At 36.2% G+C, this 516,912-nt stretch overlaps 16 protein-coding genes and 3 long non-coding RNA genes across 31 annotated transcripts in view; 11 read left to right on the top strand and 8 right to left on the bottom strand.

The window, feature by feature from the left end:
- Positions 1-6,514: 6,514 nt before the first annotated feature.
- On the top strand, positions 6,515-12,216 carry LOC142984879 (uncharacterized). Of its 2 annotated transcripts, none has more exons than XM_076132744.1 (6): positions 6,515-6,650; positions 7,558-7,646; positions 7,937-8,034; positions 10,204-10,379; positions 11,160-11,326; positions 11,966-12,216. In XM_076132744.1, exons 2-6 carry the CDS (start codon positions 7,558-7,560, stop codon positions 12,156-12,158), a joined length of 723 nt encoding a protein of 240 aa, XP_075988859.1. In that variant the 5' UTR covers positions 6,515-6,650; the 3' UTR covers positions 12,159-12,216. The 2 variants fall into 2 exon arrangements, with proteins under 2 accessions (XP_075988859.1, XP_075988860.1); XM_076132745.1 differs by having other exon boundaries at positions 6,636-6,650; positions 7,558-7,651.
- Positions 12,217-12,837: 621 nt separating this feature from the next.
- GMF (Glia maturation factor) lies at positions 12,838-21,460 on the bottom strand. Its single transcript, XM_076132746.1, has 4 exons — positions 21,265-21,460; positions 18,664-18,773; positions 18,344-18,431; positions 12,838-17,665 (listed from the first exon to the last, which is right to left on the bottom strand). Exons 1-4 carry the CDS (start codon positions 21,370-21,372, stop codon positions 17,546-17,548), a joined length of 426 nt encoding a protein of 141 aa, XP_075988861.1. The 5' UTR covers positions 21,373-21,460; the 3' UTR covers positions 12,838-17,545.
- Positions 21,461-22,193: 733 nt separating this feature from the next.
- Positions 22,194-90,664, top strand: ATP7 (copper-transporting ATPase 1). Of its 4 annotated transcripts, none has more exons than XM_076132741.1 (31): positions 22,194-22,478; positions 25,524-25,590; positions 29,601-29,634; positions 63,347-63,464; positions 64,000-64,124; positions 66,650-66,780; positions 67,350-67,520; positions 68,039-68,124; positions 68,518-68,632; positions 69,040-69,206; positions 70,040-70,140; positions 70,794-70,922; positions 71,638-71,824; positions 72,692-72,789; positions 73,218-73,353; positions 74,125-74,265; positions 74,693-74,801; positions 75,479-75,638; positions 76,422-76,521; positions 77,234-77,336; positions 77,807-77,904; positions 78,383-78,539; positions 79,733-79,889; positions 80,881-81,004; positions 81,934-82,069; positions 82,830-82,972; positions 83,433-83,636; positions 84,091-84,240; positions 84,521-84,591; positions 84,973-85,116; positions 87,691-90,664. In XM_076132741.1, exons 2-31 carry the CDS (start codon positions 25,578-25,580, stop codon positions 87,797-87,799), a joined length of 3,717 nt encoding a protein of 1,238 aa, XP_075988856.1. In that variant the 5' UTR covers positions 22,194-22,478; positions 25,524-25,577; the 3' UTR covers positions 87,800-90,664. The 4 variants fall into 4 exon arrangements, with proteins under 4 accessions (XP_075988856.1, XP_075988857.1, XP_075988854.1 ...); XM_076132742.1 differs by lacking the exons at positions 22,194-22,478; positions 25,524-25,590; positions 29,601-29,634 and adding exons at positions 34,659-34,816; positions 44,215-44,343; positions 86,692-86,735; XM_076132739.1 differs by lacking the exons at positions 22,194-22,478; positions 25,524-25,590; positions 29,601-29,634 and adding exons at positions 34,659-34,816; positions 44,215-44,343.
- Positions 90,665-91,295: 631 nt separating this feature from the next.
- Positions 91,296-92,114, bottom strand: LOC142984881 (uncharacterized). The gene is made up of 2 exons (XR_012960168.1): positions 91,913-92,114; positions 91,296-91,571 (listed from the first exon to the last, which is right to left on the bottom strand). It is a non-coding gene; the product is annotated as an uncharacterized LOC142984881 (long non-coding RNA).
- A 387-nt stretch (positions 92,115-92,501) lies between these two features.
- On the top strand, positions 92,502-94,202 carry LOC142984950 (uncharacterized). Its single transcript, XM_076132853.1, has 3 exons — positions 92,502-92,735; positions 93,284-93,478; positions 94,078-94,202. The coding sequence occupies exons 1-3, from the start codon at positions 92,660-92,662 to the stop codon at positions 94,155-94,157; spliced, it is 351 nt and encodes a 116-aa protein (XP_075988968.1). The 5' UTR covers positions 92,502-92,659; the 3' UTR covers positions 94,158-94,202.
- A 769-nt stretch (positions 94,203-94,971) lies between these two features.
- On the top strand, positions 94,972-102,295 carry LOC142984894 (uncharacterized). 3 transcript variants are annotated; one of them, XM_076132767.1, is made up of 2 exons: positions 94,972-95,152; positions 99,836-100,071. In XM_076132767.1, exons 1-2 carry the CDS (start codon positions 95,077-95,079, stop codon positions 100,060-100,062), a joined length of 303 nt encoding a protein of 100 aa, XP_075988882.1. In that variant the 5' UTR covers positions 94,972-95,076; the 3' UTR covers positions 100,063-100,071. The 3 variants fall into 3 exon arrangements, with proteins under 3 accessions (XP_075988882.1, XP_075988880.1, XP_075988881.1); XM_076132765.1 differs by lacking the exon at positions 99,836-100,071 and adding an exon at positions 102,015-102,295 and having other exon boundaries at positions 94,998-95,152; XM_076132766.1 differs by lacking the exon at positions 94,972-95,152 and adding an exon at positions 98,958-99,094.
- A 904-nt stretch (positions 102,296-103,199) lies between these two features.
- On the bottom strand, positions 103,200-113,767 carry edl (ETS-domain lacking). Its single transcript, XM_076132633.1, has 4 exons — positions 113,562-113,767; positions 105,627-105,733; positions 105,007-105,161; positions 103,200-104,708 (listed from the first exon to the last, which is right to left on the bottom strand). Exons 2-4 carry the CDS (start codon positions 105,721-105,723, stop codon positions 104,640-104,642), a joined length of 321 nt encoding a protein of 106 aa, XP_075988748.1. The 5' UTR covers positions 105,724-105,733; positions 113,562-113,767; the 3' UTR covers positions 103,200-104,639.
- Positions 113,768-127,651: 13,884 nt separating this feature from the next.
- Positions 127,652-174,735, bottom strand: LOC142984746 (uncharacterized). 2 transcript variants are annotated; one of them, XM_076132506.1, is made up of 23 exons: positions 174,329-174,735; positions 159,813-159,929; positions 157,933-157,996; positions 157,136-157,290; positions 155,834-155,965; positions 155,190-155,313; positions 153,904-154,026; positions 153,219-153,340; positions 151,995-152,097; positions 151,318-151,367; positions 150,442-150,555; positions 148,762-148,878; positions 148,193-148,273; positions 147,295-147,436; positions 146,659-146,750; positions 145,663-145,754; positions 144,396-144,489; positions 141,073-141,151; positions 137,479-138,780; positions 136,059-136,165; positions 135,154-135,244; positions 134,234-134,382; positions 127,652-133,546 (listed from the first exon to the last, which is right to left on the bottom strand). In XM_076132506.1, exons 1-23 carry the CDS (start codon positions 174,476-174,478, stop codon positions 131,972-131,974), a joined length of 5,175 nt encoding a protein of 1,724 aa, XP_075988621.1. In that variant the 5' UTR covers positions 174,479-174,735; the 3' UTR covers positions 127,652-131,971. The 2 variants fall into 2 exon arrangements, with proteins under 2 accessions (XP_075988621.1, XP_075988622.1); XM_076132507.1 differs by lacking the exon at positions 137,479-138,780 and having other exon boundaries at positions 174,329-174,731.
- Positions 174,736-176,804: 2,069 nt separating this feature from the next.
- On the bottom strand, positions 176,805-223,632 carry LOC142984933 (uncharacterized). Of its 2 annotated transcripts, none has more exons than XM_076132814.1 (13): positions 223,421-223,632; positions 217,103-217,831; positions 211,684-212,718; positions 196,163-196,268; positions 195,575-195,733; positions 194,625-194,755; positions 193,728-193,825; positions 192,735-192,887; positions 191,696-191,789; positions 190,922-191,010; positions 188,494-188,633; positions 186,760-186,838; positions 176,805-185,660 (listed from the first exon to the last, which is right to left on the bottom strand). In XM_076132814.1, the coding sequence occupies exons 2-13, from the start codon at positions 217,697-217,699 to the stop codon at positions 185,576-185,578; spliced, it is 2,766 nt and encodes a 921-aa protein (XP_075988929.1). In that variant the 5' UTR covers positions 217,700-217,831; positions 223,421-223,632; the 3' UTR covers positions 176,805-185,575. The 2 variants fall into 2 exon arrangements, with proteins under 2 accessions (XP_075988929.1, XP_075988930.1); XM_076132815.1 differs by lacking the exon at positions 223,421-223,632 and adding an exon at positions 223,102-223,228.
- Positions 176,805-450,032, bottom strand: LOC142984934 (uncharacterized). The gene is made up of 2 exons (XR_012960173.1): positions 449,960-450,032; positions 176,805-178,922 (listed from the first exon to the last, which is right to left on the bottom strand). It is a non-coding gene; the product is annotated as an uncharacterized LOC142984934 (long non-coding RNA).
- LOC142984899 (uncharacterized) lies at positions 265,597-333,808 on the top strand. The gene is made up of 5 exons (XR_012960169.1): positions 265,597-265,778; positions 278,891-278,917; positions 311,555-311,584; positions 322,283-322,367; positions 326,511-333,808. It is a non-coding gene; the product is annotated as an uncharacterized LOC142984899 (long non-coding RNA).
- Rpn9 (regulatory particle non-ATPase 9) lies at positions 334,572-340,229 on the top strand. The gene is made up of 9 exons (XM_076132756.1): positions 334,572-334,730; positions 335,388-335,501; positions 336,004-336,139; positions 336,512-336,660; positions 337,132-337,291; positions 337,903-338,088; positions 338,679-338,819; positions 339,312-339,482; positions 340,111-340,229. Exons 1-8 carry the CDS (start codon positions 334,615-334,617, stop codon positions 339,465-339,467), a joined length of 1,158 nt encoding a protein of 385 aa, XP_075988871.1. The 5' UTR covers positions 334,572-334,614; the 3' UTR covers positions 339,468-339,482; positions 340,111-340,229.
- LOC142984897 (uncharacterized) lies at positions 341,494-386,569 on the top strand. Of its 5 annotated transcripts, XM_076132774.1 has the most exons (12): positions 341,494-341,626; positions 354,684-355,025; positions 356,169-356,341; positions 357,259-357,368; positions 357,950-358,072; positions 359,127-359,308; positions 360,470-360,515; positions 377,614-377,798; positions 378,299-378,421; positions 378,876-379,027; positions 379,737-379,794; positions 380,635-386,569. In XM_076132774.1, exons 2-12 carry the CDS (start codon positions 354,966-354,968, stop codon positions 380,755-380,757), a joined length of 1,335 nt encoding a protein of 444 aa, XP_075988889.1. In that variant the 5' UTR covers positions 341,494-341,626; positions 354,684-354,965; the 3' UTR covers positions 380,758-386,569. The 5 variants fall into 5 exon arrangements, with proteins under 5 accessions (XP_075988889.1, XP_075988886.1, XP_075988890.1 ...); XM_076132771.1 differs by lacking the exons at positions 377,614-377,798; positions 378,299-378,421; positions 378,876-379,027; positions 379,737-379,794; positions 380,635-386,569 and adding exons at positions 362,578-363,199; positions 363,726-371,519; XM_076132772.1 differs by lacking the exons at positions 341,494-341,626; positions 377,614-377,798; positions 378,299-378,421; ... (1 more) ...; positions 379,737-379,794; positions 380,635-386,569 and adding exons at positions 341,757-341,973; positions 362,578-363,199; positions 363,726-371,519.
- LOC142984795 (uncharacterized) lies at positions 387,381-413,137 on the bottom strand. Its single transcript, XM_076132623.1, has 10 exons — positions 413,016-413,137; positions 405,398-405,575; positions 404,776-404,915; positions 404,049-404,186; positions 403,259-403,381; positions 402,307-402,405; positions 401,585-401,724; positions 397,615-397,707; positions 397,210-397,326; positions 387,381-396,662 (listed from the first exon to the last, which is right to left on the bottom strand). Exons 1-10 carry the CDS (start codon positions 413,077-413,079, stop codon positions 395,799-395,801), a joined length of 1,956 nt encoding a protein of 651 aa, XP_075988738.1. The 5' UTR covers positions 413,080-413,137; the 3' UTR covers positions 387,381-395,798.
- On the top strand, positions 413,688-416,428 carry pen-2 (presenilin enhancer, gamma-secretase subunit). Its single transcript, XM_076132475.1, has 3 exons — positions 413,688-413,905; positions 414,473-414,577; positions 415,230-416,428. Exons 1-3 carry the CDS (start codon positions 413,845-413,847, stop codon positions 415,367-415,369), a joined length of 306 nt encoding a protein of 101 aa, XP_075988590.1. The 5' UTR covers positions 413,688-413,844; the 3' UTR covers positions 415,370-416,428.
- MFS16 (major facilitator superfamily transporter 16) lies at positions 416,424-441,519 on the bottom strand. Its single transcript, XM_076132474.1, has 13 exons — positions 441,035-441,519; positions 433,890-434,059; positions 432,808-432,888; positions 430,726-430,859; positions 430,055-430,187; positions 429,227-429,381; positions 427,807-427,887; positions 426,534-426,578; positions 425,390-425,594; positions 423,949-424,097; positions 421,546-421,747; positions 420,858-420,966; positions 416,424-420,466 (listed from the first exon to the last, which is right to left on the bottom strand). Exons 1-13 carry the CDS (start codon positions 441,184-441,186, stop codon positions 420,391-420,393), a joined length of 1,692 nt encoding a protein of 563 aa, XP_075988589.1. The 5' UTR covers positions 441,187-441,519; the 3' UTR covers positions 416,424-420,390.
- Positions 441,739-445,544, top strand: LOC142984906 (uncharacterized). Its single transcript, XM_076132784.1, has 7 exons — positions 441,739-441,871; positions 442,127-442,280; positions 442,574-442,773; positions 443,178-443,368; positions 444,405-444,470; positions 444,963-445,015; positions 445,425-445,544. Exons 1-7 carry the CDS (start codon positions 441,860-441,862, stop codon positions 445,511-445,513), a joined length of 765 nt encoding a protein of 254 aa, XP_075988899.1. The 5' UTR covers positions 441,739-441,859; the 3' UTR covers positions 445,514-445,544.
- A 2,063-nt stretch (positions 450,033-452,095) lies between the features above and the next one.
- On the top strand, positions 452,096-471,694 carry LOC142984911 (putative fatty acyl-CoA reductase CG5065). The gene is made up of 13 exons (XM_076132792.1): positions 452,096-452,235; positions 462,354-462,475; positions 462,805-462,921; positions 463,449-463,568; positions 464,341-464,466; positions 465,131-465,276; positions 465,979-466,094; positions 466,689-466,881; positions 467,426-467,572; positions 468,349-468,438; positions 468,973-469,137; positions 469,852-469,950; positions 470,407-471,694. Exons 2-13 carry the CDS (start codon positions 462,371-462,373, stop codon positions 470,546-470,548), a joined length of 1,566 nt encoding a protein of 521 aa, XP_075988907.1. The 5' UTR covers positions 452,096-452,235; positions 462,354-462,370; the 3' UTR covers positions 470,549-471,694.
- Positions 471,695-480,165: 8,471 nt separating this feature from the next.
- Positions 480,166-516,912, top strand: part of LOC142984853 (multidrug resistance protein homolog 49-like) — a 66,127-nt gene continuing 29,380 nt past the window's right edge. Inside the window, exon 1 of the mRNA XM_076132707.1 lies at positions 480,166-480,373. Within this exon, the coding sequence (XP_075988822.1) occupies positions 480,272-480,373 (102 nt within the window). The 5' untranslated portion in view covers positions 480,166-480,271. The remainder of the gene's footprint in view (positions 480,374-516,912) is intronic.

The following is a 516,912-nucleotide window of genomic DNA, read 5'->3' as shown; positions in this document are numbered from 1 at the left end:
TCTTTTCAAAAGAAAGTCGCAGAATTTAGACAAACTATTCACTATACATGCTTGTTAAATAATGTACTACTAATATTATAAATGTGAAAATTTGTTACTCTTTCACGCAAATACTACTGAATCAATTACGATTAAATTTGGCATGTAGGTAGCTGAAGACCCGGAATAACACACTACTACTACTTTTTATCCCGGAGTTCCCAAAGGATCGGGATTTACACGGGAAGGGTTTCCACACGAACTCGCGGGCGGCCTCTAATACTTCATATAAATATCGATGCTTATATCTATCGATAGTCCCCCTTCCCTAACCTTTCCTGCCGCACCTGGCGTCACACGTTCCACGAAACTAACCATTGTATATTTAGTACAACATACATACATACACTTTGTTTTATATTATTAAGTCGCTCAAACACTTACGAATGTAGCTGCTGTAGCGCAAAGAACGTAGATGCAACTCTTGCGCAGATATCTCCATTGCTAGTCGGGATTCAACACCAAACCCGAGGGTGTTCTGAATATTTTCTGTAAACAAACAATACCGGTGTAGTTTTTTTCAAAACCTATTGCTGTCCCACTGCAGGGCAAGGGTCTCCTCCCAAGGGTTAGAGGTTAGGCCTCGAGTCCACCACGCTGGCCAAGTAGGGGTTGGGGACTTTGTATGCCCTCAATATGTGTATTAAACTTTTAGGCATGCAAGGTTTCCTCACGATGTTTTCCTTCACCGTTAGAGCAAGTGATAATTTTTTCTAATATACACATAACTTGGAAAAGTCATTGGTATGTTGCCTCGGGTTCGAACCTGCTACCACTTGCGTGGGAGGTGCCAACTTAAACCACTCGGCTATCACTGCTACCGATGTATACGACGATGCAAATTACGAGTTAAGTACAGGTTTTATTCCTGGGTTGGGCAGTACTATTGGTCTTTACCAATTTGGATTAGATTATTTCCCAATAGTAACCCTGAGTTTGGTAACTACAGTCGCTCCATGAACGTTAAATTGTGAACGTAAAACTGAAATTTCAAAGATCTTTGACAGTCGTTACAAGTAGTCAGAAGCTTGAAAGTCTGACAACAAGTCTTACTTAGTATCGTGTTATAACCCAGGTAACTGTGTTGTGGAGTTTCGATAGACAGTCGCTCCATGTAAAATACTGGTATTCAGCTGCATCCAGTGAGACTGGAAGCCGAGTCCAACATAGCTTGGAAGAAATTTATTACATTACATACTATATTACATTACATACTATATTACATTACATTTAAAGTAGTGAAATGTTTATATTTTATATACCTTCGGGTTTTACCGAATAACCGTGTGTGAGTTGACAAAAATATTTATTAATGTTTTCGAATCAATGGAACTACCATAATCGCTTCATAAACATTCACAATTCTGTTTTCAACTACACAATTCATTGACAAAATAATCTATTTTAAGCTTCCTTTACCCTTGGCAAAAACAGGACAATATAATATTATAATAATAGAGACACTACTGTACAATCTTGAAGGGAAATCTTTAAGTTTTCAACACCTGTTTTCCGGAAGTTTAAAAGCAGTATTTTACTCTGAAAACTTTATTGTTCTAGCTAAAAATAAACTGCGATGACATTTGTAAAAATCATTATTTCACTTACTGTCCCACGGTCGGGCTCTTCTCCCGGAAGGAGAGCTTTATGTCGAGATTTTGCATACATGCAATACCGTTTTAAACAACTGTCAGACATGTCAGTCATCACGATGTTGTCCTTCACCGTTATAAAAAGTGATCATTGTTTATATTACACACATCAATTGGGAAAATCATTGGTGTGTTGCCTCGGATTCGAACCGTCAACCACTTTAGTAAGAGGTGCTAATCTGAGGCTATCAGGTTTTCTACACACATATTCGATTCGCCAATTTATATCGAACAACAAACTCGACTCGAAGCAAAATTAATCACTTGTTCGGCTTGTGCCGATTGGTTAGTTCTTTCGGGTCCATCATCAGTCTAACCTTTTATCCAACCAAGTTGTATTCGGCTTCCAGTCTCACCGGATGCAGCTGAATACCAGTATTTTACATGCAGCGACTGTCTATCGGACCTCCACAACACAGTTACCCGGGTTATAACACGATACTAAGTAACACTGCTTGTCAGACTTTCAAACTTCTGACCACTGGTAACGATTATCACAGATCTTCGAAAATGACAGCCGGATAAGATCATCCATAGAATAACCTCGGCAATCATAGCTTTACCTCAATATCCCGGTCAGAAGGACAGAATAAGTCACTGTGGTACTTCTAAAAGACTCGTTTTATGAGTTATCTAGTGAATTTTGATGTACTATAAAGCTATTTTGGTTTCGTTTGTTTTTCGTAAACGTTTTTGTGACGTTTTAAACACTTGTCTACGGCCAAGGTTAAAAATTACTAGCTATTGCCCGCGAGTACGCTCGTATGGGAAGATCACTACATATATCTATCTACATACATACAACTCAAAGATGACTGACTGACAAAGTGACCTATCAACGCACAGCCCAAACCTCTGCACGGATCGGGCTGAAATTTGGCATGCAGGAAGATGTTATGACGTAGACATCCGCTAAGAAAGGATTTTGATAAATTCCACCCCTAACGGGATAAAATAGGGGATGAACGTTTGTATAATACCTTTTGGATTTTCGACTATTTGAATTGAAATTAACTCAGATTTACACATAGGATACTTTAATGGCGAAACGTCGCTTTATACATCTTCGGTTATAAAGGCGTGTTCTTATATGTACATTAGGGTGGGTCGAAAATTTTTTTTTTTAGTAATCTATTTCTAATAGCGAAAATATGTTGTAGTTAGGTATTGTTATAAACCCTTTAAAATATTACTGAAATATTTTAAGTGGAACAGCCCGCGCAACACCGTTGAAGTTTCGATAAAAAAAGTTCAAGTACCCACTTTTACACCTTAAGTTACATGTTTGACGTTGAGTTTATTTTAATATTTCACTTATTATCGATTGAAACATACGTTACTTTTGCTATATAAACTGTGTTGTTTGTTAAAAGAAGATTATTTGAGGTAAGTACATTTAGAGAATTCATGCATCAAAGTGGTTAGTTTCTTATAAAATTGTAAATTAAGTAATTTTTGTTTTAGAACCTGGAAGTGAATTTTTTCCATAATGTCTAATATCAGACAGTCATACAAGTAGTTTAAGAACTGTTTATTAAAGAACCATGACATTTTGTAATACGTGTTTTTTTTCAATAACTAAAAATTTCGAAGCGCATGCGCGGGCTCAAGATGTATGTTTAATTATCTGTTTTTCAGCTTAAACTACATAAAATACTATACTACAACATAATATTACTATTAGGATTCGATTCACAAACTTTTATTTTTTTCCATACTAAAGTGACCCACCCTAATGTACATATCTATACTAATATTATAAAGCTGAAGAGTTTGTTTGTTTGATTGTTTGTTTGTTTGTTTGTTTGAACGCGCTAATCTCGGGAACTACTGGTTCGATTTGAAAAATTCTTTCAGTGTTAGATAGCCTATTTATCGAGGAAGGCTATAGGCTATATAACATCACGCTACGGTCATTAGGAGCGGAGTAGGAACGAAAAATGTTACAAAAACGGGGAAAATTTTGACTCATTCTCTTAGGTGACGCAAGCGAAGTTGCGCGGGTCAGCTAGTGTAGGGATGTTTGTTAATCTTTCACGCTAATACTACTGAATCGATTATTATGAAATTTGGTATAGGTATATGCAGTACTGTGTTTGGTATGTAGTGTGTACTGCAGTGCCTACATCTTCGGGTAAAACATGCGTGATATTATGTATGTACATCTCGTTGATGATTCTTCAATGTCACAGCGTAATGTCTTGATTGTAAGTCAATTTGTTCAATAACTGTTTATTGTGGAAATACACTCGTTATGTAATATACCGACAGAGCAAAGACTGCTTTGATTGTGAATACATGACTGAATAAATTGTCTTGCATATTGGAACGGTTTTTGAAAGATTTTTAATGATGCGATGATTTGTTAAATTAATTTACTGTCCTAACGATTGGAGCCTTTCAAATTAAACAAATGTTATATTAAACAACTAGCAGACCCGACAGACGTTGTCCTGTCTAATAAATTAAAAATAAATTAAAAAAACATTGTCCAGCGGACAAAATTGTGAATTTAAACCATTCTCAGACCCCCTTAAACACACAAAAAATTTCATCAAAATCGGTCCAGTCGTTTAAGAGAAGTTCAGTGACATACACGCTTACAGAAGAATTATATATATAAAAATAAAGATTATAATACATATACAAAGAATAACAGTACAATTCACAAACGTAAGTTGACGTAATGCGTTCAAAACAAAAAGTAGCCGCCATTTTTTCTTTTCTTCCTTTTTTATTTCGGCAGCTTCACTCAGTGTTGCCTGGTCGCCAACAGATTATTTTTTAATTCTTCTTCTTGTCGTATGGTTATTAGTGGTCAACCTAGTGTCAAAGTTGTTCAAGCCCAAATGCCTTTGACAAGGCTCAACGACTGTTATCTTAATTGACAACAACCGGGACCGACTTTTTACGTGCTCTCCGAAGCACCAACAGTGACATAATCATTAAATAAATAAGGTAAATCATTGTTACTTTTAAGTTTTAAAGATAAAATCTTAATGAACGTTTTATTTTAAGAACAATAGATTAAAATCATAATAATATCAATCATATTGTATCTAGAGATAAGATTATATATGTTTATATAAATAATATATAGATAATCGTATATATGGCATTGACAAGTTTGTCGTGACGGTTTAGTGCGTTTCCATTGTCATCCTAATAATATTAAAAATATGAAGAAATAATACTAATAAAATGTAATGTTCGCGACTGAAAAAAACAGTATTTTTGCATATCCCATCTCATCTCACTGATTTTACGGATTACCAAAACTCGGCAATTTTAAAATATAAAATATACCGAGTATATATCAGCTTAGCCTTCTTCCAACTATGTTGGCGTCGGCTTCCAGTCTCACCGGATGCAGCTGAATACCAGTATTGTACATGAAGCGACTGTCTATCTGACCTCCACAACACAGTTACCTGGGTTATAACACGATACTAAGTAAGACTGCTTGTCAGACTTTCAAACTTCTAACTACTATTAACGACTGTCAAAGATCTTTGAAAATTATACACGTACACAATCTACCGTGCCTTCCAAAACACGGAGGAACTCGTAATGTAAAATATGGTCACCTATCCGCAAATCAACCTCGGCAAGCGTGACTTAACCTGAGAGATCGATCTGTGCGGCTATTGTTACCATGTTGTTAGCCATGAGTTCTAAACTAAACATATGTAATAAATACTGTACATATGTAGCGACTAGCTGACCCGCGCAACTTCGCTTGCGTCACATAAGAGAGAATGGGTCATAATTTTCCCCGTTGTTGTAACATTTTCTGCTGGTACTCTGCTCCTACTGGTCGTAGCGTGATGATAAATAGCCTATAGCCTTCCTCGATAAACGGGCTATCTAACACTGAAAGAATTTTTCAAATCGAACCAGTAGTTCCTGAGATTAGCGCGTTCAAACAAACAAACTCTTCAGCTTTATAATATTGGTATAGATATAAATTACTCACAGATACAATGACCATGTTTTATGTTTCGCATATTGATGGTCACTTGTTCCATTGTTTAATAAGTCACGATTATTAATAAATTTAACCCATTAATGTCCCACTGCTGGGCAAGGGTTTCCTCCCGTAATGAGGGAGGGGTTAGGCCTTGAGTCCACCACGCTGGTCTAGGACGGGTGGGGGACTTTGCATACCTTCAAGAACTGTTCTAAATAACTCTCAGGCATACAAGGTTGTATCACGATGTTTTTCTTCACCGTTGGAATGTTTCTATGAGTTCTAGATACTGATTAAAACTACTTAATTATATTGTTTTAATAAGTAAATCAAGAAAAATACAATGAGGTAACATAATAATATAACATTTAAAACCTTGCAAATCATGAAATTATCAAATCATGTCTACCGACTAGAGAAACGTTGTGATGCGAGAAAAAAACATAAAATGCTTTCCTTTGTATATTAGGAAGGGGAAAAGTCTTTTCGCATTATAGTATGTATGAACTTGTAATAAAATCTCTTTGGCTTCAAGAATCACAAATGAATACACGGTTCATTAGGTTTCTTTCAGTGAGCTCGTGAGGTACCCAAATACCGAGCTTTTTTGTGTAGAGAAAAGATTTTATTACAAGTTCATAGGTACATACTATAATGCGAAAACACTTTTTCCCCGACCTAATAATAAAACAATTTATAACCTAACAATCTTCCAAACAAGGAATAACAACTTACCTGCAATAATCAACCGATTATAATAAAAATCTTCGTACAATGGAAACACATATTTACACACACACACAAAAACATGATATAACTACATCTCTATATACAAAATTATACATACGTTTGTAAAAACTCTTATATAAAACCTATAAAGTCTAAATTCGCTTGATTTGACGCCATTGAAATATGTTTGACACTTGGTTCTCTGTTCAAATCATTCAGTCACGTGGTAGAAGTGTTCAAGTGAATACATTAGCTAAAATGTAAGTAAATTGACGTATTTATTATTAAATATATAGAAAATAAGAAATAAATATATAAAATAAATCTATTTAAATATACTTGTGATTTTTTAAAGCAGTTTTAGTGAAAATGTGTAAAGATTTTTGATTGAAATAGGATGTTTGTGATTCATACCTTAGTTTTTTTTTTCTAACCATAGATGTAGATTTTAATGGCGGGAGATTAGACATAATAATTTATGATAAATATGTGTTTATTTATACAATATTTAGCTCAAAAACAGTCATTGCAGTTATTTATTTTATTTTTAGACGTTACCAAACGATTCTTGGTAGAGATAAAGTTTATTTTTATCCTCGATATGGTTATGTTTACATATTCAATGGCGCGATAGTTTTTTGCGAATAAATATTGGTTTACAACTACGCATTCAAACAGCTGTAGAGATTGTTTGCTTGATTGCGTTTATCTCAGAAACTGATGGCCCGATTTTAAAAATTATTTTAGTAATTTATGAAATGATTTTCCTTAAATGCTTAGTGTAAGATATTTTTGTTTAGTATTTCCATTTTTTTATACATATAATAATTTTCAAATGGGGGTTAGCTATCCATATTCCATATATTAAGTTTATAAACATTTCGCGTGCGTTCAGGTCTATGGCACAGTGGTTAAGTTTGTCACCACGTAGCTACCATTGCGCATGGACGTTGTGGGTTCGATTCCCAGACACTGAACTGATGTCCGTGATCCAAAATTAGTTTTTTCTAGTTGCCGTCGTGTATAAGTAATCAGCATCTGATGCAAAATGAGTAGTTTGTCCACTACGTCATCGTAACTCAAAAACTACTTGACCGATTTTGAAGCATCATATTTTTATCTGTCGTAGAGACGTATCTGTACATTATTATATTTCAATGTTACTAGATGCCGTGGGTACGTCCACAGAGTGTGCCAGTGGGTCAAGTATGGAGTAGGTTCACCGGACGAGCACTGAACGGGGAGCCCGCCAAAAAGTAAGGTATTAATCTTATATACTATAGGTAAACTATCTCTAAAATTGTAGAGTTTGTTTGTTTGTTTGTTTGAACGCGCTAATCTCAGGAATGTTGGATAGCCTATTTATTAAGGAAGGCTATAGGCTACATAACATCACGCTACAACCATTATGAGCAGAGTAGCAACGGAAAATGTTACAAAAACGGGGAAAACTATGACTCATTCTCTTTTATGAGCGAGCAAAGTCGCGCGGCTCAGCTAATAAAGGAGAACATACAACTTTTCTAATTTCAGTAAATGGTTTCAGCTATCAAATAAGAGATTTAGAAGACAAGTGGAAGAAGCCATGTCTGGACATGATGCAGGAGACGTTTCTAAGAGACGAGCCTCTGTGTCAAGTCTTAGGTAAGTTGATACATAACTGATCAGTGATACATGATATATCTATACTAATATTATAAAGCTGAAGAGTTTGTTTGTTTATTTGTTTGAACGCGCTAATCTCAGGAACTATCGGTCCGATTTTAAAAATTCACTGTTAGGTAGCCCATTTATCGTGGAAGGCTGTAGGCTATATATCATCACGCTACGACCAATAGGAGCAGAGTAGCAATAAGAAATGTTAAAGAAACGGGCAAAATTTTGACCCATTCTCTCTTATGCTACGCAAGCGAAGTTGCGCGGGTCAGCTAGTGTTATATATTAGGTCGGGGAAAAAGTCTAATCGCGTTATAGTACGTATGAACTTGATATAAAGTCTTTTCTCTACATAAAAAAGCTCGATATTTGTGTACCTCACGAGCTCACTGAAAGAAACCTAATGAACCGTGTACTCATTTGTGATTCTTGAAGCAGAAGATTCTCCAAACAGAATATATTACAAGAGAGAGAGATTTTTCCCCGACCTAATATATTACAAATATATATACTAGCTGACCCGCGCAACTTCGCTTGCGTCACTTTAGAGATAATGGGTCAAAATTTTCCCTGCTTGTGTAACATTTTTCATTACTACTCTGCTCCTATTAGTCGTAGCGTGACGATATATAGCCTATAGCCTCGCTCGATAAATGGACTATCTAACACTGAAAGAATTTTTCAAAACGGACCAGTAGTTCCTGAGATTAGCGCGGTCAAACAAACAAACAAACAAACTCTTCAGCTTTATAATATTAGTATAGATTAGTATAGATTAACAACTAAATCGAAATATTGATTCATTAGTATGAGGAAACAAGTTTTATGTAAAAGACCACAAGGATACAGATGGCTATCAATATTAATATCAAATATCAATACAGTTAAACAATGTTATCTATGTATTATCATTGCTTATCACTGTGAAAACGCAATTTATAATACCTAACTATGGTTAGGACCAGTAGTTCCTGAGATTAGCGCGTTCAAACAAACAAACTCTTCAGCTTGATAATATTAGTATAGATGAGGTAAAAATATTGTATTATAAGTATACAGCCTTTCTTCCATCTATGATGAACCCATCTACAGACCAACCTCGGCAAGCGTAGCTTAACCTCAGATATCGATCCGTGCGACGACTAAGCCACGAGCTCACACGAAATAATCTAGTTATTTAATATCTTGTTATTGTTTTTGCATTGCTTGCAATGGATTTGACCGTTAAAATGAGAAAGAACAAGAGGTGAGTATAAGATAAGTAAATAAATGAATACTTACAACAATAAATCATGCCTTTTTCCTTCTGTGGGGGTAGGCAGATGCCAAAAAAAGTGACTCACATATTTACTAACATCTTTAAACTGTTTTTTTTATTTAAAAAGACAACTCCGGCACTAAGAATTGCTCTTGTGTCGCGGGGACTTTTACAAACATACAAACAACGTACACAAAGTACAACCAGACCCGAAACCATTATTTGTGGATCGCACAGATAATTGCTCCCTGTGGGTACCGAACCCACGACCGACGATGTAGTTGTATCGGCGTGGCGACCTAAACCACTGCGTCACGGAGGCATACTCTAATACAATGAAAAATATTGCTTAATATTTTATTAATGTTATTTCATAATTTGTATGATATCTTGACTGTTGAATCAACGTATATAAAATACATCCACATTTCGCCATTAACAATGTTAGTCCCATATAATAGGGGGCAAGTCTGTTGCCATATTACTTTCACGTTACCAAACTCCCTAGAATAGCACATTTTTCAGATCCGGTAATCGAATTTGGACTATGATCAACAGTTACTGTTACATACATATACATCACACCTTCTTCCCATAGGGGTAGGCAGAGACTAGAGATCCTTTAGATTTAAATTACTCGCTGATATTTTCTGTTCAAATTACATACATATTAGGTCGGGGAAAAAGTCTTTTCGCATTATAGTATGTATGAACTTGTAATAAAATCTATTTGGCTTCAAGAATCACAAATGAGTACGTTTCATCAGGTTTCTTTCAGCGAGCTCGTGAAGTACCCAAATATCGAGCTTTTTTGTGTAGAGAAAAGATTTTATAACAAGTTCATACGTACTATAATGCGAAAAGACTTTTTCCCCGACCTAATATAATTCTTATTTCAGATATAAAGAACGATCCGGTCTCCATAACAACTATCAGGGCTAATTGGGAACAGTATGTGTCACAAAACATGAGTCTTGCGTGTTTCACCGAGGTGGACGGTCAGCCCGACGAGCTGGTGGGCTTCAATGTGGTGCTGGTCAAGAGTAGCGATGATGAGGAGGAGGATCTAGATAAGGTAAGAGGAGGAAAAAGGGGTAGTGGGATATCCTCTATGATTTTCCGTGGGGAAAATGTAGTTGAAGCAATCTAGATGATAAATAAATAAATAAATTTAACCCATTAATGTCCCACTGCTGGGCAAGGGTCTCCTCCCGTAATGAGGGAGGGGTTAGGCCTTGAGTCCACCACGCTGGCCAAGTGCGGGTTGGGGACTTTGCATGCCCTTAATAAATGTTTTAAACAAATTTTAGGCATGCAAGGTTTCCTCACGATGTTTTCCTTCACCGTTGGAGCATGTGATAATTATTTCTAATACACACAACTTGGAAAAGTCATTGGTGTGTTGCCTCGGGTTCGAACCGGTGACCACTTGTGTGGGAGGTCACTACTTATACCACTCGGCTATCACTGCTCTAATAATAATAATAGATGATGGTAGCCAGAAAGTTATCAGTTAGGAAATGGTCAATGAGATAAGTACCTACACGTCAAATAACTTTGTGTGTGTGCTTCCGATCAATAAGGTAAGTTTGACACGCGTGGCATAAAAATGCCTTTAATTATTGCTGCGAGAAAAACCAAAACGTTTCTTTTACTGGTCGGTAAACGGTCAATGTAATTATATAGAATTTATCAATGTCATTACATGGATGTAGGTGCAGTGTTTGAGCTGAGCGTCTCCGTGATACAAGTCACGCTTGTTGATTCATTTAATCGGTTCAATCTTTTTTTTTGTGAGATGAAAATGTTAATTTCTAAATATTTGTCTACTAAAATTATTCTCCATCTTTCTCAGGTCCAAGGCGAGTCTTGGAAGAAGCTCCTCCGTACCCTGATCACAGCTGAGGAGATGGTAGACGTGTTCCAACATTACGGTGTTGATAAATACTTGACGTCAAGCGGACTGACTGTTCTACCTAAGTTCAGAGGCCAGAATATTGGCGCTAGACTGTTTGCGGCCAGGTGACATGAGAATTTGATATTTTCTTCAAATCATAAATTTCTTTTTTTTACCCACTTCTGTCCCACTGCTGGGCAAGGGTCTACTTCTAAACGATGGAGGGGTTAGGCTTTGAGACCACAACGCTGGCCAAAACAAAATTTAGTAATTAAGTTAATTAAGTAATAGTGAAGGAAAACATCGTGATGAAATGCATGCCTAAAATCTGTTTAATTAATTTCTTAATGGCATGCAAAGTCCTCAACCCGCAATTGGCCAGCATGGTGGTCTTAAGGCCTATCCCAAGTTTGCAAGGTGACGTTTGCCCAGCAGTGGGACAGAGAAAGTAAAGAAAATCCGCACATCGATGGTGAAACAATCGATTTATATACCTACATATATACCATAAAAAAAAGAAACAATAAGTTAGCCATAGGACCTGCCCCTTTTTGAATTCATTAAAAATATAGTAATAAATTATTTCAATCTCCTTTTCCTTGAAAAAAGGTCAGGTGCTACTCGTAACCTGCGGTCCTGTATGACAACATGTATGTATGTGAATGAAGCAAGGGAAGTTTGTAGGGATCGTACCAAGTGACGTTCTCTGCTCTCTGCCTACCCTTAAGGGAAAAATGGAAAAAATATTATGTTTTACCTTACAGAAAGCCACTCTGTCAAGCGATGGGTATCCAAGCAACAGCCACCGTCTTCACGGCAGTAACATCACAGGTGCTGGCAGCTAAATGTGGCTACGAAGTACTAGCCGAGCTACAATACAGTGACATGGGCAAATACGACGTACATCTGACAAACTGTACCACTACCAGTGCCAAACTTATGGGCACTAGGTTCTAGGTACAATAGTGTTATGTGAATATGTTATGTTTTAATAAATGGATTTTTGTTACTTAGATTGAGTGTTTTTTGGTAATTTATGCTACGATGTAGCAATTTGTAGCTACTTGCTACACAATAGCGTGCTTTGTAGTGTATTTTGTAGCCAGTTGCTACATAAAAGCATGTTTTGGGGTGTATTTATGTAGTAGCAGACTTGCTAAATATAGGCATGCTACTCAGTGTTTTTTATATCAAAATGTTACACAGTAACATACTTTAAAATGTATTTTACTAACTAATAATTATTTAGTAGCAAATTTGTTACATCACAGCATGCTACTCGAATGTTTTTGCAGCAATATGCTGCTTACTAACATATTTTGAAGTCTTTTAATTAATAATGATTATGTGAAAATTGTATTTAGTACTTAATTTTTTTTATAAACGACAACTCCCGCACTAAGAATAGCTCTTGTGTCGCGGGGACTTTTACAAACATACAAACAACGGACACGAAGTACAACCAGACCCGTAACAACTATGAGTGGATCACACAAATATTTGTCCGGTAGGAATCGAACCCACGACCTTTCTTGTACTGGTAGTGGCGAGGTAACCTTAACCACTGCGCGACGGAGGCCGTCAGAATTTTGACCGTATGCTGCTAAAATGGGGAAGGTGTAAATAAAATTAAATTTTCTATTTTATACGAATAATTTATTAAAAGTTCTGTCTTTTATACAAAGTGTTATAAAATAATATAAATGCTATATATCACTATATACGCTCTTAAATTTAACACACATTTAATTATTGGTAAATAAACAAATTGCATTGGAGATACAAAAATACTTTTAAACTTTGACCTACTATAAAATATTTAAAAAAAATCAACGCGATTATGCATTATTTAAATAAATTTGAATTAAACGCTCAGTGAGTTAAGTAACTAGTACATTACATAGATGTAGGTGCAGTGTTTGAGCTGAGCGTCTCCGTGATACAAGTCACGCTTGTTGTTTAACATAACTACAGTTCACCACAAACACGACAACTACTTTGAATAAGCAAATACAGAGTTTTGCAATATCTGAGACAGTCTTTTTGCTACAACTGCTAGTGTAACTTGTGCCGAAACGTCAAGCAAATCAAAATAAATAATGCATAATTGCGTTACCTTTCTTCTAAAATGTATGTATTAGCAAAATTATGTTGATATAAAAAGTTAGCTGTAGCCAAGGTGGGTAAGTTCATGGCTTTAAAATGAGTTTACATGGCGTATTTTACAGTACGTATAAGCTAGTTAATTGTGCTAATAGTATTGGGTTTGATACCAGAGTCTCTCCCTCTCATCGTATGGTTAGTGGTCAACCTAGTGTCAAAGTTGTTCAAGCCGCCCGAAAGGCCTTTGACGTGGCTTAACGACTGTTATCTTATTTGACAACAACCGGGACCGACTTTTTACGTGCCCTACGAAGCACGGAGACGCCCAGCTTCAAATACCACTAAGCGGTCACCCATCTATAGAATGACCGCGCCAAGGTTTGCTTAACCCACAGATCGTTTACCGAACGGTGAGCGCAACTGGCTATGGACGTCTCTCGACCCGAGTCACAAGTAGCAAAAAGCGTAAGGATTTCAAAGTGCTATACGTCTGTAAAAACATATTTTTAATCCATTGTGAATAAGTTTTTTTCTTTACCCATTACTGTCCCACTGCAGGGCAAGGGTCTCCTCCCAAACGAAGGAGTTTTTTTTCTTACGAAATTCAAAAGATACTTGGACATAGAGATCACTGACCTTACTGACAGAAAAAACTAATGGTACTTTACCCGACCCGGCAATCAAACCCGGAATCTCGTGATCAGTAGTCGGGTACACTACCAACCGCGCCATAGAAGCAGTCTTATCAAAACAGTGGAATTTTAGTTTATACGCACTGAAAAAATAGAATTTAGTAAAAAAGTGACATATTTTTAGAGTAAAGACACTAAACTAAAATTCACTAAAAAGCTTTGGCTTAGTGCACATTATACATGTTATTTTATATATTAAATTATATTCGTAAAAACATAAAATTTTATTTTAATTAAAAAAATAATATTATGAACACTCCAAAGATTATGACAAAGTAATAACACCCTGTTATGTAAATTTTAATCAACTACCGTTTTCAATAACCTACTGACAGTAAGAGAGCTTACTAAAGTTTATATTGAACTCAACTAAGATAAGAGAACTTTTACCGCGATGACTTTTACAAATATAGAAACGACGGACTAAAATTACAAGAAAACCTGAAACAATTGGGAATCGAACCTGTGACGCATTTCTTAAGCCATAGTAGGGCATGGCTACTACTACTACTTATCTTATATGGTTAGCGGTCAACTTAGTGTCTAAGTTCTTCAAGCCGCCCGAAGGCCTTTGACATGGCTTAACTTATCTAGCTTTAATGTTATCTTAATTAACAACAACCGGGACCGACTTTTTACGTGCCCTCCGAAGCACGGAGCCGCCCAGTTCAAATACCACTATGCGGTCACCCATCTATGGAATGACCGCGCCATGGTTTGCTTAACCCACAGATCGTTTACCGACCTGTGAGCGCAACTGGCTATGGCTACTCCGTATACATAACGATTGTTTTCCACAGGGGTAGGCAAAGACCAAAGATATTAGGTACCAAGATAGAAAACTAAAGTAGCCGTATTTCTTACTGAGGTTAGATTAATGAAAACGGTAGTCGTTTAACAAAGGCAAGATCTTCACAAATAAATAACTTTAATGTATGTATTTATTACTAAATTAGCTATCCCACTGTTGGGCAAGGGTCTCCTCCCGTAATGTGTCTTGAGTCCACCACGCTGACCAAGTGAGACTGTATTCCTTCAAGAGCTGTGTTAAACAACTGTCAGACATGTCATTCATCACGATGTTTTCCTTCACCGTTATAACAAGTGATCATTATATATAATACACACATCACTTGGAAAACTCATTGGTGTGTGTGCTTTACTACATACATAAATAATATCATCCTTATCATATCCGAAGGTATAGGCAGAGATGTATAAAATACACCCACGTTTCGCCATTAACAATGTTAGTCCCATGTAATAGGGGGCGAGTCTATTGCTTTAAAACCCCAACTCGCACTTGGCCAGCGTGGTGGACTCAAGGCCTAACCCTTCCTCATTACGGGAGGAGACCATTGCCCAGGAGTGGGACATTAATGAGTTAAATATAAATTTATTAAATACATACATTAAAATCAAACTTAATTAATAATAAATAAATGGGTAAATATTGGAATATATTTTGGAATAAAAATTACTATGTAACTATACACACTCACATATTATTGTTTAACTTTAAAACGCGCGCTTTTTGTATAAAAAATGTGATTTTCCTTAACTTTTAAATTTTCGCGTTGCTGCACCATAATTTTGTAGCAATACTTTAATGTAGCAACTTGCTTCATAATGACATATAGTTTAAAAGCATGCTTTATTGCGAAAATCAACAACCCAAATTAAAAATGTATTTTTTTTTTCTTTTTTAAGAACATAACTCCCGCACTAAGAATTGCTCTTGTGTCGCAGGTACTTTTACAAACATACAAACAACGAACACCAAGCACGACCAGACCCGAAACAATGATTTGTGGATCGCACAAATAATTGCTCCGTGTGGGAATCGAACCCACGACCTCCCGAAGCAATGGTATTGGCGTAGCGACCACTGCGCCACGGAAGCAGCATGTTTCAAAAGTGTATGCCACTTTGTAGCAACTTCCTACAAAGTAGCATCGCAATGAAAATGGCGCAACAGTATTTTGTGTCTCTCTCTCACTGGTGGTGTTCGTCACAGCGCACTATGAGAGTGATGTAATAGAGAGTGTACCTGTGTATTGTACACACCATACTATAACACATTCTATTTGGCTGGTTTCAAGGAAACTGCTTCATAGCAGGGGCATGATTATTATTACAGTTTTTGCTTATATAAAGCGCACGTTTCAAGTTTCTACACACATAAAAATCTACATCACGCATTACTTTACTTAGAAATTATTCTTCATATAAAATACTTTATTTCGAACTATTCATTCATAGAGGCAAAAAAAATACGCTAAGGATTTATGGTCAAAAACCTTACTGATCGATCAACAACTTCGATTGAAAAGAAATAATGTTGCATCAGATATGCCACAATGTCGCAAGTCGAGTTGCTACATGATATACAAGTATAAAATGTCTATGTATATTATTTTTGCTAAGATCAATTTGGGTAACTTTGAATCATTTGGGTAACATTGACAGTGGGAATATGAACTAGTTTCGATTATTTTTTCATATGAAACCAACACAATTGATAAAGGTTTATTTTAGTTTTGCAAACTTTTATTAATTGTGTTGGTTTCATATGAAAAAATTATCAAAACTAGTTCAAATTCCTTCTGTCAATGTTACCCAAATGATTCAAAGTTACCCAGATTGACGGTACTTAATTTTTTTTTGCTTTCATTATAAATGAATAGTTCAAATTTTATATTCTAGTACTTAAATATAAAATCTCGAGACAATTCAGACGTCTTTTATATTATGTAACTTGATTACTGCAAAAAAAACATTTATATTATGTGACGAAAAATCTTACCCTCTTTCTTATTCATAAAAATATATGAAGTTATGAAAGACTTATAAAGAGTTTTGTTTCATTCACTCCTTAGCGAAATGAAAGAGAGAAAATATATTATAGTAGTTTTTTTAACTAAAATAGGTTTATAGTGTGTTATGAATAAGAGGGGTAGAATTTAATAATTTACAAATTTATAAAAATACATGAAATACAGTGAATATGTAGTAGTTTAAATGAATTACTTTTACCTTATATTATGCTTGTTGCGAGTAAAATTATTAAAAAATAATCTTATGTAGCAAAATCAGCTATAAAACGACATGCTACAAAACAACATTTCGTCGCTTAGGTAACAATACCGCGTAAGTCGAAAATTGGTCATATGATGTTTTATACTTCATTGGATAGATTTTGTCAGCGCGCATCGAATGATGTTAGATTTTTTTTAAATTGTCCAGTCTTGAACGAACTTAATATCTAGCTATTTATGTATTCAGTACACATGTCAGAAGTATTTCAAAGATAATAATCAGTTTTTTATCTCTCCTGGAAACATGTCAAATTTAACTTGCGCGGTATTGGTACCTAAGCGACGATTTGTGATCTGATTTTTAATGAAAATTATAAAAGAATGATGCTTCTAATTATTATAAAAGACAAAAATATCTTCAACAATATTGTACGAGGTGTCGAAATGTAGTTCAAAAAACAATGCTATTTCTACAGTAACCAAGTTATTTAAATAAGTAATAAAGTACACCTTATCTGGTCAGCTTGTCGTTGAGCCAGTCGGCCGTGAGCTCGTCGATCTCTCTGACCTCCAGCAGGCGTGGCGCGCCCACCGCCGCCGCCAGGGCGCGCTGAGTGCCCGCGTACATCACCTGGGAGTTATGACAATAGGTTTATTATTAAATATTAAATAATAATCGACTCACTGCAAGGCAAGGGTCTCATAGAATAAATAAATATCATTTGACAACTCAGACATGATTATTTGATTCCAAACTAAGCAGAGCTTGTACTATGGTAACCAAATAACTGATATACATACTTATATACTTGTAAATATGTACTTATATAGATACATTAACAACCAGGCTCAGAACAAATACTCGTGCTCATCACACGAATATTTGTCCCGGGTGGGATTCGAACTCACCACACGCGGCTCAACGGTTATTGCGGCGAGGTGACCGCTTTAACCACTACGCCAAACGTGCAGTTTTGAATGAAATATTGGTAAAAGATATCGGTCGAGATAATCACGTGGTGGGCTCAAGGCCTAACCCTTAGTAGACCCTTGCCTGTAGTGGACTATTAGCGAGTTACATTTATTTATTACTAGCCTTTATCCGCGACTTCGTCCGCCACCTTAATTTTCCCATTATGCGGGAAATAAATAATATCTCGAGTATCGAAATATATTCATACCAAATTTCATGCAAATTGGTTCAGTAATTTAGGCGTGATTGAATAACAGACAGAGTTACTTTCACATTTATAATATTAATATGGAATTATGGATAAATAGTAGCTTAATTTAGAGTCATCTATCGTACCTGTAGCTCCATGTGCGCGTCTCGTGGTGTGTAGAATATGAAACACATGGGAAACGATGTCCGACCGTCACTGTGCTCCATCTTATAACTGAAATAGTAACCAAATAACACGATTAATTAACTTATTAGGTTAACTTTTTGCCAAATTAGGTGTGTGATAAAAGTATAGGTCGACTTAAATGCTTAAATGGAGGTGTTCACATATAGAACGACACGATTTCGTTTGTTACGACATAGTGGGAACGCGCCCTAAGGCGTCGAGACGTCGCTATTTTGGCCAAATCTTTCCATTTAAAAGCCTTCAAACAAGTACTATTTACCTGTATACTATAAATCTAGGTTGATGTGAAGGTAGTATATCTTGTAGTTCTTCAAGCTCCACATTCTCTAACTCTTCGTCTACTTCCAAAGCCTGCTTCTCTCGGTTCACCTGTAATTTGAATTATAACGGTTTAGTAGCAATAATGTCATGATGTAGCAAGTGTTTGCTACATACTGGCATACTGAAGCACAAGTATAATTGGCCATAGTTAAACGGAAAGGATCCAACCCACACTACGGCCGAAAATGAGTTATGTATACCAAAACACTCCTTGAAGTTAAAATTTTAATTCAAACCCACCATGAAGTTATAGTCCTGAGTTAGTCCCCAAAGTTAAAGTGGAGAATCAATGACGGAATACGATCTGAACTTAAAAGTTAAATATCTCGAAACTACGTCTGTGTGGGTTGGATCGTTTCCGTTTAACTATGGCCAATTGTAAGTATAATAACATTGGGATGCCATTGTGTAGCACACTCATAATTTTAGAATATTAGGTCGGGGAAAAAGCCTTTTCGCATTATAGTATGTATGAACTTAAATATGAGTACACGGTTCATTCGGTTTCATTCAGTGAGCTCGTGAAGTACCCACATATCGAGCTTTTTTGTGTAGAGAAAAGATTTTATTACAAGTTCATACATACTATAATGGGAAAAGGCTTTTTCCCCGACCTAATATGTAATATATAGTTATAGATATGGTCACGAATTAGTTTGGCCCCATATGATTATTTTATCGTAAGCTTAGTGGTCAGCCTAGTGGGAGTTTTTCAAGCCACCCAAAGGCCTTAGGCGTAGCCCTATTCCTTAGGCTTAGGCCTTAACAACTGTCTTAAAAATATACTAGGTTACAAAAATCGGCACTTCAATTTAGTACAAAGGGTGATTGACATTGGCTTATCTAATCAATGTTAGTAATAAAAAGTTGCAGATAAGATATCAAGATAGTTTTTATCTCACAGATATAGTGACACATCAATATTATATCATGCTACTGGCAGAGAAGTCATACTTTAAAGTTCTTATAATGATAATCCAAGGCCATAAGGACTTCCCCTTTTTGTTTTTCGTGGGGAAATGCGTTACGCATACCCTGCACCTGGGTGGAGCGCAGGGTTATGTGGGACCCTCCCGCCAGAAGGGCGGGCATACACCACCAAAACCCCACGAGTGACTGCCTGTTCCGCGTGTGTGACGTGCGACGGGATGACTGCTTGCGCTTAGAACTGCAAGTTGCACTAATGCTGGTCAATTCAAGACTTCACATAGGAATAAAGGATCCACAAAGGCATCTTTACTTACAAAAGACTAGTAAGTCTTTATTTAAGTGTATTATCTAATTACAAGCTTCATATTCCTTAACAAGGATAAACAAAGTTTATAGTACATAACAACACAGAGCAAAACCACAAACTGTGGTTTTTATACATATTTATAAACTAACAAGGTAAATATCATGTTTATTGAGAGGTCAGGTGCACTCACACTACCTATTAGCTCGAATAACACTCCTGAATAAGTCTTGAATAACTTATATTATGGTATGAGCCTATATTGTGGGATAAGAACCAGATGAGAGTGTCTATAAAACGATCAAAAATCGTTTTCATTTTAAAAAACTTATTAAAATGTATTGAAGTAATTTATGAAATGCCAAAACGACATAACACTATAAATATTTATACTTCTCACCATCTAAATACTATCTCTGTAAATGAGTTAGTAAAGTTTGAAGTGACAAATTTCCACTGTATTTTAGTTCTCCTATAAAAATGACAAAATTTTGATATGTTCATCTGGTTTTTATTTACCGCTATTTTGTCTCACTGCTGGGCAAAGGCCTCCCCCATAGCTTTCCACTGCAAACAATCTTGGATAACTTATCAGAGGGAAATTTGACAGTTGTTTACCATCACTCTATCTAATAGTTAGGTTATCTGACATTTATCTATGGCCCATGAAACATATTACTAGATTTATTATATATTATGTTTAAAAGTTATAGTTCAATGCTATTATTCACCTCCCATGCAAGGAGCCTAAGGCAAGACACTAATGGCTTTTTGAAATTATATGCATATTAGAAATAATTATCAATTACTTTAACAGTAAAGGATTAGTATTGTGAGGTGAACTTGAATGCCTATGAGTTTCAAAGTGTAGCATAGTGGACTTAAGACTAAAATATTTTTCCATCTCTGAGAGAAATGACCAGAAATCTATCGCTCTAATTAATTTTATAGTTTCTTGAATCTATTATTTCTATTACAGTTTTATAACATGTTACACCAGTTTTCAAACGAGGTATGTATAAAAACTAAGTCGTACCGTACGTATATTATGCCGGAAATAATTTATATTCATAAAATGCCGTATGAATCCTTGCTGTGTAGAGTACGAGCAATCAGCATGACGCAAATGACGATAGGAGATACGGATGAATGAGTCAGACGCTATGAGCTCATATTATAATTGAAAATTAACTAAAATATTCTTTGCCGCCATTATAAAATAAATATCCATAGATTTCCACCACATCGTGCTAAGTTTTTCATTACACTTATAAAAAAAAGTTAAAGAGCACAGGGAAAAAATACCTTCAGTATAAGCGCCGAATTCGATGTGTGTTTCTGAAATCTGAATTTCTTCAACACTTCCTTCACGTCGTCACCGATGTCGCAAACGTTCACGTTATGTGATGACATGATAATTAGTTATTTTTTATTTAAAAATAAACAATAAATAGCGGAATAAACCGTGGGTTGTTTACGTAGACAGTTTGACAAGTGACGTAAACGCCTTGACCACAGTAGTGTTGGGAAAGTAACAATTAAATAGAAGTTAGTTTTAGTTTAGTTACTTAGTTAGTAACATTGAACCAGTGAAGAAGTCATATTTTTTCTTTATTTAACCTTTTTTGCGCATATTTTGTTGAAAATCACAAATCAACTGCTTGCCAAAAAGTTACAAATGAGGCCAAAGATAATCGTTTCTTTCATTTCTATTCGAAATTTAGGACTGCACACTGATTTTGTACAATAGCTAATAAATATACATTTCGCAATCCATTGATAACACTGATGGCATCACGTGAACACTTAAAGATTGTCAATTATCCGTGAAAACCTTGGGCTAGATCTATTTTGTGTCGTGTTTTAGATTGAAATCACTTTAATTTTAATAGATAGCCTTCTTCCATACTTTAGTGATTCAGTGCTATTTGTGAGAAGGCAATGTAATTTCTTAGTAATTACAAATTAGTTATTTTCTAGCTTAACAACAGTGCACAACTCTATTGTCGCACTCTCAAACCAAAATTATTTAGTTTTATTCTGTAATAGAAAGCATAAGCTTTTGTGTTGAAGTGTTAGTATATAAAATAAAATTTTATTTTTCACGTATTAAGTATATAATAATAGATTCCACTTTACGATACATTGAGTCAATGACTTAGCAATGACGGTATGTCAATTTAAGGCCAAAGTTTTCGAACGCAAACGTCAAATTGACAAGTAACACAATGAAATGAAAAGTTGATTTCCTCTGTTCGTACAAGGATCACTTTTTGTTGCAAAACTAGTTGAAAACAAGCAATAAAATTATATATTTTCCAAAACATTACGAAGTAGTGTACCTTTTAAACTATGTTTCATTTACTGAACTTATGAACTTTTGTTTAAAAACTTGTGTACCACAAATTATTGTTGAGTGATAAAAGTGTGGTTTGAAATTTTATCGGATTTCTGCAATAGTGTATGTTTAGGCGGCCTAAATAGAGGTCAACAGCGTTGTGGAGGATTCTGCGTGGCTCGTAAGTATCATCAAATGTCTATGAGTGGTTATAATTGTGTAATAAATGCAGGTTAATTATGTACATAGAAAAAAGGCTTATAACATCTGTTTTCATGTACTTTCACCTTGTTATTCGTGAAATACATGTTTATTGACATGTTTACGTCTGTATTGACTGGAAAATTAATTGTTCTTTTCATTTGTAGTGCTAATAATGAAGTTATCAGTTGACATTGTAGAGAATAATGCAGAAATATGTTATTTATTCAAATGAGTGGTATAATTAAATTGATAAGAATTCAATTGTGAGTTGATCTGTGTTATATTACTTACTTTATTATTTTATACAGAAATGATCTAACTGTGATGTAACATTTCTAAAAAGATGTTGGTTTCTCTGTTAGATAATAACTCTAAAACTACTTTACCAATTCCCATAACTATCTTATTAGATTGAATTCTCATTCATATATTTTTTATTCTATTTTGTTAAGGTAGTAAACCTATTAAGGTAGTAACTTTTTAATTAAAAAAGTAAAATAAAATGTCTCTGCTTCTTTATAACTGGTATACTAACTAGCCTATGTATTAAACAATAGGTTTTATGTTACATAGCACAATAGTATATGGCACAACATAATACAGCCCTGTTTGCATTATCTATTATATCCTGTTAGGGGTAGAAAGAGTATATAATAAGCCATTATTATTATCCATTCACCCTGTACTTACAAAAAGAAAGGTTTAAATTGTGAATAGATCACAATTAGGTAGTATGCTATTTCAAATTTTCATAAGTATAAACTGTAAGTTAACTACCTAACTTTCTTTTTTAATTATAAGTATACACCTAGGCACAATATACATGCATTGTTAGGGGTGCAATCTCTAGGGACTGGTTGCATTCTTATACATAGAATCCCAAGGGAAAATAGTAATATTAGTTCATAAGTAATTATAAGTTTGTTGCTTATAGTTACAAGTTTGCTTGTTCCCATATATTTGGTTAAAAACTTCACATCTTTATGTGGAGAAGTAATTAACAATTACTGTCTATTCCCATATACTTACCTTATTAAATAGATCCTCCTAGTTTATAGTAGAGTATGAGAAACATACTATATTAATTTTCCATAGGCTAAAAATAAAGAGAGGAATTTCGTTGTTAAATGGAAATCAAACCCAAGACTTTATGATCCAGGAATCAAACCTATACTACAGTTTAGACTCACAGAGAAAATCTTGTCTTATTCTTTGTCTTATCCTTATCTCACATTAATTAGGAGATTTGACTAATGATTTTGCAACCAACTGAATGCCTGATGCCAAAAACCCTTGGGAATCCTATATGCATTCAGATATGATAAATTTAACTGAAAATTCACTGCATACTGAATAGATATTATACTCCAATACATTTCGATCAAATTATACTGCATTTTATGAATGTAAGGATGTGAATTAAGCAAAGAAAGTTTGTAAGGATCTTACCAAATGAGAGAACACCACTTGATATGACAGAGACCAGAGAATGCGTCTCTGTCATATCAAGTGGTGTTCTCTGCCTACCCCTATGGGAAGAAGGTGTGATTTTATGTAATAGTACTTACATGAAAAACTTTTTACACACTTTTAACATTAATAAATTATTATCTAGACTAATTTTATAAAGCTGAAGAGTTTGTTTGTTTGTTTGGACGCGCCAATCTCAGGAACTACTGGTACGATTTGAAAAATTCAGTGTTAGATAGCCCATTTATGGAGGCAGGCTTTAGGCTATATATAATCACGCTACGACCAATAGGAGCAGAGTACCAGTAAAAAATGTTCGAAAAACGGGGAAAATTATGACCCAGTCTCTCTAAAGTGACGCAAGCGAAGTTGCGCGGGTCAGCTAGTACTAAACTAAACTATGAATAATTATCAATTATTACTTATTAATAATTATTATAGTATGTCTCTGCATTTTGATTTACAGTTTTTTTTTGTTTCTATGCTCAACTCAGGAATGGTACCTGAAACCGCATGTTCAGTCATCATGTCTGTCCGGCCTTCAGAGATAGTTGTTATTAGTTTTTTATATTGAAACAATTTGATAAAGTTCATAGGCCTTAGATAACCTGTTACCGAGGGAAATGTAAGATTAATATTATCATACTAGTTTAAGATATTGTCTCCAAGGTTTATTGTGATGAGTTCTCACCGGTCGGTAAATATCTGTGGGTTAAGCAAAACATGGCGCGGTCATTCTATAGATGGGTGACCGCATAGTGATATTTGTGTTTCGGAAGGCACAGTCAAGATAACAGTGGTTAAGCCATGTCAAAGGTCATCGGGCGTGAACAACTTTGACACTAGGTTGACCACTAACCATACGATAAGAAAAGCATAGTTAATAAAGATGCAAATTGTGATGAGGTAGTTAAAATGATAAATTGTCATTATCCGTGCGCCGGATGTCGGTTCGAATCCACAGCAGGACATATATTTTTTACATATACATACATAATATCACGCCTTTTTCCATAGGGGAAGCAGAAACCAAAGAACATACATTTTTATTTCATGGTAATAATTTACACAACTTCGCTTGCGTCACATTAGAGAATGGGTCAAAATTTTCCCCGTTTTTGTAACATTTCTTATTGGTACTCTGCTCCTATAGGTCGTTTGAAATATATATAGCCTTTCTCGATAAATGGACTATCAGACACTGAAATAATTTATCAAATCGGACCAGTAGTTCCTGAAATTAGCGCGTTAAAACAAACAAACAAACTCTTCAGCTTTATAATATTATCTGTACATAATGTCTGATACATGTATAAATATGTTTGTAAAAATTACCGTGATACAAAAATATTCCTTAGTAGGTTTTGTGTTAAAAAACAAAACAATAAAAAAAATATAGAAATCATCACATTTTCCTCATAGCAGAAAACTCTAATAAATTGCCTGACTCAGGAATCGAAGATCAACATCCAAGACCATTCATTTTAATTGTATGTTATTTAAAAGGTGATTACTTTTTATTAATATTTAAATGTATTTTTCCTTGTTTCAGAGATAGAATGACTTGAAACAGTTGTGCAAATATACCTACTGATTTGATGAAAAAATGGCGTCCATATGTAAGTATTTAATTTTTAATGAACTAATTTATATCATACACTAGCTGACCCGCGCAACTTCGCTTGCGTAACCTAAGAGAATGGGTCAAAATTTTCCCCGTTTTTGTAACATTTTTCGTTGCTTCTCCGCTCCTAATGACTGTAGCGTGATGTTATATAGCCTATAGCCTTCCTCGATAAATGGGCTATCTAACACTGAAAGAATTTTTCAAATCGGACCAGTAGTTCCTGAGATTAGCGCGTTCAAACAAACAAACAAACAAACAAACAAACTCTTCAGCTTTATTATATTAGTATAGATTAATTATTGAGGGCATGCGAAGTCTCCAACCCGCACTTGGCCAGCGTGGTGGACTCAAGGCCTTAAATATAATTTATATCATATTTTTAGTTTTGTTTGCCTCCGTGGCACGGTCGATAGTGTAATCGACTGCTGAACATGAAGTCTATGGTTCGATTCTCGGATCGGGCAAATTGCTATTAGTCTTTTCTAATTTATATTGGAATGTTTCACATCACACAATACACTCTCTATTCCCTTACTCTCATATTCAGATGGAACGGATAACAGACCAGTGAGAGGTCGGGCGCAGGACCGACAGCTTTACGTGCTCTCCGAGGCACGAAAGCTCAAACGCAGCGAAAGACTCTGGGCATTATTGGCTCGACCTCAGATTTGGACCCGAGACCTCTGTGTTAGATTTCTGAAGCACATTTAGTGGTAGTTTATCTATTCAATAGCGTTTAAGCTCATATATAAACACTAGCTGACCCGCGTAACCCGCGTTTTTGTAACATTTCTCGTTGCATCTTCGCTCCTATTGGTCGTAGCGTGATGATATATAGCCTATAGCCTTCCTCAATAAATAGGCTATCTAACACTGAAAGATTTTTTAAATCGGATCAGTAGTTCCTGAAATTAGCGCGTTCAAACAAACAAACAAACAAACTCTTCAGCTTTATAATATTAGTATAGATTAGTATAGATGACAGTTTGATTAGATAAACTACCGCTAAATGTATCTCAGAAATCGGGGGGTAGTCGCGTACAGTATTGAATGTACCACATTAATATCGTTTATTCCATCTAGTCCTACCAGTAGTTCGATAGTCGAACTGTTTGGATGTTTTTATTCCAATCTGTTATACTGATGGATCGAACTATTTGGAAACGCGGATTTTATTCCAAATAGAGCTATTGTGAATATAATGGTACAGTCATGTAGGAAGAAGAAATTGTCTAATTTATTATTTCTTATGAATCCTCTTTGAACGATGTTAGAAAATGTGTTTACATGTCAAACATTTTTTTAAAATTTCCCTTTTCTGTCCCACTGCAGGGCAAGGGTCTCCCCCAAGCGAGGAAGAAGAGGTTAGACCTTGAGTCCACCACACTGGCCAAGTGCGGGTTGGGGACTTTAAATGCTCTCAATAAATGTATTAAACAATTTTTTAGGCATGTAAGGTTTCCTCACGATGTTTTTCTTCACCGTTAGAGCGTTAATCACTTGATTATTATTTCTAATACACACATAACTTCGAAAAGTCATTGGTGTGTTGCCGGGTTCGAACCTGCAACCACTTGCGTGGGTGGTGCCAGCTTAAACCACTCGGCTATCACTGACATTGTTTAGAAAATTCGAGGTAAAATTACAAAAACCACCTCTTTCGCCAGAGATCAACATCCTGATTGTTTCATACTTTCAAAATATTTTAATTTCTATTTTATAAAAAACTTGAAAAATAAGTAGGTGATGTTTTATTTTTTGTTTCAATGTACATTGGAGACAGTAGCTCTATTTGGAATAAAATCCGCGTTTCCAAATAGTTCGATCCATCAGTATAACAGATTGGAATAAAAACATCCAAACAGTTCGACTATCGAACTACTGGTAGGACTAGATGGAATAAACGATTAATATCTATTGGTAAACTAGCCAAGAATGTAATAGAAAACTAGGCACGTTGGTATGTTGGTTTCCTCACGATGTTTTCCTTTGCTATAACAACAATGGTTACTAGTACCTTATACTATAAACATAAGCTTGTTTTGTCTTCTATGAAATGTTACATACATACATAATATCACGCCTGTTATATTCGAAGTTAGATAAAGGTGCATAAATTACGTAGTTAGGTACTATACTTCTGTGGTTAAGATGGTCGCCATGCCACTACTATTGCGTCGGGAGATAAATAAATAAATATAAATATTATTGGACAACTGACACACGGTCATTTAATTGCAAACTAAGCAGAGCTTGTACTATGGTAACCAAATAACTGATAAACATACTTATATACTTCTAAATACATACTTATATAGATACATTAACATCCAGGCTCAGAACAAATACTCGTGCTCATCACACAAAGATTTGTCCCGGGTGGGATTCGAACCCATTACAGAGATAGATATATCATCAGATAGTTTGTTGTGGGTTCCCACACGAAACAATTATTTGTATGCACAAGTAGTTGTTTTAGGTCTGGTTGTGCTTTGTGTCCGATGTTTGTATTAGGTCGGGGAAAAAGTCTTTTCGCATTATAGTAGGTATGAACTTGTAATAAAATCATTTCTCTACACAAAAAAGTTCGATATTTTTGTACCTCACGAGCTCACTGAAAGAAACCTAATGAACCGTGCACTCATTTGTGATTCTTGAAGCCAAAGAGATTTTATTACAAGTTCATACAATCATACTATAATGCGAAAAGACTTTTTCCCCGACCTAATATGTTTGTAAAAGTCCCCGCGACACAAGAGCCATTCTTAATGCGGGATTTGTATCGGATATGCCAAGTAGCTTGTCTTTGCCTACCCCTATGGGGAGAAGGCGTGATTTTATGCACTATATCGATCATGATCAACATCGCTTTGTTCGTATGAAGCGTTACGTAACAACACGTGTCCGCGTTGGTATTTGTAAATAATAAACATGATACATAAGCAATTGAATGTGTCACTTATCTCTCTATGTAGTATGTACCTATACGGTCATGGTTCGCCGGGGATTTTTATTTTGATGAGAATAAGCCTATGTTCTTCCCCGAGTTAGCTATCCACCCGTAGCTTTGTCCGCAGGGAATTTCACCCCCTTTGTGGGGGAATTCCATTAATCCTCTTTTTGTGCTCCTCTACACTTCCTAAGGAATCTTCACACGTAGTAGTTTCGGCTGTGCGTTGACCATCAGTCAGTCAAATGCGTGAAATTTTCTTATTCTCAGAGGAAAACTATTTGCAGTGAATTTTTCATGTTTTGTTTCATTTGTATGACTAATAAATGAATGTAAGGGAATACCCGAATTCCGAAAACCAACGCGAATGGCGCAGATTTATTTATAAAATATTATTTGTTTTATTTTTCTTGTGATCGTCACGGCATGATACAAAGTTCTCTAAAGAATGCACTAGTCTTAACTATGTACATCGCTTTCTTTGCTTATACATATACTAGTTGATTTTGACGCCTTCTTCTTCGTAAAAAACCCCCGGGGTAAAAAGTATCTAGCCTTTCTTCCAACTATGTTGGAGTCGGCTTCCAGTCTCACCGGATGCAGCTGGATACCAGTATTTTACATGAAACGACTGTCTATCTGACCTCCACAACACAGTTACCTGGGTTTTAAAATCCATGTGTCCCAAATGATTAAATAACAAACATGCATTTAAACTTTCGCATTTATAACATTAGTATATGTCAATACACTCGCCCCCTATTACATGGGACTAACATGGTTAATTGCGAATTGTTTTTTACTTTCTTTCATGTACACATTTACCTGCTCCTTCAGTTACAACAGGCGTGATGCTATATATTTCCACGAGTGGGCGTAAACTGACTCTTATCAAGCATTTTCATTCTATAAATAGGTCTACGCCCACCACGTTTTGTGTGGGCGTTGAATAAAGCAGGGCTTTGCTTGCGTTGGGGATGAGAGTACGAAAATAGATCGTGTACGTTTACAGCTTAAATAACTAGATATATAATTTATTATTGTTGTTTCAGGTGAAAACACGGAACTTGTGGAGAAGGTGCCTGCGTAAGTATTTTAATATCTTTTTATAAATTACGTTTTTACTTTGCCTACTTACTTAGGATATTTTCTTTATTTATTTTCTACTAGCTGACCCGCGCAACTTCGCTTGCGTCACTTAAGATAATCATAATTTTCCCCGTTTTTGTAAAATTTTTCACTGTTACTCTGCTCCTATTGGTCGTAGCGTGATAATATATAGCCTATAGCCTTCCTCGATAAATGGGCTATCTAACACTGAAATAATTTTTCAAATCGGACCAATAGTTCCCGAGATTAGCGCGTTCAAACAAACAAACAAACAAACAAACAAACAAACAATCAATCAATCAAACAAACAAACAAACAAACTCTTCAGCTTTATAATATTAGTATAGATTTATAAAAAAGACAGCTTCCGCACTAAGAATTGCTCTTGTGTCGCGGGGACTTTTACAAACATACAAACAACGGACGTACGATCCTTCCAGTGGTTTGTGCTGTGCGTTGATAGATCACTATGTCAGTCAGTCTTTGAGTCTTATATATTAAGATTATGCAATAAAATATAGGTAATAATGGTATTATCAGTTACATTGATAGCTAAATGAAGCGTGTCTTATGACAGATAAGTATACTGTCTGAAATCCGGCTTATATAGCTTGAAAAATTATAAGGAGGGTATGGGATTTCCAAAGACCTTTTCTTAGTGCTCCTCTACACTTGCTAAGGAATGTTCATAGCAAATGTCAAGATTGTACGCTCAGTAGTTTCGAGTGTGCGTTGTCCATCAGTCAGTCAGTAACGGAAGAGTTTTATATACCACTAGCTGACCCGCGCAACTTCGCTTGCGTCACTTAAGAGAATGGGTCAAATTTTTCCCCGTTTTTGTAACATTTTTCGTTGCTACTCCGCTCCCAATGACCGATAAGATAAGATAATATAGTATAGATGAATTGATTTAAAATTCTTGTACCTAATATTTTGTAAAATAAATTGATTGTGGTAGGAAACGGGATGATTTTCGCATATTCTTACTTTCTAAATAATTATAATATAATCTATACTAATATTATAAAGCTGAAGAGTTTGTTTGTTTGTTTGTTTGTTTGAACGCGCTAATCTCAGGACCTACTGGTCCGATTTGAAAAGTTCTTTCAGTGTTAGATAACCTATTTATCGAGGAAGGCTTTAGGATATATAACATCACGCTACGGCCATTAGGAGCGGAGTAGCAACGAAAAATGTTACAAAAACGGGGAATTTTTTTTCATTCTTTCTTATGTGACGCAAGCGAAGTTGCGCGGGTCAGCTAGTAAATAATAAATAATGGCTGGTTAAAAATGGTTTGCTTTAAACATACTGTCGGAAATAATTTCAGTCAACGTACTTCTGAAATCTGTGCACATAAATCAATAATATATGAAATCAAGTAACAATTAGTTTTAAGTATAACTCTAATCAACGCGTTTAAATCGCCTTCTAATTGTTATCTCACGATTATAATTAATACTATAATCCTTAAGCCACTGGACATTTGATAAGATGAATCCTGCCTTATCATTGTCTATCATACATACATACATACTTACGTACATACGTACATACATAGGAAGTCTTGTTACCACGTGTAACATTATGTCATTTTTCGAATGGTCCTTTTTATTCAAAATTTGGTTAAGTAAAGCTTGGCGCGGTCATTTTATAGATGGGTGACCGCTTATTGGTATTTGAACTGGGTGTCTCCGTGCTTCGGAGGGCACGTAAAAAGTCAGTCTCGATTGTTGTCAATTAAGATTACAGTCGTTAAGCCATGGCAAAGGCCTTTCGGGCGGCTTGATCAGCTTTGACACTAGGTTGACCACTAACCATACGACAAGAAGAAGAAGATTTAAAGTCTTTATGGCATTTGAACGTTCCTGTTTGGTTCTTTGGGCTGAAATAGAAGATGTTACTTATCTAAAGAACTATTTGACGATACACATGATAGTAATCTCACTGCGAAAACGCCTGTCTGAATTCCAATAGCAAAATATTTTCGATGTGCAACATTTTGCTATAATTTTTATTAAGGCGCTGATACAGACGCACGATCACCTAAAATTATAATTTAACTGTCGTTTTAGTTTATATACAAAAAGTGTTTATATTCAAATATCCTCTATTTCGTAAACTTAGTACAGAGTATTTGAAATAGTCATATATTATAATTTTTTTGTCCGTTTCGGAAAAGCTGGTTGCTCGTGAGAAGAAACGGCTAAAATCTTACGGCTTTCTCTCTTACAATGTCAATACATTCGAATGGATTAGTACTAATTACAAGTAATAATTATTTCTAATACACACATCACTTGAAAAAGTCATTGGTGTGGTGTGCATTGCCTCGGGTTCGAATCTGCAACCACTTGCGTGGGAGGTAGCATACCACACAGCTATCACTGCAAGAAGTTATAAAGGTTAGTAAAATATTAGGTCGGGGAAAAAGTCTTTTCGCATTATAGTATGTATGAACTTGCAATAAAATCTTTTCTCTACACAAAAAGCTCGATATTTGGGTACCTCACGAGCTCACTGAAAGAAACCTAATGAACCGTGTACTCATTTGTGATTCTTGAAGCAAAAGAGATTTTATTACAAGTTCATACATACTGTAATGCGAAAAGAACTGGGAACAGTCTCTAGTTTCAACTAATAGGAAATGTATCTGTCATAACATAGTTATCAAAGTGATAATGATCACGTGAACATAAATATTATTTAAATCATATGATGCTGCTATCTAAGATGTTGTTAAGATAAGAATTGAGGGACCCACTTGAAAATTGCTTATCAAACACTTATGTTTTGTGTGCCAATAATTAATACTTACTGATGCAAGTATCTGTTCTGAGCCTGGTTGTTAATGTATCTATATAAGTATGTATTTAGAAGTATATAAGTATGTTTATCAGTTATTTGGTTACCATAGTACAAGCACTGCTTGTTGCATACCTTTACTAGCACCCAACGTTGTATACGGGACTCTCTACTAATTTGTACGAATTTTTTAAAACTGATTTTTATCCCTCGGCTGGGCAAGGCTCTTTTCGAACGCGGAAAGCCTTAGGCCTTGAGTCCACCACGTTGGCCAAGTGCAGGTTGGGAACTTTTCATACCTTCAAGAAATGTATGAATAAAATTTTTGTTTCATCACGATGTTTTCCTTCACCGTTATAACAAGTGAACTTTATTTATAACTAGCTTACCCGTGCAACTTCGCTTGCGTCACATGAGAGAGAATCGGTCATAATTTCCCCCGTTTTAGTAACATTCTTAACTGGTACTCTGCTCCCATTGGTCGTAGCGTGATAATATATAGCCTTTCCCGATAAATGGGCTATCTAACACTGAAAGAATTTTTCAAATCGGACCAGTAGTTCCTGAGATTAGCGTGTTCAAACAAACAAACAAACAAACATAGATACACACATCACTTGGAAAAGTCATTGGTGTATTGCCCAGCGTTGGGCAAAGTGGGCAACACGACCTTGTTAGTCTATTTTCATTGTAAATTGTTTGCAAAATTAACCCTTATCTCAATCATTGAGTAATAACGCCTTCCAAGATTGTCATATTTACAAACATACAAATTTCTACCTTAACACAAAAGTTTTAAAGTCTAAAATACAAATTTATTTTTTCCAGATAGTTTTATTTCTTTAATTGAAGAGTTTTTGTTGGATTTTAAACCTTAAGTTTATGGTATAAGGTCGGTTTTGTAGTGATAGTAGTGTAAGACAGTTTACTATGAGCTTAATAACGTAATCGGTTTAGTGATGGGATTTTATCGATAGTTTTGTATCGATAAGTATTCATCAGTCTAGCCTTTCTTCCAACTATGTTGGAATTGGCTTCCAGTCTCAGCGGATGCAGCTGAATACCAGTATTGTACATGCAGCGACTGCCTATCTGACCTTCACAACACAGTTACCAGGGTTATAACACGATACTCCTCTGTAAGACAGGTTGTCAGTCTTTACAGCTTCTCGCTACTGGTAACGACTGTCAAAGATCTTTGAAAACGACAGCTGGGGCCTTCAATTTAACGTGTGTTAACACAGAGGAATTTGAAATGTATAAAATGGTCACCCATCTACAAAACAACCTCGGTAAGCGTAGCTTAACCTCAGAGATCGATCCGCGCGGCTGTTGTTACTTAACCACGAGCTCCTATAATATGTACAAGTCGAGAGAGTTTTAAGTATATCTTCTTATCGTATGGTTAGTGGTCAACCTGGTGTCAAAGTTGTTCAAGCCCAAAGTCCTTTGACGTGGCTTAACGACTGTTATCTTAATTGACAACAACCGGGATCGAATTGTCACCGCACTCGTCTCCTACGTCTTATATATAAGTTATTTAATATATAGAATATACTCTTATATAGTAAATCAATGACGTTATTGTCGACATGTACAAAGCATATTATATAAAGCAATAAATAGTTCTATAGGAATGCTATTATATGTATACCTATCTACAATAGTGTATAAATTATTTTATAGTCGCGTCATGTGATGTTTTTTACTGCGTGTTAATGCCAGTTTTCGTAAATTGTGTTGTGCTTAGTATTAATATTTTAATTGCCAATGTTTGGTAGTTTGAATCAATATTGTCAAAATTACTGAAAAGTTTTTATAATCTATCTAGATGTACACATAGAATACTATTTATACCGGGAAATCTTTATAGACAGAAAATTGGTTTACGGAATAAATTATTTGTTAATATGCGTTAATTGTAATTGCTTCGTTCCTGCAAGTTGTCTACTTAAGATAGATTTCATTATATCAATAAAAATATTTCTTTCTATAGTATGAAAAGTAGTTCAGTGCATCGAGATAAGTCTGGATAGTTCAAATTGCCATAGACCATTTTAAACACACTTACTCCCAACACATACTGCATCTTTTTATCTATAAAAATCTTCGCAAAAGCGTTCTACTAAAAATCGAAAGTAAATTTCTATCGATACTTTCCCATCACTAGAATACCTCCATTGATGGCCGTACGGTCTCTCCGGCAGTGCACGCGAGAGCCCGCGACGATACACTCGTCATGTACGAACACACCCGAATATATACGAACTTAACCGAAGTGACAGACTTTCCATTATACAAAATGCTCTAAATTTTATCATAAATATCCGTTTTTTTTTTCTTAAAAAAAAAGGTTTGTGTTCTTTTCTTTCAAGTGACGTGTTCCTTTTTCGAAATTTTGTGGTGGCAGTTGTTTTTTTTTCGTGTTTTCGGGACCTCAGTGCAATAAGTGTATAAGTTGATGATTTTAAATTTTGGTTTTTCGTGAAGTTTGTTTTTAAGTGAAAGTGTTTATCGGTTGAGTTGTTCATTGGATGCGGTAACGAATTATCTGACTATTAACTTCTGTTCAGGAGCGTGTGGAAAGATTTCCCAGGGAAGCTGTCCTATGTGTTAATCTTGATTATAAACTAACCCTTATATTCATAAAAATATATGAAGTTATGAAAGGCTTACGAAGTGTTTTGTTTCTTTCACTCCTTAGCGAAATGAAAAAGAGAAAACATATTATAGTAGCTTTTTAAATAAAATAGGTTTATAGTGTGTTTATGAATAATAGGGTAACGTTGTACCAAATTTCGTTGAGTAGTTTTCGCGTGAAAGAGTAACAAACACCCCTCTATGAAAACTCACGCATTATTAGTTTCATTTTTTTATATTAACAGTGGATTTCAGTGAGTAGCTGAAATATAAAGAACTAACCTACTAAGGCTACAAAATATCTAAAAAACTGCTAATAAGACGTTAATTCATTAATACATTTTAAATAAGCACGATAACTATAAATTTGCCAACTAAACGTAACTAGGTATAAAAACATTAAGTAATGCTACCTTAAAACTAGGTTTCCACCAAAAAAACTGACACAGAAATCGGTTCAGTAGTTTCTGAGAAAAGTGTTAACAGACACACCCACGGACCTATTAAGGTGAAACGGTTTATAGCAAGTACAAAAACTATTACGTATTTCATTAAAGCAGTTTTATATTAACGGATGTAGACAAAACCGGAGCTAAACGTTGTATGAATAATAATTAATTGCATTTCGTAAGAATACGCACATTCATAAAATGTTGTTTTCACATCAGGCAGAGAGCAAAGAACGACACTTGGCGTAGCCTATGTGTTATTCTGGGTTTTCAGCTACCTACATACCAAATTTCATCGTGATCGATTCAGTAGTATTCGCGTGAAAGAGTAACAAACATCCATACATACATACTCACAAATTTTCGCATTTATAATATTAGTAGGATTAACTAGTTAAAACAAAATCGACAAACACACATTGTACGAAACATAAATAATCTTTTAGTGTTTAATCATAGATAATATTATAATTCCAATAGCTGATCAATGCATGACAAAATATAAATACAAAGGTCGTATTTGTAAAAGAGCTTTAAAGATAAGAATAATTATATATTATTAGCAAATAATCTATAAATAACCCATTACTGTCCCACTGCTGGGTACGGGTATTACCTCAATAGAATGTTCTTGGGTACATACATAAATAAATAAATATCATTGGACAACTCACACACGGTCATTTGATTCCAAACAAAGCAGAGCTTGTGCTATGGTAACCAAATAACTGATAAACATACTTATATACTTGTAAATACATACTTATATAGATACATTAACATCCAGGCTCAGAACAAATACTCGTGCTCATTACACAAAGATTTCGATCCTTACAAACTTCCCTTGCTTCATTCACATACATACATGTTGTCATACAGGACAACCGGTTACGAGTAGCACCTGACCTTTTTACAAGACATCACCGATATCATCTGTGTATGTCTTTCTAGGTTATCCTCTCCCGACCCAACCAATAACTATCCCATGTTCAGTCAGTCTTCAAAGTGATGTGTAAATAAGAAATGATTATCACTTGTTATAACGGTGAAGGAAAACATCGTGATGCAACCTTGCATGCCTGAGAGTTTTTTAGAACAGTTCTTGAAGTATGCAAAGTTCCCAACCCGTAAGACTGTAATCTTGCTTTTATGCTAAAGAAATAAATGTTGTAGTAACTAAAACACTTAAAATCGTTGATACGTGACGAATCTTCGCGTTTAAGAAGTAATAAGTAATTATGTATGAGGAAAAATAGTCTTGTTTACTACTAAATATGTATAATGATGTTACTTAGATAATATACTTATATAGATTTACTAGCGGACCCGACAGACGTTGTCCTGTCTAATGAATTAAAACATAATTAAAAAAACATTGTCCAGCGGACAAAATTGTGAATCTAAACCATTCTCAGATCCCCTTGAACACACACAAAATTTTTCATCAAAATCGGTCCAGTCGTTTAAGAGAAGTTCAGTGACATACACACTTACAGAAGAATTATATATATAAAGATATTAGTCTTGCTAATAAACGTGGTATAAGCTCTGATTATTTAAACAGTGTTTTGTCACTTTCACTCATATCAAAATCAGTCTAGCCTTTCTTCCAAACTATGATGGAGTCGGCTTCCAGTCTCACCGGATGCAGCTGAATACCAGTATTTTACATGTAGCGACTGTCTATCTGACCTCCACCACACAGTTACCTGGGTTGTAACACGATACTTTTTTACCGATTTTATTCAGGACTAGCTGACCCGCGCAACTTCGCTTGCGTCACATAAGAGAGAATGGGTCAAAATTTTCCCCGTTTTTGTAACATTTTTCGTTGCTACTCCGCTCCTATTGGTCGTAGCGTGATGAAATATAGCCTATAGCCTTCTTCGATAAATGGACTATCTAACACTGAAAGAATTTTCAGTATCGGACCAGTAGTTCCTGAGATTAGTGCGTTCAAACAAACAAACAAACTCTTCAGCTTTATAATATTAGTATAGATACATAGAATAAGTAATTGTAATGGTCTGGGTATATCGTGCATGTTAAGGCTCTTTACTAAGTCGTATGATTATACACATAGTGTTTTTAAACACATTGTAATGTACACGCGGACCGGATTTAAATAGTACTATAGTTTTTATCTATCTAATACAATTAAATGATGATGTCATGCAGGATGTGATGGAAAAACCTTAGGTATGTCGTTTGTTGATGCTGGTCTTAGAACAGCTTAACAAGATCTTCATCCTACTAATATTATAAATGCGAAAGTTTGTGAGAATGTATGGATAGATAGATGTATGTATGTTTGTGTTTCTTTAACAAAATTTCTTACGGAAGGTAGTCCTACTAATATTATAAACTAGCTGACCCGCGCAACTTCGCTTGCGTCACATAAGAGAGAATGGGTCAAAATTTTCCCCGTTTTTGTAACATTTTTTACCCGTACTCTGCTCCTATTGGTAGTAGCGTGATGATATATAGCCTATAACCTTCCTCGATAAATGGACTATCTAACACTGAACGAATTTTTCAAATCGGACCAGTAGTTCCTGAGATTAGCGCGTTCAAACAAACAAACAAACTCTTCAGCTTTATAATATTAGTATAGATGCGAAAGCGAAGATGTTTGTTACTCTTTCACGCAAATACTACTGAACCGATTACGATGATATGTTGTATGTAGGTAGCTGATGACCAAAATAGCACATAGGCTACTTTTTATCCCGGAGTTCCAGAGGGATCGGGATTTACACGGGAAGGATTTCCACGCGGACGAAATCGCGGATGGCCTCTAGTATTTTAATAAAAGCGTTTCATTTTAATTCAGCCGAAAAGGCCTTGAGATCAATCTACACCCAATCTTACATACAGAAATAATCTTACCTCTTTACTAAGTACATTATATGTATATAAATTAAAGGGATTAACATATAGATTATTAAATAATAATAAATATAATCATTGCAATAAATCTTAATAGCTTTTGGCGGTGACTTTCATGTTATTATCAATTATTATTAAACAACGGAATTCTATGTAATTGTATATTTTGATAGCCTGCAATGAATGATTGAAGAAATAAAAAACAAAGCAATTTATTTACTAACTTATTTAACTTATTTTTTATTAACTGCACGTGTGGCGTAGTGATTTAAGCGGTCGCCTCGCGCAATAACCGTATCGTCGCGTGTGGTGGGTTCGAATCCCACCCGGGACAAATCTTTGTGTGATGAGCACAAGTATTTGTTCTGAGCCTGGTTTTCAATTTATCTATATGTACTTAGAAGTATATAAGTATGTTTATCAGTTAAGCAGAAGCAGAGCTTGTACTATGGTTACCAAATGGTTACCATAGTACAAGTTCTGCTTAGTTTGTAATCAAATGACCGTGTGTGAGTTGTCCTATGATATTTATTATTTATTTGTAACTTTTGTCGGCGACTTCGTCCGCGTGAAAAGACTTCCCGGGGAAAAGAGCAACCGACATGTTAGAATAGTTAAGTTGGTTAAATAGTTGTAGGATACAATACGGTGAAGATCCCATAGCCAGTAGCGCTCACCGGTCGGTAAACGATCTGTGTGTTAAGCAAGCCTTTGGCGGTCATTTCATAGATGGGTGACCGCATAGTGGTATTTGAACTGGGTGACTCCGTGCTTCGGAGGGCACGTAAAAGGCGGTCTCGGTTGTTGTCAATTAAGATAACAGTCGTTAAGCCATGTCAAAGCTTCGGGCGGCTTGAACAACTTTGACACTAGGTTGACCACTAACCATACGATAGAAGACCCAACGGTAAAGGAAAACATCGTGATGAAACCTTGCATGCCTTAAAGTTCTTTACTACAGTTATTGAGGCAAGTTCCCAAACCCGCAATTGCTCAGCGTGGTGGACTCAAGGCCTAACCCCTCCCTCGTTTGGGAGAAGACCTTTACCCAGCACTGGGACAGCTAGGGAATAAGATGAAAATTTAGTTATAAGTGACGTTTTCAAGGATATTTCTTACTTGTATTGTTCCTTATTTTCGCTCTCAGTTCTATTTGTGATAATTAACATGATAATTATTAATTATCATTGTTTAAACATATGTTAATTATGTCGCTATCGAAGACAAACAGTTTTAATAATGTTTTGTTGACGCAGCTGATCGGTATATACCACAGTGTATTTAGTAAAATCAGAATAATATAATATTACTAGCGGTCCGCCCCCGGCTTCGCCCGATTTAATCATGACTGCCTCCGTGGCGCAGTGGTTTTAGGTCGCCACGCCGCTACCATTTCGTCGAGTGACCGTGGGTTCGATTCCCACACGCGACAATTATTTGTGCTATCCACAAATAATTGTGTTGTTTGTATGTTTGTTAAAGTTTATCAGTGTTGATCCACTATACTTAATACACTGTGATGATAAATTCCTCTTTTGTATGAAAAATATGTACATTTCAATCAATATAATTTATACAACACATGTCAAATCATGTGATTAAGAAGACTTTCTTTTTATATAACCTGTGCAACACATAGGATACTTTTTACGCCAGAAAATATTTCCTGTCTGCCTGCTCTATACAGTTAAAGTTATTTCTTAGTTATCTTATAGTCAGTTGCGTTCACTGGTCGGTAAACGATTTGTGGGTTAAGCAAACTTTTGCGCGGCCATACTATGGATGGGTGACCGCAAAGTGGTGTTTGAGCTGAGCGTCTCGGTAAAGGTGGTCCCGGTTGTTGTCAATCATGATAACAGTCGTTAAGCCACGTCAAAGGCCTTTCGGGTTTGAGCAACTTTGACAATAGGTTGACCACTATAAGATAAAATAAAATAAAAAGTTATCTTAAGGAAAATAGGCTTTTAGATTGATAATCTTCATCTACAAAAACGTATGTAATTAATTCAATCTTTGTAATTTCATCACAAAATCAAATGATGCTATCGCTCATAGCAATAAAAATTACCAACTTATATCATTTAAAATAGATCTTAGATCTTTATCTGTTATCTTTTAAATACACGTGGATGTTAAACGTGAATTTGAAATTATTTACTGAAATTGAAACATTCTCAAGTAAATCGTAGCTGTTCATTTGTACAGTCGGTAAGTTAAGTTAAAGGACTCTCGGGCGGCTTCAACAACTTTGACACTAGGTTGACCACTAACCATACGACAAACAACAAATTAATTAAATGCTAACTTTTTCAATTCGATGTATAGGAAGATTTTCTGGGGTAAAATGTATCATACATACATACGTATGTATGTATGTATGTATGATACATTTTACCCCATCATATCACATCACGTTTAAAATAGCTAGCCTTGGTATGCACGGTGAACCCTTTTTTCCCCTCTCTTAACCCATTAGTGTCCCACTGCTGGGCAAGGGTCTTCTCCCGAATTTAAAGAGGAATTAGGCCTTGAGTCCACCACGCTGCCCAAGTGTGGTGGACTCATAATACTGTCCTCAAGAAATGCGTTAAACCATTTTTCGACATTCAAGGTTTCATCACGATGTTTACCTTTACCGTTATAACAAGTAATAATTATAGGTATATATTTCTGATACACACATCACTTGGAAAAGTCAGTTATGTGTTGCCTCGGGTTCGAACCTTGACCACAACTCTGTGCCCCTAGTGGAAAAGGGTATGAGTCCGATTTTGTTGAAAATGAAGGCTATCCACTAAGTTGTTGGCTATATAAACAAACTCTTGGATAGTTAGTCGGTTTCAATAAAACTAGCCGGATATTGGTTATTGGTAATTTTTCTAAAATACAAATATAAAATTAAAATACTACCGGTTACCAGTATGTAATTCGTGCCTGACCTTCTCAAGTACTTACATTGTTTCAAATAAACTACTTCAACAAGTACTTTGAAGTCGATGCCAGTATGCTACTTCTCTACCGTGTCTGACCTCTCCCTCTTACATATAACCCTCTCTTTCCCTCGCAGTACTTTCACTACACAAGGTCTGACGGTAGGTAAGTTAGTATGACGTGAATACGTCTTATGAAGATAACTATTGGTTGAAAATTTAATGGAATAGAGGTCAGTTAAAAAATGTAGGTTATTTTTTATTGTCACTACATAGTATAAAACAAAGTCGCCCATTTTGTCTGTAGTCCCTTCGTATGCATAAAACTTTAAAACTACGCAACGGATTTTGATGCGGTTTTCACTAATAGAAAGAGTATTTTCTCCGACAGGTTTTTATATATAATTGAAATACATTGAAACTATATTAGCTGAGTTATAGCGATTTATGTCCAAGAAGTCAGAAAAAAAATCTAATTGAAGATTGCATTTGTGCGTGCGCCGCCTATACCGTTGGATACAAGTAAGAACAATGTATAGCAAAAACATTGGTCTTTATTAGTTCTACAAAAAAGTCCGCGATGACATATATCCAGCTTTTTTATTTAAGTCACAAAAACTACTTTTCTGTATTAAAAAAACATTTAATTCGTTGGGTGATGTTTAACTGGTGATATAACCAATAATACATATATCCTTATCAAAATAAGTAAGTTCATCATCACGAGCATTTAATTTAGATTATTTTTGCAGTTTACAGTGTGTTATTTAGACATATAGTTTAGGAGATATCACGATATTAGTATTGCGGCACGGTACGGGCCGGCCGCGGCGGCGGGGGCAGCGTCCCTATACTGCATTTGTCGAAGTAGCGGGATACACGCAAACGAAGTTGCGCGGGTCAGCTAGTTACATAATAAATAAATCATTTTAACCCATTAATGTCCCACTGCTGGGTATGGGTCTCCCGTATTGAGGGAAGGGTTAGGCTTTGAGTCCACCACAATGGCTAATTGCGAGTTGGGGACTTTGTATACCTTCATGAACTGTTCTAAAGAACTCTCAGGCATACAAGGTTGCATCATGATGTCTTCCTTCGCGTTAGAAATCTAGAAATTGTTAGTAATTCTCTTATATATTGTGCATGTTATTAAACATATATACATTCCTCTTGAATCGCTCTATCTATTAAAAAAAATGCATCAAAATCCGTTGCGTAGTTTTAAAGATGTTAGCATACATACATACAGACATAGATACAGACGCGGGAAACGACTTTGCTTTATACTATGTAGTAATTACATATAATTCTACGCTTGATTTTAATCCACAATAGTCGGTATATTATCAGTGTGATACAAATGATAACGTGTTATCACTTATCAACTGATAATTAGTACAAGCGATTGATAACACGTTTGTTTGTTTTATATATCTCAATTATTTTAGGTCACAATAATATTGAGTTATACGAAATTAAGAAATATTTACCTATTTCAAAGTATTTTTGTGTGGATGGGTGACTATATTAAACATACCAAGTACCTCCGCGTTACGGAAGGCACTTTAAATTGTTGATACCGGCTGTCATTTTCGAAGATCTTTGACAGTCGCTACCAGTAGACGAAGAACGAGAAGCTTGAAAGGCTGACAATCATTCTTACCGAAGGGTATTGTGTTATAACCCTACCTGGGTTGTGGAGGTCCGATAGACAGTCGCTCCATGTAAAAAACTGGTATTCAGCTGCATCCGGGATACTGAAAGCCGACTCTAACATAGTTGGAAGAAAGGCTAGATTGATTAATATAACCGATAGGTTTAACATTACTTTCAGGCCCTGTTTCAGCACTTTCAAGCTTCTGACTACTGGTAACGACTATCGGTACCTATCGGTTAAAATAACTTATCAATGGTTTTATCCAGTTAATGTATAAGGAAACTATATATTTAAACTAATTACTGCGATATTCCTGTTCTTTACATTAACATGCGAAACAGTACAGCAGTTTATGTGATAAGACGTTACAAATGAACAAAATGTTTGATTATTTAGTTTTCTTAAGTTTTAATAAGGAAAATAAAGGAAAATAACGTAGTAATACTCGTATTATTACTATTCGATTCTTGGGAAAATAAAAAGTGATAAAATTAAGGTGTAACTTAGGAAATATTGATGATGTAATTTTCGCGAAACTACGTTATTTATGGGTTAAGCAATTGGAAATTAGGGAAAAAACATGATTATTTTTAATACTTTAAATTGAGCTACAAACTTCGGAGTTTCCCGAACAATAACTTTCAGCCTGCGACCACGGCGAGTGCAACCTGCGCCGAAACGTTAGGCATTTTAAAGTAAAATGCGTATTCGCGTTAATTCCCGTATCCTATTATACATTTCCCGAATAATTATTGTCTTAATATCATATTTTTGGAGATTTCTCATACATAGTCATAACTTAGAAACACAACTACGTTTAATATTCACAGACAACTACCAACCAGTTCATACCAACTATCATAATATTAGGTCGGGGAAGTATTTTCGCATTATAGTATGTATGAACTTGTAATAAAATCTCTTTGGCTTCAAGAATCACAAATGAGTACACGGTTCATTAGGTTTCTTTCAGTGAGCTCGTGAGGTACCCAAATATCGAGCTTTTTTGTGTAGAGAAAATATATTATTACAAGTTCATACATACTATAATGCGAAAAGAGTTTTTCCCCGACTTAATATTATGTAGAAAAAAACATAAGCATTTCGAAAACATTTTAAAAACAACTGTCATTTTGACGTTTGATATTTCGAAAAAGGGACACATAATTTATTATCTGTGTTTTAGCGTGTGAGTGAGACAGTGTTATTAATTTAAGTGTAAGTGTGAAAGAGATAGTGTTATAAGTGTAAGTGTTAAAGACAACATGATGTCAAGAGGAATTAAGTACCAGCGGCTGGATGATTTGGATATCGGGTAAGAAATTAAAATATTTTTTTTATATAACTGTTAAAATTTGTACGCATTTTTTGATGAACAGTCACAGCCGAATGGTACTGTCAGAAAATACCCCTGAGTTAAGTCCTCCTTTATACAGCTTTATGTAATGAGTTTAAATACATAAAATAAGTTCTTCATTTATTTAAAAATTCTTTATTTTAAAGACAATCTCGCACTAAGAATTGCTCTTGTGTGCCTTTTACAAATATAGAAACAACGGCCCGAAGCACAACCAGACTCGAAACAATTATTTGTGGATCGCACAAATAATTGCTCCACGTGGGAATCGCTCCCACGACCTACCGACGCTATGGTATTGGCATGGTGCCCAAAACCACTGCGCCACGGAGGCAGAAAAGGAGTATTAGTAATTTTTCGAGTGTGAAATTCATCCCCTATTCTGAACTTTGTTTACTATGTACTAGCTGACCCGCGCAACTTCGCTTGCGTCACATAAGAGAGAATGGGTCTAAATTATCCCCGTTTTTGTAACATTTTTTACTGGTACTTTACTTCTTTTGGTCGTAGCGTGATGTTATATAGCCTATAGCCTTCCTCGATAAATGGACTATCTAACACTGAAATAAATTTTCAAATTGGACCAATAGTTCCTGAGATTAGCGCGTTCAAACAAACAAACAAACTCTTCAGCTTTATAATATTAGTATAGATTTAAGAAATTTCTTTATGTCAGGAGTACATATCACAGTTAAAATGTAAATAGTAAATCCAAAATACTTGTAAGTTATTGACAGTATTTTATCAATCCTTATCAGTCAGGTATCCTACTCTCACCGTTACGTTACAAAGTTGTACCGAATGTTTGTTTTGATAACCGCTGATAAACGTATTGGAAGTTAAATAGTAATATTTATATGGTTCATTTTGTATAAACATACATAACTCTAAGGTGACTGACATACTCCCGGTTTCTGAGGTACATTTAGCGGTAGTTTATCTATTCAATAGCGTTTAAACTCATATAAAAAAAACTCTATTGAGTATATAAACCACCGCTAAATTTACTCAGAAATCGGGTTAGTGATGTATCAACGCACAGCCCAAACCACTGGACGGATCGAGCTGAAATTTGGCATGCAGGTAGATGTTATGACGTAGGCATTTGTTGAGAAAGGATTTTAATAAATTCTACCCTCAAGTGGATAAAATTTGGAATGAAAGTCTGTATGAAAATTCAGTGGCGGGGTGACCACCTTAACTACTGCGCCATGGGGGCCGACATTTTAATATTAACATGAATACTACGCACTAGTGCTTTAAGCTTATCTTAAATCAATACGCGTTTTGACGTCATAAGAATGACGTCACGCGTCGAAATGCTCCCACGACGGCTATGCGAGGAATTTCTCAATAAACCACTAATGAGATTCTGAAGAGAACTGAAAGGAGGCTACCCGTGCTCGTAGATAGATAGGTATTTAAACTATCTGTGTATAGAGATAGATAGGTTTATAATATAGAAGTGTTTTTATTGTCCTTTGTTTTTTAAACAAATAAATAATGAATATGAAAGAAAAAATATTTCATCAGTTAAGTAATAAAGAATATGGCAAATATAAATTTTCCAAATAACTTAGGGGTAAATTAATTTCATTTAAAACTAGCTGACCCGGCGAACTTCGTACCGCCTGAAATATGCAAAATTAAATGTCTATTTTTCAATATTTCTGAGAGATTTTCGCAATATTTTTTTCCGTAAGAACCTTCTCCTAATAATAACAAATACGACACAAAAAGAATTAGTAAAATCGGTCCAGCCATTCACGCGTGATGCCGTGACCAAGGGTGACGGGTTTCATTTTTATATTATTTAAAATTTGACAGATATTAAGCACTATTAAATAACAAAATATACATTTTCCTGAAACACTAAACTTTTTTTCAGCTAAGAATCTGAATCCCTCCAATCAATGATTATATATGCTTGGATACAATACTTGCATCGTTACAAGCAATTAAATGATATTTGTTCGTATAAGCTTATCAAATACCTAATTAAAAGCGCTAATTGATCTACTATTGTGATAAGATGTTATCATTTTATGTTGATAAGAATTTGCGCAGGATACAAATATGTTATGCTTCTTTAAAAACAACGAAAGGGACTTTAGTTTTAACTATGTTTGGGACTTTGCGTGGATGTCGGAGTAATAAGTTTGTTTGAAGGACTGCATTTATCTCTTTGCTAGATTTAATCAAATTCGGTTTAGCAGTTTAGTCGTTAAAAAGTAAAAGACATATAGACAGGCCGGTTAAACTAGCCAAGATTTACCCTAATCCGGGCAATAAATTCCAAATATGGGCCGAAATTTCCCGATTTTCAACTATTTCCTTGTTAGATTTTATCATTATCGGTTTAGTAGTCTAGCTGTGGAAGCGTAAGCCATCTACAGCTGAGTTAGTCCAGGAATGAGAGCGTTTCCGCTTTTTCAACTATTTACTTGTTACATTTAATGAAAATCGGTTTACAGGTTAGGCGTGAAAGTGTAACAAACAGACTAACATTTATAATTTTACTACAAATTCAAACGTTTTAGGCGAAGTGTTTGCGGCGTAATTATTTGAAATATTATCAATAATTTAGGTAATGTAATAGACAAGAGTGTATTGACTTTCTTATCACCAAGGTAATGATAAGAAACCTACCGTTTGATAACAGGTAACAGGATTCTAGAATATCCTTATCAAGTACACCAGTTACTGTCCCACTACTGGACAAATCTATACTAATATTATAAAGCTGAAGATTTTGTTTGTTTGTTTGAACGCGCTAATCTTAGGAACTACTGGTCCGATTTGAAAAATTCTTTCAATGTTAGATAGTCCATTTATCGAGGAAGGCTATAGGCCAAATACCATCACACTGCAACCAATAGGAGCAGAGTACCAGTAAAAAATGTCATAAAAACTCGGAAAATGTTGACTTTTCCTGAAGCAATCATAGTGGCGTGGCGTCCACCTAAACCACTGCGTCTTCACTCAGCATCGCGTTTTCTAATTTAATTAAGTATTTACAAACAGAGCACTTATAATTATTGTTTTCTAAACTCATTCACGTGCTCGAAGCAAGATATTTCGCGCATTTGTGTTTGACATTTGCGCCAAAATTCAGTATGTTAGTAAACATTAACTGTGACGTGAAAACTTGTGGCTTATTTTGTTTATCTATCTGAAGAGCTCGTGGTTAAGCTACGATTGCCGAGGTTGATCTGTGGATGGGTGACCGTGTTATGTACACCGAGTTTATAAGTGTTTCGGAAAGGTCTCTGTGGATTGTTTTGTTTTAAATGAATGAGGAGATCGTGGCTTAGTTAACAACAGCTGAGCGGATCGATCTCTCAGGTAAAGCTACGGTTGCCGAGGTTGATCAACGGGTGGGTGGAAAGGTGGGTTAGTTCTTCCCTTAGAAACAACTTCAGTTCGTACAATTATTTCTTAGTAATAGTATCTATTACGCATAATACATTATTTATTTACCTTATATATTTATTTATTCAACTCACGTATGTATCTCATTAATTATTCTTTCAAATATACAAATTACATACTGTAACTTTTTTTACTTTTCTAGGCTCTCTTTTTTAGCTGATAAATTATAAATAGTACCTGTTCGGTGTGTACCTATCCAGTATTAATGAAACGAATGGCTCTGAAATAGGTTAGTTGACTATCAGTCAAATCAGCTACTCTTTATGAAATGTCAAAAACACATTTTAGTATACAAATACAACATAGTGACGTCACAGTTTCGTATTTTTTGTCTGTAATAATTTTAATTTCAACATTACTTACGAAAAATATTGACATCGTAATGAGCATTTTGGATTAACCTTTTACGAGTGCAAATTAAATATTTTTTCAAACCAGGTAACTACTCTATTTAATTACAGGACTAACAGAATTAATATGTTTGCCGAAGCATGAAATTCTAGACAAAAAATCAGTAGAACTTTTCAGTAGAAAATTGTAGTTCTGCCCAGAATTCGAACCAGAGTCTCTGCGCTACAAACCCACTAACCATTACTGCACAAGCTTAATACGACAAAACCACTCTTTAAAACAGCTCTAGGGAAAATATACTCTAACTAGCTGACCCGTGCAACTTCGCTTGCGTCACATAAGAGAGATTGGGTCTAAATTTTCCCCGTTTTTGTAACATTTTTTTCTGGTACTCTGCTCCTATTGGTCGTAGCGTGATGATATATAGCCTATAGCCTTCCTCGATAAATGGGCTATCTAACACTGAAAGAATTTTTCAAATCGGGCCAGTAGTTCCTGAGATTAGCGCGTTCAAACAAACAAACAAACAAACAAACTCTTCAGCTTTATAATATTAGTATAGATTATATATAGTACCTATAGATAAGTATAGATTTAACCGGTTAATTTTGTCAAAGTTACTCAAGCCATTCTAAGTAGCCCACGTTTTAATTATTAGTTAATGAATTTCGTCATATCCTATGAAATGAAGGTTAATTATCACTAAGTATATCATAGTAGTTCACTTCGTAAACGATCAGTGTGTTAAGTAACTTGTACATCACATAGACGTAGGTGCAGTGTTTGAGCTGAGCGTCTCCGTGATACAAGTCACGCTTGTTGTTTAACATAACTACGGTTCACCACAAATACTTTAGGGCTTATTTTGGCATTTACCATTCCAAAAATAAGTTAATTCTTATATGAACCAACAATCATCAGTCTAGCCTTTCCAACTATGTTGTAGTCAGCTTCCAGTCTCACCGGATGCAGCTGAATACCAGTATTGTACATGCAGCGACTGTCTATCGGACCTCCACAACACAGTTACCCGGGTTATAACACGATACTAAGTACGACTGGTTGTCAGACTTTCAAGCTTCTGAACACGGAACAATTATTTATGCGATCAACAAATTATTGTTTCGGGTCTGGTTGTACTTCGTGTCCGTTGTTTGTATGTTTGTAAAATTCCCCGCGGCACAAGAGCAAATCTTAGTGCGGGAGTTGTCTTATAAAAAATGAAATTAAATGTAAAACGATATTAAGTATGTATGAAACCTGTATAAGCCAGTTGACAGCGAAATTGCCGCAGTGACCTCAAATACCAAAAAAATACGCAATAAAAATACTATATTATTGTGTATTGCTCTATATATTTATAGTATTTACATAATGCCGGCTCGCACCGGTTGTTGCACTGAAGAGAAAGGTGTTTTACCTGTTCAAGATAACACGTGCTTATGTATGTATGTTTGTATGTATGTATGTGTAGACCACGTGACTGTTGTGCTACAGTGGTGGTAAGAATGACTGTGGTATGTGAGGTACAGGGTTTGAAATCTGGTGAATTTATTTTATCGTATGGTTCGTGGTCAACCTAGTGTCAAAGTTGTTATATCCGAAGGTCTTTGACATGGCTTAACGACTGTTATCCTTATCAGCAACAGCCGGGAACGACTTTTTACGTGCTGTTTGTATCACGGAGACGCTCAGCTCAAACACTGCACCTTCATCTATGTAATGTACAAGTTACTTAACTTACCCCCCGTCTCTGAGGTACACTTAACGGTGGTTTATCTATTCAATAGCGTTAAAACTCATCCAAAAATCGCTATTGAATAGATAAAATACCGTTAAATGTACTCAGAAACCGCGGGTTACTGGGCGTTTACCGACCCGTGAGCGCAACTAGCTATGATCGCTTCAAGCTATGAGCGCTTATGAATGATTTGTACTACAATCATGCTCTTGCAAAACTGGCTAGTTTCAATGAAACTGGCCGTTGCCGAATGTCGGTCAGAAGGACATATAATGTGTATAATATATAATTAATATAATGTATTGTTATATATCTTGCATTATTTCTTGACCTTGTACACTGTGAATTGTTTCAAAGTTCTATGTGTATATGTTACTGTAAAAGCCCGAACGGTGGTAAATCCTAAGATTTTCCGGTAAAACCTAAGATTTACCAACTCTCAATGGTAAAAGTCCGAACAAGCCAGAGTTACAAAACTATGTTACGATATATAAAAAAATCCTCCTTCATAATTATGTTTATAACTATTTCACGGTGTAATTATATACTATGACATTGTTATAAAGAAGGAGTTTTGGGCATAGCGACATGGGTAGGTTAGGTTAGAAGGCTAAGGTGGGAGCGAGCGAAGCGAAGCTCCCACCTTAGCCTTCGTGGTTATTTTTTTTTAACCACCCAGAAGGAGGAGCCCCGCGAAGCGGGGCTCCGGCGACATCTCGATATCATCAAGTGAATATATGTAAAAGTTCGAAATAAAATAATTATTCGGACTTTTACCATTGCCAGTTGGTAAATCTTAGGTTATACCGGAAAATCTCAGGATTTACCACCGTTCGGGCTTTTACAGTAACATATATAAATTAAAATATAATTTCGTGAACCAACTAACTATACGATATAAATGAATGTGCACATATATACATACATACATAAATAAGATTAAGCCTTTTTCCCCTTGGGGTAGGTACAAACCTAAGACGCGACTTGGTTCAGTCAGCTCCAAAAGTAACTGAACAACTTCATATTTTCAAAACCTCTGTGTTACGTAAATTTAATAAATAACTGATTGACATCAGGTAGAATGAGTTAGAATTAAACATTTCAATCAGTGGCAAATGTTTTTCCATGGAATAATGTGCACACGTTAGTACATGGGATTTCAAAAGATTGATTATGACAAGTTACTTTTGGAGCTGACTGTACGAAATACTTACAAACTTTCTTCGCACATTCAGGAAAAATACATTAACCTATTCAAGTTTCTCCTAACTGCTAACTAATGGAAAAGCCTTAGAAAGACATACACAGATCATATCGGTGATGTCTTGTTAAAGGTCAGTTGCTACTCGTAACCGGCGGTCCTGTATGACAACATGTATGTATGTGAATGGAGCAAGGGAAGTTTGTTAGGATCGTACTATGTGACGTTCTTTGGTCTCTGTCTACCATTACGGGAAAATGGCGTGATATTATGTACTAGCTGACTCGCGCAACTTCGCTTGCGTCACATAAGAGAGAATGGGTCATAATTTTCCCCATTTTTGTAACATTTTTTTCTGCTCCTATTGATCGTAGCGTGATGATATATAGCCTATAGCCTTCCTCGATAAATGGGCTATCTATCACTGAAAGAATTTTTCAAATCTGACAAGTAGTTTCAGAGATTAGCGCGTTCAAACAAAGAAACAAACTCTTCATAATATTAGTATAGATGTAATTAATGTTTTACTGATAACCACGGTTCTAATCAAATGAGAGGACAGAAGGGTTTAGCATACCTTCAAGAATTGTTTAAACAGCTCTCAGGCACGCCAATGTTTTCATTCACTATAATGCAAGTGTTCATTATTTCTATTACAATATTATACTATGAAAACATAGTGAGGATGTCTTGCATGCTTTCAAATTGTTTTGACAGGTGAATGGACACATAGTATCTACTTGTATTTCAGTGCCTCTGTGACGCAGTTGGTAGTGTATCCGACTGTCGATAGAGCGGTCTCAGGTTCTAATCGAAGTGCTATTGAACTTTTCTAAATAATTTAAAACTGCACGTCGGTCTCACAGGATTCATGTTGTTACCTCGCCGCAATAACCGTAGCGCCACGTGTGGTGGCTTTGAATTCCACCCGGGACAAATCTTTGTGTGATGAACACGAGTATCTGTTCTGAGCCTGCTTGTTAATGTATCTATATAAGTATGTATTTAGAAGTATATAAGTATGTTTATCAGTTATTTGGTTAGCATAGTACAAGCTTTGCTTAGTTTGGAATCAAATGACTATGTGTGAGTTGTCCAATGATAATTATTTATTTATATTTACAGGGGGTTAGACAAACGGTTGTCCAAACAATTTAGGCATCTAGAGTGTACTGTTGTCGACACATTAGTATTTATTTAATTTAAATTTAAGCCCTTCTCCCATTACGATACGCCCGCGCGACTCTAGTCTCGGAGACTAGTCGCCACGAAGTATCTCACATACATTTGTATGGAGACTCTCACATTACGATACTGGTAGTCTCCATACAAATGTATGTGAGATACTTCGTGGCGACTAGTCTCCGAGACTAGAGTCGCGCGGGCGTATCGTAATGGGAGAAGGGCTTAAGACTCACCGTTTTGGAGATATGATACCTTAAAGACTTATAATTGGACTTTTTTTAAGACCGGGCATATTCAACTAGTTCTTTTTACATATTTCCTCAAAGCTTTGTAGTGCCTATCGCACATTATTTCAAAGGGTATGAAAAATAATTTTGGAAGCTTTTATCTCGATATTTTCGCGTTTTTTTCCCTGGAAAAGAAAACCATATTGCGTGCATCACCTACTATTAGAATATTTCTCAATAGTACCCTGTAGTTTGGTAACGTGCCCGGTATATGACAGACTCGCCACCTATTACATGGGACTAACATTGTTAATGGTGAAACGTGGGTATATTTCATACCTTCGGCTATAACAGTCGTAATATGTATGAAACATCCTTCGTTAGGTTATAGAAACATTGAAAGTATTACCAAAACAATGGATAGTACATACCTTAGCATACATACATACATACATAAAATACTGACCACATCATTTATGAATCAATTGCAGTTATGTCAACAATTATATTGATATATCTAAACATTGTTTGATAATACAATAAGAATGTTTTGAAAATATTATGAATATGTTCTATGAACATATAGTGTTATGGTTTAACGGGTTACAGTGTTATTTCAGTAGTGGCTTGTGAAGGGCTAGGTCGTGTCAGGTTGGTAGTTAAATTTATTTAATTAATTAATTAACCCTTTGTCTTATGCAGTTATTAACACGTACCTTCAATATTTTCTTGGAAGTCGGTTAAAATGTTGATAGTTTTTGAACCGACTCCAATTAAAGTCGATTAAATGATAGTTGTAACCTACTTTTGAAAATAAAGTTATTTAATTTAACTTTAACTTTAAACGAAAGGTTCAAGTCGCCTTAAATGATTTTTTGTTTAATTGACTTTAAAAAATGAGGTTTTAAATTCGTTTATTTTATTATAGATTTTTATTTGGTGATTTGATTTTAATGGTTCTTTATTTTTATTTAAACGCTCGTTTGGAGACGCAAATTGTTAGTGATTGTTACCTTTTCGACTAAAACTTATGTTTCGATCGAGTAAAAGTTTATTATCCTTTTCTAAATGTGTAACGAGTGAAAAAAAGTCGGTTCAAATGATTTAAATATTCCAAAAAATGTTTAAATTAAAATATTTTTTTTTGACTATAATAGAATTTTATTACATATTATACAGTAGAAAACTTATATAACTAAATATTTACATTAAATTATTTATTAGTTAAAATAGTTGTGGTAGTATAAAAGTTAATTTGCGAAATGAATTTAAACATTTATTTATTAATAATCTAATGGTACCATAACGATATTTTGAAGTTCTTTAATCGTTTAAATTAAATTAAATCAGTTAAAGATTGATTGAAATTGATTTGTATCGAATTACCATAACTTTGTTTATATATGTACTAAATGAGTTTATAGATTGTGTATTAGTATGTTATTTAGGTCATAAACCTAAGTATATAAATAAAAATTAATCAGCGAAATGTGTGTATGTGCATAACTTTTCAACAACTAAACTAAATTGAATGATGCTTTTTTTAATATGTTTGTAACTGTCGGGACACGGTTTGTATGGGATCGATGGGATCAAAATTCCCACGGGAATGGAATCAACGGGATAAAATTGTTAAACCCGGACGAAGTCAGGCCAGTCCGCTAGTAATAAATATTTTAGAACAACTCACACACGGCCATCTGATTCCAAACTAAGCAGAGCTTGTATTATGGTAACCAAAGAACTGATAAACATACTTATACACTTGTAAATACATACTTATATAGATACATTAACAAGCAGGCTCGGGACAGGGGTTCCGTTTATCCCCTTTGGGTACAGAATCCTAAAAACTGAAAAAAAGTAGCTATGTAAATTAGACGAGATACAAGATCCTAGATCTTTCAATTAGCAACCGGACAAACGACCCGTTGCGCCACAGAGGTAGTCAGTGTACTCAAACATTATAAGTTGGAACTCTTCTTGATTCGCAGTTCTTTCTTTATCGTATGGTTAGTGGTCAACCTAGTGTCAAAGTTGTTCAAGCCACCCGAAGGCCTTTGACGTGGCTTAATGACTGTTATCTTAATTGACAACAACCGGGACCGACTTCTTACGTGTCCTTCCGAAGCACAGAGACGTCCAGTTCAAATACCACTATGCGGTCACCCATCTATGGAATGACCGCGCCATGGTTTGCTTAACCCACAGATCGTTTACCGACCGGTGAGCACAACTGGCTATGGGCGCCTCGCTTGATTCATAGTGAAAGTTGTTGACTAAGTCAAAACAATGGTATCATTGTGACGCTAGCTTTTCTAAGGTTTCTCTTTATTTACTGCTCTATATACTAAGATTGCAGTGATAGCCGAGTGGTTTAAGTTGGCACCTCCCACGCAAGTGGTCGCAGGTTCAAATCCACAACACACCAATGACTTTTCCAAGTTATGTGTGTATTAGAAATAATTATCACTTGCTTAACGGTGGAGGAAAAACATCGTGATGCAACCTTGCATGCCTAAAATTTGTTTAATACATTTATTGTGGGCTATGCAAAGTCTCTAACCCGCACTTGGCCAGCGTGGTGGACTCAAGGACTAACACCTCCTTAATTATGGGAGGAGACCCTTGCCCTGCAGTGGGACATTAATGGGTTAAATTTGTTAGTTTATTGTTTTTAAGGGTTCCGTGCCTTATAGGTAAAAACGGAATCCTATTACTAACTACTTACTTTGCTATCTTTTCAAATTCGTTCAGCAGTTCTTGAGTATTATGACTCACATACATACAAATCGACCTTTATACTGTTATCGATAAATGAATGAAACATAACTAATTAATGATTTAATGCTTTTTAAGTAATTATAATTGATTAACGATAATATGAAATGTTAGTGTATCGAATGATCGCAAAGTCATTGGTTCGATTCCCCGGTTAAGCAAAAAATTGCATAAATTCGTAGTAGGTAGGTACCTTTTTATATGCATAGCTTCGTTTAGGAACGCATGAAAGAAACGTATTTTTGTATAACTAATGCTCTATTTAATTTTTGTACACGTAGTAAGCAGTATTTTGCAAACATGCCTGTTCCTTGCGTATAATTTTGTTTTTTTTTGTTAAACAATTTTTTTTTAATAATTTTGACTATCCGGGACTCAAAACAGGAACCCTGTGATCAGTATTTTCTCACTTTATGATTTACAGAGAGGTTCATTGTTTATAAAGAAAACATAATATTTTGGAAAATTTAATATATTTATAATAAGTTTGCCGGCCCCGGGATACAAATCCAAAACTTTGCTGTCTGAATCACAAAGGTAGGATATTATTTTTGAACAAAATTTCATTTCTTTATAATGTCCGTGAAAAATTTTACCTTGACATACATAACCGTCAGGTTACGAGTATTAAATTAATCATCATTTATTACACTAATATAAAAAGACAGAATTATTCCTTGATACAAACAATAAAGATTATTCTAATAACTACTAATTATGTACTTAAACATAGAACAAAGACACGACTAACTGATTTCACACGACACTACATTGTATACTCACGTCGCTTGAAGCGCTTTACTACATAAAATCAGTCTAGTCTTTCTTCCAACTATGTTGGAGACGGCTTCCAGTCTCACCGGATGCAGCTGAATATTTGTAGTTAACAGTAGTCAGAAGCTTGAAACTCTCACAGCAAGTCTTACTTAGTATCGTGTTATAACCCAGGTAACTGTGTTGTGTAGGTCCGATAGACAGTCGCTCCATGTGAAATACTGGTATTCAGCTGCATCCGGTGAGACTTGAAGCCGACTCCAACATAATTTGGAAGAAAGGTTAGACTCAAACACCCATATCTATGTATAATTGAGCATATTTATAATTAACTAGCTGACCCGGCGAACTTCGTACCGCCTAAAATATGCAAAATTAAGTGTATATTTTTTAATATTTCTGAGAGATTTTCTTAATATTTTTTTCCTTAAGAACCTTCTCCTAATAATAACAAATACGACACAAAAAATATTAGTAAAATCGGTCCAGCCATTCACGCGATGCCGTGACCAAGGAAAACGGGTTTCATTTTTATAAATATAGAATAATATTGATATGACGTATTAGTTGTACAGATTGCTGAAAGCGCTTAGTTGTGTAACAATTTGCACTCGGCACTTTGTGGAACGGAACGCAACGAGTATAGATTGTGCTTGTCACATTTGAATTACGAATCTCATAGTTGGCGGGAAAATTGCGAAAAAAAATATTATGTTTCTTTTTTTATTTAAAGATTCCTGTTACATAATATTTGAATTAAAAAAAATGTATTAGGCGGGAAAATAAAAAAAAGGTTTTCTTTTAATATGTTTGTGACATCTTAAAATTAAAATTTTGGGAACGGAAAATTGGACGTACCTACCTTTAAATTTATTTTGTTGTTTTAAAATTGTTGATGTGAGGTAAAGTCCTCTGTAAATAAAATTAATATTTTAAATAAATAAATAAACGTGCTCTTAGTGACTGGTTTGTTAAAGTGTTAAGTACTTTTGTGTTAAAATTATTGGTTTTTGTTTCTGTGGCGAGGTGATTGACCAGACAAATACGTAAGTGTTTTAAATGATTTAAATTTAATAATAATTGTTATTAAAAGTAAATATTATTAAAAGTAATTCAATAAAAGTTACTTTCAATATTAGTTGATTCGTTATTTTCGAAAATCTACTTCTTGGCTGTTAATTGCTTCGGTTATAAATTTTAAATAAATCTACTTTTCATCAGTAAATCTTTAGATAGATATAAACTCGCTCATGGCCACGACTTCGTCCGGAGAATAAATTCGAAACTAAAAGGTATCCTATAATGGCTAGAATGTATGTTATTATAATATTAGGTCGGGGAAAAAGTCTTTTCGCATTACAGTATGTATGAACTTGTAATAAAATCATTTCTCTACACAAAAAAGCTCGATATTTGGGTACCTCACGAGCTCACTGAAAGAAACCTAATGAACCGTGTACTCATTTGTTATTCTTGAAGCAAAAGAGATTTTATTACAAGTTCATACATACTATAATGCGAAGACTTTTTCCCCGACCTATTATATACGGGTTATAGAGGGCTCTCCGGTCAGTAGATAGCGAAAGAATAACAAACATACAAGTATTCTAAGACTTATAGTACTTTGCCAGACCCGGGAATCGAACCCGAGACATGGCGATCAGCAGTCGCATATACTACCGACGCGCTATACATCGTTTACGATACTAGTAGGATAAAATAATTTTGATAAAAGTGTGTGAAAAATTCGTAGTTATCTTATCACGACCTGAAATTTCCGACACAATGTGGTTCTTGCTACGTGCAAATATATACTGAAATAATCTAAAAACCTTGAAGATAAATAAATAAATAATATAATATGACTGTCTCCGTGGCGCAGTGGTTTAGGCCGCTAACATTGCGTTGAGCAGTCGTGGGTTCGATACCTACACAGAACAATTATTTGTGCAATCCACATATAATTGTTTCGGGTTTGGTTGTACTTTGTGTCCGTTGTTTGTATGTTTGTAAAAGTCCCCGCGACACAAAAGCAATTCTTAGTGCGGGAGTTGTCTTTAAATAAATAAAGAGCCTTGAAGATATTGGTATTTAATTGTGTTAAAAATATGTATCAAGTTGTGCTACTTTATATTGAAACAATTTCGGACAAATTAGAAAATTAAATATCTCCATGTAAAGTTAAAATTTTGTATGGAAGTAGGTTACTTTGATAATTCTATTCTATAGCTATTTAGAGTACCTAAAGCAGTGATAGCCGAGTGGTATAAGTTGACACCTCCCACGCAAGTAGTCGCAGGTTCGAATCCGAGGCAACACACCAATGACTTTTCGAAGTTATGTGTGTATTAGAAATAATTATCACATGCTCCAACGGTGAAGGAAAACATCGTGAGGAAACCTTGCATGCCTAAAATTTGTTTAAAAAACATTTATTAAGGGCATGCAAATGCCCAACCCGCACTTGGCCAGCGTGGTGGACTCAAGGCCTAACCCCTCCCTCATTACGGGAGGAGACCCTTGCCCAGCAGTGGGACATAAATGGGTTAAATTTATTAATTATAAAATGATGAGGACATGAAAAGTTCCCAACCCGCAGTTGGTCAGCGTGGTGGACTCAAGGCCTAACCCCTCCCTCATTACGGGAGAAGACTGTTACCCAGCAGTGGGACAGTAATGGGTAAAAAAAGAAGACAAGGAAAGGTTCAAAATATTAAAGAAACATGCTTAATATCCGTTATTTATTAATGAGTTAACAATTTTCTTTGTAATACCATTTAAAAAATTTGTTTCGTCGTATCCACTTGTGTCAATACAATTTTTAAATTACAAATTATGACCATATTTACGTATTTCCTTAATATATGTATGTACGTTGATAAAAATTTACACAAGACGAGCTTTTGTTATTATTCTCTAATTATTCAATCGATATTTTATCTTACTAATATTTTAATTACGAAAAGGATGTATGTATGCATGTTTGTAACTCAATCACAACAAATCTACTGACCGGATTTTGATGGATTTGTAGCTTATGTGCCAGGATAACAAAAGCTATAGAAATATTGGCTATAAAAAGTATTTAAGGGTAAAAAGTATCAATTGAAATCTTACATGAGTTTTGCACGCATAGTTTCCGAGATTTCGTGAAAGTATTTTTCCTTCTTTTTTTCAAGATGGCGGTCGGGAGACTAGAGTGGCGACCTCACAAACTTGAGGTTAAGCTTCTATTGCGAACACACATGTCCCAAAAATAGAATTGCGTCTCCTTGAAAATGCAATACTTGGTACTTAAGTTGTAATATTGTAGTGGACAAGTAACCGTATCTGTAGTTTTAAGTCGCGAACATAAAGAAGGCTACTTCAAGGAACTTTTTTTGAAACATTAGTTATTATCACACCTTGCATGTAACCGCAAATACATAGGTATTCACCTCAGACCGGTTCCTTACCTATACGATCACATGACTGCAACTTTATACACAATAACGCGCAAAAAACATGTTTTGACAACTGAGTCAATTTGTATTAATATTATAAACTAGAGGCCGCCCGCGACTTCGTCCGCGTGGAAACTCTTCCCGTGTAAATCTCGATTCGGATTCGGGATAAAACGTAGCCTATATGTTATTTTGGGTCTTTAGCTACAAATTTCATCGTAATCGGATCAGTGATATTTGCGTGAAAGACTAACAAACATCCATACATACATATATACAAGCAATCTCACAAACTTTCACATTTATTATATTAGTAGGATGAAATAGTTACATTATCTGCCTTCTTGAAAAACAAAACGGCTGGACGGAAAGATTATATTTTTTGAACTTTAAAGCACGTGGTTTCACCACGATGTTTTCCTTCCCCGTTATAACAAGTGATCATCTATACTAATATTATAAAGCTGAAGAGTTTGTTTGTTTGTTTGTTTGTTTGTTTGTTTGTTTGTTTGTTTGTTTGTTTGTTTGTTTGTTTGTTTGAACGCGCTAATCTCGGGAACTACTGGTCCGATTTGAAAAATTCTTTCAGTGTTAGATAGCCCATTTATCGAGGAAGGCTATAGGCTATATATCATCACGCTACGACCAATAGGAGCAAAGTACCAGTGAAAAATGTTACAAAAACGGGGAAAATTATGATTCTCTTATGTGACGCAAGCGAAGTTGCGCGGGTCAGCTAGTTATTTATAATACACACATCACTTGGAAAACTCATTGGTGTGTTGCCTGTAGTTCGACAAACCCAGGTGATTTTTAAATGGCTTTTAATGTTTTTTTTCCACCCATGATAGTCCCACTGCTGGGCAAGGGTTTTCTCCCGACCGAGAGAGGGGTTAGGCCTTGAGTCCACCAGCAAAGAAATATGGTAACGTAAAAAGATATTGTACAAAATATACGAAAAATAAAAATGATTCATCATACCTATTAACTAGAATATTTTACAACTCTTTTAAAAGAGGCATCGTAAATCTATACTAATATTATAAAGCTGAAGAGTTTGTTTGTTTGTTTGTTTGTTTGAACGCGCTAATCTCGGGAACTACTGGTCCGATTTGGAAAATTCTTTCAGTGTTAGATAGTCCATTTATCGAGGAAGGCTATAGGCTATATAACATCACGCTACGGTCATTAGGAGCGGAGAAGCAACGAAAAATGTTACGAAAACGGGGAAAATTTTGACCCATTCTCTTCAGTGACGCAAGCGAAGTTGCGCGGGTCAGCTAGTCGTAAATAAAACCATATTTTCCTTTTAGTTACGGAAGATAATACATTTAAAACTAATTCGTTTCGGTCACATTTTTACATTTGTTTTATCTTAACTAACACATAACTAATAATGAGGCTATTCTTAGCTAAATAATGCGTTTAAAAGCGTCTTTACAGGCGGTACAGCAATGTAAGCAAGGTATAGAAATGGATGGGTGACCATTTACAAAAAGTTGTACGGATAACTTATTTGTGTTAGTTAAATAATGAAGTTATTATTACCTAGATAATGCGTTTAATAGCGTCTTCATAGGTGGTATAGCAATGGAAGCAAGTTATAGAAATGGATAGGTGGACCTTCTACAAAATTTGTAGCGATAACTAGTGAATTTACTCAAATGCGAACATATTTGCTATTCTGTTAAGAACTGTTCTAATTAGTATTGACGAGTGAAAAATACTATTTTTTACGTTTAGGCGCAAGTTTTGCTGCAACGCTTACAGTGCTTCGTATATACATTTAAGGGGGTCAAAATTAAACCCATCATGATTATCATAAGGTCACTTTACACATCTGAGAGTTATTTAAACAGTTCTGAAAGAGATAAAACGTTTCAAATCCGCACTTGATTAGAGTGGTGAAATCAGGAACTAACCCCTCTATTACTTGGGAGAATACCCGTGCCCAGCAGTGGGACATAGTTTACTGTTTAGATAAATAAAAATGTAAATATTATGATGTGGGTTACAATGATCTGTGCCAGTAATTGTCTCACGGCCGTGTCATTGTTGATAACAAAAGAAATGACCTTACTTTGTCAATATCTTATCTACAGGTGTTTGCTACGTTTATTTCACTTAATTTTTATTTATTTACTAGCTGACCCGTGCAACTTCGCTTGCGTTTAAGAGGAAGAGTCAAAATTTTCCCCGTTTTTGTAACATTTTTCGTTGCTACTCCGCTCATAATTACCGTAGCGTGATGTTATATAGCCTATAGCCTTCCTCGGGCTATCTAACACTGAAAGAATTATTCGAATCAGACCAGTAGTTCCTGAGATTAGCGCGTTCAAACAAACAAACAAACAATCAAACAAACAAACTCTTCAGCTTTATAATATTAGTATAGATTAGCCGGTATAAGTTGGGTACCTCCCACGCAAATGGTTGCAGGTTCAAACCAACACACCAATGACTTTTCCAAGTTATGTGTGTATTAGAAATAATGATCACTTGTTCCAACGGTGAAGGAAAACATCGTGATGCAACCTTGCATGCCTGAGAGTTCTTTAGAACAGTTCTTGCGTCATGTCGAAGGACTTGGACGACTTGAATAATTTTGACACTAGTCACTAGTTTGACCAAACCACACACTACAAGAACAGCCCAATCTTAATTTAAAGTCATAAAATCCTAGAATTTTATCAAAATGGGATTCGAACCCTCTTAATCATAAAGTTGATATCTATAAGAATAAGGCACCCAAAGACGCCCATGGCCAGTTGCGTTCACCGGTCGGTGAACGATCTGTGGGTTAAGCAACCCTTGGCGCGGTCATTCCATAGATGGGTGACCGCATAGTGGTATTAGAACTGGGCGTCTCCGCGCTTCGGAGGGCACGCAAAAAGTCGGTCCCGGTTGTTGTCTACTAAGATAACAGTCGTTAAGCCACGTCAAAGGCCTTCGGGCTTGAACAACTTTGACACTAGGTTGACCACTAACCATACGATAAGTAGTAGTATAAGGCAACGTTTGTGAATAAATCGAGTAGCATGTTGAATGTCAATTATTGTGACCACCGTGCCCTTGTAACGAATACAAGCATTTATCTAATTGTTCTGCACTGAGAAACAATGTATTAAGTTGGTTTATTTATTTGTTTTTATATTGACACCGACTACTCTTAACAAGTGGCCAAATCTTAATTATTTTTATGATATTCCTGTGTCTTTAAATGTATTTTAAACTTTACGAATTTTTTATTTTAAATCGGTTAAGCTATAGTCCAGATTTTACGATTCTGCTGTACACTGTTCGGTTACCTACACCACGGAAACGATTTGAGTGAAAATTTTGCAAAATTAGTTCGAGACCCGAGAAAAAGCGTACGCTTTTATCCCGCGAATCCCACGGGTAATTTAACATTTTAATTAACTTTTTCTCAACCCGCACTTGGCCAGCGTGTTGGACTCAAGGCTTTACCCCTCCCCCTCGTTTGGGAGGAGACCCTTGTCCTGCAGTGGGGCAGTAAGGGGTAAAAAAAACTGTATTTACCAAAACAAAGTAGTTGTATCGAACATGATACCGTCAGTTGCATAAGGCTGCGGGTCACACTGATATTTTCAATAAAGAATTTTGTATACCTCCGTCAACATTGCAGACAAGACTCTCTATTTAGTTGTTGGACTAAAGTTTTAACAGGTTATACATATATGTTTTGTTACAAATTAAAAACTATCTTCTGTAATTTTACTGTACTTCTATTGTCACGAACCCATCACCACTACTTTTCTAAATTTTTCATCATCAGAATCTAACATTGTCTTCTCATTGTCCACAGAGAGCCGAGCCAGGACTTGGTGGCTGTGCGGGTCCCGATCAATGGCATGACATGCCAGTCCTGCGTCAGAAGCATCGAGGGCTCAGTGCGGGAGCTGCCCGGCATACAGTACGTTAAGGTGAGGTTCGAACCTATACATCTATAGTGCCTTAGCGACTTAGTTAACGACAGCCGCACGAATGCATCTGTGAGGTTAAGCCACGCTTGCCGAGGTTGTTCTGTGGATGTATAGATGTATGAAGAGATGCAAGGTCTGCAACTAGGATTTGAACCTAAGAACCCTAGTACAATGTTTCTGATTCTATACCTAGTTGTTTTAGTAAAGGGCCGCTTAAGTTGGACGTCGAAATCCGGCTACAGCGACCTTTGTTTATAGTGTCCAAGTGTGTGTAATACACAGGTAGACTATATAAGTATATACCTTTACTTTAAGTTATACAACGTTTCCTCACGATGTTTTCCTTCACCGTTAGAACCAGTGATAATTATTTCTAATACACACATAACTTCCAAAAGTCATTGGTGTGTTTCTTTGGGTTTGAACCTGCAACCACTTGCGTGGGAGGTACCAACTTATACCACTCGGCAATCACTGCATGCTTAAAGCATTATGAAAGTACCATCTAATAAATTATTTCTCTTCGTATTTCCAGGTGGAGTTATCAGAACACGCCGGCTACTTCAGATATGACCCTCACGCCATCACGGTGGAGGCCATCAGGGCGCACATACACGACATGGGCTTTGACGTGCCTGACAACGCTGACCACGAGACCAGGTGAGACCCTCGACCTTGCTTCACAGTCCAATAAGTGTCAGATAATCTATCTGCTGGATAAAGTGAAAGCAAATAAATAAATGTCATTGGACAGCTCATATACGGTCATTTGATTCCAATCTATGGTAACCATATAACTGATATTCATTCAATAGTGAAAAATTTAAACTATAACAACTGTCAGAATACCACCTGCTATTTATTTTAAAGCATTTTTTAAACTGTGCGTTAATCCTTTGTTTGTTATAAAATTTCCCGCACTAAGAATTGCTCTTGTGTCGCGAGGACTTTTACAAACATAAGACACAAAGTACAACCAGACCCGAAATAGCTATTTGTGGATGGAAATGGGAATCGAACGAACTACCGACGCAAATTTAGCGGCGTGCAGAAACCATTGCGCCTCGGAGTCTCAGTCAATCTTTAGTTTAGTAAAGAGTCTTTCCCTCTTATTCATAAAAATATATGAAGTTATGAAAGGCTTATAAAGAGTTTTGTTTCTTTCACTCTTTAACGAAGTGAAAAAGAGAAAACATATTTTTGTAGTTGTTTAACTAGAATAGGTTTATAGTGTCTTTATGAATAAGAGGGTTTGTATATACATATGTATAGACAACCTCGCTCATGTCCGATGTACGCGTATAAATTATGCGTAATATCGTCAACGCGTGTACTTATGTATTAAGTCTTTGTTTAACATAATATACTCTAAGACGACAGGGTTGAACGCTTATTTACCATTGCGTCAACTCATCGTATGTTTAGTGGTCAACCTAGTGTTATAGTTGTTCAAGCCTGAACGGCTGAACAATTGTTTAATGGCAATGAGACCGACTTTTAACATGTCCTCTTAAGCACGGAGAGGCCCAGCTCAAATATCACTATGCGGTCACCCATCTATAGGATGTCCGCACTAAGGTTGCTTACACAATTTACACGGTTGATTTACACGGGAAGGGTTTCCATGCGGACGAAGTCGCGGGCGGCCTCTAGCAAAGTATAATGGTGCGTGCTATATTTACGTCTTGAAGAGAAGTTCCCCCATATCTGTTTTGTTAATAAGTGTTTCGATAAAAAGAAAGTGGTTTGCATAATTGATTAGTAATGATTATATAAATATGTAGGCCTAGGGGTGGTGAATATTTATGTGAAAAAGTCTATTGTTGATTTCAAATTCAAAAGTGGGAGATGTCATTTAAAAAAATGGTGTAATATTGACACCTACTTAAAGAGTCGTTACCCGACCCGGGAATCCAACCCGAAATCTGATCAGAACGACAATTCTTATTCTAGAGCAGGGGTTCCCAACCTTTTCTTAGTCCGAGACCACTTTTATATATTTCTTGTAAGCAGGGATCCCTTAGTAAGTATATTAAAAACTAGCTTTTACCCGCGACTTCGTCCGCCACCTGAATTTTCCCATGGCAATGCGTCACTTTCCCGGGGTAAAAAGTAGCCTATGTCCTTTCTCGGGTATCGAAATATGACCATACCAAATTTCATGAAAATTGGTTCAGTAGTTTAGCCGTGATTGAGTAACAGACAGACAGAGTTACTTTCGCATTTATAATATTAGTATGGATAAAGCGTAATAATATAGTCATCCTGAGAATTTAAAATTTTAACATCAATCGCGGACCATATTTTGACTTCCGCGGACCACTGGTTAGGATCCATTGTCCTAGAGGTACATAGGTCATATTAGCAAGATCTATATCCCATTGATTTTTAACCGTTTAGTAGCAGCCCTAAGTGTAGCATTTATCAGTAAATCCTCGAGGCATTGTTAAACAAGGTGTTACAACGGCTCGTTTCATTACCATTAGTCGCTTGTCTATTGCACTAGTCTAGTTAGTCTATCAGTAGCACCATTCATCATGGCGTTGATTCTGTCTGTGTAAGTCTTTATTTATTAATTACTAGCTGACCCCCGCAGCTCCGCTCTCGCTTTCTTGTTTTTATTTAATACCGTGCATTTTCAAATTTATTCACCTTTTACACCTTCTCTGGACTTCCACAAATAATTCAAGACCAAAACTAGCCAATTCGGTTCAGCCGTTCACGAGTTTTAGCGAGACTAACGAACAGCAATTCATTTTTATATTTATTTATTATTATTCTACTGCACCGGTTCCCAAATATTGGCCTACCGCTCCCTTTTCTAGTAAAAATAAATTTAGTGCCCCCTTTTAGATGATATTTGCATTATTTTTGCGTGTTTATGTTATTTATCATTTGTCTTTAGCCTCACTACCGCCTGCTAGGGGACAGTATCGCCCACTTTTAGAACCTAAGTTCTACTGGGTCATTACAGACCCCAACACGCAAAAATCTCTTTAGCTTCAAGAATCACAAATGAGTACACGGTTCATTAGGTTTCTTTCGATGAGCTCGTGAGGTACAAAAATCTTTTCTCTACACAAAAAAGCTCGATATTTGTGTTATTACAAGTTCATACATACTATAATGCGAAAAGACTTTACCGGACCTTATATTTTATTTAAGTTACGTGTTGCTTGTTCCAGACACCTATTACCAAAGGAGATCCCCACGGAGCTGCTGATCGACATGTCCGGCACAGGCGAGGCCGAGGACATGGACGTACTCATCAACGTCATCGGCATGACTTGTCAATCTTGCGTCAATACCATTGAAGGTATGTATCTTATGATTAACTTTCTATCAAAATCCTTTCTTAGCGGATGTCTTCGTCATAACATCTACCTGCATGTCAAATTTCAGCTCGATCCGTCCAGTGGTTTGTGCTGTGCGTTGATAGATCACTATGTCAGTCAGTCAGCTTTGAGTTATGAGTTTTGAGAGGCTCATGAAAATGTGTGTAGGTGGTATTTTCTTGAGGACCTCGTGGCTTAGTAACAACAACCGCCCAGATCGATCTCTGAGGTTAAGCTACGCTAAGCTAATTTTTTTCTCTATATCTTATACATATCGAGTCCCTCCGTGTTTCGGACGGCACGTTAAATTGTGGGTCCCGACTGTCATTTTCAAAGATCTTTGACAGTCGTTAACAGTAGTAAGAAGAAAGTCTGACAACCAGCTAACCCAACCTTACCGAAAGGTATCTTGTTATAAGCCAGGTAACTGTGTTGGTCCGATAGACACTCGCTGCATGTAAAACACTGGTATTCAGCTGCATCCGGTGAGACTGGAAGCCGACTCCAACATAGTAGGAAGAAAGGCTGATAATATTATCTATTCTTACAGGAGCCCTACGAGAAATGGCAGGTGTAATACAAGCAACAGTCACACTATCAGAAGCATTGTTAAGAGTCAAATGTACGAGAGGTGCCGTGTCCCCCGCGCAGCTGTGTGATGCAGTGTACGAGCTGGGATTCGAACCTACACTCATTAGTGTTGATAATGAGAGATATATTGGTATGGATACTTGAGTAACTACCTTAACTAGCTTTCCTAAAAACTACTTTAGTTCGTATATTCTTAAAATATGTGTTATATGCACAACAAAACTTTGAGTAAATATGTAAAAACTAGCCAAGTGCGAGTCAGTCACGCGCATGAAGGGTTCCGTACCATAATACGAAAAAATCTCGTCTTTTGCATGGGGACCCCTTTAATTTTTTATTATTTTTAATTCTTAAGTATTTGTTGTTATAGCGACAACGGAAATACATAATTTGTGAAAAATTTCAGCTTGCTAACTATCACGGTTTATGATATACAACCTGGAGACTGACAAACAGACAGACAGCGGAAACATAGTTATAGGATCCCGTTTTACCCTTTGGAACCCTCAATATTGCTCATTTAGTCGGCCTGGTTTAGTACAAAAATGTTCAATTACAAGAATTTAATTATGCATATGTATCGTTTGAATCACCGTATACGTAACATAGCCTGTATAATTTAATATTGTTCTTTTAATTTTATTGCAGAAGGCTCACCACAGAGTAAAAGCGAGGAAGGATCAGGAGATGGTATCAAACCACCTTCTCCCGTCAAGAGTAGAACACAAGCCAATGTAAGTCTAAACACATATCCCTTCTTCTCATCATGTGGTTAGTGGTCAACCTAGTGTCAAAGTTGTTCATGCCTAGCCTTTGACGTGGCTTAACGACTGTTATCTTAGTAGACAACAACCGGGACCGACTTTTTACGTGCCCTCGGAAGCACAGAAACACCCAGTTGGAATAACACTTTGCGGTCACCCATCTATGGAATGACCGCACCAAGGGTTGCTTAACCCACCGATCGAGGCGCTCATAGTCAGTTGTGCTCCCCGGTCGGAAAACGAACTGTGGGTTAGTAGGGTTGCTTACCCTTGCCGCGGTAATTCTAAAGTATTTGACCTGAGCGTCTCCGACCTAAACCACTGCGCCACGGATGCAGTATCTGTATGTTATGTATGTTACAGGGCACAGCATCACCGATCCCAGAGAGCGAGACGGCACGATGTACGCTAGAAGTCCGAGGAATGACGTGTGCTTCCTGCGTGGCCGCTATAGAGAAACATTGTGCTAAGTTGTATGGTGAGTTAGCTTTACAAAATAGAGGTATTTCTCGTTATTCAAAATGTTTGAAATATCAATTCGACCTAGTCCCAATAATTTTATGAATTATAGAATAATCTCTATCTCTATCCCTCCTCTCCCCTCCCCTCTCCATCTATAGAGTGGTAGCGAGGTCGGTATCGCTTGATCTCGGCTTCGGTTCTCGGGTCAGGCAAAGTACAATTGGTATTTTCTAATTTGTAGAAAAGTTTGGTAACGTCTCCGGTGTAAGACTATTATGTGGCTTGCCTTCTATTACGTGGGATCAACATTGTTAACGGTGAAATTTTTCATACCTCGGCCTATTTATTCGGGTAAAAAAAAACGTAATTTCAGGGAAACACAACACAAAAACAGCTTATGAATCAAATAATATTCCGTTGCAGGTGTCCACTCAATCCTAGTAGCGCTACTAGCAGCTAAAGCCGAAGTGCGGTACGAGCCGCGCAAGATCTCAGCACAGGACGTGGCTCATTCCATCACGGAGCTGGGCTTTCCTTCATCCGTCATCAGTGATTGTGACGGTAGCGGCCAGAAAGACGTCGTTGTTATGGTACGTGTAGTGTTTTAAGTCGAGGTCGTGGGCTCGATTACCACACGGAACTATGATTTTTACGATCCACAAATAATTGTTTCGGGTCTGGTTGTGCTTTGTATCCGTTGTTTGTTTGTTTGTAAAAGTCCCCGCGACACAAGAGCAATTCTTAGTGCGGGAGTTGTCTTTTTAAAAAGAGAAAGGAATGTACCGTAATTTTAAGTGATCATTCCCATAATTGTTCTTAAAAATTGGTTTAGACTGTGGGGTGATCTATGTAAGGCATTTGATTGCATAGATCATATTTTACCGTGCAATGGTAAGGTGCTTTAAAGGAGTAGCCCAAGGTATTGACTTCGCACCAATGCAAATATTATTTTCTATTTTATTATAGGTTCTTTCTATATTTAAATTGGCTAAATAATGTAGTATGATACAATAGTGAGGCGTTCTGAGGTAAAAGCTCAAGATTATTCTCGTACCGTAACTATTTTGAAACTATTTTAAATTGTATAAATCGTGAGATGTGGCACAATAGCTTCATATGCATTGATACATAGTACAATACAATGTAAAGCACAAAATCGTATGTTCCGTCTTTTCATTAAGGCATTTATTTACATAAATCATTTACTACCATACAATGACGACGCAATGTAAGAGAGTACCACAAGGTACTACTTTCGGTTCACTCAAAAATTCTTAAACCATATTTTATAAAATTATTTTTTTATTTGTTTATATGTGTGGACTCAAGGCCTAACCCCTCCCTGATTACGGGAGGAGACCCTAGCCCAGCAGTGGGACATTAATTGGTTAATATTAATTTATTTATGTGTATATTGTTTCAGATAAAAGGCATGACTTGCGCGTCGTGTGTCAACAAGATAGAGAAGAGTGTACTTAAACTAACTGGAGTCGTGTCGTGTACCGTAGCTCTTACTACTAGCAAGTGAGTTCTTAATCCTGCTTACAAATGTGACAGTTTGTATGTATGTTTGTTTGTTACTAGTCCCCAAATCGCAAGTGGCCAGTGGTGGGCTCAAGGCCTAACCCCTCCCTCATAACGGGAGGAGACCCTTGCCCAGCAGTGGGACATTGATGGTTTAAATTTATTTTATTTATTATGTTTGTTATTCTTTCTTGCTGAATTTCGGCATAGTTCTGTGGAGGAACGAGGTGATCATGTTCTGGAGGAACATGATCACACACAAAGGGAGGATCCTCCGAGCAGGCGAGGTGATCATGCCTGGTGGGCCTAGGCTGCCCAACTGTTGTAGTCGGGAACTTGTATATATAGTCAGTTGCAATGCAAACTTCGATAGCGCGATGCAGGACTTGTGACGTCACACTGCGCGTGGTGGTTGGTTGCGCGCTGGTCCCAGTAGATGTCGCTGCGTGTAGCGATCCGCTACAGTTCGACAGCAGCTATTTGTATGAATGCCTCTGTGGCGCAGTGGTTAAAGTCACAAGCCGCTGTCAAGTGTTCAAGATTTAGATTCCCAAATAAATACATTAATATATCGTCACAACCGTGTGAAAAACTATTTATATATTATATCTATATAATTATATTAATATGATTGTATGTACGTTTGTTCACAGAGGCAAAATAAAATACAACGCGGAACAGATAGGTCCTCGGACGATATGTGAAGCTATCGACAACCTCGGGTTCGAGTCCAGCGTCGTGACTCCACATAACAAAGGACAGACTAATTATTTAGAACATAAGTAAGTATGCATTACCTAAGGTCCAGCAACAGTCGCGTTCTCATGTCTCGGTCCCCTTGCCACTTTTACAAATTCTAGACATGAAAAATTACAACATGATGTAAAAAAGTGTCAAATACAATATTTTCGCGAAAAGTCAACTATTGAAAAAATTAAAACCCAAGATATCGACTGCGGTTTGTTTGTTAGTGCCATTAGAATTTAACAAAATTCTCTATAATTTGAATTTATGGATATAATTATGTTGTTGACATATTTTTATGTTTTGTTATTAATATAAGGTTTCGATTGAGTCTACCGTACCCCTTGACGAAATTATTAATATGAAAGATTCCTCTGCCTACACTTTCGGGTATAATAGGCATATGAATACTTCGTAAAATGTAGTGCCATCAAAAACATTCTGTAAAAAACCTCAAGTCTCGCGGCTCAGTCTCTCTGCCGTAAAAAGTTGTGTGATCTATGTAATACCAAGTCGATTAATCTGTTTACTCTCTACTTAAAGGACCTTCTGTCTTAAGTTATTACATAAGTATTATCATGCCAATATTAAAAATATTTTACGTTTAATTACGTTGCTAATTCAGGGTTCTTGTTTTATCCAAAACGAAATTATAGAGGGTCGAAAATAGCCTGAATTGCTTCGAGAAAAGATGGTATGGCCGTGGCGTACCACTTTGCTCGACTTAGTAATACGTCTTATTTTTGTCCACAGAGAAGAAATAAAAAAATGGCGGAACGCGTTCCTAATATCGCTGCTATTCGGGGGTCCGTGCATGATCGCCATGGCGTATTTCATGTCGGCGATGTCGGCGCAGCACAGCGCCGCCGACATGTGCTGCGTGCTGCCCGGACTCAGCCTCGAGAACCTGCTCATGTGGATCCTGGCCACGCCCGTGCAGGTGAGGAGAGGGGATATGAAGAGAGGGGGCTAGGATTATAAGTGTGGATAGGTAGTTAAGGACAGGGGTCAGGAAGGAAAGGAGGACGTCAGTAAGGTTGGGGGGTCAGTAAGACAGAGGGGGTCTGTGAGGTAGAGGGGTTCAGGGAGGTAGAGGGGTCGGTAAGGTAGAAGGGGGGTCATGATGTTGAGGAGGGGGGTTAGAAAGTGTAGGAGGGGGTGTAGTGAGTTAGAGGGGGGTGTAGTGAGTTAGAGGGGGTCGTTAAGTTACAGGGGATCGTTAAGTTAGAGGGGGTCAGTTAGTTAGAGGGGTCAGTTAGTTAGAGGGGTTCATTAAGTTAGCAGAGGTCGTCAAGTTAGAGGGGGTCATTCGTTTAGAGGGGGTCATTAAGTTAGAGGGGGACGTTAAGGTAGAGGGGGTCGTCAAGATAGAGAGGGTCGTTAAGTTAGAGGGGGTAGTCAAGATAAAGGGGGTCATTTATATAGAGGGGGTCGTCAAGTTAGATGGGGTCGTTGATATAGAGGGGGTCGTTAAGTTAGAGGGGGTCCTAGAGAATCTGCTCACGTAAATACTGGCCACGCTTGTGCAGGTGAGAGAGTAGGGGAATCGTAGTATGAAAGTAAGCCGAAGCATCAGTCTAGTCTTTCTTCCAACTATGTTGGAGTCGGCTTCCAGTCTCACCGGATGCAGCTGAATACCAGTATTGTACATGCAGCGACTGTCTATCTGACCTCCACAACACAGTTACCTGGGTTATAACACGATACCCCTCGATAAGACTGGTTGTCAGTCCGAAAATAGACCTTTAAGTGACCACATTGATCGTATTTTTGATTAAAGTAGTGATTAAGTTAATTTTGTTGACAGTTCATCGGCGGCTGGCATTTCTACAAGCAAGCGTACAAAGCGCTAAGTCATGGTACTTCAAATATGGACGTGCTAATCTCTATGACTACTACTATCAGGTAAATTTAATATAAACTGTAATTATAACTGTATTGTTAATTATTTTTTTATTTTAACTCCTGCACTAAGAATTGCTCTCGCGTCGTTCGGACTTTTAAAACCAGACCCGAAACAACTAATTGTGTATCACACAAATAACTGAGAGAAATGAATCTTCAAAGATAATGTCCTTCAAGCTGATATTTGATAGCCAGTCTCATTGAAACTAGTCAATTGTCCAGGACTTTCTTTATAGTGTCCAAGTGTATGCTCAACTAGTTTTTGCCCGCGACATTGTCGACGTGGTTTGTGACTTAGGACAGAATATTAATACAAACTTGTGTCCGTTGTTTGTATCTTTGCTAAAGTCTCCGCGGCAGCAATTCTTAGCGCGGGCATTGTCAAAAAAAAAGAAGAAACTGCTTTAATTTGATTCCTCTTGTTATAGTTACGCCTACTCCCTAGCTGTGGTGATAGCAGCGATGGCGACGCAGCAGAACACAAGTCCAGTGACGTTCTTCGACACGCCGCCCATGTTGCTAGTGTTTGTGTCGCTCGGCAGGTGGCTCGAACACATCGCCAAGGTAAATTACTTGCAAAGGACTGACTCAAGAAAAATCACTTGTGTCTAGGTCACTATAAGGTCAGGTTGAAGGTCACTGTGAGGTCGAGGTCATGTTATAGACATTTACGTCAAGGTCACGTTAAAGTCACCATCCAATCAGGACCATAAAAGGTCGCTAAGATGTCCCAACTCATTTTGACATGTCATGTCAGGTATAATAGCATTTATACATTTTGTAACATCTATACTAATATAATAAAGCTGAAGAGTTTGTTTGTTTGTTTGTTTGTTTGAACGCGCTAATCTCAGGAAAAACTGATCCGATTTGAAAAATTCTTTCAGTGTTAGATAGCCCATTTATCGAGGAAGGTTATAGGCTATATAACATCACGCTACGACCAATAGGAGCGGAGTAGCAACGAGAAATGTTACAAAAACGGGAAAAATTATGACGCATTCTCTCTTATGTGACGCAAGCGAGGTTGCGCGGGTCAGCTAGTAATTCCATATGTTGGAGTCAGCTTCCAGTCTCGCCGGATGCAGCTGAATACCAGTTTTTTACATGAAGCGACTGTCTATCTGACCTCCACAACACAGTTACCTGGGTTTATAACACGATACTAAGTAAGACTGGTTGTCAGACTTTCAGGCTTCTGACTACTGTTAACGACTGTCAAATATCTTTGAAAATGACAGCCGGGACCTACAATTTAACGTGCCTTCCGAAACACGGAGGAACACAGTATGTATGACACCTGTAATTTAAAATAATGCCGTATTTTGTCCTCAGGGTAAAACATCGGAAGCGTTATCAAAACTCTTATCTTTGAAGCCAACGGAAGCCGTTTTAGTCACATTAGACGAGAATGGACAGCCGATCAGTGAAAAGAGTATACCAGTAGATCTCGTGGAACGAGGGGATATGCTTAAGGTATGTGAAATTTGGAAGTTCGCCAACTTTTGATTTTATTTCTTTCAAAAAAGACAACTCCTGCACTAAGAATTGCTCTTGTGTCGCGAATACTTTTGCAAATATACAAACAATGGACACAAAACAACCAGACACGAAACATTTATGTGTGGATCGCCTCCGTGGCGTAGTGGTTTAAGTCACCACGCCGATAACATTGCGTCGGGTCATGGGCTCGATTTTCACATGGAACAATTATTTGTGTGATCCACAAATAATTGTTTCGGGTCTGGTTGTACTTTGTGTTCGTTGTTTGTATGTTTGTAAAAGTCCCCGCGACACAAGAGCAGTTCTTAGTGCGGGAGTTGTCTTTTAAAAAGAAATAAATTATGGAGAAATTTTAATATGCACATAAGTTTCTCTGTACTAATCTACATGATTATTTCAGGTGGTGCCCGGAGCCAAGATCCCGGTAGACGGTAAAGTGGTGTACGGTCAGAGCACATGTGACGAATCTCTCATCACTGGGGAGTCCATGCCCGTTGCTAAGAAAAAAGGTAAGATTACTAACAATATTCTCTTAAACTCTAGGCTTAGTTAACAACAGCCGGATCGATCTCTGAAGTTAAGCTATGCTTGCTGAGGTTGTTTTGTGGATGGGTGACCATTCTATCTTTTCCTTCCATTATACATGTCGAGTTCCTCCGTGTTTCGTTATGTTAAATTGTGGGACCCGGCTGTCATTTTCTAAGATCTTTGACAGTCGAGGCGCCCATAGCCAGTTGCGCTCACCGGTCGGTAAATCGGTAATCTGTGGTTCAAGCAAACCTTCGAGCGGTCATTCCATAGATGGGTGACCGCATAGTGGTATTTCTACTGGGCGTCTCCGTGCTTCGGAGGGCACGTAAAAAGTCGGTCCCGGTTGATGTCAATTAAGGTTAACATTCGTTAAGCCACGTCAAAGGCTTTCGGGCGACTGGAACAACTTTGACACTAGGTTGACCACTAACCATACGATAAATAAACAAACACGTTATACTTAAATGCGATTGAGAATTAAAGGTATGATGATAAAATAATGTTCGACCCCCAGTAAGTACAAGTGGCTCAGTGCCAGTGGTGATAGCAGCAACTGGCTATGGGCGCCACATGTTGTAGTAGTTTTTTAACTAAAATAGGTTTATAGTGTGTTTATGATTAAGAGTTTACAGTATAACGTGTGTGTTTCCCCTAGACTCGGTAGTAATAGGCGGCAGCATCAACCAGCACGGCGCGCTGATCGTGCGCGCCACGCACACGGGCGAGGCCTCCACGCTGGCGCAGATCGTGCGCCTCGTGGAGGACGCGCAGGCCAGCAAGGCGCCCGTGCAGAGGCTGGCGGATACCATCGCGGGGTGAGTCCACAGAGAAACACAGATTCATATTTATATCTATACTAATATTATAAAGCTGAAGAGTTTGTTTGATTGAACGTGTTATTCTCAGGAACTACGGGTCTAATTTGAAAAATTCTTTCAATGTTAGATAGTCCATTTATCGAGGACGGCTATAGGCTATATATTATCACGCTACGACTAATAGGAGTAGAATAGCAGTAAAAAATGTTACAAAACCGGGGAAAAATTATGACCCAATCTCTCTTATGTGTCGCAAGCCAAATTGCGCGGGTCAGCTAGTTGTTAATAATTATGTATGTATATCATCTTATATATATAAAATTTTCGTATCACAATGTCCCGTACTCATCCGAAACGGCTCCACCGATTCTTTTGAAATTTTGTGAGCATATTGAGTAGGTCTGAGAATCGGCCAACATCTATTTTGTGGGAATCGGACCCACGACCTCCCGACACAATGGTAGCGGCGTGGCGACCTAAACCACTGCGCCACGGAGGCAGTCAAAAAAAGTAGGCAGGCGTAAATGTTAACGCCGTGAGGAGACGCCCTAGAAAGACATACACAGATCATATCGGTGATGTCTTGCAGAAAGTTCAGGTGGTAATCGTAACCGGCGGTCCTGTATGACAGCATGTATGTATGTGAATGAAGCAAAGGAAGTTTGTAAGGATCATACCAAGTGACGTTCTTTAGTCTCTTCCTACCCCTATGGGGAAAAGGCGTGATCTCATATAATTATATTTGTTAAAATAGTTTATTTATTATGTATTTTGTTTCAGTTATTTCGTCCCGCTGGTAGTGTTCCTATCGGTGCTGACCCTGGTGTGCTGGATCATCAGTGGAGCGCTAGATATTAACAGAATAAAGAGTATTACTCCAGTAAGTATACCCATATATTAATAATAACTACAGCAATCTTTCTTTATAACGTCATGATTTCAAAATAAAGGTTAACTTGCGCGCGGTCAGTAGTGTGTGTAACTGTCACGTAGAGTTTTTGGGTTCGAATTCCAGCGGAGGTAAGGAGGAGGGTTTTAACCCTTTGACCGCCACGATAGGCTTTACTCGACAAATTAGAACGTGCTCACGACGCTATATTTTTGTCGACATTTGCCGACGAAAGCGTCGTGAACACTTTCTGATATGTAGAGTATAGCCTACCGTGGCGGTCAAAGGGTTAAACTTACTTCCATGCACCAGATTGTTGGTAAAAACGGTAGGTTTTTTTAATAAGCACACAATACCCCGAAATTTTCTACCTAGATAACTTAGGTATCTGACAGAGTTCTTTTTCTTCAGCATCAAAAAAGTTGGGTTGATTCTAGGTTTTTCTGTCATAAAATGATTACTTAATAATAAAAATATAGGTACATACATATTAGAATATTGATATATTCTAATATGTATGTACATGTGTATAGAAGTTGTGATCAACTTCTACACTGAAATCAACCAAGGCAGCCAGTTTAATAGAAATTACTAAAAAAGCTTTTCCGAAATGTAAGAAAATATATGACTATTTAAAATACTTTGTACGAAGTTTACGCGATAAAGAATATTTTTAATTTGTGTACGTTTGTGTTGTTCACAGGAAATATACTTGAACGGTGACTACTCAGACTGGGAGCTGATCATCCAGACTGCCTTCCACTTCGCTCTCTCTGTCCTGGCCATAGCCTGCCCTTGTGCTTTAGGTAATATCACTACATAATATAAAGCAAAGTCGCGTCTGTCCCTATGTCTGTATGTATGTATGCTTGAATCTTTAAAATGATTCAAGAAGAAGGTTTATGTCTTAAGGAATCTTTTTGTAAAATAACTGTTAAACCGGGCGAAGCCTGGGTGGGCCGCTAGTATCATATAAATACATATACGTCATCATACGGTTTGACTGTCTGACCGACTGACGGACCATCTGACCGGCGAGCATGAGGTCCTCTTAGAACTAGGTTTTTAAACTAACTTTGTGAAGAGATTTGCCAGGGTAAAAAGTATCCTATATGTTAAACTAGGTTATAAGCTATCAATGTACCGAATTTCATAAACATCTGTCTTTTTATTTATCGTGAAGTAGTTACAAACATACATACATTCATCCATGCTTACAAAATTTCGCATTTAGTAGGATAGTAGGATGTATTTATTTATCATTTATTTTTCTTAGGTCTGGCAACACCAACAGCGGTGATGGTAGCAACCGGAGTGGGAGCACATATGGGACTACTCATCAAGGGAGCTGAACCTTTGGAGAACGCACACAAGGTATGGAAATGGATGGGTCACCAAATGATTATATTTTTATTTTACATTTAGTGAAATATTCTAGACGAACTTAGACTCCTGTTACATGATGAATCCGGTCTTATATATTGATTACGAGGCACCCATAACCAGTTGCGCTTACCGGTCGGTAAATGATCTGTGGGTTAAGCAAACCTTGGCGCGGTCATTCCATAGATGGGTGACCGCATAGTAGTATTTGAATTAGGCGTCTCCGTGCCTCAGAGGGCACGTAAAAAGTCGGTCCCGGTTGTTGTCTATTAAGATAACAGTCGTTAAGCCGCGTCAAAGGCCTTGGGGCTAGAACAACTTCGACACTAGGTTGGCCACTAACCATACGATAAGAAGAAGACTATAAATAAGAAAATACCAATAGCACTTTGATAACGGGACTTGAAACTGAGACCTCATAAGTCAAACGTTTATAAGAAATATACTAATATAATTATGTTCTTTTCAGGTTAAAACAGTAATATTCGACAAGACCGGCACTATAACTCGTGGTAGCGCGACCGTCGCCAACTTATCTCTGCTGACCCCGTCAGCCACTTCACTGCGCGATGTTCTCGCTTGTCTGTTGACAGCTGAACTTAATTCTGAACATCCTGTAGCCGCCGGTGAGTTAACTTGAGGATATTTGATTTTAAGGTTAAAGGTGTAATCTTGCCAAATGATGTAATGTTGCCAATGTGATGCAACATTGTCAATATGATACAACATTGCCAATATGATGCATAATTGCCATTATGATGCAACATTGCCATCATCATACAACATTGCCAAAATAATATAACATTGCCAATATTATGCAACATTGCCTAAATAATACAACATTGCCAATATGATGCAACATTGCCATCATCATACAACATTGCCATTATGATACAACATTGCCAATATGATGCAACATTGCCATCATCATACAACATTGCCATTATGATACAACATTGCCAATATGATGCAACATTGCCATCATCATACAACATTGCCATTATGATACAACATTGCCAATATGATGCAACATTGCCATCATCATACAACATTGCCATTATGATACAACATTGCCAATATGATGCAACATTGCCATCATCATACAACATTGCCATTATGATACAACATTGCCAATATGATGCAACATTGCCATCATCATACAACATTGCCAATATGATGTAACATTGCCATCATCATACAACATTGCCATTATGATACAACATTGCCAATATGATGCAACATTGCCATCATCATACAACATTGCCATTATGATACAACATTGCCAATATGATGCAACATTGCCATCATCATACAACATTGCCAATATGATGCAACATTGCCATCATCATACAACATTGCCATTATGATACAACATTGCCAATATGATGCAACATTGCCATCATCATACAACATTGCCAATATGATGCAACATTGCCATCATCATACAACATTGCCAATATGATGCAACATTGCCATCATCATACAACATTGCCAATATGATGCAACATTGCCATCATCATACAACATTGCCAATATGATGCAACATTGCCATCATCATACAACATTACCAAAATAATACAACATTGCCATCATCATACAACATTACCAAAATAATACTACATTGCCAATATGATGCAACATTGCCATCATCAGCTCAGCTATCATGGAAGAGTCACCAGAAATATTATTATAAATAAAAAATTGTAACTTTAGTTTAGCATAGTTTTTAAGAAAATAAACATTATTTTATGTTATTTTTTTTGTTATCATACAACATTGCCAAAATAATACAATATTGCCTCTAAAATTTGTCCAACAGCAATAGTGAACTGGTGTAGCTCAGCCCTGGGTGGCAGTAGCGGGTACCAGTGTGTGTCGTTCGTGGCCGCGCCGGGCTGCGGGCTCCGGGCCAGGTGTAAGAGAACACACGCGCCACCCAGTAACGACCAGCTGGATAATGCGCTTAATCAGGCCAGGTGAGTCATGTACCATGAAATATATATAACTCAAAGGTGACTGACTGACTTACAGGTTTCTGAGTTTATCTATTCAATAGCCTTTGACTGCCTCCGTGGCGCAGTGGTTTAGGTCGCCACGCCGATACCACTGCAACGGGAGGTTGTGGATTCGATTCCCACATGGAGCAATTATTTGTGCGATCCACAAATAATTGTTTCGGCTCTGGTTGTGCTTTGCGTCCGTTGTTTGTATGTTTGTAAAAGTCCCCGCGACTCAAGAGCAATTCTTAGTGCGAAAAAAAAGCGTTAAAACTCATGTAAAAAAACGATGTTGAATAGATAAACTAAGATTAAATATACCTAAGAAACCAGGGGATAGTGATCTATCAACGCACAGCACAAACCACTGGACGGATCGAGCTGAAATTTGGCATGCAGGTAGATATTATAACGTAGACATCCGCTAAGAAAGGATTTTGATCAATCCTTACCCCAAGGGCATAAAATTGGGGATGAAGTTTTGTATGAAAATTCTGTCCTAAGTTACAAATCACGCGGACGAAGTCGCTGGCAAAAGCTGGTACATATATGAAATCACGCCTTCTTCCTATAGAGGAAGCAGAGACCAGAGAACTGTCACTTGGTCTAAACAATAATTATTATCCATACTATAATATTATGAATGCGAAAGTAACTCTGTCTGTCTGTCTGTTACTCAATCACGCCTAAACTACTGAACCAATATGCATGAAATTTGGTATGGAGATATTTTGATACCCGAAAAAGGACATAGGCTACTTTTTACCCCGGGAAAATGACTCATAATGGGAAAATTAAGGTGGCGGACGAAATCGCGGGTAAAAGCTATTGTAAAATAAATCTGAAACTGTGTTTTTCATACTTAATACCTATATATTATATATAAGATTTTTCTATTTAACCTTAAAACTTTCTTAGTTTGTAAAATATCTAACTAGCTACTAATGCTTGTATGTATGTATGTTTGTAGAAGCGGTAACCCAGTGCTAATAGAAGGCGTGCCGGTGCACATACTACAGGCGCCCGCCGACGCCGCCCACACGGCGCAACAGTTACACTCGCTCATTAGGACCGAGTCACCCATGCAGGATCAGGTATGTCCTATAGTATAACACATTTCTGTCCAATTGCTTTGCTAGTTGTAAATATTAGGTCGGGGAAAAAGTCTTTTCGCATTATAGTATGTATGAACTTGTAATAAAATCTTTTCTCTACACAAAAAAGCTCGATATTTGGGTACCTCACGAGCTCACTGAAAGAAACCTAATGAACCGTGTACTCATTTGTGATTCTTGAAGCCAAAGAGATTTTATCACAAGTTCATACATACTATAATGCGAAAAGACTTTTTCCCCGACCTAATATTAATACAAGCTTAATTGCACATTTTGGTTTTAAGTGTTAGAAAGCTTATTTATAAGATAAAGTTAAAGTAAGGAAACGACTGTTAACATTATATTTAATAAGCTATCTGGTGGGTTCGAATCCCATCCGCGACAAATCTTTGTGTGATGAGCACGAGTATCTGTTCTGAGTCTGGATGTTAATGTATCTATATAAGTATGTATTTAGAAGTATAATAGTATGTTAATCAGTTATTTGGTTATCATAGTACAAGCTGTACTTAGTTTGGAATCAAATGACCGTGTGTGAGTTGTCTAATGATATTTATTATTTAATTATCCAGGTGAAATCCACGTGTGTTATAATTAATTTTTAATATCTATCTATCTATCTATCGTATGGTTAGTGGTCAACCTAGTGTCAAAGTTGTTCAAGCCGCCCGAAAGGCCTTTGACATGGCTTAACGACTGTTATCTTATGTGACAACAACCGGGACCGACTTTTTACGTGCCCTCCGAAGCACGGAGACGCTCAATTCAAATACCACTATGCGGTCAGCCATCTATAGAATGACCGCGCCAACGGTTGCTTAACCCACAGATTGTTTACCGACCGGTGAGCACAACTGGCTATGAGGGTCTCGTTTTTAATACATATATAATTATTTTTGCTTCAACAGGAAGTCGAACAAGTAGTGTTAATCGGCAACAGAGAGTGGATGTCTCGCAACGGCGTCACTGTTCCCCGTCAGGTGCAAGATGCCATGCAGCAAGACGAGGAGTTGGGCAGAACAGCTGTTCTAGCCGCTATCAACGGTTGGTGAGACATACATAATGGATATTCCGATTTCCCCATCCCTTTCGAACTCGAGATAACTGCGCGGCGGACGCATACACTAACGCAGTCAAAAATAAAAATAATCAAAATCAAATCATTTATTCATATAGGTCAAATGCTGGCACTTATGATAGTCAATGATACAGAGAGTGAATTTACCGCCAGTTCGGAAGGTAGGGCCAATGAGAAGAGCTAACAACAAACTCCTGGACACTCTTTTTAATCGTCAAATGGTTTTAGTTTTAACAATATTTATGCTTGGTAGAAATCATTGATGATGTAAGTAGCTCCTAATTGTGTATACATTTATTGAGGGTATGCAAAGTTCCCAACCCGCACTTGGCCAGCGTGGTGGACTCAAGACCTAAACTCTCCCTCATTACGGGAGGAGACCCTTGACCAGCAGTGAGTCAGTAATGAGCTATAGAAATATGTTACCCTGTTAATGTCCCACTGCTGGGCAAGGGTCTGCTCCCGTAATAAGGGAGGGGTTTTAGATAATTGCTGGTTGGGGACTTCGCATACATTCAAAGACTGTTCTAAAGAACTCTCAGGCATGGTTGACTCACGATGTTTTCCTTCACTTTCATCAAGTGATAATTATTTCTAATACTCACATAACTTGGAAAAGTCTTTAGCGTGTTGCCTCGGGTTTGAAACTGCAACCACTTGCGTGGTAGGTACCAACTTATACCCTACTAACACAAAATAAATAACAATAATTTATTTTATATACAGATCAACTAGTATGTACAATCGGCGTAGCGGACGAAGTGAAGCCTGAGGCCCACCTAGCTGTGTACTGTCTTAAAAAGATGGGTCTGCAAGTGTGTCTCCTCACTGGAGATAATAGAAAGACGGCTGTCGCTATCGCTAGACAAGTAAGTAGATAATTTTAGCCTTTAAGGGGCAGTTGTAGCCGATTGGGAGGAGTTATAGCCAATTGGGGGTGGTTGTAGCCGAGTGGGGGGATAGTTATAGCCGATTGGAGGCAGTGATAGCATATAGTGGGAGTATAGCCTTATCGGAGTAGTGATAGACGATTTAGAGCAGTGATAAACGATTGAGGAGCAGTGATACCCCATTGAAGGTAATTATAGCCGAGTGGGACTAGTTATTGCCGGATGGGGGCAGTCATAGCCGAGTGATAGTATTGATAGTCGAGTGGAGGCAGTTATAGCCGACTGGGGGCAGTTTTAGCCGACAAAAATCGGTGATAGCCGATGTCTGATATTATATTGTTTTATTTTTAAAGCCGTAATACCATAATTTTCTTTTTTCTTTACCATAATTTTCTTTTTTTCTTTCTTCTTTATAATTTATTCATAATTTTCCCCACAGGTGGGCATAAACAAAGTATACGCGGAAGTCCTTCCATCCCACAAGGTGGCCAAGATCCAGAAGCTGCAGGAGTCAGGTCAGAAGGTGGCGATGGTGGGGGACGGCGTCAACGACTCCCCCGCGCTGGCGCACGCCGACGTCGGCATCGCCATAGCCAGCGGCACTGACGTCGCTGTGGAGGCCGCCGACCTCGTGCTCATGAGGGTACGTAAAAAAATGTAAAAAAAAAACTTGGTGCTTTACAGGGTACGTGAAAATTGTGGTGCCTTAAAGGGCACGTGAAGAGTTTTAGTGCTTTGGAGGGTACGTCGTTGTCTAGGGACCCAAAAATAAGTTGGTGCTTCAAAGGGGACGTAAGAAAGTCTGTTGCTTTAGAAGGTACGTAATATAAGTTAGTGCTTCAAAAGATACGTAAAGAAATCTGATGCTTTAGAGGGTAAGACGTATCATAAGAATGAAAAAATAAGTTGGTGCTTCGAAGGGTACGTAAAAATAACTAGTGCTTTGGAGGGGACGTGATATTAAAGGAGCTTAGAAAAGTCCCTAAATAAAATTAATTGCTTTGCAAGGCATGTGAATATAAATTTCTCTTTTAATACGAAGATTATTAGATTTTTAATAGTAAACTTATAATATATGCTATATTTATTGTCCACAGAACGACCTACTAGACGTAGTGGCGTGTCTAGAACTATCTAGAACGACAGTACGCCGAGTTCGTCTCAACTTTGTGTTCGCCAGTGTCTACAACTTGCTGGGAATACCGCTAGCTAGTGGCGCGCTTGCTATGTTCCACCTGCAGTTACAAGTAAGTAAATAAGTATTAGTTCGGGGAAAAAGTCTTTTCGCATTATAGTATGTATGAACTTGTAATAAAATCTCTTTGGCTTCAAGAATCACAAATGAGTACACGGTTCATTAGGTTTCTTTCAGTGAGCTCGTGAGGTAAAAATATCGAGCTTTTTGTGTAGAGAAAAGATTTTATTACAAGTTCATACATACTATAATAAGAAAATACTTTTTCCCCGACCTAATATATATTATACTTTACTATGAAGCCTGGTTTTTAATGTTTTTTTTATTTACAGCCGTGGATGGCGTCGGCAGCAATGGCCATGAGTTCAGTTTCAGTAGTATGTTCCAGTTTATTACTCAAAACGTAAGTATCTCTTTATTATTTGAAACCTCCGTGGCGCAGTGGTTTAGGTCACGCCGCCGCTACCATTGCTTTGAGGTCGTGGGTTCGGTACCTACACGGAACGTTATTATTTGTGCGATCCACAAATAATTGTTTCGGGTCTGGTTGTACTTTGTGTCAGTTGTTTGTATGTTTGTAAAAGTTCCCGCGACACAAGAGCAATTTTTAAGGCGGAAGTTGTTTTTATTTAAACAAAAAAAAAATCTAGTAAATAATTTTTCAAACTTATAATAAACTAGCTTTTACCCGCGACTTCGCCACCTAAATTTTCCCATGGGAATGCGTCATTTTCCCGGGGTAAAAAGTAGCCTATGTCCTTTCTATTCTTATATTTTCTTTCAGTTTCAAAAAACCTTCAATAGAGCAACTCCGAACTCCGGAATACCTACAATCAATACACCTTGAAGACCTAGACTCAGTGTCCGTGCACAGAGGTCTGGACGAACGGATAGACCCTAGCGAGAGGGGAGCATCGCCGCTCGCCAAGTGAGTATTATAGTTTTGATGTTATTTTGACACGTATTAGATGTTTTTTTGACCCATAGATGTCGTTTTGACAGTAAAAGATGTTGTTTTGACATGTTAAGATGTAATTTTCATATCAGTAGTAGTAGTTTTGACAGTTTGATATTGTTTTTACATTTATAAGTATTCTTTTGGCACTAGATATTTCCTTTTGACATCAAAAAAAAACAATGTGGTAATTTTAGACGTAAATTTGGTGTTGAATTATTGACAGTACAAGTAACAACATTTTATGTTGTCAAAATAACGACCATTTGAAAAGTTGTTTAGACATGATGTCGATATAAAAATTACAATCATAACTTTTAAACTCTCGCGTTGCATGTTTAATGTATAATAGAATACGGGAATTAACGCGAACACGCATCTTACCTTAAAATGCCTAACGTTTCGGCGCAGGTTGCACTCGCCGTGGTCCCAGGCTGACTCAGTCAGTATTCTATTATACAATAAAAATTACAAGTATTATAGTGTCTTTTTTAAAATAATGATATTTTTTGACACGTCGTAGTTATAGTCCTTCTACGTCGATGTCTATGATTTTAACTTATTTTTATTAATTTACTGATATATTTTTACTCAGTTTTTCTAACTATTAATATCTGGATATTTTAATTTTATTATAATTTTTTGGCACCCTTATTATGTAGATACTAAAATAATATTTAAAAAAATGCTTTATTAATAAATGCACATTAAACTAACATTTCAAAGAATAACCGATTTTTTCTGTTTTTATATATTTTCCAAATTTGTATCAATTATCTATTGGTTTTCATGCTTAAAGTTGTTGAGATATAATGTGAGTATTTACAAAAATGAACGCTTTTCGAAAAACCATTCAAAATACTTATTTCCCGCTGAAAAACGGGAAATAATTGCAATTTAAACTACTGATTAATGCCCGGTTTCTGAGGTACATTTAGCGGTAGTTTATGTATTCCAACTGTCATGTTTATATGAGCTTAAACGCTATTGAATAGATAAACTACCGCTAAATGTAAATCAGAAACCGGAGGTTAGTCAGCCTTAGACTGTGGGCTAGTTTGACACCTCCCGGATAAGTATTGAATAACCTAACTAATAAATATCAAATAAATAAATATCATTGGACAACTCACACACGGTCATTTGATTCGAAACTAAGCAGAGCTTGTACTATGGTAACCAAATAACTGATAAACATACTTATATACTTGTAAATACATACTTATATAGATACAGTAACATCCAGGCTCAGAACAGATGCTCGTGCTTATCACACAAATATTAGTCCCGGGTGTGATTGTAACCACACGCGGCGCTACGGTTATTGCGGTGAGGTAGCCACATTAACCACTGCGCCATACGTTATTTGGTTACCATAGTACAAGCTCTGCTTAGTTTGGCATCAGAGTTGTCCAATAATATTTATTTATTTTAATTATATAGTTTTCTAAAACTTTTCTCTTCATCACAAAAATCACATTTGCAAAACCCTATTCACTCTATTCACCTCTCTTTCATACTATATCTATCTCTTTCTTTTCTTTATAGCAAAAACCGAGACTCGTGGAAGTCCACTCTATTGAACGTGTAAAGTATGTACTGATTGTGTGTCTGTGTGTTTGTAGTTGTTCCTTACAAACCGCATGATGACTGTAGAGTTTGCAGTTCGACTGCAAAAGTTTGCAGTTCGACTGTAAAGTTTGCAGTTCGGCTGCAATTTGTTGTAGTTTGACTGCATAGTATGGTGATCAGTTGCATGTGTCGTCGTTCAATTGTAAAGTTTACGGTCCAACTGCAAATAACTGTAGTTCGACTGCATAAGTTGCAGTTGAACTTCAATTGTTGCAGTTTGACTACATAATATTTCAGTTGGACTGTATTATGTGTTTCAGTTGTATTTGTATGTAGTGTTCTTTGGTGATGGTTCTTGAATGTTATGTGTTCTGAAACAAAATAAAAGATTTTTGTTATATTCATTATTCGTAATGTGTTAACAGCATTTCTTTTATGTATCTTCTGAAATTTTATTCTGTATACTTCCTTATATTAGTGCCAGTTTTACGTTTTTTTAATGCATGTACTAGTTTTTTACTAATAAATTCTGACGGCTGCCGTGGGATAGTGGTTAAGAGGAGGAGGGAGTTTGTGGGTTCGATTCCCACACGGAACAAATCTTCGTGCGATCCATAGGTTTCGGGTTTGGTTGTGCTTTGTGTCCGTTGTCTGTATGTTTGTAAAAGTCCCAGCGACGCAAGAGCAATTCTTAGTGCGGATGTTGTCTTTTTATGACAAATAAAATTGACACAAATAAATGTGCCATTTCTTATTATTTTCTTAATTGTTTGTTATTGTATTTTTTTGTGTTTTAAATAACTTTCTTACTTCAATTTTCTATTAAATTTCAAAATGTCTCTGTATTTCCATTTCATTCTAAACATAGTTCAATTAAAAACCTTTTCATATTTACAAATGTTAAACAATCTATCTAAAGTTACCATATTTCCACCCATCTACTATCACATATATAACCATGAAATTTTCTTCCAGACTATTCTATCGCAACAAGCCAGCTGAAGGTTGCCTTCTCCAAGAAGACGATGACCTCATGACAGTCTCCTTCATCCCCAAAAGACGGCAAGAGACCATCAACGGTTAAAAAGACCAGTAGACCGAAAAGACCACCAGTAGACTAAAAAGACCGCGAGTAGACCGAGTAGACCGTCTATGGAATGATGGTATTCTGTACTATTTAATGGCTTGTTTATTAGGAAAGACTGAATAAATGATTTTAGTGAGAAAATGATGAGTATTTTAAATTGATTATGTTGTGTGACTTAAAGGTTGCAGGTTTGATTACTGGGTTTGTTTGCAATTTGGTTTTTAAAGACTGTTTAGTGACATTGTTTTTCTATTGCGGATGGTTGTGATGACTGTTGATTGTAATGTCATAGATTCGATTCCCGGGTCGGTAAATGTAATATTTTTTTATTGTTATAAAAGCCGCGTAACCGTTCATCTATTACTTCTTGTACTGCTTTAATTTGAAAGTGTGGAAGGAGCTGCAATAACACTTTTTAATTCGGGGATCAAACCCAGGTCTTCAAGGTCCATAGTCACATAAGACAATTCTAAAGTAAGTCAAGAAAATATATCAAACTCTTTTTAAGTCACATAACATTATCAATAGAGCACTGCTTACCCTATAGAAGCTATAACTGCTTTAAAAACGTTTCGTATTAAAGGTTTTATAAATTCGTATAAAAAAATATGTCAAAATTAATTCACATAAAAAATGTCTATGATTTTTGTAAATTATCTGTCTGTATACTTCAATATTATATTTAGCGGAGATTTTCTATCGACTATGGATATTAGGTTCTATCGATTATCGACTATAATTATATAGCTACTATTACTATATTGCCTCCGTGGCGCAGTGGTTTAGGTCGCCACGCCGCTACCACTGCGTCGGGAGGTCGTAGGTTCCATTCCCACACGGAACAATTATTTGTGCGATCCACAAATAATAGTTTCGGGACTGATTGTACTTTGTGTCCGTTGTTTGTATGTTTGTAAAAGTCCTCGCGACACAAGAGCATTTTTCAGTGCGGGAATAGTCTTTTTAACTTAAATTAATAATCAATTGAGTCTATTATCTGTCTATTGTCGTATGTTATTCCGATTGAACCTACCGTCGATAATCGATAGAATTGATAATTAAAACTGTCTTCAATTAATCAATACGATTATTAATTGATATTCCTGTTTCCTCTCATAGTGAGAGGAGCCTTGCCCAGCAGTGGGACAGTGATTAGCTCAAATAGGTCTTCGATATTTCATAGAACTGCAACACATTGTATTATACACTAAACATAGTTTTAAAATACATTATTTGACTATAAAAATAATATTTTTAATCATGATAAATATGCGTTTTCATCTATGTATAATAGTTACCAGTTTTGTACAAATTTTCGTAAAATCATAACCTAATTAATAACCTAACTAATTAGTTTAGGTTTACTAAAGACAGTATCGAGTCGAAAATCTAATTTGTTTGCTTCAAATGTCAAATTGTAGTTTTAAATTTCAAACTAGCGCGTGATTGAACGCCATATTTGTGCTATCCACAAATTGTTTCGCGTCTGGTTGTACTTTGTGTCCGTTGTTTGTATGTTTGTAAAAGTCCCCGCGACACAAGAGCAATTCTTAGTGCGGGAGTTGTTATTTTTAGATCAAATTAAATTGTATTTTCACTTTAAATCAGCATTCAAATATGCGCTAGTTTGTTATTTGAACAGGTTTTTCAGTGATTTTCAATGATTCCCAAAGCGGAATTACTCTTTGAATAATACATAGATTTGTTTCAAATCTGGTTATACTTTGTGTCCGTTGTTTGTATGTTTGTAAATTACAGAATATACGCTTCCTATATCTTCCCATGTGCAGTTCCCAAACCCAGTTGAAAAATTCCCAATCGGATTTATTCCCACTATGAAAAAGACATTGGGTATTTGACTACTAGTCAAATTACTTTCGTAATAAAGATTTTTGTATAAAAATACTGCTATTTTAAAATTCTGATATAAAAAAAATAAAATTACTTTATAAAGGAATATTTTAACATAGCTTAATAATTTAGGGTATACATTTTAACACTTTTTCTTTCACATTTAACCCAGTCAAGTACCCAAACGATAATACCCGAACTATGAGACATTTGTAAATATAACTTAATTAATAACAATTAACATTTACTTAGAAATTTGGACTTTTTATTTGTATTATATTATACTAGCTAATTCTTCCGCGTGGACTTTAGTGTCCCGTTTCAAACAACATTTTTCTCTCGCGTTGCATGTTTAATGTATAATAGAATACGGGAATTAGTCCAGTCAGTCTGCGACCACGGCGAGTGCAACCTGCGCCGAAACGTTAGGCATTTTAAGGTAAAATGCGTGTTCGCGTTAATTCCCGTATTCTATTATATATTAAACATTTTTCTATTACTAATTCACACTTATTAGTTATAGCGGGATGTTATAGAACTTCCACAATAATTGTAGTACTCAACACAAAAATATTTTCCAATTTGAAGCTTTTATTTGAATTGAATATGTGTGATAGCTGTTTCAGGTCTGGTTGTACTTTGTGTCCGTTGTTTGTATGTTTGTAAAATCACACAATATGCTATAATAGAGAGAGTTGCTTGTAAAATTTGTATTACATCTATGTAGGTCAAAAACTAGTCTTAATAATCCGGATATCTAAGTAAATGTTACGTTTTTATAAAAATTCCCAATAATGGGAAAATTCCCATTACACGTTATTCCTAGATTTTCTCAAGAATATTCCCAATTCGCGGAATTAAGTACATAGAAGTGACGAATTTTTTAATTATTTTCGTTTTTTTTATAATTATTGTGTTATATAATTATCATTTTAATCGCATATTGTATTTATAGCGCTTTTAGTTCAATACGAATATATTTTTATAAGAAAATATAAAGAATTAATTTTTTGGAATGTGTTTTATTTATAGTCTAACAACTTAGTAGAAAGTATTTAATGTACCTAAGATTCTCGGCTAGCAAAGGTTGCTGGCAAATCCAGAACTAAGAAGATTTGCAGGCATTTGCAACTGATATTTATGTTTTCTTCAGAAATACCGACTCTCTCTCTCTCTCTCTCTCTCTCTCTCTCTCTCTCTCTCTCTCTCTCTCTCTCTCTCTCTCTCTCTCTCTCTCTCTCTCTCTCTCTCTCTCTCTCTCTCTCTCCATGCTATGAATCCCATATGGTAGTGAGGTCAGCCTTCCTGATCTTTCTCCTCTACTTCGCTCTGTCCTGGACATCGTCTTCGAAAACCTCACACTCACTCTTTTCTTTTTGTGACCTTATTAATTAAAATTTAGATAAATTGTGAATGCTAAGGCTTTCTACTAAGTGGTCAGACTATAGGAGGTGTATGAGGAATAAGTATGGTTTTATAATTCTCTCGCTGCTTACACTTATAAAAATACGGATATTAAATTATAAGAAAGAGTTACAATTTTGAAACCTTGATTGCCTTATTTCCACTACAAAATAAATCAAGAAAAATGTTTCTTTATGAATACTACTAGGGTCTTATAGTTTCCTTTTGGAATAAGTAATTGTCGACGATTTCAGCATTTATTTACATATTTCACAAACAAAATCCACAACCCATTTAATTCAGTAAAATGTAGTAATTTCTGCAAGAATAATCGGCTTAATACCTTCAAACTTGTTAAAGAACTCCTCCAAATCTTTCTTCCCCTCCCTAGCTAACAAACAAACAAAATTAACAAACTGCGCCAGAGTCATTTCCTCCTTGTTCCTCCTCACTCTATCGTAAGTCGTCTCGAAAAACTTCGCCGTAATAGTTTCTTCATCAATAATACGACATTCTGTAAACCATTTTTTGATTACATTATATTTAGCGCCCTTACTTTTACTAGCTCCAAATAAAATCATATACATATCTTCGAAGTTATACTGCGGCCTTGGGTTTTCTTCTTGGTCCATAGTGACACCTAGCGGGCAATAGTCACACTACTATATGACTAGTAGCGACATCTATTAACGAATGGTTGAAGTAATTTTACTCGACACTTGCAGTAGTGACATCTAGTATCCAGTTATATCCAGTATATTAAAATTGTATTAATTATTCAAAGGGTTTCTTTTCGGTCAGTTTTTTGTCTCAAATATTGTTAATTGTTTTTTTTTTATAATACAAGTTGGTTACCTCAGTTTCGCTTGGAGATATATTATTCTTATATGGTACGGTAACTTAGTTTCTTCGTATTGTTTGAAATGTAACACAGGTATTACAAAATAAGTGTAGAATTGTTTAGATTGGGTAATAATTTGTGAAATAATATCAATTATTATTAAAACTGCAATAATTTTGTTTATTACGAAACCAAAATAAATGTAACATTTGGATCTAGTGAGCTACGTTTGTCAAAAGACAATGCCTATATTCAAAAGTCTTGCATGCTTAAATACATTTTTGACTGACTCAGGTTTGATTCCTCCACTATGATTTTTCAGTAGATAAATTATTAGTATCTCGGTTCTCCGGTCGGGAAAACATTATTGATCGTAAATTTCGGTGTATTTTATACACCTCTGCCTACAGCTTTGTGTAATGAAACTATGCATTTATCTGATCTCCGGTTTTTAACTATTTCCGAAACATGGTTCATCAAAATTTTCGGTTCAGTTTTAAAGACTTCAAAGAAGATCTCTCTGCCTACGGGCCTCTTTCAAAAAACTTATTTCTAAGTTGCTAAATAATATTCTTTTTATTATGACATTTTCCAAATCTTTAAAATGTGTCAATAAGCCAAAATTTTCTCATTTTTGTAAAACAATTAAAAATTAAATTATGGTTCAATCAGATAATTAGTATTTTTTAACTAAAATACAATAAAAACAATATAAAAATCAGTAAATAAGTAATATCGGAGAATTAAATTTATCGTACAAAATGGATGCTGCTTTTAACGAGCTCAAAGCTACGGGACATAATAACTTTGGAGGGATTATAAAATGGATGAAAGAATGTAAGAACATATTTACATACACACTTGATTGTATTAGATATAATGATCACTTGTTCCAACGGTGAAGGAAAACATCGTGATGCTACCTTGCAGGCCTGAGAGTTGTTTAGAACAGTTCTTGAAGGTATGCAAAGTCCCAAACCCGCACTTAGTCAGCGTGCTGAACTCAAGGCCTTTTTTTTCGTCAGGATAACACTAGCCTAACCTCTCCCTAATTACGGGAGGAGACTGTGACCCAATAGTGGCAAATCCATAGGTTAAAAATTATATTTGTACATAAAATGTCACCTTTTTAGCGTAGGGCAAGGTAGAGGCCAAATATTGTCACTTGCTAGAGAAAACCACTTGGTACGATCCTTACAAACTCCCCTTGCTTCATTCACATACATACTATCAGACATGTCATTCATCACGATGTTTTCCTTCACCGTTATAGCAAGTGATCATTATTTATAACACACACATCACTTGGAAAAGTCATTGATATGTTTAACCCTCGATCACTTGGGAAACACTGCTATATTCATCAAATTAAATAAATTTTTCAGCCAAACTGATTGATGGTAATCCAGAATCAATTAAGAGTATCAAAGCTCTATTCGCGGGCCAAAACCTCAAGAATATCGGTCCGGATGAGTTCAAGAATGCCATGTCAAAATTCGCTGCAAGTAATGGAATCAGTTTCGATCAAATAAGTCAGAAATTGATGAGTGGAGCGAAAATTGTGGCTAATTTTTATCAAGGTATGTTTAAATTACATACGTAACGTCACATCACGACATGGAGGAGCTCGTGGCTTGGTTAACAGCCGCGCGGATCTCTGAGGTTAAGCTACGCTTGCGGAGGTTGTTCTGTGGATGAGAGACCGTCTTATACATATCGAGTTCCTCCGTTAACTGTAGTTAGAAGTTTGAAAGTCTGACAACCAGTCTTACCGAGGGGTATCGTGTTATAACCCAGGTAACTGTGTTGTGGAGGTCAGATAGACAGTCGCTCCATCCGGTGCATCCGGTGAGACTGGAAGCTGACTCCAACATCGTTTGGAAGAAAGGCTAGACTGATATATAGGTACATAACCTCACAACTGTTATACCCAAAGCACAGTGGTGTCATGTAAACCCACGTTTCGCTATTGCCAATTTAGTCCCATGTAATAGGGAGCGAACCTATTGCCAAAGCCACCGCCAGCTAAAATAAGTTAATTGAGCTTAGCTCGCATAATTAAGACAGTTTTTATATTTTGGTAAGCCAGCTGGCATAGTTTGTGGTGGGCGCTCATATATGAAAAATATTTGGTAAACTGCCTTTTCAAATAAATAAATAAATCTTTTCTCTATTACAGGCTCACAATCGGAGGATTATCATGATGATGATCATGAGTATGACTTGGAATATGATGCCCAAGATGATTATGATGACTAACTACCACAATATACATTGAAATAAATAGCTTATTTTGACCATAAACTGTATTTTCTTGAGCAAAATATCCTTTATGACTGTTAAGCCGAACGTCCACTGTTAGCTAAAATAAGTTAGTTTAGTTTAGCTCGCACAGTGGACAGACTTTCATACATAACTTTAACTATATTATAACTTATTTTAGCAGGCGGTGGACATTCGGCTTTATAGTAATTAACGGAAACCGGGACTCTTTTTACGTCTTGTCCTTCGAAGCACGGAGATGCGTCGTCTACTACTATGCGGTCACCCATCTATAGAATGTTCACGCTAAGGTTATTTAACCCACTGAACGTTTACCGGTAAGCGCAAGAGGTTATGGGCTCTCTCTCATTTCAACTCAAATTTACTCATGCCCAATAGTGGGATAGATCAATTTACATAAAACTCTTCCGTTACTGACTGACTGATGGACAACGCACAGTCGAAACTACTGAGCGTACAAACTTGACATTTGCTATGAACATTCCTTAGCAAGTGTAGAGGAGCACTACGAGAGGATTTTTGGAAATTCTCTCCGAAGGAGGTGAAATTCGCTTCGGGTGGAAAAGATAGAGAGTTTATTAGGTCGGGGAAAAAATCTTTTCGCATTATAATATGTATGAACTTGTAATAAAATCTCTTTGGCTTCAATGATCACAAATGAGTACACGGTTCATTAGGTTTCTTTCAGTGAGCTCGTGAGGTACCCAAATATCGAGCTTTTTTTGTGTAGAGAAAAGATTTTATTACAAGTTCATACATACTATAATGCAAAAAGACTTTTTCCCGACATAATATATTTAAAAGCCATTTACCAAACCATGACCTAATTGATTTACTTAACTTAATAAATTACCTGTCTACTGAAGATGTAAATTGTAAAATTTTCTGTAAAAATATGGAAGCTATATTTGAAAGACTGAAAAAGGAGGGTAAAAATACTGTGGATAGCCTTATCCAGTGGTTAAAAGATGGTATGTAATACTATAACCAATTACTATTTTTATTTTATGATAATAATATGGTTAGTGGTCAACTTAGAGAAGTTGTTCAAGCGGCCCGAAAGTATATTAGGGTTTAATAATGCTCTCCTGACTGTTATCTGATGGCTACGGCTGCCAGTTTCATTAAAATTGGACAACGGTGCAGGACTTTGTTTATAGTGTCCAAGTGTGTGCACAATACACAGGTACACTCTCTATTACATCACTCTCATAGTTCGGTGGGACGGGGAACAAAACCAATGAAAGGACCGACGACTTTACGTGCCCTTCGAGGCACGAAAGTCTACGACCTCAACTTCCTAACTCCGGCCAATCTCTGAGAAAATCCAAAAAAAAAATCACTTTGTACCGATTCGGGATTTGAACTCAAGACCTCTACGTTGCAATCACGTATACTACCGACCGCGCCGTAGAGGTGTTCACATTAATAGTATATAAAATTCATAAAAACCAAGTGAGGGTAGGCGTAGAAAATCGCGCTACAAGAAGACGACGCTTAGATAAATCAGTCAACCCGTGACCACGGTCGATGTCATTCGATCGAAACGTCAACAAATAAGGTATCTTAAACCTTATTTTTCCTGTAAAAGACTGTATTATTATGTGTACAATTCGTGAAAGTTTAAAATTTAAAGTGTTTAATGTCGTTTATCTATATAAGTATGTATTTAGAAGTATATAAGTATGTTTATCAGTTATTTGGTTACCATAGTACAAGTTCTGCTTAGTTTGGAAGCAAATGACCGTGTGTGAGTTGTCCAATAATATTTTTTTTATTTTTTTTTCGTTTAATATTAATACAAGCTTTGTGAATCAAGATATATTCTCTAAAATTGCCTCTTATGATTTCAATACGAATTGTTTGTAAATAGATGCTCCCATCATGCTTCCTATACTATTTGATATCTTGTTTATTAGCACCTTAATATTTTAATAAATTTATGTTATGACTAAAGTGTGTTCGGTAGTGTTAGTAGCAGCTTTTGAAAACCGCGTGTTATGAAAACTGCAAAAGATTGTTTCAAATTTGAAGAAGAGAAAATAATAGCAGTTCAGGGTAAGTCAAACCATTTTTTTCATACGATAATCAAATTGAAATTGTAGCATACAAAATATCACACCTGTTCAACTCAAAGATGTAGGCAGAAGAGTATGATGACCATTTTAGGTCATTCACAATGTTAGTCTCATGTAATAGGGGGCGAGCCTATTGTCATATACCGGGCACGTTACCAAACTCCGGACTACTATTAGGAAATATTCTAATATTAATAAGAAAGGACATTCCGATCACAGGTGATTGTTGGCAGCTCCTCGCATGGTCAATTATTGTATTGCAAACACATTGTACCTACATCTTTTGGCGATTGAAAAGAGTGTGTGTGATTTTGTTGCTAGCTCTTCTCATAAGGTTGTACACTTTCAAAGCTAGTGGTAGATTCAGTAATTGTAACGACTATCATAAGTGTCAATATTTGACCTAAATGATTTCAGTTTTATTTTGCAGTAGTTAATTGAATTTTAAATTTTGTTTCATCTTCATGAGCTCATTCCGGCTTGAACCCTTTGCCCAAAACACTGCTATAGTACTTTAGATACCTTAGTTCTTATACGCACTGTCTAATATATGTATACCTCTTTGTATATCGATATATATATACATACATAAAGGTGTGGCAGAGACTAAAGAACGTCACTTGGTACAATCCTTACAAACTTCCCTTGCTTCATTCACATACATACATGTTGTCATACAGGACCGCCGGTTACGAGTACTACGCACCTGACCTTTTTTTCATCGACCAAGCGACGTAAATTATATAAAAACAGTTTTCTACACTGTCAAATGTCACAACTGTCATACAATGTCAAATTTTATAAATAAATAATGTTTTAAAATATCAAAAAAATAGTAAAATCTTAAGAAATGATGGAAGATGTGTTTAAAGCGTTGCAGAAGGAAAGCAAGAATCATGTGGACAATCTTATACAGTGGATAAAAGATTGTAATTGTGTTAATTGTAAATAATTTCGTTGTCTTATTTATTTAACTAGCAAACGTACGCTCACTCATTTAGCCCCGGTTTCTGAGCACATTTAGCGTTAGTTTATCTATTCAATAGCGTTTTTTGTATGAGTTTTAACGCTATTGATAAACTATAGATAAACTACTGCTAAATGTACCTCAGAAACCGGGGGTTAGTTTTTTTGCTCTCCTTATAAACCTTTCTGGTGTCTTAAGAACTACGGCGAATCGGTTAATTCAATTTTATATATTTAGAATGAAAGGGATCCTATGTCAGTTTCGTGGGTCTGAGTTACCTCTTCACCAATGGAGATCGGCAGATTTCGTACAGCTTAAAGTTTGTGTTGTTTCGTAACAGAATTTGTACCACTTATTAAGGGGACTAAGTCACTTATTTTTATTTGGGAGTATTATTTTTAGAAGTCCGGATTAATTAGAAAGTATTTGTTTATTTAAATAATAATTTTTGGTCCATGGCTTATATTTGTTGACAACTAAAGAAAAAGAAAATCTCATGAGACGTCACTTTTCGTCTGACGTCTACGCATCCGCCAATTTGCTGTTGTTTTGAATTGTGGTTTTGACAGCATCTGAGCAATTCAGCGAACTATCGGGGCTTCTAAAAATGGACATAACTTTTATCTCCCAACTTTTAAAAATATAAGAATTTTAAAATAAGCTTGTCTATCATATTAGCTACCAATTAAAACAAAAAGTAAACCTAAACATGACATTTTATAAGCTGTACGAATTCTTCATATAAACCTGCCGTTCGCCTTTCAGCAAAATCGGTTAAGCCGTTCTTGAGTTATAAGTAAGTAGTGTAACTAACACGACTTTCTTTTATATACTTAACTACTAGTTAATACACTTGTAGATAGACTATCCAGTAGTTAACATAATTATATCAACATACATGCATTGAATTAATGTAGATAGACGAATAAAATTTATAGCGCCCTAGAAAGACATACACAGATCATATCGGTGATGTCTTGCAAAAAGGTCAGGTGCCGTCGTAACCGGCGGTCCTGTATGACAACATGTATGTATGTGAATGAAGCAAGGGAAGTTTGTAAGGATCGTACCAAGTGACGTTCTTTGGTCTCTACCTACCCCTATGGGAAAAATGCTTCATATTATGTATGTATATAATGTACATATGTATTATCACGCCTTTTATACCCGAAGGTGTTAGCAGAGGTGTATGAAATACATCTACGTTTTACCTACCTTTTATACAATTTGCAAGACTTGGTCGATATTTACCGTTGTATTATAAAACATTATACTCTTTTGCGTTTTGCACTGTCGGGTAAATAATGGCGGGAGGGAGTGATGAACTTACCTTTTCGTTTGTAATGCGTAAGGATTTCTTTTATAAATGGTATATTACTTACATCACCTAAGATAATTTTAAATTAAAACTTAAGTGCATTAAAACTTTGTGGCTTAAATCTATATAAATAAAAATGAATCACTGAAATGTATATACGCGCATAACTATTTAAAAACTAAACTAAATTGGGTGATTCTTTTTTAATATTTTTGTAACGTTAATATGGAATCAAATTCCCATGGGAATGGAATTAACGGGATAAACTAGCACTATACCTGGACGAACTCGAGCAAATTATCTAGTTTTAATTATAACTTATTGCATAGGAACTTGCGGCTAAATTATTGTCAAAAATATATCCATAGAGTTTTACTAAATGTCACTTGTCTATATTCTTTTCTGAAATAAAATGTCAATATAAACAAAATGTCAAACTTTTAATTCGCAAAAAAATACAAGAAAAATAAAAAAATGGAAGATATATTTAAAGATTTACAAAAAAATACAAAAAACAATGTCGACAGTTTAGTTAAATGGATTCAAGACGGTAAGTTTCATTTGTATATTAATTCACTAGTTGTTCCACCCGCGAATTTCGCCTCCCTTCGGGGGGGTAATTTCCAAAAATCCTCTCTTAGTGCTCCTCTACACTTGCTAAGGAATGTTCATAGCAAATGTCAAGTTTGTACGCTCAGTAGTTTCGACTGTGCGTTGTACATCAGTCAGTCAGTAGCGGAAGAGTTTTAAATAGATAGATTGATGTATCACTGCTGGGCAAGGATCTCCTCCCGTAATGGGGTTAGACCTTGAGTCCACCACGCTGACCAAGTGAGATTACTCCTTCAAGAGCTGTGTTAAACAACTGTCAGACATGTCATTCATCACGATGTTTTCCTTCACCGTTATTACAAGTGATCATTATTTATAATAAACACATCACTTGGAAAAGAGAACATCATTGACGCCTATGCTTCGAAGAGCATGTAAAGCCGTCGGTCCTGCACAAAGTATCATAGTATTTTTGTTACTGGTCAACCTAGTGTCAAAGTTGTTCAAGCCGCCCGAAGGCCTTTGACGTGGCTTAACGACTGTTATCTTCATTGACAACAACCGGGACCGACCTTTTAACATGCCCTCTGTAGTATAAAGACGCTTAGTTCAGATACTATGCGGTCACCCATCTATAGTATGACCGCGCTCAGGTCACACACACATCGTTTACCAACTAGTGAGTGCAGCTAGTTATAAGCACTTCGAACTGTATGCTTAAATTCTTGATATTTTCCAGCAAAACTAGTGGAAAGCACAAAAGAAGGGGAAGACAAGGCTCGCGCGTTGTTCAACGACATTTCAGACAAGAACAACGTACAGTTTGATAAATTCAAAGAAGTTGTTACAAAATTAGCAGAAGCACAAACGAAGTCTTTCGACGAGTTCTCTAAGAAGTTGGCAGAAGAAGGCCCTAAGTTTATACAAGGCGCCTTAGCGGCCATCGCAGGCGCTTTCAACAAATAAATTATGAAATTTAAAACATGTATTTTATTTACTTTTTACCTTTCCCACGTCCGCGTGGTTTGTAACTTAGGACAGAATTTTCATACACAGAACTTTCATCACGTTTTTTATGTCTTTTGGAGGTAGGACTGTTTATACAAACTTTCATCTCCTATTTTATTCCCTTGGGGGTAGAATTTGTAAAAATCCTTTCTTAGCGGATGCCTACGTCATAACATCTACCTGCATGACAAATGTCAGCTCGATCCATCCAGTGGTTTAGGCTGTGCGTTGATAGATCACTATGTCCGGTCAGTCACCTTTGAGTTATAATATTTAGATTGTGGTGATATTCTTTAAGGTTTTGCTACATGCATATTCGATTAGTTAGGTGCAAAATCATAGCGTGACAAGAAGTTTGAATGCGAATCTTCTCGAAAGTTCGAATTTTCCCAGTTTTCGAAGTCCCAGCGCGGCGGGGACCTAGCCGGTAGGTCGATCCTTTAAAGGGACCCTAAAGGGTTTCCCTGACGAAAAAAGAGCGTCTTTCGAAAAAGTTTATCAGAACAGTGAATTTTATTCGTCAATCTACATTAATTATGCATACCTACTCGTATAGATATCAGTATCGACGTAGGTACATTACAGTCAACTTGGGTAACTTTGAATAATTACGGTAACATTGACAGTGGGAATTTGAACTAGATTCGATTATTTTTTTTTATATGAAACCAACACAATTGATAAAGATTCATTTTAGTTTTGCAAACTTTTATCAATTGTGTTGGTTTCATATGAAAAAATCATCGAAACTAGTTCAAATTCCCACTGTCAATGTTACCCAAATGATTCAAAGTTACCCAAGTTGACTGTAGTATAGATATTCAATAGTATTCATATAATATTATCGTTTCTGATCTAGCAAAGATTTGCGAGAAATCAAAAGAAGGGGAAGAACAGCTAACGCGAATGTTTAGCGAAGTGGTTGACAAAAATAACGTGGAATTTGAGAAATTCAAACAAGTTGTCACAAATATTGCAACGGAACAGAAAAAATCGTTTGATGAAGTCGCCGCAAAATTAGCCGAAGAAGGCCCTAGGTTACAACACGCTATAAAAGCAGGCGTCGCGGCATTTTCAGAAGCATTGAATGATAAAAAGAAATGATTTGATTTGATAAATTTAGTGTTGTTTTATTTCAACTGTCGTGATGCCGCCATTTTGGGAAAAAGAGATAAGTGTTTTTTTTTTATTTATTTTTTTTTATTTTAGGAATGTTATCTTATAATTGTCTGTTCGACTGCCTCTGTGGCTCGGTCGCGTCGGTAGCGTATACATCTGCCGCTCAAGAGGTCTCGGGTTCGAATCCTGGATCGTATCAAAAAGTCTTTTCTGAGATTTTCTGTTAAAAAAATCTCAGAGATTGGTCTGAGTTAGGAAGATGAGGTTGTAGACCTCTGTGACTCGGAGAGCACGTAAAGCTGTCGGTCCTGCGCCTGACCTCTCACTGATCGTGTCTGTTTAGCCGTCCCACCGGAATTGAGAGTGATGTAATAGAGAGTGTTCCTGTATATTGTGCACACACTTGGACACTATAAGCAAAGTCTTGCCTAGTTGGCTGGTTTCAATGAAACTGGCCGCCATAGCCGAATATCTGCCAGAAGAACATTATGCATCTGAACAAGTAGACTCTTTTACAAAGTATAATCTATCTATAAAAAAATTCTCCAATATTTGTTTTGTAGTTTATGAGGATAGTGATACAAACAGACAGACAGACAGAAAAAAAGACGAAATGAGTAATTTTGCATGAAATCTAAGTGTGTCAATTGCTGTATAAATATGTAATTTCTTGTGCAACGCCAAAAGTACGAAAGTTTTATATTTTTAGGTATATTTTGTTATACAAAGTAAGTTTAACAAAATATAACCCAAAAAATACCATTTTAAATTAACCAACATTATTTTTTCAGCAAAACTCATTGACAAAACGAAAGCAGCTGAAGATAAGGCCAGAGAACTATTCTCAGACGTCGCAGATAAAAAGAATGTGGAGTTTCAGAAGTTTAAAGAAGTAGTTGGTAAAATAGCAGATGAAAAGAAGAAGACTTTTGAAGAGCTATCCAAGAATTTAGCCGATGAAGGGCAGAATTTTATTACAAATGCTCTAGCTAGTGGTGCTTCGGCTATCAAAGATGCCATTTTTGGTTTGAGCAGCAGTAAATAAAGGTTTTTTTGAATAACAGGACTGTTTTTTAGTTTAATATCTCGCGTTGCATGTTTAATATAATAGGATACGGGAACTAACAGTCTGCGACCACGGCGAATACAACCTGCGCCGAAACGTTAGGCATTTTAAGGTAAAATGCGTGTTTTTTACTTTTTATTTTACCTAAATTAACCGTCATGAGAAGCTACATTTGGTTCAACACAAACGATTTGCGTCGTCAAAGTAATGATTCAACTAAATGCGTCTTTATTTTATGTCGGTTGAACATGGTCGATTTATTATTTTCTCGGAGCAAAAATGTTTACTCAATAAAAATTAGTTCGGGGAAAAAATCTTTTCGCATTATAGTATGTACTTATGAACTTGTAATAAAATCTCATTGGCTTCAAGAATCACAAATGAGTACACAGTTCATTAGGTTTCTTTCAGTGAGCTCGTAAGGTACCCAATCGCGCTTTTTTGTGTAGAGAAAAGATTTTATTACAAGTTCATACATACTATAATGCGAAAAGACTTTTTCCCTGACCTCATATGTTTGTTTACGTAAATCGTACCTAATGTAAAGTTTATAGTGGCAGGTAGTTTTCATTACGGTGCCTTTCCACCAAAGATGTGCTATGCTACATTGCTATGGATACATTTATATTCACCAATCACGCAAACGATCATTATATTAATGGCCATTCATTCACTCACTCAATCATTCAGTAACTTTATCATTCACTCACTCAATCATTCATTCACTCAATCAATCATTTACTCATTCACTTACTCAATCATTCACTCAGTCAATCATGCACTTAGTCTGTCATTCACTCACTATCATTCACTCTCTCAATAATTTATTCACTCAGTTTTTACTCACTCATTCTGCTGTGACTTAGCTACGAGCTTACTTACTATTAGAAAAATGAAACAAAATTTAATATTTCTATATTATATTTACACCTTGACTAGAAGTACATATATTACAGTAACTAATATACAAACAAACTTATTTATTATATAACAAAATTATACATAATACTGATCAATTAGTAATATATATTTGACTAATATAACTTTTTCTCAAGGCAACACACCAATGACTTTTCGAAGTTATGTGTGTATTAGAAATAATTATCACTTGCTCCAACGGTGAAGGAAAACATCGTGAGGAAACCTTGCATGCCTAATATTTGTTTAATACATTTATTGAGGGCATGCAAAGTCCCCAACCCGCACTTGGCCATCGTGGTGGACTCAAGGTCTAACCCCTCCCTCATTACGGGAGGAAATCCTTGCCCAGCAGTGGGACATTAATGGTTAAATTAATTTTATTTATATTATAACTTTTTAGATTTCCTTCAAGAGCTCTGACATGTCATTCATCACGATGTTTTCCTTCACCGTTATAACAAGTGATCATTATTTATAATACACACATCACTTGGAAAAGTTAAGTCAAATGCTTATAGTAGTCAAATAATATTTTGTATAATTAAAAAACTCATTAAGCTACTTGTTTTTACAGAAAAAATACTTAAAATTGTAATTAGGACTACCTTCTCACATTTATGGGCCCAATATTGGACCCAATGGCCAAAATATTGGGCCCAAGAAACGAAATATTGGACCCAACTTTATAAAAGAACTGTTTATTCTATGGGGGCCCATACTTTAAAATATATATAGTTTCGTTTATCTTCCGGCCCATTTCTGTGTACAAAGGGCCTATGAAATTAAATAGACATTAGCGCTTATTGATGATCTAAGGGCCCATAGAGGTCGTATATATTTCAGGGCCTTTTGAAATTTGGGACCCATCACACAGATCTTTATATTTTTGAGATAATTAGCAATGATTTACTTTTGTAATAGACTGTAAGGCCTCTGTAAGTCGAGGGGCCCTAAAATCAGAAGGGCCCCAACCCAAAAATCATATACAGGAAATCCTAATTAATAAAGTAACTAATACAGTACAACAAATTTTACTAAAATATACAAAATTATCTATTTTTTAGGAACATAGTAAGTGCATAGTTTCAAATTATATATAAGGATAGTTTAACGTGGGTTTCAATAAACTATCGACGGATATCGCTGGCCTAGAGGGAGAATTGTAAATTCAAAAACCAAAAAAAAACAAAAATGTTGGTTTCATATGAAAAATAATCGAAACTAGTTCATATTCCCACTGTCAATATTAACCAAATGATTCAAAGTTACCCAAATTGACCATATATTTCAAGATTTTATTTTTACGAAATTTCATTTTTTTATTTTCTTTCTTTCTTTCAAAATAATGTTCGACGGGTGTGTCCCTACACTATCGTGATATTATATTTTCTTAAGATATAAGCCTCTTATTACATAAAAATATTAGTTTTCAGTGTCCAGATAATTTTTCTACTAATTCTTGAAGCGCCAATGCTTTTGATAAACGTCTTCTGAAGTCCTGAAAAAAAAATACATTTCATTAGTACTTGAATTTTAAAAGTGTAAATAAGTTTGTTTATAAGATATGACGGGTATATTGCTTAGCCGATTTAGATGAAATTTATCTAGGAAATCATAATTCTGAAAAAGTTTCAAATTGAGCTACTTTTGAACACATTTAAACTGATACATAAACCTAATATCACATTCCCCGAACTGGGAATCGAATCCGTGATCTCGTGAACAATAGTTGTATTCGCTACTATCGAGACCACAGACATAGTCAAGTGAAAGATTGTATGTATGTATGTAATTACCTGATATAAAACATGTCCGTTGCCCGGGACTCGACTCGCGAACATATCTTTGGACATCAAACACAATGCCTTCCCGTTCATCGGGAACCGTTCAGGTAGACCACCACGGCGGGCCACCCACGTGCCTACCTCCGAGCGGCCCCAGGTTCGAGGGTCTGTGGAAGTAAAATAATTGATTAATTTCTTTATTTTTTTTCGTTTGTACATATAAAATTATTATCTAATGTATTAATTTAATGTTTATCTTTATATATATAATTCTTCTGTAAGTGTGTATGTCACTGAACTTCTCTCAAACGACTGGACCGATTTTGATGATTTTTTTTGTGTGTGTTCAAGGGGATCTGAGAATGGTTTAGATTCACAATTTTGTCCGCAGGACAATGTTTTTTTGACGTGTAGACAGGACAACGTCTGTCGGGTCCGCTAGTATTTTTATAAAAAAATGAATCCAGCAATTAATTAATTAGTAAAAAGTTATGAAAATAGGGTTTTTTAATGTCCCACTGCTGGGCAAGCGTCTCCTCCCGAAATAAGGTCAGGCCTTAATTCCACCACGCTGACCAACTGCGGGTTGGGGACTTTGCATACCTTCAAGAACTGACATCATAAGTATTTACCTAGAGGCAGGTCATCTTCTTGCAAGACCCTGAGGTCCAGGGCATCCCATTTGGCATGAGGAGGGGGCACTCTGTCGCAGCGAGCTTGGGTCGGCATTTTGAGTTATCTGAAAACAATAGAAAATATCACATTAATATTATAATTATCTATACTAATATTATAAAGCTGAAGAGTTTGTTTGTTTGAACGCGCTAATCTCAGGAACTACTGGTCCGATTTGAAAAATTCTTTCAGTGTTAGATAGCCCATTTATCGAGGAAGGCTATAGGCTATATATCATCACGCTACGAACAATAGGAGCAGAGTACGAATACATAATGTTACAAAAACGGGGAAAATTTTGACCCATTCTCTCTTATGTGACGCAAGCGAAGTTGCGCGGGTCAGCTAGTTTTCAATAAAACTCTTCCGTTACTGACTGACTGATGGACAACGCACAGTCGAAACTACTGAGCGTACAAACTTGACATTTGCTATGAACATTTCTTAGGATTTTGGGAATTCCACACGGCCAAAGCCGCGGTTGAAAAGCTAGCTTATTATTAAAAAACGCCCTAGAAAGACACACACATCATATCGGTGATGTCTTGTAAAAAGGTCAGGTGCTACTCGTAACCGGCGGTCCTGTATGACAACCATGTATGTATGTGAATGAAGCAAGGGAAGTTTGTAAGGATCGTACCAAGTGACGTTGTTATTTCTTTGTCTATTTCCACAGGAAATAATTAAAATTTAACCCATTAATGTCCCACTGCTGGGCATGGGTCTCCTTAGGGAGGGGTTAGGCCTTGAGTCCACCACGCTGACCAACTGCGGGTTGGGGACTTTGCATACCTTCAAGAACTATTCCAAAGAACTCTCAGACATGCAAGGTAGCATCACGATGTTTTCCTTCACCGTTGGAACAAGTGATAATTATTTCTAATACACACATAACTTGGTAAACTCATTGGTGGCCTCGGGTTCGAACCTGCAACACCAGTACCAACTTATACCACTCGGCTATAATGACATAATTCCACCATATTACAGTATTACTGGTCCACATCCGTTTCCTGTAAAATGGCGCTCATATGATCAATGGTTTTTGTTCAATACTATTGTGGTGGTATTTCCCGATTTTTGTGTTATATCCGGTAGGTGAGGCTATACAATTGTTTTGTTAGATTTGAATCCGGTTGATGCTAAATCAAAATCCATACTTCGTTCGCGTCGTTTGTGACTAAGGACAGAATTTTCATAAAATCTTTCGTCTCCTGTTATATCCCCTTGGGGGTAGAATTGATCAAAATCTTTTCTTAGCGGATGTCTACGTCATAATATCTACCTGCCTGCCAAATTTCAGCTCGATCCGTCCAGTGGTTTGGACTGTGCGTTGATAGATCACTATGTCAGTCAGTCACCTTTGAGTTATTTATATGTATATGATAATACATAATATATAATCACGCCTTTTTCCCATAGGGATAGGCAAAGAACGCTACTTAGTACGATCCTTACAAACTTCCCTTGCATATACACATACACGTTATCATACACTCAAAACTGCTGATCAGAATTTGATGAAATGTCACCTACAGCTACCTTTCATAGATTATGACATTTTTATCACAACACGAGTGGAACCGCGTTAAACAATCTAGCAACATAATAATCCTTATATCAGATCAATAAAGGAAGTGAACGTCCGGTGACAGATTACAATGAAATAACATATTTATTACCTTATCAAAAGATTGTATTTTTATGCCTAGATTTTAAGATTACGAGTCTTAACTTCGAATCAGATGAATTTAAAATAACAAGGAATTCGCGCCACGGCAGAGACTTTGATTGCCTCCGTGGTTTAGGTTGCCACCCCGCTACCATTGCGTCGTGGTTTCGATTCCCACACGAAACAATTATTTGTGCGATCCACAAATAATTGTTGCAGGTCTGGTTGTACTTTGTGTCCGTTGTTTGTATGCTTGTAAAAGTTCGATACGAGAAATTATTAGTGCGGGAGTTGTCTTTAATAAAAAAGTGACATGAGACAAAGACCAGAGAGGGCACACGCAACTTTACTTATGATCCGTCTCCTGTCTCGTTCTCGCTTGCGAACTGTCTCATATGCACTACCTAAAGTAAAATAACGGTCGCAGGCTCCGATCGTGGTCGGTGGTAATCGAACTGAGCGTCTCCGTGCTTCGGAGGGCACGTAAAATGTCGGTCCCGGTTGTTGTCAATTACGATAACAGTCGTTAAGCCATGTCAAAGGCCTTTCGGTCTTGAACAACTTTGACACTAGGTTGACCACTAATCATACGATAAAGTACCACTATACGGTCACCCATCTATGGAATGACCGCGCCAAGGATTGCTTAGCCGACAGATAGTTTACTGACCGGTGAGCGCAATTACTGGCTATGGGCGCCTCAGGAAAAAACTTATTCATGTGTATAATAAACTACTTTTAAAAACAGCCCGTGCTCACAGCAGCTGATAAAATTTCACATTTCATACAAAAAAATAAACACATGGCCATAAGAGCATCTGTCAACGAAAAATACAATATTTTTTCATAAAAAAGTACGTGTATTGAGCGGAAACGCGCCGCGCCATCTTCCCGCCCGGACGGACGCGCCATAATCGAAATCGACACTTCCGCTCATTTCAAAAAAGGAACGTTAGTTTTTTTTTACTGACGAAGGTATTACGTTGTCTGCCAATGACATTCTCGATTGTTTTATTTAATTATGGTATTGTGGGTTATAATGGCGGTCGTGCTATGATTTTGGCGGTCGTTTTGCTATTATCAAAAGGAACAACAGCCGGATCGATCTCCGAGGTTAAGCTGCACTTGCCGAGGTTTTTAGTGGATAGGTGACCATTTACATATCGAGTTCCTCCGTGTTTCGAAAGGCACGTTAAATTGTGCGTTTCGACTTTAATTTTCGAAGATTTTTGACAGTCGTTAACAGTAGTCAGAAGCTTGAAAGTCTGACAACCAGTCTTACCTAGGGGTATCGTTTTAACCTGGGTTGAGGAGGTTCCAGAAACCGAATCCAAAACTCATAAATTAAACTACCTTCCACTACCATCCACACAGAAAATAAATAACCTAATTTACTCTCAAAACCATTATTTATATTTTTTGTAAAACATTAACTACTGACCATGGGCGAAGAATAAAAAAAGGTCAGGTATTTTTTTGTACGGTCGGATAAGTAGCAAAGAATGTCACACCTTTTAAATGCAGCTGCAACAAGCAATCTTTTATCTATTCAAAGATATATCAATTGATAAGAGACAGTTGTATCACCGGTCTAAACGATCAGTGTGTTAAGTGACATAACATAGATGTAGGTGCAGTGTTTGAGCTGATCGTCTCCGTGATACAAGTCACGCGCGCTTGTTTAACATAACTACAGTTCACCACAAACACTAAGTTGGCCACTAACCAATCTAACCAATCAATATTAACTTCACGAATCCGCCTGCGAGGGTAATTATTAAGAAATAACATTACACCATTGTAAAAGTCATGGTCAAATTCTTTTGAACATATTTTTCTTGCAATGTGATAATTTCGTAATATTTTATGTTGATATCAAAACACTTGTAGTTAGTTTATAATCTACTAGCTGACCCGCGCAACTTCGCTTGCGTTTCATAAGCGTTAAAAAAATTCCCCGTTTTTGTAACATTTTTCACTGGTACTCTGCTCCTATTGGTAGTAGCGTGATGATATATAGCCTATAACCTTCCTCGATAAATTGACTATCTAACACTGAAAGAATTTTTCAAATCGGACCAGAAGTTCCTGAGATTAGCGCGTTCAAACAAACAAACAAAGAAACAATCAAACAAACAAACTCTTCAGCTTTATAATATTAGTATAGATATGTGTATAGTTGATATCAGTTTTTTTGACAAAGAGTAATAAATAACCATACATATTCACAGACTTTCGCATTTATAATATTACTGGATCACGGAAATACTAAGAAAAACTAAAACAAAAATACACTACCTCAATTTTTTTATCTTAAACAACTATCACCAAAAAGTATCGTCTAACGATAGACTTCCTTCCCTACTTAATTAAAAACTTAAGACCATTGTCTATGGAACATGTTCACACCGGAAGTGGAAACGCGGGAAAGCGGCCATAATGGCGGGAAGACGAACACAATAGCATCATTACGTCGCCATATTAGATTTACTGATTAGAAAGTAGAGTAATTATGGGCTTTTGGAATCGCGGATCGATCTCTCAGGTTAAACTATGCTTGCCGATATTGTTCTGCGGATGGGTGACCATATTTTACATTACAACCAAGTAAATTATCGTATTTTTTGGACCGTCAAAAAGGCACATTAAATTGTGGGTCACGGCTATAATTTTCAGAGATCTTTGATGGACGTTACCAGTAGTTTAGTTGACAACCAGTCTTACTGAAGGATATCGTCTATCGTGTTATTTAACTTATAACCCAGGTAACTGTGTTGTGGAGGTCAGATAGACAGTCGCTCTATGTAAAATACTGGTATTCAGCTGCATCCGGTTACTGGAAGCCGACTCCAACATAGTTGGAAGAAAGGCTAGACTGAGTCTTACTAAAACTTTAAAAGGGCTTGACAGATTTGACTCATTTTCGTTCTAAATATTATGAAAGTCCAGGATAGATTGAAAATATAGTTAACTTTATAATATATCAGTGGTAAATAAAAGGTAAAATTCGTAGCAATCTTTTATCAATAAGATAAGCTGACCTGCGCAACTTCGCTTGCGTCACATAAGAGAGAATAGGTCATGATTTGTCCCGTTTTTGTAACATTTTTCGTTGCTACTCCGCTCCTAAAGGTCTTAGCGTAATGTTATATAGCTATAGCCTTCCTCAATAAATAGGCTATCCAACAGTAAAATAATTTTTCAATTCGCACCAGTAGTTCCTGAGATTATCGGTAGATTATTGGTAGTGTTGTGTTGTGTTGTAGCAGCTCCTTACATCATCAATGATTTATACCTAATAGAAATATTGTTGAAACCATTTGGCGATTAAAAAGAGTGGCCAGGAGTTTCCTACCAGCTCGTCTCATTGGCCCTATCTTCCGAACTGGCGGTAAATTCACTCTCTGTATCATTGACTATCATAAGTATCAGCATTTGACCTAAATTAATAAATTATTTGATTTTGTTTTTTTTGATTCAACCAAACAAACAAACTACAATTTTATAATATTAGTATAGATAGTAAAGATTAATTTCGTCATATTGTTTTTATATTATTTACATCATGGTGTGTCAACTGTTTCTTTTACTGCTGAATCATATTGACTAAGCAATCGCAGTTTTCGAATTACGCAACAAGTTAACATTTCCAAGTGATGTGTGTGTTATAAATAATAACCACCAGGAAAACATCGTGATGAAAATGTCTGACAGTTGTTTAACTTCTTGAAGTAATTTAAGCGTTGAGTTTTAGCGACCAGTTTGATTGAAACAAACAGACTGTTCAGGGGGGCTATCACGTATCTCAATTGACTACCATTTGAAAGCCACTATGCTCTCCATTGTTTCCTCCCTTAGATTATAGTGATTAATACGTTACGTCAAAGCAGCAATATACTAAATAGTGACCATAGATGTGACGTATACTAACTGTCAACTGAGATACGTGATAAGCCCGCAGGACTTTGTTTATAGTGTGTTGTGCACAATACACAGGTACACTCTCTATTCCTTCACTCTCATAGTCTGGTGGGACGGATAACCGACACGACCAGTGAGAGGTCAGGCGCAGGACCGACAGCTTTACGTGCTCTCCGAGGCACAGAGGTCTATCACCTCGGCGTCGTCATAGCTTTTTTATCATATCGCTTGCTAAACATTATGTCGTGAGCACCTTTCACTATTACAAATACTTTTCATAACTCATCTTGTTCAACAAATAAATGAACCGTGAAACGATTGTTGCGAAAAATTGATTTTTAAATTTACAAATTAAAATGTTTGCACAAACTTTTGCAATTCCACTACAGATATGGAGACACAAATTGATTTTTACGTTGAATACTGTTTTGTAATTTAATTTATTTAGGTCAAATTTTGACAGTATTTTTTTCGTAAATGGTAATCTTTTGTGTCAAAATTTTTACCTAAATTAAATAAATTTCAAGGCTACTTAAATATAAATTACCTATGATTTTTTTTTACGAAACTGACATCTACCTGCACCTTTGATTATAGGTAGGTACCTAGTATTCTTTTAACATTGATGTCAATACGGCTGAAAGAATATGGCATGGAAGTATTCACGAAGTGTGTTCACAATACACAGGTACACTCTTAGCCGGGTGGGACGGAAAACCGACACGATCAGTGAAGGGTCACCGGTCAGGACCGACGGCTTTACGTGCTCTCCGAGGCACGGAGGTCTATGTCCTCAACTTCCCGACTCCGGGCAATCTCAAAAAATTCTTAACAGAAAATCTCAGAAAAGTTTTTTTAGCACGACCCAGGATTTGAAACCCAGACCTCTTGCGCGACTGTCGTATACACTAGTATACAAATCTATACTAATATTATAAAGCTGAAGAGTGTGTTTGTTTGTTTGATTGTTTGTTTGTTTGAACGCGATAATCTCAGGAACTACTCGTCCGATTTTAAAAAATTCTTTCAGTGTTAGATAGCCCATTTATCGAGGAGGGTTATAGGCTATATATCATCACGCTACGACCAATACGAGCAGAGTACCACTAAAAAATGTTACAAAAACGGGGAAAATTTTTAACCCATTCTCTCTTATGTGACGCAAGCGAAGTTGCGCGGGTCAGCTAGTGATCATATAAGACTAATATACGAGTCACGGTTGTACCCTTGACCGACAAATCACGCAATCTAATTTATCTTACCTAGGTCAATGTCGAAATAAGCCATCTATTATCATAATGAGTAAGAATATTAACTTTAATGACCAATGGAGAAATATTTAGACAATCTTTTGCCCGCGAATTCGTCCGCGTGGTTTGTGACCTCAGACAGAATTTTCATACAAACTTTCATCCCCTATTAGGCCCATAGCCAGTTGCGCTCACCGGTCGGTAAACGATCTGTGGGTTAAGCAACCATTGGCGCGGTTATTCTATAGACGGGCGACCGCATAGTGGTATTTGAACTGGGCGTCTCCGTGCTTCGGAGGGCACGTTAAAAGTCGGTCCCGGTTGTTGTCTACTAAGATAACAGTCGTCAAAGGCCTCTCGGGCGGCTTAAACAACTTGGCCACTAACCATACGACAGACAAACAAACAATCCCCTATTTTATTTCCTTGGGTGTAGAATTGATCAAAATCATGCTAAATTTCAGTATGATCCAGTGGTTTGGGCTGTGCGTTGATAGATCACTATCCCTCGGTTTCTGAGTAGATTCAACGGTAGTTTATGTACTCAATAGCGTCAAAACTCATACAAAAAAACGCTATTCAATAGATAAACTACCGTTAAATGTACCTCAGAAACTGGGAGCTAGTCAGTGAGATTCTTTTGAGTTTTTAATCATACTTTCTTAGCGATTTACGTCTATTTAAAAGTAGCAATACGATATTTTGAAAAACTCATATTTTATTGCTATATAAAACTAGAAAATACGATTTTTATGAAAAAAATTAAACACATTTTATTTTTTCAAAAAAAGTTTAAGGCTTTTGAGATTTTCAGCGACTGTAAGTGTAAACGCAACACATAAAATGAAAGTTGCTAAATTCCTTTTTCGGACACCGATTTCTCTTTTTCTTGCGCTGTATTTAACCAGTAAGAAACTCAACGATTACTACAAAACTGTATTACACATGAAACTCACCGAAATGTAACGTAGTACCGTTAAATTACTAATTATTTTAAGAACTAGACCACAATGTATATCGTAAAACGTAAAAATGGATGAAATACTCACACAAATACAGCGGAAACAATCCTTTTTAAACACTAAAAGTTTGTTTTAATCACTAAAACACACTTTCAAACAGTTTTAACACAACAATTTTAGTATAATTTATCAAAAAATGGATCGGAATTGTTATAAGTTTGTTTTAGAAGCGCGCAACCGCTCGCAACCAACGCTCGACGCCGAATGATTCTTCGACGTTCGTTCAAAGATGTTCAAGGCATGAATGAATGCAGATGTTGTCGCACGCCATTCATTACGTAAAGACCGTACATTGAACATTACAATACCAAACAATTTTAGACTCTAATCGTAAATACATAAAGTTTTATTTTGCTTGCAATTATTGTTGATTTACGTCGTTCCGTTTTCAAAGCAATATTTGCAAGCATGCGCCGCTGCGGCCGGGTAATAAAATGCTTTCTCGCTCGCGCATGAGCGGGGTTTGTAAGTGGGAGAGAGATAAAAGGTTTTGCTTTTAAAAATCGATAATGAATTCCTCACATCCTGCCTGTCAGCATGTGCCTCTGAAACTAATCGTTTCCGTATAAATTGTTGATACGAAAAGGGCTTATACGCAACAATATTAAACTACAAAATACGTTTTATTCTTATGATTATAAAGTTGATAATTTCTTGTATATTTTTTGCAATATACAATAAAATTGCGTGTAAAAGATAATTAGGAGCGCGCGTTTCCGACGCTATTTTCGGTTTCCCGCGCAAATACGTTTCGTTGAGCACCGGATGGCGGGCGCAATTTGGGACGACCTTTTTTTCATACTTACATGCTAATTATGTGGTCGTTTTTCATAAAACCTGCCATTAGAACTGTTTATTTTTTTCAACGGTAATTATAGTAAATTGATTATGATGTGTTTAGTGTGTATAATTGAGTTACATATTAATTGTGCTGTTATTTGATTAATGTTTATTGTTTCAATGAACTATACTCATTCATAACGGTTCAAAGAGTTCATTCATTCGCGCTTTTAAAAAATATAATAAGGAACGAAAGTAATTTTGCAATGAATGTAATTTTCATTGTATTTATACTATAAATAAAATTAATTTAATCTATTGATGTCCCACTGCTGGGCAAGGGTCTCCTCCCGTAATGTGGGAGAGGTTAGGCCTTGAGTCCACCACGCTCACCAAGTGCTGGTTGGGGACTTTTACCTTTAAGAACTGTTCTAAAGAACTCTCAGGTATGCAAGGTAGCATCACGATGTTTTCCTTCTCCGTTGGAACAATTGATAATTATTTCTAATACACACATAACTTCTAAAAGTCATTGGAGTGTTGCCTCGGGTTCGAACCATCGACAACTTGCGTGGGAGGTATTAACTTTTAAAATTACGCATTTAAATTCCTTTGCACCGGATGTCACCGGTGGCAACTTTTTGCACACGTTTGACACCTAAATATTGCGGTTTTTACAAAAAATATGCACACGACTGTTGAAATAAGCAAAAAATATTGAAATATGTATTTTTAATCATTAGCCAAGTTAATACGGCGGAAGTCGTTGTCTTTGAGGCAATGAAATATGTTTGGGGAAATGGAGATCCTTTTCTTTTTAAATCCTAATTGGAGATAACAATCTGTGGGTTAAGCAACACTTGCCACTGATATTTCATAGATGAGTGACCGCTTTGTAGTTTTTGAACTAAACGTCTCCGTGCTTCGGAGGGCACGTAAAAAGTCGGTCCCGGTGTTGTCAATTAAGATAACAGTCGTTAAGCCACGTCAAAGGTCTTCGGGGTTGAACAACTTTGACACCAGGTTGACCACTAACCATACGGTAAGAATAAGAAGAATTGATTTTTTACTATATTTTTCTGTATGTAATTAGTTAATATTCTCTTATTACATGTATTAATCATAGATAATATTTTCTAATCGTATTAATAGGGTTTTTCTGAATGTAATACGATACTAATGGCCGCTGATAATGTTATCTAAACAATAATTAACGCTTGTAATATAAAACTTTACTTCCTGTGAAACACGTAAACAGACAAATGTATGTTTATTATTAGGTCGGGGAAAAAATCTTTTCGCATTATAGTATGTATGAACTTGTAATAAAGTCTCTTTGGCTTCAAGAATCACAAATGAGTACACGGTTCATTAGGTTTCTTTCAGTGAGCTCGCGAGGTACCCGAATATCGAGCTTTTTTGTGTTAAGAAAAGATTTTATTACAAGTTCATACATACTATACCTAATGTGCAAAGACTTTTTCCCCGACCTAATTTGTGCCTTATATTGATGACTAGCTGACCCGCGCAAATTCGTTAGCGTCACGTAAGAGAGAATGGGTTAAAATTTTCCCCGTTTTGTAACATTTTTTACTGGTACTCTGCTCCTATTGGTCGTAGCGTGATGATATATAGCTTTAACCTTCCTCGATAAATGGGCTATCTAACACTGAAAGAATTTTTCAAATCGGACCAGTAGTTCCTAAGATTAGCGCGTTCAAACAAACAAACTCTTCAGCTTTATAATATTAGTATAGATACATACAAGTTTAATAATTTTTCGGTAACCCAGTCACCTAACCAATTAGAGCTGAGTCAATATTAGTCATTCATCAGGTGATATTGATGGCTCACTCGCATCCTGCTAAGCACTGATACTATGATCACATTTGTCTGTTAAATACAGATTATTGGAAATAAGATAGCATCATGTTATCAATAACAACTGCATCCTGTGATATCGGTATATCGATCGATAGAGAATAAAACTAGCTTTTTGTCTACTATTTCATTTGCGTAAAAAGATTTCCCGTGATTAAAAGTTTTTGTGTTTTTTTTTTAAGTCAGCTCCCGCACTAAGCATTACTCTTGTGTCGCGGGGACTTTTACAAACACACAAACAACGGACACAAAGTACAACCAGACTCGAAACAATTATTTGCGTATCGCACAAATAATAATTCCGTGTGGGAATCGAACCCACGACCTCCTGACGCAATGGCCGTGGCGTGGCGACCTCAATCACTGCGCCACGGAGGCCTATGTGTTTAACCAGGTTATTTATAAACTATGCATACATAAAATCTCGCCTCCTTTCCATATGGGTAAGTAGAGACCAGAGAACACCACTTGGTACGATCTTTACAAACTTCCCTTGTCTCATTCACATCTACTAATTACATAATATTCATTTGTATAAGGCGCTTCAAGCTAGTTGAGCTAACCGGTTGGTTAAGGAACAATGGGTTAAGCAATCTTACTGCGGATAATACATAGATGGGTGACCGCATAGTGGTATTTGAACTTAGCGTCTTCGTGCTTCGGAGGACACATAATGTCGGTCCCGGTTGTTGTCAATTAAGATAATAGTCGTTAAGCCACGTCAAAGACCTTCGGCTTGAACAACTTTGACACTAGTTTGACCACTGACCATACGATAAATAGATAGACAACAACCGGGACCGACTTTTTACCTGCCCTCCGAAGCACGGAGACGCCCAGTTCAGATTCCACTATGCGGTCACCCATCTATAAAATGACCGCGCCAAGGGTTGCTTAACAAAAAGATCGTTTACCGACCGGTGAGCGCAACTGAATTAATTACCTGACTATTCTAACTTACGAAACAGCCCCTAAATACAACTTCCGTCTCACAAGCGACCATTTCTCAAAAATTATCTATTTAACAAAAACAGGGAAGGAAGCTACCCTCAGGAAACTATAAAAAAGGTCCTTTTATAGCTTATGATATAACAAAAGTCTTACCATTTATGGTTTAGTATTGTTTACAGTGGACATCCGCTAAACGGTTTCCGGACGAACGGAGTACTGTCAGACGGATTTTTAGAGTTCCGTAACTAAATGGTTAAAACGGGACCCTATTACTAAGCATCCGCTGTCTGTCTGTCTCCAGGCTGTATCTCATACACCGTGATAGCTAGACAGCTGAAATTTTCACAAATTATGTATTTCCGTTGCCGCTATAACAATATATACAAAAAATTATAAAAATTCTAATATTAATTGGGGTCCCCATACAATAAACATGTTCTTTTTGCGTAGTATTAAAAACAGTAACAGGTAAACGCTTAAAATTTTCACAAATAATTTACTTGTATATTACCTTTTAAAATAAAATAATTAAATAACAATAAATAATTAAATATTAAAGAGGGGCTCCCATACAACGAACGTAATTTTTAAGCAATAAGGATGTTTCGAAGGTAACACAACAGAAATTATAATTAGTCCGCCAGTCAGATAATTTTATTATGTTTTTTTTTATTAAAAACCAATAAAGTCACTTACTTCAAAACCATTAAAAGTTATGGAGTGGAGGTTAATGACGTCACGGTGTTGCACATTTTGTACTCTAACGTAACATCATGCGACTTTTCAACTCAATGTATCGCGGTAATAATTGGTTCATGCACAAAAATGACAAATACTTCTGTTTATTTTTCACATTCTACTAGATGGACTAAAAAAACAAAATCAGTCTTCATCCCTATTTATACTTTATGTTAGATGATACTATGGAACCCTTCGTGCGCGAGTCCTACTCACACTTGACCAGTTTTTTTTATAAATGGCGGCGTCCGGCCGTCTAGAAATGTTTTGATTTTAATGTTTTTATTACAGCTGACTCTTTTGGTTATAAGATTTGAATAGATAGAAATAGGTTTAGTTTTTTTTTGTCTTTTTTGTTATTTGACTAGGTAGGAAGTTATTGATAAATTACTTTTGTAGGTGAATTATTAGGTTTTTTTAAATCTTTTTTTTAATCCATTAATGTCCCACTGCATGGCAAGGGTCTCCTCCCAAATAAGTTTTAGGCTTGCAAGGTTTCCTCACGATGTTCTCTTTCACCGTTAGAGCATGTAATAATTATAATTATTTCTAATACACACTACATAACTTCGAAAAGTCATGGGTGTGTTGCCTCGGATTCGAACCTGCGACCACTTGCGTGGGAGGTACCAACTTATACCACTCGGCTTATTTATAAATAGATTTTTTTGAAGACGTTAAATGGTTAATAACGTACTTAAAAAATAATTTGTTTAATATTAATAACATTGCTTACTACGCATTAAATAATAATTAGCTCAAATATTTAATAAATTTAACCCATTAATGTCCCACTGCTAGGCATGAGTCTCCTCCCGTAATGTGTGAGGGGTTAGGCCTTGAGTCCACCACGCTGACCAAGTGCGGGTTGGGAACTTTGCATACCTTCAAGAACTGTTCTCGAAGAACTCTAAAAAAACTACTAACTTTGACACTAGGTTGACCACTAACCATACGACGAATGAATGAACCGGAACAAATCTTGACTGCCATATAAATTTTTATTTACATTTTTTTCTCAAAGATGGCTGACGCGAGTCACAGATAATAAATCATTCGTTCAAAGGTCCACAGACGTTTGTAAAACCGGTGAAGGTGTTTGCCGACCGCTTCCGGTCGTGTCCGGTTTCCGGTACGCACAATGACCGTCCGGTGGGCCTTTATTATATTATTTAGTTAAATAACATGTCGTAGTAGCATTGTTAGATCACGTACTTTTTTGTTAATGTAGATTTAGGATGAAATACAGGAAATTGATATTTTCTTTTGTATTTATGTTTTTTTTTCAAAAATCTGACGTGATTTCTTGGGTTTGCGTCTCTGTGTGGCTTACGTGTCTTTACTATACTGTTCTGTTAAAGAACTTTAAAAACGGAGCGGGTTTTCAAAGCGACTGAGTTTTTATCTTATATTATAAAATTTCCATGTCACAATGTTAGTTACCTTACTCCGCCGAAACGGCTTGACCGATTGTCATGAAATTTTGTGAGCATATTGAGTAGGTCTGTGAATCGGCCATCATATATTTTTCAAACTCCATTTATATGGCAAAACAACGTTGGCCGGGCCAGCTAGTTAATAAATAATATCACGCCTTTTTCCTAAAGGGGAAGACAGAAACCATAATTGAACTTTACACAATAATAACAAAATTTATAACTTGGTATTGTTTTAAAATAATATTGTTCGAAACATAGCATCTCTTATTTCACAAGCCACGACTTTCTTAAAGCCAGCCAAACCCAAATTTAACAATAGTATTAACCATAAACACCATAGAATGAAACACAGCACCCCTATTTACGCCCCCTATCCTCTTACAAAACAGATGACCCCAAAATGCTTCCGGTAAAAAAAAGGTTATAATAAGCATGATCATTGCCGACACACGTTCGAAAAAAAAAACTATACAACTGTCAAAACGGAATTGGCGGGAAAGTTTGACAGCAAAAAAATGTCTTTTATTATCATCACAATAGACTTTAAATAGGATCCTATTTTGGTTGAAATTCTTGCGTAAAGCCGGATTTGAGGGCGACAACTTATTTTCGGTGTAAAAATGAGAAATTACACGCATCCGGGATGACGAAGTTTGACAGGTTTGTGTTTGTGCAAAAAATTTAGGGATGCTCAACATTTTTAAACGGTTTTACTTAGGTTGGCTAGTTTATTTGTTTGGGTCAAATTTAGTAATTGGATTTTTTTCTATAGTATAGTATTTGTAGGCAGCTCTTCTCATTGGTCCTACCTTCCGAACTGGTGGTAAATTCACTCTCTGTATCATTGACTATCATAAGTGTCAGCATTTGACCTTAATGAATAAATGATTTGATTTTAGTTTGAAAAATGTATTTAGGTATTATTAAAATGTTTCTTGTGTGTCATGGAAACTCACGACGCATACAGAAATTGCGTGGTGATAGCCTGTACCTACATAATATATGCAAAATGAATTGTAGTATTTTCAAAGTTTTCTTTTTTTTTTATTTCAAAAGCCCATCATAGTCGATGTCTCGATTTGTCTAAAAACTATAGATTATTATCATCAATCCCAAAAACTATCTCGGTTTGGACATATTAATAATTAAAAGACTTGAACGATTTATTTTAGACGTAAAGTTTATTACTGCTTCCGTGGCGCAGTAGTTTGCGTCGGAAGGTCGTAGGGTCGATTCCCGCACGGAACAAACATTTGTGCGATCAAAAAATAGTTGTTTCGGGTCCGGTTGCACTTTGTGTCCGTTGTTTGTATGTTTGTAAAAGTCCTCGCGACACAAGAGCGATTCTTAGTGCGGGAGTTGTTAATTCAAAATGAAATGATAATTAACGATGTTTTAAAAATGACGTAAGTACTTCAGATGACTAAGATTAAAAATATTAGGCGTTTTAAAGTGCCCATATTAATTAGTACACCACAGGAAGTAAGATTATAACTAAGAATTTCATCTTAATGAATGACTATCACTAGCAAAAGGAATTCCCCTTTATTTATTAGCGCGAGCAGTTATCGCGAGAAAATATCTATGAGTCATACTTATGACAAAATTAAAAATGCGATTAAAACTTTCATATTTATTTAGAGCTATGTAAGTCTGGATTTTATAGATATCTAATGTAATGTCATTACACAGTTACTACAAACAGTATTAACACAGTACAAATATAAATAGTTAATTCAATAAATCGGTTATTGTGTAAAATTTTAACTACATCCATATAACTCAATTATGGTATATTTCGGTGCAATAAAAATAGTTTTCACCTCCATTTGAAGACCCTATCAGTATTGCAAATTGAATTTTCAATTCAACTAAATAATTGAATAACCCACAGATAGCCCGGATTTACGTACATACATAAAATCACGCCTTCTTCCCACAGTAGTATTCAGAGACCAGAGACTGTCACTTGGTACGATCCTTACAAACTTCCCTTGCTTCATTCACATACATACATGTTGTCATACAGGACCGCCGGTTACGAGTACTACGTACCATGTCTCTTATTAATTTGTTAAAAAATTCCATTCATAATCTTTAAAATAAAGAAACAAAAATTGTTCAAAGGTTGAACACAACTGACATCCCCTTTTTTCAAACGGCGGGCAACGGCGTATGGCATGCAACCTACACGTGGCAGCCATTATGTCTAACAACTTTTTTTTATTTCTTTCTCTTAATTGAATATCCCTCTTATACTCTTAAAAATATAGTTTAATATGTTTCGTACTTTTATTCTAAACTAGCTTTGCGCTCACGGCTTTGCCGGCATGGAATTTCCAAACATCTTTTCTTAGTAGTTTCGGCTGTGCGTTGTTCATCAGTCAGTCAGTAACAGAAGAGATTTATATAATGATAATATGTTAAGTAACATTAGTAACTAGTTAACCCTTTGACCGCCACGGTCGGTTATCTATAGGGTGTAAATGACAGCCTACCGAAAACGAAAAAAAATGACTTTAGACACGATTCTGGTGCTTATGGCGTTGAAAATTTTCATCGGTTTTTTCTTGATTTTTCCGATTTTTTATGCGTTTTTTTTTAATTTTTTTTGGTATTATTTCGTTAATACCACACAATGCAACATGAATATGAAAAAAAATCCGTCATATTACTGTTTTTCACAAAAAACAGCAATGGATTAAAACAACGTATAAATTCGCTATCAGCTGTGCGCGGCCAACGACACCGCGCCGGCGGCGGCGGCCGGCCGCGACGGTCGACGTCACGCCGCGTACCTACGCGCGCCACACAGACACACGATTACGCACACAGCTGTCAGCCTCACACTCACTAGTAGATATGCAGCGTTACTTAGTATTTGTTCTATGTTAAAAATGAAAATTACATAATTATCCCGCTCTCCGATAAAAGGTAAATTCATAAGATTTAAAATGTGTGATATCTTAAATATTATTACACGTACAAATACATACAGAACGACAAAAAATCCTATTGAAATTCTTTAGCGCTATAAAAATCTCTAATAAACAATTTAACATGTATCGTCGCTTTGTTCCATTTGTTCTTGCAAATTTCTATTCGATATTTACACGCTCATTCATACTTCATACAAGCGCGGTGCGACTCGAAAAGAAGATGGCCGTAGTGACGCGTGACGCCGCGACCGCGCGTGGATGTTACATAGATGGGATGCGACAAAATGGATGCTAAGTAATTCTCCGGGGATTATGAATTATGATAAGTTAGTTTCTCTGATAAGAATATTAATGGATATTGATTGTTATCATTGTTATGTACCTACATTTTTTATGGTTTAATTAAATAAACGTTTCGTGTTTATTTTATTTATTTTAAGCTGATTTTATGTTATAAATATCAAAGTATTTTAAACTTACATCAATAATGTTAGTAATGTTATTTGGTATTTGAATAAAACTACAATGCAACCAGTAACAACTGTGACAAGTAAAAATAGTAATGCCACATCAATATTTTATTGAATCTAATCTCTCGCTGGGATCCTAACTCGTCGCTCGTCACCAAATCGGCGGCGCGCGCGCGGACGGCGCGGAGGGAGCGGGAGGCGCGGGCGAGGGGCGGCGCGAGTGAGCGGAGAGGCGCCCGCGCCGGCGGCTCTCTTTGATAGTTCGAGCAATTCGCTCGCGGAAGACGGAAGCTCTTCACCGGTGTCGTTCGTTATGTCCTATTCGTCGTGTCGTGTGTGAACTGTTGTTTATTATTACTTGTTATTGTTCCGGTTTTGAGTTGTTAGTGTTTTTATTGTTATTATTTTTGTTGTTATTGTTTTCGAAGTGCAGTTGTGTTCGTAAATAGGAAGAAATGTTGATGTGTTATGTATGGTGAAGCACGTGGAAGTGCACGGCGTGCTCTGCACCTGTACGTCCGGATCCAAAGGTACTCAAACTCTCGCCATACACCAGGTATTTGCGTGTTGATAGACATTGATAACAATTTGTTTTAGCACTTTCTTATTATTGGTTACATTTTGCTATTATTGTTTGATTTCACGTAAGCCAAGTAGGTACTTACCTACTTACAATTTTACTATGAGCTATTGTTACATACGGGCCTACTTACGATACCATAAACGATACATAAGATTGTTATCTAATGATAGGGTTGCATACTAGTGAGCGCATAGACGTGGTGGTACGCGTACGTACCTACGACGCGTCGCGACATGTCGTCGCTCAGCGCGCCGCCGCCGCCAGAAGTCTCGTAGGCATGCGCGGAGATACATCGCGTTGTTCACTATACATTGAACGCTCAAAAATGACTAACTCGGGAACCAATCATTTCCGAGAAATATCGTTGGAGTAAATTTCGCGCATACAGTGTCACAAACTTACCAGTAAAGTTTTCGGTTAGCTGTCATTTACACCCTGTATATTATAATATAAAAATAAATTGCTGTTTGTTAGTCTCGCTAAAACTTGTGAATTGACTGGACCGATTTGGCTAATTTTGGTCTTGAATATTTGTGGAAGTCCAGAATAGTTGTAAAAGGTGAATAAATATGAAAATGCGCGGTATTAAATGAAAACTAGAAAACGTGAGCAGAGCTGCGCGGTTTAGCTAAACTCGATAAATAAGAACGTGCTCACGAAGCTATATTTTTGTCAACATTTGCCTTATTTAACTTATTTTAGTAACTTTTCATGTGTTTCAGTAACATGTTAACTTGTTTTAGTAGTTGTTTCATGTAGCGACATAGATATTTTTGTAACTTTTCATGTAACGACATTGCTATATTAGTAACTTTTCATGTAACGACATTGATATTTTAGTAACTTTTCATGTAACTACATTGATATTTTAGTAACTTTTCATGTAACGACATTGATATTTTAGTAACTTTTCATGTAACCACAATGATATTTTAGTAACTTTTCATGTTATTACATTGATATTTTAGTAACTTTTCATGTAACGGCATTGATATTTTAGTAACTTTTCATGTTATTACATTGATATTTTAGTAACTTTTCATGTTATTACATTGATATTTTAGTAACTTTTCATGTAACTACATTGATATTTTAGTAACTTTTCATGTTATTACATTGATATTTTAGTAACTTTTCATGTTATTACATTGATATTTTAGTAACTTTTCATGTTATTACATTTATATTTTAGTAACTTTTCATATAACGACATTGATATTTTAGTAACTTTTCATGTAACGACATTGAGATGTTTACTTATTTTAGTAACTTTTCATGTATCATCAGTAAGATAAGATGTATACTTCTACTAGTAACTAATTTTCAGGCAACGTTATTTGATTTCAGTAAAAAAATAATTTTCAGGAAATGTTAAAAAATAATCGGTGAGAGAATAAGTAATTTTCAGGAAATGTTTTGTAATTTCAGTAAAATAATTAGTAATACTCTAGACGTATAGACTTTCAGGAAATGGTCAGTCATTTCAGTAATTAAAAATAATTTTCAGGAAATGTTTAGTAATTTCAATAAGAGATTAACTAATTTTCAGGGATTGTTAAGTTTCAGAGCATAAAAAATAATTTTCAGGACATAATTTCAGTGAGAAGTGTTATAATCTTCATGAAATATCTAATAGTATCAATGAATATTTACGTTAATTTCTGTTAATAATTGATGAGATTAATATCAAATTTTTCCAAAAATTTTAATAATTTATTTATCACCCTAGAAAGACATACACAGATCATTATGGCAATGTCTTGTGAAAAGGTCAGGTGCTACTCGTAACCGACGGTCCTGTATGACAACATGTATGTATGTGAATGAAGCAAGGAAAGTTTGTAAGGATCGTACCAAGTGACGTTCTTTGGCCTTCACCTACCGCCCATAGCCAGTTGCGCTCACCGGTCGGTAAACGATCTGTGGGTTAAGCAACCATTGGCGCGGTCATTCTATAGATGGGTGACCGCATAGTGGTATTTGAACTGGGCGTCTCCGTGCTTCGGAGGGCACGATAAAAGTCGGTCCCGGTTGTTTTAAATTAAGATAACAGTCGTTAAGCCACGTCAAAGGCCTTCGGGCTTGAACAACTTTGACACAAGGTTGACCACTTTTTTAGTGGTCCCTCTAACGTATAACCCCTTTCGGTAAAAGGCGTGATATTATTATGTATGTATTAAAATGATTTACGTTAGGTTTATATTTCTTGTCTTGACAGTGTCAAATCGACTTCCTTTTTTTGATAAAAATGTATTTCTTTTTGTCTTCTAGGATGTGATAATATAATCACATCTCATCCTGAAGATTATGAGTATTTGGTGAAAGGAAGAAAATATCCGGCGGAATATATTTTATTCATATTTTCATGACGTAATACATTAATGCACGTTTGGCGCAGTAGTTAAAGTGGTCACCTCAATAACCGTAGTGCCGCGTGTGGTGGGTTCGAATCCCACCCGGGACAAATCTTTGTGTGATGAGCACGAGTATTTGTTCTGAGCTTGGATGTTAATGTATCTATATAAGTATGTATTTAGAAGTATATAAGTATGTTTATCAGTTATTTGGTTACCATAGTACAGGCTCTGCTTAGTTTGGAATCAAATGACCGTGAGTTGTCAAATGCTATTACTTAAATAATTAATTATCATAGGATATTGATGTTGATGTAATATATCGCAACTGGGTAGTTGACTGGGTTAACGAAAAATTATTAAACTTTTACTCGTAAAAGGTTAATCCATACGATAATATAAAAAAGAAACTAGCCTGGATTGATCTGGATTTGCAAATTTCAACATAGTGTCAAAGTAGTTGTAGTGTTTGTGGTGAACTGTAGTGATGTTAAACAACAAGCGTGACTTGTATCACGGAGACGCTCAGCTCAAACTCTGCACCTACATCTATGTAATGTACAAGTTACTTAACACACTGATCGTTAACTATGAATAAAAAATACTTTAATATAATACTTTCTTCATCCCACTCGCGGAAACGGGAGTAACAGGGATATCCTTTTCATTGTAGGAGCCGGAAGTAACCGCCGGTGTGGTTTATACCATGTTTTGCATCGACTTCCGGCCAATTGAGTGACTGTTAAATTTTAGGAAGTGACTTAATTGTTCGTATTTCTTTTGAGTTGAATATTTGTGTGCGTTTTTTTTGTTGTAAAATTTAGTAATAATAATGTATATATAATTCTTCTGTAAGTGTGTATGTCACTGAACTTCTCTTAAACGACTGGACCGATTTTGATGAAATTTTTTGTGTGTGTTCAAGGGGAACTGATAATGGTTTAGATTCACAATTTTGTCCGCTGGACAATGTTTTTTTTTATGTATTTTTAATTTATTAGTAACGTGTAGACAGGACAACGTCTGTCGGGTCCGCTAGTAATAGTGTATTTTTTGACTGCCTTTTGTGGTCTGGGTGATAGTTAATTTATACGATACGACTGTTGATCATGACTGTTGCCTCGGGTCGGGCAAATTACTGGCCTTTTCTATTCATACTAAAACTAGCTTTCAGACCGTGTGGTATATCACCCCCTTCGGGGTGGAGTAACAAAAAATCATCTCTTAGTGCTCCTCTACACTTGCTAAGGAATGTTCATAGCAAATGTCAAGTTTGTACGCTCAGTAGTTTCGACTGTGCGTTGTCCATCAGTCAGTCAGTAACGGAAGAGTTTTATGGTTTTCTATAGTAGTTCGGAGTTTGGTAACGTGCCCAGTATATGACTACACACCTCCCTATTACATGGGACTAACATTGTTAATGGTGAAACGAGAGTGTATTTCATAAACATTTACCTGCACATTCGGATTTAATAGTCGTGATATTATGATTTTTCCAGACGACATAAATATGTTGGAGTCGGCTTCCAGTCTCACCGGATGCAGCTGAATACCAGTATTGTACATACAGCGACTGTCTATCTGACCTCCACAACACAGTTACCTGGGTTATATCACGATACTAAGTAAGACTGGTTGTCAGACCTTCAAACTTCTGACTTCTGTTAACATTTGGTATGTACATAAAATTATAGATTTTTCTCATAGTGGTACTAAAGAATTTTATTGTTATTTGGTACTAGCTGACCCGCGCAACTTCGCTTGCGTCACATAAGAGAATCATAATTTTCCCCGTTTTTGTAACATTTTTCACTGGTACTCTGCCCCTATTGGTCGTAGCGTGATGATATGTAGCCTATAGCCTTCCTCGATAAATGGACTATCTAACACTGAAAGAATTTTTCAAATCGGACCAGTAGCTCCTGAGATTAGCGCGTTCAAACAAACAAACAAACTCTTCAGCTTTATAATATTAGTATAGATATAAAATGAAAAACATAATTTTAACTTTATGGAATCGGAATTTATTAAAATAATATGTACATTGATTGGACCTATATCTATATTTGTTACTTATGGCAATTAGATACTTAACACTATTACAATACGGACTAAATTCGTTTGAGAGATGTTTTTCTTTAATAAATATTTTCATCTCATACTGAGAGGACGTCAAAATCTTCTCATATTTCAAAAATAATCTATTTTTGACTTTAGAGGAACATTTATTACAAATTTGAGAGTACTCTCAATATGAGATGATTTTTGAAAATGCTCTCAAACTGAGATGAGACGTGTTCTTATCCTATTTCAACACAGTATACCACATTGGACATACGTATGTAAAATTTACAAATATTATAATAGTTTTTTTATTAAATTGTGCTTAAAAATTCATCTCTTAAACCAAATTTTATCCTTTTGATCACATATTTGATATTGTGATATTAAATATTTATATTTCTATATTAATTTTGAATATACCTCGATCCCGCCGGGAATATTCAAAATTCCTTCATTCATATTTAATTTCAGCGCAACATTTTTGAAAAAATGGCTAAAAATATAAAATTTTAATATCACAAAATCAAATAAATTTTCAATACATTGCACCTAACCTTATAATTAATATTTACAGCTTATTAAATATTTTTGCGTTAAATTAAAAGAATATGATAATTTTCAATACATACTTGTACATAACACGAAAGTCATCTTAGATTGAGATGAGAGCATTATCTCAAATAGAGATTAATTCATCTCGATTCAACTTTCGCTCGGTATGAGAGGAATCCTCTCAATCTGAGATGATTTCCGTGTTTTTTTAAATTAAAATATTCTTGTAATCTAACACAAAATTAACCCTAAAATTTTCTCAAAATGGAATTTTAAATTCTAGGAGAAAAACCAAAAATAAAAACGATACTCGCTCATTATTTGGAATAAATAACTTTTACGTAATATACAAATATGTGCAAAACTTCTTTCATGTATTTTTTTTTGGGATATTTGCAACGGAATTATTTAATATATTTATTAAAAGACAAGTAGAATACATGAAAATCATGACTTTTCATTCATGTTTCATAGGCGAGGCGCCCATAGCCAGTTGCGCTCACCGGTCGGTAAACGATCTGTGGGTTAAGCAACCATTGGCGCGGTCATTCCACAGATAGGTGACCGCATAGTGGTATTTGAACTGGACGTCTCCGTGCTTCGGAGGGCACGTTAAAAGTCGGTCTCGGTTGTTGTCTACTAAGATAACAGTCGTTAAGCCACGTCAAGGGCCTCTCGGGCGGCTTGAACAACTTTGACACTAGGTTGACCACTAACCATACGACAAACAAACAATTCATGATTCTCGATTGTGTATGAAATACACTCACGTTTCGCCATTAACAATATTAGTACAATAACAGCGCGATTTTATGTATGTATGTATAATTGAGTTAGTACTCTTGTTCCATACATTTTGTCATAAATGTCGTTTTAATAAATATATTAAATAAACCGTTTCTTAGTAATAATATTTACAATATTATGCGTTTTTTCATTTTCTTTATTTTCTCGTAGTCAGTGTTTTTAATAAATGCTTTTGTTGTACATTTATTTTGAAATAACATTCATTTATAAGTCTAAAACCAATTTTTTTCATCAAATCATCATTTTAAAGAATACTTTTGACAGTAATTGGAAACTGAAAACTATTCCTCAATATAAATTATCCGTAAATCTTAAAATTGGCTTTAAATCTATATAAAAAAGTAACTTTTTTATATAGATTTAGACATACAAATGAATTTAGTTTCCAAAATAAATTTGGTATTTCAAATGCTTAATATAAATAGATATTTAGTTAAAATACTAGTAAACTTTTTGTCTCGTTCTTTTCCCACGTTAGTAGGGTCGAAAAATGATAATTTCGTGAATAAAAACATGATGTAAAGAGATTTGGCTAATGTTCTAACAATTATTGTCTAACTGACAAATAATAGTACTAGTAAAATACCAGTAGTTTATCTAAAATATCTATTTATACAAAACAATTGAAAAAATACCTTTAAAATATCGTAGTCGGTTGTCATTTGGTTAAAATCTACAATAAAATATTAATAGACTAGGTTTAGCTTGCGACGTTGTTCGCGTAAAACAGCTTTTTTTAGAATAAAATTAACGACCACCCTGCACCCTGCGCCGAAACGTCAGGCATTACAAGGTAAAATGCGTGTTCGCGTTAATTCCCATATTCTATTATACATTAAACATGCAACGCGGAAATATAAGAGTTAATTTATTAAATAAATAATATTGGACAACTCACACACGGTCATCTGATCCAAGCTAAGCAGAGCTTGTACTGCAACCAAATAACTGATAAACATACTTATATACTTGTAATTATATACTTATATAGAACAGTACTCTGGCCCCTGCCTACCCTTATGGGAGGAAGGCGTGATTTTATGTATGTATGTAGAAAAACATGTACGCAAGCAACGCCGCAGGCATCTAGTATATTATATATTGTAGATATTAACCATTGATTTAAATTGAACAATCCTTAGTTTGGATAAATTAATTAATTAGTCGGAATGTGTTTGGGAGTAAGGAATTCCAAAAATAATTGTAAATTATAAATACAATTGAATTATTAGTTGTTAAACTGGAATAAGCCTTTCTTCCAACTATGTTGGAGTCAGCTTCCAGTCTCATCGGATGCAGCTGAATACCAGTAATTTACATGCAGCGACTGTCTATCTGACCTCCACAACACAGTTACCTGGGTTATAACACGATACTAAGTAAGACTGGTATTGACATTTGAATCTGTCTCAAAATGGGATAATTTCGCTCACTTTGAGATTATTATGCAATTGTATTCATAAATTACAATATATTTTTACATTTTTGGCAAATGGCAGTTTACAATGTTAATTTATAGTCAAAATATGATTTGTACATTGCATATCTTTGATTAAATTGAAATAATTTTGAATTATTTTATTCATATCAGTGTAGTATTCAAATATTATAAATTTTGTAAAAACAGTGATTTTTCAGAAAAAATATGTCATTCTGAGATGAAAATACATAATTATTTTTTATATTATTTGTAAAGCAATAGACCATTTTGCAATAATTACCAAAGTAACACTTATATCGCCTACAGGCTGCACTCGCCGTGGTCGCGTGCTGATTTGACCAATGCTTTTAGGTATTTTAAGGTAAAATGCGTGTTCGCGTTAATACCCGTATTCTATTATACATTAAACATGCAATGTTATAAGTATTTCACATTAAAATTTAATTTTTAACAAAAAAATCACTGTTTTTACAAAATTTATAAATAATTTTTCACGTTCCGTTACACGCATTAACTTTACAATCGTAAGATCAAATCTGTACATAATTTTTTTAATATATATTTTTTATTAATTTTAATATTCACAACTAATATTGCACTCTTATCACTAAACATGTCGATTTTGCTTCGCTCGAAAATAATTAAAATTAAAAAAAAAAATTTGAAAAAAAAAATCTTCGAAATTTTTCGTTAATATAAATAGACATACATTGTTTTATCAAAACATGAGATCGTCTATTCAAAATTACAATTTTAAAATTTAATCTATATCTCCCGATATAACTCATAAACTGCTGTACCTATTTTCAAACCAACCGAGCGAAGCATTTCACATACAAATTTTTCATCAATTTCTGATATGCTTTCAGATTTACACACAAAAAGGAATGGGAACATCGAATTAAATGCAATAGGCACAATCAGAGAAAAAAAAACAACAAACGTCAAATTCAATTTGACAGCTGTCAGATTGTAAACGTCAAAGTGACATTTGTTATGTCAGATTTCATAGGAATAGATTTCATTAATCTTAAGGTGTAATATTAATATACCTGAAAGGTATTTTTATACAACTGTAGTTGAAATTTAAATCGTATTTATAATATCACGCTTTTAATAGTAAAACTAGTAAACATTAGTGTTTAATTCACTAAAAACCACTTAATAACACTTTGTCCAATCCGGGAATCGAATTGCAACCATCAATCAATCTATCCTCGGTAAGAGATAGATCTACTAGTAGTAATCTGGGTTACTTGTATTGAAAAAGAACAGTAAATATTTAGTAATTAACTAAATTGATTACTAAACTCTACAATAAAAGTATATAAATTGAACCTAGGACTTGTAAAATTAAAATACGATTCAATTCCACTACAGTTGTTCACAAAATAAAAACCAAACAGTTGATCAACACATCAACTTACCGATCAATTGTTCAAACAGTCAAACTAGTGATCAATTGCTCACATAACTTCCCATACTCTCTCTGATCACCGGAAATCCTTCTCATTTTCAATCCCTTTTTCTCCATTGCCTTATTCTCACACAAAACCAGTTCTATCTGGATCCCACCAGAATATTCTAGATTTAGATAACCGGTCAATGACCCGTCGCCGTCTTTGGAGTCCGTTTCAACGAAAATATTTTGCGGCGGGACCCTAGAGTTGATCGCTTCTTTTAACAACTCGACAATTTTTTGCGAATCTAACTTTGAACAAACGGTTGAAAGAGTCACTTCGTAGTACTCCTGAACGCATGAAACTTTCTGTGGACTGAGTAATATAGGTATTTTTTCTTCAGGCCTGCAAATTTCAGTTAATCGCAGATCCATTGTGGATCGTTGCAGTTTTTCTATATCAACGCTGGGTGATTCCTCATCACACTTTTCCAAACAGTGCCTACTATTGTCTTTAGACATGTACACATCTTCGTAATATTCCTTCACCTCCCCAAGCACCCCCTGAGCTGAGAAAGAAGATCGTGGCGTCTCCCCCTTTTCAGAAAACGACCCTCTACCGAAGTCACTTTTTTCAGAAAACGAGGACCTACCAAAATCACCTCGTTCAGAAAAACTACCTCTGTCTGAAAACGAGAAAGATTCTCGATGCTCGGAAAAACTGCCGCGATTTTCACTGAAACCTGAACTTATGGAAACAATATTTGAATAAATTGATTGGATATTTTGTTCGCAATTTGGTGAAACATTTGCTGAATCATTGCTTAGAGAATCGTCGCTGAAACCTAAGCTTTTGTCACTCCCTCGGCGCGGATATTTCAACTCTTCGCACAAGAATTTGGCCGTTTCATCTATAGATTCTTTGGGAGACTGCATTTCTGCGTCCTTATCTATATGTTCCTCCTTCGGTTCCACTTGCTCCGTCTCCTGGCTTACTTTTCTCCCTATACCTTTGGTAATCGACGGTCTATCGTCCAGATCACTTGGTTCCGATATAACAAACTGAGGTAAGGAATATTTAGTATTCTCCAAACTATCCATGCTGTCTTCGCTTGAGGACGCTACTAGAGTTATTTCGGAACCTAGGCAGTCAGTCAGACTGATTTGTGGGTGTGTAGGAGCAAATTGGGGTACAAACCTTAACTCAGGATAATTCTTTTCTTGTGTTCCATTGCCAATTTCTTCTTGTATCATGTCCAGAGGAGATCCTGGGTTAGAAATGGGCGAATTGTTTAAAGACCTATGAGCCACCATGTGTAATTGTGAGTGAACGAGTGGGTGTAGCTGCTGATATTGGCCAGTGTCCATGTCGATATTTGATCGGAGGTCCAGAGGGGTAGCTGATGCTTGAGGAGTCCCTCTCGTGATGGAGCCGGTGTGCAGGTAGCTGAGACCCTCCGTGATCTGGTGGAGAGGGGAGCCGGGGCTGGCCGGGCTCGTGTGGCCGGAGAGGAGGAAATTGAAGGAGTGAATAGATTTGAGAATTTCTTGAGATATGTTCACGTGAGGGGAGTAGAGTGTGTGTAGGTTTATGCCGATTTTTAGGGCGAGGTCCTGTGGACAAAGAAATAAATATGGGTTAGTTTTTATATTAATATAAACACCGAAGAGAGAATGTGTCATAATTTTCCCCGTTTTTGTAACATTTTTCGTTGCTACTCTCCTGATAGTCGTAGCGTGATGTTATATAGCCTATAGCCTTCCTCGATAAATGGGCTATCTAACACTGAAAGAATTTTTCAAATCGGAACAGTAGTTCCTGAGATAAGCGCGTTCAAACAAACAAACAAACTCTTCAGCTTTATAATATTAGTATAGAATACTAGCTTTTACCCGCAATTTCGTCCGCCACCGAAATGCGTCATTTTCCCGGGGTAAAAAGTAGCCTATGTCCTTTTTCGCGTATCAAAATATCTCCATACTAAATTTCATGCAAATTGGTTCAGTAGTTTAGGCGTGATTGAGTAACAGACAAACAGACAGACAGAGTTACTTTCACATTTATAATATTATAGTATAGTATAGTATAATATAGTATTATAGTATGTGTAAGTATGTATATATAAATATTAACATTTAAAAAGAGCAAGCCGTGAGTTTCTTGCCGTTTCTTCTCACGAGCAACAGCTTTTCCGAAACGGTGGTAGATAAAAAATATTTTGACGATATCAAATACTTGTTAAAGTTTATGAAATAAAGAATATTTGACTTTGACTTTGACTATAGTATATAGATTATTACCTGTGTCAACAACAATGTCCTATGTAATTCATTAGCGCTAGGTTCATGCACATGTCTGACGGCCGCGAGCACGGCGCGAGCCGCCTCCGAGGACAGCGTGCTCAGCTCCAGCGGCGCCGGGATGCCCACACACGAGTGGATGGGTGACCCTGTGGGGAGAAGGTATGGTTAATATTATATTTATATACTTGCAGTCAACTTAGGTAACTTTGAATCATTTGGGTAACATTGACAGTGGGAATATGAACTAGTTTCGATTATTTTTTCATATGAAACCAACACAATTGATAAAAGTTTGCAAAACTAAAATGAATCTGTATCAATTGTGTTGGTTTCATCTGTAAAAATAATCGAAACTAATTCAAATTCCCACTGTCAATGTTACCCGAATGATTCAAAGTTATCCAAATTGACTGTACATAATTATTTATTCTATTTATTGATTTAAGGAGGTCCAACAGCTTGTACTTATTTAATAATATTGTTAATTATGTTGAGATTTCAACTGTGGTTTTGCTGTTTTTTTTTATATTTTAAACTAGTCGTGTTTAAGTCGGATTTGTCCAAGTTTTCTGTACCATTGTGAAAAAAACTGAAAAATCTTTGTCACGGGGTCGTTTACAAACATACAAACAATGGACATAAAGAACAACCAGACCCGAAACAATTATTTTAAGGATCGCACTAATAACGGTTTCGTGTGGAATCGAACCCACGACCTCCCGACGCAATGGCATCGGTGTGGCAATTCTTACCACTAAACTAGGCAGACAGTCAAAACGAAAAAAAAAACTAGAATTTGCCAAAGCAAATACATACATACCTACCATTTTTTAAAATGGTTTTCAAAAGTATTTTAACATTATTATCCTATTTAACCCACTTAAATTTTTTTTTACAATTTTTGTATAATTACTTACCAGGCATGGACGCGGCCGGTGTATGTAGTCTCGCGTCAGCGTGCGGGGGCGAAGCACCCGGCCCGCCGCCGCTACGACGCTCTAAACCACGCTGTAAAGAAAAAGCAATAAATATTAGCTTTTAAGCCTTCGCAAATGGTATTTTTATATTAAGACCCGACAATAAATGTAAGCATGCTTTCTACCTAAAAAAATCAGATGAAAAATTTGTTTGGACGAATTTTTATGATTGTAAATTGGTTAACAACACACGTACGTTTTTTCAAATTTGAATCAGTTTTTAGATTTCTATTTAAATAATAATTTATTTAAAAAAAAGATAACTCCTGCACTAAGAGTTGCTCTTGTGTCGCTGAAACTTTTATATACAAACAACGGACACAAAGTACAACCAGACACGAAATAATTATTTGTGGTTCGCACAAATAATTGTTCCGTGCGGGAATCAAACCTACGACCTCCCGAGGTAATGATAGCGGCGTGGTTTCGTAAAGCACAGCGCCACGAAGGCAGTGAATAGGGATAGTCAAAGTAATATGGTAAATGGTTTTAAATGGTTTAAATATATAATGGAGATTCGTAACCAGTGTGTCATGACATTAGAAAGAACTCTCCCGAAATCGTCGTTAACAATTTTAATTGCCTGCGATCTCAGACAATACAAAATAATCTAAGATGCCTCATTTGTGGGTTGATTAGGAACGCGGGATGTTTAGTGGGGAGTAATAAAGGTCTTCTTCAAAAGCCGGACCGATTCAACGTGCCACGTAATCCTAGACCATGGAGTCGGCCGTCAGTTACCGGTTAGCCAACTTCCTTGCTATTATTCCACACCAACCATTATTAAGTTATTACTTGACGCTCCTAAACACTAATTATAAACGACATATAAACATGGTACATACCTGCAACTGCTGATATTCAAGTCTAGCCGACGCTAGGTCGTGTGCGGCGCGCGGCGGCGAGCACTCCGCGCGGCGGACCGGCGAGTACCGCTCCGCGTGTTCTCGAGCTATATATATAATATATATACATGAGATATAAGTATATTGTAGTGGATTGAAGACTTTTTAACAAGAGTTATTAAGTTCTGTATTTGTGATCCGTTTCTTTATGTGTAACAAAATTAAATGGTTTAAGAGTACTTTAGAGATGAGTTAAAATTACATACTAAAATGGCGATAGATATCAAATTAGTATGCGATTTTAAACAAGTTAAAAAATATTTTTTTTAATTATTTTTATTAAATAATTCGCAATCTTAAATGCTTTTAGCAAACCGAAACTTTTTTAATTTAATTGCACTAGTGAATATTAATTAAAACAGTAATTAATTAAAATTATAAATACGAAAGTCTATTTTTTATCGCTTGCTTTCACGGTTCTAACGGACTCTGAAGACTATTATTTATTAATAAAAGAAAAACTTAAATGTTTTACAAAAAAAATAGAAAATCAATTCTAGTAATTTACTAAGTCATATCAAAAAAGTCTTCAATCCATTTAATCAATATCAAAATTTCTTAAAAATAAATTTTACAACTATACTATATTTCACGCACACACACACACAAAAAACATCGATATAGTACTAAATTAGTCTAAAAAAACACTACTACACTCACACACACACAACTACGTTTTAAAAACACACATACATGCATAAAAGACTAATAAAAAATTACCTTTTTTTACACTGGAATCAGTAAAATAATCTTATATATAAAATTTCCATGTCACAATGTTAGTTACCGTACTCCTGCGAAACGGCTTGACCGATTTTCGTGAAATTTTGTGAGCATATTGACTAGGTCTGAGAATCGGCCAACATCTATACTCCTTACTATTTCATACCCCTTAGTGATAAGGGTTGCTCACCCATTTTTTATGTTTGGGCGTTTTTTATCATATGACATTAAAGAATATGAAATTTTTAACCTTTTATCACTAACCCCTATTTCTTAAAAGCCTATTTAGTATAAGGTCAGGTGGCATATTTCGTCTATAGGGTATTAAAATACTAGGTCGGAGAAAAAGTCTTTTCGCATTATAGTATGTATGAACTTGTAATAAAATCTCTTTGGCTTCAAGAATCACAAATGAGTACACGGTTCATTAGGTTTCTTTCAGTGAGCTCGTGAGGTACCCAAATATCGAGCTATTTTGTGTAGAGAAAAGATTTTATTACAAGTTCATACATACTATAATGCGAAAAGACTTTTTCCCCGACCTAATATACCATTAGGTACCTTACAAACTTATTATTTTTAATATCTTAAATATACCCATATACCCAAAAACATTTGTCAAAAAAAAAATACCCACCCATCTCCTGAACGGTAGCTAACATTTGTAGCTTAACCCGCTGCGGTCCGGAGTATTTCCTCTGCCTAGTGTTGTACTGGCTAGTGTTGTAACTAGTACCCGCTGATACGGGTATTTGTAACGGGGTACCGGCTGTTATAGACCCGCTCGGTATAGACGTTTGGGTATTTGTGAAATTACCCTGTTGCATTTGGGTATTTGAAAAGTTACCCGATTGCATTTGGGTATTAGAGAAATTACCTTGGGACATTTGATTGTTGGAAAAGTTTGTCTGCTGTTGTAATTGGGTATTTGTATAATTACCCTGTTGCATTGGGGTATTGGAGTAATTATTTTGACCCATCTGATTGTTAGAAAAGTTACCTTGAGACATTTGATTGTTGGAAAAATTGGTCTGTTGTTGCATTGGGGTACTATTAAAATTACCCTGCTGCATTGGGGTATTCGAGAAATTACCCTGTGACATTTGGTTGTTGGAATAATTTGTTTGTTGTTGCATCTGGGTATTTGAATAATTACCCTGCTGCATTGGGGTACTTGTGAAATTACCCTGACTCATTGGGGTATTAGAATAGGAAGGTTGATTGAGCGATGGGTTCGAATAACTACTTTGGTTCATAGGGGTATTTGAAAAAGATGGTTGTATTTGGTTGCTAGAGTAACCCTGGTTGCTGTAACCTTGGTTAACGGTAGGGTTAGAGTAACTAGAGTTCATTGTATTAGAATAATTACCCTGATTTAACTGGGTATTTGAAAAACTTTGGTTAATTTGTGTCAATTGATTGTTTTGATAATTTTGTATGGGCGTACCACTTGTTATAGAACCAAAATGACCTGAGAAATTCCCGAAATTTTTGGGTTCAAAATTTTGGGGTATTGGGGTTCCTGAGACTATAGAACCTTGGTTTTGGTTGACTGGGGTCCCACTGGTTATGGACCCTGAAACAACGTTTTGGGTAACAGACCCATGGGTAGGGGAGTACTGTCCCATAGCAGGCGTAAAAGGTGACGATGCTTGAGTAGTCATAGGGGTCCCAGACATTATAGACCCTTTAGTACCCATTATACTACCCTGCGGTATAGTTTCCAGTTGGGGTTTCATAGATTTCTGGGTATTCTGATTCTGGGTATTGTAGTTTGGGGTACCAGCGGTTATAGAACCCTGGGTGGGGGACTGGGGTATGTTACTCTGTCCGCTACTAGTGGGGGGGCTTTGGTACCCAGACTGGTACTGAATGGAAGGGGGTAGGTAGTTCCTCTTCATCCTAGCTTCGACTTCCAAAACTAATTCGGGGCTAATAACTAAAAAATAAGCGAAAAAAATAAAAATAACACAATTAAATTACAGGCAAGAAAAAATAGGGTTCCTTAAGGTGCTCCCACAGAGCAGTTATATAACGTTATACAACTTTTTGTAACAGGATAACATTTATAATAGCTTGTAACAGTAACATGTTAAGAAATGTTATCTATACTTAATATTATAAAGCTGAAGAGTTTGTTTGTTTATTTGTTTGTTTGTTTGAACGCGCTAATCTCAGGAACTACTGGTCCGATTTGAAAAATTATTTCAGTATTAGATAGTCCATTTATCGAGGAAGGCTATAGGCTATATATCATCACGCTACAGACGAGCAATAAAAAATGTTACAAAAACGGGTAATATTTTGACCCATTCTCTCTTAAGTGACGCAAGCGAAGTTGCGCGGGTCAGCTAGTATGTTATAAACGCTCCCACATTGGTTGAACTCGTTATATAACATTGTGTTCAATCAGTTGGGTTTGTCTTTCGAGGAAGTAAAACATTTTGTTAAATGAAGTTGTATAACATCATAACAAAAGTTATTTTGTTTAAAAACAAATGTTATAAGTCAGTTTCTAACGTTATATAACTGCTGTGTGGGAGCACCTTTAGGTAGGGAACCCTAATTACAACATAAAGTCCCAGTTTCACTGCCTCTGGATAAGCCTTATGTATTAGATAAATCTATACTTTAATATTATAAAGCTGAAGAGTTTGTTTGTTTGATTGTTTGTTTGTTTGTTTGAACGCGCTAATCTCAGGAACTACTGGTCTGATTTGAAAAATTATTTCAGTGTTGGATAGTCCATTTATCGAGGAAGGCTTTAGGCTATATATCATCACGCTACGACCAATAGGAGCAGAGTACCAGTGAAAAATGTAACAAAAACGGGGAAAATTTTGACCCATTCTCTTTTATGTGACGCTGCGAAGTTGCGCGGGTCAGCTAGTCTAAATATATAACTCAAAGGTGACTGACTGACATAGTGATCTATCAACGCACAGCACAAACCACTGGACGGATCGAGCTGACATTTGTCATGCAGGTACATGTTATGACGTAGGCATCCGCTAAAAACGGATTTCGATAAATTATACCCTTAAAGGGATAAAATAAGGGGTAAAGTTTGTATGAATTCAAACAACTCCCGCATTAAGAATTGCTCTTGTGTCGCGGGGACTTTTACAAACATATAAACAACGGACGCAAAGTACAAACAGACGCGAAACAATTATTTGTGGATAGCACAAATAATTGGTCCGTGTGGGAATCGAACCCACGACCGACACAGTGGTAGCGGTGTGGTGACCTAAACCACTGCGCCTTGGAGGCAGTCAATTCTGTCCTGAATCACAAACGACGCGAAATCGCGGGTAAAAGCTACTATACTAACAATATAATGAAAGTATCTAACAGTTAAATTTAACTAAGACTTGTCAGATAGCAGTGACACTGGTCATACAAAATATAAAAAATGCAGGCAAAAAAAACTTATTTTACAAAAAATCTATTTTTTACAACAATTTAGCAAAAAAAACTCCATTCATATGCAATTTTAGCTTCATGCTTTCAACTACTGATTTCAAAAAAATCTAGACATAAAATGTAATTTTATTAAATTAACGAGTTGTATTTTATTTATATCAAAAAACCGTATTTATTTAACGTGCCTTCCGAAACACGATATGTATAAGATGGTCACCCATCCAAGGACCAACCTCGGCAAGCGTAGCTTAACCTCATAGATCGATCCCCGCGGCTGTTGTTAACTAAGCCACGAGCTCCTCAATTAATTAATAGTATTAATTTAATTTGGCTAAGTTCCTGACCCGCAATTAGTCAGCGTGGTGGACTCAAGGCCTAACCTCTCATTACGGGAAGAGACCCTTGCCCAGCAGTGGGACATTAATGGGTTACATTTGATTATATATCAGCTTAGCCTTTTTCCAAACTATGTTGGAGTCGGCTTCCAGTCTCACCGGATGCAGCTGAATACCAGTGTTTAACATGGAGCGACTGTCTATCTGACCTCCACAACACAGTTACCTGAGTTATAACACGATACCCTTCGGTAAGACTGGACTACTACTGTTAACGACTGTCAAAGATCTTCGAAAATGACAGCCGGGACTGACAATTTAACGTGCCTTCCGAAACACGGAGGAACTCGATATGTGTTAAATGGTCACCCATCCACAGAACAACCTCGACATATTAAAATACAACTCGTTATTTTCGAAAAGCTATCATAACAAATATTTATTGCATTTTGGTCTACTGGTCTACTAACCTGGCGGTCTTTCCGTGACAGTGAGAAGACCGGTTCTTCTCACTCGAATGCTCGTAGTAGACGAAGGTGATGTACTTGGCTAAAGAAACAAAAATACACATTAAAAAAATGTCCTTATCGTATGGTTAGTGGTCAACCTAGTGTCAAAGTTGTTCGAGCCTTTGACGTGGCTTAACGACTGTTATCTTAATTGACAACAACCGGGACCGACTTTTTACGTGCCCTCCGAAGCATGTAGACGCTCAGTTCAAATACCACTATGCGGTCACCCATCTATGGAATGCTTAAATTTGCTTAACCCACAGATCGTTTACCGACCGGTGAGCGCAACTGGCTATGGGCACATTTCATTGAAACCAGCCAACTGTGCAGGACTTTGTTTATATTAGGTCGGGGAAAAAGTCTTTTCGCATTATAGTATGTATGAACTTGTAATAAAATCTTTTCTCTACACAAAAAAGCTCGATATTTGGGTACCTCACGAGCTCACTGAAAGAAACCTAATGAACCGTGTACTCATTTGTGATTCTTGAAGCCAAAGAGATTTTATTACAAGTTCATACATACTATAAAGCGCAAAATCACGTCTTCTTCCCATAGGGGTAGGCAGACACCAGAGAACGTCACTTGGTACGATCCTTACAAACTTCCCTTGCTTCATTCACATACATACAGAAATTTTAACGTCTATTTATTACGAATAACTATGAAACACTATGTTTGCTATATATTATTTTATGTATATAATAGTACATAAAAAAGCTGAATAAACAAACAGAGTGGTGTATTTACTTAAATGTTTTTTCCAATATACATAGTCACTTATTTAACGTCTGTCTATTAAATATACAGGGTGTCCCAAAACTCAACGATAATCCGAGACAGGATGAAAGGCCAAGTCATACCGGTTATAGGAAAAATAAAAAAAAAAATCCATATCACTTAGTTCAGCAATAATAGACACTTTTCAAAAAAGTTGAAATTCCACACCCTTGGTCGCATTTTCAAGTCCTGTTATCACCAATGTCACAATTTCGCTGTGTTTTTTTGAATTTCGTGATCTTAATGAAATATGCTATTAATCGTATAACAAATTAATGCACAAAACATTGTTAATTTAATAAAAAAGTTAAGTTTTAGTGAGTCATCTTTCTCAAAAATATCGTTAGTCAACTTTGACGCTTCATACTGAAAAAAAAGTGTACTACACTACCCTTGGCAAGTTATTTCAAAAGTTGGCGCATTTAATCAAGATTTCAAAATGGTATAACACTTGCCACTTTTCTTGCCATTAAAAATGTTATTTTTATTTGAACGAAGAGTATCCTCGCAAATGGATCGGACGCAGTGGTAAAATTTTATGGCCTCCTCGTTCTCCCGATCTAAATCCAGTAGATATTTTTTACTGGGAATGCATAAAAGAAAAAGTATATTCGAAATCAATACAAAATCTATCAGAACTTAGCCAGAAATTTGACTCAGCGTCAGAGGAAATAAATGCAATGAATTTTGATTGACTGGTGCAAAGGTCTTTTGTAAGGCGTTGCAGAGAGCGTTGGTGCAAAGGTCTTTTGTAAGGCGTTGCAGAGCCTAATTCATGCTAGAGGAAAACAATTCGGAATTACTTTAGTTTAAGGAGAATAAATAAATAAGATCGATGGTTCGTTCATTGTTTTTTTTTTATTATTATAACCTATTATGTTTATTACATTAAATATTTGTTTTGGACTGACTCAATTACCTCTTTACTAAAAATAATTGCTTTCCTCTGGCACGAATACAGGCTCTGCAACGGCGTACAAAAGATTTTTTCACTAGTCAAGCAAAATTCCTTGCATTTATTTCTCTGACGCTGAGTCAATTTTCTGCCGAAGTTCTGATAGATTTTGTATTGATTTCGAATATACTTTTTCTTTTAAGCATTCCCAGTAAAAAATATCTACTGGATTTAGATCGGGAGAACGAGGAGGCCATAAAATTGTACCACTGCGTCCGATCCATTTGCGAGGATACTCTTCGTTCAAATAAAAATAACATTTTTAATGGCAAGAAAAGTGGCAAGTGTTATACCATTTTGAAATCTTGATTAAATGCGCCAACTTTTGAAATAACTTGCCAAGGGTAGTGTAGTACACTTTTTTTTCAGTATGAAGCGTCAAAGTTGACTAACGATATTTTTGAGAAAGATGACTCACTAAAACTTAACTTTTTTATTAAATTAACAATGTTTTGTGCATTAATTTGTTATACGATTAATAGCATATTTCATTAAGATCACGAAATTCAAAAAAACACAGCGAAATTGTGACATTGGTGATAACAGGACTTGAAAATGCGACCAAGGGTGTGGAATTTCAACTTTTTTGAAAAGTGTCTATTATTGCTGAACTAAGTGATATGGATTTTTTTTTTTATTTTTCCTATAATCGGTATGACTTGGCCTTTCATCCTGTCTCGGATTATCGTTGAGTTTTGGGACACCCTGTATAATATATTTTTTTAAAAGACAACTCCCGCACTAAGAATTGCTCTTGTGTCGCGGGGACTTGGACAAATATACGAACAACGGACACAAAGTACAACCAGACTTGAAACAATTATTTGTGGATTCAACAAATAATTGTTTCGTGTAGTAATCGAGCCCACGACCTCTCGACGCAATGGTAGCGGCGTGGTGACCTAAACCACTGCGTCACGGAGGCAGTAAGTCAGTCAAAAGCTGAACCAATTTTGATAAAATTTGGTAAAGTGATAGTTAAAGTGTGCGGCTATAATAATATGTCGCTTTTCTGCCAAAAATATACTTCTAAATGAGATGAAATAAGAGTTCAAAGTTATATGCAAGCAAAGCCACATTGATTAGCTAATATTTAATTTTAAAGAGAAATAAGTGTTGACATATTTTTTCTTTTTACATAAATATAAAAGATGGAATGTATTTTATATAATATACCATACATGTTTTTTAATCCTACTTATATTTATAATGATCACTTGTTATAACAGTGAAGACAAACATCGTGAGGAAACCTTGCATGCCTAAAATTTGTTCAAAAAATTTATTGAGCGCATGCAAAGTCCCCAACCCGCACTTGGCCAGCGTGGTGGACTCAAGGCCTAACCCCTCCCTCATTACGGGAGGAGACCCTTGCCCAGCAGTGGGACATTAATGGGGTTACATTTACTTAAATTTATTAAGGTGCTAATAAACAAGATATAAATAGTATTGGAAGCATGATGGGAACATCTACCTACATTATATAAGTATTGAAATCATAACCATACGATAAGATAATGTCATTGTTATAAAGGTGTTCACTCACCATAGTGCCCGAGCTACAGACGGAGGAGACGTTGGCGGCGTCTTCAGGCGTCGCCATGGTGTGTCGTTTGCTGCTGCCACGGTTCATCATGTACCTGGATACACAACATTATTAATTAAATAATTGCGAAAAATGTGCCTTACGAAACTCTGTATATTTAGTATGGTCACCCATCCACTGACCAAACTTGACAAGTGTAACTTAACCCGAGAGATTAATTCGCAAGTCTGTTGTTAGTTAGCCACGAGCTCTCGTTACATAATTTGGTGACCCATCCATGAAACAACTTCGGCAAGCATAGCTTAACCTGAGAGATATATCCGAGCAGCTATGATATAATCTGGTCACTCATCCACTGACCAACCTCGGCAAGCGTAGCTTAACCTGAGATATTAATCTGCGCAACTATCATAATATAATAAGGTCACTATCCACTGACCAACCTCAGCAAGCGTAGCTTAACCTGAGAGATTAATCCGTGCGGCCATCATATAATACGGTCACCCATCCAAATCACAACCTTGGCAAGTAAGCTTAACCCGAGAGATTGATCCGCGCGGATGTTGTCATAAAACACGGTCACCCATCCACTGACCAACCTCGGCAAGCGTAGCTTAACGTGAGAGATCAATCGCGGCCGTAGTTACTTGGCCACGAGCTCCCGTTACATAATACGGTCACCCATCCACTGACCAACCTCGGCAAGTGCAACTTAACTTGAGAAATCAATCGCGGCCGTAGTTACTTAGCCACGAGTTCTCGTTACATAATACGGTCACCCACCCACTGACCAACCTCGGCAAGTGCAATTTAACCTGAGAGATCAATCGCGGCCGTAGTTACTTAGCCACGAGCTCTCAATACATAATACGATCACCCATCCACTGACCAACCTCGGCAAGCGTAGCTTAACTTGAGAGATCAATCGCGGCTGTTGTAACTTAGCCATGAGCTCTTGTTATATCACATAATACGATCACCCATCCATTGACCAAACCCCGGCAAGTGCAACTTAACTTGAGAGATCAATCGCGGCCGTAATTACTTGACCACGAGCTCTCGTTACATACTATGATCACCCATCCACAAACTAACCTCGGCAAGTGTAACTTAACCTGAGAGACCAATCGCGGCCGTAGTTACTTAGCCACGAGCTCTTGTTACATAATACGGTCACCCATTCATAGACCAAACCTCGGCAAGCGTAGCTTAACTTGAGAGATCAATCGTGACTGTTGTTACTTAGAAGAGCTCTCACATCACTCACCTGCATAAATTAGTGTTATAAGCAGAATCAGTGCTTTGTTCTTCCGTTTGTTCTGAACTCTCTGCGCGGGTGGGTGTCCCACTGTCTGACACCTACAACAAAATATTATATTATCTATACTATACTAATATTATAAAGCTGAAGAGTTTGTTTGTTTGTTTGTTTGAACGCGCTAATCTCAGGAACTACTGGTCCGATTTGAAAAATTCTTTCTGTGTTGGATAGTCCATTTATTGAGGAAGGCTTTAGGCTACATATCATCACGCTACGACCAATAGGAGCAGAGTACCAGTAAAAAAATGTTACAAAAACGGGAAAAATTTTGACCCATTCTCTCTTATGTGACGCAAGCGAAGTTGCGCGGGTCAGCTAGTTATTTATACCCGTGGGTAAAAAATACTGAAATATGTTTTTCTTGTTTTGTTGGTGATCGCTGAAAATTAGCGCTGTCAAGCGCTTGCAGCGATGCAAGTGCCACAGCATTACGCTGAGCGACTATTGTCTTTGTACAGCTGCGAAGTGCACATACACATACTTTTTCTTGTTTATGCATCTAAATTTGATTCTTTTTTTTAATTTTTTGTTGCATGTTGCAAAAACTTGTTGTACAAAAATAAAAATGTTTTTTCTTTCTTTCTATAAAATATACTTTAGAAGTGATTATTACGAAATAAAGAGGCCCCCAAGTCCAGGTCGTTTAAATTGTTTTGTAGATTTTTCTAGGATATTATGTAAAGATATAAAGATATGAATAAAGCAAAGGAAGTTTGTAAGTGGCGATCTCTGGTCTTTACCTACCGCCATGAGAAGAAGACGTGATATTATGTATGTATGCAAGTATGTATATATTTCTGGGGTAAGAATTTCTTAAATACCATATTTTTAAGATAAAATTCGACAAAAAAATTGCAATAGCAATTTTTTTATAAATATACATTTTTTTATAAATTATATTATTTGTATTATACTATATAATTATAATAAAGAATAACTTACATGGTGCGTAGGCGCAGAGTGGCAGCAGGCTCGCTCCCGACCGCGCGGTACGTGGGCTCCACCGTCCGAAGCTCGCCGGCCGAATGTTGACGCTAGAACAATAAATAATAAATATAATTGTACAACTCACACACGGTCATCTGATTACAAACTAAGCAGAGCTGGTACTATGGTAACCAGACAACTGATAAACTTATATACTTCTAAATACATACTTATATAGATACATTAACATCCAGCCTCCGAACAAATACTCGTGCCCATCACACAAATATTTGTCCCGGGTGGGATTCGAACCCGCCACACGTGGCACTACGGTTATTGCGGCGAGGTGACCGCTTAAACCACTGCGCCAAACGTGCAGTTCAAAAGCTACTAATCAACCTGGCCCTGTAAAAGTAGCAGGTATATTACACCGTAGTAGCCCGGAGTTAGGCGTGACTTACCCTGATAACTTTTAAACTCTCGCGTTGCATGTTTAATGTATAATGGAATACGGGAATTAACGCGAACACGCATTTTACCTTAAAATGCTTAACGTTTCGGCGCAGGTTGCACTCGCCGTGGTCGCAGACTGACTCCTGAGTTAGGCATTTTAAGGTAAAATGCGTGTTCGCGTTAATTCCTGTGACTTACCCTGGCTCTGCATCGCGTGCGGCGGCTTCAGGAGATGCTGGTCTTTGACGCTGAAGTACCGCGGGGGTTGATGCTGTACCGCCGGTAACTTCGCAGCCAGGTTCGTGTTCGGCAACATCGATACATTGGGAGACGCTTGTTGCTGTACAAATAAGAAAATTTCGTTAGAATATAATATACCCTGCAGGAGCAGTGATAGCCGAGTGGTATAAGTTGACACCTCCCACGCCAGTGGTCGCAGGTTCGAATCCGAGGCAACACACCAATGACTTTTCGAAGTTATGTGTGTATTAGAAATAATTATCACTAGCTCCAACGGTGAAGGAAAACATCGTGAGGAAACCTTGCATGCCTAAAATTTGTTGAATACACTTATTGAGGGCATGCAAAGTCCCCAACCCGCACTTGGCCAGCGTGGTGGACTCAAGGCCTAACCTCTCATTACGGGAGGAGACCCTTGCCCAGCAGTGGGATATTAATGAGTTAAATTTATTTATTATTTTATTATAATATTCTAGAGGCAGAGCGCGACTTCGTCCGCGTGGAAACCCTTCCCGTGTAAATCCCGATCCCTCGGGAGCTCCGGGATAAAAAGTAGCCTATGTGTTATTCTGAGTCTTCAGCTACCTACATACCAAATTTCATGGTAATCGATTCAATAGTATCTGCGTGAAAGAGTAACATCCATACATACATACATTCTCACAAACTTTCTCATTTATCATATTAGTAGGATTAAACATATTTTGTCAAATATGCAATCTAAACCCTAGATCGTAAGACCAATTTTTTTAAAATTTAAGCAAAATTAAACCCAATTTCCAACATTTTTTTAAGAAATACATTTACATAACTTAAAAATAATTTCAATTAAAATAGCAATTGTTATTATACTTACATTAAAATGTGCAGATACATATAACGGTGACGGCCTGAGATCTGCTGAGACCGCCGCGCCGCACACGCCCAGCTCGCTTCCCTGTACATACATACATACATTATATAACACTTATAATATACACATACACTGGATAAAGTAATATTATTTTCGATTAAATAGACGGGCATTTGAAAAATGGATACTTTTTTTGCTTTTTTTGACAATAATAATACCATTTTTATAAATAATTTCTTACAGATTTATTTCTTTTTCTCATTAACTATAATTAAATGAAAATACAACCACATTTAACATGATTATCACAATTAGGTACTTGTCAACAATTAAATCAGTTACTCTTTAAAAAATGTCAAAAAACCATTTTAGTATAAAAATGCTTTCAGTGTTATATAGCCCATTTATCGAGGAAGGCTATAGGCTATATATCATCACGCTACGACCAATAGGAGTAGAGTACCAGAAAAAAATGTTACAAAAACGGGGAAAATTTTGACCCATTCTCTCTTATGTGACGCAAGCGAAGTTGCGCGGGTCAGCTCGTTATGTATAAGACTAGTATACATTACCTGTGTGTGCCTGCAGTCCCCGGGCCCCACAGTGTGTCGCCGCGTGGCGTGAGTGTCGGGGGGGGAGCCCGCCGCCGGGGGGGGCTCCTCTATCGTGGGCACCGACGTGGAGCCGAACTGGGGGGGAGATAGAACATACATTAGTCTTCTTCTTATCGTATGGTTAGTGGTCAACCTAGAGTCACGAAGGCCTTTGACATGGCTTAACGACTGTTATCTTAGTAGACAACAACCGGGACCGACTTTAAACGTGCCCTCCGAAGCACGGAGACGCCCAGTTCAAATACCACTACGCGGTCACCTATCTATGAAGTGACCGCGCCAAGGTTTGCTTAAACCTCAGATCGTTTACCGACCGGTGAGCGCAACTGGCTATGGGCGCTTGGTGGCTCGGTTGGCTATGGTTAGTTAAGTACAGATAATGGAGGTGAACCATTGCTTTTAAATAAACGCTGCTCCAGTCAGCCTGCGACCACGGCGAGTGCAACCTGCGCCGAAACGTTAGGCATTTTAAGGTAAAATGCGTGTTCGCGTTAATTCCCGTATTCTATTATACATAAATGGAGGTGAAATTATACATAATAGTACTTCACAATAATTATAATCTTAAGAATAAGAAATGAATCTTGAACAATATTAACCGAGTTAACTCAGTAGACATATAATAGAGGTACTTAATATGTCAGTTAGTCATTCACCCCTGGTTGCCGAGGTATATTTAACGGTAGTTTATCTATTCAATAGCGTCTAAACTTGTACAAAAAAACGCTATTGAATAGATAAACTACCGCTAAATGTACCTCAGAAATCGGGGGTCAGTCATTCAGTCATTTAATCGCTCATTCATTCAGTTAGCCAGTCATTCAGTCATTCACTCGCTCATTCATTCAGTCAGTCAGTCATTCACTCATTCAGTCAGTCAGTCATTGATTCACTCATTCATTGAGTCACTCAGTTAGTCATACATTCGCTCATTCATTCAGTTAGTCAGTCAGTCATTCATTCACTCATTCATTGAGTCAGTCGTACATTCGCTCATTCATTCAGTTAGTCAGTCAGTCAGTCATTCAGTCATTCACTCACTCATTCAGTCAGTCATTCACTCAGTCATTTACTCATTCATTCAGTCAGTCAGTCAGTCATTCAATCATTCATTCAGTCAGTCATTCACTCACTCATTCAGTCAGTCATTCACTCACTCATTCAGTCAGTTATTCACTCACTCATTCAGTCAGTCAGTTATTCATTCGGTCATTCATTCAGTCAGCCAGCCGGTCAGTCATTCATTCGCTCACTCATTCATTCAGTCATTTAGTCAGTCATTCACTCACTCATTCATTCGCTCACTCATTCAATCAATCATTCACTCACTCATTCAGTCAGTCATTCACTCACTCATTCACTCACTTATTCACTCGGTCATTCACTCACTCATTCAGTCAGTCACTCACTCACTCATTCAGTTAGTCATTCACTCACTCATTCAGTCAGTCATTCACTCATTCAGTCAGTCATTCACTCACTCATTCAGTTAGTAATTCACTCACTCATTCAGTCAGTCATTCACTCACTCATTCACTCACTCATTCACTCACTCATTCAGTCAGTCATTCACTCAGTCATTCAGTCATTCATTCGCTCATTCATTCGGTCTGTCTGTCTATCTATCAGTACACATACCTTCTCCAAGTTATCAGGCTGGTCGGTGAGGTAGTCGCCGGGCTCGCACGGCACCGTGACCAGGCAGTCCTGCGACGTGGACTCCTCCGCGTCCATCTGCTCTTCCTCCACGTTCTAGAACGACACAGAACTATTATAAATACTCTTATATTATTATAAACTAGTTGACCTATATTATTTATAAACTAGCTGACCCACGCAACTTTGCCTGCGACACATAAGAGAGAATGGGTCATAATTTCCCCATTTTTGTAACATTTTTCACTGGTACTCTGCTCCTTTTAGACGTAGCGTGATTTTATATATTTTCTTTCCTCAATAAATAGGCTATCCAATAGTAACATTTTTTTTCAATTCGCACCAATAGTTGCTGAGATTAGCGCGTTCAAATAGACAAACAAACTCTACCATTTCATGAAAAATTTTATGAAAAATAGTATTAGTATAGATTAGTATATATGTACTAGCTTTCCGCCCGCGGCTTTGCTCGCTAAGAATGTCACCCTTTCGAGGAGGAATTTCCAAAAAATCCTCTCTTAGTGCTCCTCTACACTTGCTAAGGAATGTTCATAGCAAATGTCAAGTTTGTAGTTTCGACTGTGCGTTGTCCATCAGTCAGTAACGGAAGAGTTTTACTAGAGACCGTCCGCGACTTCGTTCGCGTGGAAACCCTTCCCGTGCAAATCCCGATCCCTCGGGAACTCCGGGATAAAAAGTAGGTGTTATTCTGGGTTTTCAGCTACCTATATACCAAATTTCATCGTAATCTGTTCAGAAGTATTTGCGTGAAATAGTAACAAACATCCATATATACATACATTCTCACAAACTTTCGCATTTATAATATTAGTAGAATATACAAAATGTTATAATTACCTTGCAATTTGTGAGATCTAACGGCTGTCCTGTTGTCGAATCCAGTGAGTCTGTAAAAATACACATTATCATTAATATACATACAATTTTTCTTTTTATTGAAATCCCACACGAGAAAAATTGCATTCAAAAATCAACATCAAAATGTATGACATTCATACATACATACAATCACACCCTTCTTCCCATAGGGGTAGACAGAGACCAAAGAACGTCACTTGGTACGATCCTTACAAACTTCCCTTGCTTCATTCACATACATACATGTTGTCAACCAAAACTTATGATTTGTACGAAATTGTATAAAAAGAATCTCAGACATGCAAGGTTGCATCACGATGTTTTCCTTCACCGTTATAACAAGTGATCATTATTTCTAATACACACATCACTTGGAAAAGTCATTGATGTGTTGGCTTGGGTTCGAACCTGCAAACTCTTGCGTGGGAGGTACCAACTTATACCACTCGGCTATTACAGCCCTATGAACTTGTAATAAAATCTCTTTGGCTTCAAGAATCACAAATGAGTACACGGTTCATTAGGTTTCTTTCAGTGAGCTCGTGAGGTACCCAAATATCGAGCTTTTTGTGTAGAGAAAAGATTTTATTACAAGTTCATACATACTATAATGCGGAAAGACTTTTTCCCCGACCTAATATATTAATATAACTTACCTCTGTGTTGTAAACTGCTTCTAGCGCTAGTCCGTTGATGTAGTTTATCCATTAGCAAGTGATATATCGCCGAGATGTGATCGAAGCGGTCTTCCTGTATCGCCTGAAAAAATAAACATACATTACTATAATGTCCTCCTAGCCGATATACGGCTACGGCGGTCAGTTTCATTGAAATTGGCCATCTGTGCAGGACTTTGTTTATAGTGTCCAAGTGTGTGCACAATACACAGGTACACTCTCTATTCCATCACTCTCATAGTCCGGTGTGACGGATAACCGACACGACCAGTGAGAGGTCAGGCATAGGCGACACGTGCTCTCCGAGGCACGGAGGTCTTCGACCTCAACTTCCCAACTCCGGGCATTCTCTAACAAATTCTTAACAGAAAATCTCAGAAAAGACTTTTTGGCCCGACCCAGGATTCGAACCCGAGACCTCTCGCACCGCAGTCGCATATACTACCGACCGCGCCACCGAGGCAGTCGAACATTACTAATCTCACATTACTATACTACACTTATTTCATACATACATACATACTTCTTCTTCTTATCGTATGGTTAGTGGTCAACCTAGTGTCAAAGTTGTTCAAGCCCGAAGACCTTTGACGTGGCTTAACGACTGTTATCTTAGACAACAACCAGTATAGAAATATGAAATAGTGAGGTCAGTGTCTTATTTTCGTTGGTATCAAATAAGTGTCAAATAAAATGTTTCAGTGTGTAATAATAACAATTTTAATATTATTTACGAAAAAAATTGCAGTCTTAGCATTTTAGATGAAACTTTTAACAGTACAAGTTTAATCATTTTTCGTTAACCCAGTCAATTACCCAATACTAGGATTAGACCCTTGCCCAGCAGTGGGACTTCACTTCATCCAGCAGTACGACTCCACTTTGTCCATCAATAGAATTTAACTTTGCTCATCAATTATACTCGCGCTCATAGCCAGTTGCGCTCACCGGTCGGTAAACGATCTGTGGTTAAGCAACCCTTGGCGCGGTCATTCCATAGATGGGTGACCGCATAGTGGTATTTGAGCTGGGCGTATCCGTGCTTCGGAGGGCACGTTAAAAGTCGGTCCCGGTTGTTGTCAACTAAGATAACAGTCGTTAAGCCACGTCAAAGGCCTTCGGGCGGCTTGAACAACTTTGACACTAGGTTGACCACTAACCGTACGATAAGAAGAAGACTTTGCCCAGCAGTGATCTACTAACCTGTTCAATATGTTGATGCGTAAGCCCGGGTAGTGTCAACATATGCGCTATGACCGTGTCTCGTGACTCGTCGTCGCAGCGCGGCCGAGCGCTGTGGCACGCGCACACACCGCTCGATAACTCTGTAATAAGAGATGAAAGTTAGCGGCGTAGTGTTTGTGGCTGAGTTTTTACAGGCGTAAAATTTGTGGAATATTTTCTGCAATATTTTTTATTTTGTCTGAGCTAATTGCCTAAGGGTTTGCAAGTAAACTAGTGAGTAAAGGCAGCAAAAAATTCTGCTTGATCTTTTGGCAGAATAATTAATTTAAACAGATTGTAGAAGCAGTATCAGCAGTAAAAATATTAATTAGTAGTTTGCCTAAAAGTATTATACATCGCCTACAATCAGATTAACGATTGTGGCAGTCCTATACTCGACAAAGAGTCTATCGCAAAATATACGCAGCTAAATTTGTTTACCAGCGTAAAATACACCGTAAACAGTTTGCCAAAGAAACAAACCACTTTCTGTCACCTGTTGACAATACACCTCAAAAACTACACAAGCTAACTATCTGCCACAAACTATATGTCACAACTTGTTTGCACTTCAAACAATCCGCCCCAAATATACTTCCCCACATACAATCTGCCACAAACAGTTAGCCACAACAAACTATCAGCCACAAGCTCCCCCACTCACCATAGTGTCCGGGGCCGGGTCCGGGCTGGTGCGCGTTGAGCCAGCGATGTCGCGCCACGCTGCGCAGCGACAGGCGCTTCTCCGGCTCCACCACCAGCATGTGGCGGATCAGGTGCTCGCAGTCTGGAAGATAAGAATAATTTAATTTAAGTATAAATATCGTTAAAGAAAAATATGTTATATGTATATTTTCAAGTAAAACAAGTTGTTATAGAAAATAATTTAATAGGTAATAACAAAGATATTTGAAAAAATAATGACTATTTTAACAGAAATCGTATGTAAATGATTACTTGATTATTAAATTGATTATAATTTTATATAGTGTAAATTCAGTGCAAAAAGTATAATACTCTTTCAAAGTAATAAATACTTAAATAAATAAATTTAACCCATTACTGTCCCACTGCTGGGCAAGGGTCTCCACTCTTAATGAGGGAGGGGTTAGGCCTTGAGTCCACCACGCTAACCAAGTGCAGGTTAAATACTAGGGAAAATGTGGTAAAAAAAACTTAAAATATACCTCAGATCAAATATTAATAAAAAAACATTAGCCACCGGTTTCTGGGGTAAATTTAGCGGTAATTAATTTATTCAATAGTGTTTTTTTATATGAGTTTAAATGCTATCGAATAGATAAACTACCGCTAAATGTACTCAGAAACTGGGGGTAAATCATCTTAATATGTAAAAAAAATTACTGCTGAATTTGTTGCTCAGCGCAAAACTAAGAACGGCTCAACCAATTCCATTTATTGATTTATAAAACTATCTTTAAGACACGGGAAAGTCGAGTATACAAAGAAAAATTGCAAGTCAGCTAGTATTTCATAAACAAATTTTTTTATTTTATATTTTTTATATAATAAGACAACTCCCGCATTAAGAATTGCTCTTGTGTCGCGGGGACTTTTACAAACATACAAACAACGGACACAAAGCACAACCAGACCCGAAACAATTATTTGTGTATCGCACAAATAATTGCTCCGTGTGGGAATCGAACCCACGACCTCCCGTTGTAGTGGTATCGGCGTGGTGACCTAAACGTACATAAATTGATATTTTTTATATAAAAAAGCACAACATTCTTATAACCACGAATAACTTAAAGACACTATCTTATTAATAATTTTACAAAAATAATATCGTAATTTCTGACAAACTTTTCGCAACTAACCGGCAATTTTTATCGCACAATATGTTGCAAACCTTTCACATAAAAAATAGGCAGCAAACTGTTTGCCACAAACAGTCTGCCAGCAAACAATCAGCCACAAACTCACCTTGCGACATAAAGTACGGTATTCTGAACTTGCCGCTGAGCACGACACTGCGCAGCTCGTGCAGGGTGCTCCCGTCGAACGGCAGGGCTCCACACACCAACACGTATAGGACTACGCCTAGGGACTGTTGGCAAAAATAGACCTCCTTTAACTGAGAATCGAACTTGGGAAATACAAGTGTGAAAAAATGAAGTATGAAATTGGATACAAAGGTCTATACTAATATAATAAAGCTGCAGAGTTTGTTTGTTTGTTTGATTGTTTGTTTGTTTGTTTGAACGCGCTTATATCAGGAACTGATGGTCCGATTTAAAAAATTCTTTCAGTGTTAGATAGCCCATTTATCGAGGAAGATTATAGGCTATATATCATCACGCTACTACCAATAGGAGCAGAGTACCAGTGAAAAATGTTTCGGAAACGGGAAAAATTTTGACCCATTCTCTCTTATGTGCAGAAGCGAAGTTGCGCGGGTCATTTTTAATAATTTGACTGACGGCCTTATTAGAATTTCCGTTTTGTTACTTTGGAACCCAAATATCGAGCTTTTTTGTGTAGAGAAAAGATTTTATTACAAGTTCATACATACTATAATGCGAAAATACTTTTTCCCCGACCTAATATATAGATTTTAGTTGACTCACCCATATGTCAGCCTTGGGGCCATCATACTGTCTTCCTTCAAACAGTTCGGGCGCCGCGTACGGAGGACTGCCACACCACGTCGCTAGCGGCGACCCTGAAGTATACTCGTTGCTGAAACCGAAGTCTGCTAGCTGAAATATTAATAAATTATATTATATACTTATATTATATATTTATTGAGCTTAGTTTACAACAGCCGCACGGATTGATCTCTGAGGTTAAGCTACGCTTACCGAGGTTGTTCCGTGGATGGGTGACCATCTTATACATATCGAGTTCTTCCGTGTTTCGGAAGGCACGTTAAATTGTGGGTCCCGGCTGTCATTTTCGAAGATCTTTGACAGTCATTAACAGTAGTCAGAAGCTTGAAAGTCTGACAACCAGTCTTACCGAAGGGTATCGTGTTAATACCTAAGTAACTGGGTTGCGGAGGTCAGATAGGCAGTCGCTCCATGTAAAACACTGGTATCCAGCTGCATCCGGTGAGACTGGAAGCCGACTCCAACATAGTTTGGAACAAAGGCTAAGCGAATATATATTATATATTTATTGAATATATATATTATTAATAAATATAAATAATATTATATATTTATTGAGGGCATGCAAAGTCCCCAATCCGCACTTGGCCAGCGTGGTGGACTCAAGGCCTAACCCCTCCCTCATTACGGGAGGAGACCCTTGCCCAGCAGTGGGACATTAATGGGTTACATAAAAAATATACTTATATCACTTCCCACGCAAGTGCTCGCAGGTTTTTCGAGGCAACACACCAATGACTTTCGAAGTTATGTGTGTATTAGAAATAATTATCACTTGTTCCAACGGTGAAGGAAAACATCGTGATGCAACCTTGCATGCCTGAGAGTTCTATAGAACAGGTCTTGAATGTAATCAAAGTCCCCAACCCGCACTTGGTCAGCGTGGTGAACTCAAGGCATAACTTGCCCACCTATAAAATGGTCACCCATCCACAGAACAACCTCGGAAAGCGTAGCTTAACAGCAAAGCTCGTTTAGCGTTATTTGTCGATCGCACAAATAATTGTCCCGTATGGATATCGAACCCACGAACTTCCGACGCAGAGGTAGCGGCGTGGCGACCTAAACCACAGCACCATGTAGGCTTAATTGACAACAACCGGGACTGACTTTTGCGTGCCTTCCGAAGCACGGAGACGCTCAGTTCAAATACCACTATGCGGTCACCCATCTATGGAATAACCGCGCCACGGTTTGCTTAACCCACAGATTGTTTACCGACCAGCGAGCGCAACTGGCTATGACCGCCTCGAGACTTACCTTAATATTCATATGTTTGTCTAGAAGCAGGTTCTCAGCCTTCAAGTCCCGATGGACCACGCCATTGGAGTGGCAGTACCCCACGGCGGCCACCATCTGTGCGAACGACCGCGCAGCTTCCGACTCGGTCATGCGACCCCGCGTTACTAAGTGATCTGGAAATTAACGAAAATATTAAAAAAACACTGCAATTTGTTATTGAAAAAAAGTACGACTATAGGATTTTCAGGGTGAACAGAAATCTATATTATAATATAGTAATGTGACATGGAAACTTTATATTATACATAAAATTTCCATATCACAATATAAGCTTATTTTTTTAAATAATCAGTTAAGCCTTTCTTCCAACTATGTTTTGCTTCCAGTCTCACCGGATGCAGCTGAATACCAGTGTTTTACATGCAGCGACTGTCTATCTGACCTCCACAACACAGTTACCTGGGTTATAACACGATAGAAAGACTGGTTTTCAGACTTTCAAGCTTCTGACTACTGTTAACGACTGTCAAAGATCTTTGAAATTGACAGCCGGGACCCACAATTTAACGTGCCTTGCGAAACACGGGGATACTCGATGCGTATTAAATGGTCACCCATCCACGGATCGACCTCGGCAAGAGTAACTTAACCTCGGAAATCGATCCGGGCGGCTGTTGCTTGTTACTTGACAGTAAAATAAAAAAAAATTAAATTAAATTTTTAAGATTTGTGTAATTTTTTCCCGCTTTTTAAGTGAGAGTCCCGCATTTTTGCAAATAAAAACACTGGTTGGGTTTGAGAAAATTGAGACTTACCGAATATTTCTCCATTTGGCGCATATTCTGTTACTAAGTATATTGTGTGACTGCTTTCCATTACCTGGAAATAAATAAACACAAATAATTAATATCCGAAACATGTAGATTTCCGATTTCAGCAACTTAACCCCGGGAAATCAGTGAGAATTATGTGACAAAAAAAAAAAATTCCTGACGCGGGATTTGAACCCGAGGCCGCTCAAACAGTAGCACACACTACCGATATTCCATAGCTCAAAACATTATCCAGGATTCGAATCTAAGACTTCTTAAACGGTCGTAATAAATAATAATTTAAATGTCCTCCTAGCCGACATACGGCTACGGCGGTCAGTTTCATTGAAACTGGTCATCTGTGCAGGACTTTGTTTATAGTGTCCAAGTGTGTGCACAATACACAGGTACACTCTCTATTCCTTCACTCTCATAGTTTGGTGGGACGGATAACCGACACGACCAGTGAGAGGTCAGGCGCAGGACCGACGGCGACACGTGCTCTCCGAGGCACGGTAAACGGTCGTACAGTACAGTAGCGATAGTCTATAGCTCAAAACTCAAATCATTGCCCGGCTTCAAACCCTGTACTTGTACGCGACATTCACACATACATTGAATAAACAGAACAAGAATTCACGCTTTACTTTGTATAAATATTTTTATTGAGACATATATGTATTATTTATCTAAATCCGTATAGACAATCAATCTTGTTGTCATTGTTTAAAATGCAAATACTTTTATCTATTGCTATCTATTGCATTGTTTTCGGCACATCTTTTTCCTTAAAAAGATTCACTGAAACAAACTTCCGTGTGTCAGGAACGACTATCAATCATTTCCTTTCTTCCAACTATGTTGGAGTCGGCTTCCAGCCTCACCGGATGCAGCTGAATACCAGTACCTGCCTCCGTGGCGCAGTGGTTTAGGTCACCACGCCGATACCACTGCATCGGGAGGTCGTGGGTTCGATTCCCACACGGAGCAATTATTTGTGCGATCCACAAATAATTGTTTCGGGTCTGGTTGTGCTTTGTGTCCGTTGTAGTATGTTTGTAAAAGTCCCCGCGACACAAGAGCAATTCTTAGTGCGGGAGTTGTCTTTTTAAAAGAAAAAAAAAGAAAAGTATTGTACATGCAGCGACTGTCTATCTGACCTCCACAACACAGTTACCTGGGTTATAACACGATACTAAGTAAGACTGGTTGTCAGACTTTCAAGCTTCTGACTACTGTTAACGACTGTCAAAGATCTTTGAAAATGGCACTGACAAGTAAACCGCGGTCGCCATCTTGGGTTCTTCAATAGTTAACGTTTGGCGAAAATGATGTTTATGACAAGTGTTGCCATTGCTACGGCAACTACCGTGATTGCTGGAGCAAAATTGACCTAAACGTAACCCAGTTTTCATATTTACTAGAATAGATGCCGCCCGCGACTTCGTCCGCGTGGAAACCCTTCCCGTGTAAATCCCGATCCTTCGGGAATTCCGGGATAAAAAGCGTATGTGTTATTCTGGGTCTTCAGCTACCTACATACCAAATTTCATCGTAATCGATTCAGTAGTATTTGCCTGAAAGAGTAACAAACATCCATACATACATACTCACAAACTTTCGCATTTATAATATTAGTTTGGGGAAAAAGTCCTTTCGCATTATAGTATGTATGAACTTGTAATAAAATCTCTTTGGCTTCAAGAATCACAAATGAGTACACGGTTCATTAGGTTTCTTTCAGTGAGCTCGTGAGGTACCCAAATATCGAGCTTTTTTGTGTAGAGAAAAGATTTTATTACAAGTTCATACATACTATAATGCGAAAAGACTTTTTCCCCGACCTTATATTAGTAGTATATATAATATAATGTATCACTTACTTGATATAACCTAACTATGTGAGGGTGTCGAAGTTTCTTCATAATGGCAATTTCTCTAAAAGTTTTCTTCAAGTTGTCGTCATCCAAACGCGATTTGTCGATTATTTTTATTGCTACCTGCAATTTGAAAAACACATTTTATAAGGCAAAGCACTGGAAATTAGCTTCCTTTACACACACACTCTATCGCGCATGAAATAACAATCACGCGTGAAAGAGCGCGCGTGTAAGAGCCCTGCCTCACTAAGACGCCATGGTGGCGTCGCTGGCTTCCAAGCAGTTAATATTGAAATGTCTGTCACCTAACTCACGTGGCGACGGTGTGGCAACGTGACATTTCAATACTAACTACTTGGATACGTAGCCAGCGACGCCATGGCGTCCTATTGAGGCAGGGCTCTAAGGGGAAAGGAAAGAGCACGCGCTGCGCTCATCTATCCGCGCCCGCGAAGAAAATCACTCTCTCAGAGCGCGCTGCTTTCCCGCGCGTAATACTGTACGCTCCTAAGAACGTGCGATACAGTGTGTGTATAAAGGTGCCTATTATATTATCGTAGACCAGTCGGGCAAGCTCATGTGCTAGCCCAAAACACGATTAGTGATTGAAACGTCCAAAGACCAGATTTGCCAAAATACTAATATAATCAATTTTATGCCAAATTGAGGACTAGAGAGGAGATAAATATTTATAGTAGGTAATTTGTTTCAAAAGTACACTCCCATAACTCAAAGGTGACTGACTGACATAGTGATCTATCAACGCACAGCACAAACCACTGGACGGATCGAGCTGACATTTGTCATGCAGGTAGATGTTATGATGTAGGCATCCGTTAAGAAAGGATTTTGATCTGTTCTACCCACAAAGGGAATAAAATAAGGGATGGAAGTTTGTATGAAAATTCTGTTCTAAGTCACAAACAGACTAACCCCCGGTTTCTGAGTAAATTTAACGGCAGTTTATCTATTCAATAGCGATAAAAATCTCACAAAAAAAACGCTATTGAATAGATAAACTACCGCTAAATGTACCTCAGAAACCGGGGGATAGTGATCTATCAACGCACAGCACAAACCACTGGACGGATCGGCGATCGACCTGAAATTTGGCTAAGAAAGGATATTGATCAATTCTACCCCCAAAGGGAATAAAATAATGAATGAAAGTTTGCAAGAAAATTCTGTCTTACATCACAAATAGACTAACCCCCAATTTCTGAGGTACATTTAACGGTAGTTTATTTATTCAATAGCGTTAAAGCTCATACAAAAAAAACGCTATTGAATAGATAAACTACCGCTTAATGTACTCAGAAACCGGGGGTAAGTCTTGTCAAAAGCTAGTACAGTACTATTTCTCGTAAAAAAATACTTCAAGTCATTGTTAAACAGACAATCTTAGTGATAAAGCCAAGTGCCCAATCGTGAACAAAACAATACGATAATACTCCTACAACACGTTTCAGATAAATATAATCTATTTATCTATAAGATAACGTTTACATAACAGACACAAGTGCGCCTTATATGTATATAATGTCTTACCCGATCTTCTTATCGTATGGTTAGTGGTCAACCTAGTGTCAAAGTTGTTCCAGCCCGAAGGCCTTTGACATGGCTTAACGACTGTTATCTTAATCGACAACAACCGGGACCGACTTTTTACGTGCCCTCCGAAGCACGGAGACACCAGGTTAAGTTACGCTTGCCGAGGATAGTCTGTGGATGGGTGACCATATTATATATACTAAGCTTCCGGTAGGTACTTTAAATTGTAGATCCCGGCTGTCATTTTCAGAGATCTTTGACAGTCGTTACTAATAGTCAGAAGCTTGAAAGTCCGACAACCAGTCTTACCGAGGGGTATTGTGTTATAACCCAGGTAACTGTGTTGTGGAGGTCAGATAGACAGTCGCTGCATGTACCATACTGGTATTCAGCTACATCCGGTGAGAGTGGAAGCTGACTCCAACATAGTTGGAAGAAAGGCTAGACTGATGATATCACAGCATTCTCAAAAAACCATGCTGTAAAAGGGATTTGCTCCACCGTCTGTCTGACGTCAACCCTTGGGAAAAACCTTCGAAGCTGTAAGGCCTCCATAATATATTTAAATCAATTCTCAACATGAGGAGGTCACGTCATGACCTCTGAGAGGTCAAGGTCACGAAATAAAGAACTGAAATAGTATAGATTATCTCGTTTGAAAACTGAAAGTATATGACTGTGTACAACTGCAACCTGATTGAGGAGTTTCAGGTTCTAATCCCGGGTGAGGCAAAGAGTACAAGGGTCAGACTTTTTGAGCTAAATGATTCGTTTTTGTTATTAGGCTTTTCTAATTTTCATTTATTTAGAGTTAGTGACTTAAAGTCTCTTGTTCGAATACCCGGTCGGGCATATATTTATCTTTGAGTAAAACAAGTGTCAGTTTTGGCTAAATGATTCGTTTTTGTTATAAGGCTTTTCTTATTTATATTTCAATATTTTCAAGACTGGACTCAAGGCCTAACCCCTCCCTCATTCCGGGAGGAGACCCTTGCCCACAAGTGGGACATTAAAGAGTAAAATTTATTTATTTACTTTCAATAGTTTACTTTGCTTAGCAGTGGGACAGATAAATAGGCAACCTAATTTAAAAAAAAATAAAAATCTTTACAGTACCCTGAAGTTTGGTAACGTGCCCGGTATATAGCAATAGCCTCGCTCCCTATTACATGGGACTAACATTGTTAATGGTGAAACGTGGGTGTATTTTATATACCTCTGTCTACACCTTTAGGTATATAATATACCGGCTAGTTGAAATGATGAATTGTACTCAAATTTTAAGTAAAACAATCTTGTTTATAAATACAGGTGGTATAATTATTTATTAGAATTATCACTAAGTAATTATAATACGAAATTCCCCGCCGTCTATCTGTCTGTTAGTGATAATATCAAAAACTGCTAAACGGATTTTCCTATGATTGGTACCAATAGACAGACGGATTAATGAGGAAAGCTTGAGTGCATAAATGATAATAATTGTTTAACACGCAAATAAAAATCAGCTCCGAATCTGCGAAAAACTATAGTCTATATAGTCCGATGTTTTATTTTTACTATAATTAATTAAGTAAATTTAACCCATTAATGTCCCACTGCTGGGCAAGGGTCTCCTCCGGAACGAGGAAGGGGTCAGGCCTTTAGTCCACCACGGTGGCCAAGTGCGAGTTGGGGACTTTCATACCTTCAAGAACTGTTCTATAGAACTCTCAAGCATGCAAGGTTGCATCACGATGTTTTCCTTTTTAGAGCAAGTGATAAGTATTATCTAATCAACATAATTTGGAGAAGTCATCAGTGTGTTGCCTCGGGTTCGAACCGTCGACCACTTGCGTGGGAGGTACCAACTTATACCACTCGACTATCACCGCTCTTACCAATAGTGTGTTACATTTAGAGCTAAGCCGGTGAACCGAATTATTAGGTCGGGGAAGTCTTTTCGCATTATAGTATGTATGAACTTGTAATAAAATCTTTTCTCTACACAAAAAACCTCGATATTTGGGTACCTCACGAGCTCACTGAAAGAAACCTAATGAACCGTGTACTCATTTGTGATTCTCGAAGCCAAGAAAATTTGAATACAAGTTCATACATACAATAGAGCGAAAAGACTTTTTCCCCGACCTAATATTCAGAAATTTCACACAGCTAAAACTTATTTTTACAAAAATCCTCCCCTAAAGTTTTCAAAACAGGGATGCACGTGCTATTTATAACACAAATCTACAATTTAATTGCGTGTTGATCAATGCGACCTTAGTGATGGTACGAGCCCGGCTTCAAGGACTTAACCAAGGGAACTGGTCAAGGATGAGAGGAAGGACGGCTTTACTATATAATAGCATTTCTTCCGCGTGGTTTGTGACTTACGACAGACTTTCATACAAACTTACATCCCCTATTTTATCCCCTTGGGGGTAGAATTGATTAAAATCCTTTCTTAGCTGATGCCTACGTCATAACATCTACCTGCATGACAAATGTCAGTTCGATCTGTCCAGTGGTTTGTGCTGTGTTGATAGATCACTATGTCAGTCAGTCACCTTTAAGTTATATATATTTAGATTGAGAAGTAAGGCAAGGTAATGGTTTGACTGGATTATAGTATCTATAATGATGTCTTTACTAAATTATCATCCTAGTCTTTCTTCCAACTACATTGGGGACGGCTTCCAGTCTCACCGGATGCAGCTGAACTGAATACCAGCATTTTACATGCCGCGACTGTCTATCAGACCTCCACAACACAGTTACCTGGGTTATAACACGATACTAAGTAAGACCGGTCAGACTTTCAAGCTTCTGACTACAGTTAACGACTGTCAAATATCTTTGAAAACGACAGCCGGGACCCACAATTTAACAATCCTTCCGAAACACGGAAAAACTCGATATGTAAAAAATGGTCACCCATCCAAAGACCAACCTCGGCAAGCGCTGCTTAACCTCAGAGATCGATCAGCGCGGCTGTTGTTAACTAAGCCACGAGCTATAATATCAGAATGATGTAAAATCTCATACGTATTTGATACATGATAATGACTTCCCATGTTATAGTCGCTTCAATCTAGTTAGGTACTGCTAGTGGGTGGGTAGTAATCTATGTGTCACGTGACCCGTGGGCTTACCACTTATATACCTTATTGTAGGTAATCTATACTAATATTATAAAGCTGAAGAGTTTGTTTGTTTGTTTGAACGCGGTAATGTCAGGAACTACTGGTCCGATTTGAAAAATTCTTTCAGTGTTAGATAGCCCATTTATCGAGGAAGGTTATAGGCTATATATCATCACGCTACTACCAATAGGAGCAGAGTACCAGTGAAAAATGTTACAAAAACGGGGAAAATTTTGACCCATTCTCTCTTATGTAACGCAAGCGAAGTTGCGCGGGTCAGCTAGTGTACTATATGTATATCAACACTACTTTATTTATACGACTAGCGACCGCGACTTCGCCCGCGTAAACTTAGTTTACCCTTTTTTTATTTTGACAATGACTTTTCAAAGTTATTATTAGAAATCAAAATTTAACCACTTATTTTTTGGGTCAAATGCTGACACTTATAATAGTCAATGATACAGAGAGTGAATTTACCGAAATTTAATTTATTTTAATTGTTTCGTGTCTGGGTGTACTTTGTGTCCGTTGTTTGTATGTTTGTAAAAATCCCCGCGTCACAAGAGCAATTCTTAGTGCGGGAGCAGTCTTTAAAAAAGATGATTTGCTCTAACGGCGGAGGAAAACATCGTGATGAAAGTCATGTCTGACAGTTGTATCACTTATTTCTCCGTCATACAGTCCCCATCCCGAAATTAAACACTACTGCGTTTCATTTTAACTTTTCGAAGTTAAGTGTGTATTAGAAATTATTATCACTTGTTCCAACGGTGAAGGAAAACAACGTGATGCAACCCTGTATGCCTGAGAGTTCTTTAGAACAGTTCTTGAAGGTATGCAAAGTCCCCAACCCGCACTTGGCCAGCGTGGTGGACTCAAGGCCTAACCCCTCCTATCTGGGAGACGTTTGCCCAGCGGTGGGACAGCAATGGAAACTACCAAATGAACTAAAGTCATTGACTGTCCTCGAAATGACCTTGTGTCAACAAAAAATAACTACTAAGCAATAGTTTTTACTACATTAACTTACTTACCGTATTTTACTTAGTTAAAGGAAAATTTTCCGTTTGAAGAACAAATGATAGGTTTATATTAATGTGATAATCTGAATGTCTGTCTGTGTGTTTCGCTTTCATGGCTTAACTGTAAAACCAATTTTGATAAAACTGATTATGAATATAGTTGGAGACCAGTTGCGCTCACCGGTCGGTAAACGATCTGTGGGTTAAGCAAACCTTGGCGCGGACATTCCATGGATGGGTGACCGCATAGTGGTATTTGAACTGGGCGTCTCCGTGTTTGGGAAGGCACGTAAAAAGTCGGCCGCGGTAGTAGTCAATTAGGTCACGTCAAAGGCCTTCTAGCGGCTTGAACAACTTTGACACTAGGTTGACCACTAACCTACGCTTATAATACCTTGTAAATACGATTTGAAATACATGCCTAGTATTCGTAACCGGCGGTCCTGTATGACAACATGTATGTATGTGAATGAAACAAGGGAAGTTTGTAAGGATCGTACCAAGTGACGTTCTTTGGTCAACCTACCCCTATGGGAAAAAGGCGAGATATATTATGTATGCATCTATGTATTTTCAGAGGTGTTAGGCGAATCCTTAAATGGGACGCGGAGTATCCAATTGGAGGTACCGCGTCCTGGCCACTTTATGGTGACAGTTGAAGGAACACCATCAGGTTTTTAGTCGGTATGCTCAAATTTAAAAGCCGGAACGCCTAGCCGGCGGGAGAGCCCGACAGACCCCCGCTACCTCCCTGGAGCGGGACATGCAGTAATGCATTTTCCAGACGAAAAAAAAAAAAGGCGAACCCTTAAATATTCCTTCAAGAGCTGTGTTAAACAACTGTCAGACATGTCATTCATCACGATGTTTTCCTTCACCGTTATAACAAGTGATCATTATTAATAATACGCACATCACTTGGAAAAGACATTGGTGTGAAGTTATGAACCCTCGACCACTTGCGTGGGAGACGACTACTTATACCACTTGGCTATAATAAAGTGATATTATTTTTAAAATTTTCCGCTCGCACACGGGCTCCCATCATCTGGTTAAAAACAAACATTTCCAATGAAGTGTTGCCAACATAAATAATAAATATTGATATTTTCAACTGGCAATATTATTATTGTCTTTGCCTTAGTTTATAGTTGGTAAAATAAATTGAAATGTAATTATTTTGTGGAATTCCAGTTCATAATATTTATGTTTATATTATCTTAGATTTAGATTGGTGATGGAAATAAAGTTATATAGGTTATTGAATGATCAATATAATACACTAGCTGACCCGCGCAACTTCGCTTGCGTCACATTAGAGAATGGGCAAATTTTTTCCGCGTCTTTGTAACATTTTTTATTGGTACTCTTCTCCTATTAGTCGTAGCGTGATGATATATAGCCTATAGCCCTCCTCGATAAATGGGCTATCTAACACTGAAATAATTTTTCAAATCGGACCAGTAGTTCCTGAGATTAGCGCGTTCAAACAAACAAACTAACAAACTCTTCAGCTTTATAATATTATATTAGTAATAGTAATATTAGTAATTAGTATTAGTATTAGTATTAGTATAGATAGTATAGATATAGTATATAGTATATAGTAAGTATAGTATATAGTATATATAATACATACATAACTACATAGGTACATATATGTATAAACAGACGTCTGGTTCCCATGTTGGTAGGCAGAGACCAAAGAACGTCACTTGGTACGATCCTTACAAACTTCCCTTGCTTCATTCACATACATACATGTTGTCATACAGGACCGCCGGTTACGAGTACTACGCACCTGACCCCTTTTCCAACCTCTTTAACTATACAAGTTATCTATTTCTACAAAAGATTATTTTTTAAAATTTTGAACTCCCGCACTAAGAATTGCCCTTGTGTCGCGGGGACTTTTACAAACATACAAACAACGGACACAAAGCTCAACCAGACCCGAAACAATTATTTGTGGACCGCACAAATACATAATGGTATTGGCGTGGTGACCTAAACCACTGCGCCACGGAGGTATTTTCGGCGTGACTTGGGTTTTGAACCTGAGACTTTACACTACCGAACTATTAAACAAACTTATGAATGAATTCGTTCTTGAAAAGGTTGATTGTCACCAAACACTGGTTATTCCTGACTATAACCGGTTAAAACTGGATATCAGTTCAGAAACATTGTAATATTTGTGCTGTTTTATTAATTGACTTTGATTAGAATGTGACGGGTTTGCGTGTGGTCCTGAGTTTGATTCCTGGGTGAGGCAAAATGTGTACTTTTGTATATGAGACCAGAAATCGATCTTACAAGTCAATGATCAAGCCTTTCTTCCAACTATGTTGGAGTCAGCTTCCAGTCTCACCGCATGCAGCTGAATACCAGTGTTTTACATGCAGCGACTGTCTATCGGACCTTCACAACACAGTTACCTGGGTTATAACATGATACTAAGTAAGACTGGTTGTCAGACTTTCAAGCTTCTGACTACTGATAACGACCTGTCAAAGATCTTTAAAAATGACAGCCGGGACCTACAATTTAACCTGACTTCTGGAACAAGGAGAAACTCGGTTTGTATAATACGGTCACCCATCAACAGAACAACCTCGGCAAGCGGAGCTTAACCTCAGAGATCGATCTGCTCGACTGTTGTTGATACAGATAATGAATTTACCGCCAGTTCGGAAGGTTCATCACACAAATATTTGTCCAGGGTGGGATTCGAACCACACGCGGCACTACGGTTATTGCGGCGAGGTGACCACTTTAACCACTAAGCCAAACGTGCAGTTCCTTCCAGTTTCCAGTTAAACCTTCAAAAACAACAGGCGTATCACTTCCGTACAAATATACTTAAACAATCAACTAAAGCCATAAAAATCACCCCCAAACGAAATTTCAACTTGTAAAACAACTCAAATTTGCTTGGTTTCAGCCCCTTTCACCCCTTTTTATACTAAACGGGGGTAGCTTGCTATTATTTCCTTGGTTTTCTTGCTTCTTTGTCCAAAAAAAACTCTAAGAAAATGGCCCGGGAATATTTTTCCTGATCTATACTAATATTATAAAGCTGAAGAGTTTGTTTGTTTGTTTGAACGCGCTAATCTCAAGAACTACTGGTCCGATTTAAAAATTCTTTCAGTGTTAGATAGCCCATTTATTGAGGAAGGCTATAGGCTATATATCATTACGCTACGACCAATAGGAGCAGAGTACCAGTCAAAAATGTTACAAAAACGGGAAAAATTATGACCCATTCTCTCTTATATGACGCAAGCGAAGCTGCGCGGGTCAGCTAGTATCAAATATGAGCCTTTTAAAAAATCGAGAGTTCAAAATTACCAATGACTTTTCCAAGTGATGTGTGTATTATAAATAATGATCACTTGTTATAACGGTGAAGGAAAACATCGTGATGAATGACATGTCTGACAGTTGTTTAACACAGCTCTTGAAGATATGCAAAGTCCCTGCACTTGGTCAGCGTGGTGGACTCAAGGCCTAATTCCTCTCTCATTGCGGGAAGAAACCCTTGCCCAGCAGTGGGACGGTAACGGGTATATTTTTACTAGTATTGAGTTTTCAAAAATCAGGCAAATCTTACTAGGATTGTAAGTTTGGTAACCTAATTCCTATCTATGTATCGTATGGGTAGTGGTTAACCTAGTGTCAAAGTTGTTCAAGCCCGAAAGGCCTTTGACATGGCTTAACGACTAATTCCGAATGTGGATGTGGAATAATTTTTAACCCGAAGAATAATTTTACGCAGCCAAAATTGCGGGTATAAGTTATCTGACCATATTTCCATCAAAAATTTGATAAACGCTTTGCCTGACTGAGGAATCGAAACTAAAACCTCGCGATCGGGAACTTACTTGAACATAGATACGAAATATTAACGAAAGATTTTATTCGACTAGAAAAAAAACAGCTAGCTTTTCTTCAAACTATGTTGGTGTCGGCTTCCAAAATTATCTTGACCAGGAAATCGAACCGAAACCCTCAGTATCGGAAGTCACACGTTTAGCATAAAACATTTTATAAAAACACTAGAGGCCGCCAGCGACTTCGTCCGCGTGGAAACCCCTTCCCGTGTAAATCCCGATCCCTCTGCAACTTCGGGATCAGAAGCAGCCTGTGTAATTCCGGGTCTTAAGCTACCTACATGCCAAATTTCATCGAAATCTGTTAAGTAGTATTAGCGTGAAAGAGTAACAAACATCCATACATACTCACAAACTTTCGCATTTATAATATTAGTAGGATACTAGGTACCTATTTAAAGAACTTAAATCGTTTCACAAATAAATTTCCGAGTACCTACATGAAATCGATACAAAATAATTGCATACATCTAAATATATCCGTTTGTCCTGAATTCATAGTAAAGTGGGGTGTCTTAGACACAACCACATGACCTCATCGATCGGCCGGAGACACTATGACGCGGGTACCTCATAACTATGCGATCATCAGTATACGAACACCAGGTTAAGCGACCTTATCGCGGACAATACATAGATGGGTGTCCGAATTTTACGTTCCCTTCAAAGTATGGAGACGATCAGCTAACTCGCACAGGGAGGGGTTAGGCATCGAGTCCATCACGCTGGTCAAATGCGGGTTGGAGACTTCGGATACCTTCAATCAAGAACTGTTTTCAAGAACTTTCAGGCATTCTATGTTTCATTACGATGTGTGTAATGTGGATATAACACTATAACCCTTCGGTAAGACTGGTTATCAGACTTTCAAGCTTATGACTCCTGTTAACGACTGTCAAACATCTTTACAGCCGGACCCCCAATTTAACGTGCATTTCGAAATACGGAGGAACTCGAGATGTATAAGATGGTCACCCATCCACAGATCAACCTCGGCAAGCGTAGCTTGACCTCAGAGATCGATCTGCGCGGCTGTAGTTAACTAAGACTTTAAATTAATAAATTAATTAATAGTTTATATCCTGTAACTAGGCACTGCTGTTTATCAACTGGGAATTCCAGACTGTTTCCTAGTCACATCCTATGTTTATAATTAAGATTTATCTAAAACACGCGACTAAACACGTCATTAGACCACGCGTCACTTAACTTTGTATGTCTGAATATAGCAACAAGCCAGCAAGAAAGGCAAAAAATAATAAACTAAGCCAACAAGACTTTCTTCCAACTATTTTAGAGTCGGCTTCCAGTCTCATGGGATGCAGCTGAATACCAGTGTTTTACATGCAGCGACTGTCTATCTGACCTCCACAACACAGTTGCCTGGGTTATAACACGATACTTAGTAAGACTGGTTGTCAGACTTTCAAGCTTCTGACTACTGACAACGATTGTCATCTCATCCTACTAATATTATAAATGCGATAGTTTGTGAAGATGGTTGCATATTTGTTACTTCTTCACGAAAACACTACAAGACGATTTTTAATGAAATTTGGTACACAGACAGTTTATAACTTGGATTAAAACATAGGATATTTTTCATCAGCGATGCGACAACAACTCCCAGGCATAAAAGGTTTAGTTCACCGTTAGAACAGGTGACTGCAATACAGACATAACTTAGAAAAGTCATAGGTTCGAACCCTCGATCACTTGCGTAGGAGACGAATAGACCACTTGGCTATTACTGCTCTTTGCAAAAAACAGGCAAATATTTTAACTGTCGTGAGGAGATGCCCTAGAAAGACATACACAGATCATATTGGTGATGTCTTGCAAACAAGTCAGGTGCTACTCGTAACCGATATTCCTGTATGACAACATGTATGTATGTGAATGAAGCAAGGGAAGTTTGTAAGGATCGTACCAAGTGGTGTTGTCTGGTCTCGTGAAAAAAGGCTTGATTTTATGTATGTATGTTTGTTAATGTATGACTAAATGTCTTGTATATACAGAAATAGCCACATTATATTTACTTAATAAATTTACAAGTTCTAATTTAAGAGTTGTAAAGAATTTGGGTAATTCCCAGATTAGAGTATTATGTAATTCTTGCTAATTTATTTATCTAAATATCATAAATAGGAAAGTTTTGATGGATGTTTGTCACTCACACACAGAAATATATGATCATGGGATTTCATACTGCCAATGTTATTGTAATTAATTAAAAGCAAAACAGTAAATAAAATAATTTAACACATTAGTTACTGTCCCGCTACTGGACAAGGGTCTCCTCCCGTTATGAGGGAGGAGTTAGGCCTTGAGTCCACCACGATGACCAAGTGCAAGTTGGGGACTTTGCATACCTTCAAGAGCTGTTCTACAGAACTCTCAGGCATGCAAGGTTCCATCACAAAGTTCAGAGCTTAAGCAAATGTTTCCAAAGATGACAAGAGTTGAAATTATCTTCTTTGAATTTTTATTAGGGTATTTTGGGTTTTACCCGCATACCATGTTTCAACAATGAATTCAGTAGATGAGTTAAGTAGTGAAATGTAACTATAAACAATAATATTAATTATAGAGAAATAGAATTGTTAGATATTTCATTGCTTTAGGTTCCATTTTAACAGTTAACACAAGAGTCATTTTGTCAGAAAATGTATGAAAAATTAAAAAAAAACAAAAAATATTTTTTGACAATCAGCTGTCTTTGTTTACAATTACAATAAAATCGCGCCTTTTTCCCATAAGGGTAGGCACAGACCAAAGAACCCCACTTGCTATGATCATGTACACCTACATACATACTACATACCTTTAAGCATTCTCAAACAATAATAGTAGGTAGTAATGTAGTTAAGGAATGCCTACTAGGTACTAGGTATATAAGGCCTGGATCTCTCATATTGTATATTGTTTTAATTGAAACAATGGGACTCTTATTATTTGAATAAAATGCCTGTGTTATTGCTTAAATACAAAAATATGCTATAAATTTATAAAAACTTTTTAATCAAACAGCCGGGCAGCCTAGCCTTTCTTCCAACTATGTTGGAGACGGTTTTCAGTCTCACCGGATGCAGCTAAATACCAGTATTTTACATGGAGGTACAGTCTATTGGACCCTCCACAACACAGTTACCTAGGTTATAACACAATACCCCTTGGTAGGACTGGTTGTCAGACTTTCAAGCTTCTGACTACTGTTAACAACTGTATAAGATATTTAAAGATGACAGAGGGGACCTATAACTTTTCTAATACAGGCTTATTTAAAAGGAACAAATAAGGCTTATAGCTTAAAGGAAGCTCCAATAACTAACTGAATAATATTGTATTTATAAAACTATACAATTTCTTCATATTTAAATCCCATATGATTTGCTGTGCCATATTAAAAACCTTAGTTAATGGGTACTGATATTTGTTATAATAAAGGAATAGCTGGTATAATTATAAAATACCTTGCTTTAGCTTTGATCACCAAGTAAAATTGGTTCGCATTCGCTGGCCAAAAGCGTTGACTTTGCATTCCTTCAAGAACTCTTTAAACAACTCTCAGATATGGAATATATCTTCATAACAGTAATATTTCATAGAAATAAATGATTTTTTATATGTTACATATTAAAGACAATGTAAAATTTTATTACATAAGACATGAGAATTATTTCAACAGTTCTTGAAGGTATGTTAAGTCTTCAACCTATTATTTAGTGGGATTAAGGCCTTGCGATGGGTCATTTAATAAGCAGAGCTTTGCCCAGCAGTGGGATAACTTATGTAAGACATTTAGGTTACAATTTTCAAGTAAAATTATAGAATTTTGATTTGTTTTAAATTGTGTTGTGTTTAATGTCAACTTTGCATAACCTAGTAAGAATAGGCCTGTAGTTTAATTGCTAGGTAAATAATTTAAAATGGGTATAGTATTTCAAGTCAGGAACAGAATAAAAATATATGTTCTAATTGGAAGTAGCGATATCCTGTTACTAACATCTTAAATTTAAACAATATTCTGTGATTCAAATTAGAATATTTAGTAAGTCCATGTTTGTGCCTATTCTCTTTAACTGCTAAACAGATTCTGATGAGATTTATCATGAAAAATACGCTTAGTAATGTGTGTTTAGAACAATGTTACGTTTTTGATTGATAATTGTGTCTGTATACTTGAACATATCTTAACAATGATTGTTTTGATTATGATAAAGTTAATTTCTTTATGTAAACGTGTTATCAATGCTAGTTTCAGCTTTGTTTTAACAAAATCCACACAGTTGTGCCTCACTTGTCGTAGGCGAAAACTCAGTAGTTCGCTCATAGTACGCATTAAACGAAATAGTACCAGTAACAAGACACGATAATTGATCAAGTGGACATTGAATGAAGACATCAATTGAACATAATTGTCGCTAAAAACACTTATAAAAGTACGCAAAAAAATACCTTATTCCCGCCATATTGGTTAAAAAAAATGAACAAAAACAGTGGCAAAGGCACGAAAACAATTATAATGCATAATGCCTATGCGAACTTTTTCCATCACAAAATTTTCGAACTATTACCCGACTGATTGGAGAAGTGTCCAATACATTAGCCGGTTTATAGTAAACAATGTACAATCAAACTGGTTTGTTTAATGTTATTTTTTTTAACAAACACGTTCTCGCCCCTCGTTCATCAGCTAGTTGTAGATTAAAACGGGTTATATTGTAATGTTTGGCAAACCTGACCGCTGTGCCGACGAAAGGCTTCGGACGAATGGAAAAAACCACTATTTCACATCACCAGAAGCTCGCACTATGTAACTTACAACGCACTGACACCTCTCAATACACTTCTTAAACGTGTAATACAGGAATTAAACACTAAAACCACAGTGATACGCGACATAACGACAATAGGGTACGCACCTTAGTCTTAGTTATAACGTGTGTAGCTAGTTTTACAACAGCAAAGTTTCCCGTGCCGATCGTTTTCTCTAGCTCATAGTTGCCAACGCACACGAGCTGGTCTATCGGGAAATGCTTGCTTTTGTGCGTTGGGTTCATATCGCTGGCCATTTTCGTGTGAAACTTGAAATAATTCGTTCGACCTCACGTTATCCACCGAGCGAAATTCGTCTACTGACGATAGTTCACGCCGACTGCCGCAATGGCGCCACTGTCACTCACGTCATTCGCCTCGGGAGGTTCATCTGTACCCCGCGATGTTTCATTAACAAACACTATTTTATTTATATTGAATTCTCATTGTGGCGCGCGAATTGCCTCTAAAACGTTTTAATTTCAATTAGCCATCGTTCTAATCGCAATACGAATGTCAAACAGGTGTTGACAGACACTCTTATCAGTGTTTCTCTTATCAATACGCAGGGATTCAATTGAACAACACTGGCTCATGAAAATAAGAACTCGATTCACAACCTTTACGCGACTTGTGCTATCTCTTTCTATGTGATTCATGTGTCAAACGTTAGAGCGAGATGGGTAGAGTGATCACCGTCAGGCGGGAGACCGGGTGACGTCAGTGGGCCTGCCTGACGTCACACGCGGCAATTTCAAACTAAGAGACGGTGTGGGGAGTACGTCAGTAGAAAATATCGATTTTTCTTATCGTTTAGTGCAACTTTTAACAGAATGATAATAATTATCGCAGAACGCAAGAACTACGTCGCTTTAGCCATGGTAATACTAGTATAACCTGATTACTTATTTCATTCTTAGATCAAGATGAATGTTCATTCAAGACGATTCACTTTACAATTACCATTGATTGATAGCTTCATGTTATTTCTTCTCGAAGCGTACTAAGACGTGTTCGGATCAATGACAATGAGTTATTGGATTAGGAAATCAATCGGAAAGTCTTGTTTTTTGATCAGAGAATGTGTTTCTGTATTCAAGGTCTCGCGCTATCGCCATATTTGTGTGTCGTATCGTAGATACAATCTATAAGATTATGTATTCGGGAACAGATAAATGGGTTACCATAATATAGGCGATGTTCATTCATAGAGGTTGATTGTGAGGCACTATTGATTTTGTATTATTTTGGTAAAGTGCCATCTGTTGTTCATTTGATGGTACTAACTAGTAGCCATTGGAGTTGGCGGTCTGCGTACTTAGGCCACATGTAGTAAGAGCTTCGACCGCTTTCATAGAGATGGCGTTAGTCGTAGTGTGCAGACGTATTTCATCGTGTATTGGACTTGGACACAATATTATTACTTTGCAGAACTAAAGTAGGTATTTGCTACTTTGTTTTCGGGTAAGTTATCAGATAGGATCTTGAAAGTTGTTCGATAGATTTCTATCTATCTATCTAATCAGCCCGTATCCACCCACTGTTGAGTATAGGCCTCCCCCTCAGCACGCCACTTTATACGGTCCTCCGCTTGTCTCATCCATTTCGGCCCTACACATTTAACAATGTCGTCCGACCATCTAGTTGCAGGCCTTCCGTGAGGCCTTCTTCTTCGATAGATTTACCCTCATTTTACCTACTGAGTAGGACATTCGACAATATTTCTACAGAAAACTAATCCATTGCAAGTACAATGTAAACTAACCAAATCAATCTATGAACTTCAATTTTCCAGAAAGTACTTACGAACAACTTACCTTGTGGAAATCAACTAACCTACTTATATACTTACCTATTTACCACCGTACTACCACTACATATATTATCTATACTAATATTATAAAGCTGAAGAGTTTGTTTGTTTGTTTGTTTGAACGCGCTAATCTTGGGAACTACTGGTCCGATTTGAAAAATTCTTTCAGTGTTAGATAGCCCATTTATCGAGGAAGGCTATAGGCTATATATCATCACGCTACGACCAATAGAAGCAGAGTACCAGTGAAAAATGTTACAAAAACGGGGAAAATTATGATTCTCTATTGTGACGCAAGCGAAGTTGCGCGGGTCAGCTAGTTATAATATAAAGTCTACTGTACCTTTGTTTATAACCCAATGTTATATTTATTTCGCAGGGTTGAACTTAGGGTTGCCAGAGCCGTGCTGATTATTTCCTGGATATTTAATTTCCTAGGTCCTCGAAACGGAATTTACTAGATATTTCTGGTAACTTAGAAAGGAATCAAAATTTTGGTCCGAGACTATGCTAAGTAGGAGTGCCCAAAAAGGTTCTTAATTTGACCTTTGCAGACATTCTATTGTAACTATGAAAGAAACTAGTATTTATTCATGCCGGGACAGGAAAGTTAAATTACTGGATACGGGACAACACGTAAAATTCCGAGACCATCCCGGCCATCTGGTCACCCTAGTTGAACTGCAGGAAATATGGACGAAGGAAATCTTTTTTGATGTTTGGATAAAATAATAAGAGTCGAAATAAATATAATAAATAAAACAACTATATAATAATTTACTCATTTAAATATATATTTCTATAATAGTAATCTGTTACGTATTTTTACATAAATAGTCGACGGAAGCCGCCAACAATTTTACAATTCATAAATAATAATTATTATTACAATAAATTATTTTTTATTTTTATTTATAAATACAGCAACGGTGTCCACACTACGATTTAGCAATCTTTGGTTAAAATTAACATATTTACTTTCAGCGAAGTTTTACAAACGATATAACAAATAATAAAATTATAAAAAAAAAACAAACAACCACGCTTGCGTCGCGTTCACATCACCGAAGGCCGAATGCCGAGAGACGGAAGCCGACTGCCGTAAGCCGTAAGCCGTCGGCCGAAAGCCGGAAGCCGACGGCCGAAAGCCGGAAGCCGACGGCCGAAAGCCGGAAGCCGACGGCCGAAAGCCGGCTACCGGACTCGGCTTAAATTACACACTAACCATTGACTATTATTTCGTTCGGCCACAGATGAGAACGCGACATACAAAGCATAATACCTATTTAGCTTTACATATCTATATGTTAGAAATTCCGTAAAAATTAATAAACGCATCGCCTCCAAGATAGTTATAGTGTTTGAAGAATAATTCAGTTTTGATATTTATTGATTTTTTAAATAGAACTTATTTAAATAATTGCACTCATCCCGCAATTGGTCAGCGTGGTGGACTCAAGGCCTAGCCCCTCCCTCATTTCAGGAGAAGACCTTTGCCCAGCTGTGGGACATTAATTTTAAGCAATGATAAACTTCAATATAGAAATTACATGCATTTTACCCGACTGCGCAGAACAAAGAAGTGTTTATTTAATCTTTCATGACCATAAACTCTCTCTCCGATGAACTACAATATGTAGTAATACATTTTTAACCGACTACACAAAGAAAGGGTTATTTCATCTTGTAAGACTACAGCAATATTACTTTACCTATCACCGTATCATAAGCAATAATACTTTATATACCACCATTAAACTATAGCTTGATATAACTATATAAATAAAAATGAATTGCTGTTCGTTAGTCTCGCTAAAACTCGTGAACGGCTGGACCGATTGGGAAAATTTTGGTCTTGAATTATTCGTGGGAGTCCAGAGAAGGTGTTAAAGGTGAAACAATTTGTATTAAATAAAAACAAGAAAGCGTGATCGGAGCTGTCAGATAGAATTCTATTAAAAAAATCAATAAATATCAAAATAATTAAAATTCAAGCCGTTATAAAATAAAATAATACTTAAAAAATACTATATTCTCTTCAAACACTTTGAAAAGGGTCGCGTTTATTTATTTTTGTAACATCAAGCCATCAGCAGAATTTGTGATAAGCAGTAACATTTCATTATAATATATATATTATTATATATTTTAATTTTATATTTTTTTGAACACACTATGCTAATCCATCGTTACGAAATTGAAATATTGTGATATGAGTACTTTAAATTTTTTTTTAATAAAAAATGAAAAATAATTAATTATGTTCTTTAATATCTGTTTATACTAATAGAAACAAGGCGTAATGTTATGTATGTTTGTATGTGAAACAAAATTATACATTATTTAGATTTAGATACTTTAATTAGCAGTAATGCCATTAAAAATTGTATTTATATTAATCGAAATTTTCAATTTGTAGATAACAAAACAAAATATAATTTTGAACAGCAACTTAATTATTTATTAACTAATTTTAAAGAAAAAAATTGGATACCCCAAGACAAAAATAATCTCTCCGAGTTTAATTTAATATTTAATCAAATATCATCAAAATCAGTTAAGCAGTTAAACAGACTCTTATTACCCAACTGCACAAAAAAGGAGAGTAATGTTTACAAAATAAATATTTTATAATGTATTTTCAAAGTAATCATATCACACATTTCCAATATACAATCCACCAATCGTAATTGTCTAATAAAAATTTAATTTCTTTACTCTTTTGTACCTCGTATCGTTTGTATTTCAACAATTACTAATTAAATAGTAATTAAAATACTTTAATATTGACGTCACATTCATGAATGGAGACAATTAAATATGTAATTTAAAAAACCTATTTAGAAATAAGACATTACTCACTTTTCATCGTATGGTTAGTGGTCAACCTACTGTCAAAGTTGTTCAAGCCCGAGGGCCTTTGACGTGGCTTAACGACTGTTATCTTAATTGACAACAACCGGGACCGACTTTTTACGTGCCCTCCGAAGCACGGAGACGCTCAGTTCAAATACCACTATACGGTCACCCATCCATGGAATGACCGAACCAAGGTTTGCTTAACCCACAGATCATTTACCGACCGGTGAGCGCAACTGGCTATAAGTGCTTTCAATTGGTCACTCCAAAGAGAGGTTTATAGTATCGCTCAGTGTGTTCGCGTAACTAGTACATTACATAGATGTAGGTGCAGTGTTTGAGCTGAGCGTGTCCGTGATACAAGTCACGCTTGTTGTTTAACATAACTACAGTTCACCACAAACACGACAACTACTTTTACACTAGGTTCACTAACCATATTATAAACTCAGTATTTTGTTTCACTTCAGTAACGCTCAAATCTTAATAGGTCTTTAAATTTTCTATATGGTTCTTATATATGTATAGTATGTTCTATAAGTATGTATGTATGTATATAGTAACTACATGAACATAAATACAAGAGATGTCTACTATAGCATCTTTATTTTGTCCTGCTAACTTGAGTACTTGACAATCAAATCAGCTACTCTTTATGACATGCCAAAAACACATTTTAGTATAGAAATACGACATAGTGACGTCACAGTTTCGTATTTTCGTTAGTATGAAAAAGTGCCTAATAAAATGTTTCAGTCTGTAATAATTACAATTTAAACATTTATGAAAAAAATACATAGCCTGGGCATTTTAGATGAACCTTTTACGAGTACAAGTTTAATCATTTTTCATTAACCCAATCAACTACCCAATTAATAATATAAAGCGCTACTAAACCAAGACTTTAATTAAAATAGATGCTTATATAAAATTATATTAGCTTAGCCTTTTATTCCAAACTGTGTTGGAGTCGGCTTCCAGTCTCACCGGATGCAGCTGAATACCAGTATTGTACATGCAGCGACTGTCTATCTGACCTCCACAACACAGTTACCTGGGTTATAACACGTTACTAAGTAAAACTGACTTATGTAAAATTATACATTTACTAAATACAAATATTATGCGAAAATATCTATATTTTTCAGTTATCACACACACACTTGGTCAGCGTGGTGGACTCAAAGCCTAACCCCTCCCTCATTACGGGAGGAGACCCTTGCCCAGCAGTGGGACAGTAATGGGTTAAATTAATTTAGTTTGTAAAGTTATCACGACAAAGTAAAGATGCTACAGTTGTCTGTACATAAGGAGTACTTGTGAGGGAACAGAGGGTTCTCCCTCACACGCACTCCTTATTAACCTCTCTTATATACTATACATATATAACCATATACATTTATATGAAGACGTCGTTTTTAAACAAAAATGCCGTATTGACATAATTATAACATGATTTAGTTATTATTGTAAGGAACTATTGGGAAATAGTTGTTAGTCGGTTTTTTAATAGTCGTTTGGGAAACGAGATTCTTTATATTTAATTATTTAATTAGCTATAATATATCGCCTGTTGTAGAAGACGGTGTAGGTAGAGGTGTATGATATACATCCACGTTTTGCCATTAACAATGTTAGTCCCATGTAATAGGGAGACTATTGCCATATACCGGACACGTTACCAAACTCTTATTTTGAGATTATTTATATAAAATAATAGATTAATTCCTTAGTTAAGAGTAGTTACATTTTCAAAGACTTGATTTTTATTTGAGAACTTGAAAATTTTACTTATTATTAAAGTCAAAAATGGTTGTTAAAACAATAATATTACTAAATTTAGACTTTTCAGATAAAAAACAATATTCTAACCTACATAAACGATATTTTAAAATAATTCCCAAAATAGACTATTAAAAAAACCGACTAACGACTACAAAAATACGAACCGACTACCACAAAAATGCATAATATTAAACAATTAACCACACTTCGCAAAAAAGCTAAAATATAAAAAGAAAAAAATTATATATTATATTAATAATTAATAACAATCATATAATTTTTAATATACTAGGGAAGGATAATGGCCACATTTTTAACTTTGAAAAGTAATTTAACAAAAAAATATGAGAAATGTTTGTTTACCATTAGGTCAACGCTCAGTGAGTTAAGTAGCTTGTACATTACATAGATGTAGGTGCAGTGTTTGAGCTGAGCGTCTCCGTGATACAAGTCACGCTTGTTGTTTAACATAACGACAGTTCACCACAAACACGACAACTACTTTGACTGAAAAATGTATATTTTAGCTAACTATTATTGTACAAACATAACTTATGTACAAATTTCGACAAAAAAAAAACCTTTTTGCAAAATTACTTTTCAAAGTCTCACAAAAAATCATTAAACATTACAATTAAATAATTAATTATACTAAAACATAACCTTTAGCTATCTAAAATCATATTTTCAACAATAATTTATTTAATTATTGCATTGTTCAATATAATAAAACAACAGTGTGACAACAGCGCCATCTTGCGGCGAGTAGACGAACCGTGTTTAGTAGTAACGCCATCTAGCGTATTTGGTTTGACAACTTTTCATGTTTTTAGTAAATGCAAAAAGTAATCATATTATTTTTATTTATTATTTTTATTGAAGGGTATTGTCATAGGGAGAGTATACAGGGTGTCCCGAAACTCAACGATAATCCGAGACAGGATGAAAGGCCAAGTCATACCGGTTCTAGGAAAAATAAAAAAAAAATCCATATCACTTAGTTCAGCAATAATAGACACTTTTCAAAAAAGTTGAAATTCCACACCCTTGGTCGCATTTTCAAGTCCTGTGATCACCAATGTCACAATTTCGCTGTGTTTTTTTCAATTTCCTGATCTTCATTAAATATGCTATTAATCGTAAAACAAATTTATGCACAAAACATTGTTAATTTAATAAAAAATGTTAAGTTTTAGTGAGTCATGGTTCACAAAAATATCGTTAGTTAACTTTGACGCTTCATATTGAAAAAAAAATGTACTACACTACCCTTGGCAAGTTATTTCAAAAGTTGGCGCATTTAATCAAGATTTCAAAATGGTGCAACACTTGCCACTTTTCTTGCCATTAAAAATGTTATTTTTATTTGAACGACGAGTATCCCCGAAAATGGATCGGACGGAGTGGTACAATTGTATGGCCTCCTCGTTCCCCCGATCTAAATCCAGTAGATATTTTTTACTGGGAATGCATAAAAGAAATGTCTATTCGAAATCAATACAAAATCTATCAAAACTGCGTCAGAAAATTGACACAGCGTCAGAAGATATAAATGCAAAGAATTTTGCTTGACTGGTGCAAAGGTCTTTTGTAAGGCGTTGCAGAGCCTGTATTCGTGCTAGAGGAAAGCAATTATTTTTAGTAAAGAGGTAATTGAGTCAGTGCATAACCAATATTTAATGTAATAAACATTATAGGTAAAAATAATTAAAAAAAAAGAATGAACAAACCATCGTTCTTTTTTAATTATTCTCCTTAAACTAATGTAATTCCGAATTGTTTTCCTCTGGCACGAATACAGGCTCTGCAACGCCTTACAAAAGATCTTTGCACCAGTCAAGCAAAATTCCTTGCATTTATTTCTTCTGACGCTGTGTCAATTTTCTGACGCAGTTTTGATAGATTTTGTATTGATTTCGAATAGACTTTTTCTTTTACGCATTCCCAGTAAAAAATATCTACTGGATTTAGATCGGGGGAACGAGGAGGCCATACAATTGTACCACTCCGTTCGATCCATTTTCGGGGATACTCGTCGTTCAAATAAAAATAACATTTTTAATGGCAAGAAAAGTGGCAAGTGTTGCACCATTTTGAAATCTTGATTAAATGCGCCAACTTTTGAAATAACTTGCCAAGGGTAGTGTAGTACATTTTTTGTTCAATATGAAGCGTCAAAGTTAACTAACGATATTTTTGTGAACCATGACTCACTAAAACTTAACATTTTTTATTAAATTAACAATGTTTTGTGCATAAATTTGTTTTACGATTAATAGCATATTTAATGAAGATCAGGAAATTGAAAAAAACACAGCGAAATTGTGACATTGGTGATCACAGGACTTGAAAATGCGACCAAGGGTGTGGAATTTCAACTTTTTTGAAAAGTGTCTATTATTGCTGAACTAAGTGATATGGATTTTTTTTTTTATTTTTCCTAGAACCGGTATGACTTGGCCTTTCATCCTGTCTCGGATTATCGTTGAGTTTTGGGACACCCTGTATAATTATTGTTTTATATAGAAAATATATTATTTTCTATACAATTGTAAGACGAGTTAAGTTATTCAAATTCGCTAGACAGCTATCGTAGATATATCTTTTTGGTTTAATTTCAAATGCATATCAGTACAGCATTTTAGATAGAAATAATTACTTTTTATACATTACTTGTATATTTAGAAAGTTTCCAAATAAATTGCTAACGTCATTATGTCGTATTTCTATATTAAAAAACATTTTATAGACAGTAGCTAATTTAACTTTAATTAAAACGTCCTATTTTGTCAAAAAATAGGGTACTCGACTATCAGTCAAATCAGCTACTCTTTATAAATGTCTAAAACCACATTTTAGTATAGAAATACGAAATAGTGACGTCACAGTTTCGTATTTTCGTTGGTATCAAAAATGTTTCAGTCTGTAATAATTACAATTTCAATATTTACGAAAATTACATAGTCTGAGCATTTTAAATGAACCTTTTACGAGTACGAGTTTAATAATATTTCGTTAACCCAGTCAACTACCGAATTGCTCACGGCACTGTAAAATTTTCATAGTATTTGTATAAAATTAGCACTAATATGCATTTGAATTTTCAGACATAATTATTGTTAAAATATAAATTAATGTTTTATTATTAATCTGTGTAATATTCTGTAACTAAATAAATCAAGCCTAGCCTTTCTTCCAACTATGTTGGAGTCGGCTTCCAGTCTCACCGGATGTAGCTGAATACCAGTATTGTACATGAAGCGACTGTCTATCTGACCTCCACAACACAGTTACCTGGGTTATAACACGATACTAAGTAAGACTGGTTGTCAGACTTACAAGCTTCTGACTACTGTTAACGACTGTCAAAGATCTTTGAAAAAGACGCCTTCCGGAACACGGAGGAACTCGATATGTATAAGGTGGTCACCCATCCACAGAACAACCTCGGCAAGCGTAGCTTAACCTCAGAGATCGATCCGCGCGGCTGTTGTTAACTAAGCCACGAGTTCCTCAATCTACCAACGGGATGAAATTAAACTATACCCGGGTGAAGTCTGGCCTGCCTGCTAGTTTATAAAGACACAGAATAATAATAATACATTAATTTATTATATATCCAAGATTTTTCAGTTTTGAAATGAATTTAACAAAATTTTCAAACAAAATAAATCGTAAATTTTGTTAAAAAACCGGTATTTAGTGATTTTAAATAGCTCTTTGTACATGAAGTATAATTTTACGGTTATTTAAGACCAATTTCAATACCTCCAGATAACTGTCGGTTAGCTAAACCAGAGGAATATAAGATTCTATAAGTATGTTAGGACAATTTATTGAATAGTGACATAATATTGAAAATTATAGTCATTTAAATGTTTTTCTTTGGTCTCTGTCTACCCTCATAGGAGCAAGGGATGAAATTATGTATGTATTAACTTATGTTCGTAGTTCTTTATACTAAAAAAGTTGTCTTATGTTCTTTCCTTGGCATGTAATCTATCACTTTGCAAAATTTTAATCCAAATCGGTTGAGCAGTTTTGATGTGCAAAAAGGACAAACATGCTTTCAAATTTATTATGAAAAGTTCTGTCATAATCTTGAAAGTATGCTAACCAATAGTTATCTTCAAGTTATGAAATCAGCCAATAAGGTACCAATGTGTTTCTGTACATGAATAGAAAAACCGGATAACCGGTTTTTTGAAAATATCGATTTAAGCTTTTTACGTACAAATAATTTTAAATTTCTTAATGTGATGTATCTATAATTGAGTTTTGAGAAACCGTACATAACCGGGTATACGGTTAACCGGTTTTACGAATAACGGTATTAAGGTACAAATCGCTTATAAATTTACGAACTATACATGAGTGTTCTGGAAAACCGGATAAGTTTTCCGGTTAACCGGGTTTAGTGAAAATGCTACTTATTAATTTAGTGGAGTAATCTGTACATGAGTTTGTTGGAGATTCCGGCTTTAGCATCCGGTTAACCGGGTATAATTATAACGAGTAAATTATAAATAAATATCATTATTTATTTACTGTAATGTAATAACCGTAAATTATTCTAATAACCAGTTTTAAAAATCTAATAAACCGGGTAAAAATCTAGTTAAGTAAGCTGCAATTAATTACTAAATAATTGTTCTACACCAACTACAATACCAGATTTTAAAACCAGGATAACCGGATCAAAACCATGACCAACCAATTCGAGCAAATAATAATACCAATTACTATACATTCACAATCATATCCGGTTAAAAAAACCCGGTTAACCGGACCCAAAAAAAGTTTTAAAAACCAAACCACCTCTTAATTTACCGTGTGTCAATACTGTACATGTACCGGTTAACCGGCTGCCGTCCGGTTAAAATGGCGGGTGGTATCGCTACGTGTGCCGCGAGCCGGCGAGCTCGTAGAACAGTACATAAGCCTCGGACGACACCACGTTACGGCTGTTTATTGGTGTTACTCTGGAAAGAGAAATGAATAATTAATTGTATTGTATTGTCCCACATTCCCACTGCTGGGCAAACGGTTGCAACATTCAATGATTTGTAAGGAGGAAATCTTTGATTTAAAAGAATAGGGCACAAATGAAAAAAAAAAAATCTTTAATCATAAAAAAAGTAGGGTAGGTAAAAGTAGGGTTTGTAAAGCATAAAATAAATTAATTTAACCCATTAATGTCCCCACTGCTGGGCAAGGGTCTCCTCCCGTAATGAGGGAGGGGTTAGGCCTTGAGTCCACCACGCTGACCAAGTGCGGGGACTTTGCATACTTTCAAGAGCTGTGTTAAGCGACTGTCAGACATGTCATTCATCACGATGTTTTCCTTCACCGTTATAACAAGTGATCATTATTTATAATACACACATCATTTGGAGCAATCATTGATGGGTTGAACCAAGTTAGTTTCATCAATAGACTGACTGCCTCCGACGCAGTAGTTAAGGTCACCACGTCACCACCATTGCGTTGGGAGGTCCTGGGTTCGATTCCCACACGGAACAATAATTTGTACGATCCACAAACAATTGTTTCGTGTCTGGTTTTACTTTGTGTCCGTTGTTTGTATGTTTCAGTCTTCGCGACACAAGAGCAATTCTTAGTTCGGACTTTGTCAAAAGAAAAAATCTTTTCCACACACTTGTCGTCACTTTATCTTGTAGATAGGTTATCTAACAGTTATCTATAAGGTGTGTATTTACTAGTAATTAGTAATTATACACCTTATAGAGCGGTGATAGCCGAGTGGTATAAGTTGGCACCTCCCACACGCACGTGGTCGCGGGTTCGAACCCGAGGCAACACACCAATGACTTTTCGAAGTTATGTGTGTATTAGAAATAATTATCACATGCTCCAACGGTGAAGGAAAACATCGTGAGGAAACCTTGCATGCCTAAAATTTGTTCAAAACATTTATTGAGGGCATGCAAAGTCCCCAACCCGCACTTGGTCAGCGTGGTGGACTCAAGGTCTAACCCCTCCCTCATTACGGGAGGAGACCCTTGCCCAGCAGTGGGACATTAATTGGTTAAATTTATTTATATTATAGTTATATGTTACCTGGAGTCATTGTACTCATGCCACTCGCCGTTGTACGGATGTTTGCAGTACGCCGTGTAGTGGCCTGAGTATGTCGTACCTGCATACAAACATACATACATGTTATAATAATATCATTAGAAAACATTGGAGGAGAGGGGAGGAATTACACGGTGGTACGGCGGAAGTCCAGAGACGTGAGGTTGTCGATAGATGTGGGGTCATTCATCTATATGAGGGTCACCTTAATAATTGAGTCTTCAAGAGTAGAATGGGTTACCTAGAGAAGTGACTAAAGTAGGCTTATCGAGAATGACATTTTTAAAAGTGTGAGTCACCCATATAAGTGAGATCACGTAGAATGTAGAGGTTAGTCTTGAGAAGTAGGGGTCACCCTGAAAAGAGGGGTCATCAGAATTGGGAAGTCATCTAAAGGTATAGGTGTAATACAGAAATGCTAGGTCATGTAGAAAAGTGAGTGGCCTAATATGTGTATCATTGAGAAAGTTGGTCATTTAGTAAGTAGGGTCATCGAGAAAAAATGGGGTCCAAGGTAAGTCGGTGGTCATCGAGAAAAATAGGGGCCCAAGCTAAATTGGGGGGTCATCGAGAAAAATGGAGGGTAGCGAGGAAAATGGGGTTCAATATGTCGAGGCCTAGGGGGGTCTAGTAGGGGGTCACGTACCCGAGTGGTTGCTGACGGCGTAGAGGTTGTAGACGGGCGCGGGCGGGCGCGCGGCGGCGTAGGGCGACATGTCGAGGCCTAGGGGGGTCTAGTAGGGGGTCACGTACCCGAGTGGTTGCTGACGGCGTAGAGGTTGTAGACGGGCGCGGGCGGGCGCGCGGCGGCGTAGGGCGACATGTCGAGGCCTAGGGGGGTCTAGTAGGGGGTCACGTACCCGAGTGGTTGCTGACGGCGTAGAGGTTGTAGACGGGCGCGGGCGGGCGCGCGGCGGCGTAGGGCGACATGTCGAGGCCTAGGGGGGTCTAGTAGGGGGTCACGTACCCGAGTGGTTGCTGACGGCGTAGAGGTTGTAGACGGGCGCGGGCGGGCGCGCGGCGGCGTAGGGCGACATGTCGAGGCCTAGGGGGGTCTAGTAGGGGGTCACGTACCCGAGTGGTTGCTGACGGCGTAGAGGTTGTAGACGGGCGCGGGCGGGCGCGCGGCGGCGTAGGGCGACATGTCGAGGCCTAGGGGGGTCTAGTAGGGGGTCACGTACCCGAGTGGTTGCTGACGGCGTAGAGGTTGTAGACGGGCGCGGGCGGGCGCGCGGCGGCGTAGGGCGACATGTCGAGGCCTAGGGGGGTCTAGTAGGGGGTCACGTACCCGAGTGGTTGCTGACGGCGTAGAGGTTGTAGACGGGCGCGGGCGGGCGCGCGGCGGCGTAGGGCGACATGTCGAGGCCTAGGGGGGTCTAGTAGGGGGTCACGTACCCGAGTGGTTGCTGACGGCGTAGAGGTTGTAGACGGGCGCGGGCGGGCGCGCGGCGGCGTAGGGCGACATGTCGAGGCCTAGGGGGGTCTAGTAGGGGGTCACGTACCCGAGTGGTTGCTGACGGCGTAGAGGTTGTAGACGGGCGCGGGCGGGCGCGCGGCGGCGTAGGGCGACATGTCGAGGCCTAGGGGGGTCTAGTAGGGGGTCACGTACCCGAGTGGTTGCTGACGGCGTAGAGGTTGTAGACGGGCGCGGGCGGGCGCGCGGCGGCGTAGGGCGACATGTCGAGGCCTAGGGGGGTCTAGTAGGGGGTCACGTACCCGAGTGGTTGCTGACGGCGTAGAGGTTGTAGACGGGCGCGGGCGGGCGCGCGGCGGCGTAGGGCGACATGTCGAGGCCGGACAGCGGGAACTCCACCAGCACGTTCAGCTTGCCGCGGAACCGCTCCGTGGGGGAGAACCTGCGCACACAAACAAACAAACATACATACATACATATGCCTTGATCACACCTACCGAGTGGTCGGGCGAGACAGTGCGCTCGGCCGAGTACTCAGTGTGTATGAACACTACGACGAGTGCATGGCCGAGCGCTCGGCCGAGTTATTCGGCGAGACAGACCCCTGTTCTATTTGCTAGGCCGAGTATCCACCCCCACGCTTCCCCGCACTGTCTCGCCTTCCCACTCGGCAGGTATAAACATGCACTCGGCCCTTTCCTTTCCTTCAATTCTTGTGCTAGGAGCGGTATGAGCAACTTTGTGCACTTTTTATTTACCGTTTTTTGATCCATCTCCTATGCTGAAACTGAACTGACTGCCTACTCGACGCAAAGTTCTTAAAATACGTGTAAACACCTACTCGCTCAGCCAACTCTCTCGGCCTAGTATCATTATACTGTCTCGCCCGACCACTCGGTACGTGTGATCAAGGCATTTGTGTTGGAGAAACATGATCACCTCGTTCCTCCACACGTACATATATATGCCTTGATCACACGTACCGAGTAAACTAGCGAGACAGTGCTATCGGCCGAATACTCGTGCGTCATAAGCCTTGATCACACGTACCGAGCAAACGGTCGAGACAGTAAAATGTTACTCAGCCGAGACAGTATAGTAAGTGAGTAGCTGTTCACACACGTTTTGAAATCAGCACAGTCGGTTCAGTTCTATTTATACTACAATTCGGACACGATGGACCGGACAATCTTGAGGCCGAGTGGCGAGCGGAGTGACAGAGAGACAGTGCACGTTCAAACCTGCGTGTGCGAGCGAGACAGTGCGGGGAAACGGGAGGTTGGTACCTCGGTCTAGTAAATAGAACGCCGGGCGAGCTACTGTCTCGCTGCTTCGTTCGGCCGAGTACTCGGTTGTGCATTAGGTGCAATGTTCAGACGCACCGAGTATTCGGCCGAGAGCACTGTCTCGCTGGTTTACTCGGTACGTGTGATCAAGGCATTACAATAATTATCTACTAGCTGACCCGCGCAACTTCACTTGCGTCACATAAGAGAGTATGGGTCAAAATTTTCCCCGTTTTTGTAACATTTTTTACTGGTACTCTGCTCCTGTTGGTCGTAGCGTGATGATATATAGCCTATAGCCTTCCTCGATAAATGGACTATCTAACACTGAAAGAATTTTTCAAATCGGATCAGTATTTTCTGAGATTAGCGCGTTCAAACAAACAAGCAAACTCTTCAGGTTTATAATATTAAGTATAGATAATACACTAGCTTACCCGGCAAACGTTGTTTCGTCATATAAATAAAAAAAATACCTTACGGGTATAAAAATAGATGTTGGCCGATTCTCAGACCTACTCAATATGCTCACAAAATTTCATGAAAATCGGTCAAGCCGTTTCGGAGGAGTACGGTAACTAACATTGCGACATGGCAATCCATACTAAAATACTAATATTATAAATGCGAAAGTAACTCTGCCTGTCTGTCTGTTACTCAATCACGCCTAAACTACTGAACCAATTTGCATGAAATTTGGTATGGAGATATTTTGATACCCGAGAAAGGACATAGGCTACTTTGTACCCCGGAAAAATGACGCATTCCCATGGGAAAATTAAGGTGGCGGACAAAGTCGCGGGTAAAAGCTAGTTAAAAATATGTAAAGTAGTTCTTTTTCCATTTTTTTTATTTTGTTGTTATAGCAGCATCAGAAATACATCATCTAACTATCACGGTCCATGAGACATATGCTGGTCTCTAAAAAATATACGTTTTTGTAGAAATTTGTACATAAATTATTATGTTTGTACAATATTAGTTATCAAAAATATATTTTTTTCAGTCAAAGTAGTTGTCGTGTTTGTGGTGAACTGTAGTGATGTTAAACAACAAGCGTGACTTGTATCACGGAGACGCTCAGCTCAAACACTGCACCTACATCTATGTAATGTTATTACTTAACACACTGAGCGTTTACCTATAAATGGGACTAACTATGAGACTATGAAATAGAATAACTGTGTTAATTTAAGGCACCCATAGCCAGTTGCGCTCACCGGTCGGTAAACGACCTGTGAGTTAAGCAAACCTTGGCGGTCATACCATAGATGGGTGACCGCATACTGGTATTTGAGCTGCGCGTCTCCGTACTTCGAGGGCACGTAAAAAGTCGGTTCCGGTTGTTGTCAATTAAGATAACAGTCGTTAAGCCACGTCAAAGGTCTTCGGGCTTGAACAACTTTGACACTAGGTTGACCACTAACCATACGATAAGACTTACCTTTTAAGGTGCAGTACAAGTACTTGCGGGAACTTTTGGACGGTGAACCATTTGAGGCACTTTCTGCGTACGCCGCACTTTGAACACGTCTGTAACAAACATACATACATACAAATATATTAACAACTAGCTGACCCGCGCAACTTCGCTTGCGTCACATAAAATTTTCAAATCCGACCAGCAGTTCCTGAGATTAGCGCGTTCAAACAAACAAACAAACTCTTCAGCTTTATAATATAAGTATATAGATATATTTCCGAGTGGCTTAAGTACTCGTCATACGTGCGAGTAGTCGGAAAAATATCCAACATGTACGCTTTTCGAGATAATGGGCCAAGAAACGGATCGACTACGCATACATATATTCATCCCCTAATTTGACAAGGGATGACTTTTTAACCCCCGACCTAAAAAGAGGGGTGTTATAAGTTTGACGTATCTGTCTGTCTGCGGCATCATAACTCCTGAAAGGATGTAGTGATTCAATTTAATGTTTATAGACTTGTTTGATGAAAATCGGTTGAGCCGTCGAAAAAGTTGTGGGGGGTGTAAGTAGGGATATTAACCGAATGTTTGCAAATATACTCGGATGGGGTCTTAAATAGCTTCGTATGATGAGGAAGTTGGTGGTGGGAAAATTCGAATGTCTTAACCTAACCTACGTATATGAAATAAATAAAATTTAAAACCCCCGACAAAAGAAATCGGTCAGGGGTTATTTTATATTCAATTTTATATGTATGATAAATAAGTGATGTATATGTATATATTTACCGGTTTCTCATCACCGTCGAGCTCCTCCTCGCGGGTGAAGTGCTGCAGACACTGCTGCAGCTTCAGGTTACCCGTGCGGCACGGGATCGGCAAACTGAACACAACAAACATTAATTACATTAATACATATATTAGCACTAGCAGACTGGCCCGACTTCGTGCGGGTATAGTACAATATCTCTGGGTAATTCCAATCTCATGGGAATTTTGATTTCATCGCTCGATCCAGAAAAATTGGACGTAGTTAAGTAGAAAGGACTAAATCCACACTTTGACCAGAATGGAGTTAAGTATCATTCTCCTGAGAGTCAAATCTATGATGTAGTGAAATCCCTATTTTTAAAATGTACATAAAAACTTTTCCTACTACGTCGACTCAACCCACAGTATCAAAAGTGTCAAAATTTACCCTCAGGAGAGTCCAAAGAAAAGATCCAGAGAAAAGTCAAAGTGTGGATTGAGTCCTTTCTGCTTAACTACGACCAATTTTTATCAACAAGGGAACTTGGGAGCATATTATTAAGTAGACGAGAGGTCATTTAGAGAAATGGGGTCCCATACAAACCTTTTCCTAACAGTTACAAACGTATTAAAAGAAAATAAGCATAGTGCGTACCAATCCCACAGTGCGGGAGTCACTACGTACTCGAAGGTGACACTGTCGTGGTTGCAGTGTGTACAACGCAGGGTGGACTTGAGTTGACCCCACAGTGCGGCGGGGGTCACTACGTACCTGAGGTCCCAGAAGGGGTCGAAGGTGACACTGTCGTGGTTGCAGTGGGTACAGCGCAGGGTGGACTTGAGTTGACCCCACAGTGCGGGGGTCACTACGTACCTGAGGTCCCAGAAGGGGTCGAAGGTGACACTGTCGTGGTTGCAGTGGGTACAGCGCAGGGTGGACTTGAGTTGACCCCACAGTGCGGGGGTCACTACGTACCTGAGGTCCCAGAAGGGGTCGAAGGTGACACTGTCGTGGTTGCAGTGGGTACAGCGCAGGGTGGACTTGAGTTGACCCCACAGTGCGGGGGTCACTACGTACCTGAGGTCCCAGAAGGGGTCGAAGGTGACACTGTCGTGGTTGCAGTGGGTACAGCGCAGGGTGGACTTGAGTTGTCCCACAAATATGTCCCCCACGCGGCTGTCCTCCATGCGCAAGTAGCGGTTCCAGGCTTCGCTTGCTTTTGCTGTGTCGCTGTAACAATAAAAAAATAATATAAATTGAACGCTATTATAATATGCTGTTTAGGCAACTTTGCCAACTAACCAGTGGCGAAACTACAGGGTAGCAAGTCGGCAAAATGCCACGGGCCCCCAGCCGGATGGGGCCCCTGATCAGAGGAGAACCCCAATTCCCAACATTTATTATTTATCATACATTTCGGCTTTTTATATTGGGGGCGAAGGGGGGCCCATCCGATTAATTTGTCACGGGCCTCGAACGGGATAGTTATGCCACTGCAACTAACATGACATCTTTGCCAGCTAACACGACCACTTTGCCAAAGAACCTGTCCTACGGAAATTGTCAGGAGTAAATTGGGTCACCGGTAATGTCAACTTACTCTTCAATACTTAACTTAGCTAACATTTTAACATTACAATTCATAATCATTGCCTTTTATGATTTTATACGCAACTTGGCCAATCATCACGCTTAACATTGCCCACAATTTATAAACGCAACCACCAATTATCCTGTTTAACATTATCCACTATTTTTCTAATACACAATTTCGCCAGGAAACATTTTACTTTGCCAACCACAATTGGGTAGTACTCGTAAAAGGTTCATCTAAAATGCTCAAACTATGTAGCTTTTGTCTAATGTTGAAACTATGATTATTACAGACTAAAACATTTTATTAAGCACTCATTTGATACCAACGAAAATGTGACAAAGTGACGTCAGTATGCCATATTTCTATACTAAAATGTGTTTTGGATATTTCATAAAGAGTATCTGATTTGAGTGATAGTCGACTACTCTATGACAACTTTGCCTCTACACAGTAGTGTGTAAGTGTGTACATACCTGAGGTTGTCGTCGATCTCGGTGAGTATCGGCTTGGGTTTGACGGTGACGCGGTTCACATCCTCGTGCAGACCTTCCAGCAGGTAGCGGAGGAACTCCTGAAACAAATAATCATCACTTGTTACGATCGTTGAAGATAAGTCATAGCCGAGTGGTTTAAGTCGAGGGTTCGTGCCCGAGGCAACACAGCAATGACTTTTTGATATTATGTATATACTAGCTGATCCGCACAACTTCGCTTGCTTCCAATAAGAGAGAATGGATGAAATGTTTCCCCGTTTTTGTAACATTTTTTACTGGTACTCTGCTCCTTTTGGTCGAAGCGTGATGATATATAGCCTATGTCCTTTCTCGGGTATCAAAATATCTCCATATAAAATTCATGCAAATTGGTTCAGTAGTTTAGGCGTGATTGAGTAGCAGACAGACAGAGTTACTTTCGCATTTATAATATTAAGTATGGAAGTATGGATAATACATACTCATAATTCTATGCTTATTATAGCAATCGGCCAATCTCAAGTTAAAAAAAAAACAAATAGTATATCATAAATAGTGTCATAAACAATATTTTCGCGAAACGCCAACCATTGAAGAATCTAAGATGGCGACTGCGGTTTGTTTATCAGTGCCTTTAGAATTTAACTAAATTCTCCATATTCTAAATTTTGAGGAGGATATATTTATGTTGCCGACTCGAAATCAGTATTTTGCTATATTTTGTTATTCATATAAGGTTTCTATCGGGTCTACCGTACCCCTTGACGAAATTATGAATATAGATTAGTTAGAAAAGACCAATAGCACCTTGCTGACCTGAGAATCGAACCGAGACGTTACAATCAGCAGTGGATACATTAGGCTGAGTCACAAAGGCAGTAAATTTCTTATAATCACCTGTGCATCCTGTTGACTGTATCCCATGAACCTAGGCGCGAACCTCTGAACCTGGGACTTCAACGACGTGGTGTTGACCACTGAGTCACGCTCACCACTGCGCCACAGTTCCTTGATTACGCTAGCGAACGCTGAAACAATAAGCACATTATTACATACATAATATCACACCTTCTTCCCATAGGGGAAGGCAGAGACCAGAGAACGCCACTTGGTACGATCCTTACAAACTTTTTTTATAATGTCCTCCTAGCCGATATACGGCTACGGCGGTCAGTTTCATTGAAACTGGCCATCTGTGCAGGACTTTGTTTATAGTGTCCAAGTGTGTGTACAATACACAGGTACACTCTCTATTACATCACTCTCATATTGCGCTGTGACGAACACGACCAGTGAGAGGTCAGACGCAGGACCATAGGTGACACGTGCTCTACGAGGCAGGGAGGTTGTTCGACCTCAATTCTTGGCAGAAAAATGTAGAAATAAGTTTTTGACCAGACCTGGGATTCAAACCCAACACCTCAGTTCAGTCGCATATATTAGGAATGCTCCAAAGTAGCGTTCTTAATCAGTATCGCTCACTGGGTAAACGCTCAGTGTGTTCGCGTAACTAGTACATCACATAGATGTAGGTGCAGTGTTTGAGCTGAGCGTCTCCGTGATACAAGTCACGCGCGCTTGTTTAACATAACTACAGTTCACTTTATTTATATTAAACTTTATATAAAGAGCTGTATAAAGGCGGACTTAATGACAGGGGCATTTTCTGAGAGCCTACTTTGGGGTGATGCAGAGATTGTTGTGAAGCTGTTTAAAATAATGCTTTATGCTTAAAACTCTTCACGTAGTCTGAACAATTTTGACATTAGGTTGAACTTATTTTGACACCAACTTGACCTCAATTTGACACCAGGTTTGATCCGTTAAATTACTATTGTAAAACTTACCTTTAATAAGCGCCCCCTTCATACAACTGAGTGTGGTGTTGATGTCGTCCGCATACTTCTCGTCGCTGAGGTACTCGAGCAATGGCCGAGTGTTCGACAGGCACTGTAGCACGCTGTTCATGAAACACGTGTTGCCGATGTTGCGGAGACCGTTCAGGCCTGGAAGTGGATGGGTGAGCGGTGAAATATTCAATAGATTATAATTTTTTGTGGGAGTAACAACTCTCATGATCTGTCAAGGGATGCATTGTTAATAATATAGTTATTTGGGCAGAAGTGGGATTTATGTACCCGCTTTCTGTTTCGGTACTATGGCAAATCCCGGATTCAATTCTCAATGAAAATTTAATTCTCGTTTACAATTTTTTTTGAAAATAAATGCTAATTTCCTTGTGATAAAAAAAAGTGGAAAAAATTTATATTGTATCGCAAAACTAGAGCAAAAAATTTCAAAATTCTGACTCTTTACATTTTTGACTTTCACGAATTTTCTTACAATTTGCGGCTTGGGTTCAAAAATCAGTTATAAAATGTAAGAAAAGCTTAATAGTTATTAAATAATATATTAATAGTTATTAAAGTACTGACCACTAGTATGACTAGGCTGTTTCTCGGTGCGTCCTTCGGAAACGGATTCGGATCTGTCTGCGCTCCGCCGGAGGCCGCTAGGCCCGCTCTTGCCGCCGGCTAACTCCTGTGAACACCACCACTTTACGTTACAGACTTGCGACAAAAAAGTCGCTGCGATTTTTTGTCGCACTGCTCTTTTTTTCGAAAATTTTGAGCTTGAGCTATAAAGTATTGAGTAGGAATGATGAACTGTTTAAAATAAAAAAGAAAAATTCTATTTTTAATACTAGTTTAAGCGTGTTTTGACCAAAAAATATACGTAAAAACGAAATTAAATGTGTTGACAAGCGACTTTACATTTAAACAACAAAAAAAAAAACAACAATTTACAAAATAAATAGATCACCATTCCTCCTTTAAAACATTGAAAAACCACAGTTGCGACCAAAAATCGCACGACTGTATTCCCACGCCAAATGCGCATGCGTTCCACTAAATATTTATAAAACCAAACAGGAATTGAATAACAAAATATAAGGAGACGTGGAACGTAGGGCATTAAAAATATACAACACACAAGTGAGTGATTAAAAAGTCGTGCAGAAACAAACGTACGACAAAAAAAACGCACACTAAAAACGCACATTACTTACCAAAGTACAGACTTAAGACACGCTGGACAAATGAAATATACAGACCAACGACTTTTAAAATAATAATGTGACTTTTTTAGGACCATTTATCTATCCAGGCATATTTTTATAAGAATATAAACTAACTAGACATATCCAATTTTTTATAATTTACTTTCTAGACATTGTTGACTATATTACAAAAGTACCTAATAATTTAAGCACTTAATCAAAAATCCCATTTCTGAAAAACTATTTACCGGAATTAATTTCAGGACTTTTTTCAATGTTTATAAAACCTACAAAATTTGAATAGTCCATTGAAATGTTACAATTTGAGGGCCGAATATTGCATTTATTAGAGGACGCAATTTTATTTTTGGAACATGTAGGGGGGGTCAATAGAAGCTTAACTTGAAGTTTGTGGGGTCACCACCCTTGTCCCACGGCCGCCATCTTGGAAAAGGGGGTGGAAACACTTTTTTCGCTATATCTCGGAAACTATGCGTCTTACAATAAAATTGTGAAAGCATAATTTGTAGCAAATTATTTTGCCTACAAATATGTCTAATGACTTTTTGCCCTAAATTAACAATTAAAGAAGTTATAAGCAAAAAAGTGCGATTTCTTTTATAAATATTTTCTTTATTGCTATATAACTTTTTTTAACGACAGCCGCGCGGATGTATGTCTGAAGTTAAGCCACGCTTGCCGAGGTTGTTCTGTGGATGGGTGACCATCTTACACATATCGAGTTCCTCCGTGTTTCGAAAGGCACGTTAAATTGTGGGTCCCGGCTGTCATTTTCGAAAATCTTTGACAGTCGTTAACAGTACTCAAAAGCTTGGAAGTCTGACAACCAGTCTTAACGGAGGGTATTGCTTTATATCCCAGGTAACTGGGTTGTGGAGGTCAGATAGGCAGTGGCTTAATGTAAAACACTGGTATTCAGCTGCATCTGGTGAAATTGGAATCCGATTCCAACATAGTTTGGAAAAAAGGCTAAGCTGACATGTCTATATACAAAAAAATTACCTCAGACCAATCTTATAGAGTATTTTTCGAGGAAAAATTTTCTCCATAATTTTTTCAGTTTCATTAATTAGAAACTCAGTAACACCGCTCCGAAGTAGACCGAATTCAGAAAGAAAATTTTTGTTGAAAAAAATTGCACTTTTTTGCTTCTAACTACTTTATTTATTAATTTAGGGCAAAAAGTTTTTAAACATATTTGTAGGCAAAATAATTTGCTACAAATTATGCTTTTACAATTTTATTGTAAGACGCATAGTTTCCGAGATATAGCGAAAAAAGTGTTTCCACCCCCTTTTCCAAGATGGCGGCCGGGGGACAAGGGTGGCGACCCCACAAACTTCAAGTTAAGCTTCTATAGACCCCCCCTACATGTTCCAAAAATAAAATTGCGTCCTCTAATAAATGTAAATCTCATGTAACATTTCAATGGACTAGAAGAGAAAGACAGAAATCATGATCTAAGCTACTCGAGAAATATTCGAAAACATATTAGGTCGGGGAAAAGTCTTATCGCATTATAGTATGTACGAACTTGTAATAAAATCTCTTTGGCTTCAAGAATCACAAATGAGTACACGGTTCATTAGGTTTCTTTCAGTGAGCTCGTGAGGTACCCAAATATCGAGCTTTTTTATGTAGAGAAAAGATTTTATTACAAGTTCATACATACTATAATGCGAAGACTTTTTCCCCGACCTAATATAATATGAAAATAAAAATGTTTACGTCGACATAAATATTATCGCGTCACAGACATCGTATTCTAACCCTATCAAGTACCTAATTATCTATTTACCTAGTAGTCCATTGAAATGTTACATGAATTTTGCATTTGTTAGAGGACGCAATTTTATTTTTGGAACATGTAGGGGGGGTCAATAGAAGCTTAACTTGAAGTTTGTGGGGTTGCCACTCTTGTCCCCCGGCCGCCATCTTGGAAAAGGGGGTGGAACCACTTTATTCGCTATATCTCAGAAACTATGCGTCTTGCAATAAAACTGTAAAAGCATAATTTGTAGCAAATTATTTTTCCTACAAATATGTTTCATAACTTTTTGCCCTAAATTAACAATTAAAGAAGTTATAAGCAAAAAAGTGCAATTTTTTTTATAACAATTTTCTTTATTAGTCTATAACTTTTTTTAACGACAGCCGCGCGGATCGATCTCTGAGGTTAAGCCACGCTTGCCGAGGTTCTTCTGTGGATGGGTGACCATCTTACACATATCGAGTTCCTCTATGTTTCGGAAGGCACGTTAAATTGTGGGTCCTGGCTGTCGTTTTCGAAGATCTTTGACAGTCGTTAACAGTAGTCAGAAGCTTGAAACCCTGACAACCAGTCTTAACGAAGGGTATCGTTTTATATCCTAGGGAACTGGGTTGTGGAGGTCAGATAGGCAGTCGCTCCATATAAAACGCTGGTATTCAGCTGCATCTGGTGAGACTGAAAGCCGACTCCAACATAGTTTGGAAAAAAGGCTTAGCTGATATGTATAAATACAAAAAAATTACCTCAGACCAATCTTGTAGAGTATTTTTCGAGGAAAATTTATCCCTATAATTTTTTTCAACTTCATTAATTAGAAACTCAGTAACAGCGCTACGAAGTAGACCGGTCACGGAAAGAAAATTTTTGTAAAAAAAATCACACATTTTTGCTTATAACTTCTTTAATTGTTAATTTAGGGCAAAAAATTATGAAACATATTTGTAGGAAAAATAATTTGCTACAAATTATGCTTTTACAGTTTTATTGCAAGACGCATAGTTTCTGAGATATAGCGAATAAAGTGGTTCCACCCCCTTTTCCAAGATGGCGGCCGGGGGACAAGAGTGGCAACCCCACAAACTTCAAGTTAAGCTTCTATTGACCCCCCCTACATGTTCCAAAAATAAAATTGCGTCCTCTAATAAATGCAATATTCGGCCCTCAAATTGTAACATTTCAATGGACTATAGGTATCTTCGTTATTGGTTAAATGAAAACCAATCATACCCAAAAAGAACATTTGAAAAAGACCAGCTAGGAGGTATGACGTTCTAAATTCGGTAGTACTAGGTCGTTTAAAAAATACCATTTTCTTCCTATCATAAGTCATAGATGTTCGTATAATAACGCTTTTTCAAAGAACAATTTCATTTAAAATTAGTTAGTAAGGATAATTTAAATAAAAAAATCGCACACAAAAAACCGGGCAATGTTGTTAATCACAACAATTTTGCGACTTGCGACAATTCAGTCGTATTTGCATACCATCCGCGCTAACGTCACCGCAGCAAGTCTAACGGCGAAGCGACTGTGCTCGCGACCGTTGACGACGACGCGGCGCGACATGCGACCGTTAGCCACTTGTCGCGGCGGGGTTTCTTTTACAATCAAGAACATGTTATTGTTTTATGTATGGCAAAGTTGGTTTATTTAACAGTAGCTCTATATATAAACAGTGTAATAAATACAGTTTCAAACAACTGAATTTAAACTCTATGATCAATCAAAAATAATTTAAGAAAAGCTACTAAAATAACCAGTACACTTTGACAACTTTGCCGATTAATAAGTGGTAAAGGCAATGTTGCCGTTGTGTGGTAAAGTAACACAATTGAAATATTCGATTGTAAACTTCTACCAACTATTAAAGTATGTAATAAAATAAGTGGCAACGGCAAAGTTGCCACTGTGGTAAAGTTACAAATTCCATTGAAATAATCGATTCTAATCTTCTACCAACTATCAAAGTATGTAATAATATTTTATTACTTAGTGTCAAAGGCAAAGTTGCCACTAAGGTAATCTTCAAGCTACTTTTAAAGTATGTGAAATAACAACCTGATATGTATTGACGCCATACGTACGGCCGCCCACAAGGGGCAGGCGAGGTTGCGACGGACGCGGGTGAGCACGGCTCGGTTGCGGCGCGACGCTGCGCGGCCGCGGCTCGAAACACCGCCGGCAGCCACACTTCATGACCGAACGCCAGAAGGCCAGTTGTCAAGCATGCTAGGATCACGAACGCCTCGTAGTACGTTAGCATATAGCTGGCAACCTCCGTGGTAGCGGTGAGACAACTTTGCCACTTGCGAACAACTTTGCCACTTGCGAACAACTTTGCCACTCGAGTTTTTTTAGAAATATTTGAAATTTTTATTTTTAAACACAGAATTATTGCACAGATTAGTTTTTTTTCAGTAGTTTTTTTCACGTGAATATAACGGTTCAATTTTTTAAGAAAAGTTTTGAAATATTGTCTTTATGTCACACTGAAGTTCACAACACAACACAGAAAGTTTGTATAATCACATTAATTTTGGTATTTAGAAAAAGTTTATTAAACACAGAATTGAAAAGTTGAATTTGTGTATTTTTTTAACGTAAATAGTTCCACAAAACTTTGGACAGCACAATACCAGTTCCACTGAGTTGTTTACATCTCAAAAAAGTTTCAAATCACTAGAAAAACAAAAAAAAAATCAACTGGCATAAAACAAATTCACTTTTTTTTCTCGGTTCGAGGAGTTGACAGCTGTCAAAGTGACAGGTGTAAAAGCGCGCGCAAAATGGCGTCAAGTAATTCCCGCGGAAAATAACATTTCGTTGGTTTAAATGTTGATAATTATTGAATATAAAGTTGTATTGAATTTGCAATGGCCAAGGGGCGACTGGTAGCGCCGTTCAAAGAGTGTTAGCCAAAAAACTGTTGCCAAATTTCGCAATCGACATCGTAATGTTGGTTGATAATGAATATCTAGGTATATGGCTGACTCACGTGGTCGAAATGTAAGGTTAAGTGTCGGTAAGCGAGGATTAGAATCGGATTAGTTAACTATTGTTCGATTCAGGTGATATTCTATAACCAGTTTCATTAAAGAATACTTCTGTGGTCTAAACGGAAGTTTACGAAGCTGCTGATTACCAAGTCTCGGGTTCGATTCTCGGGTCGCTATTGGGCTTTATAATAGAATTTTCTCGATGGTAGCCTGGAGTGTGGTAACATACCCGGTATATGGCAATAGGGTCACCCCTTACTACATGCATTATTTCAAATGCAGTTTCAGAGATTAACACTTATCATACTAACTTTATATTTTAGTACAAACTTAAAATTTTACAATTTGATAAAATGACGTAAGAGTCTACGTCATTAAACAATTGAAGTTAGTTCGACCTCAGCCTTGACCTCACAGTGCTTTAATACTCAAGGTCAGTTGTTTAGGAGGAATAACAATAGTGATGATCTAGCCATGATAATGTTATCTATATCCAAAAACTTAGTAGAGAGCATTGTATACAAGATAATGTCCTCCTAGCAGATATCTGGCTACGGCGGTCAGCTTAATTGAAATTGGCCATGATTGTGCAGGACTCTGTTTATAGTGTCCAAGTGCGTGCACAATACACAGGTACACTCTCTACTCCTTAAATCATATGTATAGCCCGGTGGGACGGATAACCGACACGACAAGTGAGAAGAATTGAAAAGCGGTTCAGCGCAGGACCAGCGGCTTTAGGGCTCCTACACACAGTGCCGGCGGCATGGCCGCGGGGTGAGCCGTCCTCGACTAAAAGAAAAGGTACTTTAGCCTGATCTCAGAATCTGACTCTAGGTTAAGACCTCCCCAGATGCATTAACCAACATAAAAACAGTCAATTTATCTCATACATATACAATGTTTATATGAAAGTACGCATTATAGTTAAAGCCAAGACATACCTTTCCGAAACCATACGTATATGCTTAGAACCCTTAAACCCGGTTCTTGAAAGGTTGATCAAATCATTACTTAACTAACTAACTAAAATGACCTTTAAACTGAGAATACCATCCTCCTGGCCGATATTTGACTACGAGGTAACTGTGGTTTTTCTTACAGAAAACCTCAGGAATACCCTCTTAATCCGAAAGAGGATTCAAAAATTCATATACGTGTATTTCTGAAAAATTATCACAGTTGGCCAGTTTCAATGAAACTGGCCGCTGTAGCTTAATATCGGCCAGGACAACATTATTGTCAGTTTAAACATTCGAACGTCAGCGATCGCATAGACTACCGATCAGGCCATGTGATTATGAAAACCTTTACTTGATCAACCTTTCAGGGTTTTACCTAATACCCTCCCAGTACCTATAACCCAAACCCTAAAGACATACCAATAAGAATTGCAGTAGAAACACAGCCATTAGATCACACTCATAAATGAAATTCCTCCATAGTACTGTTATATACTTCGCCATATTATATACCACTGTGACGTCATCTATGTATTTGATATGGGCTAAAAAATAAGGAAACATTTTTCAAAATTTCTTCTCATTTTTTATTTTTATGACAACTCCCGCACTAAGAGTTGCTCTTGTGTCGCGGGGACTTTTACAAACATACAAACAACGGACACAAAGCACAACCAGACCCGAAACAATTTTATTTGTTGGTAGCACAAATAATTGCTTCGTATGGGAATCGAACCCACGACCTCCCGACACAGTAGTATCAGCGTGGCGACCTAAACCACTGCGCCACGAAGGCAGTCAATTTTGAGATAGACTAACGGGAAAATACTTAAATAAATAAATATTTTGAACTACCTGATCGGCACAAACCGAAAAAGTGCAGGTTTTGTTGTTCGATAAATATTGGCGAACCGAATATATTATGGGTTCCAAATCTATTAGGGACTATCTAAACTAGGATTGTTTGATTTAGATTATTTTCCATTTAAAAGAGTGTCTGATCACGCGCTAGTTAGGAATTTATAACGATTTGACGTAAACTCGAATCTGATACAATCCAATACGATTCTGTCGGAAATAAGCTCATTGGACGATTGATCATATTTCGGAGAATGACACATCTTACAAAATCGTAGAAAGAGCAAGAATAAAGCTATTGCTATTTTAAAAAAATATTTTTGAAAAATGCTCACCAAATATGAGGATGTAGTCCTGACTGTCAACTGTAGTGTCTGCGTGAAACCCATATTTGAAAACACTCGTTTTAAATACTAATTATCACTATAAATTGTTTTATTAATGATCCATTCCACTGCCTTATGAAACTTGTAATTTAATTAGCTTGACACGTTTTTGCACTAGGCACCCAAAAGTCAATATTTAACATCGAATCAGCTACTCTTTATGACACGTCAAAATTTTGAACTAATAATACTGCACTATGACGTCACAATTTGGTATTTAGATTTTAGATAAAAGTCCACTTATTTTACGAATCAATCAAGTATTTGTTTTATAGTAAATTTCTTTTAAAAGTCTCTTTCAATACTTGATACAAATCACTTATTGCAAGTTTGTAATATCATATCAACATTTCACGAATTTCAGTTTCAAAATCACTTATAAAGTATCACTATACTCGGCACTTAAGTCACTTATAGTCACTTCACATGTCATTCTCACGTGTTTATACACATATCACCAAGTACCAGTTACACTTTTAAGTGCCAGATATACTTAGTGAAGTGTCAGCAAACGTGAATACTAGTGTCAAAATTCCTTCTGTTAACTTATCTAATAGATAACTTAGAAATAGTGTAACAGTAAAATAAAATCAATTTAACTCATTATTAATTTTATTTTTCCCCATTGTTCATGGTCAACTTAGTGTCAAAGTTGTTTAAAACCAGCACTTTGACATGCCAGACACTATACACACACTATACAACACTAAATCGATCCTACAATCAATCTACGTCGTTAGTTTTGTGGGATAACAACTAAAAAACTGTCTTATAAAGATGTTTAATCCATACTAATATTATAAATGCGAAAGTAACTCTGTCTGTCTGTCTGTCTGCTACTCAATCACGCCTAGACTACTGAACCAATTTGCATGAAATTTGGTATGGAGATATTTTGATACCCGAGAAAGGACATAGGCTATATATCATCACGCTACGACCAAAAGGAGCAGAGTACCAGTAATTAATGTAACAAAAACGGGGAAAAATTTCACCCATTCTCTCTTATTGGACGCAAGCGAAGTTCCGCGGGTCAGCTAGTAAATATATAACACAGGAACTAACTTCACAATTTCAACTATAATTTCAGCAGCACGTCTTCTCACGACAGTTGTATTGTACACTATATTATCATATCAATGTTATCAGCTGACTGTGACGTCACGCATTTTATCAGTTATCACTTAGCACTGCTTAAGGACGAATTTTTCGTACATTTTTTGAGGTTGTGTGTATATAAGGAAATATATAACTTAAAATTCACGCCTATTGTGCTCGAAGGCGCAGGCAGAGATTCTATTGTTTATACAAATTATAAAAAGACCATCAGCACTTTGCCCGACTTGGGAATCGAAGTTGAGACTTCGTATTCAGATTTTCAGATTTCATACATTATGGGTTAAATACCTGCTACTGCTGAATTTATTTCCAACTTGGTTTTATCACGCTTTTAGAGTTAGGAAAACCTATAAAACATAACTTGTATACATTATAACATAACTTGGAAAAGTCATTGATGTCGCCTTGGGTATGAACCCGCGACCAATTGCGTGGGAGGTGTCAACTTATACCACTCGGCTATCAGTGCGTCTCACTTGATACTTGCCAATAGGAGAGCGAATTTAAATAAAACAGAATTCTTTTTTATCACCAAAACACCTGCCAAATTCACTAGAAATCAATCACCACTACTATTTAGTAAAAGTAGCAAAAACTATAAATATTTAGGCGGTCAACGACCCCGGATGACGTCACACGAATAAAAATCCAAGACATTGCTTTGCAAGAAATTCTGTATCTATTTTAATATACAGTAATTACTAGAGCTTTTTAGAAAAATGTCATATCACGCTTGTTGTATACGAAGGTGCAGGCAGGTTTTAGTCGGCTTCCAGTCTCACTGGATGCAGCTGAATACCAGTTTTTTACATGCAGCGACTGGCTATCTGACTATTGGAGATATTCTAACATAAATAAGAACAGGCCTATATACTTTGCCCGACCCGGGAATCGAAGCCTCGTGATCGGCTGTCGGATACACTACCGACTGCGCCATAGACGCAGTAACTATGTATTATAAAAATCCTACTAATATTATAAATGAGACAGTTTGTGAGTATGTATGGATGTTTGTTACTCTTTCACGCAAATACTACTGAATCGATTACGATGAAATTCCGCATGTAGGTAGCTGAAAACCCAGAATAACACATAGGCACTTTTAATCTCGGAGTTCCCGAGGGATCGGGATTTACACGGGAAGGGTTTCCACGCGGACGAAGTCGTGGGCGGCCTTTAGTATGTAATATATTATATAATAGATTATTATTATCTATATCAAATGCACGTTTTCACTCGTGAATCCAAACGTGCTTACATTATTATCAGTTTTTGATAAATGTATTAAATAACATGCCAAAATCACGATTTTATCTCTTACAGACAATCAGAAATGCAGTGGTTTAGGTCGCCACGCCGCTACCATTGCGCCGGGAGGTCGTGGGTTCGATTCCCAGTAAGTATGTTTATCAGTTATCTGGTTACCATAGTACAAGCTTTGCTTAGTTTGGAATCAGATGACCGTGTATGAGTTGTCCCAAAAATGTACTATCCATTATTATTAAGTAATTAAACTATAGTAGTATAAGTATCATAAAACAATTAAAAATCTTACTCAACGCCATTTTGTAATGCACGAAATAAATAAGAAAAAATACCAACACCCCTTACCGAATGTATCACATCTAAAAATACCACATTTATTTAGAAAAAAATTGATTTGCAAATAAAAACTAATATCGAAAATTATAATTGACACTGACTTTGACAGTTTTAAAATACAACAGTTTCAACTGGCCAGTGTAGGGTACCATAGATTAAAGCGCGAAAAAAGGAGGTTATATATTCAAATTCAAATTCAAAATTATTTATTGCAACAAACATGGTTCAGAGTTCTTATTTATTTATCAATAATTATTCACTTTTTAAGTAATAGATTATGAGATTTAATTGTTTTTTTATAGATTTAACTATACATACATATGTACAAACATACATACATACATACATAATATCACGCTTTTTCCCAAAGGATTAGGCACGCGGCACTAAAGAACGTAACTGGCGGTCATGACAACATGTATGTATGTGAATGAAGCAAGGGAAGTTTGTAAGGATCGTACCAAGCGAAGTTTTCTGATCTCTGCCTACCACTTTATTATAATACGATTTACGACTTTATTTTAGAAAAAAATGAACTATTTTATTACTATAATAACTAAGTTTTCTGACAATAGAAAAATTGGATTTTTTTTTACCATTGATAGTATAAAAAGAGAATGCCATTGTGATTAAAGTTATAGTAAATAAAATACTGTCAAAATTGTAATTTTATAGTTAACTAAATCCCATGAAATGCCAAAGTAAAAGATAATCAGATTGATTCTAATGTCAAAAAAGTCAAGCCTTTTTAGAAGGAATAAAATTTATTAAAGACAAGGTTTTTTTGAAAACTACTATTATTAAAAAAATTGTCCTCATTTCCAGCGCAAATGTCAATTTGACATTGAAAAACTGTATTTGACTTTGACACTACAATATTCTGATGACAGATTTTATTTTCATAGCGACATTGTATACATGAGACGTTTTAACTCCAAGGCTGGAGAAATACGGGCGAAAGATCGAGAAATTAAAACAATATCTATGAAATGAACACTTTTAAATACATACATACACAAATTAAGCATTTTTCTCTTAGGGGTAGAGACGAAAGAACTCCACTTGGTACGATCCTTACAAACTTCCCTTGCTTCATTCACATACGTACATGTTGTCACACAGGACCGTCGGTTACGTGTATTGTATAATAGAGAACTACAAACATATAAAACTAAAATAATACCCTTACCCGCTAATGTATTGTCAAAATGTTGTATTTATACACTTAATATGAATAGATTAATTTTTATAACGAAGTTGATTGAAATCTACTTCAAAAACGATAAAAAAATCACATTAAACAACTCATATGTTAAAAAAAACTAGGTTATGTTGAAACGTCAAAATTTTAGCGCGCTTTTTGGCAAAATGGCGGCCGAACACGTGGCGTTAGAAAAAAAATGGACGCGGCAGTTGTCGGCATATTTTGTGAGTTAAATTTATTTCTAGACGGTACATTTCGCGTTGGTTTATTTATAGTTAGTTTAGTAAAGAGGACGGGTAGACATCTCTCTTTCTAGCGCTTGCATTCACCGGCCGGTGAAAGAGGTATGCTAGCTATTTGACTGTCAATAGACGGTTTGCCAGACTTGAAGAGTCTTTTGAGTGATAAAATCTAGTTTCAAAGTATTGGTCTTTGGTCTCTGCTTACCCCTGTGGGAAAAAGGCGTGATATTTTGTATGTATGTATGTTAAAAGTATAGGTTAACTCAAAGATTTCATATAACTAGAGTTTTTAGCTATTTTGAGCAACAAAAAGGGGTTAACACTAAGTATTAAACTATTGACTCTGAAAAGTCAACAGTGTTTTTGATACTTAGACTTTTGGTGAACATTAACTATTGGTAAATATGAAAAATCCCATCACTAGTGCTTTTTAAACATTAAGTACGGAAAGTAGGGTTAGGTTTAGGGGTAACTATAATGTATCTTTTGACTGACATTATTGTCGCCCGCTATTACACGAAACTAACATTATTAATGGCGAAAATTCGGTGTTTTTCATATACCTCTGCCCACACCTTCAAGTATAAGTGGTAATATTATGTAAGTATGTAATTATGTACATATAATTTTCAACAAACCTATTGACGGTGTACTTAAGACAAGGGCACAAAAATCGGCTAATCAAAGTCCCATCAAAATTGACCAAGCAGTTTTCGAGAAACATCACTAACAAACAAACAGATACTAATATTAGTGTTTAATATCCAAGGCATAGTTAATTTTAGTTCTCTCAAATGACCGATGGTAACCTTAGTGACCTATTTCGGTCACTTTGGCCGATATTTATTGCTCAAACTATATGACCGACAAAATTATAAGTAGGTTTGCAGTCTTTGCTAAATTAGCTTGAGTCACTAACCCCCGGTTTCTGAGTTACATTTAACTGTAGTTTATCTATTCAATAGCGTTAAAACTCATACAAAAAAAAACGCTATTGAATAGATAAACTAGCGCTAAATGTACTCAGAAACCGGGGGTTAGTATAACTCATTATTGTCCCACTGCTGGGCAAGGGTCTCCTCCGTAATGAGAGAGGGGTTAGGCCTTGAGTCCACCACGATGGCCAAGTGCGGGTTGGAGACATTGCATACTTTCATCCTTGCATCTTAATACCTTAAAGAACTGTTCAAAAGAACTCTCAGGCATGCAAGGTTGCATCACGACGTTTTCCTTCACCGTTGGAACAATAATGAATAAATAAATTTAACCCATTACTGTTCCACTGCTGGGCAAGGGTCTCCTCCCGTAATGAGGGAGGATTTAGGCCTTGAGTCCACCACGCTGGCCAAGTGCGGGTTGGGGACTTTGCATGCCCTCAATAAAGCAAAGGAAAACATCGTGTTTCCTCACAATGTTTTCCTTCACCGTTGGAACAAGTGATCATTATTTCTAATACACATATTTTGGAAAAGTCATTGGTGTGTTGCCTCGGGTTCGAACCGTCAATCACTTGCATGGGACATATCAACTTATACCATTAGGCTATCTAGCACTGCTCTTAATCAATATAGGGCTAGGTTATTGAACCTATTGGAGGCGCCCATAGCCAGTTGCGCTCACCAGTCGGTAAACGATCTGTGGGTTAAGCAACCATTGGCGCGGTCATTCCATAGATGGGTGACCGCATAGTGGTATTTGAACTGAACGTCTCCGTGCTTCGGAGGGCACGTTAAAAGTCGGTCCCGGTTGTTGTCTACTAAGATAACAGGCGTTAAGCCACGTCAAAGGCCTTTCGGGCTTGAACAACTTTGACTCTAGGTTGACCACTAACCATACGACAAACAAACAAACAAACATTAAACCTACTAGAAAACTAAAAATTCTTAGCAGAAGTACCAGGAAGACATAGTTAGTAAGAGGTGTTTGTAACGTGCACACATACACAGTACATTTACAGAACATCACCCACACAAATAAGTGACCTCGTTATAAATGCCAATGAACTGAACGACTATAAGTTCACGTTTATCTTTCAGGAATGAGATATTTTTCAGCTAAAATCTTTAGTGATTTCATACTTTAGCAGCCTCTGTGGCGCGGTTGGTAGTGTAAGCGACTGCTGCGCGCTGTCTTGGGTTCATATCCCGAGTCAGGCCAAAAAAGTATTTTCTGAGTTTTCTGTTAAAATTCTCAGAGATTGCCCGGAGTTAAGAAATTTTGGTCGTTGACCAACGTGCCTCTGAGAGCACGTAAAGCCGTCGGGCCTGCCATACCTCTCTCTGGTCGTGTCGGTTTAGCCTGCCCTCTAGACTATAAATATGAGAGTATAGGAATAAAGAGTGGACCTGTGTATTGTGCACACACTTGGCTGCTATAAACAAAGTCCTGCACAGTTGGCTGGTATCAAAGAATCTGGTCGCCGTAGTCGAAATCGGCCAGGACGACATTATCATTACTTTAGTTTAGGAGTTTAGAAATGTCTTAATTCGGGTAGTTAAAAACAGAGGCTGGTCTGCTTTTCTGAACGGACTTTCATACGGTTTTTACTAATAGATAAAATTATTAATGAAGTTTGTAGAATTCTTTAGGATTGTGTTTGACTGAAATTAAATTTTAATTGTTGAGAAGCCTTTTTTTTAACTCATTACTGTCATACTCCTGGGCAACGGTGTCCTCCCAAACGAGGGAGAGGTTAGTTCTTGAGTAAATAATCTAATAAGAAAATATCTGAAATGGTTTTTAAAAAAAATTGGTTGCGTATCATACGAACATCTATGACCTGTGCCTGAAAGACAGATTAGTCGTTAAACGACTATCATATACATAGCCCTATCTTCACATATGCTTAAAAAAGGCAATTGAAATTATACTATCCAGTATCTCGACCATTTTTAGTCTAAAACGTGACTATCAGTGACAAATAAACGCTTATAAAGAACAAGGTTACCTTTAGAAAAAATTTCAAAAAATAGTCGTTGGTCCTAAAAAATTTTCAACTCATCAAAATATACAATAAACAATAAAATGAACGAAACACAATAAAATACGTGCACAGAAAAGAGCCAATAAATGAGGTGCATTGATCATGATTGCTTCGATGCGCCAATCAATTGATTGGCTATTTGATCAACTAACTGTATTTTTAAAAACCCCATTTTTGATCGAGATTAACTTACCCCAGGTTTTTGAGGTACATTTAGCGGTAGTTTATCTATTCAATAGCGTTAAAACTCATATAAAAAACGCTATTGAATAGATAAACTACCGTTAAAAGTACTCAGAAACCGGGGGTAAGTTATTCTCGATCAAAAATGGGGTATTCAAAAAAATACGAGTAAAAAAAGGACCACACTGTATGTGAAAGCGTGACGTTTACGTGACGTGTGCGTTTAGTCACCGGTTATAATAATGTAGTAGATTCCAGACCGGCTGCGTGGTTTAAGCGTTTAGCTAGGTCTGACATCAACTTTAGAATTATACACATTATAATCGATGCATTACAGTCACGTCAACGCTACGCACACGCATACAGTGTGTCATATTTAACTATAGATATAAATACTTCATTTTTTGCATTTAAAAGAGAGTTTTATCATATTAAAATTTCGTGTAAGTAAGGACAAATTTTACTAAAACTAATTTGGTCAAAAGTCACTATTAAAAGGTATTTAATTAGCAAATATTTTTTGATAGTCGAAGCAATCACGATATACAAAATAAAAATGAGTACTTACCCCTTTCATATCTTCATAGTCTTTATCCAACGCTTTCCTTCTGCTAGAAGGAATCTCCGGGCTCAAATCTTCTGTAGGCTCACTAAGAGTACTCTCTGTACTAGTCTCCATAGACTTAACTCCATCTTCCCTTCTCTCATCGTCCTCGTTCTTTTCTGTTCTCTTCTTCAAGTAATTCTCGTGTTCAAACGTCTTATTCTCAAATCCAGTACCGCTTGGAGATTCAATATCATTGTCCAGAACCAATCTATCATCTTCTGAATCTATATATTTTAAATTAACCCTAGATCTTCTCACTTCTTTCACGTCATTTCTTGAAGGCTCCTCGTTAATATTGTTTAAATCATTTTGCTTTTTAGGCGTCGCGCCGGAAGAAACAGGTTGTGAAATCTGTATGTATGAAGCAAAGTTAGAAGTATGTTTCGGCACTTTGACTTGCTTTTCAATATCATTCTTTAAATCTTTAAGCTTATGATCTGTTTTCTTATAATCCCCGTCGCCATTTTCAACTTGGATAACGGTGGACTTCTCTAGAATCTTCCCAATCGGATTGTTTGGGTCTAACTGACTTTTAATACTAGCTAAACGATCTGAAGGTAACTTAGACGTAAGAGACGTGGACATAGCACTCGCTTTATCATGGGCAGGCTTAGACAGACATACGGGTTCGGAGATAGTTTTACTTAGCGAAAGATCAGAATTTGAATTGGAACGAGAGCTCGAAGACCCGTCCCATCGGACACCGTTTTTCTCATGCGGCAAGTGAACAGGGACGGGCTTTTCGTCTTTCGGTACTATTTTCGTGTACCCTACAGTTCCGTTCTCGCAATCTTTTAATTGATTTAAGTAATGTTCAACTGATGTTTTGGAGTATCTGGTGTCGTTCGCTGGTAGTTTGGTCACCGCCATTTTGGAGTCGAATCTCTTTCGTATCTCAGAGACAGTGGGTACTTCGTTCCCGTTAGTGTCTTTGACGCCGTTGGTCATTCGTTTGTACCCTGGTGAGGTTTCCTTGTAGGATCTTCGCTCGGGTTTCTGGCGTTACAATGGGAATCTTATTGTTTTTGCCGTGGTATTGGTGCGTTGTGAGCGTGTATGTTAGTTTTCAACATTTATGACATGCTTTGCTGTAATACTAGTATGGTATGCTATTGAGAGATCTTGGTGCGAACTAATTTTGATGTTACTTTAGTGGATAAGGGCTTTTGCATAATTTAAGGTATTTTCCTTGAAATCTGTGCATTTAAAGTTTGGATACGTAAAAGGGTCTATTGAGGAAGTTATCTAAGCTAGTTTATTCATCTATGATATCAAATGACTAGAATTTTTTTTGTATAACAGTAATTTTTGCCAACCATGACATAGGTACTTTTATAGTAACCAATATAGTATTTTTTTACTAATAGGCAATGTAACTTTCGGTCAATTTGTGACCTTAGAGCAAGTTTGACCTGTCGTAATGGTACCAATATAATTTTTGCTATAGTAACATCAAAATTAGTCAAAATTTTGAAACAAATGGTCCATTTAAAATAATTTGTAATATAGCATACCATACCACTTATTTCATGAAACATGGTATTACGAGCAATTTCGCATCTATTTCACTACTGCATAAACAAATTTTGAAAGGAATTTCAGTTTTCAAAATATATTTTTTTTAATTTTCACTTTCAAAATGTGTTTCTACGATATTTTGAAAGCTGTCGTTTTTATTACATGGCTCTTTAGTGCTTAGTTAATGAACATACACACACTCACACGCGCACACAATATTTCGCCGCTTTAGTACGAAAAAGGCTTAAAATACAAACAATTTTGTACGCACTTAAGCCGTTTTGGCACTGAAAGCGCAACGTACCTTCAATGAAGGATAAAATTGCAGTTTCAAAAGAAAAAGAGCGTAAGTTAATTTTGAAATAGAGTTGCTTACGCCCTTTTTCAAATGAAAATGCGATTGTGTGCCTGCGAAATTTTATTTTAAACCAGTACTATTTGGTTTTGATAGAAAATAGCCAAAAATCTGATGCAAATTTTTGTAAACTATTTATTTTTCAAAAAATTTTTGAACTATTTCAAAATAAATACTGTAAAATCAACTTTACATACTGAAGTTAAAAGTTCATTTTACATTTTTTTTTATTTTGAAATAATATTTTTATTTGAAAAACAAATAGCACACAAAATAACTTCGTGGACGAGTTTTGACGAAGTAGAGTGATTTGATGAGTATAATGATAATGTAATTTTTCTCAAGATATATCTTAAGACTTATCTTAAGATTAAAATGCTCTTGTGTATTGCGAAAATGTATTTTATATTTCTGATTTTTTATAGGCATAATATCTTATAAATATTTGGAAATAAATGCCTTGAAAATTATAGTGATATAACTTTTTTATTTCTTTTATTACTATATGGATGAAAAATTACTTTAGATGTATAATTTATTTAATTTTTAACTTTAATAACTTACCTATTAAACTTGTATCTAGAATCATTTAAAAACAACATGTCTTCTTACCTTTTCATGAAAAAGAAAATGAAAAATTTTGAAAAAAAAAATATGACAGACAAAAATTAAAAAAAAAAACAAGCCAATTAGTTACTGAAAGGCTTATAGGCTGAAACACATGCTGCCACTGTGTTGTGTGTGACAGAGAAACACACAAACATACATCTGAAGAATGGGAGCGCACCAATTTATATCTATCCTTGTCTTGCATGAAGAAACGCGAATTGAGAGAAAGAGATAGCTATAGATATTGTAAAAAAAATGTCTTTCTAATTGGAAAATAAATAAAAATGGTGTAGAATTTATTAATTTAACAAAACTAATTATAACAAAGCTACTATTTTATAATTTTTTGATAAGTATTACACAATACCATTAAACTTGCTAAACGTTTCGATTCAGCTCAAAAAAATCTATTAAAATTGGGTTTACGTGGAAAGGAGTCGAACCTCCGATACTTTAGTAAGAATTCAATGATTTTCAATAAAGCTTGTTATTTACTTTGTGTGTACTTTAAAAATTAGTTTTTTTTTTCAGATTCCTAAAATACATTGTAATTGATAAATACTTAGTTATGTGAAAAAGTCAGGATCATCAGTCTAGCCTTTCTTCCAACTATGTTGTAGTCAGCTTCCAGTCTCACCGGATGCAGCTGAATACCAGTATTGTACATGCAGCGACTGTCTATCTGACCTCCACAACACAGTTACCTGGGTTATAACATGATACTAAGTAAGACTGCTTGTCAGACTTTCACGCTTCTTGCTACTGTTAACGACTGACAGAGGTATTTGCAAATGCAGTGTGATTTTCATTTATAATATAAATTAATTATATTTTTTGACTATATTATACTATTATAATTGGCGCTCTTCCATTCTAAAGATTATTTTAGTTAGATTGTGTGTGTAGTGTAATTTTAAACCGATTTTTTACGCGAAATATTTTGATCAATGTATTATTAAATAATAATAATTTTCTTATGTATTATTAAGTGTATATTAGCTAATTATATTATTATTTTGTGACGATCATAAATTTGATTTCTTTATTTTTACGAATTTTACAATTTTAATACCTAAATACATCAGAATTAGTACCTATTGTACCTAAACATGTATTTTAAAGTGTTAATCATTTGTGACGACCGTAGAAAAGCCTATTTGACTGTCTAATTTAGATTTCATATAAAGTAGTTATGATATTTTGGAAAATAAGGATTTTTGTGTTTTTTGTGTCTGTCAATTATGATTTTTATATTTTAGAATGTGTGTGTTTAATGTAGTGTGGTGTAAGTGTAATGTATAATGTGTATGTGTGTGTATATCTTGTTTTTTATATATTACTGAGACTTTAATCATTATGATAGTATATAAGCCTACACTATTACTAATAAATAATTGTTGAAAAAAAATCTCAAGCAGGTATGTGTTTTTATTTTAACTTATTCCTATATTACTATAGCTATTTGCCTAATATTTCAAATAATTTCATTTAACGCGTACTTTTAAAACGAATGCTTTTTTTGTCAAGTATATTATTATACATTAATACAGTGTAATAACTACATAAATTCAGTGTACTACTAATTAGTGAAAATAATCACTCATTATTAAAAAAAATAACCTAAATAATTTTGCAAATAAAATCTAAAAAAAATATAGTAATAATACTAGAAAAAAATCTTGATGCTAATGCACCAAAATTAAGGGAAAATAAGTGTAGAAATTAAATTTGAATAAAAAGTTATAAGAATTTCGCAGACACTCAACAGTAAATAATATAATTTTAATTATAGATAACTTTAACTCGCTATATGGACATAAATATAAGCATCGAAAAATAGTATTTTTGTAAAACAATGATGTACTTGCAACTAATACAGAAAAGACTACAGATTGACTGCCTCCGTGGCGCAGTGGTTAAGGTCGCAACATCGAGAGGTCGTCGTTTCGATTCTCACACGAAACAATTATTTGTGCGACCCATAACTAGTTGTCTCGGATCTAATTGTACTTTGTGTCCGTTGTTTGTATGTTTGTATAAATCCCCGAGACCAAAAGACAATTCTAAGTGCGGGAGTTGTCTTAAATGAAAAGGCTCGGAGATATGAAACTATAATTTTAAAATTCAATTAACCATTTCTACATAATAAATCAAAGTTTTGTAGTGCATAGCAGATCATTGTTGCAATATAAAAAAAAAAAATTAAAAAAATTGGGGGTTTTCAAAATGCAGCTTCGAACCATTTCTATCTAGTTACCCGTTACCATGGCAACGTGAGTACACACGCATAAATTTTGTTACGTCAAACTGCTAAGACAAGATTACAATTGGAGCTTGAAAAATTAAGGTCAGTTTAATTAAAACCAAAGGGACAGTTACTAATAAAAAAGTCATTAAGAACTTCGAACAGAATTGCAACTAACGTATTGCATTAAAGAACGAAAAATAGCTATAAGTACTAGGAAAATGTATTTTGAATTCCATCCCGAAGGGAGTGAAATCAAACGCAGGCAAAGCTGCGGGCAGAAAGCTAGTTGTTACTAAAATAAGGACTAACCCCCGCTTTCTGAGGTACATTTAGCGGTAGTTTATCTATTCAATAGCGTTTAAACTCATATAAAAAACGCTATTGAGTAGATAAACTACCGCTAAATGTACCTCAGAAACCGGGAGTTATAGATTCAAATTAGATCAGTCGCGGGTAGTTGTAAAAATATTAGGCAAATCCCTTTACAGAATATCTTTGAGAAAGGAAACTAAGAAACTAGGAATTTAGAGGAAATCAATGTAATTGTAAATAAACCATTGCATATCGCAATTCTAGTTCCAGAATATAACAGTCCATATTACGAAATAAAGTTTAAGTATATATACATAAGAATAAATCAAAATAATTACCTCAGAAATAGCTGCCGCCGAATTCCTTGCTTTTCTCGCGTACCGGGACGGGTCAGCCGCCGGCGGTCGACCGATATCATTAGAAATTGACTTAGATCTTGATATTTCACCATAATTCTGATTCTGCTGCTGCTGGATCCTTTGCGTCAAAGGAATATAGTTCGCTGGTGAATATTTATTGTACAAATCGGCAGCCGACATCGCCAAATCGGCAGAAGGGAGAATACTACGCCGGGTCCTCGGCAACGGATCGCTAGATGTTTTACTACTCTCACTTCTTGTGGTGGAAATATCTCGAGACCTGGATTCACTTCGTTCAGACCTATATCTGCTGGAGATTCCACTATCAGAATCCGCGATACTCGGTGCTCTAGTCCTGGACCTTTCAACTATGGAGGTCTTTCTTTCCCTATTCCCATCGATATCGGAATACCGTGAACGGAATTCTGACCTTTCATAGCTGCGTATTGTGTCATAATTGCCACTTGAAGTTCTGAAGTAAGGTTTGTCGACACTTGAAGAAGTTATTGTTGATCGGTAGGAGCCAGAAAGGCTTGACGAAGTGGTGTTATAGCGAGAGGGGGAGACTACGGGCATCTTGTATGTTTTATAATAACTGTTTAAACATATCCTAACTTATGATAGGTTAGATTTAATCCTGGACGGATGTCGTTGTGTTTGCATGGTTTTTTTATAAGTGATTGTGTTGTTTTTATTGCTGGTGGACTTCTGGAACAATGGAGAAAATAAATATTAATTATATTAATAAAATAAATTAAATTTAACCCATTAACGTCCCACTGCTGGGCAAGGGTCTCCTCCCGTAATGATGGTGGTTATAAGGCCTTGAGTCCACCACGCTGGCCAACTGCGGGTTGGGGACTTTAATATTATTACAGAAAATTTTAAATATGAAAATAATCGGAGAAGTTTATATTATTAGAGTCTAGCCGCAATTTCGTCATCGTGAAAGGTTTTCTCATGTCCTATGTAATTCAGGTTATAAAACATTTTTTGCCAATTTCAAAATTTGTTCAGTAGACTTCGCTTGATTGAATAACAAACATAAATACATCCAAAATTTGACGTTTTTAAATCAATAAAGAAGTTTTAACATAACTACGTTTGTTAACCAGTCTGACAAAACTGCTGAACAAAATTACATGAACTTTGGCAGAGGAATAAATAACAAATAGATGCATGTGACTAACAGAAAAAGTTTCCTTTATTATGAACTTTACCATAATACGTCAAATTAAACAGGAAAATTAATTATTTTTACAAATAAATGTCAATATTATGATGAAATTAGACTGAGTCATAATTTTGTTGTTTTGAACTAGATCAGTCTGCCCTTGCTAGTGGTTTATGTGGCTTATAGTCACTCATCATCAGTTTAGCCTTTCTTCCAACTATGTTGAAGTCAGAAATGCAGCTGAATACCAGCATTTTTTTTTATAAGACAACTCCCGCACTAAGAATTGCTCTTGTGTCGCGGGGACTTTTACAAACACAAACAACAGGCACAAAGTACAACCAGACACGAAACAATTATTTGTGGATGTACTAGCTGACCCGCACAACTTCGCTTGCGTCACATAAGAGAGAATGCGTCAAAATTTTCCCCGTTTTTGTAACATTTTTCACTGGTACTCTGTTCCTAATGGCCATAGCGTGATGTTTTATAGCCTAAAGCCTTCCTCAATAAATGGATTATCTAACACTGAAAGAATTGTTCAAATCGGACCAGTAGTTCCTGAGATTAGCGCGTTCAAACAAACAAATAAACTCTTGAGCTTTATAATCCATACTAATATTATAAATGCGAAAGTAACTCTGTCTGTCTGTCTGTCTGTCTGTCTGTCTGTCTGTCTGTCTGCTACTCAATCACGCCTAAACTACTGAACCAATTTGCATGAAATTTGGTATGGAGATATTTTGATACCCGAGAAAGGACATAGGCTACTTTTACCCCGGGAAAATCACGTATTTCCCCGGGAAAATTCAGGTGGCGAACGAAGTGGCGAATATTCAATATTATAATGACACCGAATTAACAAAATTCCGTTGTCATGGCAACTGTTTTAATGGCGGATATGTCTTAGCGCGATTTCGTTATATTAGGAGATATAAATAATTTTGAGAATATTTTTCGTGAAAAAAAAGCATATTTTATATCATCACGCTACGACCAATAGGAGCAGAGTAACAGTAAAAAGTGTTACAAAAACGTGGAAAAGTATGACCCATTTTCTCTTATGTGACGCAAGCGAAGTTGCGCGGGTCAGCTAGTATTAGTATAGATGTATGCTAGATTCGTCGTAGCGTTTAAGCCGTGTCAAAAGCACTACTGGCTACAACTTTTATGACATAAAGAGTTGCCAAGAAAACTAAATATAATAGGTATCGGTGCAACGATTACTCATATTAACCGATTTTAGTACTAAATAATTACTAATATTGTATTGTAAACAAGACGAATGCGACGTCATACTGCTTTTTAACCGACTGCAAAGAAAAGTGAGTGTAATGTTTATTACACTCTATAGTATTAACTATTTTCTGTTTGAAATTTGCAATGCAAAGGATTTCCATATATTATATTACAGATTACAGATAGATTACAGATGTAAACTATCTGTGTATTTCATATTTCATTTAGTACTTTTGCGTGAAAGAGTAAAAAACATACACACACATTCTCAAACTATAATATTTGAAGCATCAGCAATACAGTAGAAGTAAAATTATCTATTTTTTAAAACCCAAACCATATTCGCGCAGTATCATTTTTAGTTCATAATACATGCCTTATTCTACACTTCAATTACATTTGTTGTATTTTTTCAAACAAGAATATAACACGCTGCATAATACGTAGGCAGAATGACGATAGCTCTAACCACTGCGTCACAGGTCGTTCTTTGAAACAAAGAACAACGCTATCGATTTGCAATGCGTGACAATAAAATATAAATTATCATTTATTTTACGATTCCTTAGTAACTGTTTTGTTTTATATTAACAGATAGGGGGGGAGGTTAGGGGGGAGAGAGTAAGAGGGCTAAATAAAGGCATAATTTTTGGTACGCGGATTAAACTCAGAGCATTTACCCCCGGTTTCTGAGGTACATTTAGCGGCAGTTTATCTATTCAATAGCGTCAAAACTCATACAAAAAAAATCGCTTTTGAATAGATAAACTGCCGCTAAATGTACTCGGAAACCGGGGGTTAATAGTTTCCTCTTTAATAGATTGGGTTCGATTTCCAGGTCGAACCAAGTAAATCTAAACTTATACTACCCCATTCCCATTGCTAAGAAAGGATTGATGGATTTAAGCCCTGTTTCAAACACACTGACTATATTTTTATTGAAGACTAGCTGACCCGCGCAACTTCACTTGCGTCACCTAAGAGAATGGGTTAACATTTTGGGAAAATTTTGACCCATTCTCTTAGGTGACGCAAGCGAAGTTGCGCGGGTCAGCTAGTAGATTATAAAGCTGAAGAGTTTGTTTCTTTGATTGTTTGTTTGTTTGAATGCGCTAATCTCGGGAACTACTGGTCTGATTTGAAAAATTCTTTCAGTGTTTGATAGCCCATTTATCGAGGAAGGCTATAGGCTATATATCATCACGCTACGACCAATAGGAGCAGAGTACCAGTGAAAAATGTTACAAAACCGGGGAAAATTATGATTCTCTTATGTGACGCAAGCGAAGTTGCGCGGGTCAGCTAGTATTAGTATAGAAGTATAGATTTTAAAAGCTACCTTCAAGGCTTACGGATAAGTGCTTGCTAACCTATCTGACAAATAAAGTGATGACAATTGAAGGACAAAAACTTTTTAAGTATTGTCAAAACAAACTACAGTTTTAAAATACATTCTTATCAGAGACTTTCTCCAAAAATGCAAGTTATTTTTAGCTAAAACAAATAAGATAATGGTTATTAACTTTTCATGTACGTGAGTTGACATGAAAATACCTATCTTAAAGATATATGTAACTTTTGAGTTTTAGTAGGTTTTGATATGATGACAATTTCAATTATATTTTTGAGGTAAAATATCAAAGGTTCATTTCCCGTGTTGAATTTATGTACCTGATTATAGACATTAGCTACACAGGTTTAAAATAAAAAAATTAACTTATTTTGTCCCACTGCTGGGCAAGGGTCTCCTCCCTTAACGTAGGAGGGCTCAGGCCTAGAGTCCACCACACTATCTTTATTCTATACAAAAAAGCTCTATATTTGGGTACCTCACGAGCTCACTGAAAGAAACCTAATGAACCGTGTACTCATTTGTGATTCTTGAAGCCAAAGAGATTTTATTACAAGTTCATACATACTATAATGCGAAAAGACTTTCCCCGACCTAATACATACATAAAAGTACGCCTTCTTCCCATAAGGGTTGGCAGAGACCAGAGAAAAATAAATAATAATTTATTTCATAAAAAAACTTTACTAGTCAGTCTTAGGACAGTCAAAGGATGCCTCCTATTGGCTAGTTTGGACTCAAGGCCAAAATCCCATCTCATTAGAGACAAGGACCCATGTCTAGCAGTGGGACATTCATGATTTAAATAAATAACATTTGATATGAGACTAATGTAAACTTTTATACTGCCAACCTTGATGAGGCAGAACATATATTATATTGACCTTATGCAAACAAAATAAAAGAAAAACAATGACTCATAGACAGACAGATTAAAAATAACAGCTGTTTTTATTTTGTTTAGTATATAAGTAATGTTCTAAAGACAATATTATTAATGAAGCAAGGGAAGTTTGTAAGGATCATACCAAGTGGCTTTTTCTCTTTTCTCTTAAGGGACAAAGATGTATGTACATAATTATATTTTAGTCCATAACATAGGTACATGCATCATATTACATCCCCACCCTGTTCTTATATGGGTAGGTAGAGACCAGAGAACGCCACTGAGTACAATCCTTACAAACTTCCCTTGCTTCATTCACATACATACATGTTGTTACAAGAATGCCTTGTTCCCACAGTGAAGGAAAACTTCAACCCATAATCGAATATGAGTAACGTTTTTTCTTGGAATTAGCGAAGTTCTAAGGGGCAAGATCTAAGAGATAAAGTTTAATAAGGGGTAAATTCTAGGGGGTAAGATTATTACTAAACCAAAATTAATGTTTTATTGGGATATCATACCTAGAAAAGTTGATAGTCAAGTAGTTTCAAGTTTTATTCCATAGAGGTAAGCAGAGGTTAAATCTACTTTATTATTCTACAGATTTAAATTGTTTCATACACATTTATACAAACATTCTTAGAAAGATTTCATTGTTAGTATGACCTTACTCTCCTATCATGATAATGCAAATTTGACTTGCAAATTTTTTGCAAAAAGCCATGAACATTTTATAGAGTCATTATAGGCATTTATAGTTAATTCCATAGACAACATGCTTTATGGAAAATTTGGGACAAAAAGTATGTTTTCTGATAAGAGGCTTATGGTATGGAAAAAGAAAATATTGACTGTGTTGCCAGATTTAAATTTACCCATTATGTAGGGTGATTTTTATATGTTTTGATATAATTTCCTGTAGTTATATGGGGTCGTAAAACATGTTATAGTAGCTAAATTACGTTTCACAACAAGTTATTGGACTATTGGACTGTTAATGAATATTAGTATCTAATAAGAAAAAGTGAAAGTAAAAAATATGTTTTAAACAAAAACTTCCTACTACAAATCATTATTTATGATAACATTCGTCCTCGAAAACAGGTTTAAAGAGGCGGGAAATGGATTTTTGTACCTGGTAACTCAGTCTCTACCGTAAAAAAAAATATGCCCGTTTGCGTGAACTACGGTTAGCGCGATGCGTATTCTTACGATTCAAGGTCGCTCACGAGAAATTGATCCAATTATATATAACACGGGTATTACGCACACAATACAACACTACAGTAAATTTAATAAAACATTTTCGCAACAAAAAGGTACCTTACCGTATAAAAAAATACGTAATTCGACACCACTGTATAAAATTGATATTGTAACTCAAGGACACAGGTTAATATGCGTTTTTTAAAGCGTAATAACAACTTTCACACGCCGAACACCGACTCGCACTCGCAAAATCGCCAAATATACTTCCAAAAATACTCTCCAGGCTTATTTTTAGAAACTTCGTATGACACAGCCTATGTTCCTAAAAACACTAATTTAATCCATTTAACTGCGTTACATCACGTGTTTGGTACGGCTAAACGTAAATATCGATCGCTAATAACCAGTTATCGTGTAGAAAATACGTTAGATACTCACAAAATATTAAAAATATGATCCGGTAACTTAGTAACGAGTTCACACCGTTTCAACTGCGGCTGTCCTGTTTATAACGTATATTTCAGATAACACTCGCGTCGTACACTTATATCGACACTTTTGTATATTTAATTGTATTAAAATGGAGCGTATACGTTGAAAAAATATATTTTCTTTAGCTCCTATGTAATTTTAGATGGCTCCATGACTGTAATGGTGTGACGTCACTGGGATTGTTGGCAATCCTATTTTTGTGCCACTTCCTACTCAAACGATAAAATGTCTTACTAACTTTAATTTTCATACGATTGTAACCTTTATTGCAATGCTATAAAGTCGGTATTAGAAATTATGGAAGGATTATAAACCTGTGATACTAATACTCAGTACTGCCAAAGTAAAAATAAAAAAAATATTTCACTTTTTTATGTTCGACTCAACACCAGCTGATTGATATCTGCTAATTAAAATTTTAATAAATTATCTCCTGTATTACTCAAAATACTCAAACTACAAAAAAATATATTCCCACACACATATTTAGACCAAATTCTAAACAATAACAAAATAATCTAACGTCTAAACCGGCATGCAAACTCTAAGTAGTACCACTACTCGACGCTAGATAGCACTACTCGACACTAACTAGTATTGTAATTGATCACAAGATGTCGCTACAAGTAGTTTGCTAACATTTGCTCTACATTTTATTTAGTGCTTTCTCCAGACAGACTATAGTTACCTATTACACGAATTTCTGCTATAAGCTCTGAATAGTTCAATTATCGTTCATTATAAAGTTAGTTCGAAGTAAAAGCTTCTTTATTTGAAAGCTTAGTCTATTGTTTTCTCTTTTGAAATAGTTTAAATTGGTAAATAAGTACTAGTAGAGACTTACAGATACTTATTTTGCTATAGAAAATATAAAATGTAACCATTTTTGGGTGGGTCTATGACTTATTACAGCTGGTACTTAATTATTTCAGGAGATATCTAGAAAAAGAGTAGGTTATTATATTTGTTTTGACTCACGTAGGTAGGTCTCTACGAAAAATTAGTTCATTTTTGGTTCATACATCTATGGGTTCCTCCTGGAGTGAGTAACAGTTTAAGCCTTTAGTCCACCATGCCAGTTATGAGTTTTTAAAGACTTAGCAAAGACAGCTAATCAAGAATGACTAGAAACTATTATGTTTTCCGTCACCGCTTCGACAAGTGATAATATTTTTTTATTCATACATAATTTGGAAAGTACCTTGATCATAAAACCTTATATAAATAAATAGCTTTTTAATGCCCCACTGCTGGGCAAGGGTCCCGTTATGAGGGAGGAATTAGGCCTTGAGTCCACCACGCTGGCCAAGTGTGGGTAGGGGACTTTGTGTAGGTACCTTCAAAAACTGTTCTAGAACTCTCAGGCATGCAAGGGTTCATCACGATGTTTTCCTCCACCGTTGGAACAAGTGATCATTATTTATAATACACACATCACTTGGAAATGTCATTAGGGTTATGCCTCGTGTTTGAAACTTCATCGAAGCCATCACTATCACAGCTCAACCCTATTCTCATAAAAAATCTTGGAAAGAAGGTACTTCCAATCCTTCTATTAATCAAACCTTCCTAAAAAAAATACTATCAAATAAACTTGTCAGTCGGTCTCTAAGCACACAACTCCGAAACTACTGAACCGCTATAATTTCTATAGGTGAGCAACAGAGCATGACGCGGTCCTAACGATAGACAGTCACGGTGAGTGCCTTTCACCCAATTATAAATAATTTAATACATCCTTTTTATATATAACAATACATACATAAATAAAATCACGCCTTATTCCCATAGGAGTAGGCAGAGACTAGAGCCAGTCTCACTTACCGGTCGGTAAACGATCCGTGGGCGGTCATTCCGTAGATGGGTGACCATAGCGACTCAGGATCAGTTCCGGGATCCAGTGCAATAAAATTATTAAACACTAGAAGACCCGCGTAACTTCGCTTGCGAAGAGAGAATGGGTAAATGTTTCCCCATTATTGTAACATTTTTTACTGGTACTCCTATGGTCGTAGCGTAATGATATATAGCCTATAGCCTTCCTCGATAAAATGGGCTATCCAACACTGAAAGAATTTTTCAATTCGGACCCGTAGTTCCTGAGATTAGCGCGTTCAAACAAACAAACTCTTCAGCTTTATAATATTAGTATAGATTCTGTTTGAATATTCCCTCCCTCATTACGGGAGGTGACCCTTGCCCAGCAGTAGGACAGTATTTTTTTTAAATATTCTCAATAGTATTTTAGAGTTTGATAACGTGCCCGGTATATGACAATAGGTTCCCTATTACATGGGACTTACATTGTTAATGGCGAAACGTGGGTGTATTTCATATACTTCTGCCTACACCTTTACGTATAGCAGCCGTTATATGACGTCACATGCCATTTTCTAAAACAAAAGACTCATTAAGATTATTTATTAATAACTTTAGACTACTAAATATTGGTCTCGTACAAATAAATTATTTCGACTTTAACCATATGTTTATATTTGCCATCAGAACTCGAAAACTACTGTATCGATTTTGATGAAATTTATACAAAAAGAAAGCTTAAAATATGGCCTACAAATCGATATAAGTATCATTACGCCTAAGTTTATAGTTGTTAGAAAAATTAACGATTTATAATGGTCATATTTTTAAGTGTGTATAAAAATATGGCTTCCTAATTTCACTATTAAATAAAAGTAATTCAAAATTGATTATAGTATATTTTACGATTAAATTATTAAAATACATTTTGTTTTAAATTATGTTACGCTTTTATTATATTTAAAATATAGTTATTATTGTATTTTATTGTTTATTTATTAAATTAGACATGTCCCGTTTCATTACTGTCATATATTTTTGAAGGGTTTATATATTTATTAAATATTAGCTAGCAACACACCAATGACTTTTCGAAATTTTTATTTCAGAAATAATTATCACATGAACGGTGAAGGAAAACATCGTGATGCAACCTTGCATGCCTGAGAGTTCTTTAGAACAGTTCTTGAAGGTATGCAAAGTCTCCCACTCGCACTTGGTTAGCGTGGTGGACTTAAGGCCTAACCTCTCCCTCTTTACGAGAGGAGGACCTTTGCCCAGCAGTGGGACAGTAATGTGTTAACATTTCTTGTTCTGACTATCGTATAAGTTTACAACGTAGAAATATACCTAACTATTTTCTGACCATTGTCCTCCCTTCAATTGCCCATTTGTATTCAAACTTTTACCGTAAATCCGTCCCCGGAGTATGTACTATCGTCCTGACAACATTTATCCAAATCGGTACAGCCGTTTTAGCCTAACAATGGCCCATACTAACCCTACAAACTTAGCCATTTAATAAGTAGAGAATTGATTACTAAAACGTATATACTATAACGCTCTACCCCCATAGTGCTAGGCAGAGAATATTATAGCGATCTTTTGAAACTTATTTTGCTTGTTACACATTCATACATCTTTTAAAAATGATAAAAATCACTGAAAATAAATTTGCACGAAACTTTACGTCGTGTGTTCATAGATGGCGTTAGGCGCTTGCCAAATTAAGCTCGCAATTTTAAGGCAAGGTTTATCAAAGTCTAGCTTAAGTAGGTATTATTATTTTGTTGAAATATACTTATTATTTAATTATACATAATAACAAGTATCTAGGTAATCTAAATTAGGCTAAATTCAAGGGATTTTATCGACTTTCATAAAAACTCTACAACTTATAGAAGTACTAGATTCTTGCAGGAATTTCAGAAGTGTAAAAAGATTTCCCGGGGTAAAAAGTATCCTATATGTTAATGCAGATTATAAACTACTTATATACCAAATATCAACAAAATCCATTGAGTAGTTTTTGCGTGGGAGGATAGTAAAATATCCATCCTTGCAAACTTTCGCATTTATAATATCAGTAGGATATTTGATTATGCATTTGGTCAGCATAGTAGACTGGAAGCCTAACCCCTCTGTCAATGCTAAGCCCAGCAGTGGGACAGTATAGGATCCAATTTATATAACAATTAGGTATTTGTACCTGGCTTAATGCTGTAACTAAAATATACGTTTTTAAGTTTACCTTACAGTAACATAAAGCTACTATAAATGTCAATTTTGCCCATTACTGTCCCACTGCTGGGCAATATGTTCCTCTAAGAGTGAGAGAGATTAGTCTTAAGTCTATTTGAAATGTATTTTATGAGAAACTAACTGTCATATGCACGTATATCTGTGGTTACAAAATATACATTTTGACAATAGGTACTTTAAGTAATAGTAGGTATTTTATTACGAAAATTTTATATGAAAAAGCTCCTCTTTAAGGGGTAAATTAAGGGGTAATTTCTTGTAATTAATAAGAATATTATAAATAGGAGTATTCTTGAACCAAGTTATAACAAAATTTATGTACAATTTAGGATTAAAAACAGTTTTTCTAAAGAAAAAGTTGCGATTGTTTTTGGTCAAACTTACTAATTATTCTTTCTTAAAATTACCTTTCAGACTTTTCTTGAACTATTATATAATTCTTCTTGAAATAAAAGAAAACCCGTCCCTAATGAATTATTCTTTTTAAATCTCTTATGATGTCATAACTTCCAATATGGCCGAACTTAACCTAACTTTAAAAGGGCGGGAAATTACTGAAAGTCATTTTATTTAGGTTATAATTATGCTCAAATAAGAATAAAGTATAGAAAGGATCACATTATTAGGAGATAACTACTAAAATCATATCTTACTAATATTATAAATCCGAAACTTTGTGAGGATGAATGTATGTATGTTTGTTACTCTTTCACGAATAAACTACTGAATCAATTTTGATGAAATTTAGCACACAAGTAGTTTATAACCTGGATTAACACATAGTATACTTTTTACGCCGGGAATTACCTTCTCGAGCTAGTATTAGCTAGTGATGTATAAAAGAGAAATGTCTAGGATTTTTTAAAATTAATGTTAGGTTTAAAGTTGTGATATTTGTAGGTACTTATATAGATAACTTTATTTAGAAATAATATTGAATATTGAAAAGTTATATTAATGTATTGTTTAAGGTCAAGTTGTTGACATTAAGTGTTAAGAATACCGTCAATATTTTAACTCAGTCATATTTAGTTAAAATTAAAAGATTAGTATTTTTAACTGTATTTTTTTAATTAACCGCTGAATTTTATCCTTAATTTCTTTGTTCAAGTAAGATGCTATTACCTATTACTTATTTCGATTTACTTCAAGTTACAAACTAATTAAATTATGAGCAATATTTAACCTAAAATAATACCAAATACGTGGTAATTTTACATACCTACCTACTAGTAACTATAGTTTTAAATATAATGAAGTCACATACATATTTACCTACTTTCCTATTAAGACTTCTGTCCCACTGCTGGGCAAGGGTCTCCTCCTGAACGAAGAAGTAGTTAGGCCTTGAGTCCACCACGCTGACCAAGTACAGGTTGGGGACTTTGCATGCCTTTAAGAGATATGTAAAACAATTTTAGGCATGCAAGGTTTCATCACGATGTTTTCCTTCACCGTTGGAACAAGTGATCATCATTTCTATTTAAATTTTAAGTATTTTAAGGTCAAAATGGAGGTCTCCTCCCTTAATGAGAGAGGGGTTATATCTTAAGTTCAATACACAGATACAAGTTGGGGACTTTAAGTTAATTTATTTATGCTTATGTCACAAATAAGTAGCTAGTTTTATCCAATATGCTTTCTTATTAAAAGTTCTTACGAGAAGTTTTAATTGTTAAGAATATTGAAGTTAGCACAACCAATAATATGACATAGATTCGCCCCTAATCCACTCCTAGTCATCGTGGCCAGCCCTATAACTTCCCGAGAGAATATCTTTGCCCAGGAAAGGGACAGTTAAATTACATAATATACATCAGTAGTCAAATTAAATTTTATTTTATTTTAAAGGTACATACAGTTTACAAACGTATTATATAATTGGAATCAGAAGAACAGTTTAGGCATAATTATTTTTTAAATAACTGTCTTCAAACATACATAACGTTTCATATATCTACATAAGGAATAAAAATAGGAAAAAGGGAGCAAGAATACGGGTATATTATTTAAAACGAAGGGCTGAAATAAGGGCTCGAACATATTATATTAGGCTAAAACTATTTCATTTATGACTACTATTTAATTATTTTAGAAAGTTCTTAAAGCACAATTGTGTGAAATGATCACAGTGGGACAGATATGGTCAATGAGATCATAAATGTCCCATTGGGGTCATTTCGGGGCTAGGGTCTTCCCTAAAATAATTGGTAAAAATTAAGTACTATGTTTTGGCCTACGAATCCCCACTACCTTTTCTACTAAGGTACTAAATTTTATTGAAATTTGTTATAGCCTAAAGTCTATACTCAAGAACAATTACTTATCCCAATTTTTTTCATTACCGATAGTTAAGTAACTTCTATGATTTGTATACTCAAAAATATTAGCTAAGACATATTTTAATTTGACTACAGAAATAGATTTGAAACCTTGCATACCTGAGAGGTCTTTAAACTGTTCTTGAACGATAATCAAATCCACATTTAGTCAGCAGTAACATACTAGTAGACTAGTTGCTAGATCCCTCTCATTCCGTAGGGAGACCCTTGCCCAGCAGTGGGACTGAAATGGTTTAAGTATTTAACTCCCAAATATTATTAGAAATTAATGGGATGACTTCAAATTAATATCTTTTAGATTAATATGATCTGGATTCAAATATTACTGGACAAAATTTATTATTGTTTTTTTAAAGGTAAGGCAAGGAATAAAAAAATACATATATACGTTAATTCCTATAGGTATAATAGAAAATAATAATCTAGCAATTCAAATGTTTAAAGCTATGACAAATCAGTTTGTATATTTGTGAGTACGAGTCTCCAAAACGGCTGTCATTGTATTCTTGTAGTTTCATGAACCCATAGTTAAAATAGGTTACATTTATTTACAGTGATAAACGGACAGACATGAAGCCAGACGGACCGATGACGTCACACGTTAGTCACACTATTATTACATAAAACTTCCTTATTTGTTATTTATATACAATAATAATAAAACCAAAAATAAAATTTCAATTTCGAAAATATTTTTTGACATGTCCAAAAAAAAAAATTACATATTTTTTTTTGGATTTTTTTTCGTATGTTGTAATAGTAGGTAGTGTTGTATATACCTAAAGTATTTGATTCCGCTTTTAGGCGTATCTCATAGCCGGGCCGCTCGGCAAGGCTAGCGCGCTACACCACGCAGTCATTTTAGCGATACCATCCGCGCGTGCGCCACTCCCAAACGTAACCGTCTCTCGCTCCCGTAACCCTAAACCCTTTACCCTTCACCAACCCCAAAAAAAAAACACCCACACAACCCCCCAACCCTTCCCCAAAAAATCTCCCCGAACCCCTCAAAAAAACCTTTCGAAAAACCCTTCAGTATTCACGAGACCCTTCATACAATATCCAGGCAAAATATTATGGTGTTACACGGAGATATTTTCGCGAATTTTTTCAATTTATTGATCGCGTTTGAAATGACCACGTGCTTGTATCACAAGTCATTGCTAGTTTCTGATATACTGAATGGTTTTTCAATCCCTTATCACAGTACAGTCCTTTTATCACTGTTTAGATTATCATTTGAGTGAACCAAGTGTTTTAGTGACGGCAGTAGGCGCGCGAAGTTTTTGCAAACTACGTTTAGGCCTAAATCACCGGCGAAGCGACGCCGTCCGCGAAATTTTTGCACAAATAACACACGCTCAATCCCAATAAGATTCTTATAGGCCTATTTAGAAAACTGTTGTTATGTGTTCGTTATCTATCCGAGTTTATGATTAAATAACATTTTTGTTGTAAAAAGACTTGTTTAAATGTTTTTTTCGCGATCGTGTGTGATGTCCGCGCGATGCCGCGACGTGAAGTGCTTTTCCGAAACGTGTGACTCTTAAAAATGGATTGTTTTTGGTTGTTGCAGCTAAAAATGTGAGTATTAATGTTAATTTATATATTTTATTTATTTCCATTGCGAATTTGTTTCAATTTGATTGTTTTTCGAGAGCGTTTTTAGCGGGAACTTGCGGACAAGCGCGTGGGCACGCCAAAGTTCGTTCACCGTTATTTAACTGCTTGAAACCGATAAAAAAGTAATAATATACACTCTCAGAGGTATATCCTCTTTATATTGATAAGATTTTATTCATTTATTTGGTAAATTATTGCAATAATATGTTGGCAAAGTTGACGCTTCTATCAAAATTAGTTTTCACCGCTTCCAGACTGATTTAAGGCCTAAAATGGAATTAAATGTCCATATTTTATTTAAAATGAGAATAAATTTATATAAAAATGTTTATATTTGCGAATAATAACGTATTTCCTATACCTATACTTAACATGTCTGATTAAAATTGCCAAAATTCGACATTAATACCACAGAGCGCTTTTGCCCACATATTTTTACCTTTTTTGACATAAAATGAAAGAAAAATCTCGGAAAAATATGAAAAATTTACGAAAAATATATAAAACTAATATAAATACGTCTTAATTTCACATTAAATGCATATAAAATACTCAAAAATTGCCTTTATGAAGCTTAAAATCGTTCCCAAAATCTGAAATAGGTACTTTTCTTTAATGTAAATGGGTATTTTAAAAGTTAGGTATATAGTTTATTTTCATGTCTTAATAGAATTAGTAAATACATATAATAAATAGTATGTATAAGGATATAAGTGGGTAAATTTAATATAAAAATGAGACCAATAGAAAGAAAAGTTAATTTAAATCGTTTAAACGAAAATTTGGTGTAAAATACTCTAGGCCTATCTATTTAAATCGAAATATAAGCGAAACGTAATACATAGGCCTTAATTTTCCAAAAAACTGCCGTAAATAAGCTTAATTTACTGTTAAATTTAATTTAAAATATAGTATATAAGTTAATGTATAATAGAATACGGGAATTAACGCGAACACGCATTTTACCTTAAAATGCCCAGACTCTGAGTCTGCCTGGGACCACGGCGAGTGCAACCTGCGCCGAAACGTTAGGCATTTTAAGGTAAAATGCGTGTTCGCGTTATTTCCCGTATTCTATTATACATTAAACATGCAACGCGAGAGTTTAAAAGTTATGTATATAAGTTAATTTAATAAAATTCGTGCCTTTAAAAGCAAATAGGGCATATTTTTATAAAAATATGCCCTATTTGCTTAATTATTTTAAAATCGTGAAATATGGCAAAATACATTGTATTTGTATATCTTATTACTGTTTAAAATAATCAAATCTTTATGAAATATAATAGTTAAGGTCAAAAATGATTTTTAGTTATTTTTATACATTTTGAAATAGGTATAGGTACATTTTTAATCACAAATTTCTAATATGATTACTTATAAATGATGAATTTTATTAATAAAATAGATTCAAGCAATTATATTAGGTAATATACCATTGTTACTTAATTGATAGTTGAAAAGAATAGCCTAGATTTCTAGTGCTTGTTGTTAGCTCTTCTCATAAGTCTGTACACTTTCCGAGCTAGTGGTAGATTCAGTAATTGTAACGACTATCATAAGTGTCTACATTTGTCAGGAATAACAATATGATTTGACTATTTTGAAAAAGGTCAGTCCGTCCTGTATGACAACATGTATGGATGTGAATGAAGCAAGGGAAGTTTGTAAGGATCGTACCAAGTGACGTTCTTTAGTCTCTGCCTACCCCTATGAGAAGAAGGCGTGATTTTATGTATGTATGATTTGAACAACTATTTATCAAATTACGAACTTTCAATAGTTTAGAATAGCAAAGCTAAAGTTTAGCCTAGGTAGGTATTAAATTGTTCTAATAGTAGTAGATCCAAAAAAGCAGCCTATTTGTCGAGGGTCAAGAGAGGAAACTTAAAGTAGACCACCAATGACTTTTCCAAGTGATGTGTGTATTATAAATAATGATCACTTGTTCCAACGGTAAAGGAAAACATCGTGATGCAACCTTGCATACCTAAGAGTTCTTTAGAACAGTTCTTAAAGGTATGCAAAGTCCCCAACTCTTGATAACAGCCATAAAAATAGTATGTATGTATAAAAAATCATCTTGGTTCCTGTTTATACCTTTTGTGTGATACTGCCGTAATTATTACTGCAGGAATTGTTATGTTCAAATATTTTACATCACTATGATTTTGTAAAACCATTGTGTCTATAAAATTAATTATTTTTTTACAAATAATCGTGGTGTAAGCTCGGATTAATTATACAGTGTTTTGTCTTCACTTATATACAGTTTCAACATTGATAGAATGTGACAAAACACGTCTATTATATTAGTACGTTTATTAGTACGAAAGAAAGTATGGTTAATATGGCTGTAAGTATGGCTAATAACACGTTGATTAGTACAAAAGTATGTATGGTTTTGAAAAGTAACCTAACTGTATTCCTACTTCAAAATGGCTTATTGACAAAATGTATGAAATTCTGTTCAGTAGTTATATTGTGAAAAATACTAAAAAGTACCTGTTTACAATTACATAAATACGTACGGAATTAACGTTAATTTTCTATCATAAAATATGTATATTAATGACGATTAAAAATGTCTTTATAATATAGGTTTTCAATATTAAAAAAAAACAAATAATCATTGGATCCGCTAGGGCGTAAATTTTAAGTATCTGACTAAAATGTAATAATTCGGTAAATTTGTTTAAACTTTGGCTACCAATTTTAACACAAACCAATTAAAATATTTTCTTCCTCATCATCTGTTTAATATTATTTGTCCAAAAATTATAGGTAGGTACGACCTCGTACACACTTAAATGTAAATTATGAAAAGTACAGATTGTTTTCATAAAATTCATATAAATATTATTCATGCGAAAGTCTGCAATGCTCTTGAGAAATTTCAATATTACTTAGTATGGAGAAAGCAAAATAAAAATACACGAAATTCAAATATAAATTATTTTAAAATCAACCCATAAATGGTTGAAATAGGGGATGAAACTAATGTATAGTTATATACGTTTTGACCTAGGCGTAACTGTACAAATAATAATATTATTTATTTTTGTACTACGTCCTTAAGAATTGCTCTTGTGTCTCTTAACTTTTACAAACATACAAACAACGGACACAAAGTACAACCAGACCCGAAACAACTATTTGTGGATCGCACAAATAAATTGTTCCGGTTGGGAATCGAACGTTCTCTCGACGCACTGGTATAGCGAGGCGACAATCTTAACCACTGGGCCACGGAGGCCATAAAATAAATATCTTTGGACAACGTACAGTCAGCTCCAAAAGTAGCTGATCATACTCAATCTTTAAAACCCTATATACTGAAGTGTGCACATTATTCCATGCAAAAAACATTTGCCATTGTTTGAAATGTTTAATTCTAACTCATTCTTTACAGACTCGGGACAAAACTTTGTGTGATGAGCACGAGTATTTGTTCTGAGCCTGGTTGTCAATTTATCTATATAAGTATGTATTTAGAAGTATATAAGTATGTTTATCAGTTATTTGGTTACCATAGTACAAGCTCTGCTTAGTTTGGAATCAAATGACCGTGTGTGAGTTGTCCAACAATATTTATTTATTTATTATTATATTATTATTCTACCTGTTTTCTATCAAATATTTATTAAAATTACGTAACACAGAGGTTTTGGAAATATGAAGTTGTTCAGCTACTTTTGGAGCTGACTGTACATATACAGGTAGAAGACTCCTATATAAACTACATGCTTTAACTATGTATGTTCTTGTTGCTAAGCGACCTACATAACCATTTTCAGTCATCTCGACTAATATAATAAAGTTCAACTTGTAAGTTTGTTTGTACAAACTAATCTCTGAAACTACTAGCCATATTCGTAGCAAACATTTTTGTAGAGTAATAAGGCCTTAGGATATCTAACATCACGCTACAACCAATGGGAGTAAAGTAGTTACTATAAATGGGAGTAAAATTACATGGTACTTACAGCTGGCTATACTAACCGACTTTAACAAAAGGAGGTGGTTCTCAAGAAACTAACAGCTAGAGCGAGATTCAAAAATAATTTTTACTCATAATGTCCCACTGTTGGGCATGTCCTATTGGATTGAAACGACATAAATCAATCTTAAGTCCAAGTAGCTCATAGTCATTACTTTAAGAACTGATTAAACAGGCCTATTTTTCAATGACCTACATAAGTAGGGCATTTAAGACTCAAAATATTTATTAAAAAAAACCAACATTTATTTTACTAACAAAATGTAAAAATAGTTGTACTTCTGCTTACACCAATGAAAGGATGCTGGCGTAATATTTAAGCCATAAATAAGGGGAGAGACATTTTCAAAAATCAAAGCATTTTGTTAACTATTAACATACATAGTCAATCCATTTAACAAATTTATCGTCATCTCAGTTTTACCGAAGAGTATCGTGTTATAACCCAGGTAACTGTGTTGTGTAGGTCAGATAGACAGTCGCTCCAAGTAAAATAATGTATTCAGCTGCATCCGGTGAGACTGGAAGCCGACTCCAACATAGTTGGAAGAGACCAAACTGACGATGACCAACTCAGAAGATAGAGTCAGTAAGAAGAATTTTAAATAGAAGACAACTCCCGCACTATGAATTGCTCTTGTGTGGCGTGGACTTTTACAAACATACAAACAACGGACACAAAGTACAAGCTGACCCAAAACAATTATTTGTGAATAGCAAAAAGATTGTTCCGTGCTGGAATCGAAGCCACGACCACCTGACACAATGGTAGCGGCGTGGTGACCTTAACCACTGCGTTACGGAGGCAGTCCAAGCCTATTTAATAAAGGCTCAAAATTAAGTGACCCTTGCAATTCCCACGTAAGTGGTCGTAGGTTCAAAACCGACACCAATCTCTTTTCTTAGTCATGTGTGTATCATTCATCACGATGTTTTCCATCACCGTTGGAACAAGTGATCATTATTTCATACATAATAATAAAATATTAGTCCAATGTAATAGGGGGCGAGTCTATTGCCATACACAGGGTTAGTAAAATACTTTGAGTGACGTATAATTTAGAATACGGATCTAAGTGTCCGTATTTTTTCTAAGGCAGGTCATTGACCCCATGACGTCACGAGCTGACGTTTTGTCTCTATATGATGTCATTCATCATGATATATGTGATTTATTTATATCTTCACGCTTGTTGTGTAAAGGTGTAGGCAGATATACGCCCACGGAAGACTGGAATTGGGGTCGAAATTATAGCCATATACCGGGTTAGTTATCCCTGGGAATAATTCGGTCTTCTTATCGTATGGTTAGTGGTCAACCTAGTGTCAAAGTTTTCCAAGCCTAAAAGCCTTTGACGTGGCTTAACGACTGTTATCTTAAATGACAACAAGAGGGACCGACGTTTTACATGCCCTCCGAAGCTCGTAGACGCCTAGTTCAAATACCACTGCGGTCACCCATCTATGGAATGGCCGCGTCAAGGTTTGCTTAACCCACAGATCGTTTACAAGCGCAACTGCTTATGGGCGCCTCAATTCGGTAAACAATATCAATTAACTAGATTATACCCACGGCTCCTCTCGTGTATATTCTTAATGAATGTAGGACCCTATGTTTGGACTGAGGTCTTCATCAAATATCTTGAAAATTTGTTCAGTAGTTTAGTCGTGAAAGCATTAAAGATGGGTAGACTTTTGCATGTCAAATATTATAAGGTCGAGGAAAAAGTCTTTTCGCATTATAGTATGTATGAACTCGTAATAAAATCTTTTCTCTTCACACAAAAGCTCGATATTTGGGTACCTCACGAGCTCACTGAAAGAAACCTAATGAACCGTGTACTCATTTGTGTTTCTTGAAGCCAAAGAGATTTTATTACAAGTTCATACATACTATAATGCGAAAAGACTTTTTCCCCGACCTAATATGACGAATATAAGGGACATCATAATTGTTTAAAGCATACTCTACTAATTAACACACAAACTCATTACTATCCCACTGCTGGGCAAGAGTCTCCTCTCGCAATGAGAGAAGGGTTAGACCTTGAGTCCACCACGCTCACCAAGTGAGACTGTACTTCAAGAGCTGTGTTAAACAACTGTCAGACATGTCATTCATCACGATGTTTTCCTTCACCGTTATAACAAGTGATCATTATTTATAATACACACATCACTTGGAAAAGTCATTGGTGTGAAACTCCAGTCACTTGTATCGGAGACGACTGCTTATATCACTCGGCTATCACTGCTATTTACTTCAATATAACAATTAACTATTATTTATTTACAAAGAGGGTCCTAGTTACATAACCTAGCCCTATAATAAATAGCCTATCCACACGCCAATATCATAGCCGGTTATTCCGTAGGGTGACCATTATTTCATAGATATAACACTCCCCTATTAATCTATGATTTGTCTATTCAAAAGTTTAGGATAAAAATATTCACATATTATAAATGCACCCTTTTTTGATTTTTATTAGAATATTATGAACCTGTTTAGTGACAAGTTCTATTCAATGTGTTTGTGAAGGACTGTCTTGTAAGAGTAATACATACATAAATAATAGCCCGTCTTGTTCCCAAGGGATGAGCAACGAAGGTCACAACTTGTTGCTACCCTAATAATATTAGGTCGGGGAAAAAGTCTTTTCGCATTATAGTATGTATGAACTTGTAACAAAATCTTTTCTCTACACAAAGAAGCTCGATATTTGGGTACCTCACGAGCTTACTGAAAGAAACCTAATGAACCGTGTACTCATTTGTGATTCTTGACGCTAAAGAGATTTTATTACAAGTTCATACATACTATAATGCGTAAAGACTTTTTCCCCGACCTAATAAATCCGAAAGTTTGTGAGCATGTTTGTATGTGTACTCTTTAACGAAAAGCTAATGGATGGAATTGGATGAAATTTTGTACACAGATAGTTTATAACATGGTTACTTTTTACCCCGTGATCTATATGTACATGGACGAAATCACTGGGAGAAACTAGCATTATAAATGTGTGAAAGTTTGTATAGATGGATTTAGAAATGTTTGTAGCTCCTAAATAAATGTTTGAAGGGATTTATATGTTTCAATCAGGGTTATAAATAATTTACTAAATCTTGCCTTCTTCCCATAGGGGTAGGCAGAGATCAGAGCTTAAATAATTTGTGTACCTAAATATATCCCAGTGTATTTATTTAGAACAATGTTCATGATTTCTTATTCATGAAATATATAACAAACTAAATACTAAGTACTGTACCAAATTGTGAAACAAGACTTTCGTGACACAAAAGCTCAACAACCCGTTACTCGACCTTGAATTTGAACCCAAGACTTTGCGGTCAGCAGTCACACCATAGCGCTACATTTAATAATATTTAACCTCTATTCAAGCAAAAGATGGACCTTGGACAAATAAAAGATGCTTTTAAGACCCTTCTAATATCTTTTTTTCAACCCTTTGGTGACCTTAAGAGCCCCTGACATTTCGAAGGTCAACCTTGGAAGATTTTAGGGTTATCAAGGTGACTCTCACACTGTCAATAGGACTTGACACTAAACAGGTTCAAATAATTCTAACAAAATTAAAGGGTGCATTTATAATATGTGAATATTTTTATTCTAAACATTTGAATAGACAAATCATAGATTAAAAGGGGAGTGTTATATCTATGGAATAATGGTCACCCTACGGAATAACCGGCTATGATATTGGCGTGTGGATAGGCTATTTATTATAGGGCTAGTCTATGTAGCTAGGACCCTCTTTATAGATAAATAATAGTTAATTGAAGTAAATAGCAGTGGTAGCCGAGTGGTATAAGCAGTCGTCTCCCATACAAGTGACTGGAGTTTCACACCAATGACTTTTCCAAGTGATGTGTGTATTAGAAATAATGGTCACTTGTTATAACGGTGAAGGAAAACATCGTGATGAATGACATGTCTGACAGTTGTTTAACACAGCTCTTGAAGTAAAGTCTCACTTGGTCAGCGTGGTGGACTCAAGGTCTAACCCTTCTCTCATTGCGCGAGGAGACCCTTGCCCAGCAGTGGGATTGTAATGGGTCTGACTTTAGATTAAGCTACCTTACATAAATTCTAATATTTTAAATGCAAAAGTCTAGGTACCCTTTGCCTAGGTCGCCACGCTGCTACCATGGCGTCGAGAGGTCGTGAGTTCGATTCTTACACGGAACAATTATTGGGCGATCCACAAATAGCTGTTTCGGGTCTGGTTGTACTTTGTATCCATTGTTTGTATGTTTGTAAAAGTCCCCGCGACACAAGAGCAATTCTTAGTGCGAGAGTTGTCTTTTTAAGAAAGAAGATATAATTTTACTACAAATATAGGTATTACGAAACAAACGGAAGTCAGAATAGGTATTAATAATATCAAAGATAAAATCTAGATTCAGCCAGTTTTGAATAACCGGATGAAACCAGATACAACTGCATTTAATGTTTAGTTATAACCGAACTTATATGTTATCAAGATTAGAAAAGAGTGTTTCGTACTTAATGGCGTTCTTTGGTCTCTGCCTACCCCTATGGGGAAAATACGTTATAGTAGGTATGTATGTATGTTGAAAAGAGAGTGTGTGAGTTTGTTGCTAGCTCTTCTCATAAGGCTGTACACTTTCCGAGCTAGTGGTAGATTCAGTCATTGTAACGACTATCGCAAGTGTCTACGTTTGACCTAATAATCCGTCGAATAGTCAGCACGACACGTGACCAGAGGGCTGGCCTTTACTTAGGGCAAAGAATAAGCATTGCCATTCAACGTGGCAATGCTGCCAGCCTTCTGGGCACGTTACCCGAGGACGGCGATGCGGAGATATTTTATGATGCCTTATTTTAATTATATTAATATTCCTTTCTTTTATTTTTTTTTTTCGTTTGTACATAAAAAATTATAATCTAATTTTGATTATTTTCTCAAAATGTTATTCCTCTTTTAAGGTTTGCTTACTATACTCTGCCTCCTGATTACCAAGGCAATCAGTTATTTGGTTACTATTATAGTACAAGCACTGCTTAGTTTGGAATCAAATGACAGTGTGTGAGTTGTCCAATGATATTTATTTATTTATTTATTTATTTATTTATTTATTAGACCTTAAACTCTACTAAGTTGACCTGTGTGAGTTCACGCCGCCCACACCTACTGGTGCCACATCGTCTAAGCGTTATGATACAAGTTGAAACATGTCACAACCGGTTATAAATGCAGGTGGCCAATAATTATATACTAATGTTATTAGGTTTTCAGCTATTCCCAACGATTTTATATAGACAACTCTACAAGAATTGCTCTTGTGTCGCCGGGACTTTTACAAACATACAAACTACGAACACAGAGCAGACATGAAAATAATTGTTCCGTGTGGGAATCAAACCCACCACCTCAACCACTGCGCCACGAAAGCCTTCAAAATTGTACAAAATATTATAAATGCGACAGTTTGTAAACATAAATGTATGTATGTATGTTTGTTACTCTTTCACACAAAAACTACTAAAAGGATTTTCATAAAATTCGGTACTCAGACCGTTTATAACCTAGGTTAACACAACGACAAAACTACAAAACGTGCTTTAATGAAATTTGGTACACATATCGTTCAAAATGTATATTAACACAGAATACTTTAAACCTCAGAAAATTCTTTCAAGTGGACAAAATCGCGGTAAAATCTAGTCAAAAATATATTTTTTCTATCATCGTACCAGAGCCTTGTTGAGGCGCCCATAGCCAGTTATCCACAACGATCTGTGGGTTAAGCAACCGTTGGCGCGGTCATTCTATAGATGGGTGACCGCATAGTGGTATTTGTACTGGGCGTCTCCGTGCTTCGGAGGGCACGTAAAAAGTCAGTCCTGGTTGTTATTTACTACGATAACAGTCGTTAAGCCACGTCAAAGGCCTTCGGGCTTGAACAACTTTGACACTAGGTTGACCACTAACCATACGATAAGAAGTGCCTTGTCCCCCTCGATAGTGTGTCGTGATGGTGGGGATGATGACGTCATCACCACGCCTCCCCGACGCATGTTTGTCGAAGTGCCGCCAAAATTCAGCTCTACCATGTGCCGTTGTGGTAATATGGGAATATAGAGTTTTGGGAATGTTACTAGATTTGTTAGAGAGTGCCAGTAAGTACCTATGTGTGTGTGTATAATAAGCTTTATCAAAATTAAGTGGAAAAGAAAATATTCTTTAATTGGTAAATTTGACTGCTTTCAAATAATTATTTTACGTAATAGACAACTTTTTGTATTTTTTGACACATAATACACTAAATGTATTGAAGAAATGTCAAAAATGTCATGTTTTTTTTTATATATTTATTTTGTTATTAACGATCGGTTCTAAGCCAAGGTCTAAGATTATTAATTAATTAAAACCGCACGAAAAGCTAAAATTTAATGTCTTCTTCTTCTTATGTCTTCTTCTTCTTATGTCTAATAAAAAAAATAGGAAAAGAAGCACTACTTTAAAATCTTTCAAAACTTTTAAAATCTAGAATGATTGCTCTATATTTTCAAAAATGATTTTATAATTTGGACACACATTTTTAAAATGTTCATTTTCAATTAACCAAAAGTTTATCCAAGTAAGTTAAAAACACGCAAATCGCAGCAAATAATCCAGACATAAATCTATATCCCTAACTTCTAATTCCAGTAACTTCACCACCTGCCCAACTTCCCCGTCTAACCGCGACATAAAGCCATGTGTACACTGTACTAAGCAAACATTTAGGATAGCCGCACACTGCCAGACGAGTTTTTACACAGACTATGAAAAAATCGTCTGCGACCATAACGACATATTATTATTACGTTTAACTTTGCGATAGTCGGTTCGGTTCTTGGGTAGACACACTCCAAAAAATATTGTCGTTCTAATCATTATATATCCTATCATAATATATTAATATTATAAATGTGAAAGTTTGATGTCACGGAAAATTGTGGGTCCCGGCTGTCATTTTAAAAATCTTTGACAGTCGTTAACAGTAGTCAGAAGCTTGAAAGTCTGACAACCAGTCTTACTTAGTATCATGTTATAACCCAGGTAACTGTGTTGTGGAGGTCAGATAGACAGTCGCTACATGTACAACACTGGTACTCAGCTGCATCCGGTGAGACTGGAAGCCGACTACAACATAGTTGGAAGAAAGGCTAGACTGATGACAGCCAATGTGACACGGTTAGTACTGTATCCCACTGCTGGTCACAATGTCTTGGTTTCTTTTCCCGGGTCGGGCAGTGCTATTGGTATTTTCTAATATAGGTACATATATTAGTATATACTTATTTCAATAGTAGCCCAGAGTTAGCTAAGGGACTAATATTGTTTATGGCGAAACGTGATTTTCCATAGACCTTTGAGTATAACAGGCGTGATTATATGTATGTATATACATATGTATGTATTTGACTAAGGCACTCAAGGAACTAAAATATTGGACAAGCTTGAAAGCATAATAAAATGGAGTTTTAAAAGTGTTGCCAGAACAATATATTAGTGATAGTATTTAACTTGTTAATTTGTGGGGAAAAGTACATAATTATATTGGAGTGTTGCCATCGTAATAATGTTTCTTATACAATTGTTATTTACATTGGCAACACATTTAAAATAAGCTTAAAAAGTTATTTGTATACCTTTTTGTTTTATTCTTTATACATTTCTTTATATAGACTGAAATATATTATTACTTTGTAATCTATATAAAGATATTTTACATTCCAAAGTCTGTCTGTCTGTCTCTCTTTTATAGCTAAATCTCTAAACCGATTTTGACGAGATTAAAGTCCCTGGCTCAAATTATAAGCTAAATACTATTATTAGTTAAAATAATTCAATTCTTAATTGCGATTTGAATTTCCAAAAACAAATAGGCTATGATTAACCACGGGTCTTGAACTATCTCAATAAAAAATTCCACCAAAATAGGGTCAGCCGTTTAACCGTGAAAACGAAACAAACTTATCAATTTTTGCATGTACAATATTGTTATCTATAAGGCAAATCCAGGTGAATCCAGGGTTAGTTACTAGTCTTAAAACAAAACTAAAACATCTTTGAAACAAAGAAACATATATTTTATAACAAAATGGGACAGTGTTGTCCGTTATCACTAGTGATAAGGTTGTCCTTATCACTCTTATCAGTGGTTATCAAATGGGGCGCCGGTCTGTCTATCACCTATTATAATACTTTGTTACTGTCCCACTGCTGGACTTGAGCCCACACAAGCCGCCCGAAGACTTGAACTGTTGTTATGTTAAACGACAAGCGTGACTTGCATCACGGAGACACTCAGCTCAAACACTGCACCTACATCTATGTAATGTACTAGTTACTTAACTCACTGAGCGTTTAGTCATATTGACTAAGAGAGCTTCAGGATCGTCTTTATTGGTCTATTTAATGCAAGAAGTCAAAAAATGTTAGTCCCATGTAATTAGGCGAGTCTATTGTCATGTACCGGGCATGTTACCAAATTTCAATTCTTCACTATTGAGAAATATCCTACTAATGTTATAAATGTGAAAGTTTGTGAGGATAAATAAATATCATTGGACAACTCACACACGGTCATTTGATTCAAAATTAAGCAAAGCTTGTACTATGCTAACCAAATAACTGATAAACATACTTATATATTTCCAAATACATACTTATACATATACTATACTATACTATACTCGTGCTTATCACCCAAAGATTTGTCTCGGGTGGGATTAGAACCCACCACATAAAAATTAGAAAATGACCAACAACACTTTGTCTATAGAACCTGAGACCTTACGGTCACCAGTCGGATACACACTACCACTGCGCCACAGAGTCATATAGATACACTAGCTGACTCGCGCAACTTCGCTTACGTCACATAAGAGAGAATGGGTCATAATTTTACCCCGTTTTTGTAACATTTCTCGTTGCTACTCTGCTCCTATTGGTTGTAGCGTCAGTAGTTCCTGAGATTAGCGTGTTCAAACAAACACACAAACAAACAAACAAACTCTTCAGCTTTATAATATTAGATATATATAGATACATACAATAATATTTAGGTATATATAACAAGTTATATGTGTCAGTGTGTTGTGTATTTGGCACACGCTCAGCGAGGTCAGTGAACTTTATACATAACTATACATACATAATGTGTGAGATAATATTTATTTATTTTAAGAGGAATGCTCCTGTGGCGCAGTGGGGGTTTATAAGACGGCTCGTCATGGAGTCTCGGGTTCAAATCCCATGTTGAAGCAAAGAAGTTTGTGTAGGTTTTTTTTCAATTTAGTACGTTTGAAATATGGTACTACAGAGTCTCATTTTTGTAAAGTTAAGCCTATTTAGTTCTGTGGTGTAAGTAGTACTGTGTGACGACTAATCACATACACAGGTTCGATTACCGGGTCAAAATATGGTTGAATATTTTTTTTTTCAAAACTTTTAAATAGTTAATCAGCAAATTCAGTAAACATCACTATCATAACATCACGACTTCTTCGAATGGGGATATACAGAGACCAAACAACGGGACTTGCTATGATCCAGGCAGATCCTCGCATGATCAATTATTGTATCAACTACATTGTAAATCTTTTGGCGATTGAAAAGAGTGTGTGTGAGTTTGTTGCTAGCTCTTCTCATGAGGCTGTACACTTTCCGAGCTAGTGGTAAGTTCAGTAATTGTAATGACTGTCATAAGTGTCAATATTTGACCTAAATTAATAAATTATTTGATTTTTAACTTATGGTTTGACAAAATCTATTTAATATAGAAACACACCCTTGTTCCTTAAACATATTTAATGTTTTAATTACGTATTTATCATATATAGCACATGAGGTCTAAATGTGACCCTAAACGGCTGATTATTTGAACTTAGATATAATTTGACCTATCCGCTGACACAGTTTGACCTAGGTCAGTCTAGAACCGATTAGGATATAATATAGATTAATCTTCATCACGCCTGTTCAAATACATACATACATAAAATCACGCCTCTTTCCCATATGGGTAGGCAGAGACCAAAGAACGTCACTTGGTACGATCCTTACAAACTTCCCTTGCTTCTGTTGGAAATAGGGTTATGGATGTGCTAAATAAAATGTTTCAACCAAAATCACTATATTTGTTCTTTACAACACTTGGAAGTATATAGATCTGTTTCCTAGCAAAGTATGTGTCGAACAGGCTTTTATAATAATTGTTTAAATCATTGTGACCAGTACACAAATGCAAATTTGTTTGTTTGTTTGTCGTATGGTTAAATATGATGTCTAGATATATGCTATTTTTTTTTGCATTTTTAATTGATATATCTCAGCAGCCTCAATCACATTCATGCATCGTGTCATTCTAATATAATTTAGTGCACTAACCCCCGGTTTCTGAGGTACATTTAGCGGCAGTTTATCTATTCAATAGCGTTTAAGCTCATATAAACAAGACAGTTTGAATAGATAAACTACCACTAAATGTGCCTCGGAAACCGGGCATAAGAGAGGTTTCCAGAAAAATCGCCCCCGAAGGGCATAAAAAGGGGGAAGAACTTTTATATGAATGATCAGCAATAGAAATGTTGAAAAACGGGAAAACTAAACTCCACGCTAGCCGCTAGTATAATTCAAAACCAGTTTTTAATATTTCTATTGACAAAAGTAAACGAGTAGCACTATAAACATAGTTAAAATCATCCCTTACAGCCCAAATCCACTCTATTACATAATATCTATAAAATGACGTCATCACAATCCCTATAATAAATAGTCACCCTTCATGCGTGATGACCCTGGTAATAGATGACTATGTGACGACTCCCTTTTGAATATGGATAGATAATATCTAGGGTTGACACTTTTTAATAGTGATGATTAAAAAATATTTTCTTTGGGTTCTTTCTAGTAACGTTTTAGAACAGCTTTAATAGATTACTAAAAGAGTTCAAAATGTTTTAAAGATTTCTAATGAAGGTATAAAAAAAAGGTAAGTTAATTTTTAAATAGTTAGATTAGTTGGAAATGTATCTATAAAGGTATGTATTTATAAGTATATAAGTATGTTTATCACTTAATTGGTTACCATAGTACAGCTTTACTTGGTTTGGAATCAAATGATGGCATGTAAGTTGTGCAATGATATTAAATATAAATATACTGAATAGAAAACGGAATTATAAAAAAGTTACATAATCCTAAAAAAATGCATTTGTTAAATGAAAATCTCAAAAGCATAAAAGACGCATTATATATTTTTTTTACTTAATCAAAATTCTGTCCTACAGATACTTAAAACGTTATAACATTTTGTTAACATTTAGTTTACAATATAAAAAACGCAACTTAAAAAATATTAATATGTGTTTTTCTAAGTGCCAGCCCTATCACTGACACACTAACATAGACCAACAAAAAGATAGGCGCGCCCCTATCATTGGTCTATCGCTCTATCCTAGTCGATCCGTTACTAGTAGCCCCACTAAAAAGGGACCAGCCAATCGCGAGGTACACACTTTTTATGGATGTTTTTGTTGATTTAGGAGGATATGCAGTTGCATTTAGTGGGTTCGATTATCATATGGTTTAAATTATATTACAAGGTTTTTTGTTGCGTACTGTGTGTTAATGTGTTTCTAATTTAATACTTTTTCTATAATAATTGTTTGCTGGCCAATATTTGGTCAAGGTGGTCAATTTTATTGAAATTGGCCAATTGTTTCAAAATTTGTAGAATTACTTGACAGAAAAACTTGTACCACAGAAATGAAATACTTTTCAGAAGATGGTGATTTTTATGAACCCCTAAAATGCTTCTTAAATTATAAACGCGGCAGTTAAAACCAGTGTGGCAAATTACGGATTAGTTTCAGATAACTTATTCGCTAGATAAAGTGACAACAGTGAAAAATCTTCCAGTTCCAATCTAAGTCAGGCATCCAAAAGTGGTAAAATCTTATGCATAATTAATTACTCTTTTACGACAAAAATGTTCTGTGGATGGGTGACCATCTCATACATATCGGGTTCCTCCGTGTTTCGGAAGGCACGTTAAATTGTGGGTCTGTCAATTTCGAAGATCTTTGACAGTCGTTAACAGTAATCAGAAGCTTGAAAGTCTGACAACCAGTCTTACCGAAGGGTGTCGTGTTATCCCAGGTAACTGGGTTGTGGAGGTCAGATAGGCAGTCGCTCCATGTAAAACTGGTATTCAGCTGCATCCGGTGAGACTGGAAGCCGACTCCAACATAGTTTGGAATAAAGGCTAAGCCATGATTTACACATATGATCATTTTTACCCTAGGAACTCCTTCTACACAGACGAAATCGAGTGCTAAATCTAGTATAATAATCACCTGATCAGCCGACCTCATTTAAGCATGAATCTACTTCAATACCATTCGTTATCGTTCATTGTTTTTTATAATTTGCATATCTATAAGATAATGTCAATAATATCTTCAGTTGTAATGAAAAGAACAAAGCTTTTGTTTTCAATATCCGTGATAGGGTCGAACCTCTTCAAAAAGAAATTAACCCATTAATGTTCCACAGCTGGGCAAGGGGCTAATCCCCTCTTAGTCCGCCACATTGGCTCAATGCGGGGACTCTACAAACCTTCAAGAGCTGTGTTAAACAACTGTCAGACATGTCATTCATCACGATGTTTTCCTTCACCGTTATAACAAGTGATTATTTATTTGTAATACATAAATCACTTGGAAAAGTCATTGGTGTAGGTGTACAACTTTCGATCACTTGCATAGGAATGCTATTGCTACTCGGCTATCACTGCTCTTATTGACAATCATAATTATTGGCTTATTGACAAGCACGTAATTATGTCCAAAGTCCTTGAGATCAATACACGTTGATTACCTCTCTGCCAACGCCCTTGTAAACGACCGATAGCTTGAAGGTCACCAGATAAGTCGAAGATTAGATTATCAGTATTGAGTTTAATGTGGTTTCAAATATTTCCTGCTCAATATGGTTGCCTGTTATTATGCTGAAAATACAATACTAAAAATTAGGTAATTTTCCCACAGGAGTTGGCGGAGACCAAAGATCCATGCAAAATACCAATTAAATTAAATTTAGATAATGTATTATTTGCTAAAATGGAAATCTATACTAATATTGTAAAGCTAAAGAGTTTGTTTGTTTGAACGCGCTAATTTCAGAAACTACTGGTCCGATATGAAAATTTAGATAGCCCATTTATCGAGGAAGGCTATATACGACCGTAGTAATAGTAGCAGAGTACCAGTAAAAAATGTCACAAAAACGGGGAAAATGTTGACTCGTTCTCTCTTATGTGACGCAAGCGAAGTTGCGCGAGTCAGCTAGTAATTAATAATTTATGAATTCAATAATCAAATTTATCACCTTTTATTCAGTTAGTTGCTAGCTCTTCTCATAAGGCTGTACACTTTCCGAGCTAGTGGTAGATTCAGTAATTGTAACGACTATCATAAGTGTCAATATTTGACCTTAATGCAAATGATTGATTTGAAATATCTCAGTAATATAATATACTTTAGTTTCACTTATTGGTAACTAGGTACGTAATAAAGCAAATAGCAATCTGAATTTTTGACATAGTGCCAACTTAATACTATTGATATACTTAATATGAAAAACTCTCTGCTTAAATATGCAGTAAGTATTTTTATAAATATATCACGTTTTTAATCAAGACAATCGCAGTAAAAAGAATATGATATCAATTAAAAATTAATAAATTAGCTTAAATAAATATAACATTTTCTCAATAGTACCCTGGAGTTAACTTCGGTATATGGCAATAGACTCGCCCTCTATTACATGGAACTAACATTGTTAATGACGATATGTTATATTTTTATGGACATACATACATAAGTGGAAGAGCGGAGTTTTCCTAATACAAGCAATTCCTTTGCTTAAATGGCGACTCCAACCCATGATGTTTTGCACTTATGAAATTGAAATAAATATTTCTATTTATTTACATATGGATGTGAATAAAGTAAAAATGTTTGCAGGGATCGTAGCAAGTATCCTTTGGTATCTGTCTACCCCGATAAAAAAAATGGTGTAATTTTATATATTTATACACTTCTGCTGCATCTTCGAGCATAAACAGCGTGATGTTAACAGACCTAGCTAATAACCAAACTCCAGACTACTTTCTTAAGAAAAGACAACTCCCACACTAAGAATTGGTCTTGTGTCGCTGGGACTTTTACAAACATACAAACAACGGACACTATTGAGAAAATTCCAACATTGACAAGAATTTAATAACTTTTTACCCAACCCGGGTATCAAACCAGTGATTATGGAAACCAAAATAAGCATTTGCAAAAAAAAACATACTGAGCTTGTTAAATGCACTCTAAATAAATTTCAACTATTATATAATAGTAAATGTAACAACACGGTGTTTTGAAACTAATTAAAGCTTCCATATTTACCATATAACAAAACCTGGTGTTATCCATACTAATATTATAAATGCGAAAGTAACTCTGTCTGTCTGTCTGTCTGTCTGTTACTCAATCAGGCCTAAACTACTGAACCAATTTGCATGAAATTTGGTATGGAGATATTTTGATACCCCAGAAAGGACATAGGCTACTTTTTACCCCGGGAAAATAACGCATTCCCATGGAAAAATTCAGGTGGCGGACGAAGTCGCGGGTAAAAGCTAGTATTAGATAACAAGGACAATTGTTTTTTCCTGAATGTACAATTTTTGGCGGCCATACTCATATATTAAACCGTAGAACAAATACCAAAAAGTTTTTGATTCCAAATTGCATTCCTCCCTGAGGGATGAGAGTCTCCTCTTATTCTATTGATGACCGAAATCGCGGTGCTTGGTGTGCGAGTGAGATGGGTATATGATAGTGCGTGGGTGTGAGGGAGACGGCACGTCTGTAGCCGCCCGACGGTTTCGGGTGAGGTCGGAGTTACAGCGATTTTGTTAGAAATATGTTTGGTTTTAAAAGCTGTGATTAATAAAGCTTTTCAATCATTTGTTAGTTGTTTCTTTTGTATAGTTAATAGTTATAGAGGAAGCTTATAGTCGAAACCACGGTCATTTTATAAGCCTATCTTCAAAGGTGTTCAAGTTGCCCAAAGGGCTTTGACACTACTTATTAAACGATGAAGCACGAAAACTTTCTAGTTTGTAGTTAGTACCAAAGAACTTTCTAGTTTTTATATAGTTTTTTATTCCTTAGCAAATCTAAAATGAAATCTTTTCTAAAACGAGTATAGATTTTAAAACATTTATTATTTATTATTCATAGATATTTATTTCTTTTCAGATCATTTTGTGAGGAGCGAATTGAGAATCTTCGTTTATTATAAGGTAAGAAAATGTAACAGTACTCCTATTCTGTAGATGTAATGAATTAAGCTTATCATTGGATTTATTTTTTAAATAAAACACGTAAAAGTGAATATCAATTACACTTTTGTAGAACTACATTCCTTTCAATATACGTTTCATTTACTTAACAAAAACAATGATTCATATAGATTGCGTTCAATTTATTATTAAAGGTATCATCTCTGGCCAAAATTAACAACGGGCAAAATATATTTGTGAATCCGACACAATGCAATCGCGAAATTTAAGCTTTTTTTAATGTATAGTTTTGTAATTATCTACATTAAATTGACTATCTCAAACAAAATATTTCTATCTCTTATTTACATTTAAATATTCACAAAGCTTTCAAAATCGTCTTTCCCACCCGCTCCGCTACCCGCTGTAACTGAGACCTGACACGTCGTCCGACCAGCTCGGGGTCAATAACCAACGTAACTTCCGCGACGAACACCGTCTACCTGTACTACAGATATTACTGCCAGTATACTGCAACCAGACGTATACACACACAGACAGACAGACAGACAGATAGACATACAGACAGCAGACAGATAGACACACAGACACAGTGACGAACACCGTCTACCTGTACTACAGATATTACTGCCAGTATACTGCAACCAGACGCAAGGATCTACCTCTATATACACAGACAGACTTACAGACAGACGGAGAGACTGACATATGTCTAGACAGCAGACAGATAGACAGACATACATACAGATAGACAGACAAACAGACACAGTACGTACACGTCTATACTACAGATATTACTGCGCCTATACTGCATATACACAGACAGATAGACAGACATACACACGGACAGACCAACAGACAGACAGACAGACAGACATACAGACAAACCGACAAACATACACAGCAAACAGACAATATATCAGACACACACACGCACACAGACATACAGACAGGCAGACGGACAGACAGAGAGGCAGGCAGACATACGTACATACAGACAGTCAAATATACATACAGACAGGCAGACATACATACATTCAGATAGACAGATAGACAGACAGACAGTGTGTGTCTGCCACTAGACAGCACAGACACAGTCACTTGCAACGCATCTCACGTGCATGAAATACGTTGTGCATACAGGTAAACATTTGTATGTACATACATACATACATACATAAAATAACGCCTTCTTCCCATATGGATAGGCAAAGACCAGAGAACACCACTTGGTATGATCCTTACAAACTTCCCTTGCCTCATTCACATACATACATGTTGTCAAACAGGACCGCCGGTTACGAGTAGCACCTGACCTTTTTGCAAGACATCAAAATACCCCTCTGTAAAAAGAATTAGGGTAAGCAATATTGTTAAGTTCAGAATATGGATGGGTGACCGTTTTTTTTGTACTGATAGTTCACCAGTCATAATAATTACTTCAAGGTCATTTCATACAGTAGTTAGTGCGTAATCAAACCATGAAGATCTGTCTAGACTGAAACGTACCGTTACTTTTATATGTACGTCTGAATACTTATAGATTTAACTAACTTTTATCTATACACTAGCTGACCCTCGCAACTTCGCTTGCGTCACATAAGAGAGAATGGGTCAAAAGTTTCCCCGTTTTGTAACATTTTTCACTGGTACTCTGTTCCTATTGGTCGTAGCGTGATGATATATAGCCTATAACCTTCCTCGATAAATGGACTATCTAACACTGAAAGAATTTTTCAAATCGGACCAGTAGTTCCTGAGATTAGCGCGTTTAAACAAACAAACAAACAAACTCTTCAGCTTTATAATATTATAGTATATAGTATATAGTATAGATCTATACATGTAGTCAAATCCAAATCATTTGTTGCTTAAAAGTCATATATTAGGTCGGGGAAAAAGTCTTTACGCATTATAGTATGCATGAACTTGTAATAAAATCTCTTTGGCTTCAAGAATCACAAATGAGTACACAGTTCATTAGTCATTATGTTTCTTTCAGAGAGCTCGTGAGGTACCCAAATATCGAGCTTTTTTTGTGTAGAGAATTTTTTTATTACAACTTCATACATACTTTAATCGAAAAGACTTTTCCCCGACCTAATATACAAAAGGATATTATATTAGGGTAGTGACAAAGGTAACCTTTTTCAGGCATTGCAATTTTTACTACGTCTTAATAGCTTCTATATATTATATGCACATTATATACACAAAGGAAAAGGTTTTTTTAAAAGGAAGGCCTTGCCCAGCTGTGGGACACACTAAATAATGGTTAACAGTCAACCTAGTGTCAGAGTGGTTCAAACCTTTAACATAGCTTAAAGACTGTTATCTTAATTGACAACAATCTATTTTCTACGTGCCCTCCGAAGCACGGAGACGCTAAGCTTAAATACCACTATACCGCCACCAATCTATTTACAGTCCGCGTTAAGTTTTCTTGACTTACAAATCGCGTGGAGTTTTATTTTCGTTTAAAAATGAATAAGTACACATTTATTCCCCTTGTCTTAAGGTTCATTTTAAAACCTAAGGTTAGTATTAAAATGATTGATCCCGCAAATTACTTTAAGGTCCCAAATAATTTAGGGTTTTGTTCTTTTATTTTGGAAATACAGTAGCTGATCATTTTATTGCCATTTATAATGATGATAACCTTGACCGCATATAATTATTGAAAGGAGATTTAAAGATACTAATACATTTATTTCAAAAACTGTTAGTCACAAATACTTTTCTTTTCAGTATTTTTTAATGATGATGATAAATGTTAAATGTTATTAAAAAATATAATTTGAAAGATGAAGACTAAAATCAAATATTTTCTTATTTCTGTAAAGATAAAAAGAATAATTCGTTCTTTTTTATTATTATTAGAATGTAGTAAAAGACTGTTAATAGAAAATCACAGCTGATCAGAGAATTTGGCATCTGCCTACCTCTATAGGAGAAAAGCGTAACGTTACGTATAAAGTATTTCTTTTTATTGCGACAATAGTTAACTATTCATACTTTTTGCAAAACACTCTATGACAATATCATACATTTTATTTACCCAACTTATTAAAAATTTTCTACAATTCAATAAAGCTAAAACTCATCCCCATTACTGCAATATAAAAAGCATAAGTCGGTCATGCATTGCGAGTGGTACACCAAGGACACACACAAAGGCCCGAGCGTCGCTCCCTGCGCGAGACCCAACAAAAAAAACCAAATAAACTCAACTCGCTTCTCTTATCAATTATTTTTCAACCAGTTTAAGGTCTACTAAGTAAAATACATTATATACACGCAATTTTAAGCTTTAGTACTGTGTGTTAAGGGTGGTTATTGAGAGGTGTATGCTGTCAAAAGCTTGGGTTCGTACAGAATGGGGTGTTGTAAAAATTGTTGTTGCTACGTCGTTTTGTTTAAGATTTACTTGCTTATAGTCAGTTGCAGTGGTAAGTGATCTTTGGCGAGGAATGTAAAAAGATGGGTAGTCTATAAGTCAGGAATTACTAAATTGACGGATGGGTACGACGAGCGGCGGTCCGTGCGGTGCGTTGGGTAAATCAGTTTTTGTCGTTAATATTACTTTATAGGGTGGTGGGTAGGTAGGGTTGAAATCCTAGACGTTTTTTTTTGTATTTGATCTACTATATCCTTTCTCGTATTGCAATAGCAGTACAAGATTTTTTTCGTTCCACTGGGGTTACATATAGTGTGATAGTTTTTTGAAACATTATTACTTAAAAATGAATAATTTTTCGAGTTTGTAAGTTCTTATTTAACGTATATTATCAAAACGAAAATCAGAATGTTTGTTACTCAATCGAGCTAAAACAACAGATTTTGATGAAATCGGGTCAAACACATAGGATTCTTTTTATCTTCTGACTTTCTTTCAAGTGAACGAAGTCGCACGTTGAGGCTAGTGTAACTAGTCATATACTGGATCATACATATATACGTCCTGGGAATCGAACCCACGACACCTCAAACACTACACAACTGACTGTCATTTTAAAACTATTTTACAAGGCTCATATTTGTATCAAATAACAATCGAACCCACGACCTTCTCAATGTCCAACGACAAAGAATTTTTATGTCCTATAATAATTCATTGAACTTGATATATATTTAATAATAAATATATTATAATGCACACGCTGACAGCCATATTGTTTGGCTCTTTGACAAATATTCTAACTGCTATAACTTCTTTATATAGAAGATACTAGTTTAAACCCACTGCTCTGTTCGCCGTAAAGCTTATGTTCTTCTCCAGATCATAATCTATGATCCAGCTAAATTTCATCAAAATTGGTGCAGCCGTTTTGGCGTGAAAGTATAACAAAAAAAATACACTTTTGTTATTATATTGTGTCTATAAACGATACATGTAATGCAAATTGAACAATAGTTTGACAGTAGTAGTACTCGTAACCGACGGTCCTGTATGACAACATGTATGTATGTGAATGAGGCAAGGGAAGTTTGTAAGGATCGTACCATGTGGTGTACTCTGATCTCTGCCGATCCCTATGAGACGAAGCTATGATTTTATGTATGTATGATTGATAGTTTAGACTTCAATATTGTGATTATTTACCAATTTACCATACATATTTCCGGGTCGGGCAAAATGCTATTGGTCTATTCTAGTTTTTAGGAGAATATTTTTCAATAGTAGCATAAAGTTTGGTTACATGTCCGGTATATGACAATAGGCTCGTCCCCTATTACATGGAACTAACATGGTTAATGGCGAAACGTGGGTGTATTTTATACACCTTTTCCTAACTTGTTATTTTTTTCTGACTTAGTCCCGGTGCTAGACAAAACCTCCCTCAATATTTTCCTAACTGTTCATATCTAAGGTATATAGGTCCTAAATACATAATATTCTAATAGGGGTAGGCAGATACCAGAGGACGTCACTTGGCACGATCCTTACAAACTTCCCTTGCTTCATTTACTGATACATAAATCATATTATATCATGTCTAGGTCATTGTTTGTTGTTTTTCGTATGGTTAGTGGTCAACCTAGTGTCAAAGTTGTTCAAGCCGCCCGAGAGGCCTTTGACGTGGCTTAACGACTGTTTATCTTAGTGGACAACAACCGGGACCGACTTTTAACATGCCCTCCGAAGTACGACGCCAAGTTCAAGTACCACTATTCGGTCACCCATCTATGGAGTGACCGCGCCAATGGTTGCTTATCCCACGATCGTTTACCGACCGGTGAGCGCAAGTCTAGGTCATAAAAATAGCACTTCCTATGATCCTACAAAAGCAGAAATACTATAACTCTACTTAATTGAGTTTCTGTTCCCAAGTTCCATGTAATAGGGGGGGCACAGTAGGTAGAAGATAAAACAAAGTACCCCCTCTTTGTACGTTTATCTGTCCCTGATAACCTCATGAACTTGCAGACCATACATATAGTATTATTGTATAATTGTCTGCTTCGCTTTCACGGCTAAATTGCTGTACCTAATTGTATGAAACTTGCTTATAACAGCGTTGAAGGGTTTCTCGGAATTATATGTATCCTACCTATGTGTTAATCCAGATTATTATTTAACTATGTACCAAAGAAAAATTATGAAAGTCGATACAGTAATTTTTGCGGTTAAGGGTATCAAATAAACCATAATACCATTAAAAACTTTCGCATTGAAAATATTACAGTGATTATAGAATTATATGTTACTGCAGTAATGTATAGTAACATATCATCTCTCTCTCATCGTATGGTTAGTGGTCAACCTAGTGTCAAAGTTGTTAAAGCCTGAAGGTCTTTGACGTGGCTTAACGACTGTTATCTTAATTGACAACAACCGGGACCGACTTTTTACGTGCCTTCCGAAGCACGTAGACGCGCATTTCAAATACCACTATGCGGTTACCCATCTATAGAATGACCGCGCCAACTTTTGCTTAACCCACAGATCGTTTACCAAACGGTGAGCGCAACTGGCTATGGACGAACAATCATGAGGTCTCAGGTTTGATGCCTTGTCAGATTCTTTACACAATAGTTTAGTTTAGATTTTGGGTAAAATACGTGGTTTATGATAATCGTCGCGACTCCTTATGTACAGGAAATACTATGTAATTTTAGATTTCTGAGTTTCTTTGGCATTTGTAAGCCATGAAAATTAAGTCTACCGACGGTCTTGTATGACAACATGTATGTATGTATGTGAATGAAGCAAGGGAAGTTTGTAAGGATCGTACCAAGTGGCGTTCTTTGGGCTCTACCTATACCTTTGGAAAAAAGGCGTGATTTAATGTATGTATTTAAAGTGTAGAGTAAAGTTAAGTCTGATAAAATATTCACAAATTGAAAAAATATAGATAGCTTTGCACATCTATACAACAGATAAATGTCGGTATCTGCCATTCCCTATGGAAAAAAGGCGAGATTTTATAAAAGTACGTAAAAGTTAAGTCTTACAATATAGTCATTAATTAAAATAATCTAGATATTTTTGCACATCTATACAACAGATAAATTTCGATATCTGCCATTCCCTATGGAAAAAAGTCATGATTTTATGTATGTACGTAAAAGTTAAGTCTTACAAAATAGTCATTAATTGAAATAATCTAGATATTTTTGCGCATCTATTCTACAGATTAATTTCGTCAAAATTTCCGCGTAGAAATCGATCCACAGCTAGTCTCATTCAAGGCGGGGCTTGTACAAGGAAAACCATTTACAAAGACCTCTTCAAACCTTCAAATTAGAAGGCTTAATAGCTCTAGTTAATTTGGCTGCTTGTATATATGTTAGAAAGAGAGGGAACGTTACATTTGTAAGCTTGTAATGTGTAAGTCTCGTTTGCACTCATGTAATTTTGGAGAAATTCCACCCTCCCCTATTTTACCCAATTAGGGGTTGTTATAACAATGTTTTGGGTGAAGACACTGACTTGAATGACAAATGCAATGACTGTATCATCATTGAATACAAAAGACATTATTTTTTTAAGTATGGAAGGAAACTATTCGTTGAATCTCGATTATATTATCCACATGAAAAGTAACGTCTTACAAATAATAAAATTATTTTTGAAATGGAATCTCAGTAAAAAGTTATGAGATAACAGACGTAAGAAATGTATGACAAAAAGAGAACCTCTATTTTTTTACTTGGTTAATAATTGTAGAGTCATGTTAATTAAAGTATTAAAAATAGTATTGTATATGGCACTATGCATAACTTGTATAATAATTAACCCATTACTGTCCCACTGCTGGGCAAAGGTCTCCTCTCAGAATGAACGAGGAAACCTCAAGTCCACCACGTTGTCCAAGTGGGACTTTGCTAATGTTAAACAACTGTCAGACATGCCATTCATCACGATGTTTTCCTTCACCGTTATAACAAGTGATCATTATTTATAATACACACATCACTTGGAAAATTAACTGATTAATCAAGTGAATCAAAGCCTAGCCTTTCTTCCAACTATGTTGGAGTCAGCTTCCAGTATCACCGGATGCAGCTGAACGTCAAAGATCTTTAAAAATGACAGTCGGGACCCACAATTTACAAAAATTTGAACTCGATATGTATAAGATGGTCACCCAACAACCTCGGCAAGCGTAGCTTAACTTATCGATCAACGCGGCTGATAACTAAGCCACGAGTACCTCCAGATTTTAAAATCTCAATTTAATATTAGTTAAAACATGTAATAGTCGTCCTAAAGGAAACGAACGCAATACGTAAAGATCGATACAGGCATGCGCATTCTACCTTAGACTAGAGCCTTATTCGTGACCTAGGGTTCATACTAGCTGGTGTAATATACCCTGGAGAACCAGTTCTTTTGAGCTCCCAGACTGCAGCATTCAAACCAGATGCAAGGTCTCTGTAAAATGGTTTGGAAGTTCCAACCAGTGGAGTCTGAGCTGTGTTTGTGTGTTGTTTAAAGGTAGATGAAGGTTTTCGTAGCTGGTGGGTCGTAGGGTAGTTGGCCAGTGTTATATGGTCTCCCGGGAAGATGGGAAGGTTTTGATAGTGATTGTGGCAATGTCTGTTTGTCTGTTGAAGGATATTTGTTAAGGAGATTTTAGTTGTAAGAATTCAAGTGGTGTTTTTTGGCTTCTGCTTTCTCCTATGGGAAAAAGGCGTGATATTATATGTATGTATTAATTTAATGGCGTTATAAAATTTTGAATTGTTATTGAAAATATTAAGACGCAATTTGAAGCAATGTTTCTGTCATTTTAAGATTGGAACCTAGGACTTTAGGTAGGTACCACTTATAATAATAGTTTCTTCCCAGGATTCGAATACGAAACTCAATTATACTGACACATAGGTAAATATTTCCGAAAGGAAAGTAGAATTCGATTGCCTTCCAGGGGTTCGAACTGCAGACTTAGTGACACTAACACGTAGGCAAATATTGTAACCGGGAGTTAAATCCAATACCTCTACATACATATATAATAATCAAAGATTGCCCCAGGAATCCACCAGGAAACCGAATAACACTTTTTTAAACTAACTTTCCTAGCTTCGAAATTGTACCCAAGGCACTTCTATTTAAACGAAAAATTTTGGCATGACATAAAATAATTTGATTTGACTAACATTCCCTAACTAAGCATCAAACTCGATTCTTCATCACAATCATAATTCCTACATTTAAACCACAAAACATTTACCATATTAATTACTCAATCACATCAAAACTACTAAACACATTTCAATAAAAATTTAAACACAGATACATTACAACCTTAATTAACACATAGGACACATTTTTACATATAAAACACTACACTTAAACAAATTCCTTAACATAACAAAAATACACAATAAATATTGCATTGTAAGTGAAACCATAAGACATGCTAGTCTAGCCACAGTGTAGTAAAACAGAGTGCCAACCATGACCTGCTCACTGCGTTCAGTATTGCGATACTGTGGCATCACACACACAGACAAACGGTAAAGACTCTATTGATAATATAACGAACGAGGTATATGACATTGTAAAATAAAAAATAAAAATTAAATTTAAACAATTAATATCCCACTGCTGGGAGAGGGTCTCCTCCCGTAATGAGGGAGGGGTTAGGCCTTGAGTCCACCACGCTGGCCAAGTGCAGGTTGGGGACTTTGCATGCCCTCAATAAATGTTTTAAACAAATTTTAGGCATGCAAGGTTTCCTCACGATGTTTTCCTTCACCGTTAGAGCATGTGATAATTATTTCTAATACACACATAGCTTCGAAAAGTCATTGGTGTGTTGCCTCGGGTTCGATCCTGCGACCACTTGCGTGGGAGGTGTCGACTTATACCACTCGGCTATCACTGCTCTATAATATTGTAAATGCTATATATATGACATTGTAAGAAAGAATAATTTAAAAACTGCATATTTCCTGCAAAGGTAAAAAGTGTGTCCAGGAGTTTGTTGGCAGCTCTTCTCATTGGCTCTTCCGAACTGGCGGTAAATTCACTCTTTGTATCATTGACTATCATAAGTGTCAGCATTTGACGTATACGAATAAATGATTTGATTTTGTTTTTGAAAGGTAAGTAAATATAATTGGACAAATATATAAATATCATTGGACAACTCATTCGGTCATTTGATTACAAACTAAGCAGAGCTTGTACTGATAAACATACTTATATACTTTTAAATACATACTTATATAGATACATTAACAAGCTCAGAACAGATACTCGTGCTCATCACACAAATATTAGTCCCGGGTGTGATTGTAACTACACGCGGCGCTACGGTTATTGCGGCGAGGTGACCACGTTAACCACTGCGACATACGTGCAGCTACACTGCTTCTATCGTGCAAAGACAACTCCCTTACGAAGAATTGCTCTTGTGTCGCGGGGACTTTTACAAACAACTGACACAAAGAACAACTAGACCCGAAACAATCATTTGTGGGAAATCGCGTGGGAATCGAACCAACGACCTCCCGACCGACGGCGTGGCGACCTTAACCACTGCGCCACGGAGGTATTTAAAAGATAATAAATGTTACACGGAAGTCTCTAGTTCGAATCCCAGATTAAAAATAATGCTTTTGAGACATCTGCAATATTAATTACTATATTTAAGCAAAATTACACAAAACCTTAATTAATTATTTTGCACCAAAACCTTTCAAATTAATCACCCTATGCATAGAGAAAACTTCATGAAAATCTGCTCAGTAGTTTCTGAGATAATCGCGTTCAAACAGACGGACAGTGGAGTTAGCTTTATCATATGCACTGATTTATGACGGTCAGTAATAGGATAATCTGTTGTTAAAGGGGTGTAAATTAGTATTATATAAAGTAAACCAAGGACATTATGTATTATATGATTTATAGCAAAATTTTATATGTTTTGATGTTATTAATGATACGTATTTGCGTACAAACTTTCATCCCCTAAATACAATATTTTGAAAGTGACATTTAAATAAGCATTTATAGTATTATTCAAACGCTAGCAAAATGCTTACACTATTTACATAATATGTAAAAAAAAAACAAAAAAAACTCCTTTTAAAAATTGATTTTTGAAATAGAGTAGAGTAAATTTTAACCCAGATTTTTAACTATAACATCGGTTCAGTGGTTCAGTAAAATAAGCGTAGCAAATAAACTAATTGTCACATTTGTAATAAAGGATGTGGATTCAAAATAATAACGTCTATAAAGTCTAAGCAGCATTATAATAATATACGATTAGAAAAGGTCCCAGCTTTCATTTCTGACTACAATTTGACATTCACTTGGAAAAATCTTGACCAATTCTGTTCTCGATTCCGACGGGAGTTAGCTGGTTGTCTTTATGCCAAAAAACTGCTCGACTGATTTTGATTCAAATTCCGGATGAGGCCAAAAAGTCTTATCTAAGTTTACTGTTAAACATTCTTAGAGATTGCTCGAAGTTAGGAAGTTGAGGATGTAGACCTCCGTGCCTCGGAGAGCACGTAAAGCCGTCGGTCCTGTGCCTGACCTCTCACTGGTCGTGTCGGTTATCCGTCTCACCGGGTTATGAGAGTAAAGGAATAGAGAGTGTACCTGTGTATTGTACACACACTTGGACACTACAAACCAAGTCCTGCACAGTTGACTCGTTTCAATGAAACTGGCCACCGTAGCCGAAATCAGCCAGGACGACATTAGAAAAAACGGGCATGCTACTACTAATCCTCGGTTCCTGAGTACATTTAACAGTAGTTTATCTATTCAATAGCGTTTAAACTCATATAAAAAAAACGTTATTGAATAGATAAACTACCGCTAAATGTACCTCAGAAACCGGGTATAAGACTATAGTTGTAATATAATTTGTCTATGACTAATCTAACAATAGTCTATTACATTAATTGTCTGTCTGAAGGTCTATTTATAGCACGCGTTACTGAACTAGTCGCGTAAGAATATGACGTTTTGATGACACATACTGTCATTAATGTACTAGTACTATGGTCCATATGAATTTCAGTCTCGACCGCGTGAAAAGATTTTCCGAACTATAGTATATACATAAATTCACGCTTTTTTTCCATATTTTTGCGAATAAAAAACGTCACTTGGTACGATCCTTACAAACTTCCCTAGCTTCATTCCCATACATACATTTTCTTTAGATCTTTTTGCAAGACATCACCGATGTGATATTCTTTGGTGTTTGTCCCAATGGGAACAATACATGGTTTTATGTATGTACATGTGTGTGTATCATTGATATGAAAAATATAAGTAAAGCAGTTTTCATTATGTGTCTATCTCTGTGTTTTAAATTTCTTCAAAATTCGTTACATAATTTAGGTATAATTTAATAACAAATGTAAAATATTTCGTTTAAAATTTATTTAGATTTATTTTGGCCTATATTTGCCTACAGTGGCCAGTTTTATAGAAACCAGCTAACTGACCAAGACTTTGTTTGTAGTGTCCAAGTGTGTGCACAATACACAGGTACACTCTCTATTCCTTCACTCTCATAACCCGGTGGGACGGATAACCGACACGACCAGTGAGAGGTCAGACACAGGACCGACGGCTTTTCATGCTCTTCGGTATATTAATAACTAGCTGACCCGCGCAACTTCGCTTGCGTCACATAAGAGAGAATGGGTCAAAATTGTCCCCGTTTTTGCAACATTTTTCACCCGTACTCTGCTCCTATTGGTAGTAGCGTGATGATATATAGCCTATAACCTTCCTCGATAAATGAATTATCTAACACTGAAAAAAATTTTCATATCGGACCAGTAGTTCCTGAGATTAGCGCGTTCAAACAAACAAACAATCAAACAATCAAACAATCAAACAATCAAACAATCAAACAATCAAACAATCAAACAATCAAACAATCAAACAATCAAACAATCAAACAATCAAACAATCAAACAATCAAACAATCAAACAATCAAACAATCAAACAATCAAACAATCAAACAATCAAACAATCAAACAATCAAACAATCAAACAATCAAACAATCAAACAATCAAACAATCAAACAATCAAACAATCAAACAATCAAACAATCAAACAATCAAACAAACAAACAAACAAACAAACAAACAAACAAACAAACTCTTCAGCTTTATAATATTAGTATAGATAATTTGATGACACTATCAGTGACTCTGTATCAGTCGCTGTATACGATCAGTGTGTTAAGTAACTAGTACATTACATAGATGTAGGTGCAGTGTTTGAGCTGAGCGTCTCCGTGCCTTGGAGGGCACGTTTGAATATAATTAAACTAGCAGCTGCCCGCAGTTTTGTCCGCACAGACTTTAGTTTCTCATTTTTTCAATTTTTTTATTGTTGCTGCACTTCTATAAGTCATAGTGTGATGTTATATTGTCTATAGCCTTCCTCTATACATGGACTTTCAACACTTACATATTTTATTTAATAGTTTCCTAACCATTAGAGACTTAACATTCCTTCAAGAGCTGTGTTAAACAACTGTCAGACATGTCATTCATCACGATGTTTTCCTTCACCGTTATAACAAGTGATCATTATTTATAGTACACACATCACTTGGAAAAGTCATTGGTTAGGGCTAGACCCTAGTTAGACCCTAGATTACTTGCGTGGGAGACGACTGCTTGTACCACTTGGTAGAACTTTATGAAGCATGAAGACTTTAAAATGGAAATTGAAATTTTCAAAATCGTTATTCAGCCTGTCATAAAATTAAATTTACTATTTCATGTAATAAGATTTAGTGATAGTAAAATTAAATATAAAACTCTGACATTTAATTATGTTAAATGACACATAGAGAATATATTTCAGTAGAATATTAAAACTTTAATGCGTTTTAAATAATAGTAAAAGTTATTTAAATATACTTATATTATTATAGGCGTGTTATTATGTATGTATATAATAAAAGTGAAGAAAATGTTTTGAACATGCTAATGTTAGGGTCTCCTGAACCGATTTGGAAAATTATTTTACCTAAAGACAGACAAAAAATTGTGTTTTGTGACTACAGCTTACACAAAATTATTACTTTTTATTTTATTCACATATCGTGGTGAGAAAGATAGCTTTTCTTAAATAGAAGTCTAGAATTTCCTACCATGTATGGTGTATTAGGCTAAATCTTATGCCATTTATATTTGCAATTATCTAAATTGATTAAGTTGTAATAATCCAATCATTTATTAACTTATATAAAATACAGACACTTAAGATAGTATATACATTATACACTGTATGTATCGTCAGTTCAGAACATATACTCACTAATTACCACTCACTAATACCTAACTATATAATAAAAGAGCAAATTGTAGCGCAAAGGGTTTTTTTAGTGTGAATATATTAAATATCTAACTATATGTGTTATAATGCACTTTCTTTATGTTATCATGCCTTGTGTCCACAGCGGTAGGCAGAGATTAACACTACTTGTTTTAATTCACATACATTCCTACACAAACTTTCTATCAAGTAAAATTGAATTTCACTCTATTATAACCTTAAAAATTTACTTCACCACCTAAACTCTAACTGAATTTAATTCACCACCATAATTTTCCAAAAAAAAACTTATTTTCTTTTATTCAAACGTACAAATTTACAAATTTCTAATCGCAATATTTTTTGACAAACGAAAATCTATCAACATAATTTTCAAGTGCTTAATTAAGTGCGTCCAGCCTATCCATTTTAAATGGTAAGTCCTTTTCACTAAAATTGACTATATGATTTCCCAAAAAAAAACTTTTCCTTTTCTTCATCAATCGTACAATTTTTACGTACGAAAATCTATCAACGTAATTTTCAAGTTCGCAAGTAACTGCGTTTTATCCATTTTAAACGGTAAGTTCTTTTCACTCAAATTCACTACATAATAACCAAAAAAAGTTTTCCTTTTTTTCATCAAACATACAAATTTACAAAATTTTAACCACAATTTTTATTCCAACCAACAATTTTTTACGTAATCTTCAAGTACGCAAGCGTTCAGCCTATCCCTTTAGTGTAAAGTCGTGATACAAAACTGTCCCCCATCGGCTGTTGCTATGTCAAATGCAAGTTGCATCGTTATGCCTTTCGCCAGTGAATAAATGCACACACACTGCCTCTGTGTGCGTGGACATTGTGTGTGTGCGCCCGCCCTGCGCTCACAGCCCTCAGTAGTCCCACTTGCATCGAACTGCACCGTCGTATCGCGCGGTTTATTACAAAAAATCACATTTAAATACACAAAAATGACTTATTTTTCACATTACAGTGGTATTTTTTAACATTTATTTGTAATAATGAAAGGTTAAGGATTACAGTTTATGTTTTAAGCCGTTTTCTTTGTTAATGCAAGCCGGAGTGGAGTGAGGTAAGTCGGCTTTCTATTCTACCAATATTTAATAGCAACATTTCTCTTTTGTATATTATATGTTTTGAACAATTTTCTTTCTGTATTCAGTAGATACGCTCGCGATTTGATTTGTGTCGTATTTTTTTTAACTGGCAATTATTATTGATTTTTTTCATTTTTTTTGTATATTTGCTTTGATATAAGTGTGTATTATATTTCGTCTTATTAATGTGTAAAAGACGTAATAAGTTTATAAATCGATAATCAGACGCGCAAGTCAAGTAACAAGAGTTTCAAAATGTCGATTTTTTTCAAAAATGTCTCAGAAATTTTACTTTTGAGGTTAGCAGATGTAAAATATGGATATATTTTGTCGGATTTAAGTGTAATTGTGTGATATTTATATATATTACGTCATAAAATTGGACGCAGAAGGCGCCATGTTTAAAACGAATTGCCCCCTCCCCTTTTCGTCCGAACAAAGACGCCTCAATATTTCATCGAAAATCTTCAAGTTTTTCTTCAAAATGGACTCAAAATATACATTTTATGAACATAATAAGTGATTCTGTTACCATTTCAATAGTTTTTAAGGTGTATTTTTGGAAAATTTTCGGTGGATCTTTCGACATTCTGCGCAGATTAAAAAATGGGCGTCGACTCCTGTTATATGGATTTTCTTGGCTTCGTACGAATGGGAGGTTACCTCGGACGGCTTATTTCAAGAAAATTATCGAAAATCAAGCAATTTGGATGAAAATATAGGACGATTTGTGTTAAATATGATCAAAATTTTAAAATTTTGATGGTAGAGTCATTGTTTTCTAAAGTGATCGAAGTAACAGGCTCATTTCAAGAAAATAAAAGAAAATTAAGCTAAATGGATCAAAATATAACAATTTGTGAGAAATATGAACCAAATTTTTTTTGGTAGAGTCATTGTTTAACATAGTGACTATAGAACTATATGCTTTACTATAAAGGAATAATAGTATAAAGTATATTTAAGGTTATGAAAACCTCATGGCTCACAGGTCGGTAAAAGATCAGTGTGTTAAGTGACTGGTACATTACATAGATGTAGGTGCAGTGTTTGAGCTGAGCGTCTCCGTGATACAAGTCACGCTTGTTGTTTAACATAACATAATTTGCTACCCTAAAATTGGGGTAGAGTCGCAATATCTATAATAAATTTACTGTCCCACTGCTGGGCAAAGGCCTCCTCCTTTAATAAGGGAGGGGCTAGGCCTTGAGTCCACCACACTGACCAAGTACGGGTTGGGGACTTTGCATACCGTCAAGAACTGGTTTAATAAAGAACTTTCAGAAAATGTTGCATAACGATATTTTTCTTCACCGTTGGAACCGTGATCATTATTTCTAATACACACATCACTTGGAAAAGTCATAGGTCTTGCCTTAAATCCAGGCATGCAGGACCTAATAAATGAAAGTTTTGGCTCATTGTCGCAACACACACACACATAATAACGAAATGAATGACATAAAATACTAAAGGAAATTTACTGTAAGATAAGTCAATGCTATGTCTTTAAACTGACTAGACTCTTATTAATATAATTAAAGACATTTTAGTGAGCTAATGGTAGTAGATAGAAATGTATATGTATTTTCAATTTAGTAGCCCTACACCAAAAATAAAGATAGCTAAAATATGTTTAAAAAAAGGCTGATTAAGCGAATGAGAAGGATTTCGTAAAAAATGCAGTTAAAAAGAAAAAAGTTGAATCTTTACATTACTGGTATTGAATTCACAGCATAATAAAATCTCTACTTTTGGAGTAAAGGTATAAATAATTAGGACTCTACTTTTAGGGTAAGGGTTAAATTAATCTTGGCAAAATTAGCTTACTTGGCTGATATTTAACTAACTAGCAAAGTTAAGACTTTTAGATCATTAGGGGTTGTGGTGAATAATAATTAATGTAGGCAAAATTACCTTAATTATCAATAGTTCACGACTTATCGTTAATTAAACTACGCGGCGGATTCTAAGACAATAAATTAATTGATCAACGATTTCAGCAGTAGTATTATATCATATTGTTTGATCATTACCAAGTCTATCGGAATGTTAATATAACTTATATTATCCATGTAAGCAGAGAGCAAAGAACGCCACTTGCTACCCCTACAATATAGTTTTACTTTCATTACAATTTAAGGTTATTTCTCATTTTATCCTTAAACAGTAAAATTCTGGAAAATAAGTAAAATGAAATGAGTAAACGATAAAGATGTCAATGGATTCAGTCATATTTCTTCGTAGAAATAAATACATATTCTATGTATTACTTAAGGAAAATAAGCCGTTTTGGTTATTCATACCTTTAGGCGGCTTTAAAGACTTATACCTTCGTACCTACATAACATCGCCTGATATAAAAGGAGTACGAAAAACACCTACGTTTCGCCGTTAACAATGTTAGTCCTATGTAAAAGGAGGTGAGTCTTCTGTCATATATCGGGCAGGTTTACAAACTCCAGAATACTATTGAGAACAATCAATATAATAATACTAGCTGACCCGCGCAACTTCGCTTTCGTCACATAAGAGAGAATGGGTCATAATTTTCCAAGTTTTTGTAACATTTTGTACTGGTACTCAGCTCCTATTTGTCGTAGCGTGATGATATATAGCCTATAGTCTTCCTCGATAAATGGGCTATCTAACACTGAAATAATTTTTCAAATCGGACCAGTAGTTTCTGAGATTAGCGCGTTCAAACAAACAAACAAACTCTTCAGCTTTATAACATTAGTAAAGATTAGTAAAGATTATAAAAACTCTTCCGTTACTGAGTGACTGACTGATGAACAACGCACAGCCGAAACTACAGAACGTAGATACTTGACATTTGCTATTAATATTCCTTAGGAAGTGTAGAGGATTTTTGGAAATTCTCCCCCTTTTATATGAAAGATCAGCAGTAAAAAAAGTTGTGAAAACGATCTTAAGTCCACTAAGACGAAGTCGCGGGCGGCAGCTAGTGTAATCTTAATTAGAAAAAGACCAGCACTTTGTCTGACCAGGGAATCAAACCTGAAACCTTGTAGTTAGCAAATCGTATGTAATGCACTACCGACCGCGCCACTGAAGTTATCAAGTCAGAGCGAAACTATGAATAGGAAAAAGAATACATAGAGTGGAAAGATGTCTGTAGAAAGATGCTGGGGAAAAACCTGATTTTCTTGAACAAGGCCATCCCACGCTGCCCACCCTGGTCAAAGGGCATAAACATCACTTATCAGTTATTTATCAGTTATTTATAACTGCCTGATAACGTATCATTGTGCATTGACTTGGTCGTTACGACCTTTTGTGATGCTACGGTTAACTGCAACTTTGACAAATGTAGTATTTGAATTAATAAACTAACAATAGGGCAACAATTTTAATAATTAGATATAAGAATTTTCTAATTTGAAAGACCCTTAATTAGTAAATAAGTATCAGTCTAGCCTTTCTTCCAACTAAGTCGTAAGTTGTCAGCTTCCAGTCTCACCGGATGCAGCTGAATACCAGTGTTTTACTTGAAGCGATCTGTCTATCTGATCTCCACAATTTTAAATGAGTAAATCTTGAATGAAAATTAAATATGATGACTATTATGTACCGTCAGTTCAGAAGATAGAGTCAGTGAAAAAAATGACTAAGCACTCTAACTCTTACCCCACTCTTCTTATTATTACTATTATTTTTCTTAATTGCCGAGTATTTTTTTGTATAATTACTTGCAGTTTGAGGGAGGTATTTGCCTAACAGTGGGACGGTAAAAATTAAAAACATAGAATTTGTGATAAGTGTATATAGTGTGACAAGTTCCTACCTTTTGCGACCGATTTAAGTCCCAAAAATATTATATCAAGATTTTGTTAAAATGTCTAATAACACTAGTTTAAAGTCTAATGGAAGCTCTCTTAGAAAACGTAACTTGAAATTTTTTTGGTAATTTTATTTAATAAGTATTCTTATTTGATTTAGATGGATAAAATGATTGCATACAAATATTTCCAATAAATCTTTTGTTATAATTCTCTCTTCCTGTCAAAATATTTATTTATTCGTAATCCTAGAGTTAAAATCAAATGAAATATTTTCTTAATAAAAAAAAACTTGGATTTTTTTGAGATTTCAAGTCCCATATTTTAAAGCCCTACTATAAAACAAATTTTCACCAATCGCTAAAACAACGCAATTTTTCCCCGAAAAATTCCTTCTACGTAAAATTTTAACATCAAACTTTACAAAACTATAAAAAGCTCAGGTAGCCGTCCCTATTACTATTGGTCGTGTGTTCTATGACTATATAGACTGGGACCAATCGCGTAAGGCATAGACCTGACCTGCCACAAGGCCCTATGAGTGGGGAATAGACCAAGTGATTTATTTACTTATTTAAGTAGGATTTTTTAACAGGTCGTCGTAATTTTTTTTGGTAAATATTCAGCTGCATCCGGTGAGATTGGAAGCCGACTCTAATAAGTTGGAAGAAAGACCAGAGAAAATATGATTTTTTGGTGTTAGTTTGACTATTACAATAAAATTCAATAAAAGCTTTGCGTTAAGATGAAAAACAAAACCGTTTTTAGAAATAAATACTTATGATAAAAATATTTTTTGTGTTTAAACTTTGCCACTAGCAAAGTTTTGTCAGCTACCAATTTAAAAGCTTTGATTCATAGTGAAAAAACCATACTCTATATTTTTTTGCACGTTTACAAGTAGCAACGACTTTTTCAAAGCTAAAAAAACCTGTACTACTTATACCCTAAACGTAATTAAAAAGTAGAGAAAAAATATTTTTTGCAGAATTGCAAACTTATTTTGGCAAAATCGCAAAGGGTTTTAACCATACTTACTATTCAACAACTATCAAAACTTAATTAAGGGCACATTGCAACTAAAATTTAAAATGTTATGGACCACCTTTTAAACCATACACCACAAAAAACATTTACAAGAACAAAAATAGAAAAAAAAACGATGCACCAAATAGATGCACATCCTATTTCAATGCACCAATCAAAATCATGCAACAAAAACTCAATGTAAAAAACTAGCCCCACTCCTAGAAACGAAAAATCATTTAAAATAGATAAATAAACAAAAAAAATTTCGTCCACTCCCTCCAAAAGCCCTTGATGTCCACATTGCGTCATTGTAATAAAAATCGGACCAATGAGGCGCAAGCTAGCCTGGTCTATGATGCATTGACTTTGAATCGACCAATAGGAGAGCGGCACGGGAAGTACTATTGTTGATTTTTGGCCCTTTATGGCCTTGCGCTGGCGAACGATTAGGACATTTCGTGGAATACTTCTTGGGTGTTTTTTTGTTTTTTGAGTTGTGTTAGATGTCAGGTAGTTTTGTTATGTATTTAGTAAGATAATTTATATACATTGATTATATTCAATTTGAAAGTTCATAGTTCCAAAACAAATTATAACAGTAACATTCTTGAATTAACAATATCATTCTCGTATTTAACCATTTATTCTATGTTACACAGAAAAAAAAATAATAAAGAATCAGTAATTTTTTTTTGCTACAAAGGGCTACAACTCAGTTTACGCTGTGCTAGGCACGGCACTGATTTTCAGCTGCCACTAACAATACCTTTTTATAGTCATAAAATACATTGGGAAAAAAGGCTCTTAATAAGTTACTTAATTAAAATTTTATTACAAACAGAAGATGCTAAAATAAAATAACATAAAGGGGAGAGAATATAACAAACACTTGAACTGACTTTGCATTACTACAAAGAATAACTAAAATACAGTAATTTATCTCTCTCTCTCTACTTCTATTCCTAAAAATATCTATTTACTAAAGAAAAGTTCTTTCTACATAATAAAAAGTACGAAAATTTCATACAACAAAAAACTAAAAAGCCTAAAATATGACTAAAATCTCGAAAAAAAAAAAAAAACTTCACAAAATAGCTTAAAAAAGCCAAAAATGCGTTAAAATGAGCCTAAAATCTCTTATTAAAATCTCGTTGCACACGCATTATTGCAGCACACTCAAGGCTGTGTTTCGTAACTGGGTGTGGTCATACGTCAGTACTCTTGCGTTTTTACTATACTGTCTGTTGGTGACATTTTAAGTGGTAATGTGGTATGAATGGAGCTAAGGAAATGTCAGGTTTGAGACCCGGGTCCGGTATTTTTTTTTTTAATTTTCCTGGCTTTTGTGTAAAAAAACCGGGAGAAAATTATAGATAGCTTGGAAAAACTTGCACTGCTGAAAAAGACACGCCAAAATTAAACTTATTTATATGGTATGAGGAGCTCGTGGCTTAGTTAACAACAGCCGCGCGGATCGATCTTTGAGGTTAAGCTATGCTTGCCGAGGTTGATTTGTGGATGGGTGACCATCTTATACATATCGGGTTCCTCCGTGTTTCGGAAGGCACGTTAAATTGTGGGACCCGGCTGTCATTTTCGAAGATCTTTGACAGTCGTTAACAGCAGTCAGAAGCTTGAAAAGTCTGACAACCAGTCTTACCGAAAGGTATCGTGTTATCCCAGGTAACTGGGTTGTGGAGGTCAGATAGGCAGTCGCTCCATGTAAAACACTGGTATTCAGCTGCAACCGGTAAGACTGGAAGCCGACTCCAACATAGCTTGGAAGAAAGGCTAAGCTGATATATATATATATGGTCAAATTAAGTAAAGTTTAATGAACCGATTTTAGTAAAATGTCACATGGGAACGAAATACAACACGGGGCTAACTAGGTTATAATATTTTTCAAAAATCAACCCTTATGCAAATGAACTAGGGTATGAAAGCTAAAGTCAGCTAGTCCTTGAGGTAATATATTAGGTCGGGGAAAAAGTCTTTTCGCATTATAGTATGTATGAACTTGTAATAAAATATCTTTGGCTTCAAGAATCACAAATGAGTACACGGTTCATTAGGTTTCTTTCAGTGAACTCGTGAGGTACCCAAATATCGCGCTTTTTTGTGTAGAGAAAAGATTTTATTACAAGTTCGTACATACTATAATGCGAAAAGGCTTTTTCCCTGACCATATACATTAAGTTATAGGTCACGGACAATGTCTAGGATAGAGCATAGTAAAGGAGAAAAATCAAGAAGATTCATAAATTTTGTAGGTATTTAGTTATTAATTTAAAGGGATAAAGGGCCTATAGCATAAATGTATAGTATGAAAGTGTATGAAACAAAGCAAGTTTATAGGGATCGTAGCAAGTAATGTTCTTTGCTCTCTGCTTACACCTATGGAAATATAACGTGATTTTATAAATAAAATGAGCAAAAGAAAAAAAATACTTTTGAAACAAATATGCACTCTATGTTAGACGCCACAACTTCGACTATCTCTTCACTAAATTTCACAAAAATCGGTTAAGAAGTTTAGCTGTAAAAGCTAGAGACAAATAGACATGAAAACAAAGCGTGATCTTATGTATGTATGTAATTCTATGAGTCGTATCTATTTACATATAATGTAAAATTATGTAATACCTTATATGAATCATTGCTTGTTACTTGAATTAATAAGTATTAGTAATAATAATAAAACCATGAGAATATATCGATGTCTTATGCTCTATAAAACATACATACATATTTTCACGCCTTTTTCTCATAAGGGTACGCAGATACCAAAGAACGCGGCTTGGAAAAATCCTTACATACTTCCCTTATCTCATTCACATCCATACATCTTATATTACATGGATTCTTTAAAACAAAATCTTATATAAACATTTTGAAAATAACTTTTGGGAGGGGATGCCCTAGAAAGACATACACAGATCATATCGGCGATGTCTTGCAAAAAGGTCAGGTGTTTGTAACCGGCGGTCCTGTATGACAACATGTATGTATGTGAATGAAGCAAGGGAAGTTTGTAAGGATCGTACCAAGTGACGTTCTCTGGTCTCTGAATACCCCTAAGGGAAGGTGTGATTTTATGTATGTGTGTCTGATGAAAACTTTATTACCTGGATTAACACTAATTAAGGAGAAATCTTTTAATTGCTTAGATAGTTAGATCATGTTCACTTGTTATAACGGTGAAGGAAAACATCGTGATGAATGACATAATATGTCTGACAGTTGTTTAACACAGCTCTTGAAGGAATGCAGAGTCTCATTTTAGTAGAGTGGTGGACACCTTACCTCATTTTCTCTAAGAAAAGAGCCCTTTTTAAAAATAAATCAATTTTATTGCATACACTTAAACGTGTATGGTAAAAACTACGGTCGGTAGAGTATCCGGCTGCTGTTAAAAGGTTTATGGGGACTAAGATTCAAGTCCCCGGTCGAGCAAAGTGATAGTTTTTTCTAATTTATATTAGAATATTTCTCAATAATAACTTGGAAATTGGTAACAATATGCTATATGCCCATAGCCACTTGCGCTCACCGGTCGGTAAACGATCTGTGAGTTAAGCAACCGTTGGCGCGGTCATTCTTTAGATGGGTCACCGCATAGTGATATTTGAACTGAGCACCTCCGTTCTTCGGAGGGCACGTCGATCCCGGTTGTTGTTAATTAAGATAACAGTCGTTAAGCCACGTCAAAGGCCTTCGGGCTTGAACAACTTTGACACTAGGTTGACCACTAACCATACGATAAGAACTTATATACTTTCCAAAGGAACTGTCGCAATGAGGACAGTATTAAAAAAATACTAGCTGACCGGCGCAGCTCCGCTTACGCTTTTTTTATCCCTATAAAAACCTTCACAGTATATAATGAAAACTTGGTGTTGTTGTTTCCATGCTCTGTTCTTCCATCAGGTACAAACACAGTCTAGCGGAATAAAAAGTATCCTATGATCGTCTCCCGCATCTAAACTACCCCTCCACGAATTTTGAATCCTATCTGTTCAGCCGTTTTTGAGTTATCAATGGTGTAACTAACACCACTTTATTCTATATGTGTATGTATAGATGTATAGATATTTCTCAATAGTAGCTCGGAGTTTGGTAACATGCTCATATTATTATAGCAGTAGGCTTGCTCCCTATTACATGGGACATTTTTTTTAATGGTGAAACGTATGGGTATAACAGTCATGATAGTAAGTACCTTTCAAAGGAACTGTCGCAATGATGACAGTATTAATAAATCATATAATACGGCGTCTGCGCGGCGTGGTCGGCGCAAGGTCGAGTGCCGGCGCAACATGGCGGCCGCGGGTCGTTGATCGTTCGACACTGCACGCGTGCGCTGCTAGGGTACGATTGTTGCGCTTGCTGGGCCCTTATTATATGCCTTTACTAGTATTAAAAGTTACCTATTAGGTACTTGATGATAGTCAAATCAGCTATATACTTATGAAATGTCAAAATCCATATCCATACTAATATTATAAACTAGCTGACCCGCGCAACTTCGCTTGCGTCACCTAAGAGAATGGGTCAAAATTTTCCCCGTTTTGTAACATTTTTCGTTGCTACTCCGATCCTTATGACCGTAGCGTGATGTTATATAGCCTATAGCCTTCCTCGATAAATGGGCTATCTAACACTGAAAGAATTTTTCAAATCGGACCAGTAGTTCCTGAGATTAGCGCGTTCAAACAAACAAACAAACAAACAAACAAACAAACAAACTCTTCAGCTTTATTATATTATTAGTATAGTATAGATGCGAAAGTAACTCTGTCTGTCTGCTACTCAATCACGCCTAAACTACTGAACCAATTTGCATGAAATTTGTTATGGAGATATTTTGATACGCGAGAAAGGACATAGGCTATATATCATCACGCTACGACCAAAAGGAGCGGAGTGCCAGTGATTAATGTTACAAAAACGGTGAAAAATTTCACCCATTTTCTCTTACTGGACGCAAGCGAAGTTGCGCGGGTCAGCTAGTTATGTATATTATCGTCTTTTAAGTTCTATCACCACGTAAGTCATTTTTAGCAACTTTTCAGGAGAGACAAATTTTAATTTCGTCTTTCGATGCTCTAGCCAATGACATCAAAACTGCCAAAAAATGACTTACCTGGTGATTGAACAGAATGTAACTCAAAGGTGACTGACTGACATAGTGATCTATCAACGCACAGCACAAACCACTGGACGGATCGAGCTGACATTTGTCATGCAGGTACATGTTATGACGTAGGCACCCGCTAAGAAAGGATTTTGATCAATTCTATCCCCAAGGATATAAAAACAGGGATGAAAGTTTGTATAAAAATTCTGTCCTAAGTCAAAAACCACTCGGACTAAGTCGTGGGCCAAAGCTGGTTTGAGTATACAAATACGGTGTAGTGACGTCACACTTTCGTATTTTTGTTGGTATCAAATGAGTGCCAAATTAAGTTTCAATCTGTAATAAGTCTTATAGCCGAGTGGTATAAGTTATTACCTCCTACGCAAGTGGTCGCAGGTTCGAACCCGAGGCAACACACCAATGACTTTTCCAAATTATGTGTCTATTAGAAATAATGATCACATGTTACAACGGTGAAGGAAAACCTCGAGATCCAACCTTGCATGTCTGACAGTTCTTTAGAACAGTTCTTGAAGGTATGCAAAGTCCTCAACCCGCACTTGGTCAGCGTGGTGGACTCAAGGCATAACCTCTCCCTCATTACGGGAGGAGACCCTTGCCCAGCAGTGGGCAACAAGCAAATACTCATCATTACTCGTCAATCAAAGCACTGAACAATTTTTTCCATCAAACTATGTAATTTCAAAAGTTAAAACCAATTCTAGCTACAAACGACTATTCTTTTATTTTCAATGACTTTTTCTCGATCTATCTTCAAGAATCTTTTGCAAATTTTAATCCAATTACCAGTCTAGCCTAAAGAAAAATCTAGTCTATTTATCTAGAAATAATTGTGTAATAACAAAAAAATAAAACGATCTAACTAGTGACATGTACTCACGTAATTACTTACTTTAAAATGTAATTGAACAATTTTGTTTTAGTTTTTATTTGTGCTGTAAATTCAGAAGAGTTTGTACATTTTAGTGATAATAGAAGGCTTAGTTAACAACAGCCGGGTCGATCTCTTGTGTTAAGCTACGCTTGCTGAAGTTGTTCTATAGATGGGTGACCATCTTATACATATCCAGTTAGCCCGTGTTTCGGAAAACACGTTAAATTGTGGGTCCCGGTTGTTATTTTCGAAGATGTTTGACAGTCGTCACCAGTAGTCAGAAGCTTGAAAGTCTGACAACCAGTCTTACTGAAGGGTATTGTGTTATGACCCAGGTAACTGTGTTGTGGAGGTCCGATAGACAGTCGCTGCATGTAACATACTGGTGCATCCGGTGAGACTGGAAGCCGACTCCAACATAGTTGGAAGAAGGACTAGGCTCAAAAACACCCTTTCTCTTTCTGTTTGTTTTTACTTTTACCGATTAAACGGGAAGACGACTCCAACAGCGTGAACTGTCATACAAAAACTCTAATTTGAAAAAATCATAAAGAGTAAGGTCAATTTGGGTAACTTTGAATCATTTGGGTAATATTGACAGTGGGAATATGACTAGTTTCGATAATTTTTTCATATGAAACCAACACGATTAATAAAGGTTTATTTTAGTTTTGCAAACTTTTATCAATTGTGTTGGTTTCATATGAAAAAATAATCGAAACTAGTTCAAATTCCCACTGTCAATGTTACCCTAATGATTGAAAGTTACCCAGGTTGAAGACTATAGCTGAATTGATTTTATAAAATACTACCACGTGACTGGCCCCAGCTGATTCCATATACGTATATACAAAACAGTTGGTCAGCGTTTCTGTACATTCTTGCATATTATGTTACATGTCAGGTCAGCGCGTGTGAGGAATTGCTGAGCCGGGAATGATGAAACCTTGACATTGTGCTGAGATAAAGTGTTTGTTTTATTTGTTGTATTTTTTTTTGGATTTTAAGGGTAAAATCGTAACTTAAAAAAATCTGATTCAATCAAATATAAAGTCTTATTTGATAATTGCAATATTTTATATTATGAAGTCCTGAAAAGGAATTTATTTTATAATTCTTTCACTACAAGACTGTCTGTCTTTTCTGGTATAAATGGAATGATGCTGAAAATTATTATAAGAAAAAATGCCATATTTTTAAAAATCATCACTACCGTTTTTCTTTTTGTTTGTTTTTACTTTCTTTAAAAAATATTATTTGGATAGATGATGGTGTCCACAAATGACAGATGTCACATATTATTTAAATAAGTAAAATTTGACAAGAGGTTTTGACTTTCTAGAAAGCTTCAGAATTAAAAATACTGGATTTACTATCCTTTGGATAAATGAGTTAGCTAGTAGTCGGAAAGTGGAATTACGGCAAATTTCTTCTTAAATTTGCTGTCAATTTATTATTTAGATAAGACATCCGACACGTAACCATAAGTCGTGAAACTAGCCCTGAATATCATATAAATATTCATAAATAAATTTTCGTCTAAATACCAAAAAAATACCTAATACATGAATTACTTACTTTCAAATCAAATATTAACATAAACCCTAATTAAAACGAACACAACCCGTACAAAATAATAAAAAGTAAAAAAATACCAAAAGTCCACATCGCTCCTAAGTCTAATACCGCAGTGCGTATCGAGGGGGCTTTCTCTCTCACTCACACTCATAACTGCGTCTCTTTCCAACACACAGGGCTACGCACACGCGGAAAACGGGGACATGCGTGATATTTTTTTTACGATTTTTATTTCGATTTTTCATATAGGGGTTGCAATGTTACTTTTTCTATTTTTTTAACTTCCCCTAGCTTTGTTTTTACGGTGTTTTATTAAAATTGTTCTGTTTTCACGTGTGTTTTTTTTTGAGCTGAAAATTTTTGTAGGTAGGATTAATTGTTGATTGGTATTTTGTTAATTGGGAATTTAATTTAAATTAATTTTATTGATACATCCCAAAAATTGTGGAATAAATGATCACTTGTTATAACGGTGAAGGAAAACATCGTGATGAATGACATGTCTGACAGTTATTAAATAAGGCATGATTTAAGACAATATTATTGTAAAACCTACCCCTTACGAGAGGGTAGTTCTTATTCTTCGTAAAGTCGGGTAACCTGAAAGATAGCTTGTATTAATAATCATTTTTTTGTTCACAGATACAACCGCAGCGTTGCAGATTTCAAGTAAGTTACAATAAAGTATTTTGTTCAGGACTGTCCCACTGCTGGGCAGAATCAAGAGTATTAAGGATACACTAGTATATCAGCCTAGCCTTTCTTCCAACTATGTTGGAGTCGGCTTCCAGTCTCACCGGATGCAGCTGAATACCAGTATTGTACATGCAGCGACTGTCTATCTGACCTCCACAACACAGTTACCTGGGTTATAACACGATACCCCTCGGTTAGATTGGTTGTCGAATTTTAAAAGCTTCTGACTACTGTTAACGACTCTCAAAGATTTTTGAAAATGACAGCCTGGACCCACAATTTAACGTGCCTTTCGAAACACAGAGGAACTCGATATGTATAAGATGGTCAACCATCCACAGAACAACGTCGGCAACCTTAACCTCTAGGTTGACCACTAACCATACGACAAGAAGAAGACTTCAGAAATCGATGCCGCTGTTGTTAAGTCACACAAAGTATTGCACACATAATGCGTTCGTATAAAACGTCGATGAAAACATCGGCTCGATCAGGTGTTGGAAACTGACACCTACATGATAATGAAAACATAACAAAGTCTTAATCGAACCTGAGACTGCGGTACGAGTGCCGTTCATACAATCACTTCATTTGTTAGTACTATATCCACGAACCAAGTATTTAAAACTAGCGCTAATTCGTCCGCGTAGTAAAAAGTATCAAGGTAATTTCAGTTCAACCAAAAATCTAATGAAAGTTCCCGTAATAAAAAGTATCTAGGTAAATCAATTGGTCGAAAATCTAAGAAGATTTATACAAACTTTCATCCCCTATTTTATTCCCTTGGGGGTAGAATTGATGAATAATTCTTTTTAGTGGATGTTTAGTCATAACATCTACCTGCATGTTAAATTTCAGCTCGATTCGTCCAGTGGTTGATAGATCACTATGTCAGTCAGTCACCTTTGAGTTTAGCATGTCAGCCTTAACATAATAATATTATAGATAGATAGATGTATCTAGATTCAAATCAGTCTAGCCTTTCTTCCAACTATGTTGGAGTCGGCTTCCAGTCTCACCGGATGCAGCTGAATACCAGTATTTTACATGGAGAGACTGCCTATCTGACCTCCACAACACAGTTGTCTGCTGGTTGTCAGACTTTCAAGCTTCTGACTACTGTTAGCCACTGTCAAAGGTTTTGAAATACACACAATTTAACGTGTCTTGCAAAACACGGAGGAACTCGATAGTACTATTGTGAAATATTCTAATATAAATTATACAAAAACAATAGTACTTGCCCGAGAATCGAACTCAAAACCTCATAAAACTGTCGGTTACACTACTGACATAATATAGACGGAGCCAGGTGTTAAACTAGTCAAGGTGAATATCACTTAGCATACTTGTTCCATACAAATTCATACATGTATGTAACCTGTTTGTAATCCCATTACTGTCCCACTGTTGGGCACGAGGCCCACTATGAAAAGGGTTAAGGTCAAAGTTTTGACATGATTTTGGTACACATTTTAGTATAATTCCAAGTTAAATTAGTTATATCTATCACGTAGGTTAAATTTCATCTAAATCGGTTTAGCATTTTTAGCTCTGAAAGCGTTATAGATAGACAACGTTTTTTCATTATATTAGTATAGGTAATTATGCAATGCAATAGTGACGGTCTAGTGGTAGTATTTTTAATATAACTCGGGAAGTCTCGAGTTCGATTTCTAAGTCGAGTAACAGGCTAATTTGTTTGATGTTATTTATTATTCTCAATACTTAATTTTATTGTGATAACATAATCTTCGACCCCTTTTACATAGGACTACTATAAGCGTGATATTATAAAAATGAAATATATTTAAGCCATTACGGTTCCACTACTTGGCAAGGGTCTCTTCCAGGAATAAGGGAGACGTTAGGCCTTTAATCCACAACGATGATGAAGTGGGACTTTCCATTCTTTCAATAATGCTAACTTGTTATAACGGTGAAGGAAAACATCGTGATGAATGACATGTCTGACAGTTGTTTAACACAGCTCTTGAAAAACACACCTGTTTGAGGTTATCTCCTTATCAATGATAAAATTTGAGTTTGTGATATTATAGTGATAATAATAATCTGTAAATCATTACTGTCCCACTGCTGGGCAAGGGTCTCCTCCCGTAATGTGAAAGGGGTTAGGCCTTAAGTCCACCACGCTGGCCAAGTGAGACTTTACTTCAAGAGCTGTGTTAAACAACTGTCAGACATGTCATTCATCACGATGTTTTCCTTCACCGTTATAACAAGTGATCATTATTTATAATACACACATCACTTGGAAAAGTTATTGGTGTGTTGAACCCTCGATTACTTGCATAGAAAACGATGTCTTTATCACTCTGCTATCACTGCTAATTATTTAAGAAATATACTATTAGCATAGTTATAAAATAATTAGTTATTAATATTTAATTCATTTATTTTATATTTTCCTTTTCTATAATAAATTATTGCTCAGTAGGACGGTAATGGATTACATTATATTTGATTAAATTATAATTAATTAAATTTGTAGTACCTACTTTATAACTTTATTTATTTATATAATTAGTACAAGTAATAGAAAATGATTAATTGCAAAGTATTTTTTTCTTGGGACCCTTAAAATGACACTCTATTTTTTTTAAGGCAGGATTTTTTAATGAACTTAATAAAATTAATTGTTAGTTACTTATTTATAATTACTGGTATATTTTAAAGTCAAATTATTTATGACCCTTTTGTACGAGATCAGAAAATTGGTACTCAAATGTTGGACACCTTTCACGCAAGTGATCAACGACTTAATTACTAGGAAACGCTTTCATATTTTTTCCAAGTGATGTGTGTATTATAAATAATGATCACTTGTTATAACGATGAAGGAAAACATCGTGATGCAACTGTTCATATACGAGAGTTCTTTAACACAGTCTATAGTTTTGCCTTAGTCATCGTGGTGGTCTGAAGGCCTAAGCCCTACGTTATTACGGGAGAAGACCCTTGCCCAGCAGTGGGACATTAATAAACTAATTATATTATTACATCACAGTAATAATCTGATTTGAATATCACAATTAATTGCTAATTAAAATAAAATAATAGATAATGTTTTAATTATAATAATAATCAATATCTACTATTACGTATATTATTACATAATATATATATATTATATAAAACCACGCCTTCTTCTCATAGGGATAGACAGAGATCAGAGAACGTCACTTGGTAGGATCCTTACAAACTTCCCTTGCTTCATTCACATACATACATGTTGTCATACAGGACCGATGGTTACATATTATATTATATAATATCTCGCCAGATATTTAAAAGGGATAATTTTGTCCAACAGACTTCAAGAAATTTTTGTTTTTTCTTTTTACCAAAATGGATAGGTAGTAATAATTCCTGCCTATTTATTAAGGTATATATTAAGTCTTATTAAAATAAAAGTAATATAGGTGAGTCAATTGCCATAATAAATTATACCGGGTACGTTAACTTAACCGAAATTACAAAAAATGTATATTTATTAATTATTTTGTAATTTTTCATTTTTGACGAATGTTAACTTATTTTTTTTTTAAATATACCTATACAATCATGTAGGTAGTTAGTAATACCTATGTAGACTTTCAAAATATACATATAACTTCTGTAATTATTATTTTCCCATGGGGTAGGCAGAAAGGTAGGCTACAAAGAACGTCACTTGGTACGATCCTTACAAAATTCCTTTGCTTCATTCACATACATACATGTTGTCATACAGGATATATGGATTAATTATATTATTAATATAGCCTATTAATAAAATATAATTTGGCGGGTAAAACAGTACACTACGAAAAATCTAATTTTGTAGAGTCGAAAAGACATTATCTTTTCAAATTGTAATTTAATTTATTTTTAAAAATGCTGCTCTATTATATTATTTTATTTTGTGTATTTTACAAAATATCTGTTAATTTAAGAAAATATAAGTAAGGTGTCAAATTATTATTTAAGCAAAAATAACTACGGAACAAAATTTTTTACTTAAAATTATACTCATTATTTTTTATATTTTTAGTAAAATAATGTACATTTAATATAAAATGGGGTATGTAATTTAGTAGAGTAAACTTTTTATTTAATAATATTAAATAAAAAATGCATTTTTGAACAGACAACTGGTAGGCGAAAATACACGACCAACTTTTATGTTCAAACAAAGTGATAAATTCTTTAAAATAAATAAAAAATCCACCATAATAATAAAGTTCATATTCCTAAATATCAAAAACGAAACATTTCATAAAATTTTAATCATACATTTTTGTATAAAATAAAGTTGAATTCCGACATCAAAATTCCATCCCGCCATACCACCAATTATAATCAATAAAAATACTTGAAAAGCAGATGGCACAAATATTTCAAATATTTGACCTTACACGGGACTCGAACAGGTACCCCCGGGGCCGATTTCGAGAAACCCACAAAGATTTCCGAGAAAAAAATCCATTCTAAAAATAGAACATCGTTTTGACAGTCGCCATTTTATAAAATAAAAAAAAATATTTGACAGGTCACTTGGGCTATTCTTCCTGAATTTGAAACTATATAATTTTCATCGAAAATCAAATTAAGTCTATGGAAAAAAGTAGTTGATTTAAAAAAAGGCTCAGGTCGAGCAGCGCGGGCGCTGAACACCGTTACGCGTTCAAGGCGAGGCTGTGCGACGTATTGCTGTCTCGCTCACACGCACCGCCTACTTCACTTCCCCTATTGGAGGCGAGTTTGTACTGCGACCGTGAATTTTGATACTACGTCTGGCATTTAATTAATAATATTTTTAACTTGGTTATTGAATTCCTTGTTATATTCTTTTTTTGTAATATAGTGGCAAGTTATATAAAGATAGTTACTAAGTGTAAGTTATTCTTACATACGTGCAATTAATATAGACAGGAAATTAAGAAAAATTAATAAATATTTGTTCCATTAAATATTGAATAGACACGGGATGTATTTAAATAAAAAGTATTATTCTTACGATTTTTCATCAAAAATAATTGATAAACAAAAATATGTATATCCATAACACATTTTACAACTGAAAATGTGAATAAAAATTAAAAAAATAAAGTAATAAAAATGCAAAAAAAAATGATTAAATTACCACAATAAAAATGATTAAAACCAGTACTTATTCAAAATTGTCTACGATGGGCTAATAATGTACTTAAGCTTTTATTTTTTCTCAAAAAACAAGCAAAAATAGAGTATTTTTTTGAGGTTACAAGACTTTCCAATGGAGAATGTTACTAGGTATGCCAAATCGCTTGAAATTTTGACTCAGTAAAGCCTGTACATGTACATGCAAACTAGTTTTTGTTTCAGTCAAAAATACCAAGTAAGTAGTTTTGATTTTACAAGCATTCAAAGTTTCAAAAAATATCGAGTCCGCTAACAGCGTGACGTCATAGTACACCATGCCGCGCGGGCCGTGTCTCGCTTAATATCAAGTCTCCAGCCGTAGATGTAATAGCTTATGCAGTATTTTGTTGTGTTTTCGTCTGCTTATTACATTTAAAGTGTAATAATATTAAAAAAGACTGTATGAGCCAGACTTAGCGTAATGTACAATGACGTCACAACGACTCGCGCGGTTACAACTTGTTTTACTTATAAATCGGAAACTAATTGACGTATTAAAGTAATTCTTTCACTAGTATTTTTTATTTTTAACAGAGAATATGGAGTGCTAATAATCCAAATTTGTTAACATTCTCCATTGCGTTCACTCAAACAGCTTATAAGTAAAACCGGGAAATCAGCTAATTAATGCTAGCAATCAGTAACGCACGGAAATTGAGTCATTTATCTACTGATGAATGTGGTTTTTGTATCAAATAAATTGTTACGTGTAGAATACTAGATTATTTTCTTTTCAAGCATTTTTTTGTGTGAAATATAGTACTTAATGGCTTTATTTGGAGATGATATAAGCCCAATTTATTATTAGTGCAAAATGTTAGATGCAAATTAAATGTAATTAAACTGAGTTATGCCATGATCTATTTAATAAGCTGCTTTGACGTGAAAGTATGACAGACAAACATACATACACAATCCATACTAATATTATAAATGCGAAAGTAACTCTGTCTGTCTCTCTGTCTGTTACTCAATCACGCCTAAACTACTGAACCGATTTGCATGAAATATTGTGTGGAGATATTTTGGTACCCGAGAAAGGACATAGGCTATCCCGGGAAAATGACGTATTCCCATGAAAATTCAGGTAGCGGACGAAGTCGCGGGTAAAAGCTAGTTTTGATATAAAGTAAGATTAGGCTTTGCTAGTGACTTTACCTGTGTCAGACTGATATAAAATCTAGTTTATTGGGATAAAAATGACAAAATAAAACTTTCTAACGGCCTAACGGCTACGGTCAATGCAACCTGTGCCAAAATGACAAGCAAATTATGATAAACAATGCTATATTTCTTTCATCAGCGTGTTTTATTAATTAATAGTCGAGCAACACGATATTCTCCTATATTCTCTATATGATATATTATTGCTTGTTTGCAGCTAAATAACAATAAATTCTTCTTGTCGCTTAGTTAATTAAAAAGTCATATTTTATCAATAATTGGTTTTAAAAATGCTATATTTTATTGTATTTGACGTTGTGAGAGCAGTGATAGCTGAGTGGTTTAAAATATGACTTTATGTTGATAAAAAGTGAAAATTAATTTTGTTAATGAAATAAACATATTGCTTGACTTATAATTGAACTATCAGTCTGAAGCAAAATGAATATTGCTATAGAGAAAAAAATATCATATGGGCAGAAAAGAAAATGAATAGAAACTATAGTCAGATTATTATTTATAGTCGTTGCGGTGTTAAGTTAAATACAGACTTTCATTTCTACATAGCTCGCTGAGGTCTTATATATTTTTAAGGCTTTTTTATTTACCATCAACTTGAAAATGTTGACTTGCCAACTAGCGTGACTTTTCCTTGGTTTGTTAGATTTAAGCATCATAAAAACAGTATCATCTATGAGCCACTTGACAATAAAACATTAATATTTCTTGGTAATATTAAAGAAAATACAAAAACCCCTACTATATTATTTTAAACATTATTTAAACTATCTCCTCAATATTTAACCACAAAACAAATCAAACATAGCCAAGCATGACAATCCAACCACACAAAACATTACCAAGCCTGACAAAAATCATGCTAGGTAACAAAAAAAATCGAAAATTTTACTTAAAAATTCCACAAAAACCTTACTTATGTAGTCAATTTCAGCTGCTATTTATAAAAGTAGTTTCATATTACAAAACTTAAACGCACCGGCCTTGACCATATCATGAAACCAGTTTGTCCGAGGACCTTCGGGACTCGTTTCATAAAAGAAATGTCAAGTATTTCGTACTTTATATTGCTCTAGAAGTTATTTTTACTGTGGGGAGTACACTGGTTGAATATTTGTGTAATGCAATGGTAATAGTTTTCAATAGAAATTCGATTTATTAGTTATTTTACAGGTTGAAGACTGTACTAGGATATTTTATTAACCGACTTCATAAAAAGGAGGATGTTCTCAATTTGACTGTTTTGTTTTTTTCATATACAAACGTATTAGTTTTTAGTACTATTTTCTTTTGTTATAATAGTTTTCCTAATGGCTTGAAGGCTGCTTCAAATATGTCAAGAAATGAATTGTTTTATTTTTCAAGTTACAGTTATATAGTACGATGATATTTTGACAAATATTGACATTTGCTCCGATTGAAAACTCTATTGAATAGCTCCAGTTTACCTTTAATAGTCATTTCTTAATAAAATTTTCATTTTAAGGTCTACCCTCTTCACATACAACCAGTCCATAAGCCAAGATTTATAAAACATTTCCTTCAAATAGAGAAAAAATACGAACAATGTCAAACACACAAACTTGTATCACACAAGAATCAGTTTTGATCAACTGAAACTCCGGATAAGTAATATGTTCTATACATTTTTCGCCAATTTAAATTGGACTCTAAGGTTAGAGCAATAAAGTCGATTATCGTATGTAGTGTGAAGTCCATTGCAGTTCTATTTCGGGCACCATTTGCAGCGGTCGTCATAGCAACGCTTAATTTATGAATGGCCGCAGTGTGTTCAGTTATTCTGGGAGAAGGAAGCCATTTTGCCTGTTTCAATAATTTATACTTGGTGTAGACAACCTTGTGGTGTTTCAGGTTTTGATAGGACTTTGAGATTGCATTTGCTGTTAAAAATATTTAATAGTTCGTGTCACTTAGGTACCTTTGCTATCGGAGGTAGGTCTAACTATCACTGATAGTTAGTTATTGAAATAGGTGGTTAGGGTATATTGATAGAATAAGTATATTTCGAGATTACCAATCCATATGGAGCTGTTTTAAATTGATGATAGAGTTTTCTATAATATTATTACATCTTAGGAAGAAAATAACTATGCAAAAAAGCCGTATAATGCAATAAGTATATTACATCATAATGCTTTCTTTATTTCTCGACATTTCGGCCGACTTATCTCAACCGCATACTAGTTTAAATCGAAGTATTCCTTCACGAATAGAAAGCCACATTACACAAGTAACTTAACTACTAAATAGCAAAAAAACCTGCAGTACTTTCATACAAAAAATCCATACAAATCGCTAAGGCATTTAACAGAAGCCAGCAGCCCGTGACCACGTCCTTGAATACTAACCTACTACCCTCAAGTTCCATACAAAAAACATACATTCCCCCTCGTTCATACACTTTCATACATAAAAACATGTCTGAAGATAATCATACAGTTTTTGTTCGGCATTCTTAAGCGTCTGCGTTTTAATTGACTTATTTCTGATCTATTTTAGTAGACTGTTTTATAAATAGATCTATGTGTTGCCAAGCGCGTTGGTGATGCATTATGCGATGTATGTAATCGTAAGTTTGTATTTATTTTGTATGAAATTGCTGGGAGAAGTAGTCAATTAATGTAGTTATATGATTGCTAGGACTTTTTTGGCAGGAGTTACATTTTAGACGTAAATTTTTTTTGTTTTCTTTTTGTAACAAAATTGAAACTGAAAATTAGTATTATTATGCTTTTCTATAAAAATATTGAAGAAATAGTCTTTTAGCTTTATTAATTACTATCATAATCATAAAGTAATGCAATTAAATCCCCTCGCCGCGTCGATTGTTTGTCTGTTTGTAAACGATAAACTCACAATGGATTATCATGCAGTTTTCACTAGTAGATAGCTACTCCCAAAGAGTGAAGAGTATAATTAAAACAGAAAATTATAAAACCAATTAACATAATAATAAAGAAAATATATTCACACACATGAAAAATTATAATAATCGCAAAGATTAATCGTGCATGCATAGCCGGCCTTAAAACGCTTATTGTTTGATTAATAAGGCATTCATTATACGATTTTATTCAAGTGAAAGTTTTTTAATTAACTAAGAATATTAATTGAGTTGAGTTTTTACAAGACTTATTATAACATCATCTTTACTAACTGGGAATGTTATTTTATTAACAGATTCTTAGTCATATGACAAGTCCAATCAGAAACTTAAATTTTGCCCATATTACTTCGTAAAACGCACGCGAGGTGTTGTTCTCTATTAACGCATTAAGTATACTATATAAGTGTACGTATTCTACACAATGAACAAGAAATAGATTTTTCATTTCATTATATTATACTCGTCAACTCAGAGGCCTAAGTACAACTTTGACACTAGGCTGATTACTATCCGAAGAATAGAACGATTAGTAATAGTATTTTTTCCCCATTGCTATATTTTTCTTGCATCGATCAAGCTTTTGAACACTATAACGCTAGAACAGCATGTAAAAATTCATCACGATTATATTTTTCGGTTCTTATATTTGACTAACCTTACATTAGATGCCGTGACGTAGTTTGTGACGTAAGTTCCTGCGATAAAATGAATATACATTGAATTAAATTTTCCTTGGAAGAAGAATCTATACTTCTATACTAATATTATAAAGCTGAAGAGTTTGTTTGTTTGTTTGTTTGAACGCGCTAATCTCGGGAATTACTGGTCCGATTTAAAAAAATATTTCAGTGTTAGATAGCCTATTCATCTAGAAAGGTTATAGGCTATATAACATCACGCTACGGTCATTAGGAGCGGAGTAGAAACATATTACAAAAACGGGGAAAATTTTGACTCATTCTTTTGCGCGGGTCAGCTAGTATACAGATAAACTAGCAAGCAAAAGTTAGTATAAAACGAATTAATATACCTTATGTAATAGTGTATCGTATATTATTATGTAATTATACCAAATATAGGTTCTCTTTATATAGATATTGAGGGCAGAATGAATAATCATTATTAAATCGTGCTTGCAATTTTAAATATGTAAAGATTTCATTGGTTTTTTATAAAGTTATGGAGGAATAAATCATATTGCGTAATATTTTCAGAAAAGACTGAAATTATAATCTTTAACTAATGATAGATTAGATTACATCGTTATGTAATACTCAACACAATATAACATAAAAATCATACAGTCTAATATAAAACAACAAAAATAGCTACAGCATTTTCTATTACATACATTCACTACGAATTTCACAAAACACGAAACCAAAGCCATTTTCCTAAAACGTAAAAAATAAATAAAAAAAGTCAAGCATCAAGACGTGCCCGTCGCGCTATATCGATCGAAATACAAGTTCCGAACAAAAAGTCAACCGGGATGTTGCATCTCGCTCGCACGCCTGTTCAACTGCCGCACTAGACAAGGACGGGGCGTACGCCGCGCGCGCCCACGTCAGTAGGCCGGTACAATGAACTCTGGTCAAAGCAAAGCCGATAGACATATACCCGTCTCTTTCCCACACAGTGGCACAGGCACCGCATTCGAATTTTGAAACCCTACTAGTCTGTCTACGGTCGGGGTTCGAAAATTCTACTCGCAATTCCAAATTCTAAATTCGAAATTCCGTTTTTTTTATTTTCCTTTGTACTATAGACAATGTGAGTTAATTTCTTTAGTGGCCAGTGTTTTAGGCCTAAATACAAGGTGTTTTAATTTTATGGGTTATGTTATTTCGTGTCTATGGGAGTGTTAGGGGGTGAATTTTGGATAGTGCTTTCTGTGTTTTCGATTTTGGTTTTAAAACGTGATTTTTTCTCGGATTTGTGTCGTTGAAGACTTTGTGGTCAATTCTGCTGGTGACAGATGGACTTGTGGCGTGAAGATAGCTACCCTCGGTATGTATTTTTCATCCCCTATTTACTCTGGGGTCGTTTGCCTAGGTATGTTTCAAATAGGCTAACTTTCTACCACGTGCATCACTGCAGTGGCTAAGATAACCTAAATAGCCTAGATTGCGAACCTAGGTAACCTATACTCGGTCTAGATTTCTATATCCTCTAACGCTTAGCACTGAAACTCGAAATTATATTTAAAAACGACATTTCTTTACATTCTTAACTCAAATCATCCCTTATTTACGAAAAAATATATCATTTTTTAAAGTTGGTAGTATCTTTAGGTTTTTAATTTTAATTTTTCCGTGATACCAACATAATGGTAGGATATGACGTAATTAAAATCAATTATAATTTTCGTTAAACAATTTTCTCCATAATAATATAAAGGATCGTTCCTAATATTATATTTAAGGGTTTCAAAAAATAATTTTCGTATCGTATGGTTAGTGGTCAACCTAGTGTCAAAGAATACTTCATTGATTCCAGTGTTCAGATATTATATTAATAAACAACCAATGCATCTTTATTACGTACCCTTTCAAGCACGTACATTACCAAAAGTACTTAAAATAATAGCCTAGGGGTAAATTCTCCTACGTAAAAAAAACGAGACTTTTTTGACTAATAAAAAATAATGTTCACTTGTTATAACGGTGAATGAAAACATCGTGATGAATGACATGTCTGACAGTTGTTTAACACAGCTCTTGAAGTAAAGTCTCACTTGGTGAGCGTGGTGGACAAAGGTCTAAACCATCTAATCTAATTTTGAGTGGAGACCCGTACCCTGCAATGGTACAGCAAGTGGTTAGTGAATTTTGAAAAAAAAAAAAATATAAGAAGCTAATTATTGTAACATAAGTACAAAAATTGCAAAATATTTGTCAATTAAAATCAGTATCATATAGTTATAAGAGAGTTGTAGTCAGTGAGTGTATGTCCCGAACTGACGATACATACATACAATAAATTTATTCACTATCATAAGTGTGAGTATTTCATATAAAATAAATAATTTAATTAATAAAAAGATATACTATTACTAAAAAAATCTATTTGAAAAAAGGAATGTAACATAATAATAGCTATGCTTATATCAAATCACGTCTTCTTCCCATAGGTGTTGGCAGAGACCACATAACTATGATCTACCTATCTAAGTTTGTAAAAATATTAATTGAATAAGTTCTTCAAATTTTATATTCAATTCAAATTAATTCCATGATCCCAAGACAGAACATTAAAAAACTTCAGTGAAAAAATCTTACTGAAATTCTAGACTTTACTAATGAGATCGATAGATGGCAGTAGTATCGCCATATAGTATATAGAACTGAAAAAATATTTTGTGAAAAACTACAGAGCCAATTGATAGAGTTTTGCTTTCTCCTAGATTTATAGAAAGAGTGATGCAATCGCTTAAATTTTATTTCAAATTATTTGGGCTTCAAATAATAGTACAATATAAAAAATATTTTTATTAAATTATGAGTATTTAGAGTCCTAATGCCGAAAAAAATATTTTCATAAATTTCAGGTGACTAGCACTCCCTTTCGAGAATGCATGATTAGATATATAAATGGGCATGAAAGATAGAAATATGTTGAAAACTTTACAAGTGTAACTTAATCTGGCACCTGTCTGTATAACCACCATAGGTGTTAGGCGTGATGATATAAAAAAATCCTTTTTTCTTCTTGCAAATTTAAGTGTCTATCTTTGACAGTAATACATAATATCATCGACAGATAGTGACACCAATTATTTCACAATAATAATATTTTCCATGATAAAATACTACCCTTAAATTTCCACCCCCAGGATATCAATTAATAATAACCCTTTCTTATTAATCAATAATTTAAACAAGGATGAATAAAAAGTCAAAATGTAAAATTTCTACTAAATACTGTCGTAGCTGTGTTCAATAAAAAATATCTAATTATTTATCCCTATTAATAGTTTATCATAAGAGTTATATATAATTAGAAAACATCGTGATGAAACCTTAAATACCTAAATATTGTATAACACATCTTGAGATCATGCCAAGTCCCCGTCCCGCAGTTGGTCTTTAGGCTTACCCCCTCCCTAGGACCGCTCAAACTGGGGGAGACCCTTACCCAGCAGTGGGACAGTAATGGGTTTAATTTATTTATTTATCAGCAAACAATAGAATAAAATATTAGAAACTAGTTCAACAGCTCTCAGGCATGCAAGGTTTCATCACGATGTTTTCCTTCAACATTAATTAGAATAATAATAAAATGAAAGGAGACGTGGTATGAAAGGGTTTAAGAAAATGTAGACGACTGATAAAGATAAGTTGAAAAAAGAACATGTTGTACTATTTAACATGGGATAAGGGCTAGATTATACCCCTGCTGGGCAAGGGTCCCCTCCCTTAATGACGAAGGGATAAGACTTGCACGCTGACCAAGGGCAGAGACCTTTAAAAACTGTAAGAATAGGGCTTGAACGGCTTGAACACCACGCTGGCTAAGGGCTGGCTTTTCATGTCTTTAAGAACAGTAACTGTCTTAATCAACTGTCAGACATGTTATTCATCACGATGTTTTCCTTCACCGTTATAACCTCTAACACTCCTAATCAAGAATCTCCTTCCGTAATGACGAAAGGGTTATGAGTCCACCTCGCTTGTGAAAGGGCGTTTGTATCCCTTTAATTTTTTTTTAACAAGTAGCTATGGATAGGGCAAGAAATAAATACACCACGCTGACCAAGTGAGACTCCATTCCTTCAAGAGCTGTGTTAAACAACTGTCAGACATGTCATTCATCACGATGTTTTCCTTCACCGTTACATTAATTGGTAACGAATACCAAAACTGCAAAAATATGCACACTTCCTGACAATGTTTTCATTCGTCTACCGGATGGTAATGCAATCATAATAAATCGTTTACTGTGAAACATATTCACCTTCTTTATGTACATAAAGCATTTCACGAAGTCATAGGCAAAAAAGTAACTTTTTTAGAAACCCATTACTGTCCGACTGCTGGGCAGAGGTCTCCTCGCAAATGAAGGAAGGGTTAGGCCTTGAGTCGGAGAAAGCCGAGAGAGCCGGTTGGTGGTAAAACTACAAAATAAACAATTTAAAAGCATACTATAGTTTTCCATAACCATGTTTTCTAAATGCATTGTTTCTTTTGCTAGATTTTTTTTAAAGATTTTACTTAAAATCGATAATACAATATGCCTATAGTATTTAATGTCAAATACTACTTTCAACTATAGTCCTGCTTATTGTCGTATGTATCCTAAGGCCTAAACACTGTCTTTAAAAAAATACCCTCGAAAATTTATTTAATTTAAAGCTTACCACAATGAAATGTCAAAAACCCTTTATGAAAAAATACTAAATTAAATAAATATTTCAATAAAAAGTAAAAAAGTCAAAAGGCCAATAACATAACTTATTTTATTTCAAAATTGGCGTAAAAACTGACTCATATGAAAGGTCATAATTCGTTACCATTACTTACGTTGAAATCTACCATAATAAAATTTACTTAAATACCTAAAAAAATCCTATGAGTATAGGAGTTAAGATATGCACCAGCCCTTTATAGCCTAGGCTACTACTGCTGATCACAAAGCCCCGGGTTCCATACCTGAAGAGGCCTTTTTAATTTATTTTAGAATCTTCGTCAACAGTTAGTGGTCCAGAGTTTGGTAATGTGCCCAATATATGGCAATAGGCTGGCCCTCTTTACATGACTTTGTTAATGGCGTAACGTGAGTTTGTTGCACCTCTGCCTACACATTCGGGTATGACAGGTGTGATATTATGTATGTATAAAGACCAACCCAGTCTGAAAACATCTGACAAAACATATGACTGATATGTCTGTCAGTTGTCTAACAAGTTCTTGAAGGAATGCAGTCTCACTTGCTGAGCGTGGTGGACTCAAGATCTAATCCCTCCCTGATTCCAGGAGGAGCCTCCAAGAAATAGAACAGGAATGGTTTAATACAATAATATATCAAGACCCGGAAAACCGACACGAATAAATAAAAAATTAAGAAAAAAAATAAAACATAGACAATCTATTATTCTTCACCCACTCACTGAAAGTTAATATTAAATTAGTTTATGTACTTTTTTAAAATATAAAACAGCGTACAGCTTGTTGAAGATTTCTAGTTTAAAACATAGGCCTTGGGACTATCCTACTAATATTATAAATGCGAAAGTTTGTAACGATAGATAGATTTATGTCACTCTTTCACACAAAAACTACAGAATGTATTTTAATAAAATTTAATACACATATAGTTTATAACCTGTATTAACATATAGGATACTTTTTACCCCGGGAAATCTTTTTACAAGAGCGAAGTTGAGAGCAGAAATTAGTATAAAAATTCTAGTCAATACCTAAATAATTTACTAACGTCCAAGTAACGCCATCTATTGAATATTACGAGAAACAAAATAACACAAAAAAAAATAGAAATAAATTTAACCCACTAATTACTGTATCGCTAAAAGCTAACCTTCATTCCAAAATGAAGGAGCCCTAAGTCCATCATACTGGCCAAATACGGGTTAGGGACTTTGTATCCCTTCAAGAACTATAATGAACAAAGTTTTTAATAACTATTGAAACCTGCTGGAATATAAAATTTCGATCAGAAAATATTAATGGTGTTTTTTTATTAACGCTCTATAATCTAATTTTGAGTCCCATATATTTAAATTCCTTCTAATAAGCCTGCATAGCCAGGTCAAATACTGTCACTTATGATAGTCAATACAATTAATTAATTAAAAATCAGTTCAGAAGATAAATAGAACTGTTTTTACTCTTTGTTAGACACCTACTTACTACATATAATTTTCTAAGGTTACCACTAACCATACGACAAGAAGAAGAATTAAAATAGGGAATGCTGATACACGATATTCGTTATAATATTTTTGTTAGTGCAAAGGCCCTTAAGGGCTGGTTAATAAATATATTAAAAAATAATTTAAATATAACCACATTTTGTGTTAAATAATGTTTTTCTGACTGTTATGATAATTTTACTTCTATTTATTAAATAGTAAATTAAAAAGCCTAAACATTGCTTCAGCCCTTTTAGTTAATCCCTTAAAAGCCTCTCTTCCTTCACCTAATTTTCTTCTAAATAATATCAATGAATTTACCAAAATATTAAAAAAAATCTCGAAATGTCTGAATTACAACATTGAAGGTCCCACTGCTGGGCAAAGCTTTAAATCCATTTAATTTTACTAAGAATATACATATAATACTTCTCAATAAAACTTTATCAAACTATTAACCAAAGTAATACCTAATCTTTACGCCAGACTGAAATACAACTAACGCCATCTATGAACAAATTTGTGTACTAAAATTAGCATGCATAAATGTCAATCTTTAAAAACTTAATAATCGCATTAATGTCCCGCTGCTGGGCAAGGGTCTCCTCCCGTAATGAGGGAAGGGTCTTTTAGGTCCACTACGCTGGACCAAGTACAAGTTAGGGACTATATGCGACCCTTCAAGCATGAAAATAGTCTTTTATTAAAATACTCGTGTAATACATTTGTATAATCTCACTGTATATCTATTTGGGTAACCTTGGCGCGGTCATTCCATAGATGGGTGCCCGCATAGTGGTATTTGAACAGGGCGTCTCCGTGCTTCGGAGGGCACGTAAAAAGTCGGTCCCGGTTGTTGTCCATTAAGATAACAGTCGTTACGCCACGTCAAAGGCCTTCGGGCTTGAACAACTTAGACACTAGGTTGACCACTAACCATACGATAAGAAGAAGAAGTCTATGTGGGTACGAAGAGACCAAAGAACGTCAGTTGCCACTATCCCTACAAACTTCAGATAATTAAAACGTATATTTTTTCAAACATCACGCCTTGTTTCCATAGGTGTAGACAGGAGTATGAAATACACTCACGTTTAACATTAACAATGCACCTAAGAAAGGGGCGAGCCTATATGCCATACATACATAAGACACGTAAACTCCAAACTACTATTGAGAATTTTCCAACACACTGGCTCTTTCGTGACTCGGGAACCGAACCTAAGACCTTATAGTCTGCAGTCATATACTCTACCACTTGGGCCACAAAGGTAGTATGTAAAAAAGTCATTTAAAACACCACTGTCCCACTGCTGGGCAAAAACAAAATTAGATTAAACATGCAAGGTTAAAATTACTGACCTATACCAACAATTGTTTTTTCCTTAAAACTACTGATAATTATAATTTATACGCAGTTAATTTCAACTTACCTAATAATTAAATTAGTTAGCCTTTGTTAACGGATATACATACATACATATAATAATAGCACACCATTTTTTCTGTGTTGGTAGGCAGAGACCAAAGAACGCCATTTGGTACGATCCTTACAAACTTCCCTTGCTTCATTCACATATATACATGTTGTCATACAGGTTAAGTATATAATTCTATTTTATAAGCTTTTTATGGTCTCATTGCTGGGCAAGGGTCTTCTCCCGGAATAATCTCCGAAAATAATGATTACTTGTTATAACCGTGAAGGAAAACATCGTGATGAATGACATGTCTGACAGTTGTTTAACACAGCGCTTGAAGATGATACAAAGTCCCCGCACTTAGCCAGCGTGGTGGACTGAAGACCGAACCCCTCCCAAATTAAGGGAGGGGTTTCCCAGCAGTGGGACAATAAATAAGAAATATTCAATATATTGTTGTTTAAAAAAAGGACAAGGATATGACGAATTCTTTTTCTTCTGCTAAAATTGTATATTACACAACGATGGGATAAAAAGAATCCTAACATTTAAACTCTCGCGTTGCATGTTCTATTATACATTAAAAAGAATCATATATGCAAATTTAGGTTAAACATACGTATACGTATTTTACCCGCGATTTCGTCCGCCACCTGAATTTTCCCATGGGAATGCGTCATTTTCCCGGGGTAAAAAGTAGTCTCAGGTATCGAAATAACTCCATACCGAATTTCATGCAAATTGGTTCAGTAGTTTAGTCGTGATTGTGTAACAGACAGACCAACAGACCGAGTTACTTTCGCATCACAGTATTCGTTGCCATACTCCACCGAAACGGCTTGACCGATTCTCATGAAATTTTGTGAGCATATTAAGAAGGTCTGAGAATCGGCCAACATCTATTTTTCATAACCCTAAGTGACACAATTTTTTTGTATTTATTTGGCAAAACAACGTTTGCCGGGTCAGCTAGTATTAGTGTATATTTTTACGGACGAATGTATAGGTAAAGCTAGTGTCTAATACAAGAGCTAAGTAATAACTGCGTGTAGTGTCTAAGCCTGCCTACCCCGGGTCGTGACGTGAGATCTAGTTCCACAGCGCGATGTCATTGGCTCGAGTGACGCGTGTCCGTTGACGCACGACAGTGGAGTGACGTGACGTGACGTCGGAGATATAAAACTTTAAATTTTATCGGAATTTTTTGATTGAAGAAGTAGTCTATGGGTGAACTGATGGGAAGGTCTTGGATATGGTTTCTGGTTTAAATAACGGTATATAAATTTTCTCAATGGTAATTAAGAAGATCAAATTTTGATGATGCTATCTATTACCTGATAAAATAGATTTTATTATGTTCTTTAGAATATAATTTAATTTCTAATTGTTAAGGAATAATCTTATTTCTTAAGGACCTGATTAAAGGAAATCTTCAAAGGACCTCAAGGTCTCTATGACTTCCGGGTCAATAAAAGTCTATTTATTGTCTACTTAATTATTTAGAGTGTGAGCTCTTGGAGCAAAGACTGAGTGCTTTTAGTTTTATTTTATTAATTTCAGAATGTTTCGCAATAGTAGCTTCCGAGCTAAATTCCGATTTGGTAACGTTCCCGGTTAATAGCTATAGGCATATATTACATGGGACAAACATCGTTAGTGGTGAAACTTGAGAGTATTTAATACTCCTCTGCCTACTCCTTCGGGTATGACAGGCGTGAAGTTATATTATGTGAATTTATGATACATTTTACGCCGACAAAAGAAAAATATACCTTTTTATTACCCTTTCTACAAATAAATCAATTAGCCTTAAATAAAATATATCATTGGTATAATGGGAGGACTTAGATTTTGGCCAAATTGACCTTTTATCATTTTCGTGATCCCGTGAGCAAACATGTATAAAGCATATAAAATTGTTCCCCATTTGTTAGTGATGTCGAAAATAGTGTAAAAAAAATAGTGTCTGAACTTGAAATATTGAGTTACTTAGTTCTTCTATCCTTTTTTACTTGATATTTATGTGTCCCACTATCGTATCCAAAAACCATATATAAAATATATCAAAAATAAATTCTCAATACTTTCTTCACCCGTCACAATCTCGCCTAACATTCTCGTGTTGCAACAACGCGCACGCGCACACGCACACGGCTGCGCGCGCGCACACAGCAACAGCGCGTATCTCGGTAGCCGTCCAACCGGATCACGGAGATCGTAACACCAAGTGAATCACTCGGGGCTACACCGGCGTCCGCGAGCGCGGTACTGCTGAATAGTTCTGTATATTATATTTATAGGAATTTAACCTCACCCTGGTAATACCTTCCATACTTTCCGATCATATACGATCGAGTCCTGTTCAAAAAGTGGTTTGGATTTTTTCAAATTCCAGATGAAATCATTAATAAGAAAGCGCCCTAATAGCACTGTTTTATAGTTCTCAATTATAACTCGGACGTCGTGCCCGGTAGTTGGCAATATTCTTATTTATTGGACTCGAAAATTTTACTTTAGATCTAAGATGATTACCAAATATATTACCCTGGTAATATTTTTGGTGATAGTCGAGTGGTTTAAGTTGGCACCTCCCAAGCAAGTGGATGCAGGTTCGAACCCGAGGCAACACACCAACGACTTTTCCAAGATATGTGTGTATCAGAAATAATTGTCACTTGTACCAACAGTGAATTGCATGCCTAAGAATGTTCTTTAAAAAAGCTCTTGAAGGTGTGCAAAATAACCAACCCGCACTTGGTCAGCGTGGTGGACTCAAGGCATAATCTCTCCCTCATTACGGGAGGAGACCCTTGCCCAGCAGTGGGACATTAACGAATTAAATTTATTTTTAGTTACTTAAGAAATTTAATCGCCGGGAATCGAACAACTGCTGATGAACGCGAATAGTTACGTTACTGTGTATATAACATCAAAAATTTGACATAAATACAAAAAATCGCGATTATATTCAAAATAATATATCAGTCCTTATTTCCTTCTTTACCAATCCTAACTCAGTTCACGCCCTTTCACCAAAAAAAAACCTATCTATATAACTAAACTGACACTTTTTGACAGCTGATACAAGGGTCTATCCAAACTATCATTGGTTTAAAAGAAATGGGACAACCTTTACCTAGTTTCTTAGAGAAGTGTGTGTTTTTATAACCCTTATAAAAAGTGTGGGTGTGATATTTTTTTGTTCAAAATAGGTGTGGCTTTTTACCTTATGTTCTTTGGCTTTTTGTAGAAAAGGTTTGGCGTTATGTATTTAAAGGATACGCCCTATTTTGTTGCAAGAAAGAGTCAAGAGACTATACATTATTTCTTTAATTCCATGCAAATGAGAAAAGCAAGAAATTAACTGCTTCTAGATTCTGCACGGTGGTGTACTTGCGAGATTTCGAGTTTGGTTTTTGGGGTAGAATAAATGAGCTTATTGCCATATACTGGGTACGGGGATCTGGGGTATTTTAGAGGACATGAAAAAAAGCAATTTGAGTTTTCCTGTCGTAGATTTCAATAGGAACTAGCAAAATCCCAGCATTTTTTAAATAGGGCCATGATGCAAAGAAATCTTAAAGGATCGATAAGTTTGAAAATATAAAAGGGAGGCATTTACTCAGCAGTAGGACAATACAGAAAGCTCACAAAAAAAAATCCTTTTGCTTGACCCAGGAACCAAACCTCAGATCTCATGATCAGCAGTCACATACATTCCCGCCTACCAGAGAAGCAGTCTTTATTACCATATTTTTAATATTAAATAAAATTTCTCTACGGACTCCTAACACCGGGCACATAAGCGGACACCGTCCCCCCCCTACGACCTTCCCCCCTCCCCCCTCGGCGTCACAGCATCCGTTTAGAACAGAGGTAGACAACCTGAGGACGATATCACAAGTTAATTGAAATACGTTTAATTGAATATGTCAATGATGGGTGATTTCTGATTAAATGGAGTTTTTTATGCTTTTTGGTCTTTTTTGGGACGTGGTGTTATTTTTAATCTGGAGTTAAAGTACTCTTATAGGTAAAATAATCATGCTTGATATCTCTTAAGGCGCGAACAGGGTAAAGTGTATTATAGAATCTTCTAAGATTTAATCGTTTACAGTACTTATGTCTTGCAATGGGTAACCCTTTTTCTTTCTCTAATAAATAATTTATCACTTCTCCAATTGAATGCAAATCGGTTCAGCCATTTCCACGTAAAATAGAGACAAACAAACACTTGTCTTTTACAATAAAATATATGTAATATAGTCATTTTATACACACAGTACTATAAAATAATTCCTACAAAACAAGCTAGAGGCGCTGATCAGTTTTTCATAAAACATTTATCATTCACTATTCGATTTACTATAATTCAATAATAATAGGAAATTGCCCCCTCAGTTATAAAACAAAATTACCTTTATAAATTCTACACGTACCTAGATATAAAATCACGCCTTCTCATAAAAACAGGTAGAGAAAAACCTCACTTGATACGACCCTCACAAACTTTAGTTGGCTCATTCACATCCATGAACTCTGCCTATCAACCAAAAAGGTTGCACGTCTCTGCGGCAGATCATACGATCGGCTCCGTATCCCACTGGCGTTAGAAACAATAGCACTAACACTAACTAACCTACAATTTATAATTCACTATACACAGCCCGTGGCACTGTCTGACTTAATGTTGGACAAAAACCATTACTGTTTTTAGGAAAAAAAACACATTCTGGGCAGAAATGTCTATATAAAGAACTAAAATATTTTAATCAAATTGATAATTGAGCTGGCATATCTGAGAGCTCTTTAAAACAGTTCTTGAAGGTATGCAAAGTCCTCAACCCGCAATAAGCCAGCGTGGTGGACTCAAGGCTTAACCTTCATTACGAGAGAAGACCCTTGCCCTGCAGTGGGACAGTAATGGGTTTAATTTATTATTATTTTCCTTATTTTTGATAATTGTTTTTGTAGTGTTTGTGTGTGTCAGGATCGACTCCCAGGTGGGGCCAAGTGCTATAAGTCTTTTCTTATTTCTATTGGAATATTTATCAATAGTATCCTGGAGTTTGGTAACATGCCCGGCATGGCAATAAGCTCGCCCCCTATTACATGGGACTAAAATGATAAATTGCGTAGCGTAGTTACATTTTATACACCTTTGCCTACACCTTCGGGTATATTATATTATATCAGTCTAGCCTTTCTTCCAACTATGTTGGAGTCGGCTTCTAGTCTCACCGGATGCAGCTGAATACCAGTATGTTACATGCAGCGACTGACTATCTGACCTCCACAACCCATTTTTTTTACTGGAGACTGTTTTTGACCTGGGGATTCGAAGCCGAGACCTCTGAATTATAGCTTCCTTAAAAGCAGACAAGTCAGTAACATAGCAACAGACACTAATAACGGTTACTTAAACAAAAAACAACATAATTGCTTATGATATCCGTCTGTCGTTATGTCATTTTAAACTATTATATTCGTATCTGATCACTGTATTTTATTTTAAAGACAACTCTTGCACTAAGAACTGCTCTTGTGTCGCGGGGACTTTTACAAACATACAAACAACGGACAACGGTATGACGGACGGTACAACCAGACCTGAAACGACTATTAGAGAATCGTAACAATATTTGTTCTCGCCGTGCTGACCACCTTAACCACTGCACTATGGAGACCGACAAATTCAGTGAATATAAAAACTAGATTATGCTAACAGATTCACCTTGGTAGTATTTTTTTTCTAAGCTAGCTCATGTTCATTTTTAGATTATTTTCTAAAGAAATGTTTAGCTTACAATGTCCTCCTAGGGTCTTTTTCTGTCACATCGCTAAGTTTTACATAAATCTGTTCAGCAGTTTTTACACGAAAGTGGAACCAACATAATAGTATAAGTAATTATAATAATTTTGTACAAAAAATTAAGAAGAAAAAAATTTATATTTTATTTTTAAAAATTAACGCGTTGATGTCTTTTTCTTTTATAATTGTGTATTTTAGTTAAAATAAAATAAAAGAATATGATATAGGAAAAAACCTATATTTTTTGTTTTTTTTTACAAAAATATTTGATAGATAGTCTCTCAATTACTTATTCTTAGTTTGTGAAACTATAGTCACTATAATACTATTGTAGTATTATTTTAAACTTGAATGAAATCGAATCCAGAACAACACAAAGCAGCAATCACTGATTATTATTTCTTTGTTTAGGGATTAAATCAATATTACGAAATTATGATATTTTATTGATATTTAATCAAACACTGCCACTGAAATAGTTAAGGTACTATGGAGACAAGTTTGTACAAGAACACCATCAACGATTTGTTATACAAGAATTAGAAATATTGGACGAAATCACTGATTACTATTTCTTAGTTTGTAATTCAAATCAATTTTTGGAAATTATATAATTTATTGATTTTGATCAAATAGTCTATGTAAGCAAGTTTGTAAAAGCCATCAACGATTTGAAGATATACAAGAATAAGAAATATTTGGCGATTAAAATCAGTGTATTATAGTTAGTAGTGAGTGGAAGTCAGTGAGTGTACATTCTGAACTGACGATACATACATACACTGCCATTTGTGTCAGTATTTTACTTAAATAGTTAATTTTGTATATTTATTCAGTAAAAAGAAGCACAGGCAAAAATATACTACCAAAATTCAAGAATTCATTCAAAATTATACATCAAAAACGTTGCACAGCCGTCCACCCTAACATTAAAAGTCCCTAATCATCAATTTAGAGCTACACTCACCCCAAAACTGCATCAAAATCGATACAGCAAAACACGGTATTGGTCATTTTATTTGATTTTTATTCCACCCTTTTAAAATAGGGGTTGGATGGCCAATGGGGAGCTTTGCTTTCACCCTATGCTATTATTATTACAAAAAGAAAGTTTGCAAAGGGGATTGTAAGCCCTTTTCATCCCCTATACATAGGGGTTGGTATAACTAGTTCCAGCCCTTAGAGCAGAATTTAAATTTAATAATAAATAATCGATATAACTGCAGTGAAATTATTCTTTAGGGTGGCATTTTAAATTCAAAATTGTAGTTTAGATTTCTATAAAAAAATTTTGACACCCCATTTCGTTTCTTTGAAAGTTGATTTTTGGAAATATAAAAAGCAGATGTCTTTTGTAAAGGTTTAAAGTAACTGTATGTAAAATTACATCTAAATCGGTTCAGCCGTTTGGAAGAAAAAACGACCCAAGTACCTATATGATGATTATTTATTTTTAATCATTTTTGGGCACTTTTTTTTATTCGAATGGTATACAAGTTAACTGCACAGTATTTAAAAGAGTATATACGGTTGACGTCAAAAATATCTATAGGTCACATTTTCAAAAGCATTTTATTCAATGAAAATAATAAAATTACTACTGTATATTAACTTCTAAGTAATTTTACAATTCCTGCTCATTATTTGCTGGCAATAATTTAATTGATATTTTGACACAAGATGAATCAATGATCCACCATCTTGTATGACAACATGTATGTATGTGAATGAAGTAAGGGAAGTTTGTAAGGATCCTACCAAGTGACGTTCTCTGGTCTTTGCCCCTTTGGGAAGATGGCGTGATTTTATGTATATATGTATGTATGGGTCGTTCTAAGTTATGAGGTAATTTCAGTGTCAATGAATTTTTTTATATTTTTAATTGATAATTTATTTAAAATAAAGCTGTGAGATTATCAAAGCCAGTATCTTCTGTAAGGTCACTAAAATTCACCGATGAAATGTTTTTAATTTAGTCACAAAAGCGCCTTAAACATGAAAAATTTATCTCCCCTGGTCTGTCCTTTAACCAATCATGTTAATAAATTAGTATTTTTAACTATCTTTAAATTATTAAATAAATTAAATTGTGTATTATTTAAAAACTAGACAAACTAAATTAAAGCAATGAAAAAAAATAAAAAAGGTAACATTTAGATATTCATAAAATGTTTAATATTGAAATTTGTCCCTCGTATATAGCATCTCTTCCCCTGGCGTTTTGTTTTCATTAAAAACTCACGACTTTTAATTTCGCCGCGTAAATTCTGACCTTGAGCACAAAGTTACTAACGTGAAGTTGACAGCAAGCCGTCGGCGCGAATGCGCCCGCCATATGGTTCGCTATTACACAGACGCCACTTGGTGAAAACTGTCGTGGTTCAGTGAGTGTGTTCTTTCCCCTGGTAAGATTTTATTCTTTATTATAAGCATAAATATTTTACTTTCTTCCTAGAATTACTGTAATGTGTGCAAAGAATCGTAATCTTCCCGTCTAATAACTTGTTACAAAAATTTAGACTTTTATATCGATATTTTGTCGAAATAGTATCTCCCCTGTCTTCTTTCCCCTGCCGCTTAAGGTACCAGGGGAGATACTTACTGCTCAGGGGAGATATCTGCTTCCTGCTTATGATGCAGTTATCCATTATTTAGTATCCGAGTGTATTTACCTAGCCTGGTTTTAGTTTAAACATAAATCTTGTTATTTTAAATGTCGATTGTACGAGTGTTTATTGTCGCTTTCATCCTAAATATCTCATACCAGGTAGTGTTCCTCGAAACTCTTATTGTTTTTGTAATAAGTAAAGGAGCAGTCCTTTTTAACCCGGTTACCTTATAGAAAAACGTCGATGCCAAGTTACCATATTTTGGTTACAGATTATGGCGGCACGAAAAAAAATGACGCGTGAAGAACGCTTAGAAAAAAAACGTGTAGCGGAAAGACTGAGATACCAAAAAATAAAAAATGACCCTGTGAAATATGAACAGCAAAAGATTAAAGAGCAAAAGAAATATGATAAGAAAAAAGAAGGACTAATTAAAACTGTGAATGAAATGACACCTAGAGAACAAACAAATTGATTTTCGTATAATGTCATGTTTTTGTTGCTTTGTAGGAATGAAAGATTATTTTATAGTGAAGTCTGATGGCTGTTGAAATTAAGTCTGATTAATATTAAACAAAAATGAAGTTGATTCTCAAACTACCACTGTTATTTATTTCTTAACACAACATAAATGTCCCTCCCCTGTCCTCAGTATCTCCCCTGGTCAGTTATAAAATGGTAAAAAATTAAGATTTTGTCTGGCTGTTGTCTGGGTATGAAGATAATAAGTGTTTTGGTAAGAAAATACTGATACTACATTAATTTTTTATCATTTTTGTCATGCCGCCTCTTCTAACATCATATTACCTCTTAACTGAGAATGACCCGTATGTTTATGTCAAAAAAGTTTTGACCAAATTGAAATTACATGTATGTAGCAAAGTACCATATATCCTAGACTAGAACTTCAGAATTAAAACTAGAAACAATTATTTGTGGATCGCACAGATAATTGTCTTAAGTGGGAATCGATCCCACGACCTCCCGACGCAATGGTATTGGCGTGGTGACCTAAACCACTGCACTATGGAGGCAGTCGACTCACTGATCTGATAGCAGCAAAGGTCTTTTTATATTTTTAAAGAAACAGTCTATCTTAAGTCATATTTGACTAATATCTTAGCTCATAGGGGTAAGGCCTTGAGTCAACCACGCTTGTTTGTCGTATGGTTAGTGGTCAACCTAGTGTCAAAGTTGTTCACGCCGCCGGAGACCACGCAGACCAAGCATAGTCCAACAGCTGAGTAGAGTATCTTATGTGCACGATTCACAACTGACAGAGATAATACAAAACTGAGAATTTAATATATCAGTGAGATAAGGAAACTACGGGCTTCAATTGAGAAATAATCAAATCTAAGTAAGAAAAGATAAAGTACTTTGTCTGGGAATCGAACCCAAGACCTCATCTTCGGCAGTCTAACCCATACGACCAAACTCAGGACTTCTATTGAGAAATAGTCAAGTCTAAATAAGAAAAGACGTACTTTGTCTAGGAATCGAACCCAAGACCTCATCTTCGGCAGTCTAACCCATACGACCAAACTGCGGGCTTATATTGAGAAATAATCAAATCTAAATAAGAAAAGATAAAGTACTTTGTCTGGGAATCGAACCCAAGACCTCATGCTCAGCAGTCAAATACACTATAGACGGTAGATTTAGTGAAAATGACTTCTGGTTGCCAACTCAATTTCGAGACCAAACTTTGCGCGGGATACGATCAGCTGTTCCAAAACTTCCAGTTCGAAATTAAAATTCAAAAACCTACTTTAATTCCAAAGCAATTAAGTCTATATTCCTTTAATAAACTGCAAAGAGAGTTTTTAAAAATTCCTAAATCTCATACATTGCAAAAAGCGAGTGCGGTCAACGAACTCTAACATTTGTGTGTGTGTGTAACAGACATGTAGTTACACGAGCAACTGTCTATGTGTGCGTTGTCTTTCGAGCGTGGTTTATATGTGTGTGTGTGTACGTATAGACGAGTTCGTGTCTGTGTGCGTGTATTGTTTCTTTGTGTGCGCCTCCAGACGTGTACAGACACTGTGTGTGTGTGTGTGTAACTCCTACGCCATGTCTGTGTGTGTTCGCCAGACTGGAGTGTAAAGCGTGTTGTTTTTATTGTGTCTACGTCATAAATGGCTTTTTTCGAAAACGTGATTTTTGAGTTGAGTCTAGGTGAGTTAGTTGTTAGGTTTTCGGTTTTGTTTATTTTTGTTGTGTATTTATATAAATAATAAGTTTGTACTTTATCACAATTTAAATTATAAAATACTTAGGGCGTAGTGAATAAATAAATAAATACATATTACGATTTAATAATAAATCAGTTGGCTTATTACAAGTTTTATAGCAAAATAGCTGAAGACACCCAAAAGTTTGAGTTTAACTTTGCTCAATAATAATTGGTTTCAAAATAATTACTTAAAGTTTTCTTTAAGAAGGGTTTCCCCTAGAGATTTAACAATCTTTGATGCAATAATGAAAATAGTAAACTAAACAAAAAAAGCAGATAGCATTGCCGTCAAGGCCAAGCCCCCTCCGTCATACCGGGAGAAGATCCATGCCCAGCACTCGGATATTAAAAGGTTGAACTAATCAGTACCATGGCTGTGACATAATCTATCGTTTTTTCTAATCAGGTTAAGCCGTTTCATGAAAGAAGGACCAACTAACTAACACACTTTCATTAATATTACTATGGAATTTGTTTAATCAAAATAAAACAATCTTGTTTTAAGTTAGTTTTAAAAATACTCTGGTCGTTTTCACAACACCTATATCCTTGCACTGTAGAAGGTCACTACAATCGCAACAATTACTACAGTTTACGTAAATAACTAACAATTAATAACAATCATACCTTCCCACACGAACGAAATCCGTTTAAATTTAACACTACCATTATTGGACAGGATTTTTGTATTAACAGTACGACGTAGTACTTACTTATAAATCAAATAACAATCTTATTGTTATCTTACTCTGAAAAATTTAAATAAAATGAGACTTTCTTTATACAAAAAAAAAATATTATCTCAAAATTGTACATCAAATAATAGATTCTTCTGTAAGTGTGTATGTCACTGAACTTCTCTTAAACGACTGGACCGATTTTGATGATTTTTTTTGTGTGTGATCTGAGAATGGTTTAGATTCACAATTTTGTCCGCTGGACAATAATTTTATAATTATTTTTATTTATTAGACAGGACTACGTCTGTCGGGTCCGCTAGTTCTATATATAAACGTTAAACTTTATCAAAATTGTACATCAAATAATAGATAACATCACGCTCGTTATACCTAAAGGTGTAGACAGAGATGTATGAAATACATGCATTTCGTCGTGTTAACCATTAGTCCCATGTAATAGAGAGCAACCCTTTTGCTATCATCAAATAAATTAGATTACAAACTTACGAAAAGTAGACCAATCATTATACTAAAAAAGAAATAGTATTTTTGCTCACAAGTAATCTCAAAAGTCCATCCAATCTTCAAATAAAAAATACCTTTTATAAAACACTAGCTGACCCGCGCAACTTCGCTTGCGTCACTGAAGAGAATGGGTCAAAATTTTCCCCGTTTTCGTAACATTTTTCGTTGCTACTCCTAATGACCGTAGCGTGATGCCTATAGCCTTCCTCGATAAATAGGCTATCTAACACTGAAAAAAATTTCAAATCGGACCAGTAGTTCATGAGATTAGCGCGTTCAAACAAACAAACCAACAAACAAACAATCAAACAAATAAACAAACAAACAAACTCTTCAGCTTTATAATATTAGTATAGATTAGTATAAATAGTATAGATTAGATTACAAACTTACGAAAAGTAGACCACTCATTATACTAAAAAGAAATAGTATTTTTACTCACAAGTACTTTCAAAAGTTTACACAATCTTCTCAAAAAATATACCTTTCATAAATTGTAAATATTCCTAAATAAATAATACAATAAACACAAATTAATTACATAAACAAATTAATTACCACACCCAATCACAATATTATAACAAAACATCATGTATATGCATCCGTAAGTCTGTGCTATCTTAGTGTGCGTGAGCGTTGTGTACATACACTGAGTTATGTGTATGTGTGCGTTGTCTGGGTGTGTCTGTGTGAGTGATGTTTCAGGATACAGGATGGACGACTTTTGATTTTAGTAGACGTCAGTTGGTTGAAGCCAAAAAATACTTGTGAATTGTTGCTTGTAGTCTTAGGTTTGATTCCTGTGTTGTTTGATTGTATGATGAGATGTATGACTTTGTATGAAAATTTTATAAATCGTTATGAAAAAATCTTTTTAAAAATGCGGTTGAAAATACTAGTTTAAATGGAGGTTACTAGCTAGGTAATACACTAATAACTTTTCCAAGTGATGTGTGTGTTATAAATAATGATCACTTGTTATAACGGTGAAGGAAAACATCGTGATGAATGATATGTCTGACAGTTGTTTAACACAACTTTTGAGGGAATACTCGACAGCAATTGACCAGCGTGGTGGACTTAAGGCACTATAAAGGATTTTTTGAACATCCCACTATTGGACTAAGCCCTTGGCCCATAAGTGGGACATTAATATAATAAATAAATTTAACCCATTAATGTCTCACTGCTGGGCAAGGGTCTCCTCCCGTAATGAGGGAGGGGTTAGGCCTTGAGTCCACCACGCTGACCAATTGCGGGTTGGGGACTTCGCATACCTTCAAGAACTGTTCTAAATAACTCACAGGCATGCAAGGTTGCATCACAATGTTTTCCTTCAAGGGACAAGAGATAATTACTTCTAATACACACATAACTTCTAAAAGTCATTGGTGTCTTGCCTCGGATTCGAACCTGCGACCACTTGCGTGGGAGGTACCAACTTATGCCACTCCACTATCAGAAACTTAAATTTAATTACCCCTCTAAATTCTCAAGTTGCCCAACGAGAACGGAATCCGCTACCGTTCACTCAATATAAATCAATAAATACCAATGACTATTGCAAAATCTGATCATAATCGGCACAGCCGTTTGCGAGGTCAAGAACACGCGAATTTGTATTCTATGTTAGTCTATACGCGCCTACTATGCTAAGAAATATATTTATATAGAAGAATATTTGTTTGTCTTGATTAATATAAATCGGCTTTGGGACAAGAATAATTTAATTTTTAAGAAAAATTGCTATTATACTAAGACTATGAATATGACAAAAAAAAAGTACAATACAAAAAAAATAAACGAAATTAAAATAAATTAAATAGTTAGGAAATTAAGAAATTGCATAATGCATTATTAAATTTAAAAAAAAAATGTTTTATTAATTTATTTAGCTTTAAATTGTAAAATTCTAAAAATACGTAATAATTGTGACGAAAAAATATTATATGTAATAACATTTTAATGAGGATTACAATATATTTTTTGCCAACTTGCCACCTTCACTATTGCGGCACACATATTATATACCTACAATCTACATATAGCACAATATAGCACATATGTATAATTACCCTCTTATTCATAAACACACTATAAACCTATTTTAGTTAAAACACTACTATAATATGTTTTCTCTTTTTCATTTCGCTAAGGAGTGAAAGAAACAAAACACTTTATAAGCCTTTCATAACTTCTTATATTTTTATTAAGTTAAAAGGATAATATTTTTCTAAATTACCAATTTATCAATATCACTTTACCTACTAAACCAAATATAATGAAATTTAGCAAAGTGATAGACCAGATTCTAAGGAACCATATATCTAGTTAATTTGTTTCCTATCAATAAATCCTCATACGGGCGGAGTCGAGGGCATAACTAAATGTGCTAAAATGCAAAATGAAATCTATCTTTCATACTTTCACAGTTAAAATACTAAACCAATTGAGCTAAAATTAAGCAGACTTATAGATCATATACTAAAGAACAATATAGTAAATAAAAAATATACTAACACAAGCAAAACCACGTTAAAAACTTAGTATACTAAACAAAATCGTTCTCTAGGTAACTAGGTCGGTACTGACCTAGGACAATCGCTTCTTGCTTGAGACACTAAGTAATATATAGTCACTTATTTTAATTATTTACTTAATGTTATCATAGCTTATTGTGTAGTGCATATTGTGTGTGATGTGAGGTTAAGCAATGATGGCAAGGTATGGTTATGGATGGGTGACCAAAGGAAAATGTAATCGTGAGTGGGTTTTTGAGATTTGTATAATGATTTGAAGTTAAGCAATGTCAATTAGGTATGGATACAGATGGGTGGCCGAAGATAATTTAAAGTAAGAGGCTTTTTGGGATTTGCACTCTGATTTTGAGTATAAATGATGATTTGAAGTTAAGCTTTGTCGTCTAGGGTATGGTTATAGATGGGTGATCGAAGGTTAAATTCAAAGAGAATTGAGAATCGTATATAGATTTTGAGAATAAATTGTTTTCAAATTGGTGTGGTCCCATGGTAGATATGTGTATAATTATGTTATATAATAATATACCTCATCTACTGATCATGAAGTCTTGGGTTCGATTCCCAGAAATGTACGTTGGCTTTTACTTTAGTAACGTTATAATTTAATAAGTAACTAATATATTTTCGTTTCTGTTACAGGTGAGAATAAATGCTGAATAACTTCAAAAGGTAATTATTAATAAACTAACCAATATTTGACCCTAGGTCTTAACAACTTAAAATAATATTCATCAAAATTGCTTTACTATCTATCTATCTATCGTATGGTTAGTGATCAACCTAGTGTCAAAGTTGTTCAAGCCGCCCGAAAGGCCTTTGACGTGGCTTAACGACTGTTATCTTAGTAGACAACAACCGGGACCGACTTTTTACGTGCCCTCCGAAGCACGGAGACGCTCAGTTCAAATACGACTATGCGGTCACCCATCTACAGAATGACCGCGCCAACGATTTCTTAACCCACAGATCGTTTACCGACCGGTGAGCGCAACTGGTTATGAGCGCCTCTATATTAGTATATTAGGTCGGGGAAAAAGTATTTTCGCATCATAGTATGTATGAACTTGTAATAAAATCTCTTTGGCTTCAAGAATCACAAGTGAGTACACGGTTCATTAGGTTTCTTTCAGTGAGCTCGTGAGGCACCCAAATATAGAGCTTTTTTGTGTAGAGAAAAGATTTTATTACAAGTTCATACATACTATAATGCGAAAAGACATTTTCCTCGACCTAATACATACACAATACTTTCACGTTATATTAGTATTTAGTTAGAGCAATTATTTTCATCCCCTAGTCTCACAAGGTGTAGGTAGAGACGCTCGTCTAGACGGGGTCATTGACCTCCGCTGTCTGCAGCAATGTCATTTGTTATTGTCTATTGTTTGATTCCCGACTCGGGTACTATTGGTGATTGAAATGGTTTAGGTTTGATTCTCCGGTTGTGTTTTGGGATAGATTTTATAGTATTTATGTCTTCAGTCGCTCCATGTAAAACACTGGTATCCAGCTGCATCCGGTGAGACTGGAAGCCGACTCTAACATAGCTTGGAACAAAGGCTAAGCTAATATATTATATGTCTTGCCAGAATATCAGAGTGATTGTCAATTTCGAAGACTGAAGTTCGATTCCCGAATTGAACAAAATTTAAGTCTAGCTACTTTAAATAGAGTTATACTATGATGTTATAGGGTAGGGTTAGGTACAAATCAAGATGAATACTTTTGGTAAAGAAAACACAGGGTTTGATATTTGTTTGAAACAATATCCTATTACTATCCCACTGCTGGGCAAGGGTCTCCTTTAAGACTGAGGAGTTAGGCCTTGAGTCCACCACGCTGACCAAGTGAGACTCCATTCCTTCAAGAGCTGTGTTAAACAACTGTCAGACATGTCATTCATCACGACGTTTTCCTTCACCGTTATAACAAGTGATCATTATTTATAACACACACATCACTTGGAAAAGTCATTGGTTTCGAACCTTCGACCACTTGCGTGGGAGGTTGCTTATATCACTTATCAGTGTTCTAAGATATAATATATTTTTAATTTGACTTTGATAAGTCAAAGGTTGGGATTTGAACCTGAGACTGGCGTGGGAGGACAATGTTATGTCTCGTTTATTTAAGGGATGTTTTGACTGTAATTATTTATTCAATAATCACGAAATATATTCGATACGATGATGAAAATATCATCCTTTAATTCAGCTAACTTTTGAAAATGAGTTAAACTAACTCCATTGTATAATGTTGTTTCAAAGACAGACAGGCTTTTTAATACAATTATAGATTCACTTCTTTATAAAGATTTACTAGGGTAAAATATCCTTTATGAGTCTATATAGTAAAAACACCTAAGTGGCCATCTTAAGAACCTAGTTTTGAAGTTAATGAGAAAACAAACATACACACAAATTTTGAATTCATTAAAAGTTAAAATTATACTCCCTTTAAACAGGAAACTAATTGCAAGTGATGTATTATAAAAATGTCATGCATGAAAACATCGTGATGAATGACAGTTCTGATAGTTGTTTAACACAGTCCAATAAATACAAAATTTTACAAACATACAAAATCAAAAACCACCAAATTCTTAGCTTCAAAACCAATAACTTACTTCAAAAATTCGCACTACACAAAACTGCACAAATCAATTTAAAACTAACAAAAGTGTATGCCGGGAATTGAACCCGCTGCATCGTCGCGACGTCTGCCACCACATCGATCGGGGAGGGACCCCGTGTATTGTGACTGTAGCCTGTAGGGACTGAATTCAGTGTCTATCTGACTTTCGGAGAGAGTACACGTCGCTTGGCTGCGAAGTGCCGCGAAATTTTACTTAAAATTTTACGTTTCGTGAATGAAATATTGTGTTTTTTTGGTTTTTAAAATAGATGGTTAAGTTATAAGTGTTTTGGAGTAAGAAATAGTGGTTTATTGTGAAGTTTTGTTATTTTTTGGGACCTATTTTGTGATTATGTGCGAACATTATTAATATTAGGGCAAGTTTTTTATTGTCAGTTTAGTTTAAAAGTGCAATCATTTTGAGGAAACTTATAAGGAGAATACTCATTTTTTTTTAATTTAAATCAACTGAAAATATATTGTGGAAAAAAATATATTCAATATTATTTTCTCTACTACTTATACCTATTGGATAGGTTATCCGTTGGATTATATTGAAAGTATTTTTCATACATTTGCTGAAATATCTTTTAGATACTTAGGTTATTGGATAACTAAAACAAATCGTGATACTGGCCCTAAAAATTATGAGACTACAGTTTTCAAAATATCGTTTTTAGTGATTCTGTGAATAATATTTTCAATGTTTAAGTGTTGTGTTATGTTTATTTCTGTGCAGATTCAATTGAGGTGGGTTTAATTTATTAATTACTTAAAAATTATAAAAGATAATTCTAGTTTAAAAAAAAAAATTTTTTGAAGTGATAGAGAACTAAAGGCCTACTGACCTAAGTCAGAAAATTTTATATCTTTAATTTTAATTTGATATCATGGTTTATCTTTCGATACGGTCAACCTAGTGTCAAAATTTGTCTTACAACTTTTTTTCTTAATAGACAACATTGAACCTTTCCTTAAGATCAAATACAGGTATTTGCAATATAATCACTAAGAACAACTAACAGTTTCCTATACCACTCTGTATATATGTAATTAATAACCTAATGACGTTTGATGCAATTTGCTTGTTAGTGGGATAGTGAGATAATAAGGGGGGCAATTTCTGACTTAAATATTAATATTGTTAGGCATAAGATATGTGGAATTTGATTAAAGAAAATAAAAAAAATGATAATTTTATATCTTACCTGCATGCTAAATTTCAGGACGATCCGTCCAGTGGTTTGGACTATGCGTTGATAGATTACTATGTCAGTTAGTCACCTTTGAGCTACATATATTTAGACAAGCTGACTCGCACAGCTTCGCTTGCATCACATAAGAGAGAATGGATCATAATTTTGCCCGTTTTTGTAACATTTTTTGCCGGTACTCTGCTCCTATTGGCCGTAGCGTGATGACATATAGCCTATAGCCTTCCTCGATAAATAGGCTATCTAACACTGAAATAGTTTTTCAAATCGGACCAGTAGTTCCTGAGATTAGCGCGTTCAAACAACCTCTTCAGCTTTATAATATTAGTACAGATAAGCTGGGTTAACACATACGATAGATTAACCCATTTTTTCTACTGACCAATACGCGAGCCTGAACCAGTCTACAAAAGGTACAAAACAGGCTTATTTTAGTAACTAACAGAACATACAGTGATACACGGATGAGTGCACTACAATCAGACTGACGTAAGGTCACGACCCGTGACCGTGACCTTCACCTTTGACCTCACAGGTCACTAGATTAATACTAAGTCTAGATTCAATACCTTTGCACATATAAAAACTAGCTTTTACCTGCAACTTCGTCCGCCACCTGAATTTTCGGAATGCGTCATTTTCTCTGGGTAAAAAGTAGCCTATGTCCTTTCTCGGGTATCAATATATCGAAATTTCAAGCAAATTGGTTCAGTTGTTTAGGCGTGATTGAGTAACAGACAGAGTTACTTTCGCATTTATAATACTAGTATGGATACTAACTTTTGACAAACTACCCTCAGTAACGCTCACCGGTCGGTAAACGCTCATGAACAGTTTTTAAAAAGAGTGTCCAGGAGTTTGTTGGGAGCTCTTCTCATTAGCCCTACCTTCCGAACTGGCGGTAAATTCACTCTCTGTATCATTGACTATTATAAGTGTCAGCATTCGATCTATATGAATAAATAATTTGATTTTTATTTTGTGTGTTAAGTAACTAGTACATTACAAAGATGTAAGTGCAGTGTTTGAGCTGAGCATCTCCGTGATACAAGTCACTGTTCTGGCGTCAACAACTTTGACACTAGGTTGATCACTACCCAATAGATAAAATGCATTACTCTGATCTTCTATGTAAAAACCACTCAATGTACTTTAATGAAATTTGGTATGAATTGCTCTTGTGTCATATAGACTTTTAGAATGATAGTACATTGTACACCAAAAATCTATCCAAATTTACAAAGCTCTGGGCAGGAACTTTTAACACAAACACAAAAGACTGTTTCGTCTTCCCAACCGAACCGCTAAACCAATAGTTATGAAGTTTTGCATTAAGATAGATAAAGACCTGAGATCACGTGAGGTCAGAAATAGATGAACGAAACTAGAAACCTAAGGTCTAAACCCCATGGGAAAAAGCGATGTATTTATGTAAAAAAATGTAATTATTCGTTTCACTAAGCATTTAGTTACGTGTGGTGCATTATAATTGTGATTTATTAATTATTTATACCCATTGTTGAAGTATAAGGCAGTCTGTTGATATTCTGTACGTAAGTAACTATGAATAAGTTTCTGAGGCCTTACTATACTCATGCTACGATACCTCTCTGGTCTCTGTCTACCCTTTTTGAAAGAAGGCGTGAATATATGTATGTATGTATGTCTGTAAGTATAATTATCATAAAAAATAAGCGTATGTTACTATGTTTCCGTAACTAACTCATCAATGTAAAAGCAATTTACTAGTAAAGTTGTGAAAGCATTCATTCATTTTTAATTTATTTTTGAAAATGACAGACTTTTTCCTACTATTGTACCTTTGACTTACTTGCTTGACATTTCGGCACAGGTTATATTCTCTGCGTTAAAAAGTATTAAAAGCAAGAAAAATATTACAACAGAAAAAGTATTAACTTAAAAATGTAAACAAAATATGTCGCCGACTGTACTTTCGCCAAAAAACGTTAAAATTTTTAAAAAAACGGCATTCCACCCCAAAATGCAATAATAATAATAACATCAAACGCGCCGCGTTTTTACAAAAAAGAGTGCTTTTTAACAAAAAATTTCGCTAGCTTTTATAAACACCCCTTCTATAACCCTAATCAAAAAGTGCATTATATTGTACAATAAGGGAAAAAAACTATCAATAAAATCAATAGTAGCAATGGGGTAGGAACTACCCCTAATTTTGGGGTACTGCGTGTCACTGTGACGAATTTCTGGAAAAAAATATCGCTTGTTAAAAATTTGTGTGGATTTTTAAAGTACGGTAAAAAATATTGTTGCATTATATGTGCCATTTGTTTAGAAGAGAAATCAAATCAGTCTAGTCTTTCTTCCAACTATGTTGGAGTCGGCTTCCAGTCTCACCGGATGCAGCTGAATACCAGTATTGTACATGCAGCGACTGTCTATCTGACCTCCACAACAGTTACCTGGGTTATAACACGATACTCCTCGGTAAAAGTGCTACGCTTGCCGACGATGTTCTGTAGATGGGTGACCATATTATACATATCGAGTTATTTTTCGGAAGGCAGGTTAAATTGTAAGTCCTGGCTTCCACGGTCGATGCAGTACGATCGAAACGTCGGATAAACAAATAAGGTATCCTAAACTTTAACTTTCAATCGCGGTTAAGACCCGTTGCATTATAATATTATGAAAAGGCTTATCCAGAAGAGTTAATATAGGGCATACAGGACCACTGAACTTATATCGTACAGTTTTAATTGTAATACTTAAACAACAGTTGTAAACTCGAAGGACTAGAGTTTGAATAACTTTAAGAATAAATACATACATTCATCAAATCACGCCTACATTCCGTGGGGTAGGCAGAAACGATAGTACGATCCTTACAAAAAAAAACTGAAAATATCTTTAATTAGATTACATTATTTTATTGATGCATTTATTACAAGAAATAATTAAGTATTAACCGTTACTTAAACAACATACGGAACCGTTAAAAATAAACATGAAAACCATAAAACTAATATATCAAGTAACAATAAATTTAATCCGCGAAAAAAATCATTGGCCGCGCGCCATTGACAACTTTTTTTATATAATTTTACACCATGGCGCAGGAATCAGCTGCTGAGCCTATACGAGACTCACAAAGGAGGTTTTTTAAAACCTTTTTTTTTACTTTTAAGCGAAAGGGATGCGGTACAATGGCGAATTCTTTTTTAAACGCTTTAAATTGCGTACGTTTGGTTAGTGTGGATTTGCGAAGTCGAGAAATTTCGATTAATTTTTTTTAATGATAACCGACTGGTTATTTCGATACTGTAGTAATTAATCAAAATCAAATCATTTATTAATTTAGGTCAAATGCTGACACTTATGATAGTCAATGATACAGAGAGTGAATTTACCGCCAGTTCAGAAGGTAGGGACAATGAGAAGAGCTGCCAACAAACTTCTGGCCACTCTTTTTAATCGCCAAATGGTTTATATAGATAACTTAAGTAAGATGGATATCTTACGAGATTTTTAGAGGAGTTCAAGCTTTGAGTCCACCACGCTGACCAAGTGAGACTATTACTTCAAGAGCTGTGTTAAACAACTGTCAGACATGTCATTCATCACGATGTTTTCCTTCACCGTTATAACAAGTGATCATTATACAGTATACACACATCACTTGGAAAAGTCATTGGTGTGATGAACTATCGGATCACTGAGGTGGAAGGAAACCATTCTATCAATATTATAAGTTATTTTGATGAAATTTAAACTTTACCTAGAAACTAGCATAGACTAGATTTATATTAGAGTAGCTGACCCGCGCAACTTCGCTTGCGTCATATAAGAGAATCATAATTTTCCCCGTTTTTGTAACATTTTTCGCTGGTACTCTGCTCCTATTGGTCGTAGCGTGATGATATAGCCTATAACCTTCCCCGATAAATGAGCTTTTTTTCAATCGGACCAGTTGTCCCTGAGATTAGCGCGTTCAAACAAACAAACAGACAATCAAACAAACATACTCTTCAGCTTTATAATATTAGTATAAAGTATAGATTTGTAAAATACATTAAGGGATTGAACTTTGACCGTGCACGTAATTTTTCTATAAGGTAATATCCATACTAATCAAATATTTGCGAATAAAATAAAAAAGTACCCCCCTCTTCTCACAAAGGGGTTGGCAATGACAATTAGACCACAGAGCGTACACCATCTGTCAGAAAACATCGGCTAACTTCGGTTAAGTTCGGGTGAACACGGCTTTTCTAATTTTATGATATACTTATGATTTTTCCAAGTAAATCACTGGTATTCAGCTGCATCCGGTGAGACTGGAAGCCGACTCCAACATAGTTGGAAGAAAGACTAAGCGATGATGATGACTAGTGACTTCTCCAAGTGATGTGTGTCATCATCACCACTTTTCTTCCAAGCTATATCGGAGTCGGCTTCCAGTCTCATCGGATGCAACTGAATACCAGTACTTTACATGGAGCGACTGTCTATCTGACCTCCACAACACAGTTACCTGGGTTATAACACGATACTAAATAAGACTGGTTGTCAGACCTTCAAGCTTCTGACTACTGTTAACGATTGTCAAAGATCTTGAAAAATAACAGCTGGGAGTCACAATTTAACGTGCCTTCCGAAACACTGAACAACTCGATATGTATAATACGGTCACCCATCCACAAGTCAACCTCGGCAAGCGTAGCTTAACCTCGAAGATCGATTTGGCTGTTGATAGCTAAGCCACGAGCTCCTCTTATAGTACATTGAAGTAAAACTCAAAAAAGCGCTCTCACTGCCATCTACCGTCTTGCACAGTACAACGGTTGCCCTAAACCGGTTTGGCAACAGGTTTGTCAGCCAGTCTGGCAACCGTCTGCCATGTGGGTTCATTGTCTCCTGAGAGCTGACCTTGCTGTGATAACAGATTGCCATGATACGTCAAAGTCAAGGATTCAACACAATACTAGATTAAAGCTCATCGCTACTTGCGTAAAAAAGCGAAAAATAAATATTATTTAAATTGAAATATCCCTACATAACTAAGGGCTAATATAATAAAACTAGCTTATGCCCGCAACTTCGTCTGCGTAGTTTGTGACTTAGGACAAAATTTTCATACAAACTTTCATCCCTAATTTTATCCTTTTGGGGGTATAATTGATCAATATCCTTCCTTAGCGGATGCCTACGTCATAACATCTACCTGCATGACAAATTTCAGCTCGATCCGTCCAGTGGTTTGGGCTGTGCGTTGATAGATCACTATGTCAGTCAAGCAGTCTGTCACCTTTGAGTTTTATATACATAGAAGTATAGATATAGACGTCCATAGTAGCGCTCACCATTCGGTAAACGATCTCTGGGTTGAGCAAACCCTGGCGCGGTCATTCCATAGATGGGCGACCGCATACTGGGCGTCTCCGTGCTTCGAAGAGCACGTAAAGTCGGTCCCGGTTGTCAATCAAGATAACAGTCGTTAAGCCATGTCAAAGGTCTTCGGGCTTGAACAACTTTGACACTAGGTTGACAACTAACCATATGACAAGAAGAAGTATACTGGTCAACCTAATATCAAAGTAGTTGTAGTGTTAGTGGTGAACTGTAGTTATGTTAAACAACAAGCGTGACTTGTATCACGGAGACGCTCAGCTCAAACACTGCACCTACATCTATGTAATGTACTAGTTACTTAACTTACTGATCGTTTACCGACAGTTTAGCTATGAACGCGTCACCAGTATTTACACAATAAATACATTTTATCGACATATAAACCAAGTCGTTATCAGCGGCTCTATTTACTATGATTGATAACGCTAGACCAATTTCTATTGGTTACTGTTCATAGATAAGTTTATAGGGAATAATAATATATATGTAGTACTCGTAACCGTTAGCCTGTTGCGCTCACCAGTCGGTAAACGATCTGTGGGTTGAGCAAACCTTGGCGCGGTCATTCCATAGATAGGTGACCGCATAGTGGTACTTGAATTGGGCGTCTCCGTGCTTCGGAGGGCACGTAAAAAGTCGGTTCGGTTTTATTGTTGTCAATTAAGATAACAGTCGTTAAGCCATGTCAAAGGCCTTCGGGCGGCTTGAACAACTTTGACACTAGGTTGACCACTAACCATACGATAAGAAGTACTCGCAACCGGCGGTCCTGTATGACAACATGTATGTATGTGAATGAAGCAAAAGTTTGTAAGGATCGTACCAAGTAACGTTCTTTAGTCTCTGCCTACCCTCAGGGGTATAAGGCGTGATTTTATGTATTATGTCATATAATAGCCCAGTGGTAGTTAGGAGCATTTGAAGCAAGAGATCAGAGGTTCAAATCTAATACATCAAAGACTTTTTAAAGTAATGTGTGTTATAAATAATGATCACTTGTTATAACGGTGAAGGAAAACATCGTGATGAATGACATGACTGACAGTTGTTTAACCTAACACAACTTGGCCAGCGAGACCTTAAAGTCTAACTCCTCCCTCATTCTGGGAGAAGACCCTTTCCCAGCAGTGGGATAATAATAGGTAGTTTTTTTTATTGGTCTTATGTCATAGAGTCTATTACCATATATCGGACATGCCACCAAACTCTAGGCTACTATTGATAACAATCTAATACAAAGCTTTATAGTAATTTGTCCGAGCCGGGAATCGAAGTCGTAAACTTCCGCCTCAACAGTGATAATAATTCGCGGAAGACTTATGTACTAAGAGTTATGTAATAAATATTATTATGTATTGACGTCCGTTATCTATGTCTACATCGTTTCCTGTGTTACTTTGTATCGTTCGTTCACTATTTAGACCTTAACTACAGTAAATCCTACTAATATTATAAATGCGAAAGTTTGTGAGTATGTATGTATGTATGTTTGTTACTCTTTCACGCAAATACTAATGAATGGATTACGATGAAATTTGGTATATAGGTAGCTGAAGACCCAGAATAGCACATAGGCTTACTTTTTATCGCGGAGTTCTCACTGGGAGTTTCCACGCGGACGATTTTGCGTGTGGCCTCTAGTATATAATAATAATAACGTCCTAGCCGATATTCGCAGTTTCATTAAAACAGGCCAACTGTGCAGGACTTTGTTTATAGTGTCCAAGTGTATGCACAATACACAGGTACACTCTCTATTCCTTTACTCTCATAGTCTACTGGTACGGATAAACCGACAATGCTAGAGAAAGGTCAGGCACAGAACCATAGACGACGCGTGCTCTCCGAGGCACGTAGGTCTACGACCTCAACTTCCTAACTCCGGGAAATTTCTAAGAAATTCTTGACAGAAAATATCAGAAAAATCTTTTTGGCCTGAACCAGAATTCGAACCCAAGACCTCTTGCGCCACCGACGCAGTCTATTTTAATATATACACATAACACCACGCCTGTTATAACCGAAAGTGTAGGCAGAGGTATATGAAATGTCACGTTTCGCCATTAACAATGGTAGTCCCATACTGTATGAAATAAGATGTTTTAATGAAGTTTCTTAAACATTTCAGGACTTCAAAATGCTGGCTGGATCGACGGCGAAGAACGGATGGCAACAGGGGAGAATAAGAAAAGAAAATGTTTGATATATTTCAGGTAAAGTATGTTTTAATTGTCTAATTAAATATTATTGGGAAACTAGCTTTACTATTATTTACAACGTTTTTCAAAATATGCTGATACTAATATATGTATACAATAATAATAATATTATTTTATAACTCCTACTAATATTATAAATGCTGAGGTTTATGAGTATGGATGTAAGTTTGTTACTCTTTCACGGAGAAACTATTGTGCAGATTTTAATGATATTCGGTATACAGATAGCTTATAACCTGAATTAACACATAGGATACTTTTTACCCTGGGAAATCTTTTCACGCGAAGTCAGGGGCAGGAGCTAGCAAATACAAGTAAAAATCTCTCTCCCAGTCTATCACGGTCTGCTACAAAACTGAATCAATTTTCATACAAGTTTGGTAAAGACGTGGCAGCTTTATAACTTCATGCTTAAACTAGGAGTAGAACAGTAATAAAGAATATCTTTAACTAGCTGACCCACGCAACTTCGCTTGCGTCACATAAGAGAGAACGGGTCAAAATTTTCCCCGTTTTTGTAACATTTTTCACTGGTACTCTGCTCCTATTGGTCGTAGCGTGATGATATATAGCCTATAGCCTTCCTCGATAAATGGGCTATCTAACACTGAAAGAATTTTTCAAATCGGACCAGTAGTTTCCGAGATTAGCGCGTTCAAACAAACAAACAATCAAACAAACAAACTCTTCAGCTTTATAATATTAGTATAGATAATGGGTTAAACTAAAGTTAGCGCAGAAGATGTTGGGCGACTGCTTATCATCAGTCTAGCCTTTCCTCCAACTATGTTGGAGTCAGCTTCCAGTCTCACCGGATGCAGCTGAATACCAGTATTGTACATGCAGCGACCGGTATTTTATAATAGTCTCTTTAAAGCCTACCTTGACTTAGGTCAGCTCAAATCGTACGGTAAATCATAGAAGATGATGGAACTTTACCGACAACGGTACTCTCGAAAGTCACGGATTCGATTCTTTTATAGTTATATAAAGAAAATATTCAATTCGCTGCGAAGAAATCACTGAAAGGAGACCCCCTGCTGCTTATGGCATTACATTTTACTTTACAGCCAACTAGTAGAATCGCGCGGCTTTGCATGCTTTTAAATTAGAATACATTTTTTTGAACCCATCACTATCACACTGCTAGGCAAGGGTCTCCTCCTAAACGAGGGAGGGGTTAGGCCTTGAGTCCACCATGCTGCCCAAGTGCGGGTTGGGGACTTAACATACATACTAATATGATACTATTATTATTAAAAAAAAAATTTATAACTCGAACACGGTCATTTGATTTCAAACTAAGCAGAGCTGGTACGATGGTAAAAAAATACTAAAAATGCTTACATACTTTCAAATAAATACTTATATAATATAGATACATTGACAAGTCTCAGAACAGATACTCATGCTCATCATACAAATATTTATCCTGAGTGGGATTCGAACCCAACAATAAATACCACCATTAAAACTACAATCAAAATCAACCCTTCCAACTATATTAAACAAAATAATTACAGCAAAAAGTACAGTAGAGTATCTCAAAAGAGCTCTCTAAACGCATAGCAACAGCAGTCAATGTTTGAGTCTAGACGGACCCCTACCCCCCTACACCCCCTACCCTCGCCCCCTACCACCTCAACTCACCCCCCATCGTCTAGACGGCCGCTAGACTACCACCCTTCAATTCCAGTAACTTAATACCTGTATAGCTATTTTAAGGGTTGTGTTTTCACGGGAAAATAATTTTTCGGGGGTTGAAAATAATGAGGGTTTAAAACTGTTGAAAGAATGTCGTTTAACTAATATTATAAATGCGAAAGTTTGTATGTATGTATGTTTGTTACTCTTTCATGAAAAAACTACTTGACCGATTTGAATGAAATTAATTCTTCTTCTTCTTCTTATCGTATGGTTAGTGGTCATCCTAGTGTCAAAGTTGTTCAAGCCGCCCGAAGGTTGACGTGGCTTAACGACGATACTAAATTAAGTACAGTGATAACTTATAACCTGAATTAATACATAATATTATTACCCTAGGAAATCTTTTCACGAACGAAATCGCGAGTGGAATCTAGTATTATTATAATTACGAAAGTTTTCGATGTTTGTTACTCTTTCACATAAAATCTATTGAACAAATTTCAACGAAATTAGGTATACACTGTCTCACTTATAAATGTTGTTTAAGCTGTCATTAGTTACAAGCATTTTGTGTAAGGCGTCCAAAGCCAGTTGCGCTCACCGGTCGGTAAACGATCTGTTTGTTAAGTTAATCTTGGCGCGGTCATTCCACAGATGGGTGACCGCATAGTCTGAACTGGGCGTCTCTGTGCTTCGGAGGGCACGTAAAAAGTCGAACCCGGTTGTTGTCAATTAATTTAACAGCCGTTAAGCTACGTCAAATGCCTCCGGTTTGAACAACTTCGACACTAGGTTGACCACTAACCATACGATAAAGAATTTTGTCATATTAAATACGGTAGATGACTACTAGTCAAATCAACTTCTCTTTATGAAAAGTCAAAAATACATTTGAGTATAGGAAATACGAAATAGTGACGTCAAAGTTTCGTATTTTCGTTGGTATCAAATTAGTGCTTAATAAAATGTTTCAGTCTGTAGTAATTACAATTTCAACACTATTTACCAGCAAAATTACGTAGCCTGGGCATTTTATATAAAACTTTTACGAATACAAGTTTAATAATTTTTCGTTAACACAACTACCCAAATTTGAATTTGTATATTTAGTGACAAAACACAGTATAACTCATCAGAGCTTTCACCAAGTTTATTATTAAACAGTTAATAATAAGTATTTTACCAATAATGTATTTTATACAGCAACAGGTGTGTAGTACATTGCGTTTTTTACAAAAACAACTTAAAAAACAGCCGTGGGAAAGCAGACAGCTGCATGCAAGTTTAATTTGTAAAAAATATACACCGTTTTGTGCGAAATTTTCGAGTATTTTTTGCACAAATTTAAGGAAATTGGGGTGAGAATTATTTAGTATAGGGGTGTGATATTACTAAGGAATTCTATTGAACGATTATTAGTAAGATGGTAACTGTTTTTTATTTAAAAAAAATGAAATAAATTCGTGTATCGAGTTCTTAAATATTTTGGTGCTTAATGTCGTGAAAATTGGTAAATGAGTTTAGCAGTAATATCGTAAAAGAAAGACTTTCATAATGATGATATAATATACAGAATTTCACGCCTTTTTCTCATAGGGGTAGACACCAAAGAACGTCACTATAATAATATTAGTATTGATAACACGGGTTTTGATTTTGATAAATAGTTTAATTTTTATATTATGTTACTAGATATTGATTTGCCTTTGATTTACAAAAGATACTAAATAGGACTACTGATAATGGGTTCTGGTGTTCAATGCCCGGATTGAATCATTTTTTTAAATGCTACACATTAGGGGCAAACGAGAAAACCTAATATTATTCAAATCGGTTCAGTGGTTTTAGTCGTGAAAGACAAACAGGCAGACTTTCGTATTTATAATATTAGTATTGATTATTGGCTAGTGTATGTTATCTTATCATATCTGTCAAATAATGACATAAACAATACTAAATTATTATGACAAGCTGTGATAATGTCAAATTAATGTTTAACAGAAGTTTGAAACACAAACATTATTGTAGAGATTCAAAAATATGCATTAAATTTTGTGACATTTTTAATTATATTTTTTTGTATGAAAGTATCAATTTAATTATTGCTATTGGTCATCAAACAATACACTCTAATTGTAAAATTACTTTGAAGTTAATATACAATAGTAATTTCACTATTTTTATATGTATAAACGGTGTTAACACATTTTCGAAACTGATTTTAATAATAATAGGATCACATGGATGTAATAGTTAAATATTTTTTTTAACAAAAATGCTTATGAAAAAAATGCCTGGGAGTGATGTTTTAGAGATGTTTAATAAATAAATAAATAGAGAGTGTACCTGGGTACTGTACACACGCGACATAAACAAAATCTTGAACAATTATCTAGTTTCAAGGAATCTTGCTATCCAACCAATATAGTATAAGATATCATTATAGGAGTTTGTATTTCATAGTTTAACGTATACCTTTCTCAATTTCAGGTTACAATCAACCAGTGGAGCAAGCCAGGAGATGACAGCAGTGCAGTTCTATCGTATGGTTAGTGGTGAACCTAGTGTCAAAGTTGTTCAAGTTTTTGAAGTTAATTGTTATGTGAAACAACAATAAAACGCGCTGTGTTAAGTAACTAGTACATTTCATAGATGTAGGTGCAGTGTTTGAGCTGAGCGTCTCCGTGATACAAGTCACGCTTGTTGTTTAACATAACTACAGTTCACCACAAACACTTAAACTACTTTGACACTAGGTTGACCACTAACCATTTAGAAGAAGGCAAGATAAGAGTAAATATGTATGAAAGTATAAGAAAAGATATATAAGCGCGCTACTTAGTACCTTATTATGATAGTGGAATGATAAGAATTCATCTCCCATGCAAGTGATCGAGGGTTTGAACCCAATGAGTTTTCCAAGTGATGTGTGTATTATAAATAATGATCACTTGTTACAACGGTGAAGGAAAAAATCGTGATGAATGACATGTCTGACAGTTGTTTAACACAGCTCTTGAAGGAATGGAGTCTCATTTGGTCAGCGTGATGGACTCAAGGTCTAACCCCTCTCTCATTTTGAGAGGAGACTCTTGCTCAGCGGTGGTATAGTGGGTTTTAATTTCTTTATAAGGATGATTGATTATGTAGATTACTTTCTGATCTCTGCCGTCTCTCTGTCTGAAAAAGTGTGATTGTATGTTTATATGTATGATGATCATAGTAGTCCTGTATGACAATATGTATGTGAATGAATCAAAACATGTAAGTAAGGATCGCAGAAAGTAACAGTCTTTGGGCTCTGTCAAGCCATGGGAATAAGACGTGTATGTATGTACGTATGTATGGGATGTATAACTGATTATGAAAATAATGGATGAATTCTAAAGTTAGTTGTAGCTGTGCTTTCTAAAGTAACAAAATAGAAATTCTTATAAGACCCTTAGTCAGATGAATAGAAAAAAATATTCGACACGTATTTTTGCTTTTTCAAGATAATTAAATATAACTAAGTCCCCAACCTGCATTTGGTCAGCGTCGTGGACTCAAGGTCTAACCTCTCCTTCATTCGGGAGGAGACCCTTGCCCAGCAGTGGGACAGTAATCAGTTTATTTATTTATCTATCTACATGATGGATAAACAAATAAGTTAACTGTTGTCGGACAACGATTGTCAAAGGTGTGACAATCATTGTCCGACAAAACACAACTATAGTACTCGCTATTTAACTTTATGTATGTGAATATAGCAACAAGCCGCTGTTGAAACATAAATACAAGAGACTTATACAAGGATATTTTTTAAGACAACTCCCGCACTAAGAATTGCTCTTGTGTCGCGGGGACTTTTACGAATATACAAACAACGGACACAAAGTACAACTAGACCCGAAACAATTATTTGTGGATCCAAAAATAATTGTTCTTTGTGGGAATCTAACCCACGACCTCCCGACGCAATGGTAGCGGCGTGGCGACCTAAATAACGCTCTTCTTGTATACGTCTCTTATATTAGGTCGGGGAAAAAGTATTTTTGCATTATAGTATGTAAGAACTTGTAATAAAATCTTTTCTCTACACAAAAAAGCTCGATACTTGGGTACCTCACGAGCTCACTGAAAGAAACCTAATGAACCGTGTACTCATTTGTGATTCTTGAAACCAAAGAGATTTTATTACAAGTTCGTACATACTATAATGCGAAAAGACTTTTTCCCCGACCTAATAATAATTATTTCTGACATTGTTGCTATATTCAGGGAAATAAAGTTAAATGGTTTGTTATTGCACCTTGCGGTACAAAGCACTTTGGGTGTTTTTTATTTATATAGCTAACATAATCACTGTAGCGATATTAGAAATTATATTATTTTTGTTCTGAAGCACAATGTCTGCTATTTGGCTACTAATTGTATTATTTTATAATTATTTTTTCCTATTTTCTGTGTATTTTTTATTCGAGTGATTGTTATGACTTTTTTTGGTTTTAATTTTGAAATATTTTGCTTGATTTTTTAGGGTTTTAGTCGAATTCAAAATCAAGTCATTTAAGGTCATAAGTTTACGCTTGTTTTAGGCGTTATAAATAGGTACTGAATCTATAAATAGCTCGGAAAGTGTAGTCTTATAGAAAGAGCTAGCAGCTCACTCAATCTATTTAATTAAGGCATTTGAACCGAACTCAGTATAAATAATATCGGGTCTGGTCAAAAAAAAACTTGACTTTTCACTGGTGGTGTTCGTCACAGCGCAATATGAGAGTGATGTAATAGAGAGTGTACCTGTGTATTGTACACAACACACTATAAACAAAGTCCTGCACAGTATCCGATTATCAGGATTCAAGGCCTAACCCCTCCCTCATTACGGGAAAAGACCCTTACCCAGCAGTGGGACATTAATGGGTTAAATTTATTTATCCGAATATCGGCTAGTAAGACAATAGCATTTTTAGCAAGACTGATTTAGATACTTTTTAAAGTCGCAAAGTCATAACAATCGCACGATTTTTTATGTGATTCGTTTTAGCTCATGGCCCCCTTAACTGAAACCCGTAGATCCGAACTTGTGCGTTTAAGCGTTGGGGAAAGCTTTGCGACTTTTTTGTCGCACAGTCGCAGATGCATCAATAATCGCATCTAAACTCATCGAATTATTAAAAAAACTCTAATTTTAAATTTTGATAGATTTTTTTTTCTGCGATTTTTTTGTCGCAAGTCGATAGTGCGTCAATTTAGTCGCAATTGTGAGCCCCCACACAAGTTTGGTGATACGTGGGCGCAGTTTTGGCGGGAAGTCGTCGTTCTTCGAAATTTTCTACCCTTTTTTCTTTCACTATTTTTTTTATTTTACGTGTAGACATTAAGTTATGTGTCCTAACTATGAATTTGGTAGTTGACTGGGTTAACGAAAAATGATTAAACTTGTACTCGTAATATGTTAATTCCATGTATGTTTCTCCGTTAATAATGTCGAAATGTGAACTCTTACGAATGAAACATTATATTCGGCACTCATTTAATGATCAAAATTCGATATTATGACGTCACTTTGTCGTATTTCTATACTAAAATGCGTTTTCGACATTTCATAAAGAGTAGCTGATTTGACTGATAGTCAACTACCCTAGTTTCTATTTCTTAACTTCAACGGAAGAATGCACAAACATCTTTCAACTATGTAAAACTGTCAAATAATATGTTGTTTGTCACTGTGACGTGTCTTACACCCAGATATTGAGCACCAATATTGAATTATGAGACTGCATTTGACCACAAAAAGCATATTTTAAGAATTGGCCCGAGTAGTCACGAATTAGTCAATCATATTTCGTCACTTTCAATCAATTTTGAAACTGCTTGTGAGTGAAAAGAAAAATACTCACTAATTAAGTTTACACGCAGTTAATTAGTAAGACAAACCAATAAGTCAATCACTATTATATTCTAAAAGTGACTAAATAATTTGACTAATTGATTGAAGTCATATTTTGATTTCATAGTTGACACATAACTTAAATTTTAGTTGTAGTTATAGTAAATATGTTATTTTCTTTTATTTTGTTGTTACTTTTTGTATAATGGAACAATTCTGTTAAAAATATTATAGTCTGTTTCAAATATAATTGAAATAATAATAGTCGAGATTTAAGGAGCATTTTTTATTAACTATGACTTTTTCAAGTGATGTGTGTATTATAAATAATGATCACTTGTTATAACGGTGAAGGAAAACATCGTGATGAATGACATGTCTGACAGTTGTTTAACACAGCTCTTGAAGGAATACAAAGGAATACAAAACCCTCTTACTTGGTTAACTAGATGGACTCAAAGCCTAAGCCCTCTCTAAGTCCGGGACAAGACCCTTGCCCAGCAGTGGGACAATAACGGGGTTGATTTCTTATTACAATTTTATTTTAAATATGAGACTTAAGAATATTCTTTCTCCTTATCTCACTATATTTATTTAGACTGATATTTTTAACAGAATTTGTCTGAATGTCTGTAATAGTAAATGTCTGTAGTTAGACAATTATTTTGATTGCAATGGTCACTCTTTGATGTATACCACTGTTTTATACTTACCCTCTTATTCACAAACACACTATAAACCTATTTTAGTAAAAAAAACTACTAAAATACGTTTTCTCTTTTTCATTTCGCTAAGGAGTGAAAGAAACAAAACTCTTTATAATCCTTTCATAACTTCATATATTTTTATGAATAAGAGGGTTACTATCTTAATAATAAACATCGTATAAGCTTTGATTAATTATACAGTGTTTTGTCACTATTAATAAATGTTGAAACTGTCATTATCAGTCTAGCCTTTCTTCCAACTATGTTGGAGTCGGCTTCCAGTCTCACCGGATGCAGCTGAATACCAGTATTGTACATGCAGCGACTGTCTATCTGACCTCCACAACACAGTTACCTGGGTTATAACACGATACTAAGTAAGACTGCTTGTCAGACTTTCAAGCTTCTGACTACTGTTAACGACTGTCAATGTTGTAACTGTATATGAGTGAAGACAAATCACTGTATAACTAATCAGAGCTTATATCACGTTTATTAGTGTATTATTTGATAAACATTCTTACCGAATCTTTAAAATTGTTATACGTAATTTATACAAAGACAGATTAATATTGACAAATACTAATAATTCTAGATTTTTAACATAATACTAGCTGACCCGCGCAACTTCGCTTGCGTCACATAAGAGATAATGGGTCTAATTTCCCCGTTTTTGTAACATTTTTTACTAGTACTCTGCTCCTATTGGTCGAAGCGTTCCTCGATAAATGAGCTATCTAACACTGAAAGATTTTTTTGAATCGGACCAGTAGTTCTTGAGATTAGCTCGTTCAAACAAACAAACTCTTCAGCTTTATAATATTAGTATAGTATAGATTTAGAATCGTAATAATAAGTAAAAGAAATGGTAAGATTGTTTATCTAAATAATACATGTTTATATATATTTTACGGCAAGCACTTACCTATAGTTAGTATTTAATCTTTCTGTTTTCTTATTGTAATCGTCAGGCCATTCTCAATAAACAAACGTGAGTAATGGATAGTTTAACTATGGTTTAGTTGAATGCCCAGACTTGTGACATTGGTAACTTAATGATAGAAAATTTATTTGGTCAGGTTTATGTCATTTCCGAGTTAAGTTTAAAATTCATTTCTTATTTTATGATCTACTTTTTGTCAACAATCACTGATGTGTTATTATTAAGGAAAATGTTGTTATGGAGTGCAAAATGTCAATTTCGTTGAAATGGAATTTAAAATGTTTTACTAAATTACATTTTTAGTAATACTATTTTTGATCATGTCAAAATGTTATTCTTGTTGAAGTAGGTAAGGTACATTCAATTTTGTTTGTCAAACGAATGTCTGTAAATACAAAATTATATACTTTGATTCATATGAGATATTTTGTAATTTAATGTTTTTTTTAAACACAGACTGTAATTTGTATCGATGTTTTAGTACCAATAGGGATGACGACTACTTTTATATTTTTTTATTATACTTTTTTACAATCTACCAGGCGTATAAAAAAATGTCGTTCTCCTTATTAGTATGGTCTCCTGACGAATAACATTTTTTTTAAATATACTAAAGTAATTCTTTTGAATGTTATGTAAGTATATTTATTTTATGAAAATGCAGTATTTCCGAAAAGATAAACAAAGCATTGGTATAAACCTTCCGATTATATATAAATATGATAATTTTACAAGCTATGGCACGGTGATATATTATTATTCCCATTTTTTACAATAATTCAAATAATTAAAAGCAATAGATTTCTAAGCAAATGTTTTATACCGATGTTTATAATTTTTAAAGATATTGTGGATTCAGTGTACGTTTTGTAAGTATGAGTAGTATATTTCTCTCAACATTAAATGTCGATAATCGAATTAAGAAATAAAATATTTACGTAATATTTTCTTATACCAGTCATTCATAAATCCACAGTATTTAATTTTCGTTGGTAAATATAGTCAAATTGATTGATGTATTTTATCATAAGAATAATAAGTACACAAGGCCTTATCACTACCTTGTAAGGGGAGATTTTTGAAACAAGAAATAGTTAAAGTAGATTTGTAAAGGATTGAATTTATTTGTCAATGATTTACTCGCTACTAATATGTTTATTTTTAACGTAATTTTAATCGAAACAAGGACGCAGAAGTACGCAGATGGACGCAGAAGTGTGCAGAAGTTGGCAGAAGAGAAGACTGCCGCGGATTGTGTGAGGTAGTAGGTTGTATAGTACTGTATTACAACACTTGGGAGAGACTGTACATCCTGCTAACTTTCCTAATCCGCGGACATTGACAACATGGGACCACTGCTACAAGAATGAAGAAAGAAGAATGAACGATTTGTAGATTTAAGTATCATTTTAGCAATATTGAAGTTTGAAAACTTATATTTTGAATTATTTACAGATTAGTATTTTTATATAAGTATGTAAAGATGTACGTATGTAGCAAAATATGTTTGTAGGAATGGTAGCCGGTGAAGTTCTTTGGTTTCTGCAGAATATTGTGTGATTTTATTTATGTTTATGTTGTGTATAAATAATGTCATCATTTAAAATTATTTCATTAGTTTATTCAAATAATTGTGTGTTTAAATATAGTAATTTTGCGTCTGATTTTAGTTTGTGTCACTTATTTGTATAATTGCGCAATTTTTATTCCGGGAGTATTTTAATAAAAATATAAATGAAACACTGAAATTCTGGTAGCTTTCGAAAATTATTTTGGTCTTCCTCAAGCATTTTTAAATGTTATCCGCTCGATACGCGATAGTTATAGTATTTACAGTAATTTACAGATACTATGTTCAATTGTATGTTAACCATCCAATAACTATGTTCACTATGTTACATGAAAACGTTCATGTAATTTTACATGTGTTGCTACGGATTTGATTAAAAATATATCATTGCGGCAATTTGTGAACAATTCATTACCAATCAGTACGGAGGATTTTCTTTTACGAATCAAGACCTGTGTACTTAGTCGATATAATAAACGTCTTTATTCGTAATTTTATTTGTTTTATTTAAACAGCCAATAACCTAAGTTTAGTTTCATAGCAGCTTAGATTCGAATCCTAACTCACCACTTACTAGAATTTAGTTAGATACTGCATTACATATAACTGCTAATCACACACATATCACATAACGCATAGTGCATCTGCTGGGTTCAAATCCCGGAAATGCAATAAGTCAGACATTAAATCATTGTTATTTATACGAGGATTAACGCGAATATCCATTTTATATATTTCTGAAAAACTTATACATACTATTACTAGCTGACTAAAAAATTTAGTCATTTTGGGGTATGAAAAAAAGATGTTAGCCGATTCTCGGGCCTACTCAATATGCCCACAATATTTTATGAGAATGGAATCGGTCAAGCCGTATTGGAGGAGTACGGTAACTGCATTGTGACACGAGAATTTTAGTAGGTATGAATAATAAGTATGTGTAGTCTGACTGCTGATTACGAGGTTCCGGGTTCGATTCTAAATAGAAACAAGGCTTACATAGCATATATCTATCTATCTATCTATAGCCTTCACCTAGAGATGTTTAAGTTACAACGAAAAATTACTTGTAGTCTCTGCTGATTAATCTTTATTTTACATACGTGATGGTTATAGAAATTAAACTAGAATTCATTCATATTTCAACGAACAGTTAAGAACCTAGTCAATGAAATGTATGACGTATCAGGATACACGCGAACAACAATTGATATTAACAATAGGTACAAACAAATACAATAATACTACACTTATTTCGTCTCGAGGTCACTTTAAAATACAATTATTTATCTATATTTCGCCATATAAATAAAACTTATAGCGCTGTCTCTCGTCAAGTAGATAAATTAACGTTTAAACTACTCGTTACTAGATGGCAGCACTTGTAGCCAACTTCAGAAAGGCTGAATCTTTAATATCTGTGCTTCAACTGACAGTGACAACGTTGATTTGCGTCTCGCAACTAACTTCATATCATTACAAGTAACAAAACTAGAAAGATGGCTACGGTTAAGTTTGCGGTGATCGATGTTAATGATTTTCTATCTAAGAAACAAACGGCTGAGCCTGATTTGGCCGCCGACTGGGCTAAATTAGAGGAGCTTTATAATAAAAAGTAAGTAAAACAACCCATTCTTTATATATTTCATGGTAAAGTGAAGTTGACAAGTCACCGTGTCTTTGTTAGCATATATTTCTTGCATTTTCCCTATTTCCCGCTGCTTTTTTGCTTCATTATCTTTGTTAAAGGTATAATTCTGTCTATAAGTTATTAAATATAAACTTACTAGTGCTAAAAACTATAACTTTTGTTGTGTTTTGTCAGTTCGTAATGAGGTTATGAATCTTCAAAATTCTTTGATTATTTACTCGTTTGCCCCACTTCTACATGTATTAAGTTATCAAGAACTCAACGATACTGATCTTTCTTCTATACTCTGTGTATTTTATGGAAAACTGTAACCAAAGTATAGAATAGGTATCCTGTCAGTCAGTAGACCATTATTGACTGAAACATACTCATTGTGATGTTATTTATCTGTTCAAATAGTTCTAAAACTGACATATTTTAGCAACTTGTAAGGTAAGAATCTGAAAATAGCAAGTCATTCAACAAAACAACACAGTTGAGCACTTAACTGATTGGCATCAAGCATTTACAGAATCATCACATCTATTAAACACCTACCTATATGGGAAAAGGCATGATTTTGTGTGCATAATATATTAATATAAAATTTAATTATTTACTTATTAACATTGTATTTTCCAGATTATGGCACCAGTTGACACTGAAGGTGCAGGAGCTGGTGGAACACCCGGTGCTGCAGTCTGGAGACAACTTGATACAGCTCTACAACAACTTCCTTAGCACATTTGAGAACAAGTCAGTATTATTAAATACTTTAGATTAATGCCAATTTAAAAAGCATTTTTCACTAAGTTATAAAAGATCTAGTTTGAGAATAGATCCTTGGCCAGCAGTGGGATAGTCACAGGGTAAAAAATATTGGGTAATCATTTAATTTATGGACATTGTATTCAATAAAAATTGGAAAAAATATGTAAGTAAGTCACCGCACAGTGAAACAGCAAGTAAATGCAGATAAGTATAGTACACAACTAGAGGGTTTGAATAAAGCCAAAAGCTATAGGGAGGAAGCCAAATAACTGTATTTACAAAAAGAGTCAGATCAATGTTGTTTTTAGTATGTCTTTAAATCACACTCTTCTTCTAAATCTCTGGTTTATGTATACTACACATGCTTGGTAGTGCCTTTATTCAGATTCAGACATACACAATTTTGTGGGACATGCTGTAGTTCTGCCTAACGGTAGTCCAATGGAATTGAAAACAATACTTAACTATCTATGTACTTTGTTTCCAGGATCAACCCCCTATCCCTAGTGGAGATAATAGCCCACATTATTAAACAGTACTCCAATAAGAAGGAAGCCATTGCATTCCTTGAGAAAGTTGAGGTTAAAGTCAAGAGTAACGATGAAGCACTCACACTCTGTAAAGTAAGTTCAATTCACTTTTATATACATACATACATAATATCATACCTATTATACCCAGAGGTGTATGAAAGACACCCACATGTCACCATTAACAATGTTTGTCCCACGTAATAGGAGACAGAATGCTATAAATAAGGCACATTACCTTACTCAGAGATACTAGAGACATAAAAATTAAGCCTTTTTCTCAAAGGGGCACTATTATTGAGAAACTTTCGAAACTACTATTGAGAAATATTCCATTATAAATTAGAGAAGACTAATAACATTTTACTTGTCCCGGAAATAAATCAGTCATTTACACTACCATCAAAACCAAAATTTCCTGAAACAAATAAAAATCTTCATAACTTGTTCTCCTCAATTTTCCAGGTGCTCCAAGGGCAGATATACCTGGAACAGCTAAACGACCTGGACTCCACAGAGAAGATCATAGAACAGCTGGAGGGCACACTGGAAGATGCTGACGGAGTCACCCCTGTGCACGGCAGGTTTTATAAACTTGCCTCTGAGTATTACAGGTAACTACATACATAGAAACACTCTACTTTCATCAGAGACTATTTTAAAGTAGATATAAATCAATATCAGAAATGTTTTTTATTTATATTTGTTGTTTCCCTACCTGGTAAAGTGTTGGTTAGATTATCAGGTGGAATATCAGTTGAATTATCTGACACATACCTATAACTTGTGAAACTGGCCATTAGTTGGATTGTGGTGACTTTATTGACATACAAAAGACAAACAGCAACCAAGGTTCTTGAACAGTTGGTCAAATTATTTCCAGTTTTTTAGATATAGAAAAAACTTTTCACTTAATGTTCAAATTAAAAGTGATTATAAGAACAGGAAGTCTAATCCCACTACCATATGGGATTCATAGCATGGAAGAGAGATAGAGAGAATGGTGTTATAAGTGATACTTATTAGTGGCTTTAGTTAATGAGAAATGTAACATTTAAATGATAAATTCGTATTGTTTGTTACAGAGTCCGCGGCCCCATGGCTAAGTACTACCGCTGCGCGCTCCGCTACGTGGGCTGTGCGGGCGGCGGCAACGACCTCGCGCCGGCTGAACGACGAGCCACCGCGCTCAGACTAGCTCTGGCCGCTGTTATCGCGCCTAATGTATACGATCTAGGGGAACTGGTTAGTATAACATTATTGTAACACTACTAGACTGAGGTATGAAGGATATATTGTGTGAATGCAATGGTTAAGGAAGAAACAGAATAGAACTAGAAGATTATAGGATACTACAGCGTTTGTAGCAAGAAGGAGGCAATACAAAAGATCAATAATATTCAGTGGGTTTTTAAAATAATATAAGATCAGGGTGTCAAAATAAAGGATAGATAGAGCCTTGAGTTACCATCCTTATTAAAAACCCCTCAGACATTTTCTCTTTACTGTCCAATTTTTTTTTGTTGTCGGTGCTGAAAGAAGCTAACTTTGTTTTGCAATTAAACCTTAATGAACACTTCCCTAAACTACTCCATCCACTGGCAAAGACAAAATAAGGAACCAGTCGATATATTAAAGACTTTTCAGTCGATTTTGTTCTATATAATGATATACAAATAACTTAGAAACGTCGTTGCCTGCCTTAAATTTGAAGTTATGGGCCACTTGCGTGGGTGAGGATTGATTATTTGTAAAATCGAACACCATTTTCAATGAATATTTTTAAAACTATGAGATACATACAAATCATACTTTATTCTCAATATTATTTATCAACCATATTCTCCACATTCCAGCTAGCCCACCCCATCCTGGAGTCCCTAGAAGGCACTCCAGACGCGTGGGCGTGCGAGCTGGTGCGGGCCGTGGCCGCGGGCGACGTGGGAGCCTTCGAGAAGGTCCGCGCGCAGGCGCACCACCCCGACCTGGCGCGGGCCGACAGGCAGCTGAGGCAGAAGATCGCTATACTGTGTCTTATGGAGGTAATTGTAGTTTTATAGTAGGTGTAATAAGAGCAGGCAGGCCATCCTGGGGTTATTGTGTATCTGAACCATTTGATAGCCATTGTTTCTAAAGCCCCACTATAATCAACGAAAACAAATATTCGGTAAAATTTCGTTTGTTCCTCACCCAAATTCTATATGTTATAAAATGTCTGTCAAACTATGGTACAAGAACATAAGGCATGCTTATCCAATGCTGCTGACTTTGAGCCCAAAGGAAAAGGTTCTAAACACCTTCAACATTTGGCGTTCTCACGAAAGTGGGTACGTTAAAATGATGGTGTTTGAATGTTGGATGGAAAGCAACAATAGTAACTTTAAAATTTACATACACTAGGAGACAATTGAGTAGGTGATCGTCCCTACGGACTAGAGGGTGTTCCTGTGAGTTGCATCCGAACACTATAAACAAACTCCTGCACAGTTGGTTTTGTTCAACTTACTGGCTGCTATAGCCGAAGACACTCAACGCAGACAATGATTAAGATGGGTAACTGTTTCTTAGTATTTAAGATTATAGTCTTCCAGTTTTATAAGAGAGTTATAAATGATATTGTTTGTGTTTGTAGATGGCGTTCAACCGCACCTCAGCGCAGCGCAAGCTGACGTTCGCGGAGATCGCGCGGGAGGCGCGCGTGCCGCTCGACGAGGTGGAGCTGCTCGTCATGAAGGCGCTCGCCGAGAAACTCATCAGAGGACATATCGATCAGGTTACTATTGCCTTTTATATCATGAATTTTTCTTAACGATAAGTATTTGTTAAATATTTAAGATGTTACTTTCGAATGCTAGTTTGATGTTACTTTCGAAATTTTAATATTCGAAGTTTTTTATGAGTTATTTCGTTTCAAAAAACAGATTGTTTTTTTTGGTTAAAAGGTAGTTTATTAGAAAAAATGATAGGCGTAATTAGTATATGTAGATAATTATAGTTTTTGCAAAAAGATGATTAGTTTATTGTAAAAAATTATTTAAAAAAATAAAATAGATTTCCTTTTAATATTTATTTTTTGAAAGGTGAACTAAAAGTCGTTTTTGTGTAAAAATTACTCTAGAACTAAACATGACTATTTTGTGGTAGTTAAACTGGTAAGGCGTCAAAGTTTTCGCAACAATCGGTTGTAGACATCATTGTCATGATCGGTAAAACACATTACCTTTCGCTAATTAGTATACGAACAATACTTACTGTTCTCACTCAGGTATCTCACTGCGCACACATCGGCTGGGTGCGGCCGCGCGCGCTGGCCCGCGCGGGCGCGGCGCAGTTAGCCCGCCGCCTGGACGCGTGGTGCGGCGCCGTGCAGGGCGCCGCCGACCTGCTGGCCTCCGCCGCGCCCGACCTGCTCACTGCCTAGCGGGGGAACTCACAGGTGAGAGACAGAACTTACGGACAACAACTCTCTATTAAAATAATGCTTAAAGTTACATCTATCGCTTCTAAGCACTTCAAAATTACAGCATTACACTAATCTATCTATTGTATGGTTAGTGGTCAACCTAGTGTCAAAGTTGTTCAAGCCGCCCGAGAGGCCTTTGACAAGGCTTAACAACTGTTAGTTACACTGTAACTTAAAATAAACTGGTGCCTCAGCAATTGACTGTAGAATATTTAAAATAATAGGATATGGTTATTTACATGTTTTTACTTAAAAACTGTGACTGTGTAGCATTGACGAACTCAGAAGCTTTTCCAAAACGAGCTTAGCTTTAACTTTGTTTCTATATACATATGTGTTTATATGGCTCAATCCTAACATGAACAAAATTTACTTTTTGCATTGCCTACATCTGCGCATTTTACTTGCATTCATATTAGGTCGGGGAAAAAGTCTTTTCGAATTATAGTTTGTATGAACTTGTAATAAAATCTTTTCTCTACACAAAAAAGCTCAATATTTGGGTAACCTCACGAGCTCAGTGAAAGTAACTCATCTAAAGAAAAAACTAATATTTTACAGTGCAGAGTTGTGTTAAACTTAATCTTTTGTAAATTTTCAGGCGAAGTATTCTACAGGATGAGCAGAGAACAGCCTCGTAGCCATGGAATGTATTCGTCAAATCTTCCTTTACCTTATATTATTTACTTTTAAACAAATAAACTTATTATTAATTACAAATGGCTGTTTATTATGTAACCTTGTTCAAATATATTTGATATTATTCAATCAGATGTTTCTATAGCTCAATTATGTTTACAATTTAATGCTTAGTTATTATCCCTAAAGAGACACACAAATCATATTGGTGATGTTTTACAAAAGGGTCAAGTGCTTAGTACTCATAACCTGCAGTACTGTATGACAAGATGTATGGATGCAAATGAAGCAATGAGACTTTGTAAGGATTGTAAGGAGTCACGTTCTTTAGTCTGCCTATCTCTTTGGAAAGGAGAAGGATGGATTGATGCACATATTTACAAGTACATACACAATTAAATGGATGAAAATAACATATAAATATTTCCTGAAAGAGTACTATTACATAGGATTAACAGTAGGTCTTAAAATAGCTAGGCTTGTATCTTGTGATGTAATTACATAAAATCCTACCTAATTATTTGTATGTAGGTATGTTAACTATGGTTAAAATAATTAAAGCTATTGAGATGTAAAAAGTACTAGCTAAACAGTGTATGTTTAAGTGAAAACGTATATGAGAAAAGAAAATGGAAAACGATTAGGTACTATGATCTAAGTATCTCAAAAGCTACAAAGTCTATTGTGATGCGTATTTAATTATTCTAACTAATAATCAGTTGCATAAAATACCTACCCTCAATGCTCATTTGAGCTGAAGCTAACTTTAAAAAGTTATGCAGTAGTTTTCAAGATTTTCGTAAAAAGATTAAAAGGCCGCAAGTCAGTAAATATCTTTCCACAGCTAGATATCGTTGAAGACAGTTTTACACATTACAGCTAGCAATAATAAGGAAAAATCTAAATATTTTAGGCAGTAACTAAATTTAAAATAATAAAAACACAAAAATTAAGATCACTACGAATGCAAACGTAAATTGTTATTTATTCACGATTTAAACACACATCACAGCACTAAAAACTTTTAGAATAGTTAAGTACTAAAACACTTTAAACTAAATAAAACTATTTTTCATGAATATTAGCCGGAAAATTAGCAAAATCCAAGCTTTGAACGAGAAAAATATTCCCGCTACGTACTCATGTGACAGCTGATAATGTTGCCACTACACAAATATAGTGTGCCGGCATACAAATCCCAGATAAAGAATTTAATCTGACATTATGAAGTATTTTGTGATCTTGTTGCGTGTGTTATAAAATTAACGACGATCGTTAATTATTTATACCGTTTTGAGGTCACAATAGTAATTAAAAAGTTAGGCAACCTAGAAAGAAGAACCGAGTCAGATGCACGTTTATTGCAAATGGCGTCCGCCTGACGGATGATTGCTCGCGTCAAAATGCAATCGCGATGTTCTATCCGTGTAAAAACCTATAATTTAACGTTCTAAGCTTTACATTTACATTAACAAAAGGTGAGTATTTATTTGTAATTGTAATATTGTGGTTACGTAATAAAATGTTATTGTTAAAATGCTTCCTAATGCTCTCTCTCGCTCATTTGTTATGATTCGTTCCCGTCATTATTTACAATCGGCAACGTATATGCATCTCTTTCGGTTCCACAGTTTTCTTGCAATGGGTTTTTCATTTTTAAGTGTCCACGAGCGAGACAGGGTCGGAGGGGCCCGACGGAAAAATATGAACAAAATTTTGTGCTCTTAAAAATTATTGATTTTTCATCGTTAAAAAAAACACAAGTAGTCGTTCGCTAATTGCATACGTGATGTGAAGTGTGGTGTGTTCGTTCGGTCCCCAAAGAGTGAGTATTATGTCTATTTTGGTAGTTTTCCCTTATACGAAGGTTGAGAAAAGTCACATTTTTTCAGTAAAATGAGCACCGACCATATTGGTGTATCGGTGTGTTGTACGCGGCGAGTCAGAGTCTGATTGTTTAAATATTGATTTTTTTTTATTTGGGCTATTTGCATGTGTGCGTTTGAATGTTTATAAGTTGGGGGCCTGCGATATGGTACTATTTTGGGAACGGCCAAGTGTTCATGTTCCCCATTGTGACTCCGACGCTAGACCGTACGAAAAGTGTGTTTAAAATATTTCAAATCGGTAAGTGTTTTTTAAAAAAATCTACGATTATACGCGGTTAGTTTTATCGGTCGTAACTTTAGTTAATATTTGCTTCGGTAACGTACTCGATAAGATTATTAAATAACTATATTTTGAGGCCTTATTTTTCATGAAAACGCAGTGAAATGTGTCTTTAGTCTAGTGGTGTGAGTGTCGGAAAATATCGTGAATCATTACACGTTTTGTTTAGAATGTGAAGTGATTTCCTTTTGAAAATAGTAAACAAGTTCACTTGTAAAGAGGTTCTTTATGTGGTATTTTTGTGTAAATAACTTTTCGTTATCCTGAAAAAAATTGTCATTAATTATAATGCTAAAAATGCATTATCAGTTTAGTTATTCATGACTGAAAAATGTACGTAGGTACCTACTGTATGAACGATGTTGTACCTACGTACATTTTTTATTTTACACTACGAAAAATATAGTAAAATAACAGCTAAGTATTTTAAAAAATGCACCTAATTTTTTTTTTGTATTTTTACGGTTTAGTGGTCAATTTAGTGTCAAAATTGTTGCCATCTTTTGAATCAAATTACGGCTGCAATTTGTGTTAAACTTTCGTGTTGCATGATTATTATCAAATATTACACCAGCTTTTCTTAACTGTAATTAATTAAAAATATTGTCTATATTTAGCTTAAAAAAACTTTCTTACTCGTTTTTCTAAAACTGAAATCTCTATAGGTAGGTACCTATAAGTAAATAAATTGTATTTTACACTGCCGGGTAAGGGTCTCCTCCCGTAAGTAAGGGTTAAGGCCTTGAGTCCACCATGCTGACCAAGTGAGACTTGTCTTCAAGAGCTATTAAACAACTGTCAGACATGTCATTCATCACGATGTTTTCCTTCACCGTTATAACAAGTGATCATTATTTATAACACACACATCACTTGGAAAAATTCACTGGTAGTTGAACCACTTGCATGGGAGGAGATTTTTATCCTCAAATTTTTGGTTAAAACCTTATAAAATTGTATCATAAAATTGACCGGTTTTGTTATCATAATCTGAAATATGCTATTTTTATTTAGAAGCTCGCCGGAAATATGACAATACATATAATAATCGTATAATCTCGTCTATGTGATAATATGTACGATAGCTACGGAATTAATATATTTATAGGTTATTTTGTTCTCGTTTTTGTTAAGTAACGTTTAGCTTAAGTGATGGTTATCTGATAGATAGCTTTCTTTAATTATTAGGTTTAATCTAGGACTAATAACAATCGGTGATTCCGTCCATGGGAAAATATTTCTCGTAATAAAACTAGGTTTTTCTTTCTCAATAAAAAAATATGTGGCATCCTAACCGAAATAAAAAACCGAAAAATAATGTTATAAAAACGACTAGTAACACTTACATTTAGCTTCCTGAAGTGCAATTAAGTTATAAAATCACGCCCTTTTTCATGTGGGTATTATGACCAACGAACTTTTTTCGAAAACTCGTTTATGTATTTAATTCATAAACTGTATATAAATAACTCGAATAAAAATCCGAGATGGAGATCTCGGAAATGCAGACTGAACGAGGAAATCCATTAATTAACTCGCAACCCCTTTTATTTATTAAATATTCTAATTAGATTCTTATAGACATTCTATCCTACCCTCTCAATGACGTCAGACATCTATGATCTAGACTAATTTTAAACGAGGGACGGAACTAGAAAACCAACTATTTCATAGAAGTATTGTAGAAGAATTCGTCTGAAAGGATTCTATATTCCAAATCCTTTGCTATTTCTATAATTTTCGTAATATACAATAATGTCCTAGCCTTGGCTACGGCGACAAATTTCACTGGAATCGACAAACGGTTCAGGACTTTGTTCACAATGTCCTATTGTATGCACTATACACAGGTACACTCTCTATTCCATCACTGTCGTAGCTAGGTGTGACGGATAACCGTCACGACCAGGGAGAGGTCAGTCGCAGGACCAAAGAATATCACTGGGTCCTTACAAACTTCCCTTGCTTCATTCACATACATACATGTTGTCATACAGGACCGTCGGTTACGAGTAGCATCTGATCTTTTTACAAGACATCACCGATATGATCTGTGTATGTCTTTCTTTCTCTATTTTGTACTCGCTTTTGCCCGCGACTTCGTTCGTGGTTTGTGACTTAGGACAGAATTTTCATACAAACTTTCATACCCTATTTTTTGCCCTTGGAGGTAGAATTGATCAAAATCCTTTCTTAGCGGATGCCTACGTCATAACATCTACCTGCATGACAAATTTCAGTCCGATGCGTCCAGTGGTTTGGGCTCTGCGTTTATAAATCACTATCCCCCGATTTCTGAGTACATTTAGCGGTAGTTTATTTAATAGCGTTTCTTTACATGAGTTCAAACGCTATTGAATAGATAAACTACCGCTAAATGTACCTCAGAAACCAGAGGTATGTCAGTCAGTCAGTCACCTGTGAGTTATATATTTGTATGTATTTCACTTGATAACATGGTGTTGTCAAACATGACGGTATAAAGTGACGTGGGTGACGTCACACCTTATCTATTTACTTGCAGATGTTTAGCGCTAATGCTTACGACATTTACCTTACAAGAATACATTGTAGCTCATTTATGTTGGTACACAGATTGTACAAGTTAAAAAGTCTCTATATAGGGAAAAAATAAAATGTTATGTATTTGAGCACTCAACACACTGTTTCCTAACATTTCGCAGTCAGGGGACCTCTAAGAAATCAAGTACAATTTCAAGGACCCATCTGAACGGCAAATAAAATGTCTTCTGCTATAAAAAGCACACAAAAACCTGTGTTTACTTTCTAGCATTAAGCTAATTGAAAAAATGGTAATTATTAAGGTAATCATATCTCACATGTTTAGAAGATGATATGATAGTGAAAAAAACAGCCTTTTTAATTATAAAGGGATATCTTGAATGTTATCTATCACTGAGTAAAATTTCATGGGAATAGGACTATCTTTTATCGTATGCCACAGACAGACATTCGGACATACAAGATAACGGTTCACAAAAAAACGTGTTTTTTTATTCAAAGTCTTTGCTCTTTCCCGGAGTATAAGCTATATATATTTTCCAAATTTTACCTAAATCGGTTCAGTAATTTAGCTGTACACGTAACAAACGTACTAATTATCATATTTATTACATATACTTTGTTATTATGTAAAGTACAAACTATTCGTGTGCCAAAATTTGATAAAGATCTGTTTATTATTTTTTGCATACAAGTTTATTATTAGAAATATCTATATCTATAGATAATAAATAATATGTAATACATACGTAATATCACGCCTATATCAAAAGGTGTAGGGAGAGTAAAGAAATACGCTAACGTTTTGCCATTTACAATTTTAGTTCCTTGAAACTAATATTCTGTGTCCCACTGCTGAGCAAAGGCCTCTCCCCTAGAATGCCAGTCCCCTTGGTCGCTTGCTGCGTCCGACCAACCTTCCAGGAACGCGTCTATGTCGTCCCGCCATCTCCGTTTGGGCCTTCCCCGTTGCCGCCGACCATCTTGTGGCACCCACTTCGTGGCTATATTAGCCCATATCACGGGGTGCAACCGGTGAACATGTCCGGCCCAATTCCACTTTAGCCTGGCGGTTTCTTTGCCCACATCGGTAATACGCGTTTTGGAGCGTAATGAAGAGTTCCGGACGTGATCCGTCCTCTTTACCTCAAGAATGCTACAAAATTAGGCTAGATAAAAAGAAACAAACTAATATAAAGCGAGTCTGAGAAGTGTTCTCATTATTAATTAGAAAAATATCTATACCACTTTGTCCAACCCAGGAAACGAAACCCATGACCACATACACATACACTACCGACCGCGCTACATAGGCAAAGTTTTTATAATGAAATATCAGGTCGGGGAAAAAGTCTTTTCGCATTATAGTATGTTTGAACTTGTAACATCTCTTTGGCTTCAAGAATCACAAATGAGTAGGTACACGGTTCATTAGGTTCGATAAAAAAATAAAATAAAGTTCGAAAATATCGAGCTTTTTTGTGTAGAGAAAAGATTTTATTACAAGTTCATACATACTATAATGCGAAAAGACTTTTTCCCCGATCCAATATTGTAAAATGTAAACATACTGAAAATGAAATAATGTTTTTTAGGAATTTAGTACAATATTTAGTCACTAGTTGAAATATTTTCAAGCTATATTTTTAACATAACTTTCATATGACTGTGTAACACTAGTAGCAAAATTATGACAAGAATTTCCGGATCGTTCCGTATATTCATACTTTACTAGCCAATGTAATTTTTTATAGAAATGTCTTTTAAAGATTTTTTACTTTGACTTTTTCTTTTAAACCAAGACTGCCTTCGTAGGCGCTAGTATAGTATGCTGAAGATCTTAAAGTCCCAGATTCGATTCCCGGGAAAAGTGAAATTGGACTTATTTCAGGATAGTAATGTGTCCAGTATATGGCAATAGAGTTCCTCACTATATTCTTATAGAGAGAAACATAAAAACAAAAAGATACATTTAAAAATTGCAATAACCTATTGGTGCTATTTGCTGTTTTCAATCCTTTCTTATGTGCCTTCAAAGCACGGAGACCCTTCAAGGGTACTGGTTCTTCGTAAGGCTTCAAGTCGGTTTAATACTACTTGTCGATCAAGTACTAAAATTACTAGAAAAATAAAATAATTATGTTTACAAAAATTGGCAACACCTTATCGGGGTCATTGACCTATTGGCGCTTATTTTCAGGATAAATTTGTGATTACTAAATAGCACGTATAACAAAACTATTATATTAACTAAGTAATGTAAATAAATAAAATCAACCCATTACCGACGGTCCTGTATGACAACATGTATGTATGTGAATGAGGCAAGGGAAGTTTGTAAGGATCGTACCAAGTGGTATTATTTGGTCTCTACCAACCTCTATGGGAAAAAGGCGTGATATTATGTATGTATTACTGTCCCACTGCTGGGCAAGAGTCTCTGTACGGAATGAAGTAGTCTTGGGCCTACCACGCTGACCAACTGAGGTCAAATGGTCACGTTTCTATTGAAATTGAGACGCTTAACGATCTCTGGGTTAAGCAATTCTTGCCGCGATCATGTCATAGATGGTTAACTCGGTATTTGAACCGAGCGTCTCCGTGCTTCGGAGGGCACGCTGAAAGTCGGTTCCGGTTGTTGTCAAATAACAGTCGTTAAGCCACGTCAAAGGCCTTTGAGTGGCTTGAACAACTTTGACACTAGGTTGACCACTAACCATAAGGTAACAAAAAACATACCCTCTTATTCATAAACATACTATAAATCTATTTTAGTTAAAAAACTACTACAATATGTTTTCTCTTTTTCATTTCGCTAAGGAGTGAAAGAAACAAAACACTTTATAAGCCTTTCATAACTTCATTTTTTTTTTTTTTTTTTAAAGACAACTCCCGCACTAAGAATTGCTCTTGTGTCGCGGGGACTTTTTACAAACATACAAACAACGGACACAAAGCACAACCAGACCCGAAGCAATTATTTGTGGATCGCACAAATATTTGCTCCGTGTGGGAATCGAACCCACGACCTCCCGTTGCAGTGGTATCGGCGTGGCGACCTAAACCACTGCGCCACGGAGGCAGTCAGTCATATATTTTTATGAAGACACATAGACTAGTTCACTCAACTAGACCTGCCCTATGTAGTCTATTTGTTATCAAAATACCTATTGTTGATAGTGTTATCAATACACAGTGACTCAGAGTGATGTGGCACTTTTAAAATTTTGTTATTGATGTGTTATCAGTGATAAAATATATACGTGACTTTTGAATTTTATGAATTAGAAATATTAACGAAAACCAGTGTAATATGTAACTCTGCTCACACCTTCGGGTGTAACAAGCGTGATAATATTATGTACTAGAGGCCGCCCGCGACTTCGTCCGCGTGGAAACCCTTACCGTGTAAACCCCGATCCATCGGGAACTCCGGGATAAAAAGCCTATGTGTTATTCTGGGTCTTCAGCTACCTATATACCAAATTTCATCGTAATCGGTTCAGTAGTATTTGCGTGAAAGAGTAACAAACGTCTATACATAGTACATACATAGGATTGTCTTAATTCTTCCGGCTAGGCAAGGGCCTCCCCTCGGAATGAGGGAGAACTTAGACGTGACGTGACTATACTATTCCTTCAAGAGCTGTTAAACAACTGTCAGACATGTCATTCATCACGATGTTTTCCTTCACCGTTATAAAAATTGATGCTAACTAATAATAAATACGTCATTAATCATTCATAAATACGGATCGTTTTATCAATAGCCTACGTTAAAGATAAGGTAGTTAATTTTGCTGATACTACCATCGGTGAAGAAATAAATTTCAATATTCGTAAAAAAATTGCGTAAATTTACGAAAAAGTAGCCCAGCGATGACTTAAACTTTATTTAAAGGTCTCCGTATTACGGAGGGCACGTAAAAAGTCGGTCCCAGTTGTTGTCTATTAAAATAACAGTCGTTAAGCCACGTCAAAGGACTTCAGGCTTGAACAACTTTGACACTAGGTTGACCACTAACCATACGATAAGAAAGAAGGTTGTAAGGTTGCATTTATCATAATTAAGTAGAATGCCAGAGTTAGAAAGCTTATTCTTCTCTTCTCTTTTACGCAAACACTGCTTAATATATTATTATGAAATTTAAAATATGATAAATTTCTGACGCACTTAGTCGGCGCGGTGGATTATAAGCCCCCTCTCTCGTTTGGGAGGAGACCCTTGCCCAGCAAAGGGACAGGAATGGGTAAAATGGTGTGTTTTATAAAACTGCCCGGTTTAAAAATAAATTTTACATATAAACCTTGAATCACTCTATCTATTAAAAAAAACTACATCAAAATCCGTTGCGTAGTTTTAAAGGTGTAAGCATACATACATACAGACATAGAGACAGAAGCGGGAAGCGACTTTGCTTTGTACTATGTATGTTACATGTATATTTACCTTACGAAATAATGAGAAAGTTTTGTCTAAACCTATTCATGTAGACCTCACATGGGATAATATGATAATATAAATATATGACATAATATTATTATGTATTGTAAGCACTAGTTATTTACTACAAGTGATATCATGCAGACATCATTTTGTTAGTGTTTTCAAAACAATGCTTTGTAATAGCGATTTCGTAATTTTTGACCAATTTTCTGTCATAATTTTACTGTCTCAGTGTTACCGACTGTTCGAAGTGTCTCGAGTACGATTCCCAGCTACAGCAAAATACTATTGATACTTTAAAATTTACTTATTTAAAGACAACTGACTGACCCGCACAACTTCGCTTGCGTCACATAAGAGAGGATGGGTCATAATTTTCCCCGCTTTTGTAACATTTTTACTGGTACTCTGCTCCTATTGGTCGTAGCGTGATGATATATAGCCTATAGCCTTCCTCTATAAATAGGCTATTTAACACTGAAAGAATTTTTCAAATCGGACCTGTAGTTCTTGAGATTAGCGCGTTCAAACAAACAAACAAACTCTTCAGCTTTATAATATTAGTATAGATTAGTATATGACAATGGTTTCGACCCCTATTACATGGGACTAACATTGTTAATAGCGAAACGTGGGTATTTCATACACCTCTGCCTACTCCTCAGGGTATAACAGACGTGATATTATGTATGTATGTGGACGTATAACCCAGGTAACTGTGTTGTGGAGGTCAGATAGACAGTCGCTGCATGTACAATACTGGTATTCAGCTGCATCCGGTGAGACTGGAAGTCGACTCCAACATAGTTGGAAGAAAGACTAAGCTAATATGTATGTATAAATGTGGAAAAGGAAAGAAAATACTTCGTGTTAGTACAAGAAGCCATTAAAATGCTTAGCGAAGATAGCTAAAGGGAATTGTGTTGTAGAGGTCAAATGAAAGACAACAGTTAGTCAATATGGTTTATAGATAAACTAAGTTTTGTTCCCGACTTCTCTTGTTATAAGTAAGAGTAGAGAAGATTATAATATCAGGCCTATTATATGCGAAGGTGTAGTGTTAAGTAAATAAGTGTTTATATGAGGTCTTGGGTTTGATTCCCGAATTGTATGTGCAGAATAACTGTCGTTGCAGAGTTAGAAGTAAAGTTAATCGTATATAGACAATTTAATTGAGTTTTTTTATTATATTTCTTATTGTCTATATTAATAATTTCGTCAAGGGGTACGGTAGATTCGATCGAAGCCTTATATGTACATTTCATAATTTCTTTCTTATAAGGTGATAAGACTTTAGCCCAACTATAGAAGTTAGTAATGAGCTTAATTTATTATCTCAAATAATTTTTTATGTGTTATATTCCTATAACTTTAAAAATTTAAGAAAATGTTTTTAAGGATCATACCAAGTGATCTTCTATGTTCTCTGCCTACCCCTATAGGAAAAAGGCGTAACATTATGTATGTATAAAAAAACAAAAATCAGCATAATGATATACTTTGAAGAAAAAAATATAGTTTCTTTACACAAGTTACCAATAAATTATAATAATCTGTCAGAAACATTTCAAGTTATTCTTCGTAAAGATATCTCTCAATAAAAAAAACCCTAATTACTAATTATAATCTATCTTAACATTAACAATTAGTAAGCGCTGTCGGGATGGTCTCATATTAAGTCCGGATTTAGTTCGGCGAGACCCCCGCGCGGTCTATTTTTGTGCCATATACCCCCCCTGAGGGCGATGGCCGGGGCCCAACGTGTTCAAAGGCCCCTGGATATGAGGAACATATTCTTACAGACTCTTTTTCAGTTGGTTTAAAGGCGGCCATCTTGGGTGTAAGATTTTTAAATTGCTTTTTTTCATGCGATTATTTTTGATGTTACTTTTGAGTATTGTTTTTTCTTGGATATAAAAAAAACATATTTTTACGGAGTCTTTTTCACTAGGTGTTAAAACGGCCATCTTGGGTGTAAGATTTTTAAATTGCTTTTTTTTCGAGCGATTATTTTTGTTGTTACTTTTGAGTATTGTATTTTTTCATGAATTTTTCTTAAGTTTTCCACGGATTGGAAGTTTTAAGAGGATCTTACTTACCCCCGGTTTCTGAGGTACATTTAGCGGTAATTTATCTATTCAATATCGTTTTTTTATATGAGTTTTAGCGCTATTGAATAGATAAACTACCGCTAAATGTACCTCAGAAACCGGGGGTTAGTGGCGTTCTTTGATTTACCATAGGTGTAGTAAAAATAAGTATTTTTATTCACGAGCATATAGCTATTTACCTAATTTAATTTTGTAATTGTATTTTATGAAACTTTTGCAATTTTGGGACGGTGTCGAATGTAAAATTTCGCGATGTAATTAAGTATTGAAAAAGATACTGAAAATAAAAATCTTATATTAGACTTAAAAAAATATTGAAGAAGTTCTCTGTATTTAGCATGTATCTTATATGTTTTAAACAAGTAAAAAAATCTAAAATACTTTTAGTGCCACACTATTTAACTACCCAAATACCTTAAAATCTCTTACGAAACAATCTATATTTACCCCATAGACCCCTCAGCTCTAGCCCCTATTTCGAAAATCTTTCCTATCGACCATATTGAGAGGTCAACGACCGCGAGGTATCTTCGTGGACCCTCTCTTGGCCCCTCTACAGAGAGGGTGCTATTTTTGGCCACACGCCACTTTTTACGCTACGTGTGTTCAATTTAAGGGCCTTTTTTCAAACGTTTTTTTTCCTACTAATATTATAAATGTGAAAGTTTAAAAATGTTTTACTCAAAAATTAATATTATAATATTAGAAGAAGTGCAGTTACGTGACTTAGTTAACAACAGCCGCGTGGATCGATCTCTAAGGTTAAGCAAATCTTGTCGAGGTTGATCTGTGGATGGGTGACCATCTTATACATATCGAGTTCCTCCGTGTTTCGGAAGGCACGTTAAATTGTGGGTCCTGGCTGTCGTATTCGAAGTTCTTTGACAGTCGTTAACAGTAGTAGGTATCGTGTTATAACCCAGGTTACTGTGTTGCGGAGGTCCGATAGACAGTCGCTGCATGCTTTATGTTCTATAATGACCAATAGCACATAGCGCCGGTTTCTGAGTGCATTTAGCGGTAGTTTATCTATTCAATAGCGTTTTTTTAAATTAGTTTAAACGCTTATGAAAATATAAACTACCGCTAACTATACCACAGAAACCGGGGGTTAATGCGACCTGGAAATCGAACCCTCGGATCAAAGAATTGGACCTCGGAATCACTACCCAGACTACAGAGACAGTCTGTAATCTATACCTACTAATATTATAAAGCTGAAGAGTTTGTTTGTTTGATTGTTTGTTTGAACGCGCTAATCTCAGGATCTACTGGTTTGATTTGAAAAATACTTTCAGTGTTAGATAGCCCATTTATCGAGGAAGGCTATATCTCTTAAGTGACGCAAGCGAAGTTGCGCGGGTCAGCTAGTTTTAATTAGATTTTCCAAAATGGGTGTGGTGATATGACTGCCTATCCTTTTTGGGGAAAAACAGTCGTAATGTTATATTTATCTTATCAAATAACAGTGATTCAGCATAAAGTTAAGTGTATACTATCTCTGCCTAATCTGTTGAGGTTTAGCGTGAACGTGGCCTATTTGTGCTATGTCACTTTTATTGTTGCATACTTTGCGTTTCTGTAGGAAGAAAACTGAACTATTAATATAGGTTATAGTATAGATCTATACATATTTTTTTAAAGCTCTTTGTTTAATTTTACATTTAGTAATTACCAAAAAAGAAAATATTTACAACTAGCTGACCCGCGCAACTTCGCTTGCGTCATATAAGAGAGAATAGGTCATAATTTTCCCTATCTATCAAAAGTCTGTAGGTTTGTCTGTTACGATTTCACGGCTATGAACTATGCTATGCTATGATGGTATTTTAAGACTATATTTTTGACTTTCCAAAGACTTTGCTTATCATTGCGTCGGGAGATCGTGTGTACGATTTCCACCCGAAACAATTATTTGTGCGATCCACAAATAATTGTTTCGTATCCGGTTGTACTTTGTGTCCGTTGTTTGTATGTTTGTAAATGTCCCCACGACACAAGAGCAATTCTTAGTGCGGGAGTTGTCTTTTAAAAACAAAATAAAGAGGAACGTATTTGTAATCTTTTTCCCTTGCACTTATATTTTTGCGGAATTGGTAGAACTTATTAAAACCCGTAAGATGGCTTATCTGAAAGCAGCAAGAAACAGCAGTGTTGCGTTGTAGACGCGAATTTTACTCCCTGGGTTCATTTTTGGAAAAGGGTATTTATATGTATGACTATAACAATCACCTAAGTGTCAATAAAATCTATTCTGAAGTATTTTATTTAAATAGTAGCAAATATTATCAAATACTTTCGCATTTATAACATGAGAAAGGTAATTTATTATTTCTTCAAAACTTAAACAACGACTTAAATATCAATTTAATTACTAACTTATTCTTTAACGAAACATTCGAAATTCTCTACATCAAAAAAGACCTAACTCTCATACTTTCTCACTTAACATAAGCCTTTTCAAAACTGCACATAAAATTAACTAAGTACCAAATATTTCCCTTAATCGAATCCCCATAATGCCTGCAAGGGACGGACGTCATTATTGATTTTTATTTCCAAACCTTTTACCACACCGAGCGCACAAACATACATCCATCTCGCTCGCACGCGCCACATAAGTTTGACAATTAACTCGATGTTGCCAACGTGGAATTTTTTGGCTGTGTTTTTTTTTGTTGCAAGTTGTGTTTGTAAATGGTGTATTAAAATGTCTGGGTTTTGAGTGCTACTTAGTTTTTAGTATTTGAGAAGCAAAAAATATTGAATTTGTTACTGTCCTTGCTGGGTAAATGTCTTTCAGAACACGAGATAGTTTTGACTTTTGAGCAAATACTAGATTTGAGTGTAAACTGGGATTATAGGATTATGTTGAACACCGGGGCTGATGGGTAGCGTATATAATTATTGCTCGCAAAGTATTGGGTTTGACTGCGTTTTGGGCAAGCAGTTTTTCTAGTTGGAATATTTTTACCCTAGATTTTAAATAATGATAGAGAGTGTCTTCGATATGCCTCTGACATTACATCATCTCTGACATCTGCGGGTATGACTGCTGGTCACGAGCTCTTGGGTTCGATTCCTGTGTCAAGAAAAGTGCTAATAGATTTTTCCCATTTAGCCCGGAGGTCGACAACATATTCCGTATATGACAATAGGCTCGCCTCTTTCTACATGAGACTAACATTGTAAATAGCAAAAGGGCTATTTACCTGCCTATACCTTCGGCTATAACAAACGTGATGTTATGTTATGTATATTAATATATTTTTCTTTCTTTTCCAGGTATAAAAAATACAGTCCCAGTATTCAAACTAAAAAGAGTCTAGTCTAAAAAGTTTCTACTTAAAATTTAAAAAAGTATTGTATCGTACTTAAAACTAAAAAAAAACATATTTTTTACTTATTAGCTGTTAGTATTTGAACTGTGATAAATATATTGAAGGATAACTGTGCAATTTTTACAAAGAAACGTGTTTTAAAAGTGAAAAGTGAAGTGTTTTGGCCAAAGATATGAATAGTAAAAGATAGTTTAGCTTGTGAAAGTTGTCAACTGACCGATAAGAGATGGCGTTACCGCCGCAACAGTTTTGTGTAAGATGGAATTCTTATCACACCAATTTACAGGTATGTCCTTTTTCCTATAATCACAATTATTATTTACTTTTAACAAAATACTATAGTTAAAGCAAAAAATCTAATCGATTCGCGCTGAAACGTCAAAAATACAAAGTGTAGTGCTTGTTTTTGTTTCAATTTTCGTATATGGCTAACCCCCGGTTTCTGAGGTACATTGGTAGTTTATTTATTCAATAGCGTTTTTAAATACGAGTTTAAACGCTATTGAATAATAAATACTAAAAAGTTTGACCATTTCTTGATTTTATGAGATCAGCTTATGCTATATAGTATTTAAGAAATCGAGGGTAGCTGTGGCAATAACTAAAAATCATAATTTATTATCTGTTACTCAATCAAACTTTCTTGGATAAACAAACATTAAATGTTTCTGAAAGCGAATTGCAAATATATTTCATATACTCTTGTCTCATAATATATGAAGAATCATTGTGAATCGTGCATTATTTTAATATTATAACGATTGCGTAGAGGTCTCCAGTCAAAGAGTCGTCTACTTTTTCTTTTAAGAATTTCTCAGTGTTTTCCCGGAGTTAGGAAGTTGAGGTTGTAGACCTCCGTGCCTCGGAGAGCACGTTAAGCCTTCGGTCCTGCGCCTGACCTCTTACTGGTCGGTTATCCGTCCCACCGGACTATGAGAGTCATTTAATAGAAAATGTACGTCACAGTCGGTCGGCCGGTTTCAATGAAACTGTGCGAAGTATTGTACCCGGATATCAGCTAGGAAGATGTAGCTGATAGCTACATACAGCGACATCTAATGGAACGAGCGCACAACCACCAACTCGCAGAGTGACTGACGTCACAAGTCCTCAATCGCGCTATCGAAGTTTGCACTGCAATTCACTATATATACAAGTTCCCAACTAGAATGGTCGGGCGGGCTATGCCCACCAGGCATGATCACCTCGCCTGGTCGGAGGGGTATGTTCCTCCAACACAAAGGGAGGACCCTTTGTGTTGGAGGAACATAACACCTCGTTCCTCTACAAGGACATTTTTCTTGTTTAAGCAACTGGTCCAGATTCAGTACATATCGGGTGTAACGTGGCCATAAGCAGTGTTAATTTTGAACTCGTAACTCGTGGTCATAAAGGTACCTTCCTCACTAGTCATTCCGTCACCTTCCAGGCAGTATTCCCCCGGCTTCTCCTCACGGAGCAGTTCGCAGACGTGACCCTGGCATGCGAATCCCGTCAGCTCAGGTGTCACAAGCTGGTGCTGTCGGCCTGCTCCGCGTACCTCGAGCGACTGCTGCTGCAGAACCCTTGCGAACATCCCATCGTGCTTATGAGGGATATGAGGTAATAACACTACAGGTTATTATTATAGCTAGTGGTAAATGTAGATTTAAGGTAGAAAAAATAAATTAATTTGACTATCTCCGTGGCGCAGTGGTTAACGCCACTGTCATTGCATCGATCGGGAGGTCGTGGGTGCGATACCCACACTAAACAACAAAAAAGTCAAAGCCAATTCTTTTTGGAAGGTGCCATACAAGCTTCGTGCCTCAGAGAGCACATAAAGCCGTCTTTGTGACTGATCTCTCACCGGTCAGTTATCCGCCTCACCTGACTATGAGAGTGAGGTTATAGAAAAAGTACTTCTTTGTATAGCACACACATGACACGAATAATAGTAAAACGAATAGCGGCTACGAGGCTGTTATCATACAGAGGCGTGCACTGACGAAATGACGACGAATACTGTACCTCTGCATCTCAAATATCACCTAAGGGTTTCAACACTTAGGATCCTTTGAGATGTCTTAACATTTTGTTATCTTATATAGATTATAAGCCAGGTAACTGGTCCCTCAGACAGTCGCTGCATGTACAACACTGGTATTCAGCTGCATCCGGTGAGACTGGAAGCCGACTACAACTATGAAGAAAGGACTGATGAAACCTAGGAAAAAAAGGAAATAAATAAATATCATTGGACAACTCACACACGGTCATTTGATTCCAAACTAAACAGAGCTTGTAGTATGGTGACCAAATAACTGATAAACATACTTATATACTTCTAAATACACACTTATATAGATAAATTAACATCCAGGCTCAGAACAAATACTCGTGCTCATCACACAAAGATTTGTCCTGGGTAGGATTCGAACCGAATTATTGCGGGAGGTGACCACTTTAACCACTGCGCCAAATGTGCAGTTAAAATTTGAATTTGATTAAAGTTTCTAATGTGTTAAATTTGTGTGCAGGTTCAGTGAGATGCAAGCTCTGGTGGACTTCATGTACAAGGGCGAGGTGAACGTGACGCAGGAGGAGCTGCCCAGCCTACTCAAAAGTGCCGAGGCGCTGCAGATCAGAGGTAAACAATATACTGACTTAATATACAATAATAAAAACGTGGCTGTCTGTGACGCTTAAACGACTATTAAACGCTCGTATTTAATTTATTTCGTAATTTTTAAATTTGGGCATAGTTTAGTAGCTATTAAGTTATTTTTCCGTGTGTTTGTCTGTCTGTCACGCTTTAACGAGTATTGAACTAATTTTGTTTTAATTTAACGTGGAGATAGTTTAGCTAGTTTATATCTGATTCTGAGTTTGTAGCCGGTTACATTATTTTTGAAAATTTCACTTCCTGAAATACGGGACGAAATGCTTATTGTAGGTACGGATTTAGCTTGGATTAGAATATAGGACCTTTATTGATTAAACTGTAGTGTATATGACATCTAAGAATCGAATCCCGGATCGCATACGGAGAAATATTGATTCTTTTTACTTAATTCATCCTATTTTAAATTTGTAACTGTGTGTCGGCCTATAGCCTCCGCAATTAAATATCACTTTTTATAATTTTACTTGCTCGCAGCGACTTACGGTTATATTCAAGTACCAATAGTTATTTTGATGGTTGTTTAATAATGTATGTTTGTCTGTCAGGTCTGTGTTCAAGCGACACGTCTAACTTAACCTCGGAGGTGGGTAAGCCCGAGAACAAGGACTTCACCGTCGCCAGCGAGGCGCTCGTCGCTAACGCACATAGAGAGAATGCAGCCAACAATGGTATGTACATCATATAATATGTATAATAGACCGAGTAGACCAGTAGACCAAGAAGACCTACGACTAGGTCAAAAGAAAGAAAGTGAGGCGCTAATGCACATAGAGAGAATGCAGCTAACGATGGTATGTTAACCATATAATATGTAGAATAGACTGAGTAGACCAGTAGACCGGTAGACCAAGAAGACCTACGTCTAGGTCAAAAGAAAGAAAGTGAGGCGCTAATGCACATGGAGAGAATGCAGCTAACGATGGTATGTTAACCATATAATATGTATAATAGACCGAGTAGACCAGTAGACCGGTAGACCGGTAGACCAAGAAGACCTACGTCTAGGTCAAGTTTTGATTAAGTATTCTGGTATATTATATACTAGCTGACCCGCGCAACATCGCATGCGTCACATAAGACAGAAAGGGTCGTAATTTTCCCCCTTTTTGTAACAAATTTTACTCGTACTCTGCTCTTATTGCTCGTAGCGTGATGATATATAACCTATAGCCGTCCTCGATAAATGGACTATCTAACACTCAAAGAATTTTCTAATTGGACCAGTAGTTCCTGAGATTAGCGCGTTCAAACAAACAAACTCTTCAGCTTTATAATATTAGTATAGATGTATAATAGACCGAGTAGACCAGTAGACCAAGTAGACCGAATAGATATAAATTTAACCGATTATTGTCCCACTGCAGGGCAAGGGTCTCCTCCCGTAATGAGGGAGTTAAGCCTTGAATCCACCACGCTGACCAAGTGCGGATTGGGGACTTTGCATGCCCTTAATAAATGTATTAAACAAATTTTAGGCATACAAGGTTTCCTAACGATGTTTTTCCTTCACCGTTGGAGCATGTGATAATTATTTCTAATACACACATAACTTCGAAAAGTCATTGTGTCTAGTGTGTTGCCTCGGGTTCGAATCTGCGACCACTTGCGTGGTGCCAACTTGAACCACTCGGCTATCGCTGCTTTTTGATGTTTTTGCTTTATATGTATATTCCATATATAAGGTCTGTGGCTACTAAATAACACAATTTTCTTCGCCCCCAGGCCCGACCCCCCCTAAACCAGCAGCGCCAACCCCCCCACTGAACCCTCCCCCCCAGCACACGACCCACAACGGCACCAAGAAGCGCAAGTCAGAGGAACGCGCGGACATCAAGGAGGAGACGGTGGAAGAAGACGGACTGTACTATGGAGAGTTAGACCATGATAACTTGGAGTATAATGAGGTTAGTAGACCGAGTAGACCGAGTAGACCGTGGTAAAGGGATATTTTTTCATGATAACAGAGTATAATGACGTTAGTAGACCAAGAAGACCTTAGTAGACCGAGTAGACCAAGTAAAGTAAGGCCAACCAAACGAGATAAAAAACGTAAACAAGCGGACCGTTACTAAGTTACATTGCGATAGCGAGCGATCATTATCTCTGTCCTTATCACTCGTACGCGCAGTAGTAGCGACGGTAGATGTCGTTGTGTTTCGTGGTTCACCGTTGTCACCATTTGGTCCGCCATTTTGCGAACAAGTTCATTGAAACACCCCTGAAACTTTGTTTATATTCTTTATCTCGTCCGGTTGGCCTTACTTTAGACCAGTAGACCAAGAAGACTTATCAGACGGAATTGATTTAAATGTTTTGTTGTCAAATTACAAACTTACAAATTTTACTTCTTTATAATATTAGTATAGATTACTATTATATCTTTTGTATTGTCTCATAAATTAAGTATGAAAAAATTTCGTTAGGTTGGAGAAGACCGAGTAGACCAATGATCTTTAAGGCTAATAGAGTCGCCACGGTAAAATAAAGTACTTAACTGGGTTAACAAAAAAAAAAAAAATTTGTACTCGTAAAAAGTTTAGGCATAATCTCATATATGTCTATCTTTATATATATAATTCTTCTGTAAGTGTGTATGTCACTGAACTTCTCTGAAACGACTGGACCTATTTCGATGAAAGTTTTTGTGCGTGTTCAAAGGGATCTGAGAATGGTTTAGATTCACAATTTAATAGTTTTTAATTTATTAAACAGGACAACGTCTGTCGGGTCGCTAGTATCATATAATTTATGTGTCAATATTTTTGAAAATTATGTTGAAATATGATTACAGACTGAATAGTCACTTATTGGATTGCAACTAAACTGTGACGTCACTATACTGTATTTCTATACTGAAATAGGTTTTTGACATTTCATAAAGAGTAGCTGATGTAACTGGTAGTCCTAGTATTTACTTTGAAATGATGGCAAAGCGAATCAAATATTACGATTTTATCTTTTGATGATTCTGTATTAAAGACACGCATTTTTTTTTCTGTATGTATGTGTCATTTGAAAGTAAATAGTGTTTTCAGAAAATAATATTTCGCTTCAAAACTTTTCAGGACGACGAACCCGGCAAGCCCGGTAGCAGTCTAGGCCAACCATCCGGTAAGTCTGAAAATTATAAATTTTATTATTATTTATTTATTCTTTTATTTTTAATAACCAATGTTTGTTTGCAATGTGACTTCCCGTATCGTCACTTGCTTTTAATTTTTATACTTTTTTTTAATAATTTTTACCAAAAAAAATTTTTTTTTTGGATTTTTACCGAATTTTCTTTCGCGATTTTTTCGTCACGCGGTCCATTTTTGTGTGAAATGAAGATCATGTTGTGAATGGACATTGTAAAATGTTTCAAATGTCTGTAAGGTAGGCCAATTTTTATAATATTGGACAGTAGTTATTAGATGGATTTGTTTGTATGTTTTTTTCTAAAATATTGAACCATGAATGACGTAATTTGTTTGACAATCGCCAAAATTATACGTTAGTTATACGCATATTTTTCTTAAAATATGCGTATAACTTTAGGTAAAAAGACTATATTTTTCGCCACCGTTTGATAATTCTTGGTTAGAAAAAAAATCTACAAGTATTAACGACACGAGATTCAAAATAGTAGCCCGGAGTTTGGTAACTTGCCCGATATATACAATAGACTCGCCCCTTATTATGTAATAGGAGCGAGTTGGGGTACCAACATTGTTAATGGCGAAACATGAGTGTATTTCACACACTTCTGTTCACATCTACACCTTCAGGTGTTTATGTGAGCAAAGAAACCTTACAAGTCGCTGAGTTGACTTCTTTGAAATAATGGGTCACCATGCGAGCTAAGTATTAGACAATAATGGACTCACCGTTTGGTAAACGATCTGTGGGTTAAGCAACGGTTAAAGCCTCCGTGGCGCAGTGGTTTAGGTCGCCACGCCGATACCACTGCAACGGGAGGTCGTGGGTTCGATTCCCACACGGGACAATTATTTGTGCGATCCACAAATAATTGTTTCGTGTCTGGTTGTGCTTTGTGTCCGTTGTTTATATGTTTGTAAAAGTCCCCGCGACACAAGAGCAATTCTTAGTGCGGGAGTTGTCTTTTAAAAAAAAAAAAAATGGGTGACCGCATAGTGGTATTTGAAGTGAGCGTCCGTGCTTCGGAGTGCACGTAAAAAGTCCCGGTTGTTGTCAATTAAGATAACAGTCGTTAAGCCATGTCAAAGGCCTTCGGGCTTGAACAACTTTGACACTAGGTTGACCACTAACCATACGATAAGAAGAAGGGAATTAGATGCATGTATTTTAGAAATCCGACTCGAAAGCCTTACTCCTTCTCTCGTTCGGGAGGAGACCCTTGCCCAGCAGTGAGGTAGTAACGGGTTATAAAAAAAATTAGAAAATTGTTCGGTATAATTTTGTGCGATTATTTCTATAAATTAAATATAATAATATTAGTATAAAAGCGTTATCTTACAGACATTTGCTTGGTTATTACCATTCATGGTTCAAGATTACTTCGTGTAACGGAATTGACGCAACTTTTAAACAATCTCTAAAAATATTATATTATATACCTTACCAAGTTTGTTATTATATCTAGCTTTTATTTATAGTTCCGCCTGTCTTAATATTGTTGTTGGAATTCGTATCCTTCCCACATATGTTTTTACATTTAAATATTGACACGTATTTGTCGAATATACTTCAATGAAAAAATGTGTTAGTTTGTCTTGCTTTTATTTTAAAACAGTTAAAGTCGAATTCAATAAAATTAAAATCAAATATTTATAAATTAGGTCAAATATTGACACTTATGATAGTCGTTACAATTACTGAATCTACCACTAGCTCGGAAAGAGGGTAGAGCCTTATGAGAAGAGCTAGGAACAAACTCACACACACTCTTTTCAATCGCCAAAAGTTTAACAATGTGGTTGATACAATAATTGATCATGCGAATAAAATTTATCATTACTAATACCGACTGTAAGATAACTATGGACAAATACTTTTAATCCTAGAAATGACAGACAAAGAGATCCTTAGATTTTGAGCAAAAGAAAGTATTTGATTTTGTACTTTATTAGTCTTGAAGGTTTGCGTCTATTCCGTTATACGTAGTATATATATATCAAAAATCTATATCTATATAACTTTGAATATTTTTTAGGTCGTCGTTCCTACCTCCGAGTGAAACCGGAGAGCGAGTTGTTTTTCCAAAATAAACTGCAAAATTTAGCCAAAGCCAACTCCGACTATATAAACAGACTATCCAAAATGAATGCCACTGAAATAAGAAACGAATTCTCGAAATACGGCTTCAATACAAACTCTAATGAAGATTTTCAAAAAGTCACTGAAAAATCTGAAAATGACTACTACAAGTCTTGGTTAGAACAAAATGGAGAGCTCGAAGTCTCCCTCCTGAAAGCTAGCCAAGTTAAAAAACCGAAATCCGATCCGAAAAACCAAAAATCCGAGGTGGAATTAATACCAAAGATGAAAGAAAGTGTTGCCAACAAACAAATTTTCCCGAAATTGGGGGAGAAATCTCAAATGCGGAGGCGGGGTAGACCTCCGATATTTAAAGATAGGAATGTGGATATTGGGGAAACGGTTTTGAAGTCGGATTTGGATCAGTTTTTGGAGGGAAAAGAGGTCAGTTCGTCAGGGCTGTCGCGTAAGGATCTGGAGAGAGTTATGATGGGCAAGTTTAATCCTAATAGACGGTACTCTAATGAGGCGATGTGGGCAGCCCTGATGGATGTTAAGAAAGGTGGCAGTATTTATCGGTAAGAATTTTGTTCTGTTTTAAGTCTCAAGTTTGATTCCCGGGTTGAATAGGATAGGTGCTTTCTGTATTAACGATATTTTAGGCTTCATCTGTGTGACTATTGAAAAAGTTTAATCATGTCGTGTTGCGGGTTCGATACCCGGAAAAAACGTTGTTACTAAGTTAACTTTACTAAAGCTATTGCAATTACATCAAGAACTTTATTACTTTGTGTTTGTTTCTTCTAACTTGAATATATTTCGATGCAAGTTAGACTGTTCGATTCTTTGGCTGAGTAATAATCTTACCAATAATACACAGTATATGACTGGTTTAATATATGTAGAAGATATTATTATAAAAAATCTGAAAAAAAAACTTATCCAAGATTTCATTCCTAGGCATAAAAAGGTGCAATAGCTACTCCTATCTCAATATTATTCTTATATATTTTTATCTATTTTCGTTCTAACAAACAGTATTCAAATGTAACCCAAATATTACCATATTTTTCTACAACCTAACGTTGTCTCCTTCACTTACAGCGCGGCACAAACCCACAAAGTCCCCCGCAAGTCCCTCCGCAACTGGATGAAGCGTTGCCACATCAAATCCTCCTTCCCAATGCCGCAACAACTGAAACAATTCGTTGAGAACAGCAAGAAACAGAAAGAGGAATACAAAAACTACGATTTTCAGCAAGAAGTGCTTGAGAAAAGTGGCACTGAAACTGAAGCTTATGAACCTGAAATGGATTTTGGTAAACATTTTTTGACATTTAATAATCTGTCGAGCGAAGAGGAGGTTGAAGGAAAGAAGGGAGAACAGAATCCCGAGGGTGGCAACACTGCTCTCGATATGACGTTGCATGAATAGTTTTGTTGTGTACGGATGTCAGTTGATTGGGGTTGCCAGGTTTAAATATGTGGGGATATTTGTATTTGAGATCTGTCAGTTTTGAAAATTGTGGAGAATTTTTATTTGAGGTTGGTAATGTTTAGATATTTTTTACATACTATGAAATTGATTTAAATACCTATTTACATACATACATACATAACGTCTTTTCCCATAGTGGTAGGCAGAGACCAAAGATATTTTGAATTGATAGTAAATATTATGTTTTTAGGGGTTGTCAATATTCTAAAAAATTAGCTTTTTATGTATTACAGATATAATTTTTATGAGATTTTAATATGGTTATCAGTTAATACTAAAACAATACTTCTACATTATTTTTTTAAGTACTTATGCCCTAATCTTACTTTAAGTTTATATGTGGTTAGTAGGGGTGGGTTATACTTTAAATAGTTCCTATGGTTATGGGTTTGATTCCTGATTGTTTTCAATGGTGTATGTTTAATTGATTTTGTACGAAGTTATATCTCTATAATAATAATTTATAATACGTTTGAAACTAGACTTTTTTATTGTCTATTGAATGAAAAGTTCCTAAATATTAAATTAAATTTGACAACCCCATTTTACGTTTAAAATTCAGTCAGTTTAAATTATTTAAAAGCAAGAGTTATTTTTTTACCTACATTAAATTTTATGAAAAATATTATATTCTGGGAAAACAAGTCAATAATCTACTATATAATACATATATACTTAATAAATAGTCTTCAATTTTAAGTAACACACAAATCTTTCGGTTTAAGTATGTATTACTTTCATTTGAGTGCCGATTAAATACAATGTTCACGATTAAAAATGTTCTTTCTACAATAAAATAATCATTTTACTAACTTTTAAGGGTGATTTCAAAACAATCACTTATATTAAACCACAACTATAAATCGACTGATATCCGCTGCATGGTACAATTTTGACATAAATGCAAATGTTTATTATTATTATTATTTAAGTGAAATAACTCGATGTTATTAGCTAATAACTATTATTATATTTTAATTATTAATGTGTATTGTTGTAATAATTACTGATTTTTGGGGCAAAGTTGATAATTAATCGAAAAACTATTACACATATACACATACATAAAATCGCGCCATTTTCTCTTATGCGTAGGCAGAGGCGAACCAATGTCATTTATAACGATTTCTACAAACTTCTCTTGCTTCATTCACATTCATATACATACATCATTTATTTATAAGGAAACTTATGGCATCTTTGCCCTTACTATGTTTCAAAATATATACTTACTCCGTTGGCTCAACTATCCAAATAGATCTTGTTTTTGTATTTATCCCCTATCTTATCTTATCTTAGGGGTGGGGGTGCCAGTTAATGCCTGGCTGACACTTCAACCATTCCTCAACCTTTGTGTCACCCCCTCCTTTGCTACTCTAGACGTTGGGGGGCAGGGCTAAACTTATCAGTTTTGCTATGCACTCCACCGGAAGCAGCCTGTAGTCTTCTGGTTTAGGGTAGGTTTTATCCCCTAGATTTTCACTGTAATATCATCCACTATGATTTTTCAAGGTAGCCCATGTTCCTCCTCTATTTATAGTATATCACTCTGCCAAAAATTAAAATCAGTTTAAATTGCTTATGTCCAGTTTCTGAGGTACATCTAGCGGTAGTTTATCTATTCAATAGCGTTTAAACTCATATAAAAAACGCTAATGAATAGATAAACTACCGCTAAATGTACCTGGGTTGTTAATTTATATTGTTGCTATAATATTCTTCCGTATAGGTCTTCCGCTAAATATTTCCTGCCACTAAGCCTAAGTATATAGCAAAGTAGTCCACAACTTGACTGCCTCCGTGGCGCAGTGGTTTAAGTCACCACGCCGATACCACTGCATCGGGAGGTCGTGGGTTCGATTCCCACACGGAGCAATTATTTGTGCGATCCACAAATAATTCTTACGAGTCTGGTTGTGCTTTGTGTCCGTTGTTTGTATGTTTGTAAAAGTCCCCGCGACACAAGAGCAGTTCTTAGTGCGGGAGCTGTATTTAAAAAAAAAAGGTTAATATTCCGATTCTTAAGTTAACTGAAACTTATCCAAAGGTTTTGAAACCCACGAAAATCAGTAGTTATTATAATAATACGATGTATATAAGCGCATTTTGTGTCTACATTATATAATTGGCGCTAAAACAATGGATTATAGGACTTTTTATATAACAAATATGGCAAACTTGAAACGCCGGTATACGAAATATTTACTGCCAAAGATACGCAAAGATTAAAATGAAATCGAAAAATGTATGATTAAGTTATAATTGGAGAAATCTTTTTATTTATTGACGTCCAAAGATCGCGAAATTTTTGTTTCTTATTTTATATTTTTAAATGTTAAGTGTGGGAATTTGGATGTTTTGATATTTTTTGCTGTGGTAACTTTGCCCAAATTTGTCCATTTGGGCACATTTTGTGTAACTTTGCCAAGTTTGGGCAAAAAATACTTTTTTGCTTTTTGAAAGTCTCATGATGTTTCCCAACAGTAGGAATGGTTTTTCTAATATTATTATGTCCAAATTTCCACATTTAACTAAAACAACTATTTAGGAGTATATTCTCCATATTATTATCGAAAAAATAGTTTTTAAAAAGAATCCTATTTTTACTTCTATTGCAATACTTTTACCCAAAGATGATGTTTCTTAGATAAAATTAAAAATGGGCGTGGCTTTAATATTTTGTATTAAAAAAAGCCAACATTATTCTCCCCAAAATAAAGGAGATTTTCGCAAAATGCCAGCTTAAAAAATTACCCCAATTTGTGGGTAAATTTCGTGTATAAAATATTAGTGTTTCGCCCAAAATCATTATTTATTGTAAGTTGTCGTTATTATGCTTGTGTAATTAATTAGTTATTAAATTTATATATTATTATTATTAATTAATATTTAAAATATAAATGAAATGATTGGCCTTTCAAACAAAACGTGTGCTTGTCGGACTTCGTCCAGTTACATATAATGAAAAGACTTAAAAAATTAAAATTTTAGCGTATTATTAATATTATTATTGATATAATAAGCTTTTTTATTTGATACAGTGGTTATTTTTTGATATGGCAACATATAGTCCCACGACATATGGTCGACAGGTGGTATGGTTTAAACTAACACATATATAACTTTTCCAAGTGATGTGTGTATTATAAAAAATGATCACGTTGTTATAACGGTGAAGAAAAACATCGTGATGCCACCTGTAATTCTAAGAAAAGTTTTCCCAGCAGTGGGACAGTAAATCAGCATTGATCAACTACATACATAAATAATATTACGCCTTTTCTCCCCTAGGGTAGTCATTATTTAAATCTATACTAATATTATAAAGCTGATATAAGCTAGACTGTGCCTTTTTTCAATCAATTTTACAGGACTCCCTAACTATGGGTGGTATCTTTTTAAAATTTCGAAATTAATAAATACACCATGCTTGTTCAAACATTTGACTGTAATTTCATAGATTTTATAGAATAAAGTGTTGCCTTATTTAATATTAAATGTTGCACTACATAACTGTGTTCCCTTAGATTGTCAGTTAGTGTTGCCTTAATAATGAATTTTAATGTTACTTTAGTAAAATAAACAGTCGATTTGATAACATCCTTCTATTTGAAGTCGGTATGTATAAGATGGTCACCCATCCACAGAACAACCTTGGCAAAGAGTAGCTTAACCTCAAAGATCGATCCATGCGGCTGCTACTATTCGTTTCAAAAAGTAACCACTGCGTCAAAAATTTGATATATTGATAAAAAAAACGGCTTAAATATAAATATTTGTATTAATTTATTTACATTATATTATTATATGATATGTATTTAATATTAAATATTGTACTTAATTACTTAGTTTGTGTTGGCGCATCGATTATTGAGATTTTTTATTGTTTTGAGCTGTGAGAATGACTTAAATTATAAAGATAATTTGATATATAACCAAAATATATGCTATAGTTAATTTATACATACATAAAATTACGGCTTTTTAGAGGTAGACAGAGACCAAAGAACGTCACTTGGTACGATCCTTACAAACTTCCCTTGCTTGATTCACTATACTATAGAGTATACAAAACATTGACGATAAAAAGATCTGCAAAACATTCATTAAAAACTCTTTTGTTAAAACTTATATTTGAAATAAGGGAGGAAATTTACTATAAATTATTTTGATAAATAATTTGAGTCATTCTCATAGCCAAAAATATTTAATTGTAATATTTGAAACTCGTGTGGTGGGTAAAAGAATGTGTATTTAAAGATAGGCCTACGAGAGGTATAAATAATATAACAGACTAGCTGACTCGCGCAACTTCGCTTGCGTCACATAAGAGAGAATGGGTCATAATTTTCCCCATTTTTCTAACAATTTTTCCTGGTACTCTGCTCCTTTTGGTCGTAGCGTGATGTTATATAGCCTTATTCGATAAATAGGCTATCTACCACTGAAATAATTTTTCAATTCGCACCAGCAGTTCCTGAGAATAACGCGTTCATACAAACAAATTCTTCATTTTTATAATATTAGTATGTATTATTGATACCTCTCGTTGGCTAAAAGATGGCCTTATAGAATGATTGCCTTATAATGACGGTAGGGACCCACCACTCACTCGAAATTTTTATATAATATATAACGAAATGGGCCTAAATTATATACTGTTTCCTATATTAGTATAAAAAAATGCATACCTACATAAAAAAATAACCCTTCACTTTACGGACTCAAGGTCTAACCCCTCCCTCATTACGGGAGGAGACCCTTGCCCAGCAGTGGGACAATAATGGGTTACATTTTTTTCTTATACCTACATTGTTAAAAAGGTAACACTTTATTACGGAACAATGAGTATTGCAGTAAGACTTTTTGAAGCGATCCAAGTTCTACTGTGAGAGAGAGAGAGAGCTATAGAGTGTATATAGTGCTATCCCTTTCTAACAATAGAACTTGCATCGTTTAAGAATATACTTAGAAACCTAAGTTCTACTGTGAGGAAGAGAGAGAGAGAGAGAGTGTGTGTGTGTGTATAGTGCTATCCCTTTCTGACGGTAGAACTTACATGGTTTAAGAATAGACCTAAGCTTTATGTCAAATATACTTTATGTCTGCAAATATATAAAATTCCTATGTTTGACAAATAAATAATGATTTTGATTTTGGGCATCATTCAAGGAACAACTTTTAGGAAATGATTTGAAATTGTCTCGAATTTTCATTGAAAGCGGTTCAGCTGTTTTGGACTGAAATTGAAACATATAATCTCCTTCTCACATGTAAAATTATATAATATAAAAATATTTGACATAAAACTCTGGTTAAAACTTCAATCTTTTGCTCCACTTCCGACGCAGTTTAAATTAAGTTTTGTAATAAATTCTAGCATTTTGATAAACCTATGAACATTATATATTAGGCCCGTATCTCTAATTGTCGGACAACTATGTCACTTCTGTCCTGTCCTATACAGGTACGTTCCTATCCATTGATACTGTCCTCTTGGGTTTAGTTTATATTTCTCTTATATATGCGTTATTTGTATATCTTATAATGGGTATATCATCAAATATATTGTGGCTATATGAATGACTAGCTGACCCGCGCAACTTCGCTTGCGTCACTTAACATAATCATAATTTTCCCCGTTTTTGTAACATTTTTCACTGTTACTCTGCTTCTATTGGTCTTAGCGTGATGATATATAGCCTATAGCCTTCCTCGAAAAATGGGCTATCTAACACTGAAAGAATTTTTCAAATCGGACCCGTAGTTCCCGAGATTAGCGCGTTCAAACAAACAAACAAACTCTTCAGCTTTATAATATTAGTATAGATAAAACTGAATGACCGAACAGTGATTGTCGAGTGGTCTAAGCTTGCATCACCCACGTGAGTGGTTCAGCGTTTGAACCCGAACACACCAATGAGTTTTCAAAATGTGTGTAAATAATGATCACTTGTTCCAACGGTGAAGGAAAACATCGTGATGCAAACTTGCATGTCTGAGAGTTCTTTGGAACCGTTCTTGAAAGTTCTCACTTGGTCAGCGTGGTAGACTCAACTCTCCCTCAATTTGGGAGAAGACCCTTGTCCAGCAGTTGGACAGTAATGGGTTAAAAAAAATATAAATTAGCCTGAGCATGCATTTTACATGATTACTTGACGTTTCGGCTCTTTACTAGGTTCATGGTCTATCGACCATAAATGCATGGTCATATTAATTTCCTATTAAAATTGAATAGATCCGTTTACGGGCAACCCTTATTCTATTTTACTCAAAAAATATTGTATTATTTCCAGTCGCCCAAAATTGCCATGACTTATAACGTTTAAAATCGGTTCAGCTGTTTAGTCCTGAAATTTTTACAGACAGACATAATATAATTAATTGTACGACCTGTTCAAAAATAATCAAAATATTTTGACACTAATACATAAGATCATGCCTGCTTAAACTCGAAGGTGTAGGCAGAGGTTTACAGAAATATATAAATATATAATATATATCCATTATAATATACAAATAACGCGGTCCCATGAAGTGCCTACTAGTAAATAATGATATACATAATATAGTTGTAAGTGTATTGTAGATATATACATTGTACTAAACGCTTAGGATACACGCGTTGTCATTGTGAAATATATATACTTTATATTATCACCAGTTTGGATGATTTAACCGACTTTTATAAAAGGAGAAGGGGGAATAAGAAAATTTTATTTTATTTACCACAATATCGTTTGTCATATTATCAAGTTCGAACGAAATTGGTTCAGTACTTTTGCCGTAACGTAGTAATTTGCTATACACATATTTCGGATGGTGTTATCAGTTCGACAGTATTTGCCGAACAACATAGCTGACTTCACTTGTACGGCATCAGTTAACGGCAAAAGTCGATCGGCATAAGTTAGTAGATAATAGGCAGAATAATCGTTTCTGATTCCCAGACTATCAATTGCATCGCCTTTACCACGCAGTTATGCCAGTGATATCGCCCCAATTACGTGTGTAGCAAGCTTCATACTCATTCATACAAAAATATTTGTGTGAAATTCCTTCTTTTCATTAACCATAGATCTGTTTTATATTGAATCACTGCTTCGATATGACAATGTCCTTAATAAAATTAGTTAACATAAATACTATTGTTAATGTTATGAAACTCTAATATAAAAATCTAATAAAATATTTCACAATAACCACGCTATAATCCTAATAAGTTAAGCAGTATTACGTTTGAATATGGTTTTGTTAGCCGTTGTGCAGTCGGCTTGCGGTCGGTTGCAGTCGCGTGCGGTCGGCTTGCAGTCGCGTGCAGTCGGTGTACAGTCGTACTTAATATTTGTAATGTTTGTAATATTTATGTTTCAATAAATGCGAGGTTTACTGTCCAATAATGTTGTTTTATTCAACAATTTCACAGAGACAAAATAATAAATAAATAACTGATTCCCGGTTTCTGAGGCACATTTATCTGTAGTTTATCTATTCAAACTGTCATGTTTATATGAGCTTAAACGCTATTGAATAGATAAACTACCGATAAACGTCCCTTAGAAACCGGGGGTAACAAATGCTCGTATAATGGTAAGTATTAAATAAATATAGTTATAGTCGATCGTTATGTGGTTTTCACTTGACACGTAAACTTGAATTATTGTAACTCTAAAAGACGTTTTTCCCTGAGCTCTGAGTTTTGGACCGTAAACGTTAATTTTTAATCGTTTTCAATTTGATGCAACGGTTGCATATAAAACTAACTGCGCGGCTAACTGCTCCCACGGTTAACCGCTAGTCTTTAAGGGTTATTACAGACGTACCGCACCACAACCACAACACGTGGTCGGGTGCGTATTCTCTTATATACCAAATCGCAACCACATTTTAACGCCGCGTCTTGGTGTGGTTGTGGTATGTGTTAAACAAGCCTGAGGGGGCTAAGACTGGGTACCTAAAATTAAAGTTATCAACAAGAAATTTATCACACACGATGTCTTTACAGTATTTTCTTTATTGATTAGAAAAATTAGCTTTTTTGTCCCAAACCGTGACATTTATTGTGTAATAGCATACGGGAAATAACGCGAACACGCATTTTAATTACGCACTTTATAATGCCACTAGCTGACCCGCGCTACTTCGCTTGCGTCACATAAGAGAGAATGGTTGAATTTTTCCCCGATTTTGTAACATTTTTTACTGGTACTCTGTCTCCTTTTGGTCGTAGCGTGATGATATATAGCCTATAGCCTGCCTCGATAAATGGGCTATCTAACAGTGAAAGAATTTTTCAAATCGGACCAGTAGTTCCTGAGATTAGCGCGTTCAAACAAACAAACTCTTCAGCTTTATAATATTAGTATAGATTGACATATTTATATACAGCAAAGAAATATATTGTTATATATTTTTCAGACCTTATCATCTAGTTTATAAGTCTTAGATTGTAACTCCTAACAGTCCACTGAGCGGCTTTTCCTAGCTTTTACAATACGCATTGCATGTCCCTTTCTATATATAAGATAGTTCACTTTTTACACAAAATAATAACACGTATAATAATTGTAGTAAAGACTGCCAATAAAATGTACTGGGTTTTTCCCTGATTGTAAGTGCTGCGAGGAAAAAAATACAAAATTTTGACGTCAACATTCCCAACTGTCTTACTTAGATCTATTAAGTTATTAGTTATTTTAAAGAATACGCGTCTTTCAGTTTTAGGGCAACTTTTTTGACAATTATTTAAGATTTTTTGTCCAACGGTTTTTTGATGTCGCCTGTCAAATCTGTTAAAAGGTCGAAATACTGGCTAAAAGTTTATTTAAAGAATAATCCATGTATTCTATCAAAACTCCCATTAGCAAGAAAGCCCCTAGCAAAAAAAGTGAACTATCTCCAAAAAGCAAGGAAAAGAATCGCCCAATATTACCCGCGATTTTGTATCTATTAATAATTATGTCTTTATCTAATGGGCCGTTACTTTTCCTTGCTTCCACAGGTGTGCGGACCTCCACCGAGATCGTGACCAGGCACTTCATAGACATGGACCATGGCATCCCCTTGAACATCCACGCGAGACCCCGCCTTGTCGGACGGAGACCCAACGCTATAGTCAACATAGAAACGGACGTTTTTCAAGAAAAGTCTTATAAGCAGTACTCGTCTCAGCATTTACGAGATGCCTTAATAGCGGTTAAGAAAGGTTATTCGGTTTACGCGGCGTCTAATAAGTATGGGGTTCCTAGAAAGACTCTGAGGAACTGGATGGAGAAATACGATATAAAGAGTCAGTTTTCTAAAGGCAGACGCGGGGCGAGAACGCAAATATTGGATCCGCTCGATTTGATGGTCGAAGCACGGTCTGAGAAGTATGAAGACCGATTGTAGGTCACCTATGCCAAATTTTTCAGTGCGTGGTTGGTTTTTGGTAATATTTTTTAAGGCAATAAGCCAGTTCCGCTCATGGGTCGGTAAACGATCTGTGGGTTAAGCGCTGTCATTCCATAGATGGGTGACTGCATAGTGGTATTTGGGCTCGGCGTGTCCTTGCTTTGGAAGGCACCTAAAAAGTCGGTCCCGGCTGTTGTCTACTAAAATATCAGCAGTTAAGTAAAAGGCCTCTCGGGCGGCTTCAACAACTTTGACACTAGGTTGACCACTAACTATACGACAAACAAACAAAGCAATACTGCTTAGGAAATCGTAGCTAGTTTCGCTAACTGGCCGGTAAACGCTCAGTGTGTTCGCGTAACTAGTACATTACATAGATGTAGGTGCAGTGTTTGAGCTGAGCGTCTCCGTGATACAAGTCACGCGCGCTTGTTTAACATAACTACAGTTCACCACAAACACGACAACTACTTTGACACTAGGTTGACCTGATTACATAACACTTTTTATATAACTATTTGATCCAAGCATATAACTTATTCAGTATGAGTCATAAATAAATAAATAATCTTGTAATTCAGGATTCAATTCCTAGGCTCAGAAAATGATAATTTTCAGTATTTTTTTGGTTATTTCGTTTTACAGTTCTGTGGTTTAGCACTTTTGGGCCTATTTTCTATAATTTGGTATAGTGTTACCAGTTTACCAAATTTACCCACGATTTTAATTCTTTTGCCACATTTCGTGATATTTCGATAGTGTTGCCATATTCTAAAATTCAAATTACCAACTACTTTACCACACACAAACCGTCACTTAAATTAATAACTACGTTTTTGTATCAGTATATTAAAAGCTTACATTATTATAATAATTATCTATAATAGTAATAATTATTAATAGAACGTTTGTATTTACAGGGAGAATAATTATAAGAGCCAAAGAATGTTTACAGATAGAAAAAATAAATTAATTTAGGGGTAATTTTTTTTATTGTGTGTGTCTTTGTGCTTATTGTCGTGGAGTCCCGGGTTCGAATCTGGTAATAAAGTCTTTAGTATAATGAAGTTAGGTTCAAATCCCGGGTTGGCACCGTTTTTGAGTATTTGTGATATTATTCACTGCCATTGTAAAAAATCTTATCAATGTATGGCTGTTGTGCCAAGGGATTGGGTTCGAATCCTGGGATGGGCACTTACGCCTGAATTTTTCACGAGTCTATAGTCCTCCACCCGACCTCTTTATGGTCGTGTTCGTCACAGCGCACTATGAGAGTGATGTAATACAGAGTGTTTGAGAAATACATACTTCAACCATTATTTTCTTCTAGAAAGGCAATCTTAAAAAAAATATGGTCGTAAACTTACATCAAACAACTATAAGATACGACTAATTAGTCGTTGAAAGCTCAAAGATACACACTAACACACGTCTAGTCTAAATTTTACTTAATTAATTAATTAATGCTAAAACGATTGAGGCAAATACTTAATTATAATCAAAGTGCCAATAACTTTTGTAAAATACGACTAATTATTATTTTTAATTAGTCGTTTACGTTTTTTATTAGTCGTTTTGAGGTGCCCATAGCCAGTTGCGCTCACCGGTTGGTAAACGATCGGTGGGTTAAACAAACTTTGGCGCGGTCATTCCATAGATGGGTGACCGCATAGTGGTATTTGAACTGGGCATCTCCGTGCTTCGGAGGGCACGTAAAAAGTCGGTCCCGGTTGTTGTCAACTAAGATAACAGTCGTTAAGCCACGTCAAAGGCCTTTCGGGCGGCTTGAACAACTTTGACACTAGGTTGACCACTAACCATACGATAAGAAGAAGATTAGTCGTTTTACTTGAGCTAATATTATAAGTAATTAAAGCAGTGATAATTAAAATGTTAGATAGTACTCGTAACCGGTGGTATGTATATCAGTCTAGCCTTTCTTCCAACTATGTTGTAGTCGGCTTCCAATCTCACCGGATGCAGCTGAATACCAGTATTTTACATGCAGCGATTGTCTATCTGACCTCCACAACACAGTTACCTGGCTTATAACACGATACTAAGTAAGACTATTTTTAATTTATAAAAAGCTGTATTACTTATAATATTAGTTTAAAGAAATTTCGACTTAATAGACTATTCGACTAGACCAAAATCCTATTTTAATTTTAGACTAAATTATTTAAACAACAATATAATACAATTAATAAATTATTTTATTTTAATTTTTAAGTCAATTATTATTATTTTTAGTTCCTAAATCGCCAAAGTAGTGTTTAACCAGTCCAAATATATAGTGAATTTATTTTTAATTTAATTATAAATAATTATTTCTTTTTTTTGTTAATTATTTTTAAATAATTGTTGTTTATTTTTCACTGGCAACGACTTAAAATAAAATGTACTTAATTTTTATTATTAGTTTTAAATAATATTTTTATATAATAATTAGAAATAATATAGATAAGAATATATTATAAAATTATATTTTAGAAGTAACCCTGGGTTGTCCAGTAGACGCTATATAGCATTCGATTCCCGGGTCGGGCATTATAGTCCTGCAGTGATGTATACGGCTGCTGACTGAGAAGTCCTGAGTTCGATTCGTTCGTGCAAGTATTATTGAGTTTTTTTATTAGAAGTATATGCAATTTTGTGTGCAATAATAATATAAATATGTGATTATTTTATTATTAATTAAGTATCAGAAAATTTACGAACCTTGGTGCAGGGGTTGAGATAGTTGTCTTAACACAACACTGAGGTAGTAAGTTCGATTCCCACACGGAACAATTATTTGTATGTGCAAATAGTTGTTTCATGTCTGGTTGTAATTTGAGTCCTATGTTTGTTAAATGCAAAACAAAAGATTCCTAGTTTTTTTTAAAGAAGAAAAATCTAATTTTATTAAAAACAAGCAATTTTGTTTTCAATATATCACATTTATTTATTAACTTAGTTTTTTAATATAATAAGTATAAGCCAAAATAATTATTCGTATTCTAATAATAATTGTAAGTAATAATAATAATTGCGATTATTATCATTAATAATTCCCACTGTTGCGATATAAATTCCCATTTTAGTAATATACTACTTGTGCCCTGCATTTTCACTCACATTTATAGCCAACTCCACGCCACTTTGGTTTAGTGCTCTAACTAAGCAGATTATTTAAATTTAAAAGATTTATTTATCCCCAAAACAGATTTCTTCATACTTAATACAAAAAAATATAAGTAATATCTCATGAGCCAATTTTTCACTATCAGCTAATATAATGTGATAGACAATTTTAGTGTAGTATGGAGAATCTGGAAAGAACGTTAAAATTGTTTTCTTGTTTAGTTTTCACACACACAATACAAGAATGTGAAAGAACTTTTATTTATGTTTTTATACCTATCTACCAAATACATATATTAAAACTGGTTTTAAACGAAGCAAATATTACAATAAGTTTTATAACTATCTAATACAATCGATATAATGGGAAAGTGTATCGAGGCAATGGGAATTTTCCCAATGTTTCCCATTCGCTATGTTACTCGTGTAACCTACGTCTTACGGGTCACTGTACTATATTATAATAAATAATGATTTTTGTCGTGTATGCCTGTTTGTTTATTTCAATATACCTTTATATTTTAGTGAAACATTTTCTTAAGTAAGTGAAAAATTCTCGATTCGTATATAGATTACAGGATAATCTTAAAGTTTTCTAATTGGTAGGTAACTATTTCTTGAATACAGTAAAATATTTAACTTTTTGCATATATGGCGCAGTGGTTTAAGACTCCACGCCGCTACCACTACCTCAGGAGGTCGTGGGTTCGATTCCCACACGGAACAATTATTTGTGCGATCCACAAATAATTGTCTCAGATCTGATTGTACTTCGAGTCCGTTGTTTGTATGTTTGTAAAAGTCCCCGCGACACAAGAGCAATTATTAGTGCGGGGTCTTTAAATAAAATGTAAATTGTTTCGTGTCTGGTGGTACTTAGAGTCCGTTGTTTGTATGTTCGTAAAAGTCCCCGCAACACAAGAGCAAATATTAGTGCGGGATCTTTTAAAATTATAATTATATATTATTTCACAGACTTCCCAATAGCGAACGTGCAGTGTCAGTACGACAGTCCGTCGGACACGGAGCTCGACGGTCGCGGCGTCGTGTCGGGCGTCGTGTCGAGCGTCGTGTCGGGCGTGGTGGCGCGCCCCGTCGACGACCACACCTACGACACGAGGGACGAACCACCCGCATTTATAATACAACATGTTAACGCTGTGAGTATCATTTCATAATCATTATTAGCCATTTTTTTTCGTCAGGAAAATGCATTACTGCATGTCCCGCTCCAGGGAGGAAGCGGGGGTCTGTCGGGCTCTCCCGCCTGCGGTACCCTCATGCGGTACCCTCATGCGGTACCCTCAATTGGATACTCCACGTCCCAGCTGGATCATCATTAGTCTAGCCTTTCTGACAAACTATGTTGGAGTCAGCTTCCAGTCTCACCGGATGCAGCTGAATACTAGTGTTTTACATGCAGCGACTGTCTATCTGACCTCCACAACACAGTTACTTGGGTTATAACACGATACTAAGTAAGATTGGTTGTCAGACTTTCAAGCTTCTGACTATTGGTAACGACTGTCAAAGATCTTCGCAAAATTACAGTCCACAATTTAACGTGCCTTCCGAAACACGGAGAATGAATCCGCGCGGCTGTTGTTTAACTAAGCCACGAGCTCCTCATGTATTTTACAGTAATATAACCATATTGCAGGCACTACAGGTACAGACGTCGCCGCCCAACAGGTTCGAGTCCCGCGCGGCGCCCAAGATCATGACGATAGGCCCCGGACCCGCCTCCTCTGTTAACGTCATACACGTTGGAGACAGACCGCAGGTGAGACTAGATTATAATTAATTATATTTATTACTAGCTGACATGGGTAACTTCGCTTGCGTCACATAAGAGAGAATAGGTCATAATTTTTCCCGTTTTTGTAACATTTTTTACTGGTACTCTGCCCCTGTTGGTTGTAGCGTGATGATATATAGCCTATAGCCTTCCTCGATAAATGGGCTATCCAACACTGAAAGAATTTTTCAAACAAACAAACAAACAAACTCTTCAGCTTTATAATATTAGTATAGATTGAGAACTATATAAAACTTGCGCACCGTTTTTCTAAAATTTTGCAATAAAAAAAGTATCTTTGTAGCAAAAGATTAAAATAAACAAAATTTAATATCTCTCCAGTGTTCTCTACATATATTTTACAAAATTTAAGTCTTTTATTTCACTACATATACAGTTTTGGCATACCACTTAACAACTGATAAACCTATTGTTGTAGATGTTATGTCAGTCGCAGCCGGTGGAGTTCAACATAAACAAGCGCATCCGGCGCAGCGAGCAAGTGCTGCGGCAGGCGGCCGACTGCGTCAGTCGCGGCCTCACCTTCCAGACCGTCTCCGAGCAGTTCAACATACCCATCTCTACCATACGGTGAGAATTACATGTTTATACTTTATTTTATTCCTTACTGTCTCACTGCTGGGCAAGGGTCTCCTCCCAGTCGAGGGAGGGGTTAGGCCTTGAGTCCACCACGCTGGCCAATTGCGGGTTGGGGACTTTGCATGCCCTCAATAAATGTATTAAACAACTTTTAGGCATGCAAGGTTTCCTCACGATGTTTTCCTTCACCGTTAGGGCATGTGATAATTATTTCTAATACAGACATAACTTCGAAACGTCATTGGTGTGTTGCCTCGGGTTCGAACCTGCGACCACTTGAGTGGGAGGTGCCAACTTATACCATTCGGCTATCACTGCTTATCCTACTATGCTACTAATATTATAAATGTGAAAGTTTGTGAGAATGTATGTATGGATGTTTGTTACTCTTTCACGCAAATACTACTGAACCGATTACAATGAAATTTGGTGTATAAGCAGCTGAAGACCCAGAATAACACATAGGCTACTTTTTATCCCGGAGTTCTGGAGATATCAGGATTTACACGGGAAGGGTATCCACGCGGACGAAGTCGCGGGCTGCCTCTATAGTAGCATAAACCAGAGTTTGCGTGACTGCTTCCTAGATGGCGCTAAGTGAATAATTATACCATAATGTTCAACAACGGCTGTGCTCATTTTGAAATAAAATCCAATCCATATTTTAAAATTATGTTTATTATATAACTCTTGTTTACAGTTTCTTCATGGCGCGAAAAGGTATTTTACCTCGGCGACGACGCGGACGTAGTACACAGGTAATTTTCACACATATTTCTCTTTCCTCTCTTGTGATTTGTGGTGATTGAAACCTAATTCCTTCATCTTAACCTATTTCACGAGTATATTTTACGTTTAAAAAAAATATCATTGGACAGCTCACACACGGTCATTTGATTCGTAACTAAGCAGAGCTTGTACTATGGTAACCAAATAACTGATAAACGTTCTTATATACTTCTTAGTACATACTTATATAGATAAATGACAACAAGCAGGCTCATTTGGAATCAAATGACCGTGTGTGAGTTGTCTAATGATATATTATATGTTTGGGTAAAATAGCTTAACTTTAAACCTACCTAAATCATTGAATAAATTTAACCCATTAATGTCCCACTGCATACCTTCAAGAATTCTCATGCATCACGATATTTTCTATCACCTTTGGAACAATTTCTAATACACACATAACTTGGAAAAGTCCTTGGTGTGTTTCTTTGGGTTCAAACCTGCAACCACTTGGGTGGGAGGTACCAACTTACCACTCGGCTTTCACTGATATAAACCACTAGCTGACCCGCGCAACTTCGCTTGCGTCACATATAAGAGAATGGCTCAAAATTTTCCCCTTTTTTGTAACATTTTTTACTGGTACTCTGCTTCTATTCATCTTAGCGTGATAATACCTATAACCTTCCTCGATAAATGAGCTATCTAACACTGAAATAATTTTTCAAATCGGACCAGTAGTTCTTGAGATTAGCGCGTTCAAACAAACAAACTCTTCAGCTTTATAATATTAGTATAGATAGTATTTTTTAGTATTTTTTAGTATTATTATTTTTATATTTATTAATGTTTTTCTTCTACTGTAGTGTTCAAACTCGGCCCCGCACCGTCCGTGCAGCCCGGAGCCGCCCTTCCACATGCAGCACTACAAGCTGCCCGACATGTTGGCGCTCAAGACGGACGACGACGACACCAACTCCAACACATAAGTATTATATACTTCATAACTTTGAAACTCTCGCGTTGCATGTTTAATGTATAATAGAATACGGGAATTAACGCAGTCAGCCTGCGACCACGGCGAGTGCAACCTGCGCCGAAACGTTAGACATTTAAGGTAAAATGCGTGTTCGCGTTAATTCCCGTATTCTATTATATATTATATATTATTATGTAACACTATGTGACACTTGTATATAAAGTGGGAAGGTTTTCAGTCGTGTTTCTGGAGTAATTTCGACTTGAAAGGCTTTAAAATTGTGTATTGTTTGGTATATTTTACAAATCAAAATCAAATCATTTATTCATATAGGTCCAATGCTGACACTTATGATAGTCAATGATACAGAGAGTGATTGTACCGCATACATACATTGACTTTCAAAAATCAAAAATTTAACGAAGGTGAAATTTCTCAATAGAAGTTGAAAATTGTCTTAGTGTTAGCTAGCGACATCTAGTGTGCAATAGAGGTACTATATGATAATTTATCTATTTAGTTCAAAAGACTACTAAATATCATATTTTTTTAAACCAATTATTTAAGGTGCCCATAGCCAGTTGCGCTCACCGGTCGGTAAACGATTGGTGGGTTAAGCAAACTTCGGCGCGGTCATTCCATAGATGGCTGACCGCATAGTGGTATTTGAACTGGGCGTCTCCGTGCTTCGGAGGGCACGTAAAAAGTCGATCCCGGTTGTTGTCTACTAAGATAAAGCCATGTCAAAGGCCTTTCGGGCGGCCTGAATAACTTTGACACTAGGTTGACCACTAACCATACGATAAGAAGAAGAAACCATTTATTCTTGTTACACATAAAGAAAACATCAAAAATACATAACTTAATGACTAGTCAGTACATTTATGTGCAATAAAGGGCTACAGTATTTACTAAACAGTATTATTTCACGGGATTATTACCAAGAGGAATAAATAGGACAATTTACGAAAATATCTAGGTCTTTAAATAACTCTTTGTTATGTGAAAAATGTTTTTAAAAACATTCTTTAGGAAACACGACTTAAAACTAACTACTAGACGAATCTTGGACGAGTTCAAACACATATTGACACATGTCAATATTGTATAACACCAAAAATTGTAAAAATATAAGTATTATCTAACGTAGAATCTCTCTGAGATCTTCAATACTGTCCCACTGCTGGGCGTGGGACTGTGGGCTACTTCCAAATATACAATAATGAGGCAGCGAGTTAATTTTGATGATTTAGTACAAATGTGCATTTAATTATTTAATTTTACCAAAAAGAAAATGTTTAAACTTTTAAAATTTCGCGTTGCATGTTTATTATATAATAGAATACGGGAATTAACGCGAAAATGTTAACGACTGTCAAAGAACTTTGAAAATGGCAGCCGGGATAATTTACCGTGCCTTCCGAAACACCAAAGAGCTCGGTGTGTATAATATGGTCACCCATCTTTGACCAACCTCGGCAAGCGTAGCTTAACCTGAGATATCGATCCGCACGGCTGTTATTACTTTAGCCACGGGCTCTTCTCATAAATGTAAAAAAAAAATACATTTTCGCATTAATACCTGTACGATATTAAATAATAAAAAAATACAGAATTTACCAAAAATAATTGAATTAATTTAACCAAAAAGCAACTTTGAGCTTTACAACTCATACTTTTAATAAATATTCTTTAATATTCTATCGAAATTGTCAATATAGAGCTTAGAATCTCAAAATAAAGGAAAATCATGTAAAATATAGTAGACATTAGTTTTTAGATAACACATGGTATAAGGAATAATAATTTGAGGGTAAAGATCTCATTATAAATATAAAATTGGCGTTATTTTGTCAATACATACATGGTTTTTAACTCTTTCTGTCCCACTGCTGGGCAAGAGTCTCCCGTAATGAGGGAGGAGTTAGGCCTTGAGTCCACCACGCTGACCAAGTGCGGAGACTTTGCATACCTTCAAGAACTGTTCTAAACAACTCTCAGGCATGCAAGGTTGCATCACGATGTTTTCCTTCACCGTTATAACAAGTGATCATTATTTATAATACACACATCACTTTGAAAACTCTTTAGCGTGTTGTCTCGGGTACGAACCTGCAACCACTTGCGTGGAAAGTACCAACTTATACCACTCTGCTATCACTGGTCTTTTATATAATATTGTCAAAATAATCCCAAGTTATATTCAATAACATTTGAAATGTATAAAAGCAAAGTTAAATTTACTTAACTTAACACTTGTAGGCAAATGGCGCTCCCTTATTTAGTCTGCAGCGACATCTAGCGAGGGGTAGCTGTAATGATAGTTATTTAACTATCTATGTAACTAGTAGTGATATATAATATATTATATATAAGTGGACGGTCGCCTTGATATAATAAGTTTATATAGTTTTATGAAATATATTCTGTTTTAATTTGTGACCGGGATATTGCAATAGGTCAGTAGGACGTAGTTAATAAATGTGTGGGTCTGTAATACTTCTGCTAACTCTTCTAGAAGAGATTTAGGCGTGATGTTTTGTTTCTATACAGTCTGTGCAATACAAATAATATATTAATTTTAGTTTTCTGTGTAAATATTAATAGTCGCTAAGCAGCAGTATTTAAATAATGAATCTTCTACCAAAAATCAACCAATGAAAATATTGTAGTTAAAAATGTTTGCTACTCGCCGCTAGATGGCATTGTGGTGCGTACACATTGAATTTTGTTATGACTTATGCAATATAGTGCGTACGTACCTTTACTTTTACTTGCAATAGAATGTGTACCTACTGTATATTAGGTTGGGGAAAAAGTATTTTCGCATTATAGTATGTATGAACTTGTAATAAAATCTTTTCTCTACACAAAAAGCTCGATATTTGGGTACCTCACGAGCTCACTGGAAGAAACCTAATGAACCGTGTACTCATTTGTGATTCTTGAAGCCAAAGAGATTTTATTACAAGTTCATACTATACTGCGAAAAGACTTTTTCCCCGACCTAATACTTTAGTATGTATTGTGTTTTAAATAAATATTATGTATAATGCGGGCGTCGTCCACGCAATGTGAATATAATGATAATAGAGGTGGCCTTGCCGTAGTTATGACGACTGTCACTATTTTTACATAAATATTATCAATGTTAGGACTTATCTCGAGGGCCTTCTTACATGCTATTTGATTTTACAACCGTTTTCATCACTCCAAGATTATTTGATTCTCTGAAAAATTATTAACTTCAGAACATACTTTTTGACCCTACACAGCTTCGAACCCGAGACGTCTGGGCGGCAGTATCATATTCTACCGACTTTTATATACTGACAAGCGGTTTGTTTGTAGCGCCTAAGTGTCCCACCTGTGTCTTGAACTTAAAAAATGCTTTACGGAAGGTTCATATCTGACGGAAGATGCGTCGGGCGTAACTTAATTAGTATGAGCTTCGCACCGACGCATCATCGGTTGAGTGTGAACGGTCGAGTGTTTCTCTATACATTTGTCTGTTCTGGCGTTGCGCGACCGATAATACGCGACGTATGTTCCGTCAGATATGAACCTTCCTATAATCTTTGCTTAGAAACGTACAAGAGCACAGATTTTTCTTAGAATCATAAGTTTTTATTTGATTTGTGGCATAGTGAATCTTTGAGTGGTGAAATCGGCTGTTAATTGTATATTTTAAAGACATTGTCCCACTATTGGGCATAGGTATTTTATCAGTATGATAGTATAATTAAATACGCGCTGAATAAGTGTGGGCAGACTTCATTATAATTTAATTTGATGACAAATTATATGCATGTGATTTTATTGAAAAAGGTTTTTAAAAGTTTGGAGTTAATTATTTTAAAGTAAATTTTTTGTTTATTTTATATTGTTATTAAAGATTTGTAAAACCAAAGGCAGCTAGGTTTCCGATGAAAGGAATTGGGAAGATTTATTCGTTTCTAAATGTTGATTTAAAATTCTTTATTCAATAATGACAGCATTTTAGATGTTTTTATTGATATAAATTGAAAAAGTGATTTTAATAATTGATTAAAATTTTGTGTGACTTGAAACCAAAGCGGTCTACTAAAGAGTTCTGAAATGTTTTATATTATAAAAATATATTTTGTATTATTAATTAATATTTTGTTCCTTTATAACAATAATTTGATTAAATTCTAGATGTTTGGAGGCACCTGTATACAAGCAATTAGGCTTCTAGTAGTATATGTCATCAAAATGTAGATGGCACTAATTAGTGCTAACAAGTAACACTTAAACACAGTGTAGATAATATTAGATGTCACTAAAGTACCACTTGATGTATAAAAAAGTGTATTTCCGAATTACGTCACAAAAAAACGAGTATTAAAATATTGCTAGCGACATCTAGTGTCGGATAGCGGTACTGTTGTTTTAAGTTCCCGATTCATAGATGGCGTTGACCGCTGATAAAATATTTTTACACTATTCAGTTTAAGGCAGCTATTTTTGAAATTGAACGTATTTTTGTTAGATCAGTATTATATTGAACAAATTTGTTTTTTTAACTGTGTTTATAGAAAGACTGCAATGTTTTGGTCAGTAATAGGATTGACTGGGCTTAACGATGCACTTGTTAACTAATACAACCGGTCAATTTGCGTATTGACCATTGTTTTGGAAATGTTTGATTTTAGGATATTCGTGTTTGGAAAATGCTACATCTATAGAAATAGAAATATTAAATAATCGTAATATTAAGGTATTTACTTTCAAACCAACAAGTACAATAGTTTCAGAAAAACACAAATAATTTTTACTTACACTTATTTTCTTAAACACGAATGTCTAACCCCGCTTTTTGAGTACATTTAACGGTAGTTTATCTATTCAATAGCGTTTTTTATACGAGTTAAAACTCTATTGAATAGATAAACTACCGCTAAATGTACCTCTGAAACCGGGGATTAATAACAATGTTAGACAAATGATTGTATTACCAATTTTGTTGTTACATACTGACTATTTTGTTTTTCAATCATGAATAATTAATCATTCAGTTTAGTAACAATTAAATTGTCAGTTTTGTATGAGAATAACCTGTCTATAGAACAAAACTCAATGTGATTATTGATAATCATACTTAATTAAAATTTTTTCAATTACTTAAAAAAAAAATGATTGTGTTTTCGTGTTTCATGTCTCGTAGACATTATGCAGTGGTTAAAACGGTCGCCACGCCACTACCATTGCGTGTGGAGGTCGTTGTTTCGATTCCCACACGGAATAATTAATTGTGCGATCCACAAATAATTGTTTCGGGTCTGGTTGTACTTTGTGTCCGTTGTTTGTATGTTTGTTAAAGTCCCCGCGACACAATAGCTATTCTTAGTGCAGGAGTTGTCTTTATAAAAGAAAGGTATTGATTTTGAAGTCTGAATCTCTTTATACTTATAATCTATACTAAAATTTTAAATTCCATACTTCATTAATTATTAATATTATAAATGCGAAAGTAACTCTGTTACTCAATCACGCCTAAACTACTGAACCAATTTGCATGAAATTTGGTATGGAGATATTTTGATACCCGAGAAAGGACATAGGCTACTTTTTATCCCGGGATAATGACACAGTGGCGGACGAAGTCGCGGGTAAAAGCTTGTTCACTTATATTTGACAGTCTACCCGCATTTTTCATTTGATCGTGTTTGTTCTATAGACAGGTAGAAGGGCTTAGGGTTGTTGAACATTGCAGTCTAGTGCCATGTTAGTCGCAAGTGTACACGTAGGCTGTAGATAAATATACAATGTGTAATAAACATATTTTGTGTAATGAAGCCTTTTATTTATATACTTACCTTTTATATTACAGCCAGTGGATATTAGTGGCCATTTATATTGGAACTGGCCACCTGTCAAGTTTGACATTGAACATTTTTGACGATAGTGATGTAATACGTCAGAAATCGTGTCCGGTAATTCGGCCACAGCGGCCAGTTTCATTGGAATTGGCCACCTGTGATGGATATTAGTAGTTTATTTATAGTGTCTCGCGTGTTTGCCGTGTCAGACGCAGGACCGACGGCTTCAGGTGGCCTTTGATGGACGAAGATTACTTTCATTCCACAGGTAATTACTATTTTTTGACAGAAATACTTACCAGTTCCTGACACTGGGACCATAGGAGATCGAGGTCTTTTTTGAGCACTTTGCCTGATCCGAGAATCAAACTTGTGATCTGTACCTCGATTCTCTACCACTATCGACTACCGACAACCGGCTAGCTATCGACATTTTGACATTTAGAATGTACTGCCAAAATGTTTCCTACAACACCCGTCAGAGGCGCTGATCAGATTTTCATACAAAATTTCTCGATGACAGGTCGGTTGTCGGTAGTCGATGGTAATAGAGAATTGAGCTACAGCAGTCATTTACAATGTAAATCATATCTAATATGGACGGGGTGTAAATTTTGTACTACCCAAAATCACAGAGCATAATAAACTATTTCTGTACATACAGGAGGTTAGGTTGTTGTCAGTTAAGATGACAGTCGTTAAGCCACGTCAAAGGCTAGGCTTGAACAACTTTGACACTAGGTTGACCACTAACCGTACGACAAGAAGGTACATAAATTAAACTCGTATATAATATGTAAACATTATATTCGCTTACTCTACAACGGTAAGGCAATCCAAGGCTGGACGTTTGTACTGAGTTACATGCACGCAAACATTCTGTACACATCTTTATATAATAAATCTATACTAATATTATAAAGCTGAAGAGTTTGTTTGTTTGTTTGAACGCGCTAATCTCAGGAACTACTGGTCCGATTAGAAAAATTCTTTCAGTGTTAGATAGCCCATTTATCGAGGAAGGCTATAGGCTATATAACATCACGCTACGGTCATTAGAAGCGGAGTAGCAACGAAAAATGTTACAAAAACGGGGAAAGTTACGACCCATTCTATTTTATGTGACGCAAACGAAGTTGCGCTGGTCAGCTAGTATATTATATACATACAAAACTATAAAATAATACTCTCACTAGTGTTTGCCACTGACAATCAATGTTGAAACAGTATATGATTGTAAGTGACAAAACACAAAACTAAAATAAATCTTTATCAATTGTGTTGGTTTCATATGAAAAAATAATCGAAACTAGTTCAAATTCCCACTGTCAATGTTACCCGAATGATTCAAAGTTACCCAAGTTGACCTTAATCAAGACAAATTACAATACAAATAGCAGCTCCTAATAGTAAATAATTTCAAATATATAAATTATATATCAACTGCAATAATAATAATATTAATTAGTATTATATTAAGACGTGTACAGAATACAGACTTATTATTAAATTGAATAGTTGATTCCACTGAGTTTTTCTGTTTATATTATTACTATATTTAATCATATTATCAAAAACATTATTTTTTATACATAAGGCTAAGTTGGTAGCGTATATTAGTCTAGTATATATAACGCTATATACCAGATATTTGTATATAATATGACTTATATACGCAACCAATATAAGCATAGAACAAAATCAAGCCTTATCACCGGTTTCTGAGTACATTTATCGGTAGTTTATCTATTCAATAGCGTTTTTTATACGAGTTTAAACGCTATTGAATAGATAAACTACCGATAAATGTACCTCAAAACCAGGGGTTAGCAGTCACTTTTTGAAGAATAATATAACAATAGGTAATTTTTAATTAATCTTTATATTTGTGCAATATTTTGGATTCGAACTAACGATCTTTTACCCACAAGTCTGATACCTTTAGTCACTGTACTATAGTGGTCTTACTAAGTTTTAGTGGGTAGGCAGATAAATATAGTAATAATATAAACAATTTAATAATAATGATTTCTTAAAGAACTCGTAATAAAATATTTAATATTGATATGTTATTAATTATTGTTTTTTGTGAATTTTAAACTACACGTAGTTTTAACGTAAAACAAATAGGTGATCGCAAAAATATTACATATACATGTACAATTATGTACGAATTAAAATACATCTATACTAATATTATAAAGCTGAAGAGTTTGATTGTTTGTTTGAACGCGCTAATCTCAGGAACTACTTATCCGAGTTGAAAATTTATTTCAGTGTTAGATAGCCTATTTATTGAGGAAGGCTATAGGCTATATATCATTACGCTATGACCATTAGGAGCGGAGTAGTAACGAAAAATTTATGACCCATTCTCTTTTACGTGACGCAAGTGAAGTTGCGCGGGTCAGCTAGTATTTTATACAAAGTGACCGGTTTTAGTATAACTTTTAATTTAAGTGTTTTCTGGCATACGTAAAATTCTATATACCGATTTTTTACATAATTATCTATGAAGAAAATTTTCACTTTTTGATAGAAAATTATTGAAACCACTTTTTGGTCCATCTGGGATTGGAACCCGAGACCTTTTACACAGCAGTCGTATTTACTAACACTGAACTTTAGAGGAAAATGAAAATCATATTTTTCCTTTACACTACGACGGTAATCATGATTTTAACAATCTTTAGGCTATTTTTATATTGTAAGTATATAATAAATGTATTTTAATTAGTACATAATTTGTGAAATCGATGCAAATTTAGCTGCAGATCTAAACAACTAACAACTATACATACACATTTAATGGTATTTATTTCGTTCAGTTATATTCTTATATACTTGCTTGACAAAGCAAAGTATTTTCAATATATAATTAAATCATTATCATAGGACAACTCACACACGGTCATTTGATTTCAAACTAAGCAGAGCTTGTAGTATACTTTTTCTTACTTTCTTTATTTTTTGACAACTCCCGCACTAAGAATAGCTCTTGTGCCGCGGGGACTTTTACAAACATACAAACAACGGACATGAAGTACAACCAGACGCGAAACAATTATTTGTGAATCGCAAATAATCGTTCCGTGTGGGAATCGAACCCTCCCGACGCAATGGTAGCGGCGTGGCGACCTAGACCACTGCGCCACGGAGGTACTAACTGATAATTAATAATATTTAAGTAATTAGTAGTTGAAAAAAAGCTAGATTATTTTCCATTTTGTAATTAATGCCCACATGCCTAGCAGTGGGACAGTATTAAGTGAATAATATAATGTTTTAATATAACTGAACGAAACAATCTTATAAACTAAGTGAAATATTTACAAATTTATCTATTTTTTTATATATTGAATACAATTGTATTTTAAGATTTTAAGCCGATATCATCCAAAATTAAGTTTTTATTTTCTTGTTTTTACATAATATTATGTAATAAATAAAATAATTATAGAAAGACTATAATGAACTGACGACTATAATGGCTATACATATATGAACCAATTTGCATGAAATTTTGTATGGAGATATTTTGATAGCCTAAAAAGGACATAGGCTACTTTTTACCCCGGGAAAATGACGCAAGAAATTTCAGGTGGCGGACGAAATCGCGGGTAAAAGCTAGTATATTTATATATTTTATTTACTACACAATATATGTATGTATGTCTGTATGTAAAATTATACTTATAAAGCATTATTTTGGTCGGAACGGTTACATCCTAATACTACGAGGTAGCATACATCTTCCACACACGATTGCTTGTCGATCGGCTAACATCGGAATATTTCGGCTATTGCGAGAGAAATAGATTTTATTTCTGTTTTAACCGACTTTAAAAATAGGAGAAGGGGCTTGTCAATTCTGTGACCCTTTAAGAATCAAGATTTTCAGGGTTCCGTTCTAAAAACCGTATTTTTCGTAGGCATTTTTTAAGATTCAAATATTTTATTATGCAATATTTGTTAGTGAATTTAAATGAATAAAAGTACCTATTAATCTACTATAATTTTTGTGACTCAATTTACGTTAAAAGGGACTTGAAATTAGCATTACAAAATTAAAAGATTTCTAAGTAAAAGGAACAAATTTAATTTAAATTAGTAACTTTGCTTGCCCCTAAATTATAGGGATAATTGCTAGTTAACGAATTCATAGGAAAAAAATGGCTAAGTATATAAATTAATGTATAAATGGCAGCTAAGATAGTATCTATACTAATATTATAAAGCTGAAGAGTTTGTTTGTTTGAACGCGCTAATCTCAGGAACTACTGGTTCGAATTAAAAAAAATATTTCACTGTTAGATAGCCTATTTATTGAGGAAGGCTATAGGATATATAACATCACGCTACGGCCAATAAGAACAGAGTACCAGTAAAAAATGTTACAAGAACGGGGAAAATGTTGACCCATTCTCTTTTATGTGACGCAAGCGAAGTTGCGCGGGTCAGCTAGTTTAATTATAATTGGCAGGTAAAATAGAGTATTATAGAATAAAGGCAAGAATAATCTACCTATAAATGCAATATCTAGGTGGGATTAATACAGCCATCTAGTGGACAACGAACTACTAATAACTTTTTTGGGGGGACTGAAAAATAATGCTGTAAAGACAAGAAAAGTGCCGATATTTTTTGAAAATTGTTAGGATTTTCCGAATATTACTGAAATTTTAATAAACATAACCGATTTTAATATGTCACTGTACGACAATGATTATTTTTTCCGGAAATAGACGTTTTTTTCCGAAATAATCGGTATTTCCTTTTCTGAAATAGACGATTTTTCTTTTTTATCCGAAATATCCGGTTTTTCTTTATTCGGAAATAGCTGTTTTTTTTCGGTAATATCCGATTTTCGTTTTTCGGAAATAACTGTTTTTTTTTCGGTAATATCCGATTTTCGTTCCTCGGAAATAGACGATTTTTTCGGAAACAGCCACAATTTTTTTCGCAAATATCCGATTTTTATATGACACCTTTCGAACTGTATTCCGGCAATGACCGATATTTTTCGGAAAAAGACGTTTTTTTTCCGAAATAACCGGTTTTTCTTTTTTAAGAACAGCTGCTTTTTTCGGTAATATCCGATTTTCGTTTTTCGGAAACAGACGATTTTTTCGGGAAAACCAATTTTTTTTCGGAAATATCCGATTTTTATATGACACCTGTCGACTGTATTCCGACAATGATCGATATTTTTCGGAAAAAGACGTTTTGTTTTCGGAAATAACCGGTTCTTCTTTTTCGGTAATAGACGTTTTTTTCGGAATATCCAGTTTTACTTTTTTCGGAAATAGCTCATTTTTTCGGTAATATCCGGTATTTTTATTTCGGAAATAGACGATTTTTTCGGAATGAAACTCAATTTTTTCGGTAATAGCCGATATTTTATACGGTAATATCCGATTATTGTTTTTCGGAAATAGACGGTATTTCTTTTTGCGGATATCACCGTTTTTTTTTTATTCTTAGTGTCCTGAAAGCTTTCGTAAATCACCGAATATATTTGAAAATAACCGAATAATTTATGCCACAATTTTCCGATGCGGCCCGAAGTATTCCGAAATTAGCCGAAGTGACAACCGAACGTCATAATATTTCATACACTTATATACTATAGAAAATTATAATAGAAATAGGCAAGCTTATTATTATATTGTAATAACTGAATAGTTGGGACTATACAATTATTGACATCTGGCCAATATTAGGTCACATTAGGCCAGTTTTATTAAAACTGGCATACTGTGAAAAAGTATACTTTTTAAGTACTGGTGTCCAACATTAGGAAATGGTGGCCAGTTTTATTGAAACTGGCCATCGTTGCGTGAATTTGTTTAGTGTCGTGTGTACAATACACAGGTACACAGGACCGGTGAGTAGTCAGTTTTTCAGATATTGGATAGTCCCAACTATCAGATATTAAACTGGATATATAACTAAATATCAAGATAGTTGCAAGTTTAGTGGCCAGTGGTTTAAACGAGTGTTTGTGCTAACGATAAGATATGTGATACACAAGCGTTTAATCGCAGTGACGTGCGACTAGTCGGTAGTGTGTCGCCTTTACTGGGTATTTTAGAAACCAATACAATGAAAACTGGCTTAATTACTGATTGTATAATAAAATTAACTGGGTAAATAAATATAATTATGGTAAAACACAAATCGTAAATTTTAAAAATCACTGTATCAAGGACAAAAAATGAAATTTTTTGATAAAAAAACACTGTACTAATGATAGGTAAGGCCCGACGCACACACACCGACAGTGGTCGACAAAATAGTCGTATTTAATACAAATAACACTGAATCACTTATACCCAGTTTCTGAGTACATTTAGCGGTAGTTTATCTATTCAAACTGTTTTTATCTATACTAATATTATAAAGCTGAAGACTTTGTTTGTTTGTCGCGCGCAAATCTCAGGAACTACTGGCCCGATTTAAAAAAATCAATCAGTGTTAGATAGCCCATTTATGGAGGAAGGCTATAAGGTTACATATCATCACGCTACGACCAATAGGAGCAGAGTACCAGTTAAAAATGTTACAAAAACGGGGAAAAAAATTTACCCATTCTCTCTTATGTGACGCAAGCGAAGTTGCGCGGGTCAGCTGGTATGAGTATAAAAGCTATTGAATAGATAAACTACTGTTAAATGTACCTCAGAAACCGGGTGTTTAACATATCAACTACACAACGAACAACGTACGCGAGAAATGCCCATAACATCTATAACTATAAGGCAGACATTTTTTGTAAGTTAGTCGGAGAAACGCAATTGCGATTTTTTTGTCGCACGACTTTTTTTTCGCAAATATTATAGATTTATAGCAAGTTATTGACCTAATTGTCTAAATAAAATAAAATCGTTCAAATTAAGTGATGAATTCGAAAAAATCGCATTACGACATTACGAAATTAACGCATCCCATGAGAAAAATACAACAAAAAAATTACATTTACTTTGAAAATATAAAAAATATCATTAAAATTAAGTAAAATTCGCCGCATATAACAGTCGTGCGACAAAAAAATCGCGCGTCACACCGACCGAAGACGCAACTAATAATAATTTATTTACAAATGAGTATCACTATGTGTTGCTAACATTAAAAAATATTTATTTTTCTCTTGTATTTAAGTATGGCAACGTAAAACCTTAACTACTGTTCATTACAATTAAAGTCGCATAACTATCCTAATATCGGCCATGACAGTTTCATTGACATTGGCCACCAGTACCGAATGTTTAACCAACTTGTCATTTTGCCAGCTGATATTCGGCCATGGCCAGTTTTAATAAAATTGACCATGTCTCGTTTGTTTATATACTATAAACTAACACAGTTGGCTGGTTTCAATAAAACTGGCCATGGCCAATATTAGGTAAGAGAATACGTGAGTTTCTATACGACTTGAAAGACAGAAATAATAATTTTTAGATATCTAAGTTAAGTGCTTTATAACATATATTGTAAAACTATAATTATTATTAAACTAGTTTCTACAAGCGACTTTCGTTTGAGTGAAAAATAAAAAAGTATTATAAAATATACCGTATGTGAAAATATCCAGTAATCAGTGGTATAAGTTGACACCTCCCACGCAAGTGGTCGCAGGTTCGAATCCGAGGCAACACACCAATGACTTTTCGAAGTTATGTGTATTAGAAATAATTGTCACTTGCTCCAACGATGAAGGAAACCTTGCATGCCTAAAATTTGTTTAATACATTTATTGAGTGCATGCAAAGTCCCCAACCCGCACTTGGTCAGCGTGGTGGACTCAAGGCCTAACCCCTCCCTCATTACGGGAGGAGACCCTTGCCCAGCAGTGGGTCATTAATGGGTTATATTTTATTAAATAGTTAAAAACTTGGATGAAACAAGCTATTTTTAAACCGACTTCAAAAAAAGGAGGAGGTTTTTAATTCGACTGTACTTTTTCTGTTTGTCACCTCATAACTTTTTATTTTCTTCAAAAATCAACCCTTAATTGGTTAAAATAGGGAATGTTACGCAGACGAAGTCGGGTGCAGAAACTAGTATTATTATAGTTTTAAAATATCGTTATTATTCAGTGTAAGGCACTAGAAGTATTATAATACATAGTTTTATAAACATATTATACATTTATATAATTATACCCTCTTATTCATAAACACACTATAAACCTATTTTAGTTAAAAAGCTACTATAATGTTTTCTCTTTTTCATTTCTAAGGAGTGAAAGAAACAAAACACTTTATAAGCCTTTCATGACTTCATATATTTTTATGAATAAGAGGATAAGTATATAATAATGTTTTAAAGTTAAAACAGTTTTTTTAAAAGACAACTCCCGCACTAAGACTAGCTCTTGTGTCGCGGGGACTTTTACAAACAAACAAACAACGGACACAAAGTACAACCAGACATGAAACAATTATTTGTGGATCGCACAAATAATTGTTTCATATGGGAATCGAACTCACGACCTCCCGACGCGACAATTAACTACCCCATTATTCAGTTTGGACATTAAAAAAACCAAAAATATTTTTTATATATTTCACGCCGGCGCATTTGAAACTGTAAAATAATTTATATAAATGTATAATATGTATATAATAAGAAAATGGTGCGAAACACATAGAACAAGTTACTTATATAACTGGTAACTAGTTATAACGTAATAACAAACTGTTATTTACTTAAAATATCGTTATTTTAGATTTTAAACACAAAAACACTGATTTTCACAGTCACCAGTCTAGCCTTTCTTCCAAACTATGTTGGAGTCAGCTTCCAGTCTCACCGGATGCAGCTGAATACCAGTGTTGTACATGCAGCGACTGTCTATCTGACCTCCACAATACAGTTACCTGAGTTATAACACGATACTAAGTAAGACTGGTTGTCAGACTTTCAAGCTTCTGACTACTGTTTACAACTGTCAAAGATCTTCGAAATTGACAGCCGGGACCAACAATTTAACGAGCCTTCCGAAACACGGAGGAACCCGATATGTATAAGATGGTCACCCATCCACAGAACAACCTCAGCAAGGGTAGCTTAACCTCAGAGATCGATCCGCGCGGCTATTGTTAACTAAGCCACGAGCTCCTCCTAGGTCGACCACTAACCATACGATACTGTAAATAAATAACAGTTTTTTTACCATTATAACTAGTTATCAATTATATACTAACTAGCAGTTAACTGTTGTATCGTTAGCGTTAACATCGCTGTCAATAGCTGGTAAATTATTTATAATAGAACTTATACTAGGTACATTGTTATTTAAGTTTTCATCCACATTGGTCACCGTTATAACCGGCCCGGCCACTCGTGAGGTGGTCGCTATAGACCGGTCTCTGACCGTAATATTATTATTATTTTCAACATTATTATCCGTGCTATTATTATTATTATTTCCCGAACCTGAAGGTGTTGGTGTATTATTATTTTCGCCGTTCAATTCGTCGTAGCAGGGAGGCATTTCGATATTATTCCTCGCTTCTTCATCGACGCGAGCGTTCAGGCCCTCCCGGCTGAGGTACTCCGGGGGAGGGCCGAAGAACTTACACCTCATGGCTTCGTTATACGGAGGGGGTCTTGTACCATCAGGTAATACGGGATAGTTTTCAAAATTTGCCCCCAAAAGCCTTATAGTCCTGCCGTTTAGAGTATAAGTGTCATGTGATGTCATTCTTACGAAATCTAGATCATCAATGTTGATTTCGGCTACGTTAGGTGTGTCTGGTCTCCGGTCGGTGTCGGCCCGGCGTCCGAACCTGGGAATGGTCAGTTGGAACCTGCCTAGCTGCAGCGTTAGTCGTTGTCTGTCCAACTGGTCTATGATAGTCGAATTAGTCCTAAAGTCTATTGGGGTCATGTAGTTGAGGTCGCGGCCGTAGTCGGGAGTCTCCGGGTTGGTGAAGTAGAACTCACTGGTGTTCAGGTCGCAGTAGGTGGGGCTCCGGTAGTTGTCCAGAGTTCGATTCCGGGTTGGTGAATTGTTTAGTGATGTTGAACGCACGTTCGTTAGTTCTACGTCGCTTTGTGTTGGGACCTGAAAAAATTAACATTTCATGAATATACATATTAATTATTACGGATGCTTTGCCCGTAGGTGTAGGCAGGGATTTAAGGAATACATCTACGTTTGCCATTCATAATCCCATGTAATAAGGAGCGTGCTTATGTAGTAAGGGTACCATGTAGTAAGGGTAGTCCCATGTAATAAGGGGCCTGCTTATTGCCATATACCGGGCACGTTAGCAATATAATTTTGTAAAGCTCAATAACACTTTGTCCGTCCTGGGAATCAGTCCCGAGACCTCAGGGTTAATTCTGAATACACTCTTTCACTGTCCATGATTTGTAGATGATAAAGAGTGAAAGTCCTCGTCTAGTAATGATAACTTTTCTAATTTTGAGATAATTCTGTTGCCTAGCATAGGATAGTTACGTGATCTCCTCTCATTCTAAGAGCAGACTTTTGTCCAGAAGTGGGTACCTCGTCTCATTCCGAGATCAAGACCCTTGCCCAGCAGTGAGATAGTAACGTGACCTCCTCTCAATCCGAGATCAAAACCCTTGGCCAGCAGTGGGATTACCTGTCTATATCTAGAAGAGAAGATAGCAGAGAGTCGCGCCAGACCGAAGGGTGCGCGAGGGTCCGTGCACTCCGCCTCGACCGGCTCCACCGCCGCCGGGGGACACTCCGAGTTGCACTGTAACATACATACATACATACATACAGTCTATATAAATCCATATCCATACTAATATTATAAATGCGAAAGTAATTTTGTCTGTCTGTTACTCAATCACGCCTAAACTACTAAACCAATTTGTATGAAATTTGGTATGGAGATACTTTGATACCCAAATACGATACAACTATTTGTGGATCACACAAATAATTGCTGTGTGGGAATCTAGCCCACGACCTCCCGACGCAATGGTAGCGGCATGGTGGGCTTAACCACTGCGTCACGAAGACAGTCAGTGCTACATACCTGTAAGCTGGGCTCTCTAACAGGCGAGGCGGGCGCGCGCGCCTCTGCCTCCAGCAGGCGAGACGCCTCGTAGCACGGCGGGAAGCGGTGAGTCTGTAATGTATATATTACATTATATGTATATTTTATAATACAGCAGTAATAACCGAGTGGTATATAGTACCAATAATCAATTAGGTAGCAGGAAAATTCTACCAAATAACGTCTTTATCATGGAAAATTCTACCGAATGTCGTTTTGGAGATGGAAAATTGTACCAATTGTCGTCTTCAAGGAGGAAAATTGTACCAATTGTCGTCTTTGAGACGGATAATTCTACCGATTGGCGTCTTTGAGATGGAAAATTGTACCAATTGTCGCCTTCATCACGGAAAATTCTACCAATTGTCGTCTTCAAGGTGGAAAATTCTACCGATTGTCGTCTTTGAGATGGAAAATTGTACCAATTGTCGCCTTCATCACGGAAAATTCTACCAATTGTCGTCTTAATCATGGAAAATTCTACCAAATGTCGTCTTTGAGATGGAAAATTCTACCAAATGTCGTCTTCATCATGGAAAATTCTACCAATTGTCGTCTTCAAGGTGGAAAATTGTACCAATTGTCGTCTTTGAGATGGAAAATTCTACCGAATGTCGTCTTTGAGACGGATAATTCTACCGATTGTCGTCTTTGAGATGGAAAATTGTACCAATTGTCGCCTTCATCACGGAAAATTCTACCAATTTTCGTCTTCATCATGGAAAATTCTACCAAATGTCGTCTTTGAGATGGAAAATTCTACCAATCGTCGTCTTCATCATGGAAAATTCTACCAATTGTCGTCTTCATAATGGAAAATTCTACCAAATGTCGTCTTTGAGATGGAAAATTCTACCGATTGTCGTCTTCATCATGGAAATTTTTCTACCAAATGTCGTCTTTGAGATGGAAAATTCTACGAAATGTCGTCATTGAGATGGAAAATTCTACCAAATGTCGTCTTCAAGGTGGAAAATTCTACCGATAGACGTCTTTGTGATTGAAAATTCTACCGAATGTCGTCATTGACATGGAAAATTCTACCAAATGTCGCCTTCATCACGGAAAATTCTACCAATTGTCGTCTTCATCATGGAAAATTCTACCAATCGTCATCATCATCATGGAAAATTCTACCAATTGTCATCTTCATCATGGAAAATTATACCAATTGACAACATTTCAACATTTTAAAGTACCTAAAATACAAATACCATTTCTTCATTTTCTCATCTTGAATACAAAACATATTTTAATTCAATATTTCGGGAGAAATAAAATAAAAACCGAAAATTACGCTGTGACGTCACATATACGGAAGAAAAACGGCTTACCTTTGCCTTTGCAATTTGAATAAAAGTTATGTAGATTGACATTTGAAATGTCATTAATGTTTTAAAGTAAACAAACACGAAAATACCACAATAAATAGGTTACTGAAGTATTTCGCATCATTTATGAACTTTTTAAACATTATAGATTTCTCGAAATGAATCCTAGTTAACAGTATAGGGTTATGAAGGATCTCAAATATTGTTTTGTGCCATCTTACGAAAACAGTTCTGGAGACGATCGAAAACAATTTTTTGCTGCGCCTAACTCAAACAAGCAAGAATAGTGTAATGCTGTGGGTGTTGTGTGTCCGTGTTTAAGATACTCAAGCCACACTGTTATATATAATAAACTAATTCAGATGAAAAAGTCACAGTAGCATGTGGGTCAATAAATCTCCATAGTCCTATTATAAAAAATGAATAAAAAGACGTAAACTAATTTCAATTTGTTTTATTTAACATTTTCTAAAATAGTCTTAACAAAATATTGATTACAGAATGGTTCAGCGTCTTCTAAAATCTTTGTAGTGTAATTTGCATCATACTCAATTTGTGTATAAATTTTGTCTGTTCACAAGTTGGATCAGCAATACAAAACAGATCTTTCAGCATGCATCTGAACCATATTTGGGCCTTACATTAGTATCCTTAGAGTTTGCCATTTTTAACTTAATTCTTGATTGTTTTTCCACTTATTGGGCATTTTATCTCCAGAACAAATTTCGCAGAAATCCCATCTGGTGGAACACCAATAACAGGGGAAATTAGAATTAGGCCTGAACTTAGAATAACTCCAAAATCATTTTCTAATATTTTAATTAATTGTTTTTATAATGTTTTACTTCGTCATATGGCTTTAAATTCAGGCACCTTATAGCCACCTAAGATACTTTGCACCAAAACACCATTTTCTGTTTGACAACGTACTGCTTCATAGATCCTAGAACAAGTGACTCTTCCCTGACACGTAGAATGCCACAGCTTTGAATCTGCTTGATCTTTTGTTGCTTCAGCCACACTGTCAATCACTTTTTCACTTTGAGCATCTTGACTGAACTGATTAACATCCCTATAGCTATGGTCTTGCTGCTAGTGTATGTATATACTGGAGCATTAAATTAAATATGCTGTAGTCATTTAAAGTAGGTTGATGTTTACCACAATAATTCAGGATTAGTCCTGAGTCTATTTTACGCTTCTCACATTCTTCAGAAAATATGGACAAAGTAATGCATAAGTAAGTATGTTTTCGTGCATATATTCCAAAAGCATTAAGTAATTTACAATGGGCAGGTTCTCACTATCAGCAACTTGGAGTCCTTCAGATACTTTCATGACTTATAAATAACGGAGAACGGAAAATAATAACTTATAAAACAATAAATGTATTTGTAAGCAAACAATAATACGATAGACGTGCCAGGTTGACAAGACACTGACATTTATATATATTTTTTTTTAAATTATGTGACTTGTGAGGCAAAGGCATTATGCTATTCCGCCGTATATATGACGTCATTTGGCACTTACGTCTGTTTAGAATGAAACAATTTTCAAAGTGAAAATCATGAATGAAAATAACTAAATATCACAAAAATTAAAAATATGGGTCCTTTTATTTCACATCTAGTTTAGAATAAAATGATAATATATGTTACTTAAAAAAATGAAATGTTGTCAATTGTCATCTTCATCATGGAAAATTCTACCAATTGTCGTCTTCATCATGGAAAATTCTACCAAATGTCGTCTTTGAGATGGAAAATTCTACCGAATGTCGTCATCAAGATAGAAAATTCTCCCAAGTGACGTCATCAACTTGGAAAATTCTACCATTTGTCGTCTTTGAGATGGAAAATTCTACCGAATGTCGTCATCATCATGGAAAATTCTACCGAATGTGGTCCTCATCATGGAAAATTCTACCAATTGTCGCCGTTGAGATGGAAAATTCTACCAATTGTTGCCGTTGAGATGGAAAATTCTACCAATTGTCGCCTTTGAGATGGAAAATTCTACCCATTGTCGTCTTCATCATGGAAAATTCTACCATTTGTCGCCTTTGAGATGGAAAATTCTACCAATTGTCGTCTTCAAGATGGAAAATTCTACCAATTGTCGCCGTTGAGATGGAAAATTCTACCAATTGTCGTCTTCATGATGGAAAATTCTACCAATTGTAGTCTTCATGATGGAAAATTCTACCAATTGTAGTCTTCATGATGGAAAATTCTACCAATTGTAGTCTTCATGATGGAAAATTCTACCAATTGTCGCCGTTGAGATGGAAAATTCTACCAATTGTCGCCGTTGAGATGGAAAATTCTACCAATTGTAGTCTTCAAGAAGGAAAATTCTACCAAATGACATCTTCAAGAAGAAAAATTCTACCAAATGACATCTTCAAGAAGGAAAATTCTACTAAATGACGTCTTCTAGGAAAATTCTATGATGTGACGTCTTCTACCCGGAAAATTCTATGATGTGCCGTCTTCAACATGGAAAATTCTACCATGTCATGGCATCTACCATGTGATGTAACACTGGTATTCAGCTGCATCCGGTGAGACTGGGAGCCGACTACAACATAGTTGGAAGAAAGGCTAGATACATACCTGTGCATACTGCATGTTGTAGTGTTGCCTGGTGGCTCGCTCGGCGTGCGCGTAGCTGCGCAGCGCGGCTCGCTTCATGTGCATCTTGCAGATGGCCGACACCAGTAGCACTACGGCCAGCATGAAGATCAGGGCACACGCTGCAATTAAACATATAAAATTTAACATATCAATGTCCCACTGCTGGGCAAGGGTCTCCTCCCGTAATGAGGGAGGGGTTGAGTCCACCACGCTGACCAAGCGCAGGTTGGGGACTTTGCATACCTTCAATAAAAGTATTAAACAAACTTTTACGCATGCAAGGTGGTGGCTTCACCGTTAGAGCAAGTGATAATTATTTCTAATACGCACATCACTTCGATTCATTCATTGCTGTGTTGCCTCGGATTCAAACCTGCAACCACTTGCGTGGGAGGTGCCAACCTAAACCACTCGGCTATACCTGCGGTCCTAAGACCTCTTTCTTTTTAAGACAACTCACGCACTATAGCTCTTGTGTTGCGGGGACTTTTACAAACATACAAACAACGGACAGAAAGTACAACCAGACCCGAAACAACTATTTGTGGATCGCACGAAAACTTTTATAATGTGGGAAGCAAACCCACGACGTTTTAACACAGTTTTAGCGGCGTAGCCACCTTAACCACTGTGCTACTCTCACATGCACAAAGTAATGTGGTGCGTACTACATGTATGTATGTATGTATGTAAGTACTCACCGGTGACAGTGTATATGGTGGACTGTATGAAGCCGTAGTCGTCGGGCGCGTGTCGGTCCTCGAACAGAGGAGGGTACTCCACGTCCACTATGCCTGGAGCTGAGGGGGAAGGTGGTTGCGGATATTATTGCTTAGGATATCCCATTGTTTCGGATATTTGATAGTCTCGGATGTTTTTTTTTTGGATATCCGATAGTTTCGGATACGGTTACAATTTTGTTTATCGGATATCCGATAATGTCAGATATTGTTTCGGATATCCAATAATTTTGGATATGTTTTCGGATATCAAATAGAGTCAGATAGTATTATTTAGGATATCCGATAATTTCAGATAATAATGATTAGGATGTTTGATACTTTCAGATATCCGAAAGTTTCTGATACAGTTCCTACAGATATCCGAAAGTTTCTGATACAGTTCTAACAGATATCCGAAAGTTTCAGATACTGTTCTTACAGATATCCGAAAGTTTCTGATACAGTTCCTACAGATATCCGAAAGTTTCAGATACAGTTCTAACAGATATCCGAAAGTTTCTGATACAGTTCCTACAGATATCCGAAAGTTTCAGATACAGTTCTAACAGATATCCGAAAGTTTCAGATACTGTTCTTACAGATATCCGAAAGTTTCAGATACTGTTCTTACAGATATCCGAAAGTTTCTGATACAGTTCTGTCAGATATCCGAAAGTTTCAGATACTGTTCTTACAGATATCCGAAAGTTTCAGATACAGTTCTTACAGATATTCGAAAGTTTCAGATCCTGTTTTTAGATATCCGATAGTTTCGGATACAGTTCTTTCAGATATCCGAAAGTTTTGGATACAGTTCTTTGAGATATCCGAAAGTTTCGGATATTTTCTATTAGGATATCCGATGGTTTCGGATACTGATTTTTCCTAACTACTAAGATCCCTGTAACAAGCACACACAGACGTTCAGTACCTTCTCTTGGCAGTAGCGGGTGTTCGTCGCAGCAGGAGGGTTGCTGGCACAGCGGGCCCGGGCTCCGGCAGCACGCCGCCTCCGAGATACAGCGACCCGTGGTGCAGTTCAACTTGTCCGGACCTATGACAAATAAATAATATTAGGGGGGACAAATATTTTATCAATATTAACATTATACATGCAAGTTTTCCGCAGTCTCCGTGGCGTAGTGGTTAACACTGTCGTCTCGTTAAACCCACTGTTTCGTGAGGTTTAAGTTCGATTTCCACATGAAAACTATAATCCACAAATAGGTCTTTTTTTATAGTTAGTTGGTCGACCTAGCGTCATAGTTGTCCCGACAGGCGACCGCGCAACTAGCTATGAACATTTGGAGATAATATTAGGGTAATTGAGGCAGAAACGGAAGATTTGTGAATAAAAATAATGCATGTCCGCTTTTAATCTAAGTTCATATGACCGCGCGGTACTTTCGACCGAGCGGTACAAGATCGAAGTAAACAGCTAGTATCATCTACGTCCCGCGCAATACTCCGACCCGCGCGCCAGTTCTTGAACCGCGCGTAACCACACGGCTTCTCGGTTCTGTTACCGCGCGGTGATGTAAACAATACTAGCTGTTTACTTCGATCTTGTACCATATCTTGTACCATTATTTCCATAGTATATAAACACACAATTACGCCAATTCTTGCTGGAAACTAAATACAATATTCACCTAGATCTGCACACAGTTTCAAACACACATCCGCCCTACATCATTACATAAGTATCGCTATATACTCACGCGCACACACATGCTGCTGGCACATGTGCTCGGCCTCGTCCTCGGCGTGCTCGCAGTCGGCGCGCCCGTCGCACACGTACTGCGGCGCCATGCAGCGCGCGCCGCACCAGAACGTGCCGCGACCGCAGTACATAGGACCTGCCACATACATGATAATATTATGTCGGGGAAAAGTCTTTTCGCATTATAGTATGTATGAACTTGTAATAAAATCTTTTCTCTACACAAAAAAGCTCGATATTTGGGTACCTCACGAGCTCACTGAAAGAAACCTAATGAATCGGCAGAAAAGCTTGCCCAGCAGTGGGACAGTAATGTGTACAATTTATTTATTTATAAAGCAATACAATCTAGACTTCCGTTCTCCATGTAAGAAAGCGTTATACACCCTCTTTTCTATATCACTCTGTCCCCCCCGCCCCTTCTAACACGATATCCCCCCTCATACGTCGAACTATCACGTTTGGACTGCATTGCAGTTCTTATTCACTGCACCCTTCCTCATCTCACTCACTGACCTCCCCTCCCCAACACAAACTACACTCTCTCTCTCTCTCTTACTGTCTCACCGTCCTTCCTATCTCAACCCTATACTCTTCTTCACCGTCCCCCTGTCATTCTAACTAAGGTCAAACTGACCCTGTTACTTAATTTTTGACCCCATGCCACACTAACTATCCCCCATGCCTTACAAACTGTCTCCATCTTTTTATTTTTACCCCCTCACCTTTAGACTGCACTAGTATAAACTTGGTGACACTGAACGGCGGCGCGGAGCACATGTACTGTCCGCTGTCGCTCTCCTGGAGAAAGTTGCGAGTGAGTGTACTGCGGACCGTTGGTCCAGTTGGATACACTTTGAATGGCCTGCGAAAGAAATTATTAGTTTTATTTTAAGAGTAAAATTTAAAATGGGGGGTCAATTTTAGTCAGTTTTTTAGGGGACATTCAATTCTGTCAGTGTACAAGTTAAGTCTTTTCATAGTAATTATACAAAAATAATTGGAAATTTCGGGTGTCAGTTGTAGGGATTTGCAAGCTAAAACGCCAGTAAAAGATCAGGCGCAGGACCGACGGCGATACATGCTCTCCGAGACACGAAGGTCAGAAATTCTTAACAAAAAAGCTCAGAGTATTTTATAGCCCGACTCGGGATTCAAACCCCAGACCTCTAAGCGGCAGTAAGCGCTGGTTCCCGTTATCGAAACATTTTATATGAAGTTATTCACTTTTATCGTACACCATAATGTTCGGATTAACCGTAAACGATTAATATTCTAATCCAAGACCCGACAAGTGGGAACCAGGCGTAACATGACAGAAGCAAACAATGTACACGGTATATTTACCTGTGCACAGTCTCATTATCGGCGACAAAGTTCCACACATAGGTGCGCGGCGAGGCGTCCCCCCGCAGCTCGCACACGAGCGTCATGTTGTCGCCGACGCGCCGCACCAGCACGTCCGTCCACTCCGGCTCGTTCGGCATGAACAGCACCAGCTGGGGGGACGGCAGGTCGCCTGTGCCTGGGGGGACAAAAATACAGCCATTAAATATGATATAGACACATAATATAACGACTGTTAAATCTAAAGTAGCAGGTAAAGCTGTGCCTGTGGGGACAAACGTACAATCATTAAATTTGATGTACATAACAATCATTATACTCGAAGGTGTGCCTGGGGGGACAAATTTACAACCATTAAATATGAAATACATAATATGTATAGTATTATTCCTGTTATACTCGAAGGTGTAGAAAAAGCTGTCTTCGGGGGACAAATGTATAACGTTTAAATATGATATACATAACATAATGTCTGTTATACTCGAAGATTTAGGTAGAGCTGTGTCTGGGGGGCCAAATGTACAAGGTAAACCGAAGGTTTTAGCAGATGTAAAACTAGAATCTTAATATTATACATGCGAAAGTTTGTGAGTATGTATGTATGTCTGTTACTCTTTAACGAAAAAAACAACAAAGTACACTTTATATAAAAAAATACACCGATAATTTATAAACTACTAGCTGACCCGCACAACTTCGTTTGCGTCACATAAAAGAGAATGGGTCATAATTTTCCCCGTTTTTGTAACATTTTTTACTGGTACTCTGCTCCTATTGATCGTAGCGTGATGATATAGCCTTCCTCGATAAATGGACTACCTAACAATAAAAGAATTTTTCAAATCGGACCCGTAGTTCCTGATATTAGCGCGTTTAAACGGACAAACAAACTCTTCAGCTTTATAATATTAGTATAGATTCAAATAATATAGATATTAACACATAGATACTACGATAAATCTTTTCAGGCGAAAACTAGTAATATTATAATGGTACGGGTCTCAAGCACAATTAAGAACATAGAGAGCAGATCCTGAAAGATTATTTTCTCGTCGATGCCGATAATATTCGCCGATTCTAAATTTCCTTTTTCGTATACAATTTCACAGCGGAAGTAAACTGGCACAGTTAAGAGGAAACAATATAATTTGGTGTACAACCTTGTCGAAACCTTCACTTTTAATAGCACCTCTTTCAAATTAAACATGTCCTTTATTATAATGTCACGAGTTACAGATCTTTAAACCACGTTAAATCTATACTAATATTATAATCTATACTATACTAATCTATACTAATATTATAAAGCTGAAGAGTTTGTTTGTTTGTTTGTTTGAACGCGCTAATCTCAGCAACTACTGGTCCGATTTGAAAAATTATTTCAGTGTTAGATAGCCCATTTATCGAGGAAGGCTATAGGCTATATATCATCACGCTACGACCAATCGGAGCAGAGTACCAGTAAAAAATGTTACGAAAACGGGGATAATTATGAACCATTCTCTCTTATGTGACGCAAGCGAAGTTGCGCGGGTCAGCTAGTGGGTCATATATTTACTTATAGATGTTTAAAGCAAGTTTAACAACTGTTCAGCTTAGCCTTTCTTCCAAACTATGTTGGAGTCGGCTTCCAGTCTCACGGGATGCAGCTGAATACCAGTATTGTACATGCAGCGACTGTCTATCTGACCTCCACAACAAAGTTACCTGGGTTATAACACGATACTAAGTAAGACTGGTTGTCAGACTTTCAAGCTTCTGACTACTTTAACGACTGTCACAGATCTTCGAAAATGACAGCCAGGACTCACAATTTAACGTGCCTTCCGAAACACGGAGGAACTCGATTTGTATAAGATGGTCACCCATCCGCAGAACAACCTCACCAAGCGTAGCTTAACCTCAGCGATCGATCCGCGCGGCTAATGATAACTAAGCCACGAGCTCCTCTAAACACAAAATCAAATCATTTATTAATGCAGGAAGATGTTATGACGTAGGCATCTGCTAAGAAAGGATTTTGACCAATTCTACCCCCAAGGGGATAAAATATGAGATGAAAGTTTGTACGAAATTTCTGTCCTAAGTCACAAACCACAAAATCAAAATGAAATCATCAATTCATATAGGTCAAATGCTGACACTTATGATAGTCATTGATACAAAGAGTGAATTTACCGCCAGTTCGGAAGGTAGGGCCAATGAGAAGAGCTGCCAACTAACTCTTGGCCACTCACGCGGACGAAGTCGCGGGCAAAAGCTAGCTATAGTTAAGTACTTAATTTTACTTACTTACTTACTACTAGCTATAGTCAGTACTTTTATTTTGGGCATAAAAGCCGGGAGGGGACGGCCTAGAAAGACATACCGGTAACGTCCTTCAGAAAGGTCAGGCGCGTAGTACTAGTGGTACTCGATCCAGTATGACAACATGTATGAATGTGAATGAAGCAAAACTTGTTTGTAGGAATCAAGAAGTTCTTTATTCTGCCAAGCCTTGAAGGAAAAGGTAAAATGTCCCGGTTTCTACGTCCCGTTTTCCGGGACCCATTAGGTCGGGGAAAAAGTCTTTTCGCATTATAGTATGTATGAACTTGTAAAAAAATCTTTTCTCTACACAAAAAAGCTCGATATTTGGTTACCTCACGAGCTCACTGAAAGAAACCTAATTTACCATGTACTCATTTGTGATTCTTGTAGCCAAAGGTTTTATTATAAGTTCATACATACTATAATGCGAAAATACTTTTTCCCCGACCTAATATTTTAGTAGTAGATTATAGTAAAAAAAATATCTTTATTACACTACTCTAGCCGTTCGGATAAAGTACAATTTTACAGTTTAGTTTTCCAAAAATCCTGTCCTCCGGATTCTGAGGTACATATAGCGGTAGTTTATCTATTCAATAGCGTTTAAACCAGAGATTCCCAACCTGTGGTCAATGGAACACCTAGAGAATATACTGTAAAGAAACAATCTCACATAGAAAAAAAAAATACCAATTACTGGGCAAGGGTCTCCTCCCGTAATGAGGGAGGGGTTAGGCCTTGAGTCCACCACGCTGGCCAAGTGCGGGTTGGGGACTTTACATGCCCCCAATAATATTTATATATATTTTTGGACAACTCACACACGGTCATTTGATTCCAAACTAAGCAGAGCTTGTACTATGATTGTAACCAAATAACTGATAAACATTCTTATATACTTCTAAATATATACTTATATAGATACGTTAACTTCCAGGCTCAGAACAAATACTCGTGCTCATCACACAAATATTTATCCCGGGTGGGATTCGAACCCACCACACGCGGCGCTACGGTTGTTGCGGCGAGGTGACCGCTTAAACCACTGCGCCAAACGTGCAGTTATAAATGTATTAAACAAATTTTAGGCATGCAAGGTTTCCTCACGATGTTTTCCATCACCGTTGGAGCATGTGATAATTATTTCTAATACACACATAACTTCGAAAAGTCATCGGTAAACATACATAGAAATATGAAGTAAATAATTAGTATGCATATTTCTGTATATGAGTAAGCAATTAGCATGTAAATATATACCTATTGCAATGTGCATTCATTAACACCACAGATGTACAGTACCTACTGGGAAGGTACTGGGTTACCTTATAAATCCATACTAATATTATAAATGCGAAAGTAACTCTGTCTGTCTGTCTGTCTGTCTGTCTGTCTGCTACTCAATCACGCCTAAACTACTGAACCAATTTGCATGAAATTTGGTATGGAGATATTTTGATACCCGAGAAAGGACATAGGCTATATATCATCACGCTACGACCAAAAGGAGCAGAGTACCAGTAATTAATGTTACAAAAACGGGGAAAAATTCCACCCATTATCTCTTATTGGACGCAAGCGAAGTTGCGCGGGTCAGCTAGTGCATAATATATTGTTGAATACCACCGTGGAGCAGTGGTTTAGGTCGCCACGCACTACTCGTCGGGAGGTCGTAGGTTCGATTCCCACACGGAGCAATTATTTGTACGATCCACAAAAAATTGTTTCGGGTCTGGTTGTGCTTTGTGTCTGTTGTTTGTATGTTTTTAAAAGTCCCCGCGACACAAGAGCAATTCTTAGTGCGGGAGTTGTCTTTTTAAAAAGAAAGAAAAGACTGCCTCTGTGGTTCGGTTGCATCTGATTGTTGATCATGATATCTCGGGTTCTAGTTCCGGTTCAGACAGTCGCATTGGTTTATCCAACTTATATTAGGATATTTCTCTATAGTAGTCTGAAGTATGGTAACGTGCCCGGTATATGGCAATAGGCTCGCCTCCTATTACGTGCAAATAACTTTGTTGTAAGTTCCACGAGTGTAGTAAGATTAGGAAACTCAACTTCCTTTTAAAATCAGTTGATCAATAGTAATTGACTAAACACACACTTCCTGTACAACTTCTATCATTGTTAGTTAATTGTTTTGTATGTTTGTAAATGTTTTCCTCTAGACCGCGGACAGGGAAAATGTGAAGGATGTTTAGTGTTTTGTTTTGTTCATTATTATTTATGTTTTGTTAAATTAAAATGTATGTCTGACCTGCTAACCTATATTGGGCGTTTCGGTTTGCGTATGTATGTAGAGGAAACTTTTTAAAGACAACTCCCGCACTAAGAATTGCTCTTGTGTCTGCGGGGACTTTTACAAACATAGAAACAACGGACACAAAGTACAACTAGACCCGAAACAATTACAAATAATTGCTCCGGGTGGGAATCGAACCCACGACCTCCCGACGCAGTGGTATCGGCGTGGCGACTTAAACCACTGTGCCACGAAGGCAGTCCAATCCAAAATACTAAAAGTTTATACGAAATTGGATTTATAATGCCTATTATAAAATAAAAAGTCAATTTGTTATGATTTCACTAGCAAATAACTGAGCTCATTTAAATGAAATTTTGGAGATTTATAGCTTACATTCATAGGAACCTAGCTAAATTTTTCACATCAAATGACTACGCATGCAGACCTACCGGCAAACTTTAGATTTAAATAAATTTGCCAATACATAAAAAACTGTTTATATCTAAAATGATAATACAATATTAGCATTCAGTCACAATACAAAAATACTCAGGAAGATATAAAAAATAATGCATTATAGTTTAACCTTCTACAAATTACCTGATTTACATACATTTAGTTATACAGAACAGAGCGCTCATAGCTAGCTCACTGGTTGGTAAACAATCTGTAGGTCAAGCAACTGTTAGCGCGGTCATTCCATAGATGGGTGACCGCATAGAGGTATTTGAACTGAGCGTCTCCGTGATTCGGAGGGCACGAAAAAATTGGTTGTGGTTGTTGTCAATTAAAGTAACAGTCAGTTAAGCAATATAATAACAAGAAGTTCAAGTAGTTTGAACAATTTTGACACTAGGTTGACCATACATGAATGAATGATTGAACTCTTGCCTACGACACTGTCTAAGTGAACTATAGTTAACTAATGTTATGTCACAAAGTCACAGGTAAAAGTAAGTATTCCTGATTTAGAACATGGTCATGAATTAATAAATTTAACCCATTACTGTCCCACTGCTGGGCTAGGGTCTCCTCCCGTAATGAGGGAGGGGTTAGGCCTTGAGTCCACCACGCTGGCCAAGTGCGGGTTGGGGACTTTGCACGCCCTCAATAAATGTGTTAAACAAATTTTTAGGCATGCAAGGTTTCCTCACGATGTTTTCCTTCACCGTTGGAGCATGTGATAATTATTTCTAATACACACATAAGTTCGAAAAGTCATTGGTGTGTTGCCTCGGGTTCGAACCTGCGACCACATGCGTGGGAGGTGTCAACTTATACCACTCGGCTATCACTGCTCATGCGTCATGAATTATCATGGCATATAAACCTACCATACTACTAAATTTCACCAAAATCTGTTTAATAGTTTTAGCATGATTGAGTAACAAATATTCAAACTTTCGCATTTATAATATTACCTTGTTTAGTTATAAAGATATTATTATAGAGGCCCGATCTATGGGGACGATGATGATGAAATCTTTACTCAATATATTTGGCTAATAATATGTAGCCAAGCAGGTGTGAAAACTAGTTTTTATATATTGTTATAATGTTAAAGAGTAGCTGTATATTAATATAATAGGTTTTGCAAATGTTGCAAGACATACTACTAATATTATAAATGCAAAAGTTTGTGAGGATAGATGTATGTTTGTTTGTTACTCTTTCATGAAAAATCTACTAGACGGATTTTCATAAAATTTGGTAAAATAATACTTTATAATCTGGATTAACACATAGAATAGCTTTTACCCCAAGAAATCTATTCACCCAGTGCAGAATAAATTTAGACAAATAAACATTTAAGATATATTCCTTCAGATATCTCTGCCTGATTGAATGATATCATCCTTCTTATGCCCAGTTTCTGAGGTATATTTAGCGGTAGTTTATCTGTTCAATAGCAGTAAAACCCATGTTAAAAAAAAATGCTATTCAAAAGATAAACTACTGCTAAATGTACCTCAGAAACCAGGGGTTAGTCTCATTAATTTCTCTGCATAACCTGCAATGCCCGTGACACTAAGAAAAATAATTTGATTCCCACTTCTTTCAGTTCAACTAGCTGACCAAACTCACGATTTTAAGATTTGCTGAAAAAGTTAAAAAATTGTCTTTTTAAGAGAAAGCTAGAGCTATCTTCATTAGCTAAGATAAAGCTATCTTCATTGTCTCACCCTTTTCCCATATTAAATATTGTCAGTACATATGCTTACTTTCACACATCTCTATGATGTCAACTCTGTCTTAACCCCTTTCATTTCCATGTTCCCAATCCCCATCACACAACCTATTTTTTTTTCTATAGATAACAAATCATATTAAATGAATTGTCATATTGCAATGTAGGTTCTTGCCAGGATATAGAATATGTACCTAAGAGATTAATGTGATGATTAAAAACATATCTTTTGATAGCTTCAGTTATCTTTTGAATAACCATTCATAATGTAAAAGCTTTCTTATCATAATGACAGCAAACGGTAATGTTAGCTGAATTCATCTCAAAAACACTAACTTATATCGACTTTTCAAACCTGTTTGAAGCAGAATGTATTATTTTTATGCTATTTGCACAACACATAAACCATTTCTAATCTAAATCATACACGTTACATACAAAAATGTGATATTTTTTTATGATAACCATATAATAACATTCACTTGTGTCAATAAAAATATATAATGCCAAAATCGTGATATAATATGATAATAAGCGATAATTTTATTGAATATGTAAACAACAAGGATTGTAGACCAAAAGTGAAAGGATTAGATGCCTGGTTTTAGAAAATACCGTTAGATTATTAAAATTTAGCGAATTAGATACATGTTAAAATTTAAGGATGTTTCCTGGTGCATTCTGAGTTATACCAGACATAAATAAGCATCAACCTTGTCCTTAATTGATAAGCAAAGCTAACAGACGCGCTCAAATTATTTTCAAGGCTAAAAAACCTGTACGAAAGCCTCAAAATAATTTTGAACGTGCCAATTTTTTTCCAAAATTTTGCACTTAATAACAACTGTTGTATAGAGATTCTGGATAGTACTTACATGTTTTTGAACTAATTAGAAGTAGGATAACACATGACAACAAACAATTCAACGACGAAAACATTTTTATTTACTTTTCACACATTTTCAACTATTGACATTCGACTATTACGCCATTTTTGTTTCTTTAGGTATTTACGTTACGTTCCAAGTACGCAGTTACAGACGATGTGTTGTTTTATTTATGTTTTATGTCATTGTGATAAGTAATGACACAAACATAACGCATATAAGTTAATTGAATAGTAATACTTTTGTGAAGAATTTGTTATGATTAACAGAGAAGGTTTTTTTAAACGTTATGGTCACATACAACCAACTAGATGCTGCATGCAACGGACAGTATAAATAGCTCGATGTTCCATTAAATGCAGAGTTGACTATTTGATAAGTTCAATATTTTACATATAATAAAGATTAAACTGATTTACTCCACATATTAATTAATTTTTTTATACTTACTTGTTCTTTAATTTTAATACTTATAGCCAGTAACATTTTGTAGTAGCTCTCTATTGATATTCTAAACAAAGATTCTAGCAAGATACCGTGAATTGAAATGTGTTAAGGCCATGACATTGACATTTCCTTTTAAGTTATGAGCAGATACAAGACATTTTAAGCATTACGTCAAACTAAAAAATGAAATAGCAATAGTAATATTCGGTATCAAAATAAGTCAAAAACAAGGACAGATATAGAAGGAAAGAAGAATTATGTTACAGATGTAACTATTTGTAACAGTCACTGAGTCACCAAAACAAGATATTTGGTGAAAGAGTTTTTCAGTGATAATAATTTTCTGTTTTCAGTGTTTATAAACACGAACATGGATATAAACAGATTACCTAACGACAAAAAACTGCAACTGTGCAGATGGTATTTCAAAGGTTAGTGAAAAAGCAAACAAAAGTTTACAGTAAAATATTTTTACGAAACTTTCATGTTTTGCTAAAGATTGTTTGATTAAAAGCCACGTATCTTTCTGAAATGCTTCTACTAGGCTTCTAATAAATAAATCTCATAGTTATAAATCGATTTGCTGAACTTTTGAAACGTTGTCGTGACACAACAGTGTTTTATTGCTTCATGTTTCCACTGAACATTGTCTACGTTTCGTATCATATTTATGCCTCTATAGTGCTGAAATAGTGTACGTAGTGGATTGTGCTTATAACTGGCCACTATAATCTATCTCCTGTGCAGCACTGTCAATGAAACTGATTGCATCTAAATTTCAATTGCAGTATGTCATTATAATAAAAGGTGTGATTGTTTATTAGGCAATAGGCTTGCTCCCTACTATATAGGACTAACATTATTTATAGTTCTTCTTATCATATGGTTAGTGGTCAACCTAGTGTCGAAGTTGTTCAAGCCTGAAAGCCTTTATAATAAAAACACAGTGTATTTCATACACTTTCAGGTATAATTTAATGTGATGTTATGTATTTCAGTGGGTTGCCTGTTCCTGCCGTTTGTATGGGCAGTGAATGCGATGTGGTTCTTTAAGGAAGCATTCATCAAACCTCCATACGATGAACAGAAACAAATCAAGAAGTGTAAGTGTAACTTAATTAATATCAAATGAGAGAGAGAAACAACTGGCAATGAACTTAATCTATACTAATATTATAAAGCTGAAGAGTTTGTTTGAATGCGCTTATCTCAGGAACTACTGGTTCGATTTGAAAAATTATTTTACTGTTGGATAGTCTATTTATTGAGGAAGGCTATAAGCTATTTAACATCACGCTACGACGAAAAGGAGTACCAGTAAAAAATGTTACAAAATGGGTAAAATAATGACCCCTCTTATGTGACGCAAGCGATGTTGCATGGACCAGCTATCTTGCTATAAGGTTCAAGTCTGTATGTGTTTGCTGTTAAAATCTATGTGGGGGCTACAATTCTCACTTGCAATAAAAACTATGATCTACAGATTATGTGTGTAGGCTATCTATACGATCGAATATATTAAATCTTAATATATAAAATTCTCGCGTCACAGTTTTCGTTCCCGTACTCCTCCGAAATGGCTTGACCGATTCTCATGAAACTTTGTGAGCATATTGAGTAGGCCTGAGAATCTGAAATTTTTCATGCCCCTAAGTGATACTTTTTTATTTAAATTTTTATGGCAAAAGAACGTTTGCCGGGGCAGCTAGTAAATAAATAAATACTGACACTTAATTTATTTTTTTCTACCTACAGACGTGGTTATGAGTGCAGCGGGTGCCATCGCATGGATGATAGTACTAGCAGTCTGGATGACCGTGTTCCAACTACAACGGGTCTCGTGGGGACCCACCGGAGATGCCCTGTCTTTCATCGTACCACTAGGAAGAGCTTAACCATAGTAACCATGTGTAACAATCTGTACCGCGATTAAACCACTATCGACGACCGACAACCGGCAAGCTATCGGAAAACGTTGTATAATAATTCAAAATCAAATCATTTATTCATATAGGTCAAATGCTGACACTTATGATAGTCAATGATACAGAGAGTGAATTTACCGCCAGATCGGAAGGTAGGGCCAATGAGAAGAGCTGACAACAAACTCCTAGACACTCTTTTTAATCGTCAAATGGTTTTAGCAATATTTCTATTAGGTATAAATCATTGATGATGTAAGGAGCTGCTACCAACACTACTGAACACACATAGAACATTGATTGTCAATTTGTTCAGCGCCTCTAGCGGGCGTCTTAGAAACTATTTTAGCATTACATTTTAAATGTCAAACTGATTCTACTTGAAAAAAACCATGCTACTTTATAGTATTATAAATATTGCTTTTGATTATTAAATGGTAGACTGTCTATCCATTCCTGTTGTAAATCAAATCAAGTAATTAATTCATTAAGGTCAAAATATTGACACATATAATGTTTATAACATTGAAAATAACTTCATTTGCTGATAAAATTATAATAATTATTGATGACAAATTACTTTGTTCTAGCATTCATTATGATTAAAAAATTTAGTCAGAACACACAGTTTCCATAATAAATAAATTTAACATATTAATGTCCCACTGCTGGGCAAGGGTCTCCTCCCATAATGAGGGAGGGGTTAGGCCTTGAGTCCACCACGCTGGCCAAGTGAGACTCCATTCCTTCAAGAGCTATGTTAAACAACTGTCAGACATGTCATTCATCACGATGTTTTCCTTCACCGTTATAACAAGTGATCATTATTTATAATACACACATCACTTGGAAAAGTTATTAGTTTTCCTTCAATAATACCTTACAATTATTAATAATTTTAGTTGTAAAACTCTTTTTGTACTAAAAGAATTCCTTTTAATATTAATAATTTTAGATATAATACGCTTTTTTTTATTGTAATTTAAATTAAGTTAATTATTTTGTTAATAAAATAAAACACATTGAATAAAACCTGTATATTTATTTATAAAACATACGCATCTGTACAATATATACATTTAATACATTAACTGTTGGTTAAAACACTTGTGGATAAGATATCTGTAAGATAAAGGTTACAGATAAAAGAAAAACTGTCTGTATTCCTCATTTTATACTTAAAAAATGATTACAACAAAAAATTTCGCACCGTAAATACAATGTCCTTCTTATAATATGTTGGTTAAACAGTTGTTTTCATTGTCGTATGGTTAGTGGTCAACCTAGTGTCAAAGTTGTTCAAGCCCGAAAGGCTTTTGACGTGGCTTTACGACTGTTATCTTAATTGACAACAACCGGGACAGACTTTAAACGTGCTCTCCGAAGCACGGAGACAGCCAGTTTAATACCACTATGCAGTCACCCATCTCTGGAATGACCGCGCCAAAGCTTGCGTAACCCACAGGTCGTTTACCGACCGGTGAGCGCAAAGAACTGGCTATAGGCGCCTCAATCGGTTAAAAAGATTGTCTGGTTTGACATAATTTAATTTAAAAAGACAACTCCCGCGCTAAGAATTGCTCTTGTGTCACGGGGACTTTTACAAACATACAAACAACTTTTGTAGATCGCACAAATAATTGATCCGCGTGGGAATCGAACCCACGACCTCCCGACGTAGAGGTATCGGCGTGACGACCTAAACCACTGCACTTCGGAGGGAATGGAGGGAGGAGTAGCAGTCTTTTTGCTAACCGATACTTATCCACAAGTATTATAACTAGCAGATATAAATGCTATAGCAACAATAATTATCATGTCACACATTTAAAATAACGGCCACAAAGTATAATAAATGAGGGAGGGGTTAGGCCTTGAGTCCACCACGCTGACCAAGTGCGGGGACTTTGCATGCCTTTAAGAAATGTTTGAAACTTATAAAATGTTTAGATATTATAGTGTAGTTGACTATCAGTCAAATCAGCTACTCTTTACGAAATGTCAAAAACACATTTTAATATATTAGGTCGGGGAAAAAGTCTTTTCGCATTACAGTATGTATGAACTTGTAATAAAATCTTTTCGTTTTACAAAAAAGCTCGATATTTGGGTACCTCACGAGCTCACTGAATGAAACCTAGTGAACCGCGTACTCATTTGTGATTCTTGAAGCCAATGAGATTTTATTACAAGTTCATACATACTATAATGTGAAAAGACTTATTTCCCGACCTAATAGAAATACGACATAGTGACGTCACTATGTCGTATTTTCGTTGGTATCAAATAAGTGCCTAATAGAAAGTTTCAGTCTGTATACAATTTCAATATTATTTACGAAAAAAATAACACGCGAGCATTTTAAATGAACCTTTTAATAGTACAAGTTTAATCATTTTTCGTTAACCCAGTCAACTACATAAAAATGCTGCAATTTATATAAAAAACTGTACTCATTCATTAAATAAATACCACACACAGCCTTAATACTTCATTTTATATTTAAAACTCAGTTTCACAGCAACAAACAACTGTCAGATAGATTATCTGCTGAATAAAGTATATATCAGTCTATCCTTTCTTCCAACTATGTTGAAGTCGGCTTCCAGTCTCATCGGATGCAGCTGAATACCAGTATTGTACATGCAGCGACTGTCTATCTGACCTCCACAACACAGTTACCTGGGTTATAACACGATACTAAGTAAGACCAGTTGTCAGACTTTCAAGCTTCTGACTACTGTTGACGACTGTCAAAGATCTTTGAAAATGACAGCCGGTACCTAGAATTTAACGTGCCTACCGAAACTTCCGGAATTCATAATGTATAAGATGGTCACCCATCCACAGAACAACCTCGGCAAGCGTAGCTTAACCTCAGAGTTTGAGCTCCTCGACTGCTAGATAAAGTGATTGTTAAAACTCCTTCGGATAAGCTATCTAACAGATATTTCGAAACAGTGAAACTAGGTCTTACTACATTACTAATAGACATGGTATAAGCTCTGATCTATACTAATATTATACAGCTGAAGAGTTTGTTTGTTTGTTTGTCTGAACGCGCTAATCACAGGAACTACTGGTCCGATTTGAACAATTATTTCAGTGTTAGATAGCCTATTTATCGAGGAAGGCTATAGGCTATACATCATCACGCTACGACCAATAGGAGCAGAGTACCAGTAAAAAATGTTACAAAAACGGGGAAACATATGACCCATTCTCTCTTATGTGACCCAAGCGAAGTTGCGCGGGTCAGCTAGTAGTTATACAGTGTCTCACTTTCAATCAATTTTGTAACTTGGCTGCCTCCATGGCGCAGTAGTTTAGGTCGCCACGCCGCTACCATTGCGTCGGAAGATCGCGGGTTCGATTCCCACATTGAACAATTTTTTGTGCAATGTATGAAATAATAATACAAATAATTGTTTCATGTCTGGTTGTACTTTGTGTCCGTTGTTTGTATGTTTGTTAAAGTCCCCGCGACACAAGAGCTATTCTTAGTGCGGGAGTTGTCTTTAAGACAAAACACTGTATAATAAATCAGAGCTTATACTACGTTTATTAATAAGATATTATATATCTATCCTCTTCTTACATATAGGAAGTTGTATGAGAGGAAAAGAGAAACATATATTTGTTATAATACTATTATTATTCAATATTGTAAAGTTAATTTATACCAATATTTAAGTTTGTATCTGATTTGGCTTAATTTGGCAGTGTTATCAATAAAAAGTCGCCCGGTACGTCTGTCTGTCTGTCTGTTCACTCTAAACTCAAAAATTACTGAACGATTTTTTATAGAGTTTCCGCTATTCCACTTATACACACAATGGTTCAATAGGAAGGTATTATTGTATAATTTATTAAGGTTTTGCATAAATTAATTGAAAAATTATGATGAATAGTAAGAAAAGTAATATAAGGGATTTCGAATCCCAACAATACTTTGAATATAAATTAACTTTACAATATTGAATGAAAATTCATCATTAAATTACATATTTTTTTAAAAGTATAGTAGTCAACAAATAAGACGTCTTTTACGTCTTTTGGCAGTAAATACAAAGTCAAAAATAATTACTATAAACCGGCAGAGTACTCCGGTCATACGTACAGACAAACAACAACTACATCGTATGGTTAGTGGTCAACCTAGTGTCAAAGTTGTTCAAGCCTAACCTTTGACGTGGCTTAACGACTGTTATCTTAATTGACAACAACCAGGACCGACATTTTACGTGCCCTCCGAAGCACGTAGACGCTCAGTTCAAATACCAACGCGGTCACCCATCTATGGAATGACCGCGCCAAGGTTTGCTTAACCCACAGATCGTTTACCGACCGGTGAGCGCAACTGGCTATGATCATATGGTTAGTGAACCTAGTGTCAAAGTAGTTGTCGTGTTTGTGGTGAACTGTAGTTATGTTAAACAAGCGCGCGTGACTTGTATCACGGAGACGCTCAGCTCAAACACTGCACCTACATCTATGTAATGTACTAGTTACTTAACACTGACCCTCGGTTTCTGAAGTACATTTAGCGGTAGTTTATCTATTCAATAGCGTAAAAACTCATACAAAAAAAACGCTATTGAATAGATAAACTGCCGCCATAGCCCGTTGCGCTCACCGGTCGGTAAACGATCTGTGGGTTAAGCAAACCTTAGCGCGGTCATTATATAGATGGGTGACCGCATAGTGGTATTTGAGAAGGGCGTCTCCGTGCTTCGGAGGGCACGTAAAAAGTCGGTCCCGGTTGTTGTCAATTAAGATAACAGTCGTTAAGCCACGTCAAAGGTTAGGCTTGAACAACTTTGACACTAGGTTGACCACTAACCATACGATAAGAAGAAGACGCCGCTAAGTGTACTCAGAAACCGAGGGTGAGCGATATTATTGTAGGTATTGAACGGTCTGTGAGTACTGTATATATGACACGGTGTAATATACCTCTGCCTATATTTTCAAGGAATAAAAGCGTGATAGTATTATTCTATCCGGACTCTCGGAGGTGATGCTATTCGTCGTTCTTGTCGAAGTTTCAATATTTCAGAGCGTGCTATCCTGTAATAATAAATAATTAAGATTATAATAACTGGTGTAAAACATATTTATTCATTCAAAAAAAGTTTAACGCCATCTTATAATAAATTAGTATCTTTTCAGCGCCATCTAGTAGGAAGTATTTGAACTAATACAGTTATCTGCTCAAAACTATAGATTCGATTTTAGTAGGACAAAAGAATTGGATCTTTTGATTTCTCAAAATATCAAAACCTTTGAAATTTTGTCATTAAATCATACATGTTCCTTCTCTTCTTGTGCTTAAAAAGCACAAGAAGAGAAGGAACATATCACTTGCTACGAGATATTTACTTTAAGTGTAATTTAATAAATATACATGTACTAGATCAGCGAACTCTATAATAACATATTAATCATAATGTATTCGTACCTGAGCAGTAGGAACAGCGCCATAAAGTTACAAGCGATGAGCATGTAAAACACGTGCGTCCACGAGTGACTCGACACCACGCCCGCCAACATCGGACCTATTGCGGCACCTGCAAATTACAACATTGTTACATCTATACTAATATTATAAAGCTAAAGAGTTTTGTTTGAACGCGCTTATCTCAGGAACTACTGGTCCGATTTGAAAAATTCTTTCAGTGTTAGACAGCCCATTTATCGAGGAAGGCTATAGGCTATATATCATCACGCTACGACCAATAGGAGCAGGGTACCAGTAAAGAAGACGTTACAAAGTGGACTTTTCATAGTAGATTTCATGATGAAGACGCCACATAGTAGACTTAAAATGGTAGATTTCATGATGATTTATTTATTTATTTATCTATATAATTAGAACGGCCAGGCCAATTACACTAATTACAAAGTAATACTAAAAACAAAAAAAACAATGTACATAAAAATTATTATAAAACAAAAATTCAAAACCTACAGAAATAAATCTTAGCAATAAACTAAAAAAATAACAAATAACAATCATATAATTTCACTATCACGCGTTCTTCTCACAATACTGACGATGATATGATGACGTCACATGGTAGACTTTTCATGTAGATGACGTCACATGGTATAACATAGTAAGTAGATATAGTATAAGTTATACATACCAACACTGCCAGTCCCATCAATAATAGCAGTGACAGTGGCTAGAGCCCGCGAGTTCCCCGCGAGCGAGTGGTGCGTGCCGAGCTCCGCGCTCACCGCCGTCGTGATGAGCGCGTAGGGCCCGTTGACCAGCACGCCCGTCAGCACCAGCAGCACCACGTTGATCAGGTACGAGGTCGCGCCCCACGTTTGATATATGAATAACTGCAAAAATAACAATGAATTATCGAAATGTATGAACAATTAACCGAATTGGATAATCCTTTTTTAACATGATTGATTGAGTGAATGAATGAATGACTGAATGAATGAAAGGATGAATGAAAGAGTGAATGAATGAATGAGAGAATGAATGAATGAATGAATGAATGAATGAGTGAATGAATGAAAGGATGAATGAAAGAGTGAATGAAAGAGTGAATGAATGAATGAGAGAATGAATGAAAGGATGAATGAAAGAGTGAATGAATGAATGAGAGAATGAATGAATGAGTGAATGAATGAATGTGTGAATGAATGAAAGGATGAATGAAAGAGTGAATGAAAGAGTGAATGAATGAATGAGAGAATGAATGAATGAGTAAATGATTGAATGAGTAAATGATTGAGTGAATGCTTCATTGATTGAATAGGTGAATGGTTGATTGAGTGAATGAATGAATGAGTGAATGAATGAATGAGTGAATGAATGAATGAGAGAATGAATGAATGAGAGAATGAATGAATGAGAGAATGAATGAATGAGTGAATGAATGAGTGAGTGACACGTGACGAGTAGTGGTGCAGTACCATGGGCGCGCAGGCGGTGTAGAAGCACACGCACACGAGCGCGGGGCACGCGGTAACGTCGGCCACCAGCCCCGCCAGTGAGTGAGTGAGTGAGTGAGTGAGTGAGTGAGTGAGTGAGTGAGTGAGTGAGTGAGTGAGTGAGTGAGTGAGTGAGTGACACGTGACGAGTAGTGGTGCAGTACCATGGGCGCGCAGGCGGTGTAGAAGCACACGCACACGAGCGCGGGGCACGCGGTCACGTCGGCCACCAGCCCCGCCAGTGAGTGAGTGAGTGAGTGAGTGAGTGACACGTGACGAGTAGTGGTGCAGTACCATGGGCGCGCAGGCGGTGTAGAAGCACACGCACACGAGCGCGGGGCACGCGGTCACGTCGGCCACCAGCCCCGCCAGTGAGTGAGTGAGTGAGTGAGTGAGTGAGTGACACGTGACGAGTAGTGGTGCAGTACCATGGGCGCGCAGGCGGTGTAGAAGCACACGCACACGAGCGCGGGGCACGCGGTCACGTCGGCCACCAGCCCCGCCAGTGAGTGAGTGAGTGAGTGACACGTGACGAGTAGTGGTGCAGTACCATGGGCGCGCAGGCGGTGTAGAAGCACACGCACACGAGCGCGGGGCACGCGGTCACGTCGGCCACCAGCCCCGCCAGTGAGTGAGTGAGTGAGTGAGTGAGTGAGTGACACGTGACGAGTAGTGGTGCAGTACCATGGGCGCGCAGGCGGTGTAGAAGCACACGCACACGAGCGCGGGGCACGCGGTCACGTCGGCCACCAGCCCCGCCAGTGAGTGAGTGAGTGAGTGAGTGAGTGACACGTGACGAGTAGTGGTGCAGTACCATGGGCGCGCAGGCGGTGTAGAAGCACACGCACACGAGCGCGGGGCACGCGGTCACGTCGGCCACCAGCCCCGCCAGTGAGTGAGTGAGTGAGTGAGTGAGTGACACGTGACGAGTAGTGGTGCAGTACCATGGGCGCGCAGGCGGTGTAGAAGCACACGCACACGAGCGCGGGGCACGCGGTCACGTCGGCCACCAGCCCCGCCAGTGAGTGAGTGAGTGAGTGAGTGAGTGACACGTGACGAGTAGTGGTGCAGTACCATGGGCGCGCAGGCGGTGTAGAAGCACACGCACACGAGCGCGGGGCACGCGGTCACGTCGGCCACCAGCCCCGCCAGTGAGTGAGTGAGTGAGTGAGTGAGTGACACGTGACGAGTAGTGGTGCAGTACCATGGGCGCGCAGGCGGTGTAGAAGCACACGCACACGAGCGCGGGGCACGCGGTCACGTCGGCCACCAGCCCCGCCAGTGAGTGAGTGAGTGAGTGAGTGAGTGACACGTGACGAGTAGTGGTGCAGTACCATGGGCGCGCAGGCGGTGTAGAAGCACACGCACACGAGCGCGGGGCACGCGGTCACGTCGGCCACCAGCCCCGCCAGTGAGTGAGTGAGTGAGTGAGTGAGTGACACGTGACGAGTAGTGGTGCAGTACCATGGGCGCGCAGGCGGTGTAGAAGCACACGCACACGAGCGCGGGGCACGCGGTCACGTCGGCCACCAGCCCCGCCAGTGAGTGAGTGAGTGAGTGAGTGAGTGAGTGACACGTGACGAGTAGTGGTGCAGTACCATGGGCGCGCAGGCGGTGTAGAAGCACACGCACACGAGCGCGGGGCACGCGGTCACGTCGGCCACCAGCCCCGCCAGCACGGCGCCCACCACGCCGCCCACGTCGAACACTGTGCTCAGCTCGCCTGACTGCTTTGCTGATAGATTCGCTGACAAACATACACGATACTGTAGCATATGACACGCACTTGATAAATACATGTTCTCTTTTAACCACTCTTAGGCCCCTCGTTCATGGCGACATTTTGTAGCGATACAGTTGTAGCGGATCGCTACATACAGCGACATCTACTGGGACCAGCGCACAATCAACCACCACGCGCAGTGTGACTGACGTCACAAGTCCTGAATCGCGCTATCGAAGTTTGCACTGCAATTGACTATATATACAAGTTCCCGACTACAACAGTCAGGCAGCCTAGGTCCACCAGGCACGATCACCTCGCCTGCTCGGAGGATCCTCCCTTTGTGTTGGAGGAACATGATCACCTCGTTCCTCCACACAGTCACATCTCTTCTAACGCGTGTTAGTCGCCTTTGCAACTCGCTACAGTAGCGATGCCAACGCGTTATTGCATCGCGACTGTATTGATACCTTTACTCTCGTTGCCTACGCTTCGGTTGCTTACGTAAAAATAGCACCAAAAACAATGTGACTAATGTTGCCTCAATCCATCTTGCAATATAATAATCCAATGTATTTTTGCGTCGTAACTGAATCGCATTTGAATCGCGACTGAATCTAGGTCCGTGGGCGAGGGCACACTGCTAGCGATCGCTTTGTGTCTATATCTATGCTACGCGCGACACCATCGCGACTGTTTCGCTACAAAAAGTTGCCGTGGGCGAGGGGCCTTAAGCTGCCATATGCAAGTTTATCAAATAGAATTTTGACAATTGTTTTCAAGCTTTAAACAATAAGTAGAATTATATGAGCCGCTCTTGAGTTTTGCGCTTATCAACGCATTTGATGATCCATTTTTATACATAAGAAAAAGAAGATCATTCCTTCATTAATAATACTGGTTTTATAAAGCTTTTTTAACCCCCAACGCAAAAAGAGGGGTGTTATAAGTTTGACGTATCTGTCTGTCTATGTGTCTATCTGTCTGTCTGTCTGTGTGTCTGTCTGTTTATGGCATCATAACTCTCTAACGGATGCAGTGAATAATAAAGATGAATAATTATATTTATTTGAATAAAACAGGTATAATAAGGTGTACATTGAATTGTTATGTGATTTCAATTTAGTTTACTTATTTAATCATAATATACAAATTTGTATAAAGGCGGACTTAATGCCAGGGGCATTTTCTGTCAGTCTACCTTGGGGTGATGCGGAGATAATTACGAAGGTGTTTAAAAGAGGAAGGAAAGTGAGTTAAGAAAGAGTGTACAAATAAATAATAACATAATAAGGTAATTTATGAATGGTACATACCTGAAGTATTATGTATGTAGGCCGGCAGCCAGTACAGAAAGGTGTAACTGACGAGCTTGGCGAAGAACAGCGACAAGGAGAACTCCAGCACGCCGGGGATGGCGAGCGCGCGGGACAGGGAGACCGCGCCCCCTCGCTCCACGCGGTCCGCGCCGCGCTCCACCGGCGAGCGGAGCAGAGACGTGCGCTCTGTCGCTTCTTCTGACTGGAGAGGAAAATACATTAAACGGCGTCTACAACTCCTTATTCTTGTCGTATGGTTAGTGGTCAACCTAGTGTCAAAGTTGTTCAAGCCGCCCGAAGGCCTTGCCATCTACAACTTCTAAGAATCAACTGTGCACTCCGCTGTAATGCGTTTCCCGCTGCCCGGTTATTATGACGTTTTTTTATACTAGCTGACCCGCGCAACTTTGCTTGCGTCACATAAGAGAGAATGGGTCAACAATTTCTCGCGTTTTTGTAACATTTTCTATTGCTACTCTGCTCCTATTGGTCGTAGGGTAATGATATATAACCTATAGCCTTCCTCGGTAAATGAAATATCTAACACTGAAAGAATTTTTCAAATCGGTTCAGTAATTTCTGAGATTAGCGCGTTCAAACAAACAAACAAACAAACTCTTCAGCTTTATAATATTACTAGCTGACCCGCGCAACTTCGCTTGCGTCACCTAAGAGAATGGGTCAAAATTTTCCCCGTTTTTGTAACATTTTTCGTTGCTACTCCGCTCCTTATGACCGTAGCGTGATGTTATATAGCCTATAGCCTTCCTCGATAAATGGGCTATCTAACACTGAAAGAATTTTTCAAATCGGACAAACAAACAAACTCTTCAGCTTTATTATATTAGTATAGATAAGTATATAAGTATAGATTATGAAGCCTTGTTACTAAACCGATTTTTATCGACATAAAAAATTAACACTATTCTCATTTTTTGCAAACGATTTATTCGTGAACCAGTGTTTTACATGGAGCGACTGTATATCAGACCCCCACAACACAGTTACCATAAAAACCATTCATCCCTAGCATCCCACTAGGGTCCCTTCGAAAATGATAAACTTTTATGTAGCAACACAAGTTAGGATTAAATGGTTGGGAATCGAACCGAGGAACCCTTAGCTTTAGTTAAACACTTACCGGTGGTATGTTAGAGGAATGTCTGTTCGGTCGAAGACTTGCTGCCTGTAGAACAAAGACAAAAATATTGACTTTTCATATAATTATTATGAACTTATTTTAGATACCTATACAAAGTGATATAGGGTTCAAAGATTCACTAGTAGGGTAAGTGAATGCGTGGGTGAATGAGTAAGTGAAAGAGTGGATGAATGAGTGAGTGAATGAGTAATGAATGAGTAAGTGAACGAGTGAGTGAATGAGTGAGTGAACGACTGAGTGAATGAGTGAGTGAACGAGAGAGTGAATGAGTGAGTGAACGAGTGAGTGAATGAGTGAGTGAATAAGCGAGGTAATGAGAGAGTGAACTAGTGATCGAATGAGTGAGTGAAAAAGTAAGTGAATGAATGAGTGAGTGAACGAGTGAGTGAATGAATGAGTTAATGAGTGATTTAATGAATGAGTGAATGAGTCAGTGAATGAATGAGTTAACGAGTGAGTGAACGAGTAAGTGAATGAGTGAGTGAACGAGTGGGTGAATGAGTGAGTGAACGAGTCAGTGAATGAGTGAGTGAACGAGTGAGTGAACGAGTGAGTGAACGAGTGGGTGAACGAGTGAGTGAACGAGTGGGTGAATGAGTGAACGAGTTAGTGAATGAGTGAGTGAATGAGTGAGTGAACGAGTGAGTGAACGAGTGGGTGAATGAGTGAACGAGTCAGTGAATGAGTGAGTGAATGAGTGAGTGAACGAGTCAGTGAATGAGTGAGTGAACGAGTGAGTGAACGAGTGAGTGAACGAGTGGGTGAACGAGTGAGTGAACGAGTGGGTGAATGAGTGAACGAGTCAGTGAATGAGTGGGTGAATTAGTGAGTGAACGAGTCAGTGAATGAGTGAGTGAACGAGTGAGTGAACGAGTGGGTGAATGAGTGAACGAGTCAGTGAATGAGTGAGTGAATGAGTTAGTGAATGAGAAAGTGAACGATAGAGTGAATGAATGACTGAGTGAATGATTAAGTGAACGAGCGAGTGAACGATAGAGTGAATGAATGATTAAGTGAACCAGCGAGTGAACGATAGAGTGAATGAATGATTAAGTGAACCAGCGAGTGAACGATAGAGTGAATGAATGATTAAGTGAACCAGCGAGTGAACGATAGAGTGAATGAATGACTGAGTGAATGATTAAGTGAACCAGCGAGTGAATGAGTGAGTTAACGAGTGATTGAATGAGTGAATGAACGAGTGAGTGAATGTGGAAATGAACGAGTGTTAGACTGTGTGTGTGTGTGTTACCTGATCACCGACGATGATGGAGGAGGTGTCATCAGCGTCGTCATCGTCATCATCTGACTTGCTGCTCGACTGTCTGCTCGGCTGCAACAATACATTGTTACGTCCACTATACGGTTATATGTATATGTACATATGTATTAACTAAATGTATTTACTAGTATGAAAATTATTGCCCAAGTTACGTGTGAGAATGATGCATGAATACACAAACAATTTTACACCGGCTCATGTTGGCCCCAATATTGGGCCTAACGCTATTCATCCAACGTGTGGATCTAGAAAATGGCATTGGTCCCAACGTTGGGGCGAGCGTTGGTAGTTGGCCGGCTCGTGTCGGTTTCATCAAAGGAATCTGAGCTAACGCTCGCGATCTGACGGGACATAACTAGTTTATTATTAGTGTGTACGCCTCACCGAGTTTGCAGTCCAACGTTGGTTCGAGCGTTGGGGCCAACATGTGGAGCCGGCCTTAGAACTTAGTGTTTGTGTTCGAATTTTTCAAAATGGATAGACCCATTATTTTATTATAATTTTTATTAAACAAAAGTTACTCGTATTATGCATAGACTAATAAAACCTAGTTTAAAAGGCTATAATATATTATTACTAGCTGACCCGCGTAACTTCGCTTGCGTCACATAAGAGAGAATGGGTCATATTTTCCCCCGTTTTTGTAACATTTTATACTGGTACTCTCCACCTGTTGGTCGTAGCGTGGTGATATATAGCCTATAGCCTTCTTCGATAAATGGGCTATCTAAAAGTGAAAGATTTTTTTCAAATCGGACAAGTAGTTCCTGAGATTAGCCTGTTCAAACACTCTTCAGCTTTATAATATTAGGTATGAAAAAACTATACTCGTATTAATAATTATATTACAATCACTTACTTTCATTTTCTGAAATACAAATAATGTAAATATTAGTAATTGTTACTTTCAAACTTTTGCTATTAGTATAATCTGGGCCGAAAGGTCAAGAAAACCATAGTAAAATTAATGTTCATGTTAATTCCTGTATCATGCATGCATACATAGCATTACAAATAAATATGAATGCGTGATAGTTCGTAGTTATTTCATGCGAAAACTACTAAACCAATTTAGTTAAAAAATTGCAAGGTAATTACATTCCGGGGGAGAAACTAGTATGTATTTAACATACAATTACGCTTTTTCCGTACGGAGTTAGGCAGAGAACAAAATAACAGTGGTTTAGATCGCCATACCGATACCACTGCAACAGGAGGTCGTGGGATCGATTCCCACACGGAGCAATTATTTGTGCGATCCACAAATAATTGTTTCGGGTCTGGTTGTACTTTGTGTCCGTTGTTTGTATGTTTGTAAAAGTCCCCGCGACACAAGAGCAATTCTTAGTGCGGGAGTTGTCTAAAAAAAAACAACATTTTGCCCACTCACCGACTGTCTATCTATCGAAGTAGATAAGCCCACGAGTCTGGGCTCAGGAGCTAGGAACAGCCAGACCACAGCCCCCACGGCGCCCATGACCAGCCCTGGGTAAATGAACGACATGGCCCAGTCCGTGTCCACGTACTCCGCCGCCATTATTGTACCTGTGGGCAAAAGTGGGCAAAAGTTTTAGCGTGGGCAAAGTTTGGATTTTGAGAATGTGTTGTGGGAGTGTGTGGGGTAGGTAAATTTGAGAGTGGGCTAAATTGTGGGCGTGGGCAACTTTTCAATTAAGAGTTTGATGTTGATTTTATTTGAAAATGTTATAGTTGAGTGTGTGGGCAACTTTGAAAAGTGGAGAAACTATTAAAGCTTACGATTTTTATTTATTACTAAGTTCGTTTTTGTAATAGACAAAAATATTATGAACATTTTAGTGTGGGCAACATTCTAACTCGTGGTCAAACGCAATTTTTAGTGTCGGACCTACGATATTAAAAGTACAATAATCTATACTAATATTACAAAGTTGAAGAGTTTGTTTGTTTGTTTGAACGCGCTAATCTCAGGAACTACTGGTCCGATTTGAAAATTCTTTCAGTGTTAGATAGCCCATTTGTCGAGGAAGGCTATAGGCTATATATCATCACGCTACGGCCAATAGGAGCAGAGTAACGGTAAAAAATGTTACAAAAACGGGGAAAATTTTGATCCATTCTCTCTTATGTGACGCAAGCGAAGTTGCGCGGGTCAGTTAGTTATCCATAAGAGTAATACTAATCAAAAAAGTGTAGTGGGATAGTGGGACTATTTACCTACAAAAGTTGGGCAACTTACCCAAAATATTTCCGAGCGACGTGTGTGAGTTCCAAATACCGAATATGAGTCCCTTCTTACTGTTGCCAAACCACTTGCCCACGATGGCCACGGTGCCCGGCCACCCTGTGGTCTGGGCTATACCCGCGCCGGCCTGTGGAGCGTGGGCAAAAATATATAGTTATAACACGATATCTCTCGGTAAGACTAGTTGTCAGACTACTGGTAACGACTGTCTATTATACCATTTTGAGGCGCCCATAGCCCGTTGCGGTCACCGGTCGGTAAACGATCTGTGGGTTAAGCAACCGTTGGCGCGGCCATTCCATAGATGGGTGACCGCATAGTGGTATTTGAACTGAACGTCTCCGTGCTTCGGAGGGCACGTAAAAACTCGGTCCCGGTTGTTGTCAATTAAGATAACAGTCGTTAAGCCACGTCAAAGGCCTTCCGGCTTGAACAACTTTGACACTAGGTTGACCACTAACCATACGACAAACAAACGAAAGCTCGGGACCGACTTTTAACGTGCCCTCCGAAGCACGAAGACGGTCAGTTCAAATACCAATATACGGTCACCCATCTATAGAATGACCGCGCCAACTTAACTCACAGATCGTTTACCGACCGGTGAGTGCAACTGGCTATGAGCGCTTCTAATTTCTAATAAAATATATGTATTATATACAAACCTGCACAAGTAAATAATAAGATATATTATGTATCTCGTAAGTGCGTCCTATGCCGAACAGATAGCAGAATATGGCTGAAGACAGCATGCCCAGAGACAAGAAGTAGCGGAGATCTACGCGCTCTGCTATCATACCTGTGGAATAACGAGCGTGATGTTAGGACATAAGTTAGGATAACTTAAAGAACTTAAGACACAAGTGGTTAATTTATCCCCCGATTTCTGAGGTACATTTAACGGCAGTTTATCTATTCAATAGCGTCAAAACTCATACAAAAAAAACGCTATTGAATAGATAAACTACCGCTAAATTATTTAATGTACTCAGAAATCGGGGGTAAGAGGTTTTTTAAGATCCTCAGTAACATAGTCGGCAGTGTATTCGACTGCTGATCATAAGGTTAGATACCCAGGTCAGGCAAAGAGTATAAATAAATAAATATTAGGTCGGGGAAAAAGTCTTTTCGCATTACAGTATGTATGAACTTGTAATAAAATCTCTTTGGCTTCAAGAATCACAAATGAGTACACGGTTCATTAGGTTTCTTTCAGTGAGCTCGTGAGGTACCCAAATATCGAGCTTTTTTGTGTAGAGAAAAGATTTTATTACAAGTTCATACATACTATAATGCGAAAAGACTTTTTCCCCGACCTAATATATAAATATAACACTGTCTGGCAAGGGTCTCCTCCCGAACGAGGTAGCCATGTAAAGTCCCCAACCCGTACTTGGTCAGCGTGGTGGACTCAAGGCCTAACCCCTCCCTCATTACGGGAGGAGACCCTTGCCCAGCAGTGGGACAGTAATGGGTTAAAGGAGATCATCCATTTTGGGCCTTTTTCAAAGTGCCGGCCAACAACAAAAAGTGGCAAAGCGATCCTACCGGTTTTGTGTCATACTGACAATTGCTTCAAATGGCTATCGATATATGCCACTTTTTTTGTTGGCCGGCACTTTTGAGAACAGGCCCAAAAATGTATGGAGCCTAGTTGACCTCCTTTATTTATATTTGACCTCATTAAGTTTTCGAGCCTGAAAACCTAAAATTCGCAATACATACCTCCAATACAAAATAACTACAGTAATTATGATAAGTAAAAATGTAATTATTTTATCAATTGTTCTATTTTAACAATGTTCATTAAATGACCTCATACTAAAACTTATTTATTCATGCGGCGAATTGGGGCAAGGTTATTTCCTACACTATCATTTACTTAAAAGCATTCAATTGAAAAGTTATAGTTTTAAAATACATACAAACATAAAATGTTATACCTGTATGCTTTAAGCAAATTGTAAAATATTAATGTCTTGTGTAAGCAATTGTTGGTTGACCATAAATCTATACTAATATTATAAAGCTGAAGAGTTTGTTTGTTTGAACGCGCTAATCTCAGGAACTACCGGTTCGAATTGAAAAAATATTTTTGTGTTGAATATACCATTTATCGAGGAAGGCTTCAGGCTATATTATTATAACATCACGCTACGGCCCTTATGAGCGGAGTAGCAACGAAGAATGTTACAAAAACGGGGAAAATTCTCTCTTATGTGCCGCAAGCGAAGTTGCGCGGGTAAGCTAGTAAATAAATAAAATAAAATCACGCCTTCTTTCCCTAGAGGTAGGCAGAGACCAGAGAATATGGGTTTTGAAACCGATGATAGACTTAAGACCTAACTCCGGGATACTTTAGGAATACGAACGGACAAACATCAGTGAATACATCCATCCATTTTTAATTGTTGTCGAATCTATTTTATATTAAGTCGAGGAAAAAGTCTTTTCGCATTATAGTATGTATGAACTTGTAATAAAATCTCTTTGGCTTCAAGAATCACAAATGAGTACACGGTTCATTAGGTTTCTTTCAGTGAGCTCGTGAGGTACCCAAATATCGAGCTTTTTTGTGTAGAGAAAAGATTTTATTACAAGTTCATACATACTATAATGTGAAAAGACTTTTTCCCCGACCTAATATTTATCTAGCAGTCCGATGTTTGATAACGTGTCCGGTATATAGCAATAGACTCGCCCCGTATTACATGGGACTAACATATGTAAATTTTTGAGTTATTTACCTGAGACAAACATGGCTCCGGCGTATGAGAACAGGAAGGCGGAGTCCAGGGCACCCAAGAGTGTGTTCGCTTCTGTCGTGTCTGTAATGTAAGAAGCGTGATGATATAGACAAACAAATTGATACAAGTGTACGGAATAACTTACATAGATGACCTTAGGGTCAATAATATACTAAATGCAGGCACTGCAATGAAGAAGCAGAAACCATGAAACACATACTGTGCGAGTGTGATGCTTTAGGAAGGAAAATAATGGATCTTCTAGGATGCGGTTACCCTAAACCAGAAGACTACAGGCTGCTTCCGGGGGGGTGCATAGCAAAACTGTTAAGTTTTGCCCTGCCCCCCAGCTAGAGTAGCAAGGAGGAGGTGACACAAAGGATCAGGAATGGTCGAAGTGTCAGCCAGGCATTAACTGCCACCCCCACCCCTAAGATAAGATAAGACGGAATAACTTCGTTTGATATTTTTAAAAGACAACACGCACTATTGCTCTTGTGTCGCGGGGACTTTTACAAACATACAAACAACGGACACAAAGCACAACCAGACACGAAACTACTGTTTGTATATCGCACAAATAATTTCTCCATTTGGGAATCGAACCAAATATCGACAATACCATTGCGCCACGAAGGCCGCACACGGCACACGGCACCCACAATGCCACTTTTTAACCGAATCGGTCATTTTTCTAAAAAATACCATTAAGGTCCAGATCCACAGCCCAGAATCTATTAAAAATAATATTAACTAAATAATAAAAAAAATAAAATAATGTTTATTTGCCAGTCATATTCCAATTCTTAAAAATATGCTAAATTAAGTTGCAGTTTTCTATTTATAATAATAATTCTAGTGACTCTTCCACTAGGCTGAGCCTGTCTCGGAAGAGTCTTATAGTAGCAGTATCCAGTTTTTTGTCCATGGTTCGATACAGTACAGAGAGTCTTATTAAAATAAAAGATAGCAAACAATAAAAACATTAAATGTGTAACAAAATAAAATTCTAATAGAATAAAAACAAAACACAACATTGCTAAAATATTTTTGAAAGGAAATGAAACTGAATGTATACTAACTGAAAGGTGCCCAGTTACACCACTGGTCGTCACCGGGGTCAGTGCCCGGCGGCGGCGTGAGCGCGGAGCAGTTCTGGTGCAGCACGTTCTTCACCACGGATATGGGCTTCCGGGTCAGGTGGTACGTCATGTACGTGAAGAAGGTCAGGATTAGCACCGACGCTTGGTACCTGCAACAACAAGAAGATTAAAGTAATTATAATGAGGCGCCCATAGCCACGTACAAGTCGCGCTTGTTGTTTAACATAACTACAGTTCACCACAAACACGACAACTACTTTGACACTAGGTTCACTAACCATATGATCATAGCGCTCACTGGTCGGTCAACGATATGTGGGTTAAGCAACCCTTGGCGCGGACATTCCATAGATGGGTGACCGCATAGTGGTATTTGACCTGAGCGTCTTCGTGCTTCGGAGGGCACGTAAAAAGTCGGTCCCGGCTGTTGTCTACTAAGATAACAGTCGTTAAGCCACGTCAAAGGCCTCTCAGGCGGCTTGAAGAATTTTGACACTAGGTTGACCACTCACCATACGACAAACAAACAAACAAACAATTGTAATAATATCTGCCAATAGCTTAACTGCACGTTTGTCTGTGTGGTTAACGTGGTCACCTCGGCGCAATAACCGTAGCGCCGCGTGTGGTTACAATCACACCCGGGACTAATATTTGTGTGATGAGCACGAGTATCTGTTCTGAGCCTGCTTGTTAATTTATCTAAGGAAAAGTATGCATTCGCAGAGCCGAGTGGTTTAAGTTGCGCCTCCCACGCAAGTAATCTCTTTTCCAAGTGATGTGTGTATTAAAATAATGATCACTTGTTCCAACGGTGAAGGAAAACATCGTGATGCAACCTTGCATGCCAGAGAGTGCTTTAGAACAGTTATTGAAGGTATGCAAAGGCCTAACCACTCCTTAATTACGGGAGAAGACCCTTGCCCAGCAGCAGGACAGTAGAGCATAAAATTAATTTTCTTTTTATATTTATAAGTATGTTATTATGTATTTAGAAGTACTTAACAGATCTTACGAAATAAGGAAGAGGCGATAAACAGTTTGTCATACAAAATTCAACGATAGTCGACGATAATGGAACGAAATCGTGCTACTGTACTTTTTAATTCTTTCAGCATGGAAAACAAAAGCCTTTCTATCTTTTCAAAGTGTGACGTCAATATCTATAGTGTTGCAAACTAGTGGTATGTTACAAAAACAAGGCAATTATCATGTAAATGAACATATGCATATGATAATGTACGTAATATAACACGTCTTATGTACTATCATAAGTATACAAGCTGACCCGCGCAACTTCGCTTGCGTCACATAAGAGAGAATGGTTGAAATTTTTTACTGGTACTCTGCTCCTATTGGTCATAGCGTGATGATATATAGCCTATAGCTTTCCTCGATAAATGGGCTATCTAACACTGAAAGATTTTTTAAATTCGGCTAGCAGTTCCTGAGATTTCAAATCAATTCGCACGTTCAAACAAACAAACTCTTCAGCTTTATAATATTAGTATAGATTAGTATAGATATATGAGTATATTGTGTGAAGATGTGGCAGAAAACACCATATTACCGTTATTTACTATTCTATTTTACTTTGCGAATAAGACGCCCATAGCCAGTTGCGCTAACCGGTCGGTAAACGATCTGTGGGTTAAACAACCCTTAGCGCGGACACTCCATAGATGGGTGACCGCATAGTGGTATTTGAAGTGGGCGTCTCCGTGCTTCGGAGGGCACGTAAAAAGTCGGTCCCGGCTGTTGTCAACTAAGATAACAGTCGTTAAGTCATGTCAAAGGCTTTCGGGCGGCTTGAACTACTTAGGCACAAGGTTGATCACTAACCATACGATAAGAAGAACAAGAATACTTTGCGAAAAGTTGTGAATTGTTATCCACTCTTTTGTACAAAAACGGCTGAACGGATTAAGATAAAAATTGGTAAACACATAGTTTATTGCTTGGGCTTAACCCATATCTTAGTTGAGGCATGTTACCAAACTCTAACCGAAATGGAAACATGCCAAATATGTTACTCAACTAAAAATTGAACCTAAGACCTCGTGATCTGCAAGCTGTGAATCTGTATTATCTATGCTAATATTATAACGCTGAAGAGTTTGTTTGTTTGTTTGAACGCGCTAATCTCAGGAACTACTGGTCCGATTTGAAAAATTCTTCAGTGTTAGATAGTCCATTTATCGAGGAAGGCTATAGGCTATATACCATCGCGCTACGACCAATAGGAGCAAAGTTGCAATAAAAAATGTTACGAAAACGGGGAAAATTTTGAACCATTCTCTCTTATGTGACGCAAGCGAAGTTGCGCGGGTCAGCTAGTTCTTAATAATATTGCACATGCGAAAGCTTGGATATTTTTTATTCAAGCACAACAAAACTGCTGAACGGAATTTGATAAAATGTGGTACATAGATAAGTTTATAATCTGTATTACACCAGGATAAAAAATAAATAACACGGGAAATTTTTCCACGCGGACAACATCGCAGGCAAAAATTAGTTAATAATAGTCTATGTAAATATTAGAAAGTAGTGTTATTACTATTCATGATAACACTATTATTAATCGTTATTTAAAACGTGTACAATTAAAAACACATTTTATTACGTTTGCAACGATAACACACGTCTATTTGATACCAATCATTCGACAACGGTGAAGGAAAACATCGTGATGAATGACATGTCTGACAGTTGTTTAACACAGCTCTTGAAAAGGTTAATGTAACTTCTGGCTTTAAGGGTTGTGTCGTTTTGGGAGGAGACCCCACGCCCAGCAGTGGGACAGTATCATACTGCAATGCGTATAGTCGTGATAAAATATTAGACATTCACCGCATAAAGCGTAAACAATTATAACAGTACCTACTTCCCAATTATGACGCTTATAACTCAGTACTTCCTCTGATAAGAGTACTGTGATAATTCGTACATTTTTACTAAACTGATTTTTGTTTGCTTCTACGGGTTATGGCACAGTGGTAGAATATGCGGTTGCAACGCAAAAGTTTTGGATTCGATTGCCGGGGCCGATTTTTTAACCCTAACAATTGTTCTTGTCGCTGGGAATTTTACAAACATACAAACAACGGGAACAAAGTGCAACCAGTCCCGAAACAACTATCTGTGGTTCACACAAATAATTGTTTCGTGTGGGAATCGAACCCCCTCCCGACGCAATGGTAGCGTAGCGACCTTAACCATTGCGCCACGTAGGCAGCACTACTTACAAAGTACATAGGTAAAGTTTAAGTAACACATAGTATTGCTAATAGCGTGAAGTTATATAGCCTAAAGCCTTCCTCGATAAATGGGCTATATAACACTGAAAGGATTTTTCAAATCGGACTCGTAGTTTCTGAGATTAGCGCGTTCAAACAAACAAACAAACTCTTCAGCTTTATAACATTAGTATGGATGAGTTATCAATTTTATTAAATACTAGCTGACCCGCGCAACTTCGTTTGCGTCACATAATAGAATGGGTCAAAATTTTCCCCGTTTTTGTAACATTTTTTATTGCTTCTCTACTTCTATTGGTCGTACCGTGATAATATATATTCTATAGCCTTTCTCGATTAATGGTCTATCTAACACTGAAAGAATTTTTCAAATCGGACCAGTACCTAGTTCCTGAGATTAGCGCGTTCAAACAAACAAACAATCAAACAAACAAACTCTTCAGCTTTATAATATTAGTATAGATGTATGTCTGTATGTGTTAGTAAATGATAATATAATGTAACACGATATGTAATTAGTTTAGGGTCAGCTGAACACGTGGAGAAACAATGTTTATATCATGCAACCAATATGGTGGTGTACATATTTGTACTATCAGAGGAGCTCGTGGCTTAGTTAACAACAGCCGTGCGGATCGATCTCTGAGGTTACGTTACGTGGCCGAGGTTGTTCTGTAGATGGGTGGCCATATTATACATTAGAGGCCGCTCGCGACTTCGTCCGCGTAAAAACACTTCCCGTGTAAATCCCGATCCCTAGGGAAATCCGAGATAAATAGTAGCCTATGTGTTATTCTGGGTCTTCAGCTACCTACGTCCTACATACTTAACTTCATCGTAATCGGTTCAGTAGTATTTGCGTGAAAGAGTAACAAACATACATACATACTAACAAACTTTCCCATTTATAATATTAGTAGGATGTCGAGTTCCTTCGTGTTTTGGGAAGCACGTTAAATTGTGTGTCCCGGCTGTCATTTTCAAAGATCTTTGACAGTTGTTAACAGTAGCCAGAAGCTTGAACGTCTGACAACCAGTCTTACTTAGTATCGCGTTATAACCCAGGTAACTGTGTTGTAGAGGTCAGATAGACAGTCGCTGCATGTAACATACTGGTATTCAGCTGCATCCGGTGAGACTGGAAGCTGACTCCAACATAGTTGGGAGAAAGGCTAGACTGATAAAAATCTTAGCAGCGAAACTACGATATGAAGGAAGACCATAGGCTTAATATAATAACATTCACCCTTATAAGACCTCAAGCAAAGTGATAGAAATTATATTATTGTAATATAACAATATTTTGCGGTTTTACAATATAAATAGGATATAAATGATTCATTTCAACAAAAGATATGTTGTACTCATTTACATTTGAAACTAGATTGTATGTGTCATGCCAGTGTTGAGTGAAGTACAGAGTACAGTGTTATATTACATACAATATACATACATACATACATCATATCACGCCGTGATACATAATATTACGCCTTTTTTACATAGGGGTAGGCAGAGACCACTTGGTAAACAGAATATACTGAAAAGTATATCTCTAATTCTTTTGTTTTAAGTAACAACTCCCGGACTATCAATTGCTCTTGTGTCGCGGGGACTTTCATAAACATACAAACAACGAACACAAAGTATGACCAGACCTAAAACAAATACTTGTGGATCGCACAAATAATTGTTTCGTGTAGGAATCGAACCCACATCCTCGCGACGCAATGGTGTCGGCGTGGCGACCTTAACCACTGCGCCACGGAGGTAGTCAGAATAAAATACTTCTGCCTAATACTTTGTTTCGAGGTTAAATATTTCCTAAGGGAATAAAATTATGTACATGTTAGTTCAAGTTATGAACTATTTATGTATGTACCAATAAGTTAATGAATTTAACCCATTGCTGGGCAGTCTACTACCGGAACGAGGGAGGGGTTAGGCCTTGAGTCCACCATGCTGGCCAAGTGAAGGTTAGGGACTTTGCATACTTTTAAAAACAGTTTTAAATGGGTAGCTTTATAGTGGTATTCAAACTGAGCGTCTCTGTGCTTTGAAAATCACGAAAAAACCGGTCCCGGTTGTTGTCAATTAAGATAACAGTTGTTAAGCCACGTCAAAGGCCTTCTAGGTGCTTGAACAGGTTGACCACTAACCATACGATGAATGAAATGTGTGAAATGTATTGTCCAGTTATGCCTTTCCTTATACATAAATGTTATAAATAATCAATAACTATGACAACACATTATCTTTGATGACTTAATTGAATATCTATGTATATAAATAGATATAATCTTTAACCTCACTGATACCTATCTATGTAGATAATACTTTATATTCAATAATGTAGGAAATAATACTGAATATCTATACTAATATTATAAAGCTGAAGAGTTTGTTGGTTTGTATGAACGCGCTAATCTTGGGAACTACTGGTCGGTTTTGAAAAATTATTTCAGTGTTAGATAGCCCATTTATCGGGGAAGGCTATAGGCTATATATCATCACGCTACGACCAATAGGAGCAGAGTACCAGTCAAAAATGTTACAAAAACGGGGAAAATTATGATTCTCTTATGTGACGCAAGCGAAGTTGCGAAGGTCAGCTAGTTATGAATACTTTGATATATAAAAATACAAACATTTTTCCAATATTTTTAGGGAAAAACTTCCCTTACTGAATTCACATACATACATTATATCATCGGAGTTATTCTTAGTCAGTCAGTCTGTTATAGTTTCATATAAGACTGCTTAAAGACCTAGGTCTGTGACTAACTCTATGTCCTAGACCTTACCTAGCGGTAGGACTGAGGACATACGATACTAAGTTTCTTTAAAAAACTGCCCTGACTAGCACAGAAGACTTAACTTATAAATACATGAATTTAATCTATTATAGTCCCACTGTATTCTAAATAATTATCACTTGCCCTAACAGTGAAGGAAAACATCTTGATGAAACATTACATGCTTAAATCCCCTACCCTTCATTTGGGAGGAGACCCTTGCCCTGGAGTGTGACAGAAATGGGTTATAAAAAAAGTCCCACTGCTGGGCAATATTCTTCTAACAAAATGAAAGAATTAGGTCTATTAAATCTTTTATCTCAAAACAGCAATATTTTATAGAAAAACAATCATTGCATGATCAATTAAATAACGAATAAATCCTCTTTATACAGCCATGACCTGCCATGCCTCACTGAGGACCTTGGCTGTATACAGGCATAACAGTTCATACCTTTGCTTATGTTGAGTGCCAATTAAAAAATATACCTGTCATACCAATTTAAAAAAAAAACTGTAGGAATTTTATTACTTTTAATTATAAATTTGCTGTCAAATTGTATTTGTTTCAAAGGTTGTCATTAGCCTAGCCTTAACTATGTTGGAGTCGGCTTCCAGTCTCACCGGATGCAGCTGAATACTAGTATTTTACATGGAGCAAGTGCCCATCATTATAGTTATCATCGGAGTTGACCATGAACAGACTGACAGACAAATAAATGAGAGCAAATAAATGATTTGATTTGACAAATGCAGTGAGGGACTTTACTTTATATTTTTTATTAAAGATAGAGTAATAGACACTTGTTGATGACTGAAATTGCATAGAATATAACTGTTATCTACATAGAGGCTAAATAATGTGAGAATTTTAGCACTTAGAACATTATAACAGTCATAAACGACAAGTGAAAGCTAGGCTAAGCGATAAAATCGTACAGACATGTTTTCTAAAATAAATTCTACTACAAAAGCTATTTAGCAATAATAATGATATTTGTTTAAATACCACGCGTATTATGCGGGCGGAAGTCAATTATCGTTAGAACAGCCTTGTTCATTGACTCACCATCGTAATCTGTTGATCTGAAGTCTTGGACAGCATCTCGCACTAACTTTCTGTATAAACTGGACCCCGATGGGCGCGTCCCTGCTCACGCCACTCATTCTCCAATGATTCAGCTTCAATGTCCGTAAAATCTCGTCCGCAACGAACCGCATTCAACACCACAGTACCACACGCATTGTTTAAAAAAACTTCTTTTGTTTACATCTGTCGCCAAACGTAAACTTTGACCGTGTCTTCACCGTCAATTTACGTAATATTAACTTATTATAACACTAATTTGTTTCGTTTACTAATTCTCTAGTCTTTTTTGTCGGAATTCCTATCGCAATTTTAAGGATAGATTATCTATTTCGTGGTAAAAATAATAATTTTTCGATCGTATGCTAACGACACGTATCCTGCGAGCACGTTCCGTTACTAAGCGCATCTGCCACCTTTAGCCTTGACTTTTCTTATTCATACAACCGAATACGAACTAACAAGGTTAGACAATTCAATATGCTAAAACTATTGTTTCGCAATTTATTTACATCCACACGTCAGCTGTCAATGTCAGTGTGACGTTACGTTTAGTTACTGTACTACTAGAAGGCGTAGAAACTAAACGTAGCGTTATCTCGACGCGACGCAACCTGAGAAGTGTGAATATCGTCTTTTTACACGATATCGAATTCAATTAAATGATCATAAATTTTATGTTGAACGGTTAATTAGGTTTTAATGAATTATCACATAAATTATAATCTTAAAACATATTAAATAAAGAAAAACATGAACCGATAGGAACGATTTCTTGCTAAAATAAAGAATTTGTAGAAATCAAAAATGTTTTTTAAAGTAAGTCTATCTAATTGTAAGAGATTTTTATAACAAAAAGATAAAAAATCATCATATAATAAGTGAAATGTATGATTTAGTCTCAGGAAAAATATCATTTTTAAGTTTTTAGTGCCAAGAATGTTATATTATACTCCTTTTGCATTATGTATAATAGCTCTCCGCACACATATACGGCATTTTTATTCACTTTCCTTCCCCATAGACATTTACTTTATTTTTATTTTTACTGCACCAATAATGTTTTTTCCCCAGAGGTTCCCTACAATCCTTGTGCTGTCCGTGCTGGTGGCGATAGTCGTCTGCAAGGTGGAGATCCGCCGCGAGGGATGGCTGGACCGTGTCGTCAAGTTTCACAAGTCGTTGTTCTTTAACGATGTCAACAGCGTCTCGCCTTATAAGATACAAGGTACGAACGACAAACCATGGTAGGTGTCTTATGTGTTACTAGCTGACCCGCGCAACTTCGCTTGCGTCACATAAGAGAGGATGGGTTTTGTTCGCCGTTTTTGTAATATTTTTTACTGGTACTCTGCTCCTATTAGTCGGAGCGTGATGATATATAGCTTTATAGCCTTCCTCGATAGCTGGTCTATTAAATACTGGTCTATTTTTTCAATTCGAACCAGTAGTTCCTGAAATTAGCACGAACAAACAAACTCTTCAGCATTATAATATTAGTATAGATTACGTTCCCCCCAGCCAAGATCGAGCCGCGCCCCCCCGGCTACAAAGACTCCAAGCTGTGGAACTTGGAGACGGTGGTGCAGCTCCTCGTGCTGATCAGAGACAGTGAGCAGGCGGCGCCCGTCAGACGCGCCATCAGACGAGCTATGAGGCCCAGCAGACGCATCATGATGAGCATGGCCGACTCCTTCAAGTACTTCCCTAGCAAGAGCAAGGTGAAACGAACTATAAAAACCAGGGGGAAATTACCACTATCACACTATACCTTTAACGATCGATCGATTTTATATTCGCCAAACAAATCATGACAACGAAACGTAACTTGAGTTTTAAAACATTTAACGCCATCTAGTGGTGAGTAGCTGTACTAAATTGAAAACTAACGCGTAATTTAAAAAGAATATATTTACTTTTATTCATTTTTTTTTACCAAAAAGCTAACTTGTTAAAATTATAATTATATATCTATTTTCATTACATATAGATTGATATATCTATACACCTAAATTACGTAACTAATTTTGTAACCTATCATTATTTTCGACCACCATAAATAAAATGTACAATTAAATAGTTTACATAGTTTTTTCGCCATATTTACCCAAGTAAATTGTTGTAGGATTTACAAAACGAGTTCTACTACGACATAGGCTCGGCAGAAGACTACATGTTCGAACGAGAGCCGCAGTACACGAACGGTTCGTGGGTGTCGTACAACAAGACGGAGGCTTTCGAGGACAGCGTCATCGTGGTCACCAACCCGGTGGAGTCACGGCTGCCTAGTGCGCAGATCAGCGTGAGACTGCTTAAGTAAGAACATTTATACATACATCTTTATATATATAGTTCTTCTGTAAGTGTGTATGTCACTAAACTTCTCTTAAACGACAGGACCGATTTTGATGATTTTTTTTGTGTGTGTTCAAGGGGATCTGAGAATGGTTTAGATTCCCAAAAAAAACATATAGATAAAATTCTCGCGTCACAGTTGTAGTTGCCATACTCCTCCGAAACAGCTTGACCGATTCTCATGAAATTTTGTGAGCATATTGAGTAGGTCTGAGAATCGGCCAACATCTATTTTTCATACCCCTAGTGACAATATATATTTTTTAATTTACATGGCAAAACAACGTTTGCCGGGTCAGCTAGTTTGTTTATAAAATTAAGCCTTTCTTGCATAGGGGAAGGTAGAGATCAAAGAACTAGATACTTGTATTTAGATGCTTACAAAAAATTGAAGCACGTATAAATCTGAAACCACTATTTGTGTATGTTACTGTTAATTAACTAACTACTATTTGTATATCTTACTGCAAAAATAACTTAGACTTGATGTCTAAGTTATTTTTCAAAGAAACGATAAAAATAAGCCGTAACACTAACTTAAAAATACACAAAATAAAATGGAATTTAGTCTAGAATAGGTAGAGTTCGAAACAAGAAAAAGAAAACTTCGCTAGTAAAGTGCAGTTCGATTTTTCTATCCAAGAACTGTTTTGTATACAGTACATACTCTCAGACATTTTTTCCATTACTGAATATTTTGCTGTAAGATGTGCAGTTGATTGTTTTTTATATATTTAAATAAGACTACTCGCTCGCTAACAATTGCTCTTTGACAAACAACCACAGCCAGACCCGTAACAACTATTCGTAGATCGTAAAAATAATTGTCCCGATTGGGAATCGAACCCACGACTTTTTGCCGCAATGTTAATGGCGTGGTGTCCACCTTAACCACTGCGCCACAGAGGCCGTCATATTGTAGTTTTAGGTGTTGTTGTATATTATTTCTATTGTTTGTAAGTGTATAAATGTCTAATTGTTTTAATTATGTATTCAGGGATATTATGACACAAAGAGCTATCGCGGCGCGAGGAGGCACCACCACGACCACCAGACCTACTATGTAAGTGTTCCTTAAACATAATACACTTTATAGCACACTAGTTCTTACCTACGACTTCGTCCGTAAGAAGAAATACCTATAAAACCTTTCCTATATGTAATCTAGGTTATAAAATACCTGTCTTACTTGTAAATGTCGTGTAAGCTCTGATCTGAACTTTCATTCAATGTTGAAACTGTAAATAAGTGTAGAAGGCAAAGTTATCGTATGGTTAGTGGTCAACCTAGTGTCTAAGTTGTTCAAGCCACCCGAAGGCCCTTGACGTGACTCACGACTGTTATATTAATAGACAAATAACCGGGACCGACTTTTTTTCTGCCCTCCAAAGCACGAAGACGCTTTGTTTAAATTCCATATCATCGATAATCAATGGAGTCCCGTGCCAAGGGTCGCTTAACCCACAGATCGTTTACCGATCGGTGAGTGCAACTGGCTATAGTCGCCTCAAAGTCAAAGTTTATTATAAATTAATATTGTTTTATGTAATTGTAGCTCGTGGAAGCCAATGAATAAGACAACGAAAAAACCATCGAAAGACGACGACGGTATGTCTTTTATTTATTTATTATTTCTATAGAATATAAGGACGACATACAATAATAGTGCAAATTGTCACAATGATAGTCCCATGCATCAAAGTGTCCATTGTGTGTCAATCAGCCTTTCTTCCAACTATGTTGGAGTCGTCTTCCAGTCTCACCGGATGCAGCTGAATACCAGTGTTTTACATGCAACGACTGTCTATCTGACCTCCACAACACAGTTACCTGGGTTATAACACGATACTAAGTAAGACTGGTTGTCAGTTTCAAGCTTCTGACTACTGTTAACGACTGTCAAAGATCTATAAAAATTACAGCCGAGACCCAAAATTTAACAGTTAAATCCATTATTATAATCGCTTCAGCTTAATAATATTAGTATAGATTATTATATTTATGTTCTATCTTCCAGGTAATTCTACGAGTGGTGGTCCGACCACAGTGGCCGGTGGTGGAACAGCCACCCCTGGCGACGCGGACACGACCACCGTTGGCGAATAATAGACTATTATACGTGTATATGTGTTTCAAAGGAGTTTTATTTTTATTTCAATATTTAATAACATTTGTACTGCCTGTTGTACCCGAAGGAGTATAAAATACTATATTTGCTGTTAACAATGTTAGTCCCATGTAATAGGATGCGAGTCTATTGCTATATACTGGGCACCTTACCAAAATTAGGGGGTACAATTGAGAAATATTCATATATAAATTAGAAAAAAATTGCACTTGGGAAGCGAACCCGGGACCTCATTGTCAGCAGGCGAATTCAATACCAGCCCCGCCACAAAGGGAAATCCAAACACTTGAGATTGCTTCCGTGACGCAGTGGTTAAGGTCACCACGCCGCTACCATTGTGTCGAGAGGTCGTGGGTTCGGCTCTAACAACGTACAATTACTTGCACGATCCACAAATAGTTGTTTCGGGTCTGGTTACACTTTAAGTCCGTTGTTTGTATGTTTTTAAAAGTCCCCGCGACATAAGAGCAATTCTTAGTGCGGGAGTTGTCATTTAAAAATAAACTTTTATTTTTTAGATTAGCCATTCAATTGTAACTTAGGTCAGTAACCATTTCCTACCAGGAAGATGACGTCACTTGCCTGCGTCTACGTGACTACGTACTAACATAGAATTATTGATATTTTAAATAAGCAGTAAAGTGTTAATGTATGTTTCGATACATCACGCTTGTTCACGTTGTGGGGTAAGTAAGATAGTAAGTGATTGTGACAATAACATTAAATGCACGTGTTTTCCCTGTGGACTAAAAATAGAAATGATTTTTGGACTTGAAATGTGAGTAATACCTATATCATGTACGATTTGATTCGCCCATAGCCAGTTGCGCTCACCGGTAACCGATCTGTGAGTTAAGCAACCCTTGACGCGGTCATTTAATAGATGAGTGACCGCCGACCACCGTATTTGAACTGAGCGTCTCCGTGCTTCGGAGGGCACGTAAAAAGTCGGTCCCGGTTGCTGTCAATTAAGATAATAGTCGTTAAGCCACGACAGAGACATTCGGGCGGTTAGAACAACTTTCTGTATTTTTACTAGAAAAGTTTGCTTAACAAGTAACATAGTTACCTACCCTTTTAAAACAAAGGTTTGAAGTTATTAATGTGTCTATAAGTGTATTGACTGAACTATGTCAATAATTATAAATTGACACAGTGCCAGTTAGCGAGATGACGCGAGAATATTCAGATAATTAACTACTAATGTTACAGACGGGAAAACACGTGGTCATATGTATGTGTTGCTAGATTTATTAGTTTGTATAAGATTTACACGTGATTATACTTGATTTAACGTGATCTTAAAGTAAATATTAAATAAATAAATATCATTTGGACAACTCAGACGGTCATCTGATTCCAAACTAAGTAGAGCTTGTACTATGCTAATAACTGATAAACATACTTATGTACTTCTAAATGCATACCTTATAAATATTTTTTTTTAATTTAAAAAGTGTATAAATTATTGAAGATTATGTTTAAATGATTTACCTTATTAAATACATCTTTAGTTAATAATTTAAACGCAGTTCCAGGATTTAAATAAAATAAAATTAATAACTAGTTTTGTTTAGTGACGCTACACACTGCTAGATGGCGCTTATCGCTGTAGCTTCAGTGTTAGTAATTAAATCAATAGAAACATTGGATTTAAATAAGTACAATTAAATTATCTCTACCAAAGATTTCTTACATTTTCTGCTATATCTACAAATATTTGATATTTATTGCACGTTTGGCGCAGTAGTCACCTTGCGCCAATAACCGTAGCGCCGCCTGTGATAGGTTCGAATCCAACCCGGGACAAATTTGTGTGATGAGCACGAGTATCTGTTCTGAGCTTGTTAATGTAACTATATAAGTAGGTATTTAGAAGTATATAAGTATGTTTATCAGTTATCTGGTTACCGTAGTACAAGCTCTGCTTAGTTTATATATATATTTATTTACTTCTACCGTGAATCATATTAGAAAAATACGAAGACTTGTTTTGAGAGTTCGGACTTAGGAGACAAAGTGCATTGACTTAAACTGAACATAATAATAATATAATATTATGTACCCACCGACTAGTTCTCGGGAAAGAACATACAAGATGTTATACTAACTGAAAAACTTAAGTAAATACCTAGAACTAACTATGTACTATGTGACAAGTTTAAAATCAATATTATTTTACTAATTATCTTTCTTTTATTACTAGGTATAATCTATTTTCACAGTTATAACAAGATAATAAGAAACATACATACATAAATAGATAAAATCACGCCTTTTTCCTATAGGGGTAGGTAGAAAATAATAAAATATTACTAACATTTTTTTTTACTTATTACCTAAGTAAAATTTTGTAAGGATATAAATAAGATTTGTATGTGCAGTGATAGCCGAGTGGTATAAGTTAGCACCTTCCACACAAGTGGTCGCAGGCTCGAACCGGCGCAGCACAGCTATGACTTTTCCAAGTTATGTGTGTATTACAAATAATGATCACTTGTTATAATGGTGAAGGAAAACATCATGATGCAACCTTGCATGCCTGAGAGTTCTTTAAAACAGTTCTGGAAGATATACGTAGTCCTAAACCAAGCCAACCAACCAACCAAGTGGACTCAAGCACTCTCTCATTACGGGAGGAGACCTTTGCCCAGCAGTGGGACAGTAATGTATTTGCTACAACACAATAGTCTAGTTATGTCCGGAAGATAAGCTATCAATAAGATATCTACGTTATATACAATGACTCAACATTGATAAGATACTAATAATATACAATATTATGTGTAAAAAAATAAATAAATATACTAGCTGACCCACGCAATTTCGCTTGCGTCAAATTAGAGAGAATGGGTCATTATTTTCCCCGGTTTTGTAACATTTTTTACTGTTACTCTGCTCCTATTGGTCGTAGCGTGATGTTGTATAGCCTATAGCCTTCCTCGCTAAATAGGCTATCCAACAGTAATTTTTTTTTCAAAAGCGGAACTGTAGCGACGAAAAATGTTTCAAAAACGGGGAAATTTTGACCCATTCTCTCTTATGTCAAGCAAGCGAAGTTGCGCGGGTCAGCTAGTTTAATATAAGTGTATAATACCCCTGCCTACCTTATCGTAGGTTCTACTTATTGATTGTTTGTAGTACTGGGAAATACGAGGATAAGAGGAAAACCCGTTATTTACACATGTACTTATTTACTAGATTACCCACGGCTCACAAGTGAAAAAGACCTCGGGTCTCGGATATGGTTAGTGGTCAACCTAGGGTCAAAGTTGTTCAAGCCGCCCGAAGGCCTTTGACGTGGCTTAACGACTGTTATCTTAATTGACAACAACCGGGACCGACATTTTACGTGCCCTCCGATGCACGGAGAAGCTCAGTTCAAATACCACTATACGGTCACCCATCTATGAAATGACCACGCTAAACATGGCTTATTCTAAATATCGTTTATCAAACAATCTATGGGTATGCTATAACGGGACGACGGGTATAAGCATGTCACCCATCTAAGAAATGACCGACGCAAAGTTGCTTAACCCACAGATCGTTTACCAAACGGTATGTATGGAGCAAGTGGTATCTATACGTAATCATCCCAAGCAAATAGAGGGGTCAATACACCAATGACTTTTTAATATTATTTGTGTATTAGAAATAATTATCACTTGGTATTTTGAAGAAAAACATGCACCTTGCCTACCTGACAGTTCTTTAAACAACAGTTTTCTAAATAATACGGAGTTTGAACCCACGACATGCGTTGAAAGTAAATATTGAGATCATTTGGCTATTATTGAGTTGTTTATTCGCAAAATATGAAAAGTACGATCAAACACAGCAATTAAATAAATGAATAAAAATAAATTTAACCCATTAATGTCCCACTGCTGGGCAAGAGTCTCCTCCCGTAATGAGGGAGGGGTTAGGCCTTGAGTCCACCACGCTGGCCAAGTGCGGGTTGGGGACTTTGCATGCCCTCGATAAAAATTAATGTATTAAACATTTTTTTCTAACATAACTTCGGAAAGTGATTAGTGTGTTGCCTCGGATTCGAATCTGCGACCACTTGCGAAGAGGTGCCAACTTAAACCGCTCGGTTATCTCTGCTGGGCAAGTGTCTCCTCCCGTAATGAGGAAGGGGTTAGGCCTTGAGTTCACCACGCTGGCTAAGTGCAGAAATATATGACAATGAAATATACGACACATTATTTTGACACGTTTAGTAAATGTACATATGACAGGAACTCATTAAAACATTCATCAATTTTATAGTATTGGGAACACAATTATTATTTTTGTGAAAATAATATTTTATTTGGGTAAAAGCTTATGAATCCAGAAACTATGTTTATTATTTGTATTTATCATACTACCAATCAGTTTTACTTCTTCTTCTTCTTATCGTATGGTTAGTGGTCAACCTAGTTTCAAAGTTGTTCAAGCCGCCCGAAGGCCTTTGACATGGCTTAACGACTGTTATCTTAATAGACAACAGCCGGGACCGACTTTTTACGTGCCCTCCGAAGCACGGAGATGCCCAGTTCAAATACCACTATGCGGTCACCCTAGCTTAACCTACAGATCGTTTAACGACCGGTGAGCGCAACTGGCTATGGGCGCCTATATTAGTCTTACTGAGGAGTATCGTGTTATAACCCAGGTAACTGTGTTGTGGAGATCAGATAGACAGTCGCTGCATGTAAAATACTGGTATTCAGCTGCATCCGGTGAGACTGGAAGCAGAATCCAACATAGTTGGAAGAAAGGCTAGGATCTATACCAATATTATAAAGCTGAAGAGTTTGTTTGTTTGAACGCGCTAATCTCAGGAACTACAAATCCGATTTTAAAAATTATTTCAGTGTTAGATAGTTCATTTATCGAGAAAGGCTATAGGCGATATATCATCACGCTACGACCAGTAAGAGCAGAGTACCAATAAAGATAGATATTGCTCACATTCGAGTTTTATATCCATACTTACTATACTTATTAATATTATAAATGCGAAAGTAACTCTGTCTGTCTGTCTGTCTGCTACTCAATCACGCCTAAACTACTGAACCAATTTGCATGAAACTTGGTATGGAGATATTTTGATACCCGAGAAAGGACATAGGCTATACATCATCACGCTACGACCAAAAGGAGCAGAGTGCCAGTAATTAATGTTACAAAAACGGGGAAAAATTTCACCCATTCTCTCTTATTGGACGCAAGCGAAGTTGCGCGGGTCAGCTAGTATATAGGTATTTAAATTTAAGTTATATTTATGTAGTATTAGTTATTATAAACTTGTAAAATGAGTCTACAGGTACTTAGATCAGGGCAGACATGCAAGGAAGGTAGTCAAGGTGAATCATAATATTGATACGTTATCATTACACCTGATAACTGTTATCGCTAGTTCAATGTAATCTCACCTTATTATAGTATACCTTTAGGGCTTGTTCACACGATCGTTTACTAGTTAGAGCCTGCAGTGTCGCTTGTATACTGCGCTTTTTGTCTTTCAAACAGCCCGCTTTTTGGTCCATTAAAATTTTTAATTTTTTAAGGTCTTAAGTTGTGTTTTTTAGTTATTTTTTTTAAACCTATAACTGGGCACTGTTGAGCGGTCCGACTACTGGGCAAGGGTCTCCTCGAGGGAGGGGTCAGGCCTTGAGTCCACCTCGCTGTCCAAGTACGGGTTAAGGACTTTGCATACCCTCAATAAATAATAATAAATATACTAAACGAATTTTAGGCATGCAAAGTTTCAACACAATGTTTTCCATTTTGTTGGAGCAAGTGATCGTTTATTTCAGATACACATATAAAGACTAAATTAAAGAACTATTAACATGATTTCCGAAGCACGGAGATGCCCAACACAAATAACACTACGCGGTTACCCATCTATCGAATGATCGCTCCAAGGGTTGCCTAACCCACGGATTGTTTACCGACCGGTGAGCGCAACTGGCTATGAGCGCCTCAATTTTTATGAAATAGTGGTAGGGTTGTCTAAAAAAAATAAGTCCATGATATGATTATTTAATAATATTATTTCATGTATATGTTATTTCGTTGTACAGCGGGATCCTATATCGTTTACCGATCGGTAAGCGCAACTGGCTGTGAGCTATGTACAATCTATACTAATATTATATCTATACTAATCTATACTAATATTATAAAGCTGAAGAGTTTGTTTGTACGCGCTCATCTCAGGAACTACTGGTCCGATTTGAAAAATACTTTCAGTGTTAGATAGCCCATTTATCGAGGAACGTTATAGGCTATACAATCATCACGCTACGACCAATAGGAGCAGAGTACCAGTAATTAATGTTACAATAACGGGGAAAATCATGACCCATTGTCTCTTATGTGACGCAAGCGAAGTTGCGCGGGTCAGCTAGTAGGCTTTATACAAGAGAGTACACAAGCGACGTCGAGCTATGTCACTACCAAGGTGGCACTAAGGCCTTCGGGCGGCTTGAACAACTTTGACACTAGGTTGACCACTAACCATACGACAAGAAGAAAAACTACCGAGGTAGGTAGTGTGTACTCCCGCTATCAGCGAGGATGCGCGCGCGCAGTCGCCGTCAGTCACCTGCCATCTGTGTTTAGTGATTGTTGTGCACATACATACATACATACTGTTACATCATTATAATAACTTTTACATAATTTTGTTGAATTTTTTGAGGTGAGTTCAATATTTTTTTGCTTATATATTGTGGATAGCAAAGTGACTTTCTACAATAATTATAATCGTAATTTTTTTTAAATGACAATCACAGAAAACTAAGGAAATAATAAATTACTATTAGTTTAATTTATCCAAAATGTCGCCGTTATAACTTAATAGCTGTTAATAAATTATGTTAAAAATAAAGTTCCCTCTATGCGTCTTTTTGTATGTTCGCGATAAACTCAAAATTTACTAAACGGATTTTCATGTCATTTTCAGCAGTATATAGTATGATTTTCAAGAAAAGTTTTTAGTTAATAGTGTACCTATAATAAGATACAGTTTTCGAAGTGTAATCAATTATTGTCCCTTCATTGGGAAAAGATTTACTTCCGAAATAAATACGGTGTTAGGTCTTCAGTCCACCAAGCTGACTAAATGCGGCCTAAATTAACTAAGTTCGGAATTATCAAAAGGATTATTACATTGATAATTGTCTTATTACGATAATTACATTATTTTTATATTTTTATCAAGTTTTAACTATTTTTGTTGTTCATTCATTCATAATTGCTATCTTGACAACTATAAAAATAAATAAAAATAAATTTAACCCGTTACTATCCCACTGCTGGGCAAGGGTCTCCTCCCGTAATGAGGGAGGGGTTAGGCCTTGAGTCAATTATAAAAGTGATGATTTCTATTATATACTAAGTAAATAACGGCCTGAAGCACTTGAGTTAATCATCGATTTATAGTGTAGTATAAATATCCTACTTCCTACTCCTACTTATATTATAAACTAGCTGTCCCGCGCAACTTCGCTTGCGTCACATAAGAGAGAATGGATCAAAATTTTCCCCATTTTTGTAACATTTTTTACGTGATGATAAAATATATAGCCTATAGCCTTCCTCGATAAATAGGCTATCTAATACTGAAAGAATTTTTCAACTCGTACCAGCAGTTCCTGAGATTAGCGCGTTCAAACATATAAACTCTTCAGCTTTATAATATTAGTACATATACAAAATATGGAGTAGTATTAGTATATAAGTCTAGATATGCGAAAGTTTATGAGAATGTCTCTTTCACGCAAATAAATATCAAAATAAATTTGGTATATAGGTAGGTGAAGACCTAGAATAACACATAGGCTACTTTTTATCCCGGAGTTTCCAGGATTTACACGGGAAGGGTTTCCACGCGGACGAAGTCGCGGGCGGCCTCTAGTTATATATAAACTGTATATAGATGGATCACTACAGTGTTAAATCCAGTAATGAAGTATATTCAGGAAAACTCAATGTGTTTGACCCGGGTATCGTACCCGTGACCTTACTAAGTATACAGTATAACACATCTACTGCGTCAACCACAGGTTAATGTATTATAATAGTATTAGTTTGTTTATATTAAGTGTGAACAGTGATGGCCGAGTGGTACAAGTTGACACCTCCCTCGCAAGTGGTCGCAGGTTCAAACCCGAGGCAACACACCAATGACTTTCCAAGTTGTGTGTATTAGAAATAATTATCACATGCTCCAACGGTGAAGGAAAACATCGTGATGTAACCTTGCATGGTTTAACGACTGTTATCTTAGTTGACAACAGAGACCGACTTTTTACGTGCCTTCCGAAGCACGGAGACACTCAGTTCAAATACCACTATACGGTCACCCATCCATGGAATGACCGCGCCAAGGGTTGCTTAACCCACAGATCGTTTACCGATCGGTGAGCTAGCTATATGAGCGCCTTCTTAGGGTTTAACAAACGTGATATTATGTATATATGTATATTAAGTTTATAAGTATCAGTTCCCTAACCCTATATAATAGTGTCATGGCCGCCAGTCTGTCCGTATTACAATATTATGTCATTAGAACACATTTACATAATTATTTGTATTATTTATTAAATAACGAGGACGTGTTAGACATATTGCACTTTATATTAATTTATTATCTATTCTAGTTTTGGTTTGTTTGTTTACCTTGGTGACAAAACCTTTTATATATAACTAGTTTTTACCCGCGACTTAGTCCGCAGGTGGCTATGAGCGCCTCGCTATCGTCCCCGTAGAGCGAAAAGTCATTAACTCGAAAAACCTTGTTTTTAGATATGGCTGTTCAAAGTTTTTAAAAATATAAAAATTAATAACTTACGATTGCAGTAACCTATTTCTTCGTTTATAGTCTTAAATGAAGGAAATTATAACAAAGTTTATTTAATATAGACTACATTAAGAAAATATTGTCTGAACGCTTGGAAATATCAAAATATAATAAATTAGTTACTTTTATTTTTTAAATATGTAACATAATTTCGAGTTAGTTAATTTTTGATCAGAGTAAGTGATTTTTAACGCAGTATGAAATGCGTGTACCGATGTGAAAAATAACTAAATCCATTTAGTGATTTTACAATTGCTAATAATAATTTTAATATGCAGACATAATTCAAGGGAAAAGTAATTAAGTCGTTTTAGGTATTTTTTAAGTATGGGTTAGATACAATCCTGAGAAATGAATATTAATTAACTAAAATTAGTTAATTTGCTCATTTTATTTTTAGCTCAAAAGGGTTGACCTGGTTAATTTTCACATTCTATAAAACAAAAACTATAATAGCTACAGGTATGAGGATTAGACAGAAAATTAGAGAAAAATATGGCGATTTCAATGGTGTCATAAAAAAAGAAATCATTAACTCGAGTTAATGACTTTTCGCTCTACGGGGACGCTATGTTTAATCGCAGTAAATCGTTTGTCGCAGTGGTTAGCGTGGTCACCTCGTCGCAATAACCGTAGCGCCGCGTGTGGTTACAATCACACCCGGGACTAATATTGTGTGATGAGCACCAGTATCTGTTCTGAGCTTGTTAATGTATCTATATAAGTATGTATTTACAAGTATATAAGTATGTTTATCAGTTATTTGGTTACAGTACAAGCTCTGCTTAGTTTGGAAAATCAAGTGACCGTGTGTGAGTTGTCCAATGATATTTATTTACTATTTTTATTTATTTATAATTTCATGAAAATCGGTTATGTTTTGAGTACCAAAAGCGTAATAGACATACACACAGACATTAACGTTATAATATAATTATTATCGCTAATTTGTCTGAGGATATCCTCGTATAGATTTAAATATTTAATCAATAATCATGTTTTAATCTAAAATCAATGAAAGTAAGATATTATCACGTATATAAGTAATATCACGTACAGGAATCTATGAAATACTTACTGTCAGTAAAATTAGTAACATGACATACTGGTTAACGAAAAATGTATTAAACTTGTACTCGTAAAAGGTTCTTCTAAAATGCTCAAGCTATGTAATTTTGTTTCGTAAAAATTCTTGCCAAGTCGCCAAGCCGCACTTGGCCAGCGTGGTCAGCTCAAGGTCTAACCCCTCCCTCATTACGGGAGGAGACCCTTGCCCAGCAGTGGGACAGTAATGGGTTAAATTTATTTATTTATCTATAATTGAAAAATTCTTGAAATTGTAATTATTACAGACTAACTCCCGGTTTCTGAGGTACATTTAGCGGTAGTTTATCTATTCAACGTTTAAACTCATATACAAAAACGCAATTGAATAGATAAACTACCGCTAAATGTACTCAGAAACTGGGGGTATGTAATTTTTTTTGTAGAAATTTTTAAATTGTAATTATAACAGACTAAAACATTTTAAGAAATAATTATTATTATCACTTGCTCTAACGGTGAAGGAAAACATCGTGATGAAACCTTGCATGGGAGACCTTTACCCTGCAGTGGGACAGTGATGGGTTAAAAAAGAAAAAAGTTTAAAATAAATTTTATATTGAAATTGAAATATACATACATACATATACATAAAATCATCCTTTTTTTCCCATAGAAGTCAGCAGAGACCAAAGAACGTCACTTGGTACGATCCTTACAAACTTCTCTTGCTTCATTCACATACATTCATGTTGTCATACAGGCTTTAGCACACTTTTTATAGAACTACCACAAGTTGTCACATTCATATACTTTTGATTATGACGTAGTTCGCACGTTTGTAATGACGCGAGTATAGACAATAATATCGGAAACCTTCCAAAAATAACTGCTATATACACTATGTATGTATAGTATACTAGCTGACCCGCGCAACTTCGCTTGCGTCACATCAGAATCATAATTTTCCCCGTTTTTGTAACATTTTTCACTGGTACTCTCCTAATGGTCGTAGCGTGATGATATATAGCCTATAGCCTTCCTCGATAAATAGGCTATCTAACACTGAAAGAATTTTTCGAATCGGACCAGTAGTTCCCGAGATTAGCGCGTTCAAACAAACAAACAAACAAACTCTTCAGCTTTATAATATTAGTATAGATAATGTTTATATAAGGCATATATTTGACGGAGTGATGTTAAAATTTGCGCACACGTGACCGCTAAAACTGTTATAGTTTATACAAATATGATGATACAGGGCTGCCATACACTATTTATCGTATGGTTAGTGGTCAACCTAGTGTCAAAGTTGTTCAAGGCCGAAAGGCTTTTGACGTGGCTTAACGACTGTTATCTTAATTGACAACAACCGGGACCGACTTTTTACGTGCCCTCCGAAGCACGGAGACGCCCAGTTCATATATAGAAGGTCATAGCAGACATATACGAAATACATATATACCATCACGCTTGTTATATTGTAGACAAAAATGTATGAAACACACTCAAGTTTTCCCAATTACGAGGTAACTCTTATGCATATTACAGTAAAAAAAATAGATCAAAATCTATTAATGTCCCACTGCTGGGCAAGGGTCTCCTCCCGTAATGAGGGAGGGGTTAGGCCTTGAGTCCACCACGCTGATCAGCTGCGGGTTGGTAATTGTATACCTTCAAGCAATTTTAAAATTGCAGGGTTTTATCACGATGTTTTCCTTCGCCGTAAGAAATGATTTAATAATTATTTCTAATACACACATCACTTGGAAAAGTCATTGGTGTGTTGCCCCGGGTTCGAACCTGCGACCACTTGCGTTGAAGTACCAACTTATACCACTCTACAACAATAAATATAAATTACAAGCATAAAGAATAATCATAAATATATCTACAATTATAAATGAATAAAAAAAATCTTATACTAGTATCAAAAAAAAACTGTTAGACTCTTGTTGTCAGCCCTACTTATGTATGTATATAATGTTTGTATGTAATATATGACGATGTGTAAAGTGTATGAACAGTATACAAGAGAACGTGCGCGCATGGGACTGCGCAGGCGCATACAACACTGTTTGACTATAATGACCACTATGAGACAGGTGACCTACAGTGAGGTCAGTTACAAAATAGACAATCTATACTAATCTATACTAATATTATAAAGCTGAAGAGTTTGTTTGTTTGTTTGATTGTTTGTTTGTTTGTTTGTTTGAACGCGCTAATCTCAGGAACTACTGGTCCGATTTGAAAAATTATTTCAGTGTTAGATAGTCCATTTATCATTACGCTACTACCAATTTGAACAGAGTACCAGTGAAAAATGTTACAAAAACGGGGAAAATTTTGACCCATTCTCTCTGTGACGCAAGCGAAGTTGCGCGGGTCAGCTAGTATTGCAATATATGCCACTTTAATATTATGTCGGGGAAAAGTATTTTCGCATTATAATTTATAGTATGTATGAACTTGTAATAAAATCTCTTTGCCTTCAAGAATCACAAATGAGTACACGGTTAGGTTTCTTTCAGTGAGCTCGTGAGGTACCCAAATATCGAGCTTTTTTGTGTAGAGAAAAGATTTTATTACAAGTTCATACATACTATAATGCGAAAAGACTTTTTTCCCGACCTAATATTAAAGTGGTATAAATATTGTCTATTAATAAGTTTATTTGTCATCAAAGTTCTAGTGTTTTGACCAACCCAGGAATCAAATTCAAAGTCATATAATGTTACAATGATTGCGCTATAAACATGACCTCACGTTAAATATTGATACTAAGTGTATGAACAGTTAGACATAGTGCGGGTTTGATTCTTGTTTGAACAATAATTAACGATAACGTGTTTGTCCTTAGTGTTAGTTGTTATAAATCAATAAATTATTGTTTCTTGTTGAGAAATACTAATGTAGCGTAGATACTGTTTACACAGACCGTTCGTCGTATGGTTAGTGGTCAACCTAGTGTCAAAGTTGTTCAAGCCGCCTAAAGACGTGGCTTAACGACTGTTATCTTAATTGACAACAACTGGGACCGACTTTTTACGTGTCCTCCGAAGCACGGAGACGCTCAGTTCAAATACCACTATTCGGTCACCCATCTATGGAATGACCGCGCCAAAGTTTGCTTAACCCACAGATCGTTTACCGACCGGTGAGCGCAACTGGCTATGAGCGCCTGATTCACTGATTCATTAATATCTGAACTCTAAGGAGACCTTTATTTATAATCTAATTTCTAATCTATTAATGATCACATTAATTTATGTATAATATTAGATAATAATCTCTCATAATTTTACTATTTAATTGTAACGGAAATATTAATTAAGGTTATGTCAATAATAAACATAATTATCACTTATATTATTATTTATTATATCCTACTAATATTATAAATGCGAAAGTTTGTGAGTATGTATGGATGTTTGTTACTCTTTCATGCAAATACTACTGAATCGATTACAATGAAATGTGGTATACAGGTAGCTGAAGACCCAGAATAACACATAGGCTTTTTATCCCGGAGTTCCCGAGGGATCGGGATTTACACGGGAAGGGTTTCCACGCGGACGAAGTCTCGGGCGGCCTCTAGTAAATATCTATACTAATATTATAAAGCTGAAGAGTTTGTTTGTTTGAACGCGCTAATCTCAGGAACGCGCTGGTGCGAATTGAAAACTTATTTTACTGTTGTAAAGCCTGTTTATTGCGGAAGGCTATAGGCTATATAACATCACGCTACGACCAAAAGGAGCAGAGTACCAGCAAAAAATGTTACAAAAATGGGGAATATTTTGAACCATTCTCTCTTGTTACGCAAGCGAAGTTGCGCGGGTCAGCTAGTATATAACAGTACATGATACTGTGCGAATTATACTAATTTGCTATTTGATTAGTTTGACATTGTCGTAGTGTATATAATATGTTAATTAATTGTATATAAATTATATTATGTCACTGAGGTTTGAGTGATTCGGCCTTAAAACGCGTTTGTTTATTTATCTATATACATATACTAGCTGACCCGCGCAACTTCGCTTGCGTCACATAAGAGAGAATGGGTCAAAATTTTCCCCGTTTATGTAACATTTTTCACTGGTACTCTGCTCCTATTGGTCCGTAGCGTGATGATATATAGCATTTAGCCTTCCTCGATAATTGGACTATCTAACACTGAAATAATTTTTCAAATCGGACCAGTAGTTCCTGAGATTAGCGCGTTCAAACAAACAAACTCTTCAGCTTTATAATATTAGTATAGATAAGTATACTAATGTTATGTATATCTGTCTGTATATTACGCTTTCTCGCTTCAAATGCCGTATAACATTTTATAAGACTTAGGATCAAATTGTCCCGGTTGTTGTCAATTAAGATAACAGTCGTTAAGCCACGTCAAAGGCCTTCGGGCTTGAACAACTTTGACACTAGGTTGACCGCTAACCATACGATAAGAAGAAGAAGAATGTACTAAGAACTATGTTCGCTATTCGGCTAGTTTTCAATTGATAGCCGATTATAACAGTCATCAGATTATTTCATACATAATCTGTCAAATACGTCTAATTTATTACTTGATTAAAATGATTGATCATCATGAAACAATCGATCGTCAATTTGATAATATTTTAATGATAAAATATAATAAAATGATTATATGTTAAACTGCACGTTTGTCTGTGTGGTTAACATAGTCACCTCGCCGCAATAACCGTAGCGCCGCGTGTGGTTACAATCACACCCGGGACTAATATTTGTGTGATGAGCACCAGTATCTGTTCTGAGCTTGTTAATGTAGCTATATAAGTATGTATTTACAAGTATATAAGTATGTTTATCAGTTATTTGGTTACAGTACAAGCTCTGCTTAGTTTGAAATCAAATGACCGTGTGTGAGTTTTCCAATGATATTAATTTATTCTTTAGAATTTCAGATGACGAATGTAGATAATAAATATTCAGCGATATTTCTAATGTGGATTATATAAAAGTAACCAGTTTAACTTGACCTTGAGTAGTTACACAAACCTCCAAATTATTACTACGAGAAGGCAATAGATAATTATAGTAATATATATATAGATAATCTTTGTCTTTCTTTAAATATAGCTCGTGGCTTAGTTATCCCCAGCCGCGCGGACCGATCTCTGAGGTTAGTTACACTTGCCAAGGTTGTTCTGTGGATGGATGACCATCTTATACATATCAAGTTCCTCCGTGTTTCGGAAGGCACGTTAATTTGTGGGTCCCGGCTGTCATTTTCAAAGATCTTTGACAGTTTACAGTAATCAGAAGCTTGAAAGTCTGACAACCAGTCTTACTTAGTATCGTGTTATAACCCAGGTAACTGTGTTGTGGAGGTCCGATAGACAGTCGCTGCATGTACAATACTGGTATTCAGCTGCATCCGGTGAGACTGGAAGCCGACTCCAACATAGTTGGAAGAAAGGCTAGACTGATGAATTATCTACATATACTAATATACTAATATTATTATACTAATACTAATATTATAAAGCTGAAGAGTTTGTTTGTTTGTTTGAACGCGCTAATCTCAGGAACTACTGGTCCGATTTGAAAAATTATTTCAGTGTTAGATAGTCCATTTATCGAGAAAGGCTATAGGCTATATATCATCACGCTACTACCAATAGGAGCAGAGTACCAGTGAAAAATGTTACAAAAACGGGGAATTTTTTTAACGCTTATATGACGCAAGCGAATTTGCGCGGGTCAGCTAGTGTTGCATAAACGATGATTTATGAGTCTTTATTCAAGGTAATGATTACAATGTTGTATTCAGTTATCAGTGAGTCAGTGATAAGTGTTCATTGATAAACTAGCTGACTCGCGCAACTTCGCTTGCGTCACCTAAGAGAATGAGTAAAATTTTTTCCCGTTTTTGTAACATTTTTCGTTGCTACTCCGCTCCTAATAGTCGTAGCGTGATAATATATAGCCTATAGCCTTCCTCGATAAATGGACTATCTAACACTGAAAGAATTTTCCTAATCGGACCAGTAGTTCTTGAGATTACCGCGTTCAAACAAACAAACTCTTCAGCTTTATAATATTAGTATAGATAGATAATTTGTGATAATAATAAGTGTGTCACTTCACTCGCTTGATAGGTCGTCGTGATTTAAGTCATCGTCTGAGTAGATCGTTTTGTAATTAACATAGTTGATTGGGTTTTCGTGAAGAGTTTGTTTGTTTGATTGTTTGTTTGTTTGAACGCGCTTATCTCAGGAACTAGTGGTTCGATTTGAAAAATTCTTTCAGTGTTAGATAGCCCATTTATCGAGGAAGGCTATAGGCTATATATCATTACGCTACGACCAATAGGAGCGGAGTAGCAACGAGAAATGTTACAAAAACGGGGAAAAATTTCACCCATGTGACGCAAGCGAAGTTGCGCGGGTCAGCTAGAGTTAAATATTTATGCAGCCAATGATGAAACAGCAGTGATAGCCGAGTGGTATAAGTTGGTATCTCCCAGGCAATTGGTTACAGGTTCAAACCCGAGCCAACACACTAATTACTTTTCCAAGTGACGTGTGTATTAGAAATAATGATTACTTGTTTCAACGGTGAAGGAAAACATCGTGATGTAACCTTGCATGCCTGAGAGTTGTTTAGAACAGTTCTTGAAGGTATGCAAAGTCACCAACCCGCACTTGGCCAGCGTGGTGGACTCAAGGTCTAACCCCTCCCCTCATTACGGGAGAAGACCCTTGCCCAGCAGTGGGATATTCATGAGTTTTATTTATTACCTCCAAATGATCTCTACGACAAGGCAATAAATAGTCTTTAAGTTTTTCTTTAAACGCCTCCCACACAAGTGACCGCAAGCAGTGGAACATAATGTGATGTTAACTAACTTATATGTGTATTGTTTCCAGGTAACATACAATACAAGATGGTCCCCCGCCCCGCGCCTCAGTCCCCCTCGCCGCCCCTCATCCCGCAGTACTTCGCGGGTCGGGAGGTGTTCATCACTGGCGCCACCGGCTTCATGGGCAAGGTATACTAATGATTTATTTATTTAAATTATTATCTCCTTACATTAACTGTATTTACTATAAATGCGAAAGTTTGTGAGAATGTATGTATGTATGGATATATGTTTGTTACTCTTTCACGCAAATACTACTTGAAATTTGGTATATATGTAGGTAGCTGAGGACCCAGAATAACACATAGGCTACTTTTTATCCCGGAGTTGCCGTGAGATCGGGATTTACACGGGAACGGCTACAACGCGGACGAAGTCGCGGCGGTGGCCTCTAGTATAACTACTTATACATTTAGTCATGATAATCAAGAACTGACCCAAGTCCTGGTCTCCCGCAGGTGTTGGTGGAGCGTCTGCTGTGGACGTGTCCGGAGGTGGGGCGCCTGCACCTGCTGCTCCGGCGGAAGAAGGACGTGGCGCCGGAGAAGAGGCTCAAAAAATTGAAACAGTCGCAGGTGAGCCTTCTACGATCATAAAAAATGCTTTATGCTGATCAAAGGTATACGTTAATTATATATCCGTGCTATTCAAGAACTTTAGATGAGAAAAATGATAAAATTAACTAGTTTCTGCCCGCGACGTCGTCCGTATGGAAATATTTGTCAGGTGTCCTGCGTGTTAATGCAGGTTATAAGCTATAAGGGTACCAAATTATATTAAATTTTGTCAAACAACATAAATACATTTAACACCCCCTCACAAATTTTAGCATTTGTAACATTCGTAAGATAGGATTAAGCAGCACTGTTAAGAATTAATTATAAACGCGCTAATCAATGAAATCGCTCGCAAGATACATAATTCAACTATTGAAAAATTTTATCAGCCAAAATAACGCAATAGGAGTTTTTCCTATTTCACAGAGAGCTAAAAAAAAATACTAAAAAAATATATTTGTATTTACCCATTTGACTTGACAGTGGGAAATAATTCTTAAGTAAAATCACTATATGTACTTACTTGTAACCTCGTTTGTTGTCAGGTGTTCGACGTGATCCGGCAGCAGTGCCCGCAGCGGCTGGACAAGCTGTGCATCGTGGCCGGCGACGTCACCAAGCCCAAGCTCGGCATGAGCCGCGACGCCATACAGGAACTCAGTCAGGTAACAAACACTACACTACACTACTTCTTTTTCCTATCTTATGGTTAGTGGTCAATATGTATAATACAAATACGGGAATTAAATTAACGCGAACACGCATTTTACCTTAAAATTCCTAACGTTTCGGCGCAGTAGTGTAGTGTGTGATGGCGGTTGGAAAAATCAAAATATGAGGGTAGATGAACATTCGTCCGCCTCATATATACGAAGTCCTGTCATCGCTGCTCCAGTCAGCCTGCGACCACGGCGAAAAAAAATCAACTTCTCTTTATGAAATGTCAAAAATACATTTTAGTATAGGAAAAATGTTTGTAAGGTATCTCAAAAAAGAAAACTCTATGTAACCTACAATTTACACATGCAGCCCCTAGAATAGATACGCAAGTTTCTTTAAATTCAGAACTAATTAATATCATTCCCCTTCCCCCATTCATTAGCGGTAGTTTATCTATTCTATAGTGTTTAAACTCATATAAAGAAAACGCTATTTATTAGATAAACTACCGCTAAATGTACCTCAGAAACCGGGCACATTTCAGTCACCTTTGAGTTATATATTTTTAGATTATTTTGTAACCCTCTTATACATAAACACACCATAAACTTATTTTAGTTAAAACACTACTAAAATATGTTTTCTCTCTTTAATTTCGCTAAGGAGTGAAAGAAACAAAACGGTTTATAAGCCTTTCATAACTTCATATATTTTTATGAATAAGAGGGAAACACTTTTACTTTATAAGACTAACATATTATAATATGTTATATACAGGTGTCAGTGGTGTTCCACTCGGCGGCTACGCTGAAGTTCGACGAGCCGCTCGGCGCCGCCGTGGAACAGAACCTGCGCTCCGTGCTCACGCTCATGGACATCTGCGACCAGCTGCCCGCCATGCAGGTATGTACATACATACATACAACGGTACATGAGATATGAGAGAGGATAGGTTTTTTCTAAAAATAACTCCCGCACTAAGAATTGCTCGCGGGGATTTTTACAAACATACAAAAAACAGCCACAAAGTACAACCAAACATAAGAAACCAAACCAAGTTAAACCAACCAAACCTAGAAATTTGTACTCGGCTCGTCCTACGCTTGGGCTCTCCTAGCGTAGACGCAGCTTAAAATAATTGTGAACCACACAAATAATTGTACCTTTTGGAAATCGAAGTCCAGCAGTGCAATGGTAGCGGCATTGCGACCACTTTTACCAATGAGCCACGGAAGCCGTCAAATAGAGCGTAGACAAAATTATTAGTTTTATAAGTTTGGTAAGAATGTTGACTTAAGTAATGTTACCCAAATAAAGGAACATCAGTTACTTGACTACATTCTAATACTTTATTATTTTTATTTTTATAACGAAAAGTTTCTGGGTAATTATGTTTAAGTTTCGTTTTGTATGTTTTAACACAAACTACACATTACGAAAAGCTAAGATTTAAAATAGTTCTTTATTCACCTTCAGACACAATATTTTAAAAATGTACGTTTAGTTATTAATCATTTTATATGAACAATTTAATGATGATGATTGATGTTTATTCTGTATTGTGCAGGTATTCGTACACGTATCGACTGCGTACAGCAACGCGGATCTGGCGGTGGTGGAGGAGCGCGTGTACCCGGCGCCCGCCTCGCTGCACCAGCTCCTGACCCTCGTCGACAACCTGCCCGAACACCTCCTCGCTGAGATCACGCCCAAGTATGCACCCTGGTACAGACAGTTGCGCTCACCGGTCGGTAAACGATCTGTGGGTTAAACAAACCTTGGCGCGGTCGTTAGGTGACCACATAGTGGTATTAGAGCTGGGCGTCTCCGTGACGAAAAAATTCGGTCCCGGTGGTTGTCTTCTAACAGTCGTTAAGCCACGTCAAAGGCCTTCGGGCGGCTTGAACAACTTTGAAAGCTAGTGTGACCACTAACCATACGACAAAAAGAATACGTCCAAGTATAACACATCGTGACCTAATACATCAGTCTAGTCTCACCGGATGCAGCTGAATACCAGTGTTTTACATGCAGCGACTGTCTATCTGACCTCCACAACATGGTTGTCAAACTTAACCTCAGAGATTGATTCCCGCGGCAGTTGCCACTTAGCCACGAGCACCTCTCGACTGCTAGTAATAGAGTAGTGTAAGATACTGGCTCTTCTTTGTCTTGTCTTTATCCCAAAAACATGCTGATGTTTTAAAACCAGTCGCTTGAAATCAACCCTCCTAGTTAGTAGAAATAAAATGTTTTTTTGGTTAATCCTTTAACTAAGTTCTTTGCAGCAGGTTTGTTATAAAAATCTTTTAAGCAATTAAAGCGGCAAAGTGGACCTAGTCTTGTCACAAAAAACTTATTTTGTACTTTAATGTTTTGAATGACATATTACCTAAATTGTTGAATTGTTTCCAGGTTGATATCGCCCAAGCCGAACACATACACGTTCACGAAGGCGATGGCGGAGAGCGCCGTGGCTGAACGAGCGCACTCGGCTAGATACGCCACCGCTATATTCAGACCTTCCATAGGTATGGACATATTTATAATAACACAACACACAATATTGTATTTAAAAATGAAGTATTGAATAAACTTACGATTTTAATAAAAAAAAGGTTGAATGCCTGCCATCTAGTGAATAAAAGTGATCAACTATATTTTGTAAATAAAATCTACTGTACACTAGATGTCGCTTTTTGAATGTTTCTTACTATTCGATAATAGATGTCACTTTACACATATGATAACTACTCAATACTTAATGTCGTTATATTTCTGATGTACTCCTATCCTATAGCAATTGTTGCTAAAGTATTAATTATTCTATTCAATGATAGATGTTGCTTTATGGTTTTTACTATCCACCGTTAGAAGACTTTTGTATAAAAAAGATAGTTTTACCATTCAACAATAGATGGCGCCTTCTTAACGATTTGAATGTTTTTGTTATATTTGTTTGGCAGAACAGTATTCTTCTTCAATAAAGGTTTAAAAAAATGGCAGAGAGAGATATAAATATACAAAAAATACAATATATGACTATTTCAAATACTTTGTACGAAGTTTACAAAATAAAGGATATTTTGAATTGAATTAAATAAGCCTTGATTTTTTTAACACAGTGATTTCGTCCCTGGCGTACCCGTTCCCTGGCTGGATCGAGAACCTGAACGGTCCGAGCGGCGTGATGGTGGGCGCGGGCAAGGGGCTGCTCCACGTGCTGCACTGCGCCGGCCACAAGCGCGCCGACATGATCCCCGTGGACATCGTCATCGACACGCTCATCGCCGCCGCCTGGGAGGTCGGCATTGAGGAGTCAGTACCAAGCTTTCCTTTGAATCCTGTACATGTTACCAAAAGCTGTTCTGTTCAGTCTAGCCTTTCTTCCAACTATGTTGTAGTCGGCTGCCAGTCTCACCGGATGCAGCTGAATACCTGAATGATTGTCTATCTGACCTCCACAACACAGTTACCTGGGTTATAACACGATACTAAGTAAGACTGGTTGTCAGACTTTCAAGCTTCTGACTACTGTTAACGACTGTCAAAAATCTTTAAAAATGTATGTCAGGACCTACAATTTAACGTGCCATCCGAAACACGGATGAACTCGATATGTATATGGTCACCCATCCACAGAACAACCTCGGCAAGCGTACCTTAACTTCAGAGATCGATCCATGCGGCTGTCGTTAACTAAGCCACGAGCTCCTCATGTTACCAAATAATCAAATTACTGTTGAGTCTTTATACTCAGGAGGTATCGAAATATTTCTTTTTTTCATTGGAAATGCTTTTGGACAGTACAATTTCATAGCATCCATAATTTTTTAATGTTTCTAAAACTTATATGTTTCAGTTCCCGCGAGGCTCGCGTGTACAACTGCTGCTCCAACGAGAACCCCACCACGTGGGCGCAGTTCAAGCAGCGCATGCTGCGGGGGGTGCGGCGACACCCCTTCGACACCCCGCTCTGGTACCCCAGCGGGTTCTTCACTGAGAGCAAGTAAGAGACATAACATATTCCTTATTTAGAGAATTGTAAGGGAATTTTAAGGTTTTCAATTAAACCTTTGTATAATAGAATACGGGAATTAACGCGAACACGCATTTTACCTTAAAATGCCTAACGTTTTGGCGCAGGTTGCACTCGCCGTGGCCGAAACGTTAGGCATTTAGGCAAATGCGTGTTCGAGTTAATTCCCGTATTCTATTATACAAGAAACATGCAACGCGAGAGTTTAAAAGTTATAAACCTTTATAACAAGAAATTCGTATTTTTCGTCTTTTACAAAAATTCCGTCATCTTTTTTCCACGTTTTCGTCTTTTGTTTTCCCTTCTATAAAGACGTGTGGATATCTCTCCTCTCACTCGCACCTTCTCGCTCACTCTTTCCGTTTAGGTACACATACAAAACAACACATTCAATCATCTTACACTTTATCTCACGTTTGGATACACCACATAGAGGCGTCCATAGCCAGTTGCGCTCACCGGTCGGAGAACGGTTTGTGGGTTAAGCAATCCTTGGCGCGGTCATTCCATAGATGGGCGACCGCATAGTGGTATTTGAACTGGGCGTCTCCGGGCTTCGGAGGGCACGAAAAAGTCGGTCCCGGTTATTGTCAATGAAAATATCTGTCGTTAAGCCACTTCAAAGGCCTTTGGGCGGTCTGAACAACTTTGACACTAGGTTGACCACTAACCATGCGATAAGAAGAAGACTATCCCACAAAAATTATAACAAGAAATCTAAATTTTTTTATTATTTGTTGTTACAGAACACTGGTGACGTTGACTCAGTGGTTGCTGCAGACGGCGCCGCTTCATACCATCGACTTTCTCTACACAATGTGCGGCGTAAAACCACGGTAACTATGACATTAATTTATTAAGCTATAAGTATCGTAATACCTAGTTCCTATAACGCGCTGAGCAATTACTCCTGGAACATATTTTGTTGTTTTTTTTAATATCTTACAATTGCACAGATTAAATTCAACTCTGATATTGTTCGGTTTCTATCTGAAAATGTTGTCCTATCACTTGCTCCACTAAACTTTAGAGATTGTATATCACTGACTGGCTACCGTGAGCTCTGCATTATTGCATTCTGCTTCTTATCGTATGGTTAGTGGTCAGCCTAGTGTCAAAGTTGATCAAGCCCGAAGCCTTTTGACGTGGCTTAACGACTGTTATCTTAATTGACAACAACCGGGACCGACATTTTACGTGCCTTCCGATGCACGGAGACGCCTTGTTTAAATACCACTATATGGTCACTCATCTATGGAACGACCACGCCAAGGTTTGTATAACTCACAGATCGTTTGCCGACCAGTGAGCGCAACTGGCTATAGGCGTCTCATTATACAGTTATATAATGTATCTGTCTTTGTGTCTAGACCTCGCATGAGCACGGTCAGCTCCCGGCTGGCGGCCATGTCATCAGCTCTGCGCTACTTCACGACGCACGAGTGGTCGTTCAGCACGACGCACGCGCGCCGCCTGCGCCAGCGCCTCGCGCCGGCTGACAACAACATCTACAACCTCGATCCTAACACTATCGAGTGAGTACATACTATATCCTACTAATATTATAAATGCGAAAGTTTGTGAGAATGTATGTATGTTTGGATGTTTGTTACTCTTTCACGCAAATACTACTGAGTCAATTAACATTTAATTTGGTATGTAGGTAGCTGAAGACCCAGATTAACACATAGGCTACTTTTTATCCCGGAGTTCCTGAGGGTTATCGAGATTTACACGAGAAGAGTTTCCAGGCGGACAAACTCGCGGACTCTAGTACTAACTAAAGTTAATTAACTTCACACTTACATATTTTGTCTAAATTGTTTTTTGTATAAGAACAAATAAGTATCTCAAGTTCTTGTTTATTGATTTATTCTGGGTTTGGTAACAGTTGTTAATTGAGGTTTCATGTACCTACAATTTTATAAATGCAAATAATATCAAAGGAGAAAAAATCATAAACTAAAACAAGAAATATAATGAATGTGTAAATATAGAAAATATAATTATAGTTTTCCAGAGACTTCAAAGTTCAATGCACTTTACTGGATGTTTTAAAAGCGTTCTTAGCAGCATGATTATATCAGCATTTTAAACGTGTCTATTTAAAATCAACTAATACAACATATTAACAATAGGTTAATAATTAATTTAACTCTACACACTTACTACTCATTCTAAACTACAAATGAAATACGATTTTTTTTTAATGGTTTTAAAAATGTTATCTTTGTTATATTATTCAACAGTTGGGATGAACACTGCGTGAGCTTCGTGAAAGGAACACGCAAGTACCTCCTCTTAGAGAGTGACAAAGACATTGACAAGGCACAAGCCAGGATGAAGATGTAAGTATATTTATATTTTGTTTATATGTATTACAACTTTCCTTTATTTACAACGAGTGCCACCGTGGCGCAGTGGTTCAGGTCACCACGCCGCTACTATTGCGTCGGGGTTCGATTCCCACACGGAACAATTAATTGTGCGATCCACAAATAATTGTTTCGGGTCTGGTTGTACTTTGTGTCCGTTGTTTGTATGTTGGTTGTGTACAGTGTACAGTGCGGAAGTTGTCTTTTAAAAAAATTGAAAGAAAGAAAATCTAATAGATATTTTCTATATAAGATCGATATTAAAATTTGCAAGTTAGGGTGAGATTCCTTAGTCATTGCTCGAATACATAGTGTTAGTTTCAAACCCAGCTTATTAATTGTCAAAGCGAAAACACTTTATACATACATACTACGAAAACTCTGACATATTAAAATATATTTATTAATGTACATTATTATCTATTTCAGGTTATTATTCATACACAGAACGATGCAGTGTATGGTAGCATTCTTCATGTGCCGTCTCGCCATCCGCAGCGCTCCTGCCATCTTGCGGGCAATAGCGACACTAATGACGTTTAGAAAAAACGCACGGAAAGTGCTCGCATAACTGAACACTTTTATAATTAGTTTATTTTATTTATTACTTATTATAAGTGCTGCAATATATGATAATATAAGATTTTTTGTATTAACGGTGATAAAAGTTGTGATAGATTAGAAGAAATTGTTGTTTTAAATATGTACTTAATAACTTATTGTAAAGCAAAAGCGCTTCTTGCGTCTGTCTCTATGTCTGTATGAATGTATGCTTAGATCGATAAAACCACGCAATAAATTTTGATGCGGTTATTTTAATAAATAGAATGATTCTTAAGGAAGGTTTATGTGTATTTTTTTTGTATAAAATAACTGTTTAAGCCAGGCGAAACCGGGGCGGGCCGCTATAGTTAATGATGTGTGTCACTGCAATAACTGTCTAATACTTCAAAGAAGTGAAAAACGTAATATTAGTAATAAGAATAACTGAAACGTTTTTGGTTACAAATTTTAAACGAAGTTTGTAAAATTGTTGAGGTTTTATTTACAGTCACTTCACAATAATTATGACAAATGTTTGACATCCTTTGTTAAAAGAATTAATTGAACAATTTAGTAAATGAATATTTTCTTTCTTTTATAAATGATTTACTACTTTACGTAGGTGATACAGTAAGACTATCACGTATCTCAGTTGACAACTATTTAAAAGCCACTATGCTGTACATTGTTTAGTTCCTAAGATGATAGTGATTTACACGTTACATTAGAGAAGCAATGTATTGCATGGTGGCTATCAATTTGACGTTCACTAGTTGTCAAATGTCAACTGAGATACGTGTTACGCCCTCTGCGGGCCTATCACGTATCTCAGTAGACAGTTAGTATACGTCAAATCTATGGTCACTTTTCAGTACATTGCTGCTTTGACGTAACGTATTAATCACTATAACCTAAGAGAGAAAACAATGGACAGGATAGTGGCTTTCAAATAGCTGTCAACTGAGATACGTGATAGCCCCCCTGGTCGACAAACGATTGACCACGTTAAGTAATATAAAAAAAAACTATCGTGTAGTGTCTTTGTGTTTAAAAAGGCACATTAAGTGATTTGAACAACTACTGTAGCTATTTACTAGCTACTTGCTCAAATATACAAGTACAATTTGTTTTATTTTATGTTTATATTGTGTAATAAAACTCGCTTGGTACCGGACTATTGTTGTTTTTGTCTATTATTAAAACCGTAATCTTAAAAATAGGTCGTAAAGTATTGTGTAGTCGTTGGCGCCAAATAACTTTGTGTTTGTGAATATAGCATCAAGTCTCTATACAGAAGACGAACAAACAAGAGACGTATACAAGAAGTATGGGTGAGTAATGAAGTATAGACAATTTTAATACCATTTTACACAACTCTAAACTAACCCTCTTAATCATAAACACACTACAAACCTATTTTAGTTAAAAAACGACATATGTTTTCTCTTTTTCATTTCACTAAGGAGTCAAAGAAACAAAACACTTTATAAGCCTTTTACTTCATATATTTTTATGAATAAGAGGGTAAGATAATAATATATTGTGTTATGTGCCAAACGACGGCGACGGCCAGTTTCATCTTTCGGCTAGTTTTCATTCAGAAACCAGCCAACTAACTGTGCAGGACTTTGTTTATAGTGTGTTATGTTCAATAGGTACCTAGGTAGTTTATCTATTTAATTCAAATTCAAAACATCTGCGCGGCAGCCACATACACTATCCATGGCGCCATTGAGACAGTCTACGTAAAGCTAAGGTAAGGTAAAGTAATACTTCCTAACAAATGAGTGTTCAAGTGAGTCACGGATTGAACCCGCTACCTTCGCTATCAATGAACTAATAACTTTCCACTGTGACTGTTGTAAACAGGTATATTGTAATTAATAAATAATAATGCGTCATAACTGTTTCTTTGTAAAGAGTAGTGGTTTGCATCTCGGGCTGGGTAAACTGACATATAAGTGTAGTTACCTGTCAAATCAGTTACCTACTTTTTATGAAATGTCAAAAATACATTCTATTATAGAAATATGACATAGTGACGTTACAGTTTCGTTGATATCAAATGAGTGTCTAATAAAATGTTTCAGTCTGTAATAATTACAATTTCAACATTATTTACGAAAATTACTTAGTTTTTAGGAGAACCTTTTACGAGTACAAGTTTAATTATTTATCGTTAATCCGTCAACTACACAATTTCTTAGCTTAGCTACCTTGTGTCAATTTTTGTGTGATCAGTATCTGTTCTGAGCCTGGAATTTAATGTATCTATATAAGTAATAATAAGTTTGTATTTACAAGTTTATAAGTATGTTTATCAGTTATTTGGTTACAGTACAAGCTCTGCTTAGTTTGCAATCAAATGACCGTGTGTGAGTTGTACAATAATATTTATTTATTTAACTTACTGATCGTTTACCGACCGTTAAGCGATACTGTGAGTGCCTCCCGGTTATCACTGCTTATCCTACTAAAGTTATTAATGCGAAAGTTTGTAAGAATGTATGTATGTATGTATGGATGTTTGTTACTCTTCCACGCAAATACTACTGAACCGATTACGATGAAATTTGGTATGTAGGTAGCTGAAGACCCAGAATAACACATAGGCTTTTTCTCCCGGAGTTCCCGAGGGATCGGGATTTACACGAGAAGGGTTTCCACGCGGACGAAGTCGCGGGCGGTCGCTAGTTCACAATAATAATTGTAAATAATAATCATCGGTGCATTACCATCCTACGTGGTTGGGATTGCCGCCGTGCGTCACAGTTGCTCAGCTGGAACTCGAACCCGCGTACCGTTATGTATTTAAGTGTAACAAAGTACCTGTGACTCAACTTATTTACTTTGCACCTTATATACTGATGATAATATTAAACTAGGTTTTACCCCGATTCTGTTTAAGTGGAATAAAATCTACTTAGTATAGATTTATTACAAAGCTGAAGAGTTTGTTTGTTTGTTTAAACGCGCTAATCTCAGGAACTAACGGTTCGAATTGAAAAATTATTTTTGTGCTAAATAGACCATTTATCGAGAAAGGCTTCAGGCTATATAACATCACGCTACGGTCATAAGGAGCGGAGTAGCAACGAAAAATGTTACAAAAACGGGAAAAAATCTGTTATGTGACGCAAGCGAAATTGCGCGGGTCAGCTAGTAAATATTAATTATAAATGACGGCCTCCGTGGTGCAGTGGTTAATTGACTCCGAGCTATCTCTGAAGAAATCTTAACAAAAGACTTTTTGGCCCGACTTAGGATTCGAACTCGAGACCTCTTGCGCGGCAGTCGCGTACCGTACGCTACCGACCGCGCCCCAGAGTGTGTAAGCGTAATTTACACAGAGAGTTACTTTCGCACCTTCTTCTTCTTATCGTATGGTTAGTGGTCAACCTAGTGTCAAAGTTGTTCAAGCCGCCCGAAGACCTTTGACGTGGCTTAACGACTGTTATCTTAGTAGACAACAACCGGGACCGACTTTTTACGTGCCCTCCGAAGCACGGAGACGCCCAGTTGAAATACCACTATGCGGTCACCCATCTATGGAGTGACCGCGCCAAGGGTTGCTTAACCCACAGATCGTTTACCGACCGGTGAGCGCACCTACTACATTATTAGTATGTATCTCTACAATATAAGTATGTATGAAATTCAGTTTAAAACATACGGCGCCCGTAGCCAGTTGCGCTCACCGGTCGGAAAACGATCTGTGGGTAAAGCAAACGTTGGCGTGGTCATACCATAGATGGGTGACCGCATAGCGGTATTTGAACTAGGCGTCTCCGTGCTTCGGAGGGCACGTAAAAAGTCGGTTCCGGTTGTTGTCAATTAAGATAACAGTCGTTAAGCCACGTCAAAGGCTAGACTTGAACAACTTTGACACTAGGCTGACCACTAACCATACGATAAGAAGTATATACGGATAACAAGCTGAACCGTGCAACTTCGCTTGCTTCACATAAAAGAGCCATGATTTTTCCCGTTTTTGTAACATTTTTCACTAGTGCTCTGCTCCTATTGGTCGTAGCGTGATGATATACAGCCTATAGCCTTCCTCGATAAATGGGCTATCTAACACTGAAAGAATTTTTCAAATCGGACCAGTAGTTACTGAGATTAGTGCGCTCAAACAAAGAAACAAACAAACTCTTCAGCTTTATAATATTAGTATAGATGCGTAACATACTAAGTACCTATCTATGTATAAGTAATAAGTATGTTTATTCAGTTTGCAACAAAAGATAATGGTATTAATTAGAGGTCGATGACCTTTCCCTTAACTTTGTATTATTGAGTGAGTTTCCTCGCCGCCATGACCCTTGGAACAGGAAAATAAGCAATCATTTGTAATAATACATTACTTATGCAAAATAAATGCAATCAAATTATTATCCGCACCTTACATACAAAATATCACGTTATTTTCCCGGTAGGCAGAGACCAAAGAACGCCACTTAGTACGATTTTGTTACGATTGTTCTATGGGAATCGAACCCATGAACTTCCGATGCAATGGTAGTAGTGTGGCGGCTACTTTAACAGCTGCGCCACGGAAGCTGTCAAAATAAATTATACGTTCTAAAATGCAAGGAATTTTCTACACGAAAAGACATTTATTTTCGAATATAGTGTTTATCTTTGTGAAATACTTTTACTCAATTTCATTTAAATCGTTACAGGAATTTATCCATAAAAGGATAAAAATACGAATTATTATTTTTTTATTTATTTACAGGTAACACAACAGGTATAATATACAGACAAATAAAAAAGATCTAAACTTACCTATATGAAATACCCAATTATAGTGTTACCAGAAATTTTACAGTAATTGGTATATATGTTACTGTAAAAGCCCGGACTGTGGTCAATCCTAAGATTTTCCGGTTAAACCTAAGATTTACCAATTCTCAACGGTAAAAGTCCAAATAACTCTATTATTTCGAACTTTTACCCCTATTCACTTGGTAAATCTTAGGATATACCTCAAGGGCAGGTAAATGTAGCTGATATAAAATAATTTAATAGTTATAAAGAAGGAGTTTTCGGCAAACCGACATGGGTAGGTTAGGTTAGAAGGCTGAGGTGGGAGCTTCGCTTCGCTCGCTCCCACCTCAGCCTTCGTGGTTATTTTTTTTTAAACCACCCAGAAGGAGGAGCCCCGCGAAGCGGGGCTCCGGCGACATCTTCAAACTCTCATTATAATTATGTTACGGCATATAATTATTTCCCTAGCAATATCATTATATTACGGCTCAAACACATTACAATATGACTTTATCAACTTTTACCGTGTCATTATGTAAATCCTAAGATTTGCCAATTAAATGGTGGTAAAAGTTCGAAATAAAAGAACGTTCGGACTTTTACCATTGAGAGTTGGTAAATCTTAGGTTTTACCGGAAAATCTTAGGATTTACCACAGTTCGGGCTTTTACAGTAACATATACAATGGATGAGGCAAGGGTAATTTGTGAGGAGGGAAGAAGGCGTGATTTTATGTACGTATGTATGTAAACACTTTCTATCTAAAAACGGGTTTTTACTGTAATATAATCAATAAAATAATAATATAATGTATGTATGTAAGTAAGTAAAGTGCGGGTTGTGAATGACGCACGTCGCACGGGTGACCGGTGCGTTCTCATGCTCGCGGTGTAGCGGTGGTGGAAAATTCACAAGGTACAGGCAAGCTTTGAGGAAAATGTAAATGGAAACTTACGATTATTTATAACATACCGTTAAGGGTCATTTGAGAACCATTGATAATTGACATTTAAAATTGCAAGCCGTGAGTTTCTTGCCGTTTCTTCTCACAAGCAACTCAGTAGTTTCGACTGTGCGTTGTCCATTAGTCAGTCAGTACCGGAAGAGTTTTATATTTAGACTAGAGGCCGCCCGCGACTTCGCCCGCGTGGAAACTCTTCCCGTGTAAATCCCAATCCCTCGGAAACTCCGGGATTAAAAAGTATGTGTTATTCTGGGTCTTCAACTACCTATATGCCAAATTTCATCGTAAATATACTTACTTTCATACTCACAAACTTACGCATTTATAATATTACTAGGATTGATTGATTTGCCTACAGTTCCGAATCTTTTTCTTCGCTGCTTATGCATATCAGAGTACGCTAACTGAGTCACTCAATCAAATAATTAGACAACAATTTACTTAAAAACGTCACTGTAACCACAAAATTCTCAAAAAGCAAATATGTAAAAATTTTCCTGTATGTACAAGATCGATATATATCATTATACCGCGTTACTCGATACAACTGCGTCGAGGCGGAGGGGTTTCCCTCTTACCTCTTACCTCTGAGTAACTACTTGTACAGTACTGTTGGTGACTTTATGATAATGAGCGCTATGTTCTTCCCCCGATGAGGATAAGTGGGAGGGTTGATTGATAGTCATTGTGGTAGGGATTTCTTCTAGTGATGTACATTTTGTTATCAAGTTTTTAAATGGCAAGGAAATAAATATAAATAAATAAATATTGTTGGACAAAACTCTGCCATTTGATTTCTAACTAATCAGACCTTGTATTATGGTGACCAAATAACTGATAAACATACTTATATACTTGTTAATACATACTTATATAAATACATTAACAAGCAGGCTCAGAACAAATATTCATGCTCATCACACAAAGATTTGTCCCGGGTGGGATTCGAAGCCATCGCACGTATTAGTCTATATTTAGAAGTGTATAAGCTCTGCTTAATTTTGAATCAAATGACCGTGTGCGAGTCCAATTAACTATATTTATGTCATATAAGTAAGCTAAGTGCTGGTCGAAGACTTGGTAATCGTTAACATTTACACTTTTAAACAATTTTAGGATAATAAAGGAGCATTGCAAACTTAAACTTATTTAAGAATAATGTAGCAACGTTTTTTTAAATCTTTAAACTTCTTACTCTTCTGTGACATTAACCCCATAACAGTAAATAATGAAAAACATACGCCAAGATGTTACAAATCCTTTGTACCAACTTCTCAGATTAAGTTCACAATATTGTGTAAGTGATCGACCTCAGTGGCCGCCATGTTGGCAACAAATCCTTAAATATTGTAATATTGAGTAACAATTATAATAATCATATGTTTTATGGTTTGAGACCTTTTATGGTGAGACTAGTTCAAGTATGCGACTCCACCTGCGCAGGTTTTTGGTGAAAATATTAGCGTATGTCCTTCCGTGGGATATAATATATTTGATTTAGTACTAAATTTTGTAGTGAATTTAGGATGAACGGACAGTTATTTGTTTTAATATAGATTGTGAATATTAATTGGTTGTGAAAGATGTTTAAATGTTTATATCCATATTAATATTTCATAGTTCGTACTATGCAAAAAAATAAAAGAAAAAAGTATATATATTTGTCTGATATTCTCTTACGTCAAAAACACTGTCAATTTTGATAACATTTAACATGACAATAGACTACAAAATAAAAGTAATTTACTTCAAAACCACCCCCTAAATAGTAAACAATAAAGGGATGAAAGTATATACGCGAGTGAAACCACTTGATTTAGTTCACTCGTGTCATAAGTAGTAAGTTTGTCACTATGTCCCCACAATGTGGTTGACATGTAATCTCACAGTTATTACATTGTTATAAGTATCAATTGTCAAATGTAAGGTGTTAATACGGTTTACTGTGTTAATATTATCGTATGGTTAGTGGTCAACCTAGTGTCAAAGTTGTTCAAGCCTGTAAGCCTTTGACGTGACTTAGCGACTGCTATCTTAACCTACATATTTCGTGTTATTTATAAACTGATTATTTCCCTAATAATAAATAAATAAATTTTAAGACGCGGATTCCATGTACAATTGTACATATTATATGACATACTGAAGGTACGAATATCTATACTTCTTTACTAATATTATAAAGCTGAAGAGTTTGTTTGTTTGTTTGAACGCGCTAATCTCAGGAACTACGGGTCCGATTTGAAAAATTCTTTTTGTGTTAGATAGCCCATTTATCGAGGAAGGCTATAGGCTATATATCATCACGCTACGACCAATAGGAGCAGAGTAGCAATAAAAAATGATACAAAAACGAGGAAAATTTTGACCCATTCTCTCTTATGTGCCGCAAGCGAAGTTGCGCGGGTCAGCTAGTCTTACATAAATTCATACCTTATTTCCCTATATGTCATATGCATCTACCTTCATATTTCAATTTCTCAATTACCCTTACTAACTAACTAACTAACTATTCCGTCAGTTTGACCACTGCTAGTGTAACCTGCACTGAAATGTCAGGCATACCGAAGTGGAAAGCGTGTTCATCTTAATTTCCGTATTATATTATACGAAATTTCAAAAGTTAGGTTCGGTCTTAGTGGATAAGTGATTATGTTTAAAAAGTAGAGGGACTTGTCGTGGTTTTTTTATTCGTGGATTATATTATTGTGTGTACAAGTCGCGAGTGTTTTAAAGTTAATGTTTTTTTATATTTTGTGGACAAATTCTCAGTATTATTATAGTATTGTGATGTTATACTATTCCCCCGCTTCTTATAACAGGTATGACAGTATACATCTACTATCTATACTAATATTATAAAGCGGAAGAGTTTGTTTGTTTGTTTGATTGTTTGTTTGTTTGTTTGTTTGAACGCGCTAATCTCAGGAACTACTGATCCGATTTGAAAAATTCTTTCAGTTTTAGATAGCCCATTTATCGAGGAAGGTTATAGGCTATATATCATCACGCTACTACCAATAGGAGCAGAGTGCCAGTAAAAAATGTTTCGAAAACGGGGAAAATTTTGACCCATTCTCTCTTATGTGACGCAAGCGAAGTTGCGCGGGTCAGCTAGTGTCAAATATTAATATCTTTACGTATTATACCTTTACGTCAATGAACGCGAATTCTGCGTAAAATAAAAACTGTTTTTTATTATTATTGTGTGCGGGTATGACGTGGATGATCTACATATTAATTAGTTATTAAAACTGTGGCTTGGCTTTTGGTGTGATACCTTATGCGTCTTAGGATCGATTCTCGGTTCGGACACAATTTTGATGGATTTATTTTGACTTTCATCGGCAAGTAGAGTAAATTAGAACACATTTTTTAGTATCTGATTTAGGGAGTTATAGTTTGTACAATCTGTGTGTGTTCCAATTATAAACAAACGTAAAGTGCAATTAAACTTTTAACAATTTTTACTCAAGGAATTAAAATATAGTAACTCTATTATTGTCAATTTACAACTTATTACAGTACACTTGATTAACAATAAACTTCTTTTCGATAATAGTGCTACAGTAAGGTTAAATAATTCTTTGTTTCGCATGAGAATCAAACCTGAAACCGCATAATGATATTGTCAGGTAGCCAAACTTCTACACTTGATCACAAGCCGGTTTTCTTAAAATAAAATAAGAACAAACTTTACAACGTCGTAATTCTACGAAACTTTACATTTTTGATCAACATACAATTAAATTGTATTGTGCGTCACATCACAAACGAACAATAAATAAAAAAATATACAAACTTCGTAGAATTGATATTAGACAGTATTTCCCCAATAAGGTTAAATTAAAAAAAGGTTTTTTATAGCGGCGTGTTCTCTCGCGGCGTCAGTCGAGTTTTGCCCGCGAGTGAGGCGCACGCATCGCGCGCGCTACATTAAAAAGTATTTAAAACGCGGGCAAAAGCGCGCCAATATTTTGACAATTAAGTGACAGTTGTGTTTTTTTTTAAGTGATGAAGGGCCAGTGTAAAAGGTTCGTCAGCCACAAAGGCAAGGCTTACGATATACATACAGAGAAAAAGAAAAAAGATGAGAACATTGGATTCTTAGATCTCGTAAGTTTTTTAAATATTTAAAATATCTAGTTTTGCTTTTTATGTAGGTGTCATTTGCATTTTTATGTTTAACGATCGCGATTTTTAACGGTATAACGACAAAAGTTTATGGAGGTAAAAAAAAATTGCGAATAAAATATAGTTTAATGTCACAAAATTATATAATCTTTTTTACGACTATTTATGTTAATTTGCGTATAATTATAAGGAAAAACAAGATGAAATTATCTAGTTACGTTATAACAATTGCCAGTAAAAATAGAGTTATAGTTGGACAATAAAATTCCTAAAGTATTTTAATTACTTTAGTAAGAGTCAAGGAATAAAAAGTAACTAGTTCATTGAAAACTCACATTTAGGTTTGCGATTTCAGTGCCGCCATTTTGGAAATGGGGGGCTGGGGGTGGTGGTGACCCCACAAACTTAAACTTAGGTTTCTACTGACCCCACTACATGTAAAAAAATGCTTCTGAAAAACGCAGGCTAAGGCCTGAAAAATGTAACGTTTTAATGAAATAAACTGTGTATTGTACACTTGGACACTATAAACAAAGTCCAACAGTTGGCTGGTTTTAATAAAACTGGCCGCCGTGGCCGAAGACCCAGAATAACACATAGGCTTTTTATCCCGGAGTTCCCGAGGGATCGGGATTTACACGGGAAGGGTTTCCACGCGGACGAAGTTGCGGGCGGCTGCCAGTATTAAATAAAGAATCATCCAATTTTTATTTATTTATTACTACTACTAACTAGAGGCGCCCCTAGCCAGTTGCGCTCACCGGTCGGTAAACGATCTGTGAGTAAAGCAAACCTTGGCGCGGTCATTACATAGATGGGTGACCGCAAAGTGGTATTTGAGCTGGGCGTCTCCGTGCTTCGGAGGGCACGTAACAAGTCGGTCCCGGTTGTTGTCGATTAAGATAACAGTCGTTAATCCACGACAAAGGCTAGGCTTGAACAACTTTGACACTAGGTTGACCACTAACCATACGATTAGTAGTAGTATTCATTATATTTATTTATTTAGTGAAAGGTCACGCGTCCATCATGGTCTATCAGTGAGTATATTTAGATAAACTATTTAGTTTTATAAAGGCGAGGTAAAAACTCAGCGCAAAAAACTGTCCGCTTTGGAAAGGAATGGTTTAAGTTAATGTCTTGTCACGTGGAAATAACGTGGTTTATTATACAACTAAACAATAGAGGTTAGTTTCACAGCTTGTGGGTAAGTGCTGGATAGTTTAACTGCTAGATAAAGTGGCAGTTGATGTATGAAAAGTCATCAAAATTCCACCTAGTATAAGTATTGGTACTGTTTCAGAATGTTATGGAAAAGAAATTAAAATGAATTAAAAACATTAAAATTAAGTTCTTTTTAATTAAGAATTTCTCTTGAATTTAACAATGTCTGTTATTTATATTGAAGTCTATTCTTCTACAAATATTTTTTGATGTTTTGACAAATGTGTAATATCAAAGTTATTCATCAAATAAAGTTATCAGCTAAAATATGCCCTTAATTATAAATGTAATTATCACCAATATTATTAATAGACACCAATTTGTTGCACTACTTCATTAGTTTAATTGTATTAGATACAAAAATACCCACATTTTTGTAATTGGAATTAGTAACATACATAAAATAACGCCTTGTTCCCATAGGGGTAGGCAGAGAACGTCACTTGGTACGATCCTTACAAACTTCCCTTGCTACATTCACATATTGTTGCAATATTTATTACAACTGAAATTATGAATACATATAAATAATTACTTACAGTATAAGCTCAGTTCAGTTTAGAATTAAAAAACTTTTAAAGGTTTTAAGTGGCTGTGCCTAACAAATTAGCGATTAATTTCTAATTATTTGTTCTAGGCTAATAAATATTTGAACACTATCTTCACTAAAAACTCTACTGAAATACGTATTAAATGTTCAGGTTACGTTTACTTTGCAAAGTTTCGGCTAAATTAAGCCAACTTATCATTCTGAGTTCGCATCACACCCGGGACAAATATTTGTGTGATGAGCACGAGTATCTGTTCTGAGCTTGTTAATGTATCTATATAAGTATGTATTTACAAGTATATAAGTATGTTTATCAGTTATTTGGTTACAATACAAGCTCTGCTTAGTTTGGAACCAAATGATTTCAAAAGTGAATTGTCCAATGATATTTATTTATTCGCATTTAAAACATACCCGCATTGTAATTAATTAATTAACAATTTGATCTCCAAGATACATCTAAATGAGGTGCATGCAGTAGTTATGTTAAACTTATCAAATACAATATAAAATTGAAACTGAAACTGAAATTTGGCATGCAGGTAGATGTTATGACGTAGGCATCCGCTAAGAAAGGATTTTGATCAATTCTACCCCTAAGGGGATAAAATAGGGGATGAAAGTTTGTATGAACATTCTGTCCTAAGTCACAAACCACGCGAAGTCGCGGGCTATAGCTAGATAGACGTATAAAACACTAACTACTGTAGTACTGTAAGTTTGGAAGATAATGTATAAAAAATGATGACAGCGCAGATTAGTGCTGTGTTGTGTGGGTGTGTTGTAAACTGCTGACGACATCTTGATAATAGCGTGAAATATAACTTACTATTTATGTGAATAATATTAGGTCGGGGAAAAAGTCTTTTCGCATTATAGTATGTACTTATACTACTATTGTACTACTTGTAATAAAATCTCTTTGGCTTCAAGAATCAAGTGAAACACGGAACAAGAATGAGTACACGTTTCATTAGGTTTCTTTCAGTGAGCTCGTGGGGTACCCAAATATCGAGCTTTTTGTGTAGAGAAAAGATTTTATTACAAGTTCATGTATACTACATATAATGCGAAAAGACTTTTCCCCGACCTAAAAGAGGAGGCCAAAAGGACCAATATAAAGATAAAGGGGAGTACACATGATAAAGGGCCGGGGTTGTTGACCCCACAAACTTGAACTTAAGTTTCTACTGACCCCTAAGGTATTAAAAAAATAAATTTCCGTACTTTAAAAATCGCAAGCTAAGGCCTAAAAAATGTAACATTTGTAAACTAGAAACCGAACCCGGAATCTCATGATCAGCAGTCGGATACACTACATACTTGACAGTAGTTAATGATACTCGTGTATAATTTATATAATTACAATACTAATTATATGACGTCATAATTACTAATTGAGTATGAACAGAGATAATATTTACAATATGCAGATATAGTAATATATCTTCAAGCTAAGTGCCAGGTTCTATTCCGTTAATTGTATGTAATTAGTTCGATTTAATTAGCTAATTGCTTTCACTTGCGTGGATATATTAAAATATCAGTTTTACTAGTATTCCGCCCGCGGCTTTGCCCGCTTGGAATTTTAGCCCTTACGGGAGGGAATTTCCAGAAATCATCTCTTAGTGTCAAAAAAAATATTTTAATCAGTTCAATACTATTTCCGTGTTATATATTTACGTGGTGAATATGGTAGGTATTAATGAAAAAAATAATTTAACTGTCGCAGACTCAGAATAATAATAAATTTAACTCATTAATGTCCCACTGCTGGGCAAGGGTCTCCTCCCGTAATCAGGGACGGGTTAGGCCTTGAGTCCACCACGCTGACCAAGTGCGGGTTGGGGACTTCGACTTTTAGAATAATAATTACGAAAAAAGTGTTTTGTCCGATCCCCGAAATTTCAACTTAGTCGGTCCTGTATTTTAGCCTTTAAAGTGTAACAAACAGACAGACAGACTTGTTTTCTATGTGTTATTGTAAAAGCAAGATTACTATGGATTTATTTATAAATTCTCTTACAAATTAGATGTTAATTTGCTAATTGAATGGTAATTTCAAATTGCTGAAAAACATTTATTTTGTGCGATAAAACGAATCATTTACATTAATTAAGTCAATCCCTATATTATTTTGTTTTGAAGAAAGTTTAATGATCTTTTCTTACATACATACATAATATCTCGCCTATTGTAACCAAAGGTATAAGCAGAGGTATATGAAATACACCCACGTTTCACCATTAACAATGAGGCGCCCATAGCCAGTTGCGCTCACCGGTCGGTAAACGATCTGTGGGTTAAGCAACCCTTGGCGCGGTCATTCCATAGATGGGTGACCGCATAGTGGTATTTGAACTGGGCGTCTCCGTGCTTCGGAATGCACGTAAAAAGTCGGTCCCGGCTGTTGTCTACTAAGATAACAGTCGTTAAGCCACGTCAAAGGACTTCTCGGGCGACCTGAATAACTTTGACACTAGGTTGACCACTAACCATACGACAAACAAACAAACAACCATTAACAATGTTAGCCCCATACTATTGTCATATACCGGGCACGTTACAAAAATCCGGAACAGTATATAAAATAAATGTAATGTAAATAAGGAAAATACCAATTGTACTTTGTACGAGTTGGGAATCAAACATGAGACTTCGTGGTCAGCAGGCGGTTACACTACTGACCGCGCCATAGGCGAATAGTAGACAATAGACGTGCATAGCCAGTTGCGCTCACCGGTCGGTAAACGATCTGTGGGTTTAGCAACTCTTGGCGCGGTTATTCCATAGAGGGGTGACCGTATAGTGGTATTTAAACTGAACGTATTCATGCTTAAGTCGGTCCCGGTTGTTGTCAATTAAGATATCAGTAGTTAAGCCACGTCAAAGGTCTTCGGGCGGCTTGAACAACTTTGACACTAGGTTGACCACTAACCATTTCGGGCGGGAGAGTCCCACATAACCCCGCACGTACGTACGTGCTAATACATTAAGCGGGGTTAAGCGTACGTATAACCCCGCTTAATGTATTAGCCACGTAAAAATAAGAAAAAAGGTGGACCACTAACCATACCATGAAATCTATACTAATATTATAAAGCTGAAGAGTTTGTTTGTTTGTTTGAACGCGCTAATCTCGGGAACTACTGGTCCGATTTGAAAAAAAGCTTTCAGTGTTAGATAGCCCATTTATCAAGGAAGGTAGAAAAAATGTTACAAAAACGGGGAAAATCTTGACCCATTCTCTCTTATGTGACGCAAGCGAAGTTGCGCGGGTCAGCTAGTAAATATATATAAGTAAACAATAGACTAAAGTGATTAATATTAGTGCTAATTTGTCATGAGTCAGCAATATTACCTTTCACCGGGTAAAGCCCGCCTCTGACGCCTGTCCGAGATGACCGTAGTGACGTACACACGCTCACACACAAACATATATACACACCTATATACATATGTACATACACACATAGCGACACAGACACGCGCGGCGTAGGCGCCGGGGAATTACCTATTATAACTAACTAGCTGACCCACGCAACTTCGCTTGCGTCACATAAGAGAATCATAATTTCCCCCGTTTTTGTAACGTTTTTCACTGGTACTCTGCTCTTATTGATCGTAGCATGATGATATATAGCCTTTAGGCTATATATCATCACGCTACGCTCATTTATCGAGGAAGGCTTTAGCCTTCCTCGATAAATGAGCTATCTAAAACTGAAAGAATTTTTCAAATCGGACCAGCAGTTCCTGGGATTAGCGCGTTCAAACAAACAAACAAACAAACAAACTCTTCAGCTTTATAATATTATAGTATATAGTATAGATGCATACATCATATTAGTAACGTGTCAAAGGCCTCTCGGGCGGCTTGATCAACTTTGACACTAGGTTGACCACTAACCATACGACAAGAAGAAGAAGTAACCGGCGGTCCTGTATGACATATAAAAATACATGTTAAAAAGTTTTTCGTTTACTACCAAAATGTACGTGGACTTCGCACAAAAACACAAACATTTTACAATAGTGTTACTATGTGTTCCTATGATATTATTGCCCTAACTGAAACCTTCCTAAATACCTCAGTATACGACGCTGAACTGTTCCCATTAGGCTACACGGTATTACGGAAGGATCGCGCTGGTGATGTTGGTTGGGGTGGGGTTCTGTTGGCAGTCAATGATTCTTACACCGTTAAGAGAATCGATGATATTGATAATCTAACCGTGGACAAAGAACTGCTGTTTGCTTTAGTGACTTGGAAAAATGTAAGATTACTCGTGTGTGTTGTATATCTACCACCGAGTTACAATAGTAATCAATATCTAGAAGTTTTAACCTGTATTGAAAACGCAATAACTACGTACTCGAGCTGTCAGTTATTAATAGTAGGTGATTTTAATTTGAAATCCTGTAGTACTTCTGTAAAAAATCAGTTCAATTACTTTTTGGATTACTGCAAACTGAAGCAGTGTAATACTGTATGTAATGAGTATGGCTGTATCTTGGACCTGATTTTAACTACCTATGACACAAACGACATTATCATAAACACAGCTGTTGAATCACTGGTACCGCTGGATGCCTACCATCCGGCTTTGGAGGTAATGTTAAGTATGCCAAAAAGTAAAACAATGAGTAACACTCAACTTCCAACACAAAATAGTGTTCTCTCTGAATGGAATTTTCGCAAAGCAGACTTCCAGAGTCTATATGCAGATATTGCCACTATAGATTGGACAGACATAGTACTTCAGCATGACACTAACATGGCGGTGAATAGATTCTACGAGGAGTTGAATGCTATCATTACAAAACATGTACCCTTTAAGAGAGTTCTCGCTGCTCACAAATATAGGTACCCTGTCTGGTTCACTAGTGAAATAATATATTACATAAAACTTAAATACTTTAACCTAAAAAAATTTAAAACACATGGCTTGCAATTTAATAGTGAACTATTTAAATACTATAGGACTAAAGTTAAAAATCTTATGGATGTAGCTCATAGAAAGTATATAAACAATGTAGAAAATAATATTACTTATGAACCATCTAGTTTTTGGCAATATGTGAAAGAAAAACGTAGGAATAGACAGCAAACTTGTCAATACACCTACAATGACATCACGGTCGAGGGACAGAATGCTGTTGATGCATTCGCAAAATATTTTGGTTCAGTGTTTCATAAAAACGCACCGCAATTGAAACCTGAAGCCGCAGAACGTGATGCACTGGACTTTGGCCACTCCTCAATTATTAGTCTAAATAGCATTCAAGCTGCCGATATAAAGCGCGCGGTACGCCGTCTCAAAACTTCGACTTCCTGCGGCCCTGATAATATACCTGTCTTTTTGGTTAAGGACTGCTTCCAAGCTTTAGTTAAACCTCTCGCCCATGTCTTTAACTTATCGCTACAGCAGGGTATCTATCCTAGCATATGGAAAGTTTCCAGGGTAACGCCAATACCTAAGAGTGGATCATCGAATGAGGTCACAAACTTTAGACCGATTGCGATATTGTCGGTATTTGGCAAGTTGTTCGAGTCAGTTATCAATGCAGGCATATTTGATCAAATCAACAAATCCTTAAGCCATTGCCAACACGGTTTTCGACCCGCCAGGTCTTCGTTAACAAATCATATACAATATGTTGACTACTTATATAGTAACGTAAAGACAGGATGTCAAGTTGATGCAGCATATTTTGACTACAAAAAGGCATTTGATCTTGTAGATAATGACGTGCTTCTGGCAAAGTGTGTGTCCATGGGTTTTTGTAAACAACTCCTTAATTTCATGGCGAGTTACCTCAGAGATCGGAGACAATATGTCAAGATGCGACATCATCGATCTGAGGAATATTACACTCGTTCGGGAGTAAGCCAGGGCAGTACCTTAGCCCCAACTCTTTTCCTTATCATGATTAATGACCTGCCTCTTACGGTACGTAATGCTGAGTGCCTAATGTTTGCAGACGATCTCAAGCTTTTCCTTTCTGTCACTACTACTACTGATTGTGTTGCACTACAATCCGATATTGATGCAGTTGAAACATGGAGTAAATTAAATAAACTACCTCTTAATATAGATAAATGTAAAATTATTACTTTCACTAGATCTCTTACTCCTGTACGTTCATCCTACAACCTGGCAGACACCCCACTAGAGCGCGTTACCACAATTCGTGATTTAGGTGTTATTATGGACAGCAAAGTAACTTTTCACGATCATATCAAACAGGCAGTGAAAGATGCAAATAAATCTTTAGGGTTTATCATTAGAACCACGCTGCATTTCAACAATGTTCAGGCAATCAAGTTGCTCTATAACGCCTATGTACGTAGCAAGCTGGAATATAATTCAATTGTCTGGAATCCGAAAGAACAGCTCTATGTACTTATGATTGAGAAGATCCAGCGCAAATTCGCCCGTTGCATATACAAACGTATTCATGGTTACTACCCATTTTTGTACCCCTCCTTGTTTGTGTCAGGCATGGTTGGACTCGATACATTGCAACTTAGGAGACATTCTGCGCATATTATGCATTATCACCAACTACTAAATAACAAATAGACAATCCAGCGGTCCGAGAGAGCATCTATTTCTACGTTCCGAACGGATACCTGCGTGGTTGTGGTCGGCGGCACCATCAACTGTTCGCTTACCCAACATCTAAGAGCTCCTCTCAAGCTCATAACAGTCCTACGGCTAGGGCAGTGACGTACCTAAACCATCTTCTACAACATAGTCCAGATACAGACATATTCTTTGATAAACCAGGCGTCATTTTCACGAGTATTATACGACATATCAATTCCGCTTGACATTAAATTTTATTGAATAATCTATGTATAAAGAATTTTATTTTAATAATTGTAATAATTTTACTAAACAAATGTATTAATAGTGTGTAATTCTAAACTATGAAATGTAGCTAAATCTTATTGTTATGTTCACTATCTTATTTCAATATTTAATCTTGTGACAAACTTTATTAGAATAAGTAATTTATATAAAAGTATGCATGCAAACGATTTGGTGATTCCACTGTAAGTTTGTTTTTTTTTGCTTAATAAATGACAATATGTATGTATGTGAATGAGGCGAGAGAACGTTTGTAACTCCCGGTTTCTGTGGTACATTTAGCGGTAGTTTATCTATTCAATAGCGTTTCAACTCATATAAAAAACAGTTTACAAACGTTCCTCGCTTCATTCGCATCCAAACATATTGGATACAAATCACATAATAAAAGTCTATTATATCGTTGTTTCGGTCTATAAATAATTGTTTCAAGTCTGGTTGTACGTTTTGTGTGCGTTGTTTGTAAGTTTGTAAAAGTCTCCGCGACACAAGAGCACTAGTTAGTGCGGGAGTTGTCTATTTAAAACACATTTCCAAAAAAGGTTTTTTTCTACTATGGCATTGAAATTGTTTACAAATAGTTTTGTTTTATCAAAATAGGTTTATCAATTTAGCCATGAAGATGGTACAAACATGATTAGTTTCAGTATTTATGTAAAAGGTCGCTTCCTAAGTTATTGCATGGGGAGTCGAAGATAGTGCATGCGACTTGTTGAGGATGAGGTCTCTGGTTCGATTCGCGGACCGAGTAAGCCCACACCTTTGGGTTTAACAGACGTGATCATCATCAACATCATCGGCTTCCAGTCTCACCGGATGCTACTAAATACCAGTATTGTACATGCAGCGACTGTCTATCTGACCTCCACAACACAGTTACCTGGGTTATAACACGATACTAAGTAAGACTGCTTGTCAGACTTTCAAGCTTCTGACTACTGTTAACGACTGTGAAAGATCTTTGAAAACGACAACCGGGACCCACAATTTATTATATAGCAGATCTTATTACGTAGTGATCAAGTAAAATATGTTTGTTTCATTAATTTTGATGTATACTAGCTGACCCGCACAACTTCGCTTGCGTTACATAAGCGTTAAAAAATTACCCTGTTTTTGTAACATTTTTCACTGGTACTCTGCTCCTATTAGTAGTAGCGTGATGATATATATAACCTTCCTCGATAAATGGACTATCTAACACTGAAAGAATTTTTCAAATCGGATCAGTAGTTCCTGAGATTAGCGCGTTCAAACAAACAAACAAATTCCTCAGCTTTATAATATTAGTATAGATAGCACCTTTCATTTTATTCTATTTTAAGAATAAATAAAAAAAAAATATAATTAGTGAATAAGTGAGAGCTCTAATTAGTTGTAACTTTAATTGTAAATTAATTAAGTACAGATAATTAGGTGCTATAATTAGTTAAGACGTAGTTAATAGTGTCATTGTAATCATGACGCCCTAGGTTCTAAACCTGCGTCGTTAAATACAATTTAAACCATTTATTTTGTTACACATAATGAAACATTACAAATACATAACTTAATAACTAGTCAGTACATTTATTTATTTAAATAAATAAATACATTAAATAAATTTTATTTTCTCTGTGGCGTATATGCGACTGCCGCGTAGAGGTTTCCAGTTCGAAACCCGGGTCGGGCCAAAAAAAAAAATTCTAAGTTTTCTATTAAGAATTTCTCAAAAATTGCCCGGAGTTAGGAAGACTGCGACTATCGCGCATGAGATCTAGGGTTCGAAACCTGGGTCGGGCCAAAAAGTCTTTAGTTAAGATTTTTTCAGAGATTGCTCGAAGTTAGGGAGTAGAGGTCATAGACCTCTGTGCCTCGGAGAGCACGTGTCGCCTGTGGTTCTGCGTCTGACCTCTCCCTGGTGGTGTTCGTCACAGCGCACTATGAGAGTGATGTAATACAGAGTGTACCTGTGTATTGTACACATACTTGGACACTATAAACAAAATCCTGCACAGTTGGCTTGTTTCAATGAAACTGGTCTCCGTAGCTAAATATCAGCCAAGACGACATTAGAGTTATAAATAAGTAAAAAAAACTACCTATATTTGCACTATTTTTTCCCTAAAACTTGATAGTTTTTTAAAGTTAAAAAAGCGTATAAAAAACCAAAGGAACCATTTTTTTAGAATATTCCACCTCAGACGGAAATCCCAACTTCCTAGTAACAAGAATGTCTGTGTATTTGTCACGTTATTACTCAGAAACGGCTTGACACTAACATGGAGTGTACATTAATACTTTAACGTGAATGTATATCACATTTTTGTTATAATTTCATTAGTCATTGATTTTTCAGTAGTCTTTGTCATTTCAGTGAACATTTTTGAAAAGGGACTTCACAAAAACACAAATTCATAGTTTAATTAGTAACAGTAGTCTAGCCTTTCTTCCAACTATGTTGTCGTCGGCTTCCAGTCTCACCGGATGCAGCTGAATACCAGTATTGTACATGCAGCGACTGTCTATCTGACCTCCACAGCACAGTTACCTGGGTTATAACACGATACTAAGTAAGACTGGTTGTCAGACTTACAAGCATCTGACTACTGTTAACTGTCAAAGATCTTTAAAAATGACAGCTGGGACTCACAATTTAACGTGCCTTCCGAAATACGGAGGAACTCGATATATTATTATGGTCACCCATCTACTGACCATCCTCGGCATGCGTAGCTTAACCTGAGAGATTGATTGTCGTGGCTGTTGTTTCTTAGCCACGAGCTCCTTTAGTAGTATTATGTGTACAAATCGCAATAGTTTCTAACCTTAAAGTATGTTGTTTTGTATGTATGTGCATACAAAATAACAAATTGAAAAGGACTTTGAATTAAATGAATAATTTAGTTTCGCGAGAACTACAAACAATACTGAGTATTTACAATAAAATATTTAGTAAAATAATAACGTTATATTAGAAGGAAAACTGCTATAGTTAAATGTCTGTTCGAGGTCGTGGTATTGCAATGAGGGTCGCGGCTTCGATTCCCAGAAAGTTTATAGTCCATTGAAATGTTACATTTTCAAGCCTTAGCTTGTGTTTTTCAGAGGACAAAATTTGCATTTTTTATGTGATGATCCCAACCCGCACTTAGCCAGTGTGGTGGACACAAGGCCTAATTCCTTCTTCATTACGGCAGGAGATCCTTGCCCAGCAGTGGGACATTAATGGGTTACATTTATTATTATGTTTTAATAAAAAAGCATCCTCTGAAAAATGCATTTCTGAATGTAACTTTTCAGTGGACTATATACTATTGTAATATCTTGTAAAAAGGTCAGGTGCTACTCGTAACCGGCGGTCCTGTATAACAACATATTATGTATGTGAATGAAGCAAGGGAAGTTTGTAAGAATCGTACCAAGTGACGTTCTTTGGTCTCTGCTTTCCCGTAAGGTCAATTTGTTCAAATTCCCATGTTCAATATTACCCAAATGATTCAAAGTTACCCAGGTTGACTGTAGTGAAAAGGACGTAATTTTCGTGCTTCGGAGGGCACGTATGAATTTTGGATTTTGTCTTTTTGACGTGCTAAATGACATTTTTTAAACTTCTATAAAGGTCAGCAGGTAGCTTGAACAACTTCGACACTAGGTTGACCACTAACTACGATGAATGAATGTACGGAACTTGTCTTACTAACAATATTTGACTCTTACTGTTTTGTTAAATGAAAAAAGGGGCTATATTTGTAAAATAATTTATCGATATCTGATCAGTGGTTCCTGAAAATAGCGCACATAAACTAACTTCCGTTTTCCTCTCTCTATAATAATATTAATAACTTAATGAAATAGTGGAAAACCAATTAGATTTTCCTCATTTCGTTAGACCCTGAATATGTAAATATAGGAAACAGATAATAAAATATATTAAAATATCAGATAGTATCTAACAAAGGTGTCGCAGAGGTCACAGTTCGATTCCCGCGTCACGTCGCCGCGTCGCAGAGAAAGCCAAGGTTCTGAAATAGATTATACATATATATCTATAGAATAAGGAACTACTGATTCAGTAAAAAATATATAAAAGTCGTTTATTTACTGGGAACTCGGTTCTGTGTATATTTTTTTGGTATGACTTGCAAAATGCTCGGTGCATAGTAGATACTGTGCAAGGGTGTTTTAAAACATGCATTTTTTTATATAAGTAGATTGTTTTGTTAAAATATATTGTGTTTTTAAAGTAAATATTTTTGAGTGCCGCTTACAATTCAGGCCTATTTCAGTATTCTTAGTACTTGAGGCGCCCATAGCCAGTTGCGCTCACCGGTTAGTAAACGATCTGCGGGTTAAGCAACCCTTGGCGCGGACATTCTAAAGATGAGTGAAAGCATAAGCCCCGTGCTTCGAAGGGCACGTAAAAAGTCGGTCCCGGTTGCACAGAGACAGAGACAAGACTGTCAGTTCAAATACCACCAAGTGGTCACCCATCTATATAATGACCGCGCCAAGTGTTGCTTTACCCACAGATCGTGACTATAGTATTATAACATTCTATAAAATACAAGTTTAAACAAACATAAGCTTGAAGATACAGCAGTTAAACTTTTTTGTATAATTCAAAAACAAAACAATTTTTTGCGCGACATACATCGTCACTTTTGTTTTTGCGTTGGCGATCGTGTGCGGAAGTAACCGGCTATGTAATGCGATGTTAGTGATAATTGCTGCTCGTTTGTTGTTGGGCCGTGTCGTGGTGAGAGGTGACCTAGTAGGTCAATGTACTTGTAAAAAATGCGATCATCTTCAAATTGACGGAGTTATTAGGAGGCCCGCTGTGTACATATACAATAGTAAGATTATTACTGTTGTTGCAGCCAAAATATATCAAATATTTATAAATATGGTAATGTGTAAGGTACTACTTGCAACCCGCACTTGGCCAGCGCAGTTGACTCAAGGCCTAACCCCTCCGCCGTTTGGGAGGAGACCTTTGCCCAGCTGTGGGTGGCCGTGTAGTGGTATTTCAGTTGAGCGTCTCCGTGATACAAGTCACGCTTGTTGCTTAACATAACTACAGTTCACCACAAACACTTACACTACTTCGACACTAGGTTGACTACTAACTGTATGATAATGGTATGAGTTTTTTTAAACCCATAACTGTCCCACTGCTGGGCAAGGGTCTCCTCCCGTGATGAGGGAGAGATTGGGCCTTGAGTCCACCACGCTGTCCAAGTGCGGGGTGGACTCAAGAACTGTTTTAAGGAACTCTCAGACATGCAATATTGCATCACGATGTTTTCCTTCATCGTTGAAACAAATGATCTTTATTTATAACTAGCTGACCCGCGCAACTTCGCTTGCGTCACATCAAAGAGAATGGGTCATAATTTTCCCCGTTTTTGTAACATTTTTCGTTGCTACTCCGCTCCTAATGGCCGTAACGTGATGTTATATAGCATAAAGCCTTCCTCAATAAATGGTCTATCTAACACAGAAAGAATTTTTCAAATCGGACCAGTAGTTCCTGAGATTAGCGCGTTCAAACAAACAAACAATCAAACAAACAAATCAAATCAGCTTTATAATATTAGTATAGATACACACATAACTTGGAAAAGTCTGAGTCGCGCGTGATATATGAGAAATACTTCATATATCACGCGCGACGCGCCCACAAGCCCCTTCCTCTTGTGTTAGTTATTTCGTGAGTGTAAGTCATAGTTCACATATTCTATATTTACATTATATACAGTGTTATGTTATTTCAGTCGGAATGACGTCACATCGTGTAATGTGTGGTTGTGTGGTCAGGCTGTGGTCTGCGGTTTACAACACCTACGTTATTACTTATTGAATACATATTACTGTGTAATTAGTAAAGTAAATAATCATGTGTAGTTCCTATTCATTTATTATTTTAATATCTTAACATTTTTCTTTTTGAGAAAGGAATGCTTACATGGTTCGGTCATGTCATCATCAGTCTAGCCTTTCTTCCAACTATGTTGTAGTCGGCTTCCAGTCTCACCGGATGCAGCTGAATACCAGTATGTTACATGCAGCGACTGTCTATCTGACCTACACAACACAGTTACCCTTCGGTAACGACTGACTTATCAGTCTTTCGAGCTCCTAACTACTGTTAACGACTGCCAACTTTTGGTAATGTAAAGAAAATAAATGTAGAATAACGAATAAACTTTACCGTGCGCTCTAGAAAGACATAGGTGCTACTCGTAACCGACGGTCCTGTATGACAACATGTATGTATGTGAATGAAGCAAGGGAAGTTTGTAAGGATCGTACCAAGTGACGTTCTCTGATCTCTGACTACTCCTATGGGAAAGGCGTGATATTATGTAAGTATTTATAAATATCTTGGTACAAATTATACGCAATTTTATTGGTTTAAAATTATAACATGTATACCTAAGCAGGTCCTGGTGTAGGTAGGTATGGAAGAGTTAACAATGTTAGTTCCATGTAGTAGGGGGCGAGCTTGTTGCCATGTACTATGTACTAACACATATCAATTTCCGGAGTACTCCTAATCGATTACATTTTACAACTTGTATACAATTACATTTCTTATTGGAAATTCTATTATTTGATACCACAATTCAATTTGTTTTGACATTTTCTTTACAACGAAATTAATCAGAAAACACAGTTTTATATCTTACTGTTTAGTGCTAGATATCCTATCTATAAGATACTGACAATATATGTATTTTTTATTAAAACAACTCCCGCACTAAGAATTGCTCTTGTGTCGCGAGGACATTTACAAACATACAAACAACGGATACAAAGTACAAACAGACCTGAAACAATGATTAATAATTGTGGATCGAAAAAGTAGTTTTCCGTATGAAAATCGAACCCACAACCTCCATGCGGAATAGTGTAGTTGACTACTAGTCAAATCAGCTACTCTTTATGAAATATCAAAAATATTTTAGTATAGAAATATGACATAGCGACGTCACAGTTTCGTATTTTCGTAGATATCAAATGAGTGCCTAATAAAATGTTTCAGTCTGTAGTAATTACAATATCAATATTATTTACGAAAAGTTCTGTGCTTCCATACATTTTTTCAGAAATGCCCTCTATTTCTCCAGGATCCCATAGCCAGATCCTGAGTTCCTTCCTATGGGACCACCTGTGGAGCTTACTCTTTCAAATAAAAAAAGAATTTTGCAAATTAGTCCTGCCGTTTAGAAATGATCGCTGAATATACATAAAAAAAAATATCGCGACGAATTGAGAACCTCCTCCTTTTTTTTGAAGTCGGTTAAAAAGATTACATAGCCTGAGAATATGGGATACAACTACCCTAATAAGATCAGCGAAACCTTTTTATAAGTGAAATCTTGTCTAATTATCTCACAATATAATTCACACTAACTCTCCAAACTTAAGGGCTCATTGTTTTATCACGAAATATTCCGCCATTTTAGAACATAAACAATAGTTAATAACATAATATATTCGTTAACTTAACGAGATGAAATAAATTAACAATTAAACAGATTTAACAATTAATGGAGGTTTTTTTGGCAAACGCTCCGCCGAGCGTGTCTTAATACAAGCTTGTGACAATACTAGCTGACCCGCGCAACTTCGCTTGCGTCACATAAGAGAGAATGGGTCATAATTCTCCCCGTTTTTGTAACATTTTTTACTGGTACTCTGCTCCTATTAGTCGTAGCGTGATGATATATAGCCTATGTCCTTTCTCGGGTATCAAAATATCTCCGTACCAAATTTCATGCAAATTGGTTCACAGAAGTTTAGGCATGATTGAGTAGAATATTTTATCCTTTTAACTTTCTCGTTTATTATTAAACAAGCTTTCGCCCGCGACTTCGTTCGCGTGAAAAGGTTTCCCGTAGTAAAAGTATTCTATGTGTGAATCTAGGTTAATAAGTCAAAAATCTAAGAAGATTTATACAAACTTTCATCTTCTATTTTATCCCCTTGGGGGCAGAATTGATCAAAATCCTTTCTTAGCGGATGTCTACGTCATAACATGTACCTGCATGTCAAATGTCAGCTCGATCCGTCCAGTGGTTTGTGCTGTGCGTTGATAGATCACTATGTCAGTCAGTCAGACAGTAACAGAAGCAAAACAAATATATTTTAACCTGGACGTAATAAATTTATCTAAGTAAGTAGTGTGTTTCAACGAATTCTTAGACCGTGTTTATGAATGATATTATAATAATTACACATGGGACAAAAAACTTCAATTCGGTACTATCAATTTTGTATTATACTTGAGTTAATATTACGAAGGAGCTCGTGGCTTAGTTAACAACAGCCGCGCGGATCGCTCTCAGGTTAAGGTACACTTGCCGAGGTTCTTCTGTGGATGGGTGACCATATTACACGTACCGAGTTTTGGGATTTCGGAAGGTACGTTAAATTTTCGGTAATTTTCAAAGATCTTTGAAATTCGTTACCAGTTAGTCAGAAGCTTGAAAGTCTGACAACCAGTCTTACTGAGGGGTAGCGTGTTATAACCCAGGTAACTGTGTTGTGGAGGCCCGATAGACAGTCGCTGCATGTACAATACTGGTATTCAGCTGCATCTGATGAGACTGGAATTCGACTCCAACATAGTTGGAAGAAAAAAAAGGCTGAGTGATAGCTGAAGCCAATAATATTTCCACGTAGGTCTTCAAACACCACTTCCTTACATACCTCCTCTATGAACAGTGAGGTCACCTATAAGGTCGTACACCATATGTGCCAGTTCCCAGTGTTGTCTTGCACTTATCGATCTTCAGTCACTACTACTACAACTTAATACTTCACTGTCAAGGCAACTCATTAGCAGATCGATATTGCACGCTTATGAACAATTATTGTGCTAGGGGTAGTGGAGGGGTGCAAGTTATACGTGGTCGATAGTTACCCTTGTGATGACTTCCCCCGATTTCTGAGGTACATTTAGCGGTAGTTTATCTATTCAATAGCGTCAAAACTCATACAAAAAGAACGGTATTGAATAGATAAACTACTGCTAAATGTACCTCCGAAATCGGGGATTATTCTTCGTTCAGAATAAGGATGTTTTTGATAGTTTTTTTTTCTTATTTAAAAGACAACTCCCGCACTAAGAATTGCTCTGGTGTCGCGGGGACAAACATACAAACAACGGACACAAAATACAACCAGACCAGTGTGGGAATCGAACCTACGACCTCCCGACGCAATGGTAGCGGCGAAGCGACCTTAACCACTGCGCCCACTTAGTTATAAGTCTAATAATATAATCAAGTCGACTGACTAAATTTGTGTTTTACCCAAAAAAAATACATCATGTTTAAACTACACAATAAAACCCGTCGAGATTCAGAGATTTGATTTTTAATTTATCAATCCTTCATAATTAAAAAGTCGAACCTTATTCGTCCTTGCCAGAGATTCGAACCCAGTCCCTCACAGTTGACCGCTAGACAGACAAACTCAAAGGTCACATATATCTTGTAGTTAAAGCTATCATTTTGTGTAAACGTATCGTTTTTGTGTTAGTTTTTGTTGAGTACCGAGTTGAACTGTCATGTCCGGTTGCCGCCACACTTGTATATAAGATATATTATGTACTATTTATGTACTATTGCACTGTCATGGCCGCTGGGAAATAGGTACTATGTATAATCTTACATTTAATTGTTCTAAGTTCATTTCTGAACACTGTTAATTATTTCCAATAACTACATAATAATTATTCTATTAGGTCGGGGAAAAAGTATTTTCGCATTATAGTATGTATGAACTTATAATAAAATCTTTTCTCTACACAAAAAAGCTCGATATTTGGGTACCTCACGAGCTCACTGAAAGAAACCTAATGAACCGTGTACTCATTTGTGATTCTTGAAGCCAAAGAGATTTTATTACAAGTTCATACATACTATAATGCGAAAAGACTTTTTCCCCGACCTAATACATACATAACATCACGGCTGTTATACCCGAAGGTTTGGGAAGATGTGTATTAAATACATCCACGTTTCGCTATTTACAATGTTAGTCCCGCGCTATATTGGGCTAGCCTACTTCGAACATGAAAAAGACTAATAGCACTTTGTCCGACCCGGGAATCGAACCCGATACTTTACAATCACTAGTCGGATATACTAACCACCGCGCCACTGGGGCAGTCACATTCATATTATGGACTGTACGAGGTTTCAGTTCTGAATTTGATGGTCGATTAAATTGTTATACAGTTTTTCCAATTTCCGTTGAAACATTATGAATGGCAGAGTAATTTCGTCATATGGCTGATATGATCAGTTGACAATAAACTCGCTACCATATGACTTACAATCTAAATAATATATAACTCAAAGGTGACTGACTGACATAGTGATCTATCAACGCACAGCACAAACCACTGGACAGATCGAGCTGACATTTGTCATGCAGGTACATGTTATGACGTAGACATCCGCTAAGAAAGGATTTTGATCAATTCTACCCCCAAGGGGATATATTAGGGGGTGAAAGTTTGTATGAAAATTCTATCTTAAGTCACAGACCACGCGGACGTCGCAGGCAAAAACTAATGCCACAGTTTACTGTATTGCACCGATCACCACAAAACTTGCATCATAATTTAGCCAAACTATTTGTGTACTTATCTCTAAAATTTCAAGGTTTAGGGATTAGTAGTTTAGGAGATATGAACGGATATAACGAACCAAGGTGAAGGCGAGCTGACCTCTAGTGCGACGTACTCGACTGTTGCAAATGTTTATTATTTAACAAATACGTGACTTTTGTCAACTCTTTGTTGTTTCAGTGATTTCAGTCAATGAAGTATTTCAGGTGGAACAATGGTTCCGTGGTCAATAAATCACCTTCTTTTCTGCGATTAACCTCGTGATAAAAGATGTTCAAACTACTAAAACAATATGAGGTCGTGAGTTCGATTCCCAAACGGAACAATTATTTGTGCGATCCACAAATAATTGTGTCGAGACTACTAAAGCTATGTTAAATGTTAAATGAGCCTTAAGTTAAATTATACATCTGCCAAATACAAATAGAAGTGACAATAACTATATTTTTCAGTCTTCTTTTTCTTATCGTATGATTAGTGGTCAACCTAGTGTCAAAGTTGTTCAAGCCCGAAGGCTTTTGACATGGATTAACGACTGTTATCTTAGTAGACAACAGCCGGGACCGACTTTTAACGTGCCCTCCGAAGCACGGAGACACCTAGTTTACATACCACTATTTGGTCACCCGTCTATGGAATGACCGCGCCAAGGTTAACTTAACCCACAGATCGATTACCGGTGAGCGCAACTGACTATGGACGCCTCATTTGCGGTTAAATATGAAGAATTTTTGAGATGTTTATTTCGCAAGGAATCTTAAGAGAGGCTCTTTAATCAATGTCAATGATCTTGAAGACATTTTTAGCAATCAATTACTTAACACTGTTTCGGTAGATCGTAGTAAATGAAATGTAAAAACAATTAATTGATACCTACTTCTGAAAGAAAATCGATCACGCTTTTTAATTGAAATTTGTGTATAGTGTCGCGTGTGTGAGTACACACACACATTTTGTAAACCGATGGAATAGACCTGTGGCCGATACAATGATAGGACTGGCAGGATTTGAGATTCGACGAAGGTCTATTAGACACCTGTAAAGACGACCTGTGACAATTTTTGGCGAATAAGAAGAATTAGAGTTTTTGCAAGCTTACAACAACTAGGTTTATCTTAACATCTTAATTCTAGATATTAAGTCCTGTCATTATATGTAGGATCGGCGGACTAAAGAACATAAGTCATTTTTTTTTTATTAGGTCTCTCGACTTCAAATAATTCAATACGCCATCTGACTAAAGCACTTAAGTCACTGAGAAATAATTCCCAGCAAACTAAGTGGTGTACCTTATCATCCTCGCGCAATTTGAAAATGCCAAGACGGAATAAACAACGTTTTCTATTGTTCCTGTAAAGTTCGACTTTTTGACTTATGTTCTTTAGTCCGCCTACCCTAGATATAATGTATAGCTGCTCTGACAAATATCTTAATGACACTTAATGTGACCTTCTAAAAGAACCAGTTATTTTCAAAGCTTCTTCTCATCAGAAGAGGAACAAAAAATATATCAACCTGATTTACTAACTACACTACATTATAGTATAAAGCATCGCTTCCCGCGTCTATCTCTATGTCTGTATGTATGTATGCTTACATCTTTAAAACTACGCAACGGATTTTGTTGCGGCTTTAAAAGATAGATTGATTCACTCTTGGCCAGCGTGGTGGACTTAAGGCCTAATCCCTCCCCCTCGTTTGGGAGGAGACCCTCGCCCAGCAGTGGGACATTAATAGGTTAAAAAGTGTGATTCAAGAGAAAGGTTTATGTGTAAAAATTATTATAGTTAGATAGAAGTCTTACCGATGGATATCGTGTAATAACCCAGGTAACTGTGTTGTGGAGGTCAGATAGACAGTCGCTGCATGTACAATACTGGTATTCAGCTGCATCCGGTGAGACTGGAAGCTGACTACAACATAGTTGGAAGAAAGGCTAGGGTTTTACTAGTTATAGAGAAGTGCTGAACAAAAGGTTTGTAAGGTCCGGACTAAACTATATCTATATCCATACATATAATAAGACAGTAAAAATGGCGTGTCTCTACATATAATAAAATAACAAAATAATCAATTTTAGGAACAGTAGTAGAACACAAATCGACAAAAAAAATTGTATGTATGTCTGTTTGTACGCGCTAATCTCCGGAACTACTGGGCGGATTTGAATAAATCTTCTTTTGTTGTATAGCTATTAAATCTAACATATAGGTTACAATTTATTTTAAAGTACGGGAAATCTACCACGCGGGCCTTTAGTGTTAAATAAGATATTAAAGTTTTAGAAACCTGCTAGTATCCTAATACTGAGTTTCTGACATTTATTTGAGTCGTGAACTTTATAACAAAACGAGTTATTACATAATTATTAATATTCATTTATGTATGAAGTTTCAATGTTAATGTCAAGATGATTGCTCATTCATATACACTAATTACACAATTACACATACTTACGAAAATATCAGTGATGATCATTTAGGACAGGCCTGGTCATGAGGTCTACTTTAACACGCGAATATTTCATGGTCTTCTTCTTATCGTATGGTTAGTGGTCAACCTAGTGTCAAAGTTGTTCAAGCCCAAAGGCCTTTGCCATGGCTTAACGACTGTTATCTTAGTAGACAACAACCGGGACCGACTTTTTACGTGCCCTCCGAAGCACGGAGACGCCCTGTTCAAATACCACTATGCGGTCACCTATCTACGGAATGACCGCGCCAAGATTTGCTTAACCCACAGATCGTTTACCGACCGGTGAACGCAACTGGCTACGGGCGCCTCAAACGGTGCATGGTTCATGGTGCAAAAGGTTTTGTTACCAATTTATGGTGCAGCAGTATAATATATCTATCGATACAGTCTGCTCAATGTAGAAATTATAAAACAATAATTTTGTATAACGAAAAATCTGGATAGATTTATGAAATATCGTTTTGTAAAATCAAAAAGACAAGCGCCATATTGTAATATTTATTGAAAAAATAAGATGTTATACGCAATTTCCTTCAATATAATAGAGAACCGTCAAAACTGCAAAATATATTTTAGGAAAGCTTTACACAGTATTCTCAACAAGTAAATAACACTGTTGAAAGAAGAATAGCTCTTCAATCTATGCTATTGCCTTATGTCGTCTTTCCAAGCATAGTTCTCGACCTGCAAATACTCTTGTTATTCTTCTTGAAAGCTTACAAAAGCATAAATCGTGACATACACATACATACAATATTATTGTATACCGACTGGCAGACATCAATCCATCAACAATTCAACACACTAGAAAGTGGTTTGACAACTACTACGAACTTTGACGATACAAAGTTGACCTCCATTTTAGCACAAAAATATTTACGACTAGCTGACCCGCGCAACTTCGCTTGGGTCACCTAAGAGAACGGGTCAAAATTTTCCCCGTTTTTGTAACATTTTTCGTTGCTACTCCGCTCCTAATGACCGTAGCGTGATGTTATATATATCGCCTATAGCCTTCCTCGATAAATGGGCTATCTAACACTGAAAGAATTTTTCAAATCGGACCAGTAGTTCCTGAGATTAGCGCGTTCAAACAAACAAACAATCAAACAAACAAACTCTTCAGCTTTATTATATTAGTATAGATATATACTCAGATAGTATTAAAATGAGACTTCCACAGCCAGTTGCACTCACCGGTCGGTAAACGATTTGTGGGTTAAGCGACCCTTGGCGTGGTGGGTAGATGGGTGACCGCATAGTGGTATTTGAACTGAGCGTCGTTAAGCCATATCAAAGGCCTTCGGACGTCTTGAACAACTTTTGACAGTAGGTTGACCACTAACCATACGATAAGAAGAAAATGTTCAAAGATTTTAGTATACAGTAGTGTTGATAAATATTTGATAAATAAATAAAAATAAGCCACAATGTTTTCGCAAACCAGTTGACGCCTTGAACTTGTTCGGCCCGGGCCGTCATTGTCCGGCCGTGGCCGAGTGCGCCCGACGCCGCCCGAACTCGCCCGAGCGTGGCCGAACGTGGCCGACCCCACCCGAGGCTGCCCCGACGCCTTCCGTACTGAGTTGTTCCTTTTTGTAAAAATATTATGTTTTTTACTTTTTATTATGAACTAGCTGACCCGCGCAACTTTGCTTGCGTCCAATAAGAGAGAATGGATGAAATTTTTCCCCGTTTTTGTAACATAAATTACTGGTACTCTGCTCTTTTTGGTCGTAGCGTGATAGCCATGTCCTTTCTCGGGTATCAAAATATCTCCATACCAAATTTCATGCAAATTGGTTCAGTAGTTTAGGCGTGGTTGAGTAGCAGACAGACAGACAGAGTTACTTTCGCATTTATAATATTAGTATGGATTATTCAGGTAGTCTGTCAGTCAAGCCGGTCGTGATTTGTATGTTTGTAAATCATTGACTATTTTATATCTTGTTGTACTATGTATCTTTCTTGTGTCTCTGTGCTGGTTTTACTAAATAAACTGTGTTAAGAATTTTATGTTCAAAACTAAGAAGAAGAGTGTTGTTTAATTATTTTATTACTATAGTAATTGCGCCCATAGCTAGTAGTGCTCACCGGTCAGTAAACGATCTGTGGGTTAAGCAACCGTTTGCGCGGTCATTCCATAGATGGGTGACCTCATAGTCGTAGTTGAGCTGAGCGTCTCAGTGCTTCGGAAGACACGTAAATCCCGGTTGTTGTCAATTAAGATAACAGTCGTTAAACCATGTCAAAGGTCTTTCAGGCGGCTTGAACAACTTTGACACTAGGTTGACCACTAACCATACGATAGATAGAAGCCAGTTGTGATTTGTATGTTTGTAAAATACAACATTTTATATTCAAAACTAACCCTTATTCGTTTTGAGGGTATAGTCTTGTCTAGTGATTTTATTAGGCAATGAATTTAGCCAAATTAAATTGCTTACGTTATAAGTGAATTATAATGAACAAACTAGTTTCATGTTGTTATTAATTCTAATGTCAAGATCACAAAATAGACTTACATCTTATTTCATCGTTCATTGACGTTTTTAAAATAAACTGGGTTACATTTTTTATAAAGTCTGTTGTATTTAACCTGAAAAGCATATAGAGTTCGCCATTTTGAAGCGCTATGTGCTATTGTGCTATTTAATTCTAGCTTTTGCCCGCGACTTCGTAGGACACAATTTTCATACAAACTCTCACCCCCTATTTTATCCCCTTAGAGGTAGAATTGATCAAAATCCTTTTTAGCGGATGTCTACGTCATAACATGTACCTGCATGACAAATGTCAGCTCGATCCGTCCAGTGGTTTGTGCAGTGCGTTGATACATCACTATGTCAGTCAGTCACCTTTGAGTTATATTTGTTTGTTGTTGATTTCAAAGCTATACTTATCGAAAAAATAACTAATAGACAAAATTCAGGACCTTATAGTACCTTTACTGGCTTCAAGTCAATGAAAAGAATTTTGAAACAAATTCATTTTTCTTTAATTATGTGCGAACACACGCTACGCACTTATTTCTGTATCCATAGATATTAGCTTATTAGTCGAAGCTTTAATCCTATAATTAAGATGCAATAAATACTAGTTTATAACTCGTTCATCAACATAACAACATTGTAAATATATAACGATTTTTGTTCAAGATTTATGTCTTCCAAAATTTGCATTAGGAATTTTTATACCAGTTTTTACAACTATTATCGTAAAATCGTTATATTTCCGACAATTCACACAATAAATTCAATAAATTATACATAAAAATGTTCCTTATAAAATACTCTATCTATTGGTATAAATTTCATCAAAATCTATTCAGTAGTTTTCGAGTTATTATCCTTCAAAGAGACGTGAATATTTTGTGATATAACACTAGTGATTATGTATGTCTGATCATAAAGTAGGTAAACAAGTCTAGGCTATGTTTATAATACCTAGACAAGTTACAATGTTGTGGCAAAACTGCTGCGTCATGGCAAATATTTGCATTTTATTAAGTTGAAATGTGAAAGTTTATTATTATTATTAAAGACACCTCCCGCATTTATAATTGCTCTTGTGTCGCGGGGATTTTTACAAACATACAAACAACGGACTTAGAGTACAACCAAACCCGTGTGGATCGTACAAAATAATTGTTTCGTGTGGAAGTCGAACCCACGACCTCCCACCACAATGGTAGCAGCGTGGCGGCCTAAATGCGCCACGGAGGCTGTCAATCTCATCATAGAGTAAAACCTACACCATAGCCTGTGTATTGTACACACCCCAAAACAACCTTTTGCCTATAGGAGTGATGTCTTGTAAAAAGGTCAGGTGCTACTCGTAACCGGTAGTCCTGTATGACAACATGTATGTATGTGAATGAAGCAAGGGAAGTTTGTAAGGATCGTACCAAGTGACGTTCTTTAGTCTCTGCCTACCCTATAAACATCAATAACAAATAATTGACACAGTGTTCTCTGGTTCTCTGCCCTCAGTGACAAATGACTGTCTCGCTTTAGACACTCATAAGATCATTCACTTAACACTTCAAGTTATTACGCAATAAGTGAAATTGTTGACACGGGAGGGTATTCCCTGTCTCATAACAATGACGAATTGAGTTCCTACTTGTTGAAGTTTACTTACAGTTGTTGAAGAGCGACATATTTCAACGAGTGTTAGTTTAAAACTTATTAGATAAAGTGTGTGCTTTCAATTCGTTCTTGTTTAAAGATAAGCGTTAGTTTAATGTTCTTGATGACCTACTGTCTTGAGGCGGTTTTATCTAAATCTATACTAATATTATTAAACTGAAGAGTTTGTTTGTTTGACCGCGCTAATCTCAGGAACTACTGGCCCGATTTAAAAAAAGATAGCAGTGTTAGATAGCCCATTTATTGAGGAAGGCTATATATCATCACGCTAAGACTAACAGGAGCAGAGTAGCAGTAAAAAATGTTACAAAAACGGGGAAAATTGTGACCCATTCTCTCTTATGTGACGCAAGCGAAGTTGCGCGGGTCAGCTAGTAAACTTATAATTTCCTACCTCTCGAACACATTTCAGTGAGTGTTAGTTTAGAACAGCTTATTAAATAAAGCGTGTGCTTTCAATTCGTTCCTGTTAAAAGATAAGCATTAGTTTAAAGTCCTTAATGATTTACTGTTTTGAGGCGGTTTTTTCTAAATGATTCATAATGTTAACGCTTAAACCCTCTCGCTTTCAAGAAGTTATACCCTTGTGATAATAATGAGTAAAAAAATGGCCAAGTGCGATCGGACTCGGAGGATGCCGTACCGAAAAATACGAAAAAAGCAAGTTTAATGTATGGGGACTTAATATGTTTTTAAAATGTTTAGTATTTGTTGTTATAGCAACGAAATACATTTGTGAAAATTTCAGCTATCAAGCTATCACGATTTATGATACAGCTGATACTGATACAGGCTGGAGACAGACAGACAGCGGAAGCTTAGTAAAACCCTTTGTACCTTTTGGGTATGAAATTTTGAAAAAAGCGATATATTTTTGACTTATTCGTCATTTAGCTACTATAATAATGTCATCGCTACAACTATCTATAGTATGATAATATTCAGGTGATACAGGTTCGCACTAATTATGATTTGATCGCAGTTTTATAGCCCACTCTCCACTCCCCCCCTGATCGATGCTATGTTAATGACACGGTAATATATTTATAATAACTGTGTTTGATACAAAACTAGCACTCAGTGAACACATGCGTCGGTTCAACCTGTTTTATTTTGTGTATAAAAAATTCAGCCACGTTTCTCTGCCTATTTTATTGGCAAATAAAAATTAATTTTGCAGCCTATGAGAGGAATAAAGAAGAATTAATATTCTTGTTTTCGGATTATAAAGTTTGTTGAATTCTGTACACGTGTTGTTAGAACCTTTTTAAAGAAATCAAATGGACTTTTGCAGTACAGTCAACCTGGGTAACTTTGAATCATTTGGATAATATTGACAGTGGGAATATGAACTAGTTTCGATATTTTTTTATTATGAAACCAACACAATTGATAAAGTTTTATTTTAGTCTTGCAAACCTTTATCAAATGTGTTGGTTTTTCGATTGATTCGATTAAAAGTTACCCAAATTGACCTTAACTCAACTGCAATTTTACTGCTCTCTCTCTCTCTCTCCTAATATAGTAGTGAGGTCAGCATTAATAATCTTATGTCCCTGAAATCGTCTTTAGAAAAGGATGCTCTTTCTGTCCTGAACTGAACTGTAAATAATTCAATTCAAAGACAAATATGCTTTATTTCATAAACTTTAACAAGTATTTGAAATCGTCATAGTATGTTTAATCTACCTCCGTTTCGGAAAAGCTGTTGTTTGTGAGAAGAAACGGCAAAGAACTCACGGCAAGCTATCAATCGTGCCCAGAGTATGAAAATTGGGACTATCTTGAGAAAGTTTCAGTCGAGAGAGTTCCTGCGTTAGGCCAGTCGTGTTGATTACTATCCTACTAAGATATCAAAATTATATAATGGAGTTATTCTTCTTATCGTATGGTTAGTGGTCAACCTAGTGTCAAAGTTGTTCAAGCCCAATGGCCTTTGACATGGCTTAACGACTGTTATCTTAATTGACAACCACCGGGACCGACTTTTAACGTGCTCTCCGAAGCACGGAGACGCCCAGTTCAAATACCACTATGCGGTCTGGAATTGAGAGTAAAAACTACCAGGCGATGATTTTGTTTTAATTATAACCTGAAAATCTGCCCTTACATTGTAGTGATTAACTCCAGCTAAGTTCCCTACTAAGTACAAGTGCAGTCACGTGGACACACTAGTGTATTGCAGCTGCACTTGACAGTCTTCGCCAGTCGTTCACCGGCTTGCAAGTGCGAGCGAGACAACACTAACGTGAGCATAGCTGCCTCTCTGTCGCACACAAACCTGAATGTCCTTAGTAATTTGACTGGTTTTTAAACTAGATTGAAATTTAGATTTTATTTATATATTGTATGTTTAGGATTGTATGAATGTGGATGAAGATATACTAATATGTAATACATTCATTTTATTCATCGTATGGTTAGTGGTCAACCTAGTGTCAAAGTTGTTCAAGCCCGAAGGCCTTTGACATGACTTCACGACTGTTATCTTAACTACAAACTGCCAAAACCGACGTTTTACGTGCCCTTAGAAGCACGTAGACGCCCATCTTAAACCCCACTAGGCGGTCACCCATCTATAGAATGACCGCGCCAAGGGCTGCTTAACTCCTATAGGTCTAGTGAGCGTCCATCTAGATTGATTCTGTTTACCTTATTGTTAGTTTTAACTGCTCTCCGAAGTTTACTATAAACAATCGATAATATGACTGCCACCGTGGCGCAGTGGTTGGGTGGTCGCCTCGCCACTACCAGTGTGTCGAGAGGTCGTGGTTTCGATTTCCACACGAAATAATTATTTGTGCGATCCCCGAAATATTTGTTTCGGGTCTAGTTGTACTTTGTGTCCGTTGTTTGTATGTTTGTAAAAGTCCCCGCGACACAAGAGCAATTCTTAGTGCGGGAAACTAAAATCATTCATAAAAAATATTTTTCTGTCTGACCATAAACAGCTGTTAGGTATAATAACACGTGTTTTATAATAACATGCGAGTGTTTCTCCGCGACTCAGTCACTAATTAAAATACGGGTGAACAGGTAAATGTTTATAAAAGTTATCCTTACTGCATTATCTCTACAACTGATCAAAAATTAAGGAAAATATTTAAGGAAAATTACTTATATAAGCGTTTTCAAATATTTGAGGAAAATATCGATTATTAGATGGTCAGAAAATCCATGTAATCCGTCTATTTTTTGCACGTTTGTCGCAGTAGTTAACGTGGTCACCTTGTCGCAATAACCGTAGCGCCGCGTGTGGTTACAATCACACCCGGGACTAATATTTGTGTGATGAGCACGAGCATCTGTTCTGAGCTTTCTTTTTTTTATTATTACGACTAGTTTTTATTAACTGCACACAGTAAATCATCAATAAAAAAAATAATAATAATTAATGAAATTGACATTTTAAAAGAGTAAGCCGTGAGTTTCTTGCCGTTTCTTCTCACGAGCAACCAGCTTTCTCGAAACGGACAAAAAACAAAAAATACAATATACTGACTGTTTCAAATACTTTGTAAAAAGTTTACGAAATAAAGAATATTTTGAATTTGAATTGAATTTGAGCTTGTTAATGTATCTATATAAGTATGTATTTACAAGTATATAAGTATGTGTCAGTTATCTGGTTACACTACAAGCTGTACTTAGTTTAGAATCAGATGACCGCGTGTAAGTTACCTAATGATAAATTGTTTGTTTGTTTGTGTGTCGTATGGTTAGTGGTCAACCTAGTGTCAAAGTTGTTCAAGCCGCCCATGATATTAATGATATTTATTTATTTATACTGCGTTATCATCGCATCTTCAATGAAATACTATGACATACCCTTTCCTCTTGTATTAGTTATTTCATAGCTCATACCATACGTTAAAGGAATTATAATAACATGTTAAATCGGCCGCCATTAGCTATTGATATAATGGCAGGCCTTCTCAGAACGGCGCTGGAAATACCCCGACACTTGTGAAAGGTATACAGTTAGGTATACCTTTAAGCGTACCCAAAGATCTTAAATATACTTTAATTTGAATGAGATTTCTTTTTTCTTCCCACTTCCTTATAGCCGTCGGGACAGACCCGAGAAGCGCTGGCGTAACGATCTAGATGCCTTTAGTATTAATTGGACACGCATAGCAGGAGATAGGGAGGGTTGGATAAAAATGGGGGAGGCCTTTGCCCAGCAGTGGGACAGTAAAGGCTAACAAAAACTTCTCCAACAGATAGATGATCAATATTTTCACAATATAGCGTATTGCACAATATTACTGATCGTTTAAGATTCATATTGCGTAATATTGAAAAACAAATGTTTTGCGCAAACTTTACGAAATTTACTGTAGGTCTAAGGGGCTTTATGCGCAAGTAAAAGGGCATCTTTATATATATAATTCTTCTGTGAGTGTGTATGTCACTGAACTTCTCTTAAACGACTGGACCGATTTTGATGAAATTTTTTGTGTGTGTTCAAGGGAGATCCCCTTGAACACACCCTTGAGAATGGTTTAGATTATTAAAAAAGTTTAAAATTTTCAAATTAAAGACGTGTAGACAGGACAACGTCTGTCGGGTCCGCTAGTTTTATATAATAAAGGGACAGATGATAAAGCTAACATTGATATTCGTGTCCCATAGCCTAAGTAACTACATCGATTTGGTCCTATGCCATGAGTAGGAAAAAAATATTTTATTGTTAATGTCACGAGCTGTCGCTAAAGGCTCGCTGTTTATTAGAAAATAAATCTTTAGATATCTAAAAAGCTTATCATATAGCTAACTAGCTGACCCGCGCAACTTCGCTTGCGTCACATAAGACCATCAAAATTTTCCCCGTTTTTGGAACATTTTTTATTCCTACTCTGCTCCTATTAGTTGTATCGTGATGATATATAGCCTATAGCCTTCCTCGATAAATGGGCTATCTAACACTGAAAGAATTTTTTAAATCGGACCAGTAGTTCCTGAGATAAGCGCGTTCAAACAAACAAACAAACAAACTCTTCAGCTTTATTATATTAGTATAGATATCTATGATTCATAACTTTATAATTAAAGTGATTGCATATAATCGAAAACAGGTTGTTCTATTGCCCTTTTTATCTACTTCAAACACCATACGGCCGTACATATAATAAATCACGCTACCGTTGCTACCTACGACCTCTAATTAAACCAGTTATTATTTCTCATGACTATGACATAACATGATCTATCGATCAATATTGACCGACTGGACACCGTGACGTCATCATTATATATGTTTAACACACACATATACATATACATCGTGACGTAGAGTGTATGTGCGTGTGTCACTGAGAGTGTTGGCCGATTTCCATTGAAGTAAAGATGAGCTTTAAGTTAGCTATTAATTGGATATTTAGCAGACTCATAGCAATCCCAGGTTGTGTAAAAATCTGTTCACAAAATTTATTTATTACTAGCTGACCCGCGCAACTTCGCTTGCGTCACATAAGAGAATTATAATTTTCCCCGTTTTTGTAACATTTTTCACTGGTACTCTGCTCCTATTGGTCGTAGCGTGATGATGTATAGCCTATAGCCTTCCTCGATAAATGGGCTATCTAACACTGAAAGAATTTTTCATACCTCTGACTCCACCATTGACTGCCTCTGTGGCGCAGTGGTTTAGGTCGCCACGCCGATACCACTGCAACGGGAGGTCGTGGGTTCGATTCCCACACGGGACAATTATTTGTGCGATCCACAAATAATTGTTTCGGGTCTGGTTGTGCTTTGTGTCCGTTGTTTGTATGTTTGTAAAAGTCCCCGCGACTCAAGAGCAATTCATAGTGCGGGAGTTGTCTTTTTAAAAAAAAGAAAAAAAAAAGAAAAAAAAAAGATACCGGACCAGGAGTTCCCGAGATTAGCGCGTTCAAACAAACAAACTCTTCAGCTTTATAATATTAGTATAGATTTATGAATTCACTAAAAATTGCTCTTGTATCGCGGGGACTTTAACAAACATACAAACAACGGACACAATGATTTGTGGATCGCGCACTACGCAACTAGTTTATTTTATAAAGATTGACTGTTTTCCCCAAAAGTAGAGGAAATAGATCATTTTAAAACAATGACTACAATTATAAATCATACCTTATAAACCTATTTTTCCGCTACCGCTTATAACATCGCCTGTGTATCATCGCTCCCCGCTGTCACTGAGACCTGCACGATACATAACCGGTCGCTATGAACGGTTATGTTGAGGAAAACCACACACGCACACACATTATAATATTTATATTCATTATCTATATATAGTGATCTATCAACGCACAGCACAAACCACTGGACGGAACGAGCTGACATTTGTCATGCAGGTACATGTTATGACGTAGGCATCCGCTAAGAAAGGATTTTCACCAATTCTACCCCAAGGGGATAAAATAGGAGATGAAATTTTATATATAAATTCTATCCTAAGTCACAAACCACGTGGACGAAGTCACTAGTCACAGCTAGTCTAACCCCCGGTTTCTGAGTACATTTAGAGGTAGTTTATCTATTCAATAGCGCTTTTTGATATGAGTTTTAACGCTATTGAATAGATAAACTACCGCTAAATGTACCTCAGAAACCAGGGGCTATATACATAAAGTAATGAACAGATAACCTCTCGACTATATTTTCTCGGTAAAGGAAGTAATGTGATTCTTCCTCCGCGAACAAAACCGCGGTGATTACTTAGTGTTAGTGCTCGGAAGAGTTCATCTTCAAGTTTACGAGTATATAACAGTATGTGCCGAAACACCGCGCCGGGGACTTCCCAGCGTTTCACATAATGACTTAGTGACGTCATACTGTGTGTGACCATGTTAGGAGAAATTATAATATTTTCGGCACTTTCCCTTATAATATTGTTTGTCTGCCGCCATGGCTGGCGCGGGGGTTTGAAACGCCACTCCGCGCCGCTACCATTGCATAGGGAGGTCGTGGATTCGATTACAGTACGGAACAATTAATTTATTTGTGCGAAATGGTTGTACTTTGTGTCCGTTGTTTGTATGTTTGTAAAAGTCCCCGCGACACAAGTGCAATACTTAGTGCGGGAGTTGTCTTTAAAAAAACAAAGTTCGTATTTCGTATAATATAATCAATTATTGCTTGCTCCATAATCCATTGGGACATTTAAAAATGCTGTCTTTTGGTCCAAAATTAATATAATTACTTAAGTACTTATCTGATAATTTAGCGAGAATCAAACTCATGACTCAGGCCGACAGTTATTCTTGTTAGTGGTTAATTTATTAGGTTTTTGTAACACGGAAATAAAAATAACACAATTATAATAATACATAAGTATGTATGTATTGACCGCAACTTTATTTATTATTTAACACGCAATATTCACCAGTTTTTGTACAATTCATCTCATTATATTCATATACATATATTAATATCTTTATATATACATATATAATTCTTCTGTAAGTGTGTATGTCACTGAACTTCTCTTAAACGACTGGACCGATTTTGATGATTTTTTTTGTGTGTGTCCAAGGGGATCTGAGAATGGTTTGTATTCACAATTTTGTCCGCTGGACAATGTTTTTTTATTTATTTTTTTATTGATTAGACAGGACAACGTCTGTCGGGTCCGCTAGTAATATATATTATTATATATGTAATATATATAAAACTCTTCCGTTACTGACTGACTGATGGACAACGCACAGCCGAAACTACTGAGCGTACAAACTTGACATTTGCTATGAACATTCCTTAGTAAGTGTAGAGGAGCACTAAGAGAGGATTTTTGTAAATTCCCTCCCTAAGGCAAAAAAAGGGGAAAAACTTATTTTTACACCTTCAGCAATAAAAAATATTATAAAACCGGGAAAAGTCGCGGCCGAAGTCGTGGGCGGTCGCTAGTTTTTAATAATTTGATGTTCGTTATGTATAATTTATGTATGTATGTATGTACATAATGTGTCCACGTGGTCGCCGCGTGGCGCAGTGGTTCAAGTGGTTGTCATAACAAATACAGTTAAATTTAACAAACAACTAATATTTACTTGTGGGAACTATAAAAAGTTGATTTAATCTGGAAAAACACACTTATTTACCTATTTATTTATTACTTATGGAAGATGCCATACTATTTAGTGTTTTAAGACACGATAATTAACATTTAACTAATTTCAAAATTCTAAAGGTACAATTTTGAACAAAGCACTGTAAATTTCTCTCCTAGCTTGTAACTATCTCTATGCTCAAATTCATAAAAAAAAACAGTTAAGCAATATAGACATTAAAGCGTAAGAAACAGTAAAACTTTTCAATTATGTTTTTGTAACATTTTTCACTCGTACTCTGCTCCTATTGGTCGTAGCGTGATGATATATAGCCTATAGCCTTCCTCGATAAATGGGCTATCTAACACTGAAAGAATTTTTCAAATCGGACCAGTAGTTCCTGAGATTAGCGCGTTCAAACAAACAAATTCTTCAGCTTTATAATATGTATTAGTATAAATTGAATGAAAACTGATTATGCATGTTTAAACTATGTCATAGCACACGGAAACGCTCAATGCGTGGAATAACCCACACGCACGCAACGCCGCGGGCTACCACTAGTCTAAAATAAACATATGTACATACAAACTTCCTCATTTATTATAATATTTGGGTATTTTTTGTATACAAGAGGTCAAAGTGCCTCTAATTAGATGTTTGTAAAAACTGACTTGAACTATTGGGAACTAACTCTTTATTTTATGTACTAGCTGACCCTCGCAACTTCGCTTGCGTCACATAAGAGAGAATGGGTCATTAATTTCCCCGTTTTTGTAACATTTTTTACTGCTACTCTGCTCCTATTGGTCGTAGCGTGATGATATATAGCCTATAGCCTTCCTCGATAAATGGGCTATCTAACACTGAAATAATTTTTAAATTCGCACCAGTAGTTCTCTAGATTAGCGCGTTCAAACCAACTCTACAGTTTTTTAAATTATTAGTATGGGTTTTTTGTTGTTGTATCGGTTTTCGAGGCAACACCAATGTTTCCAAGTGATGTGTGTATTATAAATAATGATCACTTGTTATAACGGTGAAGGAAAACATCGTGATGAATGACATGTCTGACAGTTGTTTAACACACACAAACCCAACTGAAATCATTTTCATGTGGTTTCAGTAAGACAGGAATCAATGTTTAAATTGATATTAAATATATATGTATATTTAAATTCACAATTGTATTATAATTCCCGTTTATTATTTCTATTATTAGGTGTCGTTGTCGAGATATGAACTACTCAGGTGCAGTCGGGAGGAGCAACTAGTCAATAAAATATGTCAGCAATAATTCATAGAAAAGCTCCTCGTGATCGATCAATAATTAATTATCATTAACCGGCAGTGAGTTGTAAGTAAACATCGATACAGTTTCATAACATTACTTGTATTTAAATGAACCAACAGTTTTCCTCACAATACATTGTAATGGAGGATAATGGAAAATGATTTAAATAGAACAAACCCACTGCTATATTATCTATGTATCTATTAAACCGACTTTTAACTAACTATTGAGTTAAGAATAGCTCTTGCGTCGCGGGGACTTTTACAAACATACAAACAACGGACACAAAGTACAAACAGACACGAAACTACCATTTGTGGATCGAACGGACAAAATAAATACAATATATTGACTATTTCAAATACTTTGTGCGAAGTTTACGAAATAAAGGATGTTTTGAATTTTAATTTGAATTTGCACGAATGAGTATTTTCGTGCTACGAGCGAGTCTCGAACCTACTATCAGATTTTCATACACAATTTATTGATAGTTATAGCCGGTAATTGATAGTCGATAGTGGTAGAGAACCGCGGTACCGATCTTTGTTTGTTTATGTGGTATTGCTCATGGCATCAGTATATTACAACATTAAATGCTATATCTGACATCTCACTGACTCATATGTTTGAGAAACACGGAAATATATTGTAAAAGGTATTTTATCATACCTGTTATTCCCCGAAGAGGTAGGCAGAAGTATGAGAAATTCATTTACAAGTTTATTGCTATTTTATTTTATTTTTATTTTATTAAGTCGGTCCCGGCTGTTGTCTTCTAAGATAACAGTCGTTAAGCCACGTCAAAGGCCTCTCGGGCGGCTTGAACAACTTTGACATTAGGTTGACCACTAACCATACAACAAAAAATATTGCCATTTTCCTGTACTTTTCTTCTCAAGGAAGAAAATGCTTATTGTCTGAAGTCCAAATAATACGATCCGTTTTGTGTTTTTTGTAAATAAGTTGTGAGTGATTCAGTGAGTGGTCGGATAATGGCAGTTGAGGTCATATACCTCTGTATCTTGTATACCAGGTAAAGTCATCAGTCGTGTGCTCTACCTGACGGTATTCCGGCTCAACAGGAAATAAGAGTTTTTAATTTAACAAAATCAATTATTATAAAATCCATAAAAAAAGAAACATTTTTTTTTACTTTCTGGTCTGTTTTGTTTATTATTCGTAAGTTTGTCTCTCCGAATGTTACAGTATGCGTCACTTAATTTGTATCTCTTCGTCTCTTGTTAATGTTTTACATTTCTCACAACTCATCATCATCATCA

The sequence above is a fragment of the Anticarsia gemmatalis genome, chromosome 28 (genome assembly GCF_050436995.1).
Source record: "Anticarsia gemmatalis isolate Benzon Research Colony breed Stoneville strain chromosome 28, ilAntGemm2 primary, whole genome shotgun sequence".
NCBI lineage: Eukaryota > Metazoa > Arthropoda > Insecta > Lepidoptera > Erebidae > Anticarsia > Anticarsia gemmatalis.
Note: the sequence above shows the minus strand (reverse complement) of the source record. Positions and strands in the feature narration are given on the sequence as shown.

Excerpts from the sequence above, each read along its gene's own strand:
- LOC142984879 (XM_076132744.1), top strand. The coding sequence starts at position 7,558 with ATGCCGTGGGTACGTCCACAGAGTGTGCCAGTGGGTCAAGTATGGAGT. Across the intron at positions 7,647-7,936 it reads AACGGGGAGCCCGCCAAAAA|CTATCAAATAAGAGATTTAG; the intron begins GTAAGGTATTAA and ends AAATGGTTTCAG. Across the intron at positions 8,035-10,203 it reads GCCTCTGTGTCAAGTCTTAG|ATATAAAGAACGATCCGGTC; the intron begins GTAAGTTGATAC and ends TTCTTATTTCAG.
- GMF (XM_076132746.1), bottom strand. The coding sequence starts at position 21,372 with ATGTCATCACATAACGTGAACGTTTGCGACATCGGTGACGACGTGAAG. Across the intron at positions 18,774-21,264 it reads ATTCGGCGCTTATACTGAAG|GTGAACCGAGAGAAGCAGGC; the intron begins GTATTTTTTCCC and ends TTCAAATTACAG. Across the intron at positions 17,666-18,343 it reads ACGCGCACATGGAGCTACAG|GTGATGTACGCGGGCACTCA; the intron begins GTACGATAGATG and ends CATAACTCCCAG.
- ATP7 (XM_076132739.1), top strand. The coding sequence starts at position 44,294 with ATGATGTCAAGAGGAATTAAGTACCAGCGGCTGGATGATTTGGATATC. Across the intron at positions 77,337-77,806 it reads AGCCTGCCCTTGTGCTTTAG|GTCTGGCAACACCAACAGCG; the intron begins GTAATATCACTA and ends TATTTTTCTTAG. Across the intron at positions 77,905-78,382 it reads CTTTGGAGAACGCACACAAG|GTTAAAACAGTAATATTCGA; the intron begins GTATGGAAATGG and ends TGTTCTTTTCAG.
- LOC142984950 (XM_076132853.1), top strand. The coding sequence starts at position 92,660 with ATGGATGCTGCTTTTAACGAGCTCAAAGCTACGGGACATAATAACTTT. Across the intron at positions 92,736-93,283 it reads TATAAAATGGATGAAAGAAT|CCAAACTGATTGATGGTAAT; the intron begins GTAAGAACATAT and ends TAAATTTTTCAG. Across the intron at positions 93,479-94,077 it reads TGTGGCTAATTTTTATCAAG|GCTCACAATCGGAGGATTAT; the intron begins GTATGTTTAAAT and ends TCTCTATTACAG.
- LOC142984894 (XM_076132765.1), top strand. The coding sequence starts at position 95,077 with ATGGAAGCTATATTTGAAAGACTGAAAAAGGAGGGTAAAAATACTGTG. Across the intron at positions 95,153-102,014 it reads TATCCAGTGGTTAAAAGATG|CAAAACTCATTGACAAAACG; the intron begins GTATGTAATACT and ends TTATTTTTTCAG.
- edl (XM_076132633.1), bottom strand. The coding sequence starts at position 105,723 with ATGCCGACCCAAGCTCGCTGCGACAGAGTGCCCCCTCCTCATGCCAAA. Across the intron at positions 105,162-105,626 it reads AGAAGATGACCTGCCTCTAG|ACCCTCGAACCTGGGGCCGC; the intron begins GTAAATACTTAT and ends TTACTTCCACAG. Across the intron at positions 104,709-105,006 it reads ACGGACATGTTTTATATCAG|GACTTCAGAAGACGTTTATC; the intron begins GTAATTACATAC and ends TTTTTTTTTCAG.
- LOC142984746 (XM_076132506.1), bottom strand. The coding sequence starts at position 174,478 with ATGGCCAGCGATATGAACCCAACGCACAAAAGCAAGCATTTCCCGATA. Across the intron at positions 155,314-155,833 it reads GCCCCAAGGCTGACATATGG|TCCCTAGGCGTAGTCCTATA; the intron begins GTGAGTCAACTA and ends TTTTGCCAACAG. Across the intron at positions 144,490-145,662 it reads TATAACACTAATTTATGCAG|GTACATGATGAACCGTGGCA; the intron begins GTGAGTGATGTG and ends TTGTGTATCCAG.
- LOC142984933 (XM_076132814.1), bottom strand. The coding sequence starts at position 217,699 with ATGCCCGTAGTCTCCCCCTCTCGCTATAACACCACTTCGTCAAGCCTT. Across the intron at positions 194,756-195,574 it reads GAAGGGGGCGCTTATTAAAG|CGTTCGCTAGCGTAATCAAG; the intron begins GTAAGTTTTACA and ends TTATTGTTTCAG. Across the intron at positions 185,661-186,759 it reads CATGAGTACAATGACTCCAG|AGTAACACCAATAAACAGCC; the intron begins GTAACATATAAC and ends TTCTCTTTCCAG.
- Rpn9 (XM_076132756.1), top strand. The coding sequence starts at position 334,615 with ATGGCTACGGTTAAGTTTGCGGTGATCGATGTTAATGATTTTCTATCT. Across the intron at positions 336,140-336,511 it reads AAGCACTCACACTCTGTAAA|GTGCTCCAAGGGCAGATATA; the intron begins GTAAGTTCAATT and ends TCAATTTTCCAG. Across the intron at positions 336,661-337,131 it reads CTTGCCTCTGAGTATTACAG|AGTCCGCGGCCCCATGGCTA; the intron begins GTAACTACATAC and ends TGTTTGTTACAG.
- LOC142984897 (XM_076132771.1), top strand. The coding sequence starts at position 354,966 with ATGGCGTTACCGCCGCAACAGTTTTGTGTAAGATGGAATTCTTATCAC. Across the intron at positions 355,026-356,168 it reads CTTATCACACCAATTTACAG|GCAGTATTCCCCCGGCTTCT; the intron begins GTATGTCCTTTT and ends GTCACCTTCCAG. Across the intron at positions 358,073-359,126 it reads AGAGAATGCAGCCAACAATG|GCCCGACCCCCCCTAAACCA; the intron begins GTATGTACATCA and ends CTTCGCCCCCAG.
- LOC142984795 (XM_076132623.1), bottom strand. The coding sequence starts at position 413,079 with ATGTTTTCGTCGTTGAATTGTTTGTTGTCATGTGTTATCCTACTTCTA. Across the intron at positions 402,406-403,258 it reads CCCGCTACTGCCAAGAGAAG|CTCCAGGCATAGTGGACGTG; the intron begins GTACTGAACGTC and ends CTTCCCCCTCAG. Across the intron at positions 397,327-397,614 it reads TTAGAGAGCCCAGCTTACAG|TGCAACTCGGAGTGTCCCCC; the intron begins GTATGTAGCACT and ends TGTATGTTACAG.
- pen-2 (XM_076132475.1), top strand. The coding sequence starts at position 413,845 with ATGGATATAAACAGATTACCTAACGACAAAAAACTGCAACTGTGCAGA. Across the intron at positions 413,906-414,472 it reads GTGCAGATGGTATTTCAAAG|TGGGTTGCCTGTTCCTGCCG; the intron begins GTTAGTGAAAAA and ends TATGTATTTCAG. Across the intron at positions 414,578-415,229 it reads ACAGAAACAAATCAAGAAGT|ACGTGGTTATGAGTGCAGCG; the intron begins GTAAGTGTAACT and ends TTCTACCTACAG.
- MFS16 (XM_076132474.1), bottom strand. The coding sequence starts at position 441,186 with ATGCGGTTCGTTGCGGACGAGATTTTACGGACATTGAAGCTGAATCAT. Across the intron at positions 430,860-432,807 it reads CGGAGCCATGTTTGTCTCAG|GTATGATAGCAGAGCGCGTA; the intron begins GTAAATAACTCA and ends GTTATTCCACAG. Across the intron at positions 429,382-430,054 it reads GTCGCTCGGAAATATTTTGG|GTACAATAATGGCGGCGGAG; the intron begins GTAAGTTGCCCA and ends TTTTGCCCACAG.
- LOC142984906 (XM_076132784.1), top strand. Across the intron at positions 442,774-443,177 it reads ACTTCCCTAGCAAGAGCAAG|GATTTACAAAACGAGTTCTA; the intron begins GTGAAACGAACT and ends AAATTGTTGTAG. Across the intron at positions 444,471-444,962 it reads ACGACCACCAGACCTACTAT|CTCGTGGAAGCCAATGAATA; the intron begins GTAAGTGTTCCT and ends ATGTAATTGTAG.
- LOC142984911 (XM_076132792.1), top strand. The coding sequence starts at position 462,371 with ATGGTCCCCCGCCCCGCGCCTCAGTCCCCCTCGCCGCCCCTCATCCCG. Across the intron at positions 462,476-462,804 it reads CCACCGGCTTCATGGGCAAG|GTGTTGGTGGAGCGTCTGCT; the intron begins GTATACTAATGA and ends GGTCTCCCGCAG. Across the intron at positions 465,277-465,978 it reads CTCGCTGAGATCACGCCCAA|GTTGATATCGCCCAAGCCGA; the intron begins GTATGCACCCTG and ends AATTGTTTCCAG.